The following is a 572,662-nucleotide window of genomic DNA, read 5'->3' on the forward strand; positions in this document are numbered from 1 at the left end:
ATTCATGCGTTATTCAGCCTTTGCAAATAGTTGAATGTTTGTAAGTTGTTTGAAGTTGTATGTAAGAACGTTTTTGAAGTCTTTGTAAGTTGCTTTTTGTATAAACTAAGTATCACGTTGAAGGACTGCGCCTGCTCTCTGCGGAGAGAGAAGTCCATAAAGTTCACAACAATCTCCTGCGGGAAAATAAAAAGCCTTAGAAAAACTGCGAAGCAAATGGTTGCTGTGCCAATGCTTGCAATGTGGGTCGCACAGTTCCACATTAGGCAAGTTTACGAGGTCTACCACGGTTTTTCTATCGAAATTTTTTTTTTATATCTCCATTGCTTTCTACTTTTTCGTTTTACGGCACAGTAACAAAATCTGTTAAAATTCCACGGCACGCGTCAAAATTCTCATTAATATCCTACAGGTTTCATTTTTATTCTGCAAATCAGACGAAAACCGGTCACCATAATTAATATGAGGCGTGTTACAACAGGCAAAATGCCCAAAGATGAGCGGAGGGGGTTTCCGATTTGCTGACTTTTGAAGACCAGGGGGAGGGGGTTTGGATGATGCTTACGTCATCAACCACCCTCTATAAAAATATGAAATATTCTTAATGGCATCCTGAACTGTGGTTTGTGGGCAACAAACAATCTCCCTAGTCTCCTAGAGAGCCACTTTAGTGATCTCTAAATGTTTCGTGGATCCTGCAAGTGATCTAGAAATGTGTTTGGGCCGCTTAAGTACTTTCTAGCTGTGCCCCGCATCATTCAAGTGATCCATAATTATGCCGCGGATCACTTAGTAATCTGGGAATGTGCCGGGGTAACTTGAGTGATGTAGAGCCGCACTGGGGGGGGGGGGGGCTCGCTTAAGTGCTCTAAAACTGTGGCAACTGTCACTCAAGGGATTTCTAAATATGCCAACGGATCGCTTAAGTGTTCTGGAACTGTGTCGCGGGTTACTTAAGTGGTCTGCGAATGTGCCATAGGCCTACTTGTGTGATCTGAAAAATGTGTCACGGGCCTACTTGTGTGATCTAAAAATGTGCCACGGGCCTACTTGTGTGATCTGAAAATGTGCCACGGGCCGCCTAAATACTCTGGAATTGTGCCATGGGTCACCTAAGCGATCTGTAAATGTGCCGCTTAGTTCATTTTTACAAAATTAGGTTTGAGGGGGCAGGCCACATCAGATAAACCCCCCGGGCCACATTTTGTCCACGGGCCAAGGATTCATCATTAAATGCCTTAGAGGGTGGGTCACAATGAATTTCTTAAAAGGAAATTTTGAATTCTTAGCCTTCGAATAGCACTGAAATTAACAGAAATTGATTATAATATATAAAGGTATTTGCTTTCGTAATTTTGATTTAAAAAAATGATTTTTTGATCGTTGGGGGGGGAGGGCCCTCCTAATCCCTCCTCCCCGTGTACAGTCTCTGATCCCACCAATATGTGATAGGAGGTGGGGGGGGGGGCAGAGATGACAAAATTTTGCTTTTGGGGAGGGGGGTCAAAAATGGTTGCAAAATTGCTGACGTAATACTTGAACGGCCCCTTACGTAAACACCATCTTTTGACACCTTTGACAGCCTGAAAAAACTAAACAATTTTTTTTCCAGTGAATTGCTTCTTCCATGTTATTGGCATTAATTCTCACTATTTCATATGTCTCCATGCCAATGACTCAGTTTGAGATTTATAACAGTTCTAATTTTTTTATTTTTTATTTGACAGGTGTCGATAAGTGTTCCAGTCCAACGCGGTCCCCAACACTATGTGAGTAAGTTAATATCTACGGACATTTTTTATCAGAGAAAACTATGATGTTTTATTATTATTTTTGGTTTCGTAGATGGCAGCAGGGATTTCATTTAACACATCTGAGACTTGAAGAGGTTCTAAAGCAGTGGTTCTTTCAAGCTCGGACCACATGGCCACCCCTTGCGGTTCTGAGCTATTCTAAGTGGGACACAGGTGAAGATCAGGTGAAAGGGGGAGCCACGGGGCAAGTGGTGCATGGAACCACAAAGAAAATTAAAAAAAAAATACTGTGTATATAATAGACACAGTATGAAAAAATATATAAAGTGCCAAAAGTCATGGGATACCTATTGATATTGCTTCACTTCGCCGGGTAAAAGGAGGTCCAACACGATATTAATAGTGTTACGATCTATAGACGATAGATGGCGCAAGTCTTTAGCACAATCTTCTGTTGGTAACGGGAGCTGATACCGGTTTCGGTCAAGCGCACGAATGCACAATTGGTGGAGAACTGGCAGGGCGTGTAGAGAAAATTCTAGAAAGTCCCGCTCCTCCAAACAGTGATTCAACGCCCCTCCAGGTAGTCCGTACGGTGGCGCCGCCAACTTGGAAACTGTAAAATAGAATTTTGTAGCACATTCTTTTTCTCGAAGTTTCTATCCGTGTTATAAATACCGTGGCGCTCACAAGATGGCAGGCTCAAGGAGATTTTAGAGGGATTCGATGAGCAGTCAGCTGTGTTTAAACTTTGCGAGAAAGTTGTTAGAGCTCTCTGATTAGCCTGTAAATACGTGTAAATTGCTGTTCTGTAAATAAATCTGTGTTTGTCCGTCGAACTGCTTCTTGTTTTCCAATTCCGAAGTCTTGTGGAAAATTATCCGGAACAATTTGGTGTCAGAAGTGGGATAATTCAAGACTTGTATGAAGACGAGGAGAATGGACATGGATGAAATGCGAAAACAGCTGAGTCAACTGATGTCTGTGATGGGCCAGATGAAATCAGCCATCGAGGAAAAGATCCAGTCAACGAGTTCAGCCATGAGAGAAGACGTTACCGCTGTCAACACGTCCATTGCTGCTGTTAAAGAGGATGTCACCAACTCCATTGCCACGGTCAACGCCTTCATCGCTGACGTAAAAGAAGATGTCACCGCCGTGAAGCAAGACATTTCCACCGCCATGACCAGTGTAAAGAACGACATCGCCGCAGTCGAAAGTAGGATGGACGCAGTGGAAGGAGCTGTTACCGCAGTCGACGAAAAGCTCTCAAAAAGAATACTGGATCTCGAGAAGAAAATCCAAGAAACTGCGTTTACCGCGGACGCTCACCAGGTCCTGCGAGCCGTAGCTGACGTCATGCGGTCGAACATCAAGCCCTCGACTTACGACGGAAAGTCATCCTGGCCAATCTTCTTTCGCAATTCGAGATGATCGCCTCTGCGAACGGATGGGACTGCGTTCTCAACGCCTTCCACCTGGCCGCCGCTCTTCGAAGGGAAGCCGCCGAGGTTCTACAGACGATCGCCGCTGAACACCGATCTAGCTATGCAGCTCTGACGAAATGCGCTCGAGACGAGGTTCGGCGAAAATATTCTGAAGGACTTCCACGGACTGCAACTCCAGACCAGGCAGCAGAAGACCGGGAAAACATTGCAAGAACTCGGCATGGACATCGAGAGAGACTCGCAGCTTGCGTATCCCGGTTGCCTGCCGGACATTAGGGACGGATTGACCCTACAAGCCTTCGTCGATTCATCAAGGACTCCGACATCCAGCAGGCGCTGCGCCTGGGCGAGTACAAGGACGTGAGAAGTGCTCTTGTCTACGCCATGAAGTACGAGGCAGCCCGTGAAGCTTCGAGGAGAGAACGACGAATGGTCCGCGGGGCTGTTGCGGAGGACGCTAGGGCGGATATCATCAAAGAGCTGGAAGAACTTCTGATGAGTGTCAAAAACGATCGTGGGACCCGGAAAGACAAGTCGTTGGGAACCTGGAAACGCCACGAAAAACTCCACCTGCGGAGCGCATGCTGTCACAGCTACCGATACGGCAGATGCGCCATGCCGAGTGTACCACGTCTCACACCTGCACGGAGGAGACCACGGACTCCACGTAAGAGGCGTGTGGTCGTAACGAAGTACCTCCAAGGACAGTGATGGACGTTCCAGAAACAGAAAAATAGTGCATCGTCGATGTAGAGAAGACCAGTGACAGGGCCGGAACTGTTCTCTCACGAGAGTCAGATGGCATGAAGGAGACAATCCAGCCTCGTAAAGAAAAAGCGCCTGGAAATGTCGATGCCCTGACGAGAGGACCAGGTCCACGGAATTGTCGTCGTTGCCCCAAGGCAGAAAAGAAGTGCGGATCGGTGAACCTTATAGTGAGACGGATAACATCTCAAGTCTCAAGTGCGATCTTTGGAGCGACAAGAATACTCGGAAGGCCCAGCTAGAAGATCCCGACATACGACCGATCATGGACTTGAAGGAATCCACCTTGAATAAACCAGCGTGGCAAGATGTCGCCTGTTCAAGTCCAACGACCAAAAGATACTGGGCACTATGGGACTCCCTGGAGGTGAGAGATAGCGTGATGTACCGCAGATGGGAGTCGGAGGATGGAAAAACCTTCCGGTGGCAACTCGTCCTGCCAAGGAGCCGTGTGAAAGAAGTGCTGAAAGAATTTCACGAAAGCCCGACCGGTGGACATTTCGGCGTGATTAAGACTCTCCAGAAGATCCGTGAACGATTCTATTGGGACAAATCCAGGACCGATGTGCACGAGTGGTGCAAGAATTGCGACGCCTGCACCACCCGCAAAGAAATCGATCGGAACATCCTGCGACCGCTACCAAGGACCGCCCATGAGATACTCGCCATCGCTGATGAGAGAGGACCTTCACCAGCCAGGTGATCTGATGTTTCGGCGACCGAGAGATGCTGCTCTTCTACCAGAAGAATACTTTCAGGGACTCCAGGAGCGCCTCGAGGGCATGTATCGAATCGCCAGACATGGGATCAACATCGGCCTCGAAAAGATGAAGAACTGGTACGATGCGAGGGCCACGTCCATGAATTCAGTTCGGTGAATGCAACCCGCCGAACTGAATTGAGAACTGAATTGTCGGGACAAACAATTCTAAGAGAGGGGCAATGTTGCGATCTATAGACGATAGATGGCGCAAGTCTTTAGCACAATCTTCTGTTGGTAACGGGAGCTGATACCGGTTTCGGTCAAGCGCACGAATGCACGATTGGAGAACTGGCAGGGCTTGTAGAGAAAATTGTAGAAAGTCCCGCCCCTCCAAACAGTGATTCAACGGAGATGATCACCCGTCTTCTGGATTCGTGTCTACCCTAGCGTTCGAGAGGCGGATCTTTTATCTATAATATTTTTGTTCATAATAAATTTAATGCTGATTAAATTCAGTTCAAAACGTAGAGAGGACGGTCCAGTGCTTGGATAAGGGTTGACGGAGACTTGTGTAAGATAGAGGGTAACGAATAGAAGGTATTGTCCAAAGGGGGGCCAAGGGCCGATAAGGTTGAGAAACACTGGTTTGAAGCAGTCGTGCTGACCACGTGCACCTGTTTATGGCCATAATGTTTCCTGATGATAATGGCTATATATATATGTATGACGTAATAGTGATGTTGTCCAATGAGAGCGAAATCCCATGTTAAAATCATGTGTAGGGTGGAATAACGCATCCCAGCTCAAGACATTTTTATGAAAGAAAGGAGCAATCCCGTAAATACGGGAAAATGTGTGGTGATTAAGAAAAGAAAAGAAAAAAAAAAAGAGATCGTGACTCGAGAGTATTTTCAAAACTTTTTTAATTCAATTATGCAAAAAAAGAGGTTATGCAAATTACCAACGAATATGACCAGCATTATAGGTTCTTCTTCGGATATGTAAAGAAAAACAATTTAAAAAGGAACCGAACACCCTCCTTTTTTACATTTCCATTTGATACAATCATTTTCTTTTTTTTTTAAAAAACTATTTCCATATTTATTATTTACATTTTCTTTTTTACATTTTTAAAATCAACGCGCTCTCTCTTTCTTTTATACGTCAGTGAAGAGACAAGGCACTGAGACAGATATATTCATATATATATATTAATATATATTATAAGTATATATACACAACATGTATAATGTTGGAAACGTTATATATGCATATAGTATTTATGTACGGATATATACACAGTCACGTGCACACACAGATTCAATTAGATATGAATGATCAATTTTCGCAAATACGCATGTTGATTAGAATTATTTTCACTTACAAAATTCGTTCGAAGTAATTTCTGCGTTTGGCTCGATAATTCGTTCTATTATTATTATAATCACCATTATCAGCAATATCGATGTTCGGGTGGGAATCGGCATTTGAATACCTCGACCACTGACTACAGTTTTTGTTCAGAAATTTCTGTACAATTCAGATTTTTAGGAATTTCCATCTCCGAAATGAAACTTTCTTGTATTTTTGGCGATATTTTTACACTACTGAATTCGTATGCCTCCGCATTGCTATCGCCGTCCTTTGCACAAAAATAAGTGCCATTTTAAATCAGGCCGTCAGTGTGTGTGTTTCTTTGCTATATAATGGAAATGTGTGAGAAGATCTAGATGGCAACTGTTTAAGTAAGATTCGTTGTTTGTTTTGGAACAGTTGGACAAACGGGGGAAAAAGAAAACTCACAAGATCATTGGCGATTGAAAATGACTATTTCGAGAGTGATTTATTTCAAGCAGGTCCTCCCAACCTCTTCAAACAGTTCATCATCAATTTTTGATCTATAAACCTTGCCATCACTCAGGGCATTCAGACCATGACCTCGACAGATCTGGCGGTCAATCTCTGCCGGATAAAGATTCATTCGGGCAGGAAGCAAATAACGGTGGAGATGGTTTGCATTCTCTCCCAAAAGGCGGCAGGCCGCGCGATCTTCTTAACTTTCCACACACTACACGAAACACAAATACTGCGAAGTAATTCTAAGTGTCATTTTCTTGCGTTGAAGAGATGTCGGTAGACCGCGCATTTCCATCAGCGAAATCCCGTGACATTATCTAGTATATGCTCTAAACATACCATCAAAGGGTTATTCAATCTATCAAAAGGTCACTGTAGGTGTACACCCTCCCAAGCCTCCCCCACCATTTATTTTGCACAGTATTTCACTTTTTTTAGTCGATTTGTCTGCACGTCACGATGATTCGTGTCACATTTCACAAATAACTTTGGTTTTACAGTATCATTACCCATGTGTCTCATCTGTTTATGCCGTTTATAAGTTGCGAGAATGAATAAAATCTTTCCGACACGGCCACGCTCTCCGGGGCAATGTGGTTAAATTGCGCAAGCGACTGAGCTTGGCCGTATCGGTAAGCACTTGCTTTGAGTTGTTAAGTTCAACGCCCCTCCCCCAGATCTATCAACGGTCTGAAACAGCGGCTACAGAATGCTTGGCAGTGTATATCAGTCCCTGGCAGGGCATATATCAGTCCGTATAATATATAGAACAGTGTTCTTTAACCGTTGATCTCAGGAACGATGTCGGTCCGTAGGAAATTTCTGCCGAGATCAGTAGATTATTCTCCAATTTATTCTCATTTTGCCGGTCCCCAAATTACCTAGAACTTGGTTAATTCGAATTTTTGATAATTCCAAATCTTATGACCATTTGAGTTTTCTAAGGGTTTAAGTTAAAATTTCTCGTTTAATTCGGTTTTTTTTCTGAATGTTTTAAATAATTCGAAGTTGGAGGGAAAAAAATCATTATTTTTGTACGAACAAACTTAATTTGGAAAAATTTTATAAGTCTATAAGAACCGTTTTAACGTATTCCCCTTTTTAATATTGTTCAGATGGAGTGCACATGAAGAATGTGTACCACTTGATACCGATTATGTTTTTCAACGTATAGGGATCAAGGTGTTACAGTCAAAATCTGATCTTTTTGTCGTCATTAAGGGTATTGAAAGTATCGGAAGGTTCAGAGAGATTGTATTAATGAAAGTATATTTCTACATAATTATAGCATTAGAATGACAAGCAAAATTTGTAGGAAACAGCTTCGCAACGGATAATCATGAACTGCTTCCGTAAATCGGTCTTTGAGCGTGCCGATTCCAGAGCTGCGAAATAACGAAACAGCTAAGATCAATTATTATAATTAAATAAATAATAATTTCAGAAAGTTTCATATCTGATGATAAAATTTTAATAACTGATAATTATTATCCTATGTGAAAGTAGATGATTAAGTTGAAATTTGTAGGCATGTTACAGATCCAGGATAGATCAATTGGGTAATTCCAAAATTTTGGACAGTTCCAACTTTTTTCCCAGTGACTTTGGACTTAGAATTAATCAAGTTCGACCGTATTTCTCCCATTTATTTATTTTTTTGCCAATCTGCAAATTATCCCTCCCCGTTATTAATTCCTTGCGGTCCGCAAAAAATTATTTGTCCCGTTAATTTTTTTTTCCGCCATCCGTAAATACTTTTTTTTCATTTCCGCCGGTGCGTTAATAAAGCGCTCTATACCTTTAAACCTGCAAATGGCCCCCTTTCTCCATTCGCAATAAAAGAACAAATTCCGTTCGTTGTTTTCTTTTCTATTTTTCATATAAAAGAATGTATTGAAAACAGGTTTTAATCATGAAAAACGGGGTTCTTTCATCTTCATCGATGTAGCGCTGATTTTGTTTCTGAAAAATCGGATTTCATCTCAAGAAAGAGATCAGATAAGAATGAGGAATCATCGATCACGCGTGGGAAATACCGCTACAAATAGCGCATTCATCAGATTAGTAGTTGTGAAATCGTCACTGGACTCGAATAATAATCACAGGTGAATGATGAGCCATAGATACACAGGTCTGTTCTCAAATGCAATTATTCACATTATTTTTTCGAAAATAAAAAATAAAACTGCGCACAGCAACGCCCGTTATATTATTCCACGGATGAGTGATATCAAGGAGTGGCCGAAATCCGGCCCGAACACAATGGCAATGGATAATACACGCTCGCCTCATAATAATATCTGTTCAGCAGATCACGGGAGGTGCTGTTCCTCCTGATGGATTATCACTGTCATTATTATGGACTTTTCGGAATTTCAATGCTATTAAACACGTATTTTGGTAATTCTATGCATTCCGAAATTAGGAGACTGGCGTTGATGCAGTAAAATATGCGTGACCCGGATGTGTCGAGTTCATTTGAATAATCTGGGATGCATTTCTCTCGACCCAGTTTTAGCAATTAACGGTGAAGATTCATAGATGACAGTCGCATAATTATGGCACAATCTATAGGTGAGGTTGACAAAGATCTAGCCTAGAGATCCCGGGGACCTATTTTTGAATTTTTTACAATATGAATTTATTTGAAAAACAATATGGGGGTAGGGCAAAATACAGGGTGAACGTGACATGTTTTGCCAAAGAAAGAGGGTGACAGACGAGCCTAAGTGGAAAATGAAGCACCTTACCAACAGTGCTCTATCTCGAACGGTTTTCGAGTTATGGTGGATAATCGATTATGGAAAAAAAATGCGTCAAGTCTGAAAAAACTCAAATTTGTGAAGTTTCTCAACGACTTACACCCAAACTAAACACGTATTTGAAAAAAAAACACACACACACACACACTGTAAAGTGACACCAATTTCATTGAAATATCCGGATGTAATAGCGAGCTACACAGGCGGTGAAAGTTTGACAAAGTTAAAAATCGAATTGTCACCAAAATTTTCCATTGTCAATTACGCAAGCACCCTTCTAGCTGCAATCGGTCGAATTTACCGTAAAACTTCTCCATTATACCAGCTTCCGAAAGAGTCTACAGTAAACCATATCGGCGATCTAGTTCAGGAGAAATTTAGTCTTTTGTTTGCAATATATACATAACTGAAATCTGCTTTCGTTGAAGTAATTTTAGTAGGTATTCTTTTGGCGGCAATTAGAGACAGTTCTCACTTCACCTCAGCGCTTGAAGCTCGCCACTAAATAAAGATATCCTGTAGATAGAGACAGTGTCACCTTATAGGATTTTTTTCTGCAAAATCAAATTGTTACCAAAATCTAACCGCCAATTCGGAATTTTAAGTGATTTTTAGTGATGCATTGCGAACAAAAGGTTTAATTTTTTGCTGGCACAATGGAAAAAGTTTCTGGTAAATTTGATAGATTTTAGGTACAAGGCTGTTTGCGGAATCGGCGATTAAAAATTTTGGCGACAATTTGATTTTGAACTTTGCCAATCTTTCAGCGTCTGTAGCTCGCTGTTGAATCTGAATATTTTGATGAAATTGGTGTCGCTTTTTTTATAGGATTTTTTCTGCCCTTTTCAAATATGTGCTTAGTTTGTGTACAGGTCTTTCAGAAACTTCACAAATTCTGGTTTTTTCAGATTTGACTCATTTTTTTCCATAATCGATTATATACCATAACTCGAAAACGGTTCGAGATAAGACAGGATTGATAGGGTATTTCTTGTTCGATTTGGGCTCGTTTCGCCATCTTTCGTTCAGCAAAACATGTCACGTTCACCCTGTAGAGTAAGAATGGAAGGCCTTGGGCGAATAAAGATAATTTTGAAATAACATGGGGGGGGGGGAAAGAGATGATATATTGGTCCACGTTTACTCAAACGATAGGCGTCACTTGAAATAATTGTGCGAACTACAATGATATGTATGAAGTTACGAATGGAAGAGGATGATGATAGGAATGTGAAAATCTACATTTTTTTTCTCCAAATCAATATGTTCGCTCCTGGTTCGCGTCTATAGATATCACCTTATGTAGATATTAATGGAAATCTTATACAACGTGAAAACACCCAAGTTTGCTTCAGCCCGAATAACTCGTGAACCGTTGGTTAGAGAAGCATTTTGTCATTCAGAGTACCCAAATAACGTACCCATTTTAGACATGATTTTTTTTTACTACGGGCAGAATAAGTACAGATACTAAATGTTTCTAACAAGGAAAGGGTCCCAATTTGACGTCTTCAAAAAGTTTTGAAAAAATTGCCACAGATTCTACTCATTTAAATAAGCACAAAAAAAATAAAAAAATCCTGCAGAATTATTATAGGTCAATCAAAAAATTGTAAATATTGTATTAATATTTTTAAGCCAATAGAGACCAAGCATGAATTAAAAATTCCCGCAACCCTAGAGTGACGTTATCGAAACCACATGATCAGGTACAGCACAGACAAAGAAAGAAAAGAAAAATGAGAAATAACTAGTATATATATATATATATCTATAGAAAGAGAGAAGCTGGAGGAAAGAATGGAAAGGAAAGTGAAAAGAAAAGTATTTTAACAATTTTTTGTGGCTTTAATAATAGCATTCCGCCGCTTTTTTTTTGTTCTTATGTATTTCTGGGTGAGATGAATGTTCTTAAATTTTTTCATAATTTTTTGGGGACGACACCTTGGGATCCTTTCCTTGTGAGTACAATATAAGCCTGAAATATTCTCTAAAAAGAAAGAACAGCATATATTAAGGGACAAACTTTATAAAGACAGCGCGAAAATTCAAAAGGTTCTTCATATAAGAGCAGTTTATTAAAACTTTTCTAAATTCTGAGATAGCTCTTTAACCTGCAATAAGCAATATAGTATAACATTGGTGAAAAGGTTTTCATTGCGATGTTGACATTGGTGCATAAAGCACTGTTAGTAAAGTTGTTTCACCTCAGCCACGAATCACCAGCCGAAACTTTACGAACGTTTCGGACAAATAAGAGATTGAGGATAATAAATGATTGTTGAGGCGCAGAACAAAAATTTGAACGAAATTTTTTCTTTACCAAAAAATATCCCCCTTAGTGAGAACAACTTTTCGCAAACCGCATTCAATGTTTATGAATTTTTAAACTATTTACAAATTTATTGAACACCCTGTATACGGCATCTAATAAAAAAAATGACATGTCTAAAATGAGCACGTTATTCGGATACTTTTTGTAATTGATATTATGTTTCTACAACAAATGGTTGTTCACGGGTGTTTGAGCTGAAACGGACTTGTTTCCACCCTGAATAATCAGCAGCAGAAGGGATTGTCGAAATGAGATTTTTCTGCCAAATTGGAAGGTTCAGAAACGAAAAAATTTGATACGAGGGGTGAATTAATACTTATTCGTCATTGAATCCCCAAATTGTGATTCATGACTTCAGTGCCGATTCCTTCAACACCGTTTCATCTGATCGCTGCAATTAATAATAATAATCCATAGATTATTTCCTAACAAGAAATTGTTAGTAAAAGTCCAAGAGTCGGCAACACAGAAGACTCGGGCAGCAGATCTCTTCGTCGGATCGGCGATCGCCTCTTCTTAGCATCGACGAGTCTGGTGGAGAAGGTTGCTGGTTGATCGACAAAGGTGGACCTGACGGTGACGGAGGGCTCCTCGCTGGTGCGGACAAACTCCTCTTGCTCGACCCTAACAAGAACAAAGAACGAGAAACAAAGTTACAAGCGGTCAGAATCAAATGCAAATGAAACAGTTGTTATAATTTGGTTTATTTTTGTACGAGTGTGGCGAAATTTGTAGAGGTAGTGCGGGTGGTAAGGAAAACAACCCCATGGCGGAATGGACTTGCCCCAGGTAGTCATGCGGAATCACGTGATACGTGCTGACGGTCGGCCGACAGTATCGTAAGAGCATCGTCAAAAAAACAATTGGTTGTTTTTCATCTGTATTTGGGGAATGTTTGCGAGTAAAGAAGAGCAACGTTTTTGTGGCAGAAGGAGTTGGAGTTCGCGCGAAATGCATCGGCGAACGAAGGTAGTGCACTGCAACATGTATTGTCATTGACTCATGTGCAGGACTGGAACTATCGTTTCCACGAGGGAAGGGAATCTGCGAATGATGAATCATCATTGACGATACGTTCCTTGTCAAAGTCGCCTCGTCATCACGGATGCTTTGGTGAAAGAAGTCAACCAAGTAAACAATTAAAACACACGACGCCGCAAATAGATGCTTGGTCGCCCGGGGCAAGTGCGCATTTCGACGCCCCCTTTTAATGTTGACGGAGAGGTTTCAGAATGGAATTTGCGCCCCCTCGGGTCTAGCGCCCGGGGCACGAGACCCGCCTGCTCCTCCCTAGTTGCGGCCCTGATCGTATATACTTTTTCGTTTACGCATTTTAATTAATCGACAAAAATAGGTTTCTTCGGATCGAACATTGTACATGGTGTCCCACCGAAGTTTGCCACCGAATGATAAAAGGGCAATGGTGATAGTATACGCGAGACAAAACAAATTTTGCATGTAAAGTCATGATCACATTTACGTATTTGAGTGATTTGGGCACTCTCTCTACCCCACTTCAGAAATCACCAAATTATGGCAACCTTGCTGACATTATGAGCAGCGTAAGGGAAATTTTGTTTCGTCTATTGACAGGAAATTACGAAGGGGAAAAAAAATAACTTCCCTGTTTTTTTTATTCAATGGTATAATGTGTATACGAAAAAAAGTATTTTTCACATCTCTATTGCAGGGTTGCTAAAGCTTGGAATACGGCGAAGCGCAGTGTGTTTGGTCTTCACAGGGTTGCTACAGAACTCTCTTCTTCCCTCTTTTTTTGACACCATAGTGGCTTAAAATGTAATTTTTGTAATATACTCGGAAAATAAAAGTCATTTGCAACCCTAAGTACACATGAAGACAAATATATTGTCTTCATGTGTACTATCAACCCGCTAACATCTTGACGGCAGAGCTCTGGGTCATCATGCATGTTCATTTGGGGTGGATATTATCGACTGCCCAATAATTACAAACGTGATTCCTTGTGAAAAACTAATATGGAAAAATGCTTTTAATTTTAGGATCCGACAGATATTATGGAAGTTATAATGTTTTGAAATTTTGTGACGTTTCAGTTTTCTAACGGTCAGTTACGTGCCAAACACCCAATGAAAAAAATTTTCCCTATGCAGCAGGTTGCCGCTAATTGAAAGGAACTGCCCCGCATGTTAATTGAAAACTCTTGTTCCTATATGGCTGAATATTTCGGTTCATTGAAAATGAACTGAAACATTCAGTGCCGCTAGAAGCCAAGTTCAGTTATTTTCTTTCGTGATTGGCGCTTTTCCGCCTTTGTGTAGAGTGATGTTAACCACGTTTTACCATCGCCCTACTATGTATATTGGTTAATTTTGACTAGATTTGGAAAGCGTTAGCCAAACGAGATCTAATGGAAAAATCGTCTTCCCGAAATCAACACTTTTTTTTGTCAAAATTCGGTAATTTTCTTTCTGTCTCTGTTAAGTCAAATTTTTTGATGGAAAAGACAAGGAAAAAAAACTGGTTTGCACAGCTTTAGCTTTCGCTCAGGTTTATATAGTATTGCTATCAGCTTAAAAACGCCAAGTGTTTGGTGCACGTTCGGTGAATTTGGCAACATTCAGAAGTGACGTCATCAATTTTTAAAGCGTTATAACTTCATAAATCAAAAAAATGAACAAAAACTTTAGTTTAGTGAAAAACCATTAGTTTTAAAACTATTAGTTATTCCACTATTAGTTATTCCTTAATTAAAACTATTAGTTATTCCTTAATTAAAACTATTAGTTATTCCTTAATTAAAACTATTAGTTATTCCTTAATTAAAACTATTGGTTATTCCAAAATTAAAACTATTAGTTATTCCTTAATTAAAACTATTGGTTATTCCAAAATTAAAACTATTGGTTATTCCAAAATTAAAACTATTGGTTATTCCTTGTGAAAAACTATTGGTTATTCCTTGTGAAAAACTATTAGTTTTTCACAAGGAATAATATTTGTAATTATTGGGCGGTCCATATATAGTATCCACCCCTGAATATTAATCAAGGATTATAACGAAGATCGATACTTACCTTGGGACTTGCGGCGTCCTTTCCTTCCTCTCTCGCCCTTGCCGATGGACCCCTCCGTCCCGGATTCTTGGCTGGACGACAGTGGAGTTCCTTCGCTGTCCCTTATCATGCTCTCGTAACCGCTGCTCGTTCCAGAGAACTGCTGAGTCGTTTTGGTTCCCTTGAGGTGGTCCTTCGCCTCCCTGGGCTCGACGCTGTTGACGCTACTGTCACTCCCGTTCCCGCTGCTGGTTCTCTGGTGTCTGTGATGGTGATGTTGGGTATGAGAAATCACCAGCGTCTGAGGTACTTTGCGATAGGGGGAAGATGTCAGTGTGTTTGAGACGCTTGCGTGTCTGGTAACGTAGTAATTCTCGCTGTCTGTTACGTCTGTCACGGCCGTGTCGGGACTGTCGACGCACGTGCTCGGAGAACTGGTGCTCCTGCAGATGCTCTTCGTCCTGGAATGCTTCTTGGGGTCTGCGGCTCTTCCCCCGCACTGCTTCTGCTTGACGTGGTCCGCGGGAGCCTTGCTCTTTCCCGAGCATGGCTTCTGTTTCTTGGAGGTCGCGCAGCAAGTCGTCGTCACCCCCGACGTGCTGCTGCTGCCGTTGCTCGTCGGGCTTGTGCGTGTTGTGAGCTTTCCGCCGCCGTTCGTGTTCGTCGGTTTGGCGCTTTTCGTCGGTGTCGTCGTCGAGCAGCAGCTCGGGAGGAGGGACTTGTTGATGGGTTGGCGGATGCATCCATTCGAAGACGGGATGTTCGATCTCGTGGCCGTCGACCTCGAGGAAGAGGTCGAAATTTGCGAGGTCGAGTCCTTTGTTCGAATCGAAGAGTTCGAAGACAGAGACGGCGAGTTATCGCCAACGCACGCGTGAAGGTCTTTATCTTGAACTTTCATGCGGTTCGTCCTAGACTTGGCGGAATTAGTTGGCGACTGTCCCACCGTGAGCTGGCTGGTATCGATGTTTTTGTAAGTCAGGCTGCCCGTTCTACTACGGGCCTCGTTCTTCCTACTCGCTTCATTCAAGTCGTTGGAAGGAGTTTTCACTCTTTTGGGTTCAGTTTTCGGGATCCCGGAGCAGAATTTGTTGGCTCCATCGGAGTCGAAATGATCGCTCTCACCGTTTCCAGCTTCCGGAGCTTGCTCGTTGTTCATGCATTTCGAAAGTGAACTCGAGCTCAGCTGCTTGGCATTGAGGCCACCTATGGACGTTTCTAGCCGGCTGAGAGATGAAAAGCTGTATTTCCTCTGGAAGAAACTCTCGCCAGGCGTTGTCGGCCTGCCGTCTCCGCTGAAAACGGCATGGCTACCACCACCCCGGAAACCACGGATCTGAGGTCTGTGCGAGAAGCTGTTGCTCCGTTCCTTTATTGCGCCATCTAGACGACCGCTGTCGATCTGAGCCAACAAGTGCTTGTTTTCTTCCTCAGCCGTCGCCGGGGCCGTCCTCAGCTTGGTGTACTCGGAAAATGGAGGGACTTTATGTATCTTGTTGTAGAAGGCTTCCAGCTTCAGTCCATTCATCGGTTTCACGTTGAACTTGAAGTCGTACTTCTCGAAGTCCAGTTCGGCCGGTTCGCTGTGCGTGCTGTTGAGCTCGACGGCCGAGAGGTCGTCCATACTGGAATCCCTGCTGTCGCACACCATTTCGGACAACGCGTGACAAGACGCGTCCGAGGGCCATAAATCAGGTTTAGTCCGAATACTCGGGAAGGTATTGCCGATAGGAGGAGCGGTTTTCTGACGCTCCTCACCCTGTTTGGTGGCGGCGAGTGGTTTCATCATCTCGCGCAACCTAGCCAGTCTTTCCATCTTCTCGTTCGCGGAAGCCCTTGACGAAGACACGGACTCGAAAGGTCTCCTCTGGAGCTGCTGTTGCTCCTTGATTTTCTGGAACATGTTCCCGTAGAGGAGCCTCCACGTGAGCCCGCCCTTTCCACGGTAAACGTCTCCGCAAGTGTCCGGGACACTGATGCTATCGAGGTCGATGCTGACCGATCGGGACCCGCTGAAAGACGAAGGTAAGTTGAGGTCCTCTTGACTGAGGATGCGCAGCGGATGCTCTTTGTTCTCGCTGTTGTACAACGTGTGTTCCAGATACGATGCTTCAGAGAAGTTCGTCGCCGAATGAAGCCATGTCTCGGCCATGATGTCCTCCTCGTTCACCTGGAGGCAACAGTCGACCATAGGAACTGGGACTTCGGGCTCCATGACCTCGATAGTCTCTCGATCATCATCAGCGCCAATGCTGTACTCGCCGGAATTCGAACAGGACATCAGGGAGACTCTTTCGGGGTTGGACAGGTGCAGGGCGTACAGGTCGGCGTCGTATCCTCCGTTGGCTTCCGCGTTCTCTTCATTGTCCGTTTCATCGACGTCCGCGGAATTGCTCGCGCTGTCCGTTTCGTCTTCCGCTTCCATCTGCGTGTCTTCGTCCGCGTGCGTCATCTCCACGTCGTTGTTGTGACACTTGTCGTCGTGTTTATGCACCGGGTCGTCTTGCTTCACTTGGCGATGGGGGACAGCGTAGAGAGGTTCCGTCTTTGACTTTTTGATCTCTGGGTCTGGCGGCCCGTGTTTGTTATCGCCCACGTTATTCTTGGAAGAAGATTCACCTTGTTGAGAGCTCCCAGCCGTGCTCGGCAACTTGTGTTTCTCGGGCTGACCCCCCTTCGGATAGTCCACCCACAACTCGTTAGGGTCTTTCTTGGCGTCCTTGTTCTCCTGCAACTTCTGCGAGTGTTCTTCGACCCATTTCCTGATCATACTCTGTTTGTGATCGTCCATGAACCCATAAATGACTGGTGGCCCGTCCACCCATTGCTCCTTTTGCAACCTGTGCAGTGTTTTCGAATCAAATTTCGGCTTGGCGAATCGAGGCCCGTCAATCCAGGTCTCGTCGCTTTGCGGCTTCGGTTCCTTTGGAGAACTTTTTGCCTTCTGTTCTTTCTCGGCTGGGGAAGAGGTGCCGCCGCTGGCACCACTATCTTGTTTAGGCTGTCGGTGTTTCTTCCTTTGGGTTTGGCTGCTGGACATTTTGATCGGCGGCGAGTTTACGGTTTCGGTTCTTGGCGTCTGAGTGCTGGCCGGCTGGTTGTGTTTGGACGCGCCTTCCGCATTGGCACACGGTTTCGGTATCTGGTCTTCCCTGGTCGATGACTTATGAAGTTGAGACGTCTTCGAAGCGTGGGATGTCGCCGGTGAACCCTTACCTTGATTCTGATTGTTCGTTTGTGCTAAGCTCGTAGTTCCAGGTTTGTTTTCGGTGGAGTCTGGTTTCCCGGTGGAAACCGTCTTACTGCTAGTTCTCGCCATCACACTAAGTGGCGGGCCTTCGTTGTCGTTGAGCTGCCGTTCGTTCAGTGGTACCCTACCCGTGCCGACGAATATGACCGTATCACACGATTGTTCGCTGCTGGACGTGTAATCGGGATCGCTGCTTCCTGTCTTCACGTTATCTTCTGCGTGCATTCGTATGAATGGCCTGACGCAATTACCTTTCTCGTCGTACGTACCTTCGGCAACATTGCTCGGACCCTGTATAGAAAAATAAACCAATAAATAAGAAACACATTTTCGATAGATGCTGTTACGAAAATTATGTAAATAATCCTAATTTATCTTTTATTACGTCATTTATCGCCTGTAAATAAACATTATCTTGCGTGAAAATGAAATTAACACATTTCTATGTAAATTTAGCCAAATTGGCGACGAACTTAGCGAGTTTGGCATCAACTGCGATGATTTGGCCATGTCATAGCGCAAAGAGAAATTTATAGGAAAAAAAGGAAAGAATATATATAGGATCGCGAGAATGGTGGAGAAGTTTCCCGATTTTCCTTTGACTGAACAAAAGCACTGCCAAAGCGAAACTGAATATTTGAGAAAGAAGGTAAACTTGTGTACATTAGTGAGAAGCAAAATTTTCGTTTTGCACTCAGTTTCGCTTTGGGCAGCGCTTTGCGACATTTGAAGAAAAATCGAGAAACTTCACCCTTTTTTCTCTCGCGAGATCCCGTTCTTCCTTTTTTCCCCAAAAAACTTCTCTTTATCCTATGACGTCGCCAAATCATTGGAGTTGTTGCCAAACTCATCAAGTTTGTCACCAATTTGAGAAATGATTAAAGAGAAAGTTATTTTACGAAGGATAATGACTATTTACAGGCAACAAATGACATAAAAAGGATAAATCAGGACTATTTAGGACTATTAGGAACTACTATACGTAGTTTTCGTAACATTACTAATCAATTTAATGGTCATCGTATGATACGTCTCAGTGAATTGAGTTTTCAGGCGAGTGCAGAAGGCAATTTCTTGGTGACACCTAGTGAAATGGGACTAGCAATCGAAAAAGCGTGATGAAAAGAAGAACAGATGGGTTTAGAATCCGTGCGCTTACCCGTTAAAGTGAGGTTGGCACGGGGCTCATTCAGCAAGGCCCCTTTCCTTTTACCGAACTCACCAACTCTGGTCATACGATAACCTGCTAAATGTGATCTCTAAATGTGTCATGGATCGCTTAAGTATTCTTGAACTGTGTCCCGGGTCATTTAAGTGATCTGAAAATGTGCCACGGGTCGCTTAAATGCTTTGAAATTATACCACGGGACACTTAAGCGATCTGTAAATGTGCTGCTTAGTTCATTTTTACAAAATTAGGTTTGAGGAGGGTAGACTGCATCAGATAACACCCAGGGCCATATTTGTTCCGTGGGCCAAGGGCCTTTATGCGATTTGATTATATGGCTTAGAGGGTGGGTCGCAAAGAATTTATTAAAGATAAATTTTGAGTTTATAGCCTACAAATAACATTGAAATTAACAAAAATTGATTACAATAACATATAATGGAATTTTCTTCCGAAATTTCAATTACAAAAAAGATATTTTTTTGCATCAAGAAAATAAGTTTTTGATCGTGGGGCCCCCTATGCCCCCCCCCCCCCACGTACGTCTCTGATCCCACCAATATGCGTTAGGATTCAGAGGGGCAGAGCTGATGACGAAATTTTGATGACAAGGTGGGGGGGGGGGTCAAAGTTTTGCTGACAAGGGGGGCAGGGGGTAAAAATGGATAAATATTTGCTTACGTAATACTTGAACGGCTCCTTATTGCAAGAATTATAACCGATAGTTTTGTTTTTATTTAATTTGTAGCAGCAGGGGGGGGGGGGACTCTCAGCATCTAAGCAATACTTATGTGTATCGCTTCCGCACAAAAATTATCGGTATTTATCGGTATGGAGAGGGTAGTACCCTCCGCCTTCCCCAATATTCACCACAATCTACATTTTCCCCCCTTAAACTTGTTACTCGATTTTATTGAATCTTAGATTAACGGGGGGAAAAATGGGACAAACACAGCTGCGCTGAAAACATTTTTCGGGACGGTGCACTTATTAGTTGAAAACCGGGACTTTCTTTGTCAACCGGGGCGTCTGACCACCCTAGCCTAGGATGAAAAGCCCATTATTATTTTTACCAAAAGAGTTAAATGTACTACAGAGGTAAAATTAATCAAGAAACGTTGGAGAAAGTCCCGTAAAAATACCTGGCGTTGGAACCCGCCAAAGGTTCCAGCCTATGAGTCCACTTGTAGAATCTGAGGACCGTATGACCACACCGGGCAGCTAAATATTAGAATCGTAAAAAACACATCAAAATGTGTTGATTACACATTTGTACCTTGAATATCAAAGAACGCATTCGTATGAAATTTCACTCATGTGTAAGAACACTTTCATCGTCGACTAAAAAATGAAAAAAATTGTTTATAACTTTTTTTCTGGTGGACATATGGTGGAAAAAAATGCATTCCCAGTGAAAATTTTTCTATGCCGTGGGCATGTCGGGCAATAGATTTGTTTACTTCTGGTCCACGAGGTCCAGAGGAAGCCGTGGACTTAAGAAAGGTCCAGGACCACTGGTCTGCAGGGCTAATGGATTTTTCCAGTCACTTTTCCAAATCAGTCAGGTGGAACGCGATACGTTTTCAAATGTCAAATGACCCGGACCCCTTAAAAAGTTTGAGCGTTTCTAGTGTCGGAAGACGGCGTCTGAGTGGCGCAGTGGTAAGATGGTCGTCTTCCACTGTGAAGGTTACTATCGAATTCGTACTGAGAGAGATACGCAAATTAGATATATGTCACCAGATGGCGTTATTTTTTTTATTGCTATAAAAAGTATTTATAGTTTGATGTTTTCTTTTCGCTGCATGTCCATCACGTCATGCCATATGATCTCGTTATTTTTGCTCGATGTCGATTATAATGATCGAGTATTGAGATTTGATTGAGATTTTGCTATAGCAATATATTGACTTTCGTTAGAATTAAGGTATTGCCGTTTCGTAATTGAGAAAAAGGACTCTGCACATTATTTTTATCTGTCCTCTTCGACAGTTACCGTCAAGGTCCACGGGTTTGAATACAGCCAAACACCACCAGAATCAAGTCCTATATCTGTCGAGCCTGGGGCGACCACCGATAGATGGCGCCTTCATTTCCCACCCTACTACACTGGTTAGAAATTGCCATATGGCGATATATGACCGGAGTTGGTGGGCGGTAAAGTGCGGCGCATGAGCTTGGGTACGAACGCGCGCTTTTCAACACATTGCCAAGAAGGTCATTACTCGCAGTAAAATATTCCTCGCATCGAAAAACAATCTTCAAGGGAATGATGTCCCTAAACCGTCGAATAAATGGATTCGAATCAAATATGTCCAGGGACGCGACTGATAAAATATTCAACTTTTTCTCATGTGCGAGTAAACATAAGCGTGTGAAGCACAAGTCGATCGAAATGAACATGAATAAAGGATGAGAACCGTTTATTTCTTGATAATAAATGCATACGTGTGCTTATATTCCGTAAACTTTGATCTTCATTTTTTGACCTGCCAGCAACTGTAATATAAATAAATCTGTTAATCAAGAGAGAGAGGGAACGAGAGAGTATGTGTGTCTTTCTTTGCTCAAGTTATTCATACTGCGTAACTCGAAAATTAGAGGAAGTATGAAAAATTCATGAAATATATTTGCTTGTTTTTCCGGCGCAATTTCGAAATTGCGTTTTTCCCCCCCCCCCCCCTACGTCGGAGAGGATGGAGATGAGAGAGGGAGCGGCGAGACGAAATTCCGAAGGATGAAATTTCCGGATGATAACCAAGGATGAATCCGAAAGAAAAAAAAATTATGGATGAGTGAAGGAATCAAAAAAACATTTCTTTTTGGATTCGTCCTTCCTTAATTAGAACCACCGCTGTTCTGTCTGCATTGAAATCCAATTAAAAAAACCAGATTAGCTGCTTTCATTCTTAAATGTTTCATTGTAATAATTAAATTTTTGCGATTTGATCCAGAATGTCTGGATTTGAATTTTTAAATCATTCCTTTCCTTTTGAAGCACATTCCACGCCGCTTAATGTGATCACATCAGGACTCGGGGGATTTCTGATAACAATAACCTATTGATAACTGTATCGGGAAAAAACCCTGGTTGTAAGTATACGTGTACCGTTTGATCAAACGAGACAACTCTGTTTTTCTTTATAACATAATCGGCTTCAAAATGTTAAATCATGCATTTTTTTTCGATTGCTCTAAAACACGACACCCCCACCCCCCGAAAGGAAATCATTTTTTTTAAATTCACAAATCGTGAGGAGTTAGAGCATATTGCGAAGAACGATAGTTTTTATAATGTGGGGTACGTTCCATGGATTCCCTTTTGAAAGCATTCCAGCCGAAGTTAATGTTATCAGTTGAATCTGAAGAGAAAAAGACTTTTTTCTACCTTCACACATGCCTTCTTTCACTATAAGAAAGAAATAGCAAACGAAGCATTACACGTACGTGGATCATAACGCTTGGTATAGAAATTTTTGTCAATAAAGGAGCCTTCTGACCCATAGTCTTGCAGATTGATAACAATAACTTACAGGGAAAAAAGTGGCACTGCCGCAGTTATTTTCGTGAAAACGTCAATCCTTTATAGTAAATTTCAATTATAATTTTTTTAGAATTATAATATAAATAATAATCGATGCCCCACCCGGTATCGATTTTAATCTGTTTACGATCAGGGCGATGATTACGTCCCATCAGTGGAATAAAGTCAAACGAGTTCTCTGTGTTTCCTTTCCTCTTTCTTCACCATCGCGAAGCTTTATAGCAACAATATCATCTACAGAAGTTGCTTTTTGTTTCCGTTTTTTCTTTATAATGTATCTTCCTACTATATGCATGTAAGAGCGAAAGAGAACTCTAAAATATCTTCTCTTATCTATAAATCTCTTATCTATCTATCTTTCTAACGTGCGGTTAAGTTAGGACAAGGTTATCATATTTATCGCTGATTCGTTAAATAGATATTATCCAAATTCCTTGCAAAACCTTGTAAAGATGTTTCTAACCTTGTAACAATTCGTTAGAGGTTCCGCAATATGGACGAGGTGCATGTCTGGTTCAGAATGTAGTAGTAGTAGCCATACTTGATCCGATGCCGCCGGAGTTGCCCGAGCGCGTGTGTGTGTTGCCTGCATTGGCAGCACTACGCGTTGTTTTTGGGTTCGGACCCGCCGTTTTCAGTGTCATTCTGTGTTCCACGCATTCGTGCCCATTTTTCATTATTTTGGTTGTAATTTGCACTCGTACAATGACACTGAAAAAATCCAGAAATGTTTACATTTTTTTAAATTTACAGCCATGTATCTTTTCAAGTGTTTACGATATACAAACTCAAATCTCGGAATGAGTTATAGCACAAATATACTCCTCTTCAAAATAACAACACTTAGTTCGCTGGAATTGGATAAGAAGTTTCTCAGATATGATCATCATCGTGGCATCGGCATGGAATCATCATCGGCGTGGAATGTTCATGTTATGGACACTGTCGTATCCGAAAACATGAAAATTGTTGGTTCACTTTGCGCGCGCGCAGTTCTGACGTCAGACTGCCACAAATATCGAAATGGTACTAACATAAACTGTCATCTTTCCTCTTTAAAATGAGACCAAGAAGGTAAGGTTATGTTCATTTTTGTTGGAACTATTGAAGTTTGAAATTAGTGGACAAAAACTGTCGCTCTCTCATTTCGACATGATTGACACCCGGTATCGATTTTAAAGACGTTTTCACATCAAGAAATGCGTCTGGTTCCATAACCGAAGTGGTGACATAAACCGAAGTTCCAACAACAAAAAAGAATATTCTTTTTTCATGAAACGATCTTTGTCCGTTCTGCACTTAGCGAAAGTGATCACAATACCCGAACGAAAACCTTTTCCGTGATTGTAATAGGTGGTGTCTACTGTAGCACCGTTGATGATCACGTAGGGTGTCTTTCTTTCCAACCAAGCACAACTCGGGTCTATCGCCATGGGTAATTTTCTACTTAATGAGTTGTGCTCAAAAAATTGAGTGTGTGATGTACCTAGCAGTCTGAGTGCGCATCTAGTGTCGTGTCTAATTTTTCAGTGCTGCCATCGAAATTTCAAAAGTGAATGTAGGGTGTCTCGAAATTCACGGGCCCATTTGAAAAATGAACGAAAAAAGAAAAGGACGCGATAAAGATGTATTGTTTGAGTTTGGAAAAACAGTAAATTTTCAGTCCGACACAATTTCAAAATTCGAAACAATTTTTTTTTCCAACTGATGGCACTGCAATCAGGAGAAAAGGCTGAAATACTATGTTCTTTCACCGTAATTTTGAAAATACATCGTTTTAGTTTTTTAAGCTGCATCGCCATCTGTAGCAGAGTATTTTAACTAACTTTGAATCTCTATCTGACCGAAAATTTACTGTTTCCCAAGCATGAAGTGCAGCAAATGCAAATCCTGGACGATTTGCAGAGGAATCCAGCTGAAACCTTTGCAACCACCTATTAAAAGCAATTTACACCCAATCACGTACAACCGTTAACGACTCAAGTTGAGGTCCGTCGTAGAGTTGCTCGTTATATACACTTTCACATTAATAATAATATTTCCAGCATTGAACCCACAGACTTGGCTGAAGTCACTGACATTATAAACAAATTAAACAACAGAAAAGCTAGTGGCTATGATGGTATAAGTAACAAAGCTCTCAAAAATCTGCCTTGTCATATTATTTTGACATTCACGAACATTATTAACGCAGCATTAAAATTTAACCACTTTCCAAAGATATGGAAACATTCACTCATTAGAACAATACCCAAATCAGGAACTGACCCGTTACTTCCTGAATCGTTCAGGCCAATTAGCCTTTTATCTAATTGTTCAAAAGTCTTCGAGAGGATTTTAGCTCCTAGATTTCAAAAATATCTGGATGGCAATAACATAATTCGAAAAGAACAACATGGCTTTAGATAGGAACATTCCTGTGTCACTCAATTGATTAGGGTGACTGAATATATAATCGATGCATTCAACCATTCTGATTATGTGGTGGCCGCCTTTTTGGATATTAAAAAGGCCTTCGATAAATGTGACCACCCCACTTTACTAGCCAAAATGATTGATCTGAATTTTCCCCACACTTTATACTTTTCCTCTACAGTTATTTGATCGGCAGAACATTCCAGGTAAAAATAGGGGACTCTAATTCATCTGTTAAGAACATCAAAGCATCAGTACCACAGGGTAGTGTTTTGGGTCCACAGTTGTTTTTAATATACATCAATGATTTTCCAGCTCCTCAAGTGGGTATACTTGCCTTGTTTGCCGATGATGCGGCTATACTATGTCATAACCGAGACGCCTCCAAGGCCCTGGAAAATCTGCAGGAAACCACAGAAGAAATCATGGACTGGTGCAAGAGGTCGGACATTGTATTGAATGACATGGTATACCGAATAGGCATTTATATATATATAGGTAATCACCAGATCAGTCCGGTTAGAAAAATAAAATACCTGGGATGCATTTTAAATAAAACAATGTCATTTTTACCTTACATTAATTATGTACGTAATAAAAGAAACAATGTAATGGGTACTCTTAACAAAATTTCATTCCCCCAGGCTAAGCTATCTGTTAAAAATAAAATTCTTTTATTTAAGTCAATACTTCGCCCTACGATGCTTTATGCTTCACCTGCATGGGCGCATCCATGCAAAACCAATATTAAAATCTTGCAAACTGAACAAAATAAAATTCTAAGGAGATTTTTGAATGCACCTTGGTTCATCAGAAATCTTAATATTCCCCAAGATCTGGGCATTCCTCATATATATTCAAATATATCAAAGAAATTAATAAAAATCAATTTGAGAGAATGAAAAATTCCAGCCATCAACATATCAAAGACTTGGTTGATTATAGTTCAGCGCCTACACCAAAAACATCGGCTCGAACAGTGTATAGGAGACCCCAGCAGATTTTCCACCTCCCTTGGGAGGAGATTGGATAATGCAGGAATAACTTGGAAGCCTCCTAGGCTATAATTAGGACTGTAAATATTATATATATACGCTTATTCTGTACTAATGTGGCACCTATTTTAATCGCATTTATCTATTTGGCACCTATTTATTCACTTTTTTGAGCATCTAATTATCGTATTTAATTAACACCTTGAACATATGGAAATTACTATAAGGCACATATATTGGAACTTAAAAAAAAAAAGCCACCCGGACGAATGGCATTTAATTTGACGATTGTATAAATTAAAGCTTTGGATTATAACCACCATTCTTTTATTCTGATTGAGTTCACTTTGACGCATGCAGTTACCACTAAGATAAATATGTGGGTTGGACCTCTCTCCATCCGGCAGTGACGTGTCATCGAAGAGTTGTGGTGGCATTTTCTTAGTGATTTATCTGCATTTAGGCTAAATTCTGTATACCTATGACCGTGACCTGGATTTGACTATGCTTTCTTTCCCACACAAAACACATACATGCACACACACTAATTATCTAACAAAACTGACAGTCTATTTTTTCCCCCCTTCTTCATAGGCCTTACTGGGCCCGTTCGTAACCCCACAATCAGCCAAGAGCTGGGCATGGTGGGTAACAATTTGATTCTGTTCTGTTCTGGACGATGTACGGTATGAAATGAAATGCATTTCCATCGATTTCTTTTTTTTTAAATGGGCCTGTAAATTTCGGGGCACCCTGTGCATTGCGCAGCCTGAAATATTTAATACTAATCCTATGCCACAGTTGCTCAACAAAATTCGGGGACACCTGTTGCAATGCCTCGACTTACTGTAGCCGACCCATAGGCCTACATACACGGTGTCCCATAAATTCGTAAATGGTTAAATCTCTTAAAAATTGAAGGTATTGGTATATTTGAATGCCGATCTGCGAAAAACAGTTATTTTCACGTTAGTTATAATAGTTTCATAATTCATAAAATAGTTTATTTTTCAGTTATTTTCACGAAGAGGGATTTTTTGTTGAAGAAAAAAAAAAAGATTCAAAATGATTCAAATTGTTGTCGATAGAGAGCGCTGCACGAAAGCAAATCGCTAGAAATATGCAAACCAGTCTTATCAAATGCATTACCAATTCATTTCGAATTTTGCGGTTACTGGCGCTTAAGGTTTTCATTGTGGTGTTGACATTATTAGTGAAGTTGTTCCACGAATCACCGCTGAAGCTTTACGAACGTTTCGAACACAAGAGATGGAAGAAAGGTTCAGGTCCTACCTGTCGCACTTTCGTGCATGTCCTCTATCGACCAAAATTTGAACTAAATTTTTTTCTGGAATAAAAAAACAAACAAACAACAACACCCTTTCATAAGAATAACCTTCTCGTAAACCGTTCAAATATAGAAACTCCTTGAATTTTTAAGAATTTTTAATCGATATACGAATTTATGGGACACCTTGTACGCACATTATAGACGTAATATTCCTCTGTGGTAATGATTTGTGGATTCTGGTGGGGGACCTGGTCTTTTAATTGACGTCACTGGAAGTAAGCCAGTAAAACTCGGTGAATAGATCTACTCGTTATAATAGTATTTCTTCCGATGTTCGGGAATTGCCTTTAGCACAATCTATGAGCAATTTTTTTTCCAACTTATTTAGACACTCGGTACCGTTCAAAATTTACTGGCTGCCCCAATACTAACGAACCGATTTTCCCCCACTTTATTCGCGTTTAAAGTTCTGTAAAAGATTAAAAAAATAATAATAACCAGTTTTCGTTGTGAGCCTACAATATCCCCAAAATATTTCAAAATTATTCCCACTCACTCCTAATTCGGTAAACAAATGGCAGCACCGAGCCGGTGTCCCATTCAAAATAGTCTCTCCGCAGCGGCAGGCAGTCCTACAACACGATAGTGATATAGCAAGAAAATTCAAGCATTTACCATCTTTACCTCAAGATATGGAACACATATGGCAGAACCAGCAAAGCACACGAAACAAGCAAAAGTAGGACAACCTACGTATGTTAGGGCCATGCATATACACACAACACGTCCCGGCCTGTACCGATTCGTTAGAAATTCAGCAGAGGAATGTGTATGTTCCGCTTAGTAGTAGTAGTAGTAGATGGCAGCACCCACACATCTCCTCCAAGCTGTAAATCTACTTGATTAATTCCGTCACAGCTCACCCTCTTCGAAGGAAACGTTATATATAAACGAATAAACAAACTTTATTTCTCCAACGTAAAAGAACTGTGTAAAGGTGGAAAAACTCTGCGACAACACGCACGTTTATGCAATAAGAAGAGGAGCACAAACAAAAACAATCTAATTTGCATGATGGTTGTTTGCCAAGTGCATTTCTCTCTCGTGATTTGCACGTGGGAATATGTTTGGCTCCAAAACAAAACACGGCCGAGTGAAAATAACGAATTCGGGCATCTTTAAGTGAAGAAAATGTTACTTACGGGCGAAATTAGAGATCATTGCCTAACGTTTGCATCGAGATTCTCCAGAGACATTATCTTCAAAAACTATTCGGATCGGCAATTCTCTCACGAAACTGATTCCCATGCGTTAGTAATTAGACCAAATTTGAAAATACAAAAACAGTGGTGCTTCGTTATCGACACGAATGCAATTTAATGTCTTTTAAAGTACCTCTTAGCAAAGCGCTACGGTACATCCGCAAAAATAAAAGCGTACTCGTATAAAATGGAATATTGTTGTGAGGTTGCATCAACAAAATCATTTTTGGCTCCTATATATGTAAACTGCGTACTTCTTGAGATAGAGTGTGACTTGTCCTCGTTATAGTAAACGATACTCGATCAGACGGGCTGTTTACCAGCGAATTCACATCAATGGGGTTTCGTTAGATTTGCATATACAAGATGTATCCGTTACTGCCGGAGTGCGATCGATTCGCGACGTTACCGGCCGGTTCACGAATTGGCAAAGAGTTTTGGGCAAAGTCCGAATTGTAGAAATGATTCAGAATTTCACGGTGAAATGGAAAGTGATAGAAAATAACTATAAAAAAGGGGAAAAGATTGCCAAATCTATTGTTCGAAAACTTTTGTCACATCTCTCCCGAAATGCAAGTGGTCCCCCCCCCCCCCGAACAAAATTTCTGGCTACGGATCTGATCAAAAGAAAAAAAAAAATCTTAAATGTTTTCTATCGTGGACGCACAAACTCGCGATTTTTAATCTGCGATACAATTCAAAACAAGTACATTAATAGTTATTTTACAGTATTAATGTACAAAAATGTATGCAAGGATGACGTCACTCTCCGCTAGCATACGAAGGTTTTAACAACTGGTTGTTGCGAAGATGAATTTTTTTGGAAAGAGAGAAGATTCAACTGACTTTGCGGGGAATCGAACAGTGACCTTCGAAAGTAATAAGGCCCCCCCTCAATCGAAAATGACGTCAGCACTCGTGGGGCACCGCGTCGCTGGCGAGGGAAAAATTCTCTCTTTAGCTGTTGGATGTTTTTTAAGGTTGTGTTTTTGACGGAATATTAACCTCGATGTGTGTGGCTCACTTCCATAAAAACATAGTGAATATTTCTTCAAATACGGATGAAGTTTGAGAAAGCATATTTTCAATTTAAACCTTGCATCAACACAGGAATTTAGTTAAGTTTAATGGGCATTTTAATTAGTTACAATGGCTGTGAGGATGAAACATACAGTTTGCCTTTATTTTACCGTGTTATCTTTCAATCGATAAAATCTTGCTTAGCAAAGTTGATTAATAGTTAACCAGAATTTTGCTTCCAATTGCATGAATTTGATAATATTTTATAAATTTCTATACCAGCAAAATCTCAAAAAAAATGCGCCAACACGGAATCCACTGTTTCTGGATGAAAAGTATTGTATTTACGTATACGTTAAAATAAATTTTTCTACATGTCAACAGTTGATCAATAAAAGTCTTGGTTGGTGCGTAGGTAAAATTAACACTTCGATTCCTATTGAACAATTTTTAAAGTGTTTTTAATTAATTCTTAATTACTATTGAACAAAATGTTAATTACTAACTATCATATTTTTTGATTTCTTTTCTTTTTAATTGACGGCCCGCTCGTCAGGTAATTTTATGGCTAAAGATCCAGGGCCCGATTGAGTTTGACACTCTTGCTCTAAGTACTTCCTGAGACATGTACGTTTAAAAGTATTTCATTGCATTACGTTAAATCTTCGTTTCGATCAGTTTGCCCATTCAAATGACGTTATCGCGTCAAAAACAAACCAATAAAAGAAGAAATGCTCGTAATGTATTACAGAAATATATTTCGCTTGAGAATTTGATTCACTTTCCGACTGCTCGTTCTTTGATGATGACGCATAGCCACATGGCTCTATATACTTCACTTTCTCTTGGATAACGTCATAAAATGGTAATGTATCGGCTCGCCTCTTCCTCCCCCACCTCCCTAATGGTGTCACCCGGGACATTCAGTTTATCGAATTCGACATCCCGTATAATTACGCGCATCATCATCACCATCATGGGCCGAACGACGTCCCCGAAGATGAATTTGTTATCGCCGAAGAGAGAGGGACGTCAAAACACGGCAATGTCTTCGAGAAACCACCGGAGGTTGAAAACTGGACGTGTCTTCTCGACGAGTCCCTTAAATTATAAGCAGACAGTCGTTGTCCCTTTGCATGTAATTCTTAACGCTCCGGAGCATTTCTCAAAAGGAATTAACTCGATAACAGATACTGCCGTCTAATGGTGATTTATTAAGTCATCCATATTTGTGCGAGGTGCTTTATTAATTGTGTGTGTGTGTGTGTGTGCGCGCGGTCGATCACGTGATCTCAGTCGTTGGCAAGTGTGCGCCGCGTCCTTAAATCATCGATGATTCGACTTTTCGGCTGTGTTGGTTAATGTGCCGAAATTTATAATCCGCTAATAATAATGAAATACGCTCGAGCAATGCGAGAGCGTGCCTTTCTCATTACCTCACACGTTGTTATTAAGATGCATTTTGTTGTGTTACGCATTTGCGTGTTATTTATCACATATCTGCGTGATGATCACTGCTTAGGATGATTGCATTTCGTGGATAATAATCGGTAACGACGTCGTTTCACATCGCGAACTAGCAGCGGGACCTCTGGAAAGAAACTTAACCCCCAAACTTAACTCACACCAGCAAACCAGCAAAGCTGAACAAATCTCTAGAAATTTACACGACAATTCAGTTATGTGGTGTAGAAAAATACTTTTCCGGCCGAAACTTTTACATGACCAATTGATTTGTCCAGCCCACTGTGACTCCAAACGTGTCGCGGTTCACTTAACTGATTTGGAAACGTCTAGTGGACCCTTGAATGATTGGAAATGCGTGGTGGGCCCCAGTGTTGCGGACTACTTGACTAATTTGGAAACTTGTTGCGGGCAACTTAATTGATTTGGAAAGTATCGCGGGTCATTCAAGTTATTTTTTAGTCTTTCGTGGGTCACTTGAGAGGTCTGTAATCGGTCGTGGGCCACAATAAAGAAAATGTTCCGGTAGTTCAGTTCGGTGTGAAGTTTTCATCATAGTCTGCATGACATTAGGTTTTTCCACTGCGGCCCACCTCCTCTGGATAACTAGCTCATATTTCCTTTGGAGACAAAGCGGGAAGGGGGGGGGGCACAGTCGGCTTGATGATCACGGGCCACAACTGAATAAATTTTCATTATTTTCAAATATACTTACAATTACTAAGTGTACATTATATTCTTGTTGATTCTTATAAAAAGTACAGAAAAATAACCGTGTGTTACATTATATTTAGGAAACGTGATAGCTTTTTCTTCACTAGGAAATTGTTTCTGTGATAGGTAATGATCCATGGGCGGCCCTTCCTCCCAATCTCAGAGCATCGTCATCATCTATTATTGTAACGTATACATATAAAATCACGAAAATATCAATGTGGAATTTAAAAGATGAGACACAAGAGAACCAAATTGTTGCCCCCATGCTCAGTCCTAAGGGCTGATGGGGGGGGGGGGATTACAAACTGGCCCAGACAGACGAATGAAGGAATATCAATGTGAAATTGAACCTTCAAAAAATAAAAATCAAACTAGACATATCTTTTCTGTTGCTGTAAAGGGTGTCCCATAAATTCGTGAATAGTATAAAAATTGAAAGAATTAGTTGGAAAAAATTGAATGTGGTTTGCACAAAAGCTTTTCTCGGGAAAGAACGAACGGGGATTTTTTTGGTACAGAAAAATAATTGGTCAAAATTTGTTGATAGAGGGCGCTGCACGAAAGAATATCACTTGAAATATGCAAATAAGAGTCATAAAATGCATTTTATAAGACTAATAGCCAATGTCCACGACTAACAGCTCATTTCTGAACGTTCCTGTTACTGGTGCTTACCTAATATTTTTCATTGTGGCATTGACAAGGTGGATGAAGCACTGTTGGTGAAGTTGTTTTACCTCAACCAAGAATCACCGGCTAAAGACTTACGAACGTTCCGGAACAGAAGAGATTGAAGAATGGTTCGGGATTTTAAAGCACACTGGGGGTTAACAAAACATTCGATTTCGTGATAAAAAGTACGGTACTGGAAATGTAGGTTGGGTGAAGAAAATTATACGAGGGTACAAGTGTGTGGAACTTACTTTGATTTTTTTCCTGCGCATGCGATGGATGCGAGACGCCAGTTGTATGGTTCCCAAGATCTCCGAGTAATGGTGAGGAGTCGAAGGTACGTGGGCGATCATAGCAACTCGACAAGTCAGGCTGTTGGTCGCTTCTCTCAACACCTGCGTCAGTTTGCTCTCCCTATAGCACAGAACGGAAAACACTATAATATAAGACAGTACATGGGTTTTATAAATTATGTGGTATGTATCGAATGTAACAGAAATCCGTTCAAAAACGGAACTTAGTTCTAGTTTTAGGAACTAAACAAGCTGTACCCAAGGCTTCACACACACACACGTCGACTTCTTAATCTGAAAAATCCCCCCAAAAAAGCCTCAGAGGAGGTTGAATTTGGAAAAATCCATTCTTGGTAAGTCTCTACATCATAAAATAAAACTACCGACCAAATTTCATATTTATAGCTTGAGAGGTTTCGGCTCGGTGATGATGAATTAGTCAGTCGGTCAGAATACGTTATTTCTCACGTACAGATGAGCTCGTAGCCCAAGAAGGCAAGACAAAATTTCTATCACTTCTTGTACTCGTAGTATTTCGCAGTAGCCTCTTACGAAGAAGCCTGACCATTCGTCTTGTCTTCTACATACAGTATTGGATCCGAAGCCACAAGAAGGGAGGATGTATCAATTACATTTTAGTACATTGCATGCCAAAAGTAAGTGCTTTACCGCGAAAACAGAGAGGCAGTCAGTTCGTATTGCGCACAAAACAATGGCTCCAGCTAATAGCGTACTGGGGAGGGGGTGCGTTTTTTATTGCTAAAATACACCATAAAATATCGGCTCAGGAGATAGGGGGGTGAACTATGAACACATCCTTTACGTACGCCAATGGCTCCATCAAAAGGAAGATTGAAGGTTCGTCTTGCGCACAGAATATGAAACTCGTGGTCCACCCAACGCTCCCACATCCTAGAGTTTTCTTTCTTTCAAACCGAGCACAACTTAGGTCTATCGCCACGGGCAATTTACTACTTAGTGAGTTGTGCTGGAAGTGTAAGTGTGTGTACCTAACAGTCTGAGTGCGTATCTAGTGTTTTGTCTGGTTTTTTCAGTGCTGTCATCTATATTTCAGAAGTGAAGTGTAATGTTTGAATATTTGTATCGTTTGTAGGCCTGTTGCTCTCTGTGGTGAACATCCAAGAGCTGAGACCAAGCGCTGATCCAGAGGGGGGGGGGGGGGAGATGGGGCGATCACTCTTCCCAAGAGCCGAATAATGTAGGGAAAATTTATTTGTTCCGCAAAATACGAAATGATTCGATACACCAACACATATGAAGTCGCTTCTACGACACATCGCCCAGGATCCCTCTAACTCCGCCCCCATTGGCAGCTGAACAGCTGAAGATACTTGCTTCGGCTTCACTCGCAGCTGAAGATGCTTGCCTCCACTCCATTCAGAGCTGAATAGCTGGAGATACATACTTGTCTCGGCTTCACTCGCAGCTGAAGATGCCTCTCTCTCTCTCTCTGTCTCCACTTCATTCATAGTTGAAGATGTCTCCCACCGCTCCATTCCCGACTAAAAATATCTGTCTCTACTGAATTCGTAGAGCTTAAGATATCTGCCTCAGCTTCATACGCATATGAAGATCTCTGCCTTCGCTCAGATACGGATCCCGGGGGGGGGGGGGGGCATGAGAATGACCACCTCTCCCAAGAGCTGAATATTATGGGGAAATTTTGTCTGTCCCGTAATTTTCATTCCACTATAATTGGTCATATGCTTGTTGTGTGAGTTTATAAATAAATAAATACGGGACGATCAAACGAACTCATACGATTCGCCACTCCCGTCACATTGTCCTGTATCCGCGCAGCTGAGACCTCCGGCCGACAATAGGCCTGGATCTTTCACAAACTCCTCCGAAGTAAATTTATGGTGTGAAAGAAATCAATGATTCATCGCAAGTGTCTAAAATTGTTTGAATGGATACTTCTCAGCATTCCTATATATTGCGAAAAAATAGATTCTGATTCACTCTGTAGGTCACTCACTGACATAGTACCCTGATCTGTAGGTTACTCACTTGGTCCCCTCACATGCTTACACACGTGATCACTCTTTTGGTCACTCACTGTCCTTTAATCTATACGTCAGTGTCACGCTCAGATGTCTTTAGGTCACTTTTTTGGTCACTTACAGACTTGGCCCCTCGCTCCCTAGTTCGCTGTTTTGTTCACTTATTGACATAGTCATCGCTGTTTAAGTTACTCTCTTGGTCCCCTCACATGCTTGCAGACTTTCTGGGTAACTCACTGATCCGGTCCCTTGAACTCTACGTCACTTCCACATTCATATCTGTCTAGGTTAATTTTTTTTGGTTACATACTGATCTGGCATCTCGCTCTCTAGGTCACTCTTCACTCTTTTGGTCGATTACTCACGTAATCCCTCGCTCTCTAGGGTCACTCTTTTCGTCATTCACATGTTTACACATTGTTTTGGTCACTGACTGACCTGGTCCCTTGATCTCCAGATCATGATCATACACACTGTAATTGTGGGTCACTGACCTCGCCCCTCACTCTCAAGGTCACTCTTTTTGGTTACTTACTGACAGGTTCTTTGCTCTCTTGGTCACTCTTTTGATCTCTCACGTGCTTGCAAACCCTGTAGGTCACTCGTTCGACCATTCGCTGACATAGTCCTTCGCTCTCTATGTAGAAGCAGAGTGGTGGTTTCACTGCTTGTGGGCTACAAACCTTTTTACCACACTCTTGTCCCATTAGGTATAATAGTTTTCTCTTTACCACTCATTCCTCAAATTTGCCGCCCCCTCGAACTAGCAGCCTTGGGCTATAGCCCTCTAAGCTCACACCGTAAATACTCATCTGACCATAAAGGTTGAAATGGTACACTGGCTCGCATTTTCGTGTGAAATTGGCCGTGATTGTACATCATGAATACTGAACATGACACCAGATAGGATATCAAAGAGGTCTCATGCTCGTTAAAATACAAAAATTTGCAACATCTCCATTGCAAGCTTTCTCTATATTACGATTTGATTATCTCATAACGGGAATGAAGCTTTTAATTATACCCGCGTATATGCACATCAATCATTATTATGAATTTTTTCATTAGCCAAAATGGCTAATTAAGGGTTAAACATAGTTATTCTTTATTTTATTGTTATTTATATAAATAATTATTTATAAATACCTAATTATCTAGATTGCCTAATTATAACTAGGCGAAATTTCTTTAGGAAAGTTGAATAGATTTTTTTTTTAATTTATTTTCAATAAACCTCAATTTGGTGAGATTTCGTTAATCTCTGAACACGTAAAATTTCAGCAGCACTCAAAAAAATGACACCAAAAAGGAATCGACTCGTTCTAGCAAAAAAAAGTACGTATATAGAATAGCTGCATTTTGTACTGAAATGACGTTAAAATATATATTTTCTAAAATACCCAAAAATTAAGGAAATTGGTATAATGGGTGTTTTTGACTATATATTTACCATTTATATCCAAATATATCCGGGAGGGGTTTCCAAATATAAATTGAAGACTGGCTCGCATTCGTGCAAAATTTGTCGTGATTGTGCTGCATGAATACTGCACATGGCACCAAATAGGATATCAGAAAGGTCTCGTGCTCGACAGAATATGCAAATGTACAACATCTCCATTAAATCTTTTTCTATAGTAAGATTTGATTATCTCATAACGGGAATGGGGCCTTTTAATTACACCCACGTATATACACATCAAGCGGTAGTATTTAATTTGGACTGATCCATCTGTAATGACGGACTTAACAACGTCTGAGCAGCAGTCTGATAAGCCCCGATAAAGTAAAAGAATGGACCATCCACGTGAATATCCTCCCAAAAAAAATAGGAGTAAAGCAATTCCTTCGGAAGCAAAAAACCACAAAAAATAAAAACCGCAAAGAAAAATAAACGAGACCAATTTTTCGGTTTCAGAAAAGCGATCCTTTCCATTATTTTTTAATTTTTTTCTTACTAACCATCAGCATGAATTTTACTGCCATTCAAGTTGAGGCCCGACCACCCTCATCGTAACTCTAATCCATTCCAATTACTTGTTTCAATTAATTTTTAAGACGCTGTTTCCGGGCTCGAAAATAATTATTGAAGAGTTGTTTCTCCTAAAATAAAAAATGAAAGAAGAAGCCTCTCTTCGTGGTTTTAAGAGGAGCAGAAACGCATTATGAGGATGGAGGGGACGATATTATTATAAAATAGTTATTTTTGCCTGATAGATGAGCACTGAGCAGCCGCTCGCTTATAGAAGCCGGAAAAAATACAACAACAAATGCTTGTATAATCTTTTTAGCCGGAAAATAAGGCGCTTTTTCTTATTTTTAGGTTTTTACTTTGAGGCTATTACGAGAATTAATATCTTTGCCTTCTTTTAATATATCGATTCCGACCGAAAAAGGCTCGTTGTTTCGGAATTGAACCATTAAAGCGTAAATAATGCCCCGTTATTTTATTTATCCGTTTTTTTTATGCTTTATTTGGTATTTATTATTATTTTCCTGCTTCGTGAGCTCTTCCATAAGGTGCTGTTCTTTCACCATTATTGAAAGTCCGATCGACTCTCGCACCATCTATCGGTGGGCGATGAATGAACAATGCTCGTGAGTATCAGCGGCATGGGCTGGTGGAATGTAATGAGCGTGTCGTTGTTCGGCTGAAGAGACACTTACTAGACGACTCGGCTGATTAATTTACTCTGAACAACACCACTACCATCACCACCAAGAAGAGAAGGACACAATCTCCTCTTTCCTTTTTTTATTTTCTTATGTTCTCCTTTGGCTGTTTACTGAGTATTCGATTAATTAGTCTTTCGAACAGGACGAGGAGGAGGAGAAGATGATGCCACAGCATCCATCGTGGAATGTGATGGCCATTATGGGACATTGCCGTAAAATATCAGCCACCCGACCCGACGATCACAGGTTCGAGCAAATTGATTCTCTGAGATTACGATGGATACACTTAATGATGCTTTAGAATTTCTAACATTTTTGGATTTTGGACAATCGATGTATATTTTTTCGGGACCAGTTTGTGGATATTATTTTGAAGAAGCCATAAAGATTCACAGAGGGGCATCTTAGCGTTTCTGGAGCCTTAATTATACTTGGTATACTACAGAACCGCATGCATTTTTATAGAATGCACAGGAATGCGGAAATTATCTAAGCGAAAATACAATCACACTCAATAAAAATTAATGGAAGAAATGAAAACAGTGGCATCATGCGACTGAGAAACCGGGACAAATTCTGAGCATAACGCAAACTCATTCAGAAAAACCGGGACAGTTTGAAAGAAAAAAAAGTGGGTGTGTGTGTGCCTTATATTGTCGAATTGTAAGGCAATGGATAAATTGACTATTGGCATTAAAAGTCTGGGCCTTGTGTGGTTTGGTTCAGTGTTCTTCAAACTTTTTTTCATTGTAGACCGGTGTAATTAAGTGAAAATTTTCGCGCATAATGGGAGAAAAAATTTTTGAATCGGTGAAAACAAAATTGGAGGAAATTTTTTTTAACTTTCTGACCTATTATATTTCAGAATTTTATACTTTGCTATTATAAATATCAGAAACCGCTTTAAACTAGGACCCTGCTGTCATCTGTTGACTAAAATCTAAACTATTTGTTATAATTCTCAAAATAAAATGGTTACCGGTTGTAAACCGATGTGTAGAATAAGAATGAACAACATGTGGTATGAAACAACAATTCTTTCATTTTTATTCTGCACACCAGTGTAAACTTTATTCGCCAAAATACTGGTAACTATGTTCATGATTTGATGTTTACAAAAAGTTATCCGGTGGAACAATAAATACGTATTAACCGGTATTCTGTACCTTTTACCGGTATGCAGCATAAAAGCAAATAATATATAGTGTTATAACACATGCATTACATAGATCGTGGTATTTTGTATCACGTGTCTTTTGTACGATTCACATCAACAACCTAAAACAAAAATATGAAACGATACTCACTTGTAAGGCACGTGCTTCTGTCCATTGAAGAGAGCGAGGATGACGTTGCCGAGTGCCGAAAGGGACAGGCACGATCCGCTCCCCGCCGAACCTCCAGCGGTTTTGGGCACGTTTTTCTCGCAGCTTCCCAAATCGAACAGATGAAGTCGACTTCGACCTCCGGCAACTGATCGCACAAAAATAAGAATTCTATTTATTACCTTTTTTTCCCAACAAAAAAAACGCTGAGACAGTGGAAATGAAAATATTTAAGGGATGAAAAAAAACCCTCATCTTATACTTTATTTATATACAGTATATTTCTCAATTTTCTCGTCCTCTGGTCAGCACAAGGAATGAAATCGTACGCAGTTCGTGGATTTTCTCAACAAAAATAATAATAAAATATTAAATGAAAAGAAGTCGAAATGTTTTCTTCTTTTTTTGGTGAAACTTGAATTAAAATTTTGTCGGGGACGAGATTTAACTTTTACTTTTTTTACCATTGTATACATTTTAAATTTTCTGCAGCGCAGCTTCATTTCAGAGAACTTTGTGGAACTCGTGACCGGAATAAGACCGAGTTCTCTCTCTATCAGCCGAGTTCTTATTTTTTTTTTCATCATCTTACTTCGGTGGTTTTTTGCCGAAAATGGTTGATGCGACGAATTCTGTTGGGACCAAGAGAAATACCAAAGACACACTCTGTTCTTTTGATATTCCGTGATAAATATATCAGAAATGCGTCACCTCGATTCAGCTTTTTTGATTGGTTTAACATCTCGTAACTACATTTTCAGAAGCCGTTTTCTTTTGAAAAAAGACTAAATTTTTATATTTGTTGGTGTCCGTACGGACAGCGAATATTATTTAGAGAGAACACACGGTCATTGTCAGTTTTCAAAGACAAACCAAAAAAAAGAGGTGTTTTCGTTACCATATACAACGTGTATTTATCAGTCTTAGTCTGAGCCAATTATGTGGTGTTTTGATATTTTCCTTGCAGTGTTGAGTTTATTGTTTCGCGAAACAATGTTTTCTTCATCACTGGAAATAATTTCAATTAAAATTCTGCTCATTACAGTTGCAAACCATACACCAGTATGGTATTTACATGTCTTGAAATTTGAAATATTTTTTGAATTCTCGGGTTCAACTGATTTCTGGAAATGTTTTGATTCTCTGTGTGTTACGGCCGTATTCACAGACAGATTAACTGCAATCGCAGGTTAACGTATTGGAGATCGACACGGATTGGTTAAAATCCCGAATTCAACCAATCCGTTTCGATCTCTCTAATCCTTTAACCCCTGCGATTGCTTTAAACTCTCTCTCTCTCTCTCGGTGAATACGTCCGTTAGAAGTACTACTATTTCACCAAATACCAACTCCAGCCAACATATCGCTATGTTGCAATTTACTATCATTAACGAGTTGGGTCGAAAACGAAGGTGCCATCTCTTGGTGGTCGCCTCTAGCTCATTAGAGAAAATATTTTGAATTCCCCATTCTTCTCCTGTTTCGAACCTACAGCCTGACGGCATCCTTCACGGTGGTAGACGAGCATCTTACCACCTTGTCACTTGGGAGCTGTGTTAGAAGCAGTAAAACTTTTTCATAGGACCATCGCACCGTACATTAGGGGCCACACATACAGTCAGAACACACATTCCGACATGTACTGATTCGTGGAAAATTCCGCAGAGGAGTGTATATGAGGTGCATGAGCTATTAAGCGGAATTTCTAACAAATCGGAATGCGTGCTCTGAGTGTATGTGTGACCCTTAACGTATTTATGTTGTCAGAATTGTGATTTTATGCTTGTTGTGAATTTGGGATTGCTTTAAAAGTGTGTGGCGCAACAACTCCCTGCAACGGCTCCGGATGCGTTTGCGCACCTATGTTCTCAAGTGATTTTGGATTATTATCGTACGCCTGTGAGTTACCCTTTCAATTTGGTGAAGTTTCTCTGAATCACCCTGTATGCCAATTGTTTAATTGAGGGAATGCCCAAAATGAATAAGAACTACTATTCATAATTTCAGAAGTGGAATGCTGAATTCATTTTTCATCAACTGGTGTCTTGGAGGGCCACTAAAATGTCATCAGCCACAAGTGCCCTCGGGCCACGGGTTGAAGGGACGCCCCCCCTACATTTCAGTTTATATTCTCACATCCCATCATGGGGTAATTATTCTTAAATACAAAAAAAGAATGTCATACCTCCGCCTTTTCCACTTCTGTCCACCCTGTACTGATAGACATGTAACGTGAACAGAAAGTGAGAGTTTTTGCCTTCGTCTTCTCCGTCTGCAAAAAAATGTATTCGCAAAGAAAGTGCGTTAGAGGATAACATGATGAAAATATTCCAATCGACTATAATCGAAAGAACATTCATCCAAAATATCATACGAATACAGTCGAGTTTGCTTATAACTTACCACAACCCCCGGGTGATTCAAGAAGTGTATGTTATACAGTATAACCGACATGCAATGCCATGAGCAAGTTCTTAAGATTAGGTCAGCAGTATTTGCTCCACGGACGCTCGAGGAAAATGAAATAAATCAGTGAATTTTATAAATGCAGTCAAACTCGCTTACAACGGCATCAAAGAATCGGTGAAATTTTGTCGTTGTAACCAAGATAGCGTTACAACCAAGGTCGACGTTTTCAAGACCTTTTAATTGGGAAAAATATAATAAGATGCAATCAAGTAGCGTGTATGAAGTACTTTTTTCATTGTGACCATATGTGATCAGGAAAAATACGGGAAATCGAGATGATAAATACGGGACATTGCTAATTCTTGCTAAAAAGTTACCAGTTGTCAGACAATCGTCAAGCCCATTGACGAGAAAAATTACCGAATTACCGATGTCATTAGACGCCTTCGGAAGAACGAAAATAGATGATGAAGTTTAAAAAAAAATTCAAAAAAAAATTGAGCAAAATATAAAAAAAAATCGTTGTAGTGGTTTTTACAAAAATCTCCCAAAAATATCGTTATATCGGGATTTAGTAAAGGATATCATTGGATAGAAAAGAGTTTAACATTAGACTATAGGCAATTAATTCCAAACAAGATTTGAAAGAACATCGTTGTTTTTTTCAAATCTTTTTGAGGGATTTATCGTTATAACGAGTATGATTGTAACGAGATTTCACTGTATTATCCTCAGTGTATGTTTTAAGCGGGGTATGTACAACACAGGTAAAAATGTATGGAAGTGAATGGCCCGAAAATCGGGGATTAAAAAACTGTATGTTATACATATCCACGGTGTATGCTACATCCATGGTATGTTATAAGTGTACTCGACTGTACATAACTACGTTCACCCATAACACTGATGAACAAAAAAATTTTCTTTTAATGTTCTTAAAAATATTTTAATGGTTCTAGAGTATATCGGGGGCTGCTGATTCCAAATCTGGCATTGGTTTTCTCAGATTGGCTCTAGTTTTTGAGATAAAGTGAAATTAAATTTCAATGGTAATACATACGCAGCATACAAATCACATAATCACATTGTCGAAAGTATGCCTTATCTGGAAAATTAGAGCAGCAAAACTAATGGCAGATTTGGAATCAGCGCCCCGAAATGATTCCACAAAATCACTGAAATATCTTTGCCAATGATTTACTGTACTTATTTATAACTCACAATTTCAATGTGATTAGTACGCTGCTTAGGGTATTACCATTGAAATTTAATTTTCAATTTATCTCAAAAACTAGAGCCAATCTGACAAAACCAATGCCAGATTCGAAATAAGCACCCAAAAAATCATCCTACTGAAATATATTTGAAAACAAAATCAGTGATGAGCAGTTTTATCGCTTGGACTTCTTTTTTGCATTGAAAACATCCCTCAGAAATGACGTTTCCTTTTCTTAGTTCTGTGGAGACATTCGAAGATATTATATATGAAATAGTTGCTTCTTTCCAAAAATTAAGCAATTTTTTTTATCTTATAACGAATTCAAGTCTGGCAACTGGAAAAAGAATATCTTCCATGAGAAGATTCACATTTATAACATTGCACGAAAAGATAACGTGATAAAAATAACTATATCAACGATTGGTCGTAGACAGACGCTTCCAATTGGAAAAATATTTAAAATGAGGTAAATATTCAAATTATGGCACTTTTACGTAAACAAATCGATTTTTCGGAAAGAAGGACAAAATTTAGTTTTTATATGTTTGCCCCCAGTCCCTATAGGGATATATACGGAAACACGCAAAGCTACTAATGAAAACTAAAAAACACTACTGATAAACAGAATCAACGCAATTGAATATAAGGCTTATATTTATTAATTTTTTTATTATATACTTTTTCTTCTTTACGAATGTAATGAGGACTGAATATTATTAACGATAGTTCATAACCGCAATATATATATAATAATATCAATAAGCCCTGGACGGATTATGTAATCCCTTGAGGTATTACGTAATTGGCAATATGTAATTGTACTTTGTGTATGTATTTTACGCGAATTTTGTTTCTGTGCGCATTATATATGTTATGTGGTATGAGTGAGTGTTTGACAGTAAATGAATTTCAAAAATTTCAAATTCAATACAAGATTCATTGCTGTATGACTAATATTGATCGAGATGCCAAATGTTAAAGTTTAAGAAAGAATTCCGAGCAGTTCCCCACAAATTGAACAGCAAAATAATCGAATTTGTAGTTGACCAAATAATAAGATATCGGTTTCGAACAGGCTTCTGCTGTTAATATATTAAATGAACATGACTAATAGTCCACTTTTTGAATAAAATTTTTATCAATACGATTCGATAAACTACGTGTCTGTAAACACGTAATTTTCTGATTTAAAAAAAAAAAAAAAAAAAAAAAAATATATATATATATATATATACACACACACACACACACTGGTGATCCCCTAGATGTAAATGATACAATTCATTTCATGTACATAAGTCACATTTTTATAAAATAATATGCAATGAATTTCTTTTCATCACGTATAAATGAATTAGTTTTCATTAATACTGTTATAATTAATTTTTTTATGTAGAAAATAAGGCAGTTTTGAATTAAATAAGCGTATGGTGAATAAGACTGACAGTTTTTCAATAAAATATGATATCAGTTTCATAATGTTATTTCAGAATTAGAGTGAGAAATAGACAACAAATAAACAACAAGACATCGGATACGATATTTCAGAAATAGACTATTGTTATTGGAAAGTATTAGTCAGTTGGAAAATAATAAATATTAGTAATACGAATTTTTTGAATGAATTTTATAAAGGAATATTCACACATAAATTCACTAGAGGATTTTCTTCGTTAATTTTGGCAGACGAAAAAGGTGGCAAAATTATTAGAGAATTTCATTTACTAGTGAATCATAAAGGAGTAACATTGAAGGGGAAAAAATAAACATCTAATTATTTCAATTTCAATTTTTTTGCCCAACACACTTCAATCACAGCCGAAGAGATGATTTCCCAGCACCAACAAAATTGAAAAATATCAAACTTTGAAATTAAATATCTCGCTTAATTTTTGTATACGGTGATGAAATCTTTGTGTTTGTTATATTACGTACTGCATAAACAAACTTTTTTTTTTCATCTTGGACTAATTAAGGACCTGGGAAAAATATAAAAACTCGAATTTTGCTATTTTTTCAAGAACTAATTTGTTAAAAAGTATAATTATTAAATGATAAAACTAATTTATTAAAAGTATGAAATACGAGTATTAATTTCATTTAAAACATTTATACAATTGGAATTTTTGTCTTAGGCCAGGGGCTTTAACATTTCACAGACATTGAGGGCCAAATTAAAATTTCCCATGAAGCCCGTGGGTCACCAACTCTTATTGTGGTACGGTATTCAGAATTTTATATAGGCCTATATAAGATGGTATAAATATTGACAAAGACAATGTACGTAGAAGAGTGTCTTACCGAATGGGTCAACGGGCCCGAAATTACTGAAGATTTTTTTTCACTTTGAAAATATTACATTAAATATCATTTTTAATAATTCTGAAATCATTCCTTCCAACAATCCCAGATGGTTTTTATATTTTCCTATTACATAATTCTGCAATTACTTTGACGAAATATGAAATAGTTTCTCATTGAATCTGAAATTCTTTTTAAAAGTAATTACAAAACCATTTCTTTCAAATACAAATACAAATACAAATACAAATACAACGCCACAACAGGCAAAATGCCCAACGAGGTAGCTGATAAAAAGATGCCCATAAAAATATGGTTGTCATATGTTTCAAAAATACAGCAACCCAATTAAAAATGCAATTAACACAAATTACAAACAATATATACACATGATAAAATATTATACGATGCCCATAAAGATTACTTATGGTTGTCTTATTCTAAGAATGGATAGCTTCTCGATTTACCCCAACATGTTTATCGTATTTCTTTTTAAACGTGTCAATTGTGTTACAATTTACTACCTCCGGGGGTAAGCTATTCCATTTATTAACAACCCTATTGGAGAAAAATTCCCTGCGACACCATAACCTTGCATTGTCCCTCACCAATCGATACTGGTGTCCCCTTGTAAAAGCAGTCGATTGGCGGTGTACTAAAAGTTCATGGTCCATCCTATCCATCCCATTGAAAATTTTGAACACTTCGATCATATCTCCTCGACACCTGCGTTCATCCAATGTAAACATATTCAAAAAATGAAGTCTTTCTTCATAACTCAAGCCCTGTGTGCCAATAAGGACACGCGTAGCTCTTCTCTGCACCCCTTCAACCAAGTCTATGTCCCTCTGTAGGTATGGTCTCCAAAACCTTACAGCATACTCCAGTCCAGGACGAACTAAGCCTCGAAAAAGAGGAAGAATGACTTTAGGAGAACGCGAAGAGACCTTTTTGAAAATGAGACCAAGCATTCTATTCGATTTTTTGACAACCGCTGAACAATGTTCAGAAAACTTAAGTCGCTCGTCAATGAGAATTCCCAAATCGGTGACTCTAGTTGCATCCGGGATAGTGACACCATTCAACTCGTAAGAGAACCGTGGGTTGTTCGAACCAAAATGAGCGACCATGCACTTATCTACGCTAAACGTCATGCTCCATTCATTTGCCCATGCTGCAATCTTGTTTAAGTTGGTCTGGAGCAACTCCCTATCGCTTTCATTCCCGATTACCCCCATTAGCTTCACATCATCTGCGAATTTGCTAGTAATTCCATCGATACCCTGATCGAGTTTATCGATAAAAAGTGAAAAAAGTATGGGGCCAAGGACACTTCCCTGAGGAACTCCACTTGTGACGTCTGTCCAACCAGAGAATTCCCCGTTCACCATAACTCGTTGCGACCTATCTCTTAACCACGATTCTATCCAATTCAGCAAGTTGCCCCCTATTCCAATCTCGTGTAAACGCTTCAAGAGTTTGCCATGTTGGACCCGATCGAATGCCTTCTGGAAATCAAGGTAAACAACGTCGACATTTTTGCTCTTACCCAAAGCCTTAGTCACGTAATCATAGAAGCAAAGGAGGTTAGTTACACATGACTTCCCCTTCCTGAACCCATGCTGATTATCCGACAATACATTATTCTCGTCTATCCACTTCACAAACTGCCTTTTGATGATAATTTCCAAAATTTTCGAGAGGGAGCTCGTCAAACTCACTGGACGATAATTAGACACCACTTCTCTACTACCCTTCTTAAATATCGGAACAACGTTAGCCAGTTTCCAATCTCTCGGGACGATACCCTCAGCAACACTACTCCTGTATATCTGTGCGACTGGCCCCAACAATTCATTAGCACCTTCCCTGAGAACCCTGGGATAGATATCATCTGGTCCTGGTGCTTTGCTTGCACATACATTTCTTAGAAGATTTAGGACCTCCACGTCTTCCACTTGAATATCGTTGAGCGTTTTATTACCCCATGCAACACCCGTATATCGAATATCATTATCTCCATTAAAAACCGACGCGAAAAAGTCATTGAAAGCACTACACATGCCTACATTGCTCTCTACTTTTGAGCCTCCTATCGAGAGGGGGCCAACTGTCCCCTTACATCCATTATTGACGTATCGAAAAAATGATTTTGGGTCAGAGCCAATGTTATCTGCCAACCTAGATTCAACTTGCTTTTTACTATCCCTTATCGCTTTCTTCAACAGTCTTCTTTTATCAGTAAACAATGATAGGTCACCTCGTCCACTTTTATACTCTCTGAATGCTCTTTTCTTTTCAAGATAAAGGTTCCGCACGCTATCCGTGAACCATAGAGGGTGTGATGTACAAACACGCTTTTTTCGAACTTTTTTCGAACATTAATTATAAATTTTTATCAATCATGAAATAATTTGTTTCAAAAAATCTTTGACCATTTCTTTCAAAAAATTTCAAATTATTCCTAAAAATAATTATGAAATTATTTCTGAAAGTGATTCTGAAACGACTATTTCCATAACAACATTTATTTCCATAATTCTGAGATTGTCGTAAAAGCAATTGTAAAATTGTGAAAAATTTTGTAAAAATGCGTAAAATTGTAAATTTAATAATTCTGAAATTATTATTTTTTTTTTTTGGTGTTTCTCAGCAGCTCCGAGATGGATGCTAATATTACCTTTTGGGTACTGAACTAAATCTTCCCTTTGCAACTATTTAAAATCAAGGGTCCCTGGAGAACCCCCCAAATTCATTTAGACGGTGCTCTAAATGTATGAAAAACATCTCACGGCTATAAATAGCGCAGTACAACTCTTAGTGTGTGTATGAGTTTCTTTTTATATTTAAGGAGTTTCATACCTTTTAACAAGGTGAAAACTATGCTCTAATACAATTAGATCATTAAGAATATACTATTTAACCATTGCTTTATTTCAGATTTTTTATTTTTACTTATATTCTTGATTGTAAGTTCTATCCAGTATAAAGTTTTGCATACCTCGGATACTTAGTTTTCTGTAAATTTTTCAAAAAGTGCATTAAAAACAGCTCGCGCGCATGATAAAATAGCATGGCATCAATGTAATTGAATAAAAAACGGATTCAAAATATGAAAGAAACTGTTCATGAAAGGAAGCAAAAGTTTGATATTTCATTGACTCAATCTTATTTAAAATTAAATTTTGAATTTGAAAATTTTTGAAATTTAAATTTAAAATTTTTTATTTTAAATGAGATTGAGACAATGGAATCTCAAGCTTTTGCTTTATTTCACGAACAGAATGGTTTCGTTTATGTATATATTTGGATTCAATCATGTTGAAATATGTGAAACTTTATATCAGCATAAGATAGCACATACAATCAAGAACATGTGTAGAAAATTTGAAATGAATCAATATATCAGTTAAAGAGTATTTTGAATGATACTTTTATTATAGCACAGTTTTTCATCATGTTAAAAGGTACGAGACCCCTTAATTTCATTTCAATATAAAGCGGTGATTTTCACAAAATCGATGGTGGGCCGCGGAAAAAATCCCGAGGGTCACATTTTGATCGCGGGCACTACGTCGAAGACCCCTGTCTTGGATCAATGATCGAGAATAAAAAGGCCTGGATAAGAACTTCCCGGACACACTGTATAAAGGATAATGAAGCTCACAAAGCTTCTGGAGACAGTCTGCTTTCTTGTAAATAAAGTGACGGGTGACCAAATTTCTTTTGCTCTTCGGAATACCAAACCATTTGTGTTCCAACTTATGACTGCTTAAAATTTTCCATTAAAAATAGGATTTCGTGTCTTTGGCGGAACCAAAGAATTCTCTCGATGACGGCAAAAATAAATAAAAATAATCACGAAAACCTCTTTCATTTCAAGAAAAAGTCCTCCCCTCACTCTTTTACTATAATAAACACACTGGAATTGAACATGGACATCACGTAGTTGCGGCCTCATTTGAAATAGGAGTTACTTTTTAGTTTTGGTGTCGAAATTTCCCACAGAAGACACACGATACACACAAGAGTTGTTGTTGTTAAATAAACTCCCGCTTTTACTCAATTATTCTTTTCTTATTTTAATTTGTAATTTTATTTTTTCTTCTTTCTTTGAACGACGAGTTTTTCCCGTTTTCCTGGCATTAAAAAAAAATTCTACTTATTTACAAATTTTTATTTTTAATAGAAACTCTTTCTTGTTTCTAGACATTCATTAAGTGAAGAAAAAATAAATTTATTTTATTTATATACGTTGCGATAAATGTGATAAATCCAGTTAATGCATAATAACCGGTAATAATAATGCATAATAATATGAATGCATAATAACTGGTTATTATGCATACTTACCAAGCATTTGGGTGAGTCTGACAAATTTCCCTAAATTAACCACTTTTACCGGCGATTATTCATAATAACCAAGCGTCGCGTCGTTGATAAATATGATATATCGCACTATATGTCATATAGTATATGATATACTATGCATGATGATTCATACATGCATTGTATCATTATATCGGGGCACGATCGCAAAAGTTATCATTCTATCTGGGTCCGACTATAATCACACATACTAGACTCAGTTGGAATTTTTTTCCATACTTATCAAATCCGCCAATTACACTTGGGTGTTCATATAATCACAGATAAAGGCGATACATTTCAAGTATCTAGTTAATTTTTCCGACGACACTTGGTTATTGTTCATAATCACCGATAAAAGTAATATTTTTTAGTATTTATCAAACTTAACGACGACGCTTGGGTATTAAGCATAATCCTTGGTAAAAATATTTTTTTTTAGTATTTATTCAATTCACCAACGATGCTTGGTTATTATGCATAATCTACAGCAGTTACTTTCTCCTCGTATTTTAAAGGACGCGTTTTTCGCATTTTAGGAGCACTAACAAAACTTTTTATTTATAAATTTTTATGTTTTTATGGAAGAATTCTCTTTGCAGAATTAAATTCATTAGAAGAAGAAAAATAAATTTATTTATGGAAAGAAGCAATTATTTCTCGAATATCGTTGTGGAATATCTCTCCATGGAATTAAGAAAATGTAATTTCTGAAGAATGTTTCCAATGCAAAATAAAAAATAAAGTTCAAGCGATAATCAAAAATCAGTATCTATAAGAAATATTTAGATTAAATTTTAGATGAAGGAAAAAGAAATTGAAGATAAATTTCACGAATTATGAATTTTCCAACAGAAATGAAATTATGTTTCCTTTATTTATTGTATTTAAAAGATGCTTAAAATAACGTTATCGCATTTCAGTATCAATTTAAATAATTAAATAAACATTCTTTTCGCTTGTGAGAGAGATTTTTTCTTCAAAGATACGAAATTTACAAATTTAGCGTTTTTTGTTCGCTTCTCGAAATTTCTCATGTTCTTCGTCTTAGAAGAACGTGATTAAATACATACATTGATTTAGGTTTGAATTTTTGCTGCCCCATGAGAGAGAGAGAAGGAGAATGTAGGAGGAGAAGTATTTCTGTTGTATGAAATTTGATTTAAATAGAGGATGAGGACTATACACACATTATAATTTTTTCTATAATTTGCTTTCAGAGGATTTAACTCGGTTCAAGACCAACGTGGCAGAAAGTTTTTCTGACAGTTGTTTACCGCAGGACCCCAACCCTCATGCGTCTCGTAACATTCCTCTGAGAAAGGGGGGGGGGGGTGCGCAACCTCAGGCCCACCTAGGTGTTCAATCCGGCCCGTGAAAGTTATTCCGGTAGAAAAGAACCAATATGATCTATACGTAGGCTGACCATAATTCTCTGATAAAAGTGAAAGAAATCTGTATATCCATACGTAATATCATAAATTCACCAAGAACATTATCAAAAGCAAGTAAAAGTGTCAATCGTAGCCAAAAAAATTGTCAAAGGCAAGTAAAGTTTCTAACTACGGCTAAAACTGCTGAAAAATCGCCAATTACGGGAAGAGAGTGCTACTACGAATCGCGATGAATAAAAATGCAAATTACCCAAAATAAATTTGAACTAACAACTATTTAGCTTAATTATACTGACACTACTCCAACCCATGTAGCACCCGTTGTGATGGACGAAATTCATTGAAACTTGACATATACGTTATTTAGACCATGGGAAGAAGATAACTGCGATAAAAAAGTGCCATTTTTTCCCCTGGTGGTCAAAAATTGATGTATTTTAATTGAATCTTTCTCTTTCCCATGGTCCGTATACATCCCATATACCAAGTTTCATCAAAATACCTTCATAAGAATGGGTGCTACATATGTCTCAGCAGTGTCAGTTTATTTATGACCACCCTGTATATAGGTCCTTAGAAAGTGATTTTTTTTTATGTCTTCACATCACCAAAGTCTGACTGAACTTACTCACCTAGGTTCCTGGCGGCGAGGGCAGCGTCCAGCAGGTAGGCCGCTTTCTCTGCTGTAGGCGCTCTAAGTTCGCTCTGATTTATCAGCTGAGCTCCGAACACGGGGTCGTCTTTCAGGTAGACTCCTGGGGATGTGCCGCTACCTTCGGTACCTGCCGTATTATTTGATCATCAACACAAACATCCAGCCATACAAAAAATAAGTAAATAATTAAAATGAAAAATAAAGTTATTAACGAAATAATTAACAAATTATCTCTTAAAATTGAAGGTCGTATGAAAACATAGCGGAAAAGTCAGAGGAATTTCATCAGGACATTAGCCTATGCCCAATTATATCAAGGCTGGACAAATCTCCAAAAATTTACATGCCCAGTCCGGCATGTTAGATGCGCGAATCAATATTTTACATGCCCGATAAATATTATTACAGAATTATATTATCTCTTATTTATTACCGAAGGAAAAGAGAAAAATTAAAGATTGTATATATCATTGTAAGTTGATTAGAGGGCGCTAAAAAACCAGAACTCCTCGAAAAATCCATTTCGCGATCGTGATCCCAATAGAAATGGTCTGATTGTGCAACACGAGATGATGCCCCTTCGACTCTTAAATAAGGCTTTTAGGGGGGGGGGGGGGGCTTTATTCGTTATTTATTCTGTGCCCATGTTCCCAGTAAAAATCTCGGTTCGGCTTTCATATAATAAAAAAAAAGGATAAGAACGAATAAATAGTGTATTTGAAGCGCTTTTTTTGTTTCTAATACCGGGTCCCTATTATTTCCAGGCTGTACGAACGAAGGAGTGATAAGAGCCCCCCCATTTATCGTGAAGTGAGTGGGCGTTGGGGGTGCCTATCACACGTGTGTGGTGCTTTTTTATCGCCGTACGTGTACCTGAGCTTAAATGTGTGCCAAGTTTTTTTTTTTTCGAGTCGTTGAACGATATCGAGTTAATGGCGAGAGACGAGAGGGTTTGGTTGCCAAGTTGTCGTGGTTGCCATTTTTTTTTGCACATTCGGGTGAGCGAGAGTGGCCAAAGCACAATCTTCCACTCGACTTGTCCGTGACCATTTATTTATCAATGAAATACGGCGGCGAATAATATAGCTATATCACGAGAGGGTTGGCTTCACACTGATCCACACGTTTCTCTTCGTTAATATTTTATTGCTTCAGCTTTCATCTTCGATATTCAAAAAATCAGGAATTTATTTTCAATTTGATTTATTATATGTATTTTATACATTTATTATTTGTATGTATCTCATACCTACAGAGGAACATAAACTTGGTCGAGGGGGTGCAGAGAAGAGCTATGTCTGTTTTTGTTGGTACACAAGGCTTGAGCTATGAAGGAAGATTTGATTTTCTAAATATGTTCACTTTGGAAGAACACAGGTGTCGGGGGGGGGGACGACGACAACGATTGAAGTTTTTGAAATTTTCAACGGAATGGATAGGATGGACCATGAGTTTTACTAATACTCCGTGAATCGAATATTTCGACAAAGGGACATCTGTATCATTTATGGAGAGGGAAAAACTCCAGGTGATGGTGTCGCAGAGAATTTTTCTCTAATAGGGTTGTTAATAAATGGAACGGCTTACCCCCGTTTGTCGTGAATTCCAACACAATTGACACGTTTAAAAAGAAGCACGATAAACATAGTGGGATAAATCGAGAAGCAATCCATATTTAGATCAGAAAACAATAGTTTTTTATGGGCAGTATATTTTATTTTATTATAATTATTTGTTTGTATAAGTTTTATTTTAGTGTGTTTTTTGTGTTCTCGTGACAATTGTTTTTATTTTGGGTTACTGTATTTCAGTTATATTTGACATCCACATTTTTTATGGTCATCTTTTCTGAGCCACGACGTTGGGCATTTTGCATGTTGTGGCTTTTGTATTTGTTTTTGAATAATTCTCGCACAATTAACATAACTCGACGCAAACACGTTCTTTCAAGTCTACCACTGACAGTCACACGATTAACCTTCTTATTTTAACCTTAAGTTATTCCTGACAACAACCCGAGCATATCTCCTTGGGGTAAATTACGGGAAAAAAAACTTAAAAAAAAATCACGTTGATTTAGATCTTTTTTTAAAGACAGTTGATAGCAGAGTTGTCAGATCATGAAAAATGATTTTTTCATTTCTACGAAAGTTCGACAGCTAACTGATGCGAAGATAAATCCAGGAGAGAAAATTCAACTGCCCTTAGCGCGCGATGAATCGAACCCCCTCCTCTCACTTGCCGGGAATGCGCCCTGGACCAATGAACTACAAAAGCAACGGATCTCAATCTTTCCTTCGAGCTCGTGTGCGACGAATGGGCCGTACATGGACAGCCAGACCAACTCGGAACCAAAGTTCACATTGCTGACACTGCCACCAGATGGCGACTTATCTGAAGCTGATGTCACTCTCCGCTATTACTACGAAGGTTTCGACAGCTTGCTGATGCTAATATAAATCCAGGAAAGGAAAAATGTGAGCTTCGTGTGTGTGTGTGGGCGGTCTGACTGCCCCGTTCAGGCAGACGAACTTTAAGGAAAGAGGATTAGTTGCCCCCGTAGTATATCTTTCTAGGCCACTCGCCTGGCAAGTGAGAGCTCGTAGGTTAATTTCATCACAAGGGCAATTGAAATTTATTTCTGGATTTATCTTCGCATCAGTCAGCTGTCGAAAGTAATAGTTACCTTTCGTAGTAATAGTGGAGAGTCACATATCATCTTCGGAAAAAAGTTCTAGCCGAATATTTTGGAAACCAGCCCAATTTTGACGAGAAAATCATCAATTTGGCAAAACTGCTTGCTGGTTAACAAACTGATGTGGAGGTCAATCGTGTACAAATACAAATACAAATACAAATACAACGCCACAACAGGCAAAATGCCCAACGAGGTGGCTGATAAAAAGATGCCCATAAAAATATGGTTGTCATATGTTTCAAAAATACAGCAACCCAATTAAAAATGCAATTAACACAAATTACAAACAATATATACACATGATAAAATATTATACGATGCCCATAAAGATTACTTATGGTTGTCTTATTCTAAGAATGGATAGCTTCTCGATTTACCCCAACATGTTTATCGTATTTCTTTTTAAACGTGTCAATTGTGTTACAATTTACTACCTCCGGGGGTAAGCTATTCCATTTATTAACAACCCTATTGGAGAAAAATTCCCTGCGACACCATAACCTTGCATTGTCCCTCACCAATCGATACTGGTGTCCCCTTGTAAAAGCAGTCGATTGGCGGTGTACTAAAAGTTCATGGTCCATCCTATCCATCCCATTGAAAATTTTGAACACTTCGATCATATCTCCTCGACACCTGCGTTCATCCAATGTAAACATATTCAAAAAATGAAGTCTTTCTTCATAACTCAAGCCCTGTGTGCCAATAAGGACACGCGTAGCTCTTCTCTGCACCCCTTCAACCAAGTCTATGTCCCTCTGTAGGTATGGTCTCCAAAACCTTACAGCATACTCCAGTCCAGGACGAACTAAGCCTCGAAAAAGAGGAAGAATGACTTTAGGAGAACGCGAAGAGACCTTTTTGAAAATGAGACCAAGCATTCTATTCGATTTTTTGACAACCGCTGAACAATGTTCAGAAAACTTAAGTCGCTCGTCAATGAGAATTCCCAAATCGGTGACTCTAGTTGCATCCGGGATAGTGACACCATTACAAGCCCCCAAGTGAGAAAGGATGAAAAAGTCCCTCCCCCTCTTCACTTCAGAATAAAAAAAAAATCTTCACTCTCATGACTCTCTATGTACGAATCATTATAAATGATAAAACGCTCATGTTTGACGAGAATTTCTGGTAACTGTTGCTGTTTGGAAGCCCCAAAAACGGGGTAATTAGTGTACGTGTTGAGGGGAAAGAGCCTTTAGTACTTCAAGACATGGAATAAACATGGCAATTAGTTCTCAAACCACGAATTCAAAGTGCAATAAGACACACCTTCAAGACGCTCTTCTTCACCTTCCCTGGAAGACGTACTGACGAGGCCACAGATGTTTCTCATCTAATAAATGAAATAACGTCCCTTCTGCAGGCCTTAAAACCCTTGCCAGGCGATGATGCGCGATATAAATGGCGTTCCTTAAACACAAATGGGTACAATAATCCGCGATATACGGCCATCTGGAGGAGGAAGATGAGCATAAACTGGGATTATAACGCTCCTTTTAACCTCTTTCCCCCGGCTTTGAACAGAAGTATAAATAAAATACTGTAATACGCTGAATAAATTTATGATTTTTTCCCCGTTCCTCCCGAGCAGGAAACTCTCAGGTTAAAATTCTTTGCGATTCCTAAAAAAAAACAATGGAATATTACATCTTATATACGCAGTATGTGCGTATTAACCAATGAACGTCTTCATATCTATCGTATCGTGGCTGCGCAGGCGCAAACAGACATTTTTGCACTAAAGAATGTTTGCCTGGTCCGGTCCGACACGACACGGTAAGTGCCTGTAGATGCGAATCCACCCTAATACTAAACAATAAATGGCGACCCGCATCAAAACAAATGTTTCCCCAACAAGGGCTTTTACAACAAATATATATATATATATATATATATATATATATATATATATAATGAGTGAATAATAAATTTTTCAACAACTGATGAGAGATGAGAGAGTCAATAATTAATTTCCCAACAAATGGTGATCCAATAAGTAATTTTCCAACAATTGATGAGTCAATAAATAATTTTACAGCAAATGGTGATTCATAAACGAATTTCTCCAAAAACGCTTTTTTTTTGTCAACAATTAATTTCCCTAAAAAATGCACTGTCAACGATCAATTTTCCAACAAGTACTTTGTCAACCTGGATTTTTAGCGGAGTCGAGAACTCTCCTATGGAACACCCTGCATATATTTCGCCTTTATTTTTACGCTTCTTCTCCCTCTTTAACAAGGAATAGAAAAACGGGGAGGTCAGTATGGTTGAACAAAATTTTCAGGAGAAAAACAGGAGAACCTCTTTCTCCGTTGTTGGTTTCGGGATATCTCGCCCCCTAGAGAGATAGAGAAAGGTCCGAAGAGCGTTCAATACATTGACCGGTAACGATGCCTTCTCCGCTTAGCATGTCCGACGTTCAATGGTAAGGGAATTCAGTACATATAACATTGGTCAAGCCAGCAGAAAAAGAATCAAGGAATCTCTCCACAAAGGAGGGGGGAGGGGGAGCTTTGTATAGGAATCTCTGACTCCCCGCTCTCTCTCGAGAGGAAATTGAGAGAATTTTTTTCCCCGGTCTTTATTCGAATGTGACTCCGAGAGAAGCTCTTTCAGGTAAAACAAGCTCAACCTAATTGGATTTGTAAACCACCGAATGCACCGGCTAATGTTGTTTCTCTGAGTTTGGAGGCAAAAGGGGGGGGGGGACTGCTCCATGTTGCCAATGTTCGATGGGATACACACATAAAAGCCATTGACCCAGAGATTGCGGTGTGGCCGCAACGATCTCGGTACATTCTTGCTCTTTATCCTACTTCTCCGATTTTCGACGCTTACTAAACTTTTTTTTTTTAGGACGAGCTGAAACGTTAATTCAGTTTCAAGGCAACTGGTAAAACGATCGACGAGATTTAAATCAAATAATTCGAAGTAAATGACTGACCAGCGAAGTGCTCGCTGAAGCTCCGAAAAATGTTCGGTGCTTAAGATGGAGAAATTCGAAAAGTTATTCTAATTTGATAACATTTAATGACTGAATGAGAATATTTAGAAATAAACTAGACGTATTATGGGAAATGGACGCTTACATGATAAATGAAACTAGGACGTATAATTATGAAGTTCATACAAGATTATTCTCTGTCAAAAAATGCCGCGATTTTTGACAGTCTCTCCCTTTGCTCTTCTTTCTTGAGAAAGCGATTCCCTTTTTGCAAGCAGGCAAATGAATCCGCTAAATTCTATTTTGCTAAATGCTAAATTAAATTTCTCTCATTCGTAAAAACTTCGACTTCAGGAAAGAAAACTTCGTGTTAAGGGAAAATTTCAACACTAAAACGCTAAAAAAGTTCTGCGGCTGAATGAAAACTTCGACTTAAACAGATATTCGAGTTACCTGAGTTCGACTTACCTGCCGCGTACTCGGACAGCAAGTCCGTAAGCACTTCGTTTCTGCCAGACACCTCAAGGGCGGAGACTCTGACCGAAAATCTTGCACCAGTCTTCTGTCTTTGCTCGTGTATCAACCTGAACAGCCACGATATTGCGCAGGGTATTATGCCAAGCTCTTGAACAGATTCACTGGACCCGATCATCGTATGCGTCTTACCTAATTACGAAACAATAGTAAATATTTTTTATTGAAATACATAGTATAAAAATACGTGTTTTAAAATTCTTAGTTGGGCCTACTCTTTGTTGGGGGTGTGGTAGAACACAACAAGCCCAGCATAAGTCACTGTGCAATGAATACTCGAAATTGAAGCAGTGAAACATTAGAGGCACGAAATGATAACTGTAAAAGCAATTGCTCGGAAGTGCGGCAGGGTATAGCCCAAGACAGCAAGTTCGAAAGGGCAAGTTTGAGCATTTATACTGACACTACTTCGACCTATGTAGTGCCCGTTGTGGTATTTCATTAAAACTTGGTATATACGTTATTTGGATCATGGGAAAGAGGTAACTGCAATAAAAAAGCGCCACTTCTTCACCTGGTGGTCAAAAACGGAACTATTTTTTATTGAATCTCTCTTTTCCCCCCATGGTCCATATATCCCATATACCAAGTTTCATCAAAATACTTCCATCAGAATGGGAGCTACATTCGTTTGAGTACTATCAGTATATTTATAAACACCCTGTACAATACATATCCGCTTTATTCTAATTCGTGTACGCATCCATCTCATCGGTAATTTTTTCACTTTTTATCGACAAACTCGATCAGGGTATCGATGGAATTACTAGCAAATTCGCAGATGATGTGAAGCTAATGGGGGTAATCGGAAATGAAAGCGATAGGGAGTTGCTCCAGACCAACTTAAACAAGATTGCAGCATGGGCAAATGAATGGAGCATGACGTTTAGCGTAGATAAGTGCATGGTCGCTCATTTTGGTTCGAACAACCCACGGTTCTCTTACGAGTTGAATGGTGTCACTATCCCGGATGCAACTAGAGTCACCGATTTGGGAATTCTTATTGACGAGCGACTTAAGTTTTCTGAACATTGTTCAGCGGTTGTCAAAAAAGCGAATAGAATGCTTGGTCTCATTTTCAAAAAGGTCTCTTCGCGTTCTCCTAAAGTCATTCTTCCGCTTTTTCGAGGCTTAGTTCGTCCTGGACTGGAGTATGCTGTAAGGTTTTGGAGACCATACCTACAGAGGGACATAGACTTGGTTGAAGGGGTGCAGAGAAGAGATACGCGTGTCCTTATTGGCACACAGGGCTTGAGTTATGAAGAAAGACTTCATTTTTTGAATATGTTTACATTGGATGAACGCAGGTGTCGAGGAGATATGATCGAAGTGTTCAAAATTTTCAATGGGATGGATAGGATGGACCATGAACTTTTAGTACACCGCCAATCGACTGCTTTTACAAGGGGACACCAGTATCGATTGGTGAGGGACAATGCAAGGTTATGGTGTCGCAGGGAATTTTTCTCCAATAGGGTTGTTAATAAATGGAATAGCTTACCCCCGGAGGTAGTAAATTGTAACACAATTGACACGTTTAAAAAGAAATACGATAAACATGTTGGGGTAAATCGAGAAGCTATCCATTCTTAGAATAAGACAACCATAAGTATTCTTTATGGGCATTGTATAATATTTTATCACGTGTATATATTGTTTGTAATTTGTGTTAATTGCATTTTTAATTGGGTTGCTGTATTTTTGAAACATATGACATCCATATTTGTATGGGCATCTTTTTATCAGCCACCTCGTTGGGCATTTTGCCTGTTGTGGCGTTGTATTTGTATTTGTAATCCAGAGCACAAGTGACGGCAGCTTCTATGTGAACAGCGTTTTGTCTACATTCGCTAGGAAGTGCCCTCTAGCACTTCACCTCAACATTCATTTTGGGGTGATTTCTGCTTGTCTCGTTGCGTTCTATAACTCCCTAACGTTTGTATCATGAATTATGAAACACCCTGTATGTATCGATATTATGAGCTAGGGGTGGCTCAACCTTTTTCTTTCAAGTCGTGCCACAATCAAGATTATTTTCGATGCACGTGCCACTCCATTTCCAATTTCAACTCCCAGACTACACGTACCATTTGAAGCGGACAATAGCATTCTTCCCGTTCCTACTAAATATTGTGCGCGGCTGTCCTCTCATTTTCGTGAAAATGTTCAGTTCGTCAATCTTTTCAATTCTGAATTGGTTTTTATTTTCCAGTCATAAGTTCGATTATCGCAATGCGAGATCGTGTATGTACGTGTGTTGGTAGGAAAAGTACATCTTATCTACATTATGTTGGGCATAGACACCGAAACCTGAGGACTCGTGCTTGGGACTCTCCTCCCAAAGCATTCATGCATATACAATGTAACTGTATTATACAATGCATGTCCCTCATGTGGGCGATACTGAATCTCGTATACATACACGTCCATGCCCAAAAATGAAAAGTCGATCAGAAACGCATTGAATGAAAATTCACATCACATAGTTATTATTTGTACTATTTCAAATTATTATTGTTTGTATTATTCACGCACGATATTACTTTTTACACTCGCCCAATTCCACTGGTACAATTTTCTGATGATCTTAAACTGTTCTTTCTCACGTCTGAACACACACAGCTAAATTTCGCCTGCCAACGTCTCCACAACTGGACTGTAGTCAATCGTCTTCCAATTTCCGTTAATAAAAGTGGTATCATGCACACAGGGGGACACACAGAATGAATTCAAGCTACTCGATGGGTGGCGAAGAGTTCTAGAAGTTCACTTTCTACCTTGGGAGAATCACCATTTAAAATACCGGAAATTTCGAACTACATTATTCGAATATAGTGTGTAAAATGAGACGCGCTTCTTATGTACTACTACATTCATGCACGCATTTACCGTTTTTATGCGTCCAATCCTGGAATATTGTTCGCAGATATGGTGTCCGTACAAGGCGAAAGACATAAAATTCATCGAAAAGGTCTAGAAGTCATTCACCAAGCTGCTCTGTGGTCAGCGTCACTGCCCATACGAGGAAAGGCTGGGGGTACACTCGTTAGAATGGCGTCGCCTTGAAACCGACTTAAAGCTGTGCTTCAAACTTGTGCACAACCTAGTTTAGTTTATACGGGTCAGTCAACTCAATTTTTTGAAATTATTGCCATACCATCACCGAGAAGACATTCATTGCAAATAAAATTCCAATATCCAGGAAAAATGCTAAATTTTATAACTTCCGATGCCGAGTTGGAAGAGTATGGAACAGATTGCCAACAGAACTCGTGTGTTCATCCACATATCACAGAGTTTGTCGTTCTCTCAGTGCTTTTGATCTCTCATCATTTTTAACGTGCTATGCATTTTAGTTCATCATATTGAGCTTTATTGGTGTATACATGCTTATTTGTATATACGCATCGTATGTTCGTGATTTTTTTTTTGATATGACCTATTAATAGGTGTCATCTTTTTATGTGTTTTTTCCCGTTTGTGTGTGTTCTTGTATGAAATCTTTTTCATTGTTTTTACCGATATTTGCTGCTTTTTCTCTCATAAGCTCTATTGATTATTTTAATTTGGAATGACATGCAATGATTTTTTAATGCTTTTAAATTAATGCATTGTACATATTTTAATATATTTTTAATTTATATATAATATTTAATTAATATATATATATATATATATAATATAATTTAATTTAATTATTTTAAGAGAGTGCCTACCAAACAACTTGAATATAGGTTTAACAAAGACCCGAAAGACCGTCATGTATAAGAAAAGGATTGTTTAAATATTGTAGAGAATTCGATTGAAAAATGGAATAGAATTGCTTTCATTTTTGAAAAGCGTTTTTGTGCCACAGGTTGGCCACCCCCTGTTGTAATCTATGCGTTCATTATTGTATTATGATATTGCAAAATTGATGTCTAATATTGACCTCGTGAATTTTCATTTGAACTTGGTCAATGTTTCATTTGCCTATGTTACATAGGCGTATTTGTGGAGGGGGGGGGGGCTTAGCGGGCTATAACCCAGGGAAGCAAGTTCGGAAGGGTGGCAAATTTTAGGAATGAGTGACTAAGAAAATTAGTACATAATGGGAGAAGGGCGCCAAAATATTATAACCACGACTCTACCTTTGCCCAGATAGTGAGAGGATAGGACAGTGAGTGACCTGGATCGTGCGCAAGCATGTGAATGACAAAAAGAGTGACATAACCTAGAGCGTGTGCGAGCAGGTGAGTGACCAAACGATTGACCTAGAGCGAGTGCAAGCATGTGAATGACAAAACCAGTGTGAAAACATGTGAATGGCCAAAAGAGTGAACTGGAGAGTGTGTGAATATGAGAGTAACTTAGAAAATGCATGAGCATGGGAGTGACTTAGAGAGTGGGTGAGCATGGGAGTGGCCAAAAAAAAAACGCAATCATGGGAGTGGCCATAAGAAAACGCAATCATGGGAGTGGCCATAAGAAAACGCAATCATGCGAGTGACCAAAAGAGTACCCAAACATGTGATTGACCAAACGAGTACCCAAACATGTGATTGACCAAACGAGTACGCGAGCATGTGAGTCCTTAAAATAGCACGCAAGCATGCGAGTGTCCAAGGTAACATGCAATCACGTGAGTGACCAAAAGAAGGACTTAGACAAACGGGCATATTTACAGGCGTGTGGGGGGTAAGCGCTAAGTGGGTTATAACACAGGGAGGGGAATTCGAGGAATATGGGTGGTGAAGAAAATTAAACTAGAATGAGAGAGAAAAGGGCGGCAAAATTCGGGCCGTCCACAATGGGCAGGACCGTAAATACGCCCATGCCTATGTAACGTCGCCATGGGATTCTACGCTGATGAAGTTGCGTATTCAGTTTGATAGTTTTAGAGACACACAAATTTATTCTACTGCTGAATTATCCGAGAGGAGTCGGAGTGAGATCCAGTTTTAGATCATAAATTAAATTTCGAAATTTTTCTTCGACATTTGAAATGACTGTGGTTAAGACATAAAAAAAAACGCATCCGAAATAGAGGATTCGATTTGAAGGATCACGGGAAGATATCGGGAAAAGGCATTTAATGAAATACGAGGAGGAGAAACGGGATAAGCAGCGAATGTGGAGGGTATTGAAGGGATGTCAAGAGGCAGGTAACCAGCGATTTATCTAAACAGGCTGCCGCTGCTCGGAATAACATTTCCAAAACGAACTTGGAAGGGTTTCAAGATTCAATTGGAACGTGTTGCGAATACTCAATGATATTGGCAACGATTATCTTTAATTACTTTGGGGGCTCAGGCAAATGCTAGACGAAGGGATGGATGGGTTTAGGGGTTGTGGGGGGTCGATAGGCACGTAACATCAAGCAAACACACATCTCTCTCTCTCTCTGTATGTACTGGGTATAGTTGTGCTTGTCCGAGGGTTGGAAATGGTGGTGATCAACGGTGAATGGTCGAGAGTAACGAATGACCCCAATCTCACACTGCACTGTCCGAATCCGTTCCTTAACAGGCCATTTGCGAATCAGGAACGGATGGATGGAAATTCTATCCGATCGCCTTATAAGGTTTTTTATTACACCACAGCTATAAAAAAATCCATTCCCACGTCATGACAACAGCATTATATCAGCACTATTGTGGTGTATAAATTACGTAGAGTTTAATTTTGGCCGAACGCTATATTTCCGTGACTATATCGCTCCGTCATAAGTGATTGTTCTAGAGCAGTGGTTCCCAAAGTGTGGTTCACGATCCCCTGGTGGGGGGGGGGTCACGAGAAATTCTACAAAATAAAAACGTTCAAACAAGAAACTTATTTTTATTTTAAAAACATGTCAAAACTAAAAAAATTCCTTTACTCAGTTGAGCTACGTACCATGCAGCATACAATGTCATTTTATCAAATTCTACTTGCACAATAATCAATATACAGTGTATAAAGTTAATACTTATTCAGCGTGACTCAGAGAAAAAATCACCCGATTTCAAAATTGTATATTTTTTAAAATTGAAAACACAAAATGGTAAATAATATGCGAATATATGGAGGGAAATGCCTATGGTTTTATGTATAATATTATTAACACGTTCACTGCGGGGCCCAAATTGCTTGTCGAGTAAGTGGGGCGCATTTTTTTTCAAGATTAAAACTAGTTTTGTCCTTCATGATGCCTTCATGCTGTCATTAGCAGTGAATGTGTTAATAGTCAATTTCAAGTGTAGAATCATTTTGAAATCGGCTGGTTCTTTCTTAATCACCCTGTACATCAAAATCAAGGAGCATACACCTCGCTATACTTCCATCTTGCATAAGGAACACTAAGTACATTAAAAAACAAAAGAAATATTTATATAATATTAAAAAAAATAATGAATATCGTGGAAAGTTAATATATATCGCCTAATTAAAATCGAAACAAGCGTCCCGAGAAGTGCTTTAGGGACAGAACATTAACAGGCTAGATAATTGAAATGTTCCGGGAAACCAGGACATATGGTCACGTTATGTAGGGGTATCGCTGATGAATTTCTTATCAAAGAGGGTGGGGCGGTCGCACTTGGGAAAGTTTGGGAACCACTGTTCTAGACAATCGGAAAACAATCATGTGAATGAGACAAGAAAAAGACTCGACTAGTTATGTACAAATACAAGTTATTTAATTATAATGATATTTTTTGTTTCCGAAATTTACAATTTGGGTACGGAATTTGCGGGCAAAAGATATAGGAAATCAGTTCGGCACGAGTTTAAAATATACCCACGCTTGGAACGTAATTATATTTAACTTTATCCATCAAATTCACTTTGACTAATATTTTCTTAAAATAATTACTTTAAAGCGATATTTACGGTAAAAAAAGTCTATGATACATTTAACTTTTTTTTTAAATCAACAAAATAATATTAAAAAAATTGCAGTCTGTACTAAAATACTTTTTTTATGGCCTAAAAATTTTTTTAGTGAATTAAAAAAAAAAATTTCATTGAGAGATGGCAACATCGTCAAAAATTTATTGGTAAATGGATTGGACAAGATGGATCTCCATTACGGCCACTTCGGCCTCCAGATTTAATGCCCACTCCTCCTTGATTTCTTCTTCTGGGAATATTTCTAAGCCAAAATTTTAAGAATTTTAGAAGAAGTCGTGCTGTACAAAAGGTGCCCATACTGAAACGAGGCAATTTCATGTGACGCAAATCGAAATAAACATTAATTATGCTCTTTTCAGTCGCGTATTTTGTGTCGAGTTTTTCGTGATACAAAACCTAAGATACTGTAGGAACCCACATAGTTTGATGTGATCACTTGAAATTATTTTTTTAATCTATTTAAAAAAAAAAAACCACTTCTACGCCATAAGTATTTTAGTGTAAACCGCTCTTCTTTACGTCAATTGGTTAATTTTTTTAAAATTCAAAATGTGTTAAGGACTTTTCGTCCACCCTGTATTTTCGAAAAACTTGCGTTTTTAAGTATAACATTGTAACAGGCTATTAGACAAAAATTAGCCTTTGTGTATACTATTGTCTTTCACGAAGTGAAATTCTCACAGGTTTGCATACACACACAAAATCTGGCATACCATATAAATATTGCCGACTTGTTAATATACAAGAACTGTGCACGCACCAGAAGAAGAAACCTCAACAAGAGATAATACGAAATTCATTCGGTCGATAATCTGAAATAAAATGCAACTAGTTCCTAAATAAAGTTTTCATCTCCATTTCGTTTCACCTGCTTCGAAAACGTAGCATTAAATGGTGCTGAAACAAAGACTTATACATAAAAATAAAAACCTATTTTATTTATTTGAATCTTTCGTGATAAGTTGGATCTTTATCTTTCCTGATGCAAAACGATCTCGAAGAAAAAAAATCCCAGGCTTTACTTTAAAAGAAAGATCTGAAGAAGATCGTTTAAAGTGAAATCGAGTATATAACAGGTAGAAGTAAAAGATCAGCTAAAAAAATAAATAAGAAAAGCTTAAAATATATATATAGTCCTTTTTTGGATCATTTAAAAGCGACTGCCACGAACTTTCAAACGACACGATCCTTGGAATTTATATTTCAAACAATCTCGCGCTTCTTAATTCGCACTAAACTTCAAGATAATCTGATTTACTTGGCACGTTTCAAGCTCGAATTTCTTCAGGATTCTCAAGGGTTTCTTCTCTTTCTTCTGAAAAAACTGTGGGGAAAAAAGACAAATTTTCCGCCAGATTTTTCCCTTTTTTCAAAAAGACTTGCTTTAAGTGTCCTTCCGTCCTTTTTTCTCTTTTTTTTTTTTTTTTTGCACTAAATCGTCACACTAAAAAAAAAAAAAGAGGGACCAAATGGAGCGTTTGAAAGAAATTTTCTTGATTTTTTTTATATATATAAAATAAAACTAAATGAATAATAAAGAAAAAAATGGGGGGGGGGGGTTAGAGAATGTATGGCAAGAGTGTGTGTGAGCTCCACATCCACATCGTCTTTTCTTACGTTACTGGCATACCAAAGAAATGAATGAGAGAGAATATATATACGATATTCCTTGAGGGAGTTTTTTCTTATTTTTTTGTTTCTTGAGCAGGGTGGGGGGGGGGGGGAAGTACTGTGGTACTGTCAACGGGGATGTCGTATATTCCTGTGGTTGCCTTTTCCCCGTTGAGCCTTTCCTAAATCCCTCGAGAATATTTTCTAGGGAGAATCCACCTTAATCTGATAGATATTTCAGCACCGAAGAGACGTTCTTTTTCTTTGCTTTGCCTTTCTTTTAAAGAAGAAAGTCAAGAATTTGATTCGTTTTGTTTACTTTTGAAATGAAAAAAAAAAAAAAAAAAGAAGAAAAATCCCCCAATCCGTAAAATTCGGGAGAAATTTTTGTTGAAAAGAAAAAGATACAACGTATGATATCGATTCGTAAGAATCGTAAATGCCCGACACAAACCTGCCGACAATTTCGGAGACATTCCTGTGACGTTTTTTCATTTTTATTGTACATTTATTATATTATGAAAGGGATTTTTTTTTATTCAATTTTATGTTTTTTGTACAAAAAAATAAATTGAAGCTATATTTCAGGCGTTGACATTTTTGGAGATTATGGTGGAGAAAGACAGGAACAAACACAGCGAATGAATAAAGTTTGAGTTTTTAATATTTTTGTATGAATATTGTTGGGTTTTTCCACGGGTGCATAGATGAAATATTCGTGTCGGAAGCGCCCTCTGGAGTTGCGTTATTTTCTATCAAAAATTTATGCTTATTTTAGATATATTGTCCTCTTATATTCATAAATTGTAATGTGGAATCGACTTTGACTTGAGGAGGCATGAAAACCTCCTTTAAGCGGCGCAGCAGAATCACTAAACCCACTTTAAAATATCATATCTTTTATAACTGAATAAGCATTCCTCCTATTTTCAGCAGGTATAAAGTTAGGAGTAGCGGGAAAAAAATCTGAACTACAGAATGCTAAAATAAGAGGCCTAAAGGAGGCTCGTCAATGCCTCTCAAAGGTTTAAGGAGGGCAGCATGGGTATAGTCAAAAATATCTGATTAGTCAAATCGAATCGGAAAATATTTGGGGTTCTCCCAAAATTTTGGGGGCAGGACAAAATTGTACTTTCCCATGCATAAACCAGGACATGTTTGTGGCGCTTATAATTTCGTGTCAAGCGGCACCCATGTCGGATCCTGAGTCTCTTTAACGGTAGCTCCTCTAAACGTCCACAACACACGTGAGTACTCATATTGTCGTATTCACGTTACTCACCGAATAAGATGCTAAGCGAGATGGCATGGATGATCCCTAATTGTATATATTCCCCCACACAATACTTCTATTTTGTATATTTTCATTAAATCCACGGAGCGAGTGAACTCAACCCAATAAAACCGATGCTGGCTTCTAGTCGCAAGTTATCAAACCCATTTGCTCACCAATAAGGTGTTAAGAGAGATGACTCGCTCCGATGGATATATATATATATATATATTTATTTCGCAATAAGATTCTCATTTCTTTTTGTATCCTGTGTATATAATATGGCGAGTGTAAGATAACAGATGAGATGGCATGTGGGGGGGGGGGTGTCCTCAATTGCTTTTAAAACATACCTCCATCCTAACATGTGTACATTCATCCGTCTTAACTAAACCTCGAAACATACTTCCATTTTTTACTCCAACTCCCAATCCCATCTCGTCTGTAATCGCTACAAAATTTGTTAATTGCGTCAGTATCCAATTGTCCGGGAAAATATGTTGTAAAAATTTTATATGTTTTTTTTTGACACAAAATAAAGTGTTCCAGACTCTGCCACGATGCTGGGCTGGAACAGATCTCGGCAACGGGATAAGTCCAGTGGCAAAGCTCTGGCGTTCATTCGTTCAGCTCCTCTAAACGTGTGTGGTGAACCCTTTGGTAAGCACTTGAATGATATATCGTTTTGTGAATGCGTATTTTTATATAAATTACTGTATTTTAACTGAAATAGTTTTTCAATAATTTCATGGTATTTTCTTTCTTGGGTGCTAGTAATACAGGGTGCGTAAAAAGTCTATGACACATGTAAAAATAATTAAAATTCTACCATTTAAATAAGAAAACGCGTTTTACACTAAAATGCTTATTATGACGAAGAATTTGTTTTAATGATGAATAAAAGTATAGTTCATAATTTCACTCACAGATGCCACTGCATTAAGAAAACTTGACATAACACAGAAAATGTGATATAAACAGTGTATGTATTTAATGGATTTATGTCCACTGGTATAGTAGTAATGAAAATTTCTCATATAAACTGGTCCTGCTTATAAATAGTGTCCTAAATATGAAGTGTAATCACATTCACTCAAACTTAACTATATTAAAAGAACAGTAAAATCTCCCGAAATAGAAAATAGTGAAGAAAGCTCCATCAAGCTGGTGGAAGACACTCCCAGCTTCAACAATTTCGGTCTTTTACGAGAGCGTTTACTTTATTATTCGTTGCATTACCAGTTCAGTGAAGGCCAATTGGGAAAAAATTTTAAATATTCATTGACACTCCGCCATAGAAAAAATATCGCGTGAATTTACATATAGAGAAAAGGGCACTACGTCTAGGATTAAAGAATGAAAGATCATTTACAAATATACAGGTTGGGCGAAAAGCTCATATAACACATTTTAACAATTGAGCTCATCTGAGCTGAATGGAGCGTAATTCGCCGATTCCGCCGCGGCACAAATTGTTAGTCATTCATTTTAAAAATTGATAAAAATCAACCAAAAGATGCAAAAAATTCGGAAAAAAATGTTTCTCCTTTGATGAATCGAAAACTTTTCTTATTCAAAACTTCACTCACAGATGACGCTGTACCATAAAAATTCAACATAAATAGTTGATATAGCGCCATCTTTGAATGAAAGTTTGAAAACTTTGTTTTTTCAATTCATCGAAAAATAAACTCTACACCAAAGGTCTTTACGATTTTTCTGCTCACGAGCACTGCCTATATCTATCATAAAAAAAAAGGGTGCCACTCTTACGGCAAGTTTGAAATACGTATGCCGGAAAAAAGCAGTGCGATTTTAATGCTTGAATTCAATTTCTACAAGGAATTTAATTAGGACGTTGATCGAGAGTGATCGCGATCACTAAATCGGACACGAGCATCGACCACTCTGGGTGCTCGTGAGCAACAGGTTGAAAATGCCTGCTGTATGCCATATGCATTTTTAAGGACAGAGAACAGCACTTATTTATATATATTCAGCTACTTCGTTGGGCATTGTTACCTGTTGTGGCCTTGTATTTGTATTTATGCCAAGTGGTTGTTGACCTTTGCATGCTTGTGTTGTTAATATTTGGAAGGATGAAATTGTTGGGGGGGGGGGGAGGGGTAGAGCACACTCCATATTTATTTATGTGGGAATCAGGTACATAGACACTTTACATACACCGATATTCAGTTGTCGAACGTCGAAGATCATTCGTTCTTATTTATTTATTTGCGCATCTCAACAGACTGCACCCAATTCTTTATTTAATTATACAATATTATTGGCCCTGGGGCTTATACAAGAGGATGCGATTGAAAATGACAAAGATATTGTTTGATATTGGACTAAAAACTACTAGTGATAGTGGGGGTATTCGACAATAGAGCTGAGGAGTTTGTTCCATTCAGCAATGGCATGAGGAAAGAAGCTGTATTTAAAGCAGTCAGTGGAAGCAAAAATAGGTTTTATTTTAAGGGAATGGTCGAGTCTTCTACAAAGTAGGACGGTTTGGCTAAGATACCAGAAATTACAGAGCCAAAAATGCCAAATTACGGAGATGAAAAACCACCACGGACGTAAAATTACCAAAAATACAATGAAGTAATGAAAATAGAAAAGTAAAATGAGATAACAATAATAATTCATCAAATTTACACGTTATGAATTAAAGCGTCAAATAAACACATAATACAAAAATATATACATATACGTAATAGAAATACAAATCGATTATTCGATACAAGGAAGACAAAGCCACGTCTAGCCAAAACAAAAATGAAAAACTCGAAAAATAGATGAATTGAATAAAAAATTCAATATACAAAGATAAGTAAACAAGAGGAAATTAATATGAGGAACAAATGGAAACATGATGCCAAAGCGCTCTTAGAGATAAAAAGAAACATTAATGAGAAATATGTGCAGTACTTAGTGGAATGAGTGTAGTACCACACAAGTGAATCTTTATGGAGAAAATATCTGGGAATTCCCCCATATTATAATTTTTGCATACTCGCAAATTGGGTGAAGCATCCAAAATGTTCGTGCGCGTGCACGAGCTAAATAAAAACATTGCGGGAACTATGAGCCCGTCGCTCGCAAGTTATAAGTCGCTCGTTCTAATATGTATCTGAAAACTTTCCTAAAATGACATTCATACAGGCAAGACATTTTCCATGTTTAGATACACATGCGCAGAACAATGAAAGTAACACAAAATTTTTGCGAGTCATTCTCCAACTTTTTCTATCACTTTTTTCACTTTGCTTCAGGCCTCTGTTGTGTCGATTGGGAAAGAATTCTGTGGCAAGACAGAGAGAGAGACATGATTGTCCATGTTTCATGGACTCGAACAAAAACTTATAGCGTTTCCATTCGAAAAAAAAAAGAAGTTTTTTTTGGAAAGTACTCGTATTGATTCACAAAAAAGGAGGACATTTCACCAAAATCTGTTTCTGAAGAAGGGCGCGTTGTGTATTTTCCGGAACTTGTTGTCATGCGTACGCAGTGTAGTGAGTGCATCCATAAAAGAAGGTCGGTACTAGACAAAGCTTTTTGCTGCTGCGTGATAACCTGCTGTTTTATGGGCCATACGAGATTTTCGCTGTTTACCTATACGCACACACATTCCATCGTTTCTTTGGCGAAAACGTCGTAAGTCAGTGAACAGCGAGAGGCATTTCCAAAGAGAGAGAGAGAGAGAGAGATGCATGTCAAAAACTGCCGAAAGTACTGCGTGGCCTAAAGGTCTTTTCGCATCACTTTTCTCCTCGGCCAATATACATAATTCGCCCTCGATCCTCTCCACTGATAAGTCCACTGGTTCGCCATTTTTTAAGAGGACTCTCCAAAGCCTTTTAACGGCACTTTTTTGACTTTTTAACAGCGAAAAGTTTTGAAGGTGTTGGAGAATAAGTTATCGAGCAGTCAAAGAGCTTCTCGGATAACTAGACGGCGCTGCGCTGGAAGTTCTGATTTTCATAAACTCGTAGGAAAGAGAGCCCACACAAATTTATTATTTTTGAGGCTGAAATTTTCTCTTCGAATCATTTAACGTCTAAAACTCATGTATGCGTATACATTGTATATATCATGGTACAAGGAGAGAGAGAAAGAAAATAAGAGCTTTTGTGTTCGCAGTAAATGTGAATTATCGGCCTGCTTGTAAAGCCTAGATAAGGTTTTTCTCGACGCTTGATGATGGAAAGCGCTTCGAATAGCTTCGGCGAGTGAATAAAGCATATTATTATCCAAGAACATATTTACCTTGCCAAAGAATAAATAACAGAATGGCACTACTGGTTCGAGGCAGAATGGCGGCTCAAGCTTATTTGCCGCCCGGGTGCAAAGCCTCGTGTGCCGCCCCTAAAGACAACCCTGGTCCTTTAAGCCAAGGTGAGCATTGGATAAACCTTATTTTCTTATTATACTTATTTTCTTATTATTTATTAGAGACCATACGACAAAATTCCCGTCTTTAAGATAATTTTACCGTTCTTAATTAATTAAGCCAGATAACATGATCCACATTACAGCTCTTATTGATGAGCCATCATTGCCATGCCCCCCACCCTAGGGTGGGACTCCTAAAGCTATTCTTCCGCTAGGTCTCTCTATAGTGAATTTATACTGCGTGAAAATACAAAAGATAACGAGAATCGTTCTAGACTGGAGTCCTGTCAGCCCAGCCCTTGTGTGGGGCCCATGATCATTACTTATTCTTATCCCGTAAAGGGGAAGTATAGCGATTCACCTTTTATTAAGAAATTTATTTGAAATTCGTTTCTCTCTGGTGTTCCAGAACCAGACAAGTACGAAGCCGAATTTTTTCTATGGACTTTATTTGACCGTTCCACAAATATTACTGGGGGGGGGGCACCAAAATGCGTAATTTCCCCCTCGTGACAGAGAAAATGTTCATTATTTTTATTACTGTCCCCACGCGTATGTTCCATCCAGTTTTTCTCAACATCTTCGTTATTAAAGAGGCCCAAAAAAGTGAAAATTGATAAAAATGTTGGTGTCTAATTGAATCCCAAGCTGCCATCCGGCTGCACCAAAACTTATGCCACCCCTTAATGTCTAATTTATCGAAAATAATAATAATAATAATTCGACGTCATAATAGGTGTTTTAGTGCAAACTGCATTTTCTTTCAATGTTCAGCGGTGGTCAAGAAACGAATGGAATGCTGGGTCTCATTTTGAAAAAGGTCTCTTCGCGTTCTCCTAAAGCTATTCTTCCGCTTTTCCCAGGCTTAGTTTGTCCTAGACTGGGGTATACTGTCAGGTTTTGGAGACCATACCTACAGAGGGATATAGACTTGGTTGAAAGGGTGCAGAGAAGAATTAAGCGTGCTTTTGATGGCACACGGGGCTGAAGCTATGAAGAGAGGCTTGGATTTTTTAAAAATTTTTTTACATTAGCAGAGCGCAGATGTCGGGGTGGGATATGATTGAAGTGTTTAAAATTCTCGACGAGATGGATAAAATGGACAAGGAGTTATTAATATATCGTTAATCGACTGCTTTGACAAGGGGACACCAGTATCGATTGCTAAGGGACAATTCTAGCTTATGGTGTCGAAGAGAATTATTCTTCTCTAATAGGGTTGCTAATAAATGGAATAGCTTAACCCCGGGGGTAGTAAATGATAACACAATTGACACGTTTAAAAAGAAATACGATAAACATTACGTAAATCTAAAAATACGTAAATCGAGAAGCTTTCCATACTTAGAATAAAACAACCACGCATATTTTTTATGGACATTGCATTATATTTTATGGGCATGTATATTGTATATACAGTACAGTGTTTAGTTTTTATGATTGGATTGCAGTTTTAATTGAGTTGCTGCGTTTTAGAAATATATGACATCCATATTTGTTACGGGTCATCTTTTTGCCTGTTGTGGCCTTATATTTGTATTTCTTCATTCAAATTTGTTGACTTTTTATTAATTTTGAAAATGTGTCGTGAACTTTTTTTCCACCCTGTGCGATATGAACGATATGAGCCTGATTTTGGAAACATCCCTCATATGAGTAGATATTAAATAGCCTCATACTATTTTTCAATACACAGGATCCGAAAAAATAAATGGTAAGATACCATAAATTTTGAGGAGATTCATGAAACGAAATTTTCCAGTTTTGCGGTGGATTCAAACGATCATAATTCATCCCAAAAATTATTTTAAATACACAAACATATAAATAAAAATATATTTCAAAGGGGTCAAAGCCAGTCTCGTCTAAGTAGAGAAGAAGCTAACCGTCCCAGATTACATGTATAAATGGCTGAACCTTACCCCGGAGTATTTTGGTAATGAGTTATGGTTGAATCTTTCTTAAGAATTACGAAATAAAAAGAAAAGATGACAAGCATCTTGATACAGAATAAAGAGTTAAATTTCGCTCGTTTTTTAAATTATATTTTACTCCTGTCAGAGCTTCATGGAAAAAGCTTCGTGTTCTATTCATTTATTTATTTTTTTGCTCGAAATAAGCTCGCTCGAGCGCATTTCTTAGAAGAATAAGCAAGAGATGGTCTCGTTTCAACCTTCTCTATTTTTCAAAAAGGAAAAAAACAACAGCCCCAAAAATGTTTTTGTTTCTAATCCTTCTCTTCGAATTTTGTTTCATTTTTGTTCTAAAAAGGCCTTATGTAAATTACCCTTTTTACTCTTTTTTTTTCTTTCGTCTAAACTACAATAAATCCTGGCGTATGTATGTATGCATACGCCACTGTAAGGAATCGCGAAGAAAAAGAGTAATTACTCTAAATAGCCTTCTCTGTTTCGCTATAAGAGATTCCTTCCATTTCCGCGTTACAACACAAAAGAATTAAGAAAGAATGTATTAATTTTTCCCCTCACTCTTCTCCTACGTTAAAGTGAATTGAGTTTTTTTCCTTCTTCAAGAAGAAGAAAAATGCCTTCAAAAAGATGGTTTTTGAGAGAAATTTTCACAATGAAAAATGTTTTACAGACTTGACGAATTCCTTGGTATGTAGTCTACTGTACGTGAAGAGATTTTTCTTTACTTTTTCTATATTGTGCGAAATATCTACAGGACGTAAGAGTGAATGAGAAGGAAAATATGAGTGGACAATGCCAAAGGCATGATCTCAGATCTGAATGTAAATACGCTTTCCGCAGCTCTTTTCTGTACAATAAAATCTATTTGTGCCTGAAATTTAAGAGGTATTCATCACACGGATGGAGTATCATGCCAAATTGAGATTTACCACTGACTTCTACTTGAATCGTGTATTGCTATGGATACGATGGTATCTGCTTGAAATGCGGTATCCAAACTCTGATAGGGACACTCTATATATCCCAAAATGCACGAGCCTAAAAGGGCACTCATTATCCAGGAGCTTCAGATACACAGAGAGCTCAACCTAGTTTGAAGTTGTTTTAACACTTCAAAAAAGAACTGAACATCACAAAATTGTGTTTCAATATCCTGATTGTATTCATGATCTTATAAAGAGAAAAAATACAGATCATAGAAGAATGTATGGACTGTAAGTATTCGACGTTTCGGACAAAGAATTAAACTGGTTGGAATGGTGAGCTTGATCATGTGACATTTTGAGACAGGACTAAATGAATAGTATGGCAAATCGATAATCCGACATTTCATATGAATTAAAATATTAAAATACTCAGACGGTAAGCTCAACAGTGTGAAATTTCGGAAGACTGAATGGGTAGGATAGTAAGCTCAATTTCATGAAATTACAGGTGTGAGGTTAACAAATAAAACTGAAAGTTACTGTTGACAAATAAAATTTAATCATCAACATTTCGGTGGCAACTGAATGAAGAGGATGGTAAGCTTAACTTAAGTGACATAAACTTGGATGAAGGGGCGCAGAGAAGAGCTACGCGTGTCCTTATCGGCACACGGGGCTTGGATTATGCAAACACCAAAGATGAAAAGTTATTCTAGCAGAGCGTGGTTTCCGGTATTGATATATGGAGAGAGACTTCATTTTTTGAATATGTTTACGTTGGATGAACGCAGGAGGTGTCGGCATTGGCTTCCGCAAAGGGAGGGTTTTGGGGTTCTAACCCCCCTCCACCCCTCAAGCCGAGATTATAGCGTTGTTTCGTAGGAAAAACGTAACGTAAACCCCCCACCCGAGAAGGAAAAAAAATTGAAACCCCCCTTGAAAAAATTCTGCGTACGCCTATGTGTGTCGGGAAGATATGATCTAAGTGTTCAAATTTTTTAACGGGATTGATAGGATGGACCACGAGTTACTAATACTCCGTCAATCGACTGCTTTGATAAGGGGACACCAGTATCGAATAGTAGAGCGCCCGAGTGGCGTGGTGGTAAGATTCTCGTCTACCATCGTGAAGGTTGCTGTCGCGGTTCCGGATTCGTATACGTGGGAGGATATATTTAAGATATTTTCCCTAACGCGAACTTGAGGCGACCACCGATAGTCAGCGCCTTCATTTCCAACCCATCTCATTAATGGCAGTAAATTGCAATATAGCGATATGGCCAGAGTTGGTGTTTGATGAAGTAGTAGTATCGATTAGTAACTGACGGTTATGGTGTCGCAGGAAATTTTTCTCTAATAGGGTTGTTAATAAATGGAATAGCTTATTCCCGAGGGTAGTAAATTGTAACACGTTTAAAAAGAAATACGATAAACATGTTGGGGTAAATCGAGAAGCTATTCATACTTAGAGTAAGACAACCATAAATACATTTTATGGCATTGTTATAATATTTTATCATGTATTATAAATATTGTTTATAATTTTTGCGATTGCATTTTTACTTGGGAGTTGGTTGCTGTATTTTAGTAACACTGACATCCATACTTGTTATGGGCATCTTTTTCTCAACCACGTCGACCTCGTAGGGCGTTTTTCTTGTTGTGGCGTTGTATTTGTATTTGATTGTGTGGCATTACCAGGGGTGAACAGGGCCACCCTTACCAGACGCGGGAACAGGTGCGCTTCAACAATTTCTAGGTACCACGGATACTTGGGACGCCGTTAGCCCAGATTTTATATATTTTATGAGGAAGGCGAATCGGGATCCATTATTTCAGCGTATACAGGAGTACTGAAAAAATATCCATACAAAATATTTTAAAAACATAATTAAATATAGATTACCACAAAGAAAAAATTCATGAAAAGTCAGTCCTGGAGATAATTTTAAACTAATGAGAGAAACAATTCCGGAAACTAATGAAAATTTCAGAATTGATGAATTAGTAATTATTGAAAGAAATAATGCCAACACCGATGGAAATTCTGAACCAATGAAATAGATAATTATAGTGTTGATGACTATTTAAAACTAACGAAAAAAGTTAATTCCATAATTGATGAAGATTCAAAATTAATGAAAGAAATAATTCAATATTCAAACATGAAAATTTACAACCAATAAAAGAAATAATTCAATATTCAAACATGAAAATTTACAACCAATAAAAGAAATAATTCCAGAACCGATGAAAGTTCAGAATAAATCAATTCAATAATTCCACAATTGATGAAAATTCAGAATTAACGGGAAAAAAGTTATGAAAACTCGGAATTAATGAAAAAAACAATCCCAGAATCGATGGAAATTAAGCATTAATGAAATTAAAAATTCCCCTATTGATGAAAATTCAGAATTAAATCAAGAAGTAATTTAAAAACTTGTGAAATTCCCCCAATAATATTTACCGTGATTGCGGCCTCACAGAGCGCGTGGCCCGGTTCTAACGCACCTGCCGCACACTCACAAAGGAGGCTCCGGGGGACGAGAGAAACTAAATGTGTGGGACAGTAAGTTAAGTCACGCAGCATTTGGAACCGATCCCTAAGATCTCTTTCTCTGGCTCCTTTGTGTACTAAAATTATCAGTAAATTGGATTCACCAAAAAAGGTTGTTGAATAAAAACAACGCAGAAATGCTCCTGAAATCAAAGAAACACTCGAAACTTAAGGACTCTTTCGATGAATCTAATTTCTATTTCTGTTGTATTGGCACTGTTGTCTTGTTTCATTCGACGATATTGTTTTTTTTTTCCTAATATGAGAAGAGAGTATTTTCGTGTTTTGTGCCTTTTTCTCTTGGAATAGGAGAAAATCAAAGCGGATTCTCCCAAAAAAGAAACGAGTAAAGTAAGAAAGAGAAGAGAGTTGGTCGATGTCTTACCTAATTTGGCGTGACCATACACAAAAAGGCAACCGTCTGTTCCGCCTACAACAGCCTGGATGACTTCCGGCAGCGAACTCGAACACACTTCCGCCTGTAAATAGAAACGTCCGGTCTCCTTCAACAAACAAATACAAAATAATAAAAAACAACCTAAGGCGGCACCTAAACAACAAACACAAAACCGAGTCGACATTTTTTTGTTTCTATTTCAGTCTCTTTCTTTTGTGTGGTTTATCTCTTTTTTATCTCTGAAAAGAGAAGATATTCTTTGGGCTGCGGTTTGTCCAGTTATTAGAAATCGATGCTTGGGATCAGACGATGAGATAAACTGATCCTTATGCTCTCGCAACATCAATCTCATCACGGTGTTCGTTCGGCAAAGCCCATCGATTTCCTTAACTAGCCATTTCTTAGACCTCCCCTTTATACTGTGTGTAGTACACTCGTTATTTTTTTCTGCCGAGTCCTGACTGCTTGTAGGACTTCTTCAAGCCTCATTTTTTTGGACGTTCAAGAAAATAAGAAATAATTGGGAGAACAAGGAGCAGAACCATACAACCATCACCGGTGATTGGTTTCTGTGAGTCTATAAGTGGGTTGGAAACACAAAACAGTCAATGTAGGTGCACCGTACCGATTGGTAGTATAGTGATACCTCGGCTAACGAATATTTTCGTTGGCATAGATGCATGCGCTAACATAAAACAGCCGTGCCGTGAGCTGAATTTTAGCTCCCATTGTCATCAGAATTACTGTCAGACCAGATAAGGCCCGGGCTCTGTCCGTTCCGGGATATTAGCCCTTTACTCGTGTGGGTTGTGCCATGCCGGAAAGGACCGGGGGTTTCCTGCCAGGATCACTACTTTACCGCACACCAACTCCGGTCATATGTCGCCATACGGCATTTTCCAACCAGAGGAGTTGGATGGAAAATGAAGGCTCTATCCATCGGTGGTCGCCCCAGGCCCGGTAGGTAAAGAGCTCGCTTCTAACGTTCTATGCCCGGATTCGAACCCATGGACCTTGATGGTAATTTTCATAGTGGAAGACGGGCATCTTACCACTGTCACTCGAGCCCGATTAACTCCTTTCTACCTCAATATTTTCCAAGATTTACCTCCACTTCTCTTTCTGAAAGTTTTTGGATAATCTCATGTAAAATGAAACATTCAGCTAATAGAAAATGCATTAAAAAAAAAGGAGCCCATGTTTTCGAAGCACGCGTTTTTTCAGTGCAAGACTCTTCTGAGCAGTCTGGACATTCTAGGAAGTTATCTTTTTATCTGCGTGCACGAGACACAGAAATAAGCCAACCCAAACACGCAAATAGATGGGGGACACCAACGAATTCGACTGGGGTGTGTCAACAAAAGCTTGTGTAGATTAGAGCTGGTGTTGCTTGTATTGTACACATAGTGTAAATTAAAAAGATCTTCAGTATCTTATCTTCCGGTAAATCAGTGTTTCCAAAAATTTCTGATATCACGGACGCTCTATATTGAAGGTCACTGTACCGCGGACCCTCTGTAGTGTCAGAAAGTCAATTCGATTCCCATAAAATCGAAAATGTATTGTTTTTTATAATTTGCATATCGTGAAAAATTGAATAAATTACAATTTCACAGCAAAAAATGAAATGTGCCTTTCATTGCAATGGTAGAAAAAAGGAAAATGATACCGCGGACCCCCCCCCCTCCCTTACAAAGTACTCACGGTCAGCGGAAAAGAGGTTGAAAAACACAGCTGTAAATTATTTATCCGATTTTGAAGCTGTTAATTTTAGCCTTCGTTAAGTTTCATTTTTTTATAGTGCTCCTTAGAGTTTTAAAAACTTATCTTTAAATTTTACGCAGCAACTGCACGAGTTAAATGATTTTGCATAGAAACCTGGGGGAATTCGTGTTTCTGCTGAAGAACGTGATTCCGGAACGAATCATTTTCGTTAGCCGAGGTATCACCTGATACCATACACCGGACGGGAAGTCATGAATTTAGTTGGTTTAGTCAAATTCGAAAAATATAGGTCATAGAGTTGTTTTTTGGATACTTGCCATGCAAGGATTATTGTTCCGTAGAGGTTATGCTATAAAATCACGGAACACACTGTATATCAATTTAATAAAAACAATACTTCCAATATTATTTTAGTCAATATTTATATACATATTAACCAAATATTTACGCCTAAAAAGATGTCTATTGGCTTGACCGTCCCTTTTATTCATAATTGACATGCTAATGAGAAAGATGCGATATCATACCTGCGTGTCGTCCGGTGAAAAGATGGCGTCAAAGGCGAACATTTTAGGTGCCGAAATGCCAGCCGCACGGCGTTCACCCGGAGACGAACTGCTGGTCACCGACGTCGTGGACGACAATGGGTCGTATACTGTGACTTGTTTCTTTCTTCCATCGACAGTCAAGAACGTCGGAGAGTCGCAGGAAGACGGTGGAGATGCTATCCTCAGCATCACTTTTACCTGAAAACATACAAACATATGACCATTGTAACTTTGGCCGTCTACAGCATCAATGTTAAGCTGTATCTCAGTCTCAGCCGAAATTTTGTTTGGGACCCGAGAGAACTTTCGAGTTTTTAGATACGACTTGGACTGTTTTTTCTGAAGCACTAACTTGATAGAGATAGGCCATAGGAATGCACGTCCGAAATTTGAAAGCCCAGGGAAAGGCACGTGAGAATTTTAAAAGTTCAAGGAAGTCGCATGCATGTTTTTAAAGCAGCTCACAGGGAAGGCACGTTCACTTTTTGGAAGCAGCTCGTTGATATTGGGAAATATGTGAATATATATATATATGTGAAGCAGCTGCTTCCAGCTGCTTCACATTTGGAAGCAGCTGGAGAAAGTCGCTTTCATATTTTCAGAAGCATACCGAAAAGTCACGTGCACTTTTGATACGTGACCGGGACCCCTCGGTCACGCTCTGGGAGGTCACATGCATGTTTTTGCAGCCGCTCAGGGAAGTCTCGATCATCTTTTACAATCAGCTGAAGAAAGTCGCGTTCATATTTTTTAAGCGTTTCAGGAAAGTTGCGCGCACTTCTGGTATCAACTTAGGGAAGTCACGTGCATCTTTGGAAAGCCGCTAAAATAAAAAACAATGGTACGTAATTATAAAATGAATTCCTTAGTTGGTGAAGGATGACTTGCTATATTCGAAGGGACAATAAATGCCATGGCTATGCTTACCTTGCGACTGCATAACTTTGAAACGTCAATAACGAAATCGCAAAGTCACGAGGTGCCGAGGTTTTTTGAGGGAGTCCAGATCAATTCATTTTCAATAATACCTAGTTAAAATTTATTTAGAACCACTAGTTTGATAGAAATAGCGGATGAAGAGCCACGAGCAAATTTAGATACTCGGAGGCCTACAGCTGAAATATTTGGAAACCTACGGCGTTAACGCAATTATAGGAAACTTCAAGTATAGTACATTAAAATTTTTAGAAGCATTGTAAAAATGAAACTAATATTTTCAAGTTAACGAACGATGGCTCGCTACATTGGCGATGATGTCAAGAAGATTCATCGATGGATGTTTGCTCATCGGCTTTCTTCGAGAACTAAAACTCTCGTGAAAAGTTCTGAACTCCTAAAAGAATTTAGGGAAAGGGACATGTAACTATTTATGTTGGTTGTTCCCTCCGGTGAAAGGTCACATAACTTATTTAAGTACTTTGGGGATCCATGTCATCGGGATGCCATTTATCTCCCTAGTCTTTCCTCGAGTGAAAGTAATTAGTTGACACCGACGTTATTTTAATAAACGACAAGAATATTCTCTATTTCTGTCTCCTTTTACTTGACGTAGTCGGGATGTTTCAGAATCCACGACTCGGGGGGGGGGGGTCCCGGACACTGGTTAAGTTCCAAAGTATTTCGCTCCCAAAACCTGGAATGACAAATTTTAGCGTGATCCGAATCGCTAATAGTTTTTAATGACGTGGTAATGCGCGTTTTCCGAAATCACGCTGAATCTGCTTTCGAATCATTCCGCTTCGTCTGCAATTCATGTCGAGAATTGGTGGTGGTAAATGACACGGAATAGAATTAATGTCAAAACAGAAAGGCGAATAGCATGTCTTGATTAATTCGAATCATTAATTCAATCTTATTCAATTAGAGTTTTATCACCTCCTTTACGGTCCTCGGTTCGATCTTCACAGCAATGACTAAACAACTACATAATGTTCATCAAAAATACGATATATAAAATATTTTTTTTGTCGCCATCCAGTGAAGAAAAAATTTCAAAGAAAACGGAAAAAGCAAAATTTAACACACATTTATAACTAAGAAAAATACACGAAGAACCGTAGCTTTTTATGACACGTAATTTTTCGAGTAAATGCCAAAAATGATGGCATCACTGATTCAGAACCAGTGCCAAATTAATCAGTACTACCCAGGATTTCCCACCGAGCATCTTGGGCACTATTTGGCAAAGCACAGAAACCAATTTAGCGTCGAGTCATCAGTGTTACCCATTGCTAGGATATTGGTTCTAACTTCGTGCGCAAAACCATTTGATTGCCATACCCAAATAGTGCACCACAGCACCGTAGGGAGCCGTGAGATCCCTCAAAAGTGTCAAGACTGAGTATTGAATAAAAGTACAGTATATCTGATGTATTTGATAGAAATACGGCATTGGGATTCATGCGCAAGGATCATAGTTTTCCACACTTATTGCCCATTTTGGGAAACACTGGTTTAGATGTTAAGGGGAGGCACATGGGAATTTTGAGAGCTCATGGAAGTCACGTTCATCTTCGGGAAGCAGCTCGAAGAAGTCCCATAAACCTTTTGGAAACAGCTTAGGAAAGTTGCGTTCATATTCAGGAAGCAGCTCGGGGAAGTCACGTGTGCTTTTTGAAGTATCTTAAGAAAGTCGCGGTCATCTTTTAGAAGTATCTGGAAAAAGTCGCGTGCATTTTCTGCAATCAGCTCAGAAGAGTCAGGTTCATTTTTTGAAAGCAGCTTAGCTTAGGAAAGTTGCGTTCATATTCTGGAAGCCGCTCGGGAAAGTCACCTATGAATGTTGAAGTAGCGTATAGAGGTCGCGATCATGTTGTGGAAGCCGCTGAAACAAGTCGAGTTCATCTTTAGTAATAATATTGCGACGCGAATCAAATACAATTTGTCATGCCTAATTGGTCATGCCTAATTGTCATGCTTGAGACACAAATGTCTCAAGATCAACCAGAGGGGCCACGAATGTCAAATTTCGGGCTATTACTTAATCCACTGTCTTTGTTATTTCTTTACCTGATTGGGAGTCCATTATCGAATAAACACTTGATTAAAATGATTGGAGGAGCCTCATGTTTTCTCCTTACCCTCGATCCTATACTTGGTGAAGCTCGAGGAAAATCGCGGCGTCGAAACTCGATCGATTCGACACTTTTCAATTAAAGCTAATCAGCACATCCAAAAGTGAACGAGGGGAAGTTAACATTCCGAGAGAAACGGTTTCCTGTACCTTCATTTTCTCCACTATTTGCGAGGGAAAACATTTCTCGCACCATTAACAGCACAGCCTCTAAGGGGGAAAAAATAGATTCTTAGTCGCTGAATTCGTCAATGTCAGACTCTCTCTCGTACCAGACGGGAATCGATACCACGCACGAGTGTGAGTCGGATAACGTGGTACGAAGGCGAGGGAAAAGAGATTCGTTCGTCCACCTTTTCTAGGACGAAAGCGTAGCTTTACAAATTCAGCTGATGTTTATGTTACGGTAAATGTGATAAATGCGGTTATTATACATAATAACCGATTATTATGCATACTTACAAAGCATTTTGGTAAGTTTAAGAAATTTTTCTAAATTTATCACTTTTACCGGTGATTGTGCGTAATACCTAAGCGTCGCGTCATTGGTAAACACAAATCGTACTACATGATATCCTATACATGTTAATTCATGCACATGTATTATATCATTATATCGGGATACGATCGTAAAATTTATTGTTATTATATCGAGGTCTGACTATGTTCATCACACATACTAGAATTATTTGGAATTTTTTCATATTTATCAAATTCATCAATTATACTTGAGTATTATGCATAATCACAGAGAAAGGCGGTAAGTTTCACGTTATTTATCAAATTTGCCAACGACGCTTGGGTATTATGCATAACCTCCGGTAAAAGCATAACCTCCTCCGTCTTGTCAAACTTACCAAGACGATTGGTAAATATGCATAATAACTGGTTGTTATGTGAAATGACCGATTTATCACATTTACCGTAACATTTATACCGATATGCCGAAGACAATTTTATGGGCATCTCCTCAGAAGATTCTCTATTAGCATTCCTATCTCACTTAACAAACCAAAAGCAGTCCTGGTTACACCACTTTATTTGCAATATCCACCCTTATTTCTGTGCTGGAGTTGGAGTGGAAAATCCTTCTCATTTTTTATCTGAACATATCAACTCTACTAAACAGGGTGTCCCATAAATTCGTAGATAGTTTGAAAGTTCTCAAAAATTGAAGGAGTTGGTGTTTTTAATGCGGTTTGCGAAAAAGTCTCGGATTTTTTGTCTTTGGTACAGAAAAAAGTAATTTAGTGCAAATTTTCGCCGATAGAGGACGCTAAACGAAAGTCAAACAAGAGTGATTTGACTCGAACCTTTCTTCAATCTCTTCTGTGTCCGAAACGTTCTTAAAGCTCATTGATTCGTGGCTGAGGTGAAATAACTGCTCCAGTAGCGCTTTATCCACCAATGTCAACGTCGTAATGAAAACCTTATGTTAGTGCCAGTATCAGGATATTCATTACTGAGCTGTTAATCGTACACACAATATTTTATAAGATTCTGATTTGCGTATTCCTAGTTATTTGTTTTGTGCAGTGCCCTCCATCGACAAAAATTGCACTTAATTTTTTTTTCTGCACCTCTTTCGTGAGAATACCTTTTCGCACACCCCCATTCAAGTGTACCAAATTCTTCAATTTTCATGAATTTTCAAATTTTTACGAATTTATTTGACACGCTGTTGTTTGGTATGTACAATACTGCCATCTATCTTTCGAAATGGAATTTAAAAACTAGCAGATGCAAGCTTTTAATAGGTATATTTTCCTATTGTGAGTGCCTTATTGCTAACAGTGAGAGTATCTCATTGTGTTTAGAAAGGCGTATATTTATGTGGTTTTGCCGCCTTTCTCTCCTAATTCTGATTTTCTTGCTCAATCATTCCTCAAACTTGTCGCCTTGCGCTAAAGCTCGCTACGCGCCCCCTGTAAATACGCTTCTGATTGTGTTCGTTGATATTGTCTCAATGCGTATTACGTACATGTACATTTTTCGACTCGACAAAGAAAAACGTAAGTAAAAGAATTCAGTCTTCCCCAGGAAATAAAGGACTTTTTTAAACAGAAAGAAAGACAACCAGTGGAAAAAAGGGGAAAAGAAAAGAAAGAGGAAAGAAAAACTATTAATTTAAAGTCCAGAGCAGTTTCTTGACGAAGACAAATGGCTACGAGATGTTCTTGTTTTCGTGGCGCCCACCGCTGCATCATCTATACACAGGGAAGAGAGACACAGAGCCCAGATATCATTGGTACAGTTGTAGCTACGCCACTGAACACAGTATCAAAAAAATAAAAAGACATGAAAACTGTGGTTCGTTTATTTGACGAATGATTCCTATTTTGGATTTTGTTTTTCTGCAACACCTGCTGGTGACAAATTCAGCTGAGCAGTCACAAAACGTGATGTGATTAATTGGTTGATGGACACAAAATAACAACACGATGCTACGTTGTACATTATGCGCGTAAATGACCGCACCTCTTTTTTTTTGACTGTTTGACATCATTAAGGAAAAAGATAGAAGACACAAGCGTAAGATTAATAACTTGATGTTGAATTATGGCTTGATAGACAAAAGCCATTCAGAATACTGACGAATGTAGAGATTATTTGCTTTTTTTGAAACTATCAAGGAAAGGGGTTCCAAGGGGACGTCTTCAAAAAGTTTATAAACAATTTTCACTGATCTTACTAATTTAAATATGCAGATGAGACATATGTAAAAAAAATCCGGCGGAATTTTTATGGGTCATTCAAAAAAAATTGTAAATATTAATTAATATTTTGAACGCCAATAGAAATAAAGCATGAATTCAAAAATCCCACAACCCTAGAGCGAAGCCATTGAAACAGCACATGATCTGGCACAGCACAGAGAAGAGAGGGAGAAAAAAAATGGAAAATCAAAAGGAGAGCTGGAGCGTGTAAAGAGAGGGAAAAGAAATTTTTTGTGTAGATAAATCACCATGAAGAGCGCGAGAGGCGATGAGTAGCTAACTGTTGTCATTTTTTAATACTTTTTTGCGGTTTTAATAACTGCACTTCGCCGCTAATTTCTTTGTTTTTATGTGTTTCTGGGCGAGATGAACGCGCGTAAATTTTTTTTCGTAATTTTACATACCAACGAAAGGAAATCATTTTTGAAAACTTCACGATGTCATTCGAGAAAAACCTCCAATTGTAAAATGCAATTGCCCATTGCAGTGAGAATTTTTTGAACATCGGTGGCGATTCTGTTGACGTGTCGCAGCAAGTTGGGTCTGGTACAAACAATGACTGCGTTTTGGGACTTTCAAGCGTGAGAAAGAATTTAAGAGCATGCTATCTTCCGATTTATATATTTGAAGTGAGATACTTTAGGGGGGGGGGATTAATCTCATGACAGCATTACATGTCAAACAGCGAAACAGAGAAACTGCGGCATTTTACATTGCTTGGTTTCCCATAGTGCCGTCTTCTGTCACAAATTAATAATATTTTCACTTTTCTTTGCGATTATTTTCGATTGTGGAAATTTTAATGTATACCATCGAATCTACGTATATTTAAGGGATGCTTCTAGTTATGGATGTACTGATCCATGTCTCTCTCTCTCTCGGAAAGTCAACTCGTTTTATGTTTCTTCTCGCACGAGTCTGCTCTCCAAACATGCATTAATCTTGCCGATGGCACGTAGCATCAACATCGCTCGTAAACACTGCATTGCGAAAAGTAATGTGTTTGGAAGAACATGTTGCGTAATTTATTTGGAGTCATCGTCACTTTTTGATTCGATTGAGCTCTTATTGCATTACAAAGCTCTCTCTCTACGCAACTCTCGAAATTCACTGAAAAAGAGAAGTTACATATATTTTTTTTCTGAACTTCAATGAAGCGTCAGAGTCAAAAACTAGACGCCAGATCCATTTCAACAACATTAATTGCCTTATTGCCACTCTCGGGAAATTCTCCCCAATTAAACAATTTCAGGTAGTGAGGGGGGAGGAGAAGACCCTCGAAGAACCAATCAAATGGATAATCCACAAAATGAATGTGTGCAGATCCTAAACCCCTTAATTCAGTTAACCCTTTCTCCTCTCTGATATCTTATTCATCTTCGTCGAACTAATTGGCGAGTAGCGACGCAGCCAATTAACAAAAAGAACAAGGAACATGCCAACTCCACCACTATCCTAATGAAGGCCTAACTAAATAATTAAGAACAGGAAGCAGGAAAAGTAAAATGGCAGCACGTGAACCGCACCATCGGTACTAACACAATTACTCATGCCACTAAGATTAATCAATCATCTCATAATCTTTCCCTCCACCTCTTGTGCTATATCACCCGATGGATTATGCCAAAATTGTTCTTATACATTTTTAAATTTAAAGACCAACTCAACTAACTTTGTTAAGGGTATGAGAAAAAATTGGGAAGGATCTACTCTCTAGGGTCCGATCAATCAGTTCTTAATTCAAGCAACAGCCTTACTAATTGATACGCAAGATCTTTGGTGTTTTTTTATTTTTTCACTACTTGCTAATGCTGTTTATGCGCTCGAGGGCGAATAATTATCGTTTTCCGTGATTACTGTTAATTTGCGAGGTTAACATGATTCATCGGTTTCGCAAAGAAGAAAAAAAAGAGGAAAAACCAGTTGAATTGATCATTAATTTTACCCTGAACAGAAGCGGAAAAGCTACCAATTTATTCATCGACTATTCTTAACGAAGGAAAGCAAGAATATACCTGTACTATTTTGTGATCAATTTCAACAGACCTCAAAGAGGCTTTAATTGGTTGGAAGAAGCGAAAATTGAGCGTGAGTGAAGTTGACCCTTACAGCGGCAATCCCGAAATATCTCGTGTTCTTAAAAATCCTTTCATTTCGGTAATCACAAGCTCAGCTAGCTCTGTACAGAGAGAGCTTTGCCTGATAGCGATGACCATCCGGTCAATCAACTGCCAGTGAGCGGGTCAGTTTTTTTTTCAAAGTCTGATAATAGAAAAAGGGGAGAGAAAGCATGGTTTTACTTTGCCCTCGAGGTTGTATATACGATTATGCGTACAACTTAAATCACTGAAAACGGTAAGTTTTTTTCCCTTCGTTGTTATTATTATTATTATTATTTTGTGTTTGTGGGTGGCATTTATCAGCTAGCTCAATCGGAAAAAAAATATTGTTCTTGAAAATAGATGGCAATCCTTAGAAGGTTTAGTGATTTCCATTATGGCAGCTATAATGCGGATCAGGTAAATTTTAAAAACTGCTTGAAGTGTTAATACCGTGGGTTTTGCTTGTTTTGTGATTGGAAAAGAGGTGATTTCAAAAATACTTGTAGAAAAACATTTCAGAGCCGAGACCAGAAATTTCAGAATAAACGAGAAATAGCTGTGGAAATAATGAGAAAAAATTGGATAAATATTGAAAGAAATAATGTTATAATTAAAAAGAGAAATAATTTTATTATTGATGAGAGAAATGGTTTCATAATTGATAGAACAAATTATTTCGCAATTCATGAAAATTCACGTTTGTTGAAAAATATTTTCAGAATTATTGAAATACTTCCGTAATTAATGAAGATTCAAATGAGAATAATTAAAGAATTTATCGGAATTCATATTTGAAGAAACAACTTCATTATTAAGGAAAAACCAGGTTTCAATGAAAAAACAATTTCAGAAGTAATAAAAATTCACATTTCATTACAAAATAATCGCAGAATAGACAAAAATCTCCAATAATATGGGGCCACCTGCTTGACTTGGAGCCTGGAGTCCGATGAGCTCATCAGTTAATACGCCACCGTTTGAATCTAGATAGCACAGTAAGACTTGTTGGCCTTCGGACTTGATGAAATATTTCTTTGGTCTGCAATGTGTAACAGGTTGAAGATCGCTGTCACAGATGTTCACCCATTTGGATATTTTCACTTCGGCACGACAATGCCTTCCGAGAAACCGAGCTAATACCGCAAAAGTGACAGAACCTGATCGTGAAGGGTTTGAAAACAAAACTCATTTGGACAATTGATGCGGAGGTCAGTCACGTATATGTAAAAAATGGGAAAAGCGTCTAATGGGAAAGGAATTCTCTTCACTTTTTGTCTTTCTTAAAGAATTATTGGAGGGAAACTTGTTTGGGGGGGGGGTGCGAAATTTCAAATGCACGTCAGGAAAAATTAAACGCAAATGACGTAACTCTTTTCCTTTCCCGTAATGACAGAAAGTGAAACGGAAATCACGTAAGCTTTCCTTTCACTCATTTGATCACTTTTGTCGCCACGGGTAATTTTCTGCACACGAGGGCTAATTAGACCGGGACAAACGCAGATTTATTTTATAATCATCGAGAGATTGGTGCTCTAACCCCTCGATGTGGGGCTCCCTGTGGTAACAATCTTTTTCTGCGGTCATCTCGCCGTCTCTGTTGTACCCCTGTGTCAAGAATGTTTCTAACAAGGACGAACCGGGTATTGAACTCGCGACACCTCTAAACATCCTTTGGCAGTTTAGGCGAGTATCTTATCGACTTAAGCTACCGCGTCCTCCTTTCACCCCAAAACTATTTCCGTAGACGGAATTACGTTGGGTTGACGGTGTTGGAGAAGAGGATTTCTATGGAACTCCGGTCATGTACGGTTTTGAAGAAAAACAAAGTTTGGTTGGTGTGAAAGTTCTATCGGTCGTCGCGAGCACGATCGGCAAAACACTGTGGAAACACAAAATATGAACGAACGAAACAAAAATGATTGAAAATTTGAAGTCAACTTAAGAGCTAATGAAACATTTTGACCGGTCAAAGTAATAAATATATCGAAGTTTTTGTTCTTTCATGAATTTTGAATTTTAGTATATTCTCCAAAAAATCAATGAATAAATTAATTTACTATAATTCATGAACGAAAAACAATTCATTTTTTATATTTATAATTTATATATAATTAATTATACATATATAGTTAATTATTTATATATAATTATACATAATTTTATAAAATAATCGAAAATCAATGAGAGAAGTAGCTTTAAAATTGATGAAAATATGCGAACTAATGCAAAACATAATTTCAGAAATAGCGAAAATTTCGGAGGGCCCCCCCCCCATATTTGACACGGGGGATGTGGGGAAGGCCCAATTAATTTGATCTGATTGATGACGTCAAAATCTTGTTTTTGACTTGCATTATTTCACAACTCAAAAACTCGAAATGGACATAATAAAATATGAGTTGCAAATTTCATATGCAAGTTTGACTTCTTATTAGCAATGTGACAAATTGAGTGGATGAAGATTATGCTATATTTGGATCCGAAAAAATTATTTACTGCCATTTTTAGCAGAGGAAGCACTTCCCGACGATTCCAATGTGTTACGAAGCGTTCATTTTCCACTGACTGATACTCTTTCGAGCGAGCGAGCGAAATGCTTGAGTCGCTTTCTCTTCGGAATCCATCTGCACAAGCTCATGTATTAAACGTGTATACCTATGCGAGTACAGCGGGAGCATTTACAAAGGTGCATGTGTACACATTCACCAGCAGCACAGCTCATTTCGTAGTTGTGTGTAAATTCTTTCCAACTGAATCTTTTTTGTGTGTGTGTGTGTGTGTGTTTCACAGCGAGATGGAAGTATTTTACATAATGTCAAGAAACGCCTTCGTCAAATAAGACGGAGATTATGAATCGATGCATTATGCATACCGAGATGCAGGAGATAACACATACTCACATGGAAATGTGATGCGATGGAGGGGTGATGGGCTCTACCAACTGTCTCGTCTTTTCTCTTCCAGGCAACATTCTTTGGTATAGCTTAATTTGTCTTTAGATTCTCGCAAAAATTCCGGATGTTAATCTTGCTCTTGGCGTTACACGACGATTTTCCCGTCTGCGGGGTGGGGGGGGGGGGGGGTGTCCTCTATTTACAGATACGTAGCGTCTTCTAGCCCAGAGATAAGTTCCACGATATCGTCCCAATGGGATACGCAACTGATATATATGTTGATATTGGAAATAAAAAAAACAAACATTAAATGATGATAGTATTACTATATCGCCCTTGACACGAGTTTTGATACGTCGTCCGTGCATTGTCCCAATGGGAATTGTCACTCATGAATGGATGTTGTATAGAATCAGCATTTTGAATACAAGCGATGGCATTCGTGGATATAGATATTTTTTGCTAAGGGTGTGCATTGAATTTGCTCACGCATCGAAATCGGGCTACAATAAATACGGAAAATAGTCTTAGCCTTCGAGTAAATACAATGACAGTTGATGTGGATCACATTTATGTTCTCGTATCACATGGATTTGAGACATGGGGATCAGCGTTTCCCAGAATATTATTTGTGATACAAATTAATGTGTTTGAATATTGTTGAGAACCCACGAATTTCTATGTAAGGACTACTGGCAATGTATTTTTTAAACGCGTGCATTCTTAGGTTTTATGATTAAAAAAATCTTTTTTCAGATTTTCTATGTAAAAGTTTTTGAATCGTTTCCTGTAATATGAAAGATTCAGCAAAAATGTAGAATGCTTAGGAAAAAAAGGAGCCTATGTTTTCAGACTACGTGTTCTTTCAGAACAAGACTTGGCCTCAAACTGAAAAGTCTGGACATTCTAGGAGCTTTTTTCTTCTATCTGCATGCATTAGACACAGAAATGAGTTAACCAAATCACCAATGGATGGGGACATCACCTATGGACTCGACTGGGGTTGTGACAACAACAGCTTTAGTAGAGTAAATCTGGTGTTGGTTGTGTACATACTGGAAAATAGAAAGGACTTCAGCATCTCTCATCTTCCTGCAGATTCTCTGATTTATTCAATTTCGAAGCTGTTCATTTCGGCCTTCAGCCAGTTTAGGTCTTTTCCATAGAGTCTCTTTGTGTTTTAGAAAGCTTATCTTCAAATTTTCGGCTGTTTCTGAAATGAATTAAACGGTTTTTCTATAGAAACCTATGGGAAATGACGTTTCGGCTAACGAACGTGATTCCGGAACGAATCATTTTCGTCAGCCGAGAAAACTCGGACAGTGCCAGGTATTATCGCTAGTTATTTATGAGTATATGAAGATACGAGGACAGATCTTGACGAACGATTAAGTATTAATGAGCTATTGGGGCGTACGTAAGAGGCGTGAAGCTAGGCGTACACCGGTTAGACACACCTAGACAAGACAGCTTTAGACAAGCTCAGTCATTGCTTTTCACGTTGATTTGTATAGCGTAATGCACACCAATTAGTCAGACAAATTGAAGCGTTGTGCCACATAAATCAAAGGGAACAAAAATGACTAAGTTTATCTAAAGCTGTCTTATCTTGTCGTGTCGAACTGGTGCGCGCTCAGCTTCAGACAAGCTTCATCATTTCTGTTCACATTGATTTGTACGACGCAATGTCTGAAGCTGTGTAGTATAGTCATGTATACCCGGTGTGCGTCTAGCCTAGGACGGAGGGCGCCATCTATAAGTATATGTGAAAAGGTGCACTGCAAATGTAAAAATATTTCAGAATCTTGATACTGGTGTAGCGAGGAGACAAGTTTGCGAAGTCGCCAGTCAACTGGTTGCGGAGGATTTCTAGTTGCCAATACTCCAATATCCTTAGCTGAGTGCTGCCATAGAAATACACGTATCGTGTCGCTTGGGTACTGAGTCTTTTGGTATCCAGAGACCATCAGTATCCCCGTAAGAATGAGGGACTTAATTTTATGACTTCGTGTTGTCATCTGCACACTTTGCACCCAAAAAGACGTCTTTTTAATCACATTGTAAGTGTATGCGTTTTGCGATGGGGGCTGAAAATGTTTGGAAGGGTGGACCTTCAGCCATCTGCGGGATAAGGTCTATTATATGCTTCGTGGTCGCAAGAAATATGACACCAGTAGAGATTAATCGCCTCATTTGTAAGAATGTATATCCTGAAGAGCTACGAGTGATATCAACCTTTTAAAATACCGTGTTCGGAAAGGCCATCTTCAATCGCTTATGATATCGTCCATTTATTAGACATCGTGATTCACACGTTTTAACGGTCTCTTTTAAACAGTTTCACCTATTAATGAATTTTTCACTATTCCTTGCATTACGGTCACACACTTCACGCAACTGCCGATGAACCCCTAACAGTGCCACATTTCTTGTTTTCACTATGCGAGTAATATATTTTACTACCGACACACTACCGACATGATTCAAAATGGCGTACGTCCATTTGTGTGCATAGAATGCCGGATGACGCTGTGTGTTAGAAATTGTAAAGTGTGAATTTTAAAAAGATACATTGGACTCGGTAATCCGGCCCACGTGTGATATAATCCAGTGTTTTCCTTCGAGCATAGAAAAGGAAAACATGTCATTGCATGTTTGTGAACAGAAGTTTATAAAATGCACGCCACTTTATGTGATTACATCGGGGTTCGGGTATCTGATAACAATTACCAGTTGATAACTACATCCGAAAGAAATCGAAAAGCAAATATAACATAATCGAACGGGACACATGAAAACCGAACAACTCGGTTTTTTCTTTCCTACAGAACTGATTGAAAAAATTTTCAATCTGCCCTTTTTCTGAAAATAGTATTTTAAAATAGGATATTTTTACTAAAATCGTGCGTTTATTAGTATTATTCAGCCATTATGAAGAGTTTGAATGTAACTGTCTGATGCTTTTTTATGATATACGGTACTTTTTTTTAATGTACGGTGCGTTCGACAGATCCCTTGAGAATGTCTTTCGGTCGAGAAACTGAAAATAAACTGACAAAGAACTGAAAGAAAAACTTTTTACATTACATCTGTTTCTACTATAGGTGGACCATTGCAAAAGAAACTTCATGTGTGCATGGATCTAAGCTGTTACTACTGCCCAAAGAAAGCATCGTGAACGAGTATAGAAACGATAGTCGACGAGGAAAGGGGTACACTTTCTGACCTCCTATATAGTATTACAGGTTGGTAATTTATCGGGAAAAAAAAGTCTCGTTCAATCTCAGCGTCAAAATAACTTTTGGAACAGTAGGTAAACTTGGACTAATAATACTCCGAAAAATCACCAACGAAAAAAATCAAATATAAGGATAATGCAATTGTGTTTTCCTTGTATTTGATTTTTTCGTTGGTGACTTTTCCGAGTAAAAAACTTTTGATGGAAAAATAAATGATAACATAAACCGAAGTAATGAAAAACTTTAAACGGATTCTCCCCCGTTATGATATTGGTGCGTTCCGTACTTTGCAAAAGTCACAACAATGTCTGATTAATGACATTATCCATAATTCTAACATGCGGCGTCTACTTTATGATTCAAACGGACATTTTCAATTAACTTTCAGTAATTCGGTGATTTTGATAATCCGGCACAACCTTGTTTGATATGTGCCACACACAGATTAGCGAGTCTACTGTATTGCCAAGCGGCCATTGCCACAAAAATATCCTTCGTGCTTGCAAATAGACTCAACCAAATTCATTGAAGCCATTCGCTCCACTCTCAAACAAAGATATTACGGATAGGAAAAACTTGAATTTTTGAGAAGGAACTTGTATAGATATCATCCAAATTCAAGAAAAGAAAGGGGGAACAAAATCCTCTGTTTTCACAGAAAAGGAGAACGTTTCTGTTTCCTCTGCTTGAATTAGAGAGAGGAGAAGAGAATCCATCATTGTGTGTGTGTGTCTTTGGCTGGTTTTTGTTCTCGCGAGTGCCGTTCTTTTTCTTCTACAAGAAATCATTGCTCGTGGGAAATCATCCAGTTTTAACAACTTCTTTTTTCTTATGAATTCTGTCTGTCTACCCTTTATTTTTCTTTTCTTTTCCAGCTATGGCTGTGGAAAACAAAAGGGGCGCGGAAGACGTCGAATATACAGTTTCGTAGTAGGATATTTCGATTTTTCATATTTTCCACCCGTATGTCTTGTGCGCTAGCACCAAAGACTTTGCTGTTCTCTCGCTCTCTCTAAATTCGTCGTGAGGAGGTGATGAACGCACTTGAAATGCCGGAGAATGTTCACACGATGAACGCTCGTATTATCCGGGAGGCTCGACAAGAGATGGGAACTATTCATAACGCACCTGCGACTTGTTGGGAGGAGACTAAAATACGAGTAGCTGACAGAAGTCGATAACATTTATTAACGCCCTTCACATAATTGAGTAAGTTACAGGACTTGTCTTAGGGGCGCAAAAGAGAAACTAGGACTGCGAATAAGGGAGAAATTTCTTAAAGTGATGGAGATTCGTGGTGTTACAACCTGATATGAGAGGATGGCATGTATTAATTTACTTTGGGGGGGGATACTTATACGCTTCGAATCGTTGAATAATGCTCGCAAAATGAGTAAGATTTGCCAAACTGTGAGGAACAAGAACTTCCAAATTTTTAAACAATTTCAGTTGTGAATAAAAAAAAGAACGTCGGCGGTGTGTGTGTGTGGAAAAATAACCAAAAATTTACATGCCGATCGGGCATGCAACTTAACATGAAAGATGCCCGAATTAATTCTTTAGATTCCCGAAAAATCATCACTGAATTTGCTTAAAAAAATGTAAAAACAAATTGATTTTTTTTCATAAAAATATCGAAAGCGATATAATTTTTTTAAAAATCGAAATTAAAAAAAGAAAATTCAAAAGTAATGTGGTCACCAATTACAAATCTAAAATTAGTCAAACTATTAATTATCATTTTCCGCGCTGTTGGTGTCGGAAAAGAAGCCACCATTTCAGAATTAACCTCGCTTATAGAATCATAGCCGAGTTACGGTACGGTACGCAGCCCAGGCCTATGGTAGGGTGGCCAGAGCATGCGACTGAGATACCGGTACGAATTCCGATAAAAACCGAGATGTAACTCAAATTCATTGATAAAAACCGGGACATCTTAAAAAAAATTTTCCGAAGGCATTAGAGAAATGCCAGGGAATGGATAAAACTACCTATTGGCACTAAAAGCCTGGGACTTGTACGGTTTTGTTCAGTGTTCTCTTCAACCTTATTCTCACTGCAGCATCACCGATGAAATCAAGTGAACATTTTCGTGAAGCGGCATAAATGGAAGAATAATTCGCGAACCGGCGAAAAAAAAATTTGGAGGAAAATTTTCAGAAAATTTCTGGATTATATTTTGTATTTTAATACTCTGCTATTATGTACAGTAAAACCTCTTTTTTGCGGACACCGGTGGGTATAAAAAATTCGAAAGTAAAAAAAGGGATGAAAATTAATCAGGGGTTTGAAATGCATACTTTTATTACACAAGGGAAATTATTATTTTCCCTAGTAAATTATTGTAAAATTATTATTTTCCGGTGTAAATTTTATACGTCAAAACAACCAGTTAGTATGTTTTTTGATGTTTAATAAAATAATCCAGAGACAAACATAAACATAAAATCATGCTAACCGATATTTTGGAGCATAAAACACCGGCGTGCAGCATAAAAACAAATAATATATAGTTTCATAACACATTTTGTTCGATTACATGCAGCCAAAGCAAAATGACTTGCTGCTAAAAACAATTTTGGGCCAAAACAGCGCACTAGCAACCACGGATAATTCTTTTCTGTCTCTCTCCTCACCATGTATCAAATTCCTTTTTTCGAGGAGTCTTTCAATGTCCAGTCTGCCAACGCTCTTTCTCGATGCACAGCAAATTATTAAGACATGTAAGATTTTGTAAGATGACATGTGAAATGCAAGACATGTAAAATATGACGCCAGAGCAGAGCTACTGAACGTATCTCCTTGCTGCGATCTTTTCTAGAATAAGTTTCTTTACTTTATCCCTTACTGTTATGGCTTCAATGGCTTTGCGTTCGATACGGGGATGGGGAGTGAGAATTGAGTACAAGAACCCTCAATGCATCGTAAGTCATCACCTGTTTGCGAGGCACAAAATCAAAATTTTATACCGGGTGCATACGTAAAAGGGCGCATGGCAATTCACTGGCAAATAGTTTATCTTAGAGCCTACTTCATTTCCACTCAACTATGTCATTCGTGTTTGAAGGGGTTGCTTAGTTATTAAAATAACAAAATAACTTTTTATACAGCCCCCCTCCCGTGCCCAAAAACCCAATCGGAAAGTTGTTGCCCTCTCTCTTCTGATCCCAAGAAAAAACAATTCCACGTTTCTAGGTGCAATATTCATTGAGGTATTCGAATTCGAAAAATGGAGGTAATTTGGGAAAAGGAGCGTTAAATGCGGTTAAACACGGTTTTTCCGCATATAGAGCTGTTTTTTCCCAAATTACTTCCGTTTTTCGAATTCGAATACCTCAGTGAATATTGCACCTAGAAACGTGGAATTTTTTAGTTGACATTGGGAGAGACGGGGAAGAAAACTTTCTGTTTGGGTTTTTGATCACATGGGGAGAGTATAAAAGTTAATATTCTTATTTTAATAACTACACAACCCCATGAAACACGAATGACAAAACTGAGTGCTACACGTTATTTGGAAACTTTTTCGAAGTATGACTCTAGGATAAACGGTTAAAATGTCAAACGCCCTGTTACCTATTCACCCTGTATATTGATGCTGATGTTACTCGTATTTAAATTAGTATAATAAATCCTCAGAATAACTCATTTTGCGCTTGGGGGGCGTAAGCTAAATTTCATAAAAGGGTGTAGCTTAAGCCACCTCTGTTACGTAGGGGTTTTCAAACTTTCAGACACATTACGGGCCAAATTAAAACCAACGAGTCGTCAACTCATACTGTGGTAGTTAAAAATTGTATTATAAGATATTGAATACTACTTCACAGATGGGCAAACGAGGACCCGAGTTAAACACTGACCGGAAAATAATAAGCGCATTCTTCTTTGATTCTGAAATGATTTCTTTCATTAATTATGAATTTGGATTAATTAAAAAAATTAAAATATTATTTCTTTTCTGTTTTTTAATTCTGATATTTCTTTGATTGATTCTGAAATTATTTTTTCCGTAATTCTGAAATTATTTCTTTTATTAAAGTGTTTTTCAGAATTTCTGTAAATTCTAATCATGTGTCTTTTTGAATGCCGACTTCTTCCTTCTTAGAATAATATATTGAATCAGGAGCCCCATAAACTGCTTGGGCTCTGGGGTCTCCTACTTGTCAAGACTGACCTGGTAGCATATCAAATTCAATGGTAAATCTGAAAAAGGATCTTACAATTTTTCAAATGCCACAGTATAACTTCCAAGTGACCTACTAGCTTTAAAGAATTATCATCTTTTGTTTAAATCAACGTTTTCAGCTGTTTAGTGAAAATGGTCGGCAGGCCAAGGCTGTGGTTCCCAGTTGGAGTGTCTGGACCCCCCCTCCCCCGGGTCCCCGGCCTGGGGTCCACGACCTAACTACAGAATTATGTAAAAGAAGTTAATGCTAAGTTGAAAAAAAGAATTCAAATAAATAACTTGGAAAGAAAAATTTTAATTAAATTAATGCACAAAAGCAACGCCCGAGTAGCCTGGTGGTAAGATGCTCGTCTACCACCGGGAAGGTTGTTGCGACGGTCCTGGGTTCGAACCCGATGGGGATATAGATAAGATATTTCCCCTAACGAACTTGACGCGGCCACCGATAGACAGTGCTTTCATTTCCACCCCATCTCATTAATGGCCCTAAATTTTAATACAGCGATATGACGAGAGTTGGTGTTTGGTGAAATGGTATACTGCCTTGTAATATTGTTTATGATTTGACAAAAATTGTACTTGTGGTGACAACTTTTGACAGGGATATGAAACTTTTGCAGTTCAGTAGACTGCATTGCTATCGCATCGCATTCACTAGCACTGAATGAAATGTTCTCCGTTGTTCGAGAACATTCTCGTTTTTAGATGGCTGCAGTTTCTGCTGTATAAATGGGGATCCATGACAGACATAAACATTTCTGGGGGTCCACGACTAAAAGTGGGAGTACATGGCAGACAACAAGATTTTCGGTGGGGGGTCTAAGCCAAGGTAAAATCTTTGAGGGTCACATGCTGCCCATGGGCCATACGTTGAAGGCGCCTGAGTTAGGTGAAAAAGCAAGAAAACAATTTCTTTTACATTAATTAAAAGTAGGCTTTTTCTAAGGTATATCTTGATAGAAGTAGCACACGCGTACAGATTTTAGTAGCTTTGAATACTCTTCGTAGAGCATAGGACATAGAACATTTGTAGAGCAAGGCTATCAACGTATTCTCCTAAGAAATTAGCCCCAGCCTTGTTGCTGTCACTAGTTAGATGCTACTGCTGTCATTATAATAACACAAGAGGTCCCTACCCCGTTAATAAGGCATTGTAAGTCTATGTGATAAGAATTTCAATCAACAACACAACAACAAGAAAAAAAATCTATCAAAATTTTAAAGTCAATAATCATTGGAATTCTTAGGACAGGCTCGATTGTCAAAACTTAATTTGGGTTTGCCAAATGTCGTGGATCTTGATTAATATCGTTTCTTCCGAACATCAGATGAACAAATTAAAACAATCCGGCGCATTATACACCATTGAATATTTGCAGTCCTGCTCAAAAGCACGAGCACAAAGAAGTGGATGCAGTAACAGCAAATTGAAAATTCAAACGGCTTAGAGGCATATTTGAACAGAAATTATACTCTACCGATGTTTGAAATCCTAACGGATATGTTTCGCGAGACGAAAATTAAATGCGCAAAACACACAAAGAATTAAAAAGCGGCAATCAACAAGCCACCAAAGAGTCGAAATTCAACAGAAGCTTCATCCTGGTTAAAGAAAGGCAGAGGTAAAAGTAGGATTATATTTTCTCTAGGGTAAAAGAAATGGAAGGTAGGATTAATTACAGACTCTTTTGGATTCCTTTTCCCTACGTCAAGAAGTTTCTTGGCAACGGTGAGAAAAGATACCGCGGTTGTTGGTCGTATCATTTAGGCGCTTGGCGACCTCCAGCCCATGTTTACACTCGGCAAACAAAAGTTCTGCTTGACTTAGTCGAAGTGGTTTCAGCAATAAAATGATCTGCAGCGAAGAGAGAAAGAGAGAGAGAGAGAGAATAGAAGAGATAAAACAGTAAAATATAAATAAATATCTCTTTAAGGACCAAGAATTAATTCTCGTCTCAACATCGTTGTATCTCTTTATACGGATAAGTGGATCAATGATGTACTGTATTTGCGTATAACTGCGTCAGAAAGAATCAATCCGCGTCCGAACTGCAGAATGAGCATAAAATAAATTGGCTTGCTTGGAGAAAATTCTGCAGCTGTTACCAACAGTCGGATCGATGTCGAATATCTTAATCTTTAAAATTTAACGCATTTTTACTCGAAAGATGAGTGAAAAATACTTTGGCTCACAAACCGCCAACCCCCAACCACCAATGAACGTAGCAATTTAAAACATTCAAGTTTATATATTACTAGTGATTTTCTTATTTGTCGGTTTCTTTATCCAATTTTTCAAATAGATCTCATTTGGCTAACACTTTACAAATATGGTGATGAATTTACCAATATAGTGGGCGAAGGTAACACGCGATAACAAGTTTATAACATCGCTATACACGAATAGAAAAAACGCCGAGCGTGAAAGAAAAAATCTAAACCCGGTTTCTAATGGGATGGATATTTCAGTTCATTTTCAAGAAGTGACAACCTGCTGCATGGGAACAAATTTAGTTTCGTTGGGTGTTTGGAGTGTAAATGACCGTTACGAAACTTCAACACGTTATAATTCTCGAGATATTCGTCCGACCTTAAAATGGAAAACACTTTCCCATATTAGTTTACCACAAAGAATCACGTGTGTAATTATTGCGTGGTCGATAGCATCCACCCCGTATAAAGAGCCATCTTTCACCGGAGAATAAAAAGCAATTTTGAACAACGTATTAAAGTTAACACATTTCTTACCTATCATTAGTAAGACGATGACGAAAGAAATGCACTAATGTGAATGAAAGAGAGTACATTAATGCGTACTAATTAAGGGAAGAGGGTCGTATGGGATATAACGAAGTTATTAATTACGAGGGACTCTGAAAATGACAGCTCATGTGACAATTTGCTTCGGCGTCATTTTTTTTGTTCTCTCTCACCCCCCTCTTTGATACGGAGGTAGAAAAATCTAAATAATTGTTTATTATAAGGTTAATTAGCATATTAATCATCACATTAATTCCGGGAGCTAATGAAGGTTTTTTTAATTTTCATTATTTCCACATTCGAATTACTCAGATTATGTCGTTATAAGTGATTCTTAGCTAAGATAATTTTCTTTTTCAGTTTTTTTTGTTTGAGGAAAAAAACAAATATAATTAACAAAATGTACATATTTTCGCGTATTTCACTTAATGGAGATTAATACGGGTTAATGGAATTTATAGAAATGTGAATTTATCGAAGGCATTTATAAGAAATTTGGTGAGAAATTTTTTTCCTGTTTGAAGGAGAATGAATCGTATGCCAAGTAAGTAATTTAGCACGAATGCAAGCAACATATGTTATATCTCTTAACGGTAAATGTTATAAATGCCGTTATTATGCATACTTACCAAGCATTTTGGTGAGTTAGATAAATTTCCCCTAAATTTATCACATTCGCCGGCGATTATGCATAATATTCAAACGTCGTTGGCAAATTTAATAAGTAGAAAAAAAGTTATCACTTTTACTGACGATTACGCATAATACCCAAGCCTCTCGTCGTTATTAAACATGATAAATCGAATTATATATATTATACACATATTGTATATCGGTGTGCGATCGTAACACTTGATATCATTACATCGGTGTACAATCGAAAAATTTGTTACCATTATATCGTTGTCCGACAATATTTCATCACACACATTACTAGACTAATTTGTATTTTTTTTCATATTTATCAAATTTACCAACGAAACATGGTTATTATGAGAATTCCCCGGTAAAAGTGATAATGTTTTCAGGATTTGTCAAATTTAGCAATGATTCTTGTGGATATCATACATAATCTCCGGTAAAAGTGATAATTTTTTAGTATTTATCAAACTTACCCACGACACTCGAGTATTATGCATATTTTCCAGTGAAAGTGATAAATTTACCAAACTTACCAAGACGATTGGTAAGTATGCATAACAACCAGTTATTATTTATAATAACCGGTTCATCACATTTACCGTTACATACATAACAAAGCAACACACATGTGATGTAAATGTGACGAATGTGGCTATCATGCATAATAACCAGCAGTTATACATAATCGTCGACCATTTTGGTAAGCTTGATAAATTTCTCTAAATTTATCACTTTTATGATTGTGCATAATACTCACGATGATTGTGCATGATACACAAGCACCGTTGGTAAATTTGATGAATGCTAAAAAAATGTTACTCTTACTCTATTTTGTATAATACTAAAGCATCGCTGGTAAACATGATAAATCGTACCATAATCAGCAGTAAAAGTGATCAATTTAGCAGTTATAACAAGATGATTGGCGATTATGCTTAATAACCGATATATTACATTAACTGCAAAGCATGTATCGTTTATTCTTTGTTTGATGTATTTGTTGGTGATAAACTCGTTGCAGATGTGAATGAACTTGAATCGGTTTCACAAATGACTGAGAGCAGACAATGACCTATATCATAGTTTCCCAACCTTTTTTGTCCCATCGCCTCCTTCTTCAGAAATGTTTTTCTCCCATCGCCCCCAACGCAATCTCACCCATAGGATCCTATGTTATACCCGCAGCTTCTACCGCCCCCCTGAAACATTCCATCGCCCCCAAGGGGGCGTTAACGCCCACGTTGGGAATCACTGACCTAGATCATGCATGCTTAACCCATGGCCAGCGGGCTAAATGTAGCAGTCGGAGTCATCTGATGTGGCCCGAGACCCCAAACTTAATTTTTATCAAAATGAAATAGGCAGCAAATAACTATATTATTTGAGTGACCCGCAGCACATTTATAAATCACTTAAGTGACCTGGGGCGCTGTTTCGGATCACTTGAGTGACCCCGCTCCATACTTACAGATCATTTAGTGGGCAGTAGCACATTCCCAGATCACTTGAGTGACTCGTGGCACATTTACAGATCACTTATGTGGCCCGCGACACGTTTTCAAACCCATGAAGTGGCCCTCAATCTTAAAAAGGTTGAGCACTCTTGACCTAAATGCTACAAAGGATGAAATTGACCCTTGGAAAAAGTAACTTGCAATTGAAAGCAATTTAATTTAGTGTTTATAATTTGAAAATGAGATTTAAAGCAATATATTCTTAGTTTTCATGCAAAATAATTCCCCAATAAAAAGTGATTGCCGTAATTTTGTGGAAAAAAGAGGTAGCTCTAAAATTCAAAAATGCTCTCTAAAACACGCAGGAGGTACATTTTCGGGATCTTAAAATCCTAGCCACGTGGAAAAGATGAGAAATTAGTGGAATTTTTTCTATACAAAAATTGAAATTCAAAAAAAAAGTTTTCAAAAGTCTATCAAAAGCTTTTAAAAGTGACCCTTTTTTTGCAACAAATTCTTTGATTTTTAATTTATTTTAAATCTTTTCATGAAAGAAACAATATCTTTATGCGATATTTCACATCAATTTTAAAAGTAAATAATTGGTGAAGATGCTCGTAATTTTGCTCAAACGAAATCTGCACTCTTGGAGGACAATAGTTGTCTGTGTGTTGTCTTCACTGCACAACGACTTTTCTTGCGGAAAAATCAACATACACGTGGCAGATCCGATACCAAAACATTGCGTTAGGGAAGGGAGGGGTCTTCAACGCATGGCTGGCGGGGCCACAATTGGCACTAGGACATTTTCAGAAAATTGTTGGAAACATTGGAAAACGATAATGATTAATTCTAGGATTAACAAAAGGAATAACATTCTACAATAAATGAAAGAAATAATTCTCTAATAATTAAATGAAAGAAATAATTCTCTAATAATTAAATGAAAGAAATAATTCTCTAATAATTAAATGAAAGAAATAATTCTCTAATAATTAAATGAAAGAAATAATTCTCTAATAATTAAATGAAAGAAATAATTCTCTAATAATTAAATGAAAGAAATAATTCTCTAATAATTAAATGAAAGAATTCCCTAGAATTATTGAAAAAAAAATTCCAGAATTGATGAAAATTTAGAATTACTGAAACAAATAATTTCAGAATTTTTGAAGCAAGTAATTTTAGAATTTTTGAAGCAAATAATTTTAGAATTTTTGAAGCAAATAATTTTAGAATTTTTGAAGCAAATAATTTTAGAATTTTTGAAGCAAATAATTTTAGAATTTTTGAATTTAATTTTGAAATTAATCCCAGAAAAATTAGTTAAAACAGTAATTAATCATTTTTTTTTCAGAATTAGTGAAAATATAATTATTCAAGATCTAATAAAAATTTACAGTTGATAAAAGAAACGCGATTTCAGAATAAATAGATCTTCAATTATTTTGGTCCGTTTATTTCGCGGTCCCATTGGTCTCTTCTTTTATGATGTCACTAAATTATTGGAGTTGGTGGCCCGTGGGCTTTGTAAAAGTTTCAATTTGGCCCGTCGTGTCTGAAAGGTTGAAGACTCCTGACATATGGTATGATTTGATCAGATTTGTATGATGGAGAAAATGGAACAATTCACAAAATTTTCGTAGAACGAGACGATTTAAAACATAAGTTTTTAAACGTTGTTAAACGAGGCAACATAAATGTTTTGTTAAATTTTACATACGTGTTGTACGTACGGCATTCAAGGAAAATTTTGTTTCCGAGTTACTTCAAAGTGGGTTTGATGATTGCATAGATCAAGAGTGCTCAACCTTTTAGAGAGTGCGGGCCATTTTATTGGCTTGGAAGCGTGTCGTGGGCCCTTTAAGTGATCTGAAAATGTACCGTGGATATCTCGAATGCTCTAGGATAGTGCCACGGGTCACTTAAGCAATTTGAGAATGTGCCGTGGACCCCCCTAACTGAAGTGAGGAAGTGAGAATGCGCCGCGGACCATTTAATTGGAATGAGAATATGCCGTGGGCCACTTAAGTAATCAGAAACAGCGCCCAGATTACTTGACTGATGTATAAATGTGCTGTGGGTCACTTAAGATTTTTATCTGATAATGCGTCGTGGATCACTTAAGTAATGTGGAACTGCACCGCGAGTATATTTAGTGATCTGTTAATATGTCCTAAATCTCTCGATTGATCTGTACATGTGCTGTGGGTCACTTAAATTATTTGAGAATGTGCCACGGATGACTTAAGTGATGTGGAACTGCACTGCTTGTCACTTGAGTGATCCGGTAATGTGTCGGTTAGTTCATTATTACGAAATTAGGTTTGAGGTCACGGGTAAACATCAGGTACTCTGAAGACCAAATTTGGCCTCGCTGGTCATGGGTTGAGCATATGTTGCGTAGATCATGGATCTCAATTTTTTGAAGATTGCGGGTCACTTCATTGGCTTGAAAACTTATCGCGGGCCACATAAGTGATCTGTAAATGTGCCACGGGTCCCTCAATTGATCTCAGAATGTGCCACAGATCACTTAAGTAATCTATATATGTGTCGCGGGGTCATTTAAATGATCTGTAAATGCGTCGTGGGTCACTTAAATGATTTGCAAATGTGCCGAATTTTAAGTAACCTGAAAATTTAAGGCTTAAATCATCTGGGAATGTGCAACGGGCCACTTAAGGGATCTGTAAATGTGCCGCGGGCCACTTGAATGAGCTGCAAATATACTCCGGAAGACTTAACACTAGAAAGGTCGGACTATACGTTATACCTAAAAAGGGCCGATGGCAGTCATTTTGACTGCTGCTTCTTTTTAGTGTAATATTTAATCATACTAATTTGTTTGCAATACAAAACAGCAAGCATCATCCCACATGATTAATTTGCTAATTTTGAAGAAGAAATTTATCTTTTCTTAAGCATACCGGGTGTCCATAAAATGACTTTCCAACTATAAATATGAAAATTTAGAGGGCAACTATGTAAAAGATTCACCACGAAACAAAAAAGATAGATAAACATTGCATTTACATCACATCATACATTGCTTTACTTTGATGATGTGTACACTTTTTTATATGTATATCACGTCTTTTTTATTCACTTTATTTAGTTGCACGCGCACACTATAGATGAGATACTGTTATGCCTCCGTAAATTTGCACTGATGCACTAATCGGGGAAAAATTAGGCACTATTAAAATTTCATAGCACAAATTAACTCATAAAGAATATGCAATTGAAAAATACGCACGCACGTAAATATAGCAGAAAATCATGATTTTTGTTGTCAGAGTTTGCATCGCAAGTCTCCTCAGTCTCAGATTTATTGTCCGAAATATCATTCAGCACTGATATAAAATTAGACTATTTTTGTTCTAATACATCCGTCTTTTAAGAGTCATTTCTACACACTGTGAATGAACCCGTTTCCTAAGAAGTTTTCAAAGCAGGTGGTGGCATGAAGAGTTATGAAATGTCTAACTAAGACAAAAAGACAATCTAAGCTTGCCAGGTAAACGATCAGGGGGAAAAAAAGGTCACCAGCTTTGATACAGAGGCAATAGCTAAATAATATATCGTGTTTTGATTGTGGATACTTACTGTCCCTGCCAATAACATTTCAGATTGCCAGTAACACGATGTAAACAAATAGCATTGTTTCATTTATTTTTTCTTACTGATATGTTACTCCTGAACGTAAGTTGTGTTGTGTGTGCCATCAGGGAATGATAGAGAATAAACCTAAAAGCTGAAGTTTACATCAACGCCCGCCAAAGGAGAAAACATATACAATTTACATATAGCAGTCAAAATGACTGCTCTTGACCGTTCTTGGTATAAACGTCGATATCTCAAGAAAAACCTTCAATGTTTTCAAATTTTTGTACCCAGAGACAAGTGCAGAAATAATGAAAATTCATCAAAAATGGAGCGTGTACATTAGCGTTTTTAAAATCAAAAATCATCAAAATGACTGCTCCGGCCGTTCTAGTGTTAAATGATCTGTAAATGCGTTCCGGATGACTTATATGGTCTGTAAATGTGCCACGGTTCACTCAAGTAAGCCACAGGCCGCTTAAAGGACGCATGAATGTGCCGTAGGATACTCAAATAATCTAGTTACGTACTGCTTAGTTCATTTAAAAAAATCGAGTTCGAGGTCAAGGACCACATCGGATGACTCCGAGGGCCATATTTAGCCCGCGGGGCATGGGTTGAGCATGTATTGCATAGATGATTAGTTCAGCTCATCAAATCCGTTTCGAGTAAGTTCCTGTATACGACGGCCATGAAAATTAGAATCGAACGTCTGTTTTGCGTAAAGCCATGCAGAAACGAAATTTGAAGAGCGACTGACAAGGAAAGGACCTCGAGGTGACGTCTTCAAAAAGTTCTGAAAAACATTTCCACTGATTATACTCATATAGATGTGCACAAAAATATAAAAAAATCCGGTGGAAATGGGTGTCACTCAAAAAACTGTAAATATTAATATTTTAAACGCCAATAGAGGCCAAGAATGAAGTTAAAAATCCCGCAATCCTAGAGTGATGTCATTCAAACAATACGTGATCAGGTACAGCCAACACCATCTATAATTGGAAGGTCTCTCCGCGCGAAGCTCGTGACGTCACTGAAGAAGGTCATCTCACTTATAGCCATTGGATATACAACAAAAGAGATTTCAACGATAGTAATACTTTAATATCTCTTTTTAATACGCTTATAAGATCCAAACTGGAATATACTTAAATTATCGGGAACCCATTTCACGCTTGCCATATTACGAGTCTTGAAATTATTCAAAACAATTTTCTTAGGTATTTGTATTTGGAAAAACACATGGTCCTTATAAAAATATTCTATCTGCCACTCATCTACGAAACAGTTTCAATGTTATTAGTTTACAAAAACGTAGAGATTACTTTTGCTCGTTAATTTTTTTCAAGAAACTGTTGATTAATCAAATTGATTGCATATCCATTCTTAACGAAATCTGTTTCAATATTAAGTGCCACTATACAAGATCTAATTGCTTGTTTGATTAGTATTTATCATTCAATACTAATATTGGTGATTACTGTGCTGTAAACAGATTTTCCAAATTTTATAATGAGCTTCCTCAACATCTGGATATTTTTCATTCGTCTGTTACCGACTTTAGAAGATTTTTGCTGTGATTGCGTTGTTTATATTCTCTGTGTAGAATTTTTGCATTTTGCGTAATTTTTGTTACTTTTTATTTGTCTTTTGTGTAATTTATCATGTTGTCGTTCTTACTATTCTGCGCTAATTTTTATTTTTACTGCAAACTGTAATTGGGTTTAAACCTGTAGCTTTGCATTTTAAATAAATAAATAAATAAAAAAGGATAAAGATGGCGTCGGCCTGTTATTTCCAATGGCTATAGGTGAGATGATCTTCTTCGTCGACGTCATGAGCTTCGCGCAAAGAAGTCGGAAAAAGAGAAATAACTAGTTTCTAGATCACAGAACTTAGAGGAAAGACAAGAAAAGAAGCTGGAAGAAGATTTTTATAGATATCGCCAAGTGTGAGAGGCGTAAGTAGCAAATTGTTATTACTTTTATAATATTTTGCGGCTGTAATAATTGCATTATGGCACAAACTTTTTTGTTTTTATTTGTTTCTGGGTAAGATTGATACTCATAAATTTTTTAATAACTTTTTGAGGGCGACACCTTGGGACCCTTTACTTGTAAGGGCGTTTCGAGATTTCCTAAAGTCAATCCACCACCAAAGATAAAAAAGGTAGCTTCCTTCTCACGGATTATTGACTCTCGCACGATATCATTGACGAAACACTGGAAAAAAAAAGAAACTGGGAGAAAAAAGGAAATGACATTTAATTTCGAGTTGGCGTGTCTCGGAGGGAGGAGAAAAATCATTTAAAATGTTGTCGAATATTGCAAGGAAGCGTTGAAGGAGTCGGAGGAGACAAGAAGCTCGAAGCCAGTGGAAAGCTCAATTAAACTTCTCCGCATCAACTGCCTTCACAAGCAGCTGTTACTCGAAAAGCACCGGGACTTGGACGTCGACGACCTCGAGCGCAACACTGACACCACCGAGTAGCTCCTACGAAACCTTATTACCTTTCGCCCTGGAACTCTGCCCAGAATAAGTAGTTCTCCGGCGGATAGAAACAGAGGCAAATAAATGAACGCCTGCCCTTTTTCGCGGAGAGAGAAAAATATATATAAAAGATGCGGAGAAGAGAGAGATGGAGAAAATGGTCAGAGGGAAAGAGACAAATTAAAGCTTCGAGAAGATCAATTGCTTTTTACTACCTGAGCTTCAGTCAAACTACAAAAGATCGGCGCTTGACACTGAAGTTGGTGCTTTTTTTTCGTTGTTTGCTGGACGAATATTATTGAGAATAAAAAAAAATCCTAAAAGAAAAGATACAGTCGAACTCGAATGTAACGACATTGAAGATTCTTTGGAAATTTGTCGTTATATCCGAAGTATCGTTACAACCAAGGTTGACGTTTTTGAGACTTTTTCAAGTCGGAATGTCCTGCCTAATGTGGCGGAAGGGCAGGCAGGATAACAAAAAGCCGGATAGGTCGGAGTTCTATAAAAATGCTCACTTCTCCTACCCCATCCATACCATTACCTCTAGATACAGCCAGGGGCGTACGCAGGATCGACATTTGGATGGGTCAAAAAAGGGTCGGGGGGGGGGGGCAGAGATATTTTCTTCCTGAGAAATTTTGAGTTACTGCCTTTCAAAAGGCATTTAAATTAACAGAGAAATTGGTTGATATAGTATAAAAAGGGTATTTTCTTCCGATATTTCAATTTTTTCACCGAAGTATTAATTTTTTTTCTAATTTTTTGTCTGCTGGGGGGGGGGGAGGCGCATGGGTTCCCTGAGCAGCCCCCCTGCGTACACCCTTGAACCAAAAACAAGCAAAAAAAGTTTGTGTTACGTTAATACCATGACCTTTTTATGGGTAGTGTATTGTATAGTATTAATTATTGTTTTTTTCTTTTGTGATATATGCTTTAATATCGGGTTGCTGTATTTTGGTTGTATTTGACATTCATATTTTTTATAGGCATCTTTTTTCAGTCAACTCGTTGGACAATTTGCCTGTTGTGGCGTTTATATTTGCATTTGAATTTAAATGACGATGCTCAATTTTTGAAAAGCAGTGTATGTATAAAATACCTGGTCCAAACTGAAACCGACAGATATTACGAGAGCAGTTCTACTACTAGAGATATAGAACCATTCAAAAAACATAGGTAGCGAGCATTTTTGGGTTATACTGGAGAAAAATGACGTGGAAAAAAACGCAACTTTTTCGGTTAATAGCCCATAATTACCGGATAGTGAAATCTTCAAGCATTTTATGCATGTGATTTTTGAAAAAAAAAACTCAAATGATTTTATCAAGTTACATAATTTACCTAATATAATTCCGATTATTACTCGTATGAAATTTTTAGAGACATTCATGAAACTCTTTTCAAAATGATACTTGACTTGGGAGCAAAATGATAAAATCCTTTTACTAAATGTGAATGTATTCAACGAGAGATTACACGCTCTCTTTTAATATGTATCGGAGTTCTTCGCCAAAGTGAATCCCTAATAATTGGCCTCAGATGAAGAAAATTTCGTCTATCGCATTTTCCAGACATTTATTCGAAAAAGCGAAATGTTTCGAGGAAAATGGAACAAGAGATACGAGATTAGAAACGTTACATAAGCAACATGTAACATCTCTCGAGGGTAAACATGTTGCTCAAACAAACATCAGTGAGTAAAGTTTACCTATGAGCGTGAAAGAACATGAACAGGAGAGATGTAAAATTGTAAAATAAAAACAAATCATGAATGATTTAAAAGAATTTCAAAGAAGCATGTCGTTGCCGTAAGAAAAATCAAGAAAACCGTCGTTTTCTTCGGAAATTCCCCAGAGTCACTCAGCCGCCGGGACACGAGCGACTCGTGTTAATCCTTGTTTTTTCGCTCGCATAAAAGTTTACAAAGCCGAAGTCTTGTTTTATTAAGGAAAGAAAAAGATTGTAATTCTCTTCTATTATTTTTAGGAGCGAAAGCTTCAGAAAAAACTATAATTTTCTGAAACAACTTACTTTTAAATACGCTCTGATGTAATTCGATTTGAATATAGTGAGTAGCGAATAAAAATAACATAATATAAGCTTCTTTACGAAGGAACCTAAAAAATCTATTTTCGTCATTCTAGTGCTTTTCTTGTTTGAATTATGGTGGTTGGAATTTTGGGATTTGAAACGAATGGCGGCCTTTTTTTTCAGACATAGCATGAAAAACAAAATTCTTCAAATATCGATTTATTTTTTGGAATCGGCATTCAATTTAGTGAGTATAAATAATCATTTACGTCAGCATTTCTAAACCTATGGTCCGCTGAACAGAGGTGGTCTGCAGGCAGACTCGATAAAATTATTCACCAGTTGAAACTGATATTAATAATATCCATATGGGTTCAAATGAAATTATACCTTCATTATACCCTCATACTGTTACTGCGGGTTTATACAACGTATATGTTTTTTTGACGTTATTGACCCTGTGTCGTGTTGTGTGCCGAAAGGTGCGCAACAATACTACCCCTTACATCATCGAGGAGCGTACAGGAAATTACGATGTAAATACGGGATATCACTAAATTTTGCCAAAAATTGCAATTTATTGCTTTAAATTAAACTTGTTAATTACTGATACAATTGCAGACGGGCGTGGAAATAAGTGGCTGCTAGAAATCGCAGTAAACAAAAATGTATTTCACGAAAAAATATTCAAATGATCTGATGACCATATTTCCTTGAGGAAACTACAGAAACTAAGATCTTAAATAGTAAATCGTAAAATACGGGGCATCGCACATTGCCATCAAAAACATTGTGAGAAGTAGGCACAATCATCAATCGTAACCAAATATGCAAAAAAAAAAAAAAAAAAAAATTGCGGACAAAACGTTAAACCTGACACAAATATGAGAAATATGAAATTACTTCCAATTTGATGAATTATCCAAATAACAAGTAAAACTCAGATACGTACTTCATGTTGCAAGAGGGTTGTATAGTTATTGAAATAAAAAAAAGTAACTGCACACGGGAACTGCTATACAGTTTTCCCTTGATCCCGTAAACCCGGTTAGAAAATTGTTGCCCTGTCTTCTCTGAGGCTAACAGAAAAGTTTCACGTTTCTCTAAGTGCAATATTCACTGGGATATTTGAATTCGAAAACGGAGGAATGTTGGGTAAGAGTACAGAAAAAAACTAACGGACATCGCTCTCTTCCCAACTTTCCTCGGATTTTTCTCCAACGGCAGGAAATAGGGAGCTTCCACAAGACGTAATGGTTGAAAATTTATAATTCACCAAACGAAACGCATATGTTTGAGAAATATGTGAGATGAATATGTTTATATGACATATGAGATAATTACGACTAGGTCATGAAACAAAAATAATTTTTGATTTCAAAAATTCAAGTAAACTTCATCGAAAATGTCCCGTAAAATACAGATTATATGGTCACACTGTACATACAAATTTCTGCCTCGCGAGCGACACAAATAACACATATCTGGCCCGTGGACTGAACACTATGCGCAGCACTGGTTCTTGTGTAGCTTTCAAGAATGTATATTTATTGTTAGAATGTGGTTACATTTCAAAATCGACCAAGATCTGGGGGGGGGGGGGGCTTCCAACCAGAAGAACTACAGAAAAAATGTAAAAAAAGTTGGCGGTACTATGGAGTAACTCACATCACTTTCAAGTAGCCCGATGACTTAGGGACTGGTCGACTGAACGACTTAAGTTTCCGTTTTTCTTCACTTACCTAAAACTAAAAAAAAAATTGCGATGTATAATTTACCACACTTTAATCTGAATCGTATCCAGTATAAAACGGATATTTTCCACTTTGAAATGCTAAATCCAACAGAGTTTTTGCAATGATTTAATTATCATTATTAATCGTTAATTCAATGTATAGACATAACTTTCTCTCGAATTCGGAAAAGGCAAGATTATCGCATCGCGACCGCGATATGTTTTGTTTCTTGTGGTATCGATATAAAGATAATCACGATAGTGAGAGTTGTGGCCACTCCCCACGGTTTCCCCCATACTTACTCCCATCTCGCCACTTTCGCGGTTGGGGAACGAGCGCCCCCCCCCCAAACCCCTTCGTGTATCGGACTAGTAACTTGATAGTACACGTCTTACAAAACATCACAAAAGAATTGATATTAAAAAGCAACAATAAACGACCAGTTAATTAGTAATGAATTATGTTTAATAATTAGTAACTATCAGGGAGTAATAAGTTCATTATGGTTAATTGATTCACTAAAACGGGCTTTTACAGTTGGGAGTAAATTAATTACTTATAGTAGTTAATTAATTAATTAGTTGATTATTAAATAGTTATAACTGGTAGACGTTTAATTTGGTTTTAGTTGAAAATTTTAAGCATTTTCTAGTTTATCAAACTGATAGAGCAAAGTATTCGAATTATAGTGCAGTTACACAGGGTTATACAGAGTGATGCTTAATTCCCGTTTATCGTATTTACCTGTGGTTTCTAATTACCTGTGGTATTTACTTCTGTGGTTTTCTGTATGTTTAGTTTTAGGCATACTTCCAATTAGAAAAATTATCCAGTTAACGTGTAGAACTCAGACAGCTTACGTCATTCATGTTGCAAGGGGTTGTATAGTTATTCAAATCAAAAAGTAACTTTTTATATGGACACCCTGTGCTCAAAAACGCAATTAGAAAGGTGTTCTTTCTCTCCTGATAAAAAAAAAAATCATTTTTCTAAGTGCAATATTCGAATTCAAAGAACGGAGGAAAGTTCTGGGAAAGACAGCATAAACAAGGAAAAGAAACATTGTCCGTTAGTTTTTGCAGTTCTTTCCCAATCTTTCTCCAAGTTGTGAATTCAAATATTTCAGCGAATATTGTTGTTAGAAACGTGGAATTGTTTTTTCGTTTCTGGAGAGACATGGCAACAACTCTGTAATTGGTCCCTTGAGCACAGGGTGTCCATATAAAAAGTTAATTTTTACATTTTTAATTACTATGCAACCCCTTGCAACACGAATAAGGTATTTGAGTTCTACACGTTATTTGGATACTTTTTCTAATTGAAAGTACACCCCCTCTAGGTTCAACGGTAAGCCAGTAAAATGCGGGAAGCGGGAATTAAGTAATCCCCCCTGTATATTTCCCCTAAAAAATGAGCTAGCTATGATATCGCCTTGAGGCGCTGTGGCGTGGATGCCTCTTGCTCCAAAGTGATGCTTCGTCATTGTCGTACAGCTCAAGAATATCAAAGCCTTCACTGGATTATGTTGGAGCTTCTCGTGAAAACGGATTTTCACGCTCTTTTGTGCAATTGTTTTTCTTCTGTTTCCCCCCCGCCCCCCAAAAAAAACCTCCTAGACCAGGGGGGTCTCAAACGCATGGCTCGCGGGCCACATTTGGTCCTTGGAGCTTTTGGTTGTGGTCCACCGATCATTTTCAGAAAATGGTTGAAAACAACGAAAAAAGATCAATTCTATATAATTAATGAAATAAATAATTCCGGAACAAATTGATGAAAATTCAGGATCGGGCCTTAATGAAAAAAGCAATTTTAGAATTTTTGAAACAAATAATTTCAAAATTAGCGAAATATTAACTTATAAATCAATGAGAGAAATGATTTCGTAATTTCTGATAGAAATTATTTTACTCTTCAATAAAAGAGCAATTGTATATTCTTGAAAGAAATTATTCCAAGATATGTATATTGAGAACGAAAATAATTTCAAAATTAAATAAATAAATAACTACAAAATCATTTAAATTGATTCCAAATTAAAATTAATCTCAAAATTAATTTAGTCAGTAATTAATCAAAAATAAAAATTAATAAAATAAATAATTTCAGAACAAATGAAAGTCTTCAATGAATTTTTGTCCCTGTTTAACTCGGAGCTCCATTAGCCCTTCTATCAAGATATCACTAAGTTACATCAGTTGGTGGCCTACAGCAGGGCAGCCATTTCAACTTTTTTGCAGGGGGGGGGGGCAAAGCACATGTACTCAATGTATGTATATATATATATATATATATACCATTTTTAGTGTATTTTCAAAAGACGGGGAGGGGTAACGGGCCTGGCCCGCGGGCTTCGTAGGAAGTTTCAATTTGGCCCGCCATGTCTAAAAGGTTAAAGACCCCTGGCCCAGACTCCATGAAATTGCGATAACATACAGAAACTTCCTAAAAGACTCTGATTAAATATCTTCGAGGGTTATTTTAAACGAATATCTGAAGAGCGACCTTTAAACGAGTTACCACCCCATGTCTCGGAAATAACGCAACATTATTCATCCGTCTTCCGCTCTTTTCGGAACGTTCTTTAGAGAGCGCGCAAACAAAGAATAGAAAATAGTTAAGCGTCACTGTGTTAGCGTTGTGTAAAGGTCGGCAGCCATGATGATGATAATAATAATAACAACCTCGAGATAACTAACAGCCTCAGTCTTGAAGGAAGAAAACACGGTTTTCCTTTCTCGGCAGTACATATTAATATCTTTTTATCGTTATGTAATGTTCTCCACCTTAACGCAGTTTCCTGTTCTCACAAAAGAAAGAGTGCGCCGCTACAGATTTTAAACGCAGATAACAACGCATTAAGGAAATATTACCACCGGCTCCGGCGAGCAGAAATTGGGGGGCCGTCCTCCAAATTAGGTTAGGATCGAATGGAAACAAGAACATCGTAAAATTTTTAGGAAATAGGAACGAAAAATAAGATGAGTTCAGAAAGAACTCCACTTGGGAATTCTCTGGTTGGACAGACGTCACAAGTGGAGTTCCTCAGGGAAGTGTCCTTGGCCCCATACTTTTTTCACTTTTTATCGATAAACTCGATCAGGGTATCGATGGAATTACTAGCAAATTCGCAGATGATGTGAAGCTAATGAGGGTAATCGGGAATGAAAGCGATAGGGAGTTGCTCCAGACCAACTTAAACAAGATTGCAGCATGGGCAAATGAATGGAGCATGACGTTTAGCGTAGATAAGTGCATGGTCGCTCATTTTGGTTCGAACAACCCACGGTTCTCTTACGAGTTGAATGGTGTCACTATCCCGGATGCAACTAGAGTCACCGATTTGGGAATTCTCATTGACGAGCGACTTAAGTTTTCTGAACATTGTTCAGCGGTTGTCAAAAAATCGAATAGAATGCTTGGTCTCATTTTCAAAAAGGTCTCTTCGCGTTCTCCTAAAGTCATTCTTCCGCTTTTTCGAGGCTTAGTTCGTCCTGGACTGGAGTATGCTGTAAGGTTTTGGAGACCATACCTACAGAGGGACATAGACTTGGTTGAAGGGGTGCAGAGAAGAGCTACGCGTGTCCTTATTGGCACACAGGGCTTGAGTTATGAAGAAAGACTTCATTTTTTGAATATGTTTACATTGGATGAACGCAGGTGTCGAGGAGATATGATCGAAGTGTTCAAAATTTTCAATGGGATGGATAGGATGGACCATGAACTTTTAGTACACCGCCAATCGACTGCTTTTACAAGGGGACACCAGTATCGATTGGTGAGGGACAATGCAAGGTTATGGTGTCGCAGGGAATTTTTCTCCAATAGGGTTGTTAATAAATGGAATAGCTTACCCCCGGAGGTAGTAAATTGTAACACAATTGACACGTTTAAAAAGAAATACGATAAACATGTTGGGGTAAATCGAGAAGCTATCCATTCTTAGAATAAGACAACCATAAGTATTCTTTATGGGCATTGTATAATATTTTATCATGTGTATATATTGTTTGTAATTTGTGTTAATTGCATTTTTAATTGGGTTGCTGTATTTTTGAAACATATGACAACCATATTTTTATGGGCATCTTTTTATCAGCCGCCTCGTTGGGCATTTTGCCTGTTGTGGCGTTGTATTTGTATTTGTATTTGTATTTGTAAAGCAATGGCTGTCTTCTATCACTTCGCGTGCATCCCAAAGCTTTCAGTTTGGGAGATGCACGCGTGTGTGTAAGCTCCTTTGATTGTCCCGTATTTTACGGGACAATATTATTCGTCTCTTGGGAGGGGGGGGTGGTCATTCCCATCTCCCCCCCCCCTTTCGAAATGTGCCTGCATGAAGACAGACATTGACAACTGCGAATAGAGTTGAGGCAGGCATCTGCAGCTGGGAACGAAGTGCAGGCAGGTATCTGCAACTGCAAATGGAGTAAGGAAGACATCTTCAGCTGTGAATGACGCTGAGGCAGACATTTTCAGCTGCTAATGGAGCAAAAGCAGACATCTTCAGCTGCAAATTTAGTTAAGGCAGCGACTTCAGCTACGAATCGAGTGAAGGCAGCATCTTCAGCTGCGAATGAAGCCGAGGCAGCCATCTTCAGTGGCGAATAAAACCGAGACAGACATTTTCCCCTACGAATGGAGTGAAGGCAGCATTTTCAGCTACGAATGAAGTGAAAGCAGCATCTTCATCTACGAATAGAGTGAAGCCAGGTATCTTCATCTACGAATGGAGTGAAGCCAGGTATCTTCAACTGCGAATACGAGTGAAGCCAGACATCATCAGCTGCGAATCATGTGGAGGCAGCATGTTTAGCGGCGAATCCAGTGGAGGTAGCATCTTTGGCGGCGAATCGAGTGAGGGCAGGCATTTTCAGCTGCGAATGGAGTGAAGGCAGATATCTTCAATTATAAGTGAAGACAGATATCTTCAATTATAAGTGAAGACAGATATCTTCAATTATAAGTGAAGACAGATATCTTCAATTATAAGTGAAGACAGATATCTTCAATTATAAGTGAAGACAGATATCTTCAATTATAAGTGAAGACAGATATCTTCAATTATAAGTGAAGACAGATATCTTCAATTATAAGTGAAGACAGATATCTTCAATTGCGAGTGAAGGCAGACATCTTCAGCGGAAAATTGAGTGAAGAAAGATATATTCAGCTGAAAATTGAGTGAAGAAAGATATCTTCAGCTGCAAATTGAGTGAAGGCAACATCTTCGGCTGCGAATGAAGTCGAGGCAGACAGCTTCAGCGGTGAATGAAGCCAGACAGCTTCAGCTGCAAGTGGAGCGAAGACAGATTTTCCAACCGTGAGTGAACCCGAGACAGACATCTTCAGCTGCTAATGGAGCGGAGGCAGGCGTATTCCACAGATGGCGATGCGTTGGAGAAGTGAATTATCGTCTATGTGCATTGGATCACGCCGTATTTTACATGACAGGCAAATTGTTCCAATATTATTCGGCTATTGGGAGGAGCGATCGTCCCTATCTCCCCCACCCGGATATGCGGCGGGTTTGTGGAGCACAGGGGTTCTTAACCCATAAATCATTTGTACCAATAAGCTGAAGACCACTGAGATCCCCCTTCGCCAATAAATCGAAAGTCACGAACACCATTACAGAATAATATTCAGCAAAAACTAATATAAAAGACAGTATTGTTTTCTAAGCGCCGGAGAGGCGTGGTGGTAAGATGCTGTCACGGTCCCGGGTTCGAACCTAAGGGAAGTATAGATAAAATATTTCCCCTAACGAACTTGAGGTGGCCACCGATAGACAGTGCCATCATTTACAACCCATCTCATTAATGGCAGCAAATTGCAATAAGTGATATGGCCAGAGTTGGTGTTTGGTGAAGTAGGAAGTAAGTATTGTTTTCTCATTCAAAGCTCACGAACCCCTCTGAAACTGCTTCAAGAACCCTCAAAAGAGGAGGGGGGGTCCCATGAACCCTACTGTGGAGGCTTCATATATTTATAGTCATAAAGTTACGTAAGTAATACTGGCACGATCTAGGAGCAACGTGATTGTGCAGAACGGTGATTCCCAAACGATGATCGATCAAGGATACCACGAGACAATTCAGATCAAATTATGTGGAAATTATTGACAGCGCAAATGATCACCTCATGGAAGAGCTTGCAGATTTCAAATATTCATGGAGGGGCTCAAAGATTTTGAAATTTCATGGAGGAGAGCGATGTTTTTGAAACCTTAAGAAGGGGTTTGCAGGGAATCTGAGACCTCGTGGAGGAGGTTTGCAGATTTTGAGACCTCGAGGTGAGAGGCTTGCAGATTTTAGCACTTCTTGGACGGGCTTGAAGAATTTTGAAACGTCAAGAGAAGAAGCATGAGATTTTGGCACCTCATGCAGGGGATTGCAGATTTTAAAACCTAATGCTGAGGACTACAGATTTTGAAACCTCGTAGAAGGGCTTGCCGATTTTGCAAGTTCGTGTAAATTTTAGCTTTTTGGGATAGACACGTTTAAACTTTTGAAATTCATAGGAAACTGCATGAAGAATTTCGAAACTTCAAGAAACTGAATGCAGGATTTTGAAAGCTCCTAGAAGCTCAATGGAAATTTTGAAAGCTGAGGTGAAGCTGAATGCAGATTTTGAAAGCTTTCTGAAGCTGAATGCAAATTTTGAAATCTGCGAGAAGCTGAATAGAGATTTTGAAAGCCCTCTGAAGCTGAATATAAATTTTTAAAGCTCTCTAAGGATGAATGGAAATTTTGAAAACTGAGGGGAAGCTTAATGCAGATTTTGAAAGATCTGGGAAGCCGCTGAACCACGGAGTTGTTCAGTTCTAGCTCATACAATGGCGTTAGATTTGTGAAAAGCCCCCCAGTGTAACACCAAGAGCGATGGTATTACGTGATAGAAAAAGAGAGAGGGGAAGTAAAAATGGCGTATTTTGTTACTTTGGGCCGTTGCCTGTCCACCAAACTGCTATTAAACTCTCCTCTGCGCAGCGCACATTGCCATTAAAGGCAGATCATCTTCGAGAACAAGATGAAGAAGAATTTTCACAACGAAAAAGATTGTTATTTGTGCGAAAGAAGAGAAATTTACTGTCATGTGTTATCAGTTATCAAGAAATAACACGGCTTCTTCACGAGAAAAGAAAAATGATAATAATATCAAACGCATACGACGTGGGTTTTAAGGGATAACTGAAGGTGCGAGAAAAGAAAAATCATATTTCTCTCTGCTTGGAAAAACGAAATATATTACAGGAGGAGTGTTTATCACCGTCAATTTATCGCCCAAATCTTAAATTTCGACGTGAAATTTGGCTTTTTTTTGGAGCATACATACCATCAAACATTCTTATTTCCTATCGCTTCACACAATGCCATTACGATGGTGATGATACTTCTGGATCGTTTTTCAGTTTGCTTTTTTTAATGGTTTTTTTCTCTTATTTTATTATTACTTGATGCTGAAAGATAATAGAAATGAAACAGAATCCGACGCTATCTTCTTGTTTTTCCGTAAAAACTTGTGATTTTTAAACACGCGCATAACTTGGCATTTAGTGCCAATGTCCATGGATCAGATGTCTTTCAATCATGTCACAGAAACTACGTGATCTATAGCATCTGAAATCCGGATCTCAATCCTATGCGAAAACCGTACACAGACAAATATGGAAGAGATTTTTGAAAAACAAAATAGGGATTTTATGACTTGCTCAATGAGGTATGACCAGTTAATAGGACATTCCCGTAATTGTGCTCTTCCTGGCTTTTTCCCGTTGAAAAAATGATCCGTTGAAAAATTATTTTAATTTATAACCCTTATTATAACTAGGAATGGAATTAATCTAAACACGTCATTTAGAAACTTTATAAAGGTGTCTGATGGTAATATAACCATCCGGAGATAATCCCACTCCCCACTATTACTGCGAAGGTTTCGACAGCTGACTGATGCAAAGATAAATCGAGCAAAGAAAATTCAACTGGCCTTGACTGGGAATCGAACCCACCTCCACTCACTTGCCGGTTGAGCGCCCTAGACCACTAGACTACAAAGGGAACGGATATTTCAAATCAAACAATCATTTCTTGGAGCTCATGTGCACCGAACGGGACCGTACATGGACAGTCGGATTTAACTCAGGCCCAGCTCACAATTGTTGACGCTGCCACCAGATGGTGAATTCCCAAAGGATGACGTCATTCTTCGTTGTCCGAATGATTACGAAGGTTTTTGAACAGCTGGCTAATGCGAAGATGAATGTTAACGGCGATACACATGTTTCGGCTAACCCATCAAAACATCTGTGGTATATTTATGGTCTTACACGCCTTACTTTGAATAAAAACGGCTGAAAGTTTGATTGAGAATTTTTTAGAATTTTTTGCAACACGTCAATCAATGTGGAAGAGACACCATAAATACATACAGATATCTCTGATCACGTGACGTGTCATCGATTCTCTCCGTCGCGATATCGATGGTCGCTTTGCTTGTGGAAAGAAACCGAAACAGCATTTTATTAACTTATGTCCTTCTCTTTGCCTCTGGTCTGGTCAGGAAAAAGGAGTCTGAAGAACAAAGTCCCAATCCTTTTTTTTTTTGCTTCTTTATATCTCGTGTTTGTGGAAACGAGAGAGTGCTGGTGGCGGCTCTTGACAGCTCAAGCTGGTGGTGGATCTTTTTGAGGGCTCACACCATGTCGCTGAAGGCACAAGAAGAAGAAACAGATGGATGGAGTGAAACACGGATACTATTCTACATAAGGGGGAGCTGCTATCGAACGCCCCACCACGCACCTCCGTTCCTTTTCTTCAGCAATTAATCATTTTGCAGTCTCGAGACACCTCGCTGCTGCTGCTGATACCTTCCAGAAAAGACAGACGTTTAACATTAACTTTGTTACAGCTGCTACAACGAGGAGGGACGTCTCTTCCAGAAAAAGCAAACTGAAGTGAAATAAGTATTAGTCTCACGAGGTCTCTTCCAGGAGAAAGTGTTATAACAGAATGCTTATCTTAAATATGAAGTTTAACGATAGACTTCAACTTGTTGTCGAGACAATAGAAGTACAGGGTGTCTGTAATTAAAGAACCCCATTTCGAAGCTGCCTGCAGTCATCAGAAAATTGTGAATTATTGTGAATGACATAATGAAGGGATGGGAATTTTTTTCTTTCGGCGGAAAAAATAAAGAATTACTCCTGAGTATCGCCACTAGAGGGCGTGAAAACCTGTAGTACACGGGTTTTCCGGCTCTGCAAGCTGGAATCACTACTGGTAATTATGGTGTGGAAATTGCCTGCGCTTACCGAGTCGAATGATCTTTGTCGAGGGGCTGAATCAGAATCCGGCAGCTGAAATTTCTACTCTAATACTTAAAATATTGAAAACTCAGAATTTCAACGGTCTGAAATCTGACTCTAAACAAAAAATCTCGACAACGCAAAATCGGAATATACTGAAATTGTGATGGCCGAAATCCCACGACGTTTAAACTGGCAAGTTTAAATTCAAGAGCATTCTGCTGAAATCCTGACAAACCGAAATTCCGATAACTCAATGGTCCAGCATACTGGGTATCCATAACTAAAGAACCCTACTTCTCAAAGCTGCCTACAGCCGAAACAAGTTATCAGAAAATTGTGAAATTTTGTGAATGGCGTGATGAAGGGGTGATAATTTCTTTCAGTGGAAAAAAATAGTTTCAAATATCACTACCAGAGGGCATTTGTTTATTAAATTACACATTCAGCCAAACTTTTTACGTGTACAGTTTTTATTACAGCAAAACATATTCCACATGATGGGCATCATTTTCAGCTACCATCTGAAATCGCAAGATGGCATGTTCCACAGTTGAGCGAAGTGTGTCATTGGGAATGTTGAGCACGTACCGTCAAACGCTGTCTAAGAGATCAGGTAAAGTTCTTGAGTTGTCACGACTTGCCAGATGTTTTATAACAACTGCTGCGTGACATAAAAAAAACCATGCGTACTACCGGTTTTCAGAGTAATGCGCACTATAGTGGCGATATTTGGAACTATTTTTTTTTTGTTTCGCCGAAAGAAATTCGCATCCCTTTATTATGTCATCCACAAAATTTCACAACTTTCTGATGACTGGTTTCGGCTGTAAGCGGCTTTGCGTGAAATAGGATTCTTTAATTACGGACACCCTGTACATTGCATTGAAATACAATCGACGCCGCTTATTGTAATCACAGATGATGTTATCATTCGAGTATTATTCCAACTTTCGCAAAGAGCAGACTAATACCGTAACATGGGAAAAAATTCTTTTATCAGTATTTTGGTTTATGTTATCAACAAAAATTTTCGTCCTAGTTTTTGTCCCCCCCCCCTCAAAAAAGTTTTCTTTATTAGCCTGCAGATTGTGTAAGAGATAAGAGAGTGTAACCCCCCCCCCACCCCCCCGTTGAAAAAAATGTCCGTACTCCCTTAACGTTTACCTTAGTAGACTATAAATGTTATACAATTGCAGCCGCTTTGATACATTTTCATATGGCGCTGCGTTCGCAAGTAAGCAAATTAAAGTTGAAAAAAAACTTCACCTTTATTACCTTCGTCATTTTCCTCTCCGTTGAACAAAATCTAAAACCTCTGCGTTAGACTTTCTCAAGAGATCTATGGTATGCACGTATAAGAAGAAGTAGATGTAAGAAGCAATCTTCTAAGAAGCAGCAAAATGAGAGATCTGAAGGTTTTGCGGGAGGATTGCAACATTGGTCATCGGGGGCGTCGGAAGTGTTTCGAATCCGTGGGTGCTCGTCTTGAGCTTTATGTAGGAAATTTGATTTCAAATCAATTCTAAGGGTGCGCAAACCCGTGCCACAAATTACCGTGGGTGCTTGAGCACCTACAGCAATCCCCGGCTCCGACGTCGCTGTTAGTCATCTGATTTCTAACAACAGTACCACTAAAAAACTTTCATAACCCTTTGATGGGCGGTGGGACAGATGGTGCTCCACCTATTTACATGGCTTTCTATGGATTTTTGGAAAAATGTCTACCTTTCAAAGGGATAAACAATGAACTACTCGAACGGGAAAGACAAGCAGAGTCGGTAAAGTATTGTCTGAGGATTTTATTGCCGATTTTCAATAGGTTTCCGGGCTGTTACACCATGGTCTCTAAGGCATTTTCTTCCTCACGTTTCGCCTACATTTGGGGCAGTCTTCTTTGGAGGTTAAATACACCTAGGTTTCGTGACAAGCGGGAAAAATGTCATTCCGAATGGTGTGGTGCGACACCATTTATCACGTATGGCCATCGTACTTGCAACTGGGACTTTCTTCAGATATAGTTTCCAATATCAAAAACCCCGAGTTCCGATGTGATCACATAAAACGAAGTTGATTGTATTCACTAGGAATGACGAGATGAAAGAATACTTTGGACAGATGAAGTCGAACACCACTCAACTACTTTATTGCAAAACATTTTCGACCCGAAGTGATGGTGGGTTAGACCAGAGGTCTTCAATCTTTTTCGCGTCACGAGCACCGCCTATACCCATCATCAAAAAGAAGAGCACCCTAACGGCTAGTTTGACATACGTATGCCTGAAATCAGCATAATTTTAATTTTTGAATGCAATTTGTAGAGGTTGTTTTATTGGGGGCACTAAGCAAGTGCTCGCGAGCACCAAATCAGACACGTGCATCGAGCACTGTTGGTGCTTCGAGGTGCCGTGGTGCCCGCCAGCAACAAATTGAAGATGCCTGTGTTAGACAAAGAGTGATTGAATTCTTACTTTTCCAATGGCTATACTCTCCTTCCTGCCGACGGATCTGAGCAGCGATGGTGGCACCGGTGGGGCCGAGACCCGAAGCACTTCGTTGAAATTCGTTCGGAACGGAGGGGGCTCCACATCCACGAGGTGATGGTGCTGCCTGCGCCTTCTCTTGGATGATAAGTTCAACCTCTGAGCAGCTCTGAAATAAACAAACGAGATTGTCGATCAACGGATTAGTAATGAATCAAGGACGAAACAGGTAAAAACCCTTACTCCCAGACGCGCACTCAGAAAAGCCGTTTTGTATTACTTTTCGGATACCCCGAGTTTTCATTAAACCTAGGTGGTCTTGGTCCTGTTTACCTCGGATTGCCGAGATTCTAGTGTATGTGCGTGTGTGTGTATGTCGTCGTGCATAATATGTGTTGAGTACATGTTGCCACCTATCCTCCAAACCAGAAGAGACAAATTAAGTGGGAAATTATTCTCATTGTGACCTATTATTGCGGGGTCTGCTGCTCACTGTGGCCAGCCAAATGTAGGATTGGCTCTCATTTGCACTTCCGAATTATAAAACTCCGGACTAAAATTTCCCGATAACAAAGGTTGGGAAGACATACATGTATCAAAAAATCCATATTTTTTCCCCACTTCCATCATATTTGTTTTAATTTTTGTTCGCAGCGTTTGTTAATCAGCGTTAATTTATTCGTCATTTGCCTCAAGGCGTTAAAACGCTTTAAAGTCTTGAAAAATTTTCTCCACAAAAAAAAAGAACAAAACTACAAACAACGAAGTAATAACAAGAAAAAGAGAAGAGGCAAAAACATATTTCGCTCATCCTTCTTCGTCGTCGTCGGTGGATAATTAAAATTTTAGGTTTTAATTAAATTAATTATCTTCTTAAGCCTTTGGGAAATAGCTCGTTGCCGGTCCCTCGACCAAACAAGATGCTATCGGGGGCCCCCTTTTTTTTCTCTCTCTGTTCTTCGCGGTTATAGTAATAATAAATAATAATAACGGGGGAAAAAAGGGCCACGGGCTCTTCTTTGGTAAAACAAACATTTCTTCTAAAGACGAATGAATAAAAGAGGGTGGAGACGGATTTAATTTAAAGCCTGCGGAGAGATTTGCGCGCGCAATTTATCCCGAATTTGTCTCAAATGACGAATTACGCAGACCGATGAACAGCAAAAAAGCTGATAAATGGAAGAAAACCTGATTAAAACTTAAGCCGAGGCAAATTTACGATTCGCTTGAGGAGGGACGAAAACATTCAATTATTCAAAAATGCTCCCCGGGCAAAAGAAAAACATCATCACAAAGAACAAAAATGAAATTCTTAGAAATAGGACTTTATTTTGATTTAGCGGAGATATGATATCAAATATATCTTTGTACTACAGTCGATTATAAGAATCACAGATAATGTTATCATTCGGGTATTGTTATCATTTTCGCGATGTACGAGGTGGGTCAATATTATTATGTGGCGAAAAATGCGATTTTTGTTATCAGGACTGCAGTTTATTTTTGTTTTTGCATTTTTTTCTCTTTTATATTTTTTCTTTTTGTATACAGGGTGTCCTGTAAGTGCTAATGCCGCCTTTATCTCATCAACTGTCTGTCGTAGAGGTATGATTATAGTTTAAAAAATGTTGAAAAGGTGTTCAAAAAAATTTTCTGAGTGAGAATACAATGTGTCACAATATAAGAAAAATCTAAATTTTTATGCGGTCCCCTTGTTCTAAAATTAGAAAATTGCCCTCTCTTTTGAGCCCGATAAAAAAAATCTGATGTTTTTAACTGCAATATTCACTGAGATATTTTAATTCCAAAATCGGAGAAAAGTTGGGAAATAACTCCTTTCCCAACTTTTCGCTGATTTTTGAATTCAAATATCTCAGCGAATATTGGATTTAGAAACATCGACTTTTTTTGTTGGACGCAGGAGAGACAGGGCAAAAACTTTCTATCTAAAAGTTAGAGGACAGGAGGGAGAGCGTATTAAAATTTAGATGTTTTATTTCACGTCACACTGTATTTTCACGTTCAAAAACTGGCACAGGGTAAGTTTTGAGCACATTTTGAGAATTTTTTAAATTGAAACCGTACCTCCACGACAAACGGTTGACGAAATAAAGTCCGCATTAGCACTTACAGGACACCCTGTATATTGAGGTTGATATAAAAATCGAAGGTTGGACCAGATTAATTTTTCCCCTCACAAGTTACCATTATCCACTTGCATGACTATGTGGGAAGGTCAGAAGGCTCCCCTTATTGACAAGCATTCCCACACTCGGGTTCATAATGACCTAGTCGGCCCGTAATAGCAGCCATGATCCATGTATGTGTAGCTCTGCTTTTGCAAAGACTTTCCTATAGTCAAAGTGTGCGCAAAGGCGAAAAAAAGTCCCTTTCTTCAGTTCATAGTCAGTTTCTTTAAACTGACCGCATTCATTATTCTTCGGCCTGCTGACGTCGTTTACGAGGAAATCTATGAAACGTACCGTGCATTATAAAAAGTATCGTGGTTCGTAATACACATAATGCAGTTCCATTCCAACTCCTTACAATTTTTTTAAATTAAAAAAGGGGTTTTGGCTCAAAAGTGAAAAAATGCTGTAATAGAACAATTGAAAAAATGCTAGACTTAACATTTTGAAATCTGTGATGTGGAAAAGGAAATCGGAGTTTTTCCGTCCAATCAAATGGGACATATGGTCTTCGCACTTACAACTAGGACTTTTTCGGATATAGTTATCAGAAAAGCCGAGTCCCGATGTGATCACATTAACTGGCGTAGAATTTATTAAAAGGTATGGTAGTATTTATATCCGTTAAATGGTGAGATTTTGATTTGAGAATGTGGTATATGCGAAGTCTTTCGTTAAGACCGCAGAACTGAAATCTTTGTTCTGAATGTATAAATATTGAACGGAGAGAGCCATATACTTCCGCGATTAATAAATAACTTTTCAATTAAAACACGAAAAAAATAATCGTGTGCTGAACACACACACACACACACATATATATATATATATTTCACTTTTATTTTGCATAATGGTTAATATATCTTGGAATTGCCCAAAGTGTGATCTCTAGACTTTGGCAACGATTCCAAGATAACGGAAATGTCAGTAGACGTTACAGTACAGGTCGCCCCCGAGTTACAACGCCGAATAAAGACCGGTATTTGGCAGTAACTGCCAAAAGAAGCAGACGGAGCACAGCATCCGACCTGTCTTGTCAGCTATCTGCAGCCACGTGTACCACAGTTTCAAGGCAAACCGTGTACAGACGTTTGGGAGATATTGGTCTATATGCTCGCAGGCCTGTCAGATGTGTTCCGCTCACGGCAACTCACTGTCAGCAGCGATTAGCCTGGAGTAGAGAACATGCAATGTGGACATCGTCACAGTGGGTTTGTGTAATGTTTTCCGACGAGTCCAGGTTTAGCTTGCAGTCTGATTCACGTCGGACTGTCATATGGAGAACGCCAGGTACCCGTTACCACCAAGACAACATCATTGAACGACACCGTTACGGTGGTGCAGCATTGCTCGTTTGGGGTGGAATTATACTGGGTTCCAGAACAGATCTGCATGTTCAAACCGGAACCATGAAAGCTCAAATTTATCGGGACATCATTCTGAACAACATGTACGTTTGTTTAGGGGTGCCATGGAAGAATTTGTGTTTATGGATGACAACGCCCGTCCTCACCGAGCAAACATCGTAAACGAATGCCTTGAATCTGAGGATATAACCCGTATGGAATGGCCAGCATTCTCACCTGACTTCAATCCGATAGAGCATGTGTGAGACATGCTTGGCTGACGAGTTGCAGCCCGCCAACCACCTCCTACATGTGTACCGGAACTTCGGAGAGCATTGCTTGCTGAGTGGACTGATCTTCCCCAAGATCTGATCGATAATTTGATACTCGCCATGCCTAGGCGTTGTACGGACTGTATTTCATCGCATGGGAGACATACAATGTATTAACCATCATACCAACCATGTAATAGTAAGTTTTTGTAAAGGGAATATTTTTTACAATTGCTCCAGGGAGCAAAAATCGTAGTTTTTATGAATGGTATCATACATACACCATCGTTTTTGTTCTTTATCTTTTGTTGAATAAATGGGCTTTATGAATAAGTAACGTTTGTTTTTTTTCTGAACCTTTATTTGCCGGAGCTGGCATTATCCTCAATTTACGGACATGAGTGTACTTTGATAGATGGCAGCAGAGGACTAACTTTCCTCCGTTTTTCTCACAGTAGCAGATTATTGGTAACCTGGAAGCACTATTGTCACCAAGAAGAAATAAAAAAAAATGTACATTTAAAACTTATTCTATTGCCCATTAATAATACGTTCAACTACACATATTTAATGTATACATTATAATAACATTATAATGTATAACATATTTAGCACACTAAAAATTAGTTGGTGAAATTCTGCGGATAACATGTAAAAAATTTCCGATAACATGGTGTAAGAAATTCGCACCGATATACAGCATACAAGGGCGTTGCCATGACGTGGGAACAAACTCAAAGGGGTGATTAGGCATCAAGAGGAACAAAAGTTGCCATAGAACATGGTACCGCAAACCACGTTTAGTCGGTGAAAACCACAAAAATACTTATGAATGGTGTGATGTCCACCGTTTTGTGAAGGGACAAAAAGGCGAATAATAAGTAGGAAAAACATTTATTTGACGGCATGATTATACAACACATCCTGTGGTGTCAACAACTCCTGTAATCATTTCTCTTCCTAAACCTTCTGACATTGAACTACGTTGCACAGGTTGATATATTGTAATCATGCTATCAAGTAGATGGTTTTTGTACTTATTATTGTACTGTATTTTGTACACAACAGGCTGTGTTGTAATCATGCTGTGAAATAAATGTTTTTATACTTATTATTGGCCTTTTTTTGTCCCAATGGATGTCACCCTTCAAAAGTATTTTTGCGATTTTCACCGACTAAACGTGGTTTGCGATACCATTACCAGAACACGCGTCCTCTCACTTGTCAGGTGTGGGTTCTAGATTACAAAGGTAACGAATCTCAATCTTTCCTTAGAGCTCATGTGTGCTGAACGGGACTGTACGTGGATGGTCAAACCTAACTCAAACGGCCAAAACTCACAATTGCTGACACTGCCACCGGATTGCAACTTGTCCAATTTTTTCTTTCTTTAATGAATTCATCTTCGCATCAGCCAGCTGTTGAAAATCTACTTGTGGATAGATAACTGAGAGTGACATCCTCCTCGGTCGGCGATAGTTACACTTATGTTTGACGGTCCTCAACTTGAAAGAGGTTGAAAAGAACACCGGGGTTTAAAAGAATTTTCTAACGCCAAATGTTTCTCAAAATGCAGTTTCGTACCGTGAGGTAACAATAATTTCAAAATGACGCATTTCTGTCAAAAACAGGCGTCGGCAAATATTAAAAGACTGCGCCGGAACGCAGGAAGCGAGAGAGACAACTGTATTTGAAGACGAACTTATTCGTCATGTGAAATACAAATAACAAGCGGATATGAAATATTTAACTGCATAAGAAAAAATTTATTCCGGAAAGTTCTTTTCTCCTCGAAAACGAGTGTGAAGTAAGAAGCGGAGACAAGAAAAGGCTCTTGTTATCTTCTTCATCGAATTGGAAGAAGCGGTAGAAATTCGCTCTCATTCTTTGAAGCGACGAATATTCCTCAGTTATCCATGTGGAAAGCAGCAGCAGCAGCAGCTACAGGATTCACGAAATCTCAAGGGTTTCAGGAAAAAAAAAAGGGGAAAATATTCCTATTTTTCCACTCGTACTATCTTAGACTTTGAAGAGTTGGATATCTATCTAGACCCGTGCATACATACATGTACATGTACAATCGGGAGAACAAGGCAAAAAATGAAGTATCGAGCGGAATTTTCCGACTTGGATATGAATAGAAAATGATTCGCAGTTTTGTCCGTCGGACAGGAAAAAAGCAAATGTATACGAAATTCTTTGTGTCCCTCGATCTGACATTTATTTTATTTATTTCCTTTAGGAAAAGTTTTCGTTTAGAGAAGTGACGAATGATTTATTTTCAGTTACACTTATACCTTGAAATGTCAAACATTTGATAACAGAGCTTTTCCACTCTCTTTATAACGTAAAAGCTTTTATTTTATTCTTCGTCACTCATAACAAATGGAGCGTCTTGGGAAGATACAAGTTAAATTTCGATTATTTTCTGTCATGAAACGCTCGAAAGAACTTTTGATGTCTATGTTTGAAGATAACTTTGATCAATGGGGAAAAAATATATTCGAAATTTGACCTGATCGAAGAAGTTTCTTGAATTCATTTGTCTTAGCGGAAATCAAACTTGTCAAAGTTTTTTTGATTCTGTACGGCATACGGAACATAATTCTACGGTTTATTTCATCCAAATCTAAATTCATATTGGGATGTGCGCAATTTCGGGGTGTTTCAACCTTATATACAGTTCGTGGTGAAAAGTCCGGAGTAACGTGTAAAATATGATGTACATCACTGAAGCGTATATTTATTTAAATTTTTTTGATTCAATACCTCACATCACTGGTTCCCAAAGTATGGGTCGCGACCAGCTAGGGAGTCACGCGAATGAAGAAAGGGGAGACGTGAAAGGTTTTCCAAAATATATACGTACAAATTTGAAATTTATTTTCATGTTCCGTGACTTAAATAAAAATATTAAAAAAAAAAAAGTCTTTACTCAACTCAGCTACTACCATGTGTATGTATCCTGTCGTCCCACACATGCCAGAAGCACGAATGTGCAAATTGCCACTTTTTAATCAGCTGGTTGGATATCTTATTTTGGTAAGTTTTGCCTGAAACGCGAATGGGTATTCCTATTGAAACACATGTTACAAAACATTTTATGAAAATAACCATATTCTCTAAGTGCAGATGTACAGGTGAGCTGGACATATTCTCCCCAATGATTCGGATTATATATATATACTACTTTAAAAACTTTATTATTTAGTTTTAGAATTTTGTTTCGTTTCTTTTCGAAATGTGTTAATGGGACTCCATGCAGCTCACAAAGTTTTCGTACAAATTCATCATATTTTTACATGTGCACAAAACTCATGGTGAGGAACAAACAGTGAGAAGTAATATTGAGTTTCTGAGCTAACATCATTTTTAAAGACTTCCAATCTTTATTTTTTTAGATTTTGTGTTCATTACTGTCTTTGTTTGATTTCGCCACAGGAGTTTTAGGACAGCCATCTTTGGATTCGCGAGATAAGTGTTATTACTCTCTACTTTTTAATTTTAGATGCATGTTTTCTATCGATTTCTTTTTTTTTTCTCTCGCTTTCATTCCATTCTTATTGTACAAGTTTTTATTTGATAGGTTAGTTTCCGTTTAGTTCTTAATTCTTTAGTTCCGTTAGTTCTTAATTGATAGTCACATTGTTTGCCCACGTGCTCGTATAGAAGGGGATATCTCGTTCTCTGTTTTTCGGCTATTTTCCCCACTTCTTTGATACACTTTTCGTGGATTTTTTGAGCGTTAGTGTTGACAAACAGTCTAGAACTTACCCCCGGATATTCTCAGTAATTTTTGTTATTTTGCTTTGGGTCTAATTGTTTTAGTGTTAGTAAATAAGATAATTAGGTAGTACTAATGAGTATAAATTGTATTTCGTATCTTAATACTTTTAAGGGGTGTGTTGTATTTTTTATATATATACGTTTCCCATTCTTCGTTTTTTTAGTATAGTTATATTGTTTCGTATCTAGATGTAGCATTATTATTAGTATGCCTCAACCTTGATCAGTGTTGTGTAGGGGTTGAGATGGAAGATTTCCCTGTTCCATACGCAGATAGTAGCTGATAGCTTTTAATGTGAGGAGTGTTTACAGAGGACTAGGTTGGAGCTCAAGGTCGAAGCATTACGGGAGAGAGTTAGGGTTTTGGAGACCCCAGGAATAACGGAGCCACCTTTTGACGAAGAAGTAATCTATACGAACAACGACACTTTAGGGAGGAAGTGAGTGGTGGTTATATGGTAAAGGGAACTAGTGAGAGTAGTGTAATTATCAAGGATTCTATGGTTAGTGAACTGGGGAACAGGGTGTGTAGGGACTTCCGGGGTTGATAAGCGACATACACATTAGAGTATGTAAAGAACGGTTTCTCAACAGCATTCACAAGTACTATCAAATCACTGAAGACTTTCTCAACATCAAAAAGTTTCTACGTTCCATGAACGAAAGAAAAAAAGATTCTAAAACCGAATCAAATTTTGGTTGTCGAAGTTATCTTTATACCCGACAATAATAATCAAATAAGAGAGAGGAGGACTAGGTTGGATTAGATATTGCATTTCTACCATTTTTCTTCTTCTTTTTTTTCATCATAATATTCTTTTGTTTGGTTACAAAGATCATCGCAACGAATAAAAAAATATTTGAATTAATACTTTTTCATGCATATTTTCTTTTGAGGATCAGGGCAGACAAAATAAAAAACGTAATTCGGAATAGAGAGACAGAGAAAAAATTTTATTTATTAGTATTATTTTGATATATACTTCGAAGAAATACATTTTTTGGGTGTTATCATATATTAGCGCTGGCTCATCAGAGTTCTATTAACTCTTTATTTTCGTTTAACTCAGAAAATTTTTATTTTTCAATGCAGAGATTAAAACGGAAGCAGAAAAATTTTTTTTTCTTCTTTTTTCATCTATCAAAAGTTGGAGAAGGTTCCGAATACAAATGGAGCCTCGGGCCACACACACACACACGAGTTTCTTGGCGCAAATAACACACAAGTCTCCTTTAAATGAAGACATGTGAAAGAAAAAAATTGAAACTTTTTGCTTGTCACGAAACTTTTCATTTTCTTGTTGGAACCAAGATTTGAGGTTGAAAAAAAAAAGTTTGAAGACCCCCTCCCCGTAATAAGATATGGAGGAACCTCTATAACATCAATAAATGTTGGAAATCACAGACTTTCTTCTCATTTTCCTCATTTCTTTTAATTTCTACGAGTTTGACGGTTTTCATCTCCAGCTTCATTTTCACTCTTTTTCTCCTTTATTTTTTGCCCGAAGCCGATTTAGAGAGAAAAATGAAAAAAGTAGGTTTTTTTTGGAAATAGTTTTGGCCGTTTCTTAAATTAACTCTTCAAGATTTGGCCTAAAGGAAATAGATTTTTCCAAGATTTTTTTTCTCTTTCGCAGCGAGATCTAGATCTCATTCTATTTCCTATTTTTTTATTCGGTCAAAATAATAATAGTATATCGAAAATAAAAATAATAAGAAAAGATATTGTTTCATCTACCGATTCCTTTCTCCGGATTCAAAGGATCAAATTTCTTGATTCTTTTTCAGAATGAAAGAAGATTCTATAAGATAAAATATTTCAAACGAAAATAAATAAGTTTTAAAGGGGGATGACGTTATACATACACGTCCTTTTCAAAAAATTAGAACACACCAGAAATTTACGGGAACAGTTCATGAAATTATGGTAGTAAAGCTGGAAAGCCCATATTAAAGGTACGATTCTATAATTCGCATTTTCATCGTCTAAGAGGTTCTTCTTGAGCATATCGGGGGCAAGAAATTTGCATGAAGTAAATTGAATGCGTCTCTAAAGTGAAAAAGTGTTTTTTTTCCTCTTTTATTTATAAAATTTGAACTCCCCGAAAGGTGTTTCAAAAAATTAGAACATCTTACTTAAAAAATATTACTACACGAATATTTTCATGGAATTTACAACTTGATCGATTAAGTGCTTTTTGTCATTCGTGGTTATGTATGTGAAACTAGAACAGTTTAATCTTCGCATTGCGGGTAGAAAAAACGGGAGAATTCTGCAAACGCAAAATTACGCGTATTTGCTTGACTGTATGGGAAAACGCGTGCTGATATCGTTCGCATACATTATGCTGTGGCCATCTAGGATTTTATGCATCGAGACACATTTAGTTTATGTCTCCGACACAGATCTGGATCGGACCTGAGCCATGTTTCCTATCTTCGTTATTGTAGAGCCGATAGCAGCTTGTTTCCAATGGATCAATCGTTTTTTTTATTAGCTCGACTCCACAATCTCTTAATAAGATCAGCATCAAGTACACGAAATCAACGGAGTATAGATGATGTTTGACTGACATTGCCGAATTCTTGATACGATCTGCGTTTTCTATCTTCAAACAAAGTCTTCAATTGCTGGAACCAAAAAATAGAGACCAATGGATTGGAAGACTTCTCTGGATGGAGGTGTACAATATGTTCTCCAGATTTCCTTTTTTTTTAAATTTATATTCTCCTCTTCTTCCTTTTGATTCGAGAAGAGACTTGTATGGAGATGAAGATTTCATTAGTCATCAAGATTTTTCCTGCGTGAATTTCTGCAGCATCGATTCAGCTTCTTGGTCATAGTAAAAACCTCTCCATACAAATATTCAACTTCTGGAATCAAAAGGTATAGAGCGTAATGTACACCTCCATCCAGAGAAGTCTAATTTATTGGTCTCTATTTTTGGTTCCAGTCGCTGAAGACTGTTTGAAGATGGAAAACGCAGATCGCATCAAGGATTCGGAATGCCGATCAAATATCTCGATACTTCGTTGAATTCGTGATATCTGATGATAGTACCTGATGATGATCTTATAAATGTTGGAGACATAAACTAAATGTGTCTTGATGCATAAAATCTATGGTCAAAGCGAAAGATGGCCACAATACAATGCATTCGTGATATCAGTTCCAATTTTCTCATACTGTCCAAGCAAATAAACAGACCGATTTTGCGTTTGCATAAATGTCTCGTTTTTCTACCGTAATGTGAAGATTGAACTATTCTAGGTTCATAGACACATAACTAGGGAAACATAATACGCTCATTCGAACAAGTTGATGTAAATTTGAATGAAAATATTCATGTAACAATATTTTTTAAGTAAGATGTTCTAATTTTTTGAAACAACTTCCGGGGAGTTCAAATTTTTTGTAACAAAGAGGAAAAAGTAATTTGAAATTTAAAGACGTATTCGATGTACAAATTTTTTTGCGGCCGATATGCTCAAGAAGAACCTCTTAGAAAATGAAAATGCAAATAAAAAACCGTACCCTTAATTTGGGCTTTCTAGCTTGAGCGTTTCGGGAACTGCTTTCGTAAATTTCTGGGTTGTAATTTTTTTGAAAAAAAACGTGTATATTCAATATAGGTAGTTTTCGTATACCCCATTGGTGTTTCTGTTCTAAAAAGTTCTCAAATCAATTTAATAATTAGCTCTTGGAGTGGAATATCGAACCACAAGTGTATGGAATAAGCGAATTCAAATCTGAATTAAAATTTTTACAATAGAACTTCTTAGAACCCCTCCTGCCACGAAGCCCTTCAAAGAATTGTACTCAGTATATAGTAATGTAAAAATAATTTTATTGTTTTCTCGTTTCAACTCACGGAATTCCCAAAAACTTTCCAAGGACTTCAAGGGGGTGCGTGGACTGCTGCTAAAGAGCTCCTGCAATAGTTTCCACAGCTAAACTTAGAGCTTTAGCTAAACATAGGTGACGTTTTTACAGCTAAAATAATTTTCAAATGTATATATAATGAACATGATGGAAACGTGTACGTTCCATTGTGTGTGCGGTAAGAACATTTCTGTTGTTTTGTTTGAAAAAACTTTTTTATAGCGATTTCTCTCTCTCTCTCTCTCTCTCTCTCATCAGTGATCAATTTTCGTAATACCACATGTTCAATCCTGCCCAACTACTTTTTATAGATGATATTTTTAGCGGAAAAATGGGTTTTCCATTGCCATGGTTTGAGGATTGTTGCCGGTTCATTTTCAAATGAGACATTGGCTCGCATCAGAGGCTTGAAATTGAAAAACTACCATAAATTTTAAACTGATATCATACCATTCATTCGGAAACCCGGTTACGAACTAATAAAAAAATTCCACTTGGAGAATTGCAACCATTTTTTTGGTTTATATTCGATAAATGGCAGCAGTAGTTACGGTTTAACACTGCTTTTGCACATATATAATAATATATTGTAACAAATTTCACTTCAAAAACTATTACAGGTAATTGTGTTTTCATTTGATAAGTGGTAGCACGAATTCCCGTAGAATGCTCCTCCCGTGGTCAATAATAGAGAGAATATATTATTCTTACACTGGGAAGCACTGCTGCCATCTATAAGTAATAAAAAATGTACATTGCAAAATATCCTTTTGTCTGTTAGTTTCACTGTCAACTAAATATCCATATTCGGCCCACGAAAAGTAATTGCTGAAATCTTAAGGGAAACAAACACATAATCATAACAGAACCAGTATTGTGGTGCATATATTTAATATCAATACCATTTAGTATTTATTTTCAATCTGCACACCGGTTTTAAACCAATAAATAACTTCATTTCAAGAATTATCACAGATAGTGTAATTTTTATTTGACAGGTGGCAGTAGTGTCCCGACTCGAAGCTCTCGCATGTATAATAATAAAATATAGAGTATAGGTAAAATCAGGTCCGCCATTAGAAAAAGGTTGAAGAAAAGAGGCTGAAATCCACATATCAATTGAGTTACGAGTTCCATCTGCAGAGGGTTCCGAAAAGGGATACTAATAATCATCTCGAATCGAAAATAATCGTCTCCGAATCGCCGAAGAGAAAAAAGTACAAAAAATCTGGCATCTTGAGAAAATATTTTAGAAATCTTGATGATTCGATGTATTTTTTTTCTTTTGCTTCAAGTGTGCGAAGAAAAGAAATCCACGGAGTCAATCACGAAGATAAGAAAAGAAATAAGAAAGTACAAACCCTTGCGGGAAACAGTGGCCCAAAGCGAGTACAACAACAACAACCAAAGAAAGTTCTTCTATTTTTGTTCCCGTTCAATACTTTTCTTGTTGTTCCATTCATTTTGTGAACATCTCTGTTTCTGTGTCCGACTTCTGTCATTTCTATTTCTTACTTTTCTTTTTCCAATTTCTTATGAATTCTTTTTCTCGGGGTACGATGGCGAAACAGATTGTCCTCGTTTTTATGGCATCCGTTTTGGCGGAAAAAAAAGATATACGACACGACGAGCAGCATACGATTCTCTCCGATTTATATATGTTGGGCGAACATATATATATTTTGGTACGTATACTAGTATATATGCTGCTCTCTTATACGATACTGATTTTCGGTTGCGGGGATTACTTACCAAAGAAGACTTACGCCATCAGAATGGCATCCCGTGGGAGAAGAGGAAACAAATCCACCTCCTCTATGCGAATGTGTGTTCTGGAATCTTCAAATTCGGAAAAATATATTTGCGAAAACAAAACAAAACGACTTATCGATCCGTTGAATTTTTACGACATCGCGAAAAACAACATTTCTTATTTTTTGGGGAAGAGATCGTGCGAGTGACGAATAAGTTGGATATGCATGTATATAGGGTTACCAGATTCGAAAACTGAGAAAGGAGGACGCTTGTACGCGTAGTTATGGTAACTCCACCTTTTTCCAATTTTCACAATAGATGGTGCTACTATACTGACAGAAAAACACCACTCGCAATCACCCCAACTAAAAGAGATCCGCTGTAAAAAAGGGAAAAAAATAGAACAATAACGACCCGTCTCCTCTCGTTTATAATGAAATATACACAGTCTGGTCAGTATTATTACTTTGTCTGGAGCAAGGCGAGAATCTTTCTCTGCCCTCAGAAGTTATTTTTTTCTTTCTCGAGTATAGTTTCTTTCCAGAAGCGATTTCACTATAGGAGTCATTATTGAGTGTCGTGCGCATCCTATTTTCTTAATTTTGAATGGAAAAGAGGTAACATTTTCTTTCTTCCCCACTTCAGTATGCATGACATTAGCTGTTGGTGAGCAAACAACGGTGTTCTTAAAAGGGTTGTTGCTGCGGTTTTCTTTTTCCAGAAATGTTTTTTTTTCGGACTGTCTTTTTCATATTAACCTGGAGCAGGCTCGGGCATGGTTAAAAAAGCATGTGTCCTGCTTCGAGGTAATTTGAGGTCTAGAATTCTTGAAATTTCAACGGTAATTGGTCGAAGCGTGTTAAAATGTGAGGGGGACAAGAGACATATACTTCAGAGTGAAAAAAAATCTCCAAGGAAAAACAAAAATAATTCCGGAAACCTGAAAAGGAGGACAAAAGATCAAATTTTCCATTTATATAATATTAAAAAAAAAAATTGAACACCGTTAAAAGTCAATATAGCCTAATTCAAAAACTAGCGTTCCGAAAAGTGCTTTCAGGACAACACATTTACTAGCAAAAAAAAAAAAAAAAATCGGGACATATGGTCATCTTTTGTAGGTAGTCGTCACAAATATATTTTTTTGTCAACAAGGGGTCACGCTTCAAAAAGTTTGGGAATCACTGCTATATATATTATAGTAGGTGATTATATATGTCCGTAATCACTCTCTCCTAATATGACAGCGTTGAGTTTTCCTGTCGTTGAATTTCACCGACCTAGAATGCAGACCTAGATGGATTTTCCGGTAACCACGAAACATCATGAAATACTGGTACACGTCGCGAAATGATATTCTTCGAAAAATAAATGGAACATTTTAGGATGGAGGTGTTCGGATGAATCGAAGGAGATACGGGAGACATTCGGATGCGAAATCATTCGAGGGCTGTTCAAATAACGAAGAAAAGGGTTGATTAGCCATGGGTACTTAAAACGATGCGACTAATCCCTGGGAATCTCTCTTGAGTGATGGCAACTTTCGCTGGAAGTAAAGCCTATTTAAGCCCGATAGGAAATCCAACTTGAAGCTAGTGTATGTGTGTGTGTGTTTACTGTACACACGGTCTGGGGTGGGTGTTAGAAGAAGTCAGAGTGATTTTGGCAAGAATCGAAAGCGCAACAGCAAACAAACAACATTGGAAGTTTGATCTTTCGGCCTTCGGAAAACATTTCTCTTCGTTCCATCTGGAGAAGGAGAATGGAAAGTCTCTTTTTTTGTTCCTCTCGAGAGGAGCTCGATTTCGTTTAATACACTGAAACACACCCAGTATATCTTTGAATTGATTGGTCCGATCCATTAATTAATTTTGCAAGTGAGATGAAGTTAATTAATTCTCGGGTCGCGATACCATCGGATAGACGGCCATTTGTTAATCTTGGTTTCTCGGAGTCAATATGGAAATTCTCTGCGATGCATGAATTGGGGGAATCGGTGCTTGATACAAAATGAAAAATATTTACGTGTTTCTATTACTTAAGCTTTTTTCTCCTGTTTAGATATTTGTTAGAAAGCTCGTTATAAAGACCCCTCTTTGCTCCACGAAAAACGGACGTTATATTGAGAAATCATTATACCGAGTGTTTTTTAAAAAATTATGAAGTTTAGCTTTCCTCCGAAAAAGATTCGGCTCTCGACGTCAATTTCTATTCGACTTCCACCAAAACTTACAATTTGAGGTCTAAAGCTATAGCGTTCTGTTCATTTACGATAGCCATGTGGAATGAATAACTTTCGGCATGAAAACATAAGTTCACTTACCTGAAAGTGGGCAACGCAATTTAGAATAACATGAAAATTCTACGACGTGGGAAGTGTGAGTTAGCCATCATGTGTAAAAATAAAACAGAATGCTAAGCAAAGGGACAAAACACCAACATCCTCCATCCAATCGTTTCGCGTGAGAGCAGTGCGCTAAGCTATGGTTCAACCAGTTGCATCGATGACGCTAGTTAACCACCGGTTTTTTTCGTATAAGTGAGACATCGCTTTATTTTTAAATCCCCTAAGTTTCACACGCTTTCTTCTAAACGCATCAAACATCAAAATCAAACACACTCGGCGACGGATTTTGTCCATTTCCTTGCAAGAAACGAACATAAACTGGGTGGTTGAACAATCATTGAGAAATCAGTGAATGTTCGGTCGTTGAATGATGTGAACCGGTCGTTATATTGGACAAAAATGAACATGGCGGAATAGGGAAAGATTTGGTAGTTGTCACACTGGTCGTTATAATGGAAGTTCGCTATAACTAGCATCGACTGTATTACTTCCTAAATTAGTACTTTTTTGTTCCTGAAATTCAGGTGTAAAGAGCATGAACGACGCAGAATTTGTCAAAAATGGAAATTCAACTTCGATTGCACATCAAAAGACTTAATATTTGATGATTTTAATCGTGTGAAATTATCTAAATAATTGCAATCAATGTGGATTAAACGTTCTTTCATTTTCGATCGTCTTGAATTATCATTTCATTTTTTTTTTTTGTGTCATGATCGTTTACGTGGAGTACAAGTGTCATTTAGGCGCTGCGGTAGATCGCTGCATTGAAATTGTTGTGAACGTCTTCTTTTCAGCTAGAAAATTTCCAAATATAAAAAAGAAAAACAATTCTGTTGCCTAAATTTTAATGAAAATTCTACTCCTCTTTTCGTGTGTGATGTTGCCGTCGCAGGATATCAACAAGTTAACGTATCCAATTACCGTGTCCGTAAAAGTCACCGACAGAAATTCGCAGCTCATCATTGCATTTCATACACTTATTGTAATTTTACGTAATCAATCTCGAATGGAAATCAGCGTAAGTAGAGATCGACAGATGATATTCCATTTCGATGAAATACGCTGTCGGTCAATTGTCCGTCAATCCCCCCCCCCCCCCCACCGATGAGTAGAACTAATAAGGAGCTGTGCGCCGATGAATTTTTCCCAATGAGTACAAAAGTGAATTGTGCGTCCATTTTTCTGTCCCACTACGAATAGCATTAAAAGTGACTTGTGTGGGCCAATGTTTATCTCTTCAATGAGTAGGGCTGAAAGTGAATTGTTCGTCAACGTTTTACTCTGCAATGATTAATATTGGAAGTAAATTGTGCGTCGACGAACAACCCTGACAGTGAATTGTTGGTTGACGAGCTGATGTCGGGGAATGGTTCATCGATGAGTAGCTGTCGGAAAATTATCCGAGAAAACCATTCATATAAGTCGGCTTCGAAGCAAATCCACCTACATTTTGGAGTATTTCTGAAATCGGAGAAAGGTGGAAGAGAACGGCATAAACTAACGGCAAGCTCACTATGTTTTTCTTCCCCACATTTGCATTCAAATATCACAGCGAATATTGCACTTAGAAAGGTGAATTTTATTTGTTGGTCTCAGAGAGAAGGAACAGCGCAACAACTTTCTCTCTCTATCTGGTTGGATTTTTTAAGACAGAGTGACCAAATAAAAATTTAGATTATTTTTTTATTTTGTAACACACTGTATGTTCGCTCTCAAAATTGTACAGAGTGATTTTTGAATACAATTTGAGAATTTTTTAAATTGAAACCATACCCCGACGGCGAATAGTTGAAGAGATAAAGGCCGACTTAGGAAGTCCTGTTAAAGTAATACTACTTCAATACATTCATTTTATATGCGATTGTTGAGTCCTGTACGCACTCTTTAAAGCCTTTAAAGTAAGCAGTACAATTTGAAACAGATTTTTTTTTCAAATTATTTTTCCGAACTTCTGTATGTGTATTTAACTATGAAAAGAATAACAACTCGAAAAAATCATAAATTCAAGGGTTAAAAAAATTGAAAATACGAAAACAGCTTCAGACATCCTGGAAATCTGACTCTACCATCTTTAGTAAAATAATCGAGTGCCATCATCTATCACAAGAACTCTTCTGTTCATTTTTCCTCTCTCACAGTCATAAAATTATTCACGACGACCACAACATCCGATGAACGATCGACCGACACACGCAACTTATAAGCCACATGAAAGAAAGCCGGAGAAAGCGAAAGAGAAAGCCATTATTTTCCACGGTCTTAACTAATTCTCCATCAACTTCTCGAGACATTGCGAAATGATTATGCTTTCGGGTCGCTCCTTTCGAGGTTTTAATTCTCTCTCTAAAAAAATAGAATGGACATATAATGCAGAACATTTTGACTTTAAATGAACGACTCGATATCCTTACAATAAAATAAAGAGAAGACCGCATTCAACGAAATAAATCACGTGCAAAAAAGGGGTTTTCTAAGAATTTAATCGAGAAGTTAAAACTGTTTTTTTAACGGGGAAAAAAGGAGTAAAATCCCTTTTTTGGTGTCCAAAAAGAAACATTACGACAGTGAAAAAAAACGTGTTTTTTTATTACTTTTTTCTGGACTACTTTAAATTGAAGTACATATTGTTTTGTCACGTGTTGGAGGTTATTCTCAGCAGGCAAATTGCCCAAACCTCCCCCTTTCTTATTGTTGTTGTGGATGCGGCCCTTGGACCATTTTTCTTATCCGGATGAGAAAATAAAAGAACTTTTACAAAAGCCTCGCTGGTAAAGGGGTCTGTACGTATGTCTGACGTTCCAAATGGAGTTTTAAAGTTAAGGTAATAAATGGCCGAAGATACTGGCGAGACTAATGCACTTTTATGTTGTTTTTTTTTGGAGTTGCAAGAGAGAGCAAAGCGAGAATAATAGTGACTGGAGAAAAACAAACATGGATCGGTTCGTCTTGTTATTGGGATAAAAGAGTGAAATGGGAAGGAATAATGCTAAACTCTCTCTCTCTGAGAAAAGGCGGTGGTGTTTGAACTACACAACGCATTTGGATCTCGGTAAAGCAGAAATAAAGAGAGAAGATTGTTGCTGTTTTCTGTGTGTGTATGTACTTGGAAGGAAGAGAGCCCCGAATCAGATCGAATAGCCACTTTCTGGTTAGTTTAGCTTCCGAAAATTGCCGGCGAAAAAGCAACAAAATCGGGTGAGAAAAGGCGGAATAATTTGGAAAGATTCAATTTCTCGCTTTATTGACTCTATCTCTGGAATGAGAATGAAAAAAAAAGGCGTTTCTTGTCGTTGCTTCCGATAATTTTGGGGGTCAAAGTTTGGTGCACGTAATAACGATGCAGAATGGAATTGGGTGATCATTTCTAAACTAATTTCAGTTTTTAGTTTTGTTGTTAGAAGGAGAAGAAAAGGGCAAGATCTGCAATTGAGAGCGACGAGTGTTCAAAATAAGTGAGCTATAACATTTAACATAAGATGGATTATTGTGCATTCGACGAGCTTTTCATCTTGTATCTGTGACAAAACGGTTGATTATGCATAATCACCAATCGTCTCGTTAAGTTTGATTAATTTATCACTTTTACCAGCGATTATGCATTATACTCAAGCGTACCAGGAAAATTTGATAAATTCTTGAAATTTATCGCTTTCACTGGTGATTATGTATAGTAACCTAGTGTGATTGACGAATTTGAAAAACACGAAAAAATTCCCAAATGAGTCTAAGCAGTATGCTCGTAATAGTAGTTGAATCCCAATATAACGAACTCCAGTTTAATGAATTTCATGATTTAACGATGTTTTTTTTTGTATTTTATTCCTGTGAGAATGTGTTAAATGATAAAACTTGTGCACTGAATTCGTTAAATAAGAGAATTGGTTAAACAAAATTGGTTAAATTGGTTCGTAACATCAGGGTACTATCGTAAAATTTGTTTAAATGTTCGTTATAAAGAGGTCCGATTGCGGATTTCTTCGAATAGGAGTTTGTTATATTTCGGTCCGACTGTATATGCAAAACCTCTTGTAAAAATTCGTCAAATCAAAGAATGCTGAATAGGAGTTTGTTATGTCGGGGTACGATCGTAAAATTTATTTCATAGGAATTTGTTGTATTGAGGTCCAATTGCAGAATTCTTCAAATAGCAGTTATTTCAGGGATGTTTTGAAAAATCCGTTAAGTCCGTTAAGATTTTCACACAGGGCAATCGCCCCGACACCCTTTTCCTTCCGGCCCTGATGCCTGTATACGAGTGGCATATCCCTGGTCTGTCAGAATTTCTCCTTTCCAGCATGGCCCAGCCGCAAGGTAATCCGCTTATATCCCGCAAGGGACAGAGCGAGGGCCATGTTTGGTGTTATGCATGTCAGAATTCGTCATACAACGACCAGAGGTGATCTGTCGTCGTACGAGATTGGCACCTCAAATCGCCTCCGACTAATGTCAGATATGTTTTGTCTGTCAGTGAATATATGTTGTTTATATTTTTTACACATATTTACATGCTTACATTCGAAAATCATAGTACCAAATCTTATCACGTAGACCCTCAATGGATATGAGATAAAAGGCCATTCCCACATGGGGTCCATTTGGCCATGGTGTCTTGGAGAGTTCTAAAAGAAATGACTACTTTCAAAATACAGCATATGGTCACATTCTCCCCCCCCCCCCCCACCGTATTACACTCGAAAGCTTTATTTCTTGGCAGTTTTGCGAGGCCCCCTCCACCACTTGTCGTGGTTCTCCTTTGATCTGACTTTCACCTGTGATCCCCACTTATATCCCGGGACTACTAAAAGACCATGTAGTCCAAAGCTGATAATCACTGAGGTACAGTACAGACAAAGAAAGAGAAATATGAAATAACTGTAGTGTATTTCTCAAAAAGAAAAAAGTTGGGGGGGGGGGGTTAAGGGGAGAGCTAGAGAAGGTGTATGCGCGTGAGAGAGAGTGAAAAAGAAGTTTTGCATATACAGTGTATCCTGTAAATGCTAATGCGGCCTTTATCTCATCAACCCTTCGCCCTAGAGGTGTAGTTATAATATAAAAATGCATTTTCAAAAATCACCCTGTACCAGTTTTGAGAGTTCTTTTTGTCGTCTAACTGCAAATTAGAAAGTTGTCGTTCTTTCTCTTCTGTGAGACCAACAACAAAAATTCTATGTTTTAAGTGCAATATTCACTGAGATATTCAAATTCAAATATCGAAGAAAAGTTGAGAAATAACAACATAAATGGGGGAAGAAAGCGTTGCCCGTTAGTTTTTGCTGTACTTTCCCAACTTTTCTCCTTTTTTTGAATTCAAATATCTCAGCAAAAATTGCACTTGGAAACGATTTTTTTGTTGTCTTCAGAAGAGACAGGTTAAGAGGAAGTTAGAGAACAGGGGAACCGTATGAAAATTTAAATTGTTTTGACTCACTTTACCCCTCCCACAACTGGCACAAAGTAATTTTTTGACACATTGTGAGCATTTTTAAAACTGGAATCATACCTCTACGACGAACGGTTCATGAGATGTAAAAGTCGTATTAGAACTAACAGAACATTCTGTATATCGCCAGAAAGGGCGAGAGGCGATGAGTAGCTAACTGTTGTCATTTTTAATCATTTTTTGCGGCTTTAATAATAACCCCTAATTTTTCGTCTTCACGTCTTTCAGGGTGAGATGGATGTACTTAATGTTTTTCATAATTATTTGAGGACGACACCTTTGGAAATCTTTCTTGTTAGTAGAAATTCTTTCTAACAACCTTATATTGCAAGCAAAATGCAATCTCCATGCTCACATTTTTCTTTTAAGAGGTTGAAACTGGCTACAAAATGCAAACATTTACAAAGGCTTATTCATGGATTTGAGGGGCTCGCGACCCGCTACGAAAAATCTTATCATTTGTTTAGTGCTTGAATTTGCAGAAAGCCATTTCCATAGCGTTAGAGAGGATAGGAAATAAGTTCACTGCCTCATCGTCATCATCCATAGCCCAAGTTAGCGTAAGGTTCATAGCGAGCTGAATTATAATCCGAATGCCCGTCTGTACGTACAAATTAACTCATTTTCACGCTAGTTAATTGATCAAAATCTGCAAAGAGAAGAGTCTCTACGAGGTTGTAAATACCGTGAAGTGCAGTTTACAGTCGAAAAAAAAATGTGGCGGAAAAACTGGTTGATGACCATCAGATCTCTGGTCACCAACGGAGGTTGGGGAAGCGGTTCCGGACGCGGAGGTGGATCCGGAGGATCGATTCGGGACGCGGGAGGCAGCTTCGGAAGGATGGAGGCAGCCAGGGAGGAAGAATACTTCCGCAAGCTGCAGGCCGAGCAGATCCAGAAACTGAAGGAACGCATCAACAAGGAGATCGACCACCAAAAGGAGAGCATCTCGGACCTGGAGAAAGAGATCGAGATCGCCAAGAAGAAGATCAAGGAGTTGGACGACAAGAAGTCAGGCTTCGACCAGGAGGAGCGACTAGACGACGAACACCCGAACGAGCCAGAAGCCAACTACAAAGACTACGATAAAGATCTCTAAACCCAACAGGAACATTTTCGATCGATACACAGAAGGAACTATCGAGTTTGTAGTCAGCCGTAATAAATGCGAAAGATCTCTAATCGATATTTTTTCAATCGTAATCGCTTGGAACATGTATGACCAACATTGTGTACCAATACATGTCTCATCTCAATGTCACCTTGATGTGGCTAGTTCTGGATGGCTATCCGAGGTTGGCAAGGTGTCTTTCCTGAATATCACAATATTGAATTCGATATGTAAACGCATATGAATTAAACTGCATTTTACCAACCACGATGTAGGGTTAGCGAGAAAAATGGAATGACACCATAATTGTCGATTAATATAGATGGACAAATCCACTCAAAAAGGTTGGTCACCCCAATTGGGTGCAGAATATGTTCTTCCTTTGGTGTCAGTTGTATCAGCAAGTTCAGAAAGACAGTCGCAGTGGTTTTTGTCCATGTTGTCTTCATGTGGCACGAAAAAAGCTGCGCACACACACTGCATTTTGTCATTATAGGTCTGAGTTTGACGCCACGGGGTTGGTTATTTTTAACGTCAGCTTCACTATAAATGTTGCCATCATTTTATATATCGATTGCAGTAATAAATTTGGTTGATCGGAGAAAAAAACGTGATAGCCAAATTTAAAATTCACTTGTAATTGGCTAAGAAGGAAGCTTAGATAATAAACACATGCGTATAGGCTACCTGAATTACACCAAGATGAAATCTCCACTAACACAATAAATGAGGCCTAAAGTCACTACACATATCCGGCAGTTTGCCAATTCGATCCAATAGAGCAGCGGTTCTTAACCAGGGGTCAGTCCTTGGAGAGAGAGGTTTCAGGGATTCCGTGAGTTTGAATGAAAAACAAATTTACACTGTTTTTACTCTATTGTGTCCGTGGCCATCATTCCATTCACACGAGAGTTTGTGAAGCACAAAAAGTTAAGAAATCTGATACTAGAGGTCGAACAAGCACTCGAGTTTTGTCAAATTCGATCTTACTTGCTAAATGAAGCATATCATCGTCCATTTGGTGTCATGGCGAATGATAGAGCATTCATTCTCCAGTGATCTGTAAGTCTACAGTGTTCCCTCGAGGAGGTTCGTTTCCGATGACCATCCAGAGGCAGGGGAACCCTACCCGAAGACAAGACTATGGGTTATCGGCATCACACAACGAAATTACCATACGCACATTTTTGATTGGTTAACGAACCGATCGCAAGTTTCATGGTAAGCTGATTAACGAAACATAAACATATATTTTTCAATATACGTTTAGTGTAAATTTCAATATATAGCATGGATATAATTTTATATCCCGGTGGTAATAAAGAAGCCCTAAGGCCGAAAATATAACGTAATTGTATTAGTACGTGTGTACACCCATCTAATTCCACACGTTACACGGCGGAAATCAATCGAAAAACAAAACATAAAAGACCGTAAAGCACTAAGATCCGAACATAAAAACGAAGCGATTTCTTTTTTGGTTTTAAAACAAGAAGCTGTAAAAATGTGTTCGGAAATCGAATTAAGCTCGTGCTCGACTCCGAGCACCGAGGAGTTTTAGTGTTTTATTTTTTATTATGTTTTAGTGGAAACGCCTCCCTCTTTCCGTCTAATATTCCTTCTTCTATTTTTTGATGGTGGTAGTTTTGTATTGTAATAAGAGAGAGAGATATTCGCCGCCAGTTGCATCTTGTCAAAATTCTTTCTGTTTTAAAGCCTCTTAATTTCGAGGTTTTCTTCTTCTCCACGTAAAGATGGGGTTTGTTCGGGAGAAGAAGTTACACATTGATATGAAACAGCTGCTCATCTTCTCTCGAAGCTATTTTTTTCCTTCGATCCCCCTTTTTTTCGTCTTCTCTTTTTTCCTGGATACTATATTTACTTTTATCATGTGTATTTGAATGCCGATTTTTCTCGTGATATTGAAGCATTTGTGTGTATGTTACGGTAAGGGTGATAAATCCGGTTATTATGCATAATCTCCGAACATTATGGTAAGTTTCATAAATTTCTTTCAATTAAACATTTTTACCGGTGATTATACATAGTACCCAAGCGTCGTTGGTAAATTTAATAAGTACTAAAAAATTATCACTCTAGGCGGTGATTATGCACAATATCCAAGCGTCGCGTCGTTGGAAAACATGATAAATCGTACTATATGGTCATGTCACTTCTTTCCCAATTCAACGCTAGTCCGTGAGCTCCGCCGGCTCCTAAGAGCTGTTTAACAAAAGATATCATTAAAAAACTTGAAAGGTTGGAGGCGCACCGGGGTGCCACGGCGCACAGTTTGAGAACCCCCTGCACTAGGGTGTTATGCGTAACCACAGATAATGGCGATAAATTTCAAGTATTTATTAAATTTACTGAGGTTATTATGCATAATCTCCGGTAAAAAATTGAGTTTTTTTTAGTATTTATCAAATTTACCAACGGCGTTTGGGTCTTATGCATATTCGCCGGAAAAAGTGATAAGTTTATCAAACTTACCAAGACGATCGGCAAGTATGTATAATAACCGCTTATTATGTTCAATAATCGATTTATCACATTTACCATAAGGTATTCATACAGGAATCTCACGTACTTATCACGTTAGATATAACAAACACTTGAATTTTACGATAAACCAAAATAGCATCAGGTGAATGAGTTTTATCTTTCGTCGTGCATATTTTCAAATTTAATGTACAATTATTCAAATATATGTTACACAGACGAACCTCTCGGTAACGGACACTTTCGGGAACGATGGTTTTGTCCGCTAACGAGGAATGTTCGCCAATGAATTATGAAATGCATGGACGCCCGTTGACGTAATCCGAAAAAGTGTACGCTAACGGGAGTTATGGGAAGTTCCACTGTATTAAAAATGTGCGCATAATCCGCGCGATTCGTGCATAATGCCGATAAGCTGAAATCCTGGCAATACACAACTGCTTTCAGCTCAAAATCGAATCAAGGAGGTAGGTATTGCAACGAAGCGAAACTCCTTCAAGCCAAAGGCCGGGCAACTCGGAAATTCCAACAAATCGCAATTATTTCTAGTGAAAATCGGGCAAGAAAATGTTCTTGCACCGCAGAAATGCCAAAATCCTCAAAATCAATAATTCAAAACACAAAATCAGAAATTTCAACAAACGGAAATACATTATTCATTCACGTACAGACGTGTGGCAACTAATTTATATTATATGCATTCAAGTATCGGCGATGTAACACAAAGAACTGGTTTCTTTGTTCGCATGTTAGAAATAGAAGCGGGAAAAGATTAGTGCAGTTAATTTCATTTTCACCCTCACCTTCTTTCTCCACCATCACCGCAGTGGTGGTCGGCTGAAGTTGGTTTTCTGCGGTTCCCAACTCCAATGTTCCAATCTGCGCGAATGCGAGCCGCTCTCCCCGTTAAAAAGCCTCGCCGCAGAGAGCAACGGTATAATTACTCGCTATGAGTTGAGCAAAAATCATTGTTTAAAAAATTGATTGCAGATGGCAGCACTGCACATAACAAGCCTTACACAGAAACAAACTTCACGTAAAGTTCACTATACGCACACACACGTTCCAACATGTACCAATTCGTTCGAAGTTCCGCACAGGAATATGGACGAGGTACATGCGTGGTTTAGTAGTAGTAGAAAGAACATTATATGTGGGGGTTCATATACAAAGTGTAGAAAGTAAGGGGGAAAGGAGATAACAACTTCCGTTCATAAGGTTACGATAAAGCTTGCGCTGATGAGAAATGAGGTAAAAAAAGCTGGGAGAGCGCTGGAATGAATTCCTTTCATTTGTGTTTGGACGATATATCTCGTCCCTGATCGTTGAAGGGTTAAAGTCACAATCCGAACAACCTGATATCCTGACACGACAGGAATCCTGCCAATCCGAATTCCCGCAAAGTACATCCCAAATTTTGAAAATGGGTGTCCGGAAGGGCGCGTGAATCAATGCACTCAATGTGTGCATATGATCGTCGGGCCGAACTCTTGTTGTAAGTCGAGTCATTAAGATTATGATCTAATTTCGGAGGGAAAGAGAAAATTCTATTTTGATTAGAACGTTATACGAGAAAAACAAATTTAGCATTTTTTCAGCAATAACTACAGTTTAACCCTTTAAGCGGTTAATGATACAAAAAAGGCTTTCACGGCCATCGTGTAAATTCAAATTCAAAGTTTTCGGGTTTTTTTGGCAGACGTGGTGTATAGATATTGTCTTTCGACGCTTCGTTCGCACGAATGGGTGACGAACATTTTCAAGAACGAATTCTTGAAATTGGCGAACAAATCTTGAAAATGAAACATCAACGAATCTGTTGACGGACGTAAACGAAGCTCATGGACCGATCGGAATAAATCCAACTGAAAAGAATGTGAAAGGTCCTCCACCCTCCCCCATACAAATAGAACGAATAAAAGATACTCTAGAACATGGGTGTCCAAGTGGTAACCCATGAAAAAAAAAAGCTACCAAAAAAAAAGCTTTTTTTTGGGAGGTTCCGCATGATGAAACGTTATGGAACCCTTGAAAATCCCGAAAAGCTTATCAGAGGAGAAAACTTTCTTGTTGCTGATACTCCCAAACCTGATCTTTGTTTTGAATTTTAACGAAATAGTGTCGCGCTTAAAAAAAATCACACCACTTGGATGACTAAGCAATTTAGAAACAGTAACACTACGCGACATTTACTCGAACTTTTGGGACACCTAGGGTCATTTTAACACACAAGTCCCACAATGACACGGGACGGGGACCTTATTTGCATAGGGGCTTCCACGATAAGGTCTGGCAGAAGGATTTATGACAATAAACAGGTATATATATTAAGAGGTGTTGCATAAGTCCTCTTCTGCTTTGCCCTCAAATTATGATGCTGTTGAGACGGCAGTAGAGACATACCTTCCCCCCCTTTTTTTGGATGAATATTTAACATTGGTTTTAGTTCCGTGGAACAGCCTCATTATCATCAAGGATTCCGCGGGAAGTTTTGCGTTGGAAACCCCTGCTCTAGAAAACCAGAAAAAATTCTTTGCACAATCAAATAAAGATGATTGATATTTGACTTTACATGCATAATTACACCTGCATCCTGTTCAGAAACACCAAAGTGAGGAATGTTTCGTATAAATTTGAAGGAATTTCCGAGACGAGAGTATTATGAAATTAGAAACTCGACGAAACAAAAGAAATCGGGGGGTTTCGTTTCTCTTAATTTTACACAAAGACACGGTTCCAGAGGAATGAAGGAGAGAACATTAATTCCGCAAATATATAAAGAATAAGAGCAGGGCGTCGTTCCCATCTTCCTCTCTTAAATTCATTTCCTTCCACACGGAAATATGTTCAAGGAAACACTGCAAGAAGCATAATTACCTCTGCGGGATCTGGCAACACTCAGGCGAAAGATGCAATCAACCTACTCCCTCCCGAAAACTCTCTAATATTTCTACTTTCTCACCGGAATACTTTCTGAAGAAGTCTAAATTTAAACCACTCTCTACAAAGTCTGGAAGATGTGAGACATTGTATTTTGTATGGGGAGGTTCGAGTTTCAGTGCCTCAAATTCAAAATTTAATTTTGTCAACAGGCTTTACGAAGTGAAATTCTATTCTTTGAAGATTTGAAAGAACTTGTTGGATTTTTGAACAAACCTGTGGATTGGTGCGGTGCAGCCAGAACGACCCATAACACTACTATTCACGTCTGTCATGTTACGTCGGATACTTTCGATCCTGTATTGCCGTTCATCTATCCTTACCCCACTCTAGAAGTTTTCGAATATGAATGCAGAAGAAGTTTCCTTATTTTCTTTGAAGAAAGTGTCATATGCAATGGGTAGCATGTTGTGGTGACATGCGAGTCGTTGAGTTCACGTTGCAAGAATACCTCGGAATTTTTAATATAGAATCGAAACATCTCGAGTGTTTCGTTCTTCTGCAATCTCTCTCTTAAACGGTCTCAATATCTTTTCTATTCTTTATACATGATTTGAAATTCTTTATACAGCTTGTCCAACAAGTCCTTACCCAGGTCTTTTTCCTTCTCAATCGTTGGTCGTAGAGCCAAACTTCAAATAGGATAAATGTATTTTCAACAAGGTAAATATATATATAATATGATACTTTTACATAAATATGTTAAATAAAGTTAATATGTTAATGTAAAAGTTACAAAATTTAATTTTTAATATTTTCTTCAGATCCCTTTAGCCCCAGTTTAACAAAAAGCAAGTTTAATGAAAATTTGCTATTCGCGCTTGTGAGCCGTCGTCTGTTCGAGTTTGACCTCAACGTTTCTCCGACACTTGTGGTTGGCATCTTCAAGAGAAACGAAAAAACTGGAACAAAGTCAATTTTTCCGGAGTCTCGCGTTGTATTTATATCTCCGAATGGCTTGGCCGGCGCTATTTTTTTGATATTTTTCAAGCCACTCGAGGGTATAAATACAACCTGAGACTCAGGAAAAATTGACTTTGTACCAGTTATACCATTTCTCCTGAAGATACCAACCATTAATGTTGGAGAAATGATTGAGGTCAAACTCAAAGAGACGACGGTCTTCAAGCCCGATTAGACCATTTTCATCAAATGATGGCCGCGAAAACCTTATCAACTATTTAAAGCAAGTTTAATTACCGTACCACAAAAATTGAGCAAGATATTTAATTACAAAGTTTGATATTTTCTACCTTTTTGTGCTGGGAAGCCATTTCTTCAGCTGGCATTGAGGGCTGGTTGCAAAACATTAAATTGAAATAATTATAGGTTTAAATTTTTTTGAATCCAAGGACCTTGCATACAAGCATTTCTCACAGTCCTTTGAGCCCAATTTATGCATTAAAAATATACGTAAATTTCACAAAATAAAATAGAATCAGAAATTTCACATTTATTAGCAAAAAAATTTCCAAATTAGAAATTTCATATTTACTCACAAAATAATTTCCGAAAAAACTTTTCTGAAAGGGAAAACTAATTTATTGGTAAAAAACCACAAAGACTAGGGAAAACATAAAAATCGGAAATTTCGTATTTATTCGCAAAAAAAAAATATATATATATATATTAATAATAAGATTTTTTACATTCATTCAGAAACAAAACAATTCAAATGAAAATTTTTCACCCAATCGCAAAAAAGAGCTAAACTAACTACCATTCACACCAACTTTGGAACTAAGCTTCTTCGTAGTGGCAATGCCGGTGGAGGAGGAGGGGAAGACTCCCCCCCCCCTCCGAAAAAAGTTTGAAAGAAAAATTTTTTTTTTTCCTCATGACTTTTTGTAGATTGAAATGAATTTCTTCAACTTTAGGAAAAATTGTGAATTCTCCAACTAACAGTAACACCTGGCACTGCCTGGGCTTTCTTCATTTACTGGGAGCATTACAAAAATGACACACCATTTTTTGTGAGCCAAAGTAGACATTCCAAAAGTCTTTGTTGCTGGACAGTTTTTTGACCCTAAGGGGCATTTGCCCAGCTCTGACAAACTTTAAAATAGCCTATCGTTTAGGAGGCCTGTTAGGTACACATAGAAAACTTGGCAAAAATTGGTATGAAATTGTAGATTTGTATGGAAAACATACACACACAAAATCAATTTTAAATATACAGATGTCGAGTTTTTTGTTTTACAATGCCATCTGTGAGTGAAATTCGAATTTTCTCTTAGTTGTTAAAAAGAATTCTATGCCGTGGAAATGATCTTAGTACAAACTGTGCACCTTTTTATGCCGATTAGTCGATTTGTTATTCATTTGATATTTCTTCTTTGGCGATGGTCTTTGCGTGCCGTCATTTTGTACTCGATAGGATAATGTAATTCAAAGAAATTCTTGAAGAATCACAAAAAAAAGATCTCCGTAATTTCTTACGATTTTCCGTAGTTCCGTATTTTATGGTATGAATTCGTCGGAACTACGGAAATTCCGTAGCAGGTGGCAAGTATGGTAACGGCAGAAGTTTAATTACGTACAAGGGCAAGTTTTGAAGTACTGTAGTGCTCAGCAAAAATACTACTTATTTTCACTTCAAAAAAAGTGTGAATTATGAAGATTTACACTTTATCCGTGGAGAAGCAAATTTTCGTATTTCATCAAAAATGACAAATTTCGTATTTATCGCATCTGTTTCTAAAAACGAAAATTATGTATCCCCAATATGTATATTGATAACAAACTTCGATACTTCTAGGGGGCTCTTTTGGCCCACCCGTTAAGAGCACCATCAAGAAACTCACGAAAATTGTTTTTGAAGTCACACAAACGACTTTTAAATTAGCTATTTCACATCCACACACCGAAGGGGGAAAAAAGAGAAGGATACAATTGAATCGAACGAATTGAATCAAATAATAAAAAAAATAGTAAAGTGAAAAAAAATGTTTCCTTTTAATTATTATTTATTTCATCGGCGCTTTTGGCAAAACCCGCAATTACCCTCTTAACCAGATAATAGTTTTTTATTAAGAACGAAGAAAACTTCACTTTGTCAAGGAAAAATCAGTTAATTGATGCATTTTGCGCCTCCCTCATCCCGCCCTTTGTTTTTCTTTTAATTTTCACCCGCGTCTAGACGAAATAAAATAATAATAATAATACAAATAAGAAACAAAAAAAATGAGGTTTTTCATCGTATTTTTGAGACTGAAATTACATTAAGAAGAAGAGGCGGTTGGTTCGCCTTTTGGGAATATTTGATTCGCTGCTAATGAATTTAATTACGAGCGTAGCGCCCCCTTTTATTCTATTTTTTTTTATTGAAATATTTATTTATTTTTCTCGATTTTTCATTGTGAAAAAATAATTTCAAGAGTGTTGTGGAAGTAACAACACGCGAAAGCTTGGCGCATTCCGTTTTGGGCAACAAAAAAAATTAGGATTCGAGATTTTTTTTTATTCTCCTCCGAAAACCTAAAGTAAAGCATGTAATGGAATGAAATTAATGGCCAAAAAAAGGGGGGAAGGGAGAGAGAATAAAAAAAAGGCTCGACTTAATGGAATTCTTTTCGTCCGGTAATTAATAACCAGGGCCTAAAGAAAACGTTAAGAAATTACAAAAGAAGACGAGACTTTATTCGTATCCGAATCCGCAAAGTTATTTCTATTAAAAGTGTTCTTTTTTCTGTTTTGGACGGAAAAGAAATTGAAATCATTTCACCTTATCTCGTTGCAAGAAAATAAAAAAAGAATAAAGATTTCCTCTCGTTATTAACTATTATATATTTTTCAAACCCGATCTCAATATTCAATTACTCTGTTGCGGATGAAACGCAACGATTATTGCGAAGTTGTACTTGAAGCGAGTTAATTGAATTCATGGTACGTCGTCTGCGAAATCGAATCTATTTAAGGAAGTTCTCGAATAAAATGTATCATTCGAGAGAAAGATTCAGAGACAACGTCTTCGTGATGAAGAAATGGCTAAATTGCGTTTGAGGCGTGTCACTCATATTCTGCTTAAAATCTATCTGAATATTAGCTCGGACAAAGAATCTATCGATAAGAGAAGTTGAAAACGGATTAAGAACACAAACTACCCAATACAATACCTAATCGTCGTGTTCTCATGACCAATGCGTGTAAAACTTTGCAAACAGACGAGGGTCCTCTGGTGCATAAGTGATGTAGGTCACCAAGATGATGGGATTTGATACCAAGGCTGTCAAAACTATGTAAATAGAGGGTGATCCAAAACATTTGAAAGTTCAATAATTGAAGGAATGATGTTCGTAGAGGGATAAAAATTGACACAACTGCTGGAAAGGAGATAGGGTTTTATTGAAACCTTCAAAAAAACCCCCAGAATAGTCAAAAGATGGAAAAATTTTTAATCTATCTTCAACCAATGTAGTATTAATTATAATTAATTTTTGCTGACAGACAGATTGTAAAGCTAATTCTGGCTTTTGTTATCAAATGAACATCTGGCCATTTTTGTAATTATTTTTTAAAGGTTTCAATAAAATCCTACATCGTTTCCAGCACGTGTGCCAATTTTCATCCCTCTACGTACAATATTCCGTGAAAAACCGGTTTCAAATATTAACTGACTTTTAGATCACTCTGTATGGTTTTTGCAGCCAAGAAGAGGAGGGGGAGGGGGGATCACGAAACATCACATTACCTCGGGATTATTGATGCTTTTGAAACCTGCTCTACCCACCAACAATGTTTACTGCTTATAAGGGTTTTATAGACAAAATCACGCTACACATGTCTATAGAGAGCATTGCTTTCTTTTTTCCCATTCATTCACCGTTAGGCGTGTCTTTGACCGGGCCGCTAGTCCACAAAGGTGAGAACCACTACTATAGAGAATGTTCCGCTATTACATATGAACAGTTGCGAAACAAATCGGGTGTTCCGCAACTTCTCATGGACCAAAATCGTTGAACTATGTATTATCACGGATGGAACACTTGAGAAAAGTTGCGCAACATTTTGCACGTGTTCCTGCTCCTAATTTCTCATCGTTGTCAATCTTTGAACGTTGTCCGGTTTGCCCTAGTGTTCTTCATTATGATCAGGGCTGTCTCAGGAGTGTCATAGACCCCTGGCAAGTGAAGCAAAGCGGTCTCTATCAGCTGAAAATATTATCCTGGAGTATGTATACCCATTTCCGAAGAACATAGTGCCAGATCTCGTAATCATGAGGCCCTCCAGGCACCCGAGGTCCCCCTCCCTAGCTATGCCAGGTCGGATGCATGCGTTAGGATGGCACTAATTATGGTTTCCATATTCGGAACATAATAACCTACTACAGTGTATCGAAAGCTCAAGCAAAAAAATCGTTCGTCTTCCTCTCGTCAACTTCCTTGCCTTCTCTTATTTTTCGACTCTCGTTCCCTAATATAATGACAACAAGCGATTCTATGCTCCATTCACCAGAATGTCTTGAGGGGCTGAGCCTCGTTGTTGTTATATGGCGAGCAAAGAAATGTTGGCTACACGTCACGATCAAGTGGTTCCTCGGTTGGATATTGCGGAGAGGACTTTTTCAGCAGCAGCAGCAACAACAACAACTACTACGACTTACCCCCCTTGGCATTGACCCAATCAACGCTGCTTTGGTTTCCTCGGCATTTTCTTTTCTTATTTGTACCTTTTCTTTTGCTTATGGAAAGAGGTAAATCTCCAGAGACCTATAAGGTCGGCTTTTCCTTTGCAGTTCCACCCAATCAAGGAGTTCTTTCTTTTGGCCTCCTCGTACTACCGAAATCTTCTCTTTTTCGTTTCCAAGCTTCATCGGAATCGCGTATAAAGGACCATTCACTCTTTTTATTTTATTTTTTCTTTGAGGAGGAGACCCTCAGGTCTCTCTCTCTCTCTCCTGTTTTGGCCATTTTCTGGCCTCTGCAAAGGTCGAGAAAACTCAACAAATAGTCTGACATCGTCTCTTGATGACGTTAGTAAATCTTATCCCACCCTATCTCCTCCTTTCCTTTTTGCTCCCTCATACCTTCCGATCCGGGAATATCTGCTCTAGATGCTTTCTGGAGTTTACAGGAAACATTACATGAATAAAATTCTAGAAAGCTTCGTTTTGAAAAGAAAAACTAGCATCGATTTGGTTTTAAAAAAAGTTTTTTTCTTTCTGGATTTTACAGGCTACGTCTCACGTTTGCAAAATGAATGAGATTAAACCATGAGATTTTTCCTTCAAGATGTAGAGCGGATGTTCAGTCATAGACATGGACGTTATACAGACGTTTTATCCGTGGAAAGGAATGCTACGAAAGACATGGAATGGGGTAAAGGAATACGAAAGACATGGAATGGGGTAAAGGAATACGAAAGACATGGAATGGGGTAAAGGAATACGAAAGACATGGAATGGGGTAAAGGAATACGAAAGACATGGAATGGGGTAAAGGAATACGCAAGACATGGAATGGGGAGGACTACGCAAGACATGGAATGGGGAGGACTACGCAAGACATGGAATGAGGAGAAGGACCACACTCAAGACATGAATGTGATAAAGGAATCCGCAAGCCATGGAATGGGATGAAGGAATACGCAAGACAGGAGTGGATTGAAGGAATACACCAAAACATGGAGGTCGGACGAAGGGCCACTCACAAGTAAGGTATGGATGTAAACATGGAGTTAGAGTAGGAACATACTAAAATAAGACTGACGCCGCGTGGACCACGCTTAAGCGAGTGGGATGAAGACTCGTGCTAAGTAATGCATGGCATCGAGCTTTACAGAAGAGCAGGACTGGATCAGGTCATTGCTGTCAAGCTTTAACCCATAAAGGAAAAAATATCTGAATTTGGCTACTTCCATGCTGAGCCTATACGATATTACTATATTACTAAAGGCTATAGAAATGTTTCTTTGTTCCCAATAAAGGATATATTTTACCTTCAATAGCACGCTCTGGTGGTGCTAATAAATATAAAAATTATTTCATTCTTAAATCCGTTATTTCATGCTCAACAACCTTTCGAGATTTAAAATGGAATGTAATTCAACGAGACCAGAAATCACAGGTTTAGAGAGAATAAATAAAAATGTAGGTAGAAAAATGACCCCTAGGTGACGCTCAAAAAAACCTCAATTTTTTTCTTTTTTAATATTGTTAGAGTTTTCGCGAATGATGGGAAAAAAAGATATTTTAAAGAAGAGGAGTCGGGAGGAAAGGGCCGTTTATTTATCGATGTGTCGCGATCCTTTTTGACGACTTTCGGAGCGGCCGTAATCGCTCGAATTAACGACTGCCTGCAGCCGCCTCCCATCATCATCGCTATCAGAGATTACCAACAGCTCGAACACAGAGTTGTAAAAACAAGACAAGAAACTGAAGAAAAGAAACCTTATAAGAAAGAAAAGGCCAGGGCCCGGGTACATTTTTACAGCCGCAGCCGCAATGGATCAAGCTCGTATTTTGTTTTTTCTTTGGAGGAACCAGAACCAAAGAAGAGCGAGCCTTTCTCCAAACGGAGCCAATATCTCTCTACTGGGACTCTTAAAATTTAAGACGCTACCTATATGTTGTGTGTGTATATAAAGTTCATTTTTCTTCCTTTTATTTTGTGCTCCCTAAACAGAGCAGGAGCTATAAATAAAATTCCTTAACGCCATTTTTTTTGCGCCTTTCACAAGTGAAATCGTAAAATTTTTTAAGGAATAAACATCATGTACTATAGATGCGGTGGCTTTTCCTGAAATGTTCGGTTTTTTTGCCCCTTGTCTGTCGTAAGTTAATGAGATGGGGCTTCTGGAGCGGGCTGTGCTTGGTGGATTGGAAAGTCGTAAGATATGAATTTATAAAATGGCGCTTGTCGAAATTTGACTTCGTAAATATTATCTTCACTGATAATCGGCAAGAAATAAACGAGTATAAAATGAAACACAACAGGGATGAGTAACCTTTCCAGTCCGCGGGTTAGTGTAGTAAGGTCAATCGTGGGCCAAAAACTTTTCTATAAAGAGTGACAATATGACTCATATTTTGCGGGATGTTCCCGTAATTTTGACCGTCCCAACCCTTCTTATAAAATGTCACATTATTTTATCGTATATTTTCAAGGAATTCAATTTCAATTAAATTTTTCGAAATCGAGAATTGATATTAGCGTCATTTCTTATAAATTATATTCTGATGATCATGACTTTATAATGATTAATTGTAGTCAAATAAAAGTGTAATACACTCACATATTTGTCAAACATACTTTTTTTGGTGAATTAAATTTTGACCCGCAGGACCCATCATTTTCCGCGATTGGCAATTTTTCAGCAATTTCAGTTATAGGTGGCAATTTTACTTGCCTTTGACAATATTTTTCTTGGTTGTAAAGAGTAATTTTACTTGCCTTTGACAATTTCTTCGGATGTAAATTGCAAATATACTTTACTTTGGCAATTATTTCGGCTGCATAACTGGACATTTCACTTGCTTTCATAACTTTTCTGGCAATATCCCATATTTTCATGAAAGAAATATGGTCAGCCTAGGTATTTATAGTGTTGTTTGTATTAATACCTTTCTACTGGAACAACTTTCACGGGCCGGATGGAATCCCTTGGTTTACATGCCGCTCGTCATGTAACTTAGTTTAATAAATAACTGAATCAAAATGTTACACATTCCCGAAAAAATATTATCACGTGGTTATAAAAAGTTTTAGAAACAAACTGATTTATCAAAATAAAAAAATATCGAAAATGATATAATTTTATTTTAAGCAAAATTTTGAAAGAAATACTAAAATTCAACAGGAATGCGGCCACCAATCAAAAATATAAAATTAGTCGATCCGCTAATTATGTTTTTCCACGTTGATGGCGACGGATAAAAAGTCACCAAGTTACAATTCACCTCGCTGATAAAATCATAGCCGATTTATGGTAGCGGAAAGGACGACAAGCGCAGGTCTAGAGTAGGGCGGCCAGATCATGTGACTACTGCTGCTACTAAACCACATATGAACCTCGTACACATTCCTCTGTGGAACTTCTAACGAATTGGTACAAATTGACTGGGGAACCGGGATAAATCTTAATAAAAAGTGTGACAACGCAAATTCACTGATAAAAACCAGGACAGCTTTACAAAAGGTTTTTAGAGGGCGTTGTAGTGTGTCGAATAAGTGATAATATTTTGTCGAGGCAATGGATATACAAGCCTGGGCCTTCTAGGATTTAGTTAAGATTCTTCAACATTGTTTTTCATTGTGGACCATTAAAATTGAATGAAAATTTCAGCGAACCGGCATAAATGAGAGAAACAATTTGCGAACCGATGAAAAACAAATTGAAGAAAATTTTCTATAAACTTCCTCGCTGACTATATATTACGTGATTTTATACTTCGCTATTATTAGTACCACAAACCACTTTAAGTTAGGACCCACACCCCTGCTGTCACCCATTGAACGAAATCAAAACTATCGGGTATAATTCTCTAAATAAAACGGTTGTTTTAAAACCGGTATGCAGAAGAAAAATGAAAAACAAGTGGTATGAAACCATAATTTCATTTCTTTTATTCTGCAGACCGGTGTAATGCGGTATATATAGAAATTTTGTACAATTTTAGAATCCATCGCAGAATTTTTATCCCTTTTAGGCATTTTATGTGTACAACTCGTTTTTAATTGACGACGCGCGGTAGCCCAGGTCGATAAGGTACTCGCCTAAAGTAGCAAAGGATGTTTAGAGGTGTCGCGAGTTCGATACCCGGTTCGTCCTTGTCGGAAAAATTTCCTGACACTGGGGTACAACAAAAACGGCGACATAACCGCAGGAAAAAATTGCTACCGCAGGAAGTTCCCGAGAGGGGTTAGCGCACTAACCCCTCGATGAGAGTATAAAACAAACCTGACGTTAGGAATCGGCAATAAACTGTAGGTCCTGGTCTAATTAGCCGCAGTGCAGAATATGACCGTGGTGTGACAAAAGTGATCAAACGTTGCATTTCCGTAAAACTTTGTTAAACCTTTTCTTTTCAATCGATTTCCACACAGATTTTTGTACGAAATTATAATTTTTGGCAATTAAATGGTCTAATAAATGTCACAATATTTTTAAAATTTGTTTACAAAGAAATTCAAATTTTTATGACTCTAATAAATTTTATCCTGATTTTCTATCTGGATTTTTTTTCGTGACAATGAATAGAAATAAATTTTTAAAAAATCGAAAAAAAAGTTTTTCTTAATTTTTTTTACGTGATACACGGGGTTTCCCAAAAGCATAGTAATTTTAATTAAATGAAGTTTATTAATTTATACATATTGATTAAAATGTTAATTTTACATTAACTACAAAAAGATAAAAACATTTTTTTAAACTTCTAAACATGGTATTTAAGTAACCAGTAATAATGTATAAAAAAATTGTTCAATTTGGTCATGAATTTGAGGAGTGGTCAAAAATGGATCAACAGGGCCATATAAAGCATGTAGTTCATTCGGGTGATATGAAATAGCGCTTTTATTTTTTTCGATTATTCAAATTTGAAACACTGTAAACACCCGTATTTCTCTAAAATTCGGTTTCTTGTCTTTGAATTGACACGTGCAACGTACTTACAAATTAATGCTATGTCTAAGGGCGGTATAACACTATAAAAGTTTGATAAAATCCCTTTTTTTTATAACTCAAACAAATTCAACCAATAAAGCTCATAGGTTACATCCGAGCAAATACAACCCATAATCTTATTGGTTGAATTTGTCAAGTTTTATAAAAGGACTTTCAGAAAAATTTTATACTGTAATACCGGCCTAAGAAAAAAGACATTAAAAAAATATATATATCTGCAACTCGAATGCACCAAAAAAAAAAAGGATTTAATACAGATTTAATGTCTATATGAAAATGAGAAATAAAATTCCATAGTTTGTTTTCGTAGGGGGCGATGGTGGTGTCATAGTCCATTTACAAGAGTCTAAAATGCAATCTTCCTATTCTGCCCCAAAATAGTCAAGCACACATTATTTCTTTTTGACCCTTCCCTCTACTATCTTACTAAACTTTCCATCTTGAGGAGATATTTAGAACAACTCAGATAATACTTATAGCAATGGTGCCCAACCTTTTAGAAATGTGCCACGGGCCGCTTAAAAGCTCTGGAATGATGCCTCAGGCCACTCAACTTATCTGTAAATGTGCCGCGGACCACTTGAGTGATCTGGAACTGTGATGTGGTCGCTTGAGTGCTTCATAACTGTGACGCTGGTCACATAAGTGATCTGTAAATGTGTCACGGGTCACTAAAGTTATCCGAAAACGTGATGCGGACCACTTGTTTGATTTTGAACTGTGCCGGGCTCATTAACATGATCTCGAAATGAGCCGCGGGTCACTTAAGCGATGTGGAAAGGTGCAAAATTTGGTTTCAAGACACGGGTTACACATAAGATGACTCCGAGGGCCACACTTGCCCCCCCCCTTCCCCGTGCAATTGGTTGAGCATATGTAACTTATACAGATCCACATTACCCGACACACCATTTGTGATAAAATAACACTCCATCTAACCGGAGAGAATCACTACCTAATAATGAGCACACCACAATAAAATACAACACCTGTTATATACATTGTACACTGAGCATAGTTGCAGATTATTGGGCACATTTCCATTAATTAAGGAAAACCTTTGAAAATTTTCTGGAAGTGGAAAAACAAGTATTCTCCTATAGCAGCCGTTATGATGGTGACAACAGAGCGGACATTTTGAAATAAGGTATAACTGCTCCACTTTGGCGGCCCTACCTGAAGGTGGAGAAAACCTGACTATCCCATGATATCCGAATGTAGTATATTATTATTTTGGAAAAAAATATTTTTGTACTTTTATGCAAAAAAAACAAAAACATTTTTCTCTTCTTTCATGAATATATACACGGTGTCTTGTAAGTGCTAATGCGGCCTTCATCCCATCGATCGTCCGTCACGTCGTAGAGGTATAATTCCAGTGCAAAAAATGCTCAAAATATGTTCAAGAATCACTACCAGTTTTGAGAGTGAAAATACAGAGCATGACAAAATGAAAAATCTAAATTTTTATACTGTCTCCCTGTGCTCTAATTTTCAATTAGAAAGTTGCTGCCCTGTTATCTCCTGAAAAATTAAAAATCGAACAACATAAATGAGGGAAAGGTACGTTGTCCGTTAGTTTTTGCTGTTCATTCATAACTTTCCCCCGATTTTGGAATTCAAGTATCTCAGCGAATATCCCACTTAGAAACATGGCATTATTTCTGTTGGCCTCAAGAAAAACAGGGCAACAACTTTCTAATTGTATTTTCACTCCCAAAACTGGTAGAAAGGGATTTTTGAAAACGTTTTGAGCATTTTTTAAACTGGAATCATATCTCTACGATGGACGGTAGACGAGATAAAGGCTGCATTAGCGCTGGTAACGAGTCTAATTATTTTTGGTGTGTGCCCATAAATTTTTTCTGTAAATTTACAGTAAACAGAAGTCAGTATCGGAGGAAGAAAACGCAAGAAAAACCAATAAAAAAATTTTTCGAATGAAATGTTGCGGTCTTCACTCCCGTAAGAAACAGGAAAAAACTAATTCTCTCTGTCTTTTATTCCCGATCTTGTTCTATTTTCTCTTCGGACAATGTCCAAGTGTTTTTTAGGAGCTTAAGCTCTTTTATCAGCTTTTCTCCTGGGAAGAAGAGAAAATAGAGAAAAGATCGACCGCTTTTCGGCAAACACTATTTCACGGAGGATCCACTTGATGGGATTAAAGTAGCCATAATCCTTAATCCGGACACAAGCGGTGAAGAATCGCAGGAAGGAGCCGATGCCAAATGAGAAGCCGCAACGTAACATCCACAAAAACCCATGACACTTCTTTACTTGACCTTTCTTTTTATTCTATTGGAGGACATTACATTGGAAAAGTTCTCCACCTGGGATTGGAATAAATCCCTGGAATCATCTAATAACAACGATAAGGGAGCATCAGAATAGAATGACTACCGACTGTCCACTTAAAACACGCCTACTGATTGCACGATTCTAACATGACACCATACGATCCTGTTCCTCCAGTAACGGAAATAAATGTGTTTTCAATGCTATTATTTTTGTATTAGTCGGAAGCTTCGTCGGGGTAATTCGAAGGTTTTTGTGGCCTTTGCATTCACATGAATCTTTCCACAAACTCAATAAAAGTCAGGTGATGCGGGGTCGACCTCATAATCTATTGATTAGGTGTTTGACGATTAAAATTGGATAAATCGTCTTTCGGTGCTTAGTGCTTCGGGCGTGGCATCGCTTTTCCACCACGGCCCAAACTCTCTGGGCAACCATCTTATATCCCGTATGGGGACAGAGCGGGGGTCATGTTTGGTTTTATTGATGTTTTTGCGTTTAATAATTAATTAATGATAAAAAATAATAAATTATAATAAAAATAAAATTATAACAAAATAATAAATAATAAAAATACGTTTTCTGTAATTGGTCAAGATATGAGACCTTCCTCAGTACTATGAGTGCATTTCTAAACCTTTGACCGGCACAGCAGAAATCAACAACTCCCTCTGAAATGCCATATCTTTTGTAATGAAAGGATTTTTTTCCCGATTTTCAGCATGTGCAAAATAGGGGGGGGGGGTGTAGGGAAAAGTGTTAATTTGAGAAATAAACTTTGCAATATATTTCGGCTTGTAAATGCTAAAATGAGAGACTTTTAAGGAGGCGAGATATCTCGTTAATGCCGCTTAAAATAATGATAGGCGTATGACCGAGGAAGAAGCGTATGTACCTACGAAACTAGGTACGGTATTATAAATGAGAATGTGGCATGTATACTCGTTTGAGCATTTTCTTCACTAAACGAATAGAAGAGACAATATTCTTTTCGGCTTTTCTATTTGTGTCATCCGTCGCAGCGGAAGATGGAAAGATTTTACGTTGCTAATGACATACGTCGAATGCTCTAGAAATAAATTCTAGAGAAGGATATTGCATGGGGGAATATTGTCCGATAAGTATCTTTTTCCCGAAATGTGCTTGTCTTGATATATATCCCCGGTTTCTTACTAATACTTCACATCTTGATCATTCTTCCGTTCTTGAGGCGGTTGCGCAATTTCCACAGACAGGAAGACACGAGAAGAGACAAAAGACCACGATAAGCTCGCGACGTCAAGGCTAATAATGATTGCGGCTGTGAAACTGACATTACTATATACGTTCCGCTCAGATTGTGTACCTACTACAAGGAAAGAGGTTGTGGTTTTCTAATTCAACTCGCGGATCTGAACCTGGAAGAACGGGAAAAGAGCAATTTCCTACAGGGTTAAGACGTAAACTAAGATAACACACGCGACGTCTCTTGTCAGAATCCGTTGTGGTATCTATCGCACACGATTCTACAAAAGATAGCTTTTCGCAATTGAATTTCCGGAAGACTAAAGCTCGAATCTACAGTGATACCGCAGTATATAATTATATCGAGGCTCATAAGCTGGTCGGTATGGAATAACCGGATTCAAAGATTATAAAGAGATTGATATCCTGCGTTTCGAGTACCACAGACAGAGGATTTCCGTTCGTTGATCAATGAATAACAGATTCGGAAACGAATGTGTTTGCTAGATAAACTTTATTTGGAGCATTAACGAAAGCTAATTGGTCGAATTGATTCCATAATACTGGGATCGATAAAAGCAAAATCGTTCGATTTGATTTATTAAGACGGACGAAAAGGTATTACCGATGATAAGACAGAAAAGAAACTACTCAATCTATAAAAAAGCCAGAATGCACTTTTTCCAATACACGGTGGACATACATTCAGAGAGCGGGTAATTCTTATTCTAAACTGAGCACTACTAGATCCAGTCTATAACCAACTACATACGGACGATAATTCAATTTTTCCTACGTCTCGAAGCTTTCTTGTCATCTATACTAAAAAGAAGCGGAATATGTATGCTAAAGGTGTACTAGGATCTTGAGAGTCTGCACAAAGAGAGGGGATAGTGAAGCAGGACCTAGGTTGGTTCGCTACAATGACACATTGGACACGCTTTATGAAATTATTCCTCCGGGAGTAGTAAATTCTAAGACAATTGATACGTTAAAAAGAAATACGATAAGCTTGTTTGGGTAAATCGAGAAGATATTCATACTTATAATAAGGCAACCATAAATACTTTTCATGGGCATTGTATAATATTTTATCGCGTATATAAGACTTTAGTTTTTGTGATTGCATTTTAAATTGGGTCGCTGTATTTTAGAAATATATGACATCCGTATTTGTTATGGGCATCTTTTTCTCAGCCACCTCGTTGGGCATTTTGCTCGTTGTGGCCTTGCATTTTGTATTGTTAAGATAATTGTGTCCCAGCATAACTTTTTAGGGGGGGGGGGGGTGGTGATTTTGTTGCAAGACCTCACTCATATCTTTCAAAGGTTTTTTTAAGAGGTTCGACACACATGGTGAAAGTTTGGTGCTATAGAACGGGTAGGGTATAATAGCTCCTACTGTCTTTGTGCCTTGTATCCCTGCGCAATGTTCACAACATGATTACGCGCATTACTCTGCAACAGAATCATACCACGCAAAAGCATGTAGGGTAACTTAATCGATGACTTCATTCAGGTTGGTCAATGCGTCCTTATAGCAGACCAACCAAAGCGGTATGTGATATGTTCACCGGCGGTATGTGCCTCTCCTATGCTATGCTTTGTGTGCCTAGGCTGTTTTTTTTGCGATCCCCAGGTCATCACTTTTGACGGACCTTCTATTTGAGAACAATTTTTCAGTACTTTGATAATGCTAGAAATTGGGAAAATAACAATGATAAAGTCAACCTCCCGGGCACACTGACCACAGCTCTGTTGGGGCCACAGACCAAGAATAAAGAATTTATTGAATTACATGCGGTTTCCGGGCTATTAGGCTATTTTCTTTCTCACATTTCACACACATCTGTGGTAGGCATCTTCTGAGGTTAAACGCGCGTAGGTTTCTGCGACAAGCGAGAAAGGCTTCGTACATCTAGTGTCTCATCGAATTGTTCTCTATATAGACTTCTGAGGTTTGATCGGCCTCATTGGCTGGGTTGAGTGGATCAAAGCACGGCACATCCACTCAAGCCGGCCAATGCGGCCGATCAAGCCTCAGAAGTCTATATAGAGAACAACTCGACGACACTAGATGTACGAAGCCTTTCTCGCTTGTCGCAGAAACCTACGCACGTTTAACCTCAGAAGATGTCTGCCACAGATGTGGTTGAAACGTCAGGAAAAAAAAACCACAGACCATGGCCAAATAGCCCAGAAACCACTTGCAGCTCATTGAACGCTGACCATGAAATCCTCAGACAATACTTCAAATAAAGAGAGAGAATTTATTCTATGTCTATGGATGGGGCCGGAGGATGGATTTTCGCCAGCACTGAAAGATTGGGAGATGCGCCAGAAATTATACGAAGCAGACATTATTTCTTTATTATCATGTTTTAAGGGAACAACAGTTCTTTCGGGGTTTTTTTTTCGCACCGAAAACATTTTGAGTCTGATTCGGAACGAATTTATCACAATGAAGATTATACACTTGTGCTGGTAATGAAGAGAATTCCTTTGAGAGACGAAGAAGAGAGGAAAGAACAACCAATCATAAATTTCTTATTCGGAAAAATATGATGGGAAAACTGGAACGAGATTAAATTCGAAGATTTTCTTCTTGATTCCATTCGACGTGAAATTCGACCGAATTATTCCAGAATTGTTATCGAATTGTATTCGGATTTCTTTTCCCGATAGATTCCCATTCTTTTCGATCCGTGTTGGTTCCGTACTGTTTTCTTTAGGACTGATTTCAGACTTACTTTATGGTGGAGAAAAGAAAAACTGATTTGAGGTGACTTCGAGAAAAATAGGCGTTTGATTCGAGGGCTAAAGATGTTTGTTTGCATTTTATTGGGAGACATTCGGCGAATCAGGCACGTTTTTTAGTTACATTCGGCGAATCAGGCACGTTTTTTAGTTACATTGGCGAATAGACACTCGTTTTTAGGAAAATTTGATTTGAAAATTCCTTTTGTCAAATGCAACATATTTTGGTGATTAGTGACTGATGCCGATCGGCGGTGGGAAATACAGGGTTGTTATAAATAAACTGACAATACTCAGAGGTATGTAGTGCCCCATTCTGATGGAGGTATTTTGACGAAACTCGGTATATAGGATGTATGGACCATAAGGAAAAGAAGATTCAATGTATATGAAAAAAGTTCAATTTTCGACCCCAAGGTGAAAAAGTTTCACTTTTTATCGCATTTATCTTTTCCTATGGTCCAGATAACGAGTATACCAAGTTTAAATAAATTACGTCGAACACAACGGATGCTAAATAGGTCGGAGCCTATAGTCAGTAGCCTATAATTAGAATGACACTACTCAGGTTAATTATACTGACACTACCCCTACCTATGTAGATGTAGCGCCAGCTGTGGTGGAAGTATTTAATTGAAAATTGGTATATATGTGTTATTTGGACCATGGGAAAAAAATAACTGCGATAAAAAATAGCGCCACTTTTTCCCCTGCTGGTAAAAAAATGAACTATTTTTTATAAAATATTTCTTCCCCTCCCCTCAATTGTCCATGTATTATATGCATCAAGTTTCATCAAAATACCTCCATCAGAATAGACGCTACATACGTCTGAGTAGTGTCAGTTTATTTATAACCACCCTGTACTTCCAAATACATGATCGATATTAAGATAAAATGACTGTGAGGGGAATTTGTAAAACAGCGGAATGAACAAACATCCTGTAAATATCGCTGTAATATTTCATCATATTTCATTGAATAATTTCACTTTATCAAAGAGTTATCTAATCTTAATTTCTTATCTTTAATAATATTGTAAAAATAAAGATAATTTTTATAATTTATAAACTATGTTATGATATGATAATTATGTGACTCTAGAAATATATGAATATCCATCTCACATATTTTTCATATTTTCAACGTTTTTCCCGTGACATACATTTCAATTTTCGGCGGTTTCCAATAGCTCAATGGATACACACGCGCGCAAATTAGGTCTCATTTCCTTTTAACTGCTACTTCCTCTACAAATGTATCCATATAATGTCTTTTAGCCCATATATCCAATTAGCACCGTTTGAGAATTATTGCGGCAGACATATCGGTTATATATTTCTATAACATCCAGATTAGATTTGGAAACCCACTTGGAACAAGTGTCTAGTTCAGCGTTTCTCAACCTATGGTCCGCGAACCAGAGGTGGTCTGTAACAATGGCACAGGTGGTCTGTCACGGCATCTTGATAATTTAATTCTAATAGAATGAAAAATTATTCGATTGTGAAAACTGATATTAGTAATATACTTTTGGGTTCAAATACAAAATTAAACCTGCATACTTCAAGTGCCCGAAAAATACTGGAATTGTTATCCTAGACATGGGATATTGCTGATTGTCACCAAAACATATAAATTTGTATAAAATTGCCATTAATTTCTGAAACTACTGAAATCAAGGAACATTGCAAATCGTACCAAACAAAACTGTACTTCCCTAAGACATTTAAAATGGGGGTGATCTCACATTTCTTTGATGGAAAATACTGACAATTCTGGTCTTGAATGCGAAAAAATACGGGACATCGTCAATTATCGCTAAAAATGTTGTCATAAGACGACAAAATAATCAATAACTGCTAAAATTCTTAAAAAAATTATCAATGAAATCTGAATGAAGGGCTATTGGAAACCGCGGAGAACTGAAATGTATTTCACGGGAAAAACGTTGAAAATATGAAAAATATGTGAGGTGGATATTCACACTTCTAGTTATAATTATCATACCATAGTTTATAAATTATGAAAATGATCTTTATTTACAATTTTAGGAAAAGGTAAGAGATTAAAATTAGCTCCGTTGTGAGATAAAATGGGTCAGTATTGTATAAAACAGTCGGTCCAACCAAAAATGCAGGAATGCCCCGTATTTTACGGGTCGTATGGTAATGCTCGACAAACTCAACACTTCATCAAAAAAAGGGAAAGAATAGAATCATTCGATACCACTACACGTATTTTAAAGTCCACTCTAGTTCCTAGAGGACTATGTCTGGATGCCCTCGTTTTCGCCTTTGATGGATATCATGATAACATACTCAAAAATCGCTATTTTCCGACCGACGGAAGGAACGAAAAGTGTTCGTAAGTCGGGGAGCGGCTGTAAATAAAATTGCACTTAAAATATTCGAAGAAAGATAAAGATTATGCGGGAACGTTTTCGTGGTTTTGGGCGTTGGTTTTCTTTATGAACAATAGAGGGAAAAGGTTTCGTTATTTACCGAACAAATAAAAGAGCCTCCAGAGAAAAATGTTGGGGGCATCCATCCATCAATGTCTCGGACAAAAAGCATCGTCGTCTTCTTTTTAAAACATCCTTTAAATCATCTCATCTACTTTTTCTGTTTCTTTTCTAAATCGTCGAGAAGACAGACTTCCCTACATTCGATTCCGCTCCCTACTATATATATATAGTAGGCTAGGAATACGGTACTTCCTCCCGCTCTACGTACGATCAATGGTAACGCGATTAGCGAGCAATGCTACTAATATCCAGCGTATGTGTGTGTTTGTTCGTAGTAGCCAATGTTCTTTTCCAGCAGCCACAAGAAACATAGTTCTAGCTTCTCCTCTTCCAAAAAATACTTTTTTATATTTGTTTATAGTTTTGGGCGTTGCCCCGCCATTTTCGATATATATTCGGGAATATTCTATGATATTGATAAGAATTCTGGAAAACAAATTAAATTTGAAAATTCAATTACGCCATAAACGTGAGAAAAAAATCTCGACAATCTCATGATGCCGCCAATTTGTTTTTCAACATTTTAAGGCTTTCTTGATATTTCAAGACAATTAAAAATGCTGGAACTGAGAATAAATATCGAATTTCTTCGACCGCGAATGGTTACACGATAATGTTTTGTTTCCTTCGGAAAACACATTAATGAATAATAATGGTGGCAGAGTGATAAAAGAGGATCCAGCTAACGAAAAAACTTTTCTGTAATCATGAATATCTCAAAGATGACGAAATAAATTAGCTAAAGACGACCTATGATCACGAACGTCGGCACAAAGACGGAGTAAATTTGCTGGAGCTATCATTGGCTATTCGGGGTTGAAGGCCGTTTTTGTTTCAGTTTGACGTGAACGTTTTTCGAACACCAGTGGTTGGCATCTTCAGGAGAAAAAGTAAAACTGGAACAAAAAGTAAATTTTTCCGGAGTCACAGGTATAAATTTTATACCTTTGAGTTCTTTGGTCTGCTCTATTGTTTTCTGATTGACCACTCTAGAGTATAGATATAACCTGAAACTCCGAAAAATTGACTCTGTTACAGTTGTGCCAATTTTTCTGAAGATGCCAACCGCTAGTTGAGATCAAACTCAAACAAACGATGGACTTCAATCCCGAATAGCCAATTTTCGTTTGATCATGGCCGTGAAAAATCTTATATCAGCTACATATATACAAGCATTATCTGCACAAAACAGGGTGAATTTATTGAAGGCGTCCTGGGATTACGTACGCAGACGAAGTTTCTGAATGCGACTTCGGATTATCCGCACAAAGATGGAATAATTTTGCAGAAGGCATCTCGGGATCATCGTAAAAACGCGGAATAAATTTATTGAAGGTGTCCGATTATCTCTGCATAAAGATGGAATGAATATTCTATAGGCGTTTTGGAATCACGAAAAAATCTGCACAAAGGTAATAACTTTGCCGAAGTCGTCTTGGGATCATCGTAGAAAAGCGGAGTAAATTTCCTAAAGGTTCTCTATAGTATTGAATACCTCTACAAAGCCGAAAAAAGTGTTGAAGGTGGCCTACGTGTTCTCCCACAAAACGAAGAAAATTTCCAAGGTCACGGATATCACCACAGACGAAGTAAATTTGCTAAAAGCATTCAAAAGCAGCAATAATGTATCCAAAAAAGACAATGTAAGTCGTTAAAGTACTGAATAAATCCTTTTTTTAGACAGTTATTTTTACACGCATTACAATGCGATGCACTGGACATACTCGGACACGACGGAAAATTTAATCGATATAAGTTCGTTTTATTAACCAAAGAAATCGCATATTTCAATCAATCTAAAGCTTTGGGCTTTCGCAGCTTCGTGTTAGTAGAACTAGTAAATACGGAATCAAAGGAAATGAGAGAGAGATAAAAAGAGGGGTTTATTAGACATTTCACTGATTGGTTTCGTGCTTTTCTGTTCTGTTTCCCCTTCTTACACTCAACAATGATGCTTCGTAAAGTTTTGTTTCTTTTAAAGACACTCAAGGTTCGGTCACTCTTGCAAGATGTCGTCATCTAAGAATTGAAGTTTCGAGTTTGTTGGTTGGTTGTTAGTAACGTGGAAGTCTTGTTAGCAGATGGAGCACTAGTGAGAGTATGTGTGGAAGTGGTTTTCCTCCTTTTTATATTTCTTTGGCAAGCGTTTGGACGACAACTGAAGTGCGAATTCCCTCGAGAGACTCCTGTTTTTTTTGTCTTCCATTTTGTGTCGAAGCTTTATTGGACGTATTTTATTTCTTTTTCTTATTGGTTGAAAGTCTCGAACGAAGCAAAGATGGCTGCCGGTAAATACCTCCGGGAAAGGTGAAGGAAAGAAAAGAATTCACTTCACTCCCAATCACGAGACGCAACTCCCTTCAAATCTCAAGCGACACAAAAAAAGAAAAAGCTGTTGCTTTCCTTGAGAATGACAAAAAAAAAACCCACGTTTTTCTTTCGTTTTTTTGGAAAAACAAGCGATTCAAAGACGGGTGGAAGGAAGAAGTAATATACGGTATCCAGTGTCGTGTCTTATCTCACAACAAGTCAATTTGCGACTTAAAGTGAATTGTCCCAATCTCTTCTTGTCGATTCAATTTTCTGTCATTCCCAGGACCGGACTTGGGCAGGTGCGAAAGGTGAGGCAGGAACGGGCAGCTTAATTTTAGGGCTGCAAAATGGGATAAAAATACTTTGATTACATTTTGACTTTAAACACTTTCTGACGTTTTTAACAAAGCAAATAACTTAAAACTGTCCAAGACTTCTCCTAAAATTCAGGCATCAAGCACTCTTGTCCAGGGTTTTCACAGAACGCCCCCCCCCCCACTCTCAAGCAAAGAGAAGGATGCAAGTGGATCTAGTGCCCTGTGCGCTACACCAGATGGAGCGCTAATTTTTTAAATTACTCAAAATTACACGGGGTAGGCGTAATACTGTTTGCCCGGCTGAAAGAGTGTTTAGTTGTCGTCCTTGGGTAGATAACGGTTCCCTGACCCCGATAGCCCCCTTCACCCTTTCAGTCCCTGGGAGCACATTTGCATTTTTTTGCTGGCTTCGGGCACTATCGTCCAAATTTATTGTCGAATGGTTTTTTTACTATGGCCATGAAATAGCAGTTTGATGTTTATTCTCTCACTTACATACTTGCATACAAATGCAAATACAAACACAAACACCACAACAGGCAAATTGCCTAACGAGGTGGCTGAAAAAGATGTCCATAAAAGTCATGTTTGGATGTCAAATACAACCAAAATACAGCAACCCAAAAGAAGAGCATTTATATCACGAAAAAAAAACTAACTAATAATTAATAAGAAATAATACATTGCCTATAAAGAAGATTATGGTTGTCTAATTTTTCTAACATTAACCCCTTTAGGATCAGGGGCGTAATATTACTTCCAAACATCAGTGAAATAAATTCAATTAAGTTCTCTGTGTTTGGTTTCCTCTCTTCACTATCGCGAAGGTTTATAGTAACCTTATTATCTACGCGGAAGTTGCTTTTTCTTTCCCTCCTTTCTTTCTATGCTCCTGTTCATGATTTTTTTCCACACATATAATGTATCTTCCACTATACATGTAAGAGCGAAAATGAACACCCAGGGTGAGAGTGAAAAGAGGACTCCCCCACTAGAGCACGAGACCCCCCATGCCCCCCCCTACCACGTACTCCTCTGCACATCAATGAGCAAGTTAGAGCGTCAAAAACATGTGATATTTTTTCCCCCATCGGAATTTAATTCTGGGAATTTCTTTTAAAAACGCCATAAAAACAGAAGGAAGGCCGATGAAAGTCGTTGTATCCGATGTAGTTGCGTTTGTATCGACGTTGAAAGCAAAGTTCGTTAGCATTGTTCTCTACGAGTATCAGCCGTGACCGAGAACTGTTGACGTTATACAATTTAGATCATCCTTTTAATCACTCCTATGCTCATAAACTCTCTGGGTCGCACTTTTGGTCACTCACCGATCATAAACCTGGCGTGAACCAAGATGTTATTTGCACCGAACCGCGAAATACTTAAGCCGTCCCTGGTTATCCTTTAATTGTTTTCTGGTATCCTACCTGCTATCTATCCTACTGGTATCCTACCTGCTATCTATCCTACTGGTATCCTACCTGCTATCTATCCTATTGGTATCCTACCTGCTATATATCTATCCACAAAGTATGATACTGTGTTGAACTCATAGCAATAAAGCTTGTTAATAGATGAGCTATTGAATTGGATATTACCAATGCATATGTCTATGGTGATTGTCCGCCGCTGTGGCCCGGAATTCTTTTGAACACGATAACCTGCCGGCTCATGCTATCAAGACTTCGTCTACGAGAGAGAAGCGGACTACCTCACTTCATTGGGTACGTGGGACGTCGGAAATCCTACAAATTAACAGCTGGAACGTTTCACTAAGAAAGTACACGTGTTAAAATAGTCAACAATTGATGATTATGTTGCAAAAAAAAAAAAAAAAAGAAAAAAAGAAGTGGTTAGAAATGCTACAGAAAAAACGAACGGTAACATACAACAAAAAGCAGGGGTGCGCAACCTCCGATCGAGACCCAAATGCAGCCCACCAAGGGGTTCCATGTAACCAGCGAAATATCTTCCGGTAGAAAAGTAGTAAAAGGCTGACCATATTTCTTTCGTAAGAATACGTAAAATCCAGATTAATATGAGAAGAACTACTTATACTAAAAAATTGGCAGTTGCGTCCAACAAAAGCTCAAGCAATGCGGAAGAATAAATATCTGGCTCAGTTGAACTATGATTTTGTAACAGCCGACGAGTTTGCCAAAACAGTCATTTTGAGTTATGTAGTAAATTATAATACAGGGTGTCCCACAAATTCTCAAGTAGTTAAAAAATTCATAAAAATTGGAGAATTTCAATGGGTGCGTTGTAATTTCTTCCTAAAACATTCCCGTTTAAATAATCTCGGTTGCATAATCTGATAGAGCTTATCCGAAAGATTCATAAACCGTTAAAAAGTGCATTCGGGAAAAAGCGCAAATGTTCGCTTTTGAGAATAAGCTTCTCATTTGAAACATTTTGTCAATCGGAAAAGTTTGTCAACGATCAACGGTTGAGAAAAAAAGGCCTCGTTAAGGACTTCCTGGACACATTTCATATTTACAAGGTGAAAGAAGAGACATCATACCATTACACGAATCTCACAAAGAAAAGAAATGAAAAAAAAGAATGAAAAGCGTGATTGAGTGCACAAATTACTGAAAAAAAAATGGGTGCAATTTTCTTCTAATTTTTTTCTTCTAAAATACGGAAAAACATATTATCCATGGAAGACTGCGAAATATTTTTCTTATTCTACCAAGGCGATGGGGGGGGGGGGGGGGGAAGAAACCGAAATTTAGCGAAGCCAGTGATGATGTCAGAGAAAAAATAACTTAGCTAGCCACGAACCTGAGGCGACTATTGATAGATGGCACTTTCATTTCTAACCCAACTCGTTAATGGTGGTAGATATGGCCGGAGTTGGTGCTTGGTAAAGTAGTACCGCGAGCAAATTGACAGATGTGGAATTGCCCTACGGGTAATTTAAGTTATATGTATTTGGAACTGTGCCACACGTCACTTAAGTTATCTGTAAATGCGCTACGGGGTATCTGAGAGATGTGGAACTGTATCGGGCCGCTTAAATGAAATTGTGCCACGGCTCACTCAAATGATCTGTAAGTATGCCGCGACTCCCTCAAGTGACCCGTAAATGTGCAGCTGAGTTAATTAAAAAAAATTTAGATTTGAGGTCACGGGCCGCTTCAGATAACTCGGAGGGTAAAAAATTTTGGCTCGGTGGCCACGGGTTGAGTATATATGCTGTGCACTTACAAAATGAAAGAAGAGACATCGTACAATTACGCGTATCTTACAAGAGATGAAAAGAGATGAAAAACAGCACGAAGAACATGATCGAGTGCACGAATTAGTGAAAATGAATCCGATTTTCTTCCATTTTTTTTCTTCCAAAATTTGGAGGAACATATTATCCGTCGAAAAGACTGCGAAATATTTTTCTTATATTTTACCAAGGCAGAAGGAAAAAAAAAAACCGAAATTGAGCGAAGCCAGTGCTGTCAGCGAAAAAATAACTGAGCCCAGCCACTCAGCCAGCAGTGGCCAGCCACAGCGTCGATCGATAGGATATAATACATCTCCTACTACACTACGTATTGATATGATATCTTCACCTCTACCGAGTGGTTGGTGGTGGTTGGCTTTACCAATTTCCTCGGTGTATATCATGGTTTTTTTTTCATTTTCATCCTAATATTTCTCTTTTTTTTTTACGAGTTTCTTATGTATTTTTTCCTGGCTCTTGGAAGGAAGAGAAACTTCCTTCGACTTCTCTCGAGAACTAATGAAAATAAATAAATAAATAAATAAAATCGCAAGGCTATATTTTTGCTGCTGCATACAGAATATGGTCCCAATATATATACAGTAACTTGCGTATACAGCATACTACGTTTTGGACTACATTATAGTATTATACGAGTCGAATTCATCAAGGGCGTATTTTTTTTTTATTCAGTTACGTCCTCGAACTGGCTGTATTTGATTGGATTGTGAGTAACGTAGGAGAAAGTTTCGAACTATGCATGTTGCGATTCGAAGAATATTTCGGCAGCAAGCTGATGCGAAGATGAATTCAGGTATGAAGCATAATTCAGCTGCCTTTGCGGGGAATCGAACCCACGTCCTCTCACTTGGCGCTCCTCCGGCAAGTGAGAGGACGCGAGTTCGATTCCCCACAAGGGCAGTTGAATTTCCTTTCTTTATTGAATTCATCGTCGCATGAGCCAGCTGTTGAAATTCTTCGTATGGAAAGCGGAGTGACACCATCCTTGGATATGTTACAATTTCCTATAGGAAGTTTTATCCGTCTCTACTACTACAGTAGAACCCCGATAACTCGACACCGAAAGTATCGATTCAGCTTGACGACTTGAGCGGGTGTCATATTAGCGAGGTTTCATTTTATCTCCTGTCCATCCTAATTTTTGACCACTTCACGTACAAGCTTTTGGCAACAAATATGAATTATCTCTATTTGACGAATCGGCAATAAATCTGGTGACCTTGTCCTAACCTATCCGCTCGTTAGGATAAGGAACACGGAGAAAGAAAAAAAAACTATAAAAAGAAAAGTATAATAGATAAGAGAGTTTTTTTACCCTCACCCTGCGTGTTCTCTTTCGCCCTTACATGTATAGTGAAAAAATACATTATATGTAGGGGAAAAATCATTAAGAGGAGCATAGGAAGAAAGGAAGGAAAGAAAAATTAACTTCAGTTGATAGGAATCGATTTGACGAAAAGAAAGAAAACATAGAGAACTTGTTTGAATTTATTCCACTGGCAGGACGTAATATTACGCCCACGATCGTAAAAGAGTTAAACATCATTTATACCACATGTACATGCATTCGTAGGTATATAATTAAATAATTCCACATTTTTTCATCTATAAGTTATTAAAAAAAATTACCTGTAATTTTCTGCGAAAAGTTTCCAAATAATCTCGAATTATGATGAAAAAGCGTTGGGGTGTGGCGATACCTGTTATTTGCGATTGCGCAAAATTAAGAAAACTTCAATTTTTTCCACTTAAAAATATTTATTTAATAAAATAAATATTTTTAAGCCTTTTTAAATATTTATTTATTTTTTTAGTTTATTCAACCATCTCTCGCTCAAAAATTACAGATTTCATTCGCGCTTATTTGTGACTTTCGTAGTTCACAGGCTCCGAAAAATGGAAAGTGATCCTAAAACACATATTTCCGCAGTGTATTGTCAGACTGATACTCGAAGGGGTTCAGAGGATCATACCCCTTGATCCCGAATGCGGCGAAACGTAGTCCGCGACCGTAGGGAGCTTTCACAGATCCCACTGTAGTGATTATCTTAATATCGATTCATACAAGAGATCACCGCCTCCACGCAACAGCGTGAAAGGCGAGCCATCCTGACATGATCGAAGGGAAATCGTTAATTTATTGTTAATTAATTGATTATTTCACTTTTATTTTGTCATATCGGCTAGTCGCTCACGCATTTAAAAGAAGACGACAATCTCTTGTGTGAATCAATGTAAAGATAATCATTATAGTGAGAGCTGTGGCATCCCATATTCTCTGAAGACGACAGCCATAGCATGTCGAAATGCGTTAGAGAATTTCGTATTCTTTTGTGAAATAGAAAAGTAATTGTCTAGATGTGTACAAATACTGTGACACGACAAGCAAAATGGCTAACGAGGTGGCTGAGAAAAAGATGCCCATAACAAATATGGATGTCATATTTCTAAAATACAGCAACCCAATTAAAAATGAAATCCAATTATAAAAACTAGAGACTATATATACCGATAATATATAATACAATGCCCATAAAAATATTTATGGTTGTGTTATCTAAGTATGGATAACTTCCCTATTTACCCCAACATGCTTATTGTATTTCTTTTTAAACGTCTCAATTGTGTTAGAAGGCATGACCGTTCCCCCCGGGGGTAAGCTATTACATTTAATAACAACCGTATCAGAGAAAAATTCCATGTGACACCATGACCTAGAATTGTCCCTTACCAATCGATACTGGCGTCCCTTTGTCAAAAACAAGTCGATTAACGCGCGCTTTAATAATTCGTGGTCCATCCTATTCATCCCATCGAAAACTTTGAACACTTCGATCATATCCCCCGCCACCTGCGTTTTTCCAATGTTAACATATTCAAACAATGAAGTCTCTCTCCATTCCAGCTCTCATTCTGACATTTTATTTGCAGTACGTTAATTCCAATACTACCCACAACGAGATTTAGATAGCTAACATCATGTAAAATAGTTAAAGTCTCTTTTCCTTAGAATTTTTTCGAAGATTTTGGGAAAATAACGGAATTGAATGATGATGATGATGATGGCCAAATCCTCAACAAATAAATCTTGGAAAATATTTATGTCCCACTTCCCAACACCTCCATCTTCTTTTTTGTAAAAGATTCAAACAAAATATTCATTTACAGAGTTAACGTGAAAAATGCGAAGAAAGGACTCTTTTGAGCCTCGGAACAGCAGGAAATGCCTCCGAAGGGAATATGAGTGATGATGGCTTTAGTTCAAAATCACAAATTTACGCAAATGACATCGTATCATCCAGTGAGATTTCTCTCTCTCGGACTTACTCGCTCTGTGTAGAGAAAGAAAATGATCGCAAAAAGTATTGGATGGGATACTCGAGGAGCCTTTCTTTGGGATGGATGATGTTGAAGAAGAAGAATATAAGAAAGAAGACCAAAACCGCCGAAGGAGGAAGGATTCATTGATAAAGCGCTTCAAGGTGCCATCGGATGCGAGTTGTCATCCATTTCCTCTGCATTCCATTCATCTAGTCCCCTTTCCCGGGTCGCACTATATACCCACGGATACGGAAATCTCGTCATTGGTCATCGTGGGTTGGAATGGGTCGCAGTGACAGCGTTGTTCCGTCCGCCTTCCGAGGGCTGTCGATCATAAAAGCCAGGTGGGTGACAGCCGAGAAACTCCTTCTTTAAGCCCCACGACATTATTATGTGCCTCCGATCTCTCACTTTTATTTTATTCACTTATTTCTCCTTTCCTTTAGTGATTTTTCATCTTTTTCTTTCTTGTACAGTTACATAGGAGCTTATACCTCTTTTTTTTCTATAGGTAACTAAAGGCAACTCTTTCCCTTTTTTACAGAGGAAAATGTGTTTTTCCTGCCTCCTGTTGTTTCCTGTTTCTTTTCGATCTGAGGGTTAATGCTTTTTGACGAGCTCGATATTATTTGGATCACCTGCGAGATCTCAAATTCCGCCCTAGAAGGGAAACCACGGGACCAACGGAAGTCACTAGGAAGATTGCGGATCAGCTTTGGATTAACAATATTTTTATGTGTAAAAAATATTTTTTGGAAGGAAAAGTGTTTTAGATCCAGTCTGTAAACGTAACAAATTGAGTTGGAGATTTTCTAAGTATTGTGTAAGTCGTTTACTTGGGGGGCTTCAGCAATTTCCAGGGTATTTTCCTTCTGGATTCAAAAATTTACAGGCGGCTTCTTCGGGATTCAATAATCTATGCGCTAATTACTCGGTATTCAATAATCTATGCGCTAATCACTCGGGATTCAATAACCTATGCGCTAATCACTTGGGATTCAAAAATCTGCACGCCACACGGGAATGAAGAATCTACACGGGATTAAAGAACTTGCACGCTATTTTCGGAATTCAAGAGCCTGCACATTTTTCTTTTTCGGGATTCAAGAACCTGCACATTTTTCTCTTTCGGGATTCAAGAACCTGCACATTTTTCTCTTTCGGGATTCAAGAACCTGCACATTTTCCCTCTTTCGGGATTCAAGAATCTGCAAGCTACTCTTTTGGAATTCGAGGGTTTGCATGCTGCTCTTTTGCGATTCAACAGTCTGTACGCTCCTCTTTTGAGATTGAAGAGCCTGCACGCTCCTCTTTTGAGATTTAAAAATCTGCACGTTCTTCTTTCGGGATGCAGGATCAGGAATCTGCATGCTAATACTTCGGGATTTAAAAATCTGCATGTTCCTTCTTCGGAATTCAAGAATATGCACGCTGCTAGTTTCTAAATTTATCATACGTGTTACCATTCTGTCCAAGTGCCAGGCTAATACTGATTGGGATTCCAGATCAGCAAGATCATACGGTGAATTGTTATCTCTCTTGCCTCCAGAGACGACACCTATTGTGTGTCGAAATGTACGCACGAAATGTGTACGCTTTAAAAACCCTTCCATTTTGCTATTCCCGTTGGTAATAGAGAGTATTGTTAGATCATTGTCGTGCAGAAAAATCGTACGCCGTGGAAGAATGCGGACTGATTTATTCTTGAGGGCTTTATGCAGATTGACTAATGTGTCCCTGCTTACGAAAAAAAAAATTTTCAAGAGTAGTGGAGGCAATGACGAGTTCTCAACCATGCTGAAGATAACGATGAGTTTCAACTATACTAAAAGGAAGGATGAGTTTCTAACTATGTTAAAGGCAAAGAGGCGTTTTAAAATATGCTAAACCGAAAAAGAGGAGTTTTCAACTATGTTTAAGATATTGATGAATTTTAAATCTTGTTGGAAACAACGAAGAACCACTCTGAACCGAAGGATGAGTTTCAAACTCTTCTAAAGGCAACGGCGAGTTTCGCAACGTATAGGCCCGACTGTTCATCGCGGACAGTGCTCGTCCCCTCCTGTACTAGAGAGATGAGTGTCTGAATGAATAACAAAGTTGATTTTATCCGAAGAACAAATAATGTATCATGGATTCCTTTTAGGTGTCTTTCTTTCTTTTGTACAACTATCCACCTTTTCATTCTTCCTAATTATTACGATTAATTATTACGAATGAAAAGATATAATTAATTTATCAAACGACCAACCCTGGTATCAATTGAACATTTAAGGACCAGACACATCCCACTTCACATCTCTCAGAGAGATATCGAAGTATTTCCGAAGGATGGTTGTGTCCGGAAATTTTTTTAGGTAACAAGGAACATAGAGCCACTACCGACAAAGACAACAATAGTAAATTGATTAGTGGCTCCAACAATACAACACTATCATGTACTTCGAAACATAACTATAGATTTAGGGCAATCGAGCTTAATAACAATGATTAATCTAGAAATCTCGCATTCTGGTAATAATAGAAGTCTTCATTTTTTGAGCGTTGTTGTGGTGTTACTTGTAATACTTTCAAGCCCTTATTATTGATACCATACAATTCTTGAAGCATAAGAATGAAAGACGGAGACAATGAGCTTGTGTGTAAGCTAGAGATCGTTTAAAATTTTTTGAGTTAAAAATCAACGCTTAAAACTACGCACATGATCCCATGTATATTTTTCAAGATTCATCTGGGGATTTTAAGAATCAATTGACTTTTGAAAAAAAAACCGGATTGTTATACGCATACACCCCCGTCTCTCCCAATTCCCGTTTTAGCGGATTTATCGATATCGATGTTGTTTTATACGTATATTATGCTACGCGATCGTTAACGCGCCTTGATTTTCTGCGAAAAGGGGGATAAATAGAAGAATTCTGGTTGGAATGTGAATGGCTGTTCGAGGGAAATGTTTGCTTTTGGAATTTGCGGGATTCCGACGTGTTTTTTGCCGAAGGGACATAGGCAAAGCCCGTTCATGAATATTTCAGTGAAAGCACCCACAAGGAAAAAAAACATAATAGAAAAAAAGAGGCAAATGCTGACTACATTTGAATGCATTTTGTACATAACAGCATTATGCGTATGTGTAAATGTGTTCTGTAAATCTATGTTCTTTCTTTTCTATTTCGATCGTTCATCACACTCCTTTTTCCACGTGAAGTCTTGATTCCAGTGAAACCTTTCTTTCACAAGGGCCGTTGCAAAAAGTGCAAAAATTGTTGAATTTGATCTTTTTGTTTTCGTGATCATTGCCACTGCAAGGATTTAGGCCAGCATTACAGATATTATAAAGATTTTTTTAGGGGTTCTTCGTTTAGTCCACAGAGTATCCTTACATCGAGATTTCATTTATTAGTTCTAAAACTAAAAATTTTACTATTGCTTACGTATTCTACACTTAATCATGTACTGACGCTGATAGTATTTATGAGTAACAACCCCAAATTTGATTGGTATTCGAAACATGGGTATTACTCGTATTTTATAGAAATAGTGACATGAACCAAAACATGATCAATAATGAGTTGGGAAAAATATTATGCATTCAACACTCAATTATTTCCTTAGTATTTCGCCACTGCAACGTTGCAGCTATAATTGCTTGCAATAATAGCTGACTCTGAAAAAAAAGTGAATTTTTATTCATATATCTTTGCCACATTTAGAAAAAAACCAGTTGTACCACACTTTTGCTGTGATCTGGTAATTGTAAAAGAGTTATAAAGCCTTCATACTTCAAAATCCCAATTCTCAAAAACATATGTAAGGGGTGTTACGGGGGTTAAAAATTACTGGTACTTTGAAGTACCGTCAGAACTGAAAGGGTTCAAAGGTCACACAACTAAAGGTCACATACTACACTCTCATTCAAGTATATATGGATGCTCCTTATCTTATTTTTCAACGCGAAAAAGTTGCATAAATATTTGGTACAGTATTTCGTCACGCAATCGGCTCTTTCTTTAAAAAATGGAAATATAACGGAATGAGAGTAGGAAATATATATATGAATAAACGACTCGATTGCACAAGAAAATCTACAACGTTTTGGATCTTCGACTTTTCATCCGATCACTTTAAGGCCGATCCCATTCCCAACTCTATATCTCACTTACTTTTCTCCAACCAATCGAAATAGACGATATATCTATCTATCTATGGCGTCGGGTCCTAAAAAGTGTCTCGCATAACATTAAAGTTTTCGTTCACGGCCACTTTGGGCGAATTCATAAAAAATCTGCATTTCGTCTGAGAGCAAATCGCGATAACAAGTCATGTAAGAAGAAAGGAAATAAGCTTTCACATATATACACACACATTTCCATCTACTCAAAAGCGAAAGAAGTACTCTTTCTTGGAAGTCGGAAGTCGAATAAGATGTTCTTTCTAGACGATGATACTGTACATTGGAAATGAAAACAAGAAAAGAAGTTGACTTTTGATCATTCATTGCTACCGAAAAAGAAAAATTCAGGAGGGAGAGTGGAAAAAAACGCGAAAAGAAAACGTGAAAGTTGTTTCTCCAAAGTTATTTCTTCCCAACGTAGACAGGAAAAACCTGGGATAAGAATAAGAAAGCTAGAAATGCTTTAAGAAATGAGGAAGAAGCACAGTTCGGTTAACCTGATTACGTACCATAACAGCTAATGAAAATGTCCCCTGCTGTTAAACACCTGGTGCATCTCCTTCCCTGTACAACAACAGTAAAATATTATCATCCCCCCACCCTTTTACCCAAACACCACCATCTTACCTCTTTGATTAAATTCACTTTCTTTAAGAAAATTACGGGAGGTTTCACTTAAATCATTCATTATTTATTTATTTTTACGAAGAATCATTCAGATAGAGATGGATGTAGAAGGATTGGAACGGCGGAAATAGGATTTTCAAGAATATTGAGGACAAAAATAGGTTTTCGAAAGTGCTGAACACAACGGTGAGTTTTTAAATTTGTTGAAAACAACGATGTGATATTAGTTTAGAGTACACATGAGTTTCGATGAGTTTTTCGCACACATGTTTTTAAGACAACGATCCGTTTAAACGTTTATTGCAAACAAGCAAAATTTCAACAATGCTTGAGACAATGATAAGTTTCGTGTATGTTTAAGACAACGAGGAGTCAAGGAAACAGTTATTTTCCGGATATTATGCTGAGGTGAGCTCGGAAAGAAAAGTCATCACGTCTCCGCCGGGACTCGAACCCAGGCCCTCTTGCAAACCGGGCAAGCATGCTTAGCATTTGCAAGAGGGCCTGGGTTCGAGTCCCGGCGGAGACGTGATGACTTTTCTTTCCGAGCTCACCTCAGCATAATATCCGGAAAATAACTGTTTCCTTGATATCTCTGGCTGAGAAAAAAAGCCATCTATATCTCTCACAACGAGGAGTTTTAAACTTCGTTGACTAAATTTCTACAATGCTACAGACAACAATAAAATTTCAGCAATACTGGAGACAACAATGGAATTTCAACAATGTTGAAGACAACAATGAAATTTCAACATTGCTAGAGACAAAAATTGGTTTGTAATAGTACTAGGCACAGCGACGCGTTTTAAACGGTGCTGAAAACAACAATGGAATTTTAAGAGATTGATGAGTTTTAAGCAATTATAAAGACAAACGACGGGTTTTAAACAATTATATATACAAGGATGAGTTCTAAGTGTTTTGGGACAACGATGGATTTTAAGCTTTGTTGACAACGATTAAATTTTAAGCTTTGTTGAGGATGATTGAATTTCAACACTGATGAGGGACAAAAAATGAGTCAATGCAGCGTGATTCAGAAATGATGATCAGACTTAAACAGGTGACACTATACACCAATAGAAACAATTGTCATCAAAGAATGCATGGTCTAACATGAAACGCAAACGCGCTAGCGCATTTCGAGACGGCCGCTCCGCAAACGTTAAAACGGCATTCCTGTTGAAATTTATCGGGAGAAAAAAGAACACCATGCATGCAATTGTAACCTGGGAAAGAAGAAGAAACCGTATGCAAATCTGCGTCACAGTGAATAAAAGGTGCGGACGCCAACCTTGCGAAGTTATTACAGCGTGCAACCATTGTAACAGTTGTAATGCAAGGGATAATGGCGCACTTTAGTTTAGTAATACAGGGTCTTTTAAAAAGAATCACTCGATTTGAAATGCGGATATTACGAAAAATATTGAACACAGACACTTAAGATTAATTTTATATCACATGGCTATAATAATTTGGTTAGTAAAGTTTTTTACTAACCAAATTAAAGGTGCTCAATATGTCCATCTTGGGATGCATGACATGTGTGTCTAAACGGTAGTCAAATTTGTCCCCAACTTTTGCTAGCGTGTTTGCATCCACTGCGAGTGGATTTCTGTGGACTACACGTGCGAAACTCTGTCGGATGCGCTCCACATTTTCGTCTGATATGTGGGGACGGCCAGAGGTTGCCCTTCACACAGACAACCCGTGTCTCGGAATTGTTTATGCCATCCCTTAATTCCCTGAACGGTAGGAAGTTCAACACCAGGGTATTGTCGACGAAAAGCACGATGAACAGTTTTTACAGACTCACACTTCGCGAAACTTAGAACACAAAACGATTTCTGGCGTGCAGTCGACATCTTGACAAACACTGAAGTGGCAGCCGAAGGAAGAGCGTTAGCGTTACCTGTCGGCAACTGCGTGAAACTCGAGATTTCCCTCTTTCCACCTATACATTATTCGATCAAAACGGATTAAAAGCTGAATAGTTAAGGTTTTTTTTTTTAATCGGATGATTCTTTTTGAAACACCCTGTACTGAAAAAGAAGACATACATGAATGAAATACATGTCTGCGTAATGAATGCATAAATGAAATGCATGCCTGCTTTTTCAGTATTACTAAAGTGCGCAATTATCCCGTATGTTACAACTGTTAGAAAGGTTGCACGCTGTAATAACTTCACAGGGCTGGCGTCTGCACCCAGGCCCGTCATTTAGGGGGGCAGGGGAAGCAACGGCCCCCCCCGGCTTTTGAAAATACACTACAATTGGAAATATATATACGTACCTTTAGTACGTGCTCTTTGCCCCCCCCCCCCTCCTGGAAAAAGTTGAAATGACGGCACTGTGTCTGCGCCTTTTGTCCACTGTGACGCAGATTTGCATACGGTTTCTTCTTCTTCTTCCCCAGGTTACATTTGTATGCATGGTGTTCTTTTTCTCCCGATAAATTTCGACAGGAATGCCGTTTAAACGCTTGCGGAGCGGCCGTTTCGAAACGTGCTAGTGCGTTTGCGTTTCATGTCAGACCATGCATTCTTTGATGACGATTGTTTATATTGGTGTGTACAATCACCTCTTCAAGTTTTCCCCATCTTTTCTGAATCACCCTGTATAACAGTACTGGGCACAACGATGAATTTTTAACGGTGCTAAAAATAGTGATGAGTTTTTTTTAACCTACTAGGCATAACTAAGGGGTTTTTTTTAACGGTTTTTAAGACAACTCCGCTTCTTAATCTAGCCGGAGGCAAAAATGGGTTTGTGGATTTAATCGTAATACTATGCTTATTATAAGTATAAATTAGTTCTCGCAGGAATGGCTAGCAAACTTCGAAATTCCAACAATGCTGAACGCAACGATAAGTACTTTACAATGTAAGAGATTGGCTCATTTGAAATTTTTCCTTATAATTAATTTTGGCGTCCTTCTTTGAATTTTAATCTCGTCATTTTCGATCTAAGTCATAAATTTCTTAATTTATTTGAATGAAATAATTTGGATATTCCAATTAAATATTTAAAAAAAAGTGAGCAGAAAGAAATAGAGTTGAGTATAAGTATCGAAACAAATTTCCATTTGAAGAGAAACGGTACCAATACATTTGATAAACAAATTTTAATAAGATTGTTAATCATGAAAAGAAAGCTCGTGCGAATAGTAATTAGATGGACGTCAATCGATCGGTGTTTCGTCAGAAGCTTTTAGAATTAAAAAAACAAAAATGTGGAATCTTTTCTTCGTAGATTAAAAATGATTAGAGTCGTCATCTCTCTCGGCAATTTATTTATTTTCTGAATACGATGAATACGAATTAATACCGAAGATCATTTTTGAAATCGATTTTTGTTTCCTGAAGTCAGTTTCGGTGTCAACTCGTCATTCTGTAATGGAAGTCGATCATTTAATTGATTTTATTCCTTTTAGAATGATATCGATTACAAATGTCTAATAAGGTTTCCAGAAATGAAGAATTTTTAAATTAAAGCAACATTAAGGTGAAAACTTTCCATCATTTCGAAGATAACAATAACTTTTCAACAATGTTGATGACAAAAATATGTTTATTTCTGTTTTCATCAGTGTTGGCTATGCGTGTTTCCATTAGTTTTTCTGTGAATTTATGTACAATACTTCTGAATATCAATTCACAAACAACCAGAATGTTTGTAGGAATATTATGTTTCATTCACCTAAATTCAGACACTTCGAAACCGATGTGTCTGGTATGAGAACAAAGTGCGCCCTCTTTTCACGGAATACAATTGTACCAACTTATATGGCGATAAATACACACAGACGTGTACAATTAAAATAATACACTCTGTAGTCAATTGCACGCTATATACACAAATCGATAACACGATTATTTTTTGTCATTTGATTATTTCGAGAGTAAGCCCATACCATTATGCAAATGAGCGAAGACAGTGTCTGATGCTGTATAAGAGAAATGCTTGAGCATAACACACGAGTATGATGTCAAAATGAAAAAGAAAAAAAAAATCCTGAAAGAAATAATCAAATGAGAGAAAATAATCGAAATATTGCTTTGTGGAAAATCCCTTTTATCATCCAGTTACATTCAACTGGAATTTTTAACTAAGTTGCACTAAATGTCTGGCAACTAAATTATGAAGAAATAAAATTGATATATATCCTGCATATGCGTGAAGATATAGATATATCTACAGCATATCTCATGTGTAGCGTCAAATTTTCTGAGAGTTTTGTAAAAATTGCTTGAAAACTCCGTGTCAAAAACTTGCGATGAAACTTGGAATTTTTATAACAAACATTCATATGTTCATAAATATGCATGCTATTTTTACGAAAACGCATAAAATGTATTGCACAAAGCAAAAAAATTCTCCTCCGAAAGATACGAATCATTTTGCTGCTTTTTAAGGTACAAAGTGGATCAAAACATTTTCTTTTTTTTGTCGGTCCCCTAGAACACTCGGACCGAATCTGCACTGAAAAGTGTGAGCTCGAACACTATTTTTACATGCCTAAAACTACATAATGATTCATCCAGTACTTTTCTCGGAAATGGTCGAAAAAATGTTATTAAAAAAGTTATTTTATAAAACTTAAAAACAACCAATAAGTTTATTGGTTACATTCACTAGAATGTATAAGCTTATTGGTTATCTTTTTCAAGTTTATAAAAGCTTTTTTATGGCAACTGCTAACCTTCAAATGACGAATTTCGCAAAAATTTCTAAAATTGATTTTAGGGGTTCATTTGAAAAGCAGTTATTCTAGAACCTAAAACTCTTTTATTTTCATCTCGATGATAACTAGAAGCCAATTAAGTAAAACGAATTTAATGCTCTTAGTTTAAAAACGAATGCGTTTTCTGAAAATTTTTGGATTTTTTTTTTTGCTTTTCACTTCATGAAAATCTTTATTTCTGAGTAAAAAACATCTCTATGAAACATTTACAATGTATTTTAAACAGCTCTGGTTGCGCAATGAAATAAAAACTAAACGATATGTTAGAAACTTTTTGATTTAAGTGATTTTAAATTGAGAATATCAATTATTTTTAACGAAAAAAAGTCATCTTGGAAAGTTTTCATGTTAATCTGAAACTTTTCATTCAGTGTACAGAGCAAATGTCCTAGCAAAATTCTGTGTGAAGAACAGGTTGCTACAAAGAGTAGTTTTTAGCGTACAATGTCTAGCAGAAGTACTGAAAATATTTTACATATAAAATATAATATAATACATATACATATAAAATATAATATAATACATATACATATAAAATTGGCAATAAATTTTTTCCTGAAAATATTCATGAAATAACGTTTATTTCCTTATTTTTACACCATATCCAAACTAAAACCACATTCGTTTTATCAAAAATGATATTTCAAAAAAAAAGTACCCCGGCGGACGATAGTAGACTTATAAAGCTTGACACGTGCAACCAATGAGCTTATTAGTTGCATTGGCTCGAATGTGGCCGATAAGCCTATTCGTTAAATTTTTACGTTTTATAAAATAACTTCCATAAAACTTTTATAGCATAATACTACCAGCCTTAGGCCAGCATTTAACTATAAAAGTTTTAGAAAAGTTCTTTCATAAAACTTGAAAAATACAAGCAATAAGCGTATAAGTTACATCCGAGCGAATGTAACCAACAGGCTTATTGGTTGATTTTTTCAAGTTTTGTAAAAGATCTTTTATCGCACTTTTATAGTGTAATCCCGGCCTAAGTATGATCAATGAAAGAAAAGATGGTACCATAAAAAGATGTCTCACCTGTCGTCAAACAAGTGTTCGTCTTCGAAAGAGTCTACGTCATAAAGCCAACAGGAATTCCCATGGTCCTCGTGTTGTTGTTCGTTATCCCGAAGGGCGTGAAAATCTTTACACGCTCTCATCTCGAACATTTCGTTCGACGGAGGGTTTTCCGTTGTTTTTTTTTTTTTTGCTAAAATCCTTCCTTAAGCCCCTGGTTCAGACGAAGCTCTATTTTTTCGCAGCCGAGGATTACCAACGAGTCACATTAGCGAGAAAACCCCGACGCAAAATTCGGTCTGACCCTGGATTTCTTGACATTCCTCCCATTCCTTATATTATCATCGGGAACACCAGGGAAAAAAGTGTTGAAGAAAGTGGGGATAAAAGAAGTCGGAAGAGGAATGAAAGTGACTGCTGCGAGGAATAGTGTTTAGGTCCGATGCTGGTACTGTCCAGGATTTGAGAAGCACTCACTCTCTTGCCCTGCTTACACGTTGCTAAAGCTTCCAAAATGGAGCTGCTTCAAGAAGATACCTTCCGATCGATTCAAAAACAAAATAAATATACTTCGATTTATTTCCCCCCACCACTACTTTTCTTCAAGCCATGGCCGAGAATTTTATTGCTTCTAACTCGAGGATAAGAAACACAGGAGGAAATCTCAAAAAACGTCTGAGTGCGTTCAATGCCCGGGATTGTATACATGTATACCATTATAAAGGCGATACATACAGCCCCACTCACACATGTCAATCGATTTCAACCAGGCTCTCGATGACGCCCCATGCATGGTATTGATGCTTGAAGACAGAAAAGACGGTGGCCACGCGAGTCGATTTCGATGTGGAATCCTGAATTTCACTTGCAATTTGTCGAGTATTTCAAGCACAATCAAAGGTAAAAATATATCCTGATGTCCATACCATAATTTATGCTGAAATTCGATCCACCGCACGACACTCCAAAAATGTGTTTTCTCTCGCAAGTTAATTCGACAAATAAAGTTGGTCAGCTTCGGTTTCTCATCCGACTGGACTCGTGATGCCGTTCTTCGCTAAGTGAAGTCAAGTTATGCAGTTAGAGATCCTCAGAGCTAATCGATTATCCAAATAACCAGCACAAAATTGCAAATTCTATCCAGACTCTAGGGTCGAACAACAAGAAGTCACCGAAGTTTCACCGTTTCTGTGTCAGAGGCAGGTCCGTACCAATAACACCGTCAAACGAGCAACTCGAGTCAAGGCAACGACATTTTTTGTGTTCGGGAAATAAGGAAGAGGGAACAAAACTATATTTATTCCAATGAAGGATCTCGGGATGACAGACAGACGAGATCTGTTCGTCGTGGCTGTCACATTCGGGACAAGGAACACGACTCTTCATCTCTCCAACTTATAAGTGAATCCGGTGTTTTGTGCCAGATGGAAAGAAGACTAAGAAAAAAACAGCAAAAAGATGGGAAGAGACAGAAATATGCCAACTACAAGATAGCGAGGAATCTCTCGCGAGTACGGATCGCTACCACGTGGATTGATTCAACAGAACGCGTGGCCCTTCTTACAATAATAATCATCAAGGAGCTTTTCATATTTGATTTTTTCTTTCTTGCAGGGATCCCTTGTTGCGAGGATAACAAGAGATAGAACGACGGGTGAGTGACGGCAGCATTTCCAGTTTGTCAACGGAAAGTTTTAGCCCTCGTCCCTATCTCAAGAGGCTTTTAGACGATGACAGCTTAGAGCGAATGACACCTTTCGAAGAAGAACAAGAAGATGACTTAATTTGAGAGATTCCAGAAAACACCGAAATGTCTGCGCGAGGATGAATAGGAAGGAGGGAGAGTTGATGTAAATGAGTTACGGTCTTCATTTTAGTCCGCGCCGCTTAATGTGATCATGGGTATTGGTAAAACACGGGGACAACTGTTTTTTCCCCACGTAATTGGTTGCAAAATGTTTCAATCGTTCTACTTTTTTCTTTTCCATTCTCGAACGGGACTTCTCTTTTTCCCCTTTAAGTTAAAATTCTGCATTTTTGTTAGGCTGAGATTACACTATGGAAGTTTGACAAAAGATCTTTCACAAAACTTGAAAAAAGATCGTTATAAACATTTTATATTATAATCCCGGCCTTATGTATATCACAAATTACGATATTTTTTTTAATGTACAAAATACGAAACGTGGGAAAAGAAATTAGAATCTGGGCAACTGTAAAAAACTGATACAGAACCGAAAGAAAGCGTTCTTTTTTTCCGTGTATGTCCATACGACATTATGCAAGGAAATGTTTGTTTATTTGGCAATAACATTTTTAAATTCTCATGTTCATAATTTTGTACATGCGCAAGTCCCTTCCGGTACTACAAACAGGCACCATATTGAACAAAGTCAGCAAAATGTGTGTTTTGTGACACGTGGTGGATAAGCTACAAATAAGTTCGTTGTGAGATTCCTGACCAGAAGACCTGGAATTATTCTGTCGGGATGTACCATTCCTTATTGTTGAGAAGCGAGAAATGGATGCCATTCAGTCGGCGGTTGTCACTTCCATCTTTTGACACATTTCCATGATACAACACGAAATGCATAAACTGCCAACGTTATTCAAAACGGCATCTGTGTATTTGAAAGTAATTTGAATGCGCAGCGCATTGATAGAGGGTAGTTATTTAGAAAACAGCGCTCGTACATTTTTAGTTAATGGCTGAAAGTACAGACTTTCGCTGCAATGAACTTATTCGCCTTCAAGTACCGTATATCAAAATACCCGAGTAAAATCTTAATCTACATAACATGATGCTACTTAATGGTTTGATAGAAAACTTTATTTTGTAACGCCTAATTCAGTTACTCACACGTTCGTGAAAGAAATCAAAACGGACCTTAAGAAGTTTCGCCAAATATGAGTGTAAAGGAGGTGTTTCCCAACCAAGGCTCTACTCTTCTCCCGCCAACACTTGGATTTATTAGCATACAGGGTGAAACTTTGGTAATGAATAGTAATAACGTTTAATGAGTTATATTTTGAAGTGTGAGAAGAACTAACTCAAGCCGAAAAATTTCATCTCACTGCATTAGAAACATCGTACTTACGCGAGTTTGAAAAAAAAGTTGTTTGGTTTCAATTTTTCTTTTGTTTTCGGATAACGAGGTTGCTCGCGATCCCGTTTTAATGGAAAACTCCCAAAATTCATGTTCGGAATTTTGTCCAATGTTTCATGCTGGCCTTGGTCTGTTAATACGAGTTTTTCGCAGTGAAGGGAGCACAAAAGAGGGCCCTTCACAAATCATTCTGGAGAGTTAGCAGCCTTATTTTGCCCTCTCACTCCCTTATAATTCAAAAGCCGGCAGCAGCTCGTCAGACTCATCATCATCACGGTCACTACTCGTACGATGATCATGACTGGCGTGTGTTGAGGCAAGAGTTACGAGTTGCCATTACATATTTGCATAGCCACGTACTCTCTCTTCACTCCGAGCAAGATTAGGAGGCACTTTTCAGCCCGCGTGAGTTATAACAGCCCATCAACGGCTCTCCGGAAACTTCCCGCCTTTTGTGGAGGAGCCACACGAAACCAAATGTTATAGTATGGACTAGAAGCTCGTACTTCATGGATATGAGCTTAAACACACTTCTGAGTTTTTAGAGCGCGAAATTCTAAGTTGAAAAAACAAAATTGAGGTGAAATAAGCCGCTCGGATTAACTTTTTGCGTAAATTGCATACTGTTTTGCATTTTTAAGCTGAGCCATTTTTTTTTCCAAAAAAAAGCATTAGACTATTATGTATGGCAACGATACGAAAGAGAAATTAGTGAACGCAATTTGGCGCTGTACTTTGCACGATATCTTGAAAGTACTCAAAGGATATTGTTACTCGTGAAAAGAAATTGTTTAACCCCTGCAGAAGAAATAATTATTGAATTTTTGAAACAAATAATTTCAGAATTAGTGAAAAAAACCTTATAAACCAATGAGAAAAATAATTCCCTAATTTCTGATAAAAATAATTTTAAAATGAATAAATAATGCATAATTGTTGAAAGAAATGATATCATGATACGTATATTGAGAACGAAAATGATTTCAGAATTACCGAAATAAATAATTACAGAATCATTTTAAATGATTTCAGATTGAAATTAAACTCAGAATTAATTAATTAATCAAAAACTTTTTCAGAATTAGTGAAAAAAATGATTTCAGAACTAATCAAAATTAATAATAAAAGAAATAATTTCCGAACAAATAATACCTTCAATTATTTTTATCCCTGTTTAACTCGAGACTCCTTTCTATTAAGGATTACTAAATTACATGAGCTGGTGGGCCGCGGACTTCGTAGGAAGTTTCAAGTTTGTCTAAAGCTTCTTCTCCCTATCGCTCAGATTCCCGACCACCCTCATTAGCTTCACATCATCCGCGAATTTGCTAACAATCCCATCGATACCCTGATCGAGTTTATCGATAAAAAGTGGGAAAAAGAATGGGGTGAAGGAAGTCGCTAACCAGTAAGTTAGCGACTTACTGAGATTTTTATGACGGTGTTGATATAGTGAGTGAAGTAGAGATAGAGAAAGTGACCTAGTGAGTGAGTGCCATAGTGAGCGACGCAGTGGTAGAGTAATCTAGTGAGTGAGCAAGTGACAGAATGACTAACTTAGTGAGTAAGTGCGTGGCCGGTGATTGAGTGTGTGACAGAGTGAGGGACTTGGTCAGTTAGTCAGAGAGTGTCTTAGTGAGTGACTTGATGAGCGCGTGAGTGATCTAGAAAATGAACGATATAATAAGCAACCTAGTGAGTGAGTGACAGAGTGAGCGACCGGGTGAGCAAGTGAGCGAGACAGTGAGAGAGTGATAGAATGAGCTACCTAATGATTGAGTGAGCAACCTGGTGAGCAAGTGAGCTCATCCATTTACTCGTTCATTCACTCATGTCGAACTGTTGTCATTGTTGTCGGTGAATTTTCCAAGTGATGAATTTTCCTTTCGGTGAATTGCTGTCGGTGAATTTTCAGGACACGATTAACTGCGTTGTTTCCAGCTGATGTTCCACTTGAAAAATCCAATAATAACAATAATAAATATTTTAAGGGACAGATATTTGGCGCTCAATTTCGACTTCATTGAATTCCCACCTCTCTTTCTCTTACAAAATGATCATGATTCCCCCATCTGTCATCAATGGTGAAGAAAACACCAAACGAGCTTTACTTTACGCATAACACACAACCTGAACCTTGCCACTTCACCATTTCTTGTGTGTGAGCGCGAATGGGGCGATCTATTCGAAGAAATCCATACCTCGACGAAATAAAATAATAATAATAAAACATAAGAAATGGCCTTATTTCCAGCGGAATAAATAAAATATGTTCGCTTTGAGATTAAAGGCAACGTTTACTGGCCAGGTTCCATGCATAACTTGAGAGAGAGCGCGCAAAACACGCACGTGGTGAATACGTTTCAGTGAGCATTCGGTGAGATGTACGGGGTGGCGATGGCGACGGCGGGCGTCATGAAGAACTGCTCTGGTTATAAACGCGCCATATCAGTTTTCCCGCGACCCGGAACTGCAGAAAAATGGCCGAATCGGGAAGTTTTTTGTTTTGTTTTGGAATGATCTTGGCACTAAAAGGATCGTTTCTGTTGTTTCCGTAAGCATATTAGCGAAAACCGAGAATATTTCTTGGTGCCGAGGGAAGCTCATCTTAGTGTTGATGTGTTGGGCACCAGGGAGAACCTCCTCCATGAAGAATGTATACGCGCACAGGGCGATCAGTTTCGAAGCGCTTTATTTTTATTGGAATCTTCCCACACCCAGTATAAGGGGGGGGGGGAATGTTTCTCCACATTCTCCCGATAAAATTACGAATTGAAAGGGAAATTTCATCATTTTCTGATCGACAGAGGATAGCGCTTCTCAGACCAGACCAGACCAGAATTGAATTGTGGCTGATTCCCAGCCCTATGGGCCACGTGCTTCTCAAATTGTGCGCCGCTGCTCTTTAGGAATTCAACAGCTTTTAACACCATGTTTAGTGCTTTGGGTTCTTTTTTTTTTCATACCCGCGGGAATCTTCTCAGTGAATCTGAACCTAGAGGAGTCAGAACCAAAGTGACGTTCGGGACCACAGAACATCACTTTACAGGGCGGCCCATGATATTAATGATCAAAAATTAAGGGAGACGAGGACCTTCTGCTCTCTCTATGGCCACTCGATATACTTCCTTTTTTCTTGAATTGTTCTCCAATTTACGGGGGTGGCTCAAAGATGTGCCACCGTTTTAAATATTCATAAAAATTGAGGGAATTGGTAGATTCGAGTGCACAGTTTTTGCGGAAAAGTTTTCCTTCACACGAAAATTGATTTTTCCTGGTACTGAAAAATATTATTTTAAACTTTTGTTGATAGAGGGCGCTGTCCGAAAACAAATAACTGGAAATATGCAGATCAGAGTCCTATAATTTGCAGCGTGTACCATTCACAGTCTATTTTTGAATTATCCTGTTCCTACAATTTTTATAAATTTACGAACAATCTTCTGGGAATCATTGCTCTGGAACAATATACAGTAGTATAAAAGTTATTTTCACATAATCTTGCTCTTCAGAGCCATCTCAATAGCATCTTGGGCCACTGCACAGCTATCCACTGGGTCATTCTCTTAATGTTAATCAAAATTTTGGCTGCAAAGATACAGGGGCGCGGTAGCCCAGGTCGATAAGACACTCGCCTGAAGTACCAAAGGATGTTTAGAGGAGTCGGTACCTGATTCGTCCTTGTCATAAACTTTCCTGACACAAGGGTACATCAGAAACTGCCACATGGAAACAGAAAAATATTACTACCGCAGGGAGTCCCACATCGAGGAGTTAGCGCACCAACCTCTCGGTGGGTATAAAATTGGTGACAGAACTTGGGTCGCGGTGAGCATTTTTTCCCCCCATCTGAGCGCAGCCCTGGTTCAATTTAAAATTTCCAGTTACAGTCATTGCTAACCGGTCACTGGTTTGCGAGCAACATCGAACCCTCATTAATGCTTAGGGTGTCCACGGCACCAAAACAAGGTGAGTAGATCTCCCATTTGCGGTGATTCAAACAAAACCAATGGATCGCCAGGGTTTTGAACCTTCAAAATATTTTGTGTATAAGTGAACGATCCCTGGAACCCCAAAGATACTCTTCCGAAGAATATCTTCTTAAGGTATGAGATATTTTTTCGCCACCACGTAAAATAAAAGAAAAGTCGTCATATTGGTATTTGTCACATAAGAATCAAAACACACAACGTCAGTGGCGTAAGTGCACCTTTATTTCGCCAATTCTTATGTATTCACTCGACGGAGCTCAAAACAAAATGCTCCAAAGCCTCGACCAGAAAAGAAATACTTGAAAGGGGATGACGAAGAAAAATAGACATTTTGAATCCGATTCAAAGGTATAACGTTTCTTTTATGGTATACGTGTGGGCACCTTATGTGGTTGCCGGAGATGATAATGACATTTAAATTGAAGTAGCTATTTATCCATAATTAAATTTTATTTGACTCCACTAAGACTGTTCAATTCTAGATACGGTTAAATATACGGTTTATTAATTAGAAGAAACACACGGCACGTTAACACATATATACGAAATAAGAATACACGGACACACAGTCAAAAGACATCTCTACTCTGCAAGAAACCAAAGCCTTCTCTCCCAAACAGCGGAAGAGAGGCCAAGAAAAGGCGCGCACACATAACGAGGTGTTGGCAGATTTATGCTATTCGAAACCAACACCTACACACTCTTGCCGACAGCATCGCCACAGTACTCCCCCACGAGTCCGAAGGACGTTAAGCTTGATAAGGTGTTACAAAACGGACTTTCCGTCCGAACCTCGTGACGAAGCCCTGTGGCGAGGCTGGGGCATTACATATAGATGATTTGCAAACATTAGATTCTTTGCATTCGAGAGAATTAAACAAAAATGCAGGTTTTAAACGATCAATAGAAATACACTGAGATTCATTATTGATACGCAAAGTAAAAAATTTATCAGTCCTATTCAAAACTTCATAAGGTCCTTGGTAAGGCTGCTGTAGCGAACGCCTTACAGTGTCAACCCTCACAAAAACGTGTGTGGATCTGGCCAAGTCCTTGTGCACAAAAATGTTTTTTGAGGAATGATTGGACAAAGGCGAAGGACGAAGCTTTGACATAGTCATACGCAAGTTCGTGACATAATCAGATTTTGAGGTGTGCTTACCGGAATCTTTGAAGAAGTCTCCTGGTAACCTCAGAGATGTTCCGTAGACCATGTCCGCCGGCGTAGCACCAAAATCAGGTGTCTCAACCTCCTCTGCCTTCTTCAGAGTTGCATGAGCTTAAAAAAGAAATTGCATCGCTCGCTACACGAGTCGAAGAGCTCTCTCGTTCTCGAAACCAATACAGAGGTCGGTCGCGAAACAATTCGAAAACTCGTGAGCGGAAAAAATCTTCAGATCGCTCCGATCGACGCAAATTGTGCTGGTATCATGCTCGATATGGTGAAAAAGCACATCGTTGCATTTCACCTTGCCAACACTCGGAAAACTAGTGGGCAATCCTGTTACAGCGGCGGCCGGAGATTGCCACTTTCAAAGTCGCTTATTCATTTGTGATAGAAAATCGAAAATTCGTTTTCTTGTTGACAGTGGTGCAGCTGTGAGCTGTTTTCCTAAATCACTTGCCAAAGTTTCCAAGCCTGACGACCTTTCGTTATATGCGGCTAATGGCACTAAAATTCACACATATGGAACTAAGCATTTTGAACTTGATCTCGGACTGAGGAGAATATTCTCATTCAATTTCTTAGTGGCCGACGTCACAAGTCCTATTTTGGGTGCCGATTTCTTGGAGAGATTCGGTTTACTTGTTGATGTCAAGAATCGCCGGTTGGTTGATAATTTGACAACTCTATACTCTCTTGGTGTCGTTACCACTGGTCCTTCTCTCGGTCTAACTACAGTTTCTGGTGCCACTACATACCATAAAATTTTGACCAAGTTCCCAAATCTCACTGGTTCGGTCTTAAATTCTCAACCCAAACCACATGCCATTATCCACTTCATCGAAACATCAGGGCCTCCCGTCTTCGCAAAGGCTAGACGTCTTTCTCCTGAAAAACTTTTTGCCGTCAAGAAAGAATTTAACTTGCTTTTGAAGCAAGGCATCATTCGTCCTAGCAAAAGCCCTTGGGCTAGTCCTATCCACCTAGTCCCAAAAAAGACAGGTGGTTGGCGCATATGTGGTGATTTTCGTCGGTTGAATGCCGTAACTACTCCTGATCGTTATCCTATTCCCAATATTCAAGACTTTTCTTTCGGTCTGGCTGGAAAAAGAATATTTTCTAAACTCGATCTTGTAAAGGCATACCACCAGATTCCTGTGAAAGAAAGTGATATTCCCAAGACGGCTGTGATTACACCGCACGGTCTCTTTGAGTATGTTTTCATGACGTTTGGGCTCAGGAACGCCGCACAAACATTTCAACGATTCGTTGACAGCATCCTCTCGGATCTCGACTTCTGCTATGTTTACTTAGACGACATTCTTGTTGCGTCAGCTGATGAGAAGTCGCATGAACAAGATCTCGATGTGTTGTTCAAGAGACTAAGCGAATACGGTTTAGTTCTCAATCCTGACAAATGCCAATTTGGACTCAAAGAAATTCAGTTTTTAGGTCATCTTGTGTCAGAAAAGGGCATTTCCCCGTTGCCGGATCGTGTTACCGCACTTTTGGACTATCCATTGCCCAACACAATCGATGAGCTGCGACGTTTTCTGGCACTAATAAATTTTTATCATCGTTTCATGAAAAACGCTGCCTCTACGCAAGCATGTTTGCATGATCTAGTTAAAGGCAAACAAAAACGGGATAAAACAAAAATCGTCTGGTCTGCGGAAGCAAAATCTGCATTCGAGTCATGCAAGGAAATGATTTCCAATGCTGCTCTATTGGCTCATCCTATTTCAAGTGCGCATCTCCTTCTAGCTGTCGACGCGTCTGATTTCGCGATTGGCGGAGTTTTGAATCAAGCAGTTAATGATCAAACTCAGCCATTAGGATTCTTCTCGCGTAAGCTAACTTCAGCTGAACGCAGATACAGTGCGTACGATCGAGAATTGCTAGCGATATATTCAGCAATTAAATATTTTCGACATATGCTGGAGGGATCTGACTTCGAAATTCTCACAGACCACAAACCATTGGTCTATGCATTTTCCCAAAAAAGTGAAAAATGTTCACCTAGGCAGATTCGTCATCTAGAATTCATTAGTCAATTTTCAACCCGTATCAAGCACATTTCAGGCGATCGAAATGCAGTAGCCGATGCATTTTCAAGAATATCGGAAATTGAAATACCTCCTAGTATCGATTTCGCCGAGATGGCTCGCGCTCAGGATGAGGAAGAATTGCGATTACTTCGTGAAATGGACTCAGGTCTCGAGTTAAAACCAATGACTTTCGGTTCTCCTGAAGTCACTCTACAGTGTGATGTTTCCACTGGTTCAATTAGACCTTACGTACCGTCAACGTTTCGCCGCGCTATTTTTGATGCAGTGCACAACCTCTCCCACCCTGGTGCCAAAGCTACTACTGAAATGGTTCGCAGACGATTCATCTGGAAATTTTTAGAAAGGGACTGCAAAGAATGGTGCAAAACTTGCATCCATTGCCAGCGATCCAAAGTTGGTCGTCACACACATTCTCCTATTGGTGCATTCGGATTACCTTCCGCAAGGTTCTCGCATGTCCATATTGACATCGTGGGTCCACTTCCACCAAGTAAAGGAAATCGCTACGTTGTGACTTGCAGTGACCGATTCACCAGATGGCCGGAAGCTATTCCTGTACCCGATCAGACTGCTGAAACTGTGGCATTCGCTTTCCTGTCGAATTGGATCTCCCGTTTTGGCGTTCCAGAACGCATTACTACGGACAGGGGTTCTCAGTTTGAATCTGAACTCTTCCGATCTCTTGCGAAGTTGCTGGGTGTGGACAGGGTGCGTACTACCGCTTACCACCCACAAAGCAATGGAGCCATCGAGAGATTCCACAGGGACTTGAAAGCTGCCATCATGTAACCACATAAGGTGCCCACAAACTGGTGACCCGGACGTGATAATGACATTTAAATTGAAGTAGCTATTTATCCATAATTAAATTTTATTTGACTCCACTAAGACTGTTCAATTCTAGATACGGTTAAATATACGGTTTATTAATTAGAAGAAACACACGGCACGTTAACACATATATACGAAATAAGAATACACGGACACACAGTCAAAAGACATCTCTACTCTGCAAGAAACCAAAGCCTTCTCTCCCAAACAGCGGAAGAGAGGCCAAGAAAAGGCGCGCACACATAACGAGGTGTTGGCAGATTTATGCTATTCGAAACCAACACCTACACACTCTTGCCGACAGCATCGCCACATACGTAAGTATGTATACACACACACCAAAGGTGGGGGGGGGATATATAGACCATTAAAAGCATCTTTAAAGTGTGTGTTGGAACATCACCGTTCTTACTCTGCTTTGTATTCTATTCTTTCACATGGATTTCTTTTAAAAAATCACTAAAACAATAGCAAATACGTATATCTCTAGGAGATGGAGGTTCTTGCTCCGAGACCCCAGGATATGTAAAAAAATAAGTTTATTTAGAAAATTCCGTGAAAAATTTCGACCCAAAGTTCCCCTGATTTTTTCAATTTCATTTATTTCAATTAAATTCATTTTGTTGATTTCATTTCTTGCAAAAATTCAAGATGAGAAGAAAAATCAGTCAAGAGGTCAAGAGACCCCCATAGATACTGGTTGATGATACATTGAAAGTTTATAATGAATAAATATGAACACGAGTACGTTCTAGCGAACAAAATGTATTGACTTACAGCCCTGCGCCATAACCCTCTTGACCCTTTGTAAATACACCTCTATCTCTAGATCACTCTTATGGTCACTTACATGATCACTCACTGTTTTCGTCACTTACATGCTCATGCACTGTTTTGGTCACTTACATGCTCACACACACTGGTTTGGTCACTTACATGCTCACACACGCTGGTTTGGTCACTTACATGCTCACACACACTGGTTTGGTCACTTACATGCTCACACACACTGGTTTGGTCACTTACATGCTCACACACACACTGGTTTGGTCACTTACATGCTCACACACGTACGAGGTCACTATTTTGGTAGCTTATTGTTTTGGTCCCTCGCTCTCTAGGTCACTTCCTGACATAGTACTTTGCTCTCTCGGTTACTCTTTCGGTCTCCTCACATGCTTGCATACTTTCTTGGACCAGTGCCGTCTTAATGCATGGGCCTACCCGGGCACGACTCGGGGGCCTCCCAAAAATGAGATTTGGTTGATATTTTCTGTAATTTACCTGGTAGGTCCTCAGACAAACCACTTGGCCCGGGGGGCCCATGGTGTTCTTAAGACGGCCCTGTCTTTGATACTCACTGACCTGGTCCTTTGATATCTATGTAACTCCCACGCTCAGATCTGTTTAAGCTACTTTTTCACATTTTTGGACACTTACTGACCTGCCCTCGCTTTCCAGGTCACTCTTTTTGGTCACTTACTGCTGTAGTTGATCTCCAGATCACGCTCACAACCCCCCCCCCCCCCAGGTCACTGTTTCTGTCGGTCACTGATCTCGTCCCTTACTCTCTAGGTCACTCGTTTAGTCTCTCACTGACATAGTCCCTCGCTGTCTAGGCAGAAGCAGACTTGTGGTTTCACTGCTTGTGGGCTATATATAAAAATATTCACCACGCTCTTTTCCCATTCTAATACAGTGGAACTTCGGTTAACGAGCTTAATTCCTTTCGTGAACGTGCTCGTTATACGAATCACTCGTTATTCGAATGAAACTCCCCCATAGGCAATAATGAAAACACGGATAGTTCGTTCCACAATTATGCATTCACATAAGAATGACTAATAAGAATTTAGTGATGCATGTGACTTTGGGTAGCAAAAACGGAGGAGACTTTCCATTGCAATTTTTTTATCACTTGCTCGACATGATATTCGAAATTTAGGCGAGTGTCTATGTATACTCCTAAGTACTTAGTCACTATGCTTGGGTCAATCGCTTGATGTTCAATAAACAAGTAGGTGTTCGGCTAAATTTATTGATATTATATTACTATATACAACATCAACTGATGAAAAGTTTTTAGTAAATTTAATAATTTTATATATATTATTACTTTTAAAATATTGTCAATATGATAGGATATTTTTTTTATTACTTCATTACGCTATTGAGAAGCCGGTTAGTAACTTCAATCGGAAAATTATAACAGTTTTATTCGATAGGTGACAGCAAAAGTTTCAGTGAAATGATTTTTCTTTGCATGTTATATAATACTGCAGAAGTTCGCAACCTGATGCCATGTGGCCCGTTTATGGCCCTGGGATGTTCTAAAAGAGGGGATGGGCACAAATGGAAAGGGGGCCACGTCATGGGCTGAAGGGAGCCACACACACAGAAAGAGACGAAGAATTAGAGCTTTCAAGTGAAATATGTACAGTTTATATAATGTAATAACGCCATAAACAAACATGCGATACGATAATGTATAAAAATACATTAACTTACAAATAATAAAATACAAATTAACTTATTACTCTAAACAACGAGAGAGAAGAGGACTATCCTGTGTTGGGCGATTTACGGACTCACTGTTGTTTGCATTCTCATTCTTTTTGCGTGATTTTAAGAAGAACGTATCGATTCACACTTTCTTTTTGCCTCCTTTTTTATTATTTCTCGGAAATGGGAAATTGCATTGTCGTGAACAGATTTATTGCTTGCTTTACTGTGCTTCTATTTCACTGGTACTTTTCTACAGAATTTTGCATGGATTCCCATATTTTACACATCTCTCTAATCACATTTGAAAAGTGAGGGACTTCTCTTTTCCTCAGAAAAAGATACCCTCAATATAAACTCTTGCTGTTGTATGCAATGGAGGTCCATCAGTGTTCGTCAACTCCTGGCCAAGAAGAATTTATATCAAAAACAAGCCACATACGCGCGATTACAATTTCGCATAATAGTCACACTCAATTTTTCCAGTCAGGGACGCTGACCGGACACTCTGTAGGAGAGAATATTACCTACAATTCCACAGTACGTGTGTGCACGAAAGCGAAAATCATCAGATTAGTTGTGAAAACGTGACAATAAATAAAGAGAGCGCAAAATTTTTGCTCGTAATGCGAATCATCGCTCGTTAATCGAATCAATTTTTTTTCCAAAATTTTTGCTCGTTATGCGAATTGCTCGATAACCGAAGTTCCACTGTAATTTTCTTTACTACTCATTCCCAAATTTTCTACTCCTCCGAACTTAACCACCTAGGGCCGTTAAGCCCTCCCCCTGTATATACACATCTGGGTACATCTTGCTGTATGGAGCAGTGCTTCTCAACCTTTGGAAGCCCGCGCCCGGTAAATGGCTTTTGTGTAAATGAAAGGCCAATCATACACACAACTAACGAGAAATTAATGGGAAAAATGAAACTACGATCACTCACTGCCCTGTGTGACTAGTTTTAGGGCCCGGCGGTTGAGAAACACTGGTATAGTGGGTGGGAGGACATGATGCAAAACAGGGAAGAGAGCATGATGCAGTGCAGAAATTATTTAGCGTATGCGACAATTCTAAATAATTCTAAATGATGTAGAAAAAAAGAGAGGAGCCATGGGCAGAAAAGGGTTGAGAAACACTCATCTATACGCAGTGAACGCAGCGTATAGTTTTCTTACTACAGTAATTCAATGTCGTGGAATGAATCAGCACTTAACGCGAGAAATCATTCGACCTTCTTCACCATGAAATCTTGTTTTTTTGGGCGAGCGATACCTCGGCCAAACGAAATAGAGGTCTCTGGTTAAAAACCTTTCCGTTCCATTTGCCGACCTCATAAACCAAATGATTGCCATAGTTAATGAAGTATAAATAATCCCGTCCTTCCCTCGTGACCTCCTTCATTCAGCAAGCGCCACAAAACGTTTCTCCGTGAATCAGATCCACTGAAAATCTACGACAGGACAGCCCTTGCCCTCCCACTGACCTCTGTGGAAGCGCATTTGTTGTGGAAGAAGAGGGAGTTTGTGGAGAACAAGGAAACGAATCTGCGGAGCTAGTGTTTCCACTTCAGCAAGTAATCACTGTTAAGTAGGCCTTTATTGCCTCCCGGACCATGGGAAAAGGTTCTCCGGGACACAGTTTACGACTCACTTAAGATCGCGAGCACTTTACGATCGTATCTCGCGAGTTCGTGCCTCCACTTTATCGTGGACGTGGAGCAAAGAAAATAAGAAGTGGCCGTTGCGTGCTTCAGGCTGAGCTTTAAGAACGCAGCGAGAATTGGGCAGCCGCTCCACCTGCTCCCCCCGGCGAAACTCCGCTATATCACTGACACAGTAATATTAAGCGAATCGGGAACGAAAGGGATAAAGGCACCGGGACATTACGATTTGGATAAATTCCGACTATTTCAAAGAAGGGATAATAAATATAGTATTGAGAAAGAAATACGGGGGCCTTTATATTTAACGCAGGGGCGTACTCTGTACAATCTTTTCAATTCGCGGGACAGGTATGCGATATTTCTGCCGCTTGTGGGTCAGAAACTTTTTGTTTAGTGCGACCGAAGGACTTGTATTTTACTGGACATACCCATAATTCAAAACGTCGCAAATTTTTTTTGTAAAATTTGTCCCGTGTTTTTTGTTTATTTTTAACAAGGCTTATTTGAATTTTCGAAATCAAGAATTAAGATTATATTTTCATGCCTCCTCCCTCCCCGAGTCCCTTTTAGAAACCTTTGAAAGAGTGCTAGACTCGCACCTGGAGTTAGATTTTTTCCATTAGACAAAGTAATTCTATAGCCAACATAAAAACATAGTAACCGGTATTATGATTCGAGCTGCCATCCATCGAAAAAAACCCACCAATTATAGGTTATAATTATATAGGGCTCGTCTGATTATTCGATCAACTCTTAATCGCAGTTGAAAATTTTAGTTGCGTTAATCGACTCCATCGATTTGATTAAAATTTGATTAAAGTTTGCAGAAAAAGTTTGTAATTTAGCTTGATTTATTTGACGAAACCAACTTTTGATGTCTTAAATTATGTCCCTAATACATGAACATTTTCCCACACACAACACTTACACTCATACACTTTTTCACCTCACATTAAACTGAAATTTTCCTTAGAAAAAATTCCAAATTTCCAATTTAAGATCCTAGCTAGTACGGAGCGAACAAGGGCGCGCTTATGCATTTATAAGACGCCCGTTACGTCCTAGAAAGTCCCATTTTGATACAGAAATTTCAGTTTCAAATTTAGTTTGATGGGCGTTTCAGAAAAGATAAGACCGAAATTTATTCTCTTCACAGTGAAAACAAATGTTTTGCTACATTCCGTGTATATTTTTGACTTCCATATTTTTACAGAAATTTTTTTTCAGCCACTTTGTTGGACAGTTTGTTGTGACCTCTGTATTTGTATTTGGGAAGCATCAGCTCCTCTCCCAACAAGTAATATTCGGCAAGAGTTTCTAGAGAAACAAGCAAGAGTATGAAGATTGGAAGTAGTTTCAAAATCACTGATTAACCTAAAATAATTGTGATTTAAATGACAAAATTCAAGTGAAGAAACTCCAAGATTTGGCGAAAAACGTTCAGGATTTTAATTCGCTTCATCATTTGATTGATTTGTTTCATTGATTTCTTCTTTTATCCTCAAATTTGTTTAAAACTTACGAATAGGTGCGTGAAATGAATAAAAAAATAAGTTTATAGAATCAATTAATATTATATAGTTACGAAAAATATATTCTATTAAATTTCAATTAATCAATCAAAAATTTTTGATTAACCAGTTAAAAATTTTAATCGATCCCCACCCCTAGTTATAATGCTTGAAGAAAAATTGGTTGTTGGTGTTAAACGGTGTGCAGCATGGAAATGAATAAATGGAATGACACTTTAATAATTTTTCATTTTCCTGCTGCTCACTGGCCTAAACTAAAATTTCGGCAATGTCTATTACTATATTTTGATGATTATGCAAAATTTCAGCAATTACTTCCTTATTTACCGAATTACTAATGCAGGAGTTGGAGCACTGTTTCTTTGTTACAAAAATATGTATATGTATACGTGGCTTCAGCATTATTTCTGATATATGGAGAGCTGCACTAATTTCCATTTGATTCCTCTGTTTAGTTTTTGTCACTGACACGGTAGAACATTTGTAGTTGGTCGATGCAAGTTGTAGGAAGGCAACCGCGTCCAAATGAGCGACATTTTATTTTCTCGAACTAATTTCAAACTTTAATAACTCCATCCAAAATAGACATAGAGCTGCCTTCTTGGTCTCACTTTTAAAAAAGAGGAAAGATGAAAATTTGTTCTAGTACCATTTTTATATTTGTGGCAGCCTGACGTCAGAAACTGCGCACGCGCAAAGTGAACCAACGATTTTCAAGTTTTCGGATTCGACACGTGTCTACAAACGTGATCATATCTCAGAAACTTCTCATCCAATCCTAGTGAACTAAGTGTTGTTTTGAAGAGGAGTATATGTGCTATAATTCATTTTGAGGGCCTGAGTTTGTAACTTACACACTTTCAAGATACAAGGTCGCAAATTTGAAAAAAGTGTGAACATTTTCGGATTTTTTTCCAAATGTCACGATATATGAAAACAGAGTGCAACCAAAATAAGAAAAATCGGGAACGAATGCGAACACAAAAAGACGAAGAGAATGACACCAAAAACTTCGGGCCCGAACCCAAAATCTAATGAGCAGTACTGCCGCGAATATAGGCAACGCAAGCACGTTCGGGCAACACAAGGCATCTGACGGAGCTGATGAAATGGACAGTGCAATGAAGATCGATCCGGAAATATTGGAACCAGCTGGCATTCCCAAAGCTAAAAAAGTATAATAGATAAGGTATATAAGACTGTTTTAGAGTCCTCTTTTCATTTTCACCCAACGTGTTCTCTTTCGCTCTTACATGTATGTAGTAGGAAAATATATTGTAAAGAAAGGAGAGAAGGAAAAAGAAACTTCTGTAGATAACAGGGCTGCTATAAAGCTTCGCGATGTTGAAGAGAGGAAAGAAAACACAGACAACTTGGTTGAATTTATTCCAGTAGTGTTTGAAAGTAATATTACGCCCGCAATTCGCAAAGAGGTGGGAATCGGTGCCGGGTGGTGGCATCGATTATTATTTATATTATAATTATAAAAAAACTATAATTGAAATTTTACTATAAATGATTGACGTTTTCACGAAAATAACTGTGGTAGTGTCCGACGCTTCCTAACCTTCTTCATTTTCACAGGCATAGGAATTTCAAAAGCAGTCTTCTCGCTCCACAACAATGCAGCTCTCGTGTAGCGGCTTTAAAAATTTGGCAGAATGGTTGGCGGACTGGCAGGAAATTCCCACGAACCAGAGACTGAAGAACACCAATAAAGGATAAATGATATCCGCGCCTTCCCCATCGTTAAATAAAAGTAATTAACGATTCGAAAGCTTTAATGAAACGGATGCGAATTTCGCCAGACACCAGCAAACAAAGAAAAATCGAAGAAACACAACGTCTTGCGAATCACTTTAAACGTTATTTTCTGTATCTCTGGTCCTTTGTTCTTCTTTTTCCCGAGAAAATCGAACGGATGTTTCTCTACCAAAGAAATAAAACGGGAAAAAAATTATGAAAAAAAAGTAGAAAAACGTTTAAAATTTAATGCGTCTATAGCGTGACTTATGAAGGGATTGCGCGTGCGCAATTCTATGGCTCTCTTGCTTATTTAAAGGGGAAAAATGAAAAAGAATTTTTCCAAAGAAACGCAACTTGAATAAATTGAATGAAATTTCATTGAATGAATGAACTTGGCCCGAGCTTAAGAAAAAAAGCTTTTCTTAAGCGTTTCTTTTACTTTGAATATGATTTTCTTGAGAAGAAGAAGCACGTGTTTCGGTCTATTAGCATATGCACTCTTTTCCCATCCTTTCTGTTCCCAACTTCCTAGTTAAGAAAGGCTTCTTATTGTTGTCACTCGTACTGCATATTTTTGCATTTTTTTATTTCTTATCGCACGTGTCGGTTCGATATTTGGCACTTCCCAATTAAAAAACAATATTATAACAACCTGTACGGCACGAATCGTTTTCGATTTAAGATCCACTTTTCGAATAAGAAATGTTTTTTTCATTTTTTTTTGTAAAAACGTTTTCAACGCTGCACATGCGCAATGTTTTCTGGTACCCGTTAAACAAGAATGAAATCCATTTTAAACCCCGTAGTCTCTTGTTTAAGTTTCGTGTTTATTTGATGAAAGTGTTATGAAGCTTATGAAGTGCTTGACGATGCGTTGGTGATTTTTGAGTCACTTTTCACCGTGGCTCTTCTCGTGCCCCCCAGCTTACTTTTATCCATGGGCCACACACACCACCCTCATCTTTTCTACTTTACTAAATTTATTACTTCAGTAAAATCATAGTGAGCGAATAATTTTATAAATATAGCCGACCTTCGTCTTTTTGGCGAGTTCAACGAGTTTCTTTCTTCTGAGGGTTCTATGTAAGGACGTCTCGATATCTGGGCCCTCCATGATTTACAAACTTACCCTTGTAAATCTTGGCAAAATATCACGTCATGTAGGCCTCCTATGGATATTAGAATTTCGAGCCCTGCCAGCATGCCCCCCCCCCTCCATGCGTTAAAACTACCCTAGTTCCACTGTATTCTGAAAGTGGTTAAACATATTAAAACCATATTTCACTTGAAAGCTTTGGTACATCATCACAACTCAATTTTATTTCCCAGCTTTCCCTAAACCTTTTCTGTTACGTGATTTGGAATTTTTCTCAAAGTTGGAGTGACTGGAAATTCTCAGACCACAACGTCTTTCAGCCGCCAATTGAGTAAGTATAAGAGAACGTGCAAATTTCGGTGTCTAAAATACCCACACAAGGCCATCGGCGATAACAGATGGCTCATCGTTCATGCTCTCTCGGCCGCCCTTCAAATATTTCACTCATACACGAAGTTTGCCACTGATTCTTGCATTATGGATATGCAAGTAAAGCAGGTATATTGAACTTGTTGTTCGCGAGCACCACGGTGCTGCTTGTATCACCCAGTGTTCTGTACCTGGGTGCTCTCGAGCACTTAATGAACGTCTCTATTAATCAACTTCTATAAATTGCATTCTAGGATTAAAATCATCCTGATTTCATCATTAGTATTCCAAACTTGCCGTAAGGGTGCTCTTCTTTCGATGGTGAGTACAGGCAGTGAAACTTCTCTCGCGTACTAAATACAGCTCGATCTTTGTTAATAAACATTTTCAGCCCACGGAACGGAACGTACACACAGCCGAAATAGTACAAAATGACATCCATTTGTTGCCAAGGGATGTTGAAACACATTGCTGATGTGCAAAACAACTTTTTAAAAATATACAGGGTGTGCTGTAAGTGCCAATGCTGTTTTTATTTCATCAATCGTCCGTCGTAGTGGTGTAGTTTCAAAGCCGCGGTAGTCCCAGGCCGTTAAGATACTCGCCTGAAGTTCCAAACGATGTGTAGAGGTGTCGCGAGTTCGATACCCGATTCGTCCTTGTCAGAAACTTTTCTGACGTAGAGGCACATCGGAACAAACGGCACAATCACAAAAAAATTGCTAACGCAGGGAGTCGCATACTGAGGGGTGAGTGCACAAAGCTCTCGCTGAGTACAAAAAGGGCTACCGTTTGAAATCGGCAATAAATATTGTAGTTCCCGGTCCAATTGGCCCTCATGTGTAGACAATGACGGTGATGCAGCAAAAACGATCAAATGTATAGTTTCAATTTAAAAAAATGCGCAAAAGGTGTTCAAAAATTACCCTGAACCAGTTTTAAGAGTGACGAACGATACAGTGTGTAACAAAATAAAAATATAAAAATTCATACCGTTCCCCCTATTCTCTAACTTCCCATTAGAAAGTTGCTGCCCTGTCTCTCCTGAGACGAACAAAATAAATTCCAAGTTTCTAAGTGCATTACTAGCCGAGATATTCGAATTCAAAAATCAGAGAAACGTTGGGAAAGAACAGCATAAATAAGGGAAAGGAGAGTTGTCCGTTAGTTTTCCCCGTTCTTTCCCCAACTTTTCGCCGATTTTTGAATTCAAATATCTTAGCGGATATTTAAACTTAAAATTATAATTTTTTCTGTTCAGCTCAGGAGAAACAGGGCAACAATATTCTAATTGGAAGTTAGAGCACAGGGAGACCGTAGAAAATTTAGATTTTTAATTTTGTGACACACCGTATTTTCAATCTAAACTGGTCCGGGGTAAATTTTGAACCCCTTCTGTGACCATTTTTTAAATTTGAACTACACCTCTACGACGGACGGTTGATAAGATAAATGCCGCATTAGCACTTACAGGATACCCTGTATATACAGGGTGTTTAGTAAAGTCGCCCCTAACACAAATTACTGGCGAACCGTTGATCCTAGAGGCCTATTTCCAACTAGAAAAATTATCCAAATAACGTGTAGATTTCAGATACGTTATTCATATTGCAAGAGATATAGTTATTAATATTTTAAAAAAAACTAGCTTTTTATTTGGTCACCCCGTGTACTAAAAATTCCAATTAGAGAGAAAGCTGTTATCTTGTCTCTCCGGAGGCCAACAAAAAACTTCCACGTTCATAAATGCAATATTTGCCGAGACATTTGAATTCAAAAACAGGAGAGAAAAGGTGCGACAGAACCGCAACAACAGCGCACAAACGTAAGACAAGCTTTTCTCAGATGTTTGAGTTCACATATCTTAGCGAATATTGCACTTACAAACGTGAATTGTTTTTGTTTTCGTCAGGAAAGATAAGGCAACAGTTTTCTCTAATTGGGATTTTCAGGACAGGGTAACCAAATAAAAAGTTAATAGCTATACACCTCCTTGTGCAATACGTATAAAGTATCTGAGATCCACACGTTATTTGGACACCTTTTGTAATTGGAAGTATGTGTCTAGGATCAACGATTCACCAGTAATTTGCTGTTCGAGGAGTTATCTATGCACCCTTTACGCATATCACTGCACACTCAAAACACTATGGACTTCATTCTCAACCTTTTGCTGTCCAGAGGTTTTTCGGCCCTTCGTACTTTAGAGTGCCTCCGTGCGTGTGTGTGTGTTTTTTTTTATCTTATAATATAGCTTGTGAGTTCTGCTAAGATGCCGAATGCCTGTGGTAACAAGGAAAAGCCGTTGTATCCTGATGCGGTCCTAAGTCAAGTCACCTCGATATAGGACTGCAAAGGGCTGAAGAATTGGAAATTTTCCAACTAAAATCAATATTGTTGTTAGACATATCCATAAAATACAGATTTTATTTTTGAAATTTTATTTTACATTTTATTTTTTGAAATATATGACATTCATATTTATATGGGCATCTTTTTCTCAGCCACCTCGTTGGGCATTTTGCCTCTTGTGGCGTTGTATTTGTACTTGTACTTTTCACTTTAAAATACCTCGCATACTTGCGTGCCACTCAAGAGAAATATCGAGCGATTCTACGTCGACGAGCTCCAAGGAGTCGAAGTCTTCGACGCGAAAAAGTATAAAGGAACTCGACGAATATCAGGCGTTTATATTTTCCGGATCTCGACTTTATTTCGTATTCAAACTCGACAACTTTACATTTCGGTATTCGAGGGAAAACGTATAAGAACGAAAAGAAATTTCTTTAGAAATTTGACGAGAAGGGTCAACACTTCTAGCAGTAATTCTCGTAAAGGTGCGAAAAAAAGGAAGGTTGTTTCCAACAACGTTTCCCGCTTCTGTCAGCATGTCATGATGATATGCCACTTTGCACACCTTTTCAGCGAGCCATTCTGTGCAAACGTCGACGTCGTCGTGCGAAGAATTTTCGACAAGTAACGACCCTTCCCACCAGACAAGGCAAAGATCTCTCTCCTTATCCCTTTTTTGGGATATAAAAAAACATTTTTTTCACAGTACATACAGCCCCACCCCGTCACGAACAAATTCCTTTTTTTTTGGCAAATTTTTTTGGTTCTCCCTTTCGATCGGCATATCCATAACATAAGGCGATATATATATCAGTTTTGCTTAGCGCCATTTGGCAAGGCCGTTTAAGATGGCCATTGCCGAAACGTACTGGCATGGATTATGACTGCAACCTATAATATCCTCCAAAGACAGCTTGCGTCGGCAAGAAAAAAACCGAACAACAGTAAAAGGCCCTGATGGAAAAAGCTCTTCTTAAGGAGAGAGACGTATAACACGTATAATAAAATATGAGTGTAAGGTTCTCTCTTCGGTGTTTTTCGGTTGACGACCACAAAAGAAATAACAATCACGAGTTCAAGTCTCCGTGTAACGTATGTTTTTGTATTCTATTTATTTATTTTTTGGTGCTCCCTCCTTGAAACTGCACTCCCTCCATGCACTTTTTCCAGTTTTCCCCCCGTTTTTTTTCCCGTAAAGAGAGGAGGGGCCCCAGCTGCGCGTCTCATAAGCGAAGAAACGGGATGTTGTTTTGTGAGTGTCTCGCATCTTTTATTTTGAGAGAAAAACTGAAAATTGATGGTCGGAGGAGAAAGAGGGAATATACAGAGGGGGAAAATGACAAAAGGGTGCTCCCCATCTCCAACGTTGAGGTATCATTTACTTTCAATTGACCTTATATGATTGTGTTTTGTTACATAAACCTCGGGACGGATGAATCCGAGTGATATGATGATGACGACTCGAGCCTGAACGGTCATAGACATTTATTCGTTCGACATTTGGTAAGACATTTTTCTCATTCTTGTGAACAGAGATTGACGTTTTCTCTCGTGTATCTTACTGACAACGTTTGCGGCACCCCTTGGTGGATGAAATTAAAATTTTTATAAGGCACCAATGCTCATTCCCGAATCATTTCGCGATCACTCACAATCAAAGGATGGATAAATCTAAAAAAAAATGACGTTCTCGGTCGATCATATAACTCACAAAAATGCATTTCCGAATCAATGTTATTCCTTCCCGAAAAATACTGCTCAGTTTTCCCTTTCCAGCAAAATTTTCTCACCCATTCAAAACGAATGATCTGATATGCATTGCTGGAAATATGCAAATAATATAGAAAATTAAGAGCCATTCCATTGCATTAAAAAGATTTCAAATTCTTCCTTTGTTTGACGCAATCTAAAAATTTCCTGCAACACCGAGAAATTTCCCACACGGACCGATTTTGGACAATTTTTCTTCCGATCAGCGATGACCACTTAGTCTAAGGCTGGTATTACACTAACCTTGAGCGATGCAACCAATAAGCACATAAGTCACACTCGAGCGAATACACCCGATTGGTTGCATTTGGCAGCCCATTGGGTGCATTTGTCAAATTTCGAAAAGAATTTTCATAAAACTTCTATTGTGCGGCCTAACGAAATTTTCCATTTCATAATATTTTCCTCACACATTCAAAACAAATGTGTTGAAAAGAGTTACTTAAGAATTTAAATGTTGAGAATATATTTCAATTTTTCATTTGTTCGAACTCTCAAAAATTTCCATAAACCCTAACAAATATTTCTCCCTATTTTTTACAGTCCGCGTCGGGCATGCGGTGGAACAAAATGCATGCCCCGGGCATCTCGGACAATAGATTTTTCCAGCTCTACTTGGCACACTTCGTTTGAATTGACGCATCTGAATTTTTTGATTAACCTTTTCAGACCCGAGCATTCATTTTTTTGAATTTTCTAAATATTTTTTGAACTAATTTGTTTTCAAAAAACATAAATGACAGAAAATCTTTATTTTTTATTTGTGAAGAAGTTGTCAGTTCGTGTAATTGTTTTTCAGTCAAGATGATGCTTCTTCATATAGAATTTTTCCCAGAATTTTATTGCTAAACTTTATATAATAACTCCCACTTTTCCCGCAGGCATTTTCTCCTGAAAGCTATCTTAAAAAAACCCCTCGAAAGTTCAACTTCAAGTGTTCGTTCTGATGAAAAGACTCCAAAAATTTCATACACACCATATTTTTAACTAAAAACTTACACAATTCTGTAAGTCGGGGCTCAACACCCTGCGGTCAAAAGAAAAATTCTACAGTTGGAAAAAAAACAACCCACACATTATGGCAGGGTCTGAAAGGGTTAAAAAAATGGTAATTCGATACACCAAAAATTAATCGCTGAAATCATGCGCAAATTATAAAATATTGACCGGTAATACCATAGACTAAAGATATAAATAGACCGCGCACGCTATTCATAAAACTTGTCGAACGTGAAGAAAAGATGAGCTGTATTGTCGGGGGAAGAACAGGTTCTGCGCTATTACATTTGGCTCGTTTTCGCAGAACATAGTGATTTCGTGTTAATGCTAGGATGTTGCTGTAACGAAATTTGACTCGATCGAGTTGATGAAAACTTTCCTTCATTTGTTCAATGAATTTCATTCATTCTTTTGTAAAATGTTTAGGGAATGAGGGATTCGAAAAAAAAAATCAATTCTATATAATATAAACAAATATTGAAAAACGAATTTTTTTTATTTTCCAAAAGGGATAATTCCTAATAACTTTTGAGTGTTTAAATCTTATTATATAACCTATCTCTTATATATACAGTCTATGTCATTTATATTTTCAAATATTCTCTTCTCATTCACTTTGCCACTTTTAATTTCGAAAATTTATTTTAACTAGGGGTTATTAAAACATAAAAATTATCTTCCAAGAACATTAAAATTACTCTAATCATACATTTATCTTGAGTATATAATTATAATGCATCATATTATGTTATGTAATGTAACACATTCACACTCGTACCATATTCAGTCATGAAATATTTAAATAATAAGTAAAAGTTTCATTTCCAACATTCTTGAAAAACCTTTTATAACCTTATCACACAAAAATGTAATATTATATTGTAATAATATTTCAGGAATAATATGAATTTTTCAAGAAAATTGCAATACCTCATTGTCAGTACTTTTCTAAATTATAAGAAATGAAATTTCGTGTAGCGTATATATGTAATAATTTAGAGTACGTAAATGTATGTTACATGTGACATGTGTAACCTCTTCGCTCCAGAAGTATACATATGTGAATCTTCATTTTTTTTAGGCATTAAGTAGTTTTTAGAATGATTCTTTCTTCAAGTTAACATCTGAGGTACACATAGTGACGTCAGATCTTAACTCAGACGGTCCTAATAAAGATATTGACTGAATATTAATTAATCAATTAATTAATTAAAATTAATTGATTTTTCTTGTTTGAGGGCAATTTCACACATACAACGCAAACACAAATTAATCAATAAAAAAATTTCTTTTCTGTAATAGTTTTATCTCAAGCGTGAAGAGAGGTAAAAATAATATTTTTAGAGGTAGTTATACATTTTTATGCAAAACTGCCATTGTCTAGAGGGTGAGTTTTCATTACATTCTATTTAAATAAATATTTGCCATAAATTCCTCATTCTGAAAAGCATATTTTCTTCAAGTTGAGCGAAACTCGAATAAACTCACTAGCTCGCCAAATCTTGCGGAGACGTACATTTCAGTTAAAAGTTAATAAAACATTACTTCAATCATCTATTACCGAAAATTCTATTAAAACATTTAATAATGGCTCATGACATTTGAATTTTACCAAAACTTGGAACTTTAATTGAATTAAATCCAAAATGGAATCGTTAAAAACTGAGACTACGTCAGAAATCCATTGAATCGTCAATTTGATATTCCAATTTTTAATTTATAAGAAGGGGAATAAGCAAAAAAGTATTCCCTTGTGAAAGGATACTGGTCTCCCTTTCCTAAACCATTCAGAACGTCCGAAAGCTGCGCAAGTGTTGGCCATTCTAATCGAAAATAAGACAGCGCGTGTAGATCGTCATACGAATAGCCATAAGAAAAGCATTGAAAGCGAGATTCCCTGACCAGCCTTTTGACCGGAGTCACGTGACTCCGGATCTTTGCTTCACATTGTAACCCCTCGCGCGCTCTCTATGTTATTCTTACTTTGTGGGTAATACGGAGCAAAACTTTACACTGGTGTGCGGCACCAAAAAAATATTTTTCATGCCGCACACCGGTTTCAAACGGTCAGCCAATTATTTGGGAGGTGGCACCAAAAGTCCTAGCTCATCTTTTCCGCACGTAAAAAAGAGCATATTATTTTTACATTAGAACAACTGCTATTATCCACGAAAAAATGGTGCAAATATGGGTTGTCTGCTGCAAAATATCCTGTTGTGTTCAATTCGGCGCATCATGAAGTAATCGCTGAAATTCTGCGGCAAATCAAAAATTACAGTAACCGGTAATATGGCGCATTGAGAATTCACACCGGTGTACAGCAGCATGAAAACGCTTCTTTTTTTTCAATTATTATCATTTTTTTTAATTTTAGCAAATGATTTTATTAATTATTTTATTAATTTATAATTATTATTAATAATTAATTGATATTATTAGTAATTAATTATTAGTTTTAATAATAATAGTAATTAGTTTTTTGATTTTATTATTATTTGTTATAATTGTGCTGAATTTTCTGTTAATATATGCTCGCTCTACAATGTTGTGATTGCCAGAACGAGCTAAGTCGGCTTCGTGGCAGTATTCTTTTCGCCCCCTTTTTTGTATAATATTGTAATATGAAGAATAAAAATATGCTTATTAATCGAAAATAATTAAACTCATTACAGTCAACGCCGCTGATTAGAATCACGAATAATGTTACCATTCAAGTATTATTATCACTTTTGCAAAGAATGGAACAGACCAATACTATAACATGGGAAAACCTTTGTTATCGGAGATTCGGATAATGTTATCTAGTTTTTTCCATCGAAATTTTTTTGTTGCGCATTCTGAAGCTAAAGTTTAACCGAACATTTTTTTTCTGCAAGTTATCGTTATCAGTCTGCAAGACTATGTAGGCGGCTAGGTGATTTGTTCCACCTCCCTTGTCGACAAATATTTCACTACTTAATGTAATCAGTCCCTAGTATTCGCTGTGATCCATGCACACGTGAAGCTGCTTTTGCAATGGCCTTCTTATAGTGTAGGCAAATGTATGACAAAAAATTATTCGCCTCAGTTTCCGATCAGTTAACCAGATTTCAATTTATTTTTGCGAGAGACTTTGTAATATTTACATTACACAGTTCCATTCTAATTCCTCACAATGGCTGAATCACAAAACTGCAGGAATTTAGCTCAAAGGGTAAAAAAAGTCCCGTTTTGGAATCGAATTTAAAAAAAAAATGGAATGATGGAACTTTTCGCAACCAATCATGTGGGAAAGAAAAGCATAGTTGTCCTGTTTTACCAATATTGTTTACCACACATCTCGTTTGACCAAACGGGATGTATGGTCACCATACCAGCGAACGGGACTTTTAGATACAGTCATCATTCGGTTATTGTTGTCAGAAAACCCGAGTCCCAATGTGATCACATTAAGCAGTTTGAACTGTATATTGTATCATAAGACGTATTGTTCTTTTTGAAGCTGCACACCGGTTTTCACCGGACAACCAATTTCATTAGAAAACCCTATAACGAGTAAGTCAGTATTGTTTTTACTTGATAGGTGGCAGCAGGTGGTTCCAGCTCAATGCTGTTTCGCATGTTTAATAATAGATTATAGCCTATAAATCTATGTGTATAATATTTATTTTATTTTTGTATCATTCTTTTTCTCTGTGTGGGTTAAAAAGACATTCTAAGTAAGCAAAATGCGTAAATAGACATTTCAGCCTTTATGTATTGCTTTCAGTTGATTTTGTTTTGAAAATCCATTCGCGTAAACTCTTATTTATCTGGTTGGTTCTATGCATTTGGTGAGAACCAATAAACGGGATATTTATCACTGAAGGAAATCAAAGGGAATGTCGGGTGTCTGTTGGGAAGGATTCAGTCGAAATGACATGATACAGGCCACGGTGTTTTAGTTTATGTTTATGTGATACTCTTGGCTATAGATGTCGAGGAGAGGACTTCCTCGCAGTGGTAAGGACTTTTATGACCACCAAGCAAGTACAAGATTTCCATTCGGAGGTCGTAATGGACTAAGGTCGTTATCCACTCCTAACCGAGAGAAAAGTAAGCCGAAGGTCTTCATTTTTAACCTAATAAATACACGAATAGGGGTCTAAATACGCCATTGAAATTCAAGCCGAGTGTCTTACTGGAAAAAGACTTTTTTTGCAATGACACACACTCGTGGGGATCAGTAGGGAGATCGGCCAGTTTTCCCTTGTTGCGAGAAAATGGAGGATAGGGGGACGGGAGTCCTGGGATCAAGGACTTTAGTCTGCGTCGGTTCGAGGGGAAGAGGATGGTCTGGAAGATTACGAAGACTTCCTCATAAAAATCCTCTTGGTATTCCAAGAGGTAACATTGGTACTTTAGGTATAAGTCCTGCGTTACAGAAATCTGATGATGGCCACCACGGTTGAGATACGTATTACGTTTTCCGAGGAGGGGCAGTCGTCATCGGAATGATGATGACTGCATTAGTCCTGATTCAATTTCCGCGAGATTTTTGACGACTTCTCAGTGGAAATAGATCGGCTTTCAAGAAAGTTCTCGTGGTGCTATGATAAATAGCAGAGACTATACTTTACAAGGTTGTCATTTGAAACTTTCGCTTGCTGTTTTACAACTTGTGAACAGTGATAGGACATACCAACCAGATTTTTTCATCATAGAATTCGTATCCAAGCCGCTGTGGTGGTCGAGTGGTTATAGTGATGGACTCGCGATGCGAGGAACCGGGTTCGAACCCCACAGTGGTGGTCGGCTGAAGTTGGTTTTCTGTGGTTCCCAACTTCAAGGCGCAAATGCGAGCCGATCTCCCCGTTAAAAAGTCTCGCCACAGAGAGCAACAGTCCTACAACGATAAATCATTCAATCGTAACACTTCACTCATAGTTAGAAAAACTGGTGTCAGATGGCAGCACTACACACAACAAGCATTACAGAGAAACAAAAACTTCACGTCACGTTTCACTACACGTACACGCACATTCCCGCATGTACCGATTCGTTGGGGTTCCACGGGGGGGGGCGGCGGCGTGCATGTGTGGTGTAGCAGTAGTAGGTAGGGCCTCCAAAAAATGGCTCGGGGATCCATGATGTTCTTAAGTCAGCCACCTCGTTGGGCAATTTGCCTGTTGTGGCGTGGTATTTGTATTTGTATGAAGTACAAAATTTTCGGAAGACTGCTTATATCTGGAGGTGATGATGATTTAGGTAGAAAATTTTTCCACTTCCGCCTCTACTTCACCAAACAGAAAACTCTGGCTATATCGAAATTTACTGCCATTAATGAGTTGGGTTGGAAATGAAGGCACTGCCTACTGGTGGTCGCCTCAAGTTCGTTAGGGAAAATATCTTATCTATATCCTCCCTCGGGCTCGAATCCAAGACCGTGACAGCAACCTTCACGGTGGTAGACGAGCATCTTACCACCACGCCACTCAGCCTCTACGGAACTGGAGCCTCCGGTTTGTCATATGCTGGACGAGTGCTTTACGCCTAAGCTATGGAAACACAATATTTCTTCCTAGGAGCGTGTAAATGCCGAATGGCTTCGTGCAATGCAAGGTGGCAACAATAAACTAACAGCTCGTAAATGACATCAGGGCCACCAGATGGCGAAAGATCGTTTTCTCTATTAGAAAGTCTCACCACAGAGAGGGACAGGCCTACAAAACGGTATAATTGTTCGATCATTAGCCTTCACTCACAGTCAGAAAAATTGATGGCAGAAGGCAGCCCTTCACAGAAGCAAATTTCACGTTTGGTTCACAACACGTGCACGCGCATTCCAACGTGTACCGATTTATTAGAAATTCCGTAGTGAATTCGCCACATGCACGAGGTGCATGTTCGGTCGAGTAGATGGCGAAAGACCGGGGTGCGAGTCTCATCATGCGAGTAATTTCCATCCCATGGAGGAGAGGAATTTCCTTCCTAAATCATTATCATCTCCAGGCATAACCAGTCTTCCCAAAATCTTGTCTTAACAAGTGTGAAAAGAGGACATCTTCCTCTATACAAATATGAAGTGTTGACGTTCAGTGATGGCAAATAAACGAAACTCTCATGATGATCTCAAGGTTATCGACAATACTAATGAGAGATGACCTCTCAAAAGTATCGAGAAATCATTGGGTAGGGTCAACTTGGAACCAGTCGATTCGGCACAATGAAATTATGTGTATCGTATCAAAGTTTAAGTAATTGTGGATTTTTAAGGGCTAGAACGGTCCGGGTTCATCGTGCTGGAACTGTGTTGTCGCAACCTACGGAAAATTCACCGAAAAAGGGTTGTTGAAATGAAGTGTTTCAGTCTTTTTCAAAAATGCCATCTACCGTATTTGCTACTGCGATTAAATAACGACAACAAACTCTTCATCAAATGCATTTTATCATCCGTTTAAGTTTTGAAATACGACTTATACGTAATTTTATGTACACATAAACTGACATGAAAGATCCAGTACAGGTAATGCTTGAAGGAACTCGAGAGAAGCTGTTGCTCTCCGTTGCCATTTCTCGGGACTCGTTGTAAGACTACGATGAAAATGTCATCATGGAAACCATCTTTTTTTCACCCTCGGGTTGATGCGGTATCTGTCGTTGTTGACAGTATCTTGGTATCTGAATTTGGTTTACGCAGCCGATTCCCGGAGCGTTTTTATGACACATTCTCTATCCATGGGGGCACATTCATTTTCTTCGTAATTCTCTCGTGATAGTTTCCGAAGAATTGTCGAATGAAATTAATGCGTCATTGAATCGAGATCTTTTTTTCCCGATCGACTTTCAGATATTCATTATGAAGAAATGGTGTTCTTCTCAGTTGTGTAAGATTATGTTGAGGCTCAATGCAACCGAATTAATTTCGAGAAGATTCATGGTACTTATCGGTGTGTGAAGACATTGAAATTTTTTATTCAAAGAATTGATTAGACGGACTTCAGAAGTGGATGGAGTCTCTCAGAAATGGAAGTGTTCTAGGTCCCATGCCATAAATGACAACAGTATTTAGTGTAACTATGTTTTTCGAATTTTTTTTTTTTCGTCACTTCGTTGAAATTGGTGAATGCACCAATACTGAACACGCATAAATTGATGAACATAAGATGGATGGTGACCCTAGAACGCATTCTTCTGGGGTTAAACCAGGACCGTAGTGTGCCTTTTCGGGGCACCGGGGCAGACTTTCCCCTTCGGGTCACTATTGAAAGGGTTATTATTGTGCAAAATAAGTTTAAACTTTTGTGGGACTCCCATTCGGCTCGGGGCCTCGAGGCAGTGCCTCAGTACGGGCCTGGGTAAAATAGCAGTAAACTGTCACAGTGGTTATAGACCAGGGTGGAGTATAATATACCGATAATCCGATAAAAACAAGGGCTATTCAGCAATTTTTCTGAAATGTGTAAGTCTGTAATTTCCCAAACGTGCATTATTTTTTGGCACCCTTCACACAAAAGTAGATGGCATTTTTAAATGACGTCGGTGTTCTATCGTCTTGTATCGTATGATAGAAATGTTAGAAAAATCAAGCGACCTAATTGGGTTTAAAGGATATATATACGAATATCCCAAGAGGGTGACAAGGTTTTTTAAATGCGTTAAATTGTTTGATAAATCCCGAAAGGAGAACATAATGAATCATGTCCATGCTAAATGTCCGTAATCGCCGATGATCTTGTGCATGCTTAGACGTCATGTAAATTCTCCTGGTCTCTTACGCAAATATTCTCATACAGTTACGAACCTAGCCATCACTAAAATATTATACCTCGCAGATTTGGCGATGAATTTCTGTCGGTGCCGATCAGTAAGCGAATAATGAGCCTTAGGGTGCAAACATAGTGCTCGCTGGTTTCCGATTCTGCAAATTCGTAACGGTGAGGAATTGCAGAATCGGAAACCAGCGTGCACTATGTTCCCACCCGTACTATACCTGGAAAGTAGTGAGAAGCTCGATGTTTTATAAGATTTACGAGTTCCGAAATACAAAGCGGGCTTATATTACGTGATGCAATGGAATGGAATGGTAGTTTTAAAGAGCTTTGTGTGTAAAAATGCATAATCACCATCATCATGAAAATTACTATTATGCATTTATATCTTGGCATCTTACGTATGAGATATTTTAAACGAGCTTTAGACTCGTTATATTATGGCGAAACGCCAAGAAACACGAACAACTTCTGTCTTTTCGTTCGTGAAAAAGCAACATTTTAAAGGGAAGCATCGCTCATTATGAATAAAGAAAAAGAGTAACGAAATGCGATAATTCATTAGGAAGCACCAAGACATTGGCGGCCACGAACGAAGGGAATTTATGACGAACAGAAACACTATTCATCTCAATTATTTTTTGTTCTCAATGAATTGCGTACGAATATAATAATGAAAAAAAAAATCGTAAATATTAGGAAAAAGCCTCGAGAAGAAGAGAAAGACTCACAGAAGAGAAAATATTTCGCTGCTCTCGAAGACGAGGAGGAGAGCAAACAATAAAGTTATCATCGTCGTTGTAATTCATTCCCCTCTGAGGAATTCCGGTAGCCGTATTCCATACAACAATACACGGAGAAAGAAGCACCGCCGTCTCAATGCACACAATTGCACCTAGACCCGAATTAATCTAGAAGAAAGCTTCGTCTGTGTGTGTGTGTGTGTGTGTGTGTGTGTGCATGTCGAGCACTGAAACAATTGCTGACGTTGTTCTCCTGAAGAATGCGAGAAATCGCACATTTTTGAATGAATACATCTTACATTTCTAACTCGGAAAATTTTACTTCATGTCTAGTTCTCTTACATGACATACTAACACAGCCTCTGATCGAAGAGTTCAAAATTTTCAACGGTGTGGATAGGACAGACCATGATTTATTAATTCGCCTCAATCAACTGCTTTTACAAGAGGCACCAGTATCGATTGGTAAGGGACAATTCTAGGTTATGTTGTCGCAGGGAATTTTTCCTTAATAAATGAAATAGTTTACAGCCCGGATGTAGTGAATTCTAACACAAGTCCAACCCTTTCTGGCACGTTACCCTTCAAAGTTGGAATTTCATGAAGAAAATTTGTAGACAGTCTATTCAGATCCAGAGGAGTACGCATGTAAAATTATGTAAAGATTGCACTTAACATTTTAATTTTGTGGGTGTGCCTAACCTTCAATTCGGAACTCGGTTTTAGGCAAGGTTTGAATGTAAAAAGTTAAAACTTATACAGAGTAAAGAGATTAGTGTACAGCCAACAAAATAACATAGAAGTTTTTTTCCGGAAATCCTTTTTATTCCCAAAAAAAGAAAATTCTTTGCAATTTGTATCCATTTCTTTGAAAAATAAGGACTGTCAAAAAATAAACGCAGGCCAAAGCGGCCGTATGATCGGCTTTTGTGGCGTTGTTATCTAGTGTTATTGAAGATGGTTCGAAGTAACCCCTAAACAAATTTTCATTTCATTTCTCGTTGATTTTCAGTGTTTGAAAAGGGAATTTTTATGTAATTTACTGAGCGGAAAGGGTTAAAAAGAAATAAGATAAACATGTTGGGATAAATCGAGAAGCGATTCCGTACTTAGAATAAGACAACCATAAATACATTTTACGGGAATTGTATAATATTTTATCATACATATACTGCATATTGTTTACAGTTTTTGTAATTGCATTTTTAATTAGGTTGCTGTATTTTAGAAGTATATGACATTCACATTTGTTATTAGCATCTTCTTCCTCCACGGAACGATTTTGGACAATTTTTCTGCAGAGTTTTGATCAGCAATGACCACTTAGTCTAAGGCTGGTATTACACTAACCTTGAGCAATGCAACCAATGAGCACATAAGTCACATTCGAGCGAATACAACCGATTGGTTGCATTTGGCAGCCCATTGGGTGCATTTGTCAAGTTTTGAAAAGAACTTTCATAAAACTTCTATTGTGCGGCCTAACGAAATTTTCCATTTCATAATATTTTCTTCACACATTCAAAACAAATGTGTTGGAAAGAGTTACGTAAGAATTTAAATGATGAGAATATATTTGAATTTTTTATTTGTTCGAACTCTCAAAAATTTCCATAAACCCTAACAAATATTTCTCCCTATTTTTCACAGCCCGCGTCGGGCATGCGGTGGAACAAAATACATGCCCCGGGCATATCGGACAATAAGTTTTTCCAGCTCTGCTTGGCACACTTCGTTCGAATTGACGCATTTGAATTTTTTGATTAACCTTTTCAGACACGAGCATTCATTTTTTTGAATTTTCTAAATATTTTTTGAAATAATTTGTTTTCAAAAAACATAAATGACAGCAAATCTTTATTTTTTAAATTTTTTATTTGTGAAGAAGTTGTCAGTTCGTGCAATTGTTTTTCAGTCGAGATGATGCAGGGTATATTCTTTTTCACATACAATTTTTCCAGACTTTTATTGCTAAATTTTATATAATAACTCCCACTTTTCCCGCAGGCATTTTTTCCTAAAAGCCATTTTATAAAAACACACTCGAAAGTTCAATTTTAAGTACTGCCTTCTGATGAAAGACTCCAAAAATTTCATATTCACCATATTTCTAACTAAAACTTACACAGTTCTTTAAGTCTGGGATCAACTCCCTGGGGTCAAAAGAAAAAATTCTACAGTTGGAAAAAAACAACTCACACATTTAATGGCACCAGGGTCTGAAAGGGTTAAAAAAATTGTAATTCGGTACACCAAAAAGTCATCTCTGAAATTCTGCGCAAAACATAAAATATAGACAGGTAATACGGAGCAAAATCTTTTTTCTCAGCCACCTCGTTGGGCATTTTGCCTGTTCTGGCCTTATATTAGTAGTGGAATTGACAGATGCCTGTATTTCGTTCATATAAGTAACGTGTTAACGGTCAACCCGCTCTCTACGAAGAAACTATTCCAAACGGCTAGAAATTGGCTGGCATTCGGGATTGTTCAGACTGCGTCTACACTATTCCAATTACCTAGTTTAATGAGATCGTTGATTTTCGAGACGCATTCTCGTCAAAAAGCAGCCAGTTAATTCATAAAGCTCTGTATGCAACGTTCATATCACTCGAACAAATTGATATGAAAGTTTCTGCAAACGGGTACTCAGTGGCGTTGAAGCTACTGTGAGTGCTCGAGCACCCACGGAAATTTATGGAGTGGGTTTCAGCACCCTCAGAATTGATCCAGAAATCAAAAATTTCTACATAAAACTCAAGACGAGCACCAACAGGTTCGAAACATTTCCGACGCCCCTGGATGTACTGACAACAGGTGGAGCCTAATCAGTTACCGAGTCTTCTTGGAGGTTGCTTGTTATGCAACCTATATTATTCGCGATCTCAGCTAGTCACACGTAGATATCTGAAAAGAATCATGTTGTATGTGTTTCAGTGTCACCGCGCGCTTGTGATATCACACCAGCATTTTTAATGTTAACGTAAGCTTTTCATATCACGCCTCTTTTAGCGTCGACGCAAGTTTGTCATATCACTCATCTTTTGGTGTCACCCTAAGCTTGTTGACCGTTTTACAGGTCGATAACGATCTATGCATATTTGTTGCTTTTGTCATAGTGTTAATGATATAATTTTTTCCTATTCGTCATGTTGCATAAGGCTCGATTGATGAAGGAGTTTCCCTAAGATTATGGTAACTGAGTGAGTAAATAAGCCAGGTTCTGCGATGTGTTAGGTTAGAGGGAGCCAAAAAAAGGAACGGGGAGCTATACTGCAGATTGATCTCCAACTACAATACCTATCTATGTGTGAGCTAGCCTTCCTTAGTAAGACTTTGGACAGGAAATGGCAAACGAACAAAACGAATGCTGCGGGTCCCTTCATAAAAGCAATCTTTGGACGAACGTGAGCAGCATTTGATGCGCCGGGCGTCCTTAAAGACTGGGGTGGGGGAAGAAGAATGCCACACCACACACACACACACATATATATATACAGTATTGGAACAAATACTCATTTCTTCGAAAAGTTCTACCTTGACCCTAAGGAGGAGGAAGAACAAAGGAGAAGACCTAGAAGAGTTTCTGTACACACAGAGGGCGGGAGAAGCGCATAAAGCTGAGGGAGAAAGAGAGAGACTTTCCTCTCTGACGGTTTCCCTTGATTAGATCGCACTTGTATTTCATATAAGACTATTTTTCTTTAGTGCTCCAGCAAGAATTTACGTTCCACGGCAGACATGTCTCACGGACACGACCTTAATGAACAGACGCGGAGAAGACATGGCACGGAAACACGCAAACACAAATGGGTTCCGGTACTTCTTACTCGAACAAATGTTATTCTTTAAATTACATCAGAATATTAATGAGATTATATAAAAACGAATTAATCCAATTAAAATTATAATAATTTTTCAAACTTGATAGGCATTTCTTTTTAATGCGAGAAGGAAAAAATTGTGAGACTGGGCTAAGGTATCCGCGTATCACATTCACCGCACAAAAATAGTAATTATGTGAATAGTTTAGCCACATTCGAACACTTCTTTGAACGCCCCAGACAGAGTGGATACTATCAACCCCCGCAATAATTACACACGTGATTCCTTGTGAAAAAATAACGTGCAAAAGTGTTTTCAGTTTTTTTATTTGACCAGTAATTATAGGAACACATTAAACATTGATGACGTCACTTTCAAATCCCGCCGAATTCCCCGAAAGGGCACCAGACATATGACTTAGGGGTTTTTAAGCTGATATAGCAATGTTATAACCCCGGAAAGTAAGCAAGAAAGCTGAAGATTGATCTGACGGTCAAAGCTGTGCAAACCAGTTTTTTTTCTTGTCCTTTTCCTCAAAAAATTGCACTTAACAGTGAAAGAATAAAAATTGCCACATTTTGACAAAAAAGTTTCGATTTTGGGAAAACAATTTTTCCAATAGATCCCGTTCCCGTTTGGCTAACAATTTACAAATGTGGCGATGAATTTGCCAATAGTGTGGGGCCAAGGTAAAACGTAATAACAAGCGATTAACATCACTCTACACGAAGAGGAAAAAGCGTCAATCATGAAAGACAATAAATGAACTTGGCTTCTAACGGGGTTGAACATTACAGCTCATTTTCAATTAGCGGCCAACCCGTGGGAATTAGTTGTTGTTGTTGGGTGTTTGGCGCGTAACTGACTGTTATAAAGCACGTTCTAAAATTTAAAAACGCTATAATTCCATGATTATTGGTCGGATCAAAAAACTGAAAACACCTTTTCTTATTAGTTTTTCCCAACGAATCACGTGTGTGATTATTGGACGGCCGATAGAATCCACCCTGTATATTATTGGTGTAGGATAGTTTGATATCCATGTACAAATATCTGCACTGATAAGGTTAAGATAAAGAAAAGGTACAGCAACACCCGAAGTTACGCGATAGGTGGGACCAACAATAACTCCGTAAGTCAAATTCGGGGTATGCGTCTGCATATAGATACATGCAAATATCGATTAATTGGGACAAAATTTAGGAAAAATACGTCATTTTATGTCTTAAATGATATTTTACTAATTTTGAGAAATTTAACTTGCATTGTGACTGTAATTCGGTTCTTAAAAAATGCTGTATCCAATAAAATACGTGAAAGGGGCGCGTATTAAACGCTTTGATAATAGCTTAGTCCATCGAAAGAAATAAGCTGCTACGTTAAGAGATAAGAAAACAACTTTTCCCGTGGCTTGAAATTAATTGAGCATTACAGACCGGTACCGGTTATCAATGAGCATCACACTAAACGATTTGTTTTTGCAGACCTGGCAATAACGTTGGACTTCAGTTATGAAATTCTGACCTTCTTTGTGAAAATGGGAGCCATAAAATTTCATTTCGAAATCAAACGGCAAAGTTTCATCTTTATTAGTCTCTCAAAAATCGGTGTAGCTCTTGTCGTGGGCCTTGTCACGACATATTATTAAACTAGATACAATGCAATAAACGACAGATTATTTGTGTTAGTTGTACAAGTATTATCTTGTACATAAAGAACTTTTAATATTAAAGTGATAACATTAGATCAGAATAATGCTTTTAATCCTTCTATCGTTTCGCTCATCCCTTAATATAATAATAATAATAATAATAAAACATGGTCGCTCACCATCGTCGTATTCAATCCGGGAAGGGGGTTCTCATCTTACCTATCGAACCTGCTCACAAGCGCCTTTACCGCTATGAAAAACAATTAACTCTCACTGACTCGGAACATAGTGCCTTAGCCTCTCTTAACTACATATTCAATGGAGAATGTCTTTTTTAGCGAGTGTGTGAGATTTCAGTTCTTCCAAAAGGGGCGAAAAACTTTACTTTTAGTTTCCTTTTTCAGACAAAAATCTCCTCCGATTGGCTGTACAAATCACCTGATTGCAATCTTATTCATCATAGGTTCGAGGATTAAAAAACAAAACAAAATATGACGTCAAAATGTTTTCATATTGGTACCGATTCTGTTGATGTGTCGCAACAAGTTATGTGTGGTATGAAAAAAAGACTGCGTTGAGGGACTTTCAAGCGTGAGAAAGAATTTAAGAACATGTTATCTTCCGATTTATATACACTTAACGAGGAATTTATAGAATGAGTACTTTAAGGGGGAAGTTGCGCTTATACGGAACTAGTATAGTTTCATTACAAAAGGGTGTTCTGGTCGAATAAAACAATTCTTACTTTACTATTACTCGCTAATTTCAACAATTCCGTGATTGTGTTTGAATTTTAGAAACGTGCATCTTCCATAGAAAATCGCGTAACTACGAAATCACGCAACTCGGGGTAGTGCAAGTAAAATATCTTCTTCTCTCTAATTAATGACTAATTTCTCGGGCGAGTCCAAAAACGGAGGCAAAACATGAATAAAATACGTGAAGCACACACACGACATATACAAGTTAATTGAGACAGAGAGAGAGAGAGAGAGATCAGGTGGAGAATTGAAACGGAGCAATGAATGGTAAATCGTAGTCACACACACACTGCCCCGAGGCTTTTCAACTTGGAAATCGTGCGCTTGTGGCAACGGAAATGCGCAATGCATTGGAACAAGCAGTAAATAAGTAAAATTCCAATCGAATTATCTCCTCTGTCCCGACTCTGAGAGAGATAGAGAGGAAGGGACGACGTCACCTTGTTTTGAAGCGTTTATTGTCGTTTCTCTTTGGAACGTCGTCGTCGTTTTACTTACTCGTCGTGTAAAAGGCTTTTGTTAAGACGCTGATCGTATACGGCGTTAATCCCGAAACACGAATTAGTAGTGGAAAGTTGCAATAACCAGACACACATACATAGAAAGGGAACATCGCCCGGAGAATTGAAGTAGTCGCCTAATTACGAACTCCTGTGTCCCCACGGAGTTGAATTGCGACGTGAAACAATTTCGAGCTTTTCCCCCATTGCCAAGAGATTCTGATGCTTCTTTGGAGTTTGAGGAAAGAGAGGAAGGGCATTGCCAGGAGAATGAATGGCTCGGTTCAACAGCGAAATCACGATACATTGTGTTCGGGCACTTCGGTCTTGCTTGTTATAGAAATTGGCTTTTGGGAATCACATAGGTCCGACGGTTTCGACGCGAGGGACCTTGACAAAGTCTTAAGACACGGAGGTTCGTCGCTCTTCGCCTGTATAGGTATAGCTCATTTTCTTCTAACTTCGGGAGAACTATTTGTATGATTCCCAGAGATGGGGCAGTGGCCCTATAGGTTGCTTTAAGATCAGTTATAGCGATGGATTTCTTTGGGATGAAATTATATATTGAACGTAGTGATTGTATTTGGATTTATGATCAGTGTGTCACGGTACTTCAGAAGTGACATAGAAGAGCCTCGAGATTGGGCGGGACGTTCCTCAAGATATTTAATATTTGAAATCCCTCTGAAAGGAAAGAATGTCCGTGACCTAATAAAATATCGGGAATCCTCAAGCTATATAAGGTCAATAGTATTGATCAGTGGTTTGTTTCAATTTTGGCATATGCTATTCGGAATTTTATGCACTTCACTGTCACGTGAAATATTCAATTTAGCCAAGCATATAAAAGGTAAAGGTATCTCTTTCCTCTTTTCTGATGGACCGCTCTCAACATCGAGTCAATGGCTTCTCCGTATTGGGCAGAGTTGCGTCGATAGGTGGATTGTGCCGGATAGTTGCGTCGCAGCAAAAAGCAAATTGTGCAGACTCAAGCATGCATTTTTTGGAACTTTAAAGATTTTTTTGCATTTTTGTTAATCAAAAAATGCATTAAAAACACAAATGCCAACAAATCTTTATTTTTTTAATTTTCAATTTTTTTTGTCAAGAAATTATTCACTTCCTACAATTTTTTTCAGTCAAAACGATGCAGGGTATATTCATCTTTACATACATTTTATTTTTTTCTAGAATTTTACTGCCAAATTTTATGTAACAAATCATACTTTTCTCGGAGGCACTATCTCCTGGAAGCCATATGAAAAACTGATGAAGGCTCCCAAAAAGTTCATATTCACCATATTTCTACTAAAAACTTACGCAATCCTTAAGTAAAGGGTTTTACCGCTTGAGGTTACAAAAAAAATTCTACAATGACAAAAAGAAGCCACTACATTTTTACATGCAGGGTATGAAAGTGTTATGCAGTCTCATCATTCCTGCTTGGTGGTGATTCAATATCAGCTGAAGATGCCAACCACTAGGGTTGAGAAAAGATCCAACTAACTCTGTCGAGGAAAAACTGATCAGAGAAAAGTTCCCAGTTCGTAACTTCACTCTACGTTCCCGAAATTCCAGGAGCAATAAATAAATAAATTCAGCAAAAGAAGAAGCGAAACAGAGGACAGAAGCCGAATGTGACATTCACCGTGAAAATTTGGGTTTGACATGTCGGATGAATTTTCAGCCATAATTTGATAGACTCTTAAAAAAAGAAAAAAAAAAAAAAGGATACCACGTTTCCTATTTCTCCAGGAAACGGGGGAAAAAATACGGAGAGATACCCGGATGTAAAATACGACCGGAAAAAGGAAAAAATTCGAAGCACCACTTCAAAACAAAAATAATGGAATTTTCGAGTGAAATTCAAATTACGAAATACATCACCGGAAGAAACTCACTCCATACAAGAGCAGGAATCAAAAGCAAGGTAAAAATGACACGCGTTATTTAGAACAGGAAAAAGAAACTCATTGAAGTCGTCGTAAAGGCTTTAACGCAAAATTTGTCAATGAAAAGAAAAAAAGATTGAATCCGTCGTGACAAGATACAGATGAAAGTCGCGTCCGCTTTTGTCAGTCGAGAAAAGAGCTTTTTCCTATTCTTATCTCATGTACTTATACGTATATTTTACTACTGCAGTGGAACTTCGTTTATACGTCTTTCTTTTATACGACTTTTACGTTTATACGACGTTTGGCTTCGTTTGCAATCGGTTCCTCTACATTTCAATGTTAAAAGAATTCATTTATTCGAAGCAAAACCACAATTATTCGACGCGTACACTTGGACTCGAACTTTGAATCTTTTGAGAAACGTCATTTATACCTATCAAATGCACACGATTTTTATATGCAGTGAAAAGGCGTTGCTGCAACAATTTTTCTTGCATATTGTCACTGCAAAAATCATAAATTTTAGGGTGATTGCTGACGTATACGAAAGTAGCTAGTGAGCTGGATGATGTCCCTTTAGTGTGGACACTTAATTAATTTATTTATTGCTTGTTTCTGAGAATACACAGACTCGGCGAACCCCAAAGAAAATGGTTGTATTGTTTGACGGCCATATGCCCTTTCAGAATTTTTTTCCAATGTTTTCAGTATTATCTCGAGAGGGTAGGAAAGTCCACAGTGTAAACATTTAGAGGGTATAAGTCTGTCAATAAGAGACGGTACGAACACACACACACACACAGTACTGCATCAATTCTTTAGATCATTTCCAGTGGAAATTTCTCTCATTGTGGCGCTCTGCTTGCTGGCCGTGCCAAAGCTGCCGATCGTAATGCCAAGAAAACGGAAGGCGCTTCCTCTAAAACATACAATGGAAATTGTGGAAGAATTCGACAAGAATTTTAAATTAATGACATAAGTTGATTGTGCGAAATAGTTGAATATCCCTGTGCCAACTTTGAAAGCAGAGAAACACAATTGAAGACTAAGTTGCTGGTTGCAAATTATCTTCTACTGCCTAAAAAAGAAAAAAAAAAAAAAAAAAAAGTCCAAGATGGAAAATTTCCCCACGTCGAGAATATTTTGTTGCAATCTTTCTTACCCAATGTCGTGTAACAAAGGTAACGTTCTGCTAAATTTTATTTCTTTATGTGATTTAAAACGCGATTTAATTTTTCCCCAAACTATCACTGAAATATTACCAAGAAATTTCTTTAATAATTATAATTTTTATAAGCCATTTTTTATAAAAGGTTTCAGTCATTCGACTTATGCACTTATACGACGATTTGACTCGTAATCATTAACGTCGTATAAACGAGGTTCTACTGTATGTACTGCTGCACATTATGCATATAAGTTACCTGCTCTCACTTTCAAACACACTCTCCAAGACGTTTGTGAACCCCGTCGTTGTTATATTTTTTTCTCCTAAATCGATTCCCATCTTAAAAATTTTATTTTTACGGAAAATACTGAAAACAAGTATCCAAAGACTAGAGTATATATTGAAAGAATGGAGAAAAAAAAATAAAATTTGAGTTTCAGGGAATAAAAATAAAGTAAAAAAATGACGGAAAAGGAATTTCAAGGGAATCAAAATTTCACGAAATGGGAAATGAAATAAATAATAAAATAAAAAATATATATTGGAGATATTCTTCTTATAAGTTGCTTTCCTCTCTTGCTTCGCGTTTTTTTTTTTATTCGTAAAATTTATTGTGCTTAGTAGACACATTTTTTGTGTGTGAAGAAATGAGCTAAGAAAAGGTATTTTTTAGGGAAAAACGAAAAAAAGAGACTCAATATATATAAGAAATGATAGAAAGCAATGAAGAAATGACGTTTGGCATCCACCGATTTCGGATTTTTGTTCCACTTTATGTTTGATTTCATTTTTTTTCTTATATTTTGGATGAATTTCGGCACGAATTTTAATTCGGGCCTCGGAGTTCTACGCTTCTTTTTTCTGCTTTTTTCGGTTATTAGTGATGAAATGAAAGTCATTTTTTTCTTCTTCGTTTCCTTATTCTTGATCAAATAAATATCAGATGGAGGCTATTTTAAGTATTTATTTCGTATTTAGATTGGTTGTGAATAGCAGCATATCCGTGAATATGTTTCAAACCAAGGGACAGAAGATACGCTTTATATTTAACTAGTTATAATGCCCGGGTTTTTTTCAATGAGGCTCTTGGATCACGTGATTTCCCCCTTCATTCTTTGAGGGACATACAAACCGTGTCTATAAGTTAACCAATATGGTGACTTCATGCGTGACTCACGAAAGAAACAAATCTAGATTTAAAGAAACGTAGAAATGGATATATATATATATATATATTTACGAGGCGCTAAGTATTTTGATTCACTTCCCCCCCCCCCTTGAACTTCAAGTTATTCATCTGCTTATTTCCGCTTCAAAAAATGCTTAATTAAAGCTGTGGAATGTTTTCGATGTACTTTTTACGGGCCCATAATTAATTAAAAAAAACATCCTAAACTATGAATTTATGCAGTTGAATATCAAAAGACAATACGGAGACATTAATTTTCATGCTTGAGAAGATGTAAATAAAAAGTTGAAATCAATTTTATTGCATGGATATCCAACTCAAAAGTAGGTCTGGCTAATTACTTCATATTTAATATTCTGGGCTTCGTATGTCTAAGCGAACTCAATATTTCAAAAATCGCGAATTCAATACAATTTGTTAATTTGTTTATGTGGCAGAAAACCCCAATAAATTTCCGCATTTCTGCAGTAAAACCGGCAATTTTAACACTGATTTCTATGGGGATCATCCTTTGCCTTACCCTCAAAGTGATGCTGATGATGACGTCCATTTAAAAAGCTCTCATTACTGGGAGAAGTGAAAAAAGTGACAAACCATTGTAAAGGCACAGACTATTATACATACACTGGCAGCGTTAAAGAAGTGACAAACCATTGTAAAGGCATATACATGTCGGAAACGCATTGCTAGGAAACCAAGGTAACCAAAGTAAACGTTCCGAAAGTGATTGTTGAGGCCCAAAAACCATTATTGTGCCTCAACAATCAGTCAACGACAGTTTTTTGCCCTTGTTCTTCTTGAACATATCGATGGCAAAATATGCATAGAGTACATTGAATGTGACCTGAAATGCCAAATTACTTTTTCCTCTTTTTTTCAAAAAAATTGGAACATCTGACTAAAACGGATTATCACATCAATATTTTCATGAAAATTTACATCAACTTGATCGAATTCGTGTTTTATGTTTAAATTAAACTGATTATCTATGCAAACCTAGAATAGTTCAAGCTTTGCATTACGGGTAGAAAAAACGGAACATTTCTTCCATTCATTGCATGTGTATTTGCTTGCACAGTATGAGAAAAAGCGTTCTGATATTGTATGAATACATTGTATTGCGGCTATCTTTGGACTTGACCATGAATTTAACGAATCAAGATTTTGACTACGCCAAGAAGCTGTGTCGATGATGCAGCAATTACCATAGGAAAAATCTTGATGGCAAATGAAAAATTTCTATCCTCATACATATATCTTCAATTTCTGGAATCAAAAGGTAGAGAGTGTATTGTACACCTCCATCCAGAGAATTCATCCGATTTATAATTTTCTGATTCTATATTTTTGGGTCCAACAGCTTAAGACTTCGTTTCAGGGTGGAAAACGCGGATTGGATCAAGAATTCTGCAATGCCCATCATAAGTCATGGATACTTCGGTGGTTTCGTGGAATCGGATGATTGTACTTGATGCTCGTTCTATCAGGAGATTGTGGAGTCGTGCTAAACTAAAAGAAAAAGCAAATCAATTGCAAACGAGGTGCTATCGGCTCTGGGACTGGGCTTCATGGTGACGCTGGGATTCATGGTTGATTTAGAATCCACACTTGTGCCTAAGACAAACCAACTCAATTCCTCGATGCATAAAATCCATGGTCAAGGCCAAAGAGGGCCATAGTGCAATGTCTTCGTATGATATCAGCACGTGTTTTCCAATACTCAGGGATAGATATCAGAATAGATTTGCAAATACACACGTAATTTTGCATTTGCATAATTATCCCGTTTTTCCACCCGTAATGCGAAGATTGAACTATTCTATGTTCATAGGTATATAACTAGGGGAAACAAAATACACTCATTTGATCAAGTTAATGTAATTTGTATGAAAATATTGATGTAATAATATTTTTTAAGTCAGTTGTTCTAATTTTTTGAAACAAAGAGAAAAAATTAATTTGGCAGTTACAGTATTTTGGCTGTAAGGTTTTGGAGACCATACCTACAGAGGGACATAGACTTGGTTGAAGGGGTGCAGAGAAGAGCTACGCGTGTCCTTATTGGCACACAGGGCTTGCGTTATGAAGAGAGACTTCATTTTTTGAATATGTTTACATTAGATGAACGCAGGTGTCGAGGAGATATGATCGAAGTGTTCAAAATATTCAATGGGATGGACAGGATGGACCATGAACTTCTGGAACACCGCCAATCGACCGCTTTTACAAGGGGACACCAGTATCGATTGGTGAGGGACAATGCAAGGTTATGGTGTCGCAGGGAATTTTTCTTTAATAGCGTTGTTAATAAATGGAATAACTTACCCCGGAAGTAGTAAATTGTAACACAATTGACACGTTTAAAAAATAAATACAATGAACATGTTGGGGTAAATCGAGAAGCTACCCATTCTTAGAATAAGACAACCATAAGTATTCTTTATGGGCGTTGTATAATATTTTATCATGTGTATATATTGTTTCTAATTTGTGTTAATTGGGTTGCTGCATTTTTGAAATATATGACATCCATATTTTTATGGGCATCTTTTTATCAGCCACCTCGTTGGGCATTTTGCCTGTTGTGGCGTTGTTCTTGTATTTGTATTTGTATTCAATCTACTCTATGTAAATTTTTTGCCAGCGATATGCTCAAGAAGAATCTCTTAGAAGATGCAAATTACAAGCATACTGTACTCTTAATTTGGGCTTTCCAATTTAAGCATTTCGTGATTTGATCGCGTAAATATTTCTGGGGCGTTTTAAGTTTTTCTAAAGGACGTGTATGTGTTCATACCACAGATTTTCAATTACGTTGTGACGATATTTGTCATGGTGAGTAAGAGAATGCAGCCTTCTCTCACAGCAATTTTCAAATAAATTAATAAAAATCCTCCAACCCAGCTCGATCTATTGAACGGGATGACATAAATTCTAATAGGGTGGGGGGGGGGGCAGGACTGGACAAATCTCCGAAAATTTACATGCCCGGTCAGGCATGTTATTTAAAATAGGTGCCTTAATCAATATTTTACATGCCTGAAAAATATTATTACTGAATTTACTTAAAAGAATATATAGATGGGTGTATATATATATATATTCCATGTTTATACTTTGCTATTATAAATACGAAAAATTGCATTAAGCTGGATGTTTGATGTCACCTGTTGAATAAAATAAAAACTATCTGTTGTAATTTCAAAAATAAAATAGTTGTTGATTCTAAACAGATATGCAGAATAAAAATGAACATCCAGTATGAAAAACTACACACATACATATATATATATTTATGTTGCATACCGATGTAAATATTTAGTGCCAAAATACTGGTTACTGTGTATTTTGTGTTTATTAAGAGTAATTTAGCGTCAAATATAAAAACATTTTAACCGATATTTCGGGGAATAAAATTTACATAAGTATGCAGAATAAAACAAATAATGTGCAGTATCTTTGCACATTTAGTTCGTTTTCATGCTGTGTGTGCATACCGGTTTGAAAACAACAACTAAAAGATTACTTGAAAATTTGTAACAGATAGTTTACTTTTTATTTGATAGGTGGCAGGCAGCAAGAGTTACATTATTTCATGATAAGATATCTTTTTCAGTATTTTTGTGTAGAAGAAAAATGCGATGAATATTTTCTACAATTTTGGAACCAATAGCAGAATTTCTATCCTTTTCAGACGATGTACTTTACAGTATACTGTACAATAAAAGGCAAAAATATGTTTCTGGAAAAATATATTTTTACGTTTTAATGCAAAAACTAAGAAGGTTTTTTCTTCTTCCGCGTGAATACTATTTCATTGAAAGTGAGGTTTTCCGTATTAGAGAGAAAAGCCCTGTTACAGTACATGATTTTATTTTGAGCACGAGTTTTACGCAACGGGCTGCTAAATATCAGGACCGTGAAAGTAGAGAAAAATACATTGATTACACAGTTACATTATGGCTGCCAAAGAAAGAATTTTTTTGAAATTTCACGCATGTGTGTAGAAACGCTTATACATATGAGGTCAAAATTTTTACCTGCCCCAGGCATGTCGGGTAATAGGTTTGTTCAGATGTACTTGAAACAATGAAGAAATGAAAATGCTGCAAGTTCTGGGTTGTTAGGTCAACGTCCGGGATATTTACGTCTAGACGCTCTCGAAAGATCCTAACAGCCCGGAAATTGCAAATATTTCATTGAACAATGGCCATGAAAGCCTAAGGCCGGGATTACACTGCAAAAGTTTAACAAAAGTTCATTCATTTGATAATTTTTGTCGCCTCGTGGTCATTTTTTGCACAAATTAGACCGGGACCTAAAATTTCTTGTCGATTCCGAACCCGGCGTATTTTTTTATACTCACCGAAGAGTTGGTGCGCTAACTCTTCCATGTGCGACTCCCTGCGGTATCAATATTTTCCAGTGGTGATGTCGCCGTTTCTGTTGTACCTCAGTGTCAGGAAAGTTTCTGAGAAGGAAGAACGGGGTATCGATCTCGCGACACCTCTAAACATTCTTCAGTACTTTTGTGGGAGTATTTTATCGACCTTGGCTACCACGCCCAAGTAGTAGAAAACTTTTATAAAACCTTGAGAAATGTAACCAAGAAGCGTATCGATTCATTTGAGCGAATATAACCAATTGGCTTATCAGTTGTAGTTTTATTTATTTTTTGCAAGTTTTGTAAAAGATCTTTTATCTGACTTTTATATTGTAATCCTGGTATAAGACAATATTTCATTGACGATGTGAATAAGTGACTTCAGAATCACCTTTTAAAGATTATTGTGAAAAACAAAATTTGCATATTTCATAATCATGATAATATTCCTGGTTGTTCTTAATCAAGCTTGAGAAAATAAGAGCTCGAGTTTAAAACAGTTTTGAGACATCTCGCAGCTATTTTCAACGGGACGCGAGAAAGAGCGAGATTTCATTCCGGAAGAGGATGTTGGATGCGGAGGGGAAGGGGGCGTAAATTGCGCCTGATTTAATTAAAGTTTCGCGTACGTTTTACGGTTCCCAGGAGAGAGCCCGCGCGTTCCATTAAAACAAAGAAATGGCCAGCACATTTCATAATATAAGCGCCCCCCCCTCCCCGCAGCCGGAACGCACTAGTTTATTAAAAGCTGTAAAGATATCAAGTCTTTTAATATGAGACCCGGCCGTAAATATAAAACTCGGAATTTTCTGTCAGCTCGTGTCTTTTCCTCTCTGTTTCAGTCGCGGCTGAATCTTGGAATAACGCGACTTTTTATGTCTTCACTTTTTCCTAGCTTAGTTAGTATGCGGAAGAGCAAGTGAGACAACAACACGGAAAAGAGTGGCTGCCACGCAAACACACACAGAAAAAAAAAATACAAGGAAGGGGATAGGCCATTGTTGATGATGAACACATACTAAGAGCGGGGATGGTCGTTCTTGGCTTTGCACCATGCCAATCCAATTATCAATTACGGAAGCGGAGGGGGGGGGGGGAAGAGCCGAAAACAGAAAAAAAAAAAAAAAGCAAGACATCAATTCCGCGAACAAACCGAATTCATCAAAGGCCGGGGCTAAGAAATCATCATGATGTTCCCTGAGGAGCATCGGGATCAGTGAAGAGCAAAGAACAGAAAAATACGGGGTGGTGGTGTTCTCCTTATTCTTGTTCCCAGAGAAAAGGTCGCTGAAAGAACCAGGTCCTGAAAATCCAATGAAGGGAACATACACACAGGGGGGAGATCGCTACCCACACCAAGAAGGGAGGTCTGTGTGGTTGCTGTAGGCAACTTTCTCTGGTGATATCACCCTCAATTAATTCAATTAAAGCAACGACTTCGGCGGGTAGAAACCCAATGAGAAGGTATTGAAAACAGGGGGTCGAGCTCCCCGACATCACTTAGCACTATAGAATATTGTTTATGGCTCTTTTAGATGGGGAGAGCTATATGGAGATAAGTTCTAGACGAGGGAAGAACGTGATGAAATGCGCGTGAAACGATGTCGAGTGCGCGCGTGACATTGACTATAATCAGACTAATTGGTCCTTCTCCATCGACATGTCAATTGTGTTAAGGTCAACGAGTTTCATAGTCGATATTTCATAGGTTGAAGTCATGAAACATGACTCGCTCTTGAATTCGTTCTCCATATACAGTGTGTCCTGTAAATCCTAATTCGGCATTTACCTCATCAACCGTCCGTCGTGTAGGTTCAATTTAGAAAATGCTAAAAATGCGGTCAGAAAAGACCCTGTGCCAGTTTTGAGAGTGAAAATACTGTGCGTCATAAAAAAATCCAAATTTGTACACGGTCCTTTTTAACTTTCGTTCCTAACTGTAATAACCACCGAGATATTTATTTTAATTCGAAAATCACAGAAAAGGTACGAAAGAACAGCATAAATGAAGTAAAGAAGCGTTGTCCGTTAGTTTGTGCTGCTCTTCCCCAACGTTTCTCCTATTTTGAATTCAAATATCTTAGTGAATATTGCACTTGGAAACGTGGAATTTTTCTTTGGATTCAAGAAAGACAAGATTGAAGCTATTAGAAGTTAGAGGACAAGGGGACACGCTGTGATTTTACTCTCAACACTGGTACAGAGTGATTTCTGTAGACAATTTGAGCATTTTTTTAATTAGAGCCATCATACCTCTACGACAAACTACTGTTGATGGGATAAAGGGCAAAAATTTTGGCTTACAGGACACTCAGCAAAAGCACAAAAATTTCTCGGCTGTATTTTTTTTTATGTCATTAAAACGGGGATTTTTGCATTAAGATATCCGACTACGTTTAAATATCATCAAGAAAGAAACTATTAAATTTTTTTTCTTTACGAAAGCCTCATTTCTCATAATTGCAAACAGGCCCTATGGGCTCCGCGGAGCACCGGTTGAGAAACGCTGCACTAGATTATAAAAGAAGCGAATCTCTCAATCTTTCCTTGAAGCTCGTGTGCACTTGAATTCGTTGCCTTTGTAGTCTAGTTGTTTAGGGCGTTCACCCGGAAAGTGAAAGGACGTGGGTTTGATTCCCCGCAAAGGCAGTTGAATTTTCACTCTTTCCAAAAGCTCGTTTTCGCAACCGCAAGTTGTAAAAAACTTTCGTAAATTGATGCATTCCGTGAAGTTTTGTGTATGCGTGGCCTGAAAGAATTTATGATTTCATGCACTTTTCGTGCTCAAGATGTGCTGTCATGTGTTCTCCATATTGAAAGCAAAATCTAGACATTTTCAGCATCGAGTCCGGTTATTCGAATATTTACTTTAACATGTATTTTCCCGAAACATGGTAGTAAAATCTATGAATGCTCCAAAAAGGGAATTAAAGAAGAGGGTCTTATGTAGAAACTGGGTATTATTCTCCTTATAGCCACGGTCCGGAAACTTTTTACAAACATGGTATAAATGTCAATAAAAGTGAAGCTATAAAGTTCAGTCTATGATACAGGTATATTTTTTTCTAATTCAGAGACGAGTTTGTGACATGAACGCGACGTCTTCGAAACTTGCTGTGAAGTTTGTTTTTTCGCAGTATTAGTGTGATTGCGGAAAAGCAACACTTACTGAAATACGAAATCTGATTTATCGATTGATTGCGAATTACGATGCTTTTCAATTTGAGGCATTAGAACTTCACTTGCATTTGACAAATTTTTTCGGTGATAATTTGTGATATCACGTATGAATCCCGATTTTGTTTCCCGCATTTTTATTGAAAGAAATATGGTCAGCCTTGCTATTCATTGTGTTTATGTATTGATACTTTGTTACTGGAACACGTTTGGTGGACCTTATGTGGACAATTGGCAGTAGTTTGCCCATCACTGCATTAGAACTTCCGACAAGAGAAATCTCGTTTGTCCTGAAAAATAACTTAATTTTGAACTAGACCTCCTTTTTTTACCCGATTTTGACTTCTTATGCAAAACACTTCCAAACACTAATTCATTAACTTACATCAAATCAAGGGTGTTGAATTTTTTGGAAACAGCAGGCCATTTTAAACATATGAAAACGTGTCGCAGGCCACTGAATCTGTGCGAGGGTCATTTAATTGATCTATAAACGTTGATTAGTAATTGATCAATAAAGTAACCGGGAAGATGTCCCGCGGTTTACTTAAGTGCAATGAAACTATGACGCGGGTGACTTAAATGATCTGGAATTCTGCCGCGGCCCACTTAGGTGCACTGTAACTGTGCTATGGATCATTAAAGTGCTCTGGAACTGTTCCACGCGTCACTCAAATGATTTTTGGTATTGCGATATAAATTTTTAAAAATGACGTGGGTACTTTACTCCATCTGGGGATATACAAGTAATCTGGAACTGCGCCGTGGGCCACTTAAGTGATCTGGAAATATATGCTCGGCCACGTAAGGAATCTGCAAATGTGCCACGAGTCACAAGTGACCTAGAGGTGAACCGTGGATCACTCGAGTGCTTTGAAAGTGTGCTTGGGGCCACATAAGTGATCTAGATATACGCAGTCGTGTGTGTGTGGAACCTTAAATAATCTGGAAATGTGCCTCTGGCACAACTCAAGTGATTTAATAATCGTTCGTGAAACACTTGAGTGGTTTGATTATTTGTCGCGGGCCAACATCAGGCGACTCTGAGAGCCAAATTCGGCCCGCGGGACATGGGTTGAGTACGTATGAGTATGGTATGATTTCGGGAAGTGCTGCCATCTATTTTCAATTCGGAGGTAAAAAAACTGGCCAATTGAGTGAATATTTTTCTGAATTCAATCTTGGGAAACTGCTGTTCATTGTGGCACGTCTGTATCGAAGAAGTGAACGGCTCGGCATTTGCAACTCGGGAGAGAAAGAGGTTACGTGACGAATGTCGGGTTCGAACCAACTCCAAAGCTATTGGGCATAACTTCGAGCCACTGTTCATTAATTTCTTGGTCATGTTCTGAAATTAATCGACAGCATCTACAGTTGCGGTCATTTATTTCTAGGATATATTACGAACGAACTCTCTTAATGATTTCTAGCTCCGGTCATTGATTTCTTGGCTATGTTCTGAAGTTGATTGACATGATCCATAGTCACGATCATTAATTCCAGGCCCCATTCAAAATGAAGTTATCGTGGTCTTGAGCCACGGGGTCAACAATTTCTTGATAACATTCTGAAAATACCAGAAGGGCTTATAGTCAAGGCAACTTACTTTTTGCCCATATTATGAATGAAATCGTTGTAATTTCTAGCTTCGGTAATTAATTTCTTGGACAAGTTCTGAAGCCATGAAAGATGCCATGATATAAGAATAACGTGATCCTAACGTATTCCCAAGGGATAAGCATGATCCTTCCAAGGATTTTGTTTGTGTTAGTAGCCATTCATGCCCCAAATGGGATTAGAACCCAGACCTGCACAGTGAGAGCTCCCTAGCCACTGGAGTGCCAGACGGCAACTCTAGCCACGATAGTTAATTTCTAGGCAATATTTAGGATGAAGTCATCTTGGTCTTATGTTGTGGTCATAAATTTCTTGTCTGAAAATACTCGACAGGGTCTACAGCCACGGTCATTTTTTTAGGATATATTTTGAATGAACTCGTCATGATCGTTAATTTATTGGCCATATTCTTGGGCTAATTGACATGATCTCCAGACACGGTTATTTATTTCCGAGTCTTCTTCAGATAAACCATGACCATAATCCCTTGACTGAAGTCAGAACGAAGAAAGAAATAACACTAAGAGAACAAAACAAAAGTGACGTTGGGACTGACTCAGCTACTCGGAATGGTCTCAGTTTGATCTGTACGATTTCCTCGACCTCTCTCTTTGAACATCATATCGAGAGAAAAAGCATGTATATTTGTTTTCCCCGTATGCAGTAAGTAGCAGTTGCTCAATCCTCGAAAAGAGAATGATTCTCGCGATCATGTCGATCCAAAGTGACCAATCGAGTGCAGCCCAAGCTGCGCGTGTGAGTTAGAAATTTACGACAGCAATTTCGTACATTTGCCGTCACACACACACACATAAAGAATGTCCGAATTTCACCTGTCACGTGCTTCCGAGGGGTGCCCAAAGAAATGTGAGTGGGGCTTATGGACCCGTTTCCACTTATGGATTTCCATAAATCTGTTCTTTTCCTTTGATTCAAAGCGGGATTGATGTTTGGAGAACATTTCAAAGAATGGGCGCCCGTCTCTCAGAACACGTCTATGGTAGTTTCGGAAACTCGTCTCGTATGTTTTGAATGCAATACGCATGATTCGTGTTTGTGGTACCTTTTCGAGAATCCTTTCTAGAATGTTATTATGGCTATTTCGGTTATTATTTTAAAAGGAAAAATAATTATTAATTAAAAAAATGGTTTTCAACTATTTGGAAGGCGTTCATATTTGTCTCCTTTCAGATTTTTTTCCCAATGATTTTAGCTTTATCCCGGAGAGTGGGAAAGTCCATTGTAAGCATTTGAAGGGTACAGGTCCGCAAATAAACGTGCTATAAAAAATTCCAATCCGGAATTATCTCATAACAAGAGCCCGGATTATGTTCAAATGCATATATGTTTTGGCATTTTTTAGCATTAATGCATATAAATGCATAGAATCGAAGAAATGTTGGAATAAGTGCATACTTTTGAAGGTTTACTTAAACCCAATCACTTCTTTTTAATAATTTTTCAAATAAACATTGGTTTTATTTTCAGAGGTGGGATTTAATGCCGGGCTGGGCAGATCATAAAAGAAATCTAGGCACCAGAGCAATTTTTTAGGCGACAAAATGTTTTTACCCGAAGAAACAGATCCATAATGATGCTTCTTTTGTTTTTTTCCGGCATAGTGTTTCTCTTTTTGTGCTGACTCATTAGTGTTTTTGTGCTGACTCATTAGTGTTTTTGTGCTGACTCATTAGTGTTTTTGTGCTGGCAGATATGCTGCACAAAATTTCAAACATTTTGTGGTGCTCTTGGCAACTACACGAAAAAATTGTAGGCACCAATACCAATTTTTTTGGTCGTCAAGACGAAATGGCGCCTGGGATTTGTCCTGCTCTGATTTAGTGAATTAATAAAGATGTTTGTAATAAAGTAATTTTTTCCCAAACATCAACCGTTTTACTGTAACGCTATTTCTAGAGATATGGCAAAAGTTTTCAATTTATTTTCAAAATGGTGTCAAAATTCTTTTGTTATGATATTTTCGTTACTGACAAATTAGAAATTAAAAATGCCGAAATAAAAAATATGTGAAAGTTATTTGTATATTCAGTATACACACACACAAATATTTCTTTGTGTTACTAAATATTCACGAAGAAATAGAAAATACGCATTTTAAAAACATATTCGTGTTTCTTGCATGATGATTTTTTAATGCATATTTTCTCACTTTTTTTGGTATATATTTCAGGAATTTCCAACTTTTTAGGATTTTTTCGTGCATATTATGGGTTGTTTATGCACATTTTTGGCATTTTCAGGTGCATATTTGCATATTTTTAGGCATTTTTAACGCATATAATTCGAACTCTACTCATAAGAAAATAATATACAATGACGCTAAAAGAAAAGCGGAAGAAAACCTTTTTGAAAAATCATCCAAGTAGAAATTAGGGTCCCTTATTATTCCTAAAATTTCCCGATTCTGAAACGTATAGGCATATCAAAAATGCAGGCAATGCCTGGTCATAATTTTTACACGCCCCGGGCAAAAGATTTATCCAGCTCTGGTTCCTGCATTCAAAACATAACGAATAAGCGTTACGAAATACATTGCAAAGGAAATCAAGTTTTCAAACTTTATTTAAATGGTTCAGTCTCATAAAGGCAGAAGAAACATCGTATTAACCGATATTTTATTGTATCCGATTATTTTACGGGTGGCTACAACGTATCGAAATAATCAAATGTTCTGAAAACTACTGAGAAATTGATTTCTCAGGTAGAAAAAGAAAAGAGGAGAAAATAAGTCATAAAGGTTCGCACGTGTGTGAAATCAGAAAGTAGTACTGAAATTCAAGGATAGATGATGCTAAAAACAAAACTAATTTATTTTGGCTCTCACATATACCGAAACAGAGGAAAAATTTTCCACCAGAAACAAAATAAAAAGAAGTTATATTAACCGATAATTTGACTGCACATCAAATTTCTCTACAATTGAGCTCAATTGTAATAAATTTTAAAAATAATAATTTACAAAACGAATTTATCAAAAAGAACTGATAAATATATTGCTCGAATGTGCATCAATTCAAATTAGTGTTTTACACTAACAGCAGATGACGCTAGTAAACATATTTTTGCTTTTTGAGAAATGCTCATATTTTGAATTGTGTTGTCAATCGGTTACTGCACCGTTTCGCAAACTATGGCCCGCATATCCGCATACCAGAAGTGGTCCGTGTCAATGATACAGGTGGTCCGCACGCAGACTTGATAATTTTATACTAATTGAATGAAAAATTATCGATCGTGAAACTGATATTAGTAATGCCGTGAGTTGAAATAAAAATTAGACTTTCAATCTTTGTGTGATAATATTTCATCAAAAAAAATGCGAGTAATTGCGGTCGTGTACACGGGGTATCATTAACTATTGCTAAAAATATGAAATTCTTCACGAAATTACCAATTACCGATGAAGTTACTGTAATTAAGAATTGTTGCAAATCGCAGTAAAAAAGTATTTCACGAAAAACACGTTAAAAAAATATAGTGATTACATTTCATTAAGTAAAACTAAGGAACGTATATTGGGATCTCTCGAATCCACTGATTAGGGGTGATGCTGGCAATTGCAGTTGAAATGCAGTTCCCCGAAGAAAGAGTTTGACAAATATGTTGATAAATATTCATATTTATTGACAGTTATCATAACGTAGTTCATAAAGTTATGAAAATTACCTACATTCATAATTTTAATGAAGATAGCCGATTAAAATGAGCTTCGTTAAAAGAATGGGACAACTGTATGGAAAAGTCTCGGTCTAACCAGAAACACATGAATGGTTCGTAAAATACAGGTTATAAATTCACATTATACACTGTGTTACATAGAAATGTTCCAGACAGTTCACTTGTAATTCGGTTTAAAAATGTTGAGAAATGCTGGGTTATTGTGATCAGAAATCTCGAGTCCCGATGTGATCATATTAAGCGGCCTGTATGCTACCCACTTTGATCAGTATCTCCTGAAAATAAGCTCAGTTCCATCGTGTTGGACTCGACATAAGTATAAAGCATGTTCAAGCTAGGACTTTTCTAAGCAGTTCAAGTCAGAATGAAATGAGTTATCTGTGTACTTTGCCCTTGTTTAACATCCCTTATATTTTGCGCCTCATTTTGGCTGGCTGTGTACCTTGTATCTCTGCACGCGTTCCTTTGTGTATGACTTGTCAGTTTAATAATATAGGGATTTTTCGGATATCAGCATTTCAGAATTGTTCAGATTTCGAGTATCAGAAACGAAATTTTGGCTGCCAGGGTTTTGACAAATTAATTCCCTTGACAAACATCATCCGAACGTGGTCTCGTCATAAGTATCAGGAATTGAGGGGGGGTCGTCGAGAGATTTCAGTACTTTTGGGACCTAGGATGGTCGGATTTTTTGGGCTTTCAAGACTTTGGTACCCCTCAGGATTTTGAGCTGTGAAATCGGGGATGAGAATTGGTTCTACATCCTTCAGAATAAATTATTGGCCACACCATCAACGTGAATCCACTTTTTCATGTCGTGTCATTTCTGCCCCGCTATGTCCTCTCGTAATTTCGAGCCATTGGAGGGACTGACAGAAGGGAGGCGGCGCGTATCATCGACATCATCATCAAATGGATCTTGCCAATAACTCTTTGGTATAATTGCTTTAGCGGCAAGAGGAAGCGAATGTCCATCGCGTGTCATTTACAGCAGCAGTATATTTCTTGGCTTTTTTTCGATGTGTGGGTGCATCTTTTTGCCGAAGAGCGAAAACTGGATTACCAATATCCCGTATATATCGTAACGAGATAAGTTGCCAAAGCGTCAGCCACAGCAAAAGTGCCATCACACACACAACACACTCTCACCAATATACCCACCATCACGTAGCGAAAATGTGCTGACGAAGACCCATCTCGGGGAAAACCTAATTACTGTCGGCTCTGGTGGCAACTCTCACACCCTCACGAATTGTGAGAAGTGGGGAGGGGGAGAAAAGGTCGAGGGGGTACAACAACAGAGCTGCCCCCTGCCATCCATTTGTGAGATGGCTTTTAAATGACCAAGGCGATCGGGGAAAGGGTGGAAGTAATGAAAAAAAAATAATGGATAGGACATCAAATGATGCTTCCATCAAGGGCTTCGTAGAATTCAATGAAACTTGCCGTTTTTGCTTCTTCCTACTTTAACCACGACAGCAAAACCTCTCTTCCGGGATTATCAGCGGTTGGGGTCCATCATTTAATTCATTTAGACCGAGAGTGCTCAAACTTCAAGAGCGTGCAGGCTACATCATTTGTTTGAAAATGTCCCGTGGGTCACTCAAGTGATCTGGAAGTGTCACCGCGAGTGACTCGTGATCTGGAAATGTCACCACGGGTAACTTGCGATCTCGAAACGTCACTGCAGGCCACTCAACTTATCTGTAAATAAGTAGCGCGTCACTCAATTTATCTGAAAATGTGCCGCGGGTCATTCGAGTAATGTGAAACTGCACCATCGGCCATCGAGATTTCAGTACTTTTGGGACCTAGTAAGTGCTTCATTCAAGTGATCATTCAAGTGATCTGTAAATACGCCATGGGGCCATTTGAGTTGTCTGTATATGTGACGCGGGTACTCAGTTGACGTGGAACTCCCCGTGTGAGGAGGTCCTAATACTTCGAATGTCATTGAAGGGAGAGATTCTGCTTGTGTTTGCAAAATATTATTCGAGAAATTTCGAGTCTTGCCGCAAGAAACCACCAAGTTGAAGCAAATTAATGACTAAAAGTCCGTTTTTTCTTCGGAAGGGTCGTTGCACCGAGGAAATGGTCTGGAAGCATTTTCACAAGGCGATGAATTATGCAAGGCGAGCCTCTTCCTCTGGGGTCCTGTAAACGTTTCGTTTAAATTAAACGCGTTCATATTTGATAGATAAACACGGACACATTCAATTATGCAAAACGAGAAACGCGGCCTCTGTCTCGAATAAATAAAATGCCCAGATTCGAACGAACGAGTCTCGAATCAAGCGCTAATTTAAAGGTTATATTTTTACGGAGGAATGAGTAGTTAGTGCATAATATACACAGTTTTACTCAAACGGCAACAACGTTTTCGTCGATCCTCCGGAGACAAATATTCTTGGCGCGTTTCGTCGCTGCTGCTGCCACCGAAATGAAATTAATGTTTCCGGACATTCATTAACGAATCTCATTCGTTTTAAATTAATTAGTGATGTTTCTACTTAGTCGGTTGCTGTTGAGAAATCGTCTCGACGCTGCAAAACCCCCTCCTACCTCACAAAAAATACTGTATGTGGAATGAGGAAACTTTTTTTTCAGCTTCTCGATCAGTTATAGCGTTGGATGACCATATTTCCCCGAGAAAAATAGAGGACATTGGGTTCCAAATAAGTCCCGTTTACATGTGAAATATTGCGGTAGCATTGGGACCCCCTTGACGACTTTTCATCCTCGTAGAGAAAGACTAGGAAAAATTTACACACCCTCCTCTATGAGAATTTTGGCGGTACATACCCCCTTTCCTGTAACCCTTTGTGATTGCGGAGTAAAGAAAATCGGTTTTTTCATTTCCAATGTAAACGGGGTTTTCCATGTGAAATATTGCAGAATTTCTGGCACCCGCTTGGCGACTTTTTCCTTTGTAGAGAAAAAAATGGATAGCAGGCATTGCCCTATCTTTTTTGCGACTCTTTGAGGGTTGTAACCTCATTTCTCATAAGGTCGGTCGTCTACTGGAAGCGACTTGAAGTGATAAACAAGTCATGCGCAGATGTCTGTATTCGTACCCATTGCGCAAAAAGTACGACAACTTTGTCCATTAGCAGCGATTGATTTCCGGTTAAAAAAGCACGCGACTAAAATTTTTGATTTGAATGGGATCTCACGCCTCTTGTCGTATCTGCGCAGGCGCAGTACGGTTGTTTACTTTTCTTCCCTCTCACACCACTCGCTCCCTTTTTTTTCTTTCTCCTTAGTTTCTCTATCTCTCCCCTCCCCCTTCCCCACGTGAACATGGATGCTGGAAACTCCTGATAATTGCCGTTTATGGGTTGTAATGGTAAGTAGTAATCGACTAAATATTATTATTTACAACAAGAACGAGATCTCCGAGTTCGTGCCAGATGCCTCATTAAGTATGGGCTAATTAATACATTTTCTCAAAAATTTTAGTTTCTCAATGAATATGAATTCGATTGAAAAGCTTCTTCAAAAGAAATTGTTGAGGCCTTTCACTTCTAATGCGGAGCTCAAATGGCAGCACTTTTTGAATGCGAAACACGCATAACTTTGTCATCATAATTACTTTGAAACCAGATAAAAAACATACACACACATGCCAATTCGTTAGAAGTTCCTCAAATGAATGCTTATTCTGTGCACTCAACTATCTGTTATCTGCGCGTGGTCATTCGAAATTGAAGAAATGGAGGAACAACACCAAACATATTCAGTGCATGATTAATAACGATCGTTTGATAAATGTTGAGAATCATTAACATTATAATAATATAATGTCAATAATTTTTGTTAATAATAATGCCAATAATGTTTTCGACGATACTATCTCAGGGAAGAAGAAATGGATTGTAGCTGTTTTGAGTCATCTCTCGCTTTAATTCCATAATATTCGATTTGTCTCTCGCGGTGGATTGGCCGCTGGATTTCGCGGATATGCCAATGCGAACAGTGTAGCTTCGAGGTTTTATCCATCATCCGACCTGTCTACTTAAGGCGGGCCCGGCAGACAGCATTGATTGATTATTGTGTCACCTCGGGGTGGCACAGCGTCAGACAAGATTTGACCTGCCGGAAAGGAACTTCATAAAGCCCGTCCATCTTATTTAGTCGACATTCGTGCTAGGGATCGCACGCAAAACGTCTTCGACATCTGCTGATCATAATTCCACGGGATTTGTCCCTCGCCAAACATGCCGTTTAGTCCTGTTTCCATACATATAGACCTGTTCATATCACTGCCTTTGACGTGATGATTAGAATGGTTTTTGACAAAGATCACACGGACTGCACGCCTTCTTTGGTGGTAAATATTCAGCGTTATAGTAGAAGCAGGATTATGACGCTAGCAAGGGTGCACAACCTCCGGAACGCCAAGGGGTCTAATATTGTCCGCTGAAGGCGTTCCGACTAAATTTATCAATACACACACAACTCAATATATACCTAACGTTATACGATACGTTAGGTATCGATCGTATACGTTAGGTATACGATCTTTTACATAACGTTATACGATACCTAACGTTATAATAACGCTTACCATATTTTCTCGAGAAAAAAATTGTAGAAATCGGATCTTTAAGGCAATATACAGGATATCACCAATTACCAAAAAAAAAAAAAAATTGTCAAATTCAAGTAAAGTTGACAATTAAATGACAAGTCAGATGAAGAGCCAAAAAATTGTCAAAGTCAGTGGTCACCAATTACAGCCAAAAAAAAAAAAAAAAAAAAATGCAGGCAAAGCCGAAAACTATCTCTAAAATTGCTAAAGAAATCGCCAATGGCAAAAAATGATGGCTACTAAGTCGCAATGCTTAAATTCACCAAAAAAATCAAAACAAACATAGATGTTTGATAAACGGGCGAGATGAATACATGACGATAAGTAATTATGATACAAGTTATATTATGATAATTATTATTCTAAGTCATGAAAATAATCCTTGATTTCAAAAATTCCAGTAAGCCTTGTTGAAAATAAGGGGAAAAAACGGAATATTTTTTTTTACAAAAAAAAGTTGTCACAATAATTAAGAGTGCTATAGCGTTATGCTCAGTGTTGATGCCTCGAACGAGGGTAGTTATAATCAGTTTCCAAATAATATCCCGAGAAATAATATTCTATCTGTGAGTCATTTCGTCACTGAAACTTCAGCGATTGGTCAATGAGAGCAGCAAAAATCATGTGGCATTTGTCACCCAGTTTAAGGTAACCAATATTACATAGTCAAGGTTTGATCAAAAGAAACACATAAAAGAAACACAAATAAATTTTCCAAATCCAGGATTACGCTATAAAAGTGCGATAAAATATCTTTTACAAAACGTGAAGAGAAAAAATCTTATCTGTTATATTTGCTCAAATGTAATCGATACGCTTATTGGTTGTATTTTTCAAGTTTTATAAAAGAACTTTCTAAAACTTTTATAGTGTAATTCCTGCCTAAGACGGAAGAAGAGATATTCTATATGGTGCGGCAGAACTAATGAAAACAACTTCGATTCTTTTTAAGCCAGAATGCGCGTCTTCTCGTTATAATACATCGCCGTAAGCATTCAGAGAGGCAATCATTCAATTCTTCAGGTGTAGACGGATAAGATAAGACTTCGGTTGGTCCACTGCAACGAAACATTCAGCAAGCCGCGGACAATCTGCGAATTCCGGAAATCGGGAATAAGCAACAAGCAGAGTTGCAAAGTTGCAGAGTAAAGAATTAGCATTGCCATGCAACAAAGTCGCACCACCGTGCTTACTAAACCATACATGCACGTCCTGAACATTCTTCTGCGGAATGTCTACTGAACAGATGCAGGTCGGTATGCGCCGTGTATGTGTTGTGTACATAACATTAAGTTTTTTTGCGATGAACGCCTGTTATTTGCTCACGGTTTGCTGTCATGTGTCTTCCTATCTCGGAAGCAAACAAGTCCACAGATTAGGCATGATTACTTCTATGGGGAGACTGTTTCAAATGGAAGATCGACTCATATTCGCTCCTGGGAATCGGAAAACCTTAGAAAAATGAACGCAATCTGCTGGACTTGGCAATGATGGCTTTATGCAGCATGCCCCGATGTATCATGGTAGAAAACAAACCAATTTCACATGGACGGTATATGTACGTTCCTCTCGTGAAGTTTGATGCGTGCGCGAGAGCCTATGGCGACTTCTTCTGACGAACAGAAGTGTATTCTGCGTTAATCAATTTTTGGTACACTATCGGATATACAGTTGGCCTCATTGAACAGATATCAACGATTCCAGCACCCAATGTCCGGTTAAGTGGAGTGGGGCATTTGATTATATGGGTAACAATTCAATTGATGTTTAACACTGTTAGTACAATAGTTGTCATTTGTACATTTAAAACTGTTGAAGGAGCAAAACAAAAAATATTATGGAATAACTCAGACATCAAAGTCAAATGAAAATTATATTTTTTAAATTGCAAAAACGATCATAATACTTAAGATTTTTACTTTCTATTGCGAATGTTAGTGACCTCTATGTATCAAACAAAGAACAAAAACAAAATGATTAAATGTACGTACTGAAGACAACGTGGATATTTAAAGACCAGTATCCAAGTCTAGTCTTTTTTTTGAAAAGTCCTTAACTTGGCAAAATATTTGTCATTAATTTCAAATGTTTTATCCGATGAAAATATATTACATACACAGTGGTTAATATTGATTAACAGTTGTCTCGTATGAATTAGAATATTCAATTAAGCTGAATGTTAATCATAATATCGAAAAGTTACTGAGCTGATTAAGCGAGGAACTTTAACATAGTTTCAATGGGATCCGTTGTGTGAACGAACGACTGTGCCCTTTCAACCGTCTCAGAATTCATTCAAACGTTTTAATACAGTCAGAAAAAAGGCGTGAAGCTTTTCATACTATAAGTACTCCGTGGATGATAATTAATAAAAACAAAATTTTTGAAGAATTTAACGAATTCAATGAGGAAACGAGTCCAATTTTAACGGTTTCGTGAATCAAAGAATTAACTTTAATTACCGCCATAAAGGACGAAGAGGAAGAATAACCTCTCTATTCGATTTCCGATGTTCCTCTCGCATGTATACATGGACCGCGACTCGTTATAATATTGTTGTAATTGTCCGCCACGAAACAACACGTTGCAAGGATGATTCATGGGGTCGTAAACAACCCCGCTCGAAATTTGATAAATGGCATCTTCGAATTTTAACGACACGAAACAGACCGAGGAAGAGCATCCAGCCAACCAACAATCTATCCTGCTAGGAAACACGACGTGGTGATCTAATCACGATGGTTAATGCATAATAACCATTGGCTACAGGCAATAAAAATACAACGAAGATACTTAACGATGTCGATAGACAATTGAAACAAAAAAATTAAATTGATGTTAACCCGCGATTACATGGACGCGTAATCGTTTTATAATTGTTAATAAACGTTCAATCATGTGAGATTTTTGCGTTTTGTCACCAGTGCTTCTTTATTTATTGAATTTTAGATGACTTGACACACGGAATACTGGGGGGGGGGGGGAGGGCGCTTCCTTTGTGGTTTTATGCAATGATTAAGAACTTTGTCCTGTGCTGCCAGACATAGATTGCTTTTGATTTTCCTCTGTGATAATGTAGACTGGAATCGATACCGTTCGGAAACAAACGGCAAAATAAGAAAACAAGTGAATACAGAAAAACATGCTACGTGAAATGAAAAATTAATTACTAAATGAAATGAAAAATTAATTACTAAATGAAATGAAAAATTCATTACTAAATGAAATGAAAAATTAATTACTAAATGAAATGAAAAATTAATTACTAAATGAAATGAAAAATTAATTACTAAATGAAATGAAAAATTAATTACTAAATGAAATGAAAAATTAATTACTAAATGAAATGAAAAATTAATTACTAAATGAAATGAAAAATTAATTAGTAAATAGACCGTGTTTGTCAAAGATCTGAGTGAAAATCCCTACAGGCAGAACCTTTTCAGCCGCAGTTCTATCATCTCGACATTATCAACAATTCAATACTTCTAAAATTCTTATGTTAGACAATCCCGGCAACATGAAATCCTAGCCAGCTAAATATTTAATAATAACAGAATCCCAAGTCAAAATTGTAAAAGACCGACAATACCAAAATACCAACAATACAAAAATACCGACAAGAAAAAATATGAAATTCTAAAACTCTGAAAGAACCAAAATACCGATAAACCAAAATTCCAAGAGCCTGAAATTCTGACAAGCCGAAATCCAGTCAGCTTTAAATTCGGAAAATACAAAAATAACGACAAGCCGAAAATCTCAAAGCCTGAAAATGCCGAAATACCGACAGGCTAAAATTCTAAAATCCCGACTATACCAGAATCCCGGAAAGCCGACGGTACTAGAATGTCAATGAGCTAAAATTCTAAGAGCTCGAAAGTACCAGAGAATTCTGACAATACCAGAATCCTAACAATACCAGAATCCTAACAATACCAGAATCCTAACAATACCAAAATAACAAGCCAAAATTCTAAGAGCCGAAAACACCAAAATACTAGCAAGCTCAAATCTGAACAGCTTGAAATTCGAACAATACCAGAATCCGTCTGACAGTCCAGTGGTGCCTCTGACTGTGCAAATTCTGGGTTCGGGCATGGAAGTCTACTAACACTTACAAATTCCCTGGACAGATCTAACGGATCTCTCGGGAATACGTGAGGATCACGTTATTATTAAAAAAAATCCCGACAAGTAAAATTTCTATGAGACCAACAGTACCAGAATCCCGACAGGCCAAAGTTCTAATTTGCCCGATAGTAACGAAATACAGAAAGTCGAACTTGTAAAAAAAAAAAAAAAGGCCCGGCAATACAAAAAATTCGGACAAGACGAAATCCAGGCAGCTTGAAATTCCGACAGTATCAAAATACCAAAACCCTGACCATAAAAAAAATACGGACAAGGCAAAATTCGAAAAACCCGATCCTACGGAAATACCGAAAAGCTGAAATCCTAGCAGCTTGAAATTCCGATAGGTTTTCAAAATAACACTGCGTAGTTTTTTATGGGACACCCTGTATATTAAAAACGAGGGCAAATAAGTGTAGGAGGCGACTTCAGGAAGTCTGTAACTGTTTGGAAGTTGTGTATTTATTGCCTTTCTTACAGGAAATGAGAATCGCGACAGAGAAAAGCAAGTAAAGAATCGATATCCTCGTACGAACGAAATCTGATTTTACCAACATCGTGTTCACACTCGCACATACTAGTATGCATTTCATTTTGCTCTCCATCGGTCATGATCATCATCATCATCATAATCATGCATGTTGGGGGGGGGGGAAGAATGCGTATTAATAAAAGCTCATTTGTGTATCGACATATGCATTAAACGGGGTAAATGGAGGATACGTGATGTCGTCATCATCATCACCACCACCACCATTGCCTTGTTTGAAACAGAAGCCGATCAATTTCGGCCTGAATTCCGCTCAATTTGTAATCCCGCCTACTACATATGCACACATGTGTATTCTCTTTATATGTATGTATATACTTTTTAAAAAAAAAAAAGAAGAGGAAAACGGGAAACACGTCCGTTTAAAAAAATATCGCTCCCACCTATTGTACGTAATAAGCGTTATTGCTATTAGTGTTATAGCGATGGAATATGTTGGCATGTGTATGGATTTTCGGTAATGAACATTTTCTTTATGAGTTCTGATCCAGAAAATGGAGGAAAATTTTTTACACCTCCCTCTCTGGGGGAAAAAAGGAAAAAAATCTCGTAACTGAGTCTTTTTTTCGAACAAGAGATGGGATTTTTAGGAGATAAAAAGATACCTTATTACAATCAAACTCGGTTATAACAACATGAAAGATTCCTTGGGTTTTTGTCGTTATAACAGAGGTGTCGTTGCAACCGAGGTTTTCCATGTTTGAGTCCTTTATTTCACGAAAAATGTGTAATCAGATGCTGTACAAGAAGCTTTTATTTCATAATGATTATGGAGTGACCATATTTGATAGAGAGAAAACGAAAGATTAGGCGTCATAAATACGAGATATCGCTAGTTCTCACCAAAAATATCATCAACTGTCAGAGAAACTGCCAAATATGGCTAATGAATAGCTCTTGGTTTAACGAAGTTTGATTGTCATTTCTGTATTTTTATTCTGTTGAAATCCGTACTGCTTTGGTGCAAAAAAAATGATTATGATTTAGAAAATTTTCACAAAACCTGTCTATTCATGTTTCTCTATTACTTTAGAAAAAATAGGGAGAACTGAAATTGGTCTCTAATTGTTCATATTGTTAGGGGCGCGCGGTAGCTCAGGTTGATTAATTTACTCGCCTAAAATACCAAAGGATGTTTAGTGGTGTTGCGAGTTCGATACCAGGCTCGTCCTTATAAGAAAACTTTTCTTACACAGGGGTACAACAGAAACGGCGACATGACCACAGAAAAAATTGAACCGCAGGGAGTCCCCCATCGAGGGGTTAGCGCAGTAACCTCTCGATGAGTATAAAAACAAGCCTGTCGTTCGGAATCGGCAATAAATTGTAAGTCCCGGTCTAATTAGCCCTCGTGTGCAGAAAATGACCGCGGTGCGACAAAAAAATGATCAAATGAACATATTATTAGTGTCTCCTTTTTTTGTAAATTGGGTAAACAAGGGAATATTTCATATCTTCATAGAAGTAACTTTCTTTGATTGACGAGTCAATTAGGTGTTTTAGCACTTCAATGTGATAGAATGAAATTATTTTCAGCATTTTCGGTGTTAAGCCATCGTAACTAATTGCTTTAAAATCATTTATTAATTTTTTTAAAGTAGATATATCAATATCAATAATTGCTATTGAGTTTACAATATTATATCTACTTTCATGTTGGCATGTGTATCATATAGTATTGGCATTCAAGTTTTTATCAATGAATTCCTTATTAAAGTCATTTGCAAAATTTTAAGGATCATGATGAATTGGAAGTATTTCTTTTCTGTTATTTTTATTGAGTATAAAAGTATTTATGCAATTCCATTGTTTTCGTTCGTCTCTATTGCATTCAATAAATTTGTTTTTCCGATATTCTTGTTTAGCATTTTTTATTTGACTTGTGTGTTCTAATTTCATACAGGGCTGGACAAATTTGTTGCCCGACATGCCCTGGGCTTGTAACAATTTCGACCGGACATGTATTCCTTTTGACCATATGCCCGACGCAAGCAAATAAAAACACCCCAAAAAATTTAAAACTTTAATCATTTCAATTAAAAATATTAATAAAAAATTCGTTTCTTTTATTTTTTTATAGACGGCAATGCAAATGTTCTTATATGAATGCGTGAAATTCAACAGAAATGCTTTCTTTGACAGCTAAGATGTAAACGTTTAGTCAACATATTTTGATATATTTTTATAGTATTTTATAGTAGTTTTTTATTTTGATATATTATATAGTGACGGACTCGCGATCTGAGGATCCGGGTTCGAACCCTACAGTGGTGGTCGGCTGAAGTTGGTTTTCTGTGGTTCCCAACTTCAAGGCGCAAATGCGAGCCGATCTCCCCGTTAAAAAGTCTCGCCACAGAGAGCAACAGTCCTACAACGAAAAATCATTCAATCATAACACTTCACTCATAGTTAGAAAAACTTGTGGCAGATGGCAGCACTACACATAACAAGAATTACAGAGAAAACAAAAAAAACTTCACGTCAGGTTTCACTACACGTACACGCACATTCCCGCATGTACCGATTCGTTGGGGGTTCCGCGGGGGGTTGTCGGCGGGGTGCATGTGTGGTGTAGCAGTAGTAGGTAGGGCTCGTAGGTAGGGTAAAAAAGGGTTCGGGGATCCATGATGTTCTTAAGTCAGCCACCTCGTTGGGCAATTCGCCTGTTGTGGCGTTGTAATTGTATTTGTATTTGTATTTGTATTTGTATAGTACTAATATTTTACACAGTGGTGGGCCTTCATGTACTATAAATGGGCTGATAGGCTTGCTTGACTTTCTTCATAACTGCACAACAGTGATGTACGAACGAAAAGCGTTGCTGCAGATCGCTACTAAATATTTGTGTGTGTCAGAAGGATAAATTATGTTGTCTTAGACATTGATGAATGAGTTCGAATTCTAATTCGAATGCATAAATATTTTTTGAAATAGAAGTTCTCTGCTGCCATCTATCAAATAAACCTAAACTAAGCTGTCATAATTCTGAATATGAATTGACTGTTGCATTTTAACCGATATACAGCATAAAAATGAACAACATATAGTTGGAATTACAACTTTTTAAAAACTTTTTTTAGCATACCGGTGTAAATTTTACGCGCCAAAATACCGGTTACTATGTTTTATGTTAATTGTAAAAACACTTTTTATAAACAACATGTAACATAGTGAATTGTATTTTGGCGCTTGAAATTCGCCAGATGCAGCATAAAAATGAAAAATGATAATGTTTCATACCATATATTGTGTATTTTCATCCAGCACATCGGTTCAAAACCAACAACGATTCTGTTTTAAGAATTATGCCAGATAGTTTGGTTTTTTATTTGTAAGTATGACTCGATAGTATAACTCGCATCTATAATAGCAAATTCATACAGTTATTTATTATTTTTTGAATGTTTATACAGAAGGTTAGGAACCCTTCCCCCCCCCCAATTTCTTTTTCACAATTAATTTCCCCATTGAAGCCGTTGTACGAAAATATTCACTTAATTTCAGCGGTCTACAATGAGAAAAAGGTTGAAGAACATTGGAGTAAACCGTAGAAGTTCCAGGCTTTTAGTGCCACAATAGGTTTGAAATTAATAGTTTATAATTTAGTTTTTAATAATTTTATCCCTTGCCTTCTGACAATACAATATTACAAAACCCACAAAAATTTGTTTCCAAGATGTCCTGGTTTTTATTAGTGATGCCTGATTTTCACCGAATATTTTGGATTTTCGCTTGACTTTGCAGATCACTAGGAACCCAGTATTAAACATCGTTAACCCAGTTAAAAAGAAGAGATGGCCGAATATTAGGTATGTCGTAAAATAGACTTTGAGCTCAAAATCCTCAAAAACTGAGCGATTAGAGCAAATAGTTCGCTGCTGCCAACTCCGGTTAAAAATTTGCACCAACGCAATTGTGGTTTATACGGCGAAAATCCCGAAGTATTAAAATACAAAGTGAATTCACCATGACATAACAGCCCGGAAAATTCCCGCGGTTTAGTGACCTCCGGTTATGAAAGCCAAGTGTTCAGAAGAATAATAGTTTAATAGTTTTGTGAACGTTCATTTTCAGTTTATTCCACGTGAAATTCTTCGAAGAAAAGAATAAAGAAATCCGAGAACACTTTATTTATTTTTTCTCGCCAATAGATGTATTAGGTACACAAGAAAGTTCTTAGGGCGCTTCTCTTTTCTGCTATCGATGAGAAGGAAAACTTTATCCGAAACAACGATTTCTTTACTCTTTTCTCTATTCCACCCGTTAACATGTCAGAAGAAAGCGAAGAAAATAACAAAAGAACACGCTGATATCGATTGGAAGTGTTTTATACGCTTCCCTTTCCAAAAAAAGTGGTTTTTTTTACACGAAGAGCTTTTTATAACACAATATTATATTTTTTGAGAAGAAAAGAAATATTCAAAGAGCATTTGTCAAAATACGATTATAAATGACTTTAGCTTGTTCATTCTCGTACCGTTGAGTTTTTTCTTTGCCGTTCATTGAAATAAATGGTTCTCGTACCGATACGAGATGGCTTTGCCTTAAAAACACTCGTTCTCGTGGTGGTAGAAAAAGAGCATATAAAAATCAGATCTCGTTCAATAACGTGACTGATGGTTGTTTCGAAGAAAGAGGTAACGTCTCAATCTCGTCATATAACGACTTATTCGTTATTTCCATGAAAAATATCACTTTTTCATAATCATTTACGACGTTCGCGTCGTAAAACGAAAATGCGAAAATTAATTTCCATACATGATGACGATTGAAGTGATTATTTATCTGTGAATATTGGATTGAGTTTATGCCTGATGTCATATCGTAGCTCGTGGGATTTATTGATGATCCCGATTCACAGCCATTTATTCGAGTTGACCTCGACTTGCTGTTTGTGTGTGTGTCTCGTCTTTATTTAAACTATTATCCTTCTGAACAGTTGGCTTTCATGGCCGGAGTTGACTTAACCGCAGGACTTTTCCGGGCTCTTAGGTCATGGTGAAATACAAATACAAATACAAGGTCATGGTGAGTTTGCATTTTATTGTAATATTTCATGATTTTCACCATATATACCACAATTGCATTGTTACAAATTTTTAAACGGAGTTGGCAGAAGTGAACTGGTTGCTCTTATCGCTCAGTTTTTAGGGAATTTGAGCTCAAATGTACAATCTATTTTACGACGTCTTAGTAGCTCGAAAAACTTTAATTCAACGAAATAGTTTTACCCTGTTTCAGGGCATTTGGGTTATGGATCTGGTGAATCTCTGTCGGTATAACAGTTTTTATATTGAAAGCTAATAATTTATTTTTTTATATTAGGCGAGCAACTTCGGAACCATACCGTTATAGAAACCTAACACACTAGCAATGTGATTTGAAAAGCATCTGTTCATGTGTAAAGGATGTCTGTAGACATTATATACTATTACTAGACCGTACATGTGCACCTCATAAACGCGTTCCTCTGATGCATTTATACCGAATTAGTTGCATGCAGGAATGTCTTGTGTGTGCATATGCACGGCCCTAAATTATTTATGATTTCAGAGTCCTGAGTGATTCGTGTTCGAGAAATGATGAAATCTGTGTTCCATATTTGAAGTGGAAGTGGCAGACGAAAGAAATTTCATGCTTATATGACTATCGTGTTGAAGGTATGACTGCTCTCTGTGGAGAGACTTTTCTGTCTGTATACACTGCACGTGCCGATCATTTAAGTGATCTCTAAATACAATTGAGATCACTTGAATAATATGTAAATGTGCTAGGTGCCCCCTAATTGAACCGGAAATGTGCCGCGGACCATTTAAGTGATGTGGTACTACACTGTGGGCCACTTAAGTGATGTGAGAATGTGTGGTGGGTAACAAAATAAATCTGGCAGTGTGCTGCGGACTACTTTATTGAAGTGAGAATGTGCAGCGTTCCACTCAAGTGATCTGGAACCACGCCTCGGGTCACTTAAGTAATGAATGTGGTTTGAGTCAGTTAAGTGAAGTAGGAATTAGCAAGAGACCACTTGAAGTAGGAATTAGCAAGAGACCACTTGAAGTAGGAATTAGCAAGAGACCACTTGAAGTAGGAATTAGCAAGAGACCACTTGATGTAGAACTGCACCGTGGATACCGTAAATTATCTAGTAACGTGCTGCTTAGCTAAATTTTTACAGTCAGGTTTGAGGGCACGGGTCACATCAGATCACTTCAAGGACTAAGGGTTGATAATATATGCAAGGGCGCTCGCCATTTTGGAGAGTGCGGACCACTTTATCACTTTAGGAACGTGTCGCGGGCCAAGTGAGTTATCTGGAAATAAGCCTCATGTCACTCAAGTGATCTGAAATGTGAATTATCATATTACCACTTGAATTATCTGAAATGTGCCGCAAGACACTCAGATGGTTTGCAAGTGTAATGCGAGCAATTTAAATGAAATAGAATTGCGCTTCGAGTCAGTTAGACGATCTGAAAATATGCCTAGAGCCACTCCAGTGATTTATAAAGATGCAGCAGACCACTTAAGTGAAAATCTGTAAATGTGTCGCTAGCCGCTCAAGTGCTCTATAAGTGTGCTGTGAGCTGCTCAAGGGATCTGGAACCGTGCCGCGGGCCATTAGGGCCACTCGAGTGATCTGAAAATGTATCACAAGTTACTTAAGTTAGCTGGAGATGAGCCGCGGGTCACTAGTAATTTGGAAACATGTTTGGGGGCGCTTAGTTATTGGCTCTTACCTTTTGAAAGCTCGCGGCCCAGTCCAATTTACTTTTGTAAATGCAAGGCCCGATACACGAGTAACGGGAAACGAATGGGAAAAAAAAGAAACTTCGAACGACTCGTGGCCTGGTATGAATAATGTCAGAGCATGGTACCGGGCTACGGCCAGGCAGTTGAGAAACACTGGTTTGAGTGATTTAGATACGTGCTTTTGGCAGCTGAAATGATCTGGAGATATGCCGCGGGTCACATCAGATGACACCGAGGGCGACATTTGGTTGACGGGCCATGGGTTGAGCATGTGTGCTCTAAAGGTTAGATTCTCATAGAGAATTTCAAACCATGGAGATGCAAAACATCGGAGCATAGTTTCCTGGAAAGAGCACTAGATTCTTTTTAGTAAACTTTCACTAAACTTAGCCAGGGCCTCTAAACTAAAAACAAAAAAGTTCGAGTAATTACATGATAATGGTAATTAATAATATGCATATAAAATTCACCGCATAAATATTGATAATCTACCGAGAAGGACGGGAAAAAATCCTTACTTTCGGAGATGCAACAGCTTGTTGTTTGGCGAAGTTATTGGTGTTTTTTTCGCATCTCTTATAAATCATTCTCATTAGATAATTAAGACACACACGCCTCTTATTCTACTAGGAACAGAGAGAGAGAGAGAGAGAGAGAGAGAGAGAGAGAGAAAGAGACCAACCAGACCAGAGAAAAGTGGCGTGCATTCGGTTATAATCAATATGATATCGTGGTGAAAAATGTTCTCCGGTGGATGATGAATGACCCGTCAACAGGTTTCGATCCGTGGCTCAAAAAACTCAGCAATATGTATAAAGTTAAAGGGTAGCTCCTAGATTCGTGAAAGTGGTTATTATGTCAATTCACGGTATTTTACTAGAAGCTTAGACTGATTCTGAACTGAACACGTGTCATAGGGCACAGGGTTTTAGTCAGGGTAAGTTAGAAGAAATATGCTGTCACTGACGTCTTAACGGGTGTGCAGATACGGCCTGGGCCCAGAGCTTGGAGCTGAACAGGAGCCTTTGAATAACCAAAAGTTTCTCTCTCAACTCATTTTGTGAGTTATTAATTAATAACATATTCTTTTCAATTTTAACTCATTATTTACGATTGTCCATTATTTTGGTACGCTTGTTTTCATTCCTAATAGAACAGTGGAGTTTTTTGTTTTGATTTCTAATACCTAAAATTTGAACTGTGTTACAAACTCAATAAAAATATTCTAAAATTTTTAAATAAATAATGATTAATTAATTAAAAATTAATAATTTTATTTTAATAAAACTTTTTTTTACTAAACGCTAAACCCAACTACAACCTTTACTGAATAAAGGGTCGACCTTATTCAGAATTTACTCAAAAATCAATTCAATAAGTAGGAAGTGCCTGGCTTCTTGATGGGGGGGGGGGAAGGAAGGCGAGAGAGACCCTGGGTATGACTATCAGTCCATGGGATAAAAAAACGGCAAGAAATACCGTGATCTAGCTCATTCTGAAACTCATATTAAGCCATGGATGCAACTAATTTTACTCAGAATTTCCAACCCGTTCACGTCGTTGGATCAAATAAGGAACCGTTCGAAAGCTCCGAGACTTCAAACCAATAACATAAATTCAATGGAAAACAATAATGGCGAAATAAATTTCTGTAATATAGAAATTGGAGCATCACCAGTGGGACACTCCCGAGCGTAACCACATCTAAATGATAAACGCATACATTTATGATTCCGTTACGATACCGACTTGACTATCAGATGGGCAAACTTATATAATGCACATAAATATTTTTTCTGTGAAGTTATTACGATGCATATCTATCGAAATGCCGGGACGAAATAGGCCTCCATCTTCCGTGATAGGGTACCAATTCCGTAGACAGATAAGGGCCATCTACACTCCTATACATGTAAGTTGGAGTGTGTTACGGTCAGGCGTTATCTCGTGGTAGGAATCGGCGTCGCCATCCTCAAGAAGCATAGTCTTGTGTTGGGAATTCCCCGTTGACTAAGAGCGTGACCGCTCAGGCAGGAAATGGAACAAGAAGAGTTCAGCGAACACACAACAACACCAAAGAAAAGTCTATATAAGAAAAAGAAATAAAGACAGTGTGTGTTTTTCCTCAGTTGGTCGATATCCAATCACACGCTACGGTGGAGAACAAAATGTATACGAAACACATCTCGAATGCACCAATTTAAAGCAACGCGCACAAATAAATGATATAAAGACGAAAATACAGAAGAAAAATCAAATCTTTTTTACTTATTTTTCTACTTTTGTCGTGTGTATTTTTGTCTCTCTCTGAACAAACGCATTCAAATTCGTCGAGAAAGAACTAAAAGAGTTAAGAGATGTTCTTATTTACAGTTCTAGTGAAATGGACCTAAAGAAAAACCGTTTCTTTGTCTCTGTTTTTTTGGTTCCAACTTTGAATAAAAATAGTTTTTTTTTTTTTAGATGTTTTTCTTTCGAGAGAGAGAGTCCATTACACTCGTGTGTTCTCCATAAATTTCGGAGTGAACGAGATCGAAGAGAAACACTGACTTCGCCTCGTTTTATTCTTTTTACCGAATTCTCTTTGTCCAAAGATTACCACGAAACCATTTAAGTTAAACATAGCTTACGAAGCCAACATACTATGATATGCTATGACCAGAGATAAGCAAATTTCACAAATAAAAAAAAAATCCAAATTTCGGTAAAAACTTTCCAAATCGGATTTCAAATTTATTTGCAAAAAGGGAAAAATACAGGGTGATTATAAAAAAACTATCCCGACATATGGGCCCCTAACTATCATACCATTCACAGAAACTGAATGAAATTTTGGCATAAGGTATTTTGATGTATGCGCTCAAGAATGATATGGAAAACAACAGTGTCACTCTAACAGTTACGGTTACAGTGAGAAAATTTCGAAAATATCAAATGGCAACACCAAGTTTTTTGTATTGGAATGTGATCTCCATTGTGCAAAACCCTAAATAGCGTTCGAACGGCAACTGTAGCATGAAAATCACCAGCGGTAGATAGGCTAAAAGTGAGGACACCCAATAAGGACAGAGAAGCAGCATAAAATAAAGCATTTTATTGTGTTTCACAAATTCTCCACATGACGTTGTGGAGGACTAATCAGGCTGGGATCTCAGCCGAAGAAACGGTGTGACGAATGAAACGAAAATTAATGCTCTGGTGCACGGCAAAGTCCTTTTTACTTTTTCCTTGCCTAGCTCCGGGGATTTTCGTGCTACAGGTGCCATTCCAACGCTATTTAGTGTTTTTCAGTATGGAGATCGCATTCCAATACAAAAAACTTGGTGTTGCCATTTGATATTTTCGTAATTTTCTCACTTTAACCGTAACTGTTAGAGTGACACTGTTGTTTTCCATATCATTCTTGAGCGCATACCTCAAAATACCTTATGCCAAAATTTCATTCAGTTTCTGTGAATGGTATGATAGTTAGGGGCCCATATGTCGGGATAGTTTTTTTATAATCACCCCGTATATAAAAGTTTTCAAGTTCGCACCCTGATAATTTTGCATTCGTTCGTAAACAGATATTTGGATAAAAAATTTTGCATTCATACGCAAAAATGTTTTTCACATCAAAGTTTTGCGTTCATTCATCTGAAAAAATATTTTTTCAGATGAAAAATGTTGCATTTATTCGCCCACGACCTAGAATTGTCCCTTACCAATCGCTACTGGTGTCCCTTGTCAAAGCAGTTGATTGACGATGTATGGGTCCTAAAATAATTCATGGTTTGAAAAAAAAAAAAAAAAAAAATATATATATATATATATATGCATTTGTGTCTTCACACGTGCGAACTATGAAATCGTTTCGCCATCAGGTTAAAGTATTTTGCAGGAAGTGAGGTTTTACATTTTTCAGGAAAGGTCAGTCGCAGTATATGAGGGCCCATGACCGCACCGGGCTCCTAAATATCAGGACCGTTAGAATTAATCAAAATACATTGGCTACACATTTGTAATACACATTTGCATCATGACTGCCAAAAAAAAAAGAAAGCATTTATATCAAAAACATTTCACGCATGTGTGTTGGAACACTTGCATGATGGTCGATGAAAAAAAATTTAAACAAACAAGTGCTTGATTTTTTTCCCTTTCCATTAGGTGTGTGATCGAAAATACATATCTTGTTGAAATTTTTACATGCCCCGGCATGTCGGGAAATAGGTTCTTCCCTGGTAAACTTTCTTCACTTGATAATTATCATTATTAGAGTCTGGACTATATGAACTGAAAAGGGACGAAATATGTAAATATGCTCTTAAAAATGCCAAAATATGCACTTAAAAATGCCAAAATATGCACTTAAAAATGCCAAAATATGCACTTAAAAATGCCAAAATATGCACTTAAAAATGCCAAAATATGCACTCAAAAATGCCAAAATATGCATGAAAACTCAAAATATGTACTAAAAAATCCTGAAAAAATAAAAAATTCTGGAATATGTACCAAAAAATGAGAAAATTTGCATTAAAAAAATTACCATAAAAAAGCAGATATGTTTTAAAAAAGGACATATTTTCTATTTCTTAGAGCAGATTCATTACAACACCTTAAAAAATTAGAAATTTTTTATTAAAAAATTAGAAAATTTTTATTAAAAAATTAGAAAATTTTTATTAAAAAATTAAATGATTTTTAATACTTAAAAATATCCAAGAAAAAATTAAAATATCCAAAAAAAAACCCCTTTTATATAAGGAACCACCTCCCCCAGATTTTTTTGGGCGTAAAATTTGGGAAAAAGTTGAAAAAGATATATCTATTATATACTATTGTATATAAGAATCCCGATCCCCTATTTTTGGGGCCCAATTTTTTGGCAAAAGAGGGTTCCTTATACGCGATAAAATTTTGTAGTCATGGCATAAAAAGAAAATAAAATAACGAAAGAACAATCGTTTTCATTCGGTAAGTAAACAGAAAAACTGAAAATAAATCCAAAAGATGAACAAATGATAAATAAACGAACGCGATAGAAAACATGAAAACGGAGTTTCGTTTACTTATTCGCAGGAAGAGCTGCGTCTAATTTGATTTGGAACTAAAGAATAACTATTGCTACTAATTAATTTTTACTCAACACAAAATATTTTCTTCTCTCGTTATAACTTATTAAATAATTCTGAACTAAATTCAAAACGCTAATGAAAGTAAAAAAAAAAAAATAACAAAAATAATGTTTTTAATGAAATTTTCGTTTGAAAATAAATTTATTTATTCCGAATAATAAAAAATAATTACATAAAGTTGAAATTGTGATGGAATTTATTCGAACGAAAATCAAATGATCAATCTGAAGAAACACACAATTAGCATTAACATTTAAATAGCTGTACATGAAGTACGGATCGGCGCTGGTATAGAAATATGTTGACAAATGCGTTGTCCTATTTCTCTTGCGGCCAACAAAAAAATTTCCATGTTTCGAAGCGCATATTCGGTGAAATATTAGAATTCAAAACATGGAGGAAAAAAAGGGGAAAAACAGCATAAACTAACAAATGCTCAAATAAAGGACAACGCTTCTTTCCCTTATTCATGTTGTTCTTTCCCAATTGTTAATATTTTCTCCGATTTTAGAATCCAAATATCTCAGAGAATATTGCACTTGGAAACGAGGAACTTTTTTGTTAACCTCAGGAGAGATAGTGCAACAACTTTCTAAATGGAAGTAAGAAGACGGGGACCGTATAAAAATGCAGATTTTTCTATTACATGACACATTGTATTTTCACGCTGGAAACTGGAACAGAGTGATTTCTGAACACATTTTGAGTATTTTTTAAATTGGAGCTATAACTCTATAACGAACGGTTGATGAGATAAAGGCCGCATTAGGACTTACAGAACACCTTCTGTATACAGTAAAACCTCTCTTTTGCGGACACTCGCAGGACAAAAAAAATATCTATAAAAAAGGGGTTTCTTGTTTAAATTGCATTATACACACACACACGTCATACATCATTTCAGTTTATTAACAATAACGGAAAAGATTCTTTATTTGAATATGAATGAAATTCTAATAATATGAGATGCGTTTAAAGTCATAAAAATGCATAATTATCACAGATTACAAAAGAAATACTACGCAAAGTTTACGTACCGAATTTACACATTTTAGAAAAACTGATTAATCGATTTTCGTGGGTTTCGCTGAGTATTCTACTTCCAAATGTATTTTGACTTTGACTTTCCGTCATTTGTGTTTACTGTATCTAATCAACGCATTGAATTCATTTGCAAGAGCATATACTCCAGTTTTACGTTTTTCAATGTATTCCAGATTTTTGTCAATTTTTTCTCTTTGTGATAGAGGGTGACGATTATACTAGAGATGGCCATATTAAATTGCGTAGAATAATGTAAGAAGACGAGCACAACCAGCAAAAAGTGATTTCAGATTCTAAACTGACATCAGTTGCCGAACATTAATGAAATTTGATCAAATATATGAAAACCTTCGCTGTCATCTAGTGAGCATAGTTCGAATCAAAATTAAAATTTTTGTGTCCGTATAGGGGTTTAAGCGCAATGGAACGAATGATGAAAATGGTGTCCGTGATCCCGTAATCGTATCTGAGGGTGACTATGAAACAATGGGTTCGAAGTACATTATTTAAATGATCTTTATGCCGGAAAATTGTTTGTGATTTTTGTGATTGTGTTTTTAATTGGGTTGTGATTATTTTTGAAATTTAAAAGACTGTTGATCGTTCAAAAGGGTTTACTGTATATATGTATTTTTTTCTTGTCAATTTGTGTATGATTGAAGGAAAAAATATTTATGGTACTTTTTATATCAATTTTTTAAAATAAAAATAAGAAATTAAAAAAAATATTTATCTTTCCAATTCGTAGATCTTCGACAAATTCGAGAAAAAATATTATGAATCGATCTCTTTCTTTACTTTGAGTCTGTTTTGACGGAAAGAAACGTTTTCCTTAAAAACGTCAATATTTATGATCCGAATATATATATATATATATATGTCATAATATGCCAAAACGAAGCATATATGCTTACGTGCATATATGCAAAATCCAATATCTTGAAATGACTTTCAAACTATTGGAGTTGATTTTTTTTCGATAAAGTTCGATGAATGTACGTAGTTATTTTGTTACGTGTTGCGATTATTACTCATACTGGTATCAGGGCTGGATAAATCTCTGAAAATTTACATACTCGAACTGCAGGGGGTATCGGAAGTATTTCCCTAACCTGGCGGTGTTCGCCGTTAGTTTCATATAGGAAATTTTAGTAACTAAATCAATTCTGGGGGTGCTTGGAATCATGCCACAAATTACAGTGGGTGCTTGGAACCATGCCACAAATTACAGTGGGTGCTTGGAACCATGCCACAAATTACAGTGGGTGCTCGAACTCCCGGCTCCGACGCCGCTGCCAACCGTGCACGTAACTTGAAATAATAAATGCCCGAAAATCACAGTATTTTTCACGCCCGAAAAATATTATCACTGGAATCAGTATTTACTTTAATACAGGGTGGTTATAAATAAGCTGTTACCACGCAGACGTATGTAGTGCTCATGCTGATGAAAATTGGCACACGTGTGTGAAGGATATATGGACCATTGAGAATATATTCTATATATAAATAGTTAAAGTTTTTACCACCAGATGGCACTTTTTATTGCAGTTTTCACATGGTCGAAATAACGTATGTACCAAGTTTCAATCAAAAGTGCCACTTTTCACTTATTGTTCAAAAATTGAACTTTTCATTCAATCTTTCTTTTCCCTATGGTTCATATATCCAATGTATCGAATTCCATCAAAATATGTGCATCAGAATGGGCGCCACATACGTTTAGTATGTGTGTGTGTAGTGTCAGTTCATTAATAATCACCCTGCATATCATAAAAACAAATTGATTTATTTCCATAAACGGTATCGAAAGTGATATAAGTTTTTAATAATAGGAATTTTTAAAGAAATACAGAAATTCAAAAGGAATGCGGTCATCAATTACAATTAAAAATCAGTCAAACCGCTAATTATGATTTTCCGCGCTGTTTGCGCCGGAAAAAAAGTCACCGAGTTCCAATTCATTTCACTTATAAACTAAACTAAACGAACCGGGCACGACCAGGCTCTGTCGCATAAGCAGTATAAGTTCTGCACAATGAAGGGCGCGGTTGTGCCGGAAAAAACCCGGCAGTACGGCCGGGTAAGCGGGGAAACAGGAAGACAAAAAGAAAGAAAAAAGAAACAGAAAATAATAGAAAAACGATAATAATTTCTCTCTCTTATAGAATCAGTCGATTTACGGTACGGGACCAGGCTTAAGCAGGGACGCACCTAGGATATGGTGACGAGATCATGCAACTAAGAAACCGGGACAAATCTTTATAAAAAAACAGGACAGTTTGAGAGCAGACGTATTGGAAGTGGACAATCGAATGGGAAATATACTGTATTATGCATTCTGAACGTGGTTACGTGTTCTGAGCGATCAAGGACAAAAATTTGCTTCGTGTGACCAAAATAAGGCTCGTGATACACTTGCTACTAAATAGCTCGAGAACATGCTACTTTCGAGCATACGCACCCAATGAGATTATTGGACACATTTGCAAGAATGTTACCAATAATCTCATTGACTGCATATGCTCTAAAGTGGCCTGCTTTCCGCTATTCAGTAGCATGTGGTATCATGGGCCTAAATGTCGGCGTGCTCTGAGCAACCCCGAATCCTTTTTATTCTTCACTGCATCAATAAGGCCTCCCGATTCAAGTATCAAAGTACACTCATGTCTATAAATTTAGGATAATGCCAGCTCCGGCAAATAAAGGTTCAGAAACAAAACAAACGTTACTTATTCATAAAGCCCATTTATTAAACAAAAGATAAAGAACAAAAACGATGGTGTATGTATGATACCATTCATAAAAACTACGATTTTTGCTCCCTGGAGCAATTGTAAAAAACATCTCCTTTACAAAAACTTACTATTACATGGTTGGTATGATGGTTAATACATTGTATGTCTCCCATGCGATGAAATACAGTCCGTACAACGCCTTAGGCATGCTGAGTATCAAATTATCGATCTGATCTTGGGGAAGATCACTCAACTCAGCACGCAATGCTCTCCGAAGTTCCGGTACACATGTAGGAGGTGGTTGACGGGCTGCAACTCGTCGGCCAGGCATGTCCCACACATGCTCTATCGGATTCAAGTCAGGTGAGAATGTTGGCCATTCCATACGGGTTACATCCTCAGATTCAAGGCATTCGTTTACGATGTTTGCTCGGTGAGGACGGGTGTTGTCATCCATAAACACAAATTCTGCGCCCATGGCACCCCAAAACAGACGTACATGTTGTTCCAGAATGATGTCCAGATAAATTTCGGCTTTCATGGTTCCGGTTTGAACATGCAGATCTGTTCTGGAACCCAGTATAATTCCACCCCAAACGAGCAATGCTGCACCACCGTAACGATGTCGTTCAATGATGTTGTCTTGGTGGTAACGGGTACCTGGCGTTCTCCATATGAAAGTCCGACGTGAATCAGACTGCAAGCTAAACCTGGACTCGTCGGAAAACATCCACAAGGCCACTGTGACGATGTCCACATTGATTTCGATTTCCGTGATTCTGAATCATCCTTAATTTATGGACATGAGTGTATAAACGCCTGTTTCTAAATTTCTTCGTTTTTGAACTTTTTTTACACAAAAGTATATAGGAGCACTCGTAAAATAACTTCACTGATATACGAGCTCCTGGTGCCGTAGAAATCAACTAATGCGATAAAATTCGAGATACAGGTGTTTGTGCGAATATACGCTCGAGAACGGGAGAAAAAACAAAAGCACCTTTCATTGTTACGGTTACAGCAACGAAATTTCGACAAATTCGATCAACAACACTCAATTTTATGCGCTGTAAACTGGCTGGCGTAGTAAAAAACCATTAATGGCATTGAAACGTTACATGTAGCGAGATGAACGCCGGCGCAGTAAGCAGACAAAGAAAGATCTCACCAAGGGGTCGGTGCACTAACCGCTCGGTCGGGGACTTTCGCAGATATACAGGATGTTGTGAGCGGGCACTCTGAATTGGGTTTTGAGTGAACATACATGTATATATGTATCTGCTCATAAAGGAAGGTGGTGGCGTAGAGCAGAGCTGGGGAAATCCGAGGCTCAGGTCACCATGGCTACTAAAAAATTGGTATTGGCGCCTAAAAGTTTCTTTGTTTCGTTACTGAATTGCAGTCTGAGAGGAGCACAAAATGTTCGGCATTAATTGGAAGTATATCTGTGTCAACATGAAACAGGGTCAACTTGCCCTGAGAAAGTGAAAAGAAGCATTATTTAGGATCTGTTTTTCATGTAAATTTTTTTGGCGCCTGAAAAATTGTTCTGGTGCCTAGAGTTTGTTTGAGATTTGTCCACGGCATGTAGAATAGAAAGTTGAGATAGTTATTTTAATCTGGGTGAGACAAAAATATAACGATTTCTTGACTATATAAAATATGCGGAAACTACTAAAAATATATAAAAAAAATAGTTATTGAAATAGTCAATTAAATAAATTAAAATCAAATGGTGAACATTGTTAAATATTACAGATGTACACTAGCAGATGGTAAATTGTTCTATGTGGCGTTCTTTTAGCTGCATAGAAATGAAAAGGCATTTTTTGGTAATTTCATACATCGTTTTAAGCTAGAAGAGAATGAACATGCTGCTGTTATGTACTTTGTGAGACAGGGAACGACAAATCTCCAAAAACTTACATGTCTGACTCAAAATAATACATGCCCGAATCAATATCCTATATGTTAACGTCGAGCAAGTGGTTGGAAAAAATGCATGTCTGGTAAAAATTTTTACACGTCATGGTCATGTCGGGTCATAGATGTGTCCAGCACTGTTGTAAGGGTTGATTCAAGATGACCCCAGGACATCACTGGTCTCCACCAAAAGGAATGGAAATTGGGAAATGGATGGAACCCCTCTCTTTGGCTTCTGAGGGGGGAAAATAACACACTTTGAATACAAATGTAGATCCAAAATAATTCATAGCGAGGTTTAATGACCTGCTCCGATGCTTATTTTATGTAAATTTCACGTTCTTTTACATTTAAAAATCACTTATTCGAGGCACCAGATGTCGATACAACGCAGTTTCTACAGAACCCACACAATATTGTCTTGGCCATTTTCTTAAAAGAAAAAATCGCTATTTTTGAAAGGAATCAAACGCAAAAAGATGGATATGTACATCTTGGGAAAAGAAGAAAAAACTCATCGAGATCATCAAAGTTTCTCGAACTTTCTTTATTTGATCTTGAAAAAAAGAAAAGAACCGATAGTTTTGGGAAAATGCGGAGAAAAACGAGAAGAAAATAATAATGAAAAAAAATCTTTTGACCGTTGGCTGTAGTGGAGAAGAAGTCATTGATCACCAACCGAAGAAGAAGAATGACCTTCTTCTCTCTTTCTTGGTTGTCACCGGTGATACGCTGAGGCTTCCAAAGTTTTAAAATTGAACCGAAAAAACATAAAACATACGAAAAAGACTGTTTTTGGTGATTTATTTCTTTCTCTTTGGATTTTTAAGCCGGGAAAGTTTTTTTAGTGATCAAACTTTGACTCCGATCGTTTTGATTTACTGTGGACATCAGACTGTTTGAACCATCACTACAGCCGCAAAAACATTAACAGACCGAGAATAAGACCGGTGTTTTCTCATTAATATGCGTATGGCAGGCCGAGAAAGAAAAAAAATTACGGGAACAGAATAGTAACGATCTATTTCAGAATGTAAAAAAAAATTCTCCTTCTCTCAGATCATTTGAGGATGAGTAATGGTGGAAAACAAACTTTTGAAAAGAATGGGAATCCATATACAGTCGAACTTGAACAATTCGAAGTACACTGGAAACAAAGTCACTGGAGAAAAAAGTTCGAATCATCCAAATTCGAATTATTCAATTAATCTATCCTGGATCAGTGAAATGACTACAAATTGCAATTTAATCATCAACGTCCACATACGATAATAATTATTAATTGTTGAAATTTTATCATCAGTTAAGAAAATGCTTCCCAAATTGTATTAATTTATGATTACAGTGAAACCTCGATGCAACGATGCTTGCTCTATGGACCAAGAAAATCCATCGTTGTAAAGAATTTATCGTCGTATGGAGAGGTAGCATTATCACCAGTTGCTACCAAATCTATGCTGTTGTTGGCATTTCTACTGAATTGGCGTTGTTGGTACCACCATAAAATGCTTTTATAAGTGATAAAAAGTTGTCCTCAGTTGCTCTACATTGTGAAGTGATATATCGCACAGTACTTACGTGTACTACACAAACCGTAGCTTCACGGCTACACTCGGGGGTAGATAGTGCAAAATGCCAATGTCATTGAACACCCTCGAAAGAAGAAACACTAATCACGAATTTAATAATATATCGAAGATAATTTTTATTGAAATATAAATAATATCGTTATAGCGGTTTCAAAATATCACAATATCGTTATAGAGGGAGTTCATCGTAGTAAAGGATATCGTTGTATCAAGAGGAGTATAACATTAGACGAAAGGCGATTCCAAAGAAGTTTCACAAAAAAAAAAATCGTTTTAGAAGGATTTATCATTATATCGGGTATCGTTGTAGTGCGGTTTTACTCTATAATAATTAATCTCAGCTCTTCTACATTATTCTACTGTTCTGGAATCTCACCATCGCTGCAGAATTTCTTGACTACTACTTTATCGCACACCAACTCTGGTCATATATCACCATACGGCAATTTCCAACCAGAGGAAATGGGTGGGAAATGAAGGCTCCATTTATGGGTGGTCACCCTAGGCTCGGTAGGTAAAAAATTTGTTTTTGATGTTCTTGCCCGGATTCGAATCCGTATACCTTGATTGTAACCTTCACAGTGGAAGACGAGCATATTTTACGTTAACCTGAATAAACAGTTCATGATCATCCGTTACGTAACTATTTCGTAAATTTTGCTTATCCTTCTAATGCAACCAAGGAAATATACTTTCATTATTACAATCCGAACCTTCCGATACTTTCCATACTCTTAATGACGACAAAAATACTCAGATATTGAATGCAACACCTTGATCTCTATAGGTTGAAAAACATAATCGGTATTAAGTGGTACACAATCTCTATGCACTCCCAGCTAAACAATGTTAAAATGGGCATTAACTTGTCAGAGAACAGAAGCGAAAAACAGGATTTTCGTACAAACTTTTATTTGTCTTTAAAAATTTGTTGTTTTGCAAATTAATCGAGAAAAGCAAAATCTGACTTCTTGTAGACATTTTCCAAACTAAATTTGCTCACACAAAAATCATGATTTTTTTTCCTCTTAATTCGAATTAAATAAGAAATTTTAATAAAAATTAAATTAGAAAACTCAAGCGGAGTTCGTTAAAGTTCGGATTAACCAAGTTCTACAGTAGTATCACATAACGCTGATGAATAGTGCCGCAGTTAGATTTTTCGGAGATATTCATATTTCTTCGAAAACTTTTGGCCAGTCATAATATCGCTTGCACCTGGATTTCTCCAGTAAATGAGGTATCGCAAGAGCCTAAATGTAGTTTGCTGATCTCTATTTTTCTTCGGGCTCATCATCTGGTGTTTCTTCAGAATTCTCACCAGACTTTAAATGGGGGGGGGGGGGGAAGGGGAGCTTCTGTTCGAATATGCTCTTTTCTTCAGTAAGCATGAACACGCTCTTTGTTAACACCGTGCATCGAATATATCTTCACTGTCTTCGAAAAACATCGTTTATTATTCTTTGGAAGTAAGAATGAAGAGAAAAAGACCCAACCATCAACTATTTTTTGAGGTTTATGCAAAATTTTTGTTGCTTGAAAAAATCAGAGACATCCATGAGCAATAATTTGTAGTTACCCTTTCGGTTAAACCCATAAATTCGAGGGTGTTGTGGTGACTTGGGATATACAGTCTGCCGAACAAACCTTTAATAATACCTTGAAATCTTAAAATTTGTTCAAGGTGTCGCATACATCAAAAAATACAAAAACTAACTTTTTATACGGACCCCCTGTCCTCAAAAACCCAGTTAGAAAGTTGTCACCCTGTCTCTTCTGAGGACAACAAAAACATACGACGTTTTCGAGTGAATGTATGAATTCAAGATTGAATTGCTTGAATTTGAATCCAATTTGACACTGAGATATTTGAATGCAAAAATCGAAACAAAGTAGGGAAATAACAGCGTAAGCTAACGGACACAAGCTCATTATGCTGTGTGTTCTCTCCCATCTTTTCTCCGATTCAAATATCTGAGCGAATATCGCATTTGGAAACGTGGATTTTTTTTATTGGCCCCAGAAGAGACTGGGCAACAACGTTTTAACTGGGTTTATGAGCACACGGGGACTATATAAAAAGTTAACTTCCTTATTTTTTTACATATACGACCCCTGAAACGAATTCTAAGATTTTAAGTAACTACGCATCATTTGAACACTTTTTTTTGTAATTGAAAGTACGTTTCTAAAGTCAACGGTTGCAGAGATATCTGCTGTGCCAACTACTTGGGACAGCGTGTAGAGTGACAAACCGTAAAAAATCCTGAACTAGAGACCCGGCTCCAAGACGAGGCTGCGATTTTCGGAAGCGTAGGAATCGTGCCTATGCATATTGCCATTCAAGTCTAACGACATTACGGTTAATGACAATTACGAATACAGTAATGTCTCTATATTTGGAAATTTTCACCCAGCTTTCTACTTGGTGCTATTTGGCTATAAGAAATCCCGTTGTTGGGATTTCAATTTGTGGTAGAGGTAGGATTTCAGTAATCGGAATTTAGCTATTATTCTATTGAGATCTTTGTACAGTAGAGATTTCAGGTTGTTTGAATTTCAGGCTTTCGAGATTAAAACATCCGAATTTCATCGTGTTTTATTTCAGTTTTGTTAGGATTTACATAGTGTTTTTATTTCAATATTATAAGGCTGGGGTGGCTTTTGCTCTTAACCCATAATCCTTATACCAAATATGATTCGAACAAACCAAGATAACATGGTTCATACTCTTTGAAAGTAAAAAAAAAAAAAAAAAATTCAAGGACTATTCAAGCACTTTACCAGGCAAAATTTAAAAACTCCAGGACATTAATATTGTCTTCGATAAAAATCGTGATTTTTTCAAAAAATGAAATTTAAATTAATTTATTTTCTAACTTTATATTCAATATTTAGTCATTTTTAATTTCGAGTTTGAACTACTAATCTGTTGAAGATATATAATTTTCAAAACCATTATAAATCCCATTTTAACTTGTAGACAATACAAAAAAAATGCTTAAAAAAAAGGAAAAACAAAAAAAAAAAAAAAAAAAAAAAAACGCGCGCGCGCACACACACACACATCATTATAATTTAGTATAAAAACGACATTTCTGTGGTGTTTGATCAGAATACGATAACTTCAAAATCACATTTTTGAGATGTAAGCATTTGCATGGCCATTTAAAAGTCAAAAATAAAGCACACACACAAATGCCAATGAAAATATCATACATGTTGTTTAGCCGTTGGCACGTATTTGTGCATTTGTCTCACTTCTAATTAGTTATAATTCGCAAGAGACTTACTTTTAGATTAAAAAGCCATTTTTTTGCAGATATCATGTTCTGACCAAACACCGCAGATTTAAGCAGAAATCATTTCATGTTTGAAATGGTATTAGAATTTTCCTTCGACGAAAAAAATCAGAAAGCATGTAGTCATACGTGTGAGGCGACCATTTGACCCTTAGTTCATTCATTTGCGGGATACAAAAAAAGATGATGGAAGAAAATTTTCATACACAATTTTTTTTTCAAGCACTCACAATCACTTGAAAATCATTATCATTTTTTTCAAGGACTGCAACCATTTTTCAGACATTTAAAAACTTGAAAATAAACTTTTTTTTTTTCAAGGACTGCACGAACCCTGGGTAATCTTCAAAGTTTCCGCCGTTCAAACGTGCTTTCCGTTGCTTCCAATTTAATGTAGAGACTCTCGAAATAAATTGTCATCCCTGAAAAGTCTCTGGTATCGGAATTCTCCAAGATGACATGGTTTCTTCTCCTTTTTTCTGAACGAGAAACTCAAAACCAAACCCGAGGGATACACGCGTAACATACAAGGCCATAACACATTGTCATCACGCGCTTCCCTCCCACGCACAAAAAAAGGTGAAGTGTAAGGGGAATATTTTTTATAAAGGTAAAAATGAAATCGAATTATGTTGAAAGCGTAACATCAACGTACATTCTTCAAAAAAAGAAGTAAGAAGACGCCCGTAAAAGATACGTCAGGAATAAGTAAGTGCAGGGAAAATAAAGAAACTAGGAAACTATATAACCGAAACCGAGAGCGCATTTCTTTGTGTTTTTGTTCAAAAACGCCGAATTCAATATTCGCACCTGCCGTCATCAAAAGAAAAGATAACATATTTATGTGAAATGAATTCAGTTTGAGAAAAGAAAAACATAATTTATAATTAAATTCTTGTTCTTTTGTTGAAAAAAGAAAGAAAGCGCTTCTTCTTGTTTCATTTTCGTGAAAGAGAAGTAGAAAGTGTGTGTTTTCACGAAATACTTTCGGTAATGGATGTTGAGGAGTAATTTGATTGGTAAGAGTGGGTGTATATCTAACAATTCTCTAGTACCGAAGTTGCTGTTGTTGTTGGTAGTGACAAACTCGATTCTCCTTGATGTGCGAGTTGCATTATGGGGATGACTCGGAAGAAAGAGGTAAATCAGTGTAATACATATATGTAAGGTTTTAGGTAGCTCTTCTTGTTTTTTGTATTTCTCGGTGGCAGTGAATGCCAGTCCTAATTGCATTAGTTTGGACAATACCTCGCGTAGAAAATACTTGAAAGGGACACGTGTCCAAGGGAAGTGAGTTTCCGCAGATTGGATCGGACGTATAAGGTGCATTTCATTCGATATTCCTTGTCTGTTTATTCCGATATATCGAATGAAACGGAGGAATTTTCTCCCCTTCGTACTGAAAATTAACGTCACTATGGTAATACGATACAATACAGAGATAATGCAGTTCAGATGAATGTTCGAAAATAGTACAATCTAATGGAAATTTGATGTGACAGTTTCTGGGAAATACAAGCGAGTGATAGCTATTTTGAAGTCTGTAGCAATATTTTAAGCCGGGGGTCGTCAATCTTCCAGACTTTCCACGAAGTCCGTGGGCCACCAAGCCATGCCGTGGTATTCCCGATTATTAAACAGGGTTTCTCAAATTATTGAACACCTCTATTTACTCTTATTTCTTTCATTATAAATTTGCATTTTTATTTATTTTCAAATAACTTCCTTTTATTAATTAATTGTGTTTAATCAATTGTTTATATTACTGAATCTGAAATTTGCAATTTTGAAATTATTCTTTCATTAATTATGAAATTGTTCCTTTAAAAAATTATCAACTTTTTATATTAAATTATTATTAAATTATTTATATAAAAGTGAATTATCACTTTTAACAATATTTGATAATTCTGAAATTATGTCTATCAGTAGTTCTGCAGTTACTTCTGAGTAATTCTATAAAAATGTTTTATTAACTATAAATTTTCATCAATTATGAAATTATTTTTTTCAATAATTCTAAAATTATTTCTTTCATTAAGATGTTTTTAGCACTTATATTTTTCCTACTCTTTTTTTCAAATTTTCACTTCTAGGCCTGAATATGAGTCCACTAAACTCTGCATCTTTTTCAGGATCGCAGCCTAGAGGGGGAAAGTCCTGCCACAGTTAATATCACGGATGAAACAAATTGTGGAAGTCTGTAAGTTCTGTAATTATGTATACCTTTTTGGCCCCTCAAAATATATAGCCTATAGGAAGCCATAGGCCCCAAAAACTGTTTTGGCTCAGTGTCCCCGATGGCCCGCCTTTTTAAAGGTACCAGAAAATCTGGAAAGTATCTCGCAATCTAAATACAGCAGTACAAATTTCAGTGACCAGAGCTCTGTTCCACAGATTTCAGTGGTCTTTAACAATTTTTTTTTTGGAATTTAATCGTTTTTCTATGTTAAGTAAGTGTTTTTCAAAAATTGATAGGCGTATACTACAGCAAAAACCTCGACGGGACAAATTTGGCCCATGGGCCATGGATTTAAGATGTTTAAACACTTGTTTTAATCGATTAAAAGCATCGTAGATGGAGATCACAACTGGGGATCGAACTAGGATCTTTGCGATGCGAGTCCAGCAAGATACTCAAAGAGCGTTAGCAGGGGCCTATGCAGATTCGACCTTTGGATAGAGCACAAAAGGCTTGAGGAGCTCGAAAATTTTCTTGCAGAGAAATTTTGAGTTGCCACCCATCAAAAAGCTTTTAAATTGCGGAAACTGACACAGCATATAAAGTGTATTTTCTTTCGATATGTAAATTTTTTCACCGAAATATTACACTTTTTTATAATTTGGGGGGGGGGGGACACAGACACCCTGAGCACCGTCCCCGCTGCGTACGCTTCTGTGTGTCAGTAACATTAACTATTCATATAAATTATCTAATAGTATGAAATTTATTGCATAACTCGGGTTATCATATATAAATCAAATAAATTATTGAAAAATTTATTTCTTGGATGAAAAAACAAATCGATAAAAAGTGGAAAAACCATGTTCATATACATGTTCAAAAACAAAAATTCATATACATTGTTGAAATTGGAAAGCAGTATTTGAATTCAAAGATAGGCGACATTTAAAAATGAAACTAATTAATTTCGGCACGCAAAATTACCGTCATCGAAACTGTATAGAGACATTTTTTTTAATAGAACTAAATAAAAAAAATTATGTAAACCAATAATTTGACTGCATCAAATGTTTCTATAATTAAGCTCAACTGTAATAAATTTTATCACAACAGCAATTTACAATATGAATTTATCTAAAAGAAAAAATAAACACGTTGTTGAAATATGCATCAATTCGCAAATATGTGTTTAAAGGTCAAGAGCAAATAGCAAGCTAATAATTGTTTTTCTTTTTTTGAAATGTTCTTAAATTAAAACTGAAATGGTTAGGCACAAGTCCATTGTAAGTATTTGGAGTGTACAGACAAGGTGGTCTTAACAGCACTAAGGACCTCGGGCAAAGTGATATTATAAGGTGCATTATAATATTAGTTTTAAATATTAGTATTATTTACCATTAAGTTATTAGTACTATTTAGCATTAATTATTAGTCTTTTTTCTAGCGGATATATGCCTCTTTTATTGGGTTTCCCTATTTTGGTAATATCTGACATCCATATTTTTTATGGGTATTTTTTTTACGACGGTTTTAACAACTGGCTGTTGCGAAGATATATTTTGGAAAGAGAGAAAATTCAACTGCTCCTGCGGGGAATCGAACCCACATCCTTTCACTTTCCGGGTGAACGCCCTAGACCACTAGACTACTAAAGTGAAAGGACGTGGGTTCGATTCCCCGCAGGAACAGTTGAATTTTCTCTCTTTCCAAAATATATCTTCGCAACAGCCAGTTGTTAAAACCTTCGTATGGTAGTGGAGAGTGACGTCATCCTTGTATAAGTCGCCATCTGGTGGCAGCGTCAGCAGTTGTGAGCTTGGCCTGAGTCTGGTCCGGCCGTCCATGTACGGTCCCTTTCAGTGTACACGAGCTCCAAGGAAAGATTGAGAGATTCGGTGCTTCTGTAGTCTAGTGGTCTAGGGCGTGGGTTCGATTCCCCGCAGGAGCAGTTGAATTTTCTCTCTTTCCAAAATATATCTTCGCAACAGCCAGTTGTTAAAACCTTCGTATGGTAGCGGAGAGTGACGTCATCCTTGTATCTTTTTTTAGTCACTCACTGGGCAATTTGCCTGTTGTGGTCTTTTTGTTTGTATTTGTATGACTTTCGCATTTGCATGTGTTGACTCGGCTTCTTGAAAGTCCTATCAAAAAGATTCCACTGTGTATGATTCATCAAGGGATAATTGATGTGATCATTCTACCTGTCACAGTTTGAAAGCACACATTTTGGAAGCCGACAAAACACTCCGTTTTTTCCAAGGCCCAATGACTTCGGATATTTTGAAACAGCTCAGCAATAATCTTTTTTCGAGCATTACTTTGGTAGAGTTAATACGCAAGGGTTGGGCACGTGCAGATTTTGGATATTCGCGGCAGCCTCTGCTTCAAAAATTTTGAAAATCCCTCTCATAAGTTGTATCTACGATTAGATTTTGAAAAGAAAATCAAAGGAAGTACAACGGAAGGCTGTAAATTCGACAATACATACTTTATACCCTTAACGTTAAAGTAAAAATAAGGTCTAGTTGCATGCATCAGGAATGATTTAAATGTAAAATGACAGGAAAACGCAAAAGAGAAAGCTCACACGCCATAATATATACATATATCTCAGAACCATATTTTATATATTTTGAAAGAAGAAAGATTCGAGAAGATTCTCTCAAGAAAATGAGCCTCGAGTAAGTAAAGTCCACGTTTTTGTTGTTCTTTTGAAGGAAAGCTCCTCCTTCTTAGCTTTTTTTTTTGCAATTTTATGTTGACCCTTGCCTGGAATGGTCATACCTTGACATTGATGGATAACAGTCATAAACCAATAAGATTCTGCTTCTGGAATCTTGCCATGATGATCCGGGAAGATATCCGGAATCCACATAATATATATATACTAGAGGAAGGGGAAGTCTTATTATTCTTCTACTTTTCTGTGGATCGAGAAATAAATGAATGCTTTTGCCATTCTGTGATGTCCACCATAGCGTTGGAATTTCGTCGGAAAATTAGAAATTTATTTATTTTTTTTGGAGTTTGAACGTTTAAATAAATGACTTAAATTCGGGAATTTGAATCATTTATTTAAAGTATGTTTACCGATGGAAATTAGTTTTCCGAACTAATTAGTTTTCACTTTAAAGCACGCGAATGATATTCCGTAAAAAAAAATGCTATCACGTTTTAATTGGTGAATTTAAACGAGACATGAAAGAAATTATCATCATTGAAAACTTCGGGGATTTTGTATTTCTTTATGTGAAAAGTATTGTTCTATTTGAATTGGGTCCGATTTTTTGAACATTGTGGGCTCGTAATTTTCTATTTTATTCGACTATTGAAAAAATAAATATGCACTACCCGTACCAATGAAAAAGCTTTCCAGAAGAGTTATTTCTTGAAGGAATTTAATTTGATCTTACGAGTAATTAATATAAATTTAATTTGATACATAGGGGACACAGGAAACTCCGTGCATCCTGGAAAAACTCGCGAAGATCTTGGAAACATAATTATGAAAAGCATTCAAATAACGTGTAGATCTAAGATGCGCAATTAATATTGCAAGGTTGTTGTATAGTTATAAAAACAAAATAAAAAAGTTGTTGCCTTGGCTCTTCTGAGCCCAACAAAAAAATTGCATGTGCAATATGCGCTGAGATATTTGACTTCAGACAGCACTGAGAATACAATACAAATACAAATACAACGCTACAACAGACAAAATGCCCAATGAGGTGGCTGAGAAAAAGATGCCCATAACAAATATGGATGTCATCTATTTCAAAAATACAGCAACCCAATTAAAAATGCAATTACAAACAATCAGGATAAGAACAGCATATGGAGCGTCGAATGAGCTTGTCCGTTATTTTATGAGTTCTTTCCTTCATTTACAGCGCTTTTCGAATTCAAATATCTCAGCGAATATTGTATTTAAAAACATCATCGATTTTTTTGTAGGGCACAAGAGAGACAGGGCAACAAGATTTTATTTGAATTTTTTTAGGACAAGGTGAAGAAGTTATTATTATTATTATTTTATAGAGAATCGCGTGTCTTCATATGCCGAGGCTGTTGGAAATTAATAACCAGTAACTCAGATTATTGCAAAATCTCCTAGTTCCACCTATATACTTTTTCCAGTTAAAAAGTCTCATAAGTTCGAGAAAATGTTTGATTTAAACACGTATTATTTTAAATACAGAATTTGTACGTGCTTTGACTCTATTGGGGATGGGATGATTGAATACTTCATTGCATGTTTGGATCGACATCATTCATAACAGGCTCGACAAAATATGGAACAGGTATCGCTATCCAATTGTTGTTGCAATGTCCATGTGAGAGAATGCATTTTTAGGTGGTTTGGATGAAATTACGCGTTTCTTGCGACTCGTTCAACAAATCTTTCTCCTTTTACGAGACGTAATCAAAACAAAACGACACAACATTAACCGAGAACAATTCAAATAGATAAGAAGAAAAGAAAAACATCGAGAGAAGGCAAATGACGCGAATAAACGACGAGGCAAACAAACAAACAAATGTCCCATCATTTGCTCATGTATATTTCGGTGTCTAATGTGCACAAACACAAAGAAAAGAATAATACAATAAGAAAGAAGCAGCAGCACTTTAGCTCGCTCGTTTGCCCGATGTGATGTTTATGAATGCGGTTTACTTCCCGAAGCACTACTAATGAATACAAATTTCATCCCATTTAGATGATGCCAACTTAACGTCTTCTTGCCTTTCTTTTGAGCACAAACAACGCCATTTGCCTTCTCGTTGGTTGTAACGCGACATCAAGCAAATTGGACATGAGTGTAATTCGATGTATGAGAGCGGGCCAACACGTGAAAGATGCCACCGAGAAAGAAAAAATGATATAAATTCATACATATATGTATATGCATAAAAACTAACGGAAGGGGGAGGGGCTATAAAAAATTGCAGCTGTGTTGCCATTAATTTGAATGAAAAACAAAAACAAGATGTACTTTGTTTCTCGAGGCAAGCTTTGAGTTAGCTGGATAGATATTTGGGATATGTTCGAAATCTTTGGAATATTTTTTTTTAAAAGTCATGCGCTTCGATAATCTCTTTGAGGAAAAAAATGGGGGGGGGGCATGTGAAATTTTAGGGCGAAAAAATGCCGGGTGTTCCGGAGCTGCACAAATAAAAAATTACAATTTTTTTTAAAGAAAAGTGGTATCTTGATGCGATTTTCTTTTGTTCATTTAACGACATGTTTGTTGGGAACACAAAAGCGTTCGTCGTTTAAAATTTTCTTCCAATTTTTATGGGAAATTTATTTTATTATATTTTTTGTATTTAAGCAGTTTGTTTTGCTCTTGCTTATGTCGTAAACAAAATGAAGCGTCGAATAAATTTGCATTTGCCTACTATACATATAAAAATATCAAAAGAAAAAAAAAACTATTGTAGCGAAATTGAATGAATTTTAATTTAAGTTAATCGCATCTATTTTCTTTCTTTTTTTAAAAAAAAAAAAAAGAGGGAATTTGTGTCCTATGATTACTATTATTAATATTTTGACTCGTTGCTACGAATGAACGGAAGTGGATTCAAGAAAAGTTTGATGAAATTCGCTTTTTTTATCGGAGAGTATTTTTTAAACACATCGAAGATTCTACAAGTGGAATTCAATTTGCATTAAGATGGTTGGAGAACCAGGGCCGTCTCCACAACATCATAGGCTCTGAATTGAACAATGCAATGGGGCCTTATAAATCTACCGCAAGGGGGAAGTTGTGGGGCACCCAAAAGGGAACCTTTTACGTCGGTAAGATTTTGCTATATTGGAATCCAGAACTAGACGCATCTGAAAAATTCCCATGGCCGTCCGGAAAGTAAATCATAATAATAGATGCTCGACTCAATACTATATATGCCCGAAAAATATTATTATTGGATTTATCTTAAAATAATAGGTGCCCAATTAAAACTTTACATGCCCGAATTTATTACTGAATTTTCTTACTTAAAATCAAGCAGCAAAAAAAAAAAAAAAAAAAAAAATTAAATTTAAAAAAAAATTAATTATTTATTTGCATAAAAATAACTATAATAAAGAATAAAAATATTCTCTAACTATGCATAAAGTGTAATGATTGAATGGTATTTAGCCGCAAAATCGATTCCTGCAGCAAACATAACTACAGATACTTGGTGCATTTAACTTACACAAACATGCAGCATAAAAATTAAAAAATATATATATAGTTCCATACCACATATTGTTCATTTTCATGCTGCACATCGGTTTAATACAAGCAATTTTAATTTAGGAATTATAACAGATAGTTTGGCTTTTATTCAATAGATGGCAGCAGAAGTACTAGCTCTCAAGGAGTATTTATATGAATTTCTCTCTCATACTAAAATTATCGGAACGGGAAAGAAAATAAAATATTAAATAATTAAATTTATTTAAACTTTATTATTATTTTTAATTATGATTAGTTTAATATTATTATTTACTTTTCGTGCTTGAAAATTAACCCAACAATGATTGTGTCCACCAGTATGGATCGACAACGATCCCTTGGGTGGATTTTTTTCGTTCTGCGCAATGTAAGTTTGTTGATGTCATGAATAAAATCGAAATTGAATTGAAACTAATTTGTGTTTTTGGTAATATGATGCATCGTTCTGACTCATACAAATGTTACGATTATCATATTTTCATGCTTAATAGTAATCACAGTGTCACTGCTCTAAAATTATTAAGAAATCTCATCAAGCAAAAAATGTGAGCAGTTTGAAATTTCAGAATTAAAAAATTAAATTCTTAAAAATAATGTAAATTTTATTGAATCTTCGATTTACGAAGAAAAAGCAAGACAAACAGCAGTGCATTTATAGGTCAAAAACCTGGGTTCTATCTGGAAACTTGGACGTCTAACAACCCTAGCCTAGAATTAATCATATTATCATTCTTACATAGAAAGAGTTAAATTTACTGAACTGTAATATTAATGTAAAGGCTTTAGAGACAGGCCTGTAAAAAATCTTGACCTGGGAATCCACCAACGATTCCAGCCAATGAACCCAGTTACACAATATGAGGGATGATCTATGAGGCTGAGCCATGCATGAGGACGATCAGGCTACTAAATATTAGGACCGTGAAAATTTTACATCATGGCTGCCAAAGAAAGCATTTCTGTGAAATTGCACGCATGTGTGTAGGAACACTTCTATCATCATCAATGAAAAAATTTAGAAAAAAAAGTGTTTAATTTTTTTTGTAGATGTCCGTGTCGGGCATGTGGTCGACAAAATTCATGCCTGGTCGACATTTTTATATGCTCTGGACATGTCGGGCAATATATCTGTTCAGCCATGTTGGAATTGTGACTTTCGGCATCCAACAACAGGGCCATAGTAATAGCCCCGTGGCTCTACGGGTTGGACAAAGCATTGCACTTCGTATCATCACATGTTTATTATTGCACAAAGACATCAGAGAAACCCCGGACTGTGGTCAGGCGAGTTGCTTCGTCAAGATGCCACCTCACTTACACTTTAAAAGAGTTACTCTCGAGAAAATTAAATAGTGAGACACATCATTTCAAGCTAAGGAGCCTATAAAACCGGGCGTACCTACCGTTCTTGATCGTGAAGCGACAAAACCAGCTTTTTGTTCAAAGTAACGTTTAATCGTTGAAAAGCACCAGGATAGGGTGCAGTGATTGGCTATAGCGATAATACTAACGTCACACTTCACTCAAAAGATGATGGATAAGTCAGCCTAGACTGTTAAGGAGCCTCGGATTATATTAACTTTCAGTTGCGACGTTCATCATTTGAGAAAAAGCGTTCTAAGTGTCATCCATCTTTGGAAGGTGTCGTAACACTAATCTTTTCGAGTTCACTGTTAATACCGGGTGCTTCTGTGCAGTCATGTGGGCATCGTCCTGAGGATCCAGGTTCGAACCGCATTGATGGCACAGTGGTGGCTGGCTTAAGTTGGTTTTCTGCGGTTTTCCAGCTTCGAGGCGCGAATGCGAGCCAGCCATTTTGAAAAAGTCTTTCCGCAGAGAGCAAGCAGACCTACAACACGATACTGAAAAAACATGACAGTTCAAGCGTTCTCATCTTTACTTCAGGAAATGAAGGAAAAAAAGCAGCATGAACACGAAACAACCGTAATTCGACAACATAAAATACGTCAAGGCCACAAATACATTCAGAACACACATTCCGGGATCAGCCAATTTGTTAGAAATTTCGTAGAGGAATGCGCACGAGGTGCATTCACGGTGTAGTAGTAGTAATAATACCAGGTACACGATTTTGAAAATGTTATTTGCCTCAGAAATATGACGATTTCTGGTTTTGATGAGAAGTAATTCACGTGGTTCATAGATCAAAACTTATTTAAAGAAAAACACATAAAAAACTGTTTATTTTATAGCAAAAGCTTTGCGTAAGAAAGACGATAAAAAAACCCAAAGAAATAACATTCAAATGTGCCAATAAATTATATTTCCGGAAAATGGCCGTCGGCCAAACACGAGCTGAAGAAAGCCCCGAACGAAAGTAATTTTTCGTCATAATAAAATTTTTTGATTTAATCTAGAACACAGCATCACAAAAGCTTATTTATTCTATTGTCCCAATACAAGGTGTCCTGTCAGTTCAAATTTGGCAATTTGACATTTATTTCACCAACCGTTCGTCGTAAATGCAAGGTTATAATTTAAGAAATGCTCAAAATGTGCTAAAAATTCACTTTACCAGTTTCGAGAATGGAAATATAGTACGTCGCAAAATAAAAAAAATCCACATTTTATACGGTCTCTTTTGTTCTCTGACTTTTAGTTGCAAAGTTGTTGCCTTGTCCTTCCTAGGTCCAAAAAAACTCATGTTTCCAAGTGCAATATCTGCTGAGATATTCAAATTCAAAAATCGGAGAAAAGTTGGAAAAGAACAGCATAAACCAACTGGCAATTTCTTTTTTTCCTCATTTATGCTGTTATTTCGCAACATTTCTCAGATTTTTGAATTCGAATATCTAATCGAATATTGCACATGGAAGCATGGAATTTTGTTTTGTTGGTCTCAGGAGACATACGGCAACAACATTCTAACTTCAAGTGAGACGACAGGGAGGACCGTATAAAAATTTAGATTTTTTTCACACACTGTATTTTCATTCTTAAAACTGATACCCAGTGATTTTCCAACACATTTTGAGCATTTCTTAAATTAGAACAATACCTCTACGACGAACGGTTGATAAAAGCCAAATATCCAAATTTGGACTTACAGGATATCCTGTATTTATATTTTTTTCACCGAGTTCATTTCCATCAGTTTTCTATATTGATCGAGCCCATAGGATTCTATGTTATATCCATCAGGGTAACATTGGTCTACCAGATTGCAATATTTGACACAGTCACTGAGATGCGATTTTCTTTATGGGAATTTTGAATGCACAAGTACTACAAAAGTGAAAAAACACGAGCGTATATGGACTCGTATCATCTAAAATACAATGTAGTGACTATAATCGTGCGACAATATATCATAGAATTTTGTTTCAATAATCCAATATCAGAAAGAAAGTCATTGAGAGTCGAAGCGACTTTGTTTTACGGTACATTAACTTATTGATGATTGATTGTCATGAATTCATGATGTTCGGAATAACAGCGAAATGATTCCATAACAGCAAAATGTTCATTTATCGCAGGCGTCAAATATGTCATGCACGCCAATCATCACAACTAAATGCAAATATATTGAAATATATAACCACCAACGAACAAACAAATACCGAAGAATTCCGAGCATAAGCACCCACTGTGTAAGGGATGAAGCTATCCTGGGAAAATTACGTGCGCGTGTTATGCAATATACGAGCTCGGAGATCATGGAGCTACTTCTGCTTGCTGATGGATCGGTGCAAATGTTCTCAATTCATAAGAAATAACGATGTAATTCTATAAATGGCCGTCACTCATTTCACAAGGAACGAGGCATTTCCTTCATATAGTGTAGTCCGTTGAAAATTGTCATGATAATAATAATAATATTTTTCTATATTATAACAATTTCCACGTGTAATGGATAACAACCTGTCGCCATCATCATCAACAATATCTGTATTTTTGAATTATGTATTTTAAATTTTTTTTCCTCACCCACGATGATGTTATTTCCGAGGGAAAAGATGAGCCGATGAAGGAAAAAATGAGACTCATCGCTTATTTTATTACATCGATGATCATATTCTGCGAGCGGAGCGATGTATAGCTTTTATTTCTCTTACGAATGCCTTTTCAAATCGGAGGGATGGAATATTTTATCACGGACGGGAAGAATCGGATTAATGTAGAATCATATATCCATTATTATATCTCAAAATTTATTGGTGACAATAACTCTCAACATCATGCACATAGTGTCACTGCCTTGTCATCACTGTAACTTTTATTGAATCTTTGGGAATAACTTCTTCCAAGGAACCCTTGGAGCGATGTATTGAAGAATCTTGGGGTTTATGCGTTGTAATCTTGGCGAGGAAAATAAATGTATTTCGATAGAATGCTACACTATATACACATCATTACGTTAACATCGGCATTTTATTACAGTGAAACATGGTTAATTCGAGCGTGGTTAATTCGTATTTTGAATATATAAAAATAATTTTTACCAACCCCCCTTGGGCTTTCTATTTAATTTAATGTTAAAAACGTTTGTTTAATTCGAATTTTTACAAATATTTTGAGTAATTTGAAGTTGGAGTGGAAAAAATATTATTTTAAGGTTAGGCCAGATGTAGACAGTTAGGGAAAATCCACTAGCAGTCAGACCCTGCTTTTCTTGACGACTAATTTGTTCTATCTTCATTATCCAGGGCTACTGACTGCTGACCAACTTGTTTTCAGTAAATCTTGAAAAATGAAAGTTAAAAGCTTCTGATGTATCTTAATTTAGGCCAACAGTAGGTGCCGTTTTTTTTCTGATTCTAACTTTTGGCTCGAACAGTCGTTCTGTCCACTGAGTAACGTATAAGGAATTGTCGAGCCAGCCCTAAAGATACCCAAAGGTTTTATAACATCTTGTAATAAAAAGTTGGTACTTCTTCCTTTGAAAACGGTATACTTTCTACGCCAAAATGTCAAAATTTAATTTGTTTTTTTGCGTTGGATTTATTGTTTAGCAACTCAGTTCGAAAGTAATGATCGGTTTTGATGATTAGAAATCGCAAAACCCATGATCTGAATGAATTCGTAATAAGATTATCAGTGATGAACTAATCCACCAAAATCGGGTGAAAAGTGAGGAATCTCAGAAACGAATATCCATATAAAAAGGAAGTCATAATGCTAATTAAAAATTTTAGTTGTTTTTTTTGATAATTTATTGCTTATTGAAATATTGTTCAGCCAAAATGCATTGAAATTGGGTACCACTTGATATGAATTGTGTTCGTCACCCTCTGGAAACATATTTTTGCAGAACAGCTTCTTCTAACAAATTCTAATGAAGATAGATTTCTCAAATGCTATACAAATTGTTAGCAAAATTTGGGAAACAGTTTTGTAACAGATGATCAGTAACTTTCTCCGTATATCAGGCTATGAGCATGGTCAACAACTTCTACACTGATGCCGATTCCAGAACAGTTGCAATAATGTAGCCGCTAAGATCAATTATGCAGGGTGGTAACTATTGACCGCCCAATAATTATACACGTGTTTCCTTGTGAAAAACTAATATGGAAAAGTGTTTTCTCCGTTTTTGGATCGGACGAATATTAAGTGAGTTATGAGGTTTCGAAATTTTTTGACGTGTCATTAAATAAAAAATTCAAGAAAACTTCGACTAAAAAATAAAAACCAGCACATTTTTTCAAAAAATTCCGGGCGTAGAAAAAACATGAAAAATCGGGACTATTCCGTAAAATACGGGACAAAATGGGAAATGTATGGTCACCCTATTCACAGTGTATATTATTATTTATTATTATTATTTTGTAAAATCACCCTTCCCAACAACGAGCTCTAGATCCGCTCATGCCACAAGCATACAATATTCTTGTATGCTGAATGACACCAAATTATGAATTCTAACCAAAAAAATAACTAAATATAAAAATAAAATAAAGTTTATTCAGTACTTTCTGGAGAACAAAACAAAATGACTACCGCTTATCTATAACCTCTGTAAAGCTGGCGTTTTGAGATGGAAAGGACGTATTTTGACTGACTTGTAAAAAAAATTATTTCCACTTCCCTGAAAGGTGTTCCCCCAAGTTATACGTTTGGTGAATTTGGCAGTATTTTGAAGTGACGTCATCAATTTTTAAAGCGTTATAACTAATTAATTAAAGGCCAGATCAAAAAACTGAAAACACTTTTCCACACTTAGTTTTTCACAAGGAATCACGTGTGTAATTGTTGGGCGGTCGATAGTTACCACTCTGTATATGTATATTAATCCTAATGTGAATATTGATTTTAATTTGTAGTTTTTTTGAAGTTTCAACTTGTAGTCACTTTAAAGGTCCAGTATAGATTAATTGGATAATTTGAAAATTTTTTGGCGTCCCCTTGAGCTTCGAATTAACCAAGTTCGATTGTACTTTACATCTTCCGCGATGTAAAAGACGCCATTGGACGAACTGATAAGACGGACGGACTTACCTTGCGAAGAAAGAAGCTGCAGCAGACGGTTGAGCGGACGACCCGTAGACGCTTGGACAAGGCGAGCTGAAAGAAGTCCCTTGGAGAAGTGAGTGGTGCGAGCATCCCGAGAACGACAGAGAATGCGGGATACAGGAGCTCGGGGGCACACCAATGCACGAGGTGCCCGCGACGCTCGGGGCCATACCGTATGACCCGGCTCCGCTACCCAGGGTCCTGAGCGGCGAGTAGCTTCCCCCGAACATCTGATGGCGGGGAGAAGTTTGCGTCATGTGTTCCTGTAGGACCTTCTGGTTCGCGGACGTTTGGCTGGAAGATTGCTGTTGTTGACTCGAGGACGTTAATCCCGGTGTGAACTAGAAATTCAAAGAGGCAAAGAAATATGTCAGAATTTCAATAGAAAGAGAGAGAAAGATCACAATATAAATACAATGATCAAAATAGAAACACAAATACAAAGATCAAACAGGCATATTGCCCAACGAGGCTAAGAAAAGATGGCCATAAAAAGTCACACAAAACAGTTCAAGTCATTAAACAATCCATTACAGGCTGTCCCAAATCGTTTGCACAGCGGATATCTCTGCACCGGTTGACTTTCGAAAAACATAGTTTCCATCACAAAAAAGTTTTTTCAAATGACGTGCAGTTTCTCAAAATCTTAAAATTCGTTTGAGGGATCGTATACATAAAAAAAATAAAGAAATTAATTTTTTATAAAATCCCCGTGTGCTCAAAAGAGTAATTAGAAATTTGTTCTCCCCTGTCTTCTCTGAGTCTAAGAGAAAAAAAATCCCACGTTTTTGAAAGCAATATTCGCTGAGATATTGGAATTCCTAAAATCGGAGCAAAGGTGGGAAAGAACAGCATAACGAGCTCATCCGTTAGTTTATGCTTTTCTTTCCAAACTTTTCTCCGGTTTAGGAATTCCAATAGAAGTCGCATTTAATTGTGCATTTAAAATATTTCGTATTCTCAGCATTCCTGTGTATTCTGAGATAATATAGATGAATTCCTTTACCCATAAAATATGTAAAATCGAAGCAAATGGAGGTTTCAAATATTTTTGGTTCCTCGATGTTGTTGAAAGGCATCTGGTCCCTATAGTATTTTCGCACCAGGCCTCACGTCTGGTAACGGCACGCTGGATCTGATTTACATTATTTTGCTCCCCATGTATTTGGTGCCACTTACCCTATCACGATTTTTTCTATTTTACTAATTCACTGAGTGAATGTGTAGATTCAAGGCCGAACTTAATCATTTTGCAGTCCTGCATTATGCTGTTGTGGTGGTCGAGTAATCATAGTGACGGACTCAAATCGAGGTCCCGAGTTCGAATTCCACCGTCACCACAGTGGTGGTCAGCTAAAGTTAGTTTTCTGTGGTTCCCAACTTCAAGGCACGAATGCGAGCCAATCTTCCCCTTTAAACAGTTTTGCCACAGAGAGCAACAGTCCTACAAACAATACAAATGTAATTAAGTCATTACACTTCACTCAATTCCCTTCTGAAATATAGATGGCCGCACTGAAAAATCAGACACAACACTACATACGCATTCAGAAACACAATTACATTTCCGGCACAATTCACTGGGCAGTAAATTGCCCATAGATGGCGATAGACCTTAGTCTATTAATGTTTTCATCATTTTGAGACACATTCTATCAAAATGTTGTATTAAATTTCCCTCCAGTACCATGTTATAGGAAAGTGAAAAGAAAGGTAGTCCGGATACCTTAAATATTATTTTTGTAAATTTTTAATGTACGTGAAATATTAATTTATCGTGAAATATACAAATGTACCAGGATGTAGATGTAGTATCATGACGTCACCGAAACTCCAACATCCCTGGTCTCGAATAACGAATCATCGACCAGACTAAGAGAATTTCATTTAAAACAATAAATTAGTTGTTCCATCTCAAATGTGTAAGCATAGGACTGTTTTTGCAGCACGTGTGAAAACACGACTCGGAATCACTTTCCATTTAAAAAAAGTCTTTCGGGAGGAATTTTTTTTCATCAGAACTAAAAAAATTGCAAAGGAGCTAGAGCAAAAAGCCGCACAGAATGTGTTGGTGCACATGTGAGCACCAACTACGACTGAGAAAGACACACGTACTGAAATGTGGTATTCGAATTAGGAATGGTGAGGGAGGGCGCTGATTCTAGAAAAGAAATGAATAAGAAAAAAAGATGCCTAGGCCTAGAGGAGACGTCGGCGTTAAATTTCAATTCGTGGCTTTGTTAAAGCTCGTACTAAGAGATGCCGGGCACGTACCACTTTCCCTCGGACACGAAAAGTGAATGCGAACAAAAGTAAGACGAGAACAAAATTGCCGAATGTTTCGAGATAAAAACGGAAAAAAGAATCGAGAATAAAGCAAGCGGTACCTACAGAGAGCACAGTGGCGTATGTCGAATTACTGAATCAGGACGTCACTGCTGCCTTTTATTTGCCTTTTTTTTTTGCTTCTTTCGGTTCAAATTTCTGTGCTTGAGCACCAACATCCCCGAAAATCAATCAACAACTACCAAATATATATATATTCAAACTCGGTTATAACGATATCCAAGATTCCACGAAATTTTGTCGTTGCACGTTTCCGAGACTTTTTTAGATGAAAAATATAATCAGACGCAATCAAATACGGTGCATGAAGTTTTTATTTTATTATGATTTTAAGGTGACCACATTTGATCGAGAAAAATACGGGAAATTGAGATAATTAATAAATGAGATTAATGAGACAATTAATTAATAGATTTATTAGGTACAGATGATTAATTCATACGTGAAATCATAGATTCAAACCAACCATGTTGCAGATTGTCTGCAAAATCACCAAATATTGCTTACAAATAAATTGCTACAGCAAGTCTGCTGAAATGTATATGAACATGACAAATACGTGAGATAAATATATTTATAGTCATACTCTTTATGGAAAAATTTACCTTATGCACATTACCTTGATCTCCGGTTCTAGTGAAGATTAGGAATTAAAGTGAGCTTCGCTGAAAAAAACGGGACATTTTTATAGGAAAATAATCGGGAAGAGCAAAATAGGGGAATGTTTTGTATACTGTCATACATCAATGAGCAAGTCGAAGCGTCAAACATGTAGTCTAATAAATCCTTTTTCCAACTTACACAGGCATACACAGAAGACAGCCTGTTATTCCCGGAATGTAATTAGCTCTAAGCTTAAGAATTTCTTTAGGAAACGTCATCGAAACAGAAACGAAAGCCACGAAAAATTTGTCGTTATATCCAAGGTGGTTCCTTTCCATCCACGTTATCAGCAAGACTCTTTTACATTATTCTATACGGAAACCAGCCTGGACCGCCAACTATTGACGTTATAGCCAAGGTGTCGTTGCAAACAAGGTAATTATAATTGAGTTTTACTATATGTGCGGTACGTACTATATTTTTTGTGTCCCTGGCTCTTGAATCAGGGGTCTTAAACTTCCCAAATTGCAAGAACCATTTATGACCAGAATCAGGGGAAAGAGCCTTCATATTGACTACGTATAATAAGTATTTAAGATGTTTTTTGAATATCTAAAATGGGGAAGACTGTATGACATCATTTGGAAGGCCATTATGAAATTTAGGAATGAGAGCTCTCTAGAATGTTTTTTGCGAATATTTTTATGAACTAAAAATAGAGTATATTATATATCTGTTGGATGTCCTTAACGAATTTCAAGGTAAAGAGAACTTGTCATTTTCATTCAAATAGCGTTATTTACGACTTATGCTGAATGGTAGGTCAGCAGACGTATTTTAGAATACGTCTATTGATTGAATGATTGAATGAATTTAAGGTACATTGCTTGAGTTTCATTTTTAATTGGGTTGCTGCATTTTTGAAATATATGACATCCATATTTGTTATGGGCATCTTTTTCTCAGCCACCTCGTTGGGCAATTTGCCTGTTGTGGCGTTGTATTTGTATTGTGAAACTATCCAGCCAGTACATACATGAGCAATGATACCAAATTGGAAATATCCTGGGCTGGAAGATTTATCTGCTGCTTTTAGGCGCGTCGTAATGAAATTAACCGTTGACTTTGAACAAAATGGTGGAGAAAACGAAGTTTTCGTCGCTCGGGAAATTGTTAGAAGCCCCGTGGATAAGTGCTGGAGGATTTCAAAAATGGCCCCGTGAGAACAACCACCGAACAAAGTTTTAAAGGGCGCGAAACATCTCTTGACTTCCGACTCCTTGAATCCGATGAGAGAATGTCTTGAGTACTAATGTGCACAACAGTAAGAGAATCTCTTACAGAACCTTTCCTAAGAAAAGGTTGGCAAAACTTTAGAGTACGGCGTCCCTATCACCCATGGAAAAATTTTCCTCTTCTCTTAACTAATTGCACTCATTAAGCCACCCGTTAATTACTACTCTCTCTCCTGGAGAAGAAGCATCCTCAGCCATTTTCTGCGCGAGCTTAAGAGAAAATGGCTAATGTTGCATTTTACCACTCGTCCGTGTTTATCCGTTCGTATCTAATACCTCTTGCAAGTCGAAGTAGAAAAGGATTTTCAAAGAATTCTTTGATTTCTTTCAATGGCGACGCGATATTGCACAAGCCGTCACCTTCATTTCTTCATCCTGTTTCTTTGTCTTAAATAAAGCTTGTTTTTTTTCCTTGAAGGTATTTTGTATAATTGTTGTAATTACATGCCAAATTGCATTAAAAACTCATATGTCTTTTAGCACCTTGGGCATTTTATAAAATGAAGAAATTAATGAACAAAAAAAAATATTTATATACGATCAAACTCAGTTATAACGACATCGAACATTCCGTGAATTTTTTTATTATATCCGAAGTTGCGGTTTTCGAGATATTTTTTGACGTAAAACGTAATCACATGCAATCAAACGCTGTTCATATTTCATTACGATTATAACTCGGATTATATGCACTAAAAAAGTGGCAAAATATGCACTAAATAATAAAGATAAATATGCATTCAAATACGCCGGGATATGGTATGAAATAAAAAAATACGTGAGAAAAATGAAAACAAATCCGTCTGATAATGCTGAAGTATGTCACTAAAAATAAAAAATATACACAACAAAATATTTTTGAAAGTACCGAATAAAGAAAAATAACGCAAAAAAATGTGAAATTATGCATTTAAAAATTCTGAAATATGACAAATATGCATAAAAAAATAACAAGAAAACAAATATGTATAAAAAAAATAAATAAGCACAAAACGGAAATAGAAATATGTCAAAAAATAAAGAACGGATGTATTTAGTAAAGTGCAGAAATATTGTATCAAAAAAATACCTAAAAATATGCTCAAAATGAACAATACTGAATGGTGAAATATTTTCTTCAAAAATCTTTTATTCTTCAAATTTAACTTGTAACCATTATCGTAACGCGATCAATAGAAAAAAAGACATAAGAGGAAATGCACTAAACTGGTTTAAAAAATACTATTATGATAGGCAACAAGCTGTTATAATAAATGGTGAAATCAGCACATTATAGAAGGTAATGAAAGGAGTCCCACAAGGATCGGTCCTAGGGCCATCATTATTTCTTCATTATATCAATGATTTATGTAAAATGAATTTAAATGGTAAATTAATATCATTCGCAGATGACATTATTCTTTATGTTGAAGATTCAAAAATGACAAGTTTAAAATAAAAAGTTGAAGAGGACCTATATTTAAGATAAATATATGGCTAAATAATAACAAATTAAAACTGAATACTCGGAAAACAAAATACCTTTGCTTAAAAACTAAAACTATTAACCATGAAACTCATATACACATAAAGATACACAATCGCTGCTTGTACCAATTGAGCTTGCAATGCAATTGTCAAGAAATTGAAACAGTTTATGACTATAACTATTTGGGAATTATAACACAGGATGATCTTAAATGGAATCTGCAGTGTGAAAAAATAGTTAAAAAAATATGATACAAATATACAAGGATTAAATAGCACTTACAATAAAATTAGATCACTAATAACGTGTACAACTCTCACATGTTGGGGTAAATCGGGAAGCTATCCATTCTTAGAATAAGACAACCATAAGTATTCTTTATGGGCATTGTATAATATTTTATCATGTGTATATATTGTTTGTAATTTGTGTTAATTGCATTTTTAATTGGGTTGCTGTATTTTTGAAACATATGACAACCATATTTTTATGGGCATCTTTTTATCAGCCACCTCGTTGGGCATTTTGCCTGTTGTGGTGTTGTATTTGTATATTTGTATTTGTAACAATATAACAGAATGTCACACACTAAACATAAGGCAAATCTATATATATATATATAGAATTATAAAATTCGCAACAGTAAATAATATAAGGCTAACCACGAAAAGCAATAGAACATCTACTTGATATGGGAATATCAAGTGCCAGGAGTCAATAAAACATTATTTAAAAAGAGTTTCTATTACATTGCTCCTAAAATACTACATCTCTTTCATACAATGAACCGTACGAATGCAAGCTCAAATTTCAATATTTACTCATTTGCAAAATATATAAACTATGAAAAAATCATGCAATAAATACAGATAATTAATAACAGTAACAAAATGTTTAACAAATGATGGATAACAGTAACAGTATGCAATACCGACTAAACAAATAAGATGGAAAGTGGAGGTACACATAACTTGATGTTAAAAAATTCTTTGTGTTACTTTACATTAAAATAAAAAAGATAAAAGATCATTTTAAAAATAACATAAATTGAAAAATGAATGACGCTTGCGATGTGCCAACAGACAATAGATTATTTTTGTAGACCTACTGGAAGAACACCTTAGTCCCTTGGGGTCACAGAGTGAATTATCCTAATCTATGTATTTATATGTGTTTTTTGTTTCTGGTTTTGTCTTTGTACCAGTATTTTCTTTTTTTTGTATCAGATTGTACTTGTAGTGTTATTGACAAAAAAAGTACACAAAATATAAAAAACTTTAACAGATAAAGCGCTCTTGTCAGAGTATTATCTGTTACCATACCTACAGAGGGACATAGACTTGGTTGAAGGGGTGCAGAGAAGAGCTACGCGTGTCCTTATTGTCACACAGGGCTTGAGTTATGAAGAGAGACTTCATTTTTTGAAGATGTTTACATTGGATGAACGCAGGTGTCGAGGAGATATGATCGAAGTGTTTAAAATTTTCAATGGGATGGATAGGATGGACCATGAACTTTTAGTACACCGCCAATCGACAGCTTTTACAAGGGGACACCAGTATCGATTATTGAGGGACAATGCAAGGTTATGGTGTCGCAGGGAATTTTTCTCGAATAGGGTTGTTAATAAATGGAATAGCTTACCCCCGGAGGTAGTAAATTGTAACACAATTGACACGTTTAAAAAGAAGTACGATAAACATGTTGGGGTAAATCGAGAAGCTATCCATTTTTAGAATAAGACAACCATAAGTATTCTTTATGGGCATTGTATAATATTTTATCATGTGTATATATTGTTTATAATTTGTGTTAATTGCATTTTAATTGGGTTGCTGTATTTTTGAAATATATGACAACCATATTTTTATGGGCATCTTTTTCTCAGCCACCTCGTTGGGCATTTTGTCTGTTGTGGCGTTGCATTTGTATTTGTATTTGATGAAACTAAACTGGGTTGAAAAGCTAGATTTTTTGTCTTTTTCTCTATCTTCTCTATCAACAACCAAATCAACAATTATCAACACTGTTTAGTTTAACTTGCAAAAAAAATAAAAAATAAAATAATATACAAAAATAATAAATAAAAATAAAAAATCGTGAAATATCGATTTGAAGTCTGTACTAATTTTTTAACGTTGCGTTTCGATCCGTTTCGGTACAATAAATATCTTTTAAACAAGCGTATTTTTTTAATACATTAATTAGATTCACGAATAATGTCTCATTGGAATCAACACGAAAAATGCAAGAGGAGGTTCCATTCGTATTAAATTGATAAATAAGCCGTTTTAATGGAATCAAATTGAAGCTCCTCATCCACTGGGCAGAAAAAATCGATCCAATAAAAGAAGCAAAGTACATGAAATATATGGCATTTTTTTGGTTGTTTTTGCGCCGCCGATATCTCCTCGGTTTGATGGATCGTTCAATGCAAACAGCGATTAATCGGTGTTTACGTACACTTATTTACACATCATTTTTCAAATAACACCATGGCTTCATCACCATCCTTCCCTAAAATCGTCCATTATTAAGAGAAAGAGAGAAGACTCTCTGGTGGAGATCGTCGCCAGGGATTTGTTAATGCCTGTCAGTGGCCATTAATCACCTTGTCGCACCAAAAACTCCACTGGCAGCAGCAGCCAGTACAGCAGCTGCTGCTTCTTCTGTTCTGTTGTACAATCTAAAGGATGGTGTATGTGGGTGAGTAAGAAGAACTAAGAAAAAAAAATTATGCTACGGAGTTAAGAGAAGAAAGGGTGGTGAAGATATAAACTGGAACAGCTGATTAAGTGTTGACCTCCTACACGATGTGTGTGTCCTCCCTACCATCTTTTTCTGTCGTCGATGTAGACACTGGATATGTTCATCCTACTCCTACGCCTTCAAGTCCCCCTCGACGTGTCTTGTTCGGTGAAGGACCCTCCAAATGTAGCTTAACCACCTAATTATCAAGGTTCAAAACTTAATTATTTAGCACTTTACTCCACGCCATGTTGGAGTTTCCGGACAAAATTGGTTTCAGGGAGAAAGAATAAAAAAAAGGAGATGATGTGACCTTGTCTGTTGTTTTGTCATCATCGTGCACAAGATGACTAATGACATGCACAGACGAATCGGAGTTTTCTAACGAACCAAATGTATTCGACAATCATCTGCTATTCACGTAACGTGGCAGAAAGTTGCTGGTACAATAGTAGAGGATCAAAGAGAAGGATCACGAAATAGAGTAATTTTCAATTCAATTATCGCTGTGTTTAGTGTCGTGAATAAAAAATTGGCGAGCTGAGCAATCCAAAAATACACATGATTGTGTGTGTGTATGGGAGAGAGTATCGTATATTTTATCGATTATAAGAATCGCAGTGTAAAGTTGAGTAATGTGTAAAATTTAAGATGAGAAATGTGAGAAATTCATTGTTGAGCTAAGGAATGTGAGAAATTCATTGTTGAGCTAAGGAATGTGAGAAATTCATTGTTGAGCTAAGGAATGTGAGAAATTCATTGTTGAGCTAAGGAATGTGAGAAATTCATTGTTGAGCTAAGGAATGTGAGAAATTCATTGTTGAGCTAAGGAATGTGAGAAATTCATTGTTGAGCTAAGGAATGTGAGAAATTCATTGTTGAGCTAAGGAATGTGAGAAATTCATTGTTGAGCTAAGGAATGTGAATACCTATAGCTGAGTTGAACAATGTAAGGGACTCTTGATTAACCTCTTTACGTAAAAGCTTTAGCAATAAATTTTGACTACATGCCTAGCAGCATGGGCGAAGATACGTGGGGGGGGGGGGGGCAACCCAACGTCAAAGGTGGAGTCGACTGATCTAATGTATATATGTATATATGAATTGACATCATCATCATCGTCCCCCCCCCCCCATTTTTCCAGGTCTATCTCCACCTATGCCTAGCAGAGATAAATAAAAAAAGTGGTATAATATTTTGCGCATGGAAAATAAAGGAAGGAAGTGAGAAAAACTGGGGTTCTTTCGTTTTTCCTCAATCACCCTCTTTCTGTTTGTTATACTGTACTATATTTTCTAATCGTCAAACCGTATCGAGGGAGAAAAAACAATAATGCTGAGGTGTGTGAAGGAAAAAAATACAATTTTTCTCTCTTTACAGGGTTACGAATAAAAAGGCTCAAAGGAAAAAAGAGAGCGCTCGAATACATTTTTCCATTTACAAATCTTAACGATTGTTAAGGGGTGAAGCTGTTGATTGTGAGAATCACATTCTGAAACTGAGTTATATGAAAAACTTATGGTTTAGCTGAGAAATGCGAAATTCCATTTTACAGAGCAATATAGATTGAATTATATTTTAGAAACTGGTCATTGTATGAAAATTCAAATCATTAATGCATATCATATCATATTCTAATCTGGCGACCTAATCTAGACCTGGCGAAAGGATTTTTTTAAATCCGTTCAGGTCACAAAGTGTATGCTTATTTTCTATTAATATATATATATTTTTTTCTGTAGTCTATTTTGTATTGTTTTTGTAGTATGCCCTTCAATGTGTTTCTGTATTATTATGTGTGTTATGCCTTTGAAATAAAAGAAAAGACCATGTTATTGAGCATCACTGAGGCCGAAATGGATGGTTAAAATGAAAAAAAACAAAAAAAATTTTTGTGTATGTGTGTTAATGAAAGAATTGGATGTCCACTTTTTTTTCTGAAGGGTTGTATGAATTTATTCACTTATTTATGTTTTTTTATGGAGATCATTATACTACTCAGCAGTTTATGCACATCCCCTTCCGAAATAAACATTGTACTTCTTTCGCTACGGTAACGAGCATGTTGGTGCTGTCAGCTGATAATGCATTTACTCAGCTAAGGAAATCCTATCACATGCATGGTTGAAAATTACGAAACTATGGGTTTATGGTGTGAGTGATAAATAGAGGAAAAAATTAAGATTATGGAGCAAAGTTGGAGTTGGTAGATTTCGATCATTGATCTCTACCAAATATAAGAAGTTTTCTCGGAAACTCGCAAGTACCAATTGATTGCCGAAGACAAATTCAAGAATTCCGATATAGGGAAATGTCGGAATTATGGATTCGATGAAAACGCAAGCATATGCGAATCTTAATGCGCTTCAGCAGTTCGGGAATTTAGTGAACAAGCCGCGTTTACTTGATGTGTATTTATTCGGTCGTCGCTGGAAAGTGCACACGCGTCGATGCTCCAAGGGGAAGCGGAAACAGTTTAGCATCAGCAGACATGTCCTGGATATATGTGACGCGGCGACGAGACGGTCATAAATTCTAATTCGCAAATTGCAACTGCAACTCTGTAGGTGAGTCCCCGAAAATATTCCGACATCGGGCGACTGCTTCGGAGATTTTAATCTGTCCGCCTTTCCATCTCGCCATTTCTCTTTTCCGGGCCTTTTAGATGTACAGCTTCATCAGAGAAAGCACCAGAAAAGCCATATACCATCATCACAACGATTCACTCTTTCTCTCTACAGCGGAATTTGTCGAGAGGAGAGTGCAACAACCACATACACTTGGGCAGTGAATGCTCCAAAAGGAGAGAGAGTGTCTCCTTGGAAGTCGCAATAACAAATTACATTCGTCCTAAGGTTTCGGATTTACATAATTTAACGGAACATGTCGGATTCTCGTACGAGTCATACGTGTTTCAAAGCTTGAATTAATTGTTTAGACAACTTTTAATTTAATTAAGTGCCAGTTCCTCTCGATCCACGGAGGAGAAAGGAGGCCCTCATCCTACTCTCGTTCCACTTTTGCCATAGAGTCGTGACCATAAGGCTCGGAGAGAAATCTGTGCGAAAGCTAATTAACAATTTCATTCACGCTGAAGTGAAGTGAAGTCAGCGGGAGTAGAATATATATATATAACTCTGTAAAGAGTAGAAGCAAAACTTTAGTGTGTGCAACATTCTCTCCGCACGTCGGCTGCCATTACGGATTTGAGCGAGTTTCTAGGAAATGCTTGAAGATGCAAGAACTTGTTGTTGCTATAGTATGTACGTATGCAGCAGCGTTAATTGCCGGTCAGCCTCGACGGCTCTTTCAAAATCCCAAAAGCATATCTGGGATACAAATTAACGCGGTCCCGAAAAAAACTAATTTAATTTTCATGTCTGCGAATAAATGCCATCAGTCGGAGAAGTTCATTGAAGACTATGACAAGGTATTGAACCATTTTGTCAGGTAGATTCTTAAGCGTGTCATTTGTGATAGTGTCCTGACCAGGTGCTTTTCTCTTTTTGAGACGCTTGATTATATGACTCACCTCCGCAGCATTTGTAGGGAAAAAGTTTTGTATACCTTATACAACGTACTATCGGTACAATTAACCACTCGCAGAAAGCTTAAATAGCGCTCACTTATAAAATACCTAATCTCACGTGATACGATCCTTTTGATGGATCTGTATCTATCATGGAAGTACGGACTTGGAGTACGTTGCCACACACACACATTTCCTCGTAAATTTATTTTTCAATTTAATGCGTTCCTTAATCAAGCGAGGAATACCCAGTGGATTATTAGTAGGAGCATCCCGAGTGGATTCAGTGGCTGCATTGATGATCGTATCTGTGAAATTTTGTAAGTCTGACTCGATTTGACCAGAGTTACCTCCTGTGGAGGAAGGCAACGTAATTCTAGCAAGCTTATGCTTGAATAAAGGCCAAATCACAAGTTTCTTTGGCTTATGAATAAAGGAGATACTAAAATCCGCTTCCAAGAAAATGAGATTGTGATCTGAGCTAAGAATGGGTCGAACATCAACCGACATTGCAAATGTGAGATTCTTGGCAAGCGCCATGTCCAAAATATCTGGGTTTTGGCCAGCCCGGTCAGGAAAGTGCGTAGGTATGAATGTTGTGTGGCGACAGCGTCCACCACTGGATGGCGCTGTCCAGGTAACAGGGAAAAGAGCGCGCCTGCGCGATGTTGAAACTGGACTTGGATTTTGCCGCTCAAACGGGACAGTCACGCGGTTCACTCGTTCTTGTAGGTTCGATTTATTTGTGTTTAATTGTTTAATAAATGTTAATTATATCTTTCAATTGTAGAAGGAAGTGTTCTGCAGCCGCCACACTCCTTCTACAGGTGCAAACGGTTGAATGCTTTTTCGAATGCAGAAATCCTCAAGAATCTTGCCTTGAAAGTTTCTGAAATGAGAATTCCATAAAAAAAGATTTTGCATTCATATCAGAACAAAGTATCACAGGATACTGGCATTTAAAAAGTCATTGAAGAGTGAAATGTCAATATTGTTCTGAGCAGGCTTGTAGCAAACACCAATCCTGAATTTCTGATTATTGACATGGATTTCTATGGCCATAACCTCACACTGAGTGGAAGGCGGTAGCTGGATAATGCCATAATTGATATGTCGCTTCACATAAATGGCTACACCTCCACCCATGCCAAAGCTTCTGTCCTGTCGAATACAATTATAATTCGCCACCTTGGCAGTATGGTAAGGACGAAGCCAGGTCTCCCCCAATAATGCTATTTAAGCTAATCATTTCTAATTAAGCAGCAGAACTTTTAGTTTTGATTGTTTTACCTCAATCTTGAAGTGACTGCTGTAAACGTTACAAACTCAATAAAAATATTCTAAAAGTTTTAGTATAAATAATGTGATTAATTAATACAGTGGACCTCCGCTAACGGATACCTTCCGTTAACGGATAATTTTCTGATCCCCGGTCGCGTGGAATAGGGTTTTAATGCATTTCACTCCCCACTACCGGACACTCTGGATAGCGGACAGTAAAATCAAGCAAACTCTTTACAAGCAACATTTTTTCCAAACGCTAATTTATTAATTTTTGCTCATAAACCGAGAATTTATCATATTCAACTAAGATCATGTTTAATCCCAAGCTCGTGTTGGTAAATATGATAAAATCGTCGATTAGTTACTTAATTAACTGAACATAACCATGGTCCAGAATGGTGAATTCGAATGGTATTGCTGATTTTGTTCGTTGCTAACGTGTGAAGAAAGCTAACATCACAAGACTGATGATGTTGTTATGAATGTTTTTAATTTCTTCACACTTATTTTAATTTAATTTTTATTGCAAAATATGTGTAGATCACGTATCAAGTTTGGGAAAAAATAATTAATTGGTTTAATGAGGAGAAGAAAGGTTATAAATTTTTTCTCATATCATACTTTGCAACTTTATTTGGGATTTATGCATAATCCCGGTAAAAGTGATAAATGTAGTAATAAAACTTTTTAACCAAACTTTCTTTATCGAGATGATTGGTGATTATGCATAACCATCGGTGTATCACTTTTACACACAATATAACATATACATTTTAACGCAACCGAAGCCAAACGTCATATAAATGTGAAAGTCGTTTAAACGAGGTTCCATTGTATATCGTACCTTCCCATTAGCGGACAAAATCTTTGGTCCCATTGCTGTCCGTTATCGAAAGACTCTAATGTAATTAAAATTTGATAAAAAAATCCCACAAATAGTTTTTCTTTCATATTTCATTCATGTTGTTATTTTTATGTAATTATAAAAAAACCCTCAAATAATAATGGAATGCAATTTGCAATCTTAAGGTTTTCTTTTTTTCGTTTTCCTTTCATCAGATTGATTTCGTTTTCCATTTCGCTGTCCTATACATCAGATGCATATATATCTGAGAGTTCAGAATTACTGTAACGATGTGATGCATTGGATAAAGATCGGAATTGGCAAATGACGGATTAGAACAGGAAAAAAAATTTTTATAAGTTAATCAACTAAACAGAATTTTGAAAGAATTACAGAAAGCCTCATCCCTCGTTCACTACCTAAATGCGACATTTCTGGACACGCTCTATGCCAAAAAATGTTTATTTTTGCCCCCCATCCCTAAAATTCAGCTAGAATATTTAGAATCACCGTGTATAAAGGTAAATACAATTAATACCGTATAAGAAAAAATGGAAGGCATCCTGACTGGATGCTGAATTGAAAAAAGAATTACATAGACATTTGTAATGAATATTTTCGAGTGGGAGAAACGAAGAGCCACGAATTATACAGAAAACGCTTAGAAAAATTCACGATTCAGCTGAACATTTTAAAAAATCCATGAAAGAGCTGAGCATTTTAAAAAATCCATGATTGAGCTGAGCATTGTAAGAAACCCATGATTGAGGTGAGCATTGTAAGAGACCCATGATTGAGCTGAGCATTGTAAGAGACCCATGATTGAGCTGAGCATTGTAAGATACCCATGATTGAGCTTAGAGCATTCTAAAAGACCCATGACTGATCTGAGCATCGACCAATGATTGATCTGATCATCAAGAGACCCATGACAGAATTGTTGATAATAAGAATCTCGATGTAAAGCTGAGCGACTGGATCCCGAATTGAGGAAAGATATTTTTAATGAATATTCCGAGGAAGTGAAACGAAGAGCCACGAATTGCTCCGTAAAAAACACGGAGAAATTTGTGTTCCTACGCAATGCAGCCCAATTTTTCAACGTGGCACGACACACTCTCTATCTTTCATACACACCCTTATAATAGTACACGAGAATCGTAAATGTAGGAGAATTCGTGAAGTATACGGTATGTGAGTAATACTTTTGTGTGTGTTTTGTTCGGGGATAGTTGGCAGAGTTGGCTGATAAATGGATCCACGCTGCGATGGTTTTTGACTGGGAACAACCATTTCTGCCGCTGAAAATTTCTCCATTCAACGGTAGCAACGATGCGTTCAACAATCACGAACACTCTTTCGTCTTGTACTTATCGTCATCATCATCATCATTGTTACGTATAATACATGTGCATACAAATGACAACACGTAGTATAGCTTGTTGGAATAGCCGTGTGAAACGTCGCTCCGTAATTGGGCTAATGGAGGCCCCAAAAGGAAATTTCTTGTGTTTTGTTTCTTCTTTCGTGGATATTAAATAAAATTTGTTCCCAGGAACAGATGGAAAAACCTGTTCCGCATGGACAACATGTTCAGATATTATTAATTTTTCAATTATCTCGTCACACTTTTAGAATTAGAAGAAAAAAAAAGATGGTTTATTTATCGAAGGATTTAATTAAAGATTATGTTTAAGATAATTCTGATTCGGTTCGATAACATCTTGCTATTATACATAAACTGTCCGAAGGGGATGAATTCTGAGATTTATTCAATGCAATGCAGTTCAATTTATTGATGCGCATGTTGCAACGCTTAGTAATATTATTTATGTTCATTTTCCTTCTACCAAGACATTTCGGACAAAAAAATCTATCACAAAAATCTGACTCGCTGCTGCCACCGATCAAATAGAAAGTGTTATAATTTTTCAAGTAAAAGTAGTTGTTGATTTCAAACCGGTATGCAAGTATGAATACGAACGGAATGCTGTTATGATATCATGTATTATTTGTTTTTGTGTTGCATACCGGTGTAAATTTTATACACCAGAGTATCGATTAATATGTTTTGATGTGTGACGCTTAATCAGATTTTTGTTAACACTAAAAAAAAATAGTAACCGGTATTTTTGGCACATAAAATTTACACCAGTATATATATAAAAAAAAATTATAGTTTCACATACCACATGTTGTTCGATTTCATTCCGTACACATCGGTTTAAAATAGGCAACCATTAATTTCAAGAATTACAACTGGCAGTTTTGTCTTTATTCAATAGGTGGCAGGAGGAATCCCAGCTTAACGCAGGTTTTCGTATTTATAATAGCAAAGTCGAACTTACTGACATCGAGTCCCACACATTTCTGATTCCATCCTCTAACATTATACTTAATTAAATCGTATATTTAAATCACTTTCCGTACATGCTGTTTAAAGTCATGTGCTAGGTCCGTATTTATCATGCATATCATTAACATGTTTTTATTTTTTTGGTATTTGGGGTACATATTGAGTCTATATTAAGAATTCATATTGATATTATTCATTTGAAAGTTTGGTAGCACCTTCACCGTTGCATGAGATTATCATTTATTATTTATATTACAATTTTTAACATATATTTTTTTCATTCTCTTGTTATTGTAACTACAATCTTTCTCTGTTGTACTTCCCCCCATATATCTGAAAATAATATTACTGTACTGTATTTTATAAACCTATTTATTGCAGCAACCAGATGGGACATCGCCTCCTTGGTTGCCATTAACATCATATAATATGTATTCACACATTTTGAATTGAAATTGAAAGGTATAAATATATGAAATATGTACTAAAGTCAATCCAGTGATAATATTTTTCGGTCATGTAAATTATGCCTTACCGGGTATGTGCATTTTTGGAGATTCTTCCAGTACTGGTCCATACTCACAAAAATTTGAGGAAACATAAGACCAAGAACCAAATTCTCATAGTTCTTGTCAATAAGAGTTTTATGTGGAATAGTGAAATATAATTACGTGCTTAACAATGCTGCGTTAACAATAGTTTCGAGCAATTACAACCAAAATTATTTTGTCCGTCTTCAGTCCACGTAACGCTGTTCCACGCTCTGCTAACAATAATCTTGAAAAGCGTCTTTGTAACAACGCAATACCGATAACGCTTTCATACTATGCCAAGTATACACCATCAGTAATGCACAACAATGCTGTCGAACAGTGTTGTTGAGAGAATACTTTTCAAATAATAGTAAGATAGGTCACCTTGCGGAACAAAGGTGGAACAATAATACTTACCTTGTGGAATGATAATACTTCTCTACAATCGATGCAACAATGTATTTAAATAACATCTTCGAAAGAACGTTCTGTGAACAATACTTCTGAACAGTGAGTGCATCAATAATGCTCTGTGAACAATACTTTTCAATAACGTAGCGTCACCAATAATTTTTTATATTTTCATTATAATTATGCTATGAGAGTAATCTACTTTAGGTCAGTACAATAATGTGTCATATATGCTGCTGAAAATAAAGAAGTAGGTTTCGACAATAATATATTCTCAACAACATATTCGAGTGTCTTTGCAACAAACGATTCTACTAGTAGCCCGAGCAAGAATATTTTAGACAGTATCCGGACAACAATGTCTTTTGAAAAATAATTTTAAACAGTATCACTAAAAATACTTTCTAATAGAGTCTTTGAAATAGCGTCATAACCAACAGTTCTTCTAGTCATGAATGCTTTTTAGGAATATGTCATATTGCTTTTAGAAATATGTCAACTATTTTGAAGAATATTGCAACAACTTGTTTCCGTTATCACATCTGCAGCAATTCCACAGTTTTAAGTTGTCCTTTATAAATAAACTAATATTTATGGCTGAAAAAGCGACGGCTTTCTTTGAGCCAATACATCATAAAAGACCGAACGGCTTTTCATCCAAGTTAAGCCATCCAATAAATGATAAATTCGAAACAATGAGGAAATACAGGAAGAAAGAAAGAAATGCAATCGATTAATCAAAATAATTTTCGAAAAAAGTCAATTCGAAGAAAAATAAGAAAAAGTTCGATTTTTGAGCTAAAATCTTATTAAAATAAAAGAAAAACCGAAACAAACAATTTCTTATTCTTTTTCGATATTTCTTAAGAAAAAAGAAGAAATGAATGTCTGAGAAAAATAAATAAGAAAATATAAAAATAAGGAATTCATGAACAAGAAAAATTTGATGATGACGGAACAAAGAAATTTGTAGCAATTTTTATAAAGGAAAACAAAGATTCCATAAAGAAATTATTTTCCTCTTCTTACTATAATTTACGTCTTCTTTTTTGATTTAAAATATTTCAGGATAAAGAAAAATTAAATAATTTCCCGTTAATAATACAGACGAAAGTCATCAAAATAATAGTAACAACTATTATTATTATTATTAATGTTCATTTCTTAAATTTTTGTTGATTGTGACTGTCATTTAAGGATTCCTAAATCAAGATTTCACTATAAAAATTAGTTTAGTGACATCGTTGATATTTTGTTAGCGGAAAAACAATACCGAAATTATCAATATTATTATTCATCTTCTCTGTAACAAAAAAAAAATTGATTATAAGGAATTGGAAAGGAGAAAGTGTAGTCAAAATTACTAAAAGAATTAAAAATAATTTCTAATAATTAATTACTTGGAACTCTTACGGTATACATCAAATTAAATGTGAGAACAACATTCAGAAATCCATAACTTTGTTGTTATTAAAATAGTGTGTTGAAATCATATTATTGCAAAATCACCGTAAGAATGTACTATTGACGTAGTATGTTTGCAATGAAACTGTTATAAAGCCCATTGGCTGAGAATTGTGTATAAGCACTGTTTAAAACTATCGTTTGAAGCAGCATTGTCCGACGAATGCTGTATAAAAGTATTGTTGTCGGAATATATTTTGAAACAAATGCATTAGAATTTTTCTCTCTTAACCGGCCAACTTTCCAATCAGACTCTACACCAAATTTTGTTTCGAAACCTTTTAGTCATTATAAAAAACTGGTCTATACATTCAAAGTATTTTTTGTTTTTTGATAGTCGGTATCTTCATGTAAGATTTATGCATGAATAGCTTATGGTGGCCCAGGGTAGAGTTCGATGGCAACGCACAACTAGATGAGTCGAAACTAATCAATGAATGTCTTAATAAAATCGAATCCAAACTTTTCTGTTCAATGCAAATTAAATAAACATTACACCCAATAAATTTATCCAATAGAAAATGTTGAAAATAACTAATTCAGGCGAAGATCGAAGAAATATTTATTCAGTGATCTATTTAACAGATTAGAATCTTTACTTTTCCCTGCATTCAAGAGAAATATTAGCCAAATGTAAACTGGAAATGAGAAATTCTGATTACAAAAGAATATCTTGAAACGAATCAAGCCTAAACACGTTATAAAAAACGAGTTCGATTCGATCGAATCCGAACAACATGAACTCTCTCTCTCTCAACCAAACAAGAAACAAAGACTCGGTTAAAATAGAATAAATAAAATAGAGAGTGGGCTTCGAGCCAAAAATTCCGAGCAGAAAAACCATTAGTTACGTACACTACCTGGTCAAAAAGTGGGGCATACTGTAGACTTGAGAGAAGAGAGAGAAACTATGAGTTTGTTGAGATGATAACAAATTTCCAGAAATTCCGATTATTCCAAGGAAGGAATGGGCCAGGTCTTAGTTCTCTGTCTGGAGACAGGAAGAGCAGTTTCGTGGGTTAAGATTAATGACGTCTGCTGAAAGCGTTTTCTTCTTCAAGATTATGGCACTAAGTAATAATCGTCGTCTTCATGTCTCGGGATGAATTCGGAGCGAGGAATCCGGGGATCGGGATCGCAAGGTGTTCAACGGATGCGTTTGTTCCGATGTTATTTGGATCCTCGCGAATGAATGAGTCACACGTGTTGCGCGTTTTTGACGGATATGTTGAAGTGGAATGGCTCAGTGGTTCGGCAGGTGTTATTCCTATTTCTGGTGACAAGGAGCTGAAATTGGGATAATCAATGCTCGGTTTAATTTTGGATCCGCTTGGCTTTAACAGGAATAGCATCGAATGCAATGTGCCTCATGTCACCGGAATTGAAAATTTAATGAAAAATTTTGTTTTGAAACCTTTTTGTCATTACACAAACTGGTCTATTCATTGAAAGTTTTTTTTTTTTTGATAGTCGGTGTCTTAATGTAACAATATCTTTAGTGAGAACACAATAGACTTTGTGATTTGGATCATAAAATTCAAAATTGAAGAACTGAAAATTCCACTTGGAACTATGAAAATTTTTGTTGTTTCACGCGTTATTCTAGAGCAAAATGTTTTAATTGAAGTTTCAGGACAGAGGGACAACTTTAAGAGTTAAATGTTGTATTTTAATACCTATACAGCCCCTGAAAAATAACTAACATATTTAAAATCCGATGCGTGGCTTGTATACGTTATATAATCGGAAGTGCTTCTCTAAAATCTTAAATTCAGATTTCAAGGAAAGTATAAAAACTTTATTAAGCCTAACATAAAAATATTGCACATCTCGTATGGTCTTCTACGGTGGCAAAGACGCCGTTAGGAAGTACTGTTGACATGTGGCTGCAAAGAAAACATTTGCACGTGCTTTAGATATGATATAGTTGCAAAAATGTTGTTAAAACATCGATATAAAACTGTTGCAATATCCCGGCTTCAAGGACATCGTTAAACGATTCAGATATCATGGTTGCAAGGATGTCGTTAAAAAATTGAGAAAGCATTGTTATTTAGTTAGTCTTTACCAATATTGAGGATAAAGATAAATTTTATAGTTTATAAATTCTGTTATAATGAATATGAATATATCTGCCTCATATATTTGTGAAGTAAAACGTTTATTTCGCCTGCTACTTCACCAAACACCAACTCTGGCCATATCGCTATATTGCAATTTACTACCATTAGTGAGATGGGTTGGAATTGAAGGCGCTGTCTATCGGTGGTCGCCTCGAGTTCGTTAGGGAAAATATCTTATCTATATCCTCCCTTGGGTTCGAACCCTGACAACAACCTTCACGATGGTAAACGAGCATCTTACCACCTCGCCACTCGGGCACATATTTCGCTTGCTGGCTTCTTGTAGAACTGTACTGAGAATGAGCGATGTCTATTTGCGTTCCTGTTTCCCATATTTTTTCCTCCTTCAATCAAATGCAGCAGCCATTTCAATCATAATGAACTATTAACTGAATATTTTTGATTGCATCTGATTATATTTTTCATCAAATAATATCTGTTATTTTCATTTAATTTCTCCAGAGAAGAAGGTTTTGAAAACGTCAACGTCGGTTGTATTTTTATATGTCATTATAACCGAGTTTGACTGTACGTACTTATCTTTTCACGAATCGAAAGATTCTTTCATTTGAAGAAACTTTATATTAGGCGTTGTTGGTACAGTTTTGTCACGTGAAAGTGGTGTAAATTAATCGAATTCCGTTTTTTGGCATTTAATGTCGTTAGATATTCTGTATCAAATGATGGACAAGATCGATCATCGATTTTCTCAGTTTCCTTTTTTTTCTGAAGAAGAAATCGTTAAACAGCTGTAGCAGCAAAAGAAAGTTTAAAAGAAAGTGAAGGAGAGAAGGAGATGGCTTCTCACCTTATGTTTGATTGAAGGAAAGAGCGGGAGAAGCTCCTTAAAGAGAGTTCGAAAACGGGATTTTTCCAGAGCCTTAAAGCAAAGGAAACTGATAATATTTTTTTTTGCATTTTACTATAACCGATTTTTCTGTCAACGAAAGAAAAGAATCGAAAATTCGTGACAGGCTCGAAGAGCCACCAGCTGCTCTTCTTGGGACCACCCACCTCCAAGATCCTTATAATAAAAGTAGACAGTGGCGTATCCATCTTTAACGCACCAACGAGAAGGAGAGGTCTCTATTTCTTTCTTTGATCGTTCCAACATGCTTCAAGTTGAATAGAAAAAAAAAAAGACATCAATCTTGTTATTATGTTAGAATGGATCAAAATTTTAGAGATGCTTCAATGTAGACGTCACGGTAAATGTGATGCATGCTATTATTATACATAGTAACCGGTTATTATGCATACTTACCAAACATTTTGGTAAGTTTGTTAAATTTTTCTGAATTTATCACTTTTACTTGATTATGTATAGTACTCAAGCGTCGTTGGTAAATTTAATAAGTACTAAAAAGTTACCACTTATACCGGCGATTATGCATAATACCTAATAAATCGTACTATATGATATACAAGACATAATAATTAGTTCTCGAAATGGTATTGTATCATTATATCGGGGTAGGATATTAAAATTTGTTACATTTTTATCGGGGTCCGACTAGATTCATCCCATATACTAGACTCATTTGGAATTTTTTTCATATTTATCAAATTCACCAATTGCACTAGGATATTATGCATAATCACAAATAAAGGCAATAAATTTCAAGTATGCATCAAATTTTCCGACGACGCGTGGGTATTATCCATATTTGCCGGTGAAGGTGATAAATAGAGCCCGGAAGTTCAAGCAAAATGCCATAATATAAATGTATTTTTTTGCCTATGTTCAAACTTTTTTGGTAAAAATGCTTTTTTTGAGATTTTTCTACCGTAAATGCCTATTTCGACATTGTTTTATGTTTATTCGTGAATTCCAGAGTTTCTTTTTTGTAGAACTTGGCCCTTGTACCATTGAGAATTTCGAAAAAATTTCTCTTACTAAAAAAATCTCCAACCGTTAGTATTAATTCTCATCAGAAAGCCTTCCTTCTCCCGGCATTATTTAAATACAAAGTGCAGGCATAAGTGCCTGAAAGATAGGGAAATTGGTGTAAGGCTTAGAAGTGAAAAATACCTTTCTTCTTCTGCTTCTCCGTAGCTTTCAGATAGCGATCAAAATACCGTCGAATTCGCATCAAGGTATCAAGAGTTCTAGACGAAAGCAATTCATGCACAGCATAAGAAAAGCTGAGAATAATTTAGAAGTTTGTTTCCCCATATGTGTTGCTTCTGCATTTGCACAGCATTGTAGTTGAATAGCTGATCGGTAACTGTCCTAATAGCCCTTTGGTTGACATCATAGCTACAAAAGGTCGGGATGGGAAGTGAAAGGGCTCTAGCCCTAGAGCCCGTGTTATTTCGATTTTGGGCTTTTGCGCCATACATAAATGAACTGCAAACAATTATGGAAGTTATTTCAGCTACGCAAAAACTGTGTCCAAAATTTGAGAATTTTTTTAAAGTCGATGCAGACCGACCGAATACAAAGCTTAATCTTTGAAATTTGGAGAAAAATGCGTCGTTATTATGAAAATGTTTTGACTTTGATCTAATTATTCTTTAATTTCCGCCAGCACTATTTTTGCATGTTAGAGGCCTTTCACACGGAGCGGATGCAGGTCCGGAAGAAGTTTTAACAATTGGAATATACTGCGCCTTTCAGACGAGCCGAAATATCTCCGCACCTAGGAAATGTTCATACGGGTCCGGACGTCGTCCGCACCTGTCAAAACCTAAGTGCGGGCTCCACATCCGCACATAGAAGTTTTGACAATAGGTTTATTCGGAGCTATTCACACGATGCGGATGCGGAGCGAATTCGTCCGCATCTTTGGCTACTTTTTAACGGAATTTTTTTAATTATTATGCCATAAATACCCTTAAAAACACCATATGAGGGTCCCTGTTCATCAAATATGATGTAGCCACATACGTCTATCCGTTTGTTTGCATCTGAGATTGAGATATAGCAACTTTAACTGCCCTTTGTCCGTACTTTACAATTTTCTACAATAAAACCTGCCAACAACGGCAACTGACGGGACCAAAATTATAAGCCGTTCTGTTCATTACGAATATTTAATTGACTACATACTTTAATAACTTTTAAATTTAATTTAAAAATTTCGATTTTTTTTTAATATTTAAAATTATTTTTAATATATTTTTTTACAAAATATTCAACACGGACGCAGAAAATTTTATAGTATTTAAAAATTAAAAAAAATGTGTGTTTTGGAAAATTAACATGCACCAATCACCTCCCTTATAGTCAAGCTGTAGTTCATCTGTTGATCTGTTAATCTTGAATAATCAACTAAAACTTGAAAAAATTAAATACTATGTAAAAACAACGCGCTATTCACGTAGTGTTCACTGGGTGAAAGGAAAATGTGCACTGAAGTGCTCGTGTGAAAGGGTATGCGGACCCGTGTCCGCATCCGCTCCGTGTGAAAGGGGCCTTAGCTAATTATGTATCAAGTATAACTCTGACCTGACCTTGAGGGACCACAAACACTTTCTTTTTGGCATGGTAATATCAAATCAATTAGCAAATAATAATAATGATTATCTATTGTTGAAACAGATTGAGTGAGTGAAGAAAAGATTTTAGTTAGTTTTCGGAACCTTAATATCGTAGCTTTTAGTTACTTTTCTTTTTTACCATTAATTATAAATGCCTTTTTTAAGTGCCTATTTTAGGCATTTTTAGTGCCTTTTTGCCTACCTATTTTGACAATTTATAGTGTCTAAACTTCTGGGCTTTAGTGATAAATTTATCAAACTTACCTAGACAATTGGAAAGTATGCATAATAACCGGTTATTATGTATAATAACAGAGATTTATATATCACAGTTACCGTAACACATGTTGTTAGACCGAATAGAAAATCCGCCTACCAAGTATAACTGGCCGCTCAAGTCAGAAATATTATTTGCGCCCGACATAAATTTGTCTCGGATATGGTCTGTCTCAACACCCAGTCTGGGGCTCCGATCCTTGGAATGGTGTCGCCTTTAGGCTGACTTGAAGAAGTGCTTCAAACTTGTACACAACCTAATCTATACAGTCCAGTCAACTCCATTGTTTGAAATCATAATGTTCGAAATTCGGACATTAGCCGACCAATTCGCTAACTGCCCGATGATGATCATTGGCCAAAGTCCGATAACAAAATACATGATTCGGGATCATCGTCAAGTTGGCGTATTTTTTCGTAATTATTATTGCGACCCATCGAACCACCGTCACGATGCGGTCATCATTTTTTTCTCTAAAATTTAGCAGAAAAACTGTATATATATGCCTATATATAATTATTTTTATATATAGTTCTTTTTTCTCTCAAGTTTCACTTTGTTTTCTCTCGTCCCAAGGAGCTAATCTAATACAGTTGCTATACATACAGGGTGATTCAGAAAAGATGGAGAAAACTTTAAGAGCTGATAGTACACACCAATACAAACAATTGCCATCCAACAATGTATGGTCTAAAATGAAACGCACACGCGCTTGCGCGTTCCGAAACGGCCGCTCCGCAAACGTTAAAACGGCATTCCTGCTGAAATTTATCAGGAGAAAAAGAACACCATGCATGCAAATGTAAGCTGGGGAAATACGCCAAGTATTTTCATACTGAAATGCATGTCGGCTTTTTCAGTTATCGCGTACGTTACAATTGTTAGAAGGTTGCAAGCTGTAATAACTTCACAGGGCTGGCGTCTGCACCTTTTATTCACTGTGACGCAGATTTGCATACGGTTTCTTCTTTTTCCCGCAGATTACATTTGCATGTCTGGTGTTCTTTTTCTCCCGATGAATTTCAACAGGAATGCCGTTTTAACGTTTGCGGAGCGGTTGTTTCGAAACGCGCTAACGCGTCTGCGTGTCATGTTAGACCATGCATTGTTTGATGACAATTGTTTGTATTGATGTGTATTATCATCTCAAGTTTTTTCCCATCTGTCAGGAACCATCGAGTCGATTCGACTGTTGGTGACTCTATAGATCATGGCTCTCCAATCTGGTCTGTAGTTCACAGCATTTCTCAGTTGTGCTAGCTCCATTCCGGTGATTTCCAACAAATCCTCTATCCATCTGGTGCTCCGTCTGATTCTTTCTCTTTTTCCTTCTATTCTTCCAAGCATTATCATTTTTTCTAATGAGCCTACTGTACACATTATGTGACCAAAGTAAGATAGTTTCTGTTTAGTGACTTTAGTTTCTAGGGAGTAGTCAGCTTTGACTTCTTCTGTGACTCATTTAATAGCTTTCCATTGGAATTCTAAGCATCCTTCTCCAGCACCGAAGTTCAAAGGAATCAATTATTAGTTACAATTACAATTAGATATACTTACCGATATTATGGCACACTGAATTTATTCCGGTATGGAACATAGAAATAAAATATTAATATCTTTATACCATATGCTGTTCATTTTAATGCTGATGATTGATCCAGTACTAACAACCATTCCATTTAAAAAATAATAACAGTTACATTTTTGTTCAATGAAGCAACAGCAGGGTTCCCAGCTTTTTTTCAGTCATCGTGTTGGGCAATCGGCCTGTTTTAACCTTTGTGTTTGTATTTAAACTTTCACGCATTTCATTTAACTCCTTCTGGGATTATACTATAAAAGTTTGATAAAAGATCATTTACAAAACATAAAAAAAGCAACCAATGTAATTGGTTCATTTTTCAAGTTCTATCCTAGTTCTAAACCGGATTCGATGCGTTTTAGTAGAATAACTCATGGATTGATACTCATCAAATGATTCAAAGGTGAAATGTACGCCAGTAAAAGATAAAGGTTCGAAAGAACTGCGGCTTTTTCATTTCTCAAGTGAGATCGGATTTTTTTTCCGGGAAATGATGTAGTCAACTTTCCACAAGAGGTGGCTTCAACGTGGTCGGTTGACGAACCTGCGAAGTCGGGAGTGCAACATCTGGTTCGAGTCAGTCAACCGGAGTACGAGGGAGAAGCAACAACCGTTATACATATATGTAAGATGGTGGAAAAGTAGAGTAAGAACTAAAAGAAAGAATGGTGGGTTGTGGGGATAGTTGTGGCGTCTTGACACGTTGATGGCGTTTCCTTGTCCGAGTCGAACCACCGCGACAGGAGCACGCGGCAAGAATCTCTCTCTCAACCAGAACTCTGTGGGAAAATACGCCACTGTGAGAGAGAGAGAGAGAGAGAGAGAGAGAGAGAGAGAGAGAGAGAGAGAGAGAGAGTATACATGGAGGAATGTAATTGATTATTTCATTGAATGCCTTTGGCAAACACGCGCAGCACGCAATCCTGCAGAATAATAATGGGCAAAAGAAAAATGCTCGTAAAAATTATGCCTCGTATATGAATTTGTTTTGCTTGAATCCTCTCATTGTCAATGTTTCGCTTCTGCATGACTTTGAATTGCTTATAAGACGGAGCTTGGCTTGAGAAAGTTGGATATTCCGAAAATCCTTGGACACACAGGCTAAGACTGGAAAAATAAAAATAAAATTAAATGCCTGACCTACACGTAACGTAAAAAAAATACATGCGTGACATTTCTTGGTTTCTCCATTGAACAAATTTTTGCCACGCATTCAAAACAAATGTGATGTTGTCTGTCTGAAAATATGAAATTGAAAGAATTAAGAACATTGCAAAAAAATCGAATTATTCTTTTGTTTGATGAAATCTCAAAATTTTCGCCAAGTAATTTCCCCCAAGAACCGATTTTGGACAATTTTCCTCCGAGTTTTAATGAGTGATGTCCACCTAGTCCAAGGCTGGTACTACACTAACCTTGACAGGTGCAACCAACGGGCATATCAGTTACACTCGAGAGAATGCAACCGATAAGCTCATGTCGCATTAGTCAAGTTTTGTAAAAGAACTTCATAAAACTTTTATAGTGTGGCTTAACGAAATTTTCATTTTTCATAATATTTCCCAACAAATTCTAAACCAATGTGTGCCGTCTATTGATGAAAATACTTACTGATGAATTTAAATAACGAGAAATATACAGGGCGCATAGCAAACAGGGGGTATGGCAATTCACTGGCGAACCGTTCTAGAGGTACACTTAGAGGTACCAATTAGAAAAAAATTTCAAACAACGTGTAGTACTCAGATATGTCATTTATGTTTCATGGGATTGTATAGTTATTAAAGTAAAAAAAAAAAAAAACATTTTATACACTCCCCGTGTGCCCTAAAACCCAATTCGAAAGTTGTTTGCTCTGTCTGTCGTGATGCCAACAGAAAAATTCCACGTTTCGAAGTGTAATATTCCCTGATATATTCGAATTCGAAAAACGGAGGAAATTTGGGGGGAAAAGGCACCGTTAAATGCGGGTAGAACGGGTTTCCGCATTTAGAGCATTTTTCCCCCAACTTTCAAAAAATAAAATATACATACACAATTGGTAATTATTTGATGAAAAAAAGAATACAAGATGGAGTTTATGGAAGAGTGAAATTAACCTATATGCAGTGTGTCGTCATCGGGGGAATCGCATGCATGGTTCGAAAAGAGTGGGATTTTCTGAAGGGCGGCTGAGCCTAATTGCATTAAAAATGCCAACCCTTGTTCCCCGACGCCAGTTTTCTCAAAAACATGTTGGACGAAAAGAAAGGGAATGAAAATTGAGTAAAAAATATAGTGAAAGAGAGAAATACAGTATTTTTGAAAATGTGCAAAGTTTCAGGTTATAAGCAAAATGAAGCATGAGAAAAATGTACACAAAATTACAAAAAATACAGAAATTGCAAGGAATTTTTAAAAAATTACAAAAAATAAATTAAAACATTCAAAATGTAGTCAAAAATCACCTGGAATACCTTAAGGGGGGGGGGAATACAGTTGTGTTATTTTGAATGTAGTTCAGATGTTGAAGAAGGCTTTGGGTATGCTGTTGTCATCTTTAACGTACTTTTTACTCACTTTTCATTTCCTTTTTTTTATCCAATATATTTTTAAAAAAGCAGGGGCGACAGGAACAAGGGTTAGTGCCTGATTGCGTTTTCAATGCAATCAGGCATAGCCACCCTTCAGAAAAGCTACTCTTTTCGAACCATGCATGGGGGTTCCCCCTGATGACGGCACACTGCATACGTTCTATTTCACTCTTGCATAGACTCCATCTAGTATTCCTTTTTCATCAAATAATTATTAATTGTGTGTATATATTTTTTGAATGAACAAGTGAGCAGCACTAACGCTTTTGTGACTTAAAAGCTATTTTTGCTATTTCTTCTTCCTCCCGATATATATATATATATCCGAGCAGATATGTAAAAAAGATAAAAATTCATTATTGATTTCGTTTGTTTATCTTCAGATGTACTACATTGGCAAAAACTTTGGGGGACAAGTACGTACTTTTGTTTAAGGCTTAGGCCTAAAGTACTTTCAGAAAACGTTTTCGCTATTTCGGCCAGCCTCTCTGGTGGTTCCACCGGATTAAGAACCCAGAAATATCTTTCTTGGTTATATAAACATATATTTGCATTTCTCATTAGTTTCAACTTTCAAAATTCCCCATAAACCATACAAAAAATTTCTCCTATTTTTTGGATTTTTTACATGGACGTGTTGGCATGTGATCGAAAAAAATAAATGCCTGAGCATGTCGGGCAATAGGTTTACCCTGCCCTGAGACAGACGCTGGCGAACAACCCACGAAAATTCGTGTTGGAGAAAATTTACTCCAGTTGGGTGTTAATTAAGGGATTTTAAACTGGCGAGTGTGTGCACTTCCATAGTCATGAAAATAAAAATTATCAATGCCTGATGCGTATTTGTTATGTTAATATCACGAAAACAAGCTGCCGTGTTCAAAATATACAGCTGGCTCCGTTTAATTTCGGTTATCAAAGAAATGAATATCCCCCCTCTCATTTGATTAAATTTCTCCCGCACAGAAAATGTTAAAATTCGCAGCTAATCCAATAAGTTTAGCAACTTTTTCTCGTTTTATCGAATGTTACGATTCACAAGACAACTGTCAATACACATCAAGCACTATGTATATAATATTTTTGTTGGAAAAATTATTTGGAACCAATATAAAATATGTTGTGAAGGCTCTTAGAAGAAACTCAGAATTAGAGTTGGTCTGACTTGAAAAGTTGTCTTCAGTACGTACATTTGATTATTTTATTGTAATTCTCTGTAGAGCCAATAGAGGAATCTATCTTTCCAAACTCTTGAAAATGTGGTAGGTATTGTGATCGCTGTAATTTAACACAATTTTCATTTCATTTTGATGTCTGATTTATTCCAGAAGCTTCATTAATCTTCCTTATCATCAGAGTTTCCAATATAAAAATCATATCAACGGTGTTAAGCAGCAATTGAATTCTTGCAGGCATAATCGGATACCACGGTTAATCCGACATTGTGTGATGGAATCTGTGATATCCGTTTAAGATGGGGGGGGGGGTGACTGTATCATATAAACGTAAAATGTTACCGGCCTTAAATTGTTTTTCCCAGCAAACAGGTATTTATGATAAGCATTCTTAACGAGGCATTTATTAACAAATGTTCCTGTATATTATCTACATACAGGGTGTTCTGCCAGTCCTAATTCGGCCTGTATCTAATCAACCGTTCTTCGAAGAGGCAATGCTCTAGTTTAAAAAATTTTAAAAATGTGTTCAAAAAATCACTCTGTACCAGTTTCGAGAATGAAAATGTAATGTCATAGAATAAAAAAGCAACATTTTTATGCGATCTCCCGTTCTCTAACTTTCAATTAGGAAGTTGTTGCCTACGCAAAAAAACTAACGGACAACGCTCCTTTCCCTCATTTATGCTGTTCTTTCTCAACTTTTCTCCCATTTTTGAACTCAGATATCTCAGCGAATATTACACAAAAAAACCCGATTTTTTTGTTAGCCTCAAAAGGCAAAAAAATTTTTAATTAGAAGTTGAAGGACAGGGACAGGGGGGGAGGGTGTACAAAAATCTATAATTTTCATTTTACGGCACGCTGTATTTTCACTCTCGAAACGACACAGAGCGATTTCTGAACACATTTCAAGGATTTTTCAAATTAGAACCATACCTCTACGATGAACGTTTGATGAGAAAGTGGCTGCATTAGGACTTGTAGGACACCCGGTACACCCCAGAAGCTGCACAGGAGTAGTGAGAATGCTTGGACTATGGTAAATATCATTGATAATGAAAGTAAAGAGCTTAACGTGCCAAGAAAAATGGAGGCGTTACCTGTTCAAAACCGTGGGAACGTTACGTGTCTGTATGTGATTTTCCTTCGAGTACGCAACCGTCACTGTGTTGTTGAAAGTCCTTTGCTTGTAATAAAAACTTTTATGGATTATTTACACAAAATTATTCCGAATTATATCCAAGTAGATATTTTACTTCAGTTTTGCCAAAGACCCGAAATTAACATGTTTTGTTTCCTTTATTTGTTTGCTACTGAAAATATTTTTTTTGCAGAAGAGCTCGACTGTATTTAAAATTAATAATACATTTATTGTCATTAACGTTTCCCCTTAAAACGTAACCGTCCCTTAATGCCAGCATAACTGTCACCAAGATGCCAATAAATCTCCCCATGAACATGCATCATTCGCGTATGTAATACTGAGATAAAACATTTCGTGTCTTACTTGGGCTTGCGGCTTGGGTTGCATCCAGGCCATGATGTTTTGTTCAAGGTATTGCTGTGCCTGTTGCGCAACCGCCCCCGGGACAGCCGATGAGCCGGTCGCCGTTGGAACTGTCACAGGTTTCGTTTGTCTCGACATCCTGCGGACAAAAGAAAAGTAATACATCAGTGTTAGTCACTATGGTCGGCAATAATATCAAAGAAATGCACAGTATTCGACAAAATATGTCAGGTACGTTTTATTATGCAGTATGTTATGTATTTTTTATTTCACGAATTGTCTGATTCTATCATGAAACGAATCAACTGAAGGATACTCCGGCCCGCGGAACTATCTGGCTCTCTCGAGAATTGTCTCCACTTCCATAGCTATCGATGATTCTACTGTAGATGCAGATCAAGGGTTCTTAACTTCTTGTGTTTACCCGGCAGCTTCTGGGGCCATGCACCTACTGTACCAATAAAATGAAAACCACGGACATCTTTTTTTTTGCATACACACAAGGTGGTTATAAATAAATTAACACTACTCAGACGTACGTATGTAGCGCCCATTCTGATGGAGATATTTTGATGAAACGTGGTTTTTTTTGGATATATGGACCGGGGAGAGAGATTAAATAAAAAATAGTCCAAGTTTTGACCACCAGATAAAAAGTGGAGCTTTGTTTTATCGCAGTGATCTTTTTCCCATGGTCCGAATAAGTTTCGGTGAAATACGTCCACCACAACGGGCGCTATATAGGTAAGAGTAGTGTCAGTATTATTCACCGACTGATTGAAACTGACACCACTACTCCGATCTATGTAGCGCCCGTTGGTTTACACGTTATTTGAACCATGGCGGACTTTTACATGGTGGTCAAAACTTGGACTATTTTTTATCGAACCTTTATTTTCCCCATGGTTTATATATCCTATATAGAATATATCCTATCCGAAGTTCCATCGTTTGTTTCATTTCGTCTCAGCAGTGACAGTTTATTTATAACCACCCTCTACAATGAAGTAAAAACAATAAGAATTGTTAGAGACTCATGCAAACTCATGAACCTCTCGAAACCTCTTCAAGAGCCCGCTTGGAGGCATGGACGCATGGTTAAGAACCCCTGATGTAGCCGAAACGTTCTTTCTTTCAAACCGAACACAACTGTGGTCTATCGTCATGGGCTTTTTACTACCGAGTGGGATGGACGTGTGCATGTCGACCTGAGCATCTCAGTGGGTATCTAGTGCCCTATGTGAATTTCATCTAGGTGAAACCATCTTATATCCCTTGTAGGGACGGAGGGGGGGGGGGTCTGGCCGGTTTTTTGCGGTTGTATAGTAATTAAATAATACCTAAAGGACGTGTCAACGATCATTGAAAATAGTTAATGCACTTAAGCGTTATTTGTCCTTGTTGCCTCGTCTCCCATGAATAGCGATTAAAAAAAAACACAAGACACTTTCCTACGTGCTTTAAGAAGTGTATTATGAGCATTATAACCTTTTTTATAGCAACATGTGATACTAAAACGCAACTTGGTGTGTATTTATAGCCCGAAATCCCATAAAAAATGATTAAGAGCGTGTGTTTTGAAATTACCGTCGCGTGAAACAAGCTCTAAAAGCGGAAATAAGTGTAAAGAACCAAAGCATATCTGATGAATCGGGTCACGAAAAAACTATATATTGTATACAAAAAAGTGAAAAGGAAGGTGTTTAATCAGCATTTTTCGCTTCATTTTCTCTACAAAGTACCCAACTTCGTTGTGCGTACGGACACGCCCGATCCCAAAGACGAAGTTAGCTATAAATCTGGTATAAAACGCGACTCGAATAAACTTCTTGAGCAATTTTATCATCCGTGCCATTATGATGAATATCACTGTACGTATTTGACTTGGATGCAAGAGAGTATTACGGTCGCGCATTATAAATCTATCTATACATCTTTTTCATGTTTTAACCACTTTTTGTGTGAACCGATCGGACTTTTTGCGAAAGCATGCCTATTCACTACGGTTCTTTGAATGTCTATTGGTGGTATTCACTTACATGGTTTAAACCAACAACATCTATAGCAAAAGGCCTCCGCGCGAAGCTAGTGACTTCACTGAAGAAGTTATTTCACTTATAGCTATTGGATATAGCAAACCGACGCATACGATATCTTTACTTTTTCTTGTAGTATATCCAATGAGTATAGGTGAAATAACTTATTCAGTGACGTCACGAGATTCGCGCGGAGGATTTCTGCTATTGAAGGTGTTGGCATGGCCCTCGAAACTTGTTTTCGTTGCCCGCCAATCGATTTCAGAAAGTGATTGAAAACATCGAAAAAGGATTAATTCTAGAATTAATGGGAGAAATAATTTCGGAAAAAATGAAAACTCAGAATTGATGAAAATTCAAATTTTAAAATTTTTGAAACATATAGTTTAATAATTAGTGAAAAAATATCTTATAAATCAATGAGAGAGTACAAAAATATACATACTTAAAATCAATTAATTAAATAATCCCATTATTTTAGAAAGAAATGATTTCAAGATGCATTGGGAAGGAATATAATTTCAGAATTACCGCAATGAATAGTTATAGAAACATTTAAAATGGTTTCAGATGAATTGATGTCTATCAAAATTTATTAATTCTCTCAATCTGTAATTAATTAATTTAATGAGTAATTGATCAAAAACTTTTTCATAATTGATGAAAAAACTTATTTCAGAACTACTCAAAATTGGTAATTAATAAAAGAAATAGTTTCAGAATAAATGAAAGTCATCAATTATTTTTGTCTCTGTTTAACTCGGGGGTCCCATTTGCCCCCTTCAATTAAGATGTCTCTAACTTTAATTATATATAGTTAGTAGCACACGCGGGCTTCGTGTGAACTTCCAATTCGGCCCACCGTGTCTAAAAGTTTGAAAATCCCTGGTTTGAACTATGGCCATAATTTTTAGATAGGAGATCGACACGGATTGGTTAAAAACTTGAAAACCAATCCGTGTCGATCTGCTATCCAAAAATATAGACCATACTTTAAACCATATATGCTCAACCCATGGCTAACGGTCTCAATGAGGACTTCGGAGTCATCTGATAAGACTTAATAACTTGAACCTTATTTTGTAAAAATGCAGTCCGTCAGATTAATATGATATTTGCTTTTGAAGTGCTGTTGAGCACTGTATAAAAACACCATCTACCGCTTTTGCTATTGCGATTCGAACGCACATTCTACGACCTGAAATGCTTGTTTAGGTGCCTTATATCCTCTATTACAATTTCTCTATGAATTTAGAATCACCCCGTATACGCACCCAGGAATAAATATTCTATCTGCCTTCATAAGGCTTAGTGGTAGAGCACTCTCCGCCATACGACAGACCGGGATTTTAGTCGCTGTAAGAGGAAAAAATGGATCTGGGAAATCTCTACATGTAGAGTTTTCCGCACGTCTTCTATTACAAGTCTACAAGTGTGTGTGTGTGTGTGTGTGGAGAGGACAACTTTCTCTACATTAACCAATGAATATACAGTGAAACCTGGCTTCAACGATATTCGATATAACGATAAAAAAGTCCCTCAACCACTATATTTTTTCTAGTCTTGTTCGGGCATGTCTATGCTCTAATGTTAAACTGCTGCCTCTCTATATAACGAAAATCCTTTTACAACAAGTTTTTTGGATCGCAGAGTATCGTTACATCGAGGTTTCACTGTATAAAAAAAGATTAAGGAAGTAAATCACGCTATACACTTATATCACGCCTCATCGCGAGTGGTCCATCGCGAGTACTTCTAGCCATACGGAGAAAAAATATGTGGCTCACTGAGACGCTCAAGCTAATTGGCAAATGAAATGGTACGTTCACACGTGACCAAATAAGAAGAAACATGCACAGAATAGTACGTATTCTGTCACGGAAAATCAAATTTCCGGGCGGAATGATCTCGAGTGAAATTGTACTTCCGTAGGAGAACCTTACTCTCGACATTCCCATTTAAATACGAATTAGGAATCGTGGTGTGTTTTTCTTGCAACGTACGAAATAACATATAATCGCGTGCTATTTGCACGCTAATCATGAGACTCCAACAACGAACACATTCACCCGCGACCACGAAAATTGGAAATGAAATTTATGATTGAGGTGCAAAAACAGAAGAGATTATATATAGTGATCAGTTTTATTGCACTCAAACACGATTCTAAAGTGTAGTGAAAAATCACGATCGATGGTCATACGCAATGGGGCGCGGTAGCCCAGGTCGATAAGATAATCGTCTAAAGTACCAAAGGATGTTTAGAGGTGTCGCGAGTTCGATACCCGGTTCGACCTTGTTAGAAAACTTTCCTGACACAGGGGTACAACAGAAACGTACCAACCTCTCAATGAGTATAAAAAAACAAGTCTGCCGTTCGAATTCAGCAATAAATTGTAAGTCCCGGTCTAATTAGCCCTCGTGTGCAGAAAATGACCGTGGTGCGACAAAAATGATAAAAAAAATGGTCATACGCAATAATGACATGGCGACGCAGTCACGTGTGTGATAACACTGCTATTAAATACTCTGATTTTGTTCTCAAAGATATTTCAGTGATTTTAGGATGATTTTGGGGAGCTGATTGGTTTTGCAGATTGGCTCTAGTTTTTGAGATAAAGTGAAAACTGAATTTCTCTCTCTCTCAATGGTAATATCATAAGTAACATACAAATCACATTGAATCTGCGTTATAAACAAAAATAGTAAATCATTGTTAAAGATATTTTAGTGATTTTATAGTGAATTTGGGACGCTGAGAGAGACTTCGAATCTGCATTGTTTTTTTTTCTTTAGATTTTGGCTCTGGTTTTTAAGATAAAATGAAAATTAAATTTCAATGGTAATACCATAAGGAAACATACAAGCCACATTGTTGAGAATACGCATTATCTAAAAAACTAGATCCAATCTGACAAAACTAATGCTAGATTCGCAATCAGCTCTCTACAATCATCCTAAAATCACTGAAATATCTTTGCTATTGATTTACCGTATTTGTTTATAACGCACAATTTCAATGTGATTTGTATGCGGCTTATGATATTACTATATATTGGAATTTAATTTTCACTTTATCTTGAAAACTAGAGCCAATCTGATAAAACTAATACCGATTAGGAATCAGCGCCCCCAAAATCACTTTAAAAATTACTGAAATATATATATATTTGCGTTATAAAAATACATTTCATACCGTGCACCGCCCAGGCTCTATCGACCATTGTCAATTTTAGCTATTGCACCGGATGAGAGGGGCTGGGCGGTGTATACATACAAAATACAGCAAATCATTGGCAAAGATATTTCAGTGAATTTGGGGCGCTGATTCTGAATGTGTGGAATTGGTTATGCCAAGTTGGCTTCAGTTTTTAAGATAAAGCGATAATTATATTTGAATGGTAAAATACATAAGGATCTCAAAAATCACATTGAGAGAGAGGGAAACTGTGCGTTATAAATAAATACGGTAAATATCATTTTCACAGTTTTAATGTGATTTTTATAATGCTTATGGTATTACAATTGAGAAATTCAACTTTCAATTTATCTCAAAAACTAGAGCAAATCTGACAAAACCAATGACAGGTTAGGAATCAGTAACCCCAAATTCGCTTTAAAAAATCTGTTAGTGGACCGACAAACTCAGAGGGTTGTTAGTAGGCGTCTAGAGGAACAAAAATTGCAATGGAACATGATGTCTCAAACCACATTGAGAGGGTGAAAATCGCGAAAAATGCAAATCGATGTTATACACTCAAGGAGGTGGATTGGACGCGCGGGATCCGTTGCTTGGCCTCCACGTTCGCCGGATCTCAATCCGTGTGACTCTTTCCTATGGGGTCACCTTAAATCACACATTTATGCGACGTCTGTGGACACACCGAAGGATCTCATAACGCGGATTGTCATCAAAACATACTTGGTATCTTCGAGCGCGTCCGGGAATCGTTTTTACGTCGTTGTAGACTGCGCAATGATGTCAGCGGCCGCCACTTGCAACAACTCTTGTAATAATTAATCAAATAAATCATTTTTGTAGTTATTATTGTACTTTTTGTCGTTCCAGCGTGACGTCGAAACCTACAAGCGTTTCTCGTGATTTTCACCCTCCCTACGTGTTTTGCGACACCATGTTCCTTTGTAATTTTTGTTCATCTTGATGTCTAACAACAACCCTCTGAGTTTGTCGGTTCATTAGCAGAACACCCTGTATATATACTACCGTACAGGGCGCTATATTCTTTACCGCACACTAAGGCTTATCATACATCGCCACCGTCGAACCAGTGGACCTTCATAATGAAAGGCTTGCATCTTAACACTGCACCGTACAGGACTAAACGAATCTCCGAAAATTCACATACCCGATCAGGCATGTAAATTTTCGTAATGATTTCTTAAACGTACGATAATAATAAACAAATTTTGTTATGATTTTATAAACACGATTTTTTTTCTTAATTTGTGTTCGGATCGATTTATAATCTCCCTCTTTTATGGAAATATTTCTGTTTTTTCCTTGTTTTTTTTAGCATTTTTTGTTTTCTTGAACAGAATTTTTTTAATTATTTTTTCCTTCAATTTAATTTTTTTCAATTTAACATTTCATTTAAGCATTTTCAGACTCATTTTTCGTTACGTATTTTTTCTTCAATGTTTTCAAGTGTCTTTTTGTTCTTAGTACAGTATATATTTGAAATCACTATTAAACTTTTTTCCTCTTACCCTTTAATATTTAATTTAAATTTATTACTATGTTTTTTAAACAATCATGGTTATTATGATTTCGTAAAAATTGCGATGCATTCTTGTGTTGCCAATATTTGTAACGGGCTAATAGCCTATATGTGAATGCATATTCTTGCATTATTTATACATATCTTCATGCACATGTACAGGGTAAAACGTAATATTTCTATGAATTTGACAGTATGAACTTTTACCAATTCAACTATTGTAAATTGTTGTAAATTATGATGTATTCTTGCGTAATGATGGTGTTATCAATCTTTGCAACGGGCTAATAGACTATATACGAGTGCATATATTATTATTATTTTTATACGAGCTATAATACACTGCGCTGTACGGGTTGTCTCTATATACAGTGATACCTCGGCTAACGAAGATGATTCGTTCCAATTCACATTTGTTAGCCGAAACATGATTTTCCATAGATTTCTACTAGAGCTGGTCGGATTAATCGATTAATCGGGTAGGTTAATCGATCAATTGTTAAAAATAATTTTTTAAATAAATTTAGTTACAAATTTTTAGTCGAGTTAATCGATTCGATCAATTTGATTAAATTTTTTTTAAAACTTTGTGAATTAACTTAATTTTTTTGAAAAAAAAAACCCGATTAGATATATCTTATATAAATAATGCTCTGTACAGAACATTTGGGATAAGTGGCTATTTAAAAATATTTGGATCAAATTCGATTCAACTAAAAATGATTTCAAATTGAGTTTGATTGGAGTTTAAAGAATTCAAGACCAACATTTATTGTCTCCACTATGAACAGTAGTTTTTGTATTCTTGGAAACACCAGCCCATCTCCTCACAAGTGCCATTCGCATGAGCACCAGCGAATGGCTCATGCAGATATTATAAAAATCCTCGACTTCTGCATGACAAGACTCATTCTAACCAAGATCCTCATAATAGCCGCAGCTTTATCTGGTCCAGGTTCATTGCATTCTAATTGCCTAACTCAGGGGTCTTCAACCTTTCAGACACAACGGGCCAAATTGAAACTTCCCACAAATCCAGCGGAGCCACGATATTATTGCAATTTAGTGCCATCGTAAAAGGGGGCCACCGAGTTGAACAGACAAAAATAATTGAAGACTTTGATTTAATCTGAAATTATCTATTTTATTAATTATCAATTTTGATTAATTCTGAAATATTACTTTTCATTTGTTCTGAAAAATTATATAATTAACTACTGAATAACTAATTAATTTTGAGATTAATTTCAATCTGAAATCACGGTAAATGCTTCTTTAATTATTTGTTTCAGTAATTTTGAAATCATTTTCCTACCCAATATATCTTGAAATCATTTCTTTCAATAATTATGGAAATATTATTTTATTCATTGTGAAATAATTTCTATCTGAAATTACAAAACTATTTCTCTCTCATTGATTCATGTTATTTTTTTTTCACTAATTCTGAAACTATTTGTTTCAAAAATTATTATTTTTTCAGTAATTCTTAATTTTTATCAATTCTGGAATTATTTATTTAATTATAGAATCATTTACTTCATTCATATTCTATAATTATTATTTCATTCATATTCTATAATTATTATTTCATTCATATTCTATAATTATTATTTCATTCATATTCTATAATTATTTCACTCATATTTTACAATTATTATTTCACTCATATTTTACAATTATTATTTCATTCATATTCTACAATTATTATTTCATTCATATCCTAAAAATATAACTTCATTTATGTTCTATAATTGCCATTTTTAATTACATTTTAGAATTGCTATTTCATTTGTAATCTAGAGAATTATAATTTCATTATTTATATTCTATAATTATTTTTTAAATTAATTTTGGAATTAATCGTTTTTCACTGTATTCAACCATTTTCAGAAAATGATCTGCATACCACGAAGAAAAGCTTCGAAGACCAAATGTGGCCCACAGGCCATGGGTTAAAGACCCTTAGTCTAACTCAGTGGTTCTCAACCTTCATAAGCCCGCGGCACGGTTTAATTTATTTTTGTAAGTGGAAGGCCCGGTCAAACACATGATTGACGGAACATGAATGAGTGGAAAAGGAAACGGCAGATCAGTCGCGGCCCGTAGGAATGATGTCACGGCCCGGCGGTTGAGAAACACTGGTCTAACTCATAAAAAAATGCAGAACGTGCGTGCGCACATGCATTCTGCTATGGTTGTCCATTGAAATCGGTTATAAAATGCGCGTTATTCGAAATCTTAAAAAAAAAAAAAACCCTGAAAATTTAATTAAAAAAACTACCACACGGAAACGGAATTTAATTGGAAGGCAAAAGAGAAAAAAATTACAATGACGGAAACTTGAAAATGAATGAACACCGCCGAGAAGTTAATAAGGGAAAAAGAAGTTTTTGGCTAATTTAGAATTGAATTTTTTTCCCCTTGTTATCTCGATAAGGATAACACAAAGTCGCTTTCTTTATTATCGAATTGTCCTTAAAAAATAATAATACATTCAGTGGTGCGTGTAGACAAAAGAAAATGATTGAAACTTTGTAGAAAGAGAGGAAGGAAGGAAGGACCCGCGGACTTCAACGAGGGAAAGGCTTCTTATTATACTTATTTTTCTTTCGGCTCGAATTAATGCTTTAAAAAGACCTCGTTAAATGAATTACACGCACTTCTCTTTCATTTTTTTCAGATATAAATAATTTGGGGAAGAAATGCTACGTACAATTTTTTTTGTTTCTTCTGTTGGTTTTGTTCGTCGCATTAATGGTTTCATTTGATTTTCTTGTTTCAATCGATTTTTTTTATCAATTGCCTTTTGTCTTCTTTTAATTTGTTTCACTTTTGTTTTTCTTTTCGTGTAAATTTATTTAAAACTAGATGAAGACATTCTCTAAAGAATTTCTCTTCTTCTAAAGCCTCATCGAGACCTGATTAATTCCTGGATCGGCGGAATAACATGTAACCAATTGTATATGTATGTGTTCTTTAGCTTTCTTTTCTATTCGAATTTTTTTTTCTGTGGTCTGTCATTCAGGATTAGGAGATTTTATGGTCTATATTTCGTATCACATCAATATTATTTACGTTTGTAACTTTCACTGCCGCTGATTGTTCGATTTCTTGAGGCAACTCTGAAGATACCATAGTATAGATATAATATAACTACTACATTCACACACACACACACACACGCACGCACGCACACACACAATCAAATGTTTCACTATTACACTCTTCGCTCGACATTTTATTTTTCTGAAAGAGTACGTTTCTTGCCTTTGAGTGGCTGGAAATGCATCATTCATGTGAATTAGAATATTCACCATTATTGTGCTTCATTTCAAATGAGTATAATTAAGATTAAAATTTTTAAAACTGATTATTCGAAATTATTCTACTAAATATGATTTCTACGTCATTTGGCAAATTTTCTTACGTCTCGTTTTGGAACGAGAAATGTCCAAATCAGGCACTTTCAAAACTAATATCATGAGAAATAGTTTTGTACATAGTAAATTAAATTTTGTACGATTTATGCACTTGTAGTGAACTTTATGACTTTTTTAAACCAATCAATTTCAAATAAGGTAAATAAAATAAAAAAAAGGTAATTAAAATTCTAGAAAGTTAAAAAGATAATTGAGAAAATATCTGTCTTGAGTTGCTTTTCAATTAGCCCGATAAAAGTTATCAAACTAAAAATATTCTTAGTGCAAGTTACCTTTTAAGCAAATGCGAAATTTCTTATTTTAAATGTTTAAATGGTTGAACGGAGCAAGCCAATAAATATACAAATTTTAATGACAGTAATCGAAAATATTATTTAAGAAATAATTCATAGTAAAATGTGGGCAGCACAGCGTTTGTGCAAACTACCGTAATTAGCAAAGCTGGCTCACTCGGTTTTGCAGGGGAATGACGTGACGTCAGCTGGTATCGATTCCAGCGCCTCATGAGACAGCCCTTGTATGGCTCTGAATTCAACTCGGATAATCGTGAAGTGAAACCAGCACGATGCCCAATTTCCCATACGACTGCATCTCGATCTCGTTTGTACACCGACGTACGCGTTAGTTTGACAACTATCATCAAGCTTTGGGGGATTTCGGGTTTCTTGATCAGGTTCTATTTTAATTTAATGCTTCCCCCATGCATGCACAGTGTCGTTATTTTGTATTTTGAGTTTAAGCGTGCTTTTTTTTTTTTAATTTCTTCCCCGCAATGTAAGTGCAACCAGCCTATTGTGGATGTAAATAAACAAACAGATACTTTCAAAGAAACTTATGAATAAGACTTATACTTATGTAATAACTTATAAATTGATCACAGACCAAACTGGTTCAAACAAAAGCTGGACAAGTCCACAGACAATCACGAGTATAGTGGATTCATTCTAAACGAAAACATGACGTGCTCACTTCACTGTATGACATCGATTTACGCACTAGGGAAATGCCCCTTAAAGTTATTTAAATGGAAAAAGTTATTTTTTTCCCACGTTAAACCAAAAAAGGTGTTAAAAAAATTGTCGTATGCAAATTCGTGAAATTTAATAACGCGTTCAATTTTCTTAGACAGCAAACAACGGATAACAATAACAACGAAGAAATAATAATAGATAAAAAAAAATAATAATCAAGAGAAAAAGTTTATCCTCGTTCTTTTCATTTTTCGTTTTCTTTTCTCGTTACGAGTACGAGTAGTATTATGAAGAGCAGCCGCATCGATGTGTATGTAATCATGTACCTTCTGCTGCTCGTCGTCATCTCCACAATGTTTTCTACTTTTTTTTTCCTGTGGAATGAGGTAGAAGAGATAAGAACAACATCTTGCGCTGAATAATTTCGATTTCGTATGTGTTCCTCAAGATATGCAGATTACCACGAGGAGGGAAAAAAATATATTCATGAAGTAGTTTTTCGAGTTAAAAACTCACCAAAACAACACCCGATGAATATATGTTAGAATCAAGAAAGAAATTTATTTTTTTCGTGGAATCAGTAAGAAAAAAGAAATGCTCTCTGTCCGCATTTAATCACTGTAATGAAAGAAGCCTGTGCTTCCATTTCTTTTTCTTTATTTATCAGAATGTCCTTATCCTTAAGAAAAATATTTACTTATAAAAAGGTATGAGAAATTTTTGTTGTGAAATTAAAATGAACGCTTCTGGTGTCCACGGATTAATGTCATTTAGTAAAAATAACGTCAAATAATGTAATTTCAGTAAAAAATAATACGTAATAACGTCACTAATTAATGTTCATTCACACTCCCAGTGTGTTGCGAGTCTGTCAAAATAGATCATTCTCACAGCACGATTGTAATGAAACTGTCAAAAATGATTAGTGACGCTGAATTGCTTCAAGTGTGTAATTGAAAAGCATTGTTTCAAGTGCACTATTGAAAAACATTGTTTCAAGTGCGCTATTGAAAAACATTTTTTCAAGTGCACTATTGAAAAACATTGTTTCAAGGGCACTGTTGACAGAGCTTTATTAATGCATTTACTATACAGACGTATTGTTCACAGAACGTGTTTTTCCGAAGATACTGTTCAAATACATTGTTGCGTGTATTTTTGAGGAAAAATTATTGATTCACTGTTGTTCCCAAGATCATCGATTATAATTATTTTCTGATGAGTAGTCTTGCAACAACACTGTTCGAGAGCATTGTTGCGCACTACTCGTTCGAAGTAGAATTGGCGTAGCCTTATAACGTACTCAAGTTAGCATCGTTATAAAGATACTTCTTCAAGAGTATTGTTGGCAGAGCATATCGTTGTTTGAGCAGAAGATGGACAAAATATTTTTTGGTTGATATTGATCGTAAATATTGTTTACGCAGCATCGTGTTAAGCTCGAGATGTAAATAGATACGTATCATATGCCTTATCCAATACCTTATTGACAAGAACTGTGAATTCAGTCCTTGGACTTTCTGTATCCACAAATAACTGAGAGTTCTGACCAGGACTGAACAATCATCTTCAAAAATTCAGATGCCTTGAGAGAATCACACAATATTTTACATTCCGAAAAATATTGCCACTTTATCTAAATACTTTGAATTTTTTTGAAAACCAAATTGATTCATTTACATTAAAAATACCGAATCTGATATAATTTGTATTTAAATCGGAATTTTTAATGAAGTACGAAAATTTAACAGGAATGTGGTTGGTTACCAATTAAAAATCTAAAATTAATCAGACCACCAATTCTTATTTTTCGTGCTGTTGACGTCAGAAAAAGCCACCAAGTCAGAATTCACCCGACTTGTAGAATCATAGCCGATTTACCGGACGGCAGGCGCGGATCTAGTTTAGGGTAGCCTATCCCGTATATTTTTATTAAATCCACCGGAACGAGTGAACTCAACCCAATAAAACTGATGCTGGATTCTAGTCCGCAAGTCATCAAACCCATTTGCTCACCAATAAGGTGTTAAGCGAGATGACTCGCTCCGATGGATGTATATATTTTTTATTTCACAATAAGATTCTCATTTCTTTTTCTTTTTGTATCCTGTGAATATAATATGGCAAGTGTGAGATAACAGATCAGATGGCATGGGGGGGGGGGGGCCCTCAATTGCTTTTAAAACATACCTCCATCCTAACATGTGTACATTCATCCGTCTTAACTAAACCCCGAAACTTTTCCAAACTCCCAATTCCATCTCGTCTGTAATCACCACAAAATTTGTTAATCGCGCCAGTACCCAATTGTTCGGGGAAAATATGTTGTAAAAATTTTGTATGTTATTTTTTCTTTTTTTGACACAAAATAAAGTATTCCAGAATCTGTCACGAAGCTGGGCTGGAAGAGATCTCGGTAACGGGATAAGTCCAGTGGCAAAGTTCTGGCGTTCATTCATTCATGTCCTATCCCGAACCGTTTCCAAGTTATAAGGTAAATAATCAATTATTGAAAAAAAGCATCAAGTCTGTAAAAAAAAAAAAAAATCAAATTTGCGAAGCTTCTGAGAGATAGACACGCAAACTATGCACATATTTTGAAAGAACAGAAAAAATCCTATAAGGTGGCACCATTTTTTTTCGAGATTGGCAAAGTTCAAAATCGAATTATCACCAAAAATTTTGACCGAAAATTTCACAAACAACCTACTACTTACAATCAGTGAATTTGTTCATTGCACCGGCTTTCGAGACAGGAAGCCTACAATAAACCATATCAGTGTGGTTCAGGATAAATTTAACCATTTGTTTTTAATACATCACTGAAATGAGCGTTTATTTTGTCGAGGTAGAAATTCGAGAAAAACTCGGAATTGGCGGTTACAGATTTTGGCGACAATTTGATTTCGTATAAAAAATCCTATAAGATGACACCAACTCTATCAAGACATCTGGATTTAATGGCGAGCTACAAGCGCTGAGAGAGAAGCGGAGTGGAAATCGATTGTCGCCAAAATCTACTAAAATCTACCTCGACAAACGCTGATTTCAATGATGTTCTGCAAACAAAAGGATAAGTCGGCCGAAGTTGGTTTTCTGTGGTTCCCAACTTCAAGGCGCAAATGCGAGCCGATCTCCCCGTTAAAAAGTCTCGCCACAGAGAGCAACAGTCCTACAAACAGTACAAATATTCAGTCACTACACATCACTCACTTCACTTCTGAGATATAGATGGCAGCACTGAAAAATCATACACAACACTAGATACGCACTCAACTGTTAGGTACACGCACTTACACTTCCGGCACAACTCACTAGGTATTAAATTGCTTATGGCAATAGACCTGAGTTGTGCTCGGTTTGAAAAAAAAACAAAACAAAACTATAAATTTCTCCTGAACAAGAATACCGATGCATAGTTAAATGTAGCTCTTTTAAAAGCTGGCGCAATTTTTGGTAAATTTTACCGATTGCTAAAAGGGTGTTTGTGGAATTAGCGATTAAAACTTTTGGCGACAATTCGATTTTGAGCTTCGCCAATCTTGCAGCGCTTCGTAGCTCGCCAATTAATCCAGATGTTTCGATGAAAATGGTGTGTCACACCTTATGGGAATTTTTCTGTTCTTTCAAAATATGTGCTTAGTTTGCGTTATGCCTTTCAGAAACTTCACAAATTTGGGTTGCTTCAGACTTGACGCATTTTTTTTTTCAATAATCGATTATCCACCGTAACTTGAAAACGGTTCGAGATAACACAGAATGGATAGGGTGTTTCATGTTCCACTTGGGCTGGCTCGTCTATCGCCTCCCCTTTCGTTCGGCAGAACAAGTCCCGTCCACCCTGTATACATAATAGTTGATGTGTATTGACAATTGTCTATGAATCTTAATATTCGATTAAGTGGGGGAAACATTTTAACTTCGTCTCTATGGGAGAAATTTTAATTCCGGAGGATTTTATCGGTTACCCGATCAAGCGGGGCTGACTGTATTTGCATATTTCCCCCCCCCCCCGGACAGAATTTAGTAAGATATATATATATATTTAACACTTTCCCCTACATTCCCATTTTACCTAACCATTTTACTTTCACCTGGTTTTCCAGGTACCGAGAAATCTTGTAGTTTTTTATAGATCTTGTAGAAACACATAAAACAATATCGCGTTCCGCTGATATGAATACTTTTCAGGTGTCTAGCGAACTGACCGTAATGTACCGTAACGAAACTATATCACAAAATATACAAGATTCAGGTAGGAGCCGATTGTATGTGTGGTTGGATCTCGTTTATAGAAACTCAAATTATGAGATATCCCATTTATGAAAACATGTCTCCACTTTGTGTTACCAGACAGGCCGTACTGAACTGTAGTGAGTTCTAAAAGAAGTATTCACGTTTGAAACAAACACAGCCTCCACGCATTCTTTTATTTATTGTCAAAGATATATTCTTAAAAGAAAATTTTTAATTTTCTTTTCGAAGGAAAACATGAGGAAAATTTATTGTGAAATCGAAATAATAATCTTTTTCTGAGAGAAATTTCTGTATTATCTCATCGAAAAAACATTTTTCAGACGAAAGATTGTACATATTGTCTTTTCTTTTGAAAATATTTCTTCTTTTTGTTTTGTCTGGAGCGATGGATATCGAATGGAATTGCTTTCGTTGAATAATAAATAATATATATTTTGCTTCTGGAGTTGATTCCGTTTTGTTCGGTCGAGAGTATTCCGGAGAAAAAAAGAGCGGAGAAGATCAAAGAAGTCTTATTTGAAACTGATCACGTAAAGTATTAGCAATATATATATATATAATAAAATTTCTTTTTTGCTATTATCATCTGCATTATTTGTAAGGAATTAAATTGAATTGAATTTCGTTTCTTGTTTTTAATTGATCAAACATATGATATTTATCACTCAGCACTCGAATACGAAACAGATCATTCTGGCATCTAGAGGAGAACCGAAATTCACGTTTTTGTTTTTTCACAGCATTGCCCCAAAAATATAAACCGTATATATATTCTTAAAAAACACCGACCACTCTCCCACTTGAGGACCAGCAAGACGGCAAGAAATCTGAAACCAGTGTATAAGCCGAACCCCCAAAATTAGACACGTTTATAGAAGGAAAAAAAATGTAATTCTTTCACGTTCTCTTGTTACTTTTGCGTCTGCATTCGTTTTTCATTCTTTAAGACGGCGATTCCCAACATGGGGCCCACGCCCCACAATTTGAGCGAATGAGTTATTTTTATTTTATTAGACTTGGAATTTTTCACAACTCCCACCATTTTTATGTCAGTTCGAATTTACACCTTTTATACGATTTCTTGATTACTATTATTTTTCTCTGTAGAAAGTGTTTGACTAGGGGTTTCTTGGAGTTTTTTGTTCTGCGGACAATTTGCGCCGGTAAGATTAAGTCAGCGGACAGATTCTACCAATAAAATGAAGAAAAATGAAAGCTACAGTCCCCTTTACAAAATAATATGTTGTATAAAGCAATTTAATCACAATCAGTTCATTGTGAGACAGCTTTGTCTCAGCCCAACACATCAAGGAAATGCCCTTTTTTCTGGTGAATTCAGAAAGAAAAGTCATCTGGTCTCCACTGGAAAGAATGGAACTCGGGTCCTCTTGCAAACCGCGCAAGTGCGCTGTCATATATATATCACTGGAGACATGTGACCCTCACTTTCTTATTTCCCACACTGTGGCATGAGGCGCTGTATCTGAGACATCAATAGCCTCCCTTAAATTCAGCAAATAGCCTCAGGTGGGACGGTAGAGTGACGATTTACAAGAGGATCTAGGTCTGATTCCCGGTGGAGATCAGATGGCTTTTCTTTCCGAGTTCACCTCGGCATAATGTGTATTTCCTCAATCAGTTGATTGGTTTCTAATCCAAGCTCAGTCACCCCATGGAGTCTCTCCAAGGACCCCTAGTTAAGAACCACTGCTTTTGACTGAGTAAATGATCTTTTTGGCTCCGTGAATTCGAATAGAAGTTAAATTTTTGAATAAGAAGAATTAAAAGTAATAGGGGGAAGAGACGGAACGAGACGGGACTAGGATGGATTGGCAAACACCCCAGACTGCAAAATTTAAGAATGCATAGCAGAAAAGAATTTTTGTACGCAAAAATCGACTTTGTTATGAAACTATGGATTTTTCCGGGGGTGGGTTAAAATACTGACAAAAGTTCTTGTTTTGGGAACTGGCGGGGGAACATAGGGATTTCAGAGATGCTTTGTTGGGGCAGGGCCTAAAAAAAGTTGGAAATCACTGCTTTGAGAGATACGCAATTTTTGCACACCATTGTTGTTTCATCCTCGAGATGAATGCAGCAGATGTTCTTAACCATTATACATTATTTGGGCAAAGAAATTTTAGCGTTCCTATTCGGCTACTTAAAAGTTTTCTGCCGTTAATGCGGCAGCAAATGGAGAAGAAGGAGATCCTTGTCCTGTTCCGGAATTTCCTGGGACAAGTTTATCGGATTTTTGAGGCTCTTAACTTGAAATGTTTCTCTGCTTCGCTTCAGAGAGACTCGATACCTCATCTCAGCTCTCTCTCTCTCTCGGACAGACTTCAGAGGGAGAATTCTCCGTGTGTGGACAGATCGATACTCGGAAATCTCACGTAAAAGCCGAAGAAAATTCAGCTGCTGTCGAATCGGGAGAAACATGAAAGGCTTTCGACGACATCGGATTAAGAAAGGCAGCGAGTGAGGAACCAGATATCCCGCTTTCTATCTTACATAATAACCTACTTCGACTCGATTTCCTCATCTATGGCATCTGAGAAATCACTTCGACGATAAGCAAACGGATATCAAACTTAATGGATTCAAGTTAATATTTAACACTGGAGAGAAAGTGATTTCCTGGCGTTGTCTTCTTCTGACGTGTATAGTTAATTGAACGTATCACCCTTTTATCATCAAAATCCACGCGTCTTTATTTTATTTTCAGGAAATAATTATCTCTAGCAATAAAATTTTTTCTTTTAAAACTAGTAATGGCTAATAAAAGCTAATAATGCCGTTTTACTTGAAAATGACTGTAAAATAAATAATAAAAATACCCATAACATGTTACGGTAAATGCGATAAATCTGTTATTATACATAATAACAACTTATTTTGCATACTCACCAATCATCTTAGTAAGTTTGATGAATTTATTACTTATACCGGCGAATATGCATCGTTGGTAAATTTATTTAGTGGTAAAATTATCCAATCATCGTTGGTAAATTTAATAAATACAGAAAAAATTATAATTTGTACCGGGGATTATGCATAATAACCAAGTTTCATTAGTAAATTTGATAAATACTTGAAATTTATTTGTGATTATGCATAATACCCAAGTGTAATTGGTGAATTTGATGAATATGAAAAAAATCCAAATGAGTAGGTGTGTGTGATGAATATATAGTTGGACCCAGATATAATGATAACAAATTCTACTTATTTAACAAACATCAAAAACCTTCAATCAGATATCTCATTTTCCTGGATTTTTCTAAAGCATTTGACAGGGTCCCCCATTATAAACTTCTACTGGAACTTTCAAATCTTGGCCTAATGTGTTCAACTGCTTGAATGAATGGAAGCCTTTTTTATTAACAGAAGCCAGTTTGTCTCATTCAAGAGCCTGAACTCCCCATTCATTCCTGTTAAGTCTGGCCCGTCTAAGGGTTCTGTACTCTCACCAGTATTATTTTTAATTTATATTAATGATCTACCTAAATTCATTAACTGCCGTATCAGACTCTTGTCTCGAGTAGACGATTGTCTCATTTACCAAATAGTTTCCAATACAACCGACCCAGAATCTCTTCAACACAGCCCTAACATCATGTTCCGGATGGTGCTGATCCTGGGAATTGCCCCTCATGTAATTAAAAACAGTTTTTATGAAAATTACACTTAAAAGACGTTGCCTTGATTGCCCTCACTCAATGAACAGTTATTTTGTCTCTGAGGTTTCCCATTACAAATACCTAATGCGTAATAATCTCTGCCGATCTCCGTTGGAATTTTCACGTCGTTGATTATATTTTCCGCAAACGTCTCCAAAAACTCTTCTTCCTTCGTCGTAACTTGAAAAACTCCACCCTGTCCGTCACCTGTGCTTCTAGACATATATCTTCCCTGTTCTCTCCTATGCCTATGAAACTTGGGACCTTCATACGCAAACCAATATAGACAAGTTAGATTCTATTCAAAACAAGTCCACACACTTTAGTTTGGACTGCTAGTCTTCCTCTGTACCCATTTCTGAGCTCAATATCCAACTCAATAGCCAATCGCTTACCTCTCTTAGACTAATATCTCGATTAGCACTTTTTCACAATCCTCCATGAACCTTTTTAATATCAACATTTTCAACATTCTAATTAAACCCTCGTATTTCTCAGACTTAAACCATCCCGAAAAATTAAAACCCGTCTTTGCTTCTTCAGATTATCATAAATTATGTTTATTCCTAAGAAATATGACCGATTGGAGAACAACCTCTCACCAAACATTGTAGATTGTACTACAACTTCTCCGAATTCACTTGTAACATCAGTCGCCATTGTTGTCATCTTTAACCACCGCATCTTATTGTACAGCCCTCGGTCAAACAATGCTGAATAGATAAATAAATAATTCTACTATCGTACCCCCATTATAATGATACAATACATGTATGAATTATTGAATTATGATGTATAGTGTGTGTATATATATATATATATATATATCATATAGTACGAGATTTATCATGCTTACCAACGACGCAACACTTGAGAATTACGCATAATCGTCAGGAAAAGTGATATTTTTTTTAGTTTTTAATAAATGTACCAACGATGCTTGGGTACTATGCATAATCACCGCTAAAAGTGAAAAAAATTAGGGAAATGTATCAAACTTACCAAAATGCTCTGCGATTATGCATAATAACCGAATTTATTACATTTATCGTAACAACCACATATACCTGTGTTCAGAATAAAGGGTATAAATTTTTTTTTTTTCAAATTTTATAATGAAAAACTGGGTAGAATTTGGGGAAATTTCGTACAGAAAACTTGTAGGGCAGAGGTCTTCAACGATTACGTGAGGGCCACATGTGGCCCTCAAAGTTTTTGGGAAATCGTACATAATTACTGAAGTACTGAAAAATACCTTCATATAAAAGAAATGATTTCAGAATTTTTGAAAGAAAGAGGGAGAAATAATTTCAAAATTAATGAAAGTTCATTATTAATGGGGAAAGAATCTTTTCAATATTCCTGAAAAAATAATAATTTGTAATATCAACTTTAGATATATCTTACCGATAGAAAAATAATTTCAGAATTAATAAGAACTCATGAAAAAAAGTAATTCCACAATTGACAAAAGAAATAACTTTATAATTACTTCTTAGAAATAGTTCAGAATCAGCAAAATAGTTTGACAAAAGATGAAAAAGCCAATCGTGAATTATTTTTAGTACGATTGATCCAAATTCATAATTAATGAAAACATATTTCGGCAATTATTGAAAGAAGTGATTGCAGAATTTATAAAAATTCACATTCAATAGAACAAATGAGAGACTTCAAAATTATTAAAAACTCACGATTTAACGAAAAAATAATCATTTCACAATAACCCTAATATATTCCAATAATTTAAGGACTCCTGTTTGACTTGGTACCCTGAACGTAGGCACCGTTAGTCTACATGGTAAGAGACGCAGATTGTGCATTACATTAAGCCAGTGTTTTTCAACTTCTCACCCTACTGCCCGCGGAGATCCGTTAGTACATTGTAAGAATCATTTCCTTTTATTTGAATGGCATAAATATCACCTTTAGTATTGCAAAATGTTTATTCGTTCCGTCAATTTTTGATATGAGAATGATATAAAAAAAATAAGTCGAATGCTAATTAAAAAAAAGTAGAGAATTCTTGACGGAGGGTTTCGAGTGGGAATTAACTCTCGCTCGCTCTCGGGAATTTTTAATAATTTTTCGCTCCCGACTTGTATTATCATTTGACTATGTACTCTGCTTGAACGTATATCAACGGTTCCAAAACATAATATACGATTGAGATGGAACAAGTCAATCGTTGTTTGATGTCGTAAGAATATTTTGCATATTGAAAAATGATGAAATATCATTAATAAAGTTTTTCATTGCGAAAGCTTGCGTCCTCTATGGGCTTAACGGAGAACAAAAATAAAATAATCAAATCCACAAACTGAAGACAACTGAGATACTTTCGAAGCCAGTGACCACGCTCAAGTCTAAAATTTTTCCAAGTTTTAACTTGACACAATACATCAGATATTAATTCCAAATATTTTATCCAACAAAAATATTATGTACATAGTGGTTGATGTGTATTAACAGTTACCGTGTTAATCATAATATTCGATTAAGCAGGGAGAGTTAGTATTTTCTCTATGGGAAAAATTTTGGTGTTCCATATTCGTTTTTTTTAAACACAAGAGAGTTATGACCTGGCTCAAAGGACCGAGTACATTTTGAGTTGGAAACACAGTGGACATGAACTATGGGGATATTTATCAGAGGGCAGCAAGTTGAACTTTCGAGGTTTTTCTCTGATGGCGTCCGAGATGAATTGCTTTTTCCCAAAAAATATATTAAAAAATTGAAAAAAAAAGGAATTAAAAAAAATAACGATTTGACGACATTTATGCTTTTAATGCATTTTTTAAACCTCAAAAATGCAAAATTCGCTTGAAAATTTGAAAAAATGAATACCCGGGTCTGAAAGAATTAAGCGGGTTATGCGTGCGTTATCCGATTAAGCGAGGCCGACTGTATTTCCCCAGTTTTTACTTATTAAATACAAATACACGGCCACGACAGACAAAATGCCCAACGAAGTGGCTGAGGAAAAGCTGCCCATAACAAATATGGATGTTATATACTTCTAAAATACAGCAACCCAATTAAAAGTGCAGTTATAAAAACTAAAAGCTATATACGTATACATGATAAGATATAATACACTGCACTGCACATAAAAAAATATTTATGATTATTTTATCTAAGAATGGATACCTCCCCTATTTACTCCAATATGTTTATCATATTTCTTATTAAAAATTATTATTTTTCTGTTGAAAAGTTTTAAAGAAACAAAAAAGGGGGTTTATGCTGTTAATTTTGGCCACGAATGTACCTGAGGGGCCTTCTCCGTTTCGAACGATACATAATCCAAGTGTGATGAAGGATATCTCGAATACATTTCAAAGTGTAAACAAGGCAAAAAGAAAGGAAAGAGTTATGTTCCGAGAATTTAATGGAAACTGTAAATGAACAAGTGCGTGCGTAGTGACGAGAAAATGAAGCATAGGAATGCCTTTCATTTCACGTACTGCTCGTTTCTTGACATTAAAAGTTAGTAACAGGATCAAAGGCGAATTATTCAAATTAGGTTTCGAGAAAATGTCGCATATTTTTAAGGTTTTTGAAGCAAAAAAGAAAATTACAGTGTGAAATGGTCACCGAGAATTTGATTTTAAAGTCCGTTTTATTTTTTTGTTTGCTTGTGGAACTAACGATATTTAAAAGCTGATCGAAAATACGTTCACGAACCTCGCTTTTAATGGTTCGCTGGAAGTAAAAATAAAGTGTGTCGAATTTACTCCTCTCTCGTATATGAGACGGTGTGGGAAAAACAAAAATTAACGCATCGAAGAATTCTTGTCAGAAATGAACGATTTCAGTCACGGTTATGCGAATTTGCCATTAAAGTCAAATATGTAAAAAAAATTCTGCTTTCAGTGTTTGTTCCTGGTATGTAGCTTACATATGTAATGAATGCATTTACATCCATCGTGCTTGGAATTATATGCAATCGTACTTATTTTCTTTGATGGGACTTGGATAAGAGACGCAAAAAAAAAAAAATTACTCGCTTCCTATACATACCTTTCCCTTCCCTTCATTCTCTTTCAATTACAATGAAGTTTCATTACAACGATAAATCACCCTTCTGAGATATTTTTGAAAATCTTGTTTAGAATTGTTTTTAATCTAATTTAAACTCCTCTCCATGCAACAATATCTCTCAATAATTCTCCGTGGTTCCAAGCTACATAAAATCCGGTTTAGGGGCTACGCAAAATCGACCATTAAAATATCCCACGCTCTGCTAGCCACACCTCAAGACCGGTTTTTGCGTAGGTTAAAGCGCAAGCGGAGAGACATTGCATTGAGGAAAAGGCCTAAAAGAGGGGGGGGGGGAAGAGGGAGCCCTTAGTCAACTACATCATGGACTTTAAAAAAATAAAATCTGATGTTTTTTACTCTTTTGTCTACCTTTTGACATTTGCGTTATCATTTGTCAATGAAGAGTGAAATGAGTTTAAATAATTTTTATAAGAATTAAATTTACGTTTTACGTTAATTTCTTGTTTATTTTAAAAGCGTGTATGGTATGTGTTCATACTGTACAGCGCATATGATTTTATGTTTCCTGCAATTAAGATTGACATAAAAGAGTTTATCCTAAAACCCATAATAAATCAAATATATATATTTATTCATGGACCATTAATTCTGTAATTAGTTCTTTTAAATCGTACAGTTCAATACATAACAAACAAACATTTATTAAGTATTCACCTGTACTTAGAGGTCAGAAAATATGAATAGGAGAGGGTTTTGGTATAAAAAGGGTGGTTTTTAATGGTATGGGTGAGAGTAGAAACTGAGCATGAATAGAATTCCAGCCTATCCGACCCACTCTTCTGCCACATTAGGCTGGATAGTCCAGAGTCTACCGTATTTTGTCCTGATTTGGTACAACAGCGAATGACAGCGCAAACGCTGGTCACGTTACGAATAATTTTACTTCCGATTTTTGTCCGATGTCTTTGGCTACGACGTGTGACTGAATAAGTTAGAAGACAAGGTATAGGATCAACGCTCTTTATTCTACATTTTTGTACATATAAAAATAAAATTATGTAGTAATGTATGTATTTGTCCCGTGGATATTCGATCGAATGCAAGTCTGGATGGAAAAAAAATGGCAAACGTGGAAATGCCGACCAACGAGGGAAAACAACTGGGCATTGGGCGTATACGTGTTCAATATTTTTCGAAAAACTAACTTCTCTGGAACGTGATCATCGATTTTACCTCCTTTTTTGGCCGAATACGAAGAGCAGCAACGACAGGAAATGTATTATTTTATATCTTACATCATCATTGTTTTCAAGTATCAAATGCATTTTTGAAGAATGTATTTGAAATTGTTTTTTGGATCTGCCCAATCTGTTTTTATTTTTAAAAATATATATATTTACCAATAGACAGCTTCAGATCTCCCCCCACCCACAAAAAAAAAATATCATCACTTTACTATATCAAAACATTTCACTTATCTGGTTCCAGATTTTTACAATAATTTACCAAATGAAATCAATAAGAACACATCATCCATGTTCACCTTTAACAAAACTTTGAAGAAAAAAATTACTATCACTGATATTGAAAAAGTTTTATCTCGGAACTCTAGAAGTCCATCTCTGTATCCATGGACTGAAGCTGCCCTTCTTTTATGGGAGATCTATGCAGGGCCGTCTACACATCATGACTAACCGAGAGAAAGGGATTTTCCGGGAAGCCGTAATTAACTACTACTACTAAAGCACATATACACCCCGTCCACATTCCTCTGCGGAATTTCTAACGAATTGGTACCTGTTGGAATGTGCGTGTACGTATTGTGAACCTAACGTGAAGTTTGTTACCGTGTAATGCTTGTTATGTGTAGTGTTGCCATCTATTTTTCTAACTATGAGTTGAATAATTGTACCGTTGTAGGGTTGTTGCTCTATGTGGCGAGACTTTAAAGGGAAGATCGGCTCGCATTCGTGCCTCGAAGTTGGAAAAACGCCGTATTTAGCTGGAAGCAACAGCTTATATACATATTTACATATCCAACTGTCAAAAATAGTAGTAACAAATCTCATCATGTCGGAGAATTTAGATATGATGCCCCGGATGATGACAGAGTGAGTCACCATGGCTTAAGATGACCCTGATTATACATATTAGTAGTTCTGCTGGATTTTCCGAAATTATTTGAGACTTCTTCCCTGAAAATATTTCACTCAAAATTTTATTTCTTCACATTTAAATTCTATTCACAGCTCTCTGAGTACCCCGTATGCCAAGGATCTTCAACGTGTGGCCTTCTGAACTTTTTGATGTGGCTCTCCGACCATTTTTAAGAAATGACTAAGAACATTGAAAGACGATTACATTAAAAGATTCATTTGATGAAAAGCCCGCAGGCTTCTAATTTCACCAGTTACGTTATGCACTTGATACATTATCCGGACCGTCTTTACAAGCGAGGGAACCCTCATCCCTCCAGGGCCCAAAATTTTTTGGAGCCTCGATTTCTTATATTTCAAGACGGAAAAGCCATCCAAAAAATCATATCTAATTACAAAAATGCTGAAAAACAACTTGAAAATGAAAAATATATATAATCCAGAATTTTTTAAACGATTTCAAAATTAATGAAATAAATAAATCTAGAATTATTGAAATTATTTCGAAATTGATAAAAATTTCTATAATTAGTTGAAGAATGATTTCAGAATTAACGAAAGAAATAATTTCAGGTATTTTGAAATAAATAATTTCAAAATTAGTGCAAGAAATAACTTGGCAATCAATGAAAGAAATAACTTGGCAATCAATGAAAGAAATAACTTGGCAATCAATGAAAGAAATAATTCCAAAATCGGTGATATAATTGTTCCATATTAAAAAAATAATTGCATAATTATTGAGAAAAATAATTTTAAGATGTGTATAGTGAGAAGGAAATAATTGCATAATCACCGAAAAAGTAATTTGAGAAACACCAAAATAAATAATTTCAGAACCATTTGAAATAGTTTCTGAAAAAATTAAAACAAGTAATTAAATTCAAAAAAATTGTCAGGTTGATGAAAGAAATGATTTCAGATATAATCAAAACTGAAATGAGTTCAGATATAATCAAAACTGAAATGAGTTCAGATATAATCAAAACTGAAATGAGTTCAGATATAATCAAAACTGAAATGAGTTCAGATATAATCAAAACTGAAATGAGTTCAGATATAATCAAAACTGAAATGAGTTCAGATATAATCAAAACTGAAATGAGTTCAGATATAATCAAAACTGAAATGAGTTCAGATATAATCAAAACTGAAATGAGTTCAGATATAATCAAAACTGAAATGAGTTCAGATATAATCAAAATTGAAAACTGATGAAACATCTTCCAAAATTAATAACAGGCTAATTATTTTGGGCAAAAGTCAGGGCCCCTGTTGGCCCTTCTATTGAGACGCCGTTCTGCATTATATCAAGTCCTTATTAATTATCTTACAATTACAAATACCACAGTATGACTTGGTGTGCTGGCCCGCAGGATTCATGGGAAGATGGAACTTAGTGCGCAGTGTGTAAAAGGTTGAAGATCCCTGCCCGATGCCAAAGTTTCTCTTTCACTTCATTTTCCTCCGTGGAACACTTAGAATAATTCAGGACTGCAAGGTATCACAACATGTAGGGGGCCAAGAGGTATTCAGCATTACTGTAATTTGGATATATTTAATTCACTTTTTGTGGATGTGGTTAGACTAGGGATGGAAACCCTTTTCCAAGCAGTGCCATAATGAAATTTATTTTCGCTGCATGTGACACTTTATGAATTTCAATAGGCAGACCATATGCCACGTTTTTACGGGATACTAACATTCTTGCCGTTCCTGCAAATTACTACTCGGATATCCTCTTATGTTCGTAAAAATGTTCAGTTTTCACTGTTTTGAGTACTAAGTTATTTTTATTTTTAAGTCATAAATTGGATTATCGCAATACAGATTCAGGGCCGCAACTAGGGGGGGGGGGGGTGCAGGCGGAACTGGTGCCCCGGGCGCTGTTCTTAAGGGGGCGCAAATTTCACTCTTTAATCTCTCCTTCAACATTATGAGGGGGCGCCACAATGCATGCTTGCCCCGGCTGACCAAGCATCTAGTTGCGGCCCTGTACAGATTATGTGTGTGTGCGTGTGCTCATATCGGTGAAAAAGTTCATCTTATCTACACCATCGACAATAGAACCTGGAGACTCCGGGTGCCTTGCCTCTGCCACCCCAATGAACTTTGTAAGAGAACTTAGCGCCTCCTTCCCAAGAATTCATGGACATACAATGCAATTCTATACATGCATGTCATGGGAAGGGGGGTGCATACTACCCCCCCATCCCCCTTGTGGACGATCCTAGAATCCCGTGGGGACGTCCAGCAACTATGTCCGAAGATAAAAATCCGAACAGAAACTCATTGAATAGAAAGCCATCACATAATTATTATTTAAAGAGTGCCTACCGTACTAAATATAGGTTTCGCAGCCAACAACACCATCATTTATAATAAAAGGATTGTTTGAAAGTTGGAGAGAATTTTCTGATTGAAAAACAGAATAAACTTTTTTAACCACAACGTGCAAGCGTTTGGCAAGAAATTATATTTATTTGACGAATCGGCGACAAATCTGGCAACCTCGTCCTAACTAAACCACGCGTTAGAAAAAGGAAGGAGAAAGAAAAAGATATATAAAAAAGTACACTGAAGAGCCAAAAAAACTGGTACACCTGCCTAATATCGTATAGGGCCCCCGCGAGCCCGCAGAAGTGCCGCAACACGACGTGTCATGGACTCGCCTAATGTCTGAAGTAGTGCTGGAGGTAATTGACACCATAAATCCTGCAGGGTTGTCCATAAATCCGTAGGAGTAAGAGTGGGAGGAGATCTGTTCTGAACAGCACGTTGCAAGGCATCCCAGATATGTTCAATAATGTTCATGTCTGGGGATTTAGGTGGCCAGAGGAAGTGTCTGAAGTCAGAAGAGTGTTCCTGGAACCACTTTGTAGCATTTCTGGACGTGTGGGGGTGTCGTATTGTCCTGCTGAAATTGTCCAAGTCCGTCGGAATGCACAATGGACATGAATGGGTGCAGGTGATCAGACAGGATGCTTACGTACCTGTCACCTGCCAGAGTCGTATCTAGACGTATCAGGAGTCCCATATCACGCCAACTGCACACGCCCCATACCATCACAGAGCCTCCACCAGCTTGAACAGTCTCCTGTTGACATGTAGGGTCCATGGATTCATGAGGTTGTCTCCATACCCGTACACGTCCATCAGCTCGAAGCAATTGGAACCGAGACTCGTCAGACCAGGCAACGTGTTTCCAGTCCTCAACAGTCCAATGTCAGTGTTGTCGGGCCCAGGCGAGGCGTAAAGCTTTGTGTCGTGCAGTCATCAAGGGTACAAGAGTGGGCCTTCGGCTCCGAAAGCCCATATCGATGATGTTTCGTTGAATGGTTCGCACGCTGGCACTTGTTGATGGCCCAGCATTGAAATCTGCAACAATTTGCGGAAGGGTTGCACGTCTGTCACGTTTAATGATTCTCGTCAGTCCCGTTCTTACATGGTCTTTTTCCGGCCGCAGCGATGTCGTAGATTTAATTTTTTACCGGATTCCCGATATTCACGGTACACTCGTGAAATGGTCGTACGTGAAAATCCAAATTTCATCGCTACCTCGGAGATGCTATGTCCCATCTCTCGTGCGTCGACTATAACAACATGTTCAAACTCACTTAAATCTCGATAACCTGCTATTGTAGCAGCAGTAACCGATCTAACAACTATGCCAGACACTTGTTGTGTTATACAGGCGTTGCCGACCGTAGCGCCGTACTCTGATTGGTTCCATATCTCTTTATTTGCATACGCATGCCTGTACCAGTTTTTTTTGGCTCTTCAGTTTATAATAGAGATAAGGGGTATATAAGAGAGTTTTTTCTAGAGTCTCTTTTCACCCTCACTTTATACCTATGCTCTTCTCTTTTGCTTTTACATGCATATAGCAGAAATATACATTATATGCGGGGGAGGGGAATCCCTATCAGTATAGAAAAAATGGGGAGGGGAAGTTTTTAGGGTTACAATAAACTTCGCGATGGTGAACAGAGAGGAAAGAAAACACAGAGACCTTGTTTGAATTTATTCCCTTGGCGTTTGGACATAATATTGCGTCCGTGATCGTATAAATAGGTTAATTTTTGAAAAGTGTTCGGTGTCATTCCTGATTCCATGGCGTGCTGGCCCTCTCTGGGTTAGACGATCTTACATGCACGAAATCAATTCATGACCGTTAAAGAAACATCAAGGAAAAATGAAAAAAAAAAAAAAAATGAAATAGAGGTGATAAAAAGTTGGTGTCGACATTAAATTCAGTTTTCGTTAATTACACCGGCATGGAAAACGTTTTTTTCAACCAGATATTTAAACGACGAGGAAACTTATTTTAATTTGGATCCACCAATCGATGAAGTTCTTCTCAACAGATCATTTCTTTTGAGCAATTTGCGGTTTTGACGCTGTTTTACTTGAACTCGTTCCAGCTTTGCCTCGAATATTACTGAGAAAGGCATCCAGTTAACTAATAACAAGCGAAACACTCGCACACGCGGATGCATCACGGTGGTGTATGGTGCAGTGAGAGTGTTCTTGGTATGCGGGAGATAGAGAGGAGCGTAGATGGAGCAGCAAGAGGAGTTGGTTAACGTTCTGGTAGGAGGAATGCGTGCGTGTGTTGAGGGAGGAGTGATAATTAAATTTTATGACTAATTTAAGAGCAAGTCTAACACAACAAGACTGGACCGCGAGTTTGTGTTTTCCTTCAGGATTATCGGCCGTAGCACAAGCTCTGGTAAGCTTGTATATATGCTGTGCATACACCAGGACTGGCTGGCGAGCCTTTCTTCTCCGTGCTCTTACAAAAACCATCCCGAAAGTTAGTTTGAGGCGTTCCATCATCCGTTCCACACATTTTTGGGTTGGATATTGATTGTAACGAAGAAACAACACTCGGTTATTTTAGATTCTAAAATATTCTAGAGTAATCGGTGAAATTTTGTGTCTTGTGTTAGTGTTATTTGCTTTAAAACGAAGTGTTTATCTGGAAACGAATGTTGAATAAAATCATACGAGTCTCGCTAGATTTGGTTCATGTCAGAATCCCGATAACCTGAAATCTCGACAGTACCAGAAATTCCGGCAAGCTAAAATCCGTAGAGTTAACCGTGTGGGAATTTCGGTAAATTATAGGATTCGGTAGTCTCACTACTGAGATCGTAAAAAGCATGACAAAAAAATCATGTGGAATCAAAATGTTAACAGCTTGAAAATACTAAAATCATGTCAAGTTAAAATTCTGACACCTTATACAAAAATCAGGTTCATCAAGTCAAAATCCCGACAACTTGAAAATTTTATAATCATGTGTGTCAAAGTCGCGCCATGTTAAAATCTCGAAAGCTTGAAAATTTTATAATTATGTGTGTAAGTCAAAGTCATGCAATGTCAAAATCCAAACAACTTGAAAATTTTATAACCATGTGTGTCAAAGTCGCGCCATGTTAAAATCTCGAAAGCTTGAAAATTTTATAATTATGTGTGTAAGTCAAAGTCATGCAATGTCAAAATCCAGACAGCTTGAAAATACCAAAATCAGAGTCAAATCAAAATCCCGACAACTTGAAAATACTAAAATCCCATGAAGTCAAAATTCTGGCAGATTTAAAATACCAAAATCACGTTATCAAAATCCCGACTGCTTGGAAATTCAGAAATCATTTGCCAAAATCCTGGCAGCTTAAAAATACCAAAATCGCGTTAAGTCAAAATTCCGACAGCTTGAAAATACTGAAATCCACGTGACAGCTTGGAAATACCAAAATGCCGACAGGTGGAGAATATCAGAATTAGGTTAAGTCAAAATCCTGACAACTTGAAAATACGATAAAACCCCTCTTAACGGACACCTCCCAGATGCTGTCACCCCTCTTTTACGAAAAAATAATAATTTCCCTTTGTACAATAAATATATTTCACCTTTTACGACAGAATTTTTTTGTTCCATCGTGTTCGCAAAAGTGAGGTTTACTATAGCAGAACCACGTTAAGTCAAAATCCAGACAGCTTGAAAATACCGTAAAATCCCGCTAGTCGTAATCTCATCACTATGAATTCCTGATATAACCCGATTGTTAACATTCCAATTAACTGTATACCTCTTTCAGGTTGTCACAACATTGTCGTCCTGCCGGGATTTCGGCGTTGGTATTTTAGGCTGTCGGAATCACGCTGGAAGTCGTATTAAATTAAATGGTCTGACCCGATTCTGAACGATATGTTCCAGTTAAATATTCATCGCGGTTCGCAAAAACGAAGACGCGATTAATGAAGAGCAACGCCGTTCAAGACTCTTTTAATGTAATATTATATATTTTTCATTTTTTCGGTGTCACGGTATGTATTTTCTCATTCAAAGCGACGCCCATCGACTTGAATATGAGGCTACTGCCTGTCATCTAATTTATCTCCCGCCATGTTAATATCGGCACCGATATCGTATTCTTTTCTTTTCTATTTTCGTATGAATAAATGGCCGGCGCGCCCTCTTTAATGACAGTAATTTCCGACCGCCATTACGTTCTTTTTTTTTCATTCTTGTATGTGGTTCTGTTTCTACCCACGCGCCGGCATCGACATGAGAGAGAAGCTCATTCTACTAACTATTAAAACGCACCGGCTCTTTTTTTTATGCGTGTTTGAATATCACGACGTCATCGTAAATCGGATGTTTTGCCCTGGACGTCCATTTTTTAACAAGGAATTTTTATATTAATTTTTACGTTTTTCTTCTGTCATTCTATTCGTTTCAGATCTTTTTGACACCGAAGTGCCAAAGGAATCGAGGATAGACAATGGTGCCTGCATCTGCGCATGTGGGACGCTGAAAATATTACCAGTATTATATTACCCACCATTAGGGGTGTGCGACAGGTGCGGTCGCACCTGGCCACGCGTTTGTGGGGGAGCCCCAGACTAATATTTAATTATTGGAGGTTTTTATCAATTCTGAAATTATTTCTTACATTAATTCTGAATTTTCACCAATTTTGGAAGTTTTTTTCGTAAAATTCTGATTTTCCAAAACTTCTGGAATATTTTTTCTTCCGTCAATTTCGAATTTTGCCGAATTCTGGATTTTTTTCTTCCGTTAATTGTAAATTTTCATCAATTCCGGTTGATTTTTTCATCATTTCTGAATTTTCACTGGTGCTGAAATTATTTCTTTCTATTATTTTTAGTTCATTACCTTTGATTTTTCGTTAGTTTTCTCTCATTAGTTCAAAATTACCTTCAGTGTTGAACTGTTCATCAATTTTTGTGCTAATATACATTTAGTTGTGTGTGTCAAATATATAAAATCTGGGTCCTAAAAACTTCTGGGGACCAAAATTGTTGAGACGCTCCTCTGGCCCCGCTATTGTATTCGCACTGGACCCCGCGATTGCTAAGGGCGGCCCTGGCTGCTGTGAGCAGAGATTCTTGCATTAAGGTACGAACATAAGTCAGGGCTCCCACTAAAAAAATTAGAAAAATTAGGACGGATGGGGGGAGGGGGATACCCCTCCCTAGACAACATAACCATGAAATAATAAAGAAAAATCCCTCATACAGATCTTCCTTTTTTTTTAATTTAAAAATATATATATCATTATCCTATAAGATTGACTCGTGCCAAAGCATGACAGAAATGATCTGGAAATATAAACAATTTTTGGCCAAAACAGTGTACTAGCGACCACAGATAATTATTTTCTGTCTCTCCTCACAATATACGCTACATTCTTTTTTGGAGTCTTCCACGGTCCAGTATGTCAACTCGCTTCGAAAGTGCGCAGAAAATTATGGGAAGATATGTAAGTTTTTTAAGAATGTTTCGAGGCCACCTCCAAAAGCACAGTGAAAAATGTGTAAATTGCAAGGTCCAATGTAAATAAGTCAAGGTGAACCAGATGTTTTTACTGCATTGCCCATCCTTTTTTAAATGATTTTTTTTTTTACATTTTACTGTTCAATGCATCATCATTTTTGACAAATGAAGCACTTTCATTGCTAGCTCTTTCCAGAGCATTGTAAACATTTAGAGAGATATAGATGGCTTTTTTCTCAGCCAGAGATATCAAGGAAACAGTTATTTTCCGGATATTATGCTGAGGTGAGCTCGGAAAGAAAAGTCATCACGTCTCCGCCGGGACAAGCATGCTTGCCCGGTATGCAAGAGGGCCTGGGTTCGAGTCCCGGCGGAGACGTGATGACTTTTCTTCCCGAGCTCACCTCAGCATAATATCCGGAAAATAACTGTTTCCTTGATATCTCTGGCTGAGAAAAAAGCCATCTATATCTCTCTAAACCGTCCCACCCGGGGGCCATTTCCTGAAGTTAAGAGAGGCTACTAATGCCTCTACTTCAGCGCCTCACGACACAGTGCGTGAAATTTGGAAGGCAGATTCATGTGTCTCCAGTGGTGTAGATGGTAGCATGCTTGCCCGGTATGCAAGAGGGCCTGGGTTCGAGTCCCGGCGGAGACGTGATGACTTTTCTTTCCGAGCTCACCTCAGCATAATATCCGGAAAATAACTGTTTCCTTGATTGTAAACATTGTTCATGCCTCTGCATGCCCTAAAAATACAGAAGACAGTGCTATTGGGTAGCATCATAATCACCAAAGCTAGAATAGGCCTATGTATCAAACTGCTTTGCAATGCAAACTGTTGTTTCCCTTATACACAAAATGTGTCCTATAATTTTGAATGACAAATTTTAGTTACTGTCTTAGACCACGAAGTAGTAAATATAAAAATATTTTTTCCCCCCAGACAGAAGTCTTTAATGACAATATATTCTACTTGTTGAACCCTCAAACTAAGCAAATAAAAAAATTAATAAACCAAATAATTCACATACAGTCACCCCCAAATATGGAAGAGTAGATCATAAATTTTTGCCCAGGAATATTAAGAAGTCGCCAACGAATAAGGCAAATACAGTACAAGAAAAATACGAAAACTCCTATAACGCAAATACACGAAAAATGCGAGAATTCCTGGAGTATTCTCATTTTTCATGTATTTGCTTTATTCGTCAGTGACTTCTTAATACCCCAAATAATTTGAAAAAAAACTATAAATTTCTGCCTTGGCGGGATAATTAATTGCAATCTACTACATTTGTATATTACTTGGCAATATATCGATAATTCAATATATTGCCAATTAAAATCAATTCAACACGAATTTTGTTGATAGGATTTGATAAAAAAGTAGGAAAAGCAGAGCAAAAACTATAAAGTAGGACAAAAGTAGGACATTTCTCGAGAAAGTAGGAAAAGTAGGACAAGTGGGAGCCCTGCATAGTGAACGCTTGTTTCCGATTCTGCGAGTCAGCGCCATTACGGAAACGTTTAAAATACCTGAATTTCAGGTATCATACCTGGTTGATCATCCGTAACGGCACTGACTGGCAGAATCGGATACAACCTTGCACTATGTTCGTACCCTTAGACCCGAGATCTTCAATGCATGGCTCGCTGCCACATCAAGTCCTCAGAGCTTTTTGTCGCGGCAAGGCGATAATTTTCAGAAAATAGTTGAAAACTAGGGCTAGGAATCGATTGAAATTTCTAACTGGTTAATCAGAACGGTTTAATTGATTAATCGAAACTTTTCAAAAGCTAATCATTTATAACAAACATAGTATATATAACTGTGTAATATTAATTGGTGTAATAAAAATATTTTTATTCATTCTCATGCACCTGTTCGCTAGAAGTGAACAAACATAGGAACAGATTAAGAATTATGGCTACTAATACTACACATTCCTCTGCGGAATTTAGAACAAATTGGTACATACTGGAATGTGCGTGTGCGTGTTGTGAAGTTTGATGAAGGTTGTGAACCTAACGTGAAGTTTATTAATGTGTAATGCGTGTTACGTATAGTGCTGCCACCAATTTTTCTAACTATGAATGAAGTGCAATAATTGAAAAGTTATACCGTTGTAGGCCTGTTGCTCTCTGTGGCGAGACTTTTTTTTTAAAGGGGAGATTGGCTCACATTCGCGCCTCGAAGTTTAAGATGCAAGAATTAATGCTGCCAGCTTGAGACAATTTAATATCCTGAACATATTTGCCACATTATGGAATTTGTTCATTTAGATCTTAGTCGTTACTTGGAAAATCATGATTTCGCAACTACTTTCGATCTTCATACTGTTACTTGCTTCTCATGAAATCGCACCCAAATAATATTGGAAAAGGGAGGATACTGATGTATCCCGAATACGGAAACTTTATATATATATATATATATAAATGTTTGTCTTTTTCTCTTGAACTTTCATCAAACTTAACTGAAAACTCAAATCATCAACAGTTTTTGTTGAAGTTACTGTATTTTCCCATGTTAAAATATTTGAACAAAGTGATGATTCAAATATTTCGAAATATGGTCGCATACCTAAAACGTTATTTATAGGAACATAATTCAAGACAATCTGTTCCGTCTAAATAATTCGGGTCAAATTAAACTTTCAATAAAAATTTTTATCAAATTTCACAATCGAATTAATCGATTTGATTAACTCAACTAAAATTTTTAACTACGTTTAACAATAGATCGATTAATCGTACCAGTCCTATTGAAAACATAAATTCTATTATTAATGAAAGAAATAATTTCAGAATTGAATGAAAGAAATAATTTCAGAATTAAATGAAAGAAATAATTTCAGAATTAAATGAAAGAAACAATTTCAGAATTAAATGAAAGAAATAATTTCCGAATGAACGAAAGAAATAACTTCTATAATAAGGGAAATACATATTTCTACAACAAATGGAAGAAATAATTCCATTGAAATAATTTAGAATTACTGAAAGAAATAATTTTTTTGAATTTTTGAAACAAATAGTAACAGAATTATTGAAAAAAATAACTTATAAAACAAAGAGAGAAATAATTTCGTAAGTTCTGTAATAAATTATTTTACAATCAATAAAAGAATAATTGCATAGTTATTTAAAAAATTATTTCAAGATATATTGAGAAAGAAAATAATTTTAGAATTGCCGCAATAACTAATTACGGAACATTTAAAATAATTTCGGATTAAAATTAATCAGAATTAATTATTTATTTATTAATTAATCAAAACTTTTCCAGAAGTATCCTCCAATGATGAAGAAATAAAAACTTTGTGCACTAAACTGGTATAATCAATATTAAAACGTACTCAAGACGTCATTTCTGTTGAAAGAGGACGTTTCCTTTCAATTTAGACATCATGTCTCCTAAAGATATGTATGTACATAAAATATCTGAAAATGCAAAGTTCCCGTTTACGCCATTTCGATTGCCTCATGAGTCACTGATACGTCATTACGAAAATTTAATTAGCCATAAATCAGTTATCGATCGAATTGAAAGATATTTTTCTTTTAGAGTTACGTCCATTTTTACTGTGGAGTGCGAAGTGAAATTTTTTACATCTAATGACCACGAACAAAAGTCCGTATGAGATGAAACGAGTTTCAATTCCATTTAATCAATGAAGAATAATCATATCCTCCAAAATAGTAGTAAGCAGAATAAAAACAAAAATCGAAGAGAAAATCTGGTCTAATTGTGAGAAAGAGCTCGAGCGAGATCTCTCGCAACATGTGCTTTCGAATAATGACTTTCAGGTGGTGGTAGTAGTAGTGGTACTTCGTGCAATCGCCGGAGAAGGAGAGAACAACAAAAATCCCCCGAAACAAAAGCTTAAAACATCTTAATTTGGTAAATTGTGCGTAAAGGGAATTAAAGCCTGTCTCATTTCTCATTCGATTCACTTGGGGACGAGAGTCTCACTCTGTCTAATGCTCTTGCAACACAATGTCTGGCGAAGCGAGCAGAAAATTGGAAGACAGAAAAACAAAGCGTATTTAAAAGACGCTGCTTCGATTCCGCCTCGGCGGTCACCAAAAGTTTCGAACGGTGTGCTTTTGCCGGATGAGATATACATATACAAAATAAAATTTAAATAAGTGATTCGAGGATAGATCTTTGTGAGGTGGAAGTGCGCATGCGTAGATCGACTTAGTTTTAGGTACAGCAACTAAAGCGGTGGTTCCCAAAGTGTGGGCCGCGCCCCTCGGGGAGTCACGATAATGTACCGAAGGGTGGGGAGGGTGGTCGCAAAATTCCTTTACTCATTGAGCTACTTGCCATGCATTATAATATGATGTGTACGGTATATTATAAAATTACATTATATTTTAATGTAGCTACATTACGTTATGATATAATATGATATTTTATCAAATTCCACTAGCACAATAATCAATATATCAAGTAAATACTTATACAGGGTGGCTCAGAGATCTCAAAAAATGTATATATTTCTGTTAATTGAAAACAAAGAATGATAAGTAATATGTTAATAAAAGGAGAGGGGGTGTCTATATATATATGTTTTACGGACAATGTTATTAACGGTTGGTCTTAAGTGTAGAATCATTTCGAAATCTGATGGTTCTTCCTTAATCACCCTGTGTACCAAAATCAAGGAGAATACATGGCGCTACACTTATATCTTGCATCAAAATGCATCAAAAAACAAAATAAATATTTATATAATATTTAAAAAAAAATGAGTATCATTAAAAGTCAATATCGTCTATAAAACCGAAACAAGTGTCCCCAAAAGGACTTTCAGCACAGCACATTCACTAGCAAAAAAAATTGGAGTGTCCCGATTTTCTGGTTCATACGGTGACCTTACAGAATATGGTTAGGCTCTAACCCTTCGTTTGGCCGTGTGTGAGCAAAAAAAAAAGCAACATTTTTTTCTTATATTTTCAACTAAGAGCATCATTGTATATTTTAATCACGTTTCTGCATTGATGCTTCTAAGCAACTCCTAAATATTCGATTTCCTCTTGTGAGCTACTCATGAAGTTTCTATAATTACCAACAGAATGGTTCTAACGTACATATGGTCCCTACTACTTGACAAGCCAAGTAAGAACGATTTTTGACCATGCATTTGGAGGGAAATACCATGTGGGGGGGGGGGACATATTGATGTGCACTATTCAACAATGATAGAAAAGTAAGTTGGCAAACAACAAAAATGACATTTTCAGACTATCCAAATCGATGTAAATCATATAAATACAGTGTGTTTCCCTGAAGTGCAAAATTCCATATTTTTTTTAAATATTGACAATAGTTTCCTTGTTATGTGATACTATTCACGGCACCCCATGTGCTTAATATAACCTCTCAAAACTTTTCATCTGGATATTCCAATGCTTGCTAAGTAAGGCAATTAATGTCTGAATTTAGAGCTCTGTACAGATATATTTATATATGTTTCCCAACCAGTGAAAATAGTCTGGCCACGCACGCACACAAAGCCCTAATTTTCTTCATGATTAGTGTCTCCCGTAAAGTCCCGCTCCCACAAAATCCAAAAATATATTGCTTTTATAATTTACACATCATAAAAAAATTAATAAATTGCAATTCCACAACACAAAATGTGACATTCTTGAAATGGTAGAAATGAAAATGATCTCGAAACCCTTACAAAGAACTCACAGATCCCTACAGACCGCAGATTGAAAAATTGTTATAGTGGGTTGTCTGCAGTAAAATATCCTGTTGCCCGCTAGTTACAACTTCGGCGTGTCAAAAAGTAACTGATGATATTTTGCGAAAAACATAAAAACATAGGAACCGGTAATATGGCACATATTATTTACATCGGTGTGCAGCAGGAAAATGAACATAATTTTTCTTTCCAAAAATGATTTTTCTTACTGCATACCAGATTTAAGCAAATTAACCAACTTAACTCCAAGAGTTATAAAACAAATAATTTAGATTTATTCTTATAGGTGGTAGCACAAGTCCCAGCTTTTCTCGCGTGTAGAATAGTACAGTGTATATGAAATATATAACAGAATATTACAGTGTACATGAAATATATAACAGAATATTACAGTGTACATGAAATATATAACAATATTACAGTGTACATGAAATATATAACAATATTACAGTGTACATGAAATATATAACAGAATAGTACAGCCTATAATAGAGATAAAAGTTGGAAATTTTTTCCTTTATAATTTATTTTATCACCGGTTCGCAAATTATTTCCCCCATTTGTGCCGGTCCACAAAATTGCTCACTCAATTTCACCTGTTTGCGAATAGGAAAAAGGTTGAAAAACACTGTTCTAGGGCTTTACGTCGCACAAATGGAAGCCAATTGAAAGTTCACATCCACAACCTTCCAATAAATTAATCAAATTCGACGCAATGTACCGTAAAAATTCAATTGTATATGAAGACGGAGCCAACTAATTTGCTTCATACAGCGAATAATGCGCGTAAAAGTGCAACCTAATACATGTAAGACATTTAAAAGGGTTATCCTACTTTTTAACATGGTAAAAAACTTTCTTATGTAGAAATATTATTAAAATATTTTTTATCTATCTTTTTTTTCTCAAATATTTACCACGTATATTTGGTTGCATATATTATCCTAAACCACACAGTACAAAATTTTATGTATCTTCAGTACTTAATGTTTTACAAATTTAAAAAAAAAGCATTAAAACAACTTGCGCATGATAAAAATGCATAAAATCAACGTAAATGAATAAAAAACTATTCAGAATAAAGAAAATTGTTCAATTCGTAAAAGGAGGAAATGATTAAGATTTCATCGAGTCAATTTCATACAAAACTATGTTTGAAATTTAAAAAATTATAAAAAATAAATAAATAAATAATATTGTTACAATATTAAAAAAAAAATTATAACCCAAGTATTTTTGAATGGATCTCAAATCTCAGTCATTTTATGAACTGAATGGCTTCCTTCATTTTGAATCAATTTTTATTCATTTTTCACATTTGATATTTCACTGATGTCATGTTATTTTATCATGAGCGAAACCTGTTTTTAATGCAATCTTTTTTTAAAATTTGTAAAAAATTAAATATCAGAGACATGTAATATTTTTGTACTGGCATAGAATAGTATACACAACCAAATATATGTGATAAAAAGTTTAAATAAATCAATAAAAAGTAATATTTTTAATAATAATTCCACATAAGAAAGTTTTTTACCATGTTAAAAGGTAGGAGACCCCTACTCTTCCTTAAAACGTAAAAACGCTTAGAACTATTTGCGCGAAAGAAATGGTCCAGAGGTTTTGAATGGAAAATTTCTCACGAGAAAAACGGGAATACGAATAAAAATAAAAAATAAATTTCATGTGCGAAGGAAAAAAAATGAATTGATTATCATTCAGTGTGAATTTTTCCACGCAAACAGTGATTTTTGGCGTTTATTTCCGATTAAAAGAATAAAATGAGGTTCTTTCAAATTTCTCCGGAATATTTTATTTTGCAAAAACAATTTTAAATACATTTAAGGAGAGAGAGGGGTCAAGGGTGGCGAATATACAGTACATATTTTAAAGAAAGGGAATGAATTGAGGGTAAAACCGATTTACCTACCACCTACGTCCGATTATATTATACAGTGGAACCTCGTTTATGCGACGTTCAAGAGGCTGAATCAAAAAGGTCGTATAAATGTGTTAGTCGAATAATTGAGACTTTAAAAATAATAGCATCTCTCTCACACACAGACATACGAAATATTATAATACTCAATGTGTTTAATTGAATCTACAATTTTGTTAAAAACATATCATTTTAATCATATTTGAGGGGGAAAGAATTAAATCACATTTCAAATCACTTAAAGAAATAAAATTTAGCAGAACACATCACCTTTGGGACACGACATTGAGTAAAAAATTGCAACAAAATCTTCTTGGCTTGGGAGAATTTCCCATCTTGGATTCTCATTTTTTTGGCAGCGAATTTGCAACCAGCAACTATTGTTGATTTTATTTTTCTGCTTCATAATCGTTTTCATAGTTGACATAGGAATATTCAACTGTTTTGCAAGATCAAATTTTTTGTCGTTAATTTAAAACTATTGACTTCTTCCAAAATTTCCAGGGTTTTTTTTAGAGAAAAAAACTGGAAATTTTGGTTGGGAAAACCTTTTTTGTTTTCCCGACATTACGAACGGCGGATTTGACACCGCCAACGAGCAAAGCACCACAACGAAAGAAAATTCTACAGGGAATTCATCAAAAGAACTTACTGTGCATGTTTGCCATGTGTGTTTCTTATCGGCAGACCCCTGTACTCTTCAAATGCTTACACTGTGGACTTTCCTACTCTCTGGGGATAATACTGAAATCATTGGGAGAAAAAAAATTCTGAAAGGACATATGACTATCAAAACAATTGAAATCCGTTTCTTTGGGGCTCGCCACGTTAAGTATTCGCAGTAACAAGAAATAAACAAAGTGTGCAATCACTTAAGTATCGACTCCAATGGTCGTCAGTCAGCTCACTTGCTATTTTCGTAGATAGACCGGAGTTGTGCTCGGTTTGAATGAATGAATGCTATTTTCGTATAAGTCAACAATCACCCCAAAATTTATGACTTTTGCAGAACTGTTGCAGCAACGTGTTTTCACTGTATAAAAAAATCATGTGCATTTGATAGATAAAAATGACGTTGTGAAGTGGATAGACGAGAATAATGTATTGTCGGATAATCATCATGGGTTCAGGAAGGGGAAGTCATGTGTAACTAACCTGCTCTGCTTCTATGATCACGTGACGAAGGCTTTGGGTAAGGGCAAAAATGTAGACGTAGTTTACCTTGATTTCCAGAAGACATTCGATCGGGTCCAACATGGCAAACTCTTGAAGCGTTTACACGAGATTGGAATTGGGGGCAACTTGCTGAATTGGATAGAATTGTGGTTAAGAGATAGGTCGCAAAGAGTTATGGTGAACGGGGAATTCTCTGGTTGGACAGACGTCACAAGTGGAGTTCCTCATGGAAGCGTCCTTGGCCCCATACTTTTTTCACTTTTTATCGATAAACTCGATCAGGGTATCGATGGGATTAGTAGCAAATTCGCAGATGATGTGAAGCTAATGGGGGGTAATCGGGAATCAAAGCGATAAGGAGTCGTTCTAGACCAGTCTAAACAGGATTGCAGCATGGGCAAATGAATGGAGCATGACGTTTAGCGTTGATAAGTGCATGGTCGCTCATTTTGGTTCGAACAACCCACGGTTCTCTTACGGGTTGAATGGTGTCACTATCCCGGATGCAACTAGGGTCACCAATTTGGGAATTCTCATTGACGAGCGACGTAGGTTTTCTGAACATTGTTCAGCGGTGGTCAAAAAATCGAATAGAATGCTTGGTCTCATTTTCAAAAAGGTCTCTTCGCGTTCTCCTAAAGTCATTCTTCCGCTTTTTCGAGGCTTAGTTGGTCCTGGACTGGAGTATGCTGTAAGGTTTTGGAGACCATACATACAGAGGGACATAGACTTGGTTGAAGGGGTGCAGAGAAGAGCTACGCGTGTCCTTGTTGACACACAGGGCTTGAATTATGAAGAGAGACTTCATTTTTTGAATATGTTTACATTGGATGAACGCAGATGTTGAGGAGATATGATCGAAGTGTTCAAAATTTTCAATGGGATGGATAGGATGGACCATGAACTTTTCGTACACCGCCAATTGACTGCTTTTTCAAGGGCACACCAGTATCGATTGGTGAAGGACAATGCGAGGTTATGGTGTCGCAAGGAAGTTTTCTCTTATAGGGTTGTTAATAAATGGAATAGCTTACCCCCGGAGGTAGTAAATTGTAACACAATTGACACGTTTAAAAAGAAATACGATAAACATGTTGGGGTAAATCGAGAAGCTATCCATTCTTAGAATAAGACAACCATAAGTATTCTTTATGGGCATTGTATAGTATTACATCATGTGTATATATTGTTTACAATTTTTGTTAATTGCATTTTTAATTGGGTTGCTATATTTTTGAAATATATGACATCCATATTTTTATGGGAATCTTTTTCTCAGCTACCTCGTTGGTCAATTTGCCTGTTGTGGCGTTGTATTTGTATTTTTTTTTCAAAAGATTCGATGTGTGAGTCGAAGTGCAAACGTCGAATAAATCAATTATTTCAGGATTAAAATTTATAGGAACCAATTGCGACCAAGCCAAACGTCCTATAAACGTGAAAGTCGTATAACTGAGCGATGTATAAACGAGGTTCACCTACAGGGAAAGTACTTCACCGAGAGAAAATGGGAATAAAGAACTTGTAGCACAGATACAAGACCATTTTTTTCATGTTTTATGCATAAAAAAAATGCATGTCTCCCCACCCCTCCACTCATACATTTTTCGTCTATGCAGTATATAAATAGCATTCAGAGGTTATTTTGTGGGGGCAAAAGGGGAACAGCTTTGTATGACGTGTATTTTGATGGATTATAATTTTAGTGGGTTAGCCATTCTCTTCCCTTCCATGCAATGCAACAGCTTCGCAACTTCCACGATCTTCCTATTTTATGCGCATGAAATGAAAGAGCGTAAGTATATCCATCTCTCGTGTACAGACAGAGACGTACCGGAAATTGTTTCTTGGGAACTCATCCTCGGGACTTCTGGGAAATCAATTTCTTATTTTATTTTGTGGTTCCGATTTTCAAATACGTTTTTAGGTATCTCCGACCTACTCTTTTCAATTTCTATAAAAAAAGGATCAAGAGATATAGAAAAGACTAGAGACAGAATGCGGTGAACCCGTTATAATAATAATGATAACGGAGATGAGAATAAAAATACACGTAAAAATAGAGAGACAGCTCCATATAGTCTCATTTCGAAATGCAAGCAAGGATGCTGCATTTACGCCGGGAAATTGGAAATTCTAATATCGATGGGAACGACAAGAAAAAAAAGACAACGAAATAACATTTTAGAGAAAATTGGGCTTACCCCCCCCCCCTTTTTTTAATGTATTTATTGTTCGAGAATAGTTTATTTTAGTGAAGCGAAAGTATTTTGAGACTAACAGAATATTTTTTGGGAAAAATAACCATGATAGAGATAACTTAGGCCAAGAGTACACTATAAAATTTTGATAAAAGTTCCTTTTCGAAACTTGATAAACCCAACCAGGGCCGCCCTTACCGAAGAGGAGCCAAATGCGTCTGAACAATTTAGGGACACCAAATAATGTTTATTTGGTGCTCCCTTTGAAAAGATTTGATATATTTTGTGGACGAAGGGAATTGTCGGCATCTATTTTTTCAGAATATCCAGGAATGGCAAGAAATATCCATACAAAAAATTTTAAACACACAATTAAACGTAAACTGACACAAAAATTAATGAAAATTCAGCACTGAAGGTGATTTTAAAATAAAACGATTATAAAATCACCATTAAAATAACGAAAGATTTTAAAATAATGAGAGGAAAAATTCCCGAAACTGAAAAAAAATTAGAATTGGTGAATCAGAAGTAATTGAAAGAAATAATTCCAGCACCAATGAAAATCAGAATAATTGAAAGAAGTAATTCCGGAATAATATTGGGCTATAAAATTTGACATTTTTTGCAGTGCGTCTCAGGTATAGTGTGAAATGGTCTTTAAAGTTCGTAAAAATTGGTTGAAAACTCCACATGCTATAAGAAAAAAACATGCGATAAAAATTCAAAACTATAAAAAAAATAACTTGGTGAATATGCATGCTATTTTCACAGAAATGCATAAAAGTATTATAAAACAAAAATTTTAAAATATTTTGTAAAAGTTACAAGATATTTGCAGCTTTTTACGCTTTTTATACAGGGATGATAAAAATATATATATTTTTAATTTTTTGACGGTCCCCCTAATGCACTCGTAACTAATTTTTCATTGGAAATTGTGGGTATCCAAATAGGGTTTACACGACCAAAATTTCAGAATGATTCGTCTAGTACTTTTTAAGAAATACAAGAAAACGTCTAAACCTCTGCTTCACCACGTGGGGCCCACGCCCCACAAGGGGAAATTTTGATTTTTAAGGGGGCAATGTGAGTTTTTCCATGAAAATTTGAAACCTTCTGAACTCCCTTCATTTTTTCATATCGGTTCAAATTTTTAATTTTTAAACACTTCTTGAGTTCTCTTTTTTCCTTTTTTTCCCCTCTTTTAGTGGAAGGGGGTTTGACTAAGGGTTCTTAATGTTATGTGTTTCACGGGAAATTTGTGCCAGTAGGATCAAGTTAAAGGACCCCCTTTGCCAATAAAATGAACTTTGCCAAAACATAAAGGCCATGAATTCCTTTAAAGAATGATACTCTGTATATAGCAATGTAAAAACAATGAATTAATTGTTTTCTCATCCAAGTTCACGGAACCCCCGAAGTATCTCCGAGGAACGCTGATTAATAGAGAGAGCGAGAGAGCCACTGCTTTTGACAAAGTAAAAGTAGACAGAAATGGGGAGGGGGCCTTGTCCCTAGTTCACCGACCTTTTGCTATACAGGGTGTCCTGTAAGTGTTGATGCGGACTTTATCTAACAAACCATCCGTCGCAAAGATATGATTCCAATATAAAAAATGCTAAAAAATGACCCTGTACCAGTGTCACAAAATAAAATATACAAACTTTTATTCGGTCCCTTCGTCCTCCAACTTCCAATTAAAAAGTTGTTGCTTTGCATCTCCTGTGTGTGTGTGTGAAGTCAACAAAAAAATTTCCAACTTTCTAAGCGTAACATTCGCTGAGATATTCGAATTCAAAAACTGGAGAAATTTGGAAAAGAACAGCATAAATGAGGGAAAGGAGCGTCTGTTAGCTTTTGCTGCTCTTTCATAAAGTTTTTTTTATTAAAGTTTTTCAAATTAAAGAGTTTTTAATTAAAAAATATTTTGAGGAATATTTCACTTATATAGAAACATGGAATTTCTTTCTGTTGGCCTCAGGAGATATAGGGCAACAACTTTTTATTGGAAGTTAGAGAACAGGGAGACGTTAGGGGAACCGTATAAAAATGTATTTATTTTCAATTTTGTGAAACTGTATTTTCACTTTAAAAACTGGTACAGAGTAATTTTAGAACGAATTTTGAACAATTTTTTAAAAATTGGAATCGTACCTCTACGACGGACGGTTGATCAAATAAAGGTCGAATTAGCACGTACAGGATACCCTGTGTATAGTGTATATATACAAACGTAACAAGTTCCTTCATGCAACCAATTTGTAGAAATTCTCTAGAGGTTATTTTGAACGAGGTGCATGTGCCATTCAGTTGTGCTAGTAACAGAGCTTCGGTGCCTCTTGGTTCACGCGGTTGTACAGTGATACCTCGGCTGACGAAGATTTTTCCCTCAATTTTTCGGTTAACGAATATGGATTCGGCTAACGAACATTTTCGTTGATATGAATGCACGTGCTAACATAAAACAGCCAAACAGCCATGCCGTGAGCTGAATTTTTGCACCTTCATCATCATAGCCCGATTTACTCATGTCCACCTCTGAATATTTTTCCAGGTGTACCAAAACGTCTTTTTCTGAAATTCTTCGAACCATTTCATGTAAAATGAAAGATTCAGCTCATAGAAAATGCATTGAAAAAAAAAGGAAACCTATGTTTTTAGAGAACGCGTTCTTTCAGCGCAAGATTCTTAGCATCAAGCCGAACAGTCAGAATATTCTAGGAGAACAACTTTTCTATCTGCATGCATCAGACGCAGAAATTAGCCTGACCGAATCACAAATGGGGACATCTACGAACCCGATTGGGTAACTCATTAGTGTAAAATAAAAAGATCTTCAATATCTCTCATCGTCCTGTAGATTCTCATTTATCAAATTTTGAAGTTGTTTATTTTAGCCTTCAATCAACTTTTGTCTTTTTATAGCATTCCCTGGTGTTCTAAAAAGCTTATCTTTAAATTTTGGGCAAAAGCTGGAACAATCAAACGATTTTTCATAGAAACCTAGGAGAAATCACGTTTCGGCTAACAGAGAGAAAAACGGAAACCAATCCATTGCATAGCGGCTAATAAGAATACTGTACTCATTACTGAACGGATCTTTTGAAAATAGTTCAACTGTGAAGCAGTTAAATAGGAGGTAAAATTTAAAATGACATTTAAAAAAATCTCCCGTTAAAAAAAATTCATTGTGTGCTGAACGTATTTGCATACTCCACACGCCATCGATGATGACATCGTTGACAAGTGTGACTCGACGAATATGAAATCGATGCATTCGGAAATTCTTCCAGAGTAATAATTCCCGATAGATTCTGTCACTCACATCCGTCCGAATTTCGAAAACCGAAATTTAATATTCCACGATTCCCCTAGAAAAACATTCTTCGTTTTTTCTAGAATATTCGGCAGTATATATAATAATAATAATTAGGCTGCACTACACCGACACGATGAATAAATTTACATCCGGGAGCGACGCTCTTTGAATGATGAATAAATGGGAAATAAATTAAAAGAAGCCACTCCACATGAGGATTGGATTTAATCATTAATTGGACTACGAATTAATTGCTTTTTTGTGAATTTGATGGAAATGACTCGGATCCGATAATTCGGATACAAGTCGCTTCCCTCCCCCTAATTAATTTTATTTTCTCTTTTCTATTTGTTTATTGATTCCCTCTTAGGAATCGTCTTAAAAACAGATCATCAAAGAAACGGAAATGACACGTCATTTAATACGTGTACAAACATATTAGCACAGCAAGCGTCGTTTTTTTTTTTAAAGAAAAATTTGTGACATCTTTTGATCGTTAATATGTAATTGCGTAATTGCAATGGAATTTTATCGGGAGCAAAAAACACTCCCACATGCGATTTTCGCCCTCTCATAAATGAATTTTAATCATTTGGCACAATTTCATCTTATTTTTTGCTAGAAATGGTTTTTTTTCCATATAAGGCAGTGGTCCCCATAGTGCACGTTGTGGCTCAAAAGGCAAGTCTCTCTTCAAAGGACATGGAGTGACTTGATGTGCGCTATCTGTCAAAAAGACATTGCGATTATTTCATTTTGATACTGTACATGTTCATCATAGACTGAATTTTCAGTTTCGCAGTTTCGTAATAGAGGAAACTGTTATTATGTACAGAATGAAACGATACTACTTTCTGGCAAAATGGAAAAAATGAAATGCGTGGAAGTAACACCTACTAAGGGGGGGGGGAATACATTCCGAGTAAGCATGTAACGTCCGCACTGAAATTGAACATCAAAGTGATGACTCAAAGGAGAAACGGATGAATAGTCAATTACGATATGTTTTCGATAGTGACGTGACTTATCAACCACCCGTAACCCTTTCCGTACCTCTTTAGAGCGATACCAAGAGACCCGTTGAGCACAAAAAGATACACTTGGATGAGACCCTCGTTTGTGTAACTTAATTAACATCTCCGTTTCCCCTTAATTTTGTGATTTCGGAAATGACCTCGGATAAAGCTTTTTGAACAGATTAAAGTAACCCATTCTGTCTATTGAAAGTGCTATTGAATGTGAAAGCGAACCCCTTTCGGTGCAATGGCGCAATAATTTTTCTCGCGTTACTCGTGTCAACTGGGGAAGAGGGCAAGATCTCGTCGGGATAGAAAAAATTGTAATACGGGGCAGATGAATAAAACGAACGTAAATATTATTCTTGGTTAAATCGAGCGAGAAGACCTGACCCTTTCTTTCGACATTCATTCCACGAAACGGATGACTGAACTGCGTTTCTCTCATTTGATACGTACTATAATGAATGTGTTTAGCTTTAGTGCATTTTCGACTGAGTAGACGGTTTTTAGGTTGCTCTTAACGCTTTTACAACTATGATTCATTAATATCTCTTTCTTTTGTTCTTTTTTTAAATGCATTATTATTTGATGTTTGACGTATATACGTTAAGGGGGTCTCATTACTTTTAACGTGATGAAAGTTATACTCTAGTAGAAATATCATTAAAAGTACTAATCAACCATTGATTTATTTCAATTTTTTACACATATTTTTGATTTTATATGCTATCCTATGCCAGTGTAATATTTTACACATCTCTAATGCTTAACTTTTTGCAAATTTTCAAAAACATGCGTTAAAAATTGCTCTATATAAATATTTTCTGATATTGTATTATAAATATAATTTTTATTAAATTTTTAAATCTTAAAATTTAAAATGTTAAATAAGATTAAGTGAATACAATTTCAATCTTTTACTTCATTTCATGAACTGAGCAGTGTTCTTTATATTTTGAATCAATTTTTATTCAATTACATTGATGTCATGCTATTTTGTCTTGCGTGTAAACTTTTATTTTTTTTTTTTGCACTTTTTTTAATTTGGAAAAAATTAAGTATCACAGATGTGTGAAATTTTATACGTGCATATGATAGCACATACAATAGAAAAAATTTGCAAAAATTTTGAAATACATCAGTGATTAAACATTATTTTTAATCATATTTCTAAGAAAAGCTTAGTTTTCACCAGTTGAAAAGTATGAGACCCCCTTAATGTAACCTACACTTGGGGAGAGTTAGCGTTAACTGAATACTAATATACTTATGTATATGTTATTTTGATAAAATTTTTGACAGTTGAACTTATAGAGAAATTTGATGAAACCAAATATCGGTTAACATAATTTTTTTTTTTACTTCGTTCGGGTGGAAAAAGTTTTCTTGACAGTTTTGGTTTCGATATGAGTTTGGATATTCGTACGTGCCAAATAAAGTTTTGCTTTTTATCTATTTTGTTTCATCTATCTTTGACTTTAAATACTGCTTTCTCATTTCTCACGGATTCTGTCACATTTTTTTTCGCTTCTTTTATTTTAACTGAGAAATGAATTTCTGAATAAATTAAAGAATATTTATATATATCGATAAAATGTGCCCACTTATAAAATAATCGGATATAGTGAAACATCGGTTAATATTATATTTCATCTGCATTCATAAGAATAAACCATTAAAATGTCGCTTGAAAATTTGATTTCCTTTGCAATGTACATTGTAATGCTTATTTATTATATTTTGAATATAGGAACCAGAGCTGGACAAATCTACTCCCCGAAGCATGTAAAAATTTTGACCACACAGATACATTTTTCATATGCCTAGACGTTTCAGGATCGGGAAATTTCCAGAATGACAAGAAGCCCTAATTTCAACTTCTATGACTTTTCAACAAGACTTTCTTCCACTTTTTTTCAGCGTCATCGCATATTATATGGTTATGAGCTAATTCCGGATTAGTAATTTTTTGTATAATTTTCATTGGCAAGCCCGACATTGGGGCCCAGGCATTGGAGCTCGACACGTCTGTTTATTCTCAGACACGAGCAAAAACAAATCACTTAATTCTTCACTCTAAATGGTTATCAGCCAGCTCTGTGGCTATTTTCGTAAAAGTCAACAATCGTTCTAAAATATATGGCGTTTGCGATAACAATTTGCAAGATGAACTGTTTCAGTAACACTTTTTCACTGTCTATAGAAATTACGCGTATTTAATGGATATAAACGACGTTTTTTTATAAAAAAGTTGGAGTTCGAGTCTAAATGAAAACGTCGAATAATGGCAATTTTGCTTCGAATAATGGAAATATTTCAACACTAAAACGCATAGGGATTAATTTCGATCGAAGCCAAACGTCGTATGTGAAAGTCGTGTAAACGAGATTCACCTGCACTGTGATATTGTAAATTCTAATTTCTAAAAATTGCTACACAGACGTAAATCTATATCTCTAAGACCGTGAAAAAATACTTTCCCCATTTTTCGACAATCTTAAATACTATCAATAAATGTAATTTATCATCCAAATGATTTTAGGTAGCACATTACGCTGTCTTTCATGTGTCACGTCATCTAACGTGTTGCACGATCGTTTTTATTCAACGAAGTAATAAGAACAGTAATAACTCGGAAATGAATTCAAGAAAAAATTGGCGTTAACTTTTCAGAAAAGTATGTACGAACATGATGTGCTCGTGTTGGAAAAATAGGGTAAAATGTGAAAAATTAAACGGCACATAAAAGAGAAAAGAAATTAAAGAATCTTCCATATTTTTAATGAGATTCACTATATCGTAATGAACTCAATGAGACCATGTACTCATTATGGAGAGAAAGAATTACTTCGACTAATTCTTTTTCTGTGGTTTTAATCGATGTTTTTTATTTTCTTGTCCTTGACTCTACGTTTCTGCTGATTAAATACGATGGGGAATAGATTATGTCGTTTGTGCACGCATGTAAAACGTGCATGTACGATTCCATTCACTTTCTATGAACCCCACGGCCCATCTTACCACACGAAGTGCCCGGTGTAAAAACAATAGCGTGGCCAGAGGCGTCTTAATAATGATTTCGGTGACTCTTAGCCCCGATTTTATATATTATGTGGGAGAGGGAAATCGGCATTCAAAAATTCATATATTATTACAGAATATACAGGATTACTGAAAAATATCTCTACAAAAAATACAGACACAATTAAATGTAAATTAACAAAAAAATTTATGAACATTTCGAACTGACGAAAAGTTTAAATTAATGATAAAATAATTCCAAAACCAATTAAAATCAGGACCTAATGAAAGAAACTGAGAATTGCAATTGCAATAACGCGGAGGCCTGGTGCGACCGCACCCCCTAAGGGCGACTCTGTATATCTTTATACAGTGGTGGAAAAACTATAAAGGAAGATGAAAATGGTTTGTGTGTGGTAATTTAAGAGAAAAGTACATGTAGGAATTTTTCGAAAAATTTCCGTAGATAATGACTATGACGAACAATATCTTAAGACCTCTCATGCAAAAATTTGCAATACTTTTTCAATGAATAACTTTTTCTCGATTTACATTGCAATGCAGTTGGAAAAAAACTATAAGGTCACTTCTCTTTTCTCACGTCACTCATTTCATTTGCATATCTTTATGGCTAGAAAGGCTGTAAAGATCTCCAAAAATGTGCATGCCTAGTTAGGCATGCAACGTAATCAATTCACGTACGTTATTTAGATAAGAAATTTGGATCATCTCCACTCAACGAATCGGCGTTAAATCTGGTAACCTTGTCCTAACCTAACCGCACGTTGGAAAAAGCGGGAAAGGAAAAAAATTATAAAAAGAAAAAATATAATAGATAAAAGGAGTTGTTTTTAGAGTCATTTTTTTCACCCTTACCCTACGTGTTCTTTTTCGCTCTTACGTGTATATAGTAGAAAGATACATTATAAAGAAAGGAGAAAACACCGAGAACGTGCTTGAATTTATTTCGCTGTTGTTTGAATGTAATATTGCGCCCATGACCGCAAAGAGGGTGAAACAGCAGAAGCCCGAATCAATATTTTGTACGAAAAATGTTACCACTGCATTTACTTATTTAAAAAAATTGATTTATTTGCATAAAAAATATCGAAAATGATAGATTTTTTTTAAATCGAAACTTTGAGAGAAATACAAATGTTCCAAAGGAATGCAGTCACCAATTATAATTAAAAATATAAAATTAGGCAAACTACTAATTATGATTTTCTGCTGTGTTAGTGGCGTCAGAAAAAAGAAGTCACCAACTTACAATTCACCTCGCTTATGAAATCCTAGCCGATTTACGGTACGGGACAAGACGGCTGGTGCGGGCCTAGGATAGTGTCGTCCGATCATGCGACTGAGAAACCGGGACATCAAGCGAATTCATTGATAAAAACCAGGACAGCTTGAAAAAAAAATTCAGAGGGCATTACAGCGTCGAATTTTAAGGTAAATTGATAAAATTATCTTTTGGCAATAATGCCTGTCCCTTGTACCGGTAAGTTCAGTGTTGTTCACCATTTCCTACTTGCAGAGCGTTGAAATTGAGTGAACGTTTTTACAGACAGGCATAAATAGAACAAATAATTTGCGAACCTTCGGAAAAAAATATTTGTATTTGGATAATTTTCCAAACAAAACTTAAAATTTTATGCTTTGCTGTTACAAATGCGCGAAAGTTTAAGCTGATACTTCTGCTGCCACCTATTGAAGAAAAACTAAACTATTTTATAATTTTTAAATGAAATAATTGTCGCTTATATAACCGATGTGCACCATGAAACTGAACAAGATGTGATATGAAACAGAACAAGATGTGATATGAAACTGAATATTTCATTTTATGCGCATACTGGTATGAATTTTATACGCCATAATATCGGTTACTTTATTTTTAAGTTTGCTCGGAATCGCGTCCTGTTGCAAATATGAATACATATTTTGGCGCATGAAATTTTCACCGGTATACATAAAAAAAACCAAAAAACGATAGCTTTATACGCATGTTGTGCATTATTAAGCTGCACATCTCGGTTTAAAAACAAGTAATTTTATAAGAATGGTAACAGATGGTTTTGTTTTTAGTCAATAGGTGGCAATAGAGGTCACAGCGTTCAAGCAATATTTATCTGTATTTTTCTTCCATATAAAAATTATCGGTACGGGAAAGCTGATGCAATTCGAATTCCTCAATTTTGAAGGTAACATAATTTACCCATCTGCTTCACGCAAATGTTATGAGTAACATTTAACATACATCTTTGATTTGCACATTGGTGCCCTTATTTTGTCAAGAAAGCAAAGCAAGCAAATAAATGTGACTGTGAAACTTCAAAGTAACAAAGTTCCATTCCTGAAAATAATTTGATTTTCCTGAATCTTCTATTAGCGGAGAAAAATGTCAGGAAAAACAGATGTTCCGAAATCGGTCTAAAACCGGGACTCGCCCTAGAAACCGGAACGTCTGACCACGACAGCTTACGATTGATCGTATCTTATATATAAATGTGAAAGTATGTATGTATGTATGTATGTATGTATGCTCTTTATACAAATCCACAGTTTTAGACCGATCGTCACCAGATTTTGCATATATACCAAACAGGTCCGGGATTGAACCGTAGGCTACTTTAAAATTTCGTCAGAGCTGGGCAAATGCCCGAAATGGGCGAAAAACTGTCAGGCAACAATGGTATTGGGGCCTCAACAATTACTTTCGGAACGTTTACTTTGGTTACCGTGGTTTCCAACAATGCGTTTCAGACTTGAATATATGCCTTTACAATGGTTTGTCACACCTTTAATTCTGTCATTATAACAGTTTATTCATTTATAACGGTTTGTCACATTTCCAATCCTATCAGTAATTGAAGAAAACCATGGAAGCGCCGGGTATTTCTGCTAGCCTATATACAAGGTGTCCTGTAAGTGATAATGTGGCCTTTATCTCATCAACCGCCCATCGTATAGGTATAGTTTCAATTTAAAAAATGCGTAAGGCGTTTGAATAATATACATATAAATTTTTTACGGGGCGGGCAACGTCGCCGGGTATCAGCTAGTCTTATATATAAATGTGAAAGTGTGTATGTATGTTGTTTATACAAATCTATAGTTTTAGGCCGATCGTCACCAGATTTTGCATATATACCAAACAGGACCGGGATTGAACCGTAGGCTACTTTAAAAGTTCCTCAGAGTTGGGCAAATGCTCGAAATGAGAGAAAAACTGTCGGGCAACAATGGTTTTGGGGCCTCAACAATCACTTTCAGAACGTTTACTTTGGTTACCGAGGTTTCCAACAATGCGTTTCAGACGTGTATATATGCCTTTACAATGGTTTGTCACACATTTAATTCTGTTATTATAACAGTTTATTCCTTTATAACGGTTTGTAACTTTTCCAATCCTCCCAGTAATTGAAGAAAACCCGGGAAGAGCGCCGGGTATTTCTGCTAGCCTATATACAGGGTGTCCTGTAAGTGCTAATGCGGCCTTTATCTCATCAACCACTTATTGCATAGGTATAGTTTCAATTTAAAAAATGCTTAAAAGGCGTTTGAATAATATTCGCTGTACAAGTTGGACGTATGACGTCGCTAACAACAGAGAACAACAACTACGACGACAAAACTGGGAATAAAAATGTTCAACGTCAACTGATGAACTCAATGCTTGCCTCAAATCATCAATACTCTGGCACGAAGCTAAAAAATTATCATTATCCACCAACATGCGAGTTCAACTGCAAAATGACTCAGCACTGCTATCATTTTCACATCAGTTGCACCAAACTTGGCAATGGAAGAATTCCCGTAGACCCAAGCACTGGACTGATAACGTTCCCAAATGGATTTTGTCAGTTCTTATATATATAAACTCAGTTCAAGAACTTGCAGACAAAGTCTTCCTAATCATTCAACAACATCACCAAAACCATGAGTGGCTTTGTGAGAAAGCGATTCTGGCATCGAAAAATGACAGTGTGAACAAGATCAAAGGAAATATCCTCCAAATTATTCCAGGAGACTCCCCATCTTACAAATCGGTTAACACTGTCACAGACTCAGCGCAGACAGTTCTGTATCCTGCAGAATTTCTGAACTCTTTGGATATTCCGGGAGTGCCACCACACAACTTGACCCTCAAAGTCGGAGCAACTATAATGTTTTTAAGAAATTTGGAGACACCGAGACTCTGCAATGGCACCAGACTCTGCGTGAAGAAATTGCACAATTACATCATCGAAGCAACGATTCTAACTGGATGTGCCAAAGGAGAAGACGTCTTCATTCCACGTATCTCAATTATCACTGAAGAAATGCCATTCACTTTCAAGTGATTACAGTTCCCGATTCATTTAGCTTTTGCCATGGCAATCAACAAAGCGAAAGGCCTGTCGTTAGCAGTGGCAGGTATCAACCTACTTGAGCCCTGGCTTTCACACGGACAGCTTTTCGTCGCCTGTTCGCGTATTGGTAATCCCAAAAATTTGTACATCTACACATCAGATGGACAAACAAAAATATTGTGTATCCAAAAACAAGCGACTGCCTGAAGTTTTTAATTAAAATATTAAAAAATAAAAGTAATTTTTTCTTACTTGATGCAGAATTTTTTTTAATTAAGAAATAATATTAATAAGTTATACATATATACTTTTTTTACGGGGCGGGCAACGTTGCCGGGTATCAGCTAGTTTGTTATAAATCTCTCATTGTTACTTTTACCGTAAATTCATTAAAGTGTTGGAATTTACTAAGAAATTTTAGAGAAAGGCCCGTAAAAATTTTCCGTCCTGGGGAACCGAAAAAGGATCTAACTGTTGCAGAATATGTGGGTCCATGGTCACATTGGGCTGCTAAATATTAAAACAGTAAAACTAGATTAAGATACGTTGACTACACATTTGTATAATGGCTGTATTTCTGTGGAGTTTCACGCCTGTGTGTAGAAACACTCATCACCATTACGCATATTAACCAATTTCTGTTAATTTAAAATGTTTTTCACAGGTCAGTTACTGGAAATTTTCTGGAACAAATTCTTTACGCCCCTCCCAAACGCTGTGTGGCTCCTTCAAAGGTCGATCTTTTCAGTACGTCTCTGGGCATACGAGTACGTGGTCGGCTGAAGTTGGTTTTCTGTGGCTCCCAACTTCTTGCGAGCCGATCTCCCCGTTAAAAAGTCTCGCCACAAAGAGCAACAGGCCTACAACGTTACAAATATTCAATCATTACACTTCACTCACAATGTGAAGTATAGATGACAGCACTGAAATATCAGACACAACACTAGCTACACAGTCAGACTGTTAGGTGCACTCACTTTGTTCCAGACTGCCACGAAGCTGGACTGGAAGAGATCTCGGCAACGGGATAAGTCAGGTGGCAGAGACCCTGGCGTTCATTCATTCATGCATACGAATTGCATCTCTAGTCCATCTAGTATATTTCATATTATGTACGTGCATTTAATTTTGTTTAATAAAGTTTCTTTCTGACACGGTCCTGCCTCTTGACAGGAGCAATAAATAAAATTGGCCAAGAGCAGATAGAGCCTTGGCCGTGCGTGTTTGGTTTGAAAGGAAGAAACAACAACATATGGTTTTCTAATGTTAATTACCGATGCGTTATGTTTGGTTTTACCTGCTGGTAATCGACTTGGAAAAAAAATCATAGACTTTTCGTAATACAAATTTCCGTAACGAGTTATTTATTTGTTGAACGCGATGCATTAAATTCATTCTCATCGTACGCCGACGACGATGTTGACAACGATAAACGATTATATAAGAAATAATATCTCGTTTGTAAGGAGAAGAATAGTAAAGCGAGGCTGTACGTGGCCGGAATGAATAAAGACTTCGTTAATCAAGACGAAGGTACAACTCTGTTATTGCTTATAAGGCATATAATGCAAGGGTTAAGGGTCCGATACTGTTCGTTATTGGATATCGAACCTCGTCGCTGATGCATGTGGTTGATAAATTTCTGTTTTTCTTAATAGCAGGCCATCGGCAACTTGTTTATGGTAATTTCGGATCACCCACGAAGAAGCTCCGTTTTGTCGATGGGATCACAAGCCAGACAAGTGCACGTGATGATCATCTCTGCTGGACATGGGTACTTTAACTGCCATTTTGGAACCCGTTCGTCAATAGTTTATCGATTGGTTCCCGGATGACGGTCGCAACTCCCCCTAGACTTCCCCAACCCCGAGATTGATATTTTTTTTACCGCTCGCTAATCTTTGTTTATTGACTGCAATGATGAGTCTTCATGTAGTGTGTGTATTTATGAATGTGTATTGACAAAACCACATTCACTTATGACAGGTGTTTCCAAACATTTTCCACCCGTTGTGTCCCCATTCCCTAATCAACGCGTATCCGCAGCTTCCCGCAGCAGTTCAACAAAAAGTCTCTATTCGAAAAACCCTCGTCGAAGGTTGGCGCCCAGTTTGAGAAACCCCCTGATTTATGAGAAGTTGAGGCGGGGGTAGAAAATATTTTAAACTCTTAAATCTCGAAGTTATTGGAATATAGGTAGAGTGAAGCATAGTGGCGACACCACGGACGGTCTCATTTACGTAAAATTTTACTCACTTTCCCTGACCTTTGTTCTACAGCTTATGTTAATTAGGACTCTTGTCGTTTTATCTAGACCAGTGGTTCCCAACCGGGGTGTTGTGCGGCCCTAGGGGTGGGAGAAAGCATTTGTGGGGGTGCGAGAAGGTAAAAACAATATATGTTGACTGATTATTCAGGAAAATTAAAATGACGATAAAAATTTAATTTTTTAATAATTAAAAAAACACGAAAAAAACACACCCTACTTCAGTGATCTTAAAATGTGCCACGGGCCACTTAAATGGCCTGGATTTGTGCCATAGGTCATTTAAGCGAATTGTAAAAATGTGCCGCTTAGTTCATTTTTACAAAATTGGGTTTGAGGGGGCAATGCCACATCAGATAACCTTCACGGCCACGTTTGGTCTGGGGTCAAGGGTTTACCATATATGGCTTAAAGGGTGGGTCACAATGAATTTCTTAAAGTGAAATTGTGTGAGTTCCTCAAATATCATTGAAATTAACAGAAAGCGATTATAATAACATACAAAAGTATTTTCTTTCGAGAGAACTTTTAATTTTTTTAAAACTTTTTTTGCATCAAAAAATATTTTTTTTCGTCTGGGGGGAGGGGGGCGCACAAGATCACTATGCCTCCCTCCCGCTTACGTTTCTGAACCCACCAATATGCGTTAGGAGGTAGGGGGCAGTGATGACGAAATTTGCTGATAATGAGGAGGAGGGGGTTAGAGTTTTGCTGACAAAGGGGGAGGGTCAAAAATGGCTAAAAATTTGCTTACGTAATATGTGAACGGCCCCAAAGCGAAATAAACAACATCGACGTTTTTTGCCTTTCCCCAAAGCTTTAGTCACGTGATCCGGCAAGGGAGGTTAGTTACATACGCATCAGGGCCGTCTTAAGAGCTCCCGGGCCAAGTGATTTTTCTGAGGCCCTACCTGACAAATTTTCGAAAATTTCAACCGGTTCTAATTTCTCCGAGGCTCCTCTTCCCTTGAAGGCTCCGGGCCGTGCCCGAGTGGGCCCATGCGTTAAGACGGCACTGTTACACATGACTTCTCACATTAATTCTAATTGAATGTGTGGAAAATGCATTTTCGTAATGTACCGGGCCTACCTGTAACATCACCTACATCATACTCCCTGGTTGCAGAAATCAGATCTACAACGGCAAGCACAAGAATCCATCTAAATAAATTGTAAAACCATTGTTGAAATTACGCTTATCCCCATCATTTTTGCGGGAGAACGGCACGGGGATGACGATGTAAGGGCCCTTTCACACGGAGCGGATGCGGGTCCGGAAGAAGTTTTAACAATTGGAATATACTGCGCCTTTCAGACGAGCCGAAAAATCTCCGCACCTAGGAAATGTTCATGCGGGTCCGGACGTCGTCCGCATGTGTCAAAACCTAAGTGCGGGCTCCGCATCCGCACATAGAAGTTTTGACAATAGGTTTATTCGGAGCTATTCACACGATGCGGATGCGGAGCGAATTCGTCCGCATCTTTGGCTACTTTTTGAAGGTGATTTTTCACGGAATTTTTTTAATTATTTTCCATAAATATCCTTAAAAGCACCATATGAGGGTCCCTGTTCATCAAATACGATGTACCCACATACGTCTATCCCTTCGTTTCCTTCTGACATTGAGATATAGCAACTTTAACTGCCTTTTGTCCATATTTCACAATTTTATATAATAAAACCTGCCAACAACGGCCACTGACGGGACAAAAATTATAAGCCGTTTCTGTTCATTACGAATCTTTAATTGACTACATACTTTAATAACTTTTAAATTTAATTTAAAAATTTTAATTTTTTTCTTTTTAAATTTTTAAAATTATTTAAAAATATGAATATCTGAAATATTATTTTAAATATTTGTTATTTTTTAAATTTTTAATCTGTTAATTTTTTTAAACTTTAAAAAAATACTTTTATTAAACAACGTTATCCACGTACGGTGTTCACCCAGGGCCGGATTAAGTCGTTTGAAGACCCTAGCGCTTGAATATTTTTGGTGGTTCCCTCGATACCCACAAGTATATTTTACTCAATATTTAGTCTATAAACTTAAAAAAATGAAATTTTATATTTCAGAAGTGACTAATCTAAGGATGGGATTTCACTCTAAAAGGTTTATGAAAGTTATTTTATAAAACTTGAAAAAAGCAACTAATAAATTGCAAGTGCAACCGATAAATTTATTAGTTGCTTTTTTAAAAGAATTATTATAAAATTTTTATAGTGTAATCCGTACTTGAGGCCGGGATTATACTATAAAGTTTTGTAAAAGATCTTTTATAAAAGTTGAAAAATTCAACCAATAGTCGCATCGATTGCATTCAAGCAAATGCAACCGGTGATCTTAATGGTTGAATTTTTCACGTTTTATCAAAGAGCTTTTACAAAACTTTTATAGTGTAATCCTGGCCTAAGACAGAATTGTGATGTGAATATTTCTAAGCACAGACATTTTGAAAGTCCCAACCCCTCCCTTTTTTTATACTTGCAAATTCTTTGATATTTGCTGAATTTTTTTTTTTTGGAACATCGAATGTTTTGGATGTTTTTGGAAATTTTCTTCCATATTTTTCGAAAATTTTTCGAAAATATTTTAAGATATTTTCTCCCATCGACTACTTGTGAGGATCGGAATGGAGGCATCTTTAGGCTCAATGATAAAAACCACCAAAGAATGCCTCTAGGCTGCCTATGGGCACTGAATCAGGGGTGAAGGAGAAAAATAATTACAAAAATTGCGAGAAAACAGTTTTTATGCACGAATTTCGAACTAAAGATGCGGGCGATTCGTCCGCATCTTCAGCGCTCGTTTGAAAGGGTATGCGGACCCGCGTCCGCATCCGCTCCGTGTGAAAGGGGCCTTAATTGAAGCACTCTCTCAACACGGCAGCGCTTCTTCTCTCCGAACATCTCTATATATGGTTGAAATAGCTTCAGAAATAACGATCATAAATATTAGTCGTCATTTCAATACGTCGTAGAAATGCAGGGAAACTTCGGATCTGGGGTTGGTTGCAAATCATGACACCGCTTTGATAGGAGAAATCCTCGATGGCGATCAACGATGGATAACACCGAAATGAGTGATGGCTGTCAATAAGAGCGTCGTCACCTCTCTAAAACGGCCACAATAACGGCCACATAACCAAATTCCTTAAGTGACCAACGGCACATTTCTAGATCGCCTAATTGACCTGCAGCACATTCCCAGTCCACTTAAGTCACACGGGAGACATTTACAAATTACTTAAATGACCGGCATGATCCCTGACCCCTTCAGTGTCCCGCAACACATTCCCAGACCATTTAAGTGACCCGCGGCATGTACCCAGACCTCTTCGGTGACGCGCAACTCATTCCCATATCAAATGTCCCGCAATAAATTCCCAGACCACTTAATTGTCCCGCAACACATTCCCAGACAATTAAAGTATCCTACAACACATTTTTCAGACCACTTAAGTGAACCGTGGCAAATTTATAGATCATTTACGTGGCCCGCGAAAGGTTTTCGAACTAATGAAGTGGCCCGTACTCTTCAAAACGTTGAACACCACTTGGTATGAGTAGTTGTTTCGAGCATCAAACGGGAGACATCGCAGTGCTGCTGTTGACCTAATGCTATTTAATGCCTTTTAAACTTTTACTAACTAAATTTCAATGTTCAAAACATCGCGGCACCCAACCTTTCCATCTAAATAAGGATCGGCAATTTATGGGAATGCTTAATTAAGAATGCTATTTCTTTGTCGCCAAGAGGCCGTCGAACAGATGGCCGCTTTCTGGTCGATATGTTAATTCGATTCTTACGAAGATTTACGCTATTTCCTTCACCTTTTAGCGTTAATATTGCAAACGCAAATGCAAAATTGATAGGGCGGTGCTAATTTACTCTATACGAGGGCAGGGGTTTTTTCAACTCAGGGCCGGCGGGCCAAATGTTTTGGTCTGGAGCTTTTTGCTGTAGTCCGCAGACCATTTCAACATGACACGTATCCAAGATGGAAAAACGACGATTAAATTACAAAAAAAAAAAAAAATCGTTAAAGAGAGCGCTGGCCACTGAAACCTGCACTACTGTATTTTATTTAGAATTGTAAGATACTTACCAGATTCAATCATAATGTTGTGCGTTTGGTACCAGTTTGGACCCAGAGCAAAAAACACTTTTTGAGACCGATGGTTTCATATATTCCGAGATGCCGAAATTCGGCATCCAAAAGGTACACCTATTTACAGAATCTGCAAAAATGCTGTGAAAACCGCCTTCATGAAATAAATTTTTTTAGAATTATTGAAAATATAATAATTTCATAACTAATGAAAACTTTAAAATTAAGGAAGAAAAGGCTGCAGAATTACTGAAATAAATAATTGCAAAAATACCGATAGAAATAATTTTAGAATTATTGAAAGTTCAAGAAAAAATTAAGAATTTTTGTGAATTGAATTTTCGAATCGAAATTGGTGGAAATCAAATTGGTTCCAAAATTAATAGTTCAAATTGAATGAAAGAAACAATTTCAGAATAAATAAAAATGTTTAATAATTTGGGATACACCTCGGTGAAATACCTCGGTATGAGTTGGTGTCCCGCGTATACTTCATAGAAATTTTAAATTTGGGCAGTGTATGAAAGGTTGAAGATCACGGCTCTATACACCGGGTGAGCATTGTTAGAGCAGGTTTTGTTAGTAGTTCGCGTCCGTTACAAGAAGCTGCCATAAGGCATTCAGATAATAGGCATCGGAATTACACCATCTACAGCATGTTAAATCACCACGTCGATGGTTTAACCGAAAGCCTTTTTGACAGATTGTATCCGGATCTCCGGGAACGAACATTTTTCTGTTCTTGGAGCATTTTAAACACAGATGAACGGGACTGAAAAATGGACAGTCAGACCCAACGCAACTAATACAGCAGCTCATATATAAAGTGCACGCAGCTTAATGTGAGGACAGAAATTTCTGATAATAATAACTGATTGATAATTGTATACGAAAGAAATATAACAGCTAATACGATGACCATACATCCCATCTAATCGAACGGGACGTAATAAAACGGGAAAACTGTGTGTGCTTTTCGTTTTAATATTTAATATTATTCTAAAACAGAATGTTTTACTTTGGGCTAAAACAATGCGTTTATTATTTATTATTACATTGGAATCCCGCTTATACGACTTTCATGGATCCGAGTGAAAGCGTCGTATAAATGTGAAAGGCGCACAACTGTAACATTTACATAAAAAAAGGACCCCTTTCCTTAACAGATATAAAAGAACTGATACTGGTGTGTGTGTGCCGTATATGTATCTTATTGGCAGACCTGTACCAATAACAGCTGTGGTAGATCTACTATATTTCGTGTTTCCTGTACCCAGTGTCATCTTAACGCACAGCCCAAGGCCCCTCAAGTACACAAGGGGCTTCGTGATAATCAGATTTGATACTATGATTTTTTTGAAAGACAGCGTAGAAATTTGTAAGTGAATACTTCCACTTAATTAGGGACTACATAATATCACTTCGCGCGGGGGCCCCCGTAGTGCTATCAATTCGGTCCGGCCTATACTTTCAAAATGCCGACAACGGACTTTCCCATCAACCATTTGGTACCGTTCCAACGTACCGTTTTACTGCGCCAATCACTTTACAACGTATGAAAGTGAGGTTTGATAGATGAATTTTTCGAAATTTTGTGGCTATAACTGTAAGTAACCGCGAGAGTTAGGATTTTGTTTCTCTTCTCATTCTTGAGCACATGCTTAAAAACACCTATATTTCGAACTTCATTCGCATTTATTCATTTTTCTGGCCACTAGAGGCTCTTATATCACCGAAGTTATTTTATTACCACCCTGTATATAACTTGACTCAGTGAATGCTGTCAACAGTATAACTCAGCGATTCTCAAACTTTTGCCCACCCGCGGCTTCCTGGCCCAATTCATTGTTCACGGCTCTCCAGAATACAACCACTTCAAAGCATAACGAGGCACAAAAATCAATATCCCCAGCTCGTCGCAACGCCCCTTAGGACCGTGATGCCTAATTTGAGAGAAACACTGGTAAAACTCATTTTATGTACATCCTGTATACAGCCGTAAGTCCTAATTCGTCTTTTGTATCATCGACCGTTCGTCGTAACACTAGGGTTCTAATTTGAAAGTGCTTAAAATCTGTTCAGGAATCGACGTTATTAGTTTCGAGAGTGAAAATATAGTGCGTCATAAAATAAATAAATCCAAATTATTTTACGGACATCCTGTCCTTTAACTTTCAATTAGAAAGATATATTGCACTGTCTCTCCGGAAACCAACAAAAAAATTCTACGTTTCGAAGTGCAATGTTCACTGAACTATTTGTTTTCAAAAATTGAGAAAAGTTGGGAAAGACCGACATAATGAAGGAAAGAAGCATTGTTTTTAGTTTATGCTTTTGTTTCGAAACTTTACTTCAGATTTTAAAATTAAAATATCTCATCGAATGTTGCAGTTAAAAGCATAGGACTTTTTGTGGGACAAGGGACTTCAGCAGGGCAACGACTTTTTAATTGGAGGTTAGAGGACGAGACCGTTCAAAAAGTTTTGTATTTAGATCACGCACTGTGTTTTCACTGGTATAACTGTTAACTTTTCACTCTCGAAACTGGTACAGAGTGATTCTTGAATACATTTTGAGCATTTTTTAAATTGGAACCGTACCTCTACGACGAACGGTTGATGAGATAAAGGCCAAATTAGGGCACACAGGACACCCTGTATATAAATACAGAATTACGAGGTTCGAAAAAATCTAATTTGGCGAAGATTTCTTTTTTTTTTTTTTAAATTAGTTTTTTACTTTTTTTCCTCGTTAAACAAAGTCGTAAAATCCCATTAATACTTTTTTTGCTCCACGGAAAATTCGAAACTACATTTTTTATGGAACTTGTCACGTGTTGGGTTTCTCTCCTACCACGTTCATCCCTAATTAGCGATTCGAGGTTGTGTTACACTAATTTACAACTTCTCTCTCTCCCTTCTTAAACCACTTTATTTATGCACCTTTTTTTCGATCTCGATTCTAGGATGATAATCCATCATCATCATCCGAAGAAAGTTCGGAGCCCGACGTCTGAGCACGTGACACGCGACGTGACAGCGATCGATCGATCTCCCAACTGCTACTCACTAACTAATGCCCCGTAATATCTAACACTATTATGTTGGATTAATGTAGAGCTCTTTTCTTCTTACCTTCGCAAACTAAACGCAGGTTTTATTTCGCGGAATCATTCATTGAGTTGCGCTTCTGAGTAACTTCCAGTATTTGAATGTCGATTATACGGGACGCCTGAAAAATATCTGCCGCTACTTACAAGGAAAGGGTCTCAAGTCTTAAAAAAGTTTTGAAAAATTACTACTGATTCTACTCATTTAAATATGCATAAAAATATGAAGAAAAAAAAATTGGCGGAATTATTATGGGTCAATCAAAAAAATTTGCAAATATCAATATTTTGAACGCCAACTGAAGCCAAGAATGAATTTAAGAATCCCGCAATCCTAGAGTGTTAGAGTGACGTCATTAAAACAACACATTATCACGTACAGCACAGACAACTAAATAGACATGAAACTATGCATAAGTAGTTTTCCTAGGCAAAGCTGGAGGGGAGAAAGAAAGAGAAAGTGAAAAGTTCTTCACACATAGATATCGCCAAAGAAGTGCGAGAAGAGATGAGTTGCCAGCTGTTGCCATTTTTAATCATATTTTGCGGCTTTAACAATCAATCGCATTCCATTAATTTTTTTTCTTTTTATGCGTTTCTGGGTGGGATGAATGCACTTTCCTTGTGAGTACCGTTCAGTTTTGAATTGAATCGATTGTACGGGACGCCTGGATAATTCCTACTACTACTTAACCTACCATATTTACTATAGTTACCGTACTACTTAACAACAATATTCATTTAAAGGCTTTTAATAAATTCTCAGTGCTTTAGAAATCTAGATCGTCCTACATGCTCGAGCGAATATCTAAACAGAAATTGTCGCTAAGAGACAAAAAAAAAAAAAAAGAAAAAAATCCCCATCAATGAAAAATAGGAGTAAATTAAAAAAACATCAATCCAGAACTAATGATTGTTTTGACCGATTGAAAATGATAATTCGGGATTTGATGGAAATTCTATATTCATTAAAAAATTAAGATTCGGAATCAGGAGTGAAATAATTGAAAATTTATGAATTGCAACCTGTCGTCCCATTCGCATAAGAGAGCTGAGCGAATAGCTCAAGCACAACGCATAGCGTGAGTATGTATAACTTTAGTCCTGAGGCAGATTTCAACACAATACTTAATTAACATGAAATTCAGGCATTCGCCATTTTCACTTCAAACCCTGGAAGGTAGATGGCAGCACCAGTATAACAAACATAACACTAACAACATAAATACCTTAGAGACACACATACACCTTCCAGCATGCACGAATTCGTTAAAAATTCCACACAGGAATGTTTACGAAGTGCATGTACGGTTATGAAAAAGTAGTGGACGTACCTTTAGAAAGACTAAATGTTGTAGCAGCTCGTTTACTTCCAGTGAGATAATGAAAAATCAGATCTATACTGGTAAATTCGATAATCTTTACCGGGACTGGACATTCACATCTATTATTCATGTGGGGCCAATCATATCGAGATATTGTCACAGGTAACCACAATTATAATTGAGGAACAGATGGTTGCCTCAAATGACGGATATATCAAAAGTATTGTTATATATTTAGGTCTTTCAACCTACAATATCGGAAGATTTTGAGCCCAAAATTCACTCGCTCCCAATAAAAATTCAGAAAAAACAGTTCATTTCTATAACCCTATCCGAGTTTTTCATTCTTGAGCTTCAAAGTGGTTTAGGAATTTTCTTGACACCCTTTACATTTTGTGTTAAATAAAACAAAACCTGAAGTCCGAAAGGTATTTTGTACCTTATAATTCTTACGGAAAACCTTTCTTCGAGCTCATGGACAGACGAGCAAACCTACGGAGCAATCACTTCCAAATATAAGAACACCAACGGCCAGAAGAGATTGCTTTTTCCACGGGTGCAGATGTCGTGGGGCGAGAATATGGAACGGCGTGTCATCAGAACTTGTATGCGCCCCCTACGCAAGATTCGCCTCCGCTATTGAAGATTTCGACTTTTATTATTTTATTCATATTTATTAATACTTTTCCAGTGTTAGTGTATTTCATGTGTTCTGGGGTTATTATTGCAATTGTAAAACTGGCTCCGTGGAAACATATCATATCGATGTTTAGAAACGGAAAATTAATATCTGCGTTCAAAGAGACTCGAATCCCGATCGGTCTCTCATATGAAAGACAAGTGCTCTACCTCTAAGCTATGAAAGCAGATAGGATATTCTCTCCTTGGGACGTGTGTATATATATATATATATATACTGAATGACTTCGTACGACGGGCGGTGGCAACATACCGCAAATAGCTTACAAATGACATCAAGGCGACCAGGCGGCGACGTATATGCAAAGAAAAAGACGTCCTCTCTTTTGTTAATACAATGTATACGGAAAACTGGTTGAGTGAAGAGATATCAATGTTTGGGAACGGAAAATTCGTCTCTGCACTCACTGGAACTCGAACTTCAGTCTCTCTGCCTCTAAGCTATGAAAGCATGGAATCATATTATTTGCAATCAGATACAGCACCTGATGCAAATGGAAAGGCTTCCTTAGGGGAATGTTTACGACGTGCAGGTGCGGCATATAGTAGCTACTAATTGTCTCAAGAATGAGGTAATTCAAACAAAACATTCTGTGCAGGCAGGCAACTTCTAGCTTTATTTTTTTCATTATCACGTATATTTACAGACAGTAGTGTACATTATCATCTAATAAAGGTTAGTCTCCAGGAAAATACGGTCATTATAAACAAAAGGAAAAAAAGAAATATTTCGTTCATAACAAAAGCAAAATTTCCTCCGAAAGCATTGCTTACAAAACGCTTAAAAATTCGCCGTTTTCCTGTCATTTCTCTTAACTTTATTGCCCTTATAACCATTGTATTATCCGATAAGGTCGATATAGATGAAGCGAGTACCGTAATTTTGAAAAATGCGTACGTATATTGCACCTCGTCACGAGTACTAGAATTACACACGAGCGGAAAAAACTCACAGTAGGCCACTTTGAAAGCAATTTAATCCCTTGCCTATTGGGCAATAAAAATGAATGAATGGTTCACGTTCACGCGATCAAAACATTCACGGAACCGAAGAGGACTCGTAAACAAACCCAGTGAGGTTTCTTCCCTTTTTTTTTACATCGTGAGTTTTTCGACGAAATCAATTTCCATGAAAATGATGCTGATGTAATGCATTTACAAAAGAGTAAAAACAAGAAAACGCACCTGTAACGTATTTAAATAATCGATCTGCACAATATGGTACAAAATACAAATACAAATACAACACCACAACAGGCAAATTGCCCAACGAGGTGGCTGACTTAAGAACATCATGGATCCCCGAGCCATTTTTTGGAGGCCCTACCTACTATTGCTACACCATACATGCACCCCGCCCACACCACCCCCCCCCCGGAACCCCCAATGAATCGGTACATGCGGGAATGTGCGTGTACGTGTAGTGAAACCTGACGTGAAGTTTTTTGTTTCTCTGTAATGCGTTTTAAGTGTAGTAAAATAACAGCGCGCAGAGCAAACGGGGGGGGGGGAGGAGAGGGGGAGTATGACATTTAACTGGCGAGCCGTAGAGGTATACTTCCAATTAGAAAAAAATTCCAAGTAACGTGTAGTACTCAGATATGTCATTCATGTTCCACGGGATTGTATAGTTATTGAAATGAAAAAAATTAACGTTTTATACAGTCCTTGTGTGCCCCGAAACACAAGTAGACAGTTGTTGCTCTGTTTCTCCTGACGTCAAAAACAAATCTACGTTTCTAAGTGCAATATTCACTGAAATAATTGAATTTAAAAAACGGAGGAAATTTGGGGAAACACCGCGTTAAATGCAGGTAAAACAGTTTTTCTGCATTTAGAGCTGTTTTTCCCTAACAATTTTCCAATTGGGTTTTGGGGCAGAAGGGGACTGTATAGAAAGTGAATTTTTTTATTTTAATTAATATACAACCCCTTGCAATATGAATGCCGTATCTGAAGACTGTACTGTTAGTGCCAAAGCCCGAAGTTGGCCACTTCGCAAAGTGGTCAGCCCAGTTCACCCGGCCAATGTCTGAAATTCTGGCCGGGTCATCGCCATGTTGGCGTATTTTTTGTGACAATTATGGGCATTTATAATTAGCCATACTATTATAATTACGGTTAGGTATAACAATCCTAACAATCAAAGGAATCTGAATATCGATGTATTGGTTATACATACATAGGGATGTATTGGGATCGACATATAGGGGCCGGCCAAAGCCCGGAGAAAGCCCGAATTTCGAACATTGGACGGCCAACTTCGAGCTTTGGCAGTAACATGAATATATTTTAAAATTGAAATTAACGGGAATGTTGTAAAATAGGATTTCCAACCTTTTAGACATGGCAGCCCAAATTCTAACTTTGCACGAAACCCGCTGGACACTAACCTGAAATATTTAGAATTATAAAATGGAATCCATATTTGCAGTGTTTTATTTTAACAGAAGGGCAAAAATAATTAAAGACTTCATTTCTTCTGAAATTATACCTTTTATTAATTCTGAAATCATTTCTTTCTGCTGGAAAATTTTTGATTAATTATTTCTTTTAATTATTCTACAATGACTTTAATCAATTAATTAATTTACAATTTTTTGTAATTAATTATTCCGGTAATTCTGTAATTCCTAAAATATTGCTTTCATAAATCATATCATCATTCCTAAGATATTGCTTATTTATTTCAAATTTTGCAATAATTTCATTCAATAATACTGGAATTTTTTTTTTTTACTAATTCCGAAATTATTTCTTTCACTAATTCCGAAAAAATATTTGTTTCAAAATGAATTTTTTCAGTAATTCTGGGATTATTCTCCCATTCATTAGAAATAATTTCACAAAATTCAATTATGAAACAATTTTACGTGGTGAACCAAGGCACGCAAGCATTTTAGTGACCACGAAATATTTTTTAACCACCAATTAATAGAACTCTAGCGCTATTCTTTATTTTTCTTACCTATATAAACAAATTCACTCTATTATATTTTAATATAATTTTGCCGAGATATTATATTAGTATTTAATCGAAACTTCATTTTTGCTAGAATAATAATAGCTGATGATCACAGATATATCGTCAATCATAACAAGGTCACTTCCACTAATTAAAAAAAGAGTCACATGTTCCACCGATCGGTATTTTTTTATGGGGAGTCGAACAGCGGGGTGAAATCATAACAGCTCAATTTTCATCCCTGATGATATTTTCTTTTTAATTTTTACTTTCATTTCAGAATAAACCGTAGAATTTTTCATTCTTATCAGACAGTCTTCGTAAAGAATAAAAATATCGAATGAATATAATGCAGCGCACGAAAGATGTCAAACACACGCTGTTTATGAATCGTTATCGAGAGATATTGATAAGCTAATCAAAATTTAAAGCTCAATGAAAAAAATGATAAATATCACAATCAGGTTGCTGCGTGGAACCATGTCATCTTATGATTAGCTCTATAACGCGGTGCATTTTGGCGAAATTGATTGATTCAATTACATATAAGAATACAAAGCGAATGAACAAGACAAAAAATAAGAAACTTTAGTCGGGGGTAATTATCGTGAGAAAATCTTGGATTCTCCAGAATGCTGAATTGAAATTGGAAAAAGAACCGTCATTATCCTTATCATAATAATTAAAAACAGATAAGCTTCGTGAATTAAATAAACTGCACACTTTTTAAGAGGACAAAATGTCATTTAACAAAGTCGACGAAAAGAACTATTATTATTATTTTTGACTGCTTTTTAGAGAGATGAACGAAATATGCGACCAGACATAATTAACAACGACCACAAGCAAAAAAAGAAAAGAAAAAAATAATAAATAAAAAAACTTAATTAACGGAATCGGCGAGAAAAATCATTTGCCAATTGAAGCATTTTTCTTTAACCGACAACAATTTTCCCTTTTCATTTGGCGGTAAAGAAAAAATAAAATTACATTAAATTTTGAGTCTTTTAATTTTTTTTTGAGGAGAGATATCTAATTGGGAAATATTAGAATGAGGAATAATTTTATACGTATATTTTACTTATAATTATTATATATATAAATTATTATTAATAATTTAAATAATTACATAATTGTTTAGTTCATAAATTATTTCTCCCATTTATACCGGTTCGCGAAAATTTTCACTCAACTTAGCGGTCTACAGTGAGGAAACTGTTAAGACGCTGCTGAACCAAACCGTTCAAAGGCCCACACTGTTAGTGTCAATAGGTAATTTCGTCCATTGCCTGACTGTTTTTGACACACGGTTCCTTGTCTTGCTGGTGTTCCTCAGGGATCCATTTTGAGCCCTTTACTTTTTATTTTATTCATCAATGATTTCGAAAATCAGTAGATTCTAATTGCTTGATATATGCTAATGTTAAAATCTTCCAAGTCATAAATAATATAGATGACGCTGAGACGCTACAAAATTCTGTGGAACAACTCAGTTCATGGTCTAATACCAATAAGTTAAATCTGAATATTGCCAAGTGCAAATGTTTGTCTTTTGGTAAAAAGCATAGACCCATCCTGTACAATTGCATTATTGATGGTCAAACGCTCGAAAGAGTAGAGTATATGAAAGACTTGGGTATCACTTTTGATAAGACTCTCAATTTCAACCAGCATATCGATGACATTGCTTCAAAACCATCAAGAAATGTCAGTTTCATAATCCGCAACAGCAAACTTTTCCAAAATACAGAAACTTTTCTGCGTCTTTACGATTCTTACGTAAGATCAGTTCTAGAATATTGTTCCATAATCTGGAATCCATATTACTTGTACAATAACATATTAGGATTGAACGCACACAAAATAGGTTTTTGCTCTTTGTTTACTTCAAGAAATTTCAAATTTTTGATATTCGAATTTCTACCGAAATACTCAGATCTACTTTTAACTATGAATCACTCGAAGTCCGCCGTCAGAATGCATTGATCACCTTTTTTGTGAAAATTCTGCAGTTCGACTTGGATATACCAGACCTTTTAGCGCAAATCAGTTTTCACTGTAATAGCATCAATCTTCGTAACCGCAATCTCTTTTATGTCCCACCATACCGAACTAACGAGTTGGAAAATTCTCCTCTTTTTCCGCTTACTCGGGTGTGGAAGTTCTCATGTGCTTTTTTGACATTTTTTTTTGTATGCACATATGGTATTATTTGTATTATATTTATTCGTGCTGTATATTTATTGTATATATTATATATTGTATATATTATATTTATTGTGCTGTTATTATTTGTATTATTCTTTGCATTTCTGTATTGCAGCGTGCTGTTTATGTTTGTTGTTTTACTTCTTTATTCACTCCACTGTAATTGGGCATATGCCTGTTGTGTGAGTTTATAAAGAATAAATAAATAGATATACTGAGAAAATATATTTGTACAATCTATACAGGGTAGATGGTAAGAGTTTTTCCACCCATTATTGGCTTGTTATTTCCACATCTTCGTTTATCGTTCATTGAAAACTCAACCTTGAAGGGGGTCATGAGGGGTTCAAATGTTGTATGGAGCGAATCATCTTCGAGCATTTTAAAGATCACAAAATCCACGTGAGTGAAGCCACGGGTAACAGCTAGTCGGTCATACATACACAATTATTCGGGGTAAATAAGCGTAATTTGGTAAGAGTTGGCTGAGATCCCATTTTCACCTCATTGAAATCCGGTTACCCAATCGAAATTAATTGAACTGAATGATAGTATTCCGTTCGAAATGCTACATAATACATAAGAAAATAAATGATGCCTCGTTGAGGTTTGCGGTAAATAATTCAAGACAAAAGAAGGGATTTGACCCGAAATCGCGAGTTTTTTTTAACCAACTATTAAATGCCTGGCTCTTATCGCCTTTTCCGCTCGAATTTAATAGATCCTCGTGTTTTCCGGAATCGAATGTTTTCCCACGAGGGTTAAAACTGAACGATATGTTCCGAATGTCGAAGGGGGAATGATCCTAGTCCGTAGAATGTCCTGGAGCTTCAGAGCGGCTGGAAAGAAAATTCATCACGATTAATGTCCATTTGCTTTGTCTGTCGCGTAACCACCGACGAATTCGTCAAACCCACCTTACGCTACCGAGTGTTGAAAAATTGAAATAAAGTGTTCATTTCGAATGCGTCCATTTGTTTTCATCTCTTCGAGTGTGTCGAATTTTTGCGAGCGCCATCTTTGGTTCTTCTGAGGAAGTTTAACCCTCCATGGTCCAGTACGCAAGGTGTTCTGTAAATCGTAATGCTGCTGTTACCTCATCAACCGTTCACCGTAGAGAAGTATGGTTCCAATTAAAAAAAAGATGCTCAAAATGTATTCAAAAAACTGCGCCAATTTCAAAAATGAAAATACAGTGTATCATGAAATTAAAATCAAAATTTCTATACGGTCTTCCTGTTCTCTAACTTCCAATGAGAAAGTTGTTGCCCTTTCTGCTCTAAGGCCAAAAAAATTCCATGTTGCTAGGCGCAATATTCGCTAAGATATTCGAATTCAAAAATCAGGGAAAAGTTGGGAAAGAAGCGTTGTCTCTTAATTTATGCTGTTTTTTAACGTGAACAGGAGTTTATTTTCTGAATGACAAGTAACGATGGGATGGAAGAGACAGAACTGGGGGGGGGGGGCATCAAACCTCACAGATTGCAAAAGTTAAGGATGCCAGCAAAAATGAATAGTTTTTATATTTAAAAAAAGTTATGGAACTACTACCGTATTCCCTCCACATTAGCCGGCATGCCGTGAAACCTGAGGGCACCAGAGTTTTTATCGTTGGGGTCTGGTACACTCCAAGCATGCCGGAAAAAGCGAGGTTTAATAAGGATCACAAAATGCATTCAGCCAATTCAATGAATTTTTAGAATAAAGATATTCAAAAAATTTTCAGAATCTGTGACTCGAATTCCCCGACATGACGGGTTATACGGGTATTCGCGGCATGCTAGCCGCCTTCATTTTTTCCGACCTACCGACTAATGCGGGGAATACCTATGCAATTTCACAGTGGGGGGGGGGGGGGTAAGCCCCAGATAAAACATGTAGTTGCAGCCCTGGCGGGGAGGGGTGGAAAACATCAGGATTTCAGAGATGCTTTGGTGGGGTGTGGTTTAAAAAGTTGGGAACCACTGGGTTAAGCTGCTTCTTTTCAAGCAGCGTATAGAGTTGTGCCTTGAACGTTGCACCGAATATTCGTGAACATCGAATATACCACGAAATGTAGCACGCATCTGTCGTAGCATTGATTTAATGAACGTCAAGGAATATCTCAACACCCAGTATGAGCTTTTCCCCCGACTGAGATAGTTGAAGGAAGAGTCAAATTATTCCTCAAACTCTTCTCGATATACTGCTCTCAAAGGAATTCAAAACGGGACATGATACCTCAATTTTTTTTTTCAATCAATTTTCACAGTTCGTGATCAATATCATTTCTGGAACGTCTTGGTCTTCATTGAAGAAAAGGTACATTATACAAATACAAGGCCAGAACAGGCAAAATGTTTAACGAGTTGGCTCAAAAAAAAGATGCCCATAAAAAATATGGATGTGTCAAATATAACCCAAAATACAACCTAGTACTAAAGCAACATCGTGAAAGAAAAAATAATAATTAATAATATATTGAGGGGATAAAAAAAAGCTTGTCATCAAGTATGCTCACATCATTTTTTGGCAGTACAGGTGTTGCTGATACCAGTCGAATAGGAAAAAAAAACTCGTGGGGGGAAAAATGGATACAGCACAATGTGCAATGAATTTTTTTGGCCAGTGTGTATGATCATAACAAAAATTTAAAGATGTACAGTGTTGCTTATTACACCCACTCGGGTAAAAATCCAATCCCTGAAGATTTTTTTTTATTCTAAAAACTGGAGTTCATGATGTTTGCGATCCACACCCAATAACCACCACAAAATACGGGTGCTTAGTATTTGCTACGACGACAATTGCAAAATTCTATTTTCAACTCGTAAACACAATTCCTTTATAATATATATTCCTATCGAGAATCGCTCCCGAACATGATCCGCAGCCTCCTTTTAGGAAAGAGATAAAAAAAAGAACAGTATAAACAGAAAATGTTTAATCTCATCAATAGATATTTTTCCACTTTAGCGAGCACCGTTTTAATATTTTCGCTTCCTAAAGTCCTTGTTCGACAAATAATATACATAAATAAACGGACGTGTTTTCGTGTTCTGTATCTACACATAACGCAAAGGTTTTCACTTCACCGTTTTCTAAATCTTCGCGAAGGTGAATTCCAAGTAACAGACGCATTTTCCCACGGGAGATTTCTAATCCCGCGCAAAATTCACGAAAAGCTTAGCAAAAAGTAAAAAAAATAAATAAATAAAAGGCTGAGAGAAATTGAGGATATTCTCTCATCCAGTGGCGGAAAAGAGCTACTTCACTGAAGACTTGGGGAATAAAGACACGCGTAACCTAATAATAAAGGAGTTTTACGACGATCAAAATGCGAGTGAATGAATTATCATTCATAAATTTAATAATGATTAATGGATGAATCTCATAAAAATTAGTCGGTGTCATTTGGCGTTCAGGCTCAATTATCGAATTAATATTGTCTAATACGGAAGCACTGCAAGTTCCTTTATATTTCAGGATTGATAAAATGGAACCCGTTCGAGTGAATATGTTAGGGTAAATGTAATAAATCGGCTGTTATACATAACAACCGGTTATTACGCACACTTGCCAATCGTCTCCGTAATTTTAATGAATTTATCACTTTTACCGGCGAATATGCATAATAACCAAGTGTCGTTGATAAGTTTGATAAATACTTGAAGTTTATTGCCTTTATTTGTGATTATGCATAATACCCTAGTTTAATTGGTGAATTTGATAACTGAAAAAAATTCCAAATGAGTCTAGTATGTGTGTGATGAATGTAGACGGACCCAAATGCAATGATAAATTTTACGACCGTACCCAGATATAATGATACAATACATGTATGAATTATCGTGTCTAGTATATCATATAGTACGATTTATCATATTTACCAAAGACGCGACGCTTGGGTATTATGTATAATCGCCGGTAAAAGTGATAAATTAAGGGAAATCAATCAATCTTACCGAAATGTTTGGTAAATACGCGTAATAACCAGTTACTATTTGTAATAACCTCATTCATCAGATTCACCGTAACAAATATATTAAAACGGGCTGAAAGGTACATAAAAGAGCGTGGCAGAACTAAAAACAAAAAATAATCTATAAGGAACCAAAAAATGCACTTTGCATCGTAGGATAGGCATCTAACTCACAGAAGGAACGAACGGTAAAGGCAAATAAGAAAGAAAAACTCACGAGTTCCCAACACGTTTCCGTACACTAGGGTTCCCGTCTTCAGAAGATAAAGTCACTTAAATCGAGCCCATATAATTTCAGCCTCGAAAGTTCTCGATTTCGGATAATCCATGGAGCTTTTTAAATGCCTTCTATAAAAAATGATATCTTTCTGTTTTTCTCCTGGAATGTATTTTTATTTTAATTTTTTCTATGAATGTGGCTCAAATTACGCGAGCAATTTCTGTCTGAATGGGACTTGGCAGACATTGAAGGGGTCTGGGTCACTAAACTGGGGTTTTCGGTGGGTCCCCAGGCTTGAATTTTTCCATAGACACTTATAAAGTTGTAGTGTAGTAAACACGGCCGCAAGTTTTGACGTGAATACGTTTTTTTGTGTCTGGAATCGCATGGTAGGTACTGATATAATTTCATTGTCATCATTCATTATCATCGGCTTTGTCTTTGGAATAGCTATTAAACGATATCAATGTCGTCTATTTTCGTTGTGAACTGCTCGAGATATAGCGAAAAACAATTTGTTACGAATTAGGGCAGCGTCCCTGGTGCCCAGATGGGAAAAGATATTGAAACCGAAGTGATATAATTGAATGCACCTTTGCAATATGCATCTGATGATACCATTGCTTTCAGCTTGCGTTGCGTACTTTTTGAGATACGAGCATTTAAAAAAATTTGTCACACAACTTTTGCGAATGCTTCCAGTATCGTTAGATGATTTAAAAGTCGTATTCACATGAACTTATATCGAAGCCTCAGAGCGTGGGCCCAGGGAGACAATGGTCTTGGCAGCCATAATTTGTAAGGAATCAAGCCGGTGAGAGAGAATCAAGAACAAATCATTAAATGGAATTATATTATTATTATACATTATTATGAAAGTTATATTTTAACGCTAACTTAAATTATAAGAATGCCCGTGGTCTATTGGAATGACCCATATAACTAGAATGTCGATCATTTTTTTGTCGCACCACGGTCATTTTTTGCACACGAGACTAATTAGACCGGGATCTACAATTTATTGCCGATTCCGAACGTCGGGCTTGTTTTTTATACTCATCGAGAGGTTGGTGCGCTAACCCCTCGATGGGGGACTCCCTGCGGTAGCAATTTTTTGCTGCAGTCAAGTCACAGCTTTTTTTTTTCTTTTTTTTTTGTACCACTGTGTCAGGAAAGTTTTCTGACAAGGACGGATCGGGTATCGCACTCGCGACACCTCTAAGCATCCTTTGGTACTTTAGGCGAGCATCTTATCGACCGGGCTACCGCGGCCCTAATTGGAAGGTTGAGGGGCTTCAACTTTGTGATGGAACTTATATTTTCTAAATTTTTTACCTCTTGTATTTAACCATAAAATCGATATAGGGAGACTCGGTCCCGCCCCACCCAAATACCTCTGAAAGTCTTTTTTCTCATTGTTTTTCGGATAATCCGAGTTGGTCTCGGTCTCGTTTACTTTGGATTAGCAAGACTTTACTGTACTTGGGTTGGTTAAAAAGTTTCAACTCCTGGTTACCCAGTCGAAATGCGGAGAAATTCATGGCTTTCTTTTAATTTGCTTAAACCGTTAGCTCGTTATGTGATCATATCTCAGGCAAAGAATTATTGGGGCAATGGATATAATTCAGAATGAAAATTCAACATGCCAGCCATTGCGGGGGGAACGAATCACCAACCTCTCGCAGTCAGGGCGAGTGCTCTACCACTGAGCTGCAGAGGACAAATATCTCCGTTAGGTATTCAGTCTTTGGTACTTTGTATGATCAGTGGAGAGTGACATCGTTTCCCTCTAAAGAACTATTACTCTTCCTAGGTATCCTACTTCTTGAAGAAAACAAAGGACACTGCCCATGAATGACATTGGTCGATATTTTACGATGACTTTTCGGAAAAATCACGTAAAGCCAGAAAAAATAAGCGACGCAGACGGTTTTCTCGTTGCGTGCCTTTTTTGCATGACAATGTTCGTCCTCTTGTCTTACATTCCTTTTAAAGCATTATTTTAAGGCCCGATCAAATTGAAGTCATGTATCTTTGGGTATAACACGTTTGATATTGAGCTTACCTTTCTTTTCGCGATGAAGCATAATATTTGCAACATGAAATGAGTACTCCAGTGAAACAAAATTGCACTACCCGGAAGCATGCTGCCTCGCTTAAACTTTAAGATTTCATTTAGTTTTCCTAGTGATTCATTGTATGGCAGCATTTTTCGTCTCCTTATACAAACTTTAATAACAAAGCATACCGCATATTTCTCGCACGTATGGGAATTCTAGTTTCACTTGGAGAGAAACCATGTTGTTTTTTTCTTTTTTTTTCTAACCCTTTCCGACTCAGTGTGCCCAGTCTGGGCATACCTAAAAATTCCCTTTTCAAACACTGAAAATGAACGATAAATAAAATGAAAATTAGTTTAGAAATTACTTTCAACACGTTCTTTATCAACACTAGATAACAGCACCACACAACCCGATCCATACTTTTGGCCTGTGTTTATTTTTTGAAAACCCTTATTTTTCAAAGAAACGAATTCAAATTTTAGAAATAATTTTTTTTTTAGATATAAAAAGGATTTTGGAAAAAACCTCGTTATATTTTGTTGGCTGTGCACTAATTTCTTTATTCTCTGTAAGTTTTATCTTTTTACATTCAAAGCTTGCCTAAAATCGAGTCCCGAATTTAAGGTGTAATTCTACATTTATTTTTTTTTGAAATTCCAACTTTAAAGGGTAGCGTGCCGAAAAGGGTTCTCATGGCATTGTCAATGCATTACCAAACGTTGTTTATCAGTGAGATCTGGGGAGTTGTATCTTTTTTATTTTTAAAGAAGCTATATATCCTCAAATTTAGCCATTTCCAGGATTAAAGTTAAACTCCAAGCCAAATTTTGAAGGTTGGAATCCCTAAACTCAACTTTTAAAAATTGCGTTGTACCGAAATTGCGTAAAGCGAGGTATACCTGCACATTATTTTCCCTGTCTCGATGAACTAATTCAATTTAATTGACTCTGACATTAGCTACAAAATTAGCAAGTTATGTATAAGCTCACTCTTATCACTCATGTGTTGATTCACTCATGTGTACTTCGAAAATCAGGACCTCTCCTCTCTCTCTCCTGTGACTATTATCAGATTTTTTTTCTAACTTATTAGTAGGGGAAGGGGGATACATTCCGATAGGAAGATATACCGCATGCTTGCAGAGCGAGCGTTTCTTGATTTCATCCATTTATCGATGGCCTGACAGTCAGATCTTTCATTCCGATGACCGGCATTTCAGAAAAAAAAAAGACCTGTACCTTTTTTTTTAAAGCATCGATTGTTTGTTTGTTCCCTCATTCTCATATTTCGTTTCAAAGCTTATAGAGATGTAATCACATGCCCAACGCGTGAGTCTCATAATAAGAAATAAGTAGCTTTGATTGATTGGAAGTTTAATTTTATCAGTTTATGAAATGATAGTCCATAAGAATCGTCTCTGCTACTTTTAGAGCAGGGCTCTTCAACCTTTCAGACATTGCGGGCTAAATTAAACTTTCCACGAAGCCAGCGGGTCACCAAGCCAGCCCGCGGTATATTCTCGATTATTAAACAGGGTTCGCCAAATTTATATTGAACACTTTCACATTACTGAATTTATCTCTTTCATTAAATTTGAATTTTTATTTATTTTCAAATAACTCCTTTCATTAATTAATTATTTAATTATTTTTATTGAATTTGAAATTCGTTCATAATTCTGTAATTACTTTTACATTAAATTATAGGTTTTCATCAATTTTGAAATGATATTTTTCAATAATTCTAAAATTATTTCTTTCATTATTAAGGTTTTCAGGTGATAGATAGTGATAGTGATAGGAACAAATCACCCTGTACAAATTTGTGATTTGTACAAAAAATTTGTACAAATCACCCTGGTTCTTGATTTGCATTCTGGTAATATGCATGTCGATGCATTTTCATCGTCCTCTTATCGGGGAAAAATGGTTCACTTCATCAAGGTGAACATCTTCCATAGGTTGGGGAAAAACTTTTCGCTGCTTTCGCTCTCAGGTTCTTCCTCATCTTCAGAACTATCCAAAAGTGGATCTTTCTTTAAGTGGAACTATATTTTCTACATATTTGCAAAGTGCTAATGCCATAACCATTCTATATTCAATTAAAGTCTTACAGGCACTTATTCGTTTTTTTTTAATGATGATAATCAACAAACATCACTCAACAATTCGAAATAAGATCGACAAAGTGAGTGATTTTGTTTGTAAAAGTGGGAATTTGTTTGTTATTAGCACACACCGGTAACATGCCAAATATCTATCGCACAGGTCTATTTTTCCCCATAGATGTATTATAGGCTTTGAATATCGTAGGCTGAAGAATGTGAACTATTTTTTCTCCATATGAGTTCCTTGACTTTTTTATTTACGCTGCTCTTATCAACAACTGTTTCATCATCTGAATCGCATTCCATAGAGTCATCTTCCTCACTAAAAGCTGGAAACCAGTCATTTTGGCACTGTCATCACAAACACCTGAAAGATCACTTATAATTTCGGAATAGCTTCTATATTTCACTAGGACTCAAAAAATTTAAATAAATAAATCTGATAATTTGAGTAACTAATAATGTGTGCAATGTATATGAATTTTTATTTAAAAAGGGGCAATGCAATAATATCAGGAAACGGAGATGAAAATTCATAAACGGAGAAAAGGAAAAAACACAAATTTATTTTCTTGACTTATAGCATACATAGACGTATAATTACTTTATATAATTGTAGCATAATAAATCACTTGATTTAATCAATTTTTGTATATATGTGTATAATAATTATTACTCTTATTTTCATGTTATAATTTTTTTGAAACACTGATTATATCTGTAGAATATCTGTCAATATCTGTAGAAACAATATGATAATTACTAATGGAAACCTTATCGGAATTCATCAAAAAAATGTATTTCAAAAGAAAGGTAACATGTATTTTATTAACATAAGCCCTTCTGTCATACATATGTATCTCGTGGGCGCGGTAGCCCGGTCGATAAGATGCTCGCCTAAAGTACCAAAGGATGTTTAGAGGTGTCGCGAGTTCGATACCCGGTTCGTCCTTGCCAGAAAACTTTCCTGACACAGGGGTACAACAAAAAAAAACGGCGACTTGACCGCAGCAAAAAATTGCTACCGCAGGGAGTTCCCCGATTGAGAGGTTAGCGCACCAACCTCTCGATGAGTATTAAAAAAAATCGGCGATAAATTGTAGGTCCCGGTGTAATTAACCCTCGTGTGCAGAAAATGACCGTGGTGCGACAAAAATGACTGATTACATATGTATCTCCGAAAACAATTTTCCCCCTCAAAATACACTCATTGCCATAAAAATTTGCGCACCAAGAAATAATTGTGGGATCGAAACGAAAGTTGGCCTGAAGATACATGTCGGGCAGATATGCAAATGATTAGAAATGCAGCGTGATTGCGCATTGCGTAATGCCACTAGAGGGCGTTGAACTTCGTTCTCCTTGGAGTATAAAACAGGTAAGCAGAGCTTGCTGGAGTGTATTTAATCGTTTGCAAAGGAAATGCTGAGGTAGACATGCCGTTACGCCGCCGTCGAAGACCATATGAGCAGTTGTCAGAGTTTGATAGGGAAAGAATCATCGGGATGATGGAAGCTGGGTGGTCAGCTCGGCGAGTAGCTCGTCAACTAGGCCGTTCTGATTTTACTGTGAGGAGGTGTTGGGACCAGTGGACAGAAGAGACATCATTTACACGGCGACCAGGTTCAGGCCGCCCTCGACAGACCAGTCGTCGAGAAGACCGTCACATCATCCGAAACGCACGCGTAGAGCCAACTGCCTCATTGACCGCTATCCAGACACAGACAGCAGCTTCACTACGGGCCCCTGTGTCTTCCCGAACCATCGCAAGGCGCCTGGCTGAAGGACATCTGGTATCGCGGCGCCCATTACGTGTGCTGCCAATGACACCCACCCACCAACGCCTCTGTTTGGAATGGTGAGCACGACGGGATTGGACTGCAACGGAATGGAACCAGGTCGTCTTCAGCGACGAATCGAGATTCAACTTGAGCAGTGATGACAATCGTGTTCGTGTGTGTGGAGGCCCCGTGGTGAACGCTTCAATCCTGCCTTCGCTTTACAGCGACACACCGCTCCCACAGCTGGTGTCATGGTATGGGGTGCCTCCTAATATTGATCCATGGCACAATGACAGTCCAGCGGTACGTCCGTAACATCCTTCAGCCACATGTGTTGCCACTCATGGCAGGGCTCCCAGGAGCCATTTTTCAACAAGACAATGCTAGGCCACACACAGCAAGGATGTCACAAGACTGTCTCCGCCACATTACCACCCTTCCCTGGAGTGCTCTATCCCCAGATTTGTCACCAATCGAGCATATCTGGGATCATTTGGGAAGGCAAGTTGGACACCCTACGAGGTTGGTCGAACTAGAGGCGCATTTACAGCAACTGTGGAACGAGATGTCTCAGGACATCATACGGAACTTGTATGCCTCAATGCCCGCTCGTATCGCATCGTGCATTCGCGAGAGAGGGGGTCCAACAGAGTACTAAAACTTCTGTTCATCTGTACTTTTTTCTGCAATAAATTATCCTTTTTCTTGGATTTTCTAATCACTTACTTATATCAACACGTAGTACTTACATGTGTAAAATTTCGTTTCATTTTGACGACTTCTTCTGGGTGCGCAAATTTTTATGGCAATGAGTGTAGTATAGAAATACAGAAAATCTCGCATGTTTTCACGTAAGCTTCGTCGCCGCGATTTCGTCAATTTGCCTTTTTATTCGCTTGTTTTCTCAGGTAATATCATTACGAGCCGCATTCTAACCGAATCAATATGGAGCTTGAACTTGCAGGTATGTGCTAGAAAGCTTGGAATCGAGAAATATCTACGATATAATTAGAAACAGGAGATCGTGTAAAGGTTTACATATGTGTACCTCTGGAACGAAGAGGTTATGAAATAGGCCTCACAAACTGTTTTGTTTTTTTGAATTCGTTATGACGGCCTTGTTAGTGTATCAAATGCACAGTATTACTACCGAATCTGGGAAGTGTCTCACAGTTCTAAATACACCGGTACAGATTCCAGTGGTCAGAACTATTCAGGGAATTTTTTTTTTTTAGAATTTAATCGGTTTTCTATGTGAAGTAGCTATTTTCTAAAAATGGTCGGTTGACCACAACAAAAAGCTCGGAGGGCCACATTTGGCCAGCTGGCCATGGGTTGAAGACCCCTGCTTTAGAGAGAAAAATTCCAAATGCGTATAAGCCGTTATGCATACAATAGAAAGGTTATGGAGAAGGCATGTTCAGGTTCAGAAATATTTTCAGCAAACATTTTTTTTTGTCGTTTGCCGTGGAATTTTGCCGCAAACGCTTGTTGTATGTAGTAGAGCAGACATCTTCAACTCGTTAGCACCTCGTTAGCTTCAACTCCTAGCACCTAGAGTGCTCAATACTCGTGAGCGATTTTGTGCTCGCGAGAACTTGTCCAACATCTCAAATAAACACCTTATACAAACTGCACTCAGGGCATGCATTCGTCTCCCAAACATGTCTTAATGTGATTGCCTTTAGATGATTGGTGCAGACAGTGCTCGCGACTAGAAAAAGGTTGAAGACATCTGTAGTAGAGGATACGTCGGATGCCTTCTTGATTTGTGGCTGCGTCGCAATTGTAGATGCTTTTATTTTAGCTTCCAATCTGCTTACTTCTAATATAGAAGTAGAAGACTGATAGCAGCACTACTAAAATACAAACACGCATAACTCTAACATCGTAGATTATGAACGGATAATTCGTTAGAAATTCCCAACAAGAAAACCTTGGGTTAGCCTGTGTCGTAGACGGTCGAAAGTTTTGACGTGAACATGTTCTTCGTGCCTATCTTTGCGTTATAGGTACTGACATAATGGAATTGGTATCATAGGATTTGTCTTTGGAATGACGATATCAATGTTGTCTATTTGCGTCGCGAGCTTCTCGAGATGTAGAATAAACAAATTTCGTTACAAATCAGGCCACGTGCTTGGGAAAGACGTATTAAAATCTGTAGGGTACCATCGGAGCCGTCTTCGAAACATCTAACAGAGGATGCCATTCCCTTTTATTGCCGTTGTGTGCATAATAATATCCCGAGATATAACGTAAAACAATTTCATTACGAAAGCGAGCCACGAGCCTGATGCTTAGACCAAAAAATATTTTGAAGCCGGACTGGTATCATTAGTTTTTTCTCAAAAATACCTATCACGACATCATTGGTTTCTATTTGCGTTGTGAACCTCTCCAGATAAAGCACAAAGGGGTCATTCAAGTATTACGTCAGCATCGATGGGGAGCAGGAGGGTTTCCGATTTCCTGACTTTTGCTGACAAGGGGGGAGGGGGTTTGGATGATGCTTTCGTCATCAACCACCCTTTATGAAGATGTGAAATATTCTTAACGGCATCATATTCGGTGCGCCAAAAACGGAAAACAAAAAACTTTCGATAGTTATTTTCATTCTCCTTATTGATAAGTCCCTTACAGAGCCACTTTAGTGATAGTCTAAATGTTTCACGGATCTTTCAAGTGCTCTGGAAATGTGTCACGCAACGCTCAAGTGATCCGTAATTATGCCACGGATCACAAATTGTCTGGGAATGTTCCGCGGGTAACTTGAGTGATGTAGAACCGCACTGGGGGCTGCTTAAGTGCTGTAAAACTGTGCCACATGTCGCTCAAGGGATCTCTAAATGTGCCACGGATCGTTTAAGTGTTCTGGAACTGTGTCGCGGGTTACTTAAGTGATCTTTGTTTGAGGCCTACTTCAGTGATCTTAAAATATGCCACCGGCCACTTAAATGCCCTGGTATTGTGCCACGGGTCATTTAAGCGATTTGTAAGTGTGCCGCTTAGTTAATTTTTACAAAATTATGTTTCGGGGGGAAAAGCCACATCAGATAACCTTCAGGGCCACGTTTGGTCTACGGGTCAAGGGTTTACCATATATGGCTTAAAGAGTGGGTCGCAATGAATTTCTTAAAGAGAAATTTTGAGTTCTTACCCTTCAAATAGCATTGAAATTAACAGAAATTGATTATAATAACATATAAAGGTATTTTCATTCGAAATTTTGATTTTTTTTAATATTTTTGCATTAAAAAATTATTTTTTTTCCGTCTGGGGGTCACACGAGCCCCCTATGACCCCCTCCCGCGTACGTTTCTGATCCCACTAATATGCGTTAGGAGGTGGGGCCAGTGCTGACAACATTTTGCTGACAAGGGGGGGGGGTAGGGGGCCAGTCTTGCTGACGAGGGGGGGGGAGTCAAAAATGACTAAAAATTTGCTGACGTAACACTTCAACGGCCCCCAAAAAAATTCCGTTACGAAAGAGAACCGTGAGCTATTTCAAAAACATGCAATTTTGCATATTCCGAAAAACATTGTCTCGAAAAGCCATTTTCGACGTGAACACGTCTGTCTCCAACATCAAACCGTATACAGTAAGCAGGTAACAGTAGTAAGCCCAAGGGAGTCGCAAAGCCAAATGTTTGAAACATGATATAAAATAAATGAATAGAAATTAATTTTATTACCAAAGATATAGGCTTTGAGTAAATTGAATTGTACCAGAATTGCTTTCCTTTACGCGATTTTATACGTATACGAGAAACAAATCATATTTATTTTCTCGTAGACTATATCTTTCAAATCTTTTATCGGTAGAATGAAATACCTACGGTATTAATATGTAATAGCTAATAATTAATGTTTAACAATATTTAATAAATGGTTAAATAATATTTAATAAATGGTTAAATAATATTTAATAAATGGTTAAATAATATTTAATAAATGGTTAAATAATATTTAATAAATGGTTAAATAATATTTAATAAATGGTTAAATAATATTTAATAAATGGTTAAATAATATTTAATAAATGGTTAAATAATATTTAATAAATGGTTAAATAATATTTAATAAATGGTTAAATAATATTTAATTACTAATTCAATTTCCTCAGGATTATTATTATTGTCGTATACAATCTTAATATGCAAATTAGAACTTGGATAAATACATTTTTCACATTCAGTGAAGCAGAAACAGTAAACGTATTTTTATATTCGCGGGATACCAATTCAGCTCCTCCTGTGGATGGGTGATGATAATAATGAACAGCTCTTATGACCAAAATTACCAAGTACAGTAAAACATCTCTTTTTCTGATGCCGGTGGGACAAAAAAATTCTTCCGTAAAAGAGGATGACCGTTAATAAGGGGTTTCAAAGGCATACCTTTATTACACACGGGTAAATTAACCCCGTCCAATGTTAAAGTCAATGATTTATTACGGTGTTTTTCGTTGCACCCTTAAGATAGCTGCAACGGCCAACTGTCCCCTTACTCTTGTTCTAGGCCTGGTTATAGTCTTGCTTTTTCACCAAAATACCTCCTTATTACAAATTTCAAACCATTATCTCAAAGATATCAACATACGTATTAACACTTCGGCTTTTTTTAGTAAGAATATATCTTTCTTTCTTACTATGACTGTTATTAGGGGTCTGATAGTATCATAATAAGCATCATAATAAAATAAAACCCAATAAAAAAGTCTTTTTTTATTGGGTCTTATTTTTGTGAAAATGTCCTTTATTCTTGTTTTAAAAAAAAATCGTCATGAATTTTGTGAAAAGTAATTTTGTAGAAATTAAAACATTCTAGTAATATTTTAGAAGAAAATATATAGAAGAAATTAAAAGCCAAATTTATATGTTTCCTTCAATTTGTCTTTAGTGACGCTGTCCATTTTTCAGATTCAGAATTTCGCGAAAGGTCCGGAAAATGGATCCGAATTTCGGCTGAACATACCGTTTCCATTACGGTGCAATACACATGATTGTTCACGTATCTAAAACTGAGGATATATCTGACCCTGGCTATGGTACTCTTCGGGTACCTCGGTATTAATAACTGAGTTGGGTAGGGGTGAAAGATGATGAAAGCGCGTATGGCGGCAAATACTTTCAAACTGACCTAAACTGTAAATAGCCTACATCGTGTTGAGCGAACTCCGTAACCTGATGATCTCCAGATCAAGTGCATACCCTCAGGGGCGGGCCAAATATGCAATGCATGCCTCGGTATTAACGTAATTTTCCGACTCCTCAAATTAATTCAAATTCAAACTTACTACATTTACACACAAATTACGTGGATACGTGAATGATAATACTCACACAGAGATATGTACATGGATGTAGATGGGATGAGGAGAGAAAAGATCATAATATGATCTGACAAGCTCCGTCACTCCGGGTGAAAGTCGATAATTTTGAAGCAGTGTTTTAGTGTTTGTTTCCTTTATCCTAAAATTTGTCGCAACCCTCAAAATAGCCACATGGGCAGATTGCCCCCTTTCTCTCCTCCCTAGTACTGGCCGTGCTATAATTTTTCTCTCTATTATTTCTACTGAATGTCAAAGTACAATTTCACGATACCATTTGATTACACACATTTCATTTCAAACCTTTATCTGAAAAATATCAACCTCGTATTAAAACGACACAAATTTAGCGCTCATTTGAATGTCATTATAATCAAGTTTGATCATAAAAGAATGAGTTACATAAAAAATTTTGCGGATATACTACCTTTGACTTCAGAGAAGTTCCAATCGTATCACGAAACCACTAAGAAACAATGAGCGAGAAACAGCACCACGTCATATTCGATATGTAATTCATTAACGATACACAAAGCACCACTCGAGTACTAGTACAAAGAAAGTACGGCGCACTAAAGCTAATAACCACACGGACACCAGATCCGTACGCGGCGCGCACTCGCAGAGCAAGAACAAGTTGTCTGTGAAGGAAAAGCGCGACACGATTTCAATGCACGACGTTATTTAATACGCTGATGCACTGACCACGACACACACCTATACCTGTGATGCACAGATATACTCCTTTATTGTATTATATATTTTTCGGAGTGGACGTTGGATGAAAATCTGGAAGATGATGACCTCGTGTGTGCGTGCGGGACGTTTTATAAATTCCTCCGGACACACTCCAATATCATTCATCATCCATCATCTCACACAACCGACGAACGAACGAATGAATGAATGAGCGATTTCCTCGAGCCGGAGAAGGACCGACCGCATCTACTCGCACCGATGACGGCAAAACCCGGCACTGACGACGGGGCGAGCAACACAACACTACACAACCAAACCCCCGTCCGTATATACACAGTACGACAGTATGTATGCATGTGAGAGAAAGAGAGAGCTGAGCTACCTTTTGCGAGCGAAGCGCAACCCCACGTGAAATCCGCCGCTGAGTTACGAGGGACCTCGCACATGGCTACAACCGCGTTCCTCGTAGGATCGATCATTCCCATTCATATGTTACGGTAAATGTGATAAATCGGCAATTATGCATAATCACCGGTTGTTGTGTATAATCGCTGGTAAAAGTTTGACAAATTTAGCATTTTTACCGGAGCTTATGCATAATACCCAAGCGTCGTTGGTACATTTGATAAATGCTAAAAAGATCAGGGGAGACTGGAGCTTTTGTCACACAGGAAAGTTATCACACGCATTATTTCCCAGAGTCATAGATGGTATCTTCTGTCCGTAATAGCACAGTTTGATCGTCATCAAGAGGATTCTTCTTCTTAGTATTCATCTGCTTCGGACACTTCCGTAATGTTTTAAAAAGATTTTTCAGAACTTTATCTGGATGAGTAATTTTTGATTGTCTCAGTTTTTGTTTCATTTCAATGTCATGTTTTTGTTAACCGATTTTATTGAGTATGTCTATTATAAAGTAATGTATAAGCTATTACTTTGCATAGTTGCAAATTTCCTTGTTAACAAAAAAAAGTTGTTGGATTAAGTGTTTTATCCATGTAGATCTGGGGTTAATTGTATCATGGGAACAGCTTACCACTAAGGGAATTACTTCGTGTCAGTTTGCCTTGACTTCTTTTAATGTATATGTATAATGAAAGAATAGTATAATATTATAGTGAATTCATCAACTTTAATGCAATGTAGCCTCAAAACTTACAAATTTCAGAGAACAGTCTGATATATCCTTTCAGATAGTTTGATTGGGCACGAGGCCTGATCTCTTTTGTTTTTCTTTTCTTTTTTGGAACCCCTTGAATTTATTTATGTAAAATGTTGCATATGTGTTCTAAATTATTCTCAATATTTTGTAGGCTCTTATTTCACTTTGTGCAGTACGAGATCTGTTGTACCTCCCTTCCCTCACTTTCTGTCAAGATGCCACTGTGCACTTGGGAAATACTTGGCAACTCTTGTCACAATAGCCAAAATTACTGTTCAGAATCAGCTACAAGTAAAGTTCGAACAAATTGCAGTTTAATTACATTATCGGCATTTATAATTTTCGAGTATAACAAGCAGGAGAAAGGGGATAAATAAAAAAAAATTATATGTAATAGATTATATTTCAACAATTTTTTTTTCCATTTTGATGGGCAGATTGATGATAATGATTGATGGTTAATAGTGTTGAACATTGAAGAACTGGACACACTCCGCTTCACATCAATAATCAATAGAGTTGAACCAGAGAATTCATGATCAATTTATAAAAATCAATTAGTTCTACTATTTTAAATGTTTTATAATGAATGAATACCTAATCAGTGTTGCGTGACGTACCCCATGGTCTGTGACAACTTGCCCCGTATATGGGCAAGTGTGGTTGGTTGTCACACACGATAAGAAATTTTTAAAAGTTAATATTTCATTGAGAGTGACCTTTTTTTGTATTCGCAAGAAGCTCTAGTTCACGTCAATTGTTGAAACTCGATGTAGACGAGTCAAACATTTGGATAGGTTAGAAGTAAAATACCCGAAATTGATTGAAATATAAAAAGTGTGACAGCTATCCCCGGTCTGCCCTGTACGTAATGGTAATTTGATAAAAGGACACGTAATATTGGAGTAGGAGCGTGAAAATTTTCAATTATGAGTTTGTTATGTCGAGCCCCGATTGTAGAATTTGTCAAATGAGGGTTTAATTATATTGGGGTCTGGTTATAGCATTCGTTAAATACTTATAGGAGTCTGTTGTTTGTTGTATTGGGATATGATTGTATAAGCACAAAACTTCGATCGTAAAATTTGTTTACTAGGAGTTCGTTATCTCGAGGTTCGATTTCAGAAGTCGTCGAATAAGAGTAATTTCGGGATGTTCAGGAAAATACGTTAAATCAGAGATCATTATATCTGGTTCAGACTCTAGCCCACAAATACGGTCGTCTATAGAATAAATCTGATCACGGCAATTGGACCGATTATGGACACGAAATGGTGATTATGCACCATAACCGGCAAATGTGATGAATTTAGTACGATTTATCATGTTTACCAACGACGCTTGGATATTATGGATAATAGGCGTAAAAGTGATAAAACGATAACTTTTTAATATTTGTTAAATTTACCAATGACACTGAGTATTATGCACCGGGAATCGGTGAAAGTGATAAATTTAGGGAAATTTATCAAACTTGCCAAAATAGTCGGTAATTAGGCACAACAACCGGTCATTATGTATCATAACCGGATTTATGACATTTACATTACTACACATATACAGTAAAATCCTCTCTGCGAGGTCCACTACTGCAAAGAGGCTACCTCCTTATAGGGCCTTTTTTTTAACTCTTTCACCACACACCAACTCCGGCCATATCACTATACTGTAATTTACTGTCGTTGTTACAAGTTGGCTTGGAAACGAAGGTACCATCTATCGGTGGTCGCCTCGGGTTCGTTAGAGGTCTTTTTTGGACTGTAATTTCCACCTACTTACGGCAAAACCTATGTTAGAGAACCATTCTCTGTTCTTCGGTGAGAGATTGCCGTTAACAGAAGTGAATAAATGTTTAGGTTGTAAGGAGAAGTTACTGACCGGAATAAATTAGTGAAATGTAATAAAAGGTGGTTCTCTTAAACATTGGCCCCACAGAAAAGTTCACTGCAAATAGGAGGAAAAAGTTTGTTTTTTATGGAACTATTTTTATGATCCCGAGCTCTTACTCGGGACTCGTCCAAGACTTGATTGTATTATATTGGTCTGTATCCGCACTAATCCAGTAGCCTTCTGGGTTTTGGGTCGGAAGTTCGCTGAAAATAAATCCTATATGAAAATGAAAACACTCTCCCCCCTCCCCCCAGTAACGGTGTGTCTTTATTACAGTTTGTTTGACCTTGGCTAGGGATGGTCCTGAAAGTCAAGCAGATACGAGCAATAAGCTGAGCACTCTAATTTCTTTGATGCACCGAAATTTCGTAGGTGGGGAGGAGGAATAATGACGGACATCTGCCCGAAATGTGATAAAATGAGTAAATTAAACAGTCACATGATTTTTATCATCCTACAAAGCCCTTCCACATTTCTGGGAACAGTGAGGCGTTCATATACAGACAATAGGCTGATACTCATGAGTCACTGAGTAGTGGCAACGTCCACCACGATAGGTAGACGTTGCTTGTCTTGTAATTTGTTGGTATATCAGTATTTGCAAACTCAGCGCCAAAAAGTAAAAGTCTTGAGAATGGTTATTGTAGACCAGGGCTTCTTGACTTTTTCCCGATCAACAACACGATCAGCTTTGCGATACATTGGTCTATTTTCAAAATGTTTAATTTTCGAAATTAGTGGAACACATCACACCAGTCCACGGTTTCTTAGCAGGTGGGGGCAACAGGGCCTGATCCCAGAGCCCCGAGTCAAACAGGGACCCCCCCTAAATTAATGAAATTTTTCTTCAATTCTGAAAATATTTCGTTTATAAAGTCTAAATTTCAATTAATTCAGGAAATTTCTATCATAAATTTCGCATCAATTTTATAATTGTTTTTTGTCTACAATCAATACTCGAACCACTTTTCAATCTATCACCTAAATTTTTATTTTAAAAAAATGTGTTCATATTTTCAATACATATAATTTTCAGCATTTCCTGTACATTCTGTAACAATATTATGCTATTCTGGATGCCGACTTCTGCCCAAAAATACTTTATATAAAATCATGGCTCCCAGAGGATCTCCAAAAATGTCTGGTTCCCAGCCCAGATCGCCGAAACCGTTAAGATGCATTTGAAACAAATGAATTTACAGCTGGATTGTAAGTGGGTTCGTGCGGCCCATCTCGGGAGCTTCTGCGACCCAGGTCTGTGTCGTGAAGCATGGGTTAAGAAGCTCTGTTTGTGTGTGCATGGACCCACCTTTATAGTCTTCTACTCGGACTTTACACACATCTCTGTCGCTTGTTCATATGAATGCATTCAGCCAACGATGAGAGGTAAATATTTTATATTCGCGCACGATTTCACCTGCAACACCATCATCATCGTGGTGGGTGCGCCGTTCCGCAAATGACTTACATATTGATGACGAAATCCTTGAAAAAACAAGGAGACCAAAAAAAAGAAAAGAAGAAAAAAAGAAACACGCCTTGTAATATGTGTACGTTCCTCGTCCGTCATCTGCGTCCACATCGCGATTGTCCATGCGGCTCACGAGCTTCTTTTTCTTATTCTTCGGCTCTTGGGCCACCAGCAGCAGCGAACCCATATGCGTATATGAATGTGTGCGATTTTTTTTTCTTTTCTGAGAGATCCTCTTGCCATGACTTCTCTCCTAATACTTCTCGACTCTTGTTCCTATTCTAGCCTCGCTTTTTCTTTTCTTTCTCGAAGGAACGCGGTGAGAATTTTGAGTCGGTCTCCGCCAGCCGAGTTCGTGTTTCGCATCCATCCTTTTTCGATTGGTATCGCGTTTAAACAGCGCTTTTTCTTTGGACGAGAGACACAAACAGGAGTCGAATTGCTCGTTTACTATCAATCTCTAAAACAGAATCCACGCAGTTAAGCACCTTCTATCCTCGAAATAGATAATCTCCCGACGCTTTATTCGACCTAATAGCATGCGGATTAGTAGGTGATGAACCGATCATGTCACTCAGTAAATGAATGGAGAATGGATCAAGAACCAAGGTTGATTTGACGTCAATAAGGTATTTAAATAAATTATCGGACCATAATGAATGTCGTGAATCTTCTACATTTTCAAAAAATTCGCATAAAGTAACAAAGATATAGTGGTGCCCAGAAGCGTATCTACAGAGGGGCTTAGTGGGCTTTCTTTCTTTCTTTCAAACCGAGCACAACTCAGGTCTATCACCATTTTATGGGTGATTTACTACCTAGCGAGTTGTGCCGGAGGTGTAACTGTGTGTATACCTAACAGTCTGAATGCGTATGTAGTGTTGTTCGATTTTTCAGTGCCGCCATCTACATTTCAGAAGTGAAGTGAGTGATGTGTTATGATTGAATTACATTTGTGCTGTTTGTAGGTCTGTTGCTCTCTGTGGCGAGACTTTTTAACGGGGAGATCGGCTCGCATTCGCGCCTTGAAGTTGGGAACCATAGAAAACCAACTTCAGCCGACCACCACTATGGCGACGGTGGGGTTCGAACCTGGGTTCTCGCGATGCGAGTCCGTCACTATGACCACTCGACCACCATAGCGGCTAGGGCTTAGTGGGCTTTTTTTTTTTTTTTTTTTTTTTAAAGCCGAGCACAACTCAGGTCTATCGCCATGGGCAATTTACTACCTAGTGAGTTGTGCCGGAAGTGTAAGTATGTGTACCTAACAGTCAGAGTGTGTATCTAGTGTTGTGTATGATTTTTTTTAGTGCTGCCATCTATATCTCAGAAGTGAAGTGAGTGAAGTGTAATGACTGAATATCTGTACGGTTTGTAGGACTGTTGCTCTCTGTGGCGAGACTTTTTAACGGGGAGATCGACTCGTATTTGCACCTTGAAGTTGGGAACCACAGAAAACCAACTTCAGTCGACCACCACTGTGGTGACGGTGGGGCTCGAACCCGGGTCCCCGCGATGCGAGTCCGCGGGCTTAGTGGGCTATAGAAGTTAAGAGGGGCAGCGAGTTTTTCCGGATTTATGGCCAAGAAATAAGTAGAATGGAAGGAGGGTGGGAAAAATTCGCATGGCCCACATGCGGAAAACCAGTAAATTCATGAAAGGATGATCTACATAGCTAAAGACCAGGTCGAAGGGTGACCAAAAGAATGATCTGGAGCACGGTTGGCCCACCTTCTCCTAAGCCGTGCGCAATTGAGATTATTTTCGACGCTCGTGCTACCCTTCGAATTTTTGACATGCAAACCATGCATCCCGTTTTTTACTGTGTGTGTGGATATGAACATTTCCTTTACACCTAAAATATTTTGTTCCGCTGTGTCCTCTTGTTATTGAAATATTCATCTTGTCATTCCTATGAAATCAAAACTGTTTTTATTGTGTTTCATTTCTCAACTGATTTTGTGTCGTAAATTCGATTACTGCAACGCATATTGTGTATGCATATTGATAGAATTTAATCTAATCTACACCATGAACACTGAAACCTGAGGTCTCATGCTAATTGGGGTCCCTCTTCAATAAACTTTGCAAGAGGGCTGAGGCCTCCAGAAATGTATTGATATACAATGCAATGCATGCCCCCTATGCGGACGTCCAGAAACTATGACCCCAAAGACAAAAATCTAAACAGTATGTATTGAATAAAAAGTAATTATAATTAATTAGGAATACCTACCGTACTAAACATAAGTTTGGTAGCCTACAAGACAATTCGTAACCACCATTCATAAGAAAAGGATAGGATTGTTCCAAAGTGGCTTAGAGATTGAAACGTATTTAATAGGACTGGGGCCAAGGGTCCAGGGCGGCGAATTTGAGAAATAAGAAGTGAAAAAAAAATTATATGGACCAGAATGGGAAAACGGCGGCAAAATTTGTGTAGCCCACGGGAGGCAAAATCATGAATCCGTCTTTGTCGGTACCTCGGGTTGTGAGTTCAGTTCGCCCTGAGAAATACTCGTGTCGTGAATATTCATAACCCAAACTAAACTTTCTCGTATGATTGAATAATGAAGATCTTATCGTTCTCTCTACATACTTGCAATATTCACGCTCTTGTAAAAAAAAAATTTGAACGGCACAATACAGCATATGCTGGTCTTTCTCAGGCTCTTGCTGGTAACATAACCGCAGATGGCTTGAGCAATGAAGGCAGAGCAAACATGTTTCATTCGTCACTAGGATTGACTGCAAGTCTACACACTCGTGGGGGAACAGGGATTCGGAATAACGAGTACCATGCATTCAATGCTCATATCTCAAGAACTAAAAACTTCGTGGCAAACCGCTTTGATGAGTGTGTGTTATACTGCGGCACCAAAAAATTGATACTGGAAAGTACATAAAAAACACAATCACTATTGGTGAGTAATTTATGAAAGAATGAAAACAACAAATAATCACGTCTCTGTTGAAGACTATGGATCTTGAAAGAATTTCTGTGAGATACGTAGCAGATAACATTTTACTACTTCTACCAGTCTTTTTAAAATGAACAAAACGTACAAAATTGTTCTGGTCTGATTCAATGTTACTTATATGATTGCTATAAAAAGGGTTCCGAACAACAGCAGCATATTCCAATTTCGATCTTATCAAAGCATTAAATAAAACAAAGCGGCAATCGGTATTTTTTAATAAAATCTTGAGTTTTTCTCTTTATATAACCAAGTTTCTTGAAAAAATCAACACAGGTATCAATTATATGTTTAGAAAAATTCAAATCATTAGTATAGACACCCAGTTCTTTTACAAAAAGTCCCTTCTATTCAAAATAGTATCACTAATATGATATAAGAATAGAAAGAATAGTCATTTCCTTGTTAGAATATCTAATGACAAAACGCTTCGTTACATTGAGATATAAACGGTTCATAATGAACCAGTCATAAAGCACACGGAAGTCACTCTGGATAACGAGAGACTAATCACTATCATGAATATGACCAAAATTTTTCAAGTCATCAAGAAACCGCAAACTATTTTTCAATTTAATAGCTAAATCATTCATAAAAATGATAAAAAAGAGGAAACCCAAAACGGAGGCCTGGGGAAACCTGATGTAAAATAGAATCCATCACTCAATGCTGATCTCACAGAAACATGCAATGATCTATATGTGAGATAAGAAATAAACCAGAAAACTAAATTTTTTCACTGAAACCAGTTATTCTAAGTTTGTTATCCAATATGTAGTGATCCTGAGTATGGGAAGCTGTGGAAAAATCTGTGCAAATAACAACGGGTTGGCATCTATTACTGAGTTTGTCGATAATTTTACAATTAATACACAAAAGATTAGTAACAGTGGCTCTATTTTCAATAAATCCATGTTGATTTACAGGGATCATGTGCTCGATCTGATCAAATACATGTTTACACAATATAGATTTCAAAAACTTTGGTAAAAGGGATAAAATTCACACAGCTCGATAATTTTCAACCACACATCTACTACCTTTTTTAAAAGTGGGAGCAACTCTACCTCTTTTCCACGCGTCAGAAAAAATATGATTTTTGATGAAGCGATCAAAAATACAGTTGTCGCTCATTAGTCGCGGTGGCTACGTTCCGGGGATGACCGCGAATACGGAAAATCCGCGACTAACCAAAACCATAGACTTTTGTTTTTCGGACATTGCCCAGAAACTACTCCTACGCCATCCTTTCTTCCAGTCTCACTCTCATGCATGTAATTTCTTTCCAGCTGTCGATCTCTATTTTCCCCTTTGTTTAGTCGTGAAAAGAAAAATCATTGTGTTTATTTCGCTTTTTTTGCTTCATTTCTAAATTACCTTATCCATCATTTTTATTTATTCCTCCTTTTTCTCCCCTCCTTAACACTTTCTCCAAGATCTTTATTCAATACTTACATAATAAGACGTTACATAATAAAAAAGTGGGAAATATATTCTAAATTTTCCTTTTCTTAAAATATTCTTCACATGCTCTTATAAAAATAATAAATACCATGGGTCAAGACCTACTTATTAAGATTTACCTGATCCCAAGGATGAATAAAATGTGGCCCCTTTGGCCCGGCACTCTGACACGACAGTTGAAGGTAACGGTAATAATGACGGTTATAGTATGTAAGTTATACACTACCACAACTTTCCTATCTTTTTAGCGCACCCACAGAAACACTTTCTACAGGATTGGATCCAGGGCAATATAGGAGCAGGTGTAGCTACAAGCAACGGCTGATCGAATTTTAAGTTCTCGTTTCTTAATATATCAGGCTGTAGATTCATTAATGTCGTAGTAACAGGAAACCGTAGCAATGAAGGCAATCTTTCTTAAAATTTCGAGTTTTCCTCCCAAGTTTCTCACTCTCAGAATTATTTAAACAACAGTCTTGTAGAAACATTTTCAGGAGCGCTAGAAGAACCTTCGGGAAGGATTTTTTAAACGTTTATTGATTATTGAACACGTACAACGAATATTTTGTTCCGATACGAGAATTATCACCACACCAGTGTTTTCCTGAAAACAGGGAACGTGACAGTGAATACGCAAACATGAAATCCGCTAATACCGAGGGCCGACTGTAATTATAAGAAGAAATATCAAAGATCAACGATATCCCGTTGACGTAAATATTTCTAAGGGCGTATTCACATCAGCGAAGTATATAGTGTGACATATTATAAACATGTTCACAATTATAGAGACGATTTATTTCAACGGTTTTTGAACGTTTAAGCGTCCTGACGTATCAATGACACATTTATCCTTAATCGCCCCACTACATAGAAAATTTCAAACTATAAATTTATTCGAAAATCAGTGAGCAATGCTCGATAAAGGTCATGCCTGGAAAAAGGGGAAAGTAGAAAACCCTGCGCCATTCTTCGTGAAATCCCTGTTTTTATAATTACAGGAAAGAGCCGTTAAAACTTAGCTTGAATTTTTAAACTAAATAAAATGCGTATTAGTTCGGATAGTGAGTATTTTCTTGGTTTTCTTGTCGCGTTTGGCAACGAGAAGGCTAACAAGAAGATAACCAATTTCTCGCTTCATTACGCACTTAAATAGTTAGGTCATTTACTAGTTCTACCAAGAGAACCACCGGCTTCTTCGCGATCGATGTGGCAATTCCAAAATAAACGCCTTTTTCGTAAATGGGGATTTATTTTATCATCTATTCAGTTTAGCCAAATTCTTCCTATACCGGCGATCTGTATACATATCTTATACTCATAGTATATCTTCCCACATATAATATTTAACCGATCATGGTTATTTGTGGAACAAAAATAAGATGCTACTATTCATTTCGCTTAAGTAGTCACCGAAACGAATGTGAAAAGTTTAATTAAAAGAAGGAATTGACCACATTTTTTCAGTTTCAGTGAGATTAATGGTATTGACTCTTTCTTTTTTTTCTTTTAACTAGTTGTTATATGTGCACAGTCGAACACGGTTATAACGATATCGAAGAATCCACAAAATGCTGTCATATAACCGAAGTTGCTGTTTCCAATATCTTTTGAAAGTCTAGAGTGGTCATAAAATGACTTTGTGGATATACGAGCCCATATCTGCCTCAAAAATAAACTAATACGAATGAAATTCGTGATATAGGTGCTTCTCTGAGTATACGCTCAAAAATAAGAAGGAAAAACAAAGCTTTATCTTTCGTGGTTGCTGCTACAAAAACGAAATTTCCAAAAATTCAAATAGCAACACTCACTTTTATGCATTGCAAAATGATTGACATAGTAAAAAACCATGAATAGCGTTGAAACGGTACCTGTGCCACCACAAAATCCCGCGCAGACGCAGACAATGAATGATCTAATCACGGGGTTCGTGCGCTAACCTCTCTATCAGGGAATTCCTGCAGATTTTTGGAAGTCCCAGACAGAGCGGTTAGCGCAGCCACCCCTTGATGAGACCTTCTTTCTTTGTACGCTTCTTGCACCGGCTTTTATAGGGCTACAGGTTGCGTCCCAACGACATCCACGGCTTTTGATTGTGCTGGTCATTTTCAAAGCATAAAAGTGAGTGTTGCTATTTGATTTTTCAAAATTTCCTAGTTGTAATTGCTTCCGCAAGAAGTAGTTTCATCTCATTATTTTGCGATTACTCTGAAACTCTTATATCTCCAGTTTCATTAGCATAAGTTGATTTTTGCGGCCGCTATCGGCTCGTGTGTCGACAAAGTCATTTTTGACCCACCTTGTATAAAGCACCCAAATGCTACACATGGAGTTATTATTTCACTATAATTAGGGTGGCTATATATATTTTAGCGAGAAACAGGGCAATTAGGCCCATGAATACAAGACGTTGCCGATTCTCGCCAAAATTTTAACAAATTGCAAGGTATTGAGCATGAATAACCCCTGGCGAAAGATATAGAGCTACAGCATGTCTTATAGAAACAAAAATAATCGTTGAACATGAGAAATATGTGAGTTAAAGCTCTAATTGTATATAAATAATCATTATAAAAAATATAATGTATAAATTATGAAAATTGTTTTCTTCACATGTTTTAGTTTAGATTGTAACTTAGTTGGCTTCATTTAAAAGCAACAAATTTTTTAATAAACTGTCGGGTAAAGAAATGTTCATCAACTCTATTGAAATCAGACGGGAGCACCAATCCCCATTATAGCCGGAGTGTCGTTACAGCTGAGTTTCTCTGTACATTATGAATTTTATTATTTTCCTTAATACAGTCATCCCTCTGGGAACGCAATTATATCCCTGAGAAGTGGAAAAAGGGTGTGCTCGGTCCTCCAATGTTCAGTTGTGCAGTGAAACCTCGCTACAACGCTACTCGACACAACGATAAATCCCTTTTCAACGATATTTTTCAAATCATATTTGGATAGTCTAATGTTAACTTCTCTCGATACAACGATATCCTTTACTACGACAAATCTCCCCATAACGGTATTTTTTGAAGAAATCGCGAAACTGTTCTAAGGTTATTTCTTATATTTTCCTCGAAATAGACTTCGATCTATTTTTAAATTGCTCACTAGTTGTTGTTCTGTCGGGGGAGTCCAAAACTTTGGTATTGCACAATCTACCCTTTGCAGAGGCGTAAGCTGGCAGCCCATGCCCCCCCCCCCCCACCCGACCAAAAAATTATGTAAAAAAATAATATTTGGATGAAAAAATCAAAATATCGAAAAAAATACCCTTTATGTGTTCTATCTTAACCAATTTCTATTAATTGAAATACTTTTTGAAGGGTGGGAACTAAACTTCTTCGGGAAGAAAATTTTTGTGCCTTCCTCCCAAAGCCTTTTGTGCATCCTCCGAAGGTCCCTCCTGCGTACGTCCCTGACACTTTAAATGTGTTAATGAAATTTAACTATAATGAACTTCATGAATTTACCGAATTTTATTTACGAACTAACTGAATCTCATTCATGAACAAATCAACCACAATTTTTTGCAGTGAATAAACTCTCATAAGTGTATTTTATGGTGGTACTAACAACGTAAATTAAGAAGAACTGTCAACAACGGCATAAATTTGGCGGCGCCTTATGATAATGGTACCTCTCGATATAACGCGATAACCTCTCTACAGCGATATTTTTTCTTCATCCGCAGAGTATCGTTATATCGAGGTTTCACTGTATATTATAATATAATAATTCTTTGGTGATGTTGAAGCGTACATATTCACATGTGTTACCCCACCTCGTTATGTGATGCTTATATTCATAAATAAGCTTTCAAAGCCATATCCAGCTATTTAATACAAATATTGAGAGTTCGATGATTTTTTCTCCTTCCTCGAGGTAATTTCAAATAAAATGCCTTTCAATTACCCGTTCCCTACCATCCTTCTTTGTTCAACCTCAAATAGAAAGACTAATGGCTGACTTCGCAATTTCTCGTTGGTTTAATCGATTTCACATTAATGTTGGTAATTTCTTCTCACATTTTTTATTCTTAAATATTTTTTGCTGAGCGAATCGAAAGTATTAACTGTGATACGAGCGCTTGTTTACTTCATCCATTCACATGCACATCAAAAAGACTTTCGCCTCGAATTAAAATGCCGTTAGAAGATGCGTTTGTGGAGGAAAAACCGACAAACACAGTAGATCGTGTTTAATAGAATCTTTCTCTTGATTTTTTTAAGGCAGTCTATGAGCGAATGATTTTATCAGATGAAAAAATAATAATAATGGAAATAAGTATGAGAGAAAGAGTGATCAAGTTTCCAATAAAGAAAATTTGCTTTACTATAAATATTGGTCAATCTATAGGTGCACTGTTTGTTCCTACTATTTTATAAACAGTTTTATCATCAAATCTCTGACGTTTTGTTCAACAACCTCACATTATTTAACCATCAGTTTTATTTATTTTACCTGAAATTCCTGAAAGTGTCGTTTGGACAACTTTTGTTCTTTCTGCTGAAACTTCCAAAACCAATTGAAACGTGAATCTTTCATTTTTGTAACATATTAATATTTATTTATTTATACAATATTGTTGGCCATTCGCCATTCAAGGCCTATACAAGAGGACACGATATACAAATCGGAGATCGCGGGGTGTTAAGAATAGTAGAGGGAAGCTTGTTCCATTCAACTATGGTAAAGTATGGAAAGAAACTGAATTTAAAACAATCTTTAGAGGCAAAAATAGCTTTTAATTTTTTGGGGTGGCCAAGTCTATTGGAAACATAAGAAGGTTTAGTCAGAATACCGGACGTATCGAAATTTGAATGACCATGAATAATTTTATAAAGCATGGCTAAGCGGGAGAAAAATCGGTGAGTGGGTGGAGATTAAGTTCGAGTTTAAGATCGGAAACTGAACTAAAAGTTGACCAGCAGTCGTGCATAAAGAGGGTGGATTTATTTCCGATAGATTCAAGTTTGTCGATGTTAATATGAGGTTGATGGCAGGATCCGAGGGTCACGCAAGTAATACAAAGCCATGGATCAGGCATTCCACATGACAACTGTTCAAGTGGGTGGCGGCGGAATCATGGCCTGGGGAGCATTTTCTTGGTATACTCTTGGTCCTGTATTTCCATTGGAAACATCCGTCATTGCCAGCGCCTACCTCCATATCGATGGTGACCACGTGCAACCGTTTAAGGTCATAATGTTTCCTAATGATGATGGCTATCGCCAGCAGGACAATGCACCCTCCCACGGGGCTGGAATTGTCTCAGATTGGTTTGAGTAACAAGATTTAGAGTTTCATATGCCCCTCCCCCCAATCATCCGATCTCAACCCAATTGAGCATTTGTGGGACGAGGTTGAAAGCTTCGAAACACCACCTCATAATCTGAAGGAATTGAGAACTGTCACTTCGTTAGTATGGGCTAATATTCCTTCTCAACGGTTTCAGCAACTTGTAGAGTCCATACTTAGAAGAATATCAGCTGTCATAAAGCCAGAGGATGTCCCACACGATATTAGTGGTGAGTATGAGGGTGTTCCTTATTTTTAGCCACTGAGTGTATATTAACGTGAAACACATTTTAACATAGCCGAAAAACCTCAAAAACTGTACTGTAGTTTAGAAATATAATTAAAAATAGTATATATATACATATATATATATATATATACAAAACCACCAATTTATTTCAAATTTGGTACACATATAATTATACTGTGTGTATTTTTTACAAATGTTATACTATGCCATTATAATTTTATACGTATCGAAGCGTTTACACGAGATTGGAATTGGGGGCAACTTGCTGAATTGGATAGAATCGTGGTTAAGAGATAGGTCGCAACGAGTTATGGTGAACGGGGAATTCTCTGGTTGGACAGGCGTCACAAGTGGAGTTCCTCAAGGAAGTGTCCCTGGCCCCATACTTTTTTCACTTTTTATCGATAAACTCGATCAGGGTATCGATAGGATTACTAGTAAATTCGCAGATGATGTGAAGCTAATGGGGGTAATCGGGAACCAAAGCGATAGGGAGTTGCTCCAGTCCAACTTAAATAGGATTGCAGCATAGGCAAATGAATGGAGCATGACGTTCAGCGTTGATAAGTGCATGGTCGCTCATTTTGGTTCGGACAACCCACGGTTCTCTTACGAGTTGAATGGTGTCATTATCCCGGATGTAACAAGGGTCACCAATTTGGGAAATCTCATTGACGAGCGGCTTAGGTTTTCTGAACATTGTTCAGCGGTGGTCAAAAAATCGAATAGAATGCTTGGTCTCATTTTCAAAAAGGTCTCTTCGCGTTCTCCTAAAGTCATTCTTCCGCTTTTTCGAGGCTTAGTTCGTCCTGGACTCGAGTATGCTGTAAGGTTTTGGAGACCATACCTACAGAGGGACATAGACTTAGTTGAAGGGGTGCAGAGAAGAGTTACGCGTGTCCTTATTGGCACACGGGGCTTGAGTTATGAAGAGAGACTTCATTTTTTGAATATGTTTACATTGGATGAACGCAGATGTTGAGAAGATATGATCGAAGTGTTCAAAATTTTCAATGGGATGGATAGGATGGACCATGAACTTTTCGTACACCGCCAATTGACTGCTTTTTCAAGGGCACACCAGTATCGATTGGTGAAGGACAATGCGAGGTTATGGTGCCGCAAGGAAGTTTTCTCTAATAGGGTTGTTAATAAATGGCATAGCTTACCCCCGGAGGTAGTAAATTCTAACACAATTGACACGTTTAAAAATAAATACGATAAACATGTTGGGGTAAATCGAGAAGCTATCCATACTTAATATAAGACAACTATAAGTATTCTTTATGGGCATTGTATAGTATTTTATCATGTGTATATATTGATTACAATTTTTGTTAATTGCATTTTTAATTGGGTTGCTGTATTTTTGAAATATATAACATCCATATTTTTATGGGCATCTTTTTCTCAGCCACACTCGTTGGGCATTTTGCCTGTTGTGGCGTTGTATTTGTATTTGTATAAAATGCAGGGCATACGATTAACAGCTCAATTATAAATTCTCTTGTTTAAGAGGCTCTTACATTGTGGGGTTGGCACTGGTGAATAAAGCGATATTGGTGAAGTTAATTTACTGCACCCAAGAATCGTTAGTTGAAGGTTTACGAACATTTCGAACTCGGAAGAGATTGAAGAAACGTTTCAATCCAAACACTTTTGTCGGGCGGGCGTGCCGCATTCTCTGTCGACAAAAATTTGAAACGCATCGTTTAGTGAAATTGGAAAAACGAAGTTCGATACGTCACAATGTCACTTGGAATATCTACAGGAATAACACATTTTTTGTAGGATAAATACGTACTCATTATAAATAACTATGGTACACTCACAAACCGAAGAGCGTCGACACTTCCTATTAAAGCGTGTCAAGAACGCTCGAATTTCGAATCGATCGCCACCGTAACGACAAATTTTTTTAAAAAATGTGATCACCACGTATTCCCAAGAGATCTTTACGATCTGTCCAGGGAATTTGTTAGTGTGTTAGTAGACATCCATGCCCGAACCGGGATTCGAACCCAGACCTGTACAGTCAGAAGCTAGCTCCCTAACCACTGGACTGCCAGGCGGCCAAATGCTCATCTTAACAACAATTTACGGCATTCTCGGTCGTAGAATGATAAATTTTTACCGGACGTCGTTGAAATTTTAATTAAAGCGAAGAGTACAACAACAACAAGTGAATGCAACCACTTTGGATACTCTCGAACAACAATAGCAACAACGTAAGCAAGCATGTTCAACTTGTCGGGTCTCTCGCAAGACGTTCGGGTTGAACTCCATTTCCCATCCCACGGGAATGTCGAGGAGGAGAATGAAAGTGTATTTAAGGAGGGATGCGTGGTATAAAGGGACGCTGTGCGATGAGATTAATACACACACAACACAACACGGAGAGCCAAAGGTAAGGAAGTTAGGCAGTGAGAGGAATTTAAGTTTGAAGTTAACATCGGGCGGCTGTATCGCATTTTCCTGCGCTTTTGGAACCCCACTATTTTCCTTGGTTGCCTTTGCTCTTTTGAGAGTAATTAGTGGATTGGTACCACCTGGGCACGACCGAATGACGACACCTCAGAGAGAATCACACCGGGGAATTCCGGATACACTGACGAAGGATCAACTCTTTCCATTCACTTGCATGCCTGAAGTTGCATTAAGCTACTGAAATTTTAAAAAAAACAAAACCTATTTTTTTACTTCCTCCTCTCTTAAAAGCTTTAGAAAAATCGCACGTATCGTAAAAAAATGTATCCACCATCTTATTTACTCATTTCTCACGGTCACCGTCATGCTGTCGTTAGTGACCACGGTAGATGCATGTTCTTGACGTGTTTTGTGACTGCGTGCGGTCAGTGCCCTGACGACGTTGTGGTAAGATGCCCGTCTACCACCGTGAAGGTTGCCATCTGATCCCAGGTTCGAACCAAAGGAAGAATATAGATAAAAAGGTATATTCCCTAACGAGCTTGAGGTGATCACCCATAGATATCGTTTTCATCTCCAACCCAACTCGTTAACGGCAGTAAATTTCGTATAACTAGGGCACCAGATATCCTCCGTTTTGATGTCATTTCAAGCGTTCTCCTACGTTTCAGAAAATTCACTCTTTTGTCCTCCTTTTCACGTTTTCGGAATTATTATTTTTTTGTATTGGAAATTTTTTGAACTATGAAACATATTTCTCTTCTTTGAAGTCAGTGTTTTTGCATTTTTTTTTCATTAACCAAGAGCCGTCGAAATTCCCAGAATTTTTTCTAGTTTTGCTTTTTTTAGGGGTTCTGTTTTAGTGGAGAACAATTATTGTTGTGGACGGTTTTATTGGTCAGAGTGGTGGCGCCATCTGTTGTGAAAATTGGAAAACGTGTCGTTACTATAGTTGCGTACTCAGGCGTCCTCCTTTCTCAGTTTTCGAATCTGGTAACCCTACGGATAACGATATGGCTGGAGTTGATGTGTGGCGAAGTAGTCTGTGTTTGTGGTCGTCAGGTGGAATATGTTCACCATCTGTAGTTATTAGAGAAAATGGTAATGTCAGTGAAACGTGGGATTTTTTAGACGAAGAATTTATTTTTACTGACCATTTACCATCCTGGTCTACCATGATATATGCAGCGAGTTTATATTACTTTACTCCCAGAGATTTATTTGAGTTACGGCGTAATCGTATTGTTGAGACGCGTTTGTGTGCATTGTGCATATTATGAGAGAAGTGCTGCTACACAACCAACTTATAAAACTCTCTGAGGAATGAAAATTAATTAGTGCACACTGGAAAGTGTATCTAACGTAATGATAATTACAAAGCATGTGAAAACCAGTTTTTCTTTAGATGAATTTTTACATGCTTTGTGTACTTGTCTCTATGTCCAGGGCAAGTGTATTCATGCCTTCTAGAGTTGTATGTAAAATAAATAGAAATATTAAAATAATTCTTTTGACGAATAGGAGTCATGCGTTCAAACACAATCAATCAACTCTCTCTTTCAAACTCGGAACATACCAACCAGCAGATTATAATCTGCTAAAGTTACACATACAGGACAGATAATTATTTTTCGTGATAGATTAGCAGATATATTTTTCGTGAGTTCTACATGCTGTTACAGCAAGTGCTGCAATCTTTATTCCGAATCTGAAATTATGAAAATGAGAAACTTCAATTGTGTGAGAATATCTTTTTGAGTGTATGTAATTCACTGATGTGGGTTCTGCTACTCCGGGAGTCTAGAACCCATGACGCGCGGGCCATATGTGGCCTCCGAGCTTTTTTCTGTGGCTCACCGACCACTTGTGGAAGGAAATAGCTCTTTTCCATAGAAAAACGGTTAAATTCCAATAATAATAATAATAAAAATAATAATAAAAAAAATAAAAATAAAAAAATAAATAAAAATAAATAAATAAATAGAATTTGCGTTACAGTGCTTCGACCACTGAAATCTGTGCTGCTGTATTTAGAACTGCGAAATACTTTCAGATTCAGTATCAAGGCTGTAAATTCGATACATTAGAAAGGCCGTCGTAATGAATTCGGGAGGCCCTGAGCCAAAACAGTTTTTGAGGCCTATGATTTAATATAGGCTACATATTTCGAGATACCCAATTCGGCATACAAAAGTTATACACAGTTACAGAATTTAAAGAAATGCCAAAAATCTCCTTAATAAAAGGCATAGTTTTAGAATTATTGAATAAAATAGTTTCATAAGGGATAAAAATTTAAAATTAATGATAAAATAGTTACAGCACGAGTGATAGAAATAATTTCAGAATTGTGAAAAGTAATTTCAGAACTGTTAAAAGTTATAATTAATGAAAAAATAATTTCAGAACTGTTAAAAGTTATAATTAATGAAAAAATAATTTCAGAACTGTTAGAAGTTATAATTAATGAAAAAATAATTTCAGAACTGTTAAAAGTTATAATTAATGAAAAAATAATTTCAGAATTATTGGGAAAAATTTAATATTTAATAAACAAAATAATTTATTACAAAAAAATTAATTAATTAATTAAAAGCAGTTAGTGGAAAACAAATAAAAATTCAAATTTAATGAAAGAGAAATAAATTTTGTGTAAATAAAAGTTTTCAATAATTAGAAGAATCCTGTTTAATAACTAAGAATACCACGGCATGACTTGGTGGCCCACGGGTTTCGTGGGAAGTTAAATTTGGCCCGCAATGTCTGAAAAGTTGAAGATCCCTTTGCTACTCTATGATGAAATTCTTTTGAAGGGAAGACCGGCCAGGCATTTGCTGCCTCAATTGGAAAGACTGCTACCACATGTAGAATTGAATTCGAAAGCACCAGCATCATGATTAAGTTCTAACATGCACAAATTCTTCTTCACGAAAGGTAACAAATTTCAAACCTTACTGTTTTCTTTCGTCCTAATGAAAATTCTGTTCTGCATACGAAGTTCTTCACCGGTAAAGAGAACAAAACGAAGAAAGAAAAAAAATGAATGCAAAAGAAGAAAAAGACTGGATAAATGAATATAACGAAAAAGTGAAACTACTTTGTTGTAATTAAGAATTTTGCAAAGCAAAACTCAGCTCTTTCTTTCGTCACGAGAGAAACAGGGAGCGATTCAGTACCCCGATAATAATTGTTATCATTCTTCATGCACGTACCTACCGCCCATGCTTTCAGTTTGCAAGTTGCAAACAAATATCCAGCAATATATACGCACTTACGCACATACTCCAGCTGTGGCCCGTTCTGAATGCTAATGCGTTATTTAAGATTCAAATTACCGCGATTTTTCGCCCTTTTTTCACCTCGTACGTCGTCCGAGAGCGTTTAAAAGAAAGGCGCGAGGGCATTAATAACAGGCCGTAATTAGGCTCGCGGTGTGCGTAAAGAAATTGAGACGCCCTAAACACCAACTTTTTCGCGAAACCATTTACTTACTAACACCGCAATATCTCGAGTGAGGTGGATGGAGCTGTTTGGTTGCTTGTTGTGGTGTCCGGTTCTTGACCCATATATTTACTTGGCTTCCGTCGCAATTAGCGAGGCGCGCGCTATTAATTACTACAGGATAAAGACATCTCTTCTCGAGAAATGACGCTTTTAGTTCATAGCACTGAGTTAACGACGGGTGTGACAAAAATAAATAATAAAATAAAGAGCGAATTAAAATCCCGTTACACCTACGGCTACATTCGTTTTAATTTTTTCATTGCCATGTTTTTGTAATCATGTCTATCAATAAAGTAAATGGAGGGATTTTTATGTTATGCTAATGGCTCAGTTTGTGGTTGTGTGATCATCCCCTTTTTTGTGAGTATCACCAAGGCCGGGATTAAACAAAAGTTTGATAAAAGTTCTTTAAATAGGAAAAAAAAAAAAAAATACCAATAAGCGTATCGGTTACATTCGAGCGAATGTAACCAATAAGCTTATTGGTTTGTTTTTTTTCAAGATTTGTAAAAGATTTTTTATCAAACTTTTATAATATTTTCCCGGCCTAAAAAGAACTCACAAATACTTCAATAATTTAATTGGGTCGGGGCATGATCTTGCCTTCCCACTCTTTCCTAAGGAAAAAATCACTTGTCTTTAAGGCGGGAATGCGCTATAAAAGTTTTATTAACACTATAAAGATGTTTCACAAAACTTGAAGAGAAACAACCATAAAAGCCTAGTGGTTGCATTCGCTCGTTGGTCCGATTTATTAATTTATTAATCGGGTCGGTTAATCGATCAATTGTTTATCGCCGGTAAAAATTTTAGTTTAGTTAATTGACTCGATCAATTAAAGTTCGATTGAAATTTGCGTAAAAAGTTAATAATTGAACTTGATCTATTTAACGAAACCGATGAGGTGTCTTAAGATTATATGTACCAATATATAACATTTAGATAAAAGACCACATTTAAAAATATTTGAATTAATACTATGATCAAATTTTTAAACACGGGGAGAGAAATACAAGATGATTCAACACACCAATGCTGGTGATGATTGCAAGTTTTAATTTGGGATTGATGTCATTTCTTTCTTAACGCATGGGTCCAGCCGGTCACGGCCCAGGAGGTTTCGTGCACAAAGGAGCTTCATGAAAATGAGAGGTGGTTAAAATTTTCCAGTGTAACATGTAAATTGAAGAAAAATATACAGCCAGTGGCAGTCCTCAGCAAAAACTTTGAACGGGGGACCGATGATTCTCTTAAGACAGCCCTGTTTGTGCAAAATTTTAGAAGTCGTGACCAAAATTTGTTGTCTTCATTGTAAAGAGCAATTTTCGTAATCGGAATGTAATGAAAACAACTAATGAGAGGGAGGCATTTGAAGTATTCTCGAGGGCATTAATAACAGGTGCAAATTTTTTCGCCGGTTAAAATTTTTAATCTATTTCCAGACCTAATCGAGACAAATTGTCTTCTCGTCATTCGCGATTGAATTTGCTTTTACAGTTGCTATCTACTGAAATGCCTCTCTGCCGGCGAAGTAGCCGTTCGTCGACCCCCCTTCTTTCGGAATTTTAAGTTCAATCAATATACAAAGTGACATCACTTCGGCTGTCTCGCCGGGCTTCGTGAAACACGAGACAAGGTTTGGAATCAGACACACAGGACACAGGACTAAAGACACCCGATGCACATCATCATTTTCGATAGAAACCTATGTTTTAGTCGGATCCTTTGATTGGCTAAAGCCCTCACCCTTTCAGAATGAGCTTAGAAAATAAGTTAAGGTTATTAGAGCTAAAACTGATCAAGGCTCGGCCGATTGTCAACGTCTGCATCCACACCGCCACTTCGGTGACCACATTCACAGATAAGCGCAAACAGGTGCCTTGTCGAACCAATAACCTTTACCATTGGACACTCCGATGTCGGAATCCACACAACTCAACGAAGAGAGATTACTCTCCCTAATTAAATTAATCATACAATAACTTCCTCAGAAGTTGGAGCGAGTCAACCTACCAGCTACGAAGCCAAAAAGCTCTGCTCTTTACAAATGCAAATAAACGAACGCAACAACAGGCAAAATTCCCAACGAGGTGGCTGAGAAAAAAGATGCCCATAACAAATATGGATGTCATATATTTTAAAAATACAGCAACCCAATTAAAAATGCAATTACAATCAATATATGTATACATGATAAAATTTTATACAATGCCCATAAAGAATACTTATGGTTGTCTAATTCGAAGTATGGATAGCTTCTCAATTTACCCCAACATGTTTATCGTATTTCTTTTTAAACGTGTCAATTGTGTTGCAATTTACTACCTCCGGGAATAAGCCATTCCATTTATTAACAACTCTATTAGAGAAAAATTTCCTGCGACACCATAACCTAGAATTGGCCCTTACCAATACAAATACAACGCCCCAACAGGCAAAATGCCCAACGAGGTGGCTGAGAAAAAGATGCCCATAAAAATATGAAAAATACGTCCATCAATCGACTGGTGTCCCCTTGTAAAAGCAGTCGATTGACGGTGTACCAATAATTCATGGTAAATCCTATCCATCCCGTTGACCATTTTGAACACTTCGATCATATCTCCCCGACACCTGCGCTCATCCAATGTGAACATATTAAAAAAAAGTGAAGTCCCTCTTCATATTATAATTCCATATATATATATATATATATCTTGCATCATTCATATATTCATATATATATTCAGCCTGTTATATTTTTATAATATGTTTTTTTTTAAACTGTGATGTTTGACAGAGTCCGTTATACTGATTGTTGTTAATTCCCACTTCTGAACCTCCCCAACATTTATTACTCTATGCCGTGCTGTGCTCTTTTTATGTTATCGTTTTAGGTGGATGATGCAACTGCTCGATGTGGAGAGATTCCAGAATAGGATTAGACTGGTTACTTGACCAGTAATTAGGGATTGAGTGCAATGATGATAATGGTTTAATATGTGCCGCTGGATGAGGAACGGACGTACGGTTCTTCCCCGTTGATCCGATGGATGGGGAGTGACGGATGGTGTCGTCCTGCTGTAGGTTCGGCGGGACCTTGGGCTGCCGGGGTGTTCTTACTGGTTGGTCCTTTGCGTGGGTCGGAAGTCCGATGATGCGATGCCGGCCGGCGTTCGATCGGTGGTCCTGGTGGCTGGCGGAGCTTTCCTTTTTCCAACATGGCCCAGCCGTAAGGTGACCTGCTTATATCCCACAAGGGACAGAGAGGGGGCCATGTTTGGTGTTTGAATAACTCAAGTCCCTTGTGGCAATAACGAAACGTGTAGCTCTTCTCTACACCCCCTTCAACCAAGTCCATGTCCCTCTGCAGGTATGGTCTCCAAAACGTTACAGCATACTCTAGTCCAGGACGAACTAAGCCTCAGAAAAGCGGAAGAATAAGTTTATGGAACGCGAAGAGACCTTTTTGAAAATGAAACCAAACATTATATTCGCTTTCTTGACCACCGCTGAAGGAAACCTAAGCCGCTCGTCAATGATAATTCCGAAATCGGTGACCCTAGTTGCATCCGGGATAGTCGCACTATTCAACTCGTTAGAGAAACGTGCGTTGTTCAAACCAAAATGAGCGACCATGCACGATTAGCATCATGCTACATTGATTTGCCTATGCTCAATCCTGTTCAAGTTGGTTTGGAGCAACTCGTCGTAGAGGTATGGTTCCAGTTAAAATATGATCAAATGTGTACCAGTATCGAGAGTGAAGACACAATGTGTAACAAAATAAAAAAGTCTAAATTTCAATACGATCCCCCTGTTCTCTAACTTCCAACTGAAAAGTTCTTACCTTGTCTCTCCCAAGGAGAACAAAAAAAAATTAATGTTTCTAAGTGCAATATTCGCTGAGATAATTGAATTCAAAAATCGGAGAAAAGTTTGAAAAGAACAGAATAAACTAACGACAACGCTTCTTTCCCTCATTTATGTTATTTTTCTCCCAAATTTTCATCGATTCTTTTGATTCAAATTTCTCAATGAATATTATACCAACATGGAATTTTTTGTTGGCTTCAAGAGAGACAGGACAATTTTCTGATTGGGTTTTTGATGACAGGGTTTGTTTGTATCAAAATTAATATTTTTTAATTTTATGGCACTGCATTCTCACTATCGGAACAGGTACTGAGAGATTTTTGAACCCCTTTTGGGCATTTTTTTCTTTTTAAGTTGGCGCTGTTGAGACATATAACCCTGTGACAAACGGTTGATGAGATTAAAGCCGAATTAGGACTCACCAGACTGTATACATGCATATGCGACATCCTCCCCCTCCCCCCCACCCCTATGAAATGTTGAAATTGTTTATTTTGTGGCAACCCTGTTTGTAGTTCACCTTTACTTTTTTATTCATTTATTTTGAAGAAGACCTTTGGGTCTTTCTTTGTGTTTTTCTTCGTTCTCGTGAGTTTTACTTGGCGTATTGTTTATTTTTGGGACATATTCTGCGGTGTTCTCTTTTTTTTCCAGCACACGCTGGATTGCGAGATAAGTGGTTTTTTTTGTATTATATCGCTCTCAATTTTCTTTTAATTTTCGATCGACTTAATTTTTTTTTCCTCGTTCGCATTTCATTTTCATTGAATTTTTGCCAGGTTTGTGTTTTCTCGCTTCTCTGATATAAATTCGTAGGTTTTTTGGACGTTAGGGTTAGCAAACAGTGTATACTTTTTCCCAGGTTCTCTCAATAACGTTGTTTTTCCTTCCACTTGGGCCTATAGTTGTAGTGTTAGTGTGATTTGAGATAGTTAGCTAATTCTAAGAAGTAAAAATTGTACTTTGTAGCTTAATACTTTTTTTAGAGTGTGTTCTATTCTTTATATACATATTTTTTTTTATTCTTCGTGATTTAGTGTTGAGCATTCTATTTTACGTAATTTTTTCGTACATTCTATTTTACGTAATTTTTTCGTACAATCTCTTACGTATATTTCGCTTAGTAATGTATTTTAATTTTTTTTAATTTCTTGTCAACGTTTCTCATTTTCCTATTTTTAATTATTATTATCTAGCTTTAGCAATAGTGTTAGTATGCCTCGACCTCGACTAGTGGTGTGTAGAGCTTGCGACGGGAGGTTTCCCTGGTCTAGGGGTATAGTAGCTGATAGTTTCAACTGTAAAGGGTGCTTGGATAGGAAAAGGCTGGAACTCGAGGTCGAAGCTTTACGGGAAAAAGTTAGGGTGCTAGAGGGCCCGGTTATAACGGAGCCTCTGGTCGTCGAGCCACCTGTTGACGAAGAAGCAATCTCCACGAACAACGACAGTTTAGAGGGCGAATGGGTGGTCGTGGATGAAGTAGAGGGCGATAGTGATATGGGTTTAATCATCGGCGATTCTATGGTTAGGGAACTTGGGAACCGAGTGTGTAGGGATTTTCGGGGTTTCGAGCGCTGTTGTCTTCCTGGGGGGAAGATTGGCAACGTTCGAGACGTTTTTCATCGCCGAAAGTTGCCCTTGCGGGTGATTCTGTGGGTAGGAACAAATCAGGTAGGAGCGAATATTAGTGTCTCTGTCAGAGTACCGGGATTTACTATTATCCGCTAGGGAGGGGGGTTCAGATGTGGCAGTGATTCTAGTGCTGCCAAGGGGTAGTAGAGGGTATAGGAATAGGATCCACCAATTCAATATAGGCCTGAAGGACATTTGCTCCTCACTTGGGGTCACGTTCTTGGAGCTTCCCGCACTTACCGATAGGTGGCTTCGTTCGGATAGGATCCATCTAAATAAGAGGGGGGTCTGGGAGGTTTACGATAGTCTTAGGTCAGGTTTTTTACTCCCAGACCACGTAGTCGGGAATGCTGGTTAGTTTATGGTAATCACAACAGTACTGACGAGAAATTACCTATTTCTAACTTGGATGGCTTCTCGATTGACAACAAACCACCGGGCAAATTAAAATGTGTGTTAATAAATGCCAGGAGCTTGGGTAATAAGAAAGATTTTTTAGAAACTATGATAGTTGTGGAGGACTTGGATCTTATAGCCATTACAGAATCTTGGGCAAACGATGGGGATGAATCTTTCTTACACATCTCAGGATACGATACTTTTTTGAGAAATAGATCTGATAGGAAAGGGGGTGGAGTGTTGATATACGTGAAATCATGTTTGAAGGCTAGAGAGTGTAACGTGCAGAGAAGTGATATTGAAACCATATGGGTTGAACTTGAGAACAAAAGACGTCATAAACTTATTGTTGGGGTTTGTTACAATCCACCGAATAGGGATCCAAACTACATCGCCAAATTGCATGATGAAATTTCCTACATGTGTAAGCGTAAGAGGGTTCTCATACTAGGGGATTTCAATTACCCAGGTATTGATTGGGAGAACCTTTCATCTGGAAATCAGTATGAAAGAGACTTTCTTAAGTTGGTGCTCGAAAATTTTTTGTATCAGCATGTATCAGAAGCCACTAGGGGTACTGCTATTTTGGATTTAGTTCTTACTAGTTCTGAGGATCTAGTTGAACATGTTTCGGTGGGGGAAGAGTTTTCTTCCAGTGATCATCGTATCGTCAGATTTCACTGTAACTTTTCCTCGGGTACGGTTGATAACAAAAGACTGGTTCCTTGTTTTCGGAGAACTAACTTTGATGTTTTGAGAGGAAGGTTAGCGGAAGTTTTCAAAGACCGGTTGGAATCAGTAGGGGTGGTAAGTCAATGGGAAGAATTTAGTACGAAGCTGTCCTCTGTTTTGCACGACGTCATACCCTTTGTTCGAAAAAAGCGTGTTCGTACATCGCACCCTCTATGGTTCACGGATAGCGTGCGGAACCTTTATCTTGAAAAGAAAAGGGCATTCAGAGAGTATAAAAGTGGACGAGGTGACCTATCATTGTTTACTGATAAAAGAAGACTATTGAAGAAAGCGATAAGGGATAGTAAAAAGGAGAAGTTGAATCTAAGTTGGCAGATAACATTGGCTCTGACCCAAAATCATTTTTTCGATACGTCAATAATGAATGTAACGGGACAGTTGGCCCCCTCTCGATAGGAGGCTCTAGGGTAGAGAGCAATGTAGGCATGTGTAAGTGCTTTCAATGACATTTTCGCGTCGGTTTTTAATGGAGATAATGATATTCAATATACGGGTGTTGCAGGGGGTAATAAAACCCTCAACGATATTCAAGTAGAAGACGTGGATGTCCTAAATCTTCTAAGAAATGTATGTGCAAGCAAAGCACCAAGACCAGATGATATCTCCCCCAGGGTCCTCAGAGATTGTGCTAATGAATTGTTGGGGCTAGTCGCACAGATATACAGGAGTAGTGTTGCTGAGGGTATCGTCCCGAGAGATTGGAAACTTGCTAACGTTGTTCCGATATTTAAGAAGGGGAGTAGAGAAGCGGTGCCAAATTATCGTCCAGTGAGTTTGATGATCTCCCTCTCGAAAATTTTGGAAATTATCATCAAAAGGTAGTTTGTGAAGTGGATAGACGAGAATAATGCATAGTCGGATAATCAGCATGGGTTCGGGAAGAGGAAGTCATGTGTAACTAAACTCCTTTGCATTTATGATCACGTGACTAAGGCTTTGGGTAAGAGCAAAAATGTAGACGTTGTTTACCTTGATTTCCAGAAGGCATTCGATCGGGTCCAACATGGCAAACTCTTGAAGCGTTTACACGAGATTGGAATTTGGGGCAACTTGCTGAATTGGATAGAATCGTGGTTAAGAGATAGGTCGCAACGAGTTATGGTGAACGGGGAATTCTCTGGTTGGACAGACGTCACAAGTGGAGTTCCTCAAGGAAGTGTCCTTGGCCCCCATACTTTTTTCACTTTTTATCGATAAACTCGATCAGGGTATCGATGGGATTACTGGCAAATTCGCAGATGATGTGAAGCTAATGGGGGGTAATCGGGAATGAAAGCGATACGGAGTTGCTCCTGACCAACTTAAACAGGATTGCAGCATGGGCAAATGAATGGAGCATGACGTTTAGCGTTGATCAGTGCATGGTCGCTCATTTTGGTTCGAGCAACCTACGGTTCTCTTACGAGTTGAATGGTGTCACTGTCCCGGATGCAACTAGGCTCACCGATTTGGGAATTCTCATTGACGAGCGACTTAGGTTTTCTGAACATTGTTCAGCGGTGGTCAAAAAAAACGAATAGAATGCGTGGTCTCATTTTCAAAAAGGTCTCTTCGCGTTCTCCTAAAATCATTCTTCCGCTTTTTCGAGGCTTAGTTCGTCCTGGACTGGATTATGCTGTAAGGTTTTGGAGACCATACCTACAGAGGGACATAGACTTGGTTGAAGGGGTGCAGAGAAGAGCTACGCGTGTCCTTATTGGCACACAGGGCTTGAATTATGAAGAGAGACTTCATTTTTTGAATATGTTTACATTGGATGAACGCAGGTGTCGAGGAGATATGATCGAAGTATTCAAAATTTTCAATGGGATAGATAGGATGGACCATGAACTTTTAGTACACCGCCAATCGACTGCTTTTACAAGGGGACACCAGTTTCGATTGGTGAGGGACAATGCAAGGTTATGGTGTCGCAGGGAATTTTTCTCTAATAGGGTTGTTAATAAATGGAACAGCTTACCTCCGGAGGTAGTAAATTGTAACACAATTGACACGTTTAAAAAGAAATACGATAAACATGTTGGGGTAAATCGAGAAGCTATCCATACTTAATATAAGACAACTATAAGTATTCTTTATGGGCATTGTATAGTATTTTATCATGTGTATATATTGTTTATAATTTGTGTTAATTGCATTTTTAATTGGGTTGCTGTTTTTTTTTTTTTAATTTATGACATCCATATTTTTATGGGCATCTTTTTATCAGCCACCTCGTTGGGCATTTTGCCTGTTGTAGCGTTGTATTTGTATAAATAAAAAAAATGATATAAAAAATTACATATTTTTTAAATGTTCATTAATTTATTTATTTCAATATTTTTCAAAGAGAAAGCGTAAACACCGGAAACACGATTCTGATCCTTGTCTGTGTACAACAACTGGTTTATCGGGACAGAAATATGTGTCCGATTTGCGAATGAACAAATTTAAGACCCTACGGCGACGAGATTTGATGAATGGATTGCTGTATTTTTCACCATCTTTCGACGATTCTTCTCTATTTCTAATGTCTATCCGTCTTCGTTTTCAACAGAAAAGAAAACGTGTCGACAGAACACGTTGTTTTGCATCAAAAGGATTTCTCGTTATGACGAGAAGGTCGTCGCGGTGGTTTTTTTTTCTTTATTTCTGTGTGTGTGTGTGTATCACGATCGTCATCTAGATAGCAATCTAATAAACGAGTGAGGAAACGTAATTTGAATACCAGCCGAAAGGACGAGAAACGGCGGTCGACCTTCGATGCTTTTGAAAAAAATTATTAATTTATTGACGAGAAAAAAAAATCGCGTGGAATAAAATAAAAACAATTTAATAACTTTATTACGTTTCGGTATCCAATAGGCACTTGCATAGATTGAAAGCTAAGATTAAACGTGCGAGCAGCGAGCGGGAGTAATTAATGCTTTCGATACTCTCGAGGTCAAATTCATAGAATATATTGTATTTTTGCATCGAATTTTCATAGATATACAGGTTGTCACCAAGAACATAACAGTTCCTCTTTGAGATTTTTGCACTCGCAATTATTTATCAGTAAGCTAAGGAATTTCGGAACTCATTACCGAAAAAGATGATAAAGAAATTAGTACCGAAATTCACTATTTGAGGACGTGTTGCTATTTTATTCATGATCTTGACACATAGATATCGCCCATTTCAGGAGAGACTGGTCTAGTCTCTACATGCATGGTGATCTTCAACCTTTTGGACACCTCGGGAAACTAACTCATGAAATTGAGTGACATTTCAGACAGGGGCTAATGGGGCCCGGCTTTTTAATTATTCTGAAATTATTTATTTTATTAATTATTAATTTTAATTAGTTCTGAAATAACTTTTCCACTAATTTCTGAATTTTTGGATAAATTACGGATTAACATAATTAGTTATGATTAATTTTGATCTGAAATCACTTAAAATAATTCTGTACTTATTTATTGCGGTAATTCTGAAATTATTTTTCCTTGTCAATATACCTTGAAATCATTTTTCCGCATATTTTCCAATTATTTTTTTATTCGTTGTGAAAATAATTTCTATCAGTAATTACGAAATTGTATCTCTTATATTGATTTATAAGTTATTTTTTCACTGATTCTGAAATTATTTGTCGCAAAAAAAATCCAAATTTTTTTCTTCCATTAATTCTGAATTTTCATCGATATGTTTTGGAATTATTTTTTACATTAATTCTGAATATTCATTAATTCGTTCTGAAATTTCTTTCATTAGTTTTGAGTTTTCATCAATTTGTTCTGGAATTATTCCTTTAATTATTTCTCTGTTTTTATCAATTTTTCTTCTGAATCATTTCTTTCATTAATTCTAGAAAAGACCGTTTTTCAACGTTTCAACCGTTTTCTGAAAACGATCGGCAGGCAGCGACGAAAAGCTCCGAGGGCTCAATGTGATCCGCTAGCCATGCGTTGAAGATCCCTCTGATATATGAACCACTTTCTCACTGCGCAAAGAAATCCTAATAACGTTTTACTGCACGTAATTTTTGAAATCAATTTAAGTAAATTACCTGGTATAACCCAAAACTTAGTTGATCGAGGTTCTGCTGTACTTGATATAATATCTGGGTATTTTTAAATTATAGACACCCTACGCATCGACGAGCAACGGATGAGGTAGTGAAACGATCACTCGTTGAGGTAAGGACCTGGACAACAACATCCCGTGAGGAAAGAGCTTTTGTGTCTCAAGATTCGAAGAAACAGCGCATTGACTGGCATCCATCTCTCCCTCAGCGCCATTGAAGATACGCAAATAGATCGCTCGCAGTGAAATGGCAGTCATTATCGCAATTACCGGTTTCGCGTTTTGCATTTTCCGCGTTTTATGACAAACAAGTGGAGCGATTTATTGAAACAGATAGTTGGTCGGAACAATAAACGCGCGTGAAATAAATCCAATGAATAATAACAATTGTAATCTCTGCCTCGGGCCGAAATAAATTTCCTTTGGCGATCGGCGAGTTAAATGAGACAGTCCTTTCTCCGGAACATATGAATGTCTCTTCTCTGCCAAAATCAACAAAAGTAGAAGTAAAATTCTTTTAGGCTTGATACCTTTCTTTCAAAGTGAGCACAACTCCGGTCTATCACCATCGACACTTTACTGCGAACGAGTTGTGACCTAAATGTACTCATGTACCCAACCCTTTGAATGGGTGTCTAGTGCCCTGTGTAATTTTTTTAGTGGAAACCATCTATTTCTCAAGCTGTGGGTGCAATAATTGAAAATTGTACCGTCTTGTAGGTCTGATGCTCTCTGTACCTGAAAATAAGTGAAGTGCAAGCTCACTCACAGTGCCTTATATAAGACAGATCCGTGAAGTAAGTACAAGCAACAAGCGCAAATATCACATCCATTAAAAAAAAATTCGCAAGGAGACCGGGGAAAAATCATTTTATAGGGCCGTATACATAAAGCTATTTCTATTTTCGCACCGACCCGCAACAAACGTAAGTCTGTTCCTGCACGGCTGAACAATTTTTTCTCATAAACAGAAATTTCGACAACATCCTCCTCACCCCTGGAAAATGCAACTTTAAGCATATGGCAAAATCTTTCTTGGACCAGCCTTTGAAGTACACTGCTATATAGAATCGTTGATGAGACATTGAGTATCCTTAAAATTATACACAGCTCCCAACAACACAAATTGCTACTATCATGCCCCTCCAAGCTCCAAGGGGCTCACAGAGCTTCAGCAAGGGGGCCCGGGACAATTTTCAAAATTTCTTGCTTTTCTCACACTATAAATTCACTATACAAGCCCGTGAAATATCTGGAATAGGGACCGCCAAAGATACCAGCCTAGTAAGTGTGTGTATATATATATATATGTGTGTGTGTTTGTGGAGCCCTAACATATTTTTATTGTCAGAGTTGCGCTGGCGTGACTATTATTAATTACTATTTCTCACGGAATTCTTAGTGATGTGGTTCTACGGAACTGTAGTTAAGAAATGCTTCTGTATTCATCCGATGATTTTCGGATAGTATGAACGTGAAATTTGAAAAGATATTGTACATCACAGTATGTCCTAAAACTGTACCACTAAAATGACTGTACCGCCGTTGTTTGGTTGGTCAGTTTAAGCCAATAGCGCAAAAAAAAGTAAATAAATAAAAAAAGGGGAGAAAAGGGTCTTAAAAGTCGATTTGAAAGTGGTAGGTAAAATAATATTTTTTCAACACATAAATACCTTTAGGCCGGGACTTCCATATAAAAGATTGATAAACGATCTTTTAGAAAACATGAAAAAACAACTCAAAAGCCTATTTGTTACATTCGCTCTCATACAATGCATAAAATTTTCTTGTCACTTTATGATGTGAGCAAGGTTCTGTATTTTGGTGACTTCTCTGAAGTGGGTTAACGCACGTAACTTTCAATGCGATCGTTGGTTTTACAGCAAAATTTGTTTGGAAAAACAGGATGTAACTTTCCACCATTTATATAAGGTACTACAGATGACTTCCTACTTTCACTTCCTACACTGACTTGGGGATCACCATTTGCAATACCAGGAATTTCGACTTACATTATACTTCCTACGGAAGGCGTATGGAAAATGTGATACCGCTACACTCATGCACGCATTTACCGTTTTTATACGCCCAATTCTGGAGTATTGTTCGCAAATATGGTCTCCGTACAAAGTGAAAGATATAAAATTCATCGAAAAGGTCCAGAAGTCATTTACCAAACAGTTTTGCAGTCTACGTCATCGCCCATATGAGGAAAGGCTCAGATGTCTCGGCGTCCACTCTTTAGAATGGCGTCGCCTTGAAGCCGACTTAAAGCTGTGCTTCAAACTTGTACACAACTTAGTAGATACGGGTCAGTCAACTCCATTTTTTGAAATCAATCCCAGACCATCACTGAGAAGACAAATAAAAATTCCAACTGCCAGGAATAATGCTAAATTTTATAACTTCCGATGCCAAGTTGGAAGAGTATGGAACAAATTACCACCAGATCTCGTGTGTTCATCTACATATCACAGATTCTGTCACTCTCTCAACGCTTCTGATCTTTCCACATTTTTAATGTGCTATGCATTTTAGTTCATGTCGGGTTTTATTGGTGCATATATGCTTGTTTTATTTGTATAACTTTTTTTTTCCATCAGTTCTATTGATTATTTAAATTTAGAATTACATGTGATGATTTTTTTTTTTTTTGTGTTTTTTTTTAAATATATATATATATATACACATGTATTTTTTTCTGATTTATATATTGAATTTTATTGTGCAAACATGTTTATTTTATTGTTGTTGTGTGTTCGGGGATTTTTTTTTTTTTTTATTAGCGTCATCTTTTATGCATTTTTCTCTTTGCATATATTCGTGTGTATGAATGTGTACTGATGTTCCCTGCCGTCTCTTTCCAATTTCATTGATTGTTTGAATTGTGCACCTGTGGAGTTAGAGCCTACTGGCCTTGCACAGGTTTGTAAATAATAAATAAATAAATAAATAAAATAAAAATGACGGTGTTTCGATCCTCTACAAAGGCATGCGGATTTTTCCTTACAAAACTCATCTCCGCATCCTATCCAATATTCTGCATTTTGTGAAAATTGTTTGTCTTGACGTTAAAAGTCACCCCCTCCCACTTTAGAGGTAGAGTTCTGGGACACCTTGTATATTGAACAAAATTTGAGAAGGGGTTTTACAGGCGTTTCTCAACACAGGCTGGCCTCATTCTGCTGATGTTGTTCATAAAAGTCTACGCCAACCATCTGTAAATAGCGGATATCGTTGGATTCGTCTGAATGAGATGCGTCCTTAAACCTCTTTCGCACCACGTAACAGTTCCGTCTTAACGCATGGGCCCACCCGGGCACTGCCCGCCGGCCTCAAGAGGAGAGGTGGGGGGCCTCACAAAAATGAGAACTGATAGGAATTTTCAAGAATTTGCCAGGTGAAGAGGCCTAAAAAAATCACTTTGCCCAAGGTCCATGACGCTCTCATACGGCTCGAGGAGGAATGTACGTGCGTACGTATTGGTGTTCATGGGCATTAATACCATGGACGTACAAGCGTACTTCAGAAGAAAATTAAAATAAAGCAAGTAAACGTTGTGTTGTGTGTGTGTAGTAACGCAACTTGGATGCTATACGTATTTGTTATCTGGTCCTGTTTTTCGCATTTTAACAAGATCTTGAAGCACTAAAACATTTTACGGCAACGCAGAAATAGGGGTATACTATATTACACGATTGACACGTAAAATTGAAATGCTTTGCTATATAATATTAAATTACCTCTATTCTCCCTCATACTGCTTACAACCATATTACCCTATACTATATTAAAATCATTACGACACAGAAATAAATTTAGCTTGCTGAATGAATGAATGCCAGAACTTTGCCACTGGACTTATCCCGTTGCCGAGATCTCTTCCAGCCGAGCTTCGTGGTAGCTGAATATCCTACCACGGATGAATATCCTATGCAGCAGCAGCTTGCTGCTGATATAGGATAATAATAGGATATAGCTATAGGATATTCAGCTGCTGCTGAATATCTTGGCTAAAGAAATTTAGTTGGTGCGGAAGATTAACTGTGGTGTTTTTTCGACCGTTTCGTGTGGTTCGTGCAAGGGAAATGCGTAATATCTGGGTGGTGACGTGTGGAACGTTAAAATCATTAGCTATGTGATGATAACCTGATGCTCACTTAATACTGTTATACACTTTATACGTGGGTCAGTTTTCCACTCAGCTGAAATTTTCAGCCCTTACGCTGAAAATAAAAACATATTCATGTCAAAAAGCTCTTATGCTTTAATTTTATTCATCTTCAGCGTATATATATACATGGAAGACCTTTCAAGTCTCGAATCCTTTTTCCACTCTTTGCTTGTCCTATTCCTCCTCTGAAATAGCGATACGAATATTGTCTTATAAGCCCCTGCACGAAAATACAAAACGTCCATCTTCACGGTCGTCATTTTGTAGTCGCGGCATAAATTACGTTTCGGGTTAATGCTCGCTAACACATGCATTTTCCTCACCGTAAGCTTCTGGCGTTAATTGCTTGTGTAATTGTCCGTAACGAATCGCCATCGGGCACCGACTGACTGCATACATTTGCGTATGTAGGTATACGTCCCTGGTGGTACACTGTGGTTCAGAATGAAATCCAAGCCATACCATGCGAGAGATTTCGGGCACACATCGTCTCCGTCTGTGAATTGTTGACAATTGGAATAGTAAGAATGAGTTTAAGGTGAAAATGCATCTGGGATCGCGCTTCTTCCCCTCAAGTGCATGAAGCAACATGAGATGAATGAGTGAACCGCTTGTACTAATAAATCGATACTGGTCACAGGTGTTGGTGGTGGCATCTCTCTCTTTATACGATTCCCATCGAAATTAATATTAATTTAAATGTACAATTTATTCACGAACATGCGGATTAAATATAGGGTCATAATTTAAATAACAAAGGGCCCTACGGGAAAGTTAACGTCCGGATACCTGATGTAAATATTTTGCATCTTGTCTATATGTTCAAGCCTCTTTCGAAGCTTTCGAAGCCTCTCTTTGGTGAAAGCATTGCTTTCAAGTGGAAAAGCAAAAAAAAAAAAAAAAAAAAAATGAATTGTGTGAATAACAGGAATGGTAACAAAGAAGTTTCAATACACCTGATGGAAGTCCAGCTTTAGGTGCAAAATCCTAGGTCTAGACTTCCCTGAACGATGTCTGGTGAGAGCTATGCGATTTAGCCAGCGGTGGGTGGCGGCAACAAGGCGTGACAATTTGACACGTCGATGCCAGCCAGTGGACTTGCTGTGCATTTAGAATGTTGTTACGACAAGGAGGAAACGGTCCGTAACTTATGGGTCCGTAATCCTTCGCGCTTGACCACTGACTGACTGACTGCGCCACTGTCACCGACACCACCACCACATCCAACGTCTGACCTTTCCCTGTCTCTCCTCTGGACACTTCGAATGGAGCGAGATTGACCGAGCAGCGAACCACCATCCATCAAAGCGCTTAATTAAATGGGCTAACTTATAATTTATGAGCATTTCCCAATTTCTGGTTGATCCTCCACGAACGAATAAATAGATGAGGTGAGGGTGAAATGCACACACTCATATACGGCGTTTGTATACAGAGACGGCGATCCTTCTTCTTCACTCACTTTCTTAGTGAAAGGAATTACGTGCACACAATCGATCGTACATCGCATCAATAATGATATTAATACGTGTCTAGTTGAGTTGGATGTACCATTTGTGTGTGTTTTCTACTTAATTCCAGTGTATGTTGTTCCTAATACATCGGGACTCAAATGATTGATTCGAGGAACAACATTAACGGGATGTGGATGCAGGTACGCGAAAATCAAATAGAAATATTGTTTCACAAAATTGTATTTTGACCATTTGCTTCGTTGACCAGTGAGTTATGCAGCAAAAACGTGAGATGATCCAATGCTGATGAGTTCCATCTCTTGGGCATTTGATGCTCAACAGCGAACTCCCCTTCCCCTCCCCCCCAAAGCATTTAGGCCCAGCGTCGAGGAGCTTGATCTATTTTTAAACTGATAAAATGCAGTCGTATCCCGCCGTAGTACCCCCGCTCTAGCTTATAACTAACTTACGGATATAACGAACAAAATTTATGGTCACTTCCCATATGACGGTTGCTTATCAAATATCAGTAGCGAACGTCCGGATAAAACAATTTACGGTTCCTTGAAGTTTGTTACGCCGGGTTTTGATCGTAGTTTTCTGCTGAGAGGTTCGCCGTGATCCAGTGGAAATTGAACTTCCTGATGTTTCATCCCCATATCTCTGGAAACATCTTTGATAAAGATAGAGAAATAGTCACTGTGATCTTCTTGACTTTCTTTCGCTCAAACACAGCACAACTCCAATGTATCACCACAGGCAATTTACTACCGAGTGAGTTGTGTCGGAAGTGTACATATGTACCTAATATTGTGATTTTGTATCTGGTGTTGTATGCAAATTTTTAGTGTTGTCATCTATATTTAAAATTGTGAGAGAAGTGTAGTGATTGAATAATTGCACCGTACCGTTGTAATCTCCTGTTCTCTGTGGCGGGACTTTTTAAAGAGGAGATAAATTCACATTCGCGTGCATCGAAGTTTGGAATTGATTGATCGTAATTCTCACCTTAAAATATTTAATGCAAATCATTTAAAAGTGCTATCGTACAGTCACTTCGAATATGTATTTTTTTTTCTCACGCTACGAATTCTACGACGTAGTCAAGCAGCACCTGAGTCAAGTCCCGATCGTTTGTTGATATGACTTGAAATCACCACGCCATAACATGACTTGTTTTTCGTGATATCTCTGGAGTCAAAGAGACAGAGGGCATTTACAGTGGACTGAATCCTCACCGATATCACAGACGTTCCAAGACTTCCTAAACAGTCTTCAGCTCACGACATTTTAGTTTTTAATTTTTGAACCAACCGTAAAATCCGCTTCCAATCAGGTGCCTACCTCAAGCAATCTGAGAAGTTGGGCAAAGAAACCAGAAGTAAAGTTCTTTGTTCCGTTGAAAAAGTAGAGAGATCTACCATTTTCGCTCAAGGGATATCGAATTTTGTGGTTTGTTGTTAGAGCGCTTACTAGATGCTAGAGGGCTTCGAGAAATTAAAATGTAAATTTATAGTGAGAGCGGTGCGCGTTCCTTGTATAGTAAAAGTTATGTGGTAGAGAAAAAGGATCTTAGTCTAGAAAAGATATATGGTGGTAAGAGTGATCTATTTTCTATTAATTGTGAATTTATGTGAATTTTTATTATTTCGGGTGTTGTAGGTGTCAGTATGATAAGCTGATATAAACCTGATTTATTATACTTGTATTAACTAGAGAGTAAAATATTAGTGTTCTCAAACTGAATTCAATTGAGAAAACTTCGAAATTATCAAAATTTTTTGTCGTGATTACTTGGAGTGTTGAGTTTAAATTAAACTATGCTTTCTCGACCATATGATCCTGTCCCGAAGGCAAAACAGAATCACAGAAAAGACAATTTCAGCCGATCACCACTGTGTCGTCCACCAACACCATCTATAGCAGTAGGCCTCCGCGCAAAGCACGTGACCCCACTGAATTAGGTTATTTCACCTGTAGCTATTGGTTATAGCAGGCCGACGCATGCGATATCTTTACCTTTTTTGCAGAATATCCAACAACTATAGGTGAAACGGCCTATTTCAGTGACGTCACGAACTTCGCACGGATACCTTCTGCTATAGATGGTGTTGCGTCTGCGGACAATTGATTTCAATGTTAACATAATTAAGGACTCGGATGGCAGGGGAGATTCGCAATGAGAATTAAGGCTCATTCTTCCAGATGCATCTTTCGTAAAAAACAATACGGATGTACTCGGAAAAACGAGTCATTTTGACGATTCATTTTTTGAAGGGCAAAATCAACATGAAGATCCCAGATTCGAGTTTCCCATATGCAGCGGCGAAGGAAATCCAAGAATGCTCTCCGCGCATTTCGATTTAATACCCAGTATTCAATATAGCTTGCATGACTTCCAACGATTAGAGGGTGATGTCGAAACCCCGCGAACAGAAACCCTCCCTGACACAAACCAGGCGTAGAAGGGACGATAACGTGCTTAATTGAGCTCCTACGCCGATATAGGTAAGATCATCGGAGAAAGAGCGTTTCAAGACATGGACTTGGGTCGGGATCATCATTCTCATCAGATTCTGGGAACCAGATCCGAGAGTTCAAACGAGTATTCTGGAGTCGGTCTTGGCTATTTATCAGCATTAAGCTACTGCTTTCCTTCCCTGGTCCCGCTTTCTTCATCACATAACCAACTGTTATATACTATGTCTATATATTGAAAAAAAAAAATTCCCCTTTGTATTTTCTTTTAAATACTGTAAAATTTATAATTTAATTGTAATTTTGTGATTTAATTGTAAACTTTAATTTGCATAGTTTTTATCTTAATCAATCAATCAATTTCAATTGTTTTAGCATAGCTCATTACAAAATAATACATAATACATACATCAGCAATAGCATACATATTAGTGACAACACTGGTTTAATACACAAAAGGAAAGAAAAAGTATTTGGTCAAGTATCGATGCGGTGTGTGTATGTGTAGTCTACTTCAGGGAGACCGGACGAATCTCTAAAACTTTACATGGCCGACTGAGCATGTGAGTAACATAAATTAATAGATGCCGAATCATTATTTTACATGTTAAAAAAACATTATCATTGAATTTACTTACTTTAAAAAAATTGGTTTATTTGAATAAAAAATATTCAAAGTGATAATACTTTTTTTTAAATCTAAATTTTGAAAGAAACGTAAAAATTCAAAAGAAATGTAGTCAAACCGTTGGTAATAATTTTCTGCGTTGTTAGGGTCGGAAAAGAGAAGGGAAAAGAGTTCGGGGGGGGGGGATTTCTCTTGAAAATATTAGTTTGTGAATTATTTTTCTCATAGAAATTGCGGTTTTTTTTTCCGACTCCATGTCCAAAAAGGCCGTTGTTCGGAAATCATTGTTCGGAGATTACCGTTAAAAGAGGTTTTACTGTATAGGTTTTTTTTCTTTTAAATTGTAACAAGCATACTGTTTATAAGAACGTACAGTAGTACTTTTAGTCAGGAGCCTCTGATTAAGTTTTATTGTGAGAAGAAGATATTCTCGAGGAGTTCGACTTTAATCGTCAGAGCGAATGATTGTCTGTTTCGTATGTTAACGAGAGATGTTCTGTATTGAAGTAGAATAAATAATTTTTTCCATGTTTAAAAAAATAAACCCCCACCGACCGTCACAAAATATATTTTTACGTTGACGTTGTTATGTAAAGTAAGAGGTTTCCATTTTGAGCCAAGTCGCAATATATGAGAGCCCATGATCGCACGGGGCTGCTAAATATTTGGGCTGTGAAAATGGATCAAAATGCATTGACTGCACCAACGGTTCTGGTGGAGCTCTTGGGGATCCATGTGCACTCCCCAGGGGCTCCGCGGCCGTTCGAGAGAAAAAAAACCCAGTAAATTTGAAAAAAAAAAAGTTTTTTCAGTTAGTATTCTAGGGTTAAATAATAAAAATAAATCAGTAACTCTGATGCATAAATAAAAAAATTGGCCTACGGGGCTCCGCCATAGAAATTATACACCAGAACGGGCTCCACGAGTCAAAAAAAGGTTGGGAACCGCTGGACTTGCACATTTGCGTTATGGCTGCCAAAGAAAACATGAGATTTCACGCATGTGTGTAGGAGCCACTTGCATCATCGTCGATGAAAAAAATTAAAAAAAAACGAAAATGTTAATTTATTTAAAATTAATTTAAATTAAGTTACTTTTTTTAATAAAATTTCCCGCGTCAGGTATGTGGTCAAAAAAAAATATATATGCTCTTTCAAAAATATTGCATGCCCGGGCACGTAGGGCAGTAAATTTGTCCAGTACGTAAAACCCTAGTCTACGTCTAGCCCGATTTACTCCGTCAGTACTACTACGAGATCGCACATATAATATATGTGCTATAAAAATTGAAAAATTCTTTGAAAATAGCATAATAAGCAAAGGAAAGGAGGAGGGGTAATACTGAAGCATACGGTGACATACGTACACATATAATACATCATTACGAGAGCAAATAGGAATATCTGATATGCCACTTGATCCCAAAACATTGATGAGAAAACACTCGACATGATGGATGCTCGCAAGAGGTTTATCGCTTCCGATTTGGATCATATATTTGTATTGAATGGCAATGGAAATAAGATCTTATATGCATGTAAAAACAAATAATAGAAATAATGACGAACTCGATGCACCTGAGCATGAAAATAGCACGCGCTCTACGTATGAACACTGCATCGATCGATTTGCTTTTTTCCGATCGGCGTATCGGTGAAATTTAGACGCTTCCTCCTCCGTTTTTTTCTTTACCAATATATTGTTGAACGTAGAAAGGAGAGGCAAGTCGACGTGATCCATGGCTCATTCTGTGAGGGATCAAGAAAGAGCCCACGGGAGAGGATGCGATCCCTTCTTCCTCTTCTCCGCAAGAGCAACACAACGCCTAACCATAAAAGCTCATCCTCTGGAAGAAAAAAAGTTGTCTTCTTTCTGGAATAAAACGCCAAAGAAAAAAATATGGAAATTTCCGCCCCCCCCCCTTTCCAAAAGAAAGGACTTCAGACCACCTATTTCTAACCACTTGCGCTCTGCCAAACATTCATTAGACTAGGGATTACCACACTTTATGCGTTTTGTGGCAACCGATAAGAATTTCAAATAGCTCGCGATACCCCCAAGTGCCGCGAAATCCTGATTGAGAATCAATCAATCTCTACTGCAGCGTGCAATATCGGGGAAACTCAAAATCACCTCGGTACCATAGAGAAGCGCTAGCTCTCTTTGTAATTGCTACGTTAGAACTACCAACTTTCAATGTTTCAAAGACCCTCAAATTAATAAGAAAGAGAAACAGAGCCGGACATAGGCATTTTGCAGCACAGTGCCGTATAGTTTCTGTGGTTTTCCAACTTCGAGGAACGTGAATGGGGGAAGATTTTCCTCTCCATCCTCCCACTTAAGTGGGTGAAGTGGTGGTGAAGTGGATAGACGAGAATAATGTATTGTCGGATAATCAGCATGGGTTCAGGAAGGGGAAGTCATGTGTAACTAACCTCCTTTGCTTCTATGATTACGTGACTAAGGCTTTGGGTAAGAGCAAAAATGTAGACGTTGTTTACCTTGATTTCCAGAAGGCATTCGATCGGGTCCAACATGGCAAACTCTTGAAGCGTTTACACGAGACTGGAATAGGGGGCAACTTGCTGAATTGGATAGAATCGTGGTTAAGAGATAGGTCGCAACGAGTTATGGTGAACGGGGAATTCTCTGGTTGGACAGACGTCACAAGTGGAGTTCCTCAGGGAAGTGTCCTTGGCCCCATACTTTTTTCACTTTTTATCGACAAATTCGATCAGGGTATCGATGGAATTACTAGCAAATTCGCAGATGATGTGAAGCTAATGGGGGTAATCGGGAATGAAAGCGATAGGGAGTTGCTCCAGACCAACTTAAACAAGATTGCAGCATGGCAAATGAATGGGGCATGACGTTTAGCGTAGATAAGTGCATGGTCGCTCATTTTGGTTCGAACAACCCACGGTTATCTTACGAGTTGAATGGTGTCACTATCCCGGATGCAACTAGAGTCACCGATTTGGGAATTCTCATTGACGAGCGACTTAGGTTTTCTGAACATTGTTCAGCGGTTGTCAAAAAAGAGAATAGAATGCTTGGTCTCATTTTCAAAAAGGTCTCTTCGCGTTCTCCTAAAGTCATTCTTCCGCTTTTTCGAGGCTTAGTTCGTCCTGGACTGGAGTATGCTGTAAGGTTTTTTAGACCATACCTACAGAGGGACATAAACTTGATTGAAGGGGTGCAGAGAAGAGCTACGCGTGTCCTTATTGGCACACAGGGCTTGAGTTATGAAGAGAGACTTCATTTTTTGAATATGTTTACATTGGATGAACGCAGGTGTCGAGGAGATATGATCGAAGTGTTCAAAATTTTCAATGGGATGGATAGGATGGACCATGAACTTTTAGTACACCGCCAATCGACTGCTTTTACAAGGGGACACCAGTATCGATTGGTGAGGGACAATGCAAGGTTATGGTGTCGCAGGGAATTTTTCTCCAATAGGGTTGTTAATAAATGGAATAGCTTACCCCCGGAGGTAGTAAATTGTAACACAATTGACACGTTTAAAAAGAAATACGATAAACATGTTGGGGTAAATCGAGAAGCTATCCATTCTTAGAATAAGACAACCATAAGTATTCTTTATGGGCATTGTATAATATTTTATTATGTTTATAATTTGTGTTAATTGCATTTTTAATGGGGTTGCTGTATTTTTGAAACATGACATCCATATTTTTATGGGCATCTTTTTATCAGCCACCTCGTTGGGCATTTTGCCTGTTGTGGCGTTGTATTTGTATTTGTATTATGCTAGTAATGCAATTGTTAAGGGGAACGGGGACGGGCGGTCGCACCCTCCAGACTCCCTCTGTATAACCGCCTATTTCTATAGCACGATACTTAAATAACATGAAAATTCAAGCATTTACCACCTTCACTTCAAAATATCGATGGCTGCAGCCCGAGGCTTACGCAAGGGGTGCTCAGTGGACCCGTGCCATCCAAAAATTAGAGAAAAAATTAATATTTCGATGGAAAAATTGAAATACCAAAAGAAAATACTCTTTATACGCTATATTAACCCCAATTTCTGTGAATATGAAGTTTTTTTAATGGTGGTAAGTCAAACTTTTTTTCTCGAGAAGAAAGTTTTGCGCCCCCCAAGTCCTTTGTGCCCGCTCCAAAGGCCGATCCTGCGTACGCCCCTGGCTACACAAGCAAAAACACGAAACAAGCGCAACATGAATATGTTAGGCGCCCCACACACTTAGAACACTCATGTGCCGACAAGTACCAATTCGTTAGAAATTCCGCAGAGGAATGTGTACGAGGTGCATGTGCGGTTAAGTAGTAGTAGCTCAGTGTTGTAAATTATTTTTTTTACCTTTTGCTATATTTTTATATGCGTGACCCCCCTACAAGGTTCTAACATACATTACAGAGCTGGTAATAGTCTTATTATTATTTTAGTTTTCGCTCTATACATCTACTAAAAGCCAATTTAGGGGAATCTAATAAGTAAAGATCAGTGGCGTATTCACAAGGGGGGAACCAAATCAAACAGGGTCTCGTTCAGACACAAAACTCAGTGGTAATGACATCCAGGATTGCGTGAAATTTTGTCGTGAAACCAAGGATGATAATTTCACGACCTTTTAAACTAAAAATTTAATGAGACGCTGTGCAAAAATTCTGCGAATGAAGTTTATATTGGGAAATACCAAATTTGACTAATAAAAATACGAAAAACTGCGATCGCATAAATATGAATCCTCGCCGATTCTTGCCGAAAATGGTGTCATTATCGGCGGTAATCCTAAATATTGCTTATAAGTAGCCCTAGGCGAGAAATGCAGCGCTACAGCAAATCTGCAGTGACACAAAATGTATTTCACTGAAAAACAGTTGACACAGCCAAGGCCGTCGTAAAAGAATCATAGGCCCTCCGGGCAAAGTGGTTTTTCCGGGGATCTCTGCCTAACTAGAAATACCTGCTTCCCATTGTTTGTATTCAGTATCAAAAATTTCACCAGATCTTATTTCATGAGGTCCTTTCCGGGGTTCAACAAGGGTGGGGCTAACAGAAGCCAAACCCGAGGCCGGAGACGACTCTTTAATGACTTTCATTTTTTTCGCTCAATAAGTTCACTACAGTAAGCCAATAATCTGATCTAGGGTCCTGCCTAGGGGGCTCAGCTTCGGCATGTGGGGCCTTGCCCGGGTAGGTCCATGAGCTAAGACGTCATCAGGGCTCCCACTCAAAAAATGAGAAAAAGTAGGACAACGCAGGAATAAAAAGTAGGAGGGGGGAGGGCAACCCCCTTAGACAACCTAATCATAGCATAATGGAAAAAAATCCCTAAAAAATTTTTTTGCCAAAAAAAAAAAAATTAATTTTGAATTACCCTTTTTTTTCATAGCACTATTTCAGTTTCTTTACAAGGGGAAAGTTTCAGACTGCTTTTACCAGGGGACACCAGTATCGATTGGTGAGGGACAATGCAAGGTTATGGTGTCGCAGGGAATTTTTCTCTAATAGGGTTGTTAATAAATGGAATAGCTTACCTCCGGAGGTAGTAAATTGTAACACAATTGACACGTTTAAAAAGAAGTACGATAAACATGTTGGGGTAAATCGAGAAGCTAGCCGTACTTAGAATCAGACAACCATAAGTATTCTTTATGGGTGTTGTATAATATTTCATCATGTGTATATATTGTTTACAATTTTTGTTATTTGAATTTTTAATTTTGTTGCTGTATTTTTAAAATATATGACATCCATATTTTTATGGGCATCTTTTTCTCAGCCACCTCGTTGGGCATTTTTCCTGTTGTGGCGTTGTATTTGTATTTCCTATAAGATTGACTCAAGCCAAAGCAAAATGATAAATGACTTGTTTACAAAACCAATTTTTGGCCAAAACAGTATATTAGCAACCACAGATAATTGTTTGCTGTCTCTCCTCATATATATTACATTTTGTTTTTGGAGTCTTCCTAAGTGCAGAGCTTGTCAACTCTCTTCGACAATGCACAGCAAATTTTGAAGGCGTACATTTTTTAAGAATGATGCTCCTTCAAGACCACTTTCACAAGCACAGTGCAAAATGTGTAGATTACAAGATCCGATGTAAATAATGCAAGGTGAACCTGTTTTACTTCGTTGTCCATCATTTTTTAAAGAGATTTGTTCACATTTTACTGTTCAATGCCAGTGTAATCATTTTTGACAAATGAAGCACTTCCGTTTCTAGCTCTTTGCTGAGCATTGTAAATATTGTTTATGCCTCTTCATGCCTTAAAAATTCAGAAGACAACTGAATGCTATTGGGTAGTATCAGAATCACCAAACCTAGAATAGGCCTATGTATCCAACTGCTTTGAAATGCAAACTGTTGTTTCACCTATTTACACCGTAATTTTGAATGTCAGTTACTGTCCAAGACCAAGAAGTAATAAATACAAAATTATTTTTCCCATCCAGACAGAAATTTTTAATGACTACTATACTTATTAAACCCTCAAACTAAGCAAATGAAAAATTAATCAACCAAATGGTCCACATACAGCCCCCCCCCACAAATAACCTTAAAAATGATAAAATTTCTGCTTTGGCAGAATCATTAATTGCATTCTTCAGCATTTGTAATATTTGGCAATATATCAATGATTTCCTGCTCAATTAAAATCAATTACACAAATTTTGTAGATAGTATTTGGTAAAAAAGTAGGAAAAGTAGGACAAAAACTAGAAAGTAGGACAAAACCGAGAAAGTAGGACAAAAGTAGGACATTTTACCAAAAAGTAGGAAAAGTAGGACGAGTGGGAGCCCTGCGACATTCAAAGCATCGCAAATACGTGAGATTACTATTGATATTTATACACACAATTACCATAATATGGTCTATAAATTATGCAAATTATCTTCATCCCCGATTTTAGAAAGGGTTATGAATGAAAGCAAAGCTTCGTTAAATAAAAGGGGTTTTTGCAAATAAAAAATGTCAGCAAGAGCAAAATTACAAAATGTTCTGTAAACGTCTCATATTATGATAAACAATATACAATTGCAACCAAACATGTATCGTTACATCCTACATCGTTGCGTTTTTATTGACGTTATAAGAAAAGTTCGTTAACATTATTCTCTATGAGAATTAGTCAGAACTACTAATTATTGACGTTAAAACCAAGGCATCATTTTATATTTTTCCCCATTAAAGGTCTCGTTCTTTATAATCGAGTTCAACTGCAATTGGGAATTTTTCATTTTTGCCGCTTCATGCGATATTTTTTCAAGACACAATATCGTTGTAGAGGGATTATCGTTGTATCGAGAGGTAACATTGCCATCACGTGTCACCAAATTTATGGTGCAGTTGGCATCTTTTCTAAATCTACGTTATTACTGCCATCAGAAAACGCGCTTTAAAATATTTATTTGTGTCATGAACTGTTTAATAAATTCGCTGATTAATGAAATTCATTCAGATGCATTGCCACTGTAAAGCTGTTTACTGCATTGCACTATTGTGTCTTACAGAAAAGTGGCGATACCAACAGTTTTATCAACGTTATCGGCGATCATGTGGGGCAAAACACCCATGTTATTAGAAGAATTTTGGAAGAATGAAAACAAGTGACGAAGTTAATATTATTATCTTTATAGAGGGATTTTATAGTAAAATATAGAATATCGTTGTATCGAGATTTGTTTAAGATGAGGGCAAATACAAACAAGATTTGAAAAATAAATCGTTGTAGAGAGGGATTTATCGTTATATCGAGTATGGTTGTAGCGTGGTATCATTGTATATCAATTTTTTTGTGTATATATATTTATATATATATACCAACCCCCCTATTCTTATTTCAATATTTAATTTTATTATTTTATTCGCACTCCTTTTTTTACCACTAAGGCCGGGATTACACTATGAAAGTTTGATAAAATATCTTTTATCAAACATGAAAAAAATAACCATAAATAAGCCTAATGGTTATGCTTATGGTTGCTCGAATGTAACCAATACGATTATTGGTTGCATTTTTACAAAAAGAACTTTACTAAAACTTTAACATTGTAATGCCGGCACTAAGAGATTTTTCCTGCAGAACTCAAGGGGAGGGGGTTTCCTCAAAAAATATTTGTTCCCAACCGTTGATTTCTTTCGAAGCGATGATGTATCATTGTTGTGCACAAGATGTTTTACTTCCTGGAACAACGTTCTAGAGCAAACGGAAGTTCACGATTAGAGAAAAACAAACAGAAACTCTTCTAAGGGAGGGAGTAGGAAGGTCACTATGCAAATGAGAACGCGACAGCATGTCGATTCTCGAGGCCGTCACAGACCATATGTTTGTTGATTTAATATACGCACTGCAAAGATTAAGTGGCCCAAACAGAAGGACGATCGTCTTCCCGCAGAGATTAAATCTACGATCGTATTTCGAGTATTCTTCGCTCATCAAAGAGCCTTTCTTATTCACGTATGAGAATCACGCAATTAAATATCGCGTAACACGTCTCCTATGACGGGTGATTAATACGCGTAATGACGAAGGGACATTCTCCTCAATAAAGCCCATTTTCTGCTTACAGCATTCCGAATATTTTGAGTCGTTATATGGAGTTAAGGTAAGAGAAATCGGACGCCATCAGAATCTCCGTAGTTGCCACATTAAAACAACCTCAAAATCATCCGACTTGTCGCTGAATGTGCATTGCGCTCGTTCATAGCCGCCACGAGTCTAGCATAGTACCTGAAAAGGCTCGACAATTCATTAGTGAAAGAATTCAAGCTTTCACGATCATTATTATAAGTGGAAGCGTTCGGGCTTATAAGGAGTCGTGGTACTGAACAATTGTTTTTCAAAAACGTGTATCATCTACATCTTCTGTATAAATCCCCAATGGCGACGGGAGTGGAAACAAAGCGACTCGGTTCTTCGACGGATATCGAGCTTAGTCTTAATATAAACAACTTTTCTCTGTTTAATCGAACATTCGCACGATAACTGTAAATGCACATCAACACCACTATGTATAATATTTTTATTAGATTTGGAAAATATGTTACCATTTGCTAGTTACTAGAGCCGCCGTTATGGGTGTGCGATAGGTGAGCTCGCACACTGACGCTTATAAATAAACCCTGCATTCCTAGCTATATTATAGAAATTTAGCGCATCGTGATCGGCCAAAATGAGCAATGAACCATTTCATCAGTGAAATTTTCGCTGGCGACGTTTAACAATAGATATACTTAATTGTAGTCGAAGTCGACATCCGCACTTGGAGCAATGGTTAGAGTGCTGGACGCACGTACCGAAGGTCGTGTCCGATTCGCACGGAAATTATTTTCCTCCCCTTCCATCTTTGCGATCATTTATTGATTCACTAAAAAATGCGTTCATTTTTTTTTTCTGATTTAATCAAACGCGGTTCAGGTGCAATGGAGCTGACAATAATAACAGCTCGCGATGTGAGCGCCCAGCAAAGCTGGGCCCTGCAATCAATTATTGATTCATACAAAAAATTGACGCGTTTGTTTATGTCTGGTTGTCCGGAGTGTTCACCTTTGTATTTGCGGAGTGGTCTTTGGATGCGAATTGGGGCTCCATCTGTTGCAAAGTGTTGAAAATTCTGTCTCGACTGAGGTTAATAAAGTCTGTCCACGTTGACGAAATAGATGGCGCGTTCCTTCCATCATTAACAAGGAAATCCTGGCATCTTCTGATGAAGTATCTCTCGAGAAAATTCAGTTCGAAATTATGTGTTGCTTTTTTTAAAAACAGGCGCTTTCTCAAAATCAAAATTATGTAAAAATTGGCAACAGTGTTAGACAATAGCCGAACTATTTTCCTGTCCCTTCTCAATATGCTTACGGTGTTCGAGAACTCGAATATTCAGATTTCTCCTAGTTTGGCCAATATACCCTTTTTCGCAATTCTTGCATGGGATGAAGTAGATACTAGATTCTTTGGAGGGTGAGATAGGATCTTTGAGTTGGGAAAAGGTGAGTTTATTTGTTGGCTGGAATATTGTATAATGGAAGTCGAATTTCTTTACCCAAGGGACCAAAGGGAACCAGAGTCCCGAATCAAAAAAGGGGGCCTCAAATTATATATTGAAAGCTTTCGTCAATTCTCAAATTATTTTTCTTACTAGTCCTAAATTTTCATTAATATTCCTGAATAATGTCTTTCATTAATTCTGAATTTTCATGAATTCCCGAATTATTTCTTCCAATAATTCTGAATTTCATACATACAGGTTGGATATATTTTCTTTCAATAATTTTTTTTCATTTTTTATTCATCAATTCTAAATTTTCATTAGTCTCCACAGTATTTCTTTCATTAGGTCATTTAGGTTATTTTCATTAGTTTTGGAATTATTTCTTTCATTAGTTAAATTTTTTTTTCCGTCCTGAATTTTCATTAATTTTAGTGTTTAAATTGTCTGTTCATATTTTATCTGTACTGATGTTTATTTTGTAATAGTGTATGGTTTTTTGGATGCCAATATCCCTGAAACTGTTTAGACGACCCTGGCCCCACAATTATTTTCGCAACGGGAACCACGACTGCTCAGAGAACTAAAAGAAAAACCCAGTCTTGGTGTTCGGAGTGTCCAACCTGTCTTCAGTACATTCAATTATTTTATTTGTGTTCTCTGTTCAGGCCATAGAGAGCGCTAACCTTTTTCATTGAAGTGATAATATATATATTTATAAATTCTCTACAAACGCCATGGCTTCATGCATTGTCTTAAAATTATTTTAAAAAATATGATCGTGAAATGAAAGTATTTCTTTTTGTGAAACAGATTAAAGGTCTTGGATGCAATAAAAAAAATAAAAAATAAAGCTCAGATGAAGCTGAAGAGAGAAGAGTATGGAATTTCGCAATCTCAAATGTCAAGCATTAGCAACAATTCTAATGAAATTGAAAAAAGATTTTGAAAGAACCGGCTTTTTTGATCAGAAAACGCAAGAGTAAATCAGATTTTCGGGTCAACCAAGCTGTATTACAATGATTTCACACTTAAGAAGTCAAAAATGCAGCGACGATTGCATTGTTTGCATTGCATGGCAACGCGTTGTCATGATTAGGCAAAAAGCAGAGGAAATCCCCAAACACTTTGAAAACTGTGAAAACTTTCTGCTTCAAAAAAAAAAAAATGACAGCAAGAGACAACTTGATGTTTAAGATATTGCAAAATACATACGACATTGCACAAGCTATACTAACAGTATGAAACGGCAATTTAATTCCTCCTCGCATAATCGAATACCCCCGATTAGTTGGATATCAAGTGCTGGAACCGTTGAAATCCGTTTAAGTGAGGCCGTCTGTACAATGCCAATTTTATTCATAATGTTATCTATGCGTGTGCAAGGAATGGCAGAGACTGCGTATGTGCAAAATTATGAACGTGTGTTCTAATATACAATGGAACTTGGTTAATTCGAATTTTGGATAATTCCAATTTTTGCCATATCCCCTTGAGCTTTCTAATTCAATATTAGTATTTCTAATTTAATTTGAACTTTTTTCGAATATTTTGGATAATTCAAAGTTTTTTCGAAGAGTAAAAAATGAGAATTTCAGTATGAGCAAATATATTATATTTTGTTTGAGATATGGGGAGAATTCTCTCACAAGCAGTCAAATGTTGCTTCTCTCGACCGATTTTCTTAAATCTTCGTTATCCAGGGCTACTGATTGCTAACCAATTTGTTAAACAGTAAATGTTTGAATATAAAATTTGTAAAATTCTCTGACGTTTCTGAATTTAGGCGATGGTGACATAACAGTCATGGTAACATTCTGTCTGCTGAGCAACGTATAAGGAATTGTGGGGCACAAAGTCCGAAAGATAATCCCAGATTTTATGACAACTCGCCATAACAAAAATGAGCACTTCTTCCTTTGAAAACAGCACTTTTTGTATGTTAGAATTTAATTATTTTTTTTTTGTGTTCGACTTAATGTTCAGCAACTTGGTTCGGAAAAAATTACCAGCCATGATGATCGGAAACCGCTAAAACGACATGAGCTAAATTCGTAAAATAAAGGAAAAATTTTTGGAAACGAGTTTTATATTTGGCCTCAAGTTGATTGAAGAGCTTTCAGAGTAACAAAGAGCTAAATCATCAGCAAAGGTAGTGATTTTTCCTTTCAAATTATATTAGTAATAAAATAGGTCCAAGTACTGATCTTTGGGGTTCACCAGATGTAATTTGTCTTTTAGAACTCAAAACAGAATTTACTTTCACACTTTGAACTCTGTTAGTAAGATATGTTTTGAAAAATTTAAGTGGCAAACCCCCGAATTCCTGCATATTCTAGTTTAGTTAGGAGAATACTATGATTCACGGTATCAAATGCTCTGCTGATATCTAAAAACAATGATGAAACTACAATTATCGTTATCTGCTATATATCCTTGCATAATGTTCCGTACTTGAGGAAAAGTTCGTCTAAAACAGTCGCTATTGTCAACTCAACGGATGATATGAAATAGAGAACGGAAACAGAGCCGGGACTGAAAGAAGTGGACATTAACTGCACGGTATCGTTCATTCTTAAACGCTTGTGGCATATTCCTCAAGAATCACTTCAACCCGTGCCGTATTACTAGCCTTTTTGTTCGGAAGCGTTGATCGTATCCATTATTTGTCTTTGATAACAATCTAATCACACCTTGTCTGGTATATGTTGTGTACCAATATACATTGTTATTGGCCGCTACTGTTCATTTAACACGATTTGATGGAATGATTAGGTTTCTTTTGTTTGCGTTTCCATAAATCTCTACACGTATCCGATCTGCCTGACATTTATTTTTATAATCATCGTTGATTGTGACGCAATTCGTTCGCCTGGACACAGGAAGTAAATTTCATATTCTCCGTCTTTAATAACGAACTTATATTTCTAGGACGCCGAGTTCATCTGTCGATCACGATGGATGGAAGAATCGATTAGTTATTTCTTCAAATGGAGTTTTTCGGAACTATGCGTATCAGATGACACGTATTGTGTTCGCGGTGATGATGTCCCGATGCAGTATTGTCGAATCGAAAACATCTTCAATGAAGGAACACAAGAGGGTCACTCGGAAACCGTCACAAAGTTTGTGAAAAGGGAACTACAAGAAGACTTCCGACTTAATCATTAAATTTTAACACCACTGTTTAATAGCATTGTTTTCTCCCTTCTTATAAACAGGGATCGAAAGCACGATTCAATTAGTTTCTGTGTTTAGAAGAAAACAAAAATGCGAAGGCTTTTTAATTTTTAACCCCCTTTTTTATGTTTTGTTTTTGTTCTCGCTCCTTCTTTCAATAGAATGCATTTTTCCCTTTGTAAGCATCTGCCAAAAGTGGAAACCGAGGGGGATGGGGTTGAAAAATAGAAGGAAACGATTATTATATTGCTAGATTATTTTTTTACCCCTGCCCTAAGTTGTTCTCGTAGCTACAACCACAATATCCCTCCCCGGGGAGGGGGATGTGATATCTCCCATTTTTTCAAACACTGACCCACATCCAGTTGCTCTGAGTGATATATTCCTGTAAATGATATTTCTTGTTGAAGAGGAATTTATTAATTGTCGAGAAATTGATACGCAAATGATACGTTTTAAGGTGGATTCACATCTGCAGACGCGAACCGTGTCGTGCCAGACATCGCAAACGTTCTTTAACATAAATATGCCTGTATGCTCAGCTCATACAATAGATATGAATACATTCATTGATTTTATGCTAAAGAATGTTCGCCGTGTCTGACACGATACGGTGGGTATCTGTAAATGTGAATCCACCTTTACATATCGACGGTCTAATTCAAAAAAGCAACAACTCTCAAAATTCTATGTTTTGAGTTATCTGCATTTTAAAGATTCACTTTGCGTGAAACTGAATGGGAATCAACTCAGATTTAATTACAGTAGGGAACATATAAGAGGAGTTGGGAGTTGTTGCTGTTTTGAAATACGTAGAGATATTTCCCACCGTTCGCATGGCGTGCATAACGCAAAAATGCAATTTTCTGAGTTGTTGCCTTTTTAAATTGGGACGTCGATATGAAAGTTTTCACGTTTGATCAAAAATTACCTGCCGAGAATCGGATGCGTCTATCAAGTGGTTTTGAGATCTTACCTGAGATCGTCGGCTCTAACAGGAAATCGCCAGACATGCTGCTGGTGTTTTTCTTGTAACAGTAGCGTTGGAATGAAATCCGAAGAAGGATCCTCATAGTAAGCGTCCTGTACAGGACATATCTTTTCGTGTGACACTCTAGCAGGTATTTTGCTGATGCCGTGGAACCTTTGCTGCTCGACATTATTGAACTCGTTTATTGGTGAGTTCGCCTTTCGGTCCACATTTCGTCTCTGAAAAGCGACGATCGGAATTTTCGATTTTGTAGGTGATTGTTCCTCTCGTCGTTGTTGTGTAATCTCTATGGATTGAACCATGGCTTTCTTGCGGCCGTGGCTCTTATACGCAGAAACAAACCAGCAAGCACGCTCCTTTTTGAAGATTTTATCCTACTCCTCCTGGTGCGCGTTGAAGAGGCAGAGTGTAGGGGAGCCCGTCCGTTCCCTAAGGAGAGACGAGGAAAGAACACGTGAGCTTTCCAAAATACAAAACGGTAAAGGAATGAGTATCATTCAATCACAGAAGTTGCTCGAACTTGAATTATTGATATCATGGCACTCAATTTCTCCCGGATTTGGTAACCACGAATCTAAGGATTTTATCCCCCCCCCCCACAACCCAACAATTCGATGCGCTTTTCCACGCTGCTTCCGTGTTCTGCAGACAAATATAGAGATATTTCGAAAGAATATGTTTTCCTACAACACATCTGTACCAAATTTCAGTTTTTCAATCGGGAAACTATCTACGTGAGATTAGCGTGGACAAGCCAAAAACTTTTTAATTTTTCGAAATTCAAAAGAAGAAAAGGAAAAAAAGCAGTAACTGTTGAAAGCATGTCTCATAGACAAATAAAATCCCATCAAAAACATTTCATGTAAAAACTGAAGCCAGGTCTCGAGATTCCTTAGCAGTAAAAAATTGTGTTATCTGATGTAGAGCCAAGTCTAATGCTGTTATTAACTGTGACACTTCGATTCACAAATCACCCCAAGCCTGTACACCTTTAGTTGAAGAACATTTTGGGACTTGGCAATTACACAGCACATATTACATCTTACTATGCCATGTAGAATTAAGTCAACGCTAAAGTACCCTTACATAATCAGTATTTGGTGGAATTTGATTAATGGCGTGAATAATAAAACTTAACCACTCGTGCTACGTAATTGCTAAATCCCAAAATGTTCTTCAACTGAAAGTGCAGTCTTGGGATGATTTGTGAATTGAAGTGTCACAGTTAATAACAGCATTAGAGTCTCTACTTCAGATATCACAACTTTTTACGGCTAAAAAACCTCGAGACTTGGCTTCAGTTTTTACATGAAATGTTTTTGATGGGATTTCACTTCTTTTTGTAAGAGCCGCAGTTCTCTCTTTTTTTCTTCTTTTTTTTTCACGTTGCGTACTTTTTGGGACCCGTTTTATTTATTTTTTAAATTATATTTTGTCCATTGTTTCACCATACAATGTAAAATACACGAGCTGAAAGGCCTTTCAACTATGGTGACCACTACTACTGAACCAAACATGCACCTTGCCCATATCCCTCTGTGGAACTTCTAACGAATTGATACATATTGGAATGTGTTGTATGTGTAGCGAACCTGACGTGAAGTTTGTTTCTGTGTAAAGCTTGTTATGTGCACTGCTTTCATCTGTTATCCATTTTGCTAACTATGAGTGAAATGTAATGATTGAATAGTTGTAACGTTGTAGGCCTGTTGCTCTCTCGTGCGAGACTTTTTAACGGGGACATCGGCTCGCATTCGCGCCTCGAAGTTGGAAACCACAGAAAACAAAATTTCAGCCGACCACCACTATGGTGACGGTGGGGTTCGAACCTGGGTTCGCGATGCAAGTCCGTCACTATGATTACTCGACCACCATAGCGGCTGACCACATGGTGTCCGCATGATCCGCATTCTAAAGTATATTCGAGTAATTTTTCTGTCCCTACCCTACTTTTTAATGTGTTCAGGTTTCTCCAGCGGCGCATTTATGGTTGTGCTGCCTGTGGGCTACACGAATTTTGCCGCTTTTCTCTCATTCTAGTCTAATTTCCTTGACTACTCTTCCCTCGAATTCGCCACCCTGTCCGAAAACCCGCTTACCCCCCCCCCACTCCTGCAAGTGCAACTGTGTCTCTAAGTCACTCTTTTGGTCACTCCCATGTCCATACTCTCTCTTAGTCACTCTTAGCACTCACCCACGTGCTTGCATACACATTGTTTTGGTCACTCACATGCTTTCGCATTGTTTTGATTACTCAAATGCTTGCACACTGTTTTGGTCACTCACATACACACGCTCTAAGTCACTGTTTTGGTTGCTCACTGCCATGGTTCCTTGCATTATGGATCACTCTTTTGATAATTTAAACTTTTACACATGCTATGGATCACTCTTGTGATAATTTAAACTTTTACACATGCTATGGATCACTCTTTTGATAATTTAAACTTTTACACATGCTATGGATCACTCTTTTGATAATTTAAACTTTTACACATGCTATGGATCACTCTTTTGGTCATTCACATGCTTTCACACTCTCTAGGTCACTCTTTTGATCATTTATACTTTTACACATGCTGTAGATCACTCTTTTGTTTATTCAAATGTTTTCACAATCTCTAGGTCAGTGTTTCTCAGTCGCCGGGTCACTACCGGGTCAGTACCGGGCCCTAACACTAGTCATACCGAGCCGTAAGTAATTCACAGTTTCATTTTTCTCATTAATTTCTCGTTAGTTGTGTGTATGGCCGACACACTGCATCACTTACACAAAAGAGATTTACCGGGCCGCGGGCTTCCAAATGTTGAAACCACTGCTCTGGGTCACGATTTTGGTCATTCACATGCTTGCTTATGCTCTAGGTCATTCACTGGCCAGGTCCTTCGTTCTGTAGATCATTTCTTTAGTCATTCACATGCTTGCCCAAGCTCCAAGTCAATCTTTTGCTTGCAAACTCTCTAGGTAACTTTTTTGGTCTCTCACTGATCTAGTCCCTAGCTGTCTTGGCAGATGCGGATTTATTGAGCATGCACATTTTTCCGCCCTTCTCCTATTCAACTAATTTTCTTGGACACTCATTCCTCAAATCTGCCGACCCTCTGAAATTTCTGCCCTGGGCTATAACCCGCTACGCCCACCTGTAAATATGCCACCGACGTTTCTCATTGTATTCAGTTGAATTGGTAATATTTACTAAAGTCGTGGACAAAGGTAATATGCATAAGTTATTATTGCATTATTATAACTGTTTCAAACATTTGTGTATGTTCGTCTCATGTTTTTGTCGTGTATAACAAATACGTACAGTTTAACATTTTACAGGCCGAATTCAGATTTGTTTTCATTATTTTTACCCTTCTGATCCTCTTCTTTAGAGATGATATCATACGAGAAATTCATAAGGAAAAAATATTTCATGTATGTTTTTTGGATTCATCTGTCCATGATACAAAATTAGATCGTTTTTTCAATCGGAAATGGGTGATTTTAGGAAAATATAGCAATCATAATAGTGCTATAATAAATGTAATTTTTGTTTTCGAAATTAACACTGAATTTATATACTGACACAGCACTAGACCAACACCACTGTCGATGTATGTAAAAACAATTTTTTTTCCGGTCTTCGGCAAATTTTGAACAATTTCACCTATACTTGGCAATCTTGCAATCGTTTATTGGCGACAATTGGTAATATCCGAATTTTTCCGTATTTCCAAACCTGAAAGGAATTTTCCGGATTTTTTAATTTTTCCTCGCATTTTATCCTAAACACTACCTTAATACCACATTTCATGTTTCTAGGGATGCTAGAACTGCCTAGGATTTTTGATGATCGCTGAGTCAGTCAGTCAGTGCCAAAATAACGAAACTTTAAGTTCGAATTTCTCAAGAACTACAACTGATAAAAAGTGAAATTAAAAGGTTTTGTAAAAGCTCTAGATATGCCAAGTTTCAAGTCTCTGAGCAGCTTCAATGCGGAGATATTGAGGTCTGAAAAGCGCTTAAGTTGCTTCCGGAAAAGGATGTGACGACCGTGTTTGTTTTGCTCGACTCAGCGGGGACACTGCCTCCCCCCACCCCCAGATACTATTTAAAAGAAGAAAAGGCTATTCTATAGCACACTCCCAAAAATAATGAACTAATAGTAGCAGTATAAGAATAACAACCAATGAAATAAATAGGAATAGGATTTCTATGACTTTGCATATTTCACTATTTTTACGTGAGAGCATATTTTAATGATTTTAAGGCGCTATTTAGCATATTTCTGCATTTTCAGTAAGAGGTAATTTTTTTTCGTTGAAATCTCTTTTTCTACTGAAAGATTTAAAAAAGATCAAAATTAAAAAAAAGAAGGATATTAGAATTCAGAATAGGGTCCGACATGATGAACTGCTGAAGCGTTTACATGAGATTTGGGGGGGGGGGGGCAAGTTGTTTGATTGTATAGAATCGTGGTTGCAAGATAGGTCACAGCGGGTTATGGTGAACGGGGAGTTTTCTGATTAGACAAATGTTAAAAGTGGAGTCCCTCAAAGAAGTGCCCTTTGTCATATTCTTTTTTCACCTTTTATCGATCAGCTTGATTAGAGTATCGATGGGATTGTTAGCGAATTCGTAGATGAGGTGAAGCTTAGGGAAGTAGTCTGAAATCAAAGCGAGAGGCTCCTCACAAACTTGAATATTATTGCAGCATGAGCTGACGATTGGAGCATGACTTGCCGTTGACGAGTGCATGGTCGCTCATTTTGGTTCGAACAACCCACGTTTCACTTATGAGTTGAATGGTGGCGTCATTCCGGATGCAACTAGGATCACCCATTTGGGAAACCTTATTGACGAGCGGCTCAGGTTTTTTTTTTTAATTGTTCAGCAATTGTAATAAAAAACCGTACAGAATGCTCGGCTTCATTCTCAGAAAGGTGTTTCTTCGCGTTATCTGAAAGTTATCCTTCCACTTTTCCGGGGCTTAGTTCGTCCTGGATTAGATAGAGTATGCCGTCAGGTTTTGGAGACCATACTTACAAAGGAACATTGACTTGGTCGAGGGGATGCAGAGAAAAGCAACGCGTGGCCTTGTTGGCACACGGGGCTTAACCTATAAAGAGAGACCCAATGGTTTGAAAATGTTTATATTGCAAAAGCGAAGGTGTAGGTGTTGTCATTAAAGTGTTTGAAATTTTCAACGGGATGGATAAAATGGACCATGAGTTATCAATACATCGTCAATCAACTGCTTCGACAAGGAGACCCAAGTATCGATTGGTGAGGGATAACTCCAGGTTGTGGAGTCACAGACAGTTTTACTGTAATAGGGTAATAAATGGAATAGCTAACCTCAGAGGGTCGTGTCAATTCTAACACAATTGACACGTTTAAAAAGAGATACAGTAAACACATTGGGATACATCGAGAAGCTACCCATATTTAGATGAGACAACCAAAAATATTTATGGGCATAGTTATGTGTGTGTATATATATATTTCATAATTATTGGTATTTTTCTTACTCTTACTGGGTTGCTGTATTTTTGATATCATTTAGATATGTATTCGACATCCTTTTTTTTTTAGTGGCATCTTTTTTCAGCCACCTCGTTGGTCATTTTTTCTGTTGTGACCTTTGTATAGTCCTCCGACCACGAGATGAATTTTCGCTGCATCATGTCACGTCACGTCGGATGATTTTATTCAATTTTTTTTTTTGGTAAAACGATTGCACATCGAGAAAAGTTCATCAGTGACTGAGCTTTCACGATTGGCATGTCCTTCTAGGATAAAATAGAATCGTTTGACGTGACATGACGTGCCATAGCCAAATCTCATCTCGTGGTAGGAGGACTATATTTGTATAGCATCTTTATATTCGTTCTAGTGGCACACAATACAAACTTCTCCACCCACTTTTTTCAAACTATGGACGGAATTTCATAAAGTAGACCCGTTACTCGCTAGTCTTTTCTCGTGTTTCCTGGTGATCCCTCAATTTCTTTTGCCACTGTCGTTTTAGCTCCTCAAGAATAATATGGCAGTAAATTTTGATTTATCATTTTTGTTTATTAAATTGATTTGTCATTTAGGGTTTGTGTTTAAGAGAGAGAAAGAGAGAAAAGTGCTGCAATCTGTCTTCAAATTCAGAAGCAACAATTCAGTAGGCTGTTTTGCGTGTATCTATCCGTCTCAGTGGAGAGATATATAAGCAGGTAGTCGAAGAAGACCTCAGCCATGCTGAAAGCTGTATGTACAGTATTACGACCTCAATGAAGAGAAACAGAACGGAATACAGTCGAACTTTGTTACGAAGTCGTCCATAAGTACTTACACGACATCTCATATATTCCCAGTACTAGTATACTATTCAGAGAAATACACAATTAACACGATACCTTAATGTTTAACGAGGAGGTTGCTTCGATTAACAGTCAAATATTGTAACACTTAATTTCGACATTATGGAAAGATTCTGTTGAATTCCTACATGTCGCGGAATGTCCTGCGCTTGTTTTTCTTACACTCATGTCCATAAATTAAGGATAATTGAGAATCACATGGAAATCGAAATCTAAAGTAGAAATTACATCTGTAGAATTATCACACACATCTGCAAGAATGATATGCAAATTTCAGGAAGCCACCAGATGATGCCGATAGTACGTCACAATAACGAGAGTGTAAGAGACGGGCATATAAGGAATGGTGGCAAAGAAGTAAAATTGTTCACAAGAGTTCTGTGAGGCGCTCAGTGTCATAAGCGAATAGTTATGACACAGAGGACGCATGTGGATGATTTTTTACCTGGTAGAATTATCGGCCGCCTGGACTGTGGGCGTACTCAGATGGAAGTATCTGAGGAACTTGGAATTGCCCAAAGTGTCATCTCTAGGCTTTGGCAACGATTCCAAGATAACGGAAATGTCAGTAGACGTTACAGTACAGGTCGCCCCCGAGTAACAACGCCGAATGAAGACCGGTATTTGGCAGTAACTGGCAAAAGAAGCAGACGGAGCACAGCATCCGACCTGTCTCGTCAGCTATCTGCAGCCACGGGTACCACAGTTTCAAGGCAAACCGTGTACAGACGCTTGGGAGGTATTGGTCTATATGCTCGCAGGCCTGTCAGATGTGTTCCGCTCAATTCAACTCACTGTCGGCAGCGATTAGCCTGGAGTAGAGAACATGCAATGTGGACATCGTCACAGTGGGCTTGTGTGATGTTTTCCGACGAGTCCAGGTTTAGCTTGCAGTCTGATTCACGTCGGACTTTCATATGGAGAACGCCAGATACCCGTTACCACCAAGACAACATCTTTGAACGACACCGTTACGGTGGTGCAGCACTGATCGTTTGGGGTAGAATTATACTGGGTTCCAGAACAGATCTGCATATTCAAACCGGAACCATGAAAGCTCAAATTTATCGGGACATCATTCTGGAACAGCATGTATGTTTGTTTAGGGGTGCCATGGGCGCAGAATTTGTGTTTATGGATGACAACGCCCGTCCTCACCGAGCAAACATCGTAAACGAATGCCTTGAATCTGAGGATATAACCCGTATGGAATGGCCAGCATTACTTGAATCCGATAGAGCATGTGTGGGACATGCTTGGCCGACGAGTTGCAGCCCATCAACCACCTCCTACATGTGTACTGGAACTTCGGAGAGCATTGCTTGCTGAGTGGAGTGATCTTCCCCAAGATCAGATCGATAATTTGATACTCAGCATGCCTAGGCGTTGTACGGACTGTATTTCATCGCATGGGAGACATCATACAATGTATTAACCATCATACCAACCATGTAATAGTAAGTTTTTGTAAAGGAGATATTTTTTACAATTGCTCTAGGGAGCAAAAATCGTAGTTTTTATGAATGGTATCATACATACACCATCGTTTTTGTTCTTTATCTTTTGTTTAATAAATGGACTTTATCAATAAGTAACGTTTGTTTTGTTTCTGAACCTTTATTTGCCGGAGCTGGCGTTATCCTCAATTTATGGACATGAGTGTAATTCCACTTCATCTACACTGCATTGCGATTGTTATATTTTATCCGGTCTTCTGTATTTTTGTATTATATAATTTTTCAATCGTTTTCAGTCTTGTGTGTGCGCTTTATCTTCTAAAATCACTGATATGAGGATTAGAATAATAAGAAAGAAATACAGAGAATATAGGTTGGAACTACAAGATACGATCTGAAGATCAATGATGCCAAAATAGGGCTTTTGTATACAGAAGCTATTCTTTGCTCAGTTAATGTTTTTTTTGGTAAATTAAATGCCTAAATTTTGCATCTACCTTATTGGGCAATTTATCTGTTGTGGCCTTTGTATGAATACTTGTATTTGTATTATTTATTTATTTACTTATTTAAAACACTAAGCAACATGTTGAAATCCAATTACAGCTTGTAGTAAAAATAAAAATTAGCACAGATTATGAATTATATATGATAAATAATAAAATGCACAAAATACAATAAAGTAACAAAAATTACACAGAATGCAAAAACTCTTCATATCGATATAAATAACGCAATCACAACAAAAACTTTTTAAAGTCGGTGATAGACGAATAAAAAATATCCAGATGCCGAGGAAGCTCATTATAAAAATTCCAGCATAGTATTTACGAATACCAGTATTGGATGACCTGACGGTAAATAACAATTTGATTTTTTATTGTAGCACTTAATATCAAAACACATTTCGTTAAGAATGGATATGAAATCAATATGGTGATTCTACAGTTTGTTGAAAAGAAAAATTATCGAGCATGTAATCTCTGCGTTTTTAAATTAAATTATTTTTTTATCATCTCCATGAAATGATGCTTCGATGATTGAATAACTGTTGTTGAGATAATTACCTCTGCTGAGGAAGCTATTGTTGCCTGACATCGGGAAAAACAGAGAAGGAATTATGAACTTACTCGTAATTTGAAATCGACAAATGGGAAACAAAGCGATGTAGCCCAATTTCGATTAATCAGCGTGATTTGATGAGTGAAAAAAAATCTTACAAATTAACATTTGCCAAATTCAATTTCTGTCTGATATAAAACATATCAAACAGAAATTGAATGTGAAAATACAGTAAAACCTCGTTAAGTCGTCACTCCGGCTAAGTTGTCGATTTTCTATGGTCCCGTCCAGTTTTCATAGATAAATCCTCGTGAGCTCGTCACTTGGCAAAGTTTGAGAGAGAGGAACAGGTTGTTTCTACCTTTAAAAATGGAAGAGCTTTTTTGATATAACAGTATTGCCATATGTTGAAAAACAATAAGTGTACTAGTGTATTTTACCATAATAAAATAAATACTAAAAGCTCAAAAAAGTAAAAAAATTCCAGTGTTTTTGTAATCTATAAACTTTGTATGTTAACATTGTGATTTTAATAAATGTTATAACATTTTTAAACTGATACGATTTTCACAATATTGCATATTGAAACTGACGGCAATTCGCTTAAGCTGCCATAATTTTTCGACAATGTGACTAACGACTTATCGAGGTTTTACTGTACGTGGAAGATTCCTGTGGGGGACATTAAGAATTCTGCAACAACTGAAATACGCCAACAGCGAATTACAAAAGAGTATAAAGTTGTGTAAAATGCCCATTCAATTTCGAAAAAGACAGTTTCTATTCCTGAAACTCGGAAGGAAAAAACGCATGGAAAACATGAAGTGAAATGTGCAAAGAAGAAAAGAAAAAAATTGTCCCTTTGAAGCTGTTTTAAGGGGAGAAAGAAGTGAAATTGCCTTTTCCTTTGCGAGAGTGAGTTCTCATTGCTACTGACGTTTTCTCCTTCTTGAACTTTTTGAAAACTCCAAAAAATAAAACAGAAGATACTGTAGCGCACAGCATCAAGATAAGAAAATAACGGAAGAATGAGCCTTTATATTATTTATTCCAAAGAACTGTTCCTTTCTCTATTACATGAAAGTAGACGATGGAGATGCTCCATAACACACATTTCTGTTCGAAATATCCCGTTTATCTTTTATTTGCGCACTCACAAAAACAAGCTTTTTTTTTTGAACGAATTATATGGTTTATTACGCAGGTCTGTGATGAAAAAGCTCTCTTAAAAATAATTAAAATATTTCATCGCGTCTTTTTTGAGATAAAGTTTAACTCACTTCATTGTTTTAATTTCTTACATAAATACAAAATACAAGATGAGACAAAAAAAAAATCAGCCAAGGAGTCAAGAGACTCATACTGGTTGGCACATTGCAAGTTTATAATGAACACAGTTACTTGTTAGTGAAAAAAATATCAACAAACTAAAACGGAAAGATTTAAAAAAAAACATTATTTTTGTGAAAAGAAAAAAAAATTAAAAATTAATTCCTTTTTTCTTTTATTGGTTAATATCAAAAGAGAAATCAAGTGTCAAAACAAAATTTGAAGTATTTTTGGCAACAGCAAGGAGTGCAACTATATGAAATATACATTGTGAATGATTTTCAGATGAGTACAAATAATAAAATGTTGCAATGCGCAAGTTCGAATAGATTCATAATTTAGCTGATTGAGGAGCATAGGACAAATCAGAAGAAACTCTCGATGTCACTGATTGAAAAAAAATATTGTTGCATGTGCCTTTTGAAAGGTGAAAATTAAATTTCAAAATAATGCATGAGTAGCATAAAAACCGCATTGATACTGTGCGTTATTACAATAATCACTACAGTTAATCATTTCTAAATATAATTCACTGATTTTATGGTGATTTTGGGGCGTTGATTCCAAATCTCACATTGGGTTTGTTAGACGGTCCCTACTTTTTGCGATAAATTTAAAATAAAATTACAATGGGGTAGGCCTAATACACAAGCAGCATACAAATCACATTGCAACTGAGCGTATGAATAAATATATTGAATCATTGCCAAAGATATTTCATTGATTTTAGGGCCTATAATTATAATGATAGAGCTAGGATATAAATGTGATGTATTTGTGAGGAGAAAAAAAATAAATAAAAATTTCAAAATATTTGAATTTGACACCAAAGTATGAAATCATTTTGTTAAAAACCCTTCAACAAATGGGGGAAAATGGACGGCATTTTTAAAATCAGCACCGATAATATAAAAATCAGTTATAATCAAAACTAAAAAAAAACTTCCAAAAAGTAATTTTTTGTATATTTGTGTTGTGTTGGTCTAGTTCCTTGTATTAGATCAATTTTCATTCAGTCTTTAAATAACAAATATTTACTTCCGTTTTCCAAATTGGCATCGTCAAAGATTCGTCGTAGTCTTAATTGCAGAGTTTTTTAAAGGAATAGCGATATTTTCGTATTCATATTTTTCTGATCTCGTCTGACCTCAGGCCGGCACTTCGTAATGTTTGTTATGAACTGTGCGGTTCAAAAATTTATTACAGAAAAAATGAAGTCCAATGATATAAATATTGCATTTATTTTAAGATAAATTTTATAATAGCTAGATTAATTGCAGGAAACATAAAATTCATGTACACTGTACGCATATCTTCCTACAGCCTGCAGCAAGGCTCCCACGCTCTAATGTGTGAGAAGCCCATCTTCAGAGAATTTATAGCATGAAAAACTAAAATCGGTAAGAATTGTCCCGGACCCCCGGGCTGTAAACTTGTCAGACCCACCCTTGAGGAATCCATGTTTTTACATTCTGAATACATACACTTTCGAAATGAAAAAAAAAATCAACGTAAATTTAGGCTTTTGTAATGCTTAAAAAAAGAAATAAACTTATTTTATTGTTCACTGATAAATGAAGACCCCCTAATGTAATCTCAACTCGGAAATAGTGTCAATTCGCAACGTTCCAGCTGATTCCAGTAGAGAAAAGTGCTAATGAACTTCACTTTTAACGAAATGCAAGGACGTCTGATACTACGACACATTTTCCAGCATTCTATCTTCGGCTCCTGAGGTGTTTTTCAAAATTCTTTGTCAGTGGTCCAGGCATAGACGAAATTTTCGTCAGTCCTATTGCTAAACTATAACAGTAAAAAAAGAATTCATCGCATAATTATCCATCTATTATGCGTAGGAACTTTTCTAGAAGCCACTATGAATACCTAGTGATATATTTCTCTCAAGTTTTTTGTTTATGGTAACCACAACAAATTGAAATTATTGTTTAAGGATCTATATTATTTATTAGGGATCGGTATTATTAACTCTGCTTTTACTGCATGATCTCTTTAAACTTTGTTTAAAGATGTTTCTGGACTTTCTTCTGCAGAACCTATTTCAGGGGATATATCAGAATTTCAAAAAGAAAAAAGAAAAGAACCGCTGGTCATCATCCATTTAGACGTCAAAGATTTAAGAAGTTTACTAAAGGTTGAGGGAATGTTTATAGCTTCACTATATTTATATTAACCCTTTACGCGTGATAGTAGAAATCACTCCACATCCCCTTCTATGACATGTCATATATTTTTTTAATGAATTAGACCTTGATTATTAGCAGTTGCATAGTAAGGGGTATATGGGGAAAAGAATTCCATTGAGAAATCACTTTACAAAATACCTGGGCTGTTAATGCTAAAATAATGCTAAATGTTGAAATCGTAATGAAATTTTCAATTTTTTTACGAATAATTTGCACTGTTTTCACCATTTCTGAACCAGCTGCTGTTATGTCGTTGTGGTTTCAACTTATCATTGTAGTGTTTTACGTAATATTAGCTTTATATATATTAGCTCTTTTAATTGCTTTAGAAGATATTTTTCTTATTTTTTTGTATATTTTACTAACTTGTTCATTTCGTTTCATTCTTTTGTCAGTTTATTAGTTTTTTCTTTTTTTTTTTGTGCATCTTTTTTCATCTGTGCCTGTAAGTGCCAACCTTTCATTCGCAAATATATGTGAATGAATGAAAAGCTTTTAAAGAGAAGAGTGTTATTTAGTTATTTTATATTAACTTTCGCTCGGCCATGCCGCTGCGAAGGTTAACAAAAAACAATTACTCCACGAATAGCATAGTTATTGTATTTAAATTGCAGTTGAATCCCGTTTTAACGAATGCCGTTATAGCGAAAATCTCGTTTTAACGAAAAGTTTTCTAATACTCCAGATAAATTTACATAGGAACAATGTAAGAACCATCTGCAGTTCGCTATCTTGCAGTTCGTTATAACGGGATTCGACTGCAAAAAAGTAAACCTGGGTATTATCAATGACCCAGTTATTAATGCCGAAATTTCGTTATTTATTAAGGTTATTATTCTAAGTGTCGTTTTTTGTATATTTATATTTTATCGTAATTATTGGTTATTTATTGCTCTTATTGGGTTACTGTATTTTAGCTATGGTTTAGATATATATGTATATGCAACATCCATATTTTTTATGGGCATCTTTTTTCAGCCACTTTGTTGGGCATTTTGTCTATTGTGGCCTTCGCAATTTTGTATAACCGAGTCTGACTGTAAATTTTTGAGAAAAAAAATAGCATTCAAAACATGGCTAGAGTCGGGTTTTATAAGGCATCCGATAACGTTGAAAAAGTCATTTTGGAAGAAAGTATCAAATTTATTTTTTATGAAAGCCCTATTTTCTTTGTGATTCTAAAACACAGGCCTTGATTTGTTTATATGACGCTGAGAATCTAAGTTACGTCCACTTTAGTGTTGCGCTTTTACATACAAGTAATTCGTGAATAAGAACGTTAAATGCGTTTAATGAATAATACTATTTTTGACATTTTACTTGAACTTGAAACATGATATTTAAAAATATATTCATTGCATCATTGCGGAATTTTAATATTATATTTTGTTATATATTGTTCAGGTTACTAATCAAAATCTAAGGTCTATCACATATATTTTTCTAATTACAGTGTTTTATAGACGAAATTTCAAAAAATTCACACGTACATTAAGAGATTTGAGTATAAATTATGAGCATATCATACAATATTTTACCTTTTGTTTCATAAGCTGCACCATTACCAGTTGAATGTACTATGAGAACAATAAAACATTCCATTCATACAATTTCTTGCAATCGTGTTTGGAATATCACATGAATTTTGCTTAAAATTTGACATGAAAATAACTTTTTCACAGAAAATGACGTTGAAAAAGTGTTTGAACTTTAAAAAAGTGTTATTCACTTTTTCATTCCACTATAATTTTAAGGAAAAGTGACAAGAAAGGTAGTCGGATACCTTAAATATATGGACAACAAATTAATACTCACGTTTGCGTATTTTGCGAAAAAGAAGAGATATCTAATCGGTAAATATCCGGTAACAAACAAACATCGAAAAAATAATCAAATCAGCATCACTTATAGCGCACACGCACAATACGGAAGCACCACGAAACTGACGCGACAAATATCGAAACTGAAAGGAGACTCGTTTATTAATCCTCGGTTCGATTCGTGCCACACATGTCCAGATGACAGAACACAAACAAGTCTCCGTACACAAGGGAAGATTTCACGCAGCAGCTGTCGTCCCACGTTACGTAGTAACTAGAATAAGAGCAGCAGCAGCCACACCACGTACTAACTACGAAGTGACGCTTTAATACGTCCGACAACCGGCGGAGAGTCGGTTGGTTGGTTGGATACGCACGCTTATAATACGTTCTCTTCTGTCTAATAACCATGTGCTGAAAACTAGTCGAGGAATAGAAATATTGAAGGAAAGAAGAAATCAGATGGTGCAGTGGGAAAACCAGCCATCCTCTTTCACTTTTTCTTTTTGAGTCGATTTCTTTCACTCTATTTTTTTTTAAATTGGAACGTGTATGTATTCCGCCAGAACATGCATGTTTTACAACAAGCGAGACAGGAAAAAAAACAAAAAAGGCATGTAATGATACTTTACATGAGGAACATTGAACGTAACAAGCAATAAATTAATTGAGGTTTTCTTCTCAGTCGACCATTCCACCGCATGGGAGGAGATAGATATGAGGGGCTGGGGAAGCTGATGATGATAATACTAATTCAAAAACAGTAGAAGTTTGTTATAACGACAGCTCACAATCACGAAAAAATTGTCGTTATAACGGACTTATTATAAGCAGATATTTTTTATAACAGTAGCTCTTTGGCAATCAACCGCAAATCATTCGTTGTATCGAGATTCTCGTTATAACGGGCTTCTACCGTATGTCCATATGGGGGAACTATTGTACCTTGACCATAGTACCCCTCGAGAAACTTGAAATAGTTTTGACATTGTAACTGATGTTTGTGGAGTGCAAAAGATTAGAAATACATATCCTTACAAATGAACGTGGTTTCAGCTCTTTGTCTGTGACATTAACAGATTTTGCAAGTAGGCACATGAAGTAAAAAAATTGTGTTATTGTTTTTGCAGTGTTTCTTCTCGACGTTTCAAGCTTGGTGATTATATTTAGTAATTATAATCTATGCATTCTCTTGATAAATCGTACCAATAGCTCAATCATACCGAGCACCATAAAAAGCTATTAACATTTTTCACAAATAATAGAGCATCGTGTTCCTTGAAACAGTATAAAACTTGAAATTTTCCTTGGGTTACCTTGGAATACTTAACTTGAACTAATTTTTAATACTTCTTTTGTTGCATTTAACCCTTTACATCCACCATTGTGAGAAGTATAATAGAAAAAATTATAATGATTTAAAATAAAAGCATAAATGTAATAGTAATAATAAATAGCTATCATGTAAATTAGTTGCATGTCATTTTAGTTCTAATTAGAGACAAAAAAGTTTTATACTCAATTAGTTCAAAACAAATTATCTTACCTGGTACTTTAAGTACTATCAGCATATAAAGGGTTAGATACAATTTATATATTTTAAATTCTAGTTCTATAGCTTTTCCTATAAAAACTGCAGCTATATTCATTTCTTCATGTCTATGCACCTTCGGTTATTTTCTAGTCAAATTTGTTGGATAAAATCCTAAAGCAGAGGTCTCCAACCGATGGCCAAATGTGACCCTTCGAGTATTTTCCGGGGACCTGCCGACCAATTTTGGAAAATATCTACTTTAGATAGAAAAGTAAATGAATTACAAATACAAATACAATGCCACAACAGACAAAATTCCCAACGAGGTGGCTGATAAAAAGATGCCCATAAAAATATGGTTGTCATATATTTCAAAAATACAGCAACAAAATTAAAAATGCAATTAACATTCCAACATGTTAGAAGAATTCCAAACAAAAAATCGTTAAAAGGTCTCTGTCCACTGAAAATATGTACTGGTGAGTATTTAGATGAGATACTTTCCAGGTTCAATAGTAAGGCTATGCATTTGGTATATAAAAAGGGCCATCGTAACGAATTCGGGGATTTTGACAACAAATCTGAAATTATTTTTTCGTTCTTAAATGAACGAAAAAATAATTTTCGTTATTACTTTGTTTAACCCTTGTTACTTTGTTAACTGTTTTGGCTCAGAATAAGAGTTTTTCAGGCCATCATTTCTTGCATTGCATCATTGTACAATGAACAGCATTGTATTTTTACATCCTACATTGCATTTGATCATGCTACACTAAATTTTACATTTAACAGTTTGGCAGCACGTGCTCTACAGCAGTGGTTCCCAACCAAGGACCATATGGCTGCATTGCGGTCCTGGGATATTTTAAAGGTGGGGGGGGGGGGGGCACGGGTGAAAATCAGATGGAAGGGGAGCTTTGACAAGGGCCCGATTATTTGCTGTTATACGATTATTTGCTGTTATTTCATTTTTGACTTCAGTTCGCGTATTTAGGCATCATACACGCGTGTCATGCAAAAACACTTCTTTTAATAGCATCAGATACGTGTGTTCACTCATTAGCATAATGCTGTGGGCTTCAAGAAAATTCGAGAAAATATCTGAACTCCAAAAAGGAGGCAGAGTTTTGAAACCATAGTGTATATAAGTGATAATCAAGTGTTCAATTTACTCAGAAATTTCAGCTAGGAAAGTATTTTTTCTGTAATTTTGGTGTTCAGTAATCAAACCTTCATCAAAAATTGCTGACGTTGTCTTTGTGAAAAAAATTGAAAGTAGTGGAACAATACTTTAAAAAATGGCTACATCTTCTTTACATAATGGTTTTTCAAATTAATTTACATCTTTTCAGCCACTGTTTTTTAACATCAAAATACTAGCTCTCTCTCTGTGTTTTTAAACAAAGTTAATTTCGAGAAGAAAAGTTTCGAGAAAAAAAAACCTTCACCCATGCAATATTTTCCTTAAGAAATGGTTTGAATGAATGAATCAGGACCGCCCTTACCAACCACGGAGTTCAGTGCAAAAAATGATAGCGAAGCCAGGTACATCTGAATAATTTCGGAGCTCCAAAAATGTTCAATACCCCCTCTATCCCGATTTTATATATTTTTGGGGGGAGGGGGATTGATAGCAACAATTTCAAAATACACAGGGATGCTGAGAAATATCAATACAAAAAATTTCAAACACACAATTAAACGTAAATTAACACAAGAATTGACGACAAGAATTGAAAATTCAGTACTGAAGGCAATTTTAAACTAATGAGAGGAAAAAATTACCGAAATGAATGAAAATTTTAAACTTTATGAATTAAAAATAATTGAAAGAAATAATTCCAGAATTGATGAAATAAAAATAACAGAAAGCAGTCATTTGTTTTTTTTTTCAGGATTGAAGAAAATTTGGAATTTACAGAAGCTGAAGTAATATTTCTAAAATATTGATGGAAATTCAAAATTTCCGGAAGAAATAATTCCAGAATTTACAAAAAAATTCAGAATTCATAATTTGCGAAAATTTAGGATTTGCGGAAGAAAACAATTCAGGACTTAGTGAAAATTCAGAATTTTCAGAAATTTTCAAAAAATTTTCATAAAAATTTGTAATTTACGGAAGAGAGAGAAAAAGAATTCCAGAATTTGTGAAAATTCAGAATTGACTGAAAAAATTAGTGAGAAAGTAATGAAAGTAATGATTCCAGAATTGATGAAAATTTAGAATTAATGGAAGTAAGAAATCCAGAATTGATAAACTACAGAATTAATGTAAGAAATCATTTAGGAATCGGCGAAAGCTTCCAATAATTTACCGTGAGTGCAGGACCCGGCGGTTTTGGAATGAATGTTTATTGCAGCAGCAAAATAGCTCTCTAAACAAAGCTATATTTCTGCAAAAAGCGCTTTCAAAAACTAGTAAAACATTCTGGAAGCATATCTTTCCAAAGAAATCTCAGCAACAGAAATTTCCGAGAAAATTCTTATTTTGGAGCTTTTTGCTTAGAGAGCTAACATTGCGACCCAATCATATCTTGAGTACTGAAATTCCATCACTTCATCAATAGATCATCAAACAATCTTTTCAAGAGCAAAAATATGTCACTTCATTCTGCAACAACTAATGGCAATACAGTCGGTTTACGGAAAATTCACCGCCATGCAATTCACCGCGAGGAAAATTCACCGCTAGGAAAATTTACCGCCCGAAAATTCATCGACGGAAAATTCACCGACAACAGTTCGAGTGCGTAAGTGAGTGGGTGAATGATTTAGTGAGTGCGTAAGTGAGTGAGTGAATAATCTAGTGACCTAGTGACTGAGTGAATGATCTAGTGAGTGAGTGATCAAGTGAGTGAGTGAGTGATCAAGTGAGTGAGTGAATGATCAAGTAAGTGAGTGAATGATCAAGTGAGTGATCCTAAAGATATGGCGGAAAGTTTTAATAATGGCTTTATTAGAAGAAATTTAGATGATACGGAAGAAATATAAAATACAGAAAAAGCATATTGCCCTGTTGCACAAGAGAATTCAATAATTCTATTAACTCTATAGTTTACTCAGAATCTTCTAATGAAACGTTAAAAGGAATAATAACAGAAGTAAAAGATAATAAAGTAAGTGGATACGCGATGAATTAACCCCCTAAAATGCATAAAATCTTCTCTTGTTATCCCTTTAATATTATAAAAAACATCGTTGATCATCAGTAAGCAATGGATTATTTTTTCATGATGAACTAGCTGTTACCAGCGACTTCATTGGTGTGGATTCTGCAATCTCAGATTTACTCAGCAATGATTCCCCCCATACCACTTTAACACCTCATGATCCCCATGGGTGATGAACTTTCAGAAGTCCCGTTTTAGTGCGTGTCTACATCTATATACTGTACATAAAATAACATGTTCTGACTGATTCATCATCGCCGAGCCAAAACCGCTGAAGCTATAAATATCAAATTTTGTGACGTTTTTATTGAGTGCAACGTTTGGAATTAAATGGAAAATACGTCAATAAGATTTAAAATACATTTTGTAAAATACATTTGAGAGTAGGTAGTCTACTGTCCCCCAAGTATTCAAGTTATCTTTAATACGTACATTTAATTACTTTATTTTTATTCTCTGTTGGGCCAATAGAGGGCGCTGACATTGCAATGAAGAGTAAAAATCTTAGGCATTGTAATCATTGATTACAATACCTAAGATGTTTTACTCTTGTAATTGAATACAGTCGTTTTTGATGACTGATTCATTCGAGAAGCTTTACTAATATTGATCCTTCAACAGTTTTCAATATACAAACTGTACTCACGTTGTAAAATGTAAATTCATTTCCCCCCCACCCCATAATCGGATATTGCGTGCTGGAACTGCTGATATCCGATTAAGCAGGGCCGACTGTATCTTTATATATATATATATTTTTTTTTTGACACTTTTACTGAATAGTATTCGTTTACTGCCAGTGGTTCCCAAACTTTTTAAAGCGCGACGTCCCTTTTGGCAAGAATTTTATCGGCGACTCCCTACATGAGGTGACCATATGTGACATTTTGCGGGACATCCTTGATTTTTTTGTTAATGAATGTGCTTTGATTTTCGTGATCAGAAATGAATGCAAATTTTAATCAGATTCATTCTGGATATACAGGGTGTCCTGTAAGTGCTAGCACGGCCTTTATCGCATCAACCGCCCGTCGTAGAGGCATGATTCCAATGTAAAAATTCTCAACAGGTGTTCGAAAAATTACCCTGTACTAGTTTTGAGAGTGAAACCAGAGTGTTTAACAAATTAAAAAAAATCTAAATTTTTATACGGTCCCCTTGTGCTCTATTTTCCAATTAGAAAGCTGTTGCCCTGTCTCCCTTGATGCCAAAAAAAAAAATCCATGTTTCCAAGTGTAATATTCACAGAGATATTCCCCAATTCGAAAAACGGATGAAGTTTGGAAAAGAACAGTGTTAAATGCGAGTAAAACGGTTTTTCGGCATTTAACGCCGTTTCCTCCGTTATTCGCATTGGAATATCTCTGTAAAAACTGCACTTAGAAACAAGAATGTTTTATTGTTGGGATCAAGAGAGGTACGGCAACAAATTTCAAAATGGAAAATAGAGCACAGAGTAACAGCATAAAAATTGAGATTTTTTTTGTTTTTTTTGTTACACACTGCATTTTCACTCTCAAAACAAACTCTCAACCTCTGTACAGGGTAATTTTTGAACGTCTGTTGAGTATATTTTTAATTGGTATCATACCTCCAAGGCGGACGGTTAATGAAATAAAGGCTGTGATAGCACTTGCAGGACACCCTGTATCATACAACTGTTCTATTATGAGGTTTAAAACTATCCATATGTTTTTTAGTTTTGAATCCTGGGAGGGAGTCACCAACAGAATCGCAAGATAGGACGGAATGCTTATCTGGCGCGGCGCAGTAATGGTGCTGATTGGATAACCAAACTCAGGTGGGTACCCGCTGATTGGGTATCAGGTCCTCAGTGCAAGAATATTTTAGGGTTCTTTTTGTGGGAAGAATAGATTTATAGTTGATTTGTTATATTATTTGAATATTCATAACATTTTATGAGGGAGCTCTTCAGCACATATGATCTTTTTTTCATCATCTCATCTGCTTCCACGTATCCGTGCAGTTTTAATCAATTCATGTACCTGTGTAGCATGTGCACATGAAATAAATTTGAATTTTCATGGTTGTAGTACAGTCAACCTAGCAGTGTTATGCAATATAATTTTTTATAACTGCAAGAATATTTCCCATAGCTGCCAACTTTTGAAAATGAAAATTCGGGAGATTTTTGCGCACACCCGTATTTTATGCTAAAACCACTCCCTAATAAATACAATAGGGATTTTTCCAAATAAAATAGGGATTTTCCAAACATAAAAGTTAAAGCGTAGGGAATAAAATCCCTACTCAAAAACTGAAGTCAAATTAAAATAGGGATTTTACACGCATGAAAGTTAAACCCTTGGGAATAAAATTCCTACGCAAAAAAAAAGTGAAATTGGAGGCCAAAACTTCAATGATGTAAAAATAAATATTGTGTTCAATCAGAAACGCTGTGAACAAACATTCTGCGCGAATGACCCCAAAATCATCGGAAGATGAAGGAAAACACCGTCAATTTTTGAAGAACACTGACTTTTTGTGACACTTGCTTGATGTTTTTTTTTCACTTCACGACTGATGATGGCAGTCTTTCCATGACCGATGTTTATGTCCGTAACACAACTTGTACAAAAAGGAAAAAAAAGTCAGCCCTCTTCTGGAACGTTTGATGAAAGGAAATTCATCGGAATAAGTATCTTTAAAATTGATTAAATATGTTTTTGCTTATCATTATTCGTGTTTTGTTATATCGCACGTGCGTAACTTCAACAAAAGAAATTTTGACCACATGTGCATCACCATAATCTTCAATTATTATCCAGGACTATTGGCTGCTAAGCCATTTCCCTGCACGATAAGACAAACAACTTTCTTGTTACCATCAGAGGGTTTGTAAAACTTCCTTAAAAAGGGAATTTCCCCATTTACGACGTGTGACGTCATTTCGAAAGGGAAAAAAAGATGCCCCACAAGAAATTTCTTAGGGACTGTTTTCATAAGCGGGTATTTTTTTAATGAAGTAGGAGGGACAATTAGGGATTTTTGTGATTTTCGTAAAAATTCGGGAGATTTAAGAACTTTTCGGGAGATCGAGCGATGAAGATAAAATTCGGGAGATTCCCGAAAAATTCGGGAGACTTGGCAGCTATGATTTCCTACTATTGTGAGTGCTCCCCACAATAATTTTAACCCCCGCTCTCGCACCTCCCGATATTTTGAAGCCCTCTTAGACATAGACACATCGTTCTATGTTTTTAATGTTTTAAAAATTTTTAAATCTCTTTATTCTTTCTGAATCCCCCCCCCCTGTAAAAATATTAATTTGATCTATTGCTTATTGTACATATAGAATTATTAGTACATGTCATGTTATTATTGTACATGTTAGATATTAAGCTGTATGGTAAGTAGCTGTTTAGCTGGAGTTGAGGCATCTCTTAGTTTTAACATATTTTTATTCACGATGAGAAAAGTAAATTTCTTATACGGCCGTTTTCAATTTTGGAGAATCTCTCTCGCAGTCCCTTAGTTCATTAACACAACATACATTTTAGGAACCACTGGTGTATTGAATGGGTTGACTTAAATCGAAAGAAATTATTTTGTGCCACACGCGGTCATCGCATCCTAATTAAGTCACCTCATATCCTGCTGCAAAAAAAGACCGAACTTCCTAATCGACATACTTCGTTTCATTCGAGAGCACGATCTCCACTTATACAACCTCAAACACAAGTCCTTCTCTAAATGGAGTCTCGGGTTACAACAAAACGCCATCTTCATCAAAATTCGGTCGCAAAAAGGGCGTTTGAAGTAAAAAGGAATCTTTGGCCTAGTACGGTATCGAGTTACCGGCGTTAACGAGACTAGCATACCAAGTATACAGATCACGGATCTTTCGTGAATAAAAATCTTTAATTATAACCGTAGACAAAGAGGATCATGAATCTGACCTGAAAAAAAGTACTATCACATATATCACACTCCTCTTCCATTATCTCGGTGGGATTATAGTATTGTATTATATTTTCGATAGATCGTTTTTCTTTCTTGAGCGACTGAAAAAGTGTTATTTGAAATCTTCAAAATACTTCTTGATGTTTGCACACAGTGAGTGCAACGACACCAAAAGTGGCTCGTCGCTCCTTATTCATTTTAGAGCAAGGGTGCTCAACGTTTAGGAAAGTGCAGTCACTTCATTGGTTTCAAAACATGTCGCGGAATAATTAATTAAGTGATCTGGAACTGTGTCACACGTTACTCAAGTGATCTGTGCCGCTTGAGTGATCTAGAACTGCGCCGCAAGTCTCTTAAGTGATCTGTAAACGTGCCGCGGGTCGCTTAAGTGATCTGTAAACATGCCGCGGGTCGCTTAAGTGATCTGTAAACGTGCCGCGAAAATCTGCTGAGAGTATACCGTGGGTCGCTTGAGTCGGTAAATATGCAGTGCGTCATTAAAGTGAACTAAAATCCAACTGAATATTTTTAGTGATATGTAAATGTGTCGCGGGTCATTTTAGTAAAATGGAAATGGATCTGTAAGTGGATCTGTAAACGTGTCGTTAGTGACTAAAGTGATCTGTAAATATGGCTCGGGTCTCTTAATACTATAACTAATGCGTGGTCATTATGACCGCTTTTCAAACTTTGATCACCATTTCTAACCCAATTTTTCAAAATTTGAAAATTTCCCTCCGTGACTTCTCCTAATTCGTCAAAAGGAATCTTTTGGAGCAAAAACGAAAACTTTAAATTATTCCGTTGGATTGAAAAATTGCTTCTACCACTACCGAGCGGTAATTTTGACGGCAAATGAAAATGTCGTTGTTTAACAAAATTTTGAATATGCTATGAATGCATTTTTTAGGAGAAATAAAATTATTTATTTTCTCTTCTAAAACTAAGATGTAGAATCGCTCACGTTTCGTAAAATTTCGTCGTACTCAAACATATAGGGTGTTTCAAAAGAAGATGTATCAATTGCAATACAGTGGAAGAATGCATTGAAATAATTTATTTTTTAGTCATACAAATACTTGGTGTAAAATAAGGCTCATAGGTGTAGAGTGCCCTTGAGAGCAAAGCAAAGGGTGTAGATCGCATTTTATATTCGACTATGCATTTTACGGTCGCAGGCCCAGGTCCATGTGTCAAAGGGTCAATTAAGCGGGAACAAAAGGTGTACAGTAACCTTAGATGTCGTATTTTATCGGGGAAGGAGCTTGTCCTCCTTGAACCTATAATCAAATATGTCAAGATAGACAGTCTTAGTTCTAATGACGCTTGTTTTCTTCCAAAATAAATCTAAATTTACAGCTGCATCATGAATTTTTTCAATAGCGGTCAAAAGGGCAGCTTAGGTAGTTCTAGGGATGTGTGAATATTCCGGTAGTTTCAATGTTAAGGGATGTGGAACTGCACCGCAGATCTATTAATGTGCTCTGTAATTACGTGATACGTAAATGTGTCGTAATCAAGTATCTGTAACTGTGCTGCACGTTACTCGAGTGACATGAAAATGTGTCGCGGGTCACTTAAATTACATCTCGAAATATACCACTGGGCCCACTCAAGTGATGTAGGACTGCAAAGCGGATCACTCGAAGGATCTATTTATGTAGCGCTCAGTTCATTTTTTAAAAATTAGATTTGAGGTCGTGGGCCACATCAAATGACTTCGAGAGAAACATTTGGCCCACGGGCCATGGGCTGAGCATGCATGTTCAAGAGCTTTCTTCTCCTATCTCGCACGCATGCACCTTGTTCGGTAATTCATTTTGAGCTTTCAATATGTCATGTTACTCTTCACCAATTTCCATCGGGAGACAATCGAATCGTTTTCGTGGTTCATCATAGATACAATTGGTGCAATGAATTATTTTTCGATTTATGCGTTAAAACGTTTATGTTTTCTAAAAGCAAATTTGGGAAGCTTGTGGCGATTATACATACGGACCCTGTATTAACTTTTGTTACAATAACACCCATGCGCGTTTATACCGAGAAATACGGTACTACAAGATTTTCGGAAGGCTGGTTATATCTGGAGATGATGATTTAGGACGAAACTTCATCTCTGATTCCACGGAGTTTCGAACCCAGTCTCTCGTACGCCGGACGAGTGCTCTACCACTAAGGTAGGGAAACATTTGGAATGTTTCCTCCTTGGTGCGTGTATATGCTGAATGGCTCCGTGGAATGGACGGTGACAACAATCAACTAACAGCTCGTAGGACATCAGGGCCACCAGATGGCGACATATATGTAGAGAACATGTCCTCTCCACTTGCTAATATAAGGTTTGAGTCTCCATTGAGGCAGAGATGAGTTTTCTTCTTAAACCATCATCTCCAGATGTAGCCAGTTTTCCGAAAATCTTGTATTAACAAGTTAAGAGGACATCTTCTCTACAAATACGTTAATCATTCAACACTAATCCAATGAAAAAAGTTTGAGTAGAGTTGTGGGGACACATCTAATGACTAAGGCCCTGGTGTTCTTGGCCTAAAAGATCTGGGAGAATTACTTTAAAAAATGCTCTGAAAACTGGATAAAATGTCTTAAAATGTCTTAAATGACGGATAAAAATTCCATCAAAATATTTTGATAGCAACAAAATCATATGTAATTTTTTTTTTTTATCAATGTTCAGATTTCTTCAAAAATAACAATTTTTCTAAAACAGTTAAATTTCATGAAACGGTTAGAAACACTGACATTATGACTCTCAAGGTTCACAGGACTCCAGTCCGGGGAGCCTGTTCTCACACTATGACTTCACCATTGAAAGATCCGTGAAGAATCTGACTGAAGTCCCTGTTGCTAGATGCGTAACCATGACTGGCGTACTGGGGCGGGGGTAGGGTTTTTTTCAGTAAAAAACGAAAAATGAGCCCCTTTGCCTATGTTAACTTGCTAAGAAATTTTTTTATAAGTGCTTAATATGCAATCAGCATTCATATTTTTCAACTCTTTCTATTGACAAAATATTTAAAAAGTGAAAAAATATACCCTGAAAATGTCAAAAAACACCCAAAAACTAAAAAAATAGCCTAACAGTGAAGAAAAAGCAGAAAAATGCAAAAAAAAAGAAAGCAAATGCCGTCAACATCCAGGACAGCACAACAGCAATCGCTAAATCCCCTGTAAAATGTCATATCCTTCAATATTTTTAAAAGAGGCTATTGAGCAGGTGGAAAGTTAGAGAACAGGAAAATGTGCTCCAATGAGAAATTAACTTTACACTATATATGTGGACTTGTCATTGCTAAATAAAAGGCTTTTAAGAGGACGAGATATTTTATCAATCTACCGATGAAAGCGTTAAGATTAATTACTGCGAGTAAAGAAGCACTTTAGTCTCCTGCAATGACATATTGATTGGGTAAGCTGCATAAACTCATTTTGAATAAGCACCCCAGAATGCTTTAGTGCAATGCGATTTTATTCCATGATAATGTTTTTTACACCATGGAAAACATGCTTAGTTATGATTTCTTTATAAATATTTTCCATTAATTTATTTCCAATTTTTACCTTATATATTTGATTGCATACGCCAGTATAAAATTTTACTCATCTCAAGTACTTAATTTTTCACAAATTTTCAAAAAAATGTATTAAAAATAGCTTGTGCGCACGATAAAATTGCATGATATCAATGTAATTGAATAAAAACTGATTCAAAATTAAGGAAACTGTTCAGTTCATAAAATGACGAAAAAGATTGAAGATTTATTCATAAGTACTTGAGTACTTGGGTAGTAAAAATGTATTTAAAATATTAAATTTAATTTTGAATAAGATTGAGACGATAAAATCTCAATCTTTATCATTTTATGAATTGAACAGTTTCCTTTATTTTGAATCATTTTTTATTCAATTACATTGATTTCATGCAATTTTATCATGCGCAAAGCTGTTTTTAAGCTGAAGAGAGACTAACTGCTGAGGTGTTTCAGTGAAATACATTCATAAGCATCATTCTATCTATGAGTGCACATTTCTATATAATATGTACTCTTCTATTTACAGCACAGGCTTAATTGATTTGGTAATCTATCTAAGGCCGGTATTACACTATAAAAGTTTGATAAAAGTCCTATTATAAAACTTGAAAAATGCAGCCAATAAGGTCAATGGTTTCATTTTCTAGAATGTAACCAATAACCTTATTGGTTAGATTTTTCAAGTTTTATAAAAGGGATTTTATCAAACTTTTATAGTGTAATACCGGCCTAAGGCAGCCGGTCTGAAGCATTGGCATCAAAGATATCTATCTCAAAGTCTACCATATGAGGTCTACAATTTCTCGGTGCATCTCATTCCTTGCTAAGACATAAGCGTTGAAAAAATCGTGTCTTATTTTCGTGACGCAACTTCCTACGCTACGGTAAACTTTTCGAATATTTAGCCAGCATCAGCAGTTAGTAGCTGATTTGGAGAAGGCGTATTCACGCGAATATTTAAGTGATAATACGCAAAATGTGTTTTAACACTTGAAGTGATAGAGATAGAAATGTTTTGTGTGTACTTTGAAAGAGGCTTTGAAAAATGTTCACGAGACTTTTTTTGATGTGATACATATGAAAAAAAAAGAAATCAAAATGAATGGCCAAATAAAATGAAATTTTCCGAATAAAATAAAACGAGAATGAAAAAAAAAGGCATAAATTTATGGTGTCTTATTTCTCTCTCTCTTATCAGAAGCTGTCGCACAAAAGCAAAATTTATGGCACGTAGTCTTTCCTCGATGAGATGAAAATAAATTTTGGCTAGTGGCATTTTGCTTTTGCGGTAGCCCAGCGACGTTTCTTGCGTGATATCCCTCACCTGTCGTCCATGTGGATTCCTAACATTCTATGTGACGTGATACTTATTCGAAAAATGTCAATTTCTTGAATCATAATTTTTGTTTTTCACCCATTAACCTCTTTTCAACCACGGACGTAATAATACATCCAAACCCCAGGGAATTAATTAAAACAAGTTTTCTGTTTTCTTTCTGCTCTCTTCACCATCGCGAAGCTTTACAGCAACCTTATTATCTACTGAAGTAGCCTTTTGTTTGCCTCCTTTCTTTATAATGTGTCTTTCTACTATATACATTCAAGAGCGAAAGAAAACACGTAGGGTGAGGGTGCAAAGAGGACTCAAAAAAACTCTCTTAGCTACCTTACCTATTAAACTTTTTCTTTTATATTTTCTCTTTAAATCGACATGGGCAATTTACTACCGAGTGAGTTGTGTCGGAAGCGCGAGTGTGTGTACCTAACGGTCTGATTGCGATATTGTGTTGTGTCTGATTTTTTGGTGCTGCCACCTGTATTTTAAAAGTGAAGTGAGTGAAATGTAATGATTGAATAGTTGTACCATTGTAATCCTGTTGATCTCTGTGGCGAGATTTTTGAGGGTGGATTCACATCGACAGACACTCGCTGTATCGTGTCAGACACGGCAAGCATTCTTTAACATAAAGCCAATGAACGTATTCATATCTATCGTATCGGGGCTGCGCAGGCACTGACATTGAACGTTGAAAGATCGGACACACACAGCTTCCCATCTCAGAAAGATATCGAAGCTTTTCCCCAGGGATGGGTTTATACAGAAATTTATTAATTTATGTGAAAAAATAACAAACAACGATATTTTATATATACATATATAGAATAAGGAAGTTTAATTGGGATATTGTAAAGCAAGCATTGAAAGATAATAGGAGCTTAAAATCAGCGAAACGAAAACTGTGTGTTGGGAGAAAGGAAATTTTTTCACTAAAAAGAAAAGATGGAACCATCACAAAAGATGGAAATGAAATCATTGGTATTGTTGAGAAATTTTATAATACTCTATACAAACATGAAGAACAGGATCGGGACAGAGGAAAGGGAGCAGAAAGAAAAGAAAATGAAGCCGAATTTGTACAAGTAGCACCTGTGCTGAAAGAGGAAGTCTACAAGGCTATAAGATGTATGAAAAAAGGCAAATGCCCAGGTGAAGATGGGATTTCAATAGACATTATTGAAGAAACAGCAGAAGAATTTGCCAGTATGCTAGCTGCTTTGTTCACAAATTGTCTCACAAAATTGGATGTGCCTAAGATTGAAATAATGCAATGATGGTTCTTCTTTACAAAAAGGGTGAAAAAGAGGATATCAAGAACTATCGATCAATCAGTCTCCTATCAGTAATTTATAAAATCTTCACCACAGTGCTGACATATAGGCTTGAATCCAAATTGGACGAAGCTCAACCAAAAGAACAGGCAGGATTTCGAAGTGGATTTAGTACAATGGATCACATCCAAACAATCAGGGAAGTTATAGAGAGACATAAGAAATACGAATTACCATTGTGTATGGCCTTCATTGATATTGAGAAAGCGTTTGACTCTGTCTTCACAACTGCTGTTGTTAAAGCTCTAGATGTAATTGGGGTAGAGAAGACTTACATCAATATTATCAAGAAAATATAATGACAGAGCAACTACAACGATTCATTTGATTCAAGATTAAACTCGGAAAAAGAACCGACAGGGTGACACTATCTCACGAAAACTCTTTACCGCTGATTCAGAAGAAGTATTCAGAAAACTGGATTAGGATAAAAAAAGGAATTAAATGAAGAGTTTCTCAACCATTTGCGTTTTGCAGACGACATTGTTGTTATAAGCATTAGTCCAGACGAACTAGAAGAAATGAAGGTTTTAACAACTGGATGTTGCGAAGATATATTTTGGAAAGAGAGAAAATTCAACTGCCCCTGCGGGGAATCGAACCCACGTCCTTTCACTTTCCGGGTGAACGCCCTAGACCACTAGACTACAGAGGCACCGAATCTCTCAATCTTTCCTTGGAGCTCATGTACACTGAAAGGGACCGTACATGGACGGCCGGACGAGACTCAGGCCAAGCTCCAGCGTCAGCAGTTGTGAGCTTGGCCTGAGTCTGGTCCGGCCGTCCATGTACGGTGAATACGCCCGTAAGAACCATTATTTTTTGCTTTGCCTCGTTAAATTTTAAAACTTGGGGTCTTCGCCCACCTCCTATTTCTGTCTACTTTTACTTAGTCAAAAGCAGTGGTTCTTTTAATTTGGGTTCTTAGGAGAGATTTCAGGGGGTCCGAGAGCTTGGATGAGAAAATAATTAACTCGTTTCGTTGGCATAGGCTTTCATGGCCGGTTTCTAATTGAGAATCAGGACTCACTTGGCTAGTTAGTGGCCTCATATTTCTTTCCGACGTTTTGCCCGCAGCTGTGGTTAGCATCTTCAGAGATGTGTCTGGTACTACCAAGTTCCGACGACAACAATATATAGCAAGTGAAGCTGAAAAAGTTGATAATGTTCCGGATAATTTTTCGCAAGTCCTTGAACTAAGTAGAGGATGAAATAATTTCCAGGACGTCGCAGATTTATTCACAGAAAACAGCTATTTACAATTATTCACAAATAAGAATTTCGCATTGAGTTTAAAGTCCAACAACACTGACCACCCTCTTGTGATCACATCACTTTTTATAGGTACGGTTGAAAAAGAAAATTCCAGAAAACTACATTTCACAGACGAGCAGAAAATCAACATTCCAGTCGTAGAGAAGTCGTTGCTGGAATTTTTGAGCCAGGTCCATCGTGACGATGCTTACGTTGGCTCCGGTGTCAATTACCATTCCACATGGGAGTCCATTAATTTCGCCTCTCACGTAGAGTCCATGGTCTCCACTGGGCAGCTGTAAAACGTAGTGCACTCGGCATGGCTTATTTTCCATACCGGCAGCCGCGACTGAGCATGAGCTCCGCAGGTGGCCTTTTTCAGGGCTTTTCCAGCACATCCGTGACTTGTCTTTCCGGTTCCCACGATCGTTGATGGCACTCTTCGGGAGTTCTTTCAGCTCTCTGATGATGTCCGCCATAGAGTCCTCCGTAACAGCATCGCTGATCTCGAAGCTTGATGGTGCTACTTCGAACTTCATGGCGGCACTTTTCTCGTCCTTGTACTTGCCCAGACGTTGCGTCTGGGCAAGTACAAGGAAGTCGGGGTCCTTGACTGAATCGACGAAGCTCTGTAGGGTCAGTCCATCTCTGATGTCCGGCAGGCAGTCCGGGTAAGGCAAGCCTTTCGATGTCCATAGCCAGTTCTTGCAACGTTTCCCCGGTCTTCTCCACTTGTCTTGAGTTGCAGCTGGTGGAAGTCCTTGAGGTAGTTTTCTTCGTACCTCAGCTCAAGCGCGTTTGTCAGGGGCCTCGTAGGTGGATCGATCCTGGGAGCGTCTGAGCCACTTCGGCGGCTTCCCCTCAGAGAGCGGCGGCTAGGTGGAAGGCCTTGAGAACACAGTCCCATCCGTTCACAGAGGCGATCATCTCGAACTGGGTCCTGTAGATCGACCACGATGTCCTTCGTCGTATGTTGAGGGCTTGATGTTTGGCCGGATGACGTCAGCTATGGCTGGCAGGACCTGGTGAGCGTCCGCGGAAAACGTAGATTCTTGAAATTTATTTTCCAGCTCTTGAATTCTCTTTGAGAGCTTCTCATCGAACGCGTTCACTGCTCCCTCCACCATGCTTACCCTCTCAATGACGAAGTTTATCTCCTGGGATAGCTCTTCTTTCACTTCACTTATGGCAGTGGCGCGCGAGCGATGTTGTCCTTTACTCCAGCGATAGCAACGGCGATGTCTGTCTTTACGCCAGCGACATCTCTGACTTCAGCGATAGACGCGTTGACGTCTGCCGTAGATTTGCTCATCTCTTCCACGATGCCCAATTTCTTCTATCCCATCATAGACAGTTGGTTCAGATGTTCTCGCATCTCGTCCATGTCCATCCCTCTTGTTTTCACCATTCAAGTCTTATCCCACTTCTGGCACCAAATTGTACCGGATAATTTCTCGCAAGTCCCTGAAATAAGTTTCAGGACGTCGCAGATTTATTCACAGAAAACAGCTATTTACAATTATTCAGAAATAAGAATCTCGCATGGAGGATAAAGTCCAACAACATTGACCACCCTCTTGTGATCACATCACTTTTTATAAGAACGGTCGAACCTTCGAAGTTTTCTCACATTTCTTTTTGGCGCCACCAGACGAGCAAAAAAACCAACGTTCCAGAAAAATCTGGATGTTTCGCACCGTACCTTTTCGCATTTCTAGTTTGGCAACAGATTACTGCCCCGAGGGGCTCTTAAAAAATTACGCTACCGATATTTTTCGTAACAATAAGAAAGTACCTCGTCGGAACTCGGTAGTACTAGACTCGCCTCTGAAGATAGATGCCCGCCGCAGCTGTGAGCGAAATATCGAAAAAAAATTGGATTATATACATATATAGCGCTTAACACACAGCTCGGCAAGTGCTTATTTTCAATTAAATAATTGTTTTCACGTTGCTGTATATAGAATATTATTTTATAACGGAGTTTGTGGCCTCCATTTCAAAGGGGGTCCGTGGACTTTATCTTTCTGGCGCAAATTTCCCATTTAACACAAAACATAAAGAACCCGAGAGAGAAAGGAAAAAAAAAGAAACCAAGAAATTTTTAAGAAATTAAAAATTGGAACTGATATATATGAGTCCTCCTCATACAAAGTTTTAGATATCTTTCTTAAATTTAACTTGGTCCAACCCATTTTAGAACCCACAAGAACCACCCTTTACTACAGCTCTACTTTAGATATTATCGCTACCTCCAATCGAATTTCAATCCTTTCTATTTCCATCTTTGAGGGTTGCTCCGACCATAAAATCTCAGTCATTAACTTTTCCCTCCTCCCATCCTACAAACTCGCCCCTAAACGTAATTTCAACAAGGCAAATTATCCACTTATGCAAAATATTTTTCGCTTTCCCTTCAATGATTTCCTATCCATACCCTCTTCTAACAATATCTCCACCCTCTGGACCTCTTGTAAATGTATTATAGACAAATGCTTAGCTACAGTCGCAATTAAAAAAGTTTCTTCTACGTATTTCTTTAATCCTTGGATCACCAGAGACATTATTCATCTAAAGAGGATAATCCGCCGTGTATCGCTTTCAAATATAAAACCACCAACTCCAATGCACTCAAATCCCTAATTTCAGCCTCCACCCGAGACCTCAGAAACCTCATTTCCTCCCAAAAGTCCAGATACCTCTCTCATTCTCTACCCCATTACTTAAAAACTAATCCAACAAAATTCTGGAGTTATCTTAGACCTAAATCTGTTGGTCCCACTTCCCTCAGAGAAGTTCAAAATAAATATACATCTTCTCCTTCAGAGATGGCTGCCGAATTCAATTTAGCGTTCTGCTCGGTTTTCTCAATAGATCCTTCTCCTCCCCAATACTCTTTTTTGATTCTATCCACAACTCACCCCCAATACCCTTCTCCAAACAAGGTATCCTAAAACTATTGAAAAAATTGAAACCCTATTCTGTTGGCCCCGACGACATCCCAAATTCTATTCTTAAATTCTGTGCTGATGAAGTCGCCCGACTATCATTTAATGGTGTTCAATGTTTCACTAAATACTGCTATCCTCCCGAACGACTGGAAAATCAATAAAATTATTCCTATCCACAAATCGGGTCCACTTTCCAATCCCCTTAACTTCAGGTCAATAGCAATCACCTCCTCCTGCTGTAAAATCTTCGAACATATTGTAGCAAAAGAAATCCGTATCCACTTGGACTCCATCAGCTTTTTTTCCCCAACCTTAGACAATCTCTCTCTACTACAGCACAACTGGCCCTCTTCATCCACGACCTCTCGGAAGCCATTGATAAAAACCTACAAACTGATGTCGTTTTCCCTCAACTGCACCACTAGATTATTTACTGATGACTGTGTAATTTACCGTATCATTCACCATCAATCTGATCAAGAACTTCTCCAACATAACCTGGCTTCCATCGCTGACTGGTGTTCCTTATGGCAAATACCAATCAATATCTCAAAAATGGTTCACATGAAAGTTACCCGTAAATTACTTCCTCTTGAATACTCCTACTTCATCAATAATTTAACGTTATCCTAAGTTTCTCATATCAAATACCTCGGTGTCATAATTTCAGCCGACCAACGTTGGAACAAACACGTTGACTACGTTTACCAGAAGTGTCTTAACAAACTTTTTTTCCTCCACCGCAATCTTAAACATTCCACTCGGGACATCAGACTTCTCTGTTACAAAACTTATATCTCCGCCGTCCTTTCTTATGCCACTGAAATTTGGAACCCCTACACCTCCAGTAATACAGACAAACTTGATTCAATCCAAAATAAATCCGCCCGATTTCTTCACGACTGCAGGTCATCGTTCGTTTCCGTGTCCGAACTTCATCTCCTCCCTTTCTCTACTCTTCGTCTCATTTCTCGATTAACATTGTTATACAAAATTATCTACGGTCAATTCAACATAGATACTTCTGGTATCTTAGCCGAACCATCCTACATCTCTAGAAGACTCGACCATTCCATTAAATTAAAACCTATATTTGCTTCCACTGACTGCTTTAAATACAGCTTCTTTCCTCTTACCATTGGTGAATGGAACAAACTCCCATGCTTTATTGTTGAATCTCCCGAATTTTGATGCCCCCGGGGTTGCTAACTAGTATTGCAAACTAGAGTTCACGTTAATGCTGAGTTTTTTGAATGAGATGTGACAAAATTTCCATAAAGTAAGGTCAGGACACTCCTAACAGTATCATAGGCTCCAGAAGCTTGCACAGGTACGGAACCCGTACTACCAAAATGATGATTAAAAAATTAAAAAATAGTTTTGTAAAAAGAATAAAAATATTAGAAGAAAATACTTTTATATTTTACCAAGTCAATATTTGTTAATTTAAAATGGTTTTTTTTTGAGGAGGTTAGTGCACTCAAAATTTCTCTGAAAAAATTTCTTGTGCCCCTCGAAAGGTCGCTCCTGGGTACGTTTTTGAGGGTGGTCCCGGGCAAAGCGATTTTTTCGAGGCCTCATCTAGTGAAAAATACATGCCTTTGAATTTGCATACTTACTTTCGAAAAAAAAGCACAGCGTGATCCAAGTTCTACAGAATAAGGACATGAACTTAAAATGTGCAGATCTACAGATATACTCGTATATGGATCATAAGTGAATCAATTGTGCAGTTTGAATCACCGTAGAAGCAAAAGAAATGCTACCAGATCTAGATTGCAAACTAACTCAGAAAATATATCCGTAAAGAAAAGTACCAAATGATGACGATTAACCAAAAGTAAGGTACAGTACTTGTGGTTAATATTGTGGCCGTGTTAAGGTTCAAGATTCAGTGGGTCCTCCTGAATCCGGTTCAGGCAGTTCTAAAACTCGGTCAATGGGAGAAAATATCTTTTTTTTTCTTTTTTTTTAATTTCACAAATACAAACATGTAATACACAAATTCAGACATGTGTTACACGAATACAAACGTAGAATACACAAAAAAACAAAAAACGGGTGAACACATATTACAAACACTTTGTAGCCTCAAGGGAGTGAAAAGTCCTTCCAGCAGGCCTAAAGGAATAAGCTATAGAATATTTTTTTCTTTCTCCTGCTACAGCATTATCATACTTATATTTATTAGATATGAGTTCACAAATGTATTTTCGCTTATCTATATATATCTGAATAATGTTCAGTTGTTTTTCGCGAAGCTCAATATAATACAACCATCGTACACCACTTCTCTTATTTATTATTATACTCTTTTGCTCTTTCAATACTTCATCTAAATGGTTTCGTAATCTATGCGTCTGACGAAGTTAAAAATCACGTGATTTATGTTTTTATTATTATTAAATTGATTTTCAGTGTGAAAAATGTTTAATATCTTAGCGGCAATGAAGGAAAAGCTCTTTTTATATAATGTTTTATTTGGTTTTGGTACTTGATAAACTCGATTATATCTATTTGTAGTTCTATTTTGATTTTTCGTTAAGTAATTTTCATTTAATCGTGAAAATTTGATAACTCTGTGCAAAAAGTTTTGTCTCAAAGTTAGAGTATGGCATTGTATTCTAGAACTATCGATTAATATTTGAGATCTTATTCTGTTATATATATTATCTAATTTCCAAATATTCTCGTAATATGCTCCTCCCCAAGCACTGATTGCGTAATTGACGATTGAATATATCCATGTATAGAATAAATCTTTCAAAAAATGTTCATCAATCAAGTTTTTCATTTTGTAAATGATCACTGCATATTTTCTAATCTTTTTTATTAAAATATCCCAGTGCGTGTTCCATTTTAGACCATTCTGTATTATGATACCTAAATAATTTTATTCCCGAACGATATCTATTTCTTGGCAATGACATTCATTGTTCTCCAGGCACTGACAATGATTATGTATTCTTAGATTTATGTTTGTGTAACAATTTACATTTCTTGTCTTTATATAAATAAATTTTGTTTTTTGAGTGCCAAGTTTTAATTTATGCTTAATTAACCACATATTAATATTTGTTAGATCATCTTCTACTTTTCTAATTAAATTTGCTGTATCAGTATCTTCTACATAAAGCACTGTATCATCGGCAAATGTTATAATTTTTGCATTCAATCTCAAGTTACATAAATAATTTATAGATATCAAAAATTATATCGGACCCAAAACAGAACCCTGAGGTACCCCCCTTTTCACTTCTTGAAAAGTGCTAACTTCTTTTTGAATAACACTAACTTCTTTTTGAATAACAACTGCTTGTTTCCTGTTGCAACAGTATGATTTAAACCATTCAAGTATGTTTCCTCTCACTCCTATTTCAAATAGTTTATTTGTTAATAGTTTTTTTCAAATAGTTCTTCGAATGTTTTTGAAAGATTGGAACAAAGTGCAAAAAATCAAAGATCTGTCTTTTTGGAAAATATGAAAGGGAAAATTTTCCAAAACGTACAGTCTGGCAAATTCAAAAATGGTGATAGTAACACTGATTGACGTTTCTTCGGTTTGCTGAATTCTAACAATTAAGATGTAAAATTTATTAGAATTATTAATTAAGAAAAATATTGAATAAAGCAAAATTTTAATGAAAAAGCTACAGCAATTTTAATTTGTAATTTTGAAGCCAGAATAATATCAGGCATTGAAACTAAAATTTGCAGAACAATAGAGAAGCTTGATGCTTCATCTCTTCTAAAAGTAGAAGCAGATGTGTTACGTAGCATTGGTTTTGAAAATATTGTCAAAGACACTTTGCGAAATTAGAAAAAAACGAGATGGGGAGGGGTGGGGGAGACCTTTGAAATAAATGATTTGTGTACTTAAAAATATTCAAATTATATTCTGCCTACTTCTGAAATATAAAATTCCATTTTGCGTGTCATCTTATTTTTCCCCCTAATTCATAGATTCAATGAATAGATAGATGGAAAATACGGCGCATATGGTGACCCTGGAGAGAATTGGCAATATCCGATATTATCAATTCTCGCCAAAAAAAAGCTAAACGTGAAGAAAGTCTGAAAATAAAAATTATTATCCTGTAAAAAATCGCCGAACTGTAGCCAATGGAGGCGGAAAGGGGGGGGGACCAAAATTACTTTAGTACTTCGGGCCTTTAATCGTCTTAATCCGGCCCTGTATATTCCTGTAGGCGACAGACAGTTTGGTTTAGTGGTTTTTTATGCGGAAAAGTTGAAGCACTTAAAAGATTATAATATCAGCAATGTAAAGCGAGATTTTTATATTCTCAACATGTCAACATCATTTGGTTGTAAATACTGCGATCAACCACGTGCACCTTTCAACCAGACTCGTTAGTCTTTTTCGCATCCAATAATTTCTACATACGTCGAATTCAAGTACTGCGCGAGCGGTTTCAACGATGGTATCATGCAACTGCGATTTCCGAATGAATGATTGGCTGACATTCGTCTGTTACGCTATTGAGGTTGTAATTTAAATTCACGAATGCAGAAACTTTTGGGTTGAGGTGAAGTTCGTGCCACTCGAAGTTCAAGGAACTTTTTTTATCAGCAAAATAAATAATATACATGAATAGCATTCGTTCCGAAATCAGTGAAACTATTGACTTCGAGAGCAAAATAATGAAAACAATGTGTCGGTTTTAGAAGAATAAACAATGTCACAACCTACGGTCAAAAGCTGTCACCCAATCCATCATGGCTTATATTGCTCGATTGTGAAGCGGCGACTTTTCAAAAAAAAAAAAAAAAACAATGGCGGGAAATGGAAAAAAATAAAAACACTGAACTTCACATATGATATACAGATATACGTCGGCGAGTTTTTTTTTTCTTTTAAGGCAAAACAAGAACTTTTCTGTGCATCCAGCAAAAATATAGACAAGTGGACAACTTCCTCGTGTGGAAGGCAATGAAACAGTACGCATAGGTCCAAAAAGAAAAAGTTCTCTCTCACTGTGCGATACATAAACAGTCTTTCTCCCTCATTCCTTATTCTTTCGCCCTTCAGACTTTTTGAAGTGCTGTGGAACTTCGTTTATACGTCGCTCAGTTATACGACTTTCACGTTTATACGACGTTTGGCTTCGGTCGCGATTGGTTCCTACACATTTTATTTTTAAAATAATTCATTTATTCGATGCAAAACCTCAATTATGCGACGTTTTCACTTTCACTCGAAATGATATTTTTTTTATAACAAAATTGTATATTTTAAATTTTATAATATTTTGTATGTCTGTGTGGAGTCTTTTTTTTTTTTTTAAGTCTCGGTTATTTGACACATTTACACGACGTTTTAACTCGGCTGTCTTGAACGTCGTATAAACGAGGTTCCACTGTAACTCTCACTCTCTTGGGCATTTTTTTCCTCGTCCGCCGTCGTCCAGCTCGGCTGAGCCCGTGATCGGCTATGACTGCGCGAAATAGGGATTCCGGGATTGCTGAGACTGCTGAGGAGAATAGCTAGTGTGTAGATTGGGGCTATTTTTTTTTTGCCCGGAGAAGGAAAGAGATGGTCAAGCATAGCATGAGGGATGAGGTCACGCAACGTCGCACCCTACATCCATCATCTATCTCTATCCCTATGTATGGGAGGTAAATAAAAAAAAAATCGAAGAATAGAGTACACTAGATATTGCTGTCTTGCCTTATGGCTTCTAAAAAAATATGGGATGCTCCCACGGGAGATAACTACCAGCACGTGTGGGATATGGTTTGGTTTTTTTTGTGTGGTGAAAACACACTATTCTCAATATGAATTAACTACTCATCGATTTTTTTTTATCTGGTTCACCGTTTTTTGTGTCGGTTCTTATGCAGCTGCCTTCGCGATCGCCCCCTTTTTTGTATCACGTGTATGTGTAAAATGGTTTTCTGTCAGCACGACCCTCCGTAATCACGCCTATTCCATTTCTTTTTACTTGCACACGCTCATCTAGAGCGCAGTGGTTCATAATTTTTTTTTCCGTTCCGCACTCACTAGTGCAATACGATTTAGCTCCACTCACCCACGTACGGTTACGTGATGTATTTGTTGGAAAATTTAGTTTTTTGTAATAAGTTAAGTAGGCCTTAGGTAAATTTCGAATATCTAATATTCAAAATTTACCTACCTACACAAAATTCACAAACGCCATTTTCAAACTAATATTATCAATAGACGATATTGACGTATACTTTCATATCCAATTACGAAATTCTTATTACTTTTATGCCTGCGTGTGCCATAATTCTATCTAACTCAGCAACAGATATGAAATTTGTTTAAATGTATTTTTTTTATACGAAAATTGTATTTGAATATAGTGTTTTTATTTGTAATAGCAAATAAGTACGAATGTGTGTGTATATTTATAACTATTATTCATGCTGTTTGGATGTGTAGATGCATTCTATTTAACACATTTACTATCTACCCTTTCCCTTCTACTAATAATTTGATCACAAATTGTCTACGGTCGACTGTACAGGCGCCGGCCTCTTGTCGACTGACAATATATTATACACTGTAATTTATTACATATGTTGAATTGGAATAAATTTGACTTGATTTGAAATGTAAATATAGAAATGTAATACAAGATTCATCGAAAAACTGGTTATTTGTGGAGATGAAGATTTCAAGGAAGAAAATCCATCACTGCCTTGTATTGACAAGTGGAGAGGACGTTTCTATATGCATAAAAATGTAAGTTACATTAATTAACCACAAATTAATTTTTACAATTTTTTTACATATCATTAAATTTTGTGTTTTGCCTGTGGTTTAGTCCAGTGGTTCTCAATCTTTTCAAGCCCGCGGCCCGGTTTCATTCATTTTTGTGAGTCGAAGGCCCGGTCAAACACACGAACAACGGAAAATGAATGAGGAAAAATGAAACGGCTAATTATCTGCGGCCCGGTATGACTGATATCAGGCCGCAGCCCGGCGGTTGAGAAACACTGGTTTGTTATCACAAAAATTAGAAACTTTGCCTGGTTTTAATTTATACAAAAATTGCCACGTTTTCAAGATCCCAAAAATAAAAACACGTAGTTCACAAGATTAATTTGCCCTTCAATTTTCACACAATTATTTTATCCGAAACTCATTTGAAAAATATTTTTGAGTTTTAAAAGTGGCGGTGGCGATTTCATAAAGCGGAAACTTTACTATGTGATTGGCAATGACTTAATGTTGCTCTTGGATTCAATTTTATAAAGTGGCTGATTTATTACGGGTGGTTACTGTATTGATAGTATTTTTCCTCGATCGAAATGAAAATCAAGTATAATCGTTAACCGAAAAAGTAACTTTTGCAGCGAATTTCGCGATGCATTTCATTGTGAAAATGTCAACATGCTTCATATTTAATAATGAATTGAAAAATTCCCTTTTTCGCATCATTTCAATTTCCCTGAATAATCATTAAACATGTTATTTATTTTTACCCATCTCGTTCCCCAAAAATGCTTCGCCGCACCCCTGGTTAAGAACCACTGATGTAGAGATCATCTTTGCTCTCTTTGTTCAGGCGCTATGCATTTAGTGTATGTACGCGTAAATTTCAGCATCGTCACGACTATCTCTCGTGACGGCTGCATAATGAACTCGCTTCTTTTTTTTTCTCTATTGGAGAAACTCAAGAGAATGATAAAATTGCTTCATCTCGCGTCTGAAATTTTGCTTCGCGTTTCGGCTACGTTCGACGCAGCAGCCAAAAATAATGCGCAATGAAAAAAAAAAAAAAAAAGGAGAAGAAATTACACAGTAGTACGGTTACGTGATGTAAAACATTTGCCCCAACCAACACATTCTTAAAGAAATGTGAACTCGTTCTTACTCGATTCATCGTTACTACCGGATGAGTTGGACACGAAAAGATCCGAAGGAATCTCGGAAGTTTTCTTCCCATTTTTTCTAAAGAGGCGTTGATTTGGCTCAAAAGCGATGCTTTGATTACGAAGCGTTCGAAATCATTGGTGTTCCACTGGTCGAGACCACCGATTAACCAATCGGACCATCAAAAAGAAAACTGTAGTGGTCCGCGGGACAAGTAGAAGAAAATTCCCCCTCCCCGGTGATACATTGATCGCAGAAGAATCTCTTATGGGAGAATCATCAATCCTCAATCGTTTTATGTTGTCTCAACCATTTAAATATAGAAAATAAGCGTAATATTGCTCTAAAAAATATTCAGAAAACTTTTTAGAAATTTTTTTGTCTGTCCTGGAAGCTTTGATGCCTAAAAATGCCTTATTTTTTGCTGAATATGTTAAAAATAAAAATGACGTGTGCATTTGAGAAGATATTTTGTTTTAAATACTTCTTAATTAATTTTGTCGTTTGCATCTTCGCACACCATTCAGTTGTAAATAGCAAACAGCACCTAACAGCTCGGCAAGTCCTCATTCTCAATCAACCCATTGTTTTACATTACTATACAGCATACTCAATACTACACACGATTCAAGAAAGATGAGAAAAACTGTTAGAGGTGATAGTACACACCAATACAAACGATTGTGATTGATACGAAGGCGGTGTATCATTTAAATTTAGACACGACAACTCACAAATAAGTACTCATAACTCCAGGTTCAATTGGCCCTGTTTATTCCAAAACGCGCTAGCGCGTTTCGAAACAGCCGCTCCAAAAACGTTACAACGACATTCCTGTTGAAATTTATCGGAAGAAAAACATTCGCATGCATGACGTTCTTTTTCTCCCGATAAATGCAGGAATGTCGTTTTAACGTTTGCGGAGCGGATTTTTCGAAACGCGCTAGCGCGTTTTGCTCTTCATGCAGAAGTTTTTGATGACCATTGTATGTATTGGTGTCTACTATCCCATCTTAAAGTTTTTCCACATCTTTTCTGAATCACCCTGTATATAGACAATCATTTTGTAACGGAGTTTTCGACCTTCATTTTATGGGGGTCCATGAACTTTATCTCACTGGCACAAATTTTCAGTTGAACACAAAAGATAAAGAAACCTTAGTCAAACGCCTTCCATTAAAAGAGAAAAATAAAAGAAAGAAGAAAAAGTTCAAGAAATTGTTTAAAAATAAAAAATTTGAACTGATATAAAAAATGAAGGATGTTCAGAAGGTTCCAAGCCTTCATAGAAAAACTCAAATTTCCCCCCTCGGGAATCACCGAACTATATGGATTTCGTGATCCCTTCGTATGCTTGTTTTTAAAGACTGATATCGTATGTTACAACAAATGAAATAATTGAAAAATATATGTATCGCTCCGTAATTATTATTTTTGGAAGTGCCGCTGTCTCAGCTACGTATATATAGATTTGATATATTTTTTACTTTTTCTGCTGGCATAATAATTTTCAATGCTTTACTTTAATTTTGAAATTACGCTGTTTGTGAAGCATCCCATACATTGCTTTGCTTCATTCTGAAACACCATCGGATTTTCTTTTTTGACTTGTCTTAATTAATTGAATGCATTTTCCAATAGAAAGGACATTTATCAAACTTTTATAATGTAATCCCGTCCTAACTTTCAAAAAGCATTTCAAATTACCAGAAATGGATTAAGATAGCACATAAAGATATTTTCTTCAAATATTTCAACGTTTTGAAAAATATTTTGAATTTTTGAATGTCTTGTGGGAACGCGGACCCCTTAGCTCCCCCCCCCTTCCCCGAAAATACGATCACCAATGAATGGATCTAATATATTATCATTTGATTTGAGATCAAGAACGACAGGCATCATCGACTGAATTATATGTACCCGGTAGCGTCAGAGACTCTCCTTACTTTCCATTGTGTCTTACAACGCTATAAGTTACCTCCAAATTGAAGTTTTGTTTTTTTTCTCTTCGAAAAATGATGAATATACATCAGTGGTTCCCAGCCCAGTTTCAGGCTCTCAGTTCTTTCTTTTTCTTGGCACCTAGGAACAACTAATCAGTTGCTATATTAGTTGATGAGATGGGAGTTACGATGACGATAAATTTGTAAAATTGCTTCGTAAAAAACTACCCCCCCCCCCTAGGATATAATAAAATCACCGATGCTTATGATTTTTAAAACATAAAATATGGACATTATGCTTTTAATACCTTACATACAGGACAATTATATTTTTTATGGCCAATGCATTTTAGTTTTTTTTTATTAGTTCTTATTTATTTCTATTGGATTGCTGTATTAGTTTTGTTTAGGTACAGCACCTACTGTACATATTTTAACTATAACAACCATATTTTATGGGCCTTTTTATAAAATTATTTCCTTTTTCATAATATAAATTTATTGTTATATGTATTGATTATATATTATATTATTATATATTGATTTATTTAACTTTTTTCTTTCTTTATCTTTTCACAAGCCACCTTGTAGGGCAATTTTCCTGTAGTGGCTGCTTATTCTCTATTTGTATTCATTTCATGGAAGTATCGAACTGGCACTAATAGAGGAAAAAGGAAAGCACAAATAAATAGTCAAGGAAACAGTTATTTTCCGGATATTATGCTGAGGTGAGCTCGGAAAGAAAAGTCATCACGTCTCCGCCGGGACTCGAACCCAGCCCCTCTTGCATGCAAGAGGGGCTGGGTTCGAGTCCCGGCGGAGACGTGATGACTTTTCTTTCCGAGCTCACCTCAGCATAATATCCGGAAAATAACTGTTTCCTTGATATCTCTGGCTGAGAAAAAAGCCATCTATATCTCACAAATAAATAGTGTTTTCTTAATGAGTGAAGATTCCTATAGATCAGTGTGTGTGTGGGTGTTTCCCAACCTTTTTTCCTTCCCGTCCCCCTGAGCAATGCGACTTACCTTCTTTCACCTCTTTGATAATACGTTTTTTATCTGTTAGAAAATTCAGGGGGGTTTTTTTTCTGTAATTGATTACATTAATCATCTAATAATTATTTCTACATATTATTTTACTAATTGTTTAATGTCTTTTCGACCATAGCAAATATTTAATTTTGGCTTCTTTTTTTGAAAATTAATTCAAAAATGAAACTAAAAAAAGTTAAAATTTTTTAGCATTATTTTGATATTTGGAAAAAAAATGTTCATTGTGAATAGTTCTTTACTTATATATATATTTTTTTTTATTATTATTTTTTAATTGGACAAAATAGAACACGTTACAAAATACAAAAGAAAGACAGATGATAAGACAAAAATACATAATAAATAAACAAAAATACATAAAAAATAAACAAAAATGGACATACATATACACCCACTTTGTGACCTTCAAGGGACTACTTGTCCTTCCAGAAGGTCGAATAATTTGTAATACTATATTTCTATTTTTCAAGCAACCTTCATTATTGTTCTCATATATATTATATATATCTTATATCTAATATATATATATATATTGATTCTAGCCGCAAAAACTATAAATTAATATTTCTTTGCCCCTTGATTGAATTTTTTTACCTTTTTTCTTGAGTTATGTGTGTTCACGACAGTATCAAATCTAAGCATAACATGCTAATAACAAGAGGTACCAGTGTAAAGAAACCACGAAATAGTTTTGGTGAATAATGGTATTTTTCTCAACCGAAATGGAAAACAAACAGATGGTGTCGAAATATTGGTATGGTTCATATTTTTTTTAGGAATTGAAAAATTCAATTTTTATCATCATTTTACGTTTCCTGAATAATCAGTCAAAATCTTGCAACCACCGCTATAGACCAAGGGTGACCAACTCGTGGCACGCTATGATATCAATCGAGGCGAACGAACGCTTTTTCAAAATAAAATAAACTCTATTCCATCTTTCTCAATGAAAAAAAAATTTCTCCAACTTTTAAACAATCCTTTTTTATGAATAATTTCTTGAAGCCTGCCAAACCAAAATTTAGTACGGTAGGCACTCTTAAAATAATAACTATGTAATGACTTTTTATTCCATGCATTTCTGTTCGGTTTTTGGAATTTGGGCATAGTTGCTGGACACCCCATGTGTACAAGATTTAGGATCGTTCGCATGGTGGGAGGGGGGGGGGGCTGAGCCATCTCACAAAATTTATTGAGAAGCGGGGGGCCCATGCACCGAGTGCTTGGGGACGTAAGCATTAATTAATTCTGTGTTCCAGAAAATATTTTCCGGTTATCCTCTTATTTTCGCAAAAATTTTCAGTTTATCACTCGTTTCAGTTATAAATTGTTTTTATTTTTGAGTCATAAATTCCATTATCGCAATTCAGATCGTGTATGTACGCATATCGGTAGTTTATCTTACCTACACCATTTGGGTGTAGACACCACTACTACTACTACTACTAAACTAGACATGCACCTCGTCCATTTTCCTTTGCGAAACTTCTAACGAATTGGTACATGTTGGAATGTGTGTGTACGTATAGTAAAGCTTCCGTGAAGTTTGTTTCTGTGTAATACTTGTAAACTGTGTAACTTGTTCTGTGTAATGCTTGTGAACTGTGTAATGCTTGTGAACTGTGTAACTTGTTCTGTGTAATGCTTGTAAACTGTGTAACTTGTTCTGTGTAATGCTTGTAAACTGTGTAACTTGTTCTGTGTAATGCTTGTAAACTGTGTAACTTGTTCTGTGTAATGCTTGTAAACTGTGTAACTTGTTCTGTGTAATGCTTGTAAACTGTGTAATGCTTGCCTGTAAACTGTGTAATGCTTGCCTGTAAACGGGACGTATAAGCATTTAATCTCAGAATTTTTAAATTTAATCTCAGATTTTTTTAAATTTAATCTCAGATTTTTTTAAATTTAATCTCAGATTTTTTTAAATTTAATCTCAGATTTTTTTAAATTTAATCTCAGATTTTTTTAAATTTAATCTCAGATTTTTTTAAATTTAATCTCAGATTTTTTTAAATTTAATCTCAGACTTTTTAAATTTAATCTCAGATAATACGTCCCGTTGTATTATCTGAGTTTAAAAATGCGTAGAATGTCACGCGTATGAAAAATAATCTCGATTGCGGCACGTCTAAGAAAAACCATCCCTGCTATAGACAGATACCGAATGATTCTGTAACGAACACTGCTTCGAGGCTCGTTAGTCACCCGGAGATGTCGCATAACACACCATCGATATTCCGTCCACTAATGAATAATTCTTAATCGGGGCCCCTGTGTTCCCTATATAACCACATGTTATTACCCAAACACGCTCTGTCCATGTAAACAGCTTGAACAATGGACATATTTGGACATGTATTAAAGTAGTCGGCAATTAGTCGAGACCACTTTTAACCTCATTCCTATTCGAAAGCGGTTCTGTCTCTTTTTTTCAACGCCGGTATGAATTGAGTTGGGAACGTTTTGATGGCTTAATTGCCGAGTGCTCACCAGTCGAATGAAGAAATAACATTCAAAGTGAAGAAAGCTCCCTGTTTAGAAGGAAGAAATGTCTTTGGCCGAAGTGATCGCGTAGATAAGAGATACCTAACTATTTATACGAGTGAGAAGTAGACGGATCTCGTTCGTGTTGAACGTGATGGGGGGGCAAAAGCAAAATAAATAAAAGTACCGGATCAATTACTCGCTCGGGATCAGTGCCATGCTCATTCGTGCGCAAAATCAACGTTTCAACTGAATAATACCATTTTTCCCTCACAGAATCACGTAGAAAATTTTAAATAACATTCCTCTATTTGAGGAGCTTATTTTCAAAAGGGAACATTTGCATTTTTTTTTTCGAAATTCACTTTCCAACGATTTCTGAATCTTTGGGGTGAGCTCTATCAGATTATCCAACAGGGTTTATTCGAACGAGAATATTTTTCGGTCGAAATTATACAAATACAAATACAAATACAACACCACAACAGGCAAAATGCCCAACGAGGTGGCTGATAAAAAGATGCCCATAAAAATATGGTTGTCATATGTTTCAAAAATACAGCAACCCAATTAAAAATGCAATTAAAGCTGTGCTGTTAGTTGTTTCTACCAAAAGGGAATATATCCACATTGCTCATTTAGTTTGGTACTTTTCATTCAAAAGATAACATAACTACGAACCTTTCTATTTGTGTTAAGGGATTTTTTTTTTTTCAAAACGACAAATTTTTCAAGAGCGCTTTCAAACTCGCATTTCACAGTAGAAGCTCTCGATAACGGAACCCACGGGACCGAAAATTTTGTTCACCAACGAGGAGTGTCTGTTAATGGATAGTAAAATACACTGAGTTCCGTTGAGTAATTCAAAAAGTGTCCGTTATGGGAGGTTCCACTGTAGAATGATCGTGTTTCTTACATTAATGATGAAAGGGCAGTAAGGGTACCTTCCTGGGCTAGGTAAGACCCCCTTACTTCTACTGTAAATTTAGCAAAAGTGGAAATGTACCCTTTTGAAAATAATCTCATTTAAGAGATGGTATTTTTTCGGCCCGAAATATACTAAGAAATTGAACTTTCTGGATGTTATGCCGAAACCAATATTTAGAAAGAAAAGCGAGTGGTCACCTCCGGGAATCGAATCCGGGTCTCTTTGCATACCGGGTATGTGCACTAACCAATACACCAGAGACACACTTTTTAATTCCTTAAAGCACGCATTAGTAGCGCGAAGCGCTGAGTGGAGACAACGGCCTCCCTTAACTGCAGCAATTTTCGCCTCAGTTGGTGTTTTTGTATTAAGAGATAGTATTTTTTCGGCCCGAAATATACCGAGAAATTGAATTTTATGATGAAATTAATATTTAACTGATGCCGGAGGAGACAAATCACTTTTATTTTCAAATATTGGTTTCGGCAGAAAGTTCAATTTCTCAGTATAAAATTTCGGGATGAAAAATACCATCTTTTAATACAAAAACGCCATCTGGGGCGAAAATTGCTGTAGTTAAAGGAGACCGTTGCCTCCACTCAGCGCTTCACGCTACTAATGCGTGTTATAAGGAATTAAGTGTGTCCCTGGTGTATTGGTTAGCGCACTTGCCCGGTATGCAAGGGGACTTGGGTTCGATTCGAGGAGGAGTCAAATCACTTTTCTTTCTAAATATTAGTTCCGGCATAGCACTCAGAAAATTCAATCTTCTCATTCATTTAAACTACACTACTGCTTTCTTCGGTTTGTTATTGCAAAGCGGTGTTTATACATACAAATACCGAATACAACGCCACAACAGACAAAATGCCCAACGAGGTGAAATAGATATAAACTGTTCGGGCTTGTATCTAATCACATGCAAATCAACTCAATAACTTGAACCAGCTCAAAGTAAAAAATATTCGACTTTATTAAAATTTAATTACCAACAAAAACGTTATTTTTAATTATTATGCTACAGGCTATTTGCAACATTTTTCTTCGATTGAGTACCGGCTTGCCAGCCTTACCTACTAATCATTGTTCGTTCACTTATGCATTTATCGGTTATCCGTAATTGGACCTCGTTCCAATTCATCCCACAACTGCTCTATTAGGTTAAGATCAGAATTATGAACGAGAAACAACAATATTTCCAGACCAAGTAAAGTCTTGATATCACTGTGCTGATGCGCTTCTGTGGCATGGTGCATTGTACTGGTAAAGACAATGCCGCAGTACCGCCACGAACTAGGAATGGCGTGATTGTCAAAGACATAGGTACATGAACTTTTCGAATTGCAAGACATAGTTCGTCCCTGATCACTCTTGGGTTTTACATAAAACCCAAATCACTCCTTTGAAGGCTGAACTGCTTAGAGGGATCAAACTGAAATAAAAATTGAAGATGGAATCAGTTTGAATGCATTTGTTCTAAATTGCTTTGCGGGCAATAGAAAAATTTCGAATAGTCAAAACGGATCTTAGACTGGTGTTTTGTGTACCCGTCATCATGAACGTACCTATCACTCGTCATATAAATATGAACAATAACCAGTTTTCTGGCACAGTATCATAAAAAACGACCAGGACCAAGACTACCTACTGTTGATTATACGTAGGTATCCGGATAACTATTAGGAGAAGCAACGTTAGCAGAATTTTCTTGGAGGTGGGGGGAATCAATCTTTTCTTTTCTACTCAAGGGAAGGGTTAAAAAAATAAAACATCATAATCGAAATTATCATTCGATGCATTTTGAATGACATATTTTGTCAGTACCGTGGTGGTAGGGCTTTTTTCTCTCTCTCTCGTGCAAATGTTTTACACTAAGTAGTACAGTATCTGCCTATGCTGTGAATTACTGGACCTTGCAATATTCCCTGTTGTAAAGTGTATGTATTGCTTCTCGATATATCTGAGACGTGAAGCAGTGTGCTAGGTCGTTCAATCTACTACTTCTGGATGTTTACTCAAAATTAGAGATGGGACGAATATTCGGCCTATTCAGCCATTTGCCGAATATTCGGTTCGGCCGAATAATGCTTAGGTATTCGGTCGAATGTTTGTGTAAATCTAAGCACAACAAACTGATTTTAAAAAATAATATTAATTGGAATTTTTTCGCATAAATTACAAGCTTAATGGTTATATTTTATTGTTTGGTGTATGCCTATCCCTTTCTGTGCAAAGAGGTTGTGTAAGGGTGAATTGCTAGGATAATTAAAACTTGAAACTAAAAACACACACAGAATCCTAATGTAATAATGTGGAAGTGAGCATGAATTGCACAAGTTAACTAACTGAGGGCCGTATTCACCGGCACGGTTTAAACCACGATCGCAGGTTACAGTGAGGTTTACTTCAAAAACGGTATCCTCCGCGCCTGAACCATGGCTTAAAAATCAGTTTTGGTGGCTGGACCTGAACCACCGTATTTGGTGGATCAGTAGACGAACCACGGTCTAACGCATGCGCAGTGAGTGCTCGTAAACAAAAAATAATGGCCGTCATCCGCGTTGTTTACGTTATTTCGAGATTGTAGGAATGGAATACTTTATTTGAAAATGAAACGATTATTTTGAAGCAATAATTTTCTCATATCGGATCACAGTCTTCTCTGAGATAGAGGATATGGATGTTGGTTCAGCCTTGCAGATATTTTTGAAGCCCTCCGACAAGTGCTGTAAAAAGGTGAGTGACGATATGTTTTGTGATTTCTCAATAAATAACGAACATTATTTGCTAGTGGAATTATAATAAAGTTTATGATCGGATATCGAATTCTGAGCAAATTTCATGATAAATAATTATGACAGAATAATGGTACTCGTCATGATGCCTTGGTTTTCCGTCTAAGTCGAAAATTTAACATTCGTACGATAAAAAAAACCTATCGCTGATATACATATATAATAATTATGAAAAAAAATGTTTCTGTTGTTTCATCCTGTGATACTTTGCTCTATGGATAAAATTCGATGCTCGCCAATTGTTCAGCTGGTATGGAAACTAATTATTTTGAAAATGTACTGGGTTTATATTGAAAATACTATAGAGAGCAGCGATTCTCCGAAACCGGATGCTGTGATCGGTGTAAATTGCAATGGGATATTTTGTTTATAAAATTATACTGAACGTGTTAATAGGGCTATGACTCCCAATCAGTATGTGATGGCAATTCAAGGTGCCTGGAAACTGGGCCGGAACTAGAGGAGGCAAGGGAGCAACCAACGTGGGAGACAAAATTTTGGAGGCATTTAATTTTAGGTGGGAACAAAAATACCGTTGTAATATCATATTTATAAATTATCGAATTTCACCGTGGGGGGCAGCTAAATCTTCCACCTCTTTTATTTATTTTAAATTTTCTTTTTTTAAATTTCAAATTTATTTATAGTTAATTAATTCCCAAATAAAAAGTTAAAAAAATGATGATCATGACCCCCACAAGAGTTGGGCTTTACTTTACCCGGGGCAATTACTATAATTTTTTTCTTATGCTATAAATTCACTATAGAAGGGCCTGTGGTAAGTTTGGTTTGGGGGGCCACTAAAGTTTTCAGCCTAGGGGCCCTGCTCAGGAACGTGGGGACCATGGTGACGATCTCGCTATTTTTAAATTTCACATGTGTATAAAATGTAAATTTTTCTTTTTATACGAAATAAATAATTAAAGAAACTACAGATTTTGCATTTTTGTTTGTTGTTTTTAACTTTATATAATAAGTGAAATTATACAGCGCATATGGTTTTTCCCCTGCAGATCAAATAAAGTTTGGAACTTTACAGGTTCAAAATTGATCACCCGAACACCATCAAAAGAATATATTACCATCAACGTAAGAATTTATCAAGCGAATGCAATGGAGATAAGGAAGAGCCGTGTGTGTGTCTGTGACCTCATGAAATTTTCAATAAATATAATGTTCATTTCTAAAGAAAATATTAATTTTAATGAGCATGTTGTCACACTGATTTAAAAAATATAAAAATATTGCACATGTAAATATATGTTGTATATAAATATAAATTATGTTTCATCAATTTTTTGTGGTAATCTTTTAACTGAATAATGTCTCCGGCCATTATTATATTTTATGAACCAATTTTTGGCATATTTTGATTTATGTGATTTATTTATGATAAAGTTCAAGTTATCTTGAGTTCAAGGAAATAGACTTTTTCTGCATATTATGATGACGTGAACTCCAAAAGAAAAGTAGCTTTGTCTATACCGGAAATTGAACCCAACTCTTCTTGCAAACCAGGCCAGTGGGCTACACACCATGTAAACCGCTAGACATGAATCTGCCTTCCTTATATACTATCTCCACTATCAATCTTGAGTACATTTGGTAAGTTATTATGATTAAAACATAAAATTTCTAATAGTTTTAATATTAAATTACATATCTCATTATGAATGCTATAAAATTCCATTTTTGGTTTCATATTTAGAAAAAAATTGCCAAAACATATCGTTTTTAAATACGTAGCTTGAAGGGATTTGTCCAGATCTTACATTAATATTTTTCAAAACGATTGATTGATTAATGATTTATTTATATCTTAACATATGTGCAGTGTACACAAAAACACTTTGTTTTTCAAAAAATATGAAAAAAACCGTCATGGGGAAGAAACGCCGTTAGCGGAAAAACGCTTTAAACGGAGAAAAAATAGCGAATATTATAAAGAGGTGGGACCACTAAAATATAAGTCGTACTAAGCGGGATCTACTTTAATTGAAAAATGGTTATGATAATCATTCTTTTAAAATATTTGATGGAACATCGAAATTTCGGGGATTTTTTCAGGGTATAAAAATGGATTTAAAACGTCAGATTTTAATATAGAGAATTTTTTTAAAAAATCTTATAAAATTTCTATAATTACTGAGATTATAGACCATATTAATTTAATTTTTTTAGCTACCAATAAATAAGGAAATTTATATTGATTGCATAGTTGGCTGCGATACCCAAAGATCGCTTCAAAAGTGATTTCTTGAGAAAATAATAACCCCAGTACGCGTTTATATTACTGTATGTCATTTGAAAATGAAAAAAAAAAAAATGTGTATGGCGACCTCTGTTTTCAATGAAAAAAAACACAAAAATCCCAAAAGCTAAACAATGCAATTTCATAGTCGAGTCGTTTACTTCATCTAACAATCCAATCAGCATCAAAGAATTCTGTCGCCCACCAGCGCCAAGCAAACATCGCCAGCTGAACTACGGATCGCTTAATCCACGGACGGTGATCGAACGAGAATACTAAATTTCGTTTGAATCCCAACCAGGGTTTAGACCAGTGATTCCCAACGTGGGCGTTAACGCCCCCGGAGGGCGATGGAATGTTTCAGGGGGGCGGTAGAGGCTACGGGTATAGCATAGGATCCTATGGGTTCGATTGCGTTGGGGGGCGCTGAGAGAAAAAAAATTTTGAAGAAGGGGGCGATGGTTTAGACCATAGTTTTCCAAACTTTTTGTTCCATCGCCCCCTTCTTTACATCTTTTTCCCTCTCATTGCCCCCCGACTCCAGTGAACCCATAGGATCCTATGTTATACTCGTAGCTTCTATCGCCCCCTTGGACTATTTCATCGCCCACCAGGGGGCGATATTGCCCACTTTGGGAAACACTGGTTTAGACGATCCATGGTATACCCACTGCACTGTGAATATCGCCCTGAAGGATGTACCAAGACAATAAAATTTTTTGAGCTACTGAAACCGGCAAAGAACATCTAGAGTGGCAAACTATGCCGTAAATTTTGAAGACGTAACTTGAGAGTAAAAATAATGGTTGAAATTTTCTTAATTAGATGTAAAATTGTAACAAGTGTTAGAGTCTGTGTTACAAGTGTACAATTGACAAGTGTTACAATTCTGAGAAATACATCGATTCTGTAAGTGCAACGAAACTCCGCTAACGGACGCCTCGGTTTACGAATTTCCCAGTTAACGTAGATTTTTTCAATTTTTCTGCTTCGGCTAACGAACGCAGATTCAGCTAACGAACATTTTCGATGATATGAATGTACGCACTAAAATAAAATAACCGCGTCGTTAGCTGAATTTTCGCACCATCAGAATTACTGTCACTACAACGCGATTTACTCATGTCCACCTTCGAATATTTTTTTTTCCAGATGTACTTACACTTCACTTTCTGAAATTCTTTGAACAATTTCATATAAAATGAAAGATTCAGCCAAAATATAAAATGTATTAAAAAAAGGGTAGCCTATGTTTTCAGAGTATGGTGTTCATTCAGTGCAAAACTCATAGCATCAAGTTGAACAGCCTAAACATTCTAGGAGATAATTTTTTCTATCTGCATGTATCAAACATAGAAATGAGTTGACTAAATCACAAATGGATGGGGACACTTATGAACTTGATTAGGTTTGTGTCAACACGAGCTTTAGTAGAGTAAAGCTGGTGTGTACATTATGCGAAATAAAAAAGATCTTTGGTATCTCATTGTCCTGTAGATTCTCACTTAACTTTCAAGCTGTTCATTTTAGCTTTCAATCAGTTTTTTGTCTTTTTTTTATAGCATTCCTTGGTGTTTTAAAAACTTATCCTCAAATTTTAGGCAGAAGTTGGAAGGAATCAAATTTCCATAGAAACTTATGGGAAATCTCATTTCATCTAACGAACATTTCGGCTAACGAATATGATTTCAGAACGAATCATCTTTGTTAGTCGAGGTTTCACAGTGATATTAAAATAAAAATCAACGTTAAATTTGACTGTCACTGTTATGGCAATAAAAAATTTTCAGTTACCAGTTTTTTTATATTAATTTAAATACTAAATTGCATAATTAAAATTCAATACCAATCATTTAAAATAACAAATAATTTTATTTTCAATTAAAAATGGCAGTTTTATTTATAATTGTGATTAATTTTATAAAAATGATACTCAATTCGCAAAAAAATTAGTCGAATATCGAATATTCGGCCAAATCACTATTCATCCCATATCTACTCTAAATTAAATTCAGAGAATTCTTATGTTGACCTGACCATGATGCTCATTTGAGTCTGTATCATGTTCAATATTCAAGTACTGAGAAATTTTCCCGTTAAAAAGTATCATGATACAGTGAAATCTTAATATAACGATACTCCGCGGACAAAGAAAATATACCGTTGTAGAGGGATTATAGTTATATCGAGAGGTAGCATTATCATCAGTTGTCCCCTAATTTACGCTGTTGTTGGTACCTCCTCTGAATTGACGTTGTTCTTAACACGATAAAAAATGCAGTTATAAGTATTTATTCTCAGCAAAAATTCTATATTGATTAGTGGACGAATGAAAATCAGTTGGTTTGGTGAAACAACCAACTGATTTTCATCGGAAATTATCGGTGTAGAAGGATTTATCGTAGTAAAGGATATCGTTGTATCGAGAGGAGTTTAACATTAGACTATGGGCAATTCCAAACAAGATTCGAAAAAATATCGTTGTAGAGGGATTTATCGTTACATTGAGTATCGTTGTAGCGAGGTTTCACTGTACGGAGTAAAGTGTTTTAGAAACAGATAAAATTAACTATCGTACTTAACACCATTGCTGTATCAGAGAGAGAGAGAAGGTGGCGGGGGGGGGGGGCGAATGTCGTCCTTGAAAAAAAAGGCTGATTTGCGTAGGATGGTCTCAAAAAATGTGTGGCGTGAGATAATTTTTTTCGTGTTCGAGCGATTTGTTTCTTTCTGCCGGTGAGCCATCCATCCATCAATGTACCTAATCATTGGCGTTGCCTCGAGTGCATCGAGCGATTACTGATAGAAAAACAGTCGCGGCACACAACTGTTTGTGTCGTGACAGGCGTGAGCCGAACTCGTAATTCGCAGCACATGTCAACTCTTTTAGCCATTAATCAATCAATAATAGTAAAAAAAAAGTTTTAATTCATGAGACGTGATCGTCTATCACACTCCCTACCAGACCAAATGCGTGAAAAGATGGATTTCTACTTGAGAGATTCTACCCATTCATAACCGGTTTCAACTTCCCTGAATTATTTTGAATTGCGAGGAAATCGGGCTAATGATAATATGCAGGTTGATTGAGCTGTTATTCTAATTGCGAACGTGATGTATGTTGTCAAATAATGCGTAAAGAGAAAGTCTCCCCATTTTCACCCTTCCTCATTTAGTATTCCCCGTCCAATCTGAATGACTTTTGCTCATTTTCATTTTTTCCCCTAATTTTCTTGAAAGGCGCTTTTTAGGGCACATACGATCATTCAATTTATGGAAATATCGCGATGATTCAAAAGGGAATCCCTGAAGTTATTCAATAGTGACTCGAGAAACCGTAACGGAAAATTGAGACTGAGCTCCCCATTAAAAGCCACGCCACAGAGAGTAATCGACCCTACAACGATACAAATACTTATTCATTACACCTTATTCACATTTAAATAAGGAGAGCAGCATCAACTTCAGACACAACACTTGCATGCAGACACTAGATACGCATATTTCCAGCAAACTTACTTATCCCTGGAAGGAGAGAAACAAACAAAAGGGTAAATTGTACAATGGGGAGAGACCGGGGTTCAGCCCAGTTTAAAAAAAAACAAAAAAAATTGATAAAACAGCGAAACATGATAGAACCAATCCAGATAAATAAAATGGAAGTCAATCTAGTGGTCTCATATATTGCGACGGGCGAAAAGATATATCCTATTGCATGACAGAAAAAGCAAAGCATTCTTTAAACAGGCACCAAGTCACAGTTAACATTCAAGCACTATCTTACTAGGGAAGAAGGTAGATATCTTTCGTGAAGTTGAACTTTGGTTAGTTCACTACAATGATACTTTTAACAATTTGTTTGCAATAATAATATTTGATCCAGCATGCTCCCACTTCGTGTCATTTTGTTTCATGAAAATGCCGATATTCACTAATGTTATTCTAAAAGTTTTTCGATGGTTTAAATAAATAACCACAACCAAATCAAACTACACTGCTCAAAACAATTAGGGGAGCACATGGTTTTAACAAAATTACGCAAAGATGTATACCGATAAGTAACATAAAATGAATCATCCATAGTTGAGGATGTCTCAACAACGTGATTTACCGGAATCCATGGCATGGCGTGTTATAGATAGACTGGGATCCGGGCAAACACAACGTAGTGTCGCGGACGCTGTTGGAGTCGCCAGAAGTGTTAATGCAAGGCTGTGGAATCGATTCCAAGAAACAGGAAATGTTAGACGTCGACCAGGGTAAGGTCGGCCACGCGCCACTACAGCAACTGATGACCGGTATGTACGGTTAACAGCCCGTCGAAACAGAGCAGAGAATGCTACGCAGCTGCAAAGACGGTTGCTCTTGGCAACAGGACGAAGGGTATCCAGCCAAACAGTACGTAATCGGCTTCATGAGGGAGGGCTCTATGCGCGTAGGCCAATGGTCTGCATTCCGTTGACCCCACGCCACCGTGCGGTCCGAAGAAGATGGGCTGCTGAACATCGACATTGGGAGCAACATGATTGGAGCCAAGTGCTGTCTGGAGTGTGACACCCGACGTGTTCTGGTATGGAGGGACAGGGGCACTCGAAATAACCCCGCATTCGTTCGTGAAAGGTCACAATACAGACGAGCTGGTTGGATGGTATGGGGTGGAATCAGCATAGGCGGACGTACGGACCTGCATATCATTCGGAATGGCACTTTGACGGCCCGAAGGTATGCAGACGAGATACTGCGACCTCATGTCATCCCTTACGCTGGAGCCATTGGAGATTCCTTTGTTTTCCAGGATGATAATGCCCGACCGCATAGAGCTCGTCTGGTGGAGAACATGCTTGAAGCTGAAACAATACAGCGTATGGAATGGCCAGCGTGCTCTCCTGACCTGAATCCAATCGATCGGACGACGCATTGCTGCGCGACCAAGGCCACCTGTTACTGTCCGAGACCTGCAGATTGCACTTCTTGAGGAGTGGAACAGTATTCCCCAAAGTCTGATCGATAACCTCATCGCATCCATGGCAAACAGGTGTGCAGTAGTCTTAGCTGTTCGAGGAAACCACACGCCCTATTAAAACTCATGCATCATGTCTAAACAGTACTTTTTTTTATCGTTTATATGTAACCAAATTGTTGCCCTAAATCATCTTTTCATGTTTTTTCCATATTTTCAAAGAATTAAAGCTTAATTCCAAATTTTTTTACGTCTTTTTTCTGTATTGCACATTGATAGGCGTGTACTATCCATTGTATGCCAATACGTGGCTGTCTCGCACGGTTTTCTTCACTTTTTTGCTTGCTCCCCTAATTGTTTTGAGCAGTGTACACAAATCCATACTGAGCCGCTTATTCTTAATGGCTTTATGCAGCTGGAATAATTTAGTGGATAAACCAAACTCCACTTTCATAAATAGTATATGATTTATCATTATGTACCTTCCCGACGATATCGATAACCAAATTCTGTGGCGCAGCTCTCACTGACGAAATAGTCTCATGCCAGGGGATATGATTGTAATTAGACTCATCTGGCATTGCATAATGAGCACAATCGACCTATTCTATAAGTGTAATTTTTTTAAAATTCATTTATTTATTTATGACATAATTACACATCATCAAGTGTTCGAAACACCAAGTATCACATGGACCATGTTAGCGCTTACAAGAAGTTATTCAATGTGACATGTCAATATTAAAAAAAAAAAAAAAAAAAAACCCAAAAAAATTACAAATTATACACAAACATGGAACACGTATAATACAAACTGTGGTCTGACTGAATGTTAAGGTAGAGTGAATCAAGAAAGAAAAAAAAAACCGAAAAAAAAGGAAAGATTAATTCGAATTTCGTAAATACATGTTGGTGGCGAACAAAAGTGTCAGATCGTAGTGTAAATAAATATTTTCAGTCGTCGAGGCGCTTATTTTGAGAGAAATCACTGGTGAAATAAATTAAGAGAATTTGCATATTTTATCGAATTTCATGAAAAGAACTGAACTGAATGTAAAACCACTGCTTCCAGACAAAAATGCAAATCTTGTACGTCAAATACGTAAGCGTACACGTGTGTGTAGGTGGAGCCAGTAGAGAAACAGGCTTTATAAGCGCGCGTAAGTTAAGACGCATTTCGTTCGTTAGCACACCTCGGCGAATTTCTTGGTGTTATTTTGCAGCAATCGGTTAATTTCAAATTGTAATAAGAGAATGAGTAAGTAAGAATGAGAAAGTAAAAATGAGTAACTACCAACGTTTAGATGATGGAATGAGGTGGCGAATTGTGGGGAGGCTAGAAGCAGGCCAATCTCAAGTCCAGATTTGTAGAGAGTTCAATTTAACGCCCAGCGTCGTGTGTAACTTATGGAAAGAGTTCCAGGATACCGGATCCATCGAGAGAAAGCCTGGGCAAGGTCGTCCAAGAGCCACGACGGCAAGAGAAGATCGCCATTTGTCGATTATAGCGAGGCGTAACTGGAGTGCTACAGCTTCTCAGCTCTCTCGTGACTTGTATGCAACCACAGGAACCCGTGTATCAAGGGTGACTGTTTCCAAAAGACTTCATGAGAGAGAGGGTTGTTTGCAAGAAGACCTGCTGTTTGCGTCCCGCTCACTTCTACGGACAAGAGAATCCGTTTATCATGGTGCAGAGAGCATTGGTGCAGAGAGATTGGAGTATGGATCAATGGGCGACCGTTCTCTTCACTGATGAGTCCCGGTTCAGCCTAAGCACCGATTCTCGCCGTACGTTCATATGGAGAGAACCAGGGACCCGCTACCTACCCTCCAATGTCCGCGAAATCGACCATTATAGCGGAAAAGGTTTAATGGTCTGGGCAGGCATCATGTAGGATGGCTGCACACCTCTCCATGTCTTTGAAAGAGGCACTGTGACTGGTGTGAGGTATAGGGATGAGGTCTTGGAGCCCTATGTTTACCTTTTCAGGGGTGCAGTTGGCCCTGAGTTCATTTTAATGGATGATAACGCGAGGCCACATAGAGTTCTTCTGCTCGACGATTTTCTAGAGAGAGTGAGGATATTCGCCGGATGGATTGGCCAGCCAGATCTCCAGACCTTAACCCTATAGAGCATGTCTGGGGATGGCAATTGCAACTCGCAACCCCCCTCCGGGAACCATCCAGGAAATGAAAACAACGTTGCTGAACGAGTGGGACCAATTGCCACAGGAAATGATAAGCTGCCTTATTTCAAGTATGAAATCACGCTGCGAGACCTGTATATCTGTAAGAGGGGACCATACCCCCTATTAACCCATCTATTAACCCATTTTTTTTGTTTATTCTGCAACCGCTGTTTCATACCTTCCGACTCCAACGAGTGTTACGCACGATCATGCTTGTGTATTACAATTATTGAATGGTTATTTGTTTTGTATTGTATCAATGTATGTACATATTAAATTTCATTAAAATCGGTACAGTAGTTCTAGAGATAATCGACCAAGTCTGCAAATTCTCTTAATTTCTTACACCAGTGTACATATATACATACATATCTATACATGCATGCAAAGAAAGAAGGGAGGGAAAAAAAATCATACACACACAGATTTTCTGGTACACATGCGTACGTATGCATAGAAGGTAGTGAATGAATTCCCTGGTTCAGTAGCAATTTTCTATAACAGATATTGAGAGTACAAACTTTTTCAAAGATTTTTTAAAAGTGTACTCATTGAGAATGCTTTGTAGATTTACTGGGGGGTAAACTATTATATTGTTTAGGGGCTAGGTAAATGGAACTTTTGCATAAAATGTTTTTATGAGGTTTGGGATTCACTAATATCTGGTTTTTTTTGGTCTCCTTGGATTAATCACACTACGTTTTTCACACAAGTTAAATTTTCTATAAACAATCAGACATACTTTATAAAAATATAAGTGTCTGATTGGTAAAATGTTTAGATTATTATAATGAGTCAAGTTAACGCTTTCAGTCTGATTTGAAAGAATTTTTATAAATTTGTTTTGGGTCCGGGTTATTTCACTAATGTCAGTTAAACAATCACCTCCATGTGCTATAAGGCCGTAACTTATGTGCGATTGGGTCCATGAGTAATAGAGTGTCAATGGAAAAATCTGTGATTTACTTTATATTTTAGGTGTTAAAATTTGCTTAGGGAAAACCTCAATTTTTTAGAAACATTTCCTATATGGGTTTTCTATTTTAGATTTGAGTCAGTATTAATCCTAGGTATTTTATGGAATTAACTTTTTCAAGGTTTGTACAATTACAGTTATGTGAAATGTGGCAGTCGTTATTGTGATATGTTAGTGAGAGATTATACGTGTTCTGTACCATTATATATTTTTCTTTCAGTTTAAACTGCATATATCTAGTCTTCTCAACGTTGACTTCCATGTCTCATTGGCCGAATACCAGTTCCGAATTTTCAGGAGGTCTTCATTGATCATATTTTGCAGGTTATTTAGATTATTGTCTGAGTAAAGAAGAACTGTGTCATCTGCGCAACTTATCAATTTTCCGTTTATTTTTAATTCACATAAGTCATTTATATATATGATAAACAGCAGTTGTCCCAAGATTGATTCCTGGAAAACTCCATCTTTAATCAACATACTGTTGCTTAGTAAGCCATTTATTTTTACATATTGATGTCGGTTTGCCAAGTACGATTTGAAAAGGTTATATATATGACCTCTAATGCCAATAGAATAGAGTTTATATAGTAGAATTTCGTGGTTAACTGTATCAAAGGCCTTGGAAATGTCAAGAAATATTGCAATTGTTTTTTTGAAAAGTTTTAGTAGTTTTGCATTGATTTCGTCTACGGTCAGAGCTTTTTCTTTCATTCAATCTTAGTATGACGTTATGAACCTCACACTGTTCAGTGTCCGTGTAATGAAGAGAATACACGTTTTATTTTACGTAAAACCTGAAGTCATTTTTTTAATGCATTCGTCGGATGATTTATTGAGGCAAAGTATTCGTTGAAAGAATTAGCTACAAGCAAATCGTCCCCCTCAGGAAGTATTGATCTTTTATTATTTTTTTTTAAAATAGCATTTACAAATCACCATTGTTCCCTACTATTTGCGCATTCATTAAAGCGTTTAGAGTAAAATTCATTTTTTGCTATTTTGATCTTGTTTTTTAATATTTTGATCTTGTTTTTAAATACTTTGACTGTTGTTTTGTATGCGATCTAGTAAAACATGTTTTCAGGAAATCGAATAAATTTCTTATAGTTTTTTGCTTATATTTGATCATTTTCAAAATTTCATTGTTAATCCATCCGTTTTTATTTTTCCTTGCTCTTGGTTTTATTGAAATACTGAAATTATTTTTAATAGCAATCAGTTTGTTATGAAAGTCTAGGAATCTTGAGTTCGCATCTGTTCCGCGGATCTCAAAGTCATGATTTGCTAAAAAAAATTCCGATTCGTCATACTTTATACGTTTACTATTTAATTTTCTATCTTCCTTTGGTGTTATTTCGGTGTTGTGGGGTAACACGATTTTGCATATAATTGGAAAATGATCAGTTAGTCCGTAAATTACTCGGGCTGAATGCACCGTTTCCATGTTAAATTCTGTACTTCTTAAAAACATTACAACACATGTATTTGATGCCCTTCTAGTAACGTTTAAAAGAGGCAAAAATCCGTTTTCATGTAAGAGATCTAAGTATTCTATACCCAATCTAGAAGTATTTATGTAGAATGTCAATATTGACATCACTCACTAAGATATTTCTGTTTTTTATTTGAGATAAAATATTTTGCATTTCATCGTTAAAGATGTTAACAGGGAAGCTATGGGATCGATAAATTGAAAGTATCTGGAGATCTACAATCTAGTAAAACTATTTAAACCGAGGACATTGTGTATTCGATATTTTTAATTTATATTTACTGTTAGTGATGATACCTCCGGATCGATTGTAATTACGACAACAATGGTGTACATCAAAGTGTTCGATTTTGTACTGGTCTATTTCGTCATCATTAATCCATGTTTCGGAAAATATCAATATATCAATTTTGTCAAACATCAGATAAATCTAAACTAAGTTCATCAAAATTCGATCTTATGCTCTGTATATTTAAATGCAACACGTTAGATACAAATGAATTTTTTGTAGGGCACAAAAATGAGTTAAAATCTTCCAGGCTGTTCAGAGTTACATAATTTGCGATATATTCAAGGTCGGACGGATCATCAATTTCCAAATTAAACAACTGAGACATTATCTAAGTCCGATTCCTGCCTTATTCTAAACACCCTGGATTTTTCACACAGTCTGCCGTACAAAATTTTTTCCATCTTTAACCTAACAAAATTTGAAATTGATATCATTATTGAGTGACTTACATTGGTAGAGCAGTTTTTTTAATCCGGGGACTAGGTGTTCATTCAGGTATACCGGCGTTTCGTTAAAACGAGAATTTAAGTCTGATGCTAATAGGTGTTTCTGCTTCTCTGCTACGATGATCCGATCACGCTCTATTTTTGATGAGAACTGAACTATTATGGATTTGTGGCGATCTTTTTTGTTTGTAGGTACCTGGTGCGCAACAAGAATGTTATCCAGTTGTGGCACCTCCAGATTAATAAGCACAGATGTCACCACATCCATCACACTCTTGTTTTCCACTTCTGGCACACCGCTTATTTCAAAGTTCGTACGTCGGGAGTATTGTTGTATTTCGGTCATTTCCACTTTTAGCTCAGCAACCTCGGTCTTCAGTCGTTCGCTTTCAGATTGTATAATCGAGTGATCTTGCTTCATAGTATATCTCACTTTTTAGTAGGGCAATCGATGCTGTCAGATCGTTGACCACTTCGTTATGATATTCCAGGTTTTTTGAGTATCCCGTAAACTGACTGGTAATAAACGATTTGAGTTCAGAGTTTTCTGCTTGTAGCTTCTGTTTCACGTTTCTGGAGAAGGTCACTAATACTTTCAGCCTGATTTGTTTCATCTTAATTTCGAGAGATAGATTCCGTGGCACTCTTCGTAGTGCTACGAATTACAGCAAAATATCTGCGAATGATTTTTTTTTTGATAGTCAATATTGTTTTGAAACTTGTTTCAACGAGGCTCTTAGTATAGCAACTAAAATTTTGAAAATATAAAAGAAAATTACTATCTGCATTTGTAGCTGTATCCTTGCTTTGAGGAATGAATGTTACAATATTTTGAGAGACCTACTCACTTTCGAAATTTTTTAAAGAAATATTTGCATATAATTTGTAGAAGCTAAAAAAATTTACTTTTGGCACTGCAACGACGGATGCGGCCATTTTGATGTGCGATTACATGCAAATGATTTATCTCAGGTTGTTGAAATTTCATGACATTTCTCATTTTGTTAAAAAATAATAATCTCTTAAATTCGTAAAATGTAAATGTGTTCTAGGTTTCTTAGTTTATAGTAAAATTAAGTTCTACCTAGGACGATGACTAGAAATATCTAGATATGATTGCAAAACACGCTGGAATGGACAGTCTTTTTATGTGAACATTAATATTGAGGGAACAGAGATGTTCAATCGTGGTACTTTCTTTTTTTTCTAGTACCCATTTTGTGACATTCAATGGTGCACTTTTGAAAAAGCAACAGCTGGTCGTCGTACGTAATTCATTTCATTTAGCGTTTCTATGAATCCTTTCGCTTTTACTACATTCAATTCATTCGTTGGTACAATGTTGCACAACGAATGGAATCTTCATTTTTCACGTTTCTACCCATGGACAGGCCTCCAGCCCGGGAGCTAAGACGATTCTTATCAGTCTTTATTTTTTTTGCTTCTTTACACTATAAATTCACTATAGAAAGTTCTCGGGGCATCCACCAAAGATCCCAGCCTAGGGGCAATGCTGGATGATGTGGGGAACCGTTATTTTACCATATATCATGCTTTTGATTGAGCAAAAAAAAACTATTCTACAGTTGATAAAAGAAAATTTAGGTCTGGAGTACAATGCACACACAAAAAATTGAAATTGCGGGTAAAAGAAATACCTCTGCCAAAAATAATTAAATTTTGTTACTCTACTAATGAGCGTTTTTCATATTTTCGACAAAATGAGTTCACTCAGTGCACAATGCGATCGGCATCGAAAAGCTGTCTTACGTGTGTATTTCACATTGCACGGGATTTGGTGGCTGTTCAAGGTTTCCGAAAAATTTTCTGAAAAGTTTTATTTCTTCGCAAATTTCTCAAACGTGTTATGCTTTGAACCTTGTCAGTGAACTACCACGAATTACAAGAGATAAAAAAATTATAAAGAAACCTTTTTTTAAAGTAAAAATACACGGGATTAGTCTTGGACATAGAAAGCAGCCAAAATTTCAAAAAATTGGTATGGACAGAGGTTTATTACAAAAATAAGTCATGGAGACGGAATAAACACTGTTTTAAGAAGTTTCGATAACGGAAAATAATTTATGTTCATTTTTTCCTAGAGCGGTCATTTTGACCGTCGTTCGAGTTAGTTCGAAATTCCTATAGTTCTAGTGTTAACATGAGTTTCTTTGAATTGGCTGAGGAAAGGGAGCCCCGAGAAATTTTTCTCCTCATAAAAATGGCATATATGACATAGGATAAATAAGTTTGAAAGATTAAGCGAAACACTGTACTTAACCCTTTGTTATTTAGACCCCTCATATAAGACTCTTGACGATGATGAGAGAGATTATAAGGATATAGTTGTGCAATTACAAAAAAAACTGATCATCACCAACAACAATAATATTCATTATTTGACATCATTAGCACGACGACCCGTACCATGCACCTCCTAAGAAGTTTGTCGCACGGAAAGAATTCCAATACGTGCGGGTTTTTATGGGAAGAAATGAGAAAAAAAATGTTTTTTGCTCGTTCATCTCAACTTCATTCATCTTCAGGCATTGTTTAGAGAGGAGGAGGAGACGCTCTTCTACTCGGCTCGCGCCTCATTCTGTTCGATTCCTCGATTTTTTCCCGTCGATTTATTTTATCCATTTAAACCCGCAAAGGCGTGAAAAGAAAAATGATTTCGTCTCTCGTCGAAGCTAAAAAAACATTTTGGCTAGAAATTTTCTTTTTCTCTTTCCCCTTGAAATTGTTTCCTTTTTAACATCCGGGGCTATTTTACAACACGTAACACTGTCTCTTGAACAAAAATAAATAAATCTTTTTTTTTTTTTGTTTAATAAAAAGTGTATATCTACGGTAAAGAAGAAGCCACGTACAGTTTTGCGCATCGCTGACCGATTTTACACGTCAATGCTAAATGTGATAATGTCGTTATGCGTTTTTTTTTCCTTTTATTTTCACTCGGTACAGCTCCAGTGGTTTTTTATTTTTTTTTTCCCCAACAATTTTCCGCCTCGAAATAATGAAAAAAAGAATAAATAACAATAAAAGAAGACCGTGCTTTGGGAAAATTCTGGTGCGAAAATTCACATAGAAAAATATTTTTTTCCCTCGACCTTCACTACGACCCAGTCGATGATAAAATTATGCTATTTTCGGAAAATTCGTCAATATTAATATATCAGTGTTTCTCAACCTTTTAGTATTGACAACACACTTTTGCTTATCAAATTTAATCACGTGCCTATTTCAATGACCATGCAGTACGTCTTATATTTGCGAAACCAGATTTTCTTCATTACCCAACATTAAAAGCGAAATATGGATTTCAGCAATGGTTGAATACGCAAAGTTTTTATTTAAGTATTAACCAACATTTTTCTATGTTGAGTGAGTGGAATTTCAACTTAGGAATAGAACTTGAAGTGTGTTAATTCACAATTTATCATCTTTTTAAGAGAAGCTGTACTGCCGGCTCTCAAACATTTCACATCCTACTTATAAATTTTATATAAATAACCAATAAATACATTTTAAAATACAGCAGAACTTAGTTAATTCGAATTTTGGATATTTCTAATTACCCAAGAATGGATAATTCGAACTTTCACTTATGTTAAAATTTCTTGTTTAATTGGAATTATTTCCGAATTTTTTTGATGATTCGAAGTCGGAGGGAAAAAAATCATGATTTTTGTATGAGCAAAGTTAGTTTGGAAAAATTCTACAAGAAGTCAGATTTTACTTTTCTCGATAAATTTGTTAAACAACAAATTTTTAAAGGCAAATAAAAGTTTGTTAATTCTGTTTTTCTCTACTCTTTCTCTGATAAGTTAAAATGTCCATTTTAAAATTTTTCAACTGGAGTGCATCGGGAATGTGCACCACTTGATACCGATTATATTTTTTAACCTGTAGATGAAGATGGACCATTCAAAATCTGAATTTTTTTGTCGTTATTAAAAACATGGAATAAAAGTGTCGGAATATTCAGATTCTAATACTTTAGTAAAAGTTAATTTCCTTGATAGCTTAAGAAGGATAAGCAAAATTTGGGAAACAGTTTGGTAACGGATGATCATGAACTGTTTCCGTAAGTCAGGTTTTGAACATGGTCAAGAAATTCTGCAGTGATATTGATTCCAGAACAGTGGAATCAATTATTATAATTATAAATTATTAAAATTTAAGAAACAGTTTCGTAACTGACGACAAAATTTTAATAATTGATAATTATTATCCACGTGAATGTTGATGATTTAAGTTGCAATTTGTAGTCATTTTACGGATGCGGAGTAGATGAATTGGATAACTCGAATGTTGGACAATTCGAACGTTTTTTCCAGTGACTTTCAACTTCGAATTAACCAAGGTCGATTGAATTATATGTAGTTTTCTTAGCTACCTGCGAGGATAAAACTATTTTGTATTATAAAAATGTATTTTTCTTTTATTTGTTCCGCAATGAGTTTTTTTTTTTAAATTTCCTAGAATTTCTACCAATTCGAGAAGCATAACTTATGTGATGCAAAAATGTTCCGCCTGCAATCGTGTTTGAACAAAGAAAACAATTATTCGTAAACCCTTTGCCTAACTTAAAGCTTTTCTTTAAAAACGTTTAGAAGGACTGTGATCGTTTCTGCTACCTCTACCCTAAAGAAAACAGAACTTTATGGCAGCACGTCTATCTCTCAGGTCTGTAATTGGAAAAAAAAACGAAGTTCAATGACAAAAGCTCTACATAAAAAAATCTCCACCATTTTTATATACATTTTCTCCCATTTCTCTGCTTGGTTAAAGATGCGGAGGATAACCGGGTACACACACCAAGTGGGAATAGGTGGATGAAAAACTTCGTCTTCCCTCCACAAAAAATGATATGGTTAACTAAAGTTTATACAGGTTACTATGCAGTTAGCATTAATGTTTTAGTCTTGAGAATGTTGCGATACGCACGCACACACGCACGCCACTCTTAAATTTATTTATTGGTCCTCTCTATTACAGCAAATATCTTACCATTGTTCTCGTCCACTCTGTGTGTGTCATCGTGAACAACCCTTTACATCAGTTATAGGGAGAAAAGTATTCAAATCTTAAAAAGCTTTGAAGAACATGTTTGGCCGTAGAGGATATGCATCCAACTTGAGCTGAAGGAGCGATTTCCACAAAAGAATACATCCAAAACATCTCATGATTCTCACTTCGGTATGATTTCAAAATATCCTTTATAAAATTTCCAAAAAGCCAAAGAAATGTGTCTGAGAAGAATTTGGTTTCACTTACATCGTTAATATAGACCTATGTATTGAACATAAAGAACGTTTATTTTTCTCTTTAGCCCCTCTTGTCAAATCAGATAAGTGAAGAAAGAGATGTACATATAAAAATGTCAGCGTAATACGTGTAAGACATTTTTTCCTACGGCAGGAATCTGTCCAACATAACGCTGAAGAAGGCTGAATGAAAAGAGGGCGCGGTCGCCAAGAAATTACAACGTGCTGTCAGCCGTAAATTTAGTATGAAAATGATTCTAGCGGCAGAACATGGCAGGTTGCGTACTCGAATACAACTTCCCGTCACGTATACTTACCTGTCTGTGTTACGTACAGTGTCACAGCATCACAGAAAAACAAAGTACCTACCTCCCTCGTAAAAAGGAAAAATGAAATTCTTTTAGGCTGGGGGAACAAAAGTTTGTCGTCGAATGAACGAGTTCCGTTTCGACGATCGTCCTTTCACGACGACGTGCAATCGCTCGTATCATTTTCACAGTCTGAGGATGGAATTTTGTCAACCGAGTGGCTTTTGCGTGTTTTGTTTTCGACGATTGTCGAACCAAACAACGATTGGTTCCCCTAACACTATTTATACGTATATGCCAAGCCTGTCACGTAAAAGCATGCGTGATGACTTGCATATTTGTGGGAGAAAACATATCATCTGGAAGGACTATGCTAACGCAAGTAACCTTTGTCTATCGCGCGAGAGAGATAGATAGATAGAGAGAGAGAAGCTGTTTGAGAATTGTGATTATTGAGGAACCTAATAATAACCCCCTTTTGTTGTGCATGCGCGTGACGGAGGTCCGATACAAAGGCATGTATCGGTAAACATCTCTGACCGGAGTCGCTCTTATTCAATGCGTTTTTTCAATGCGAATATAGTCTTGTAACGAATCTATTTTCCCAGTATGGATATTTTTACTAACTCTCTGTGGCCTTACAGCACTTAATGCGTTTTGTTTATTTATACGTTGTTAAAGAAGGTGAGAAGAGAAAATCTATCTTCCAAGAGAAGAGAACGTGAGTTGGAATGTGGCTTCCGTCCTGGAAGGTTGTCTGTTTTGAGGGTACTTCGAAATAAAGGCTTCTTCTTTAAGTTCCGCAGTTTCGTGCTTTAATTGGATACCCCTCCAATACAAGGGTTTAGAAATATTCTGTCATCTCCCGGAAAAGAGACGCACCTCCTACACGACGTCCCCTTATAGTCTTGTTTTAACTTTATTGATATAACCGAGTGTACAGTATGTCATAAAGGTTGTTCCGGTCTTTATTTCGTCTAAATCGGTCGAGTAGAATCGAAGTTAAGAAGACTTCGCCCAGCAGCTGAATCGTTCGTGTGCGTGGAAGATTGCGGCGACCGCTTTGTATGTTGATAATTACGATTCCCGCACCAAACAACTCTAGCATTGCTGTCTGGTCAACTGATTGTAATTTTCGGGAGAATAGGTAAACTTTGTGATTTCAATTTGATTTCAGATTCAATAATATTATCGTAAAAAATTTCACAACGACATTCTTTTACAATGATGGCCAGGAAAAATAATCGTCCAAAGATTACAAGATTACAATATATGTCATACATATATTCTAGATTCTAATTCTATGTCGCAGATTAACTGAGAATAATCTTCAGAATAAAAACAATATGGACAACCCGAAAGATGGACAGTCCTCTGAAATCACTAGTTATAACCTATGAGAGGATGAGAACGCACATTCTGTGATATTGCCGGATGGCCATGCTAATTTAAACATTTCTGCAATAAGATCATCGCAATTTTCAAATCTATCATTCTATGAGGAGGACAGTTGGAACGAAGATCAGCAAAAGCAACAAGACGTTTCGCAGTCAGCTCATAGTAACCTGGAAGGTGAAAACTGGAAGGAGGTATGCAGGAAAAATAAACTGCATCCGTCAACATCGGAAGACAGCAGCAGTAAAAAAGACAATGATTATATCTCAATAAAGCTGACGGATTTTACAACTCTCGACACGTGGCCTCCGTTAACAAAGTCCAGTGACACCTCGATAAGGCTAAAACATAAGGTCGAAAATGACAAGGCAAATTACAATCGTAATGACCAAGAACTGCAAGGTACTCAGCAATCGTGGTCACAAGTGGTAGGTGATAAGCCCTTAAAAAAGAAGAGATATGGTTATAAAGTGATGAGTGGTTCTAACAGACCACAAAATTCCATAAATGAATCTACAAACATCACTCGAAAGGATGTATGGTACTCTCGAATAGAGAAAAATCGGCGAATAGCAGCGGTAGTCAACCACATCGCAGATAAATGGTCACTACAGCCAATACGTACGATCATTGATTGGCAAGACGACCACAAGCAGAAAAGTGAACGTCAGCATCAATATGATGGAGTGAAAAACTACAGACATGTCAGGGTTCAGGCAAAAAGATCATTTGGCGGAAGAAGAAATAACAGAGAAGTGTCATCCTTCAATGGATCAAATAAACAATGGTGGTGTAACATACCAGCAGTACAAGATAATCGCTTCCAGAGGCATACTGACGGAGGAGCTGGGATTAGATCAGGGGCTGTACTACCTGCTCATGCTTATTCTCATCCGATCCGAATTATAAGCATCCGTTCATAAGCATGACGTTAAGAATAATCCGAAAAACGATACCAAGAAATTATTCGTAGGGTCACTCCTTAACGTCACGTGACATGAAAGAGGGAAAATCAAAGAAATCGCTTTCTACACAGGGAAAAACGATTTTTCCCTTTGGCCGATCGACCACTGACCAATCAAAATTAAGCTTGGGGTATACAACTACTACTATACATTTACTGAATTTTTTGTTCAGCGACGGTGGCAACGCAATTCATTTTTAATGCACGTGCAGAACCTTTTGTTGTTGTTTTCTTTCCACAATCTTTAACGTCAAAAATGGAAGGTGTTAGCGGGGTATCGGCTAGATACTTTTTTTTATTTTTTTTAATGGGGAGGATGGGAAATAAGAGTATATGAAGAGTTATTTCTATAATTAAAATATATTTTTCAGCGTGTAAATATTATTCAGAAGGATATTTCAGCATTCTTATTAATTTACTGAAGTTCTTTTTAAGCCGTACTTCATAAGGAACTACCAAAATCGCATTGGAATAATAATGTATTGTCCTCCATTGCCTATTTTGATGGACGTGGGTGATTATTACTTTGCTTCATTTATTTTATATATATATATATAATTTTAGAATAATATAATTATATCATCGAGAAATATACCGTGAAAAAATATCTCGAAAAAATATAGCTTTAGAGGGAATTATCGTTATATCGAGTATCGTTGTAGCGAGGTTTCACTGTATACTACACTTGGATTTCCAATTGAATCCGTCCAATCAATTGTAAAAATCCGATGAAATTGCAATTTTCTTTCAAGGAAAAACACCACTTAAGTCATCGTAATAAATTTCCGAATCCAAGAAATAAATTTTTCATTTTTCGTATTTTCCACTTGCGATGGCGAGTAGAGAATACGATCATCCGATGCTTAAGAAGTGGGTCTCCCTTATCCTTATCGTCATCCGAATATTCGGAGAAATACGATGCTTGTTTTCGGAGGGAGAATGCCGCTAGTACGGAAATTTCCCTTTCATGCTTATATTGTCATAATCGGTGGGGATACGGATCGGATTCCTGATAAGCATGAAGAGATAGTACAGCCCCAGGCTACGAACTCTCAGAGAGAGGAAGATGGTCATCACAGAGTCGTCATACACATGCGAAATGGACTGTTCCCAAGGAAATAGCAAGGGGGGATTATCCCACATGCAAGGGAAGTATAGGTATCAACAGGAATCACATACTGGGGACGGCTAGGTGTGATGATGGCGAAGACAGACGCGATAATGCAAGAAAGACGTCATGCTATTATTCAAGATTTGGAAGAACACATACCCAGTCATCTAGAGAAATAAACAAACCAAAAAATAGGTGCATAGACTGCACTCTGATGAACTTGGCCCACGGTTCACAACTGAGAACAGATCATAGAACAGCCGGCAAAGAATGTACAAGCCATTTACTTGTACGGGGTCGCAGCTACCCTAGACCAAGAAGAGATGAGTGATCAAATTGACGTAAACCTATTAGAAGGGGAGGCGCCCTTGCGTCTAATTCAGATTAACATGGACAGATCTAGGAACTGTACTTTTCATTTGGTGACCTATGCAATAGAACACAAGATTGATCTACTGTTGGTGCAGGAGCCGTGGGTTAATCGCGGTGCTCTTTGTGGCTGGCCACAACAATGGACTATATGAAGTTCACAAAATTCTAAAAGTGCAATTATAGCTTCTTCTTCGCGGGTGCATCCAGCATCTTATCGTATAGGTAAACAACTTGTTGCCATACAGCTTAGCCTTCGACAGAGAGAAATAATTTTGGTGAGTGCCTATGCTTCTCCCTACGAGGGTTTAGACGGGGTTCTAGAAGAACTAGAGGAAATACAACTATCTTCCACTGCTAAAGAGAAGATGTTTGCTACCGATATTAACTGTCACTCGTCATTGTGGGGCTACAAAACTACAGATGCCGGAGGCTGGAAATTACAAGAATTTCTCAGCGGTCATGGCATGTACCTATTTAACGCTGGCCAAACAAAACCTACTTATGAACTTTTTGGTACAAAAGGATGGCCGGATCTCACGTTTACCTCGTCTGAAGAATTATTTGCTCACACAGCCTGGTCAGTAGGAAACGAGGATTCGCACAGCTCGCATCGGTATATTCATTTGGACCTGCATATAGAATGTCAATCTCAACTGCAATGGCGTTATAGAACGACCACACGGAGATTAATCAGGCTCAAGACACACACCAGGCCAATGTTAACCGATTTTGCACAGCAGCTGCGTATGGCACACACGGAAGAAGACCTCAATGCAACTGTGGACACCTTTATGGAAGTGTTGCAGTCTGCTTGCTTGAATATACTGGGACGTGCTCAAAAACCTAATGAAAAACTTCCCAACTGGTGGACACAGGACTTAGCCATTCATAGAAAGAGGGTCCGAGCCTTGGAGAGAAAATTTCTCAAGGCTAAAGGTAAGTTCAAGGGTGAGGCCCATACGATCTACAAAAAGGCTAGAGCAGAATATCTAAAGAATGTTAAGAAAACTAGGAACGACTGCTGGACAAATTTTTGCGCTGCTGAAAACAACCCTTATGGGATCGCATACCGTTCTGTTTTCAAAAGAAAGAGAGTACCGCCTCAATTTTTGATGATGCAAAGCGGGAGTCACAACTCCACAATCTTGGAAGCGGCGGAGCACTCGATACGATTTACGCAGATCCTACGGACACAATATCCTTGATAAAACCAATTAGAACTGGTATCCCAGATGATGAGCAAATTACAGTGGAAGAGATCAGGAGTATTGTCACAAGATTGAAGAATAGAAGAGCACCTGGCTTTGATAATATTAGTGTTCCCACACTGAAGACATTATTCAAAGCCAATGCCGAATCGTTTACTGAAGTTCTCAACAGGTTCCTGGAATTATCTTTCTTTCCTAAACATTTTCAAAAGGGGAAGCTCCGGCTACTCCTTAAGAAAGATAAAGACCCACAATTTCTACGCTCATATCGTCCAATTTGCCTACTACCCACTCTAGGTAAGGTCTACGAGAAAGTTATAGTGCAAAGACTTATGTATCAATTGGAGTGCATGAACTGGCTAAGTCCTCTACAATTTGGATTTCGTGCTGGAGGGTCAGCTGAGAAAGCTATAGATTCACTGTTGCAAGTAATTGTCGGTATGCATCAACAAGGCTATCAGACGGCGATAGTCACGATATATATTCGTGGAACCTTCGATTCGTTGCGCCATGAAATAATTATCAATCAACTTCGCAAACTGCCACTTCCTGGAAACCTGACGCGAGTTATTGAGAATATGCTTTCAGACAGATATATAATGATGTCCACAGACGGAGGAATAGCCATGAAAAAGCAGTTGAAAGGGTTTCCACAGGGCTCATGCAGCGGCCCCTTGATGTGGTCACTTGTCCTCAACACGCTTTTGCAGATTAACTGGGGCCCGCGGGTATATCTACAGGCATTTGCCGACGATCTGGTATATGTTATATTCGGCGAAGACCATATAGCAATAACGGATGAAGCACAGACAGTGTTCGGAAAATTGAGCAATTGGCTGGCTAATAATTAACTACAAATGGAAGTAGAAAAAACCCGCTTCTTGTGGCCGCAGCCAAAGAAAAAGATGAAACCTAAGATCTACATTGAAGGTATGCGAATTCGACCGTCTCAGATAATACGATACCTTGGTGTGTACTTTGATAGTAAATTGATCTTTATGGCGCACATGCAAAAACGGGTCGACAAAGTAAATGGCACACTGCAATTACTGCGCAGATTGGCCGGATCGAAATGGGGAATGCAGCGAGCCTTTCGCAACATCTTGTATAAGACTACTGTACAAAGGCAACTTTCATACGGATGCGCCACTTGGTATCAGCACCCAACTCAAAAACAAAAGAGAGCTCTGGATATCGCACAGCGTCCCTTTCTTCTATATGTTACAGGAGCATACGTTACAACCGCGAACGAAGTTCTGTATGCGGCTACAGGCAACCCAGCTTTGAGTATTTACATGGAGTACGAGGCTCTTAAGACCAGACTGCTACATCTTGAAAAGGGCATAATATTGGACGAGCAGAGAATTTCGTCAAACCAATTTGAGCAGCCACATAAGCAATGACTGTTTCCCCCAAGCAGAGATCTCACCAAGTCTCAAATAATGCCATTTGGTATTGATAATATAGATTCCTTGGGCTCTAAGAAAATATTCACTGATGGTTCTAAAACAGAAACGGCTACTGGCTGCGCGCATGTGGTACAAGCGGAAGATGGTTCAATAGAGGAGCAATGGAGTCGAAGGTTAGCTAAAGAGAATAGCGTATTCCAAGCCGAGATTTTTGCGATACTCAATGCTGTTAAACGTGCGGAAGAGATGCTTTGTCCAGTAACAATCTTGACAGATAGCGCATCTGGCCTCCTAGACATACAAGATCCTCGTTCACCTAATCCTGACGTACGAAGTATTCGTCTTATCCTACGCGCTCACGAAAGCATAAGGTTAGTCTGGGTCAAAGCACACGTAGGTATTGCTGGAAATGAAAAAGCGGATCAACTTGCCAAGGAAGCGACAACATTGAAAGACTTGGTTGTTCTACCTTGGCCGAGGAGTCATGCCCGCAATATCTTGAAAGACAGAATGCTTCATCTTTGGCAAGTTGAATGGAACAAGAACTCAACGAAAGACGCCTACAAGATACAACGTAGAGTGGCTTTGCGCAAGTGTGTATGCCCGCGAACAAAAACAATCCTTTTAACTGAGCATGGTCCATTTCCGACATACTTGCAGCGCTTTGGAAGATCATCTCACAATGCTTGTAAGTGTGGTGCTACGGGCTCGCTATGGCATTACGTCTGCCAATGTCCACACACATCAGCGTTTCATTTTGGTCAGATGTCACAAAGTCAGATGACGGCATTCAAAAGAAGAATACTAAAAAGTCCGATGAACTTCTCGCGCATTCAGAATTTGGTTAAATTTTTAGACCGTAACCTACTGTATATTTGCTGCACGACAAGAAGGGTGGACTATGGAAGAAGCAGGATGAATTTCAGCCTTCCAGACCAGTAAAGCTGATACCAGGGAGAGTCTACAACTTGCGGCCACGTAGGGGTACTGGAAATTCACGAAACTGATATGTCGTTGAACGGCGAACTTTATTGGAGAAACTATAAACACTTAACATGTTAACGTGGTGAATCAATGCCACCCATAATCCAGCTAGCCAGCCGATGTAGCTTCGGGAATGATGAAAATCTCCTAATTGCCCAGGAGAATTAAGACGTAGGATGCTTATGGAACAGGAATGTGTGCCTAGGATGAGCTAAAACATCTGGGTGTCCGAACATTGGCTGACTTGGACACTTGGACCAGGACATGTGACGCAAACATGACATCGATTCGTCGTTGTACGGCCTACACGACTAATGACATCCAACGAACGCGGACGGACCACCACCAACGGAATTTGATTATCGAGTCCGGACGTGCTAAGGACACTACAATATCAATTTATATTTCGATTCTTAGATCATGATTTATCATAATTATTCCGTCGATTTATACTCCTGTAATTGGACTTGTTATTCTGTTATACAAATTTATATAGATATATATACATATTTAATAAAATTCCGGATGCACCCATCTTTCGGGAACGCTTTGATATCTCCTTGAGATGGGAAGCGGGGTGTGTCCGGTCCTTCAATGTTCAATGTCAATGTGCATGCGCGTGTGGCGTGAGATGCCGGCATCTATCTTTTGAAGGCAAAATTCGTAATGAAGGAATATTCTTATGAGTGCAATTCAAATGTTGTGAGATCGCTGAGGTGGATTTTTCAAAAGGTAGACCGGCTCATACTCACAGAAAGTGAGTATGAGCCGCTTTCTTTCCAAAAGAGAATCGTTTTTCGAAGTTTGTACATCTCAGAAAACAGATGCGATCTCAAAGTGGCTATTAGGAAAAACTGAACGATTCGGTTCTCCCTTAGAGGAAATTAAATGAGTTCACAATTGAAAATGACAATAACCTCAAGTTACATTCTTTAGAGCAGCTAAAATTTGAAAATTGTTTTATGCATCATTGAGTGACGTATGCTGGTACGTGCTCAATTCATTTGCTAACCGTACAAATTTTGCATTTTCTGTGAGTAGTTACATACGCGATATTTTATTTATATACTGTAATATCATTAATCTTATTTAATGATAAGGTACTTATATACGTATTCATATTATATACACGCGTGTAAAACTGTGACGTACAAAAATAAAGTATAATTAACACAATAAAATAATATTATGATGTTAATATTTTTTTAGCATTCATCAGAATGTTCATTGAAGAGAAAAATATAATTATACAAGGCATAATTACAGTCACAACTACAGTATAATGAACACTGTAAAATGATTAATTCAATGTCAGAAACAAGTACCACGAAAAGTATACAGAATGCTAGCACACATATAACGGATACCATAACATTTGAAGCGTCGGTGTCAAAATGCAAATTTACACGGTATTCAAAAACGACATTGAAACTCTCTATAGTTTGAATTGTTCTTGTTTTATGCTTTCGCGACTTAGAACATTTTTTAAACTTCAAATTTGTCAAGCAGAAGACGCGAAATGGTATCGAAATTGTTTGGATCTGCGGCTAAAAGTATAATTACTTCAAGGTAACGGCTGGCCGTAGAGTGAGAAGAAGAGTGATCTCAAGGTAAAAAAAGAGTAAATACCGTCTCCCGAATTTCGTTTGAACCGAACTTGAACTTTTATTTGATGGTAGCAGTAACAGCAGATTTCAAGTAACAACAGCAACAACCCTTCGAGAAGAATCTTCCGAGTTTCATGGCCGTTAAATTTAATAGCCAAGAAAGAGGACTTTTTGTTGGGGAAAAGTTCACATTCTCTCTCTCTCTCTGCAGTTTCTACGATGGAATGACTGCAGGGTAGGAGAAGGCATCCTCCGTCGTGTTCTGCACATTCCCAAGGAAGCGATCACGGCACCTGAGAGAGAGAAGAGTGATTTAAAACCGTACGCTGTTTGTCACAAAGTGGAGCCGTGGTCATAAAATCTATTGCAATACAGTATAGAGACTTGACTCGGGTCATCGCGTCCCCACCCTCCCACAAATACGTACTCAATGATTCCTTTCCCCCTACGACATTTATAGTAGTTTTTCCTTCTCGCTGTTATAAAATTGTAGGGCTTTTATTTTTCTATTTTATTCGTATTTGACCTTAAAACCATCGAGAAATCAGACATTTCTTATTAAACAGCGATGGAGCATATTTTGAAATTCCTTTTTACCTTCGATTTATATATTCAGACCTCCCAACCTTCAGAAGGTAAAAATCCTGTAACTTTTTTTCTTAAAAAAATCCGGCAATTTCTTAAAAAACCGGTAAACGTACATTTGAACGTTTAAAATTTTTCATGGGCATAAGAAGAATCAAAAATAAAAAGTAATACATTTGGTGAACATATAATCCGTATTTTAAGAGACATAGCCGTATTTTTCAGTTATCATTTGGTGCCCGACTATTCTAAAGAAATGTTTAGTTTTTCAACGATATTTCCATGAATTTCTTTCTGATATTTACTGAACATTCTTGTTACGTAAAACACCCTCCCCCCCCCCCCGTGAAATCATTATAATTGATCGAGATTTGTAGAAGCCCCCCAATTCCTAGCTTATCGACTATTTTCAGAAATAAATTAAGAATTTCGCCCACTGGCGATGTCCCGTATTTTCCCGCGTATAGATCGCGATTTTTTGTAATTTTCAAACATTTTTATTCTTTTTAATTTGATGACAATAATTGGAAACCGCCAATATGAGTTCATAATCCAGAAGCTCTGTGATAGTCGTGGAATCTGGCATTGCCGAGCTAAATAAGAAAGTTGGCAGCTCTGTGCATATTGAATACGGGGAGAGAAGTTCCGAAAAAAAACTATCTTTTTTTTCTGAAGGAAAAATGGAAGGAACGTTTGCGCTCTTTCGGCTAGTGTACGTAACTATCCTCCGCATCACTTTGTCAAACAGCGTTCTTGAGACTCTGTTACTAAGCCTCGTCGTTTCATCAATTTTGACTTTACCATAATTTGACGCAAGCACGTTTTTTTATTTATTTGGGAAAACAGAGCACAAGGAACTGCCATAATACAGTCGCACTTGATTGATTCGAAGTCTAAAGCCTCGGGAAAACGTTCGAATTATTCAAAATTCCGAGTTAATCCATTAATTTATCCCGCATCTGTAAACTGACTACAAATTCTCCAACTTTTAATCATTAACATTCACATAGGATAACAATTATCAGTTACTAAAATTTTGTTATTAGTTACGAAACTTTTATAAATTTTAATAATTTATAATTATAATAATTCATTTTAGCTGCTACACATTCTAAATGCACTCTAGCTAGAAAATGTCAAAATGGACATTAAATTACAAAAAAAAGAGTACAGAAAAACCGAATTTTCAAACTTATATAGTTATTTTTGAAAAGTTGTTGTTTAACAACTTCGTCAAATACAACAGTCTAGCTTTTTGTAGAATTTTTCTAAATTTGCTCATACAAAATTTTTTTTTCTCCACAACTCCAAATTATGCAAACACACGAAAAAATTTAGAACTAAACAAGAAATTTTAACATTAAGTTGAACAGAAAACTCAAGGGGAGTTCGTAAAAGATCAAATTATCAAAATTTCAAACTAACCGAGTTCCACTGTACTTGGAAGACTTTTATGTCTTCCAAGTTTATTAGCAGCTTGGAACCACAAACAAGGATTTTGCGCATCGTTTTCTTGTTCGAAATATGATGATATGCCACTTGAAAATTGATGCGAAAGATAGTCACATAATATCAACAGATGAAAGTAATGCCTGCTCTTCCCTTTAGAAAGAGTATATCCTCCTTAGCATTGAGTCCACCTCTTATACAGCATAGAACTCATCACTTGAGAAAATGACTCATCAACAGAAAAGATATATTCCTTCAACAACTTTTTCGTTTGTTACTCATGTTGTATTGTTATTTAACAATTGAGGTTAATATTAACTATATGCGAATCTATAGTTCGGGAGAACTTTCATCCACAAATGCGATTGAGGTGAGAGAAGCAGAGTGACAATTCTTTATCCTAATTCCCTTATTACTGCAGTTAATCGACTGGCATGTACGCAAATGTAACTTGAATTTCAATGAAAGGAGCTGTGGTTCCTTCTTGACCCATAAAATTTTGACAATACGTTACACAGAAGGTACGTTACACAGAAGGAAATGAGGTTGAAGTGCGACGTAATAGAGCAAGAAAAGTAAAAGTTTTTATGGTGCGAAAAATATGCATTGCTATTCTCAGAGGAGCATTTATTATTTCTTTTAATATTTGCGTTGCATTGAAGCCTTGTTTTGTTATGTTACTGATTGATTCCCCATTGAATTTGACAGCTGTATCAGAAATGCTCCACATAGTCCTTGTTCCTCGTCCCCCCCCCCCCCCACAGAGCGATTCATTTTCGGCAACAGATTTTTTTTCACGCAATTTTATTTATTTTTATTTTTTTTGGTGCATGAACCACAGTATAATACTCACGGGCATATCGAATCTTCTCTAATAATGAATCATTATCATCAACCATTTTCAATCCCTTGCAATAGCTATCTAGTTGGCTCCAGTCACTTTTCTGATCTCGTCGATCCCTCTTGCATGGGTCTGCTCTCTCGGACGCGGGGGTGGGGGGGGGGAGATCACCACAGGGTACCAATCCAGAATACTTGTGGTTCATCTGTTGTCCTGTCTTCTTGCAATATGTCCAGCCCATTTCCATTTTAAACGTTTAATTCTTTCCATGATATCATATACCTTTGTGTGGCTTCTTATCCAAGTGATTCGTTTTCTGTCTCTCCGTGTGATGCCTTGCAAACATCTTTCCATGCAGCCTTTGTATGGTCTTGCTTGTGAGTGTCCATGTCTCAGCTCCATAAGTCAGTGCTGGATGCGCACACTGGTTAAACGCTTTCCTTTTCTGCCATAATGGCATGCGCTTCTTCAGAATTATAGTTTTTGCCAGAAGTGCTCCATCCCATGCTAATCCTTCTGTTTATTTCGTTAATGATTCCGTTGTCTATGGTAATTTCTTGTTCCAGGTATACATAGCTTTCTACTTCTATCTCTGTGTTGTTGAGCAAATCTTTTTAGAAGCAAAGGAGTTGAACATAACTTTAGTCTTTTGTAGATTCATTTTCAAACACACCTGAATACTTGCCTTTGCTAGTTCTTGTATCATTTCTTCTAGGTCGTCTGGATTACAGCTGATAATGGCAATGTCGTTGGCAAAGCGCAAATGGTTGAGAAATTCTCCATTTATTTTAATTCCTTTCTCATTCTGAATACTTCTTATAAAACAGCGGTAAAGAGTTTTGAGAAGATAGTATCATCATGTCTGACCCCTTTCCCAAGTTTAATGTTTGTTTTTCCTTTATCTAAACGAATAGTTGCAGTTGCTTTGTCATATATTTTCTTAATGATATTTTTCTGTACACCCAATTACATCCAGAGCTTTAACAACAGCAGATGTGAAGACAGAGTCAAATGCTTTCTCGAAACAAATGAAGGACATATACAACGCGGTAACTCGTATTCCTTGTGTCTCTTTATGAGTTGGGCCCGGGCTCGAACCCACCGTCGCCACAGCGGTGGTCCGCTTAAGATAGTTTTCTGTGGTTTCCAACTTCGAAGCACGAATGCGAGCCGATCTCCCCTTCAAAAAGTCTAGCCACAGAGAGCAACAGTCCTACAAATTGCGCAAATATTCAATCACTACACGTCACTCACTCCACTTCCGAAATATATATATGGCAGCACTGAAAAATCACACACAATATTAGATACATACAGTACTGTTAGGTACATACACTTACACTTCCGGCACAACTCACTAGGTAGTAAATTGCCTATGGCAATAGACCTGAGTTGTGCTCGGTTTGAAAGAAAGAAAGAAGTGCTCGCGTGCTTGCATGCTTGTATGCAGAGGGGATACATTAACCTGTGTTTGACAACCAATAAAAGTGGATGATTATAGGGCTTCTTATCATCAAAATCAGCATGACTTCGTCAATCCTGATAATTAAAATTTTACAGGGCTATTTGCAAACATGAGAAAAGAATGCCCCACCCCCCTCCCCATCTACCATATTGAAGATTTTTTTTTTATTTTAATGGCAGTTTTTCTTTTTCCAGACACCCTGTAGTTTCTAATTTATTAGGTGTGTGCTTTAATTTCTACTATTGACTGCGTACATAGATAATAAATAGCTCAGGTAAGAGTTAAGATGTGTTTTAGGTTTGACATACAGAAAATTTACGTTAAGAAAGAATAATACAAATTTATTTTAAGACGTTTAAATTTTGGGAAATCGTTCGCGACTCACCCAGCTCATTTACGCCCCTCCCCAGGGGGCCAAGATATCGAATGCCTTCACGCAGGTTTCGCAATACGTCCATGTCTAGTTAGCTCTCGTGCGCAGAAAATGGCTGTGATGCAACAAAAATGATCAGTGGAAATAAATATAAGTAATGCGGGAAAACACTCTTCATTACAGAAAACATTATTCTGGTCTCCTCACGTGTTTTACATGTAAGCAAAAGAGCATATTAAATTAGATCACTGGGTATAACGAAACACTCCGACTCCGAGGTGACCTAAATCAGGAACTTGTTTGCGGATGCTCGGAGTAAAAAGTTTGGATTTCTTAGAGAAAAGACGCGAGTAAAACTGATCACACATAAGAAAGTGAGTTTCTGAAGAATGATGATTCGTCTTCGGAAAATCGAATTAATTACGCTCCTTTATTTTACTACGGTCGCTCTTTTTCCCCTTTCGGTGCCTCGGGTGGATTTCTCTCGTTGACGTTATGTTCTACTCAATTACGAATTCTCTCGCTGATCTTCATTCCGATGGGAACATGGGAATTCATTGGTATCACCATGTGGGTCATTTAATTTTGAAACACGTGAGATTTTTTAGTTTCGTGGAGGATTCGATGTGATAGGCAATGAAATCACTTGGATAGCCCAATCGCGTATAAGCCATCTTTAGGTGTACAGAGATTTAAAAACTTTTTCACGGAACCCTTGGAAACGAAATCGAAATTTTAAATTTATCGCGATGTTCCTCCAGGGGTGCTGTTGCTCATCATTCAAGGATCACTGATATAATATGCCATTAGAGAAAAACAATTCAAGTCTTGGGTAATGATATAAGTGCATTCGCCGTTTTTCCAAACAAAAATCTAACAAGTGGTGTGTTAGATGTCCCTCTTCATAAATATATCACTAAGAAATCGAATTAGCTCGATATTCTAGACCATGGAATGCACACGTTTGTTGCTCACAACACTGGTATATTTCAAGAATTAATGATTTTTTTTAGCTCCAACGGAATGATTATTTGAAGTGATATATTTCAGGATTGATCACTCAAAACCCGTTCTAGTGAAGGACCGATTAAAAGTACTGAAAGTTATATCCTGGTGTGGCAGAACTATAAACAAAGCAATCTTAAGAGAGCCAAAATGCGCTTGAGTTCTTTGGAAGAATTCACCGTAATCATTCGGATAAGCATCTGAATGATGAGAAGGCGGACCGCAGCGAAGAATGTGGCCGACCAGGAAGAAGTTACCTTGTTTGTTTTCTACAGTGACACATTGGGCAGACTGAATAAAACCATCATGATTAAACGACACGGAATGCTTTCTCCTGGTGTGATAATGTTACACGACAGTGCTCCTCGTCTTGTTGTGAACACTGTGCAGGGTGCTCCAGCACCAAAAAGGTTTATGTGGTAATGAGATTCTACACCCATCATCCTATAACCGTGTTCTAGAATCTGTTACCATATCTATCTATCTATCTTCTATATATATAAAATTGATTTTCTGTGTGTGTGTCTGTATGTTCTCTATACAAATCTACAATTTTAGATCGATCGTCGCCAAATTTTGCATATATACCAAATGGGATCCGACTTGAGCGATAGGCTACTTTAAAATTTCGTCAGACCAGGGCAAATGCCCCAAATGGGCAAAAAAACTGTCCGGCAACAATGGTTTTTGGGCCTCAACAATCACTTTCCGAACGTTTACTTTGGTTACCGTGGTTCCCTAGCGATGAGTTTCAGACGTGTTTATGTCTTTACAATGGTTTGTCACTTCTTTAATGCTGCCAGTTATGTATAATAGTTTATGCCTTTATAATGGTTTGCCACATTTTCAATACTCTCAGTAATGAGGCTTTTTGAATAGACCTCATAGGAATCAGTATAAAAATTGCCGATTTAACTGCATAAATACGGAAATTTAGTGGGGGGGGGGGGGTTTCCTGCCACATCAATAATTTTAAAAATTAAATTGAATTCTCGATTTTTGAAATATTGAATTCACTTGGATATACGAAGCCCAGAAAATTAAAAACATGAAGTAATTAGTGGAACCTACTTTTGAGTTGGATATCCATGCAATAACATTGATTTCAACTTTTTATTTATATCTTCTCAAGCATGAAAATTGTTGTCTCCGGATTGTCTTTTGATATTTATTTCCATAAATTCATATAGTTTAGGATGTTTTTAAAATTAGTTATGGGCCCCGTAAAGTGCATCGAAAAAATCCCACAGCTTTAATTAAGCATTTTTGGAATCTCAAACAGGCAGAAATAGATAACTTGAAGTTCAGGGGGAGGGAATCGAAATACCTTACACCCATAAAAAAAAGGGGGAGGGGACTATTCATTTCTACGTTTCTTTAAATGTAGATTTGTTTCTTTCATGAGTCGCGCAGGACGTCGCCATATTGGTTAACTTAGACACGGTTTGCATGTCCCTCAAAGAAAGAGGGAGATATCGCATGATCCAAAAAGCCTCATTGAAGAAAACCCGGGCAGCGCCGGGTATTATAGCTAGTAGTATATATGTATGAATTCTATTTCACTCTCATACAATTCATTTTTGGTTTCTTTTTTCTTAAAATATTTTTTATTTGCATATATATGTATTTATATGCTATTATATCATATACATACAAAATATTACATAAATGTACGTCACGGTGAAAGTGATATTCCGGTAATTAGTTCTAATCACCAGTTATTATCAATTTTTGATAATTACTGGTTACAAATAATTAAACACAAATTTTTACAATCTATCACCATTCGTAAATCAGACGCGGAATAAAACACAGCAAATTAAAAATTAGAAATTGATTCTCAATAATTATCTTACCGAAAAAAAAATACAGCATTAGGTATGATGGGCAGATTGATTATAATATATGATGTTAAATAAATTGCAAGCGAACTATATGATGACGAATTATCGTAAGCGTGGACTTGTATCCTGTCCATGAGCCCGAGCCCACTCAATATTTGCAACGATCTCAATAATACTTATGAAAATATTGGGTTTAGCCCCCCCCCCCCCACAATATTTTTGAGCCTGCCCAACAATATTTCCAATAACTTCACGCATTTGCATATTCAATTTTTCTTATGTACGATGCCTCAAGCAAAGACAAGCATAGAAAAAAGAAAAAAAGGGGAAAGAAGATTTCGAGTGAAAAACGTGTTTTTATCTACTTACACAAAAAATTCTGAAGGTTACATTCTTATTTTCAAATTGGCGCAAATACTTAACAAGCAAAAAATGGTGTTGGTACTTCTTCCATAGAACTTGCGACGTAATATTACGTCAGTAACACTGGACGGGTTAATGAAGACACTCAAACGGATTCGATTAGATTAGGTAATTAATCTTTTATGTGTCCCACGGACCAGTTGCTGGTCATTTCATTTCGACTCTGTCTTGAACAACGAGTAACTCCCGCTATATGAACAAATCTACTCTGGATAGCAACAAGGGCGTAGTTTCATCACCACTCAAACATTGTAGAGAGCATCGATGGGCGCGGAAAAAAGATTAATTGTTCATTATTGACGTTTGTAATTTATTTCTGTTCGTTGTACGCTCACGAAAGCATCGATGACTTTATATTTTCGGGCCAGCCTTTACCCCGGAAGATTGGATAGGGGGCAAAAGTCAACACACGCATCCAGAAGAGTCTATTGTTATATAGCTGAACTTTAGAGAAACACAATACTAATATTTGCAGAGTGATGGAACAGGTCACTATTTCAAACGCGAGACCAGTGAGTTTCATAAAATGAGAATTTCGCGATCATTTTTCACGTGTGTTTCTGTGAGTTTAGTCTACTTCATCGCTTCGTTGCCCGTGAGAAAAAGCAAAAACAATAAAGAAGAGATGAATAGAATTCCAGTCATGTATGATTTCAATTTGCATTGTCCACTTCCGGAAGAGCCATTTTCTCTTTTTCACCGTTTCTTTATATTTTTTTTCTGTCATTAACTTTCAATAACGCTTCATGAATATTCCATACACAGTACTATGTCGTAGAGCTTTTCCTCCACTTTCTTTGGTTCTCGTTAATCCGTGCTCTTTTGCGCTCTTATCGTATCGAAATGAATTTTCCTTCCGCTACAAAGTACGCACATAGGAATTCCGAGTGGCCCCAGAATTTCCAAAATGAGCATGAATAGCTTTTCACTTTAAAGTTAATTAGTGCGAAAAAAAGAATAATGCCAATTCCATTTTTCTGGTCATTAAAAACACGATGAGACATATGTAAAACAACGGGACAGATAAAATAACTGGGCATCTCCACATAGTTTTTCGGGGGAAAAAACGTGTCTTGCTCGCGCTTGTATTTATGTAACTTGCTGAACTCGTGAGTTGTGACTAAATACGAGATAATTAACACGCGTGTTAGTTATCTCTTTTGTAGCGTGTACGTTTTGAGCTGACGCTTGTTAAAATGTTAATGTTATGCCGTTAAAATTTTAAATTTTAAGCAGTCAGCTGAAAACATAAACTCTACAAAAGTTTCTTTTTCACTTTCTGTAAAAAAAATCTGGTTGGCGCTTAAAAAGTTTTGCAACTGGACGACTCATTTGTTCTCGATACATCAAAAAGATCTATGTGGACTCGCACCAAAATCATAAGCAAAACCCAGACGAACACTAGCTAGCTAGCAGATCAAATGCAGCGTGGATTCATTTTGTGAAACCATGTACGTTAACGGTAGAGCCCGGAAATTCAGGCAAAATGCCATAAATATCTCTAATTTTTTGCCTATTTTTAAGCTTTTCTGTAAAAATGCCTTTTCTAAACTTTTTCTACCATAAATGACTACTTATAGTTTCAGTTTCTTGTGCATTTCAGAGGCCATAATATGCAAAACCTGGATATTTTGAGCATTGAGAACAAAAGAAAAATATTAAAAAAAAAATTTCCAACTCTCAGTATTAATTTTAATCAGTAAGTTCTCCTCCCCACCCTTCCCCCAGCTCCATTTAAAAGCGAATAAGTGATCTGAGAGATAGGGAACTTGTGGTTGTTGCCATGAGTTAACTTTGCTTTAACCAGATGGTGTTAGACGTGAATAATTTTGTTTCAGATGAACGAAGCCCATGTTAGAAAAGCAGAGGAAAATATCAGAAATTTGTTTCTCCACTTGCTTCACATAAGGGATCATTCAAGTATTACGTCAGCATCGATAGGGGTGGGGGTTCGGGTTTGCTGATTTTTGATGAAGGGGTGAAGGTGAATGATGCTTACATCATCAATCACCCTTTATACACTTAATGGCACCTTACTAGGTGTACCGAAAACGAGGGAAAACCTTTGCCTAGTTTGTGGGCACCTGAACTAACATTCTTCCTATTGATAAGTTTTCTGTAGAACCACTTTAGTGATCTCTAAATTTTCCCCGATCCTTCAAGCGATCTGAAAATGTCTCCGGGCCGCTCAAGTATTCTAGAAATGTGTCGAGGGCAGCTTCAGTGCTCTGGAACTGTATTACGCGTCACTCAAATGATCTGTAATTATGCCGTGGATAACTTAAGTACTCTGGAAATGTGCCGTTGTAACTTGAGTTATGTAGAACTGCACTGTGGCTGCTTAAGCACTCTAAAACTGTGCCCCATAAATAATCCTTAAATGTGCCACAGACCGCTTAAGTGTTCTGGAACTGTGCCGGGGGTCGCTCAAGTGAACTGTAAATGTATCGCAGGTTCCTTAAGCGATCTGTAAAAATGTGCTGCTTAGTTCATTTTTAAAAAGTTACGTTTGGGGTGTCAGGTCACATCCCATAACCCTGAGGGCCACATTTGGCCTGTGGGCCATAGTAAAGTTTATCATATACTGTATATGGTTTAAAAGGGTAGGGCGCAATGAATTTCTTGAAGAGAAATTTTGAATTCTTAGCTTTCAAATAGCATTTAACTTAACAAAAATTGATTATAATAACATATATAAAGGTATTATCTTCCGAAATTTTAATTTTTTTTAAATTAAATTAATCTTAGTAAAATATTTTTTTAATAATCGGGAGAGGGATGCATAGTGGGGCTCGTGCCCCCTCCCCCACCTCTGATCCCAATATGCGTTAGCATGTAGAGCAAAGTGCTGACGAAATTTTTCTGGCAGGAGAGGGGGGGGGGGGAGGTCAAAAACGGCTAAAAATCTGCTGACGTAATACTTGAATGGCCCTAACATGTCTCGCTCAGGTATTGGACTGCATTGTATATGTATAGCTGACCGATGACTGCCCCAAGAGGTCATCAGTTGACGTCATGACTCACGCAAGGTGGGGTAGGAGAAGACAGAGCTCACGTTGTTTTGATTTTGTTTTTTTTATACCATAAATGTACTGCAAACAACAATGGCTATTTATTTTACGTACTTTTTTTTTGGTTATTCGATTAAATTGACGACATTCGCCCTCAGTGGTGTGTGATAGATGCGGCAACACAGAGCCCCGCGCTTGGAGGAATCCCGCATATGTGGGAATATTAAAAAAAGTACATTTTTTTTTACAAGAATAGAACAAAGGTAACTACGTTTTAACTATAGAAATGACAATTATTATTCCAAATAATACATCAAATTAACGGGAATTATTCACAACTCGAAAGAGCTTCACGGATCATTTTCTCTTCGGTTCAACAGCTAGTAATGGTGGCTCTGGAATTGACCTGAGGGACCTAAAATACTTTATTTTGGGCTTGAAATTAATTTAATTTGGATAATGATGCCGTTACTGTACCCTCTAATTGAAACAGTAGACGGATTAAGCGCAACTAATTTTTCAGATAGTTTTTTGGACCCTTAATATACTATGTTTTACTTATATTTCCTTCCTTCCATAAAGTATAAATGCATTATTTTAGTGCCCTTTTGCCTGCCTATTCCGATCATTTTTAGTGGCTAAACTTTCGGGCTCCAGTTATCCGCATCAGGCCGATGTTCATTTTTGCTATCGTGTTCGATCAGGGGTAAATTCCACATCAGGGTTCTTCCACTTTTCAGACATAAAACAAATCTTGATGAAGCCCGAGGGCCAACAATTCATACTCAGATATCTACAGCCATACAGTTGCACCTCAACAGGTGGGTCTGAAGAAGGTCCATGGTTTCGAATTAAACAGTGGGCCCTATATTATAGGATAATTATATTTATTCTGAGAATAATTGCAAATCAAATATGAATTATCATTTTTTCTGAAATTATTTTTTCATCAAATATGAATTTCTATTAATTACGAAATTACTTCTCATTCAATATGAATTTCCATCAATTATGAAATTATTTTTTCATTCAATATTGATTTTTTATTTTTCTGAAATTATTTCTTTCATTAATAAATTTAATTTTTAAAACACTGTTTTTCATTACATGTGAATTCTTATATATTGCGGAATACTTTTTCTACCAAATCTGAAATTAGTTTTGTAAATAATTATTGTTTCGATTATTGCGTAGCACAATTTGTGGAGAACCCCTCGGGAGATCAATCTTATGTTGCCAATCTGGAAATGTGAAGATATGCTCGAAGCTTCTAGATTTCGACGAGTCTATAAAAATGATCAAGAAATGGTCAGTTATTGAACTTCATGCTCAATGCGAGAAGTCTATTTGTCGTGTAAACAGCTGTTTTCTGTAAAATAAATCTGTGACGTCCTGAAAATTGTTCCTCTGCTTATTTCAAGGACTTGTGAGAAATTATCCGGAACATTATGAAATTATTTCTCATCAATTCGGAATTAATTTCTCTAATTTTGTTCTGAAATGTTTTTTTTCATTTGGTTCTAATGTAATTTTAAAATTATTTCGTTCATAACTTTTGCGGTCTTAATTGAGATTTTTTTCAGCATTTTTATGCATTCTGTAACTATGTTTCTTTTCATCAGCGAGTCACTGCAAAAAATCTTCGAGGGCCATGCGAAGACCCCTGATGTACATACATAGGGTGGACGAAAAGTCCATGACACATTTTAAAAAGAAAAATAATCACCCAATTGACAAAAAGAAAATGGGGTTTGTCTAAAATATCGTGGCCCACATTTTTTTCCCATAAATTAAAAAAAAAAAATCGGTCGGGCTACATATCTAAACGAGCGAAAGGGTATTCATATTTAAATGTGCTTCATATAACACAAATCGTAATAAACGTACATTATAACATGATTGTGTCGTTTTATTTGTTATGTTGTGATACAACGTCATCTGTGAGTAAAGTTTTACATGTTTTAATTCTGTGTAAAAATGATTGCCGGTCACCCAAATGGTTGGCGGAAAATCCCAATAAATTTCCGCATTTCTACGCTAAAATCGGCAATTTTAACATTGAGCTGTCTGGGGATCATCTAGTGTTAGTCCCTCCGAGAGATGCTGATGATGGTTATGACTTCTATTCGAAAAGGTAGTTATAAAATTATGAAAATTAAAAATTATTAAAGACACGAGGTGCAGACACTGCTTTGGAGCGAAGACTGTCTCAGGAGCTGCAGCTACACTTTTGATATATTAACTTGATAACAATGCCCACCAGTGGACTTGTAGAAAAAGCCTCTTGACGATCGGTTCGCACGAAATCAAACACGCAAAGCTTTTTTTTTTAAGAGTAGAACTTAATTAAGATGACAATTTGTTTCTACAAGAAGAGGAAAAGCGTTTAAAAAAAGTTGTTTTTTTTTTGATTCGTGATATGAGTCGTCAATGGCGTTTTAACGGGTGGGCTAACGCTGCCCGAGCTCAGAATCTGGGGTGAAACAAGAGACCACACATCATTATAGACTGTCATTAATTCTGAAATTATTTGATTTTTGTGGAAAGTTTGTTGTAATTGTTGGACGAAAATGTTTGATAACAATTTATTTTACATCTATGTATATTTAGTAATTAAGTATAAATTTTATGACCCCTGACCTCCGAAATCATTGAAACCGCTCTATGCATCGTTTCTGATTGGATCAATTTTCGTCGTTTGATGAAAATAGCGGCAGCTATTTAGATACGTATGACGAATAGAATTTTGTATCTTATCTATGGTAGTGGATTTTGAATGAGAGGATAACGGGTTAAGTGGATAATTTTTTTCTTTACCTTCAAAGACACCAATTCAGTCAAACTTGATAATGACGTTCTCGATTATCACGGCATCACTATTTCGCTGTTTACATCGACTTTGAACGCCAATAAGTAGCAGTCTCTGCTTTCTCCGGAGTGAATAATGCGAACTTCGCTTTTAAAGTCAAAGAAAGTTCAAAATTACTTCGAATAATATATAACAACACATTTGCACGGAGATGATGTAACACGAATATACAGGGCGATTATAATTAAAGTTCCCGTACTCTGAGTAGTTTCTCTCAAAAACTGTTTATTCGAATACAGCAAACTTTTTAGCATATATTAATGAGACCATGGGAGAGATTTATGAAATAAAATTGAAAAAAATCAATTTTCGACCACCAGGTGGAAAAATGCCCCTTTTTTTTTAATTTAACATTTTCTCATGGTCCATATGGCGCATATACCACGTTTCAATGGAATACGTCTACCAGAACGGGCGCTACATACGTCTAAGTAGTTTCAGTATACGAACACTGCTCAGATCAATGTAGCGCCGTTCAGTATAGTGACACTACTCCGACCGAAAGCCTCTTGAAAACTCTTAATACAGCTTTGACTCCGACCTATGTAGCGCCCGTTGTGGAGGACGTATTACACTGAAACTTGGCATATAAGCTATATGGGGTCCATGGGAAAAATAGAAATCCCTTTGTGAAGAAGAAGAAACTTTTCCACCTGGTGGTCAAAACTTGAACTATATTTTTATTTCATAAATCTCTTTTCTGTGGTCTCAAAAAATATCCTAAAAATTTGGCTGTATTCGGGTAAGCAGTTTTTGAGAAAAACTAATTACACGAGAACTTTAATTATATTCACCCTGTATGCATAACACATCTTTTTTTTCTCCAAGAAATTCTCAAACTTTTAACTGATACATTTGCGAGATATTTGTCTGTCCCTCCTCTTTTTATTGAAATTTGGGATGCTCCGATTAATCGATTACTCATTCGATTGTTAATCGCAGTTAAAATTTTAGTTGAGTTAGTTCACTCGATCAATCCGATTAAGATGCATTTATTCAATAAAATTTTCATTAAAAGTTTATCATCTAACTTGATTTATTTGACTAAAACAATTAGACATATTGAATTATGTTCCTGTAAAGAAAATTTCAGATAAGTGGCAATATTTAAAAATATTTTGATCAATATTTATGATGAAATTTTTTGCCATGGGGAAATACAAGTCGATTCAACAAAAACTGGTGATATCGTAAATTTTAAATTGAGTTTGATGGGTGTTTCAGAAGACAAGACCAAAATTTATTGTCTCCTTTGTAAACAGCACTTTTCTTATTCGCCAAAAAAGCATCAGCTCCCTTTCTCCCATCAGTACCATTTAAAAGCAGTTTTAAGGGGGGAAAGTAACAGTATCAAAATTAAATTTTTTGATTAATCAGTTAAACATTTTAATCGACTTCTAATTCTAATTACAATTATGACAACATTTGTTGTATGATCGTTAATCAATGTTCAGTTTCCATCCGTGAAACATGAGAGCCCTTTAGCTACCTCGTTGGGCATTTTGCCTGTTGTGGCCTTGTATTTGTATTTGAAAAGTTCCTAGAAACCATGTGGATCCCTTTCATTTATTTTCTATAGTAAGATGATAACGCTACTCATGATAGCATCTGGTTATTCAGTTTGTGCCAATGTGATGAAAGCCTCCACTTTGGTTATAACGACACAACTCCTGAATGTCACTAAAACAGAAGTCTGATGGTATTCTATTTTTGTCTGCGAACAGTTTGACTCGATTATTCATTAAATGGCATTGCCAGAAAAAAGAAATAATTGGAATTGCTTTCATTTCTAGAAACATGAAATTAATTAAGTTAATTGCAAAATCAATCTGTGGAGAGAGAAACTCAAATACCCTTCTTGCACAACAATATTTCGCGATCTCCAGGAACCCTTAATAATATCCAAACTAAATCGATTAACCCTTGCCTTGATTTTCAGGATTCGAAGATGAACAGACGTATATACGTAAGAGTTGTCACCGTGGCCGTTATTGTTTCCAAACTCGTAAGTAATCTTTTATCACTGCTCTTTTCGGTCCATTAAAGTCGGAAGCATTTGATTGGAAATTCTGATTCTAGAAGTTTCGAAATTATTACTTGAAACAATTTCCCAGCAACAGCCGTTGCTCGTGGGTTTGGTAATAATAATGGGCGAGCACTCCGAGCGGGATTCCCACGCTTAACCCCTCTCTTAGCATGAAATTTACGGAACGGGCGAAAAGACTTAGTTATAAAATCGTTTTGGCTCCATTCCCACACACGTGCAAGGGAGAGAAAAATTAGATTTTTATTTTGCCACTGAGACACACCCTTTCTCCAGTCCCCCTCCCCCTCGTTCTCTCGATGAATGGTTTTGGCACGATGAGTGGATTCGGCTATTTTTCTGGAGTTTCTCGTTTTATAGATGGTTGACCGCAACGTTTGTAAGAGAAAAACACTCATTCACTTTATTCCTCTTCGCGCGTCAGTCGGAATCGCTAAAGTGATTTTCCTCGGCAATCTCTTCAGTGAGTGTATACAGCATAAACATCATAACAACAATTCAAACTGACTTTCAATAAAAGGAGAAATTAAACCAACCAATCTCCAAACAAACAAACGTTGAACCCTTGATTGGAACCCGGTTTGGAGCGTGGAATTAATTCTAAGGGTAGCAGGTGTTCATTTTAATCATTCTCATTACAACAGTTTAAAACACTAATGGAACCCATCGAGGGACCAACTTCAAACTGTATCTTAGAGCTAGTTATTTAAAAAGGTGATTCACGCAAGGTAATAATAATGGCATACATAAAATAATTATTATCCACGACTGAGCTCGGATTAGAATACATGCCTTCTAGACTTGAATGATTTCTGGTATATAAACGAACATCTCTCGGTGGCGAAATGACATAGAACATCCATCAAATTTACAACATGCCTTTGCAACGACAGAATGTTCAGTTAAACTCCCCGTAAAAAGTATATTTATTGATAGTGATGAAAAAAAACCTATTATCGTCAAAGCTCCTCAAAATTGACGGCTATCTAACCCGAGAGTACGGATATATTTCATTTGCAAAAATTACTTACGCTATAAATTTACTGAGAAATCAGATTAATAAATAGAAAAGGTGTTGGCCTTATTTGAAGCAGGGGCAAGAAGATATTGGTACCATTCAAAGGGAGCCATTGTAGGGTTCCTACAACTTTTGACTGAAAGATTTCCCTGAATATCGTACGACGACAGTCAGGGAACGACATTTGATTTAGACAGCAAAAATGTTATCTTTTTTATTCAAAACAATGTGGGTGTGAATGATAGTGCTTTTGAACATTCAACCATCTAATTTTGAGATAATTTTTTTTATTACCGCAATAGCCAGCATGCTGGAAAATAAGAGTTACAGATTCGGAGCAATCCTTAAATATCTGAATTCTAAGAATGGATTGAAGTGGCCAACCCTTGAACCTTGTTTCTCTGCATCTTAAGGTCTTATCTGTTTAACTTCAGAAATCAGCTTAATAAATAGAAAAGGAGTGGCTTTATTTTATACAGGGGCAAGAAAAAATGGATAGTCGAGCTTCAACTTTTTTTCCTACCTCAATCTAGATTTCATATTCATTCTCATAGCTATACTATACCTTCTAAATTAGAAATTCAAATTAGAAATTTGATGAGTCAAATTGAGATATGTATAGAGCTATAGGGTAAGTTTTTTATTCCTCGATTAAGTGTGCAAGAATAGACAGAGACAAGCACGCATTTTGGCGTCCCCCTCTAACTCCTAGTCTTGCCCCCCCCCCCCCAGTTGCGGCCGTGGAGTTGTGAGCAGTGTGATTTTTCAGCATGCAAAAAATTTGTGAAATATTCTAAAATGGAAAAAAAAATTAGTCGATTGGACATAAAAGTGATAAATAAAACTGAGGACTGATGAAAAATATCACTCAATAGAAAGAAACATGCATTTAGTTAAGTTTTCCATTCTTCATACCATGTTACATGGTATGAAGAATGGAAAACTAAACTAAATACAGTAGAACATGCTAATACGGATACAAATACAACGCCACAACAGGCAAAATGCACAACGAGGTGGCTGAAAAAAAGATACCCATAAAATATGGATGTGTCATATGTTTCAAAAATACAACAACCCAATTAAAAATGAAATTAATAAAAATTATAAACAATATATACACGTGATAAAATATTATACAATGCCCATGAAGAATACTTATGGTTGTCTTATTCTAAGTATGGATTGCTTCTCGATTTACCCCAACATGTTTATCGTATTTCTTTTTAAACGTGTCAATTGTGTTACAATTTACTACCTCCGGGGGTAAGCTATTCCATTTATTAACAACGCTATTAGAGAAAAATCCCCTGCGACACCCTAACCTTGCATTGTCTCTCACCAATCGATACTGGTGTCCCCTTGTAAAAGCAGTCGATTGGCGGACAATGATTAAATATTATACTAATGTAAGGCTACAACAAGAAAAATGCCCAAACGTGCTGGCTGAGAGAAAAAGATTATCTTAACAAATATGGATGCCATATACGTCAACCAATCAAAAAAATGATATTATAAAACTAAAAACTATGTGTACAATTATTAAATATTATACAATGTCTATGAAAAATATTTATGGTTGTCTTATTCTAAGTATGGATAGCTTCTCGATTTACCCCAACATGTTCATTGTATTTCTTTTTTAAACGTGTCAATTGTGTTAGAATTTCAGACGCTGTAATAGCTTTTCAAACTGTCCTTCCATACGTGGGGCAGCATGATAATGCAACCCTCTGCAGTCAACATGTTTCTGAGACGATGACTACGAGCTCATCGTCCGCAAGGTATACGTAACTTCTTTAAATGAAAACGGGATATTTTTCAAGGCAACTATGTGATTCATTATTATGAGTTATGCTTATGATCATGTATTCATAGTCCATACATAAAATGTGACGTGTTACAATGCAGGACCATCTACTTGTCGTTATTTGTCGTAAATTTATGAACGTTTGTTCTTGTTCCGTTGTTGATTCTTCAACTTTAAACGTCGTTAAGAGCCGTTCGGATTAACGCGGGTTCTAGTTGTTTGAATAACGAGAGTGTGAGGATGTGTGTGCATGAAAAGTGCATATATGTATAATAGTATATGCCCGTTTTCAATCCTCCCAGTAATGAGGCTTTTTGAATAGACGTCAGAATCATCATCAGCTTCACTTTGAGGGTCAGGCAAAAGATGATCCCCATAGAAATCAGTGTTAAAATTGCTGATTTTACTGTATAAATGCGGAAATTTAGTGGGGTTTTCCGTCACATCAATAATTTTAAAAATTGTATTGAATTCTTGATTTTTGAAATATTGAGTTCGCTTAGAGATGTGAAGCCCAGAAAATTAAATATGAAATAATTAGCCGGACCCCTACTTTTGAGTTGGATATCCTGGCAATAACATTGATTTCAACTTTTTATTTATATCTTTTCAAGCATGAAAATTAATGTCCCCTTATTGTCTTTTAATATTCAACTCCATAAATTCATATAGTTTAGGATATTTTCAAATTAATTATGGTCTCGTAAAGTACATCGAAGAAATTCCACAGCTTTAGTTAAGCATTTTTGAAGCAGAAACAGACAGATGGATAACTTGAAGTTCAGGGGGGGAGTCGAAATACCTAGCGCTCCTTAAAAAAAGGAAAAATACAGGTTGTTTCAAAAGAATCACCCGATCTGAAATGCATATATTACGAAAAAAAAATATTGAACATAGACACTTAAGATTAATTTCCTACTACATGGCTAATCATAAAGTTTTTTTACAAACCAATTAAAGGTGCTCAATATGCCCACCTTGGGATGCACGGCATATGTCTATACGATAGTCAAATTCGTCCTAAACTTCGGCGAGCATGTTTGCATCCACTGCTTCTCAGGCTGCTGTTATGCGTATCTTCAGTTCGGCTAATGTAACTGGAAGGGGGGAGGCACATAAACAGTCTTTTATAAAACTTCCGCAAGAAGAAATCGCACACTCTGATCTCCAGCGATCTTGGACGCCAGTGATGTTTAACTGAATCGTAAGGTCCCGTACGGCTGATCCATCGTTTAGGATTGCGATTGTTCAAAAATTCTCGAACGTCCAAGCTCCAGTGTGGTGGTGCCCCGTCATGCTGGAAAATGAAGTCATCCAAATCGGTATCTAACTGTGGGAAAAGCCAATCTTGACAAACACCGAAGTGGCGGCCGAACTGTCGGCAACTGCGATGAAACTCGAGATTTCCCTCTTTCTATCTATACATTATTCGATCAAAACGGATTAAAAGCTGAATAGTTAAGATTTTTTTTAAATCGGATGATTCTATTTGAAGCACCCTGTATATTCATTTCTACGTTTCTTTAAATCTAGATTTGTTTCTTTTATGAGTCGCGCAGGAAAGCACCATGTAGGTCAACTTGGACACGGTTTTTATTTCCCTTAAAGAAAGAGGGAGATATCACGTGATCCAAAAATCCTCATTGAAGAAAACCCGAGCAGCGTCGAGTATTATAGCTAGTGTGTGTATTTATATACAACTTTTTTTTTTTCAACACAGTTTTTTACAATCTCTTGAAGAAATATTCCAGTGTATAGAAATTTCCCTGACTTTCAATGACTTTCTTGTCTGATCCCTGACTTTCAATGACTTTCTTGTCTGATCCCTGACTTTCAATGACTTTCTTGTCTGATCCCTGACTTTCAATGACTTTCTTGTCTGATCCCTGCCTTTCTAGGGTGTAGGAACCCTGCACTGCGAAAATTGGCTACAAAGAAACACTAATTTAAACTACTCACAAAGATATTTTAAGGCACCTGGGAAGGGTGCTATGCGTTCGAATGCGAGGAAAAATATTTTCCCTAAAAAAACAACATAGTAGTTGGGACGTGACCGGCGGTAACCGCGTTACGTGTATTCACAAGTACGTACAAGCCGAGAGCCCGGTACAACTCTACAGCAGAGCGAAACGTGCCGCCACCGTACTTCACGGTTCATTACATCCCCAATCGACGGGAGAATCCGACCTTCTTTTCTTTCCCATATATAACATGCTGTACATCATTCTCATAATAATAAGCGTTCGAAGTTACAATAAACGTTGGAATTTAGTTCCGGTCGAGAAAAACCGTCGAGACCGTTATGATGCCCCTATTTCTTATTGATGGTGATTCCAACGGCTGTGCCGTAGCTTACTTCGCGCGTTAAGTGCTTTTATTTTCTTTCAAACACATGCAAACTTCAACTATTGGAGTTATTCGGTTATGAATTCATAATCGTGGTACATGCCAAGTTGGTGACAGCAAAAAATTGCTAAATGTCTTCCACTTTTCTAGGGCTATCTATTTGCAATGTTACCATGTAAAATCTAGGCTCAATTAACATATCTTCGGCGTTTGGTCAGAACATGATATCTCCAAAAAATGTCATTTTGATCTAAAAGTAAGTCTTGCTAATTATAACTAATTAGAAATAAAATAAATGAACCAATACGAGCGAACAGCTAAACAACATGCTGATATATATATTTTCATTTGTATTTGTGTGTATGCTTTATTTTCGATTTTTAAAGACAATGACATTGCTTATATCTGAAAAATGTGATTTTGGACTTATCATGTTCTGACCAAACACCACAGATATTTTTGTCAATTTACATGCTATATAGTTTTCTTATGCGTAACCCAGTGGTTCCAAACTTTCATTTTTCGTTGCTCCCTTGCCCCAGTGGACATGTATCCTCTCCAGAACAGTCTAACAGACAGACAGACATGACCGCCCAGAGAGACCATCTTGGGACGGTTTGCACTCTTTCCGAAAGGGATGGACGGTCTCGGAGAGAGAATAGTCTAACAAAGAATCACTGCATAGTATTGAACAGGCACGCATTAGGACAGCTCATCCCAGCACCCATGACAATGGTTGACGACGCCCCCCCCCCCATGAAGCCAAAGGCGCACATTTTGAGAACCACTGCTATACCCAATCGAATAATTATTGATATAAAGGGGAAGATTTCAAAATGCATACGGCAAAGTCTCTCTCTCTCTCTCTCTCTCACTCTTTTAACATTCTTTACAGATGTGCCTTTCCATTTCATCACTCATAAACTCATAAAGCCATATACGTTAATTTACTACCGATCGAGTTGGGTCGAAAATATTTTTCTTCGGAGCAGTGGTCCTTGCCTTTTTTCCATCCCTCACCCTTAGTGCGATTCGATTTAACTTCCCGCACCACCATGAATGTGTTTTATATTTGTTGAAGATTTTTTGTATTAGTTACATTTATTATCACACTAATTAATTGTTATAAAAAATAATAAATATAAAGATTAAAAGATAATTGCAAAATTAATTTATCGAAAAAAAATATACACAGATATCAACGCAACAAAATTAAAACTACTGTACATGTTGAGTTTTAGTGAGAAATTTATTGGTGTTTTTTTCACGATAATATTTTGAAATGGGGTGGGTGGGGGGAGGCTACCCTCATATTATAACTTACATTCAAGCGATTTCTGATTTTTGTTTTCATCGAATAGTAGAAATGTTTGTAAAGCTATCTTCTCTAGTTTTGGAAATGATTCCAACTGAAAATGCCACAATGTTTCGAAATAAGAATTTTGAAATTTCATTTGAATATGGGAGATCGCTCGTATTTTGCGACGTGTGTTGTGTGAAGGTGCATATTTTGAATCACTTGGTGTGAATGCAACGAGGGCTGCTTGCATTACCCACTATGTACAACCTACTTATGGTAATGCCGCCTTCGGCGAAATCTATCGGCACAATTTGTAAATTCTGAGGTTTCTGCATCAGATTCTTACGGGTTTTTAATAAACATACCACTGGTTTCATGCTTCTATTTATCACCGTTTCCGAGTTATTTATTTTCAAAGTTAGGGGCCCTTCTCGTGAAACAACTGGTATTATTCGTTTACTGTTGAGGATAAGCCTAAGTAGCATATTGTGTTTTAAAATACATAAATACTTATATTTAAGGGGGCACCCCAGGACTATTGAACACATATAAGAATATCTAGCAAAAAGTAACATATCTAGTGGTGGTTGAACCGATCTTTCGTTTGACAAGTTTCCCCGCAGAGAGCAGGCAAGCTTTCGCCGTGGTATTTGCATAACACGAAATTTCAGGCATCTGCCAGCTTTACTTTTGATATGGAAGACAGATGACAAAACTTCTCGAACACAAACCGCGCATAACTATGACCTCATAGATACGTTATGCTCACGTATAATATAAGTAAGAACTTCCCGGCATGACCAATTTGTTAGAAATTCTATAAGGGAAAAGTCTTGGGAAAGTACATGTACGATACGATTGAATAGCAGTAGTGTACATTTGATACGTGCTTACGATAAGATTATAACATGATGAAGCATAAAATAGAATTTACATTTCTTAAATTAATTAAAATATTAAAATAAATTAATCGATTCAAAAGTAATTAATTTAAGTTGAAAAATAACATAAACTGAAAACAAAATAAATTTAATTTAATGCTTTAAATTGAAAAGTGTTTCAAGTTCTTTCTACTAATGTGCTTTTTGGGGCTGGGCATGGGGGAAGGGGCGAAAATTATATTCTGATTCGGATGACCAACTGACATTGTGCAAACGAAACAGCACAGAAAGCTTTTCTCACAGAAAGATTTCTCGATGTGTGAGACAACCTACAATTTATTCCATACAACAATGAAAGATATCTATAATCTCGAATAATGCTCACATGAGAGCAGGAATATCCAAAACTGACGCTGGGGGAACGGTACTTAAAATGATGGTGATGGGATGTATAGTAAAACACGCACAGGTCACACATGCGATACGTCATAGTGTAAACGGGACGAATTATGGATTCCCGTAGCAACCACATCCATTCCTGCACCAAAGTGGTTCATATCTCCTGTATTTCGCAATCTCTCCCGTTTCATTTCATGTAAAATAACTTTTCCTCAAACTTACAGAACGGAGTCGGAACTATAACTCGGAAAATTGAAATAAGATCGAACTCTTTCCTTTCTCATCGGCGTGGGAGCACTTATTCTTCGAATCTCGGCAGTCCACCTTGACCATCGCGTAGCAATACCGTCGTCACACTTGACCAGAGGTACCGTTCTGCATTTATGCTTTCAACTGTATACGTACTTTTGCAAACGATGATCAACAGGAAACATTTATGGAGGAGAGATCTAATCTTTTCTTGGCTCTATGAGCGTGTATTTTATTTTTCTTTTATTTTCTTTTTGTGAAAGAAGTTTCGGAAGCTTTAACGTGAGTAAAAGAAAGGGCCGATCGTTTCGGATGCCGTTACAAGTTACATGTTTATGTCGTCCACATTGAAACAAACGGCGGATGTTTATGTTATTCTCGACAATAAAGTCCAGTTGCAATGAGTTCCCAGGGATAATCCTCCAAGGGGACGAATGGGTTTGTGGTGCTAGAGAGTTCTTTCGTGTCTCCGTCCGTACGTTTTCCCTTAAAGCATCGCTCACTGAGAGAGAAATCTGCTCGTAAAAATGATGTCGTGATATAAACAACGTTTATTCAGTTCTCGGATAACTCGCCACCATCACAACAACTGCTGGGAAAGAGGGAACTACGTTGCAAAACTCAACAAGAAAGCGTATCCTCTCTGACAGTATCAATTTTTTAACTTCTCGACTACGCTATCTCTAGTTTTATGCAATAGGCATAACACTCGCTACGGTCATGGGGACTTACAAACACAACAGGCAAATTGCGCATAGATTTGGCTGAAAAAATATGAATGTCAAAAAAATATAATCAAAACACACAGCAACCCTATATAAAAGCATATATCACGAAAGAAAAAACTAATAATTAATACTATATAATACACTGCCCATAAAAAAGATTACAATTGTTTTATCTAAGTATGAATAGCTTCTCGATTTATCCCACAATGAATATAGCACTTCTTTTTCTAAACGTTTCAATTGTGTTGGGATTCACGACCTCGAGAGGTAAGATATTTCATTTATTAACAACCCTATTAGGGAAAAACTCCCTGTGACACCACAACCTGGAGTTGTCCCTGACTAAACGATACCGGTGACCCTTAGTCGAGCAGTTGATTGACGGTGTATTAATATCTCGTGGTCCATCCCGTTGAAAATTCTGAACACTTCGATCATATCCCCGACAACTGCGTTCCTCCAATGAGAAGAAGTCTTCCAAGACATCAAGTCTTTCTTCATATCTCAAGCCTTTCCCCCACAAGGGACAGAACGGGGGTCATGTTTGGTGTTTGCATATTTCTAGCCCACACATTCAACGTCAACTAAATCATATAGACCCATTCATTTGTTATCAACATTAGGTAAATTGTTCGAAAACGTCATTTGCTAGAGAGTTACCTTCTTCTTGGAAAAATTTAATGTCATCAGCCTCCTTCAATATGGATTTCGCCATGGGAGGTCGGCAGAACAAGCTCTCATGGATATTGTCACAGAGATCAGAAATCAAAGAATTAAAAACATAACGTCATAATAATTACCCTGGACATCCAGGAGGCTTTCGATCACATCAATCAAATCATCATCAGGGAAAAATTGCTTAATCTGCCTATACCATCTAGCCAATATCCTGATAAGCATGCTCGAACACAGCGTG

General features: G+C 37.2%; 2 protein-coding genes, 2 non-coding genes and 1 pseudogene across 5 annotated transcripts; 3 read left to right on the plus strand and 2 right to left on the minus strand.

The window, feature by feature from the left end:
* Positions 1-5,623: 5,623 nt before the first annotated feature.
* Positions 5,624-483,998, minus strand: LOC149089011 (uncharacterized). 2 transcript variants are annotated; one of them, XM_089251364.1, is made up of 14 exons: positions 483,739-483,998; positions 469,500-469,943; positions 326,783-326,921; positions 295,163-295,518; positions 124,254-124,434; positions 79,522-79,740; positions 77,258-77,351; positions 57,238-57,435; positions 51,099-51,248; positions 40,961-41,047; positions 38,758-38,923; positions 32,709-32,871; positions 14,681-18,200; positions 5,624-12,248 (listed from the first exon to the last, which is right to left on the minus strand). In XM_089251364.1, exons 2-14 carry the CDS (start codon positions 469,814-469,816, stop codon positions 12,064-12,066), a joined length of 5,775 nt encoding a protein of 1,924 aa, XP_089107490.1. In that variant the 5' UTR covers positions 469,817-469,943; positions 483,739-483,998; the 3' UTR covers positions 5,624-12,063. The 2 variants fall into 2 exon arrangements, with proteins under 2 accessions (XP_089107490.1, XP_089107495.1); XM_089251369.1 differs by lacking the exons at positions 469,500-469,943; positions 483,739-483,998 and adding an exon at positions 415,216-415,803.
* LOC149089012 (ATPase inhibitor mai-2, mitochondrial pseudogene) lies at positions 146,023-146,385 on the plus strand (annotated as a pseudogene).
* Positions 360,461-360,534, plus strand: TRNAT-GGU (transfer RNA threonine (anticodon GGU)). The gene has a single exon. It is a non-coding gene; the product is annotated as a tRNA-Thr (tRNA).
* A 15,175-nt stretch (positions 483,999-499,173) lies between the features above and the next one.
* TRNAS-GGA (transfer RNA serine (anticodon GGA)) lies at positions 499,174-499,247 on the minus strand. Its single transcript has one exon. It is a non-coding gene; the product is annotated as a tRNA-Ser (tRNA).
* A 45,301-nt stretch (positions 499,248-544,548) lies between these two features.
* LOC149089015 (uncharacterized) lies at positions 544,549-546,782 on the plus strand. The gene is made up of 2 exons (XM_089252531.1): positions 544,549-545,203; positions 546,709-546,782. Exons 1-2 carry the CDS (start codon positions 544,549-544,551, stop codon positions 546,780-546,782), a joined length of 729 nt encoding a protein of 242 aa, XP_089108657.1.
* Positions 546,783-572,662: the final 25,880 nt, after the last annotated feature.

The sequence above is a fragment of the Pholcus phalangioides genome, unplaced genomic scaffold, assembly GCF_987345545.1.
Source record: "Pholcus phalangioides strain wild (caught in Gottingen) unplaced genomic scaffold, Ppha-v1.0 ptg000003l_1, whole genome shotgun sequence".
In the NCBI taxonomy this organism is placed as follows: Eukaryota; Metazoa; Arthropoda; class Arachnida; order Araneae; family Pholcidae; genus Pholcus; species Pholcus phalangioides.

Bases quoted from the DNA above. Each gene is read 5' to 3' on its own strand.
- LOC149089011 (XM_089251364.1), bottom strand. From the start codon at position 469,816: ATGGTTCAATCCATAGAGATTACACAACAACGACGAGAGGAACAATCA. The intron at 326,922-469,499 runs GTAAGATCTCAA...TTTTGTCCGCAG, and splicing joins GTTAGAGCCGACGATCTCAG to GATGTCGAGACAAACGAAAC. The intron at 124,435-295,162 runs GTAAGTCCGTCC...TGTTTATTTCAG, and splicing joins GCAGCTTCTTTCTTCGCAAG to AGCTGCTCAGAGGTTGAACT.
- LOC149089015 (XM_089252531.1), top strand. From the start codon at position 544,549: ATGCCATTTGGTATTGATAATATAGATTCCTTGGGCTCTAAGAAAATA. The intron at 545,204-546,708 runs GTAAGTGTGGTG...ATATTTTTTTAG, and splicing joins AAGATCATCTCACAATGCTT to CATTCATCAGAATGTTCATT.